Source organism: Hirundo rustica, chromosome 5, assembly GCF_015227805.2.
Source record: "Hirundo rustica isolate bHirRus1 chromosome 5, bHirRus1.pri.v3, whole genome shotgun sequence".
In the NCBI taxonomy this organism is placed as follows: Eukaryota; Metazoa; Chordata; class Aves; order Passeriformes; family Hirundinidae; genus Hirundo; species Hirundo rustica.
This window is the reverse complement of record NC_053454.1, coordinates 71,618,332-72,119,792: the sequence shown is the minus strand read 5'-3', so window position 1 is coordinate 72,119,792 and position 501,461 is coordinate 71,618,332. Positions and strand designations below refer to the sequence as shown.

The 501,461-nt window shown below is 45.0% G+C and overlaps 10 protein-coding genes and 1 long non-coding RNA gene across 24 annotated transcripts; 6 read left to right on the top strand and 5 right to left on the bottom strand.

The window, feature by feature from the left end:
* Window positions 1-14,303: 14,303 nt before the first annotated feature.
* Window positions 14,304-21,771, top strand: MGST2 (microsomal glutathione S-transferase 2). The gene is given in 6 exon segments (XM_040065413.1): window positions 14,304-14,327; window positions 14,329-14,427; window positions 16,921-16,987; window positions 18,339-18,453; window positions 20,400-20,544; window positions 21,739-21,771. Coding segments are annotated over 6 exon segments (483 nt in total).
* A 1,607-nt stretch (window positions 21,772-23,378) lies between these two features.
* MAML3 (mastermind like transcriptional coactivator 3) lies at window positions 23,379-255,774 on the bottom strand. Of its 6 annotated transcripts, none has more exons than XM_058420705.1 (6): window positions 245,256-245,929; window positions 238,292-238,529; window positions 103,371-104,855; window positions 31,897-32,139; window positions 29,694-29,781; window positions 23,379-27,029 (listed from the first exon to the last, which is right to left on the bottom strand). In XM_058420705.1, exons 2-6 carry the CDS (start codon window positions 238,352-238,354, stop codon window positions 26,038-26,040), a joined length of 2,871 nt encoding a protein of 956 aa, XP_058276688.1. In that variant the 5' UTR covers window positions 238,355-238,529; window positions 245,256-245,929; the 3' UTR covers window positions 23,379-26,037. The 6 variants fall into 6 exon arrangements, with proteins under 6 accessions (XP_058276688.1, XP_039920923.1, XP_039920920.1 ...); XM_040064989.1 differs by lacking the exons at window positions 238,292-238,529; window positions 245,256-245,929 and adding exons at window positions 108,034-108,067; window positions 154,857-154,890; XM_040064986.1 differs by lacking the exons at window positions 238,292-238,529; window positions 245,256-245,929 and adding an exon at window positions 254,345-255,774.
* Window positions 255,775-268,655: 12,881 nt separating this feature from the next.
* Window positions 268,656-270,377, bottom strand: LOC120753471 (uncharacterized). Its single transcript, XR_005701104.2, has 3 exons — window positions 270,281-270,377; window positions 269,155-269,250; window positions 268,656-268,762 (listed from the first exon to the last, which is right to left on the bottom strand). It is a non-coding gene; the product is annotated as an uncharacterized LOC120753471 (long non-coding RNA).
* Window positions 270,378-312,538: 42,161 nt separating this feature from the next.
* SETD7 (SET domain containing 7, histone lysine methyltransferase) lies at window positions 312,539-332,659 on the top strand. The gene is made up of 8 exons (XM_040064612.1): window positions 312,539-312,661; window positions 316,117-316,246; window positions 320,404-320,605; window positions 323,181-323,370; window positions 324,981-325,062; window positions 325,676-325,793; window positions 326,080-326,237; window positions 326,709-332,659. The coding sequence occupies exons 1-8, from the start codon at window positions 312,622-312,624 to the stop codon at window positions 326,887-326,889; spliced, it is 1,101 nt and encodes a 366-aa protein (XP_039920546.1). The 5' UTR covers window positions 312,539-312,621; the 3' UTR covers window positions 326,890-332,659.
* Window positions 332,660-333,915: 1,256 nt separating this feature from the next.
* On the top strand, window positions 333,916-338,701 carry LOC120753172 (uncharacterized). Its single transcript, XM_040065171.1, has 7 exons — window positions 333,916-334,032; window positions 334,430-334,679; window positions 335,529-335,588; window positions 336,226-336,357; window positions 337,123-337,269; window positions 338,053-338,113; window positions 338,285-338,701. Exons 2-7 carry the CDS (start codon window positions 334,515-334,517, stop codon window positions 338,386-338,388), a joined length of 669 nt encoding a protein of 222 aa, XP_039921105.1. The 5' UTR covers window positions 333,916-334,032; window positions 334,430-334,514; the 3' UTR covers window positions 338,389-338,701.
* Window positions 338,702-346,333: 7,632 nt separating this feature from the next.
* RAB33B (RAB33B, member RAS oncogene family) lies at window positions 346,334-354,796 on the bottom strand. The gene is made up of 2 exons (XM_040065307.2): window positions 354,543-354,796; window positions 346,334-349,299 (listed from the first exon to the last, which is right to left on the bottom strand). The coding sequence occupies exons 1-2, from the start codon at window positions 354,783-354,785 to the stop codon at window positions 348,856-348,858; spliced, it is 687 nt and encodes a 228-aa protein (XP_039921241.1). The 5' UTR covers window positions 354,786-354,796; the 3' UTR covers window positions 346,334-348,855.
* A 10,524-nt stretch (window positions 354,797-365,320) lies between these two features.
* On the bottom strand, window positions 365,321-400,274 carry NAA15 (N-alpha-acetyltransferase 15, NatA auxiliary subunit). The gene is made up of 20 exons (XM_040064082.2): window positions 400,144-400,274; window positions 387,339-387,423; window positions 386,420-386,524; window positions 385,676-385,833; window positions 383,805-383,939; window positions 383,480-383,633; window positions 381,298-381,417; window positions 380,526-380,621; window positions 380,286-380,392; window positions 379,799-379,871; window positions 378,925-379,094; window positions 378,276-378,428; window positions 376,147-376,275; window positions 373,769-373,982; window positions 372,768-372,961; window positions 370,628-370,736; window positions 370,334-370,432; window positions 369,487-369,630; window positions 369,074-369,171; window positions 365,321-366,794 (listed from the first exon to the last, which is right to left on the bottom strand). Exons 1-20 carry the CDS (start codon window positions 400,195-400,197, stop codon window positions 366,594-366,596), a joined length of 2,598 nt encoding a protein of 865 aa, XP_039920016.1. The 5' UTR covers window positions 400,198-400,274; the 3' UTR covers window positions 365,321-366,593.
* Window positions 400,275-400,750: 476 nt separating this feature from the next.
* On the top strand, window positions 400,751-403,469 carry NDUFC1 (NADH:ubiquinone oxidoreductase subunit C1). Of its 2 annotated transcripts, XM_040064803.1 has the most exons (4): window positions 400,751-400,850; window positions 401,533-401,636; window positions 402,497-402,579; window positions 403,302-403,469. In XM_040064803.1, coding segments are annotated over exons 1-4 (252 nt in total). In that variant the 5' UTR covers window positions 400,751-400,786; the 3' UTR covers window positions 403,303-403,469. The 2 variants fall into 2 exon arrangements, with proteins under 2 accessions (XP_039920737.1, XP_039920738.1); XM_040064804.1 differs by lacking the exon at window positions 403,302-403,469 and having other exon boundaries at window positions 402,497-402,580.
* A 1,004-nt stretch (window positions 403,470-404,473) lies between these two features.
* Window positions 404,474-427,923, top strand: MGARP (mitochondria localized glutamic acid rich protein). Of its 2 annotated transcripts, none has more exons than XM_040065081.1 (6): window positions 404,474-404,600; window positions 405,923-406,026; window positions 407,096-407,198; window positions 411,363-411,641; window positions 424,658-424,706; window positions 426,520-427,923. In XM_040065081.1, exons 1-5 carry the CDS (start codon window positions 404,516-404,518, stop codon window positions 424,702-424,704), a joined length of 618 nt encoding a protein of 205 aa, XP_039921015.1. In that variant the 5' UTR covers window positions 404,474-404,515; the 3' UTR covers window positions 424,705-424,706; window positions 426,520-427,923. The 2 variants fall into 2 exon arrangements, with proteins under 2 accessions (XP_039921015.1, XP_039921016.1); XM_040065082.1 differs by having other exon boundaries at window positions 424,658-424,786.
* An 8,273-nt stretch (window positions 427,924-436,196) lies between these two features.
* ELF2 (E74 like ETS transcription factor 2) lies at window positions 436,197-470,240 on the top strand. 7 transcript variants are annotated; one of them, XR_009207886.1, is made up of 11 exons: window positions 436,781-436,894; window positions 441,967-442,170; window positions 443,114-443,279; window positions 458,185-458,298; window positions 459,235-459,408; window positions 459,849-459,935; window positions 462,600-462,792; window positions 463,177-463,530; window positions 463,767-464,750; window positions 465,572-465,740; window positions 466,211-470,240. XR_009207886.1 is itself a non-coding variant. In XM_040064885.1 (9 exons), exons 2-9 carry the CDS (start codon window positions 442,090-442,092, stop codon window positions 464,392-464,394), a joined length of 1,788 nt encoding a protein of 595 aa, XP_039920819.1. In that variant the 5' UTR covers window positions 436,197-436,286; window positions 441,967-442,089; the 3' UTR covers window positions 464,395-465,488. The 7 variants fall into 7 exon arrangements, 5 of the variants coding, with proteins under 5 accessions (XP_039920819.1, XP_039920817.1, XP_039920818.1 ...); XR_009207885.1 differs by having other exon boundaries at window positions 465,572-470,240; XM_040064885.1 differs by lacking the exons at window positions 436,781-436,894; window positions 465,572-465,740; window positions 466,211-470,240 and adding an exon at window positions 436,197-436,286 and having other exon boundaries at window positions 441,967-442,161; window positions 463,767-465,488.
* A 4-nt stretch (window positions 470,241-470,244) lies between these two features.
* On the bottom strand, window positions 470,245-478,378 carry NOCT (nocturnin). Its single transcript, XM_040064889.1, has 3 exons — window positions 478,105-478,378; window positions 473,195-473,464; window positions 470,245-472,370 (listed from the first exon to the last, which is right to left on the bottom strand). The coding sequence occupies exons 1-3, from the start codon at window positions 478,286-478,288 to the stop codon at window positions 471,535-471,537; spliced, it is 1,290 nt and encodes a 429-aa protein (XP_039920823.1). The 5' UTR covers window positions 478,289-478,378; the 3' UTR covers window positions 470,245-471,534.
* Window positions 478,379-501,461: the final 23,083 nt, after the last annotated feature.

The window sequence follows — 501,461 nt, the reverse complement described above, 5'->3', positions numbered from 1 at the left end:
CGGGCGGTGCCGCCTCGCACCGGCGGCGGGCGGGCAGCGGGGCTCGGGGCCGGAGCGCCGGGACGGGCGCCGGCCCCGGCCGCACCCGCTCCGCGCCGCGGCCGGCGCTGCGCCGGGTCCCCGCGGCCCTGGGCGGGAGGGCGGCGGCGGCGATTTCCTGGTGCTGACCGGACCGGGCGGGGCGCGGGACCCCCCCGTGCCGGGCCCGGGACCCGCCAAACCACCTCCAAACCCCCCGCGCTGGCCGGGGAATTTTTTCCAGTGTAGACTGAAATTCTTGATGAGAAAACCCAAAACTCAAGGCTACGGGATCTGAGGGGAGAGGAAGAGTTCTGGTCTAAATTCAAAACGCATTGGGAAAAATAAATCTATGGGAACAGCTCATTTCCTCTCCTACGTGGGCTTCTGTGTGATCGTCTGTGACTGCAACTGCTCCCGTGGGATTTTTGGACCCGAGGGGCTATAATTACAATGACCTGGCAGGTTCTAAGCACGGCAGAAAACAACGGGAGAACTCTCTCGATGGGGCAGTGGAGCCTCTCAGTAGTGGTCTCAAAGGGCCAGCAGTGCCCAGCATCTCTGGCTGCAATTGCAAGGGTCCCAGCACAAGCCCCTCTGTAGCGTTCCTCTGGAGCTGACGCCTCCTGGCATCCCTGACCAGGGTTTGGGGGTGCCAGCACAGGCACATCCTGCTGCTTCTTCGAGTCTCTTTTAAAACCAGGAGGATTTTTTGAGGGGGGTAGGAGCACACAAAAGCCAGCAGAACTGGCCTTAACCACTTTCAGGGGGATCTCTCCTCTTTCTTTCTTCCTCACCAAATTCCCACTGTCAAAATCCAGCCTGAGGCTCAGCTCCCCATCCCCTCAGTCTCTTCAAGGAACTGGGCTTGGATTTCCCCATTCAGAAGGGCAGGCATGCTGTTGTCCTTACTGTATATCCTAATTCCAGTAATTGCTTAAGAAATAATTGAAAGACATGAAAGGAATGAAGAGACTTAAAAAAGAGCTGCCAGCTCCAAGGGCCATCCAGGAATCCTCAAACCCATCATCAATGATTTCTTTAATTAACCAACTCAGAGTAATTAACACCACATTGATATAGTATGATTCTTTTAATTGAATTACGGATAAATATTGCAGAATGTAAAAACCTTTCTAACCCGAAAACTCTTTTAAGAGCTATACAGGGCATAGCTGCAGAGAAAGTCTTGGCAGTCAGGGATAAAACAAACAAGTCTTCAGTCTTTAGCATCTTCCACTATTTTGGTCATTGACGGCAAACGTGGCTTCAGCCTCAGCAAGACACGGAGAGTCAGGGACTCTGCAGATCCTGGTCTCACCTCAAGCCCTTTCAGCAGCTACAGTCTGCAAGGAGGAGAGAAGAAAAATGGGGCAGAATGGACAGCCTACTTCCAGAAAATCATCAGCATTCATCAAGCATTAAGTAGAGCTGTAAGAACTCCCCCAGAGGTTCGCTTCCCTGCGGACTGAGGGCTCTAAGTTGGAAGCACAGGCTGGACCCTGCCATGGGCAGACCATGGAAACCCCAGGAGTAAAAGCTACTCGGTCAGTTCCATAAAACATTCCAAAATCAGGCTCCTGGCGTGCGACCGTCTCTCTCTCTCACCTTCAAAACATGCAGGAATGAGGTCTATTGCTGTTGAGCAGCATTCAAAAAACTCCTTAGAGCATAAACTGCCTCACCAATGACACTGGAGTCATGGCAGCTCCTCTGGCAGCTCTGTCAGTAACAAAATGTTTTAGTTACCTGGACAGAAAAGGATGCTAAGACCCATCACTACAGGCTAAACTGGAGCAGTGCTTCCAAACAGGGCAGTGAGGATGAAGGGTAGGGGCTTTTCTAGGAGATACAGTGCTTACCAGTGGGGGCAGAATGGGGAACTGCATTCCGAGGTTTTGGAGGAAACTTTCAAAAAAAAACCCCAAAAAACCACCACCCACAAAAAACCAGCCGAACAAAACCCCAAACACTTGCTTTATAGCACAACTGCTTGCTTTATTGAAAAACACTAGGTGGCTCTGAGCTCTCCCTTGAGCCTTCTCCGCTCCAGGTGAGTACCCCCAGCTCTCCCAGCCTGGCTCCAGAGCAGAGGGGCTCCAGCCTGGGAGCATCTCCATGGCCTCCTCTGGGTTGTTCCAACAGCTCCATATATTTCTTGTGCTGGACCCCAGGGCTGGGGGCAGCTCTGCAGGTGGGGTCTCACCTGAGTGGGGGAGAGGAGCAGAATCTCCCCCACTCCACCTCTTTTGAGGGCAGTGTTGATGCAATTTTGGCTGTGCAAGACACCCATCTCTTCCCCCACTGTGTAACACCCGAGGGTTAACTCTCTTGGCACACCACCCTCCACAGCAGAGGTCCCTTGTTCTTACCGGCACATCTGCACAGAAACAAGTCACTGGTCCAAGTGTCTTCCAAAGGCCATGCAACAGCTCTGTTTACATTAGGCCACAGTTTTATCCTTTGACACGGAGAGGTCCTGAATCCGTGACCTGATTGCACCACACACTTCTCTGCAATTCCGGATGATTTGGGGCCAATGTTGATGGGTGAGTTTGGGAGAGGTGGGAAGTCTGATGCCTGTCCAAGGCCTGCAGTGAGGTATCCACGTCCCAGTCCCTTTGTCAGCACTGTGCTATAAAACAAAAGGTCTGGGGCACAGGATCAATAATTCCAAACCCATTTGCCTGCCAAGGCAGCTGATGATCACACTGCTGGGATGCAGAGCATTAACATTTCCTTCAGTGATGTGTATTAACATCCAAAATGAAACAGAAAAATAAGGGCTTGTGGCTGGAGATGGTTCCTGGCCAAGGCTGGAATTTCAGACAGTGGAAAGAGGACAGAGCAAGCTCCTTGCAGGTGTCCCATGCATTTCACTGGAGGCTGTGCATTCCTGATAGCCACGCACAACATAAATCTTCTGGTTGCCACTTTCCTACCGGAGGGTGTAATACTGGTGAGAAGCCCAAGCTGGATGCCCAGAGAGTTGGAAGATCTGCGTGTCTCACCCCTCACCCATGTTTCTTGCTCTTAGAGAGGCTCAATCCAGGTCCCCACCTGCTGGCTTCCAGACAGGTCTCTTGCAGTAAGGAACTCCAGTCAGTATTTGGATGTGGCGCATGACCACCCTCGTAGTGAGCCACAGAGGTGCAGCTGCCTTTATCCCTCAAATCCCTCTTCCCTCAAAAAGTGACATCAGGCGCTGTCACTGTACTTGTCTTTGTCCAAATGCACACAGTCTTCCGCTTCCTGTCCTCCTTTCATCCCTGTCCTCTGAAAGACTTTTTCAGTTGTATCTTATCTTGGCTTTAGTTGTGTGATTTTGCCTGGACCGAGGTCAGTCACGGCAGTGCCTAAGAATGACCTGGTTTGACCAGCTCGGTCTCTTTGGGTACTGAGACGCTGGAACTCTTCCAGCCTCCTCCAACATCTCTGCTGTTCCTGGGGTGCTTGATAATTAACAGAGCTGGCCAGAATCCTTGTCAGACAGTCCCCATGTCTCTGGGATGCAAGTTCTACAGCTGATATTAAAATATGGATAGCTGGTTGGTGGTATTTAGCTACTTGTAGGCTGGAAAGAAAACATCCTGTTCTGTTAAGATTTGGGTTTTTTTTTTTTGTCTTGCTTCTGTCAAACAAAGAGGAAAGATGTTTTGAATACACCTGCGGCATAATCTTGGTCCGGCCGAGCTCATTCGGTTTGCCTGCCCTCAGCTTGGTTCGGCGCAGCTCGATCCGTTCGGCCAAACGCGGCTACGTTCAGTTCGATTCAGTTGGAGTCGGCTAAACTCGGCTCGGTTCGACTTTTCAGCCAAACTCGGCTATTTTCAGCAAACCTCGGCTATTTCGGCTGTTTCGGCTGAACCCAGCTGTCCTCGGCAAACCTCGGCTATTTCGGCTGTTCGGCTGCACTCCGCTGTCCTCGGCAAACCTCGGCTATTTTCGGCTGTTCGGCTGCACTCAGCCGTTCTCGGCAAACCTCGGCTATTACCGGGTGCGGTTGTGTAGATTCGCCTCTTCGGGGAAGCTCGGCTCGGCTCGGCTGCACCCGGTGCGGCTCGCGGCCTTCCCCGCGGCTGGGCTCGGCTCGGCTGCACTCAGTGGCGCTCGCGGCGTTCCGCGCGGCTCGGCTCCTGAGGGCGGCGCGGGCCGGGCCCAGGCGCCGCGCGGGGGAGCGGGGCCGCCTCACGTTAAACACGCAGAGCTCGGTGTTTTCCTGCTGCCGAGTCCCGCAAGCTCTCGCACGGACACGAACGGGAGCGCGGGGTCGGGCAGGAGCTCACAGGCAGTGACTGCAGTCGCGCTAATTAATGCTCGTGAGAGCAGGAGGCTGGGTTCGGCCGAGCTCGGCTCGGTTCGGCCGAGCTTGTAAGGGTAGCCTTGGTTCGGCCGAGCTCGTTCGGTTCGGCCGAACGCAGCTACGCTCGTTCGATTAAGTTAAAGTCGGCTAAACTCGGCTGTTCTCGGCACACCTCGGCTAGTGCCGGATGCACTCGTGTAGATTCGCCTCTTCGGCAAAGCTCGGCTCGGTTCGGCTGCACTCGGTGCCGCTCGCGGCGTCCCCGTGGGAGGAATGACAAGATTTGTCTTTACAAACAAGCCCTGGGTCTGCTGGTAGATAAAACCAGCACTGTGAGATAAGAGGAATAATGGGAAGGATTTTATTGATTGATGAATGGAAAAGAAGATATTTGCCTTTAAATGAAATTGGATATTGAAAGATGAAAGTAACAATGGGGAAAAACCCATAAATCCCATAAGAATTAAAAATTAGGGAGGTTATACATTAAAAGGGGAATCTTAGGCATTTCAGAAAGTCTGTACCTCTCAAGTACCTCAGCCAATGGGAAAGAGAGAGAGAAGTGCAGCCGGGAAATTAGAATAAAAAGGAGTCTGTGTCCTCCGAAAATCTGAGAGACCCCAGGGGAAATGCCCCATGGTCTCTCCTTTTATTCAAATAAAGTAAAAGGACTCCTCTGTCTCCTTTTTGGACATAAACCTCTGGTGTTCGTGGATTGATTTTCCTAACAGATTTAACAAAGAAATATGTTTATTTTAATACCTGGTTCTTTTAGCACTGATGTTAATACTTCCACTAGTGTGCTTTTAGCAGTAATACTACTTCAAGAAAGGCCAATTTTTAATTTCTTTTTAAACTTTTTTTTTTTTTTTTTTTTTTTTTTCATTTTAAAGCCTGTTAGAATATTTTCCTCCATGTAGAGTTACTGGTTTAATTTCAAAATGTACAAATGCTTGTAATATTAACCTGTTTTGCCTGTTAAAGAATCGGGCCCTTTCTGCTCTCCTTCAGGGAAATGTGGGATTTATGGTGACAGGTAAAACCCGAACCAAAATCTTCCAGTAACGCTAAGCTAGCTGTCCTGGTTTTACAAGACAGCTGCCTGCCAAGGAAGGCGGGAACCCTCCTGTAAGGAAAAAGATGACTCGCTCCCTCCAAATTATTATAACCTTCAAATCTCAGGGCTTTCAGGCACAGGTATGAGGAAAGGAGTAAGAGTTCTTTACTAGGCTAGACAGATAGATAGATAGGTAGGTAGGTAGATAGATAGATAGATAGATAGATAGATAGATTGATTGATTGATTGATAGATGATAGATTGGGTTTCCCCCGGTTCTCCCGTGCACGGTGCGGTACCCTGGCGACGGCCACCCTGGCGAGGTTCCCGTCCACCAGCAGCTGGGAGGTGGTCTCTCCAGAAAGAGAGGGAGAGGAGCCGGCCTTTTCCCTTGGAAACACCCGCACAGATGGTGGGGATGTCCCCCGGCGAGGGACTGCCGGCCCGCCGACAGCTCAGCGCAAGGAGTGGCCTCGCCAACAGGCAGCCAGGGGAATCTTCGCAGCAGCGCTGAAGCCCTGGGCAGGAGGAGTCCAGCGCCGCAAGCATCGCCTCTCCCGGCCGGGCCAGGACTGGAGCGCCCCAGCTAAGAAAGTGCCCAAACCACACTGCTTTCCTCGCTCCCTCCCCCGGGACAATTCGAAGGGCATGCCAAGGTATTGTCTGTTAATCGACATCCATTTGCCGTTTCCATGACGACAAATGGGAAAAAAATTCCTCGAAGAAACCTAAGCCCCAGCACGAGCAAATGCCAAAAAAATTAAATTTTAATTAAGAAGTAACATCACAATAATGACCATAAGAAATTAAAAACGGACACATTCCCAAAATGGTCTAAACCGCTTTTGTTTCCTTTCGAACATGCCTGTATCATGAGCAGTGCTGAAACTGTACAACTTGTACATTCTGATATTCTCCGCCCGTGGTCACACCGTGCTTATTTCAGGTTACGGGTGTTTTACAGCGCTGCTTATTCAGCCGTGCCCATGGACTGTAGTGCTCTATCCACCGGGGCAACGAAGCACAATTCATACGTCGATGTGCTTGAAGGTTAAGATAGGAAATGCTGCTTCCCTACCTGCATCTCCAGATTTTGTCAGGCAGGCATTCCCGCACCCATTTATTTATTTATTGCTCTATTGATTTTCTTCCAGTCATTTTTCTTTTCGATTGCCTGAGCAAGGCTTCCTAAAGGAACAGTACCTATCAGAGAAAATCAACCAAAAGGCGAGCCTTGGTCCTTCTCTAGGGGAACAACGGGTTACAAACCTTTATGGGGTGCGTCACGTATTTTGAGAGCAGCAAGTACGTTTGCCATTGACAGACTTTCGATTCCTTCTTGCTCAGTCCTTTCTATAACACGCTTTGACAAATAAAGTTGTCATGTCTGAAGTGTCATGGGCAAGGACTCCAATGTGAAAGCAGAGGAGGGCAAGGACAGGAGCGCTCTACACACGCCGCTGATTGCACAAAGAGGAGCCAGGCCACTGAGATGCAGGACTGTGAAATGTGTAAGACTGGCTAGGCACAGGCAGAAATGGGACATGTTGTATTTCATATTGATACAACACATAACGTGCAGTTTTCCACCAGCATCCTCTTACTCCTCAGGAAAATAACTAATGGATCTTATGAGACTAGGGTTTTTTCTGTCAGAGGAATGAGAGAGTGGAATGGAAGGAAATACGATTGCTATGTACAGCAGGGAGAAGTGCTACACCCTCACCTCAGAGGCCCCGGATGCCAGCGGAAGATACTTGTAACTGTCTCAGAAGGAGATGGAAGTAGTTCTTACGCTGAGAAAGGAACCAAAAGTATCACCTAAAAATAAACATCTCAAGTCAATGTCACCTATTTCTATATTCCCTGTTTCAGAGCTGGCTAGATGAACTATATCAAGAAATATTTGGCTTGTTCAAAGAGTAATAAGGCCTTTCTGCAACTGGAATGGCTTTTACTCTAAAATCTACTAATTTATCAGCAATTTTCTGTACTCGGCAATATCATCTTCCTCTGAGCTGAGAAAGGCAAGTCAGTCAGCACAATATGTTAGCTGATTCGGACAAGGACCAGGGTGAGGACAAGGAAATTGCACTCCCCTGTTACCTGGTTTAACTCTTGTGAGCGTCCACATGAGACTTACCAGGTTATGTGTTGAACTGATACTGCTCCAATTCTGTTTCCACCACAAAACTCAGAGGGGTTTTCAAGATGAATGAGACTGAAAACTACCCCCAGCCGGGCTATGCTCATTCAAAGCACTCTCCAAATCTCTTTTCAGAGTCTCACAAAACTCCTGATTTGCAGGCTGTGGAACCCAACCAGCATCCAGCATATCCAGAGCTGAGTAAGTGGAACTGGGAAACTCCCTCAGATCTCTGTTTGGCCCTGGAGCAGTCTGTGCTTAGAAAGAGTGCAGGATAAAAGGAACAAAACCCCACAAAGAATATACTTTTCTCCGGGTCGGTGTAGATTCAGGAAAGAAATGGCTGACAGTGGGCCATGACTGCAAATCACTTCTGTTCTGGCTTCATTTCAGAGAACTCCCTCCTAAACAGCCAACCTGCCTAGGTTAAGTGTGCCTGATTTGGAGTTCGTTTTCTTTCTCTGAGGAACAGCTGCTCCTCAGTCTCCTCTTCCTTCTTTACTGCTGCAATCTCTCAGAGGTGCAAGGTACCCCCTCCTTGCAGGTGTATCGCGTTCATTTCTGTAAAGGACTTCTTTTCAAGGCCTTTCAAAGGTCCTAATTCCAAAAGGCCGTTTCAAAAGGGCTGTCCTCAATAAGGCTGGTTGTGGGAAGACCAGATTTTTAAATGGATTCGGGATCACCACCTATCCACTTTTAGGCTGAGATTTGCAGTTGTCTCTACTCAGCACGAAGATAAGTGGGTGGATGTCATGCAGGCAGTACGCCACAGAGCTGTGCTCAGAAACCACCTCTGCATCCAATTCCAGCTGTTCATAAATATACAAACAATAGCTACATATACTGTCTGAGTAGTATAGTAACAGAGGGACTCTGTGTGACAGTCACCTGCTGAACAAAAGCACAAATGTCGCTTGCCAGCCAGGCATCCTGTGCTCCCCAAGCAGTAATTCCCTTCTCCTGAGGAAATTCCAAGGGTTCCCGCGGCAGAAGGCGCACACCAGTAGTTCTGGCATATCCCAGCAGAGGGCAATGGCAGACGTACATCCGAGTCTGGCGCTGCAAAGCGCCTCGACAATAGAAAACTAAGTTTTCCCCTGCCTACGGGATCTTGTCATGAGCTCGGGAGTCACTTGGCGCTAACAAATGGAATAAATCCTGTCGAGAGCTGAATCAAGGCCCAGCAGAAGATCTGGCAGCGTGTGATCAGCCAGCAGCATGTGTCAAGCTCTCCAGACCTGTCCCGAGTGACTACAGGTTGTTAAGTGAGGGAAGGTCTCAGCAGCATTTTCCCTGTAAGATCAGGAAACACGTGTGGCCTGGCTTTCTTCCTCGGCTCGTTTGGAGAAAACGGATAAGTGGAGCCGTGTGTCTTCTTTGGCGCATCCACAAATGCAAACCAGAAAGGCTGAGCTGGAAGTGGTTAGCGTGGAGGGGGAAATGGCAAACAGGAAAAACCCTGGCTGCTGTATTCCTGTATTCATGGAAGTGTTTTTGTTTTGAGATCTCGCTGTTACACCTAAGGTCCTCCTGAAGGTGACAGAGAGTGATTCAGAGCAGGCTATTTTAGGTATATATACACCTAAACACAAGAGCCACAACTCGAGGCAGTTAAGCCAGACTCTTACATTGGATTTTTTCACTTCTGAATATAAAACCTTGCATAAGCCCCTTCAATCTGGGGCTAAAAAGCAGAAGCACCCAGAACCAGGAACCCCTTTAAAATAAAATTGTATGTCACAAACACTGAAATGAAGTGACCATCCATTAATTACGCAGGCATGTTACAAATGTATAAAATGAGATCTGTTTTGACCGAGGAAGGAAAGGAAGGAATGTTTACAAATCCTTTCACGACAATAACCATAAATAACAAGTAAACGGCGACAGGAGCAACTGCTTCTGTAATATTGCTGTCATTTGTTGTGCCTGCATCCGCAGGCACTGCGAGGGAAAATCACTGTTGGAGGAGAGAGAAATAGGTTGCCAAGCAACATGAGACCCCGTCCAAGGGCACCCCCTCCCCTGCTCAGGAGCAGACAAAGCTCTCTGGTACAACTGCTCTGAAAGCTGAGCTGGCATCCATCAGGGGAAAGTGGACATGATGTGGAGTGAGGGAGCAGGAAAGGGGAAGAGGGCAGAGCTTCCAGCTGGCAAGGAGAGGCTGCGGAGACCGAGGGAAGAAACCGCAATTGTGCCGAGGGGGGTGAAGAAATGAGCCGAGGATAGGCAGGATAGACAATCCAGATGGAGCGGCCAGCCTGGGAATGTGGCTGCTTCAATAGTGGTGGGATCAAACTCTGCTCCAGTGTGGAAGGGTTGAACGTGAGTGGGGCTTTCCTGGCTGGAGAGAGAGATGGAGGAGCATGGAAGAAGGAATCTGGAGAGGTTTTTTTTTCTTTTTAAAACGTGTCCATGTAAGTATGCCGCTCACAACCAGCTACTTGGGTTATTTTTCTCAAGGGAGCTGACATCTAGGCCCTGCAAGATCTGCAACCTGCCTGATGGGAGGAGGTTGCACTTTGGAATTCAAAGCTCAAGGGCAGCAGCCAGATACCTGGTCTCTACCATTAGCCTCCTCTGTCAGCACAGCCAAGCCACACCAGATTTTCAAATGAATCTCGGGGAACCAGGCAACACACCTGACCAAAATCAGGGAGCAGCTGAATACGTAACTGCAGCAGGCACCTTGAAAGTGTGAGTTTTTCAGTTGTGACCATGACTGGAGCTGCCAAGTTCCCCTGGTAGCTGGGGTTGAGCCAGCATTGCTCTGCCACCAAAGCCCAACCTTTACCAATAGTGCCTGGAAAAGCTGAAGAAGCAAGCCGTAAACCATGGCACACAGCCGTGACTGTCTCTAACAGAAAGCACGCTCAAGAGCTGACCCGTCTGCAGGCCCTGGCTCACCAGATTCCTGAGCAAATGCTGAGATCTGCCTCATTGCCCAAAGGTATTCAGATAAGGCTGGAGGTGAGCATGTGCGTCCTAAGCACAGCTGATTTCCACAGAGATGAAATTAAACTTTTGTTTGGACGAAAAGCCTGCCTTGAGTGGAAGCGGTTCACCAATTAAAAGAGCTGTGTGTCCAAGGTTAGGAAGGCAAAACCCAGCAGGTACTGTGTTGTCACAGATCTGCTAGGTGTAAAGCCAACACGTCTTCAAATCTCTTGCTAAATCTTCATTAATCCCCCGCATTTCAGATATCAGAGCAGTTACGCTGGCCTGGGGATCTGCTTCCACTTGCTCAATACCAACAGGAGAATCTTTAAACCTCCTTTTGATCCAGACATGTGTCGTGCAGGATACACAACCGGCAGACCAGCATTTGTTTCTCCCAGGATTCTCTGCTGCAAATGGGAGACGCTACACGCGGAGCCAGCGGGACTGCGCGAGGCAGGAATCACCCCGACGTCTGGCAGTGCCACTGCTTCCCAGCTGCCATCACTTACCGATGAGTTCTTTCTCATCCCTGAAGTGCTGCCAGGCAGGATGATCGTGTTGGTCCTCAGCAGCTTTAGCCTGCGAGGTGTGGAGTGTAAGCCGAGCCAATCAGCGTGGATGGAGAGTTTGGGAGAGTAGCTTCTAATCTTCAAGCATCATCAGAGGCATTGACTAAAGAAACATGACTTTGCCTAACTCTCTCCTCTGACCTGTGACTGACTGCAGGGCCTGTCACGTACTGCCTCCAGGTTCGTGGGTTTTGCAGCACACATTAAATCCCTCTCAAGGAAAGTCAAAGGGAAGAGCAGCTTTGTTTACTGCATTTCCTCCTCCGCTGCTGCTAAACAGGAGAGGCAGAGTTTGCAGAATTCACTTCTTGTGTTAGGCTGTACCTCCTCCCTGCAGATTTGCTGCTGGTTCCAGAAACATTCAAGTTAGAAGGAGAAGGTTTGAGGCATGGGAGATGAGGAATATTCAACCTCTACCCAGTTTTCTGCCCCAGCCGTTCCCTGGTCACCACATACACGCAGCTTTTGTACATCAGTGCAGGCGTTCTTGTGTGTGCGCCATTTTCCCGAAGGAATTCTCCCAAGCCGTTGCACTTTTGAGTTCCTCAGAGCTAAGAACAGGTGGAGATTTAAAAAAAACCCAAAAACAACAACCTTTTCTTTTAGCAGAATAGCACAGTTTTAGCTAAAGACAACCCCACATTGCAATTACATAAGGTACTTCTTATAATAACCCAAACTGTTTTTGCTGCTACTTTGAAAGCCTGTTGCGATTACAATGGGATATCATACAAGATTCCCACAGTTTACATTTTATACACATCTGTTAAAACACATTATTTTCTATTACAGTCCAGAATTGCATCCCAGATATGTTCTTGCAGTGACCAAAGTAAAAGAATATAATGATCCCCCAAAGGCCATAAGAAAATCCAAGAGGCCTGTGGGCATGTGGGAATTTATGTGCTTAAAGCACATCGATCTTTTGTACATCCAGATGAGAACATCATGAACCAATTCTTTCCTGACTTATATCCAGTACGGATGGAGGTGACACAAGGCTGCAGAAGGCGCAGTTCAGGGAAGAACCCAAAAAAACCTCTGTCTACTGCTCTGGTTAACCCTTCTGAATCTGCTTTGCTGCTGCCATCGTGCATGAGCTCATCCCCGGAGGATGGGAACTGCAAATGAGGGTCAGTTGTGGTTACACCACCACAAAGCAGCGACTCCAAACAGCCAGACCTTAAACTGAACTGGATAAAAAGGACTATTGGTCCTTCCTCTGAAACCCCCCACAAAGTGCATATGAAAATCACCAGACATGGGTTATGACTGGTATTTAAGAGGCAGAAAGAGGGAACAGTTGAAGGAATAAGCATATTTTCTTCTTCTTTCACTTGTCTCATGGTTCTGACAAATTTAAAGCCTGAGTATGATCCAGTGCCACTCAGGCCCGTGTTCTTTGTAATATGTCATTGAAAAGCAGAGCAAATTAATAAACTGCAGAGCCCACTACTGTTACTGCTGTAGCTAAACTGATTTTGATACACGAGCCAACCTCATACATTGTAATAGCACTGACTTACCCTATAAACATTTGCAGTGAAATATATGAGAGTTCAGGTGTGTTTTCCCTTCCACCCCCAGAGGAGCCTCTCTGATCTTCTAGGAGGTGTTCAAGAATAAAAGATGCTGCACTGCTACTTGTGACTGATCTTCAAGAAGTTGTACCCCAGCACAGGCTGAGCGTTGCCTTCTGCAAAGCTCTTCTCAGCTCTTCCAGAGTCAAAAACTGAGCAGCTCTGGCAGTGTAATTCCATTAAAAGTGCTTGTTTGAGCAGTCTGGTTTCATGCTTAAAATACTTTTGGTCTCACTACCCCAACCACTGGCTCTCTCATGACAGCAGTTCTGGTCGACAGCAGCTTCTCCTGAGAGAGGAGCCAGCCTCTTTGGGATGGTCACCAAGAGGCAATAAAATAAATACCGCTCTTTCCAAACAGGAGAGACTTATGTCTGGTAAGACACCACCAGGGTCTCTGAATTACACGATATTTCATTGCTCAGAACCTTTATTCCTGCCTCCTTTTATGTCAATCCTTGCTGGATTTTGCATGTCCATCGTCATTTTGAAATTTGCATCTTCTGAATATAGTCAGAAAAAAAATACAACTTCAGTGTCATCTGGCCTTAAAATGTTTAGCCCTTGTGGTTTTAACTTCTCAAATGACCAGGTCTGTCAGAGTTTTCTTTCACATTTATCTATTAGCAAGGTGACAATACTTTGAACAATTCTGCGCCAGCTCCTAAAAACCAGACACTGTGTGGTCAGAAAGTCAACCCATACTACACCAAGAACTGCAGTTAGAGGGCTAAAATCAGCAGTTAAAGAGTTACTAAGCACAAACATCAAACTACTGTTATTACAGTACATATACCCTTCCAATCTCTAGAAAGAATAATATTGTCACCCAAGAAAATAAAATTTGGCAAGGTAAAATAACCTCTTTAAGTATTCTTTACGTTAGCCCTTAAAATTAGCAAGTTTGATGACAGGCAACGAAATATCCCACTTTTAACATCAGCTGTAGGAAGTCAAAACAAACATTATACTGGTTTTGTTCCAGTGGTCTTAAGGGATCGTAAAGGCTAATGGATTAAGCTTTCTGTTAGTTAGGTGATGACAAAATGTCCCTTGAGAGAATCTCTCCCAGCTTTAAGACTAGACATGAGCTGTAGGAAGTGCGTTCCAGGCAGCACGATGAGGGGAGGTATTCCTTTCTCTCTTTGTCAGCTGCTTTACCCTTTGAAGCGGCCGGAAGGAGCTGACCGCTCGTGTCCGTCGCGCCACCCGTCGGAGCCTACGCCACGCACGCTCAGCGAAGCCTGTAAATCAACAGCAGGGACAGCACAAAGCCCTGCTCCTCCCTCGCGTGTCCCGCACCAGCTGCTCCTCAGGGGCACTGCTGGTGATGGACACAGACCCTTTACAAAAACAGAACAAAAAGGCTTTGCTCCCAAAGAGGCTGCAGCCGAAACGTGAAGATAAAGGAACAGCTGAATCCACAGGGGCAAGAAAGGCTGGTTTTGTTCTTTCCGCGCTTTCACGCAGGCAAGAAGCAGGCAGGGCTGAGCTTTTTCAGGAGCAAAACCTGGCCGTAATTTTGCACTCTTGTTCAAAGAAGCTGGTCTGTTTTATTTCCGGGGCAGGCCTTTGTTGCCTGAGTGCTGAAAAGCACTGCAGGTCTCCCACCTGTTGTTCTACCTTGTTGCTCGCTGGAGCGCTCTCTCCCGCACTCACATCCCGTTGGCATACAGAAAGTGCTGGGAACATGGCCGGTGATTTAATTTTGCTCGTGGCTGGCAGCTGTCTCTCTTCTTTCTGCCTTCCAGCGATGTAAGAAGGAGCTGTGGGCTGCACGGCTGAGGTTTGGGGAGATTTCCACCGGTTCTGAAGTATGGGAATTATTTTATGATATGTTGGTTGCTCTGCAACTTTAATTTCTGAGAAGTCCTGAAATTTTTCTCACCAGTTGAGAAATTGTTTACTCTCTCTGCAGTCTGAGAGGGAGTTGGCTCAGTGGGACACATTAATTTTCCCTGTCGGAGAAACTAATTTGTTTTCAATCCTCTTTTGTTTGTGGACTTCTTGGAACCATACTATTATCAGAGCTTCTAACTAGCTGTAAAGTTACCCCAAAGCCATGTTGTGTCTTGATTTGAATCTTATTTAGGCACCTACACAACTGAAAACCTCAAAAATGAGAGTAAATCTGTGAAATCAAATACAATACACCAGTACTGGATGGAAAGTGCAGTTTAAAAAAAAAAAAAGTTTCTAGTAACAAAGTTATATGCTCAGTATCTGAAATGAAATGAGGAAGCAAATCTTTACATTAGGCAACAAAATTATCAGATATTCCATGTTACGTTCTCATCATTACATTTCTTTAAGAGGTCAATGGATCTATTTTATGCCCTCCTGATAACGCCTCTGAGAATCAAGGAATAGGTTGCCCAGGGAAGTGGTGGGATCACCATCCCTGGAAGCGCTCAAAGGGCGTGTGGATGTGGCTCTTGGGACATGGCTTGGTGGTGACCATGGCAGTGCTGGGTTAAGGGCTGTACTCGAGGATCTTGGGGGTCTTTTCCTACCTTAATGATTCTGTCCTGTGATTAGAAGGGGACAACTCTCTGAAGCTCTTTTTGCTGTGCATCAATCTAAAACCGCAGTATAATTTTTAATGCTTGCCGTTATTTTCTTTGAAACATGTTGATTCATATAGTTATGTTTACACCAGGGAACAAGACACATTTTGAAGGCATTTGTGCTATATTGCATGAGATTTAGAGCAAGTTAAAAATAATTACTCTGCCTTTTTTCCGAATATGTATAGCACTGCCAACTCATCTAGCAACCCATTGACGTGGCTTGATTATTTGTTTATTTGTTCTCAAAGCCTCAGCAACATTTGTACCCAGCAGAAAAAAAAAGTTTGAGAATGTGACCCTTCCAGTTAAAAAAAAAAACAACAAAAAAAAAACCAAAAAACCCCACACAACAGAAGGCAAATAAAAAACACTGAAAATTTACATCCTCTTTTCCTGTCATCAGATCAGCTCCAATACACCCTGTGACCTTGGTGCTTCTATCTGGTGGCAATGCTTATCACCACCTTCTGAGAAAGTTCAGCTTGCCTGCCTTGATTTTTAACCTAAAAGTGTGAAGGATTAAAAACAACCAACCAAAAACCCAGACATTTTTCAGAAAAGCATCTTGAAAACTCAAGGGGCTCTACAGATACTGACGCTGCGAAGGGAGGTGAAAAATACCTGTGTTCTTCCTTCTGATGGATAACCTGTGTTAGTTAATCTCAGTTAAAATCACAGAAAAGATGATATAAGTTGCATTTACACTGGCAACCGGACATCAAGCCCAAAGAGAAACTTGTGCAAGACTCTGAGCAGCTGACCTGATTTAAACTATCACAGCTTTCCAGCATGGGTAACCCAACGCAGATTAGTTCGTGGGAGTTCAGACGAGCGTTGTGAAACCAGAACTGCGAGCAGGTGTCATAACCAGTTCATGTGAAGGGAGCAGCCCAACCTGTGACCTTTTCCTGGGAACTAAATGCAACACGTGGAGCACTCAGTGCTCTGTTTGCTCTTCTGTTTATTCTCCTGAGCATCCAGTCCTGACTTAGAAAGGTGCTAATGGGCAATACCACCTACCCGGAGCAGTGATTGAAGTCAGGCTTCACTTAGCAGCCATCAGAGGTACAAGATTAAGCGTCTCAGAACCAGAAGTTATTCAAAGAACCAGGTCAGTTAAAGATTAAGTTGTGCAAGGAATACATAATATGCAGTAGACAACGTGTTATCTAACACCATTCATTAGGAACAGAAGTTTGCGTAATTCCTTAAAAAGAAATTAATTCAGATCCACCGGGAAAAGATACACGAACAATATATTGGTGGGAAAACTGACGTCCACAAACAAAGGTGTCAGGGTCCTTGCCATAAGAAAATCTATGACGTGCTGTCTGTGCCTTCCTAAAGGCAGCAGAGTAATCCAAATTCCTCTGGCAGTCCCAGTAATGCTGACCCACAAAACTTGCGTACCAGCAAGTGTGGAGATGAGTGATTAACATCACATCAATGAACTGGAATTCCTGCCTGTCTCTGCTGCACAGGCACTTGATTGAGGATTATTTGTCTTATTTATTTCCACTTATTTCCATTTATTTCCAGATCATCTCCTAAATTTAAATGCCAGGAAAATATTTTAAACAGCTTGTATCAGAGATTTCAAAAAAGAGAATTTTTAAAACTATCTAATGCTAGTGCTTGACTGTACTCCCACTGGATGGGAGAGCTTTAACTTCAGTGGCAATAAAACCAAAGCTGACTCTCCTTGAAAATTCCACCCATAGTTCTTTTCCTTTCCAGACTAATGTTCTTTCAAATTTATTCTGTGGACAAAACTGTGTGGAGTTTTACCCAATATTCCTGACTGGCTTTTCAATCAAGGTAAATACTTTCTGATTTTATCTTGGACTGAAAAGTTTTACATAACTTTTTAAAATGTTGGTATTATCAGGCAGTAATTGAGCGCAGACATCTTTTCCCCTTCTTTGCATTAACACAGCCTTCCTAGAAGAGCGCTCAGTGACACTGAAATCTCCGTGGCATTTCACAGAGCCCCACCAGCTTTCCCTTCTCTCTGCAAACCGAGGAGCTCTCACAGAGCTAGAACTTGTGACAGCCTAACCTTTGCATTCTCCTTTATTAACCCTTTCCCAGCTAATGTTTTAGAAGCATGAAATCTGTGAGCTGGGGAAAGGATAACTGGCTCATGTCCATCACTCCTCTCCTTCCTAAACAACTTCTCCAGTTTCTCTCTGCTCCAAACCAGTAATTTTTTTGGGGGGGCTCTCTTAGAGTCCCATCTCCACTGTGAACCCAGTGCAAATCCAAAGAAGCCCCTCTCAAGTGAACAAATTGGATATGAAATAGTACAGGTGCTCATAGACAGACACTTGAATCGGGGAAGATCACAGCTGCCAGCCAGCGACACGGGTGCTGTCACACGTAGGTTTTCATTTCATGTCAGAAATGAAAGATTATGATCACCTTCCCTTGAAGTAATGCTTCAGCTACATCCCACAGGTATGTTTACAGGAGCTAATCCAGCACACACTGAAAGCAGTCCTCTGTAATACACACACAGAGTTTAAAACCACAAAATTAACGAGCCCTGCTTAGTCCTGGATGATACAGCTGACCTCCATACCCTGCTATCTATCAAGTGGAGGTGACTTTATACTCTTCCCTCAGAGAGGTCAGAAAGCTAACTTCACTACGCTTCCTTCCATGTCCTTGGATAAAAGCTGCTATATAAATGCAAAGCAGGTTATTAACAACATAAATAGGATTCTCTTCCCAAAACAAACACTCCCCCTTAGCACAAACTGCCTAATAATACAAAATGACAGAGCCAGGTCAAGCCACAGTGCTCCAACCCACTATCCTGTTTCTGGGACATTCACCAGTCCTGGGGCAGGGGGGGTGTGTGTGTGTGTGTGTGTGTGTGTGTGTAAGTATTCCTGTCACTTCCTGAGCTGTCCTTTTGAAGGAATGCTTTTGGATATTTTTGGGCAGCCCTATATCCACCCCTATCTGTAAACCCACGTGAAGAGCCACCTGCAGCAACTGTGTAAGAACACTTGTATCTCTTCTGAATGACTCTTTCCCAAGATAACTACCCAAGTTACGGGTAGCTGTAAAAATTCCCAAAGCAATATAACTAGAACACATAACTAGAGCAGTCAACTGTCTGCAACCCTAATTTTTTAGTTTTCTGACAGTTTTCCCCACCATATTAATCTTTTATTTCTTAGAATTAGCTTCCTTTCTGGGTATGTTGCACATGTTTGCCCACTACAAGTACTTCCATGGTTATGTCCCATCTGTGAAAGGAAGGTAAGAAGTTACCAACTGGGTGCAGGTTAACAGCTCCAGGCTGGGCTGAGAGCCAAGGACTGGTAGTGAAAGGTGATTATAATTGAGTGCAACATGTGTAAAGTGTCTGGAAACCCTCATGGAAGAGGGCTGGGTGTTTCAGCAGGAGCCTAGGTTAGGATGTGCACGTGCTGCAGGCCAGGAGAGAGGAGAGTTTTGATGCTCACCTTGTGGGCACGTGCTTTGCACTGAGCGTAATTTACAGCGACACTCAAAGAGATCTGGAAAGAGAAGCGCAGTTTTGCATCTCAGGGCTGCTGTAGGATGGGAAGCTGCTCCTGCAAGGCTTGCACCGTGCCTGCCTGTCTGCTGTCTGCATTTCCCCTCTGTTAGTCACGTTAAGACCTTTTCTCTAGCCATGCGTGTTGCACTAAAGGAAGCAGGCAAATCTGGCTTTGTGGGCTGAAGGACCTTCACCAGACAGGTACGAGAACAGGGCTCCAGGTAAGCACACATTAATGAATGCTGAGTGCACAGCATCTCCTGCTATGAGTTCTGCTTCCACAAACATTGGCAGCACACCCTCCACTACAAACACTGAAACACATGGTCTGTTTCATGTCACTGAAGGCACTGCACTGTCCTCTGTGTCCTGATCTAAGGCTCTCTTCCACCATCCGTCGACAGTCATGAGAAGAAAATAGCACAGCATACGCTTGTCATAAAATTAAAAGTCTTGCAGTGTCTTCTAGAGGAAACTACAAAGCAATCAGATTATTCTGTAGTGAATAATCCTGCAGCAGCAGGAATACCATCCTACAGGGCTTTTTTCCATGGCTTGTGTACGGATGTTCCCATTCTCCTTCGCTACAGCTCCACCAATCCCTTGCACTCTTTGGAAGAGCTGCTGCTGGGGAGAAGGGAGAGGCTTTTTTCCAGAGCAAATATGTGGAGATAGTTTTATATCTCCAGTAAGAGGTGCAATAATTCAAACAGTGCAATGGACACCAGCTAGAAGACTTGCAACTGCTGAGGAGGTTTGGGGAGCAGAAGCACATAAACGAACAAGCAGAGCATAATGGACTTTTCTTTAATTGACAAATGAAAAAGTCCTTTGTTCAAGACATCTTTGCCGTGCTTTACTTCAGTACTCTTAAACCAAGAGATTCAGCCTCTCAAGGAAATTATGGAAGAGCAGCTGGCTTCATTATTACACAGAGCATCACACTTGGGTGAAACTGATTTTAAATCAAACAGAGGATGTTGAAAACTAGCCTGGCAGCCCCAGGAAATGGTTTTTCCAAGGCCTGCTAGTTATAAAGACAAAGCTAGTATGCATCCTCAAAGAAGGGCTAAGCTAAAGACTCTTTTTGTGCCCTCTTGAAACAGAGAAAATACTTCACCATTTTCATCTAGACATAGCATACCTAGAAAGGCTACTTATATCAAGTCTTTAGGCACATAAACTTAGGTGAGATTCTCAGGCTCTTCCTTTCTGGTCCAAAAATCCACCTCCAAGTCAGAGGGAACATCAGCAGCAGATCTCCCAGCTCACCAAGAGATGTGGATGTAAGGGATATGCACATCTCTCCCTCTGTTCCTTAAGGCTTCTTTCCCACACTCCTACACCCAGAGCTGCAATTAAGTGCTCAGGATTGTCTGTGGTTTTACCTACAGGTCTTCATGTCACAGGATGAGGCAGCTTCATCCTGGAGCCAGTTCCTAAATTCCACATGAAAATTCAGAAACACTGGGGGAATTTTTCCCTTAGAGAGGGTACTAGGAATCTCTTGTCTCTTGCAAAAGTCATGCATGGGAATGGTTTATTACTAAAACACCCCAAGGCAGTGTTCGAGCCATGGTCCTTTCTGATTCCATAGACTTCAACTGTTTTGGAACAGCAGTTTCAGTATAACGTAACATGGACAGCTCATAGCAGCTCATAACTTTCCGCATTCCACTTTGAGGTTAACAGGGTTTTATTTGAGTGTGCTGATTCTGATTTGCTTGATAACCCTGGCTGCAGCTGCTGCAGCTGGGATTGTCAAAAGCTTTCTGGATGAATACCTGGACTTCAGCATAATGGAGAAAAGTCCATCAATTGCTCTGAAGGTTTTTTTCTTTTAAGAAGTAAGTAACGTGGATATTTTGCCTGAACCCCCAAAAGATGATAAGCTACATGTGAATAAAACATCAGAGCTCTTTCCTAATGGCCCATTGCAATGTAAAATGCATGCTTTTCCTGAGCTGTTTACACTTCCTCCTTTCCCTACACTCTTGGAAAAGTTAGTAAGAAAAGACAGAAGGTCACGTCACATCTAAATTTGCAATTAAATGTTCTCTTTCTCCATATAGTATTGCAACCCCAGAAACTAATCATATAAAACTAAACCCATTAATTCACTGAGTAATATAGTTGCAACTGGCAATGAGCCCATCTTACCCATTGTCCTTCAGTTTTGCCAGTGCTTCTGTATCTTCCTGCACTGCTCCTCCTTTCCCTCAGCCATGCCTTCTGTTTTGTGCAAATGTAAAAACACTTCCATGCAATATGCTGCTGCAAGATCCCCATTTTCCAAGTATATCCAATCCCAGTGCTGCATAAGCGTACATGGAAACACTGCTTACTTCAGAAAAGCGTTTAAAGCTTCACTTGGCCCTGCTTCTACAGAGGACTTTTATATTTTGGAATGTACTTACAGTTCAACACATGCTCAAACAGTCTTCTTGTAGAAGTGGGGCGCTCCCGCTTCTGGGGGTGGGCACATCCCAGTCCTCACAGGAAGGCTCCTGAAGACAAGCTGTGCCCAAAACACGACACCTGAGAAGCAGAGAGCCAGCCCAGACAAAAAGAAAACACAGATGCTCGTGTTACAATTGGATGCACTGCACAGTCTCCCACCAAGGCACAGATGGCTGGGGTGTGAGAAAGACTACACAGACGTTCCCGGATTCCTAAAGAATGACCACAGCTATGGGAATCATAAAGGCACAGTGAAAAGTAAACAGACTTTAAAAACAAATTTCTGCCAGAAGAAGGAAAAGTCATGGCTTACCACTGTGAGCTCAAAATACACCAATGACCAATTTCAATGTAGAAGAACAGAGATACAAGGCCACGCCTCTTTTGGCAGCTCCTGGTAATTCAAATTATTTAAGCAATGCTGACTGTACTCATGAGAGACCCAGCAGGAAGAAACCCACCTTGTCATGCCTCTGGAGACACGATTTGGCCAAAAATGCTGCACATTTATAGTGGTGTTCAGTCAAACCCATATAATGAACATGCTTGTTGTCTCTCCGTAGTGTACCGAGGTTGATGACCAGACCACAGGATAATTGAGAGGTGGATCAGAGTCATAGTAACCTTTCAAATTAAAAAGGTGAACACATGCCAGTGGGGCTGGAACAAGATGATCTTTAAGGTTCCTTCCAGCTGAAGTTATCCTGTGATTTTATTAAGTTAGCTCATGATAAAAAGACATGGCCTAGTGCCTGCAGGTAGCAAAGGCTGAAATGGCATTGAAAACCCTAAGATGAAACAAGTACAAAGATGCAAGGCCTGAGTCCAACAATGTTTGCTGAGGAGAAAAGGACAGATCGTGATGGTGAACAGGCTGGAGTTGACACAGCTGCAGAAAGGGCGGCTCTCCATCACCTGCCTTCGGGGTGAAAGTACGTCAGGGCCAGATTTAACAACCACAGAAATCATCAGAAATTCTTCCACTAATTTTCCTTCCATGGGCTGAAATATGAAAAATCCACTTACCAACCTGCCAGTGGTGCCTTCAGCCAGTCACAGTGTTGGAGGTTAGGATTTTTATTTTTTTTTTCCCCCCCTTTGGGAATTTTCTCTCATTTTTTTGCCTAAGAGGTCATAATGACGATACTTATGAGCTAAAAGATGTGGCTGGTAGGAGGAGGAAGGGGAAGGGTGCAGTTTGCTACCATCTCCCATTTACCCATTTTCTCCAACTTCTATGTCCAGCTATGCGTTTCCCTTCTTCCCCCCTACCTCATCTCCACCTTGTCTCCTCCCCTGAAAGCACCTCCCCACTCCCTATTTTTGTTCCCAGCACAGAATAAACACGAAAGGTTGGCTCTGCCACCTCCAACAGAGCCAATTAAGGACCAGCTTCCCTGTAGCATCTGCCTGAGCTCAGGCCGCTCCTCAGAGCACAGGAAGCTTTGGGAGCCCACCTTGCTGGAGAAAGGGACACCGAGGCAGGAGGCGGTGAAGCGCATCCCACGCCACAGCTCGTCACAGCACTCTGGGCTCTGCCGCACAGGGACAGCCGCTGGGGATGCAGGGATCCGCTGGCTGCTGACCCTGCTGGAGCAAGAGGGGCGTCCTGGGATGGGCCAACCCAGCCTGTTACTGCTGAGGTCTAACACCTGTGACTGCACCAGGTGCCCCGAGGCAGCCATACAGAAAATGCAGGGCTGATTCAGACCTGCCTGCACGAAGCTTCCCTCCCCTCCGCGGAAAATTGCTCACTGAGACGCAAGAGTGGGGCAAGACATGATCCATATACACCAGGTATATGACTCATATAACCATCTTTTATTTGGATTTCTTTTTTTTTTTTTTTTTTTTTTTTTCTCATTTGTTCTTGTTTTGTTTCTTTTTTCTTTAAAAGCAGTGTGTTAACATCAGGTATTTTTCTATGTTTTCAGACTCTGTACAGGTCTTAAAAGGAAATAAGCAATGCTTAATGTACAAAGTAAAACCAGAAAACTAGAAAAATCTGAATAAAATGGAGCAAGTTGCTGTCAGGGATACAGTACAAATTAGTAATTAGATGTCATCTGAAGTGCAATACCACTGCAGTAAGGATGAGTCAAGGAATGAAATAAAAATACTCTATTTTAAACAAACAGTATATATATATATATATAATATATATATATTTATATGTATATATTTTACAGATAGTAGACCCAGTGATATCTGTAGAATTGTAAAAACATATTTACAAATGACTTTTTTTTTAAAACATTACATATACATCAGCACCATAGTAAGAAAGGGAAAAAAAACAAACCAAAAAACCCAGTCAATCCAAATCTAATAAAACCTATTCCCTAGTACTTGATCCCAGTACGGAGTATTTGGAGGAAGCTTTACAAGACAACAGAGACTCGTCTTCCCCACCATTTATCATCGAGGCCTGTATCTCCCCGAAGCTCGCACGGTGGTCGGTGTGCGTTCCTAAGTTCCCTTTCCCACCTCCGCGCTGAGGTGAGCCCTGACCGCTCTCACGCAAGGCACGGGCGCCGTGCTGTCCCCAGCGCCGTCCCCTGCCCAGCAGGGCGGCTGCCCCCTCCCCCTGTCACAGCTCTGTCACACAGGTGTGTGCCCCGTGCTCACGCTGACACACACACGGAGCCACGGCTCCCTTCAGGCTGCTGCTTCTCCCAGCGTTTGCTGATCCCTTCCATTCTCACCAAGAGATGCTGACCCAGAGGATGAACCCAAAGCTTTGGCTGGTGCTCCCTTCCACTGAATTAGGGCCCGACCTGGCTCCTACGGAAGCAGCAGGCATGCTAACCATGCTCGTCATCCTCAGCAGGAGCTGGAATCAGGCCTTGTGCTGTATTTTAGAAAGGGGTCAGCTAAAAGAGACGCCATTAAAGCCAGTTTTAAAAGTGTAGCAGTCAGGGCAGGCTGGATGGATGGCTCACCTTGAGCACATTAAAAATGCAGCTTGTCTGGCTGCACTGCAGCATTTAGAACAGGTAATTCCCCCCCACCAGGCAAGCCCAGCAAGGGAAATTGCTCAAAAGAGAGCCTCAATGGGGCACTGAGATGGTTCCAGACTCCTTTGCTCTCCCTCTTTCATGTGATGCATGCCTGTGCTCCACAGGGAAAGGCAGGACGTGAAACGGCCAAGCGCCAAGGCCCTCAGCCTCCACGGAATTCAGGGGCTCAGCTGGGCCCAGGGAGAGCAGCACAGAAGGAGGTGATCAGGAGCTGGGGAATTGGGACCGGCGCTAGTACACTGCTGCAGAGCACGACTCACGGCTCCCAGAGGCCAGGGCTAGGCCAGAGGGTGCTAAAGCTCTGGACTGTGGGTCATGTTAACATTTTTTATATGCAGAATTATATAACCTGATAAGCAGCTCTCAGCTGAAAACACTAAAGAGGTAATAGGTTCCAGAAAACAGCCTCCAACTGCAGTTTGGGAACCCTGCTGTACCTACTCAGAACGGCTGGTGACTTCAGCGTTGTGTGAGATCCATCACAACTTCACCACAGGGCTGCCCGGCCCTGGTGCAAGCAGTGGGGATATTGATACATCCTTGTTACCTAAAACCTTATTTGGGCAGATCCCATGTTTGTAGTATCAATTATTTTACCCACTCATGAATGTTCTGTACAGTGGCCCTTCACTGACTCCTGTTCTTCAGGTACTGCAGTGGATTTTATTCCAGCAAACCAGAGAGATTAGACCACACATCTGCTTAAAACTGATTGTATCACATCGAGAGTCCAGACACCCTGGGGTAATACTAGCTGCCAAACCTGCACTTTTCAAGAGGGGAGGAGAAAGTCTTCCTGTGGTGCCAAACCCTCACTGTGATGTTTTCTCATGCCTGTTTTCAACTCTCCTGCCTGGCCCTTTGTGGCTTGCCTGAGGAAAAAAGTGCAGCCAGCTCAGCTTGCTTTACACTGAAGGAATGGGAGGGGAAGGGAGTGAACTGAGAACATTCCAGGGATGAAGGAGAGGGAAGGACCAGCTGAGGAGCTCTGCTAATGTCTCTTGGTACCTCTCAGCCCCCTTAAACACCCCAGGCAGCTGGGCCATGCCAAGTGCTCTGACTTGGGAAGAACTATTTCAAGTCTCAAGGGGACTAAGCAATTCATTAAGTTAACCCGCCACTAGGCTGTCTCCAGCAGCAGTCACATTATCAATCTGCCCCCACAACACTGCCAAATTTATGTTCTTCTACGCTTGTAGTGGGGTTTATCGCTCTGCAGTGGAAACGGTGACCTCCCTGTGATTGTTTAGGGTTGTCACACGAGTGTTGCGCATTCCCTCGGGACAGCCCACGGCCAGCCCCATGGCCTGGCTCTCCCAGACCTGCTTGCCCCCGGGGTTAAGCCTGTTTCTGACCAGGGCCTGTGCAATGGCACCTGGATATCTGCAGGCTGTGCTCCCAGCTCTTGCATCTGCTTCCCTGGAAGCTGCAATGTGCACAGCCGTAGAGGGTGGGAGATATCTGGACCACCCCACCCCACCCCACCGTGCAGTGAAGCCTTGTTTCAAGTGGGGAGAGAACGGATATTCCCAGCCAGACGCATCAGCTGGCTTTTCCAGTTTCCCCATTCTTCCCCCCACACACACAGAGTGGGCGCTGCCACGCAACGAAGCTTGCTTGGTGACAGTTTAGGGATGCCGATGTTTTCATTGTCCCCTGAATCTTCCAAAGTTGGCCACAGATCAGCTTGGTTCGCACAATCAAAACCAAAAGAAAACAAAATGACCCCAAACCAACACAAACGAAAACCAACAATCCAGGGGTGGGGAGAACATCTGACTCCCTCTTTGCCTGTTCAAACATAACAGAACGTAACCAAAGCTCCAGACTATACAATCCCATTCACTGGGGGTTTCCAAACAACTCATCAAGTTCTTGAATCCACTCATCCCCTGGTCCGTTCTTAATAATGGAGTCTACAAGGTCCGTGCCCTCTGCTAAACCGGAGAATGACGGCCCCGCTCCTCCATTACTGTAGCTGTAAGACATGTCCTGAGCGGCATTCCTCTCATAGGCCTGACCCTGGCCGCTCTGAGCAAAGGTACCGCCCGGCATCTGCTGCGTTGGGGGCTGGCTGAAGCCCGACATGGCGGGCACCCCTTGGCTTATTGCTGGCATCACCATCGGCCTGGCCTGGCCGCCTGCCTGCTGCCCGGGGAGCGGCTGCAGTAATTGTCTCCCCAGCGCTGGGTTCAGGGCTCGCACTGTCCCACTCGCGTCCACAACCGACTGATTGAGCCCCTGTGGGAAGTGCTGCTTGGAGAGCCGCGGCTGCCCGGACGGCACGGCGTACGTGGTGCCGTTGTTGAAGGGCCCCATTTCACCACTAGTCCTCCCAGGTATGCCTTGCAGGCCTCGCTGCTGCCAGTTCTGCGTTCCTTGAGGGACGGTCCCCATCAGGTTTTGAAGCCGTGGCGCTTGCGGCCTCGGCAAGACCTGGCCCACGGGTCCTTTCATCGGCTGCTGATGCTGGGGGAGAGCGGAGTTTACCAGCATGTTCTGACCAAAACTGCCAACCATTCCCACCGCTTGTCCAGAGGCAGGCTGCCTTGCTCCCTGGCCTGCGCTGTGTGCCATGTTCATGCCGCTTTGGTTTGGGTGCTGCATCATTTGGCTCATCCCTGTGCTCATGCTGTACATTCCTGGCTGGCTGGAAGAGGCGTTGCTGTAAGGAGTCACGCCCATATCCGACTGGCCCGCAGTGGTGGGCAGCGTGCTCGGGGTCTGGGAGGGACCCATGGCCATCATGCTCGCGTTCTGGGCCATCATTCGGGATGTCCTCATGCTCTGGAGCGCTACTTGGTTTCTCACAGCCGCTATATCCTGGGGTGAACCTGCACCAAAAAGGGAGGAAGGTAAGAAAAAGCCCACAACCCTGTAAATCTTAATTAACACACTCTCTTGCATAAGAGGGAATCTGTAGGATCATCCTCGGAGGCACTCATCTTCTTCAGCTACACCTAAATCCAGCTTCTGGCGAGCAAACGGGAAAACTCCTGCCGGTCTTCTTCATTAGCAGCAAAGCAGCTGAACTTCAGTTTACCGTTCGAAGGTCTCTTTTAGATATCTCCATTGTCTTTCAAAAGTAAGCCTTGAAAATGGAAATGTCAGTCTCAGAAGGCCAATCAATTTTTTTAATAGCTCAGGAGGCATAAATGAATGGATTTTCTATAGCACTGCTACTGATTAATTCTACGGAAAGAAGAAAAATCGGGTTTTTGTGGACAATTAAAGCAGGGAGAGTGTATTAGTGAATCGATACTATAAGCACATTTTACTTCACCTTAGGCCAGTGATGGGAAACCAGAAAATCCTAGCCTTGTTAAATTCCGCACTGTGACAGATAACCATGCTTGTGTCTTACATTCAGGGGTAGGGGGGAGCTATTGATTTCTGGGAAGCCGGTACGCTTCTATATGCACTATCTTTATTTAAAGACAATTACCTGGAGCTCAGATTATGCCATGGATTCATCGTGGATTTGAGTCACTACCAAATGCAATGGTCAGATTTGAGTCACTAACTAAACAGTCAAATTCTTCACATTTGAGTCACTGACTAAATACAACACTCGGCAGGTGAAGCTCGGAGTGTATGAGGCGCACAACGGCTCCAGGCTCAAATGTTATTAAAGGCCAGGTGTAAATATAAAATCACTACTTAAGAGTTCAGAGCTGTACAACAGAATCTGAATGTTCTTCCATCAGCCCCTATTTGTTGTCCCTCAGTGGCAGACAACAACCCTGAACATCCATGGGGGGCGGATAACACTGGTCCCTGGTATTGATGCTGGCTTGCTTTCCATGAGAAACGGCTCTGGATAAAGGAAGCAACATTTCTATAGGTGTCATTCTATTACATAACGCAGAGGTTGGCTACAGCTCCACTTTTTGCAGCACCACGAGCTTCTGGTGGGTGCTTTTAGCTGCGGCACACAGCTAAATGAAACATTTTGTAGCATGAAGTGAGACAGTCTGGATCGCACTGGAACAGGCCACATGTAGTGGCAGCTTTTACTTTATTCATGCTATCAAACTGCTTTCTTAGTGATTGGCACTGGGGTTCCCTTGATTTTTCTTAACTTGGATCAGCTCCTTCCATGATTAGAAACAGTCTTTTTACTCCAGCAAGTGCTTAAGATACAGATAATGTTAAAATCTTAATGCATCTTTAGCTATTTGTTTAATTGAAAATGGCAGTTGAAAAGCTCCAAAGAAGTCGCTAACAGCGAGTGGCTCACATACTACTTTTGTTAACTACTGTACTTGGCATAAGTGACAGGAGATCAGACAAGGAGTAGTTAAAAGAGAGATGCAACAGATTTCAAGGTTTTAGGCCACCTTCCGGTCTCCTTTACACACAACCTACTGCACTGGATTACATTTATGAGACTAAAAAGGAAAAAAATGGTGAGCTATTTAAATTAGCTCATTTATGAAAATGGATTCCTTGCTCTGTCATATTAGCCTGAACTCTCTTCCCTGTTTCTTTTAAATAATACATACAAAAGGCAGTGTCTCAAAGAAGCACGAGTGCAGAGAGATTGTATGTGGACGGCTGTGCACACACTTCATGATTTTGGAAATGAATTATTGGGGAAAAAAGTAATTTCATACAGAACGTATGGTGCCAAAGATAAAAATGAGGAGGTGATTAGAGGAAGCCACCCTGATATATGCCAGTAGGAGATGTGGCTGCCTGTTCACATCCTGGGAACCAGAATGGCAATGTGAAATGTCCAGAATTGCCTCCCTTGTTTTCTGTTGCATCTACATGATATTATCATGAATATACAGCACAAGCGTGTGTGTTCATCTCATGCCTATATAGAAATTATGGTTAGTGGAGACATCCAGCTGATGCTTTGCACCTAAAAAGCTCAAAATTAACTTCTTTTCCTGAGCCAAAATGAGCGCACTTGCATTCTTCAGTTACCTGGAAGCACATCAAAATAATACTTGTGCTTCTTTTGAGATCATTAAAAAATTCTCTATTTACATGTCACTGTGTTTCCCACACCTGACATTTATCAGTCCCTTCCCCAGATAAGCATGACTTCTCGGAAATTCTCTGCTCATCGAATTAGATACAGTGGGGAATGAAGGAGGAGCAACAAAACCAAGATACAGTCAGAAATGCTGGCAAGGAAAAAAACCTCTTAAGAGTAGAGGCCAACAAGATGAATCCATGAATGAATCCATGACATCTGGATGTCAAAGAGGAAAAGCAAATGTAAAAAAAAAAAAAAAAAAAAAAAAAGAAGCAAACAGTTTTCACTGAAGGGAGCAGAAAGGAAAAGATAAACTTAACTGAATACTGAATATGCTAACTTGGGCATTCCCCTTTGGTAAAATACGTGGTGTGTGCAACAGCCTGCATTCCTCTTCCTCTTCTGGCACACTGCTTAAACCCTAGGAGTCACAAACTGCACAACCTTTCACACATTTGCTACCTCAAAGGCACTGACTCCGAAACAGGAAAAACAATTTGACTTTTACCTTGGAATTGGTTGACCTGTTGCACTGGATACGGGCCTCGCTGTTGGTGCAGATGCTGCCGAGGCAAATGTGACTGCTGCTGCATCTGCTGAAAATGAAGGACAGAAAGAAAGCAGAAGAGAAAGAGATGGTTAGTTAATTAATTAATTAATTAATGGGCTGGTGGCAAAACTGCAGAACTTGCAGTGGTTCTTATCTGGTGAGGTGTTCTGGAGAGACAGGCAGAGTCTTCTGGAGAGTCCTCCTGAGTACTCAGGAGCGCTCATACTCTTTTTGGCTCAAAAAGGAACGTGCACTGAGGCCAACATCATCGCTCCTTACTTACAGCCATTTCATCCTGACCCCTACAGCTTAGCTGTCTTCAGGCAGAAAAGAGAGGGAGGTACGTGAACTAACTCTGCTCACCTAGGTCTAAGGGAAACTGTAGCCACAAACACACGCTTTCCTTTCCTCAGTTCTGCCAAGGTCCAGAGGTTTGTGTTCCCGGTGCAAGCCTTTGCTCCATGCCTGCACTTTCAACACTCAGCTGCAACGGTTACTGCATCCTGAACCAAGCACTGCAGCCTTGGAACGTTCCTGAGCCAAACCAGAAATGGATTACTAAGGCATGTTTCCTTTTGTGCCTCAGTGAATGATATTTGGGGAGTGGTGACTGCAAAATGCTCCCTTGATCCAGACCACATTGCTCCGCTGTGGTTGTTTTCTATGAATACTTGTGAATATTCTAAAACAGAATCAAGGGCTGATTATAGAAACAGAGCTTTCAGATGCTAAGGTGTACTCAACTAAGCGCTTACTGAAAGGGCATGTCTTGGAGCATCATCTGCAGCTGTACAAATACTGTGTCCAAAAGCAGTGATGTGTAACAAAGGTGTGAGAATGGCAGAGATAGGAAAGAAGGAAGTACTGCATCCCTGCATTCATAGCTGTGTGTTACACACCAGCAAATGGAAAGAGGGGCTCTCCTTAGGCACAAACTACCCCAAAGCTAGGAGCCTGAGGACTGTGACTTTACCACTTCTCATCTCTGAAAAGTGTGTCAGCACACTTGACAGCCTCAGCTTGGTGGCTTTTTAACACTTTTAGGCTCGCCTTCAGCATCCAAGTCACTGACTGGCTCTTGGCTTAATGCATGTGAATTGGCCCAATCCACGGGATGCATTACGGCATCCTTACTCTCAGGCACTTGTTCATGCTTGAATCAGTTCAGGCATCTTTATCCTAAATGTTTCTAGGAGCATCCTTCCTGTTCACTGAGAGTAAATCTTTCTGCTTCTCAGGAGCAACGAGACAAAGGTGGGAGACAATCTGTATTTCTGTGGTTACGTGGCATGCATGTGTTCAAACACAAATTTAAGCATAGGGCCTTAAGCTGTTTTTCCTTAGTAAGAGAGGAGAAGCAAAACTTAAAGCTGCTGCTGACCTACCAGAGCATTATCTAAATAACAATAGGGGGCTGCAACTTTAAACTTGAGTATGATCTTGTAGGAACTCAACAGTGTGACTTTCCACTGGCTTTCTCTTGGGCTGCTTTAAAACTAAAGCTGAATCAAACACACACCACTGCTCAGACTGCGTAGTTTAACATCCATATTGCAAAGTACAGGAGCTCAGGAAGCCAGGTGACAGCTCCAATGCAGCTCTTCCACACCGCCATTGCCAGAGGTGGTTTTACTGTCCTCCCACTTCAGTCTCTGGTTCTCCCCTTGCTGCTCTCTCTCCCTTATATGACCTAATTGCTCCTACTGGCACTCAATAACCAGATTAAGGAATTGGCCTGGGTGAACAGTAACATTTTTCTTTACTAATGTCCATTCTTTCTCCGAGATCCCTGTGCAGCTGTGCGCAGATTTTGCCAATGTAAGACCACAATCGGAGCTAGGGGAGAGGACCTGTGACTGTAACTGCAGCTGAGTCTGCTTCTGCTGGAGTGAATGCACCATTAGATGCCAGGCTAGGAGCTGACTTTTCCAGTGCCTAAAATCCAACGTGACTATCCAGTCCACCACTGGAAACTGGGTGATATTTGCCAAGCTAACGGTAGGACTGATACAGTTGCCTATTCTTTGACAACCATCGCTGAAATACCCTGAGAGGACCCGCAGAGAGAGAATCCCCGAATCTAGAGGGAAGGGCTGGTGCTGCACTGTCCGTAGCGCTCACGCTCATCCCAGCACGCGTCGGAGGCAGACCGATACTGTACCTGCTCCGCTAAGATCTGCTGCTGCTGCTGCTGCCTCTGCTCTCGGAGAAACTGCTGTTTCTGCTGCTCCATCACATGGAGCTGCGCTCTCTGCTCGATCAGCATCTGCTTCATGATGGCTGCCTGGGGCTGGCTCCCGAGGAAGGGCCCCCCGGAGCCGGTGCCCGTGACTATGCTGCCGGAGCCGGCCGGGACAGAAGGCTGCATGGGCCCCGCGGGCCGCGACAATCCCACCTGGTGCTCCTGTGCAAAGAGAGAGGGAATGCCTTGTAACTGGGTGCTCCACAGCGGAGGGAAAGCACTGCTCGCCCAGCTGAGGAGGCACAGGGGCTGTGGGTGAAGCCTGGAGCCTGGAGAAAGCGAGTCCTTGGAAAGATGCTCATGGCTTGTGACCGAGCCATGGACTGCTCCCTGCAGGGAATAGATTCCTCTTTTCTCATGGAATTCAAAGCCCCTCGGGTAAAGCGGGAGCACTTTATAATTAATTAATAGTGAAATAATGAAGTTGAGAGCTAAGTTTTTTTTCATGCTTCAGAGTCATGTTTTTCTAAATTTTTCTCCCTTCTCAAGGAGACAAGTATATTTTCTCTTTCTTTCCATTTCCCTCTCTTTGTAACAGCAATTTAACGTAGCCCCCTGGATCGAGGAGCCAAGGTCTCAGGTGCACACAACGAACAGTGGGAGCTGGCAGCACTAATTCTTCTCCAGAACCTCAGGATTTAACCCCATTATGTGTTTATTCAAGATTTACATCCTGTAGCCCTGGTGTGTGTGTGGCTGGAAGGAATCAGGGCAAGCGCCTTCCCTGCACACACCTCACTCTCTCTTCATGTTCTAAATCCGATTTGGGGGACGGGATCCGGGTCGGGATCAGCGGAGCCCTCCCGGCGCCGCGCTGCCGGCAAGTGGCGCTGCCGACCCGCGGCGGGGCCGGAGCGTTCCCGGAGCATTCCCGGGGAGCGTTCCCAGAGAGCATTCCCGGGGGAAAATTCCCGGGGAGCGTTCCCTGAGAGCATTCCCGGGGAGCATTCCTGGAGCATTCCCGGGGAGCGTTCCCAGAGAGCATTCCCGGGGGAAAGTTCCCGGGGAGTGTTCCCGGAGCATTCCCGGGGAGCATTCCTGGAGCATTCCCGGGGAGCGTTCCCAGAGAGCATTCCTGGGGGAAAGTTCCCGGGGAGTGTTCCCGGAGCATTCCCGGGGAGCATTCCCAGAGAGCGTTCCCAGAGAGCGTTCCCGTGGACTGTTCCCGGGGAGCGTTCCCGGGAGGGGTCCCCATCTTCGAGCCGCCCCCACCCAGGGCAAAAGCGACTCACAGCACCACCAAGGCTTCCCTAGAGACACGGCCCGGCACCACGCCGCCCTTGATGCCGTATTTGAAAACCAGCGAGTGCGTGCCCGGTCCCTATCTCGGCTGTAAAGAGCCCGTAGAACCTCTTTAACTGAGGACTGGAGACGACAGGAACTTATTCAAAACCGCTGACTTGATGGAAAGGACCTGTGTCACTTGAGCATCCTTCGTGCAAAACCTGGCGGGGTGAGGTTCAGATTCACCCGCCCCACCGGGCGTTTGAGTTATGTCAGTCACTGCGTGACCTGGGCGTACAGAAAGGCGATCTTGCAGCACCCACTCCAACCCAGACAGGGAAGGGGTTAACTTCCATGCCGGAGTGTAGCTTGGGGAATGAGGATCAGCCTTTCCGCATGAAGGTCAGGCTTTCAAGGACCCTCCTGAGGAAATAACAAAACACAATTTGTCCACATCTCTGCTTTGCACAGATACTCCCTGAAGGGCTCTCTGCTGAAAGGCAGCTCTCCGATATTTAGGTTCTTTCCCCTTTCAACATCTGTCTTGGTTTGAAAGTTCTCTCCCTGTTCCTCTTCCCACTTCTCCCATCACCCATTGCACTTTAGAACCCGGTCAAGCGCAGTCCCTGCAGCATCCTAAGGGCCAGGGCTGCAGCAGTGACTGGGTCTCCCCCAAGCTGGGGTCAGGGAATTGCTAAAGGATCCCTCAGCTGCTTCTGCACCGAACCCTTCACCCACCCTGTTGCTGAGCTCCTGCTTCCTCTGCTTTGGGGGGACACACACATTTATTGCCTGTCTCCAGCAGAGCTGATGGCAAAGGCTTTTTTCTACCACCCCCTGGCCCTCCCCCAGCTTCTGATGAAGTCATCAAGCTACCAGTTGCATAACTGATGCACAGGACTATCCTGTGTTATACTGGGATATGGGCCAACTGCTTCCATTTATAGACAAAAGCAGGGCCATGCTGCCAAATAACGGAGCCTTTGCTGCAGCCACTACCCGGCAAAGGAAAAGGAGGGGAAAAACCCCAGGAGCCACAGGGCATGCTGTGAAGTGACATCCCGTGGAGCTTCCCCTGCGAGCTGCCTTTGGGGCTGCAGCCCAAGTCCTCGCTGAATTGCTTTCAAAAAATCATAAAAAAATTTCTTCCTACAGAACTCCTGTCCTGGCTCTTAATGCACGCACAGCTATAGCTGAGGGACACGCTCACCCCAAGAGGAAAGCACTCCATTCTCTGGTGGATTATGTTATACATTGATTCTGGAGTTTAGAAGGAAGAACCTTTTGAGAGGAGCCCCACCAGGTGATGTGAGCCTGGTGCACTGTGCAGCAGCTGAAGGAAATAGGGACATTAGCACACAGGTGTCACTTCCAGTGTTGTGTGTTTAGTCATTTCAAGGTTCATCATGAAAACTTCCTGTTTCTGTTAAAGCCAGGCCTTCATCTAGACCACCCTCCTGCTCAGAACATTTCTTCTCCTTTCCTTTTTTTCCTTGGCAAAAGCTCTTCCCAGCTGATGATGAAAGGCCCTTCTGAGATCACTGGGAGCAGCCCTGGGTTGTGTGTCCTGAAAATAAGAGCACAGCCCGGGCAAAAGGTCTCTGCAGGCAGGAAAATGCCCTCTAGCACCTGGGAGCAGAGCTCTTTCCCCAGAGCCTGGCACTGCTGTTATCCTCTGAGGGGCGTGTGTGCAGATGACACCTGGCAATGGGCAGTGTGGCAGGGAGCTGGGGATGGGGGAAGCAACCCCGGGCTCTACAGGGCTGCCTCTTACAAGCCATGGCAGATCCAGTCCCAGATGCTGTCTCACCACAGGAGCAGAACACCAAGTCAAGCAACTCAGGCTAAGTGCAGCACTTCCACACTTGCAGAGCTTAAAAACCAAAACTAATCCAAGCTTCACTGACAACCCTCTTTGCTCCTGCTCTCTCCTCCTCCTACAGCACCCTGGGCCTTCTTGCCCCTAGACTTCCTGCTCCTCCTCCTCATTCAATGCTTGCTATCCCTTTCTCCTTCCTTCCTACACCCTCTGCCCAGCCTCTGCATTGTCCTTTCTCCACCAACTGGCACTGCTGCCTCTTGCTTCACTCTCCAGACACCCCCGTCAGCACCCAGCCTGTCGCTGCACGTCACCCACGCTGGTCTCCCCAGTGGCCCACGCTCCCAGCTTGGCTCACCCTGGAGCTCCCAGGGATGTGCAGCAGCAAGGGCACTGCCCAGCTCTTTCCCCCAGGGCCCTGTGCTCACCTGTGCACCCGTGTAAGGGGGTGCCCTGCAGGTAGTCCCTGAAGAGAGTGACAAGATGCCCTGAAAGGGGAAACACAGATTGTATTCTCAGGTTGTGACATCTGGGAAAATGGTACAATGTGATTTCTCATTTTTTCACTCTGGCTCCTTTTAACACCACCCAAAGCCACTGTGTGCTGCTCTCAGGATGCAAGCTGCTCTCTCCTGCTGACAGTGGCTCGAGCACAGTCACAGTCACTGTTCCAGTCGGGAACAGTGGTGCTGCAGCTCTGCTGCAGGGTCCTCACTGAGGGACAGGTGAAGCCAAGAGCTGGTTACATAAAGGGAGGATGGTGCCAAGACCCCTCAGCTGTGACACAGAACGAGTTCAAGCACAGGCTGGTCCTGCCTCAGCCTCCCGGGAGCCCTCCTGCCCCTGCAGCCTCAGCTGTCCACTTTTAAGGCAGCCCAGGACAGAATTAAGAGCTTGGCCCCTGGGAGCAAAAGCAGATACTGAAGGGGCCAAAGAGGTGCCTGTTCACTGAGCCAAAAAGCAGCCACTGTTTCCAAATGGTCAGCATAAACACACCTGGACAGGTTTGTAGAGCTGCAGGGCACCAGGCAAGATGAACTTTGCAGGGATCTGACTGCTTACCTAATGCCTCCACGGGAGTTGTCCCCTGTGGGAAAATCCAATCCTTAGTTAAGCAACAGGAAGATAAATCCTGTGTCCTCCCAGTGCTTTCCAGGGCTCTACTGGAGTGATGGAATACTGCACAGGAGCTCAGAGTAACGTGTGCTAGGTACAGTTAAAGGGTAACAAAGGGGAGTGGAAATGAGATTTCCCTCTTTGTCTCAAATCTTACGTGCCTCTTCCTTATCATGCAGTAATTTATTCCTTGTGCGTGTCATTCAATCCCCCGACTGCAGCCAAAAGCAGTCACACAATTTCCTTTCGGAGCAAGCAGAATGAGCACCGCCTGAAGCCCCAAGAACCGGGCAGGGCCACCCAAGCCTGCCCATTATCCCTCTGTGCACAGCCTGATTTAACTGGACCAGCCAGCTCTGCTCCTGCTCAAGGGCCAAAGTGGCACCTCGGGGAGAAGGGAGCTGCTCCAGGCAACGACCGGCAGAAATCAACAGGGGATGGGAATTCCACATCTGAGAACAAAAAGCCGAGAGACTGGAAAGCAGGGTGTGAATGTGTAAAACGGACAGACGGACAATTTCCCGTGCTGTTCTGTGTCACGTGAGCCAATGGATACTGAATATAAAAAGCAAACAGAAGCCAGGAGGTGGCTTATCTTGCACACCGCATCAGAAGAATGACACTAGAAAAATGTATACAATCAGACATCTACATTTTAGAGTCAGAACAGAAAAAGTAGACCAAAAAAAAAAAAAAGATTTGTGGCAGAAAATGCCTGCCAGCGAGTGACTTAAAGAGCTCAATCCATTTGGCTTACCACAAAAAGAACGGAGAGATGCTTTGACCATCGTGGATAAAAATACCTTAATGAGGGAAGAAATTCCATAAAGACCTCTTTTATCCAGTGAAGAAGGCAAAACCAGATACAAGGACTGGAAGCTGCAGACAGATTCAAATCAGAAAGAAGAATCACATTTTTACCCTCTGACTCCACTCCCCATCAGAAATGTCAGATCTCCACAATTTGCTGCCTTCAAGGATGAATGCCTTTCTGGATAAACACAACACCGGTGCAATGGAACGGGTGTGATGTACAAGGTAGAGCAGCACTGTCTGCCCTCGCCTGTGCACAGCCCTGAGCTGCTGCTGGGGACACAGGCATTGCCTGCATGTCTCTGTGTGTTAAGAAGGGGGATCTCCAACCTGTTACTGGGATCAAAAACGTTACTCCATTTCCATACGCTAGGTCACAGTAAAACATCATCTCTACCCAGTGTTTTCAGGGCAGCCTGAGAGCGCATTCCTATACTCCCCCAGAAATATTTCCACTGAATTCCGTGTAATGTCGTGACTTATTGTGTCTGGCAGGGATCTTAATCCTCTCTCTAAATCGGACTGCCCACAGCAAAGCCACCTTTCTCAGGATGGTACCATCTGACAGAGTAAGGGAATTACAAATCCATTCATTTCAGACTACTGGGGGGGGGTTGTTTTTTGCCTCAGAAAAAAACAGCGTATAGGACGAAGGGATGGAATACGCTGGTTCACAACTCCAGCTCCAGCAGCAGGCTCAGCAGAGCAGATTGCTTCACCTATTTCCTCTGTCATCCAGCCTCAGGGAGGGGCTGCAAACCTCTCCTCTCCCCCCAGGCCCCTGGTTGCCATGGTCTTTCATACAGTATCTGAGCAAACAAGATCCCTCTGATGTTTGACACCAGACCTCTGCATGCAGCCAATTTGTTTTCCTTTCACCTCTCTCCGCCTGCATCTCTCCTCCCTGTGTTTTCCATACAGATTATTCTGCCCACAGAACAAACAGGATCTCTCAGACTTTGGTGTATTTTTGTTTTCTGCTAGGAATTTCCCAATGTCTTCACTTCTGGAGATGAGGTAGGTAACAAAGGGCTCTAAAAGGGGCAACTGTTTTTCTAATACTGTTTAAGAGCTAAAGGCCAGCGAAGCTCTTCTCAAAGCCTCTGAGGAGAAAGGGCTTTGCTGGCACCTCCCTTCACATCCACTTCTGCTCCAGCCCAGGGGTTTAACTCCACAAACCCTGAGCACGACCAATGGAATTCAGGAACGACGGGGTTCAGGAATGCAGCATTTCAACAGAATGCCACTGAACTTCAACCACCCTAATAAAACCAGGCTCCTTTCCTCTTTTACAACTAATAGGTCTGATGATCTCTCCCTTCCTGCAAGAAAGAAACCTTTGCAGGGGAAATCATTCCTGCTTTCAGTTTTGTTTATCCCCACTTTCACCAGCATACCATAAGACCATGCTATGGAGTGTAAGGACGTAATGGTCGGGTTTGTGCGCTGAGAAGTAGTTATTTATCTCAACAAACTGTTTTCCTCATAATTGCAATTTTAATTGGTCTTATTATTTTTAGGAGGAAAAAAAAATAAGTGGATCAGCCCAAATTCAAACCAAAATCCTCTCTTTACATTCATATCCAAAAAAAGGAGAAATAAGCACTGGCCCCCAGGCAAGGCTGGTGGCAGGGAGAGAGGGAAGCAGAGCGATTATTTGATGAAACACTGAAGTGCCCAACCTTAAATTTTAGGCATAAATAAAGTGAAGGCAGTAATTACTCCCCTCAAAGACTGCTGCACGAAGCTGTGCCATCATGGCATTCCACAGTGTGCCCCACCACTCAGAAAGCAAGAGGGAACCTTCAGGGAGCAAAAGGCAGGAGAAAGGAGTCGAAAACCTGGCCCACGCCAAAGCTTTTCCATGCCACATCCCTGCTGCCTTCTCCCACAGCTGAGGGCTTCCAAGGATACAAATCAGCCCCCCAAGAGGAGCTGTGACTTGCCATTTCAATGCCAGCTCGACTCTGTCTTGGTAGATTTCCTGGGGCTTTGGAAACTTATCCTGGAGAAAAGTGAAGTGAGAGCTGAGCTCATGGAAGCCACTGGACCCTGAAAGCTGGTGCCTGATAGAAATTCTCCTGCTGCAGGTTTTAGCTTTAATCAATGCCCCCTTCAAGCCCATCCTGGAGCAGGAGGGAGGAAAGCTAATGCGAAGCGTAAGGATAATCGCGGCTAGAGAGCTCGTGGAAAGAGGGAGAGAAGAAAAATGGAAGATGAAAGCAGGCAAATGGTTTAAACAAACACTCACACAGGGCCAATGAAAGGGGGGAACAGAGGGAAAATGACACAATAAAAATAAATGCTGTAAGAGAAAGAAAAGCTTCTAAGCACACACAGGGAAAAATATGAGGCTTGGAAAAAGCAAAAGTGGAAGAAAAAGATGCTCTAATGGAGCTCTCTTGAAGTTAACACTCCCCATTATCAGGCAGCCCTTTTCCTTGTAATGGCCCGAGCCTGTACCACATTATCACCTTGGACCCCATGGAGCTCACTGGTCGTGGAGGTATTTTGAAGAGGCTGGCTCTAGCTCACGCCTAGCACAAGCTGCCTGAAGTCTCCTGTGGATGACTGCAGAGATTTTTCTTTTTTTTTTTTACTCTAGCTGTAATTTTGTTAAACTTCCTCTTGGCTGTTTTGTTTGAGCATAAACAAAAGGTATTTTTTTCACACTTAAAGGTGTTTTTCAGATCCTTTTCTCTGCGCTGTGATAAATTAAATCTTTCATTTTTAGAAATTCCAACTTGGCACTTGCGTTGCTCCCCAGCAAGCAGTGTGTAATTTGCCAAGCCTGAAAGAATCCTGGCTGAGAAATAAACACGGTGGGCCATATGCTCTCCTTCCCTTATGCAGGAAGCACCTCACCTCAGAAATCGGGAAGAGGCCGCAATCACCCCCACGGCGTTGCTTCCGCCGAGGCGAAAAAAAATAGCCACAGAAAGCTGTATGGCAAAGTAGCCCTCATCCTGCATGGCTGCAGGGACCTCTCCTGCACCGTCCCTGAGCCTGTGACCGGTCTCTGGCGTGGCAGGAACGCGGGGAGGGGTCGGGCAGCGTGCCTGCCAGGGCCCTGGCAGTAAAGCTGCGCTGTTTTCCTGGGTATTTCCTGGCGCTCTGCAGCTCTCAGCTGCTTCTGTGCCCTCAGGAGAGGGAGATCACACACCAGCAGGACCAGCAGGAAGCAAGAACTTCCCTCTGCTCTGTGCCCTCACAGGACAGTGAGGGAGAGGGGACCTTGGATGCCCAGTAACTCAGACTGCCGGTGGGCTTCAGCAGATTTACGAGCGGGACCGATAAAAGCATTGGTGCTTATGAAGAGTGTTCATCTGCACCTATTCATGCATAAATTCCGTGATCTCCCTCTGCCTGACAGTGACTTCAAAGAGCTGGAATAACTCCCTTGCCAGGTTTTGCACGTGCTTGTCTGTGCAGCCCCTCTGGAGGTGGGACTTCCATCTCAAATCAAGAGCCAGGGCTTTCCCAAGGGAAGTGGTCCATCTGCCTGGCAAAGCAACAGGATCTTTGCCGTGGTTTCACACAGCTAACCTCTGATAAACCCAGCTGGTTGGGATGGCACAACCAGGTGTAGGGTCTCATTAGCCGGTTCTTTTAACATCCTTCAACCCAAGCAACCCACACCACCTAGGTCCAGCACGTGAAACTCTTGCGATCTTTCTTCCCTCTTGGATGTGGCTCCCTCTGTTTACCCGAAGGAAAACCTCACAATTGAACCAATTCCCTTCGCAAGGCCTAACTCAGCTCAGGTTTTAGAAGAACTGACTTTATGCCTAGACTTCTAGGTCTCTAAGGCATAGCCCGCTTTGCTGATCAAGCCCTTATTAATGCTCTCTGAAGCTTTCTGATGGCCTGGATACTTCTTAAGCTTTAAATTTCCTTTTTTTTTTTTTTTTCCTCCCTCCACAACATGAATGCTTTTTTGGCCTCCTATGCTGCCATCTTCCTAAAGCCTACTTATCTTTTCCAGCTTAACTAGCCCTCCCAGCGTTACCCCAGCTGCCTTTTTGCAGCCTTGGATTCACTTCTGAAGCCCTGCCTTCACTGGAGACAGGTCTCAGCGCCTTAGCATTGTGTTGATCTCTCCTGTGAGAGACTTGAAGCAAGACATGATCTCCCTCTACCCCCACTTCCCATCCTGCCCAGCTCTCTGCTCCTGCCCACAGAGGAGGTGGCCTCATCAGTGGTCCCCAGCCCTTATTCTTGTCCTGGCAACCTCACTGTGTCCTCTCTTCTCATAGCTCTTGCCCCCATCTGCCTTCTCCTTTTTTATATCTCGCCCTCGTCTTGCTCTTTCCCATTGCAGCACAAGATTGCTCTATCTTAATGCTTTTAAAAAAAATAAATTCAAACAACCCTTGACTCCTAGCGACTCTCCAGCTCTCACTCCCTATCTCTTCTCACTGTCAGCTCTAAGATTATTGAGTCCACTGCTGCTGATTTATATGATTTAGACTGAATTTAGGCTCCATCTCCAACAGATTCTTTTTCAAACAGGCTTTCACATCTCTCCTGTCACAGAACTAGAATCACAGGGTTTCTAATTTTCTTTGTCTGGCTGCAGCTCTGCACTACACCCGGCTCTCTATCATAGCCTGTCAGCTCCTTCTGGAAATCTGCTCCTCCTTTCCCAGTGCTCCTACTTGACTCCAACACCTTCCTTTGCTTGCTCAGGGTTACTCAAACTAGTTTGCCACTGCTCACCCTCCCACCTGCTGCTGTTCTGTGGCTCTGTGTCCTCCACCCTTGTCTCCTTTCCTTCTCCCTTGTGTGTCAGAGTGAGTTCTTCCTCTGTGCGCATTCAGGAACCTTCTCTGCACCAGTGACTCACCAACCTGCCTCTCTGTCCCTGGCCACTTCCTGTCTGTTCCAACTAAATTCATGCCCTGCCTCTGGGATTATCTTGTGGATATCTGTCAGCTCCCTAGGCCTGCTCTCCTTCCTGTTCCTCAGTCCCTGTGGGCACCACCATGGCCTGGCTGTCACTCAGTCCATGGCGTGGTTGTTATCTGTGCCCCCACGCTCTGTGCAGTCCCACAGCCAGGCTCCCACTGCCTCACACCCTGACACTTGCAATCTTACCCTGCTTGTAGACTGCCCAAGTTCTGCTGTCCTGCTCTTTTTTTCTTTTTTCTTTTGCCTGTCATCCTGCCTGTGCCTTCGCTCTTCTTGCCGCCCTCTCTTGGATTCCCTTTACTCTGGATTTCCACACCCTCCCTTGCTCCCAAATTCAGCTGCAGCATATGCCACCTCACACATCATCTCTTTCACTTGCTGAGACTTTCTGTCACCCCATCACAACCCACTCTTTTCCACATGTTACATTTCAGCTAGAATTCTGTGCCTTCACGCTTTCCTCCCTGCTGGATGTCATTCTTGGGAGGAGAGTCTCCAAATCACACAAACCTGACCCTGAACTGTGGCCCCAGTATAGTTATATTTGTAGAAGTTTCTGTCTCCATGATGTCCAGAAGTCTTCTGTTTCCTTGTTCTCCCTGGTGCGTTTGTGTCCCTGCATTCTCTCTTATCTTACTCTTAGGTTAGAAGTATTTGTGGGGAAGGAAACATATTTACATCCTGCATCTGCAGAGAACCCAGAACAATGAGACTCCTAAACTGGCTCAGAGGTGCAACAAACAGCGTAACAAATCCAACTTCGATTTCATATACAGCTAAAAGCACTATTTTATATTCTGTAGGTGTGAAAGCACCATTATTTCACTGTGCCCTTGCTTCACTACTTCTTCTCTTAAAGAACGCAATCTAAGGATGAGCTATGGTGCGCTGCGAAAGCCAGGAAATGTTAAGTTACAGTTCCCATGGCAATTGTACCTCAGCCCCCTCCAGTGCAGTGCAAAGGTTATCACCACGTACAACAACAGGGAATGCTGAACACATGCAAAGTGACCAAATTACTGGCGTGGCAGATAACCGGGTCTTTGAACTCCTGTGCAGGTAAAATCCTAGGCCTTTGCTGGGCTTTTAGCGTTTAAGTCTGGAAAGGTGAAGTCCAATACCCTCTAAATAAAAGTCAGAATTATGCTGCATGGCAAGTAGCTGGTGCTGGCTTGGAGTCCTCCTTGAAGAGACACAGCTAATGGCAATAAGAAATATTTTCATTGCTTTATGAGCTCTGGTAGCTGTCAACTGAGAGAGGGATCTGCCGATCAGAGAAATCTGGGGAGACATCAGTGTGTCAGAACAAGTGAAAAGACTTGACACAGAAGGCACATTTTTGTTGAGCAATTTGCATTAGCACTTCTGGACAAATTCTACATTTCACATGCAATTCACAAACCAACAGCAGCATTGCTAATTGGTGCAGTTGCCACTCAACTCTGGTGCCTTGTTTGAGCTATCACTAACGGGAATGAAGACTACAGTCTTTCTTCAGAAAAAAATACAGCAATTATTTTCCAGACTTTGAGTTGCATTCCCCCTGCCCCCACTTTCATCCTTGTAATTTCATTATCTCAGTAACTTAAAAAGGACACAGAATAGAAAAATGCAAATCTCAGAAAAGTCCTGCTGGAGTTATTAATTAAAATCACCACTGTTTGCAAAGAATGATGCCCTTCATAAATACACCTTGCCATCACTGTGAGTTTGACCACGTCTCAAGGTCCCAATGCAAAGCCGTATGCATATCTGAAAAAAAACCCCAGTAAGTGGCAGAGCACTGGTGACTCAAATCCCAGTTACCACACCGAGGCTGTGCTCTGCAAAAATCTAAAATGTTGATGGAATGACACAATCTCTCTGCTCCCTCTTAGGTGGTATTACAAGTTATTTAACTGAAAACAGGGCAGATCTCCCATCCATCATTCTCTGTCCTTTGTAAAGTTGAGTCTCCTGAGAAAAGGAAAAAGCATCCATAATGCAGCTCTCTATTACCACTGCTCAGAATGCTCAGGCAGCTGCGGCTCAGCTGAAGGGAGGTTTGGCTGACTCATTTTTGTAAGTTAGATGGCTATTTTTAGGGAACGTTTCCTTTAGGCCCCTACAGTGCAAAATCCAAAGGAGCTAATGGCATTGGCAGGTGCATAGATTGTCGGTGACCTCCTCTAGCCGAGCATTCACGTTTCCTTACTCAATTTTTTTCATAATGTATAGTGAAAAAGGGAACAGCCTACAATTAAAGATCTTCCAAAGCAGCTTCGATACCTTTTCTATTCAAACGCTCAATGAGAAACCAATGTGCAACAGCAAAAAACGCAACAGCACGAGAAGAACTATGCAGATACACCTAGAGCTAAATAAATCTAATTCTGAAGAACTTGGTGCTAATGGCGCATTTTGGTTGCATCTCTACGGATGAATAAGTGTCTGGAATGCACTTGCATTCCGATCTGATCTTTCTGCAGCTGTGAGAATCCCATCGCCTTTCCTGCTTCCCTTTGAGATCTCCTTGGCCCCATCCTAAGGGTGCAGCCTGACTGTTGTAGAAGGCACTAGCAAAAGCCACATCTTATGCACACCTCCCAGCTGTGCTCTCCTCTGAAAGGACAAGAAAAGCTAAAGTTAAGTAAGGAACTCCCAATCTGGATCATGAGAGGTCTGTCCTGGACGTTGATGTTGCTTTATTTTCTGCAGTGAAGCACAAAGCAGGTTTGTTGGGCAAACTCCTGTAGTACAGCTTTCTGGTCTAAGTGCTTCTGCTTGGGCTTCCTTCTGCTGCACCCTGGGTTACTGGCACAGCAGTCGCTTCCCTGTGACTAAATCCTGATTTGGAGGCTCAATTATTTAGAGTCTGACTGCACAGTCTTCTTGGTAATCAGTGCTATGCACACCCCCTGCTCCCCAGGCTGAATCAGTCGGTATTTGGGGAAACAGGGGCTGGCTGGGAGCTCTGGGTGTGCCCTGTCCCAAACATGGGTGCCCCTCTGAGCACCCCACCAGTGTTCACCTGACAAACCACGGCAAAAGGGAGGCTCTGAAATCCCCAGTGTTATGGGTTGCCTCCTTCCTTCCAGCTACTTTATCCTTTGTCTGTATTCAGAAGACTTTGCCCAGAGAGCTGATACCTCAAACCCTTCACAGAGCAGAGCCAAGAGTGGCTGTACTTCTCAATGACAGAGCGATTTACCAACACTGGTGTGGCTGTCAGCTGTGAGCCTACAAAAACTGCAGAAGATAGCTTTGGACCTCCTAACATCTCATTTCTGATATGCAGAGGGACTGGGGAAATTGCAGCTTCCCACCTGCTTAAATGTAATTCACTACAAAATATCAAACAGATGCATTCAGCCCTTTGTAGACATATTACCTTATGCGCTCATGTAACACACATCTGTAGCGTATTGGCAGTGCACCTAGTTGATGTGTGGGAGACTCCTAGGTTCAAAGTCTCCAGTGTTTCTTTTGTTCTCTAATGAATCCTTCTTTTGCTTAGCTCCACCTCCCCTTAGGTTGTAGCTGTAACTGTCATTAGCATCCGAATTTTTTTTCCTCCAAAACTACCTACAACACTGCAATAGACTGGGTACCTAGTAGGAAACACCTAAATGAATCACAATTCTTACTTCAGACAGGTTTAACAGGTCTGGGTCACTTTTCAGCAGCACTGTTGCTTCATTAGCAAACTTGGTAACCAAATATTCCCCCTAACGCCATGTAAGGTGAGATTCCTGTGCCATATTCTAGCTGGTAAGCCAAGTTCATAATGTTTCAAATAAAAGATGCAGTCATCACTACTAGGAGTGTCACAATTTTTGTGAGTCTCTGAAGATTCTAATCTTCTTAGTGTCCAAAAATCAAAGCACTCAGGCATCTTCATGGTAGCCCCTGAAAATGTTGAGCTGCATTCTTTGGGTGCAAACATTTTGTTGAATTTTCACTGGATTTAAACCTAATTACCCCACACCCGATTTTCTAGATCTGATGTATGACTGAGAAATCTCTGGCACAGAGATTGGCAGCTGTGGTGTCCATCAGAATCACCATCCATCCCAGTGCTGGCATCTTTCCGGGCTTCACTAAAAGCTACCAAAACAAGTTCTGGGAAACAGGCAGCAGAAGATGCTGCTAAGGATCTTCTACCACAGACAGGACAAAGACAGAGAGTCTTTGCCCATTTGGCTGTGCATGACATGCAGTGAGGGTTTTAGAACAATGCCAAGTTTATATCCACTGAGTAACTGTGCTGACTCAGTGGGCTCACCCCAGGTCTTTCCAAAGTTGCCAGACCTCTTCTCCAAGACATCCTAGGGACTGCCAGAGATGGCCAATGCTCAGGGTGTGATCTGGGGCATTTTCTCGGTGAGAAACCCAGCAGTCAGGCAGGAAGGCACTGGCACACCGCTGGCACAAGTGTTGGGACGCTCCAGTGCCGCGCCGCTTTTACACGTCACGGACATCTCTGGCGACTGCAGCGCGGTGCTCGCACCTCCTTGCACCGCAGTAAGGCAGTTCAGCTGTATGAAAAGGGTCGGGATTCTTAGCATGGTGACACGTGTCTAACTTTGTCAGACATCTCCAAATTGTAACAGAGTCATCAGACTTCAGCGTTCTGTCACTGCAAAAACATCAGCTCCTTAACAAGCACAACACATTAGCAATGTGCATTGTTGCCCTATACTAATCAACCAGAAGTATTATTTTTATTTAACTGTAAATGGCATGTTTTCTTTGCTGGCTCCCTTCCAAATTAATCTGTTACTCTAAGCTGAGCTAGTAGTGCATGTTTTCACTGCTTACAATGAGACATTTTTCTCTTAAGAGATATAAACACACCATTGCCTGAAAAAGGCATGGTGACAATGCTCAGGAAAAAAACCCAAGCATAAATAGACCTCATTCTTCCTCTCCTTGACATCTCAGAGACAATCCTGCAGCAAACTCCAGCTCCTTTGGCTAGCCACTAAAATCAGCAAAGATGCAAGCCAAGGCAGAGCCACAAGCCTTCAAAAGCTGCTGGGGGAAGCGGTACAGGAAGCTCATGGAGTGGCCCTGTCTCCCTGCTGTTCCTCCCCACAGCAGACTGTGAACCTCTGTCCTGTAACTCCCCATGGTGACTGGAACTGCAGTGACAGCCACAGTTGTCACCTGGAAGCACCCTTCCTTTGGAAAACCAAACAGCTCCACACTCACACAGATCAAAAGCCAGATGCAATGCAGAGGAGGAAAGCTGCTGCATCTTCAGCAGGTGCTGGGCATGGACACAGCTGTTTGCAGGAGAAAACAACTGAAGATTTATAATGGCAAAATCAAGGTGCACAAACTAAAGGACTAACTAGCTTTATTTCATTCCCCCAAAATATTTCCTTATGATCTAAATTGTGTGGCACCAATCTGGCAGTTTTGGGGATTGTGTGTGACACGAGCCAGGGTTGTGTGTCTCATTTCCAGGTTCTTACTGTTATTATCCCTCAAAAAACTTGGACTGCTTCAAAGCTTACTTTCCCACTTTTCTTAAAGGCTGTGGCCTTGCACAAGTGAAAACTTACAACATTTTTCTGCAGCCAAAGTCTGCCTGGAGAGTGAAAACCTTCCTCCGCCATGGTCTAGGGGAGTACAAACCCCTAGGTTAGCACAGAGAGGTCCCAAGGTTGGTTAAATACCAGAACATTAATTGCCTAATTAATTGAACTAGGTCTCACTTCCTCCAGAATGACTCGACCTGTTCAGCACTGGAAAAGGCTGGTGTTGACACTGCCCCTGTTTGTCTGGCTGCATGTCAGCTCAGGAAAGTATATTTAGCTCCAGTGTGCTTGCAGGATTGCATCTCACAGTTCCACAGGAAATCTCTGGAGTCAGAGCTAAAGATATCGCTGCACACTCCGAAATTCACAGCCAGCTGTAAAAGTGGAGCTCCAGTGGTGGTCAGAGTGCTCAACAGCCTCCTTTCAAATGAGTTAGGAGGCTGAATAAAACACTTCACTGTGCTGGGTTCACGGCAGGCAGGGTGCACCCATGGAACCCAAAATAGCAACAGAGGAGGCTCTTCTCTTGCTGGGATAAGGCAGAATTGATACATCCTGTTCCCAACCCCACACTCATGAGTAGATGGGAGGGGGAGAAGTCTGAGGAGAGAGAGCTGAGGACTAGTGCTGAACAAGCACACAGAGACCTCCTCCTCCTCCTCTGAAGCTTTCATAAATTTTAAGAGTTGTCAGATCCATTTCAAGAGAGAGAAATCATAAAAGAGGGCACAAATCTAACATAGGTTTTCTTTTCCATAAAGATTTTCTACGCATGGGTTATGGTACCAGTTCCAGGGCAAGTGAACAGGCAGAGAACCCTGTCAAATTCTTGTCTCTGATGTTTTTAAATGGCATTTTGCCCAATATTCTCATGGCTCCTGAGCAACCTCTCCAGCACTGGGCAAGCACAGGGCACTGTTGCAGCAGCCCTCTTGTTAGAGGGTAGAAATGACCCAAGACACAGACCTCTTGTTTATCACAGCATGAAAAGGGTCCTGGTTTGTTCCCCTTTACAGCTCAGCCATCCTGACTCCAACCATCCACTGACACTGGCTGCAGCAGCTCCTGCTGCAGGTTTCCCTGGCAGCCTCTGACTGCTGGGTATTTCCTGCTAAACTCTGACTGCAGGTATTGGTTTGCAGACTGACTGCAGGGTTTTACCTTTCTAGACTGTGACTGCATTCACTTCACCACAGTTAAGGCATGAATATGACACAGAACCTTTCCCCACTGAGACAATGAAAAGGCAGGATGCAAATCCAGCTCCTGTTTTCTATTAATAAGTGCTTTCTTACTCTATCTTATCACTTTTCTCAAGTGATGGCTAGCTGACTGCATTTCATCTCAGCTTTGAGAATGCTCTGTACCGTCCAGGTAACCCCAGTCAGCCAGAGCACACCTCTCTTAGCTCAGTGACAGGACAGCTCTGTGTTTTTATCAAGAAAGATCAAAAAGGAGTAAATGTAAACAAATTGTTCCTCTTTGAAGAGCTCCTCAGGATCCAGAGCATTCTGTCAATAGCAATGTAAGGAAGTACTGTGGCCTTAGGGTCCTGCATGCTGTTGATACAAGAAAAAAAGGAACTTATTTCAGAATCTTAATTACATCAGCCTGTTTTCTTTCAGGCAAAAAGCCGGGGGTGCCACCTTGCCTACAGCTGATTGGTCTCCCAAGAACAGATACATTTTTTTGCTTCCAGACAGGTCATTAGCTGGTGGAAGGGGGGCAGGTGGGTGCATGCAGCTTTAGGAAGTGCAGAGGATATGCTTTTGTTAATCCTACACAGGAGAAGATGTTGGTAAAACTGGTGTTTGGCATCCTGATATATTCACGATGCAGATTTTGGACAAATCACTACTGTGCCTGATGCCTTAGCATCTCCACCCTTACAGAACAGCGACAGTTCCTCTGATTCCAACAAACTGCCCCAACCCCAGCGAGGCAACAGGATCCAACAGGAGCTACAGTGCCAGCATGCTTTAGATACATTCTCAGATAAAACGTTTTCTCCAAATTAAAGCCCAGAATTGTATTTCTTGTCTGCATGCACCTAAACCAATCAGCTGACAAAACCCCCTTCCTGAAGACCGAAGAAAGAAAATAAATTCCTCTATCCCACTTATGTGATTCCCACTTCCTTTCAGCAATGTCACTAAAAACATAGGTTAAGGAGCGAGCAGGAGAAGGACAGCAGGATTCTTGGCTAAAACTGAGGGATTTGCTGTGGCCCAGGCAGTGCCAGCTTCTGTGGATGCAGAGACAAACCTCCCCTTATTTCTGCCAGGGTGAGATGGAGCAGCGGAGCCCCATGAATCCATCACGGTTGTAGGGAGCTGACAGGTGTGTGCTCCTCCTTCAGCAAACTGCTTCCCCTTTGTCAGATGTCACTTGAGTGCTGCACACTACCAGGCACACACCCGGCCCTTCCTTACGGGCACCTCTGCCACGCCAGAGCAAGGCTGTCACTGCCGGAAGATTTAAGGGAGGATGTGGGGGTGAGGCCCAAGGCTGGCCATGGTTGCTGCTCCAGGCTGCTTTTGGCAGTGCTGATGGCTGTGGGGGTGTCTCTTGGGTTGTGCTACACCACCAGCACTCACTCACTGCTGTGTCCACTGGAAGCAAAGTTTAGCGAACAGGAGGTCCCCTCAAGCAGGGAGCAGCCCCAGAGATTGCCCATGAGTGGAGGAACTGAGGAAGGTGTGGAGCCCTTCTGCTCCAAGGCTGCGGTCCACCTGCCGGAGCAGCCACCAGGGCACCAGGCTGCTCAGCAGCCTGCTCTCCTGGGGTGGCTCTTCAGCACGGTGACAGCTCTGCAGAGCAACGCACCGTGCTCCCAAAAAGTTGCCATGCCGAGTCACCAGCTGAGTGGCAGACAATGGGAGTCAAGCCACAGTCCCCTGAACATGCACCAGATGCTTCGACTGCAGAACCACTGCCTTGGTTAAGCCGTCTACACCTGTCTGCACTTTCTATTATGTGATCTGCTTTGAGCTAGGAAGGCTCTCCTTGGATAATGCCGGCATTTTAGACCGGTATCGCCAGCAGTGCTCTCTAAGGGCACTGTTTAGAGAAGTGTCACGTACAAATGACGGAATCAAAGAAGGCAGTGAGGGAGAAGATCGGCTAGCCCGTCTCTCAGCTCCCACGAGGACTTTTTAGTCCAGCTGGAATTACTGTAACGAGAGAATCTTGCAGCACATCAATGCTCCTTAACAAACAATAAAAAGCCTGGGAAGAGGAGGTGATCAAGAAGTTTGTGATATATGCCCGTTAGCAGACAGGTCCTTCTAGAGACGGCCTGGAGAGTGCTCTTGTTAAAAGCCAATTGGATGAGTGACATTTAAAAAAAAAAAAGGGAATATATGTGTCACTTTTCCACAGCTTCCCCCTGGCTCAGTTCAGACAATTATGGCATAACTACCAGGGTTAAGTTGAAGCCTTCCACTGTGTCAGAGTGTAAGATAGAGAGGAACACTCAACTTCTGTGGGTATCAAAATCTCACTTGCAGGAAGGGAAGGCTTCCTCCGCCAGCTTTCTTTCACATCTGAGAGAAGTCAAAGTCGGTACAAAGGAAAAATGTGGTGGGTGTTTTTTCCCAGTAGCCTTTACCTGTGGTCTTTCATTTGCATGGCTGCTGGGAGAGGAGCCTCCTCAGAGGCTCTCTGGAGTAAAACTGCCTTGCCATTTCACAAAAGGGGAATGTTGTCTTCCCCACAACCCTCCTCCTGATGAGCTCCATCAGAAGCTTTCCAAGCTAATTTCTGTCAGAACCACCAACATGCCACAAGCCTGCAGGAGAGATGACGGGGCAGTGACTGCACCAGCAGTGAAACCACATCCCTGCATGTGCAGCAAGGTGCTACTTGACCACACTCCCTGGATGTGCTCCATGAAGCTGCCACTTGGCACTGAGAGAGGAGATCTGGGAGCTTAACTTGAACCAGAGGGGTGCCTACTCAGACATCAGATGCCTCTGAGTTTCACTCAGCTCCAAAGTGCTGCTGAGGCTTGGCAAACACGTCCCAATGGGAAGGTTAGAGACAGGTAAGAAAGTGATCTGCAAGTTTCCACAGCATGGGTGTGAAATGCCCTACTCACAGTACTGAAGGGGATAAGAAAGTGGTCAGGCTTCTAATGACTTGTGACATACAATCAACATCAAGCTGTAAATACCACTGGAAGATGCAGCTCCCTGGCAATCACTGCTTCTGCAAGAAACTCGCAGAATGACAGGATGTTCCTGGCTTCTGGAGTGCTGCAAATCTCAGTGCTGCAGCTCTCTCATGTTTCAAAATCAGGAGCTCGTCTTACCTTTCTCCACCAGAGAGTTAAGAAGGGAAAGGACATCTGCAGCTGGTTCTGCTCCAGATGTAAAACTTTACATCCATGGAGTACAGCAGAAACTTGCTTAAAAAAATACAAGAGCTGTAATGAGACCTTCAATCATCTGACTCCAAGAATCCAAGTCTTGGGACAAAAACCAACAGATAAAATCCCACAGTGTAACAACATTACCACCTGGCTTATACATGGCAGTATTCTACTGTCATTATTGTCCACTTAATCTTTTGCTTTCCCTGCTCCTTTCTACCAAGAGGAGTGAAGGACTGTAAGAGGTCAGAGGATTTCACATCAGTCCTCCACTTATTTTAGGTACTGACTGCTCCTGGAATATGTAATTAATTCCTAACATAAATCCTAACAACTGGGTAAAAAAAAGGTGTCCCTACTAAACTCTGCTCTGAAATACTAAATCTGTGAATTACTAAATCTATGACTTTCATACAAGGTGCAGGAAGTGTCCTGTGGGATCTCTGTGCCAGGCTGGTTTCTGGATCTTCGTTCCTTAAAACAGCCACAGTAACACGCCACGAGTTCTGTAAGTTGACCTGGTTAGTGTAATGTTTACTATGTAAATGTAATGATTTCTTTTTCATTAAAGGCTACCACGAATGAAACAAGTAGTCCTGACAAGGCATCCATGAGTGACCATGGGTCTGCTGAGAGACAAAATGTGCCCTAATTGCACTGCAGGTCTGACCACCCACCTGTACCCAGCTAACAAATGGTTTGGGAAGGACTCCACACAAATCAAGGGGGAATAAGAACGAAAACTGAGGAAGTTCAGAGAGGTACTCTACGAAAAAGGGAAAGCATTTGCTGAGGAAGGACAACTGAGAAGGACATCTGCTGGAATGTCCTGAAAAAGCTACTGGAGGTGTCATCTGCTGGGCAGGCAGGTGTGCACAGGTACCACTGATTTAAAATCTATTTCATTACAGAGACTGTCCCTACTGTTAATAAAGAAAACTTGGTTTGCCACTGGCCATGTGCTCCTATAAGGAAGCCAAACAGATTTGTCCAAACTCAGCTGACCACAAGTTAGTACTTACAGCCTACAGCCTGGTGTAGGAGTAGGAAGTCGTCAGACGTGAGACTGGGGAAAGGTAACAGCTTGATGCCCAAGCCTTGAAAAGCAGAACTGAGAGTGTCCAGGAAGGAAACAGAGGGGCTCCTAGTTCTGTCACTGTTGCAAGCCTCGCTTGAGATTTGGAAGCTTCAAGAGAGTTAACAGTCATTACATTTCATTACAGTCTTCCACTTATAAATGTACAGAATTAATGTGAAGGATCTCGAGGAAGGGAGACATCAGTTATCATCTGGGGCACATCAGGAGGCCAGAGCCCTACCTTAGCCATTGTGTGGGGCTTTCTTTGCACATTAGTGTCTTAGGTTACAATGTAGGATGTAACAAAACAAAACAAAAACAATGACAGAAACCCCACAAAACCAAAAAACAAAAAGAAGTATTCTAACACCATTTTCATAAGGTGTTAAAACCAGGTGGGGCAGTGTTCTTTATCTCTTCCATGACTCATCCCTGATAACTCCGGGGAATATCTTCTGCTAATGGGCCATCAAGCCTCACTGCATGACTTAAAATTACACCATCCTACCGTGAGATGCTCCCCCCAGGGGGAGGAACCAAGTGTTCCTACCTGGATATAATCTGAGGTTTGGAACACCACAGTCAGCTCTATCCACTGAATTCCCAGAAGACAAGAGCTACATAACCACCACAGGACCTTCAAAGGAACACCAGGCACTTCTACAGGATCACAGTTTCAACAGAACCACATCTATCACTCCAAGAGGACTGCAGCCACCATTTAATCAGACTGCTACCCTGACCAACAGGACGTCGGGCTGTCTCCTGACTCTGTCAGGTTAAGCCAGTGGGTTTTTTTGCATTTATTTTCATTTTCCTATTAAATTGTAGTTCTGACTTGGAGTATTCCACTGGCTTGCTTTCAATTAGGTACAATTAGGAAGGCTGACAGAGCAGCTCTACCAGAGAGTTGTATTTTTTTTACCCTGATAGTAGTTTGGAATCAAGTTACTCTTTGAAGCTGACGAATACAGAGAATGAAAATACATGTTCTGCTGCCCCTTGCTCTCTCACAAGTGCTCTTCTCTGCAGACACACAGACACGTTTAAAAATTAAGCAAGAAAAATTGTCCTATATTAGAATTTTATAATCATCAAGCTAGGGGACTTGTGCAAGGACATTGTGTTTATCAGAACTAAATTCCTGACAGGAAAACACTGTAGCTGATTGGTTTCTTTAAACAAAAAACAAAAAACAAAACAAAACAAAACAAACAAAAAAAAAAGAGTAACATGCCTGTGCAGCAGAAATTATAGAGGCGGTCCTTCAGAGCAGCCAGCAAGACACCTGGCAGTTTTCTCTGGCTGTGTAGCTCAGTGTGACTAACATGACCAAGTGTCAACACATGCTCCCTAAACCCTCAACCAGCCTAATCTAGCAGGGACTGTCCTCGGCGGTGAGGAGTTCCTTAAATCAAGGATCTGAGCATCCTCAAATCAAGGATCCGAGCAAGGATGGGTGTGCTGCTACAAGTGATGTGGAGCATGGCCAGGCTGGGTGAGCTGATAAACAGCCACCCAGGGCTGATGAGATCTGCCTGCTCCTGCCCTGCACAGCCGCAGTGCTGTAACCAGGGTTCATGGCACAGAAATGTGCTGCGGAGCCTGAGCCTGCCCTGGACCCACCCTCCTGCCTGGAGTGAAGGGCTCTAAGGACCACTTCGCCTCCTCATCTGCAGTCAGGCTTTGCTTTCCCCGGCTGAACACCTTACGTCCCTGCCTCCCAGCTCTCCACGACTGGACAGCCAAAACTGGTCAGCTGCTCTGCAAACAGCACAGGGGGGAGCAGCTCTCAGCTGCCACTCGCTGCAACTGCCAGGGAGCGATTGTTGAGGTGGCTGGTGGCAGACCTCTGCATAGCTGGGACTGAATGTGGCTTCTATGCGCCTTTCACGCCTTTGTGTACAACTGAAGTGCGGGACAATGAGAATGGAAACATTTTTCCTGTTCTTGACATCCAACTGCCTCCTGGAGGATACAGTCTCCACCAGACAGATGGCTAATTTCTTTACCCTAACCTCCTCCTCCAGCACTCCAGTGTTAGTATGATGTTCTGCCCTGGAGTGAAGCCCTAATTGCTGTCAAACGTTCAGAGACAAAAGTGGTTGCCTATATATCATTCATGCAAGTGTTGTTACCAGGGTGTGAATTAAACAGCAGAAGCCACTTGTCAATTGACTCCAACCTGAGCCATTTTGCTCAAACCCTGGCTCGCGTTTTAAAGGATCAAGGTTGACGATTTCTATTTCAGTGCAGGCAGGGAGTGTGTGCACAAGAAGACACTGCATCATTCACTGAAGGACCCTCAGCTGCTCTGCCTTCATTAGTCTTACAAAGGACACGGGGTGCTCTTTCCCCAGATCATTCAGAAATCCTCCTGTGGAAGAAAAATGTTCATTTTCCTTTGTCCTCACCAGCTAAACCCAAGGGGCCGTTCAGCACGAAATGCGCCCTGAGCACAAAGCCAAGACACAGAGTTCCTCGTTTGTCTTGCTCACATATAAGACATATTTTGGGACCGACAAAGTTCTTGTTTCCCCAAGATGCGGCTGCCATTGAACAGACAGGTAATACTAATGGCCAGACGGTGACAGTCAGCTATCGGGAGGCTGATTAGATGCACATTTATTGTCTAATTATGTTGTGTGACAGCACAGGCTGCTGAACACCATTTTAACATGCAGAGTAACACCTCAGGAGGCTCTTCATTATGCATTCAGTGGGCTATTTTCAGACTAAACAGCATGTCAGTGGCTGTGTTTATCCTTTTCCACCTGGGCAGAGGAAACAGTTCAGTGTTCCTCCAGGGAATTAATACATATTACAACCCACACGTTGATTCTCCTCAACAGACAGAAATGGCCAGACGTATTACATGTTTCCAGAAAATATTTGAGGTCCTGACAAAGAGGGATTGCTGGGGGGGAAAAAAAAGAGTTTGAGCAGAAATCCTGAATTTAAAGGAAGCCAAATTCCCCAGGATCAGCAGGAAACCCTGCCTGCTTTCCCCCCCGTGCTGAGGTGCAAACGCACAAGTGGAACACGGGCATGCAAAACCTCTTGTGCAACAACTTCTGACAGCACTGAGAGAGGGGGATGCTTTTCCTGGGTCTGAAAGTGGTGGTGGGAGACCTGCGAGCCAAACCACATCAGTATCTGCCCAGAAATGCTGCTGGGCTGAGAAGGCAGCATCTGCAATGGGGCTCATGGGGGCCTTCCCCCTCTCCCTGTCTCTTTCCCAGCGTGATTTACTTCCACTTGCTGAGAATACTTCATCTCGTACCCTTTAACAAATTCTGCCGGTGGCTTCCTGGGAATGGATTCATTCCCATGCCTGTAATTCCACAGCAGTGACTGAAAAATGCACAAATCAGTATCCTTCCTCTTCTTTTTCTTCCCTTAACCCGCACAGCTTCAATAGAAAATGGCACCTGCGAGAAGCTACTCTCCCCAAACCTCGGATAACAAACCTGGTAGTTTTCCTAGACGCGGCGAGGCCAACAAAGAGCAATAAAAACGTTACAGGATGCCCATGTGCTTTTGGCTCACAGAGGGGAGGGGACAGGATGGACAAGGCGAGGGTGGGCGACATCACTGGGATGGCAGGGAGACGGGGCGAGGGGAGGGAGGGGGGCAGTCGAAGCCTTATGGCAAGAGAGTGGTACCGAGGGCAGGGCTTTTTCCTTGAGAGCATGGCCTGGCACAGATGGGGAGGTGCAAAGAGGAACCTGAGCCCTGAACTCAGCCCACCGCGTCAGGCTCACAGCAGGGATTCAAGCCAAGCTGCTGACTCTGCCATTTACTTATTCCCAGATTTTTAAGTGGCTGCTCTACTGTGCTTACTAAGTTTGGCACGGTCTGGGCTCAGAGCAGCGTGAGATCCAAATGGAGCCACTGCTAATTACACACCTCTAATTAAACACAGAGACATGATGGGTGGTTCTTGAAGTCCCTGAGATGAAGACCACTGAAAGCTCAGAGAGTCTCTTGGGGAAAGCTCCATTGCCCTCTCATGCCCTCACATCCCTCCCGAGACATCGGCTTCCACCCGCTGCCCAGGATGGGACTCTAGGTTGGGATGCCAGGCCCATGGGCTCAGGCTGGCCACTGGCAGGTGCTTAACGTCCCCCCCCATCCCCCCTGCACTTTCAGGACACGGGAGGGCAGCAAAGGAGGCGGCAATATGTGCTCTGCGAGGTCAGCGGTCCCTCCTCCCCACCAGTAAAACCTAAACCCAGCTTGAAATGAAAGCGTGTTTATTGAAATTGACATTTCTATGGTGCCTGCCCAGCTGATTAGAAGTAACAGCTGTGAAGCCGGCAGCGAAGAGGCCTGATATCCCAGAAGCTTCAAAAACACTTTATGTCCTGCTTTATTACTGATTTAACAGCCACATGAAAAGATTTAGAGTCGAGTTTCTGCAGACTGAGAGGACCACACAGCTCCCCAAATGCACCTGCAGTGCCTCTCTGGGGCTGGGGCACTCACCAGGAATGGTGATGCCAGCACCCATGGGACCTGGGAGGGTCTGCTGGCACCTGCAGAAGGTGGAGGTGATTCCCAGCTGCTCCAGGCTGGGCAGTGGAGGATGGAGGTGCTGCTGGCAGCTCCTCAGAGGCAGGTATGCTCCTCCTCAAAGTGATGGCAAAGCACATTTGGGAAGGTTTTCTGTGGCAGAGGAATATGGAATTCATTATGCTTCAGGGAAAAACTTAGAGGTTAAAATGAAATGGCAGCAGGTGCATCTAATAAGATTACAAGGTTCCCCTGGGATGCACTGGGAGAGCAGTTTCACTGTGTATTTCGAACAAGGCTATACTGTTGAAATCAACAGGATTTTAGTTGCAAAAGGCCAGCTAATTGGGAATTCAATTCGTGATTATTCAGGTATAAGGCATACCACAGCCAGAGATGTACTCAAATAAAAATCTGCTTGATCCAAGTTAGGAAGAACAAAGTGGATGTACCTCCTGAGTACAAATGTACGAGACCTGAGTACGGAGGTACAGGTGGAAAGTACACCTTGCAGAGATTTCTGTACCGTCATTAAAAAGACATTACAGTGAAAACAGAATGAAATATATCATGCTAAAATAGCATTTAGATTCTGAGGCTCTCTGCTTCAACGCTTTGCACAGCCTCAGAGGATATGCCAGCGTATCACCCTGAACTAACCAAGCAGATCTTACAGATAACCTTACGCAATGAACTGAAATAAAACTTAGACTTAATTTTACTATATCTGTAAAAAAAAAAAATAGAACAAACTGTAGTGCTGCCACATTGCATCTAAGCAGAACCTGTACAGCCACCTTTCAGACGTGCTTATAAGGCAGAACTGACAGCCTGAATGGAGGAGATGCTCTGAAGATCCTATACAACCCTCAAATAAATCTCTGAATTTCTATTTGAGCCAATCAATCTGGCTTTCCAAGTGTCAGCTGGTAACACATCTGTCAGCTTCCAAGTGCAGCAGTCACGGGGTAAGCTGTATTCACAGCTGGAAACTTAGCTTAGTGATTGCTTACACAAGTAAAAGATAACCCTGGATTATGCATTTCACACAGCAGAGGTTAAAAACAGGGCTGGGGTTTGTGTTAATGCCAGTACAGTGTTTCTCTCTGACCCCAAGCACATAGGAGGTTGCCCATGGTAATGTTTACCCTCAGTTCCACCTTCTGTGCTGCCCAGGAAAAATAAGGGAGAGCTCCCACTGCAACAGGGACTCACCTACAGAGCTTGTAGATCCAAAAGGAGATTTTACAGGTTTAACTATAAAAAACCCTATACTATTCTCTGTGGGAAGCTTCCAGCTTTAGCCTGGGAGCATACCCTTTCTTACCTTGGTATCACTACATTGACTCGCACGTTGACAGCTGCTTTTAATATCAACATAAGGTGTCCAAGTACCGCTGGGATCCTACCAGCTCTCGTGAGCCTGCAGGGCTCAGGTTTAGAGAGCATCTCTGAATGCTCCACCTGACCAGAGGGCAGTGAGGTAGATATTTTAGCTGGCTAAGTAGAAACGTGTTCCTCAAACCAGCTCCAGCAGAACCATGTAAACTCTACAGGTAGATACCAAGAAGATAATTTTAAAATCCAGCAAGAAATGAAACAACTTGACCATGACTCAGAAGCACTTTGAGGGGTCACAATCTATCAATTAACTGGAATGACCACACATTTAACTGGAAAAGAGATGCAGACTCTTCTACACTTTCAGTGAAGGTTTCCCAGAGCTTTATTCACAAAGGAGTACTTGTTTAGCTCTCTGGGAGGTACCTGGAACACACCAGCTTCAGCAGCCTGGGTCTCATGGGGGAATCTAGCCCAATTTTCTGGACAGCCATCCTATGAAGCAGCATCCCTGCATTCAGTGTAACAAATGAAACACCTGGCAGCTGGCCCTGGGATAGCTTTTTGGAACTGCTAGGAGAGAGAGAGATAGGCCCTCTTTCCAGGCCACCCTCCTTTTCCCTCTGACTGGGAACTGCCATAGCCCCTCACCCTCTGTGAAACTGGAACCACTCCCTCACCGTCAGTCAGAGCTGGTGAGAGATGCCAGTGACTAAATGTGGCTCTCAGTGAGGCTCTCCTGCAGCAGGGAGCAGGCACAGCTCACCTCCCTCTCCCTCCATGCCAGCCCTCAGCGTCAATGAGCCCGTCTGCACAGCTGGGAGGGTGCATCTCCAGGTGACAGTCCTTGCTAAGTGACACAAGGGCTTTATCACCTCTGTCATAAGGGCTCCAGTGCAGGAAATCAGCCCTTCCCTACCACGCCACGTGGGAACTGCCAGTGCCCACAGTTTTTCCACCCAGTCAGCAGCTTCCTTAGAACTGCGACCCACCGTGAAATAGAATGTGGGTGCAGATATTTCAACACCATTTTATGATTTCTAACAGCTTCCCCTCAAAGGCAAGGTGCTTTTTAATTCTGGTTCATTTTTAAACAGTAGGAAATGTAGTTTAATATGTTTTACAAAGGTGCTAGGAACAGAAAAGGAAAAATGTAAGCAATTGGAAGAATAAATGGAACAGGAAATTGAACGTTGTACCTGCAAGACACAACACACTTTCCACGCAGAACTGATTAGAATGACCAGGGGGTTTAAGAAAGCAAGGAGTGTGTACTAGGGAAATAGTAGGATGCCACTGCTGACCCAGAGGTCTTTATCCCAAACTACTTTACTCTTGGCTTTTTACCTCTTTGTGTCCCAGTTATCCGAAAAGGGAAATCAGCTGCTTCCTTTCTGCTAATTAGGAGGATAACTCCATCACTAACTGGTGCTGTTGGCACATCTACAGTGATGACAGGGGGACTGGGCGAGGCGAGCTCCCCAAGCTCATGCACATTTCAGCCTGTGCGGAAGCAAGTTAAAATCCCTGCACTCTCCTGCAGCATGCAAGCTCACTCACCTTCCCCCTGTCAGTTAGCTCTCCAGCACTGAAAGATGGGGCTGGGGCCGTGTCCATCCCACTGCACTTCCACAGCGGGCTACCTGTGTGGCAGGGAGAGCTTCACTGCTGGAAAAGCCTCTCCTGCACGGCTGCAGTCCATTAAGGCAAACTGCAGTCTGTGGCAGTTCACCTTAATGCGCTGGGCTGTGAGCTGCGGCTGTTCGAGAGCTGTTTCAAAAATGATTAAGTGGCTCTTGCTCCAAGGGCAGCTACTTTGGGATCAGGGATGGATGACAGCCGGGCACAGCAACTTCCTCCACTGCTGCACGTTAACTCACACACGTTTCCAGGCCAGGGCTCTCGGAAGGAGGGAGGGTGATGGAGGGAGTCACCACAGCCTGGTTCAATACAGACCGCATCAGGTACCTTCACCTGTGGCACACACATGTGTAAGGCCATGTGCCATCCCCTTGCACGTGTTCTCCCACACACCTTAACTCATTCCCACCCACAGACAAGCCCATAAATGATTTTTTCTCTCTGTTGCAGGTAGGTCCCTGTGTGTTTTTAAAGAGAGAGGGGAGTGCCTGAAGAGCATGGAAGTGGCAACCCAAAGCGGGGAGGATGCTACTGCCTCCGAGGGCCGTGCCCTAAAGCTCGGCACTTGTGGAACCTGGGAGCGGGCAGCAGGAGAGTGCACAGTGAGCACACATTTGTCCCCTCTTCTCAGCCCAGAGACTGTGCTGGAAACAGAAAAAGCTACTTGTCTGGGAGACTGACTCCAGCTGCCAGTCAGCCATGCTGGCTGCACTCCTTTGTTCCTCAGTCTTTCTCTTAGGGCCCTGCTCAGAGGGAGACTGCAGCATGTGCTCAGCAGCTGGGCTCCATGCCCACAAAAAAGGAAGGGAATGAGATGTCTGACACACTGGCAGAGCAGCTTGTTTGCAGCAAGGAAAAGAGGCCATGTCAGCTCTGGCGCTGCGCTAGGAATGGCAGTGGGCTTCCCCTGCGGAGATCAGCGGCATAAGTGGGTGCCACAGAACCAATTGGTGCGGGTCGCATTTCAGAGCTAAACTGCCGAACAGCAATGCTCACCTGCAAGGCAGCAGGCAGGGCTCACACAGAGAACCAGCAGCACGCTTATGAGATGCTGAGAGCCAGCACGCTGCTGCTCCCACAGCGGTGGCTCTTGTGCCACCATGCAGCTCTGCTGCCCAGCTCACGCATCCCTCCCACAATGCAGAGGCTGCTCCAGGTAGGCTCCGAGGGATGGTGGGCTCAGAGGAGAGGAGTCTGGTCCAGCCTGGCCCAGTGGCAGAACGGGAATACAAGCCAGAACCTCCAGGCTCCCGCTCTGGTGCTCACGCCCATCACCTTTAGCTCCCCTGTTCACATGCACTGGCTCTGTTTTATATATAATTGACATTTTTATTCTTAGTCGCAGCTCTGCCACCAAAACTACTCAGGCCACTAGGCTTTGAGAAACGCTTAAGAAAAGCTCATTTTGAAGCAGCAGTTGCAGATTTATACTAAACATGATAACAGCTACACCCTGCCGCTTCTGCCCTGAAAGCGAAGGACCGAACTGGGCAATGCCCTGTTCGTGGAGTTTGTGCCTGGTGGCAGCTCCTGCAGCGCTGCTTCAGAGCCCTGTTATTTTATTATCCCCATCTTTACGAGTTCCCAGGGAAAGTGCAATCGCAGCTTTGCGGCTTCCTGGAGCAGCCGTCCCCCCTGCACTGCTGCAGTCAAAAAAGCTGACACCAGAGCCCGGCGCTCTGCTTTTTATTGCCATTCTGCTCCTAATTGGAGCAACAAGGAGCATGCAGAGTCATGCACCAAGCCAAGGAGATATTAGCTAATTGAAATTGTGCCCCACTGCACTAAATGCTAGTCCCTTAAATCAATCTCTTCCTTCTTCCTCTCACCTCCATCTCATTCTCTCCACCTTCCCTGCGCCTTCATCCTTCCCTCCCCCTCTCCTTTCCCAGCCCCTCCTTCCCCAAATCTCCCCCACCGTCTGACTTCTAATCCCTCTAGGGCAATTAAAAGCAGGACCAACAACAAAGGGAAGGCAACAGGAAACCCCATTACTCATCCCCCGCAGCACGCTGTCCCCTGGGGTCCGCAGCACCCACCCCTGCCGCAGGTGGCTGTGCCCCACGCCTGGGGCAGGGGTCCCCAGCAGCCGGGGTCCCCGGGGCACCGTGCGGTGGCTGTGGGTGCCTTCCCCCCCTCCCCGCACCTGAGAGGCACTCGTCCTCCTCAGAGCAATTACCACAAATGATTTATGTGGCCAGTCAAGAGGGCCTGCCAGGGTTCTTATTTCATCTCTGAGAAAAGGAACTCTGCTGGAATTTTATCAGGGAGCTCGGATTAAATTGACAGCTGCCTTTTGTTTTGTTTTTAAAGACCTTCCCTTCGGAGCACAGCATTCTGCCTGGATTTTGGCGGGGGGAGGAAATGCAGCACCGTGCAAGGGTATGAGCCCCTCCTGTAAGAGAAAAATCCATTTACTCCACTCCATATATATTTTAAGTGAGGCCATTTTTAAGGAGCTGACATCTGCAAAGTGATCCCCGCTGCCGCCGACTCCGAGCGGCATTTCATTTCACTTCGCTGAAGCCACGAAGGCGACAGCTTTTCCTCCCCGGCGCAAGCGCTGGTTAGGCTGACAGAGGGAAACCATGGAGTCTTCACCTCAACGCCAGCACATCATCTGAAAACGCTGCCAGGCCTGCCACACACGGAGCATCCCGCGTCCCGATCCACGGCCAGGCGTACGAACGCGCCGAGGCGTAGCTGGGGGAGACGCGCACAGGCAGCCAGGGTCATGGCACATATTACACTGGGGAGCACAGGGAGGCAGAGAGGGGCACGTTTCAGAGACCCCATGTTTTCAGAGACCCCACGCAGGCAGACACGCCGGGACACACCGGAGCAGAGCGCGCACCAGCGCAGCGCACGCGTGGGAGACGCTCCAGCGGGCGTGCGGCTATGCACAAATCATCCCAAAACGTGCCCAAAAAGGCACACGCACAGGCAGAAGGCACAGAGAGACACACAGACAGAGCTGATTACAACTTCAGGCACTGCCAACAGCAAGAGGTATTAACAAGTATTTAACCGAGTCAGCCGCCTCTTGCCTTCCCTTGCCATAGTGGCTGCTTCTTTGCACACCCTTTGAACACGTTTGAAAGCATTTGTTCTCTAGATAACACGATTTGGGCTTTGTATATATATATTTGGGAGGCAAAGTCTAACACGAGGACATGAAATTATTGAGGATGCCAGCAGAGATTACAGCATCAATGGTGAGAGGTCTAGATCTATATTTATTGCCTTAAAAACAGTGCTGGGTTTGATACAAAGCAGCGGTCTTTCTCTGTACTGCAGGGTGGTATGGAGGAGGAGGGGGGTGTGTTAATTCCGTATTAAAAGAAGTGAATACGATTACAAAACAGAGATGAGCAGTCCAATAACAATGCTAAGAGGTGCAGAAAGGGGATGCAGGGAGGTATGGTTCACACAAAAGAGAGGCATGTCTCATGGCAAAAGACTCTGTCAACCTGAAATCCAGGCATTTCACAGATATTTTCAATACAGTATTTTCAATAAATTCACCTACCCAGATGCCTGCTCTCACTTCTGATTTTCTTTTTTTCTGTTCATGTTTTCATACTTTCAGATGATTCTCTGCCTGCCATCACTTTGCAGAAGGGCTAAATATGCATTAGGGAGGGATGGAAAAAGCTTGGACACCAACGACACACGTGTGCTGCTCAGTGCACCAAGACATTTGATAGGGGAAAAAATAAAAACACTGGTTTGCCTCATACTTCTTCCTCTTGGCACTTTAGATTTTACCATCCTCAATAGTAATCCTAACTGATTTCAGAAGAAGAAACATTTTAAAGCCAGCTGGCATCCTTTTAAATGCAAAACCTTTAAGCTACATGTGGTTTTGCTACTCTGTCCACAGAAACTGCATTCAAGAGATGCTAATCCATTTATTACAAAACAGCCACATTTTCCTACTCCTGCCTCCCGTCACTACTTTTCCTCCAGGCAGGCATGATTACAGAGACTTGAGAACTTCCAGCTCTCGTACCCCAGGAAAATGATCTCCTTGCTGTACGCTATAGTGGGCAGGAACACTCTGCTCTCCTCCTCAAGGCTGGGGAAAATGCTTCTGTGTTCAAAGACCAAGCTGGCAGCATCTTCACCCCCAATCTCTTATAAAGACTGCACCAAGACCAGTCATTTCTCCCTGCCTCTGGTCACATCACTTGGATAAAGGAGGAGAGCTGAGTACTCCTTTAAACAAAGAGGGTTATGCTAATTTTATGCTAATTAGGCATATCAATGCAGCCCTGCTATAGAATTACTTCCCTCTGCCCAGGCCTTCTTCAGCTGCAGAAAGGATGACAGGGGGAGCTGACAAGGCACAGTAAGGATGAATGCAATGCAGGGAGTCCAGCAGCACTCAGAAAAATAAAAAAAACTCTTACTTTTGGTGGGTTTTCACTCTTTGTGGCTCCATTCCCTTCCAGTGCAACCCTTGGCAAGGCTGCCAAGCTCTCAGCCCCAGAAATAGCATGTCGAGCAGCAGAAAAACCAGAGGGGAGGGGGAGATGCAGATAAAAATAGAGAGAAATGTTGATTGCATTGTTACTGCTTCAATTAAGCTCAGACACTTCAGCCTGATGAGTCAACAGCAATGACAAGAGGGCACAGAAAACAAGAGCAACTGCAGTGCAAACCAGTTTATCAGTGCCACTAACGTGGAAAGCACTGAACTCCCAAACCAGTCACTGTGATAGGGAAAGGAGGAAGTGCTCTACCATTGTCCTTCCTGCTGTCTGACAACAGCAGCAGAAGCCACAAAAAGGCGGTGAGTTAATACTGACCAGGCAGGAGAGCTGATGGCTTGGACCAGAGCAGCCCTTCCCAGCCCAGCACGCAGCACTGGGCACCAGAAGTGGGGCTCTGGAGGCCAACTTGGCTTGTTCAAATGTAGCCATTGTCTCCTCCAGAGGCTTAACACTTGTGATTCTTTGTGTGTCTCAGCAGCGGCGGCAGAGACAGGGAAGTAACAGATGGGTATAATTACAGGGACCAAGGCACAGTCCCTTCTCCATCACCCCGTGTGGATGCGCATTTTCTCTGCGAGAATAAACTGCCTTGCACCACCCCCCCCCATCAGCGGGGGTGAGCCAGCTTCCTGCCCATACCACCTCTGCTGCCGGGAGCTGAGAGAGCAGGGATTTTGGTCAGGGCAGCGGTGCAAATACAACACACGCTGAGTGAGACAGAGAGCAGGAGCACTGCAGAAAGGGAGGTTGGGTGGCAGCAGCCACCAAGCTGCCCGTCGGTCCCTCCCTGAACATCAGAGGATGGGCACGGGGCTGAGGCAGGAGGCAGGGGGGTGGAAGGAGGGCAAAACCTCTCAAATAAGTTTTGGTTGGGGTTGTCTGTGTCATCCACTATGTAAAGTCACCTCTGAAAAGAAAGGAAGAGAGGCAGCTGGTCATAACTTCAAACAGTCTGTCTGTCGGCCTTGCCACACCAATCCCTGGGAAATGTTCACCTCTCCCTGTGAAGTGGTTTACAACACATATAACATCGGCATTTATTGCGCCATCTGCCAGCGCTCCTCCTTCCGCCAGCCCCATCAAAGGAATGCTGAGGAAGTCATGTATGGAACCACTTATGACCAGCAGCAGTGCCATAAAGCTCTGCTCTGCAGCCTGGGCTGCCCGGGTTATCCCACCACGTCCCAATTCAGGCATTCATTCCATTCTTGTCCTGTCAGTGCAACATAATGTTCTCACACTTCGAGGCTTTGTTAGCCCAGTGTCCCACCTCTGACAGCAGCCAGCCACCAATTCTTAGGAAAAGCATAAAAGGAACAAGGACGGGTGCAGAGTGAGCTGGCCCCTGGGATCCCTCCCAGCGTCCAGCAATCAGGATTAGGAGCATCCTGTGCTGGTGACTGTAGAGATACAACGCCCTTGCTCTTAACTGCAAAGCTCTCCTCGGTGAATTTAAACAATTCCTTCTACATACAACCTCTGCAGCAGCGTGCAGCAAGGAATTCGGCAGGTTCAGTTGATGTCGTGCAAAAAACCAAACAAAACAAACCCCAAACATTCTTCTGCAATAAACCTACTACCCACTCCTGTGCTGCTGAAATGTTCCAGACACACTACATTATCATGCTCTTTTTCCTTGGCAGTGGGGAAATCTCACATTTGGGGCAGTTCCCTGGGTATCCACTCCCTCCCAAATTTGCACCCATGTCTCCCTCCCTGAACAGCAATTTTCAAGCAATTCCCACCTGTTTGTCACTGACTAGCCAGCCATCGATTGTGGCAGGGCTATACAGTTTTAAGATGATGCTATGCCTGGGAATTGCTCTTTACCTTCCCAGCTGGGGCGGCATCCAGTTGCTGAAAGGAAAAGAAGTACACCTGGAAACACTCGGTAGCACCTGAGGTGAAAACCCGCACACCCCACTGCACAGGGGAAATGCAGTTATCCGCTCCCAAGACATGGATCTGTCAGAGAGGAAAGGGGCTGGCACAGGATTAGAGAGCAACATTTGAAAGTTCGCAGATCCTGTGTTTGCACACAGGCGGGGCCACATCCAAGGTTCACAGTCTTGCTGGTAGCTATCCATCAAAACATTTGCACTGCCAATTTGGACAACATTTGTTAAAAAATCTACGTACAGTTCACAAGGCTTGCACCAGGCTGTCCAAATAAATGATGGAATAATCTCTTTTCTTAATGTTATCTGCCAGCATTTAGGATTACTTCATGCCAGATACCCCGCTGAAGGAAGGAGGGCTGGCATGGGGGAGGATTGCAGAGGGGACTGCTCAGGGGAAGAGCCCAGCTGATATTCATTCTGTTTCGTTCCCCTGTGAGATCCTTTCCATCACACTACTGAGCACAACACAATTAGTGAAAAGGGCCCGTTTTTCCTCCAGGAGCCAAGGTCCCAAAAAAGGTACGGCTTCAACATCATTAGCAGCTCTTCTTCTTAAACCTCCGGGCAGCCTCTAGGCAACCCCTACTCATGCAAACCCCACACCCCTCCCCCTTTTTGGTGTCTGCTTATCAAACTAATAAAGCACATCTACGCTGAAAGGTCTTGAGGCAGAAGACAGCAGCTTAACCGTGATTCAGTACATGTCCTTTCCCCTCCTCCTCTTTATCAAATAAAGCAAGCAGAATTTCCTACACTTAAATGGAAGGGAGGAGGAAGGAAGGAGGGTAAGGGGAGGGAGACATTTGTCTAGTAATTCCCAGCAGAAGGAGATGTCTGTTTACTTTCTTTGACTGAGCACTTGCATATTAAAAAGGCTCAGTTCCTTAGCGGACAGGATTTATCAGTGCCACATTTTCTACTTGATAGGCCAGAGCTGGCAATGCCCGCTCCAGGTAGCTGGGGATGGAAACAACTTCGTGTGTGACCTTCCCCTTGCCCTCCTCTGAGCCTCCTCCGTACAGGGGAGCCAGCAGAGGATGCAGAGGGAGCTGAGAGCCGAGGGCCACGCGGTGGGGATGGGATGCTTCGTGTGCCTTAGCACTAAAACAAGAAGACCACTGCAGAAACAGTGAAAGCACAACAAGGCTCCATTAGCTTTTTTCCATTCAGTGATATCCGGAAAGGCAATTTCCAGCTTTAGATAAAAACACATAAACATCTTTCATCATGTCACTGACCTAAATATAGATGATTACTTCAAGGCAAGAGGAAAAAAAAAAAAAAAAAAAAAAAAAAGAGGAAAAAAAGCCCTATTCTTATACCTTCAAAAGCTATGAAGCCCTTCAAGCAGACTGCAGCAAAGAGGAGCAATAGATAACCAGTCAGATGTAAAAAGAGAGAGAAAGGCATACAGTTCTCAAATGGTTGTCCTGATGGACCATTATCCTGGGCCCAGCTTTCACCTGCCCTGTGACACAGGTTTTTGCCATGTCCTGCTGGACACTTGGCTGTCTCCTGGGCTGCCTCCTCCTGGCACTCAGAGCCTTTCCCTGCAGCACAGCACAGCAAGCAGGACCTTTGCTTTGCCATGAAGCCTCTGGAGTTCAGCTCCACATTAACCCCAAGTTAACCAGGCCACTACACTGCCCTAAAAGGTCACACTGTGCTTTTCAAAGGGACATGAAGTTGCCCTCGGACCTAGGGACACACTTTGAAACACGTCAGATCTACACAGGAAGCAAAGTGGTGCCAGACTCCAGCAGCACTTGAGCATGAACCTAAGAGCGCTTGATTGCGCTCCCTCCGGGGTCACCTCACATCACAGTAGGGTTACACTGCTCTTGTGAAGGATCAGTGCTTTTGCTCAGTGCTTTTGCTCTCTGCGCTGGTTTGCAGCAGCAATCCCCAAAATCATGGTGCCAGGGACCCACTACTAACAAGCTCGAGGGTCCCTACTAGAGGGTTCCAGTAACACACACACTGGAAGCAGAAGGATTTGAAGGCAAGCTCTTTCTGCTAACACAACCCAATATTAAATATCAGTGACAAGTCATGATTCTCCATATCTAATGCATGCCCTACCATTCAGAACCACAGAATCCCATTTTATGACCCTCACTGGTACGTGCTGGGGACAGAGTCGGGTACTTAATTGTTCCCTGCCTCAGTTTACCGCATCCATGAATGGTACATCGCCAGAGCATGCAGAAAAACTAGCATCTTGAGATGGTGTGTGAACTGTCGTAAGTAATTGCAAAGACAGATGTGCATTTGGTCATCAGCTGCTGGTTTTTTAAAATCAAGAAACATGCAGTTAAATCCTATATGCAGCCTTGCAGTACACTGTAGCACCTTCCAGTACCTAAGGGAGAGCCTACAAGAGAGCTGGAGAGGGACATTTCATAAGGGCACGTAGTGACAGGACAAGGGGGAATGGCTTCACACTGACAGAGGGTAAGTTTAGATTGGATATTAGGAACAAATCCTTTTCTGTGAGGGTGGTGAGGCCCTGGCACAGGTTGCTGAGACAAGCTGTGGCTGCCTCATCCCTGGCAGTGTTCAGAGCCAGGTTGGATGGGGCTGTGCGCAACCTGGTCTAGTGGAAGGTGTCCCTGCCCATGGCAGGAGTATTGGAACAAGATGATCTTTAAGGTTCCTTCCAGTGCAAACCATTCTGTGATTCTGGGATAGCTGTTGTCAGGGTTTCAACTCAGTCTTCCTCCTGCTGGAGCAGGGGGAGCTTTGCCTGAGAAAGGGAGCATGAGCTATTGTTTACACAGTAAAAAAAAAAAAAAAGTCATTCTTGTCAAATGAACTGTGTACTGTTTTTGAAAGAGTTCAGTAGAGATAGTTCATTGTCATAAACACTTGCTGCTGTACAGTGTCTTCCCAAGTGTTGCACAATCGTCACTGGTGAGGGACTGACAAGCCACTCTGAGTTTAAGCTGCCAGAAACTGCCTACGTTTAGACCCAAACAGAGACTCCCTCTTTCTCCCTAACATGAGACCATCCTGCATTTGCAGCGATAGGCTTGGTTCTTCTGAGACAAGGCAAAGGATAATCCACTGTACCTGCTTTGCAATTTTACTGTATTGCGAAGACATAACAAACCTCAAGTTTTGCCTCTTGAAAGGCAGGGACCAGATGAAACCAGCCACAAACACCATGAAAATATCAACTTCATCACAGACCAATCCAAGCAACCCACAGGACCTTTTTTATTAAACAAGTTTGAAAAATCACAACCAGTGATCATTTTTTCCCTCTCCTATTAATGTGGGTTAAGAGCACTTTCCATCAGTGCAGGTGAGATAAGTGTCAAAAGGAAAAAAAAATTACCAAAGCACAATGGAAGGAGCTGGGAGCAGATAGCTCAGGGAAGTCCTCCCTGGGGGACACGAGGTTTGCAGAGCGCCAGCACCAACAGAACTCCATGAAAGTGTTACTGCCAATGTGAATGGCTCTGCCTGAGAGAGACGCCTCAACCCCACTGGCAGATCTTTGGGTCAGTGGGTTCAGTGAGGTCACGAGCCTGGGCTACACCCTCGTGTCTTGCTCTCTTCACTAATTGCTAGGCAGAAATAAGCCCTGGCCAGGGATAGCAGCACAACAAAACTGTGTCAGAACTCCGTATTTCCTGTCTCATAAAATACCTGCTGCTTAAACTGTCAGAGGGAACTAAAAGCTACACTCTCAACTCCATAGCACAATTTGCTTTATTTTTTTTTTTTTTTGTTTTCCTGTGAAATTGCAGACTCTTGCACTAAAGGTGACTTCTCGTGTCTCATAATATGGTCTTTGACTCAAAGGAATCTGCACTGCAGTGTTTGTAAAATTTGCTGCTGGTCTGCTAAGACTCAGAAGACTTCTCTAGCACTGTCAATCCTGTGCACATACCCAGATGACCTGAAGGACTACTAGAAGAGCTCTGGTGCCCTCCATGATGGGTACTTGCAGGGCTGGTAAGTTCTCTGTTTCCTGACTTTCAGGCCAGCATGGGGACTGCTCAGTGCATGTGTCTACACAAGTGAGAAGAGCTTTGTGGTAGAGAAAGCCACTGCGTAATGGATTGCTTTCAAGGGTAGGCACCAAATGGGTTATTACTTCTCTCCTGTGTTTCACTACGGCTATTCTGAGATGTGTCCATGAAGCTGCAGCCCAATCCCAAGTTTTTGTGTCCTTTAAAATCTTTAATCAACCACTCCAGGGGTTGAAGATGGCAGCAGGCCAATGCCTTATCCACAAAACAGCAGAGGATTATTTTGGGTTATGATACTGGCCTCTAGTTTGCGCACATCCAGGGTATTTACACGCATCACCGTGCTACTTTGCCTCTTTATTGTTTCGGCCCAAGGTAAAAACTTAGTCCTACCTACACAAAAGACCTGCTTTCTGCCATCACCGTTGAATGTATCTCGCCGCTATTAACACTCGGAAGATGTGCAATCTGAAGTTAAGCTTGCTGGGTGAAAGCCAGGGGAACTAATGGGAAACTTCTCATGAAAACTGCCCTGGGGAAACACTGTGTCTCTTCAGGAAATCTGTGTGAAAATAAACCATAACTGCATGCAAGCACACACACACACACACAGACAGAAGGGCTGCCTACACGATTTGACTGTGAGTGTCCTGACACACAAACAATGACAATTCCCAGAAGCACCAAGAGCACAATCCTGTGTTTTCTCTAAATCTCCTTCCTGTTTGTGCCACCATTAGGTTTCTGCTGACAGTAACTGGTGCCGGGTCACGGTGTTCAGCCTCTCCATGGCCTGCCTGAGCTGCAAGTGGAGCCAAATTCAGCGCTGGAGGCCAAGAGCCAGCCTGGCCCTGGGGGTCTCTTTGCCCCCTGCCCTGGTGTGGAGCTCTGGCAGGAAGCCCGCAGCAGTAGCAGCTGAAGCAGCACAGCTGGAGGGCTGCCAGCATCAAGATGCACAGGGTTCAGGAGCTAAAGGAATGGAATTCTCTTAACTGAAGAATCACAGAATGGTTTGGGGTTGGAAGAGACCTTAAATATCATCTCGTTCCAACCCTCCGTGTACAGGAACGCCTTCCATCCACTAGATTAAATTAAATTTATCCATTTTCTCTGCTTGACAGAGACAAGCATGCTCTACAAAATGGCCAGGTTCTGGTTTTGCCCCTCGTAAGCTTGAACTAGTGGCTGGATTGCAGTTCCTTTCTGAGTCAGACGGGCACCTTTCTGACAGCGGCTGTGTTTGTTGTCAGCTTGTGTGCATTATCACGTTGTAACCAATCCAACAGGCTATCTCTTACGTAAAATATAAATACTAATTTGAGGGCTCAGGGAGAACAGCTATTTTAGTTTCAGTTAAAGAAAGAAGAAAAAAGAAAGGAGGAGGCTGGGCATCATAACAGTAATTTATGATTTTACTGGTGCATTATCATCGGGTAATAAGAGCAACTTGAAACTGCCAATTATCTCATAAGAGGGGTATCACCTTTTCTGTTTTGAACGACTCCATCGATAAATGCAGGTTCTGCTTGCTAACAATCCGTCACCATAATCAGCGGCCTTACACCAGGAGAGGCCGCACGAGAAAGGGAGACAAACAAACCTGCAAACACTTGATGTGAGCTGAGCCCCTGGCTCGGCAGCAGAGCGAGGGGAGGGGGTGAGCGGGCCGGGAGGAATCGCCTGCAGCAGTCGGCAGGTCACACACACAGAGTGTGCAACAGCAAACTCAGTTTACAAAGAGACATCTGTTCCATTACTTCGATGCATTGTGGCTAATTACATCCTGGCCCATCTGTGAAATGACAGCCACTTATTCTCCAGTGAACCATAAAATCTGTACATGTTCAGTGTGGGCAGTGGGGAGTCAGAGCAGTGCAGGGGAGCAGGGGAGGCGGGAGAACGGGAGAATGGCACCAAGAAAACAACGGATCTCTCATTCCCATCTGGGGTCAGCCAGGAAAGAGGGAACTCTGGAAGAAAGGCCCTAACGAGGCCCTGCCATTTTGATGCAGGGCTGCGAAACTTGCTCTAACCCAAAACTCCTCACTCCCCATTCTTGCACGTGTAGGGCAGTGAGATGTGCCAGCAGCAGAAATGATTCCAAGCGTGCATCCTTGTGCTTTACATGAGGATTTGTACAGCATTTCTGCCATCGCTGCTTATATCATCTCTACCTGCTGGTCACAGAGCTTTGGCAGAGGCTATTCTCCTATACATAAATCTAAGTTTAGGATCAGAGGAATTCAAACCAAGGACTTACCTCCCACCATCTCCAACAGATTTTTAGAAAAATGAAAGAAACTGCAAGAAAATGATTCTCACCTCAACTTTTCTACAGGTAACAAGAAGAACCTCACATTCAGGCGTGACTGCACGCCCCCGAGTTACATAAGACAAGGCACATCTTATTTCCATACCTAGAGTAGATAAGCCAAAGTATGGCATTCAGCACCACATCAGCTAAGAAGGGTTAAATCCCCACCCTGGTAAGTCTGCCAGGACACCTGCAAATTTTTCAGTAAAGTTGTGTCAAATATCAGCTGAAGGCTGCAAAGATTTGACAGCAAGTTTTGTTAGGGGAGTGGCGGCTTGGGTTGATGCTAGCGCAGACCTCTCACAGCAGCAGCTATCAACAATTGGTGACTTCTGATCCCACATCCAGCCACAATCCTGCTGTGCACACTTCTGCAAAATTCCCTGTTTTGGTGGCTCTGGGCTAGTGGAAGTAGCCAAACAGTTATGAGGCAACTGAAAAATGGCTGCGGGGTCAAGAGCGGGGCACAGACTAGAAACAGAGCCAAGTTGCTCGGTGCTAGCCTAGTAACTGGGGGCACTGCTTTTGTTCCAGGATTTCTGGTGTAAAAGCATCACTTTCCCGATAATGCCATCACTCTGTGTGAGCGTGCAATCACCCCGTGTGGATTTGGGCAGAACCTGCTCAGCATGATGAACTGCTCACTCCCAAAATACCAACAAAAAAGGAGGATTGCTCATATTGCCTACAAGCCCAAGCTGTGGAAATCTGATGGAATCTAAAACCAGTATTGCAAAAGCCAAACTAAAGAAAGCTAGGATGCTTTGGGATGGGATTTCTTGCATTTGGCCATGGGCTAAAGGAAGATATTAATCCATCTGAATCCCTGATTGAACCATATCCTGCAGGTGTTACAGCTATTCAAGATAGTCAGGTCTAGAGGGGAAGAAAAATACAATTAATCTAGGTTCACTTACATGATACACAAACAGATGAAAAAAAAAAGGAAGCGTTATAGGAGGCTGGCTTGTGCTTACAGGCTAAAGCAAATCCACCTAAGGCTGAAACATCAGGATAAATGGTGCGAGCTTGGTGGTTTTGCTCCAGCTTTAGAACTGGCCTCAGCAGCTGTTGACAAACCAATGTAATAGGGATGAAAATGGATCAGGACCTAGTGTTGGGAGCAAAAGTAACTGGAAAATTTAATGTTTTTTTCCATTAAAATGTTCACCACTTTCTCCAACTTTTGGTCTGCATTCTGTTGATTCTCCTTTAATCCTTCTTTTCTGATGAAGGCGTCAACACTTCTCAAGGCCAGAATGCACACTGCAAGTCACCTCACTTATGAGACACAGGTCACAGAGTGAAGAAGCTCAAAGCTTGTTGTGGTCAAGCAGGCATCCTACTTCTCCTCCTTTTAGGGAGCCCTGTGGTCCAGCTGGGGGCCTTCTGCTGGGACATGAGGATGCTGGAAGAGTGGTGTCTCTAGGACGACCTACTGTGAAACCAGCAGCAGCACCTGAGCTCTGTGCAGTGTTTCTATAATGGGCAGGGTGGTGGCCAGGGTTTTGCAGGGTTTCTCCACAGACAGATGCAGAAACCTCTACACCCTCGAGCTCTGCTTGTGGTTAGCATATACCACAGCTTGTGAATCTCAAAGATGAAGCACAGCCCTTCTGAAGCACCTGCTTTGACTGGCAGGTTTGAAGCAAGTGGCTCAGTCTTACTGTACTTGACAAAACCTGCAAAGATATTGAAAGGCAACTGAGTGGTGTCAGTCTAATTTAGAACGGATGATACATCCATTTTACCAATTTCACTACACAACGGGCAACCGGAGAAGGCAAACCAAAGGGAAGGAGACGGCTGACTGAGCTGAATCCAATCTTGTGGCAGGTTCTACTGCTGGAACAGCTGGTGCCTAGTCTATGGATAAATAAAGGATTTAATTTTCCATGGATATCAGGCTGCCTTTCCTCACCAGCACTAAACTCAGCCTCACAAAAGAAAAGATTAACAGAAAAAGAGGCTCACAGTGTGAAACTCCACAAAGAGCTTACAGGAAGGATTTGTAGTAAATTAATATCACTAGCAATCATACAGTTCCAGAAGCTCGCAAGCTTTTGGTGTAAGCTGCCGTTTAGTTGGCTCACACGTTAGGTGTAGGATCCAGCAACCTCAGCTGCACAGAGGGACCTTCTTCCACACTGCCTTAACGATGAACTCGGTCTCAGCCACGGTTCTGTTGGGTGTATTGACCTGTCACTTCTGATCATTCATCTGGGGGTGATGGCCAGCACAGCATCTTAGCCTGCTCTTGGGTGCGAAGCCCTAATGCTTTACAGTAGGTTACCACAAGCTCAACTTAATGAGCATCAAGAAAGAGTATCAGGTGTGGGTACAGGATTTATCCTGAGTTCATTCTGATCTGGAAAGATTAAAAGAGATATCCCCTCTCCTCCATTTTCTTTTTCCTTTACCTTTCACATTGGTTATGGACACCCAAGGTGTGTTTCTCCTCTCTTCTCCAGCAAAAGCTATGACAGCTGGAGAAAAGAAAACGGGTGACATCGCAGGAGTCACAAGTAGAAAATGAAGCAATTGCAGAAGGCAAGGTTTTTAATCATTCCATTTAAAATGCTGCTTCCCCCTGAGTTTGTGTGGTATGAATCCTTCCTCATATCTATTTCAATAAGGCATGAAAAATTTGTAACAAAGGACATCTGTTCCGTAAATGCAAAACTTCCAGCTTTTCAATAAAGATGAAAAAAAAATGTCTTTGAGACTTTCAGGAGTTTCTCTGTCAGAAAGCAGAGATATCCTTGAGGCCTATACAGCAAAGTGAAAGCTACCTGCTCTCTTTCAGGATCCATCCCTTCTCCCCCAGCTGTTGCCTGTTGTGAAATTCTTTTCAAGTCATTTTCTCCACCTGTAAAACAAAGGTGACCAGCTGCAGTGTTTCAAAGATATGGATCTGAGTGTCCTCTTTACCCTCCTAAGGGTAAATTCTTTGAAGGCAAGGGAGGTATGACTTTGCAAAAGCTGAAAGCATTCCCAGCCAGCAGCTGGAAAGAATAAAGTGCTAAATTCCTCCCCTGGGAACTCTGCCTGTTCACAGGGAGATGCCACCTTTCTGAGCCTCCCTGATTATAAACACCCCCCTTCCCCCACTTCCTGAGCTGCTGGTGCTGATCTCTAAGGTAGGGCAGATGCATGCACTGATTTTTCCTTCAGGAAGAAGAGAGCAAGCCAACTGCTAGTTATTCCCCCATTACCTGGTTACAGTCCTGCTGCCAAGGTGTTTAGAAAGCCACACATAGAGAAACCACCTGAAATTAACTAAACAATCGCTTTGCCTCAATAGAAGAGACCGGAGGGGGAATATTTGTCTAAATTCGAAGGCTGACACAAGCAACAGTTGAACTGGCTTTAAAATATTAGCCGCTAACCTCTTCTCCTTAGGCTGGCAGAAAGCTGGTTAGCTGGGCCCTTTGAAAGTTCAGCATAAAAGGGATAGAGGACAAAAGAAAACTTCGGGAATATGTATTCACTAACAAGTCAGCAGGGGGAGGGGTCTTGGTAAATGCATGCCACGCTCACCAGGGAAAAGAAAACCTGGAGGAGGCATTTAAGAATATTTGTGCATATGCACAAAATATACAGCTGGGCTGCTCCGTGCATCGCTGCTTGGAACCTTGCAGTCAGATGCTGGGTGTTCTGTTCACAAATGCTACCTGTAAGTAAATCTGGATAGGAACTGCTTCTGAAAACGTAGAGCAAGGCAAATTACATGTACTTTATGGATGCACACAAAAAGCACAAGCTCCAGATGCTTCAGAAAAGCCATCCCAGGGAACAAACGAAGCGCAGGCACAAGCCCTAGTGGAAAACCTACTTCACACGTGAGCTTGCATGAGAGGGGAAGAGGGAAGGAGAGGTATATTTTGATATATTTTGGCAGAGGACAGGCTCAGCTTTCCTTTTCGTAAGTACACATAAAACCAAACTTCAAATAAAACACGCATCACGCAGAGCTGACTTGTGCTTGCACCCACATAACATGAAGTGATGCCACATACCCAGATTTATTTGCCCAGCAGCAAGGGCGCCAAGTGGTCTAACAGGAAGAGCTTACCCATTTGGAAAGCCAATCCTCAGAAAGTGTAATTTCAAGGAATACAGGGCTTTTAATGTTATTCAAATAAACCCACTCTGACTGTGGTAGCTTGGAGGAAAAGGCTGTGTCTAATTCTGATGTGCACACTGAGAAGTGACCACAGCTGGGCTGCCCAGGACGTCTGAAGAGGAGCTCTGCCTCCCAGTCCTTGGCCACTGAGCTTGGAGCTTCAGCTTCCAGAGTGTAACGCTCAGTTCTGGGACTGGACACTGGAATAATAACAATCACAAGTTTAAGTCCCTCTGTGAGTCTGGTTTAGAGCAGCTGCAAGTGCTGGTTCCTGGAGATGCAGCTGGATCTTGAGGGCAGAGGGCTGCTGAGGACATGGATCCCAGGACAGCTCCCGGTCAGTCACAATTAGCAGTGCTTGCTAGTGAGAGACCCAAGTCATTAGCTGGCACGGAAAGTTAATCACCTGTCCACTCTTACAAAAGGGATGGTCCCTACAGGAGAAGGGTTGGTGGCTGGGACTGCTCAGGGGACAATGTCTGTTCCCTAAATGGTGTCCCATGAATAAATCAACGTCCAAATCCCAGGGCTTCCAAACCTCTACAAACACAAACGCTCAGAAAGTATGTACCTTAAAAAATGATCCTGAATAAAAACTCCTCACCCCTGAGCCCCAGCTCTCCAGTGCCATCTCCCTTGGTTAACCCTTCCCTGCCCACACTGTCCTGCCTCTGTTTTGTTGTTCCCATAGTACATAATTTGTTGAAATAAATATGGAGATAAGTCTGAGCAAGACAGCCAAGACAGCCAGATTGAAATAAATTCATCACTCACGGGCTCTCAAGGGAAGAAAACCATGCATTTTTTTCTAAATGATTATTTCTGAAGCGCTGAAGGAATGGCTATATCACTAATGAGGCCAGTGCTCCATGACTGCTGATTATAAATGACCTAAAAAGAGACAAGGGGATGGCGTATGTGTGTACAGGGGGATGGGAAAAGAGATGAATTGTTCTTCCTTAGGGTGTGGAACTGACTCCCTAGGCTTCTCAAAAGTCTGAGAGCATTTGTAGTTCACCACAAAGGCAGGTCTGGCATATTTACAGCCTCACAAGGAAGCCTGGACTGCGGTGCTGGGCTGTTCTAACAAGCAGACACACAATTCCTCACCTCCCATGACAGGTCACCGTCTACTCACTGCAATAATAATTAAAAAGGAAAATTAGCTCTCTCTCAGTACCCCGTGGGTCTAAATTATAGGGCCCGCAGGTTGATGCAGCCAGACTTGAGGCTAAAGCAAGGAACAAGATTCACTTATGTCTTCTCTCACTCACGAATTCCCATGGAAACAAGAAACTCCTGACAAATGGCTCAAATATGCTTGCAAAAATCTTACTCATATGTTTGGTTGGCTACCTTCCCCCACGCTTTCAGGCTGAATGATTACAGGTGCATTGCACACGCAGCAATCCCAGGGCAGCTGATGGTGGAACAGAGCAGGACGGCTGCACGCAAAGGAGAGCCGGATGCCAGCCACAAGCAGGAAAATTAGTAATGTGAATTCAGAGAATAATATCACAGTTTGGCCATAAAAAAGCAGCAGCTTTCGGCTTCCTAGCAGTATTATTTATATCACACGGTATGTAGAAGTGAGAGCGCTTAGAAGTAAAAGATATCTAAGGAACAGCCCCGATGCAAAATGTGACTTGAGGGTACTGAGAAGATGGGGTTTACTTATTGATTTAATGGCTTGGTTTATAGACAGAAATTACTCAGGACACCTTGGAGAGCAGAGATCTGAAAATGAGTTTCTGCAAAAGCTCAGACAAAGGAGCCTTGACAGATATTAAATGGATTCTAGTCACATGCCACTGCCAGAGGTTTCCTAGCACTTTGTGGAAACCGTCCCTTTTATGCAGGCAACAGCATCCTCTTGCCTGACCTGACAGAAACTGGGAGATGCAGCTCTGTATTCACCAAAACTGTTCCATGTGTGTGGATTTAGGGTAGTAAACGGGAACATTCTCAGTGCAGAAGCTCAGATCAGGGCCCCTACATTTACCTATAGTCTCTATTTCAGCTGCCTCAGGCAGCTCATCACCAATTCTGCAGTCTCAGTGGGGAACTCCAGAAGGTTTTCTCCCCCTCTTGGGAGATGCCCTTTCCTTGGAGCTTAGGGTCACTCACAGGTACCCATCTTTACCAAGACAGAAAACCTGTGTAGACTTTGTACAGCTGCTAAATCTAGGGGCGGAGGCAGGGAAGAAAAGTTTGACTAAGTTTTCCTCCTTCACACAGGTCATTTGTCACAACCTTTTATAGCTAATAACCCCTCTGTAAAATTTATAAGCCAATTACAGAACAGGGAAATAATTCACTAATAGCCTATATAAGATGATTTAGAAATCTTGTAGGAAAAAACTCTGATATATTAAAGGCCACAGGTTTCAGAAGAAAATGTTGTAGGTGACACCCTTTTTAAGACTTTTGAGTTCAGAAGGCCTAGATGTATGCAAGATCTGTTTGAGCCTAGCCACTGCCACAGCTCTTCCCTCCGAAACATCACTGCTGGGAGCTGGGGCCACCAGCCAGCTGCACACTCCTGTGCTGGAGCCTGTCTCCTTTTCATCCCTCAAGGGTTCCAGACAGAGTTCCCTTCCCTATCCCTAGTGCAAGTCAACCTAGAGATAAATGAAGTACCTCATATGCTTTTCCAAAAGCCACTGTTTCACCACAGAAAGTAAAATCTGACAAGCAAGTGAAGATCATCCACTGGGCTACACTATCTCCCTCTTGCCTGGAGCAGGGAGCATAAAGAAATCAGCCCAGAAGCTGTATCACTATCATTTCAGAAGGTCTCTAACAAATCTGAGCCCAGGCTGGAGCTTTAAAAGACTGCATTGGTGTGTCAGCATAAACAGCCACAACTGGTGTCACAGTCAAGTGGTAACAAGGCCACTTGTGTTTTTACAAGCATCACTGCACTTAGCAGATGAAAATCAGCACCCTATCCAAGCCACCACAATCACCAGCAAGGAGAAACGATGCCCCTGCACGACTGCTGGTACTCGGGGCCGCTGATAGCAAGTGCAATTTCTTATGAGCTGCCCCTTAGTATGATGAAGGGACTAACAACCACCGCACGTGGGGTTTTATCTTTTCTTTTTCCTCTTGTTGGTCCACTGGACACAGACCTGCTAATAGCTTTCTGGGGCTCCTTTAAATAAACCCAACTAATTACCCTGCACAATGATACCGCACAACTAATTACATCATGGAGGGCTTTCTAAACGTGTGCGTTTCCTTGCAGAGGGCCGCGTCTAACACGAAGAAAATTTATTCAGCCTTTATGCTATCAGCTGCTACAAAAATGACGCTGAATACACAGCAGACCCAGACTGCACAACTTCAGCAGGCAAGCTCTCCCAGGAGGTTGAAAAACAACACATGGAGTACCCGTGTTCCAGAAGATGTGTAGCTGCGTGGCTGCAAGCCTCCTGCGCGCTGACTGCGGTGCCATGGCACAGACTGGGACTGTTGTGTAAATAAAGCTCTGCTTTTCTTCGCTCACGTTTGCTGTATGTTGAACAGACAATCACCGCTCGCTATGCCTTATGCCCTGACTACACGCCTTGCTGGAGGAATAATGGAAATCCCGGGCCAAAAAAAAAAAAAAAAAAAAAAAAGGGCAAAAAAAAAGCGCAGAACTGAACAGATGGACGACTTGAAAGAAAAGATACACTGGGAAACTGTTCTACCAGTAAGAGATGAAGGAAAAAAGAAGTTAAGTGACTCACTGTATGTTATGTGGACAGCTGTGTGAGAGGCTGGAAACAAACTTAGGGTTTCCTGACACCCACTCCTTGCTTAGACAGGGATAGCACCAAACCAAAACAATTTTTTTAATATAGACTTTGCAGACAGATATCTAACTAACAATTCAGGTTCATATCAAATTATTCAAAGTGGATGTGACTGGATGCCTTTTTGTGCTCCTGCAAACCTAAAACTAAAAAGACTTTGGTCTTTAAAGCAAGATACTGGGAGAGAGGATTTTTTAAGGTGTGCAGCCTCCCTCCTTCCCACTCCCTGCATACACAGCAAATGAAAGCATTTGATTTGCAAGGATTTCTGGGCAGTCGTGTCCTACAAAACAGAAACTCCTTCTCCTCAGGGACAATATCCTGAAAGGATGAAGGAAGGACATCTCTCAAACCACACTCATAATGATCCTTAGCATTAATAAGAGTTATATGCTTAAAAAGCAGCATATATCTTACTAAGCAAGAGAGAGTGGCAGATGAACTGATAGAAGAGGGCATAACATCTTATCCACAGCTATTAGCTGACTGGCCAAAATGCCTGAATAGAAATGTATGTTCAATTATACAGGTCGTCCACTCTTGGACATGTATCACAACCACCTACACCTCTACGAAGAACACGGTTCATGCTTTGAGGCATTTGAATCAATGGGCTTCATGAGAAAATGAGAGCCCTTACAAAGGGGCTTCAGAAGTCCCCTGAAGGATGTTCTCTGCAATTCTCTAAGGCTCTCCCTTTCCCTTCACACAAGAGGATGATTTCTACAGGGAGCAAACTGAACGACGAATCGCAAACTCACGGTAGAACTGTAGCAGAAACAGGAGACAGAGAGATTTCTCAGGGACCAGGCTGACCCTGATGAGCAACTCCAGATAAAATCTACAGTGCTTGGTGTCCCACACTATGGTTTTCAGAGGTGGGTCACTTCAGTTATGTCTCTCCCTGTAGTGACAGTCAGCCCTAGCAGAGATGACACACACACACTCTCAGAGAGCTCCCCTTTACAAAAGAAACCTAATGATGACAGGGCAGGCACAGAGAATTATGACATGGAAGTCAAAAAAAAAAAAAAAGAAAAAAAAAAAGGCATGATTGAGACAAAGAACAAGGGTGCACCGTGTCCTGGGTTCCACAGCGTGCCCCTGCAGCACGATGCCATGGAGATGGGATCTCCTGCTGCAGGCCAGTGGAACAGCAGAAGACTTTGGGCAGAAAGTGGCCAAACCAACCTGTTAAGAACCATGCAATGTTAGGCACGAGGAGGTCATGTGAGGTCCTCGTTACAGTTATCGTTACCCACCTCCATTTTGTACTGCCCAACTCTGATAACTCAAGCGACAACAGAAGAACGGAACCTGGACAAGCTGATTAATGGGTAGAAAAACATGCCAATCCTGAAACAGAGCTTCTGCTCAGAACCATCTTTTCTTCCTTTAAGCCTCTGACTTTCAGAACAATTTAAAGGAAACTTTATGTACCTTCACAGCAGCAATACCCATGACCTAGTTAGTGACTCCCAAAGGAAATGCTGAAGTTTCTCATAGCATTTTTGTTACTCTTATGCAAGGGAGATTAAAAGCCCATCACAGAGCAGCCAAACCTGAACTTTTAAAAATCAGAGAGCAAATCCATAAAATAATGGAATATCCTGAGCTGGAAGCTACCCACAAGGATCATAGAGTCCAACTCCTGGCCCTGCACAGGGCATCCTAGGACTCACACCCTGTGCCTGAGAGCACTGTCCAAACACTCCCTGAACTCTGTCAGGCTTGGTGCTGTGGCCACTGCCCTGGAGTCTGTTCCAGGCTCAACCACCCTCGGTGTGAAAAACTTTCTTCTGATACCGAACCTCCCTGACTCAGCTTCAGGCCGTTCCCTCAGGTCCTGCCACTGGTCACCAGAGGGAAGAGATCAGACCTCACTATTTCTTCTTAGCATCATGTTTTGTCTTTTTCTCTTTTGCCTGTTTTGCAGGTGCCAGGTTCAAGCTTTCCTTTCCTAGAACATGCCTTTTCTAAAACACAAAAATGAAGACTGTTGCAGGATCTGAGACCTTCTGAAGACGAATACCAAATAAAAACTCCGTGTTAAAACGTAAGCTGGAGAACATGGGCTGTCTTCTGAAAGCATGGTGCTCACTCATCCACCATTCCGAAACACAGGAATAGGCAAGAGTCACGTGAGAGTTTTGGTCTCTTCAAATGAAATCCCACTGCCTGAGTCCCCAAGGCCAGTGGCTGCACATGGCAAAAAAGGGGGGAATAAACAATTTCACACAGTCTGATACCATACTCCTGCTCTACTCACCCTGTATTAACCTGCCTGTTGAGTTTACTGGGGTAGCAAATCGTGCAGCACATTGATTTTAGCTATTTTAAGTGAAGACAGGATTCATACGTGCATTTTTCCTTCAAAGAATGAAGTTTAGAGGGCACAGCAAGACACATTTCGTTCTGTCAAAGCAGTCTGTAAATGGAATGGAAAACCTTCGCTTTCTGATATTAGAGAGGCATGAAAAGAGAACAGGGTCCTGGTGCCTGCACACATGCACGTGTCCCTGAGTGAGTGCAGAGATCCATGCTCTGATCACAAGACAGCACTGAAGGATGTCAAAACTGCCAAAGAGCCCCATGCCTGCAGGCAAGCAGTGATTTCCCTCTGCCTTTAAGACTCATATCTTCAAATTTATAACCCAAACAGGAGTCCCAGAATGGCCAACACACTACAACTTTCCTCCAGAAAGGGGAAAACATCTGTTCCAATAGCTTGACTGTGTCTGCACCACGGGTCACCTCCTGTGTGCAGCTGCACAGGGAAACCAAATTCCCCAGAGGATGCAGTTCCACATGGGTGATTGGCATACGTGGTGTGCCTATGGACAGCCCGAAAGTTTGGTATTTGTTCCACACTTTAATTCCTCAGGCTTTAGTACTGTAGGGTTCATACCTCAGAAGCCATGATTCCTGGGGACAGCATACAATTTACAGAGGAGCTCTGCACCTTTCCTTTCCTCTTCCCTTTCTCTTCTGGATTTTTATACAGGACTTCAATTCTTTTCCTTCCCTCTCCCCCACCCCCAGCTGCTTTCAGTTGATACAAGAGAAAGTAGAGGTCACAGGAAGAGTGAAGACACATAATCTAATTTTCATTTTGTCCATTAATCATGCACGATTTCAGGCAGCCATTTAACAAGGTGGAACTCTAGAGTGATCATTCTGTAGAGTGATGGAGAAAAATTCACTTGAATTCCCATTGCTGCCTCATGCTCCTGTTCATGCTGCAGAGAGCAGCCTCTCTTCCTTACAGAGGAAAATGGATCTACATGTCCTGAAAAATATATGCTGTCCTGGAAGTCTTCTCAAGAGCTTTCTATTATATTTAAAAGTGTCAAGCTGAAGCTGGTGGTGCTTCATTTGTGGGTGGCTGGATTTTGGGGAGGTGTGGCTCAAAGCAAGCCAAACAGGAAGCTCTGCATTTTAGTATATTTTGATACGAAGTTCTAACTATTGCTACACATTATTCTAGCTCACAAATCAGAAAGCCTGGAAGTAGCTCTGTGTCTGTACTCCTTAGATTGTCTGCTATTTGCCAGACTCTCAGCCAGTCAGGATCAAATCTCCTAAAGTGAGACAATTCTGGAAACTATAGAGATGTGCACTAATCATATGTAAGGTCAAGGAGACTATGAATTGGGCCTTGCACATCCACAGATGAAGCAGAGAAAGGCACCTTCCTTCTCTGCTGGAGTTTGATGAGTACTGCAACTTTTGCTGTCTTGCAAGCTGATGTCTCAGCCCCTCTCTCAGTCTCACCTTTGTTTAATTCTTTGGCAAAGTGACCTGAGCGTGCAGAGGGGAAGAAATCTCCCTCTGGTTTAAGAATAGTCTTTAGCAGCTGGGCTGGGAGTGAGGGCTGAGGAAGCCAAGGAGAACTGCAGCAAGGAACACTTGTCAGTGTTTGTCCATCTACTCAACAGGAGGGGCCTGGCCTCCTCTCTACGTCCATGGATGAGCTCTGGACATCCCAGTTACTCCATAGTCAAGGAAGCTTCTGTATTTCACAAGGTTTCTATGCCAGCTGTGAATGCCCCAGTCTCTCCTTCCCCTCACTGTGCTTTTGTCAGAGAGAGAGAGCAAAGGCTTACCCTGAGCTTGGAGGCAAGAGACCCAAGGACACTCATACCTCCCTTGGAGGGGGAAAAAAAGTGTTTTCCATACCAAAAAGGCGATAAGCCTGAGAAGCGTTACCTCTCTCAGAGGCCACTCAAGGGCATCATTCAACAGAAAGTAAGAATTACTTAGTAGTTCATTCCTTCACCCTTTCAAGGTTTCAAAGGAGCAGCGGGATGTTTAAAGGAAGAGGAGTGCAGATGCACAGAAGTAGGGTAAGATTTGAGTATGTCAAAGACTGAGTTGCTGACAAGCACTGTTTTGGAGGGACCCTGAGCAGTTCAGCTCAGCGATGGAAAAGGCATTTGCCAAGACAGAATTGCCACTCTGGAGTCTTCTGCTCTACTCTGATGACAAAGAGGTGCTCATTGGTTCTAGGGAAAAAGCTAAGTCCTGCAGCTGGCTGTCTGCCTTTCTCCAAAAGATTACAGCCTTGTTTCTAGGAGGTTTCTCTAATAAGATCACTGACTCAGGTAAAGGGGCCATGATTCCTAAGCCCAATATTTAACTCTCCAGAACTATAGGGATTTCCCAAAATGCCGGCGCTATATCATCCCTGACACGGGCTGTGGAGAGGTGTCATGGGGACCAAAAGCCCCTTTAGGACAACTCTGATAGGAACAGGGTGACAAAGAAGGGAAATGAAAGATTTACTACATTTTACTTCCCAGTCCTTAAAAGGGCTAACAGCCAATGCCTGTGAAACCAGGAATATGGGAAGGGTAGCAGTGATTATATTTATCTGTCCATGTTTCTAATCGAATTTACCAACCGTGGAAGATGTTTGGGCTTTCTTGTCTAGTCAAATCAAAATAATAAGGATACAGAGAGAAATTTTTAAAAGAAGAAATGAGAATTAGAAACTCAAGGATCTAACTGCACTCAGTTTCTGTGGATTTGGGAGCATCACTGCGTTTTTGAAAACTTCCCTTTGATGTGAAGAACACATTCGTGTGAACAAAAATACTGCACCTGCTATCAAGAGTATGGAACAAGAACAGGCAGACTGGCTCTGTTCTTATGATTTTACTAAATTAGTTTTTGCTACTCCAAAAACAGAATTGCCGTGAAGTTCAGGAGCAGTTATGTGTAATAATTAAAAGAATTTTCATAACACCATTACTGAGCAAGCCCTCTGTATTACAAGCAATTTTATTAGTTGCTGAGCCAAACGCTATTTCACAAGGCAAAAACCTGATCAGGCCACATTCACCAGATAAGTGTTATGTAATATTTCCTTTTCAGGTGCTTGATCTAAGAGTAGCAGCACAGAGCTGAAAGTTTGGCTGCTTGGTTTCATTTTTGCTATGCGTGCATGTTTTCAGTTTTTACTGAAATTATATATTGCAAGTAAACCCTGGATGCACAGCCCCACCTCTCCTAACAAAGTTTTCTATTCTGACAGGGATGCTCAACAGCATGAAATAATCCCCTTCCATTTACAAAAGAAGTTCTCAGTCTCTGAGTTTTAAACTATTAGTGATCCATCACTGGCAACCAAACCCAACGTAGATACTCTGTTAACAGCCTGGATTTTAAATATTCACTGTTCGAGATGGCTGTTTGCCTGCATGCGCAGGAATGCCTAACTGTGCTCTGGCTTCCAGGGGCACCATCAAAAACAAGAGGGGATTTCGTAAGTGGACTATTTCCTGGTTTAAGTATTTAAATTAGTTTCCTATTTTCCCCCATCATGCATTATTCTAAGCAAGAGGATATCACTCTGCTTGCAGGAGGGAAATGAAGCAGATGATGTGACAGAAAAGCAGAGACAGATACACACAGAGGCAAATTAATTTTTTTTTTTTTTAAATGACACCACCATTTGAATGCAAAATGCAAAGAGAAATGGCAAGAAACACTCAAGTTTGCTTCTAAAGTAATGAATAAGCCCAAAAATCCTTCAAAAAGATTGTATTAAAAAAATCTGACAAGTGCCTTTTAAACAGATAAAGCAGTTCAGCTTTGGAGTGACTGAAGTACAACTTTGTCATAACCTTAATTTTGTACTTGGATCCAGATACTATGACAGAAAACATTTGGTAGCAAATAGAAAAAAAATACAACAGGTCCCCATTCCTGACCAATAATGACACAAAAAATGTGCATGGGATTTGAAGAACAACATCACTAAATTCTTTAAATCCTTGTCTACCTTCTGCAACCGAGCCAGGACCTTTCCTTCCAAAATAAGCCTGAGAACACTTTTTTTCCTTTTAATTGTTGCCTTTCAAATGTTGCCTTTAGACAATTCAGATTTTTTTTTTCCTCCTGTTCCCAAATACTTCCTTTGTGAGAAAGTAAAAGTAAACATAAAAAAGAAATGGAATTAGTATGGTCAATAAGCAGTGATGATCATATTTTTTGTTGATACTGGGATCATTTTGCCACTTTAAAAATCAAGCCTAACTGAATGCTAAGGCTAAGGCATCCAAAACTGCACCAAAAAATTATGGTCCTACCCCGTCAATTTCTGTTTTCCAAGGATTGCTGCTGATATCATGTATTGGAAGATATGACCTACTTCCTGTATTTTCAGAAAATAGAAATAAGGAAGATCTCATTGCTAAATATATTTAAAAACCAGAAGAAAGAGAGGGGAGTCACAAGCAGTAGGGCAGAGAGGTGGGCTTGAGTGAGGGAGAGGTAGTTTGCCAGAGAACACAAAACACTCCTGGTTTTCACTACTGATCATGACTTTTTTTTAAACAAGGGCAGAGCATTTATGTAAATGCCAAGCTGCTGGCAAATAAAATAACTGCATCATGGGTACTATCCTCTCCTCTCTGGAAGAGGAACGTGCCTTTGCACAGTGCTCGACCACCTGAAGCTGCCCCCAAACTCTGCTGGGACTCAAGGGAGCCATGGCTGCACTCCCAGCCTAAGGATTCGCTTCTGTCATTAGTGGATTTCAAACTTCTGTGTGCAGAGTGGCTCTGGTAGAAACCTGAGGCTTACTTGCTGTAGATTACTTCCTGGGGGTCCCCATGTGAAAAAGGCTCCAAAACATCCCTTGGGTACCAACTGCTGCTGCCTCTGCTCCAGTACTCCGCTCTGAACATTGGCACTTACTCCCCAGTTTAAAAGCCCCACAGCTTTGAAGCAGTGTATGACCTGTTTCTGCAGGAATAGACACGAACATCTCAGAACTAATAATTATCAGAAGGAGTATACACCTTCTCCACAAACCCGTCTAAACACTGAAGCTTTACTAAATACACTATGTTCCCTGGTCAAACTGCATAGCTCTGATTTTCCTGCACAGGATGAGGTAGGATCTTGCTGCTACCAAAGCTGAAAGCCCCAAATACAACATGACTGAGAACTGAATTGCCCTGTTTCCAGAGCTAAGGCAGGCTCCACATGCTAATTCTCTGCTAAGCCAAAGCATGGGGCTTTGATTTCCTAACCTCAGAATGTTATCTGGCTCTGGTGTAGGATTACCATTAGCTCTGTACATCTGTCCTTACAGTAGGGTCACTGTCACACCATATGTCACTTGAACAACCTTTATTTTTTCTAGATTTTTTTGTCTTTTTAAAATCACTGTTCATCTGGAAGAGCCTGGATTCCCTTGGCTTTCAAAATCTGCTCTGCATTGCTAATGCACGAGCCTGTAGGCAAAGTTGCATTAGTGAGACAGAGAAAGATGCAGAGAGAGATACTAAAAACCTGCTAAGAAAAAAATGTTTTCAGGTTGCTCTTCTCCTCAATATTAACAAAAACCCCCTCCCAACCGCCCAAACAAAACATCAGAGAAGGTTTATTCAATTTTCATGTACCAAACTAATGATATCTCTTTTTTTTTTTTTTTTTTTTTTCCCTAAAATGCTTCTGCATAAGTTCATTATCCAGTGAATATTCCTGACTTGCAGAAGTGTAACAAGAGAGAGTCTGACCTAGAAAGAGCAGGTCAGGCTCCACATGGAAGGCATTACAGGGTGGAGAGTCACAGCCTCAGTACACACAAGGTATGCCAAACTTTTGATACAGGTTGAAAAAACTCCTGCAAAATTAATGGACAATTAATTCTCCCTCTCCCCTCTCTAGTACTGTAGTAAGAGAAAGGGTCATCGGTCTCCAGATCATCACTCTCTCAGAGGAACAACAAAAGAAAGAAATCAGGGGATCTGGAGGAAGAAATGAAACGTGTCTGCCAAGATCAATGGCCAGCCTTCTGGGACATCCTGAGGATTTTCTACTTCGACAGTACCTCTCACCCCAAAGGAACTCAATCACGTCACTAAACGATACACTGATCTCACGTGAAGGCTGCATCCAGTGAAAGGAGCAGAGAAAACCACGTCCCTGCCGGAGCTCGTTTGACAGCTCCTGTGCTAGAAGGAGCACAGGAACACCTCCAGGAAACGCAGGTCTCTGCCCCAGAGGTTTGATAAGCCTGGATCCCACTACGTAACACAGACTTGAGCAAGGGGATTTAGGGGAAAAGAAGATGACCAAAACACAGGGAAATCAGCAGGGAAGAGAAAAGACAGCCATAGCTTGCTCCAGAGGGAAAGACATCAAGTCCAACCACTTACATAAGAAGCAAATGGAAACACTCCACAGCCACTCAGAAAGAAAAGCAAGACCTGGAGAATTGTATTGAAGCTGCACGGGAGATCCAGGGCACATTCCTGTTGTAGAGGAAGACAACAGGGCTTTTTCTACCAGCTTAAGAATGAGCAAGTCACAGCAGAGTTCAGACTCAAGATAAAGATGCTGAAGAAAAGAGCCTGTCTCTCACTGAAAACCACAAAGGCTCCCTGCCTCACTGCTACGCCCCATCCTCCACCGCTTTTCCAATTAAAAAAATTCACCATTCATTCACGGAATGTAGGCAAAAGAGCAGCATTAACTACATCCCTCCCTGGGTATCCAGTGGATTACAGGTGCTCCTAGAGCTCTAATTCAAACTGTCATTGGGCTCAAAAGCATCATTGGAGAGCTCGTGCAAAGAGTTTTCAAACAAATTCAGCTACACCCAGACGCGAAGATACATCAAGTACAATCTGTTGTTGTTCCATTGGAGAGTAAATCCTCACCTGAGCCTCAGTTTTTAAAAATCAGTCTTAACAGCTCATCCTTCTGTGCCTCTTGTGTTTTCCTATCTCCTTGCAGTCTGGGGCATGACTGTGATCTTCCCCATGATGGGATGGTAAGATACAAATGACAGAGGAAGAGACTACACGCTGACCTCGTTGTCAGATAAAATCCATTATGTGTGATTAAAACTTAACAAAATGCAGTCACTTTAAAAGTTACTATCATGAAGTGCACCATGATTTATTGACTAAATGAATGAGAAATTTATCTGAATAAAATAGTCCTAGCCCTCCTGCATTGGCAATGCATGATAAGTTGCTGATCGTGAGAAGATCGTTGCTTGCCGGTGGATGACTTACACACATTGATTTTTCCTAACAACACTAATTATCATAATAACATCTCCTCATATGAGAAAAAGTTTCCTCTTAAGAAGAAAAAAATTATTTCAGGCCTTCAGGTTCCAAACTGCAAAGAATAAAGATGGAAAGGAAGGATTTTACAAACTACCTCCTTGCCTTTTATTATGCAGACCAAAGGTCCAACCCACTGGGTCTTACTTAATCTTGTAGAGATGGGAACAACATCCAAGAAAGCACAGGCATTGTGCAATGAAGCCGTGATCACAGTGGGTTGTTTTTTGCATAGTGGTGGTCTAATTTTGTGAGGCCAAACAAAGTCTTTGAGAAAGAAGAATGCAATCCCAAAAACAAGGGGAAACCCCTCCTCCCCCCACCATTTCTCCAATTTCATTAAGATGCACAGGGGCAGTCTGTGCAGTCCTTATGTAAGTGCTCCCATTGACTAAGGTTGTGTAGGTGTGAAATCTCTCACTAAGTTGAAAAGGAAAAGCACAGTCTATTAATAGGAAATTAAAAGCAGTGGAATAGATAAGAAAAACGGAGGAGAGAGAAAGAGACACCACGTATTCTCTGAAAATCAATCACAAATAACCCACATTCTTTTCTTTGAGAAATCTAAGGGATTATAAAAGACCACCTTGAAAAAAACCCCAACGTCCTGCCATTCAGTGTCCTCTGCAGTAAATGCATTTCAGACTTATCCTGAGGATTTTCCAAAAGTCCATGCTTTTTACAGAAGAATGTGCTGCTCTGGAGCATGAATAAACCAGCCTATTTTCTGACATTAATGTTTTGGGTTTTTTGACCCAGTACACTGTACTTAAAGCAGAGAGCCTGGGCAGAAGCAGACACATCAGCTGCCTTTGGTCAGAGGGCTCCCAGTCTGTGCTACAGGAAGCACAAAGCTGGGAGCTCTGCTGAAGTTACAGCCCTGACATTTCCCCTCTACTCTGAGCTGTGGTGCCCAGGGGCCAGAGCCCTCTCTGGCACAAAGCTTCCCAAGTAGCTGGGAAGCAGAGCAGGCAAGCAGGATGCTCCAGACAGATGAGTGGATAACACAGCGTGAGGGTTCTGTTGGTCTTTATTCAGCTTTCCCTGGCCAGCTGCAGTGGGAAACATCTTGCTGACAACGATGCAGGATTGATGTGCATGGTGTGAGCACTGCAGCTTTTACCCAAAGGCAGAAGGGCTTAGGGAACCTGTTCTTTCCACAGTCTGCTTTCCTCTGAAGGGCTGCACTGGTACCTGTGGTTTCCCCTCTCCCTGACCATCAGTCGTTGCCAAGCTGGGGCCTTTTCCACTGCTTCATTAGCACAAAAATCCCAGGCTTTCAGTGCACCTTACACACTGTACATCCCCAGCCAAAGCAGGCTCCGTGCAAGCGTGCCTGCAGGTGACACAATGTCCCTTTCAACAGGGCTCCTGGAAAACACCCCACCCCTTAGGTAACCTGAGTCAAGGATTATTATTTTTCGGTGGCAGCTTGGGAAGGACTGGGGATGTAATTGCCGTGCTGTTTGCAAACCAGGTGCAGGAATGAGTAAGTGCAAAGGGAAATTTCTAGAGCAGGACAGCTGGTGATTTCTCTTGTGTCACAGTGAGAAATCTCTGACATGTCCCACTGACACCCAGAGCTTCACCTGTTTTAGACACACAAGCTTTTTGGTACATACCATTTCCCCATTGCGCTGTCTTTTACCTGGGGGATGTGAGCAGGTGCCTGGGGAAACACAGAAATGATTCTCCCCGTTCTTGGACTAGCAACCCCCCATGTAGTCAGATGAATAAGGTGAATACATCTTCAGAGTGACCACATACACTAAATCTTACTATACATCCGTGTGCATTGTGTAGTTTGTGGTGCACATAGTAACTATTCCAGAAATGTCTCAAAAGGCTTTAAATACTTCTGTCCTATGCACGTGTCTGTGGGAACAGGGAAGCTGTCTACAAGTGGTGGGACCAGTTTCGCATGATACGAAGGGTTTAAAAGTTACTCTCTCCCAAAAAATCTCTTAAAACTGCCTTTCCATCTGTAAGGCTGCAAGGGTTTGTAACCCTAATCTACTGCCTTCTCCTGCCATAGACAAATAGATAAATTTGTCTACTTGTCTATAATAGACAAATTCTCTAGGTGTGCATGTCCCTGGCCACTCAACAATAGAAAATCCCTGCATATTTAGTTTTGGTTTAGGCACCTGTGATAAGGGCACATTACAAATAATCTTGATCCAGTGAAGGAGTTCCACAGTTTGGAACCCTGAAACTCTGGTTGAGATGGATTACTGGTCAGACTGCAGGTAGAGAGGCCAAATTTATCTCATGGGTGGTCTTACTACATCTGCCATCTTTCTTTCCATCTGCCAGAGGTATACAGACCACAGAAAGCCATGGTGTCTGCAGTAATTTCCTGTGAACTGTGACAATACCAAAAAAAATGTCCTGGGCTATTACATGGGTAAGGAGGGGAAGCAGAGAGATTAAAACCTGGATGAGGGGAAACAGGAGGTAAACTTGAGCAGGAAACTTAGACAGAGAGAAAGAAAAATGGAGTAATGGGAGAGAGAAAAGAAGCAAATAATATAGGACACATTAAAACAACAACAAAAGGAACAAAAGGAAAAAAAAAAAAAATCTCCCCAGCCTGCTGAATTCAGAGGGAAGGAAATACACACTGGAAAAATAATTCCGTGGAAATTGCATGTTGGGCAGTCTCAGAAATCTTGCTTTCTCTAGGCAATACCATGTACAAAAATGAATTTAAAATTCAGATTATTTTAAGGATGTTTACTCTTCAAGGAATGTCATATCACAAAAGGAGGAGTCATCTCAGGACAGAGCTTACACTCTCTCTAGGTAGACACTTTCAAATTATTTTTCTTTCTGTTTTTAAAAGACATTGACTTTTCTCCAGTTTCTCCAAACAGCATAAGCAAACAAAAGGCATCTTATAGGCTTACCTGTTTTTCAAACTAGGAGATTTTTAACCAGAGGTGAGAGACCTGACAGATTCTACAGAAAGCAGCTAGCATGAGCAGCCAAAGACAAAGCTGCTGGAGTGAGTAATCAGCTTTAATACTGCCCACGTGTGAAACAGAAGTGCAAAGGAGACAGGAAACATGATTTTGTGACAGTACTGCTAAACTTGGGCTTGCTTTCTTACGAGACACTTGATCCTCTCTAGGCAGTTCCCCTCTTTCTCTAGAGGAAGAGCTGCTAACAAGCTCCCAGCGGGTGGAAATGAGGAAGCGCCTGTTTGGAAGATGCGCTGCCCCAGACCCACGGGGGGTTTTGTCCCATCGTGTAAGATATGTTTGCAGGCTAATGCATACAAAGTGTTTCTCTCACACACGAAAAAGGGGCTGAGTGCGAGGTGGGAGGACTCCAGAATGCTACAAGAGAACAAAGACCATGGTTCCTCTCCTTATTAACAAATCTGGCTGTCTCAGACAACACTAAGCTGGTGAGCACCAACATAAAGAGGGCAAGCTTCCCATTGCCCATGAGGAATGAAATCTTTGCTGAGAGAGCAGAAACCACATTCTTCAGCAAATTAGATGCATCAGCTGGGATTTGGCAGAACCTTTTGAGCACAGGACTCCAAATCTGCACTTAACCACTTACTGGGACAGTCTTTTGAGAGGTATTAAGTGTTCCTACTACGGACACAGACTTGTTGCAACATTAGGAAATCTTTCTGGAGGGAACACACATACTGACAACATAATGCTGCTAGGTAGCATTAGGCTTGAATATTCAGAAATGCTTTGAAAAGCACCCAAAATAGGATCCACACAGATAAAATGAAAGACAAAATAGGAAGTCAGAGGTGAGAAGTGCACCTGGCTGCTGAGCTGGAACATCCTAGCCATCCAGGGAGCGTAGACTGGTCATCAGAGCACTCCTTCACACAGACACAGGTTAGGCAGATCAGAGCTTTGAATGGATACTGACACTGGTATCACTGCTCCAGGATCAGAGCCTTCTGCTGAGGCACAACCAGGTTGTAAGTCATATTGCTTTAGAGAAGGGACAAAAAAAGTCCTCGTAATATGTGTCCAAAAAGCCAAAAAGCTATATGAGCCACAAAGGAGTATGTAGACACAAATATAAAAAGGGCTATTGGGTTCCACATGTAACTCCACAAAACACAGTGACGTTCAGAACACTCCTGGAGCTGCAGTCATGAACTGCAGCAAAGAAAGGTGAGCAAAAATGAGCCCCTAAAGACAGGACTATTACTTTTCCTTTGAAAATATGAGCCTTACTTGGTCCTAAGTTCCTAGCTGGAACATTAGTCAGTACTTAAGGATGTTCTCCTCAAGCAAAAGAGCTGGACTGTATTCATGCTCCTGGGACAAACAACCAGCCTCTTTCAGTGCCATCAAAATGTTCTTGGTGGCGTGGGGGGGATGTGGAGGGAGGACTCTTAAGGAACACAGGGATTACAACAGAGCAGGGGATTTTCTCCTTCTGGCAGTGCTTAGTCTCCCAGACTTCCCTCTGTGTCTCTCTTCCTCTTCTGCCATTTCTTGCACCTTACGGAGCTGCACAGATAATTGCGGACACTCAGACTGTGGCATTTCTGATTTTCTGACCTCTTCACGGTGCTACCCAAACCGAGGCTGTCACTGTGTGTAATCCTTAATTAGCTGCAACACCTCTGAGGTGGGCACTGCCTTTTCTGACATGTGACTCTCACACCTTCCACAAAGCCCCGCCAGAGCAGAAATACCTCGATTTTCTCCCTCATGGCTTTTTTTTTTTTTTTTTTTTTTTTTTTTTTTTTTTTTTTTTTTTTTAACAGGTGCACAGGACTGCCTGAAGGAGCAGCTGGGAAAGGATTGCCATGTATTTAAAAAAAAAAAAAAAAAAGATTGAGGAAAAAATAAAGAGAAGAACAAGATGGAGGTTGCTTTTAAGATAATGACACTCTAGTTCAAAGTAGTATTTTTAACAGGAGGATACCCTATAACCTTTATCCTTATCAATTTGTTATTTGATTCATTTTCTTTGCTGCAAGCTCCTTAACGGAGAGAAATCAGAACAGAGGGAGAATGTAGGAAAAGAATAGGAGGTGGGTGATCACTGTGGAGCAGAAACTGCATGAAACCTACTTAACTGAGTTAAGCAGCAAAGACGTTCCATCCTTCACACAGTAAAGAGAGCACAGGGGAGGATACTGCTTGTGCAAGAATAATTCCTGCTGCAAGAACATTTCTATATGTACAATTAAACTCTTATTGAAATACTGCTGAAAAATCTAAGTTTCAAGTTTGCTTGGAATTAAATATCAGCTTATATAAGCCCCTGCTTTGGAGGAAGATGGAAAAAGGGTTGGAAAGAGTTAATTTTTAATCCAGTCTCTTGGTCTCTTCACAAAGGGTGGGAAAGACAATGACACTATGCTTAAATTGAAAAATAAACTCCCAGACTACCCAGAAAAGGCTTTCCTAGCAAAGGGATTTACTAACAGTTTGTTTCCTGATGAACAGAATAGTCAAAAGGCAATTTTAAACCTAATGTTGGCAGAGATACATGAAATGACACTGAGGCTTACAAATGCTGCTGAGGGTAGAAATGCAGCCTGAAAGGAGACAGTTTGTTTCATCTCTTATAATCAGCACAGAGAGCACTAAGGGCCCCAGATCTCAATAATCTAAAGTTCATTGTTCTATGCCTGATGAAGGCTAATCATTCATTGATTTATGCATTTATATTCAGATCTTTAGAAATTATAAGGACACCCCCACCAACCCCCCTTTAAATGGTTATCCTGTGAAAATAAGATAGGTCTGAGTGTGTTCAGATCCAAAACAGTGCCAGAGAAAACGGGTGGACACCTGCAAAACCTTCCTTTGGCCTTTCCAGCACAGGCTACTCTCTTCCAAAATGAGTTGCAAGACTTGCTTTACTCCCACTACCAGCAAGGGAAAGCTGACCACCAATCTCATTGGTTAGCATGAGACCTGGAAGATTGGGCAGAGAAGGGAGAAGAGATCTTCCCTGTCCCTCTGGAAAAGGGATGAAATAGAGAGATCTTCCTGGCCCTGGATCTCTACTGTTAAAGCTGGCCAGGACCTGCTGCTGCTTTTATCACTTCTGCAAACCACAAGGCCTGGTAAATCCACTGCACTCACAGCCTTCTTGCTGGTGGCAGAGGAAGGAATTTTGGTACACGTTGAGCAATTTTTTTCACCTGTGTATTCAGTATGGACTGTAACTTGGAAACAGTGTCATTTCGTTTGGTGACATGTATTTTCCAAAAGGACTATGTGACACCTTAGAAATACAAACACAACCAGAGGGGAGCTGATTAATGTTTTTGAGATGTCGAGAAGCAAATTGGCAAACCTAGGAATTATAGACGGGAAATGAATAAATACAGGGGCAAGAAGAATTCTAAATGTCTACACTCCAGGAAAAGGTAAAGCTAAGGACACATATGGACTTACAAAATTTACACAAGGACAAATCTAAAACTCAAATATTACCTAAGTGCAAGCTATGATTCAATCTGCATCGTGGCTAGGTAAGGCAAGATGCCAGGCTGGAGAAAAAGCAATCAGAGCAAGTCAAACCAAAATGCTCAGACAAGTGCTCCGCGAGTTCTGACAACCAGTAGTGAGGTACTAAAGGCTAAACAGACAAAGTGCTCTCAAGGATAGGAACCTTACTCTTTGTCTTTGGAACGAGTCTCCTCTCAAAATAAAAATGGGAAATAACAAAATCCAACTTGTGACCTGAAGTCACTGTCTACATGTAAACAGGACACCTTATTGGTTTGCAATAAACACGGGGAGTTACAAAGGCCCAGGGACCCAAATGAGAATTTGGGTTACGGCTGGTGTTGCTGGAAGCAGGTGGAACGGGTCAGGAGACTGGAAAGCTAAAACTGATGATGCTAACTTGCACTTTCAGGAGAAAATGGCACAAAAAACCCACCAGGAAAGGGTAGCACTCTGTGTAAAAATATGCTGCTACTGGCTATAGACATTTCAAAAACAACAGGGCTTCACAACTGCAGTTGTAATGAATAAAACTGAAGAAGAGTCGATTGGCACACACTGAATCATTAAACTATTGGACCTTGTAAATAACAGGACAAACTGCTCTTTATGTAGCAATCTAGATCATGTAGGAAGGAAAAGTTTAAAAAAAAAAAGAAGTAAAACAGGGGACATTTAATAAACACTTTGTGCAGTCAGTAATACAAATCTGCTTCTAAAAATAACATAGGACATTTTCCTTACAGATGTGTATAATACACACTGTAAGTCTTCAAGAAACTTGTCAAGAAAAAAATCACACAACAATGTATTTTTATAAAACTTAAACAAATGGAGAAATTTTTATGAATCAAAGAGTTACTACTACAACTGTGTTTTTAAAAGTGGAAAAGACCAGTTATTCTGACACACTAGAAAAACAATGGAACAACTGGTTTCAGCTCTCTGCCAGCAATGACCTGGAGGACTTAACATGCTAATACTGGTTAGCATGGTTTCAGGAGCGTAGGTTTCACCAAAGAAGTTCATAGTATTATTGCATGGTTATTTAGGCTGAAAAAGACCTCTAAGATCACTGAGTTCAGCCTTTAACCCAACACTGCCAAGTCCACCACTAAACCACGGCCACATGTGCATGTCTTTTAAATACCTCCAGGGATGGTGAGTTAACCACTTGCCTGGGCAGTCTGCTCCCATTTCCTTGCAATAGGATGAAGAGTTTAGCTGGAGCATGGGAGCAGCGCTCTTACACTTTGATTTTGCAAGGTTTAGGCTGGGAAAAAAACTTGACATCAAAGAAAAGACATCGCCAAATGAAATGAACAAAGTTTGTATTACATTGATAAGTACACACCCACAGGAAACACCAACAAAATTGGGTTTTAGGATTATGCCATGGAGATCTTAGCCAAATGCTATCCCGGGTTTGCTTCTAGTGATTTGTGCTAGCATGGCCTGCTTAACAACACAACGGGCAGATGAAAGCAGGCATGGTAAGAAGGCTAGGCTATGTTCACAAATTGCCTGGTCAGATGGTCAGAACCCACCCAAGCACGTTTTGGTAACCCAACTGTCCTTAAAAAGTCTACCACAGACTGATTTCCAAGGAGCAGATTTGGACTTTTGTAAAAGGCAGGCACGGCATCTAAACTCCAAGTCAAAGCTTTTGTGGAAAGCAGTGTCTACAAGTCAAACAGAGCATAGACAGGCATTCACTCTAGTTCTATAGGCTGTGCAGCAAGTGATCCTCACTGTCTCCTTCATTATTTCCATTCCAGCCTGTCTCCCCTAAAATCTGGTGAGACAATTGTTTCTCTGTCGCACTTTCGTGCAGTGAATACCAATCTTTCTTCTTTACTTCCAGGTAGGCTTTTTAAAAAGGCCAGATTCCAGAACGTCAACAATCACTTTTTCTCACTATCTCAAAGATAACCTTCGTAAAAGTGTAAAATCTCTTCTACAATTTCAGAGAGAAACACACCCTTTCACTTCTAAAGGACAATGATGATTATGCTTTGGAAATGCTCTCAGGACACAGGTCTCCCTTTATCTTTGGCATGCAAAACCAGACTGAGCAGATGATGCCTCTTGAATGTATAAGATTAAAACAAAGGACAGATAATTAAATATGAAGATATACTTGCAGGATGGTATCATTTCTCTCCTCCATTCCTACCCCATCAATTTTAAACAATATAACTAGTGGTTTCATTAGGAAATAATTGCAGCATTCTCACAGTCCCATGCAGGCAAATAGCTGCAGTCTAATTTTTTTTTCCTTTTTTTTTCTTTTTCTCTACTTTTCTCTTTTCTTAACACCCACAGAGAATTCTGTTTTGTTTTGACCTCTCATTACTTTCCCTCACACATGTGGCTCCAAACATCAAATTTTGCCTCACCCATTCAACTTTTATTTTTTTGGGCTGTTTTTTTCTCTTACCATTATGCATTCGCATTGAACAGGTGGAACCATGAAAAAGCACAATTAATTATTCCTAAATTTCCCAAAGAAAACGTTTTTACTTTTCCTCAGTTTGAAATTTGTTGGTTTGAGGAAAAAGAGAAAAAATTGCCTCCCATAAAAAATCCAAAAACTTGCATACATCTCAAAAACGTAATGGAACATTTTAGTTTTAAAAACAGTGTGATTTTTGAGAAGGAGGTGGGTTCAGACTTTCTTCCTTTTATTTCTAAAATTGTATAAAAAGTCTAACCAAAGCCACGGTTGCATCTTGGTGTGGAACTGATTTCTTTTATTATGACATGAGAACCACAGGAGAAGAGGACCTCTACGCCTCAAACAGCAAACAAGTTACTGGCCCTGTGAAAATCTGCTTGCTGGATTAGCCTATGAGCCCCAGCTAAGCAAGAACGGAAAAACCACCCAAAAAAAGCAAGAGCAAAAAAGGGCAACACCTGCCACACAGTCACAAACTATCAATGGGGTTTAGGGCAGATCAGGGTACATGGAGCAAGGGTGAGAGCAGAGAAATCTAAGTGTGAGTCTGACCAAGTGGAGAACAGACATGAGGCTATATTAGTAGGACAGAGTCTTGATAAGGATGAGCCAGGTTCCACCATGACTTTTGTTGGATATAGATGGGTCAGGATGTGCCTATGGTTTTAACGCTCAGTTCCAGAAAAAAATCCCATCAAAATCACCTTCAGGCCCCCTCTGGAAAAATCCCTTACTCAAAAATCCAAACCAGTATCTGCTTTGAGTAAAAACACCCCAGCCAATGTTCCTGTGAAGAGAAACAAGGTACAAAAGAAGATATAGGATTGATGGTTCGGGGCACATGGGTCGTTCAGCAGCAGTGTGTTGAGGGCAACAGCTGCAGTGCCGGTACCAGCCCTGAATCTCCACAGAAAAGCAAAGGACTAACACATCTGGCAGGAGGAGTCTCAATACCCACAGTGCAGAGATCCTTTGGAGAAATGCTGCTTCTCTTGGATACTAGCTCTGCCAGCTAGGCTGCTAGCAGAATTCAGTGCTGTCCAACCACTCACACACATGCCGAGCAGAAAGGCTTCCTCTCTTTACAAGAGTAGGCAGTGATGCTCAGCATGCCCAGGACACAAGCCTGGAGCACTGACACATTAGTAGGACAGTCATGGACAGCTGACCTCCTCAGAGCGTTTGCAAGGCCTCAGCTGGACTGAAAAAAATTGGTGTGCCTCACTAAAATACACTCAACAACGGAAGCGATGAGTTCATACGAGAACGCTGCCTACTACAACAGAAGTACCTCGGGCACAAATGGGTTTTAATTAACGTCCGTACACACGCACGGAGCCAAGCCATACCTAAATTTTACAGCAGTACACAGAAACTAAGACAAGGCACTTATGTACATGTCAGAGGATCTCTAAATCAGCTTTTGGTTCTCAAACATGCCCTTGTAAGAGTAACTTGACAGAAGTATATGGTCACTGCTAACTGTTAGATGCAATAGGTAGATTCTTTTTCTCCTTAAATATAATTTGCGAAATCATTGTGATTGTTTAACAAAAACATACGCTTTCACAAATCCCTGTCAAACCCCAAAACTACAATGAAAGTAGAAACCATAAACAGACAGAAAGATACATTCAGTTTACATTCAGAAACGTATTTCAAACGGAAGAGTGCAATATTCTTATTTTTCGTCTGTCACTATTAGCATGCAGTAAGTCATAGAATCAGATAATCTGCATCAGTTTGTGTTTAACTTAACAATACCAACATTTTTACCACAAAAAGTTGCAAAAACAGTAAGTTCCATCAAGCACATCTCACAATAATAAGCTTTGTAATTTTCCACAGGAAAATGCTTTTCAGGAAAGCAGGAGGGGAAGAAGGAAGAAGGAATACAGTTAGAAACTTATTATTTCAACCTTTCCAACCAAAATAAATCCCTTCAGTGTAGCTAAGTGGGTTCTACAAGTAGTAAAGGGACCTTTTGATGTCTACACAAAAGCAAGAAGTCCCTCATCCTGAATGGATCGATAAATGTGAATTGCACATAATATATAACAAAGTATGGCTCTGCCTTAAGTTTCTTCTTTGTATGTCACAGAAGTGACTTAATATCTGGACTTGTTTATGGCAGAAAGTCTAGTTCTAGCTAAATATCTTGTTTTTCTTACATTAAGGAAAAAAAAAAAAAAAGAGAAACTGAGTGACATTAGATATATAAAACCTTGGCTACCCATTCATACTGTGGAACTGTAGAGAGATATTTACATTAACTTCTCGATTTATGAAATGGAGGAGATGGCATTAACTCTTTCACATAGGCAGTTAATCCTCAAATCCATCTGTTTGATGGGTCTTTGAGTTCAACAGATTTAACAAAAGCAAAGAAAGAAACAAGAAAACATTACGCAGCGTGACCAAGAATCCTCTGCCTCTCAGTCACAAACTGACAAATTTGTAGCTACAATTACAGTCTGAGTTCCATGTCATTATTGCAACATTTCTCTAGATAAACCTTCCCAAAAAGAAGAGGCTTTAGATCACCTGTGTCTAATAAAATAGGCAAGCAGAATTAATATAAAAATACGAACCTTTTAGCTGTCACCATACATCCTGAACCAAAACCAGGAGGCAGATGAACATTTCTTTTTGTTCTGCAATTAGTTTTTAATAATATGTGATATGCTCTGACCTGGTAAAGCTCCTACTTCTCCTTATTGGTTGATCCCCAAACTCTATAAGCTGAAGGAATGACAAAATTTGCCGTATTTCTACATGCATTACAGTGTGAGTCACAGTTAAACCATGCTCAGAATGAAGCATTCCTTGTAGGTGGTGTGGAAACAGCTAATGTGGTGAAAAGCTGTTATGCTAAAATGATCAACCACCAATTCTATTAGATATTATACGCCATCAGTGTATATCAGACTTTTTGACATGTTTCGGTGGCACATAACTTCTGTGAAGGCACCACCTACCCTGGGAATTGATTATTAACTTTAATCCATTTTTAAACTCTCAAAACAACATTTAGAAAATGTCTTCTTGGACCTTTCCATGATGCCAGTGGCCAGATCTTTACAGGGGCTGCACAACTAAGAACACCCTGCTAACCCAGGAGGTGATAAGGCACTGATGTAACCACTCTTCAAACTGGCTATAACTCATTACGAAGTATTCCCCAAGCCCGGCAACTGCTGCACCAGAGCTTAGCACGGAATAAAAGTGAGACACTGATGCCAAAGCTCTGCAACCAACATGGCTTTAGCCTCTTGCTGAAAGACAAAATATTTGGGGTTGCTAAAGACTGCTTGAAAGCCCCAGAATAAACCATCTCATATCATCATCATGGTCCAAGCACCACTAAAAGCATTCCATCGTTCTTACTTTTTCCAGTCAAAACCAAATGCAGTCGGCACCTAAAATGTTCTTCCTTTGCTCCCAGAGCCAAAATGCCAAAAATGCTGTTTAAAGCTGGCTTAATCTCTACTCCAAGAAGAAGGGACCAATTGCTCCATCTTTTTGTTACAAGCCATGCAGTGGTATGGAATCCACAACCACCAAGTCTCACATTATTAAAAAAAAAAAAAAAAAAATGGAAACAAACCCTCCAAGGAAGAGTGACTTCTGACCCAAAATTTCCCAGAGTGGCCCTAAGCGCTCATCAGAAGAGGCACGCATAAAGAGCAGTGAATTAACAACATGCCTTAAGTATAATGCAACATAATTTCAGTTGTTTCTTAAAATAATCAGGCTCCAATATCACGTGAAAAATCCAAGAAGCATATCTGCAGTGACATTCCATACTTTCCAGGAGAAAGAGGAGGCAAGTGGAGGAGACTGGACAAAGAGGTAGGTACTAAGCCTTTGCATCGGCCTCTTGTTGCCCACGTGTTGTGCGCTCACACTTACCTGACCGAGGGCAGGGAGTGTTGCGTACGCCAGGGGCTGATTTATCATGCCTTTCTGCTTCATGATGAGCATGCGTTTCTGCTCCTCGCTCAGGTGTGCCATCTGAGCCGGCATCTGCGTCTGCTGGGACTGCTGCTGATGGATGTATGGCATCATGGGGTTCTTCCCGGGATTTGCCATGGGTGGGGTCATCCTCTGGCTCAGCTCAGTATTGAAATGGGTCAGAGGTTTGGTGTTGCCATAAGAAAGCATATTGGGCTGTTTGCTCAAGGAGTTTGTGACCAAATTATTTGGCTGCTGATTGATCATGTTCATGTGATTTTGAGGGAGGTAGTTATTAACTGTGGTCTTCTGGGGATTGTTTGCCATAGGAGGCACTATCGGGTTTTGGTTGTTAAAGGCTTGGGAATACATCATTGGACTATTTGGTTTGTCTGCACTGAAGGCTCCTCCGTAGGGACTGGATGGAGGCCCCACCGGTGACCAGCTTGAGGGCTGGTTCGGATGCTGTTGCTGCTTCTGCTGCATGAGCTTGGCTCTTTGCTGCTGCTGGGCTGCCATCTGCTTGAGCTGCTCAGCTGGCGACAGGTCAGCGCTCGGCAGGCTCACCGGCCCAGGCCCCGACCCCGCCACGGCCGATGCCGGGTTCATCAGGAAGCCGTTTCCAGAGCGCGCCTGCGACTGTCCGGGAGTGTGGGCCTGGCTGGGAGTCTGAGGGGACTGGACAACACAGTTTGCCGGTGATCCAGCAGCCACCGGGGCCGGCGGGGCGCTGGATGCAGAAGCAATGCTGGAGCCGGTGGAGGTGTTGGAAAATGGAGGACCGGAAGAAGATGGTCTGACCTGGGGAGACCCTAAGGGGACATGAGCGAATGGAGAATGGGATGGATCGCTTTTTACGCTTGCGCTCTCCTGAGTCTCTGTGGCGGGCCTGGGAAATTCGGGCTCCTTCTTCTCTTCAAAGTCTTCATTGAACAAATCCTGTATATCATCTTCCGGGACGGTGTTCGCTAGCTCGTCTATGAGCTCCTGCCACTCCTGATCATTTAGGTTAATGTCTGAGAAGAGCTTGTTCTGATTCGAAAGAGATGTTTCAGAAGTGTCTATGCAGTTGGAGTCATCCAAAGGCTCTTGCTTTAGTTCCTTGCTCTGCAGGATGTTAAAACTATCATCCAGCTCATTGCAGCCATTGACAGGGAGCTTTATCTCAGAAAGCCCACCATTTTCACCCAAGTCTTCTAGACCACTCCTGTGAGTTCCACTGTTCTGCAGGGGCAGGGGAGCTTTCATGTCAAGCTGGTGAAGAGGAGAAACAGCAGGCAAAGGCAAATTAATGGGCAAGCTGTTGATTGCCTCAATGCCTGGCACATCCTTTCGGGTCCGCTTGCTGGTTGGAGAAAAGTTCCCATCACAAACTCCATTCTGCTGCTCTCCATTGAGAGGTGAACGTGCGCCTTCCAACTTCCTTTTGACTGTCTCTTGAAGCTTAAAGAAAACAAGAGGAAAGAAAAAAATTAACTATTTGCAGATGCAAAAGCACTGTGACAAGATACTCCTCATCAAGCCAATGACAGTAAGTTTTAAAACTGATTAGGAAGTTTCTCTGATTTCATTCTTATGCCTTGATCAACTTGAAAACACAGTCTAAAAACCCCCAAACAAAGAAACACCTCTCCCTGTTCCCAACAAAACCTTCCCTTGACTAGGAAATTAGAACTGTAAAATATGGCTGTGCTTTCCAAGCTGAGTTTGTGCTAACTTCAAAGAAATTTAGGGAGCAAGTTGACAGATTCAACATTTTAGTGCCTAATACAGTGATCAGATTTAAACAGTGTGCCTAACACAGTGAGGAGTCTAAAACTGGAACAAAAAAAAAAAGAAAAGAGGAATCACTAAAATTTACTACTCACTCTGAAATTTTTTGTTGGAAGTTTCTAGAAGCTTCTTAAAAAAATAACTGCAATATAATTGATTGACTACTTATATTGAAACGTGTGAAAAAAAGAAAATTAACATAATTTCATTTGAATAGCCCTGAGTTCTTGGCTAACATATTGAGAATCCCTTTTAAGGGAGAAAAAAAATATATATCCACCCTAGAAAATAGAAGGCACTTCACATAACGTTAACTCAATCAAATAATGAAAAAAAAAAAGGAAATCAGCTGTGTGCTAGGAGCTAACATAAAACATAAATAGCTAACAGAAATAATAGCAAGACAAGTCTACGGAAAAGCAAATAAATTGGAATAAAAGAATTTTATAAAAAAAGTGTATTAACATCAGCTCTAAGTCAGGTTATAGAAGCATAGCAAAGAACTGTAGCAAGCAACAGTACTCCCCACTCACACCCAGGCTGAGTCCTTTACTTATGTACGAGGCTAAAAAAAGCATCTCTCTTCAGCTAAGGCAAAAAACAATAGCGGGGAGGGGAGGAAGCAGAGAGGTCACAGCTCTAGCAAACGCCTTCAGGACACACTCGCATCCTTGATACTAGAACAATAGAAGACAAAATACTGAAAGATTTTATCAGTTTTTAAAGTATTCTTACTGGTAGGAAAGTCCCAGATATGCAGCTCCCACCCCTTCCCTAACCTAGAGGTCCTCAACCTTCTTTCTTCTCACAATCCAGATCCCATTTATTTCTCCCATCCCAGAGGGCTGGTTCCCCTTTCATCCCATGTGTAAGACCGGCAAGCAAATCGGTATCTTGCCCAGGTTTTGGAGGGAGTGGTTCTGGGAAGGCTGTGCCCTTCTCCTGCCCCTCAGGCCAGCCTGGCCTCTTTCAGCACACAATGCAGAGGGATGTGGCCAGCACAGGCATTGCTGCAGCCACAGCTGAGCGTGCATGGCACGCCAGGCTACTGGCGAGGCTGCTCTTTGGCAGAGAACCAAGCAGAAAGGCAAGGCCGTGAGTCTAAGCAGACCATCAATTCCTTGATTGGCACTGGAGCAATGTGGGAAAATAATTAACATGTGAATAAGAGTCCCCCGTGGGTCACTGTTGGCATAAGTGACCCAGACTCTGCTGCCTGTTCCGCCTTGCACAAAGCCAGCGTGTGCCAAGCTTCCCGCAGGCAGAATTCCTCCACCCTCGTGGCTCCTGTGGTGCCACACAGAACAGCTGCTCCGTAACCACAGCCTCTGCCACACGGCTGGTCTCCTCCTCTGCCGTCTGGTCTTAAAACCCTGAGTTGGAGAGTTGTGGATTTTCATTTTGGAGATGAGAAAACTCTGGGCGGACCTTTATAGCACCTTCCAGCACCCAAAGGGCCTATGAGAGAGCTGGAGAAGGACTTTCTATAAGTGATAGGACAAGGAGTAATGGCTTCAAACTGGCAGAGGGTGGGTTTAGATTAGATATTAGGAAGAAATTCTTCCCTTTGAGGATGGTGAGATGCTGGCACAAGTTGCCCAGACAAGCAGTAGATGCTCCATCCCTGGAAGTGTTCAAAGCCAAGCTGGATGAGGCTCTGAGCAACCTGGTTTAAGTGGAAGGTGTCCCTGCCCAGGGCAAATGGTTTGGAATGAGATGATTTTTAAGGTCCCTTCCAACATTCTGTGAATTTACGCCTGTGCAGCTCTGTAGCAGCTGTCCAGGCCCTGAGTCTCTCCCCTCCCCAGTTTCTGGAGATGAAAGAACAGCATGGCCAGTGGTTGGCACCAAGAAGCTCCTCTCCCTGTGTCGCAGCCTGTGATGGGGAACTAGCCTGCAGCAATGTGGGGGCTGAGAAGGCTGTGAGCATGTTTTGGGCCTCCCTATCAAATCCCTGTCGCTGCATTACCACTCCTCTCCCAAATGCAGCAGCTCTCGTCCCCATGAACTCCACAGATGCAGGTGGGAAAGCAAACTGTGCCACTCTCCCTAGATTAAAACCTGGCATAGTCAGGTTTGGCAGCCATGGTCTGCAGGAACTCACCAGGCTGCAGAGCACGGGGACCTGCAGGAGAGCATCACCTTCTCATCTCCCCGGAAGCAGAGCTCTGCTAGCAAGAGGTGCTTGCCCAGAGGTGGCAATTGCCTCAATCTGTGCCAGTCAGCAGCCATGTGGAAAGGAAGTCCAGGACTAGTGTGAAGGACCAAAATCAGATCTCACAAGGGGACTCATGGTACGGGTCTCACCTCTGCTGCCTCCCTCCCCTAAAAACCCGTGTAAAGCTGAACACCGGTGTGCGGCATTACAGCTCCCCGCTGCTTTTTGAGTTGTGGATCTGCCGTGCTGCAGAATCCTACAGCTGAGTTGGCTCCACTCATCTTTATAAAGCCCTGGATCGGGCCCTGGACACAGGAAAGGATGGTACAGATGTGGTAATGGCACCGCTTCACAAGTACAACAGCACAGCTCCAGGGCAAGAAAAGAGCTGGCCTCAAGTGCAGGTGGTCAGTTGATACAATGGGTTAAAATAGCATATTTAAATATTTCCCCTAATGGGCCACTCACACAATTTACAGCTGAAATCACGCATTTCAACTCCTAAGCCATCTCACTACAAAGTCACTATTGCCTCATCAGAAAAACATTCCCCAAACAGCAAGTGACTCACGACCAAGCTCAATGGGCATGCACAGGCAAAACCAGGATTTGACGAAAGGTTCAAAATGTCTGGTGGCCTTTACCCCAAGTCCATATTGACCAAATACTGTGCTAAAGTAAGAACAGGACCTGGTGGCAGGCTTCTCATCATGAAGTAAAGTTCCTATAAGGAAAAGACGGGAAAAAAGTTTGTCTTAATGACAAGGGAAGGAGTAGTGAGAGCGATTATCTCCTGAGGAATACAAGTCAACTGACTTCATATGTTTGAATGAATACTTTACAAAAATATTCGTAAGAGCGATACGCTTTTACATGGTTTCACACTTTCAGGTTTTGAAACATTTACTATTTTATCCTGAATCTATCACCTTATTTGTATAAGAGTGTTTACCAAAAGAATCAAAACTATCTAGTGGCAAATAACCAGCCCTAAAAATATCAGTTCCTAAAGTTTCATCATGTGGTGGAACTTGGATGCCCCCCTGTACAAATATTCAGTGACTTCAGTGAAAGTAAAAGCAGGCCCAGTATATAAATATACATAATCGTGTTTATTATGCATTACAAGAAAAAGCAGCTTGACATGGAAACTATTTTCTATCAAATATGAAACGTACAGAAGTTGAGCCTTGTTGCAAAAAGAAATTAAATTAAATCTATTCTAAGTTTTCAGAGACTTTAGGATTTGGGGGGCTAACAGAAACTAATATTTTTATTTTCTTTTTTTGCTCATTGAAAAACTGTAGGTAGACAGAAATTGAACATGAAAGGTTTGTTTGAAGGCAGCGTGCTGGGTACAACCTTTACAGGTGGGGAAGCCCTTGACCTCAAGCATTTTGGGGGAGCTGGGAGCCATAACAATAGATGCAGCTCCTTTTTTTGAGGTATAACACAGAAATATTCTTATCAAATTATTTCAATGAAAACTTTCTTTTTCATATCTTGATTTCATTCCCAATCACCATATTAACTCTTGAATCGTTTGGATATCCTACGCTGAGCATATACTGCCAAACAATTTACCACCACCAGGATTCCACAGTGTCTTAGACTAAAACCCCAGCACTCCTCCTTCCCTTTATAAACACAAACCCTGAAGTCAAACAGCATCTTTTAAAGTACCCTCCCTCTCCTTCTTAGTACAAGTACCCAGTTTGTGCATGTTTTACAGCATGCACTGTGAAGATATTAGCAGGAGCTGAGAGATTTATGTCTAGGAGCAGAAGATTGTTGACACCAAAAATAAAAATGAAAGGAAAATATCAAAATCAAAGGCAAATATTGAAATAAAGCAACCCCCTTCCAGCTTCATAAGCCCTTAGCTTCATTCACACAAAATATTTGGCTGATGACTCTCCATTTCACTACACTTTTCCACCCTAAAGCACAAGAGGGTGAAACAGTACTCTCGATATGCCTTCGGAAAAACTCCAGCTGCAGAGTGAGAAAAGGTCAAATTTTGGCAGGTTGACTTTTTAAATGACTTTCAGCTGGAGGAGAGGCGGGGGACAGAGGCTGTGCATACAAACACACAGTGACCCGAACGGTCTATCTAATCCGGCCCATCCTGAAATCCCGGGCAGAGCTCTCGGACATGCCGTGACAGACCCAACAGATAAACAGGAGTTTGTGGAGGCTGTCAGCAGGGCTTTCATCTGTGAGGAGAAGCTGCTCCGCTTCATCTCACCAGCAGCAATTCGTTTCTCAAAAGAAATGAGACGGAGGCACTGTTGTTATAGCAACAGCCGAGCCGCCCGGCAGCCCATCCTCCACCACGGAGCTGCCTTTGGGGGGCGAATGCTCCAGTCCTACACGGGGAGTGACCGGGGCTGTGGCAGATGAATATCCCCTTCATGGCTCCTTCAAAAATACAGCACAAAAACCAGAGGGAGGTGGGGAAGGCGGGAGGCTAAATTCTCTCTGACGCCCGTGGAAGCAGGACACGAATCACAGGGTAACGCAGGTCCGCTTCTCCTCTGCGACCCCTCACTTTTGCAGATAATTTTGTGTCACGGGAGGCTGATGTCACTTTTACTGATGTTTTTGTGTACCAGCTACATGTAGCCACTGACTTTCCTCTCCCTAGGGCAGCTCCAGCCACAATTCTGAGAGGTCTGGTCCGCTTGGCTCCCCAGCTCTGCTGGAATGTGCCCTGCTCGGGAGCTATCTTTGCTCCCTGTGGGAAAGCAGAGAAATTAGCCAAAGCCCAAAGTCCATCTTCCTCAGAGGACCTGCATATTTACAAAAAACAAAGGCTGTTATCTTCTCCACATGCTCTTCTGTCACTCTTTCTGTTAAAAATTGATCTTTTCAGTTCTTCATGTTGAATCAGTCTGGCCCATGACCTTCAGTTCCTTTCCATGAAATAAATTCAAGTTTTGGCCTTTCTCCATGGTTTCTACTCTCCCTCTCGCCAGCGTGTTTGCTCCTGAGTTTGTCCCTCCCTTTGTCTCCCTTCTTCTCCTAGAGCTTCTCCAGAAATACCTTGATACTTCTTGCCTCCAACAGGGAGTACTTACCATGAGCTCTGCCATACACCACCCCAATACAGCAGTCTCCAGCCTGCACCCTAAAGACTGAGTCAAGTTTGCTACTTAACTTCTTGTGCTGCACTCAAATCCTATCAACAATTTAGGAAGTGTCCCAGGGGTGGCAATGAAGTGACACTAAGCAAGTGGAATTGACATAACAGCCTCTAAGATCAGTAAGGAATAATCAACATTGCCATTTGCATGCCAGAAATTCAGCTTCCACATTTGAAAGGATTTTTTGCACACACCTTGCTGCATCACCTCTGACGCTGCCATTCAAAAGTCAGTGTTGCCTGAGGTGCAGCCACATCTTGCCACCAGTGTTTTAAGTCCATAGTGGACCCCCAGTGACGCTTGCTGCAGAGGTGGTGGGGAGCAGAGGACAGCCTTTCAAAAACCCCTGTGGGAGCTGAACTCAGACAAGCAGCCAAGCAACGTGAAGGTGAGTTACAGATCACCACTTCCCACAAATGGAAGTATTTCCTACGTCCAACCACACCCCTACTATCTTAATTCCTTCATGCTGCTGAAAGCACAGCACTGATGCCTGCTAACTTGCTGGATGAAGCCTGATGTAGCAGACTGATTTTGGAGCACAATTGCTCATTTAAAGCACATGCTGTGTTTCTCCATGCTAGGCCTGCCTGCCCAGCTCTTGTTGGCCAGGGCAATGTTTCGAATATACAGGAAATTCATGTTGTGAAATCTATCTGAAGTTGGTAAAATCTCATCCTGCCAACCTAGCCAGTAACCAGTTCTAATCTGCAGGCTCACAGAGTAACCTCTGCCTCAGGAAAGGAGTCAACCCTCTGCCCCTGACCCTGCAAAGGGCTGTGGGGTCTCTCGTCATCACCCTTGCTTTTGCCGTCAGTCACCAGACGAACAAAATACCTCCCAGTAATAGTAAAACGATGATCAAGGCACTGGGTAAACCTGCAGGAGTTGGCAGAGAGGAGAACAATCCATGTCCTCTCATTTTAGCCAGTCAGATGGGAAGAGTTGCTCTCTGAAGGGTGAGAGTAAAGAGTCGTGGTGCTTGGAAGCAAAGCTGGCAGCACAGGCTCCTTGCTAGAGCTGCCTGCCATCTGTCAGGGCCCCAGCCACCACAGGAATGGGATCACACTGGGAGATCAAGCAGAGAACAGGGAAGAAGGGTAACAAAAAAAGGCACTGCACGAGAGCAAAATAGCAACAGCACTGGGGAAGTCAAACCGGGTAAATTCTGTGACTCCACCTGCCCTCACTCAGCCGGGTAAGGATGCTGGTGTGTGCTAAAGCAGCTTGAGAAAAGCTGAGTGCAAAGGCATTGCACAGCAAGTTTAAGTGAACTTTAGAGCACAAATTATTTCATGAATGGAATGGTGTTATCGCTGTCAAAGAGCCTTCCTGCCCCAGTCTATGATCTACATGGTTTACTCCTCTTCAGATCTAATTTAACCCCGCTTTGGCCCAATGGGGTAAACACTGGCAAAGCAGTAACCTCATTGCTTTGAGAGTGCCAGCACTGCTCCATCTGTGCAAAAGTCTTAGGAAGGTGCTAAGAGCCTATAAGCTGAACTGTTGAGCTGGCAGTGCCTACTCCTGCCTCTCACACCCAGCAGCTGAACTCTGCTCTCTCTGAAGTCGTCCCTGCAGATGGCATGAGCTGCATTTTCAAGGTGCGTTATGAGGATGTGGTCAGGCAGCCTCCAATTGACTTGTCTGGGAGTTGTTCTGATAAATCTTCATGCTTTCCAATCTGCTTTGTATCTGGACAAGAAGAGAGGGCGATGATAAAATGCAGATACTGGGGATTATTAAAGCTGTGCCTCCCAAAGAACTACAAATCAGGGTAGAAAAGAAACGCAGGAGCCTCTTGTGTTTTAAACTAAGAAGCAGCAAAACAACATACACAGTGTTGTTGCACATGCACCATAACTACTCAGTAGCTCTTTAAACTGTGTATGTGACACTAGGAATGGTTTCCTGGGGAAAATCTTGTCCCAGTTCATTCTCGGATGAGCACAAGTTGTAGAAGGCTAGTGAAGTATGCTGATGGCATCCTGCCTGCCTAGCAAAGGGGAATGTGAGACTTGAAAGCATTCCTGTCCCCTGCAAAGGAGGAGCAGCTCTGTGACACAGCCTCTCCTTTCCTTGTCATTAAGGAACCCAGCAGGATGTGAGCTCTGTTCCTGACTTCAGAACTGACAGACTAAAACCTTGTCTATCTGATGTGAGGGAAAAGCCCTTCCTATGCTCAGGGCAAGCAAATTACCTTCCAGCTGCTTGCAAAATACTGCCATGGCACAATCTACATACATAATATATTACTCCAGAATATTCTCAGAGAAACTCCGAAGAAAGAGCCAGAAGAGATGGCAAAGGCATGACAGTAGTCCCCTGATGATACCGTAGATTTCCATGGACTATGAGCTTCTATTGGATCCCTTTTACTACCAAAGCCTGTCTAGTGCATGATCTCTAGAAGACAGATAGCAAGCTGACAGAAGGCTGGACTCAGAAATGGCACGGTTGTCCTCCATTCATATCTCTGGTGTTAACTCCCAGCACACGTCACCCCATGGCAACATAGCTACTTACTCCATAGCTGCATGAAGCAGCACCTTCCAATTCCTCAAATCAGTGTGGGATAAGTCATTTCTGGGATTCTTCCACATGCCTAAGTTCAAGTTCATGCTTTTTGAAGCAAAGTGTTTCATGCAATTGGAAAAGGAAGGAAATGAGACACACAAAGTCTATACACTGTACCTGCTCGAGCCCACACATTTCAGTCACCCTCTTGGGGTAACACCGTAAATGAAACTTCCACTTGAAAATAATTTACATATCAAATTAACAGATTTCAACAGCTAATACATTAAAAGAAAAATCTCGTGAATCAGTCATACTGCGCTGCAAACAAAATTTAGCCTCCTCTTCCCCATCTGCACCCTGTGCCTGAATGGGCAGTGTGGCTGAGGACACGGGTCAGCTGAAGATTCCTCTGCAAGGACAAATACCTTTAAGGGAATGCAGGTTATCTAAGTACAGCGTGAACAATTAATGATACAGTAAGCATTGCAAAGGAGACCCAAGTATGGAGGAAGGAGAGAGAAATGAATGTTTTGCATGGTAATTAATTCTCATATTTTTTTCTACATTTTAATTGTTTGCATAGTAATGAGACATGTCTTTTGGGGAAAGGGAAAAAAAATCCAACATGGGACAGATGAGTTTGGAAAGAAGTTTGTGCTAAGCTACTGGCCATTTAAAAAAATAAATAATAAAATCCCAAAATAGAAAAGATGTCAGAGACAGCTTTTTCCTTCAGTCAAACAATTCCCTGATCAGCACAATCAGCTTGATCCATCTCTAGGGAAGAAGAGCAATGCAGGAACTGGTTGTTCATCTTGACTTTGCATATCTCTTCAAAAGAACACAGGCAGCAGCAGTTTTGAAAGGCTCCTGGATAAAACCCATGGCTCAATCCTGAGAGGTGCTGGAGCCCTCAGATTACAGAACTATGGGAAGGTCTGGATCTGAAGGGACCTTAAAGAGTATCCCATGGGCGGGAATAACATCCCAGACCAGGTTGTTTAGGGCCCCCATCCAGCCTGGCCTTGAACACACCCAGAGTGAACCTCATTAAGTTCACGAGGAATTAGGGATGCATTGATAAGGTCATTTCTTCTGCATCCAAATTTCTTCAGAGATAGACACTATGTCTGATGGAACAACTCCTCTTTGCATTTGTTTTTTGGGAAAAAAAAAAAAGGCAACAAAAAAAGCAGGATCACTGAAGATCTGTGATGACTCAAGGAATCAAAGGACTGTATGGGATGCCCCAGATACATTCTATATTATTCTAAGCACAGTTTGGGAGCTGTTTGCCATGGGCTAAAGGCCAGAGAGCCCTGAACAGAAGATTTGCCCTAAATATGGCCAAGTAAACCATACAAACTTTAGCTCTTTGCGGCCTCAGTACCTTCACCTCAGGCTGACCTCAGGTCACACAAAGGCACACAGCACAACTAATGGAAAAGCACGTCTGGTCTCCCAGCTCCCAGCAATTACCAGAGTCACAGCCTCACAAGGCTGGACCTGCTGTGTGCCGTGAACTGCAAACGTACTATTTAAGTCTACTGATGAAGTGTAAAGAAATAGATTTTAAGCAAATGAAGGCCCTGATTCAGCACAATTTTTAGCACGTGGTTCACCTTGAGTACATTAAGCAACCAAAAATACAAAGAATGGTTTATGCAACGAATGACAACATCAGACCAAGAGCTTTGCTCAGGTCTTACCTTTATTTCATCCACAGCAGCTGTCTCCATCCCAGGATAAACCTCCTCCTCTCTCCCATCCTACTCTGAGTATACATACACAGTGTTGAACTCATGGCAGCAACGGCAGGAAGATTCCCAAATCCCAGAGGTGTGTAAGGCTTTGAGATCTCTCCACACAAACCAAAAAGATTGCCAGGAGAAAGGTGGGCAGTGTTCTGCCAAAGAGGTCACATTCCCAGTTACTTGTGGCCATGCACCACGTTACAACCAGGCACTTTAACCTATTTGTGTATTTTGAAAACAGCCTTCCAAGGGAAGGAATTGCAACACATAATGCTATAGATGTCTGTACATTTCCAGTGTACACAACACAGGTGGGTTTTTTTACTTTTTTCCTTTTGCTGTCAAAAAAAAAATTCCCTGTTTTTTTTTTTTTCCACACAAGCACATGTAATCACTGCCTATGATACTCACATGGGTTTTAATTTCAACACTCTATGCATGCTAAGCATATATTAGCAGCTAATTAAAATTAAATTTAGACTTCAAGTCCCATTTACCACTGAAAGTTTGTGCCCTTAACAGTGCTAAATAAGTGCAAGGCAATAAAGCACTTGTAGGTAAAGACCAAGTCACAGAGAACACTAGTGTTCTTTCCTAAACCCCTTGAAACACTAGACATCATAATTTGTTCTTAGATAAGCCATAGAAATGCCTTATAAACCAGTGTGAATTCATACAATGGACTTCTACTAATCTTATTTTTCTTTTTAAAGGACTTCTTCCTTCCCTCCCTTTTCTCCTGTTGTAGGAATGATAGGCCACCTAGTACTAAGCACTTTTAATTTGTTAGTCTGGAGACACAGTTCTCTTGGTCTGCTACCAGAATTATGTGGATTTTGGTCTCAGAGAAAAACATAGGTGAGATGAATCTAAAAAGAGAAACAAACCTGAGTGTCAACCCCCCTCCCCATCACTTAAATGTTGTCATTCAGATGCAAACATAGATTATACCTCTAAATTTCACAATTTCACTTCAGAAAACAAAGCAGGGAGCTGCCTAAAGCTGTATATTAAGTCAGTGGCAGAGTTAGAATTGGACCCAAATCTCCCAAATCCTCCCAAATCCTGTCTCCAGCCAATGGGAATACAAAATATACCTTGTCAGATCAATGTGCTTTTATGTCTCCTTTTTTTTTTTCTTATCTAGGAAAAAGAAGAGGTGTGCACAGGGGGCTATGAACAGGACATGGAGTCTGGAAACTCTTGCAGGCGCCCTAAGAAAGGTGCAGGCAAAACCAGGTGAAGTAATTTCTGTCTATGTGGATTGGGGTTTTCCCCCAGTTTTATTTCCAGAGGCTTCAGTTTTGATCCACTAAACTCTAAGAAGATAAGCTTGAAATCTTTATAGTTTGGCCCACAATAATGACACTACATTTAATGTTGGAAAAAGTGTTACTTTCTTGCCTTGCCAAGGGAAAGAAGGTTGTGCAGCTCCAAGTTCCTGCTTAGTAACTAACTTAACGTGTTCCACCACTTCTGGGTTGTTTAAGAGAGGCAAGGAGAAGGGGAGAGCGAGCAGGAGGAGCTTCAGTTTAAATCCCAGGTGAAGAGTAAGTAGTGTTACATCCACAATGGTCTAAGCAAAGTCTATAGAGGGTGGGGGGAAAAAAGCATTTTTAATTCGACACACTGAGAACCACAGACAAGCTTTGGGGTAAGCAAGCACTTCCTTCTTCTTTAATGGCATTTGTAGTAGCCTTAGTAACAACTGTAATAATGAGCAAACTTGCTGAAGAGATTCTATAAAATCACATAGATACTGGGCATATAGGACTGTGTGCAAATCTGCTGCGTGATGCAGTTTCCCATAGTACAAAATTTGTTTTTAAAGGAAATTACATGGGCAGCAGGTTGAGGTTTTTCCTAGGGCTATTTACAAAGCTCCTTTATTTTTCCTCCTTTCTTCTAAGCTTTTCAAAACAGTCAAATGACAATAAAAGCCTGGCAATTAGCATATTTCAGAATTACAGTCAGGGCCCAGCTTTAAAATGCACAGCTGCCTGAGACTGACTTTTTCTCAATGCCAGGTGGATGATGTGAGACCAAGAACACCCTTGAATAGTGTGGGCCCTCATGGCTGTAGGATTTGCAGGGGACCGTGATTTCATTGTGTCTGGGGACAGAAGTCATTACTATCTTTTTTTTTTTTTTTTTCTAAACCCAAAAGCTTTCTGATATTGCCAAACTCCAAATTCAGACCTGCAATAATCATATTAGAAACATTCAACACTGCAGACGCAGAGGATTTTCATTACTCATCAGTAAAGAAGTGACAGCCTTCTCCTCTCCCTGCTAATGAGAAAGGACTGCAATGCCTGGAACTAAAGCAGATATTTTTCCCATTGAGCGCTCCCAATGTCTCTCTACAGACAGCGTAACCTACCCAATGAAGTTTTCTCTGTCCAGGGCATGGAAATGTTACCAGAGAACTATTAAGCGGGCCCTGGGTAAAAGGCTCCCTAAGAAGCTGCGGAGGAACACAACAAGGCACAGCACCCCTCCTGGGAGTGCCATCTCTCTCCAGGTAGCTACTGTGGAGCGGAGGTTCAAACCACAAGGATTCAGACTAAACCACAGAACTGCAGAGATTCTCCTCTTGGTCCCAGCACAGCAGGGCTGCAGACAGCCTGTGTGCTCTGGCATCCCCGGCTCCAACCTCTCCTAGTAAAGGCACACATGTAGGAGTCTTCCCTGGGGATAAAGCTGCTCTCCTGCTGCTGCCTAAGAGCTACAACTGGTGCCTGCCTGCTCAGCTTTCCCAGTGCTGTGCTGGAGCCATGGAGCTCTCCCCAGGGTGGCAGCAGCGATCGGAGGAAGCTGCCACAATCGAGTGGCAAGGTGCCGTCGCGGAAATGCGCAGCGAGGTGAGGCTGCGGGGAGCTGGGTGTGAAATGTGCATCGGGCAGGTGGGAAACGTTTGCTCCCCCCTTGCACGGTCCCATCTTTTTTTCCCTTTCCTGTCCCAGTTCAGATCTCACAGCCTCGTGGCGCGAGCCTTCTGCGGCCTCAAGTTTTGTGGCTGCAGAGGGCAAGGCAGCCTTAGGACATGAGCGTTCCCTGCTTGCCTGGTGCACGCTCATACTCTGCAAACAGCCTCTCCCCACCTTTCTGACTGCTTGCTTTCCAGCTCTGCTGGTGTTTGCGGTCTTGGATAAAACCATGAGAAAAACTGACCTCATTACCAGTTTCCTCAAAAGCTGACTTGGAGTGGGGCATCATCTCCTCCAGCAATTTTCAAACTCACATGAAAAACATGATAGAAGACAAAAGCCTGGGGTTGCTCCAGGAATTCCCTCTACCACGGATGAGAGGAATGTGCATAACGTGTCCCCTGTAAGCAGCGCAAACAAGAAGCTTCTGCTACAGCTCTTCTCTTGGCTTTCCTCCTCTCACTCCACTCTTCAGGAACAAGAAGAAACCTTCGTCACATATGCAGGGGGCTGCAAAAGCAAACTGTGTACAGATGGGCTCAGGAAGAGGTTTTTAGACCTGGGATAGCTGGAAGATGTGCCAGGGAAGGCTGACTGTGGGCCTGCTGTGTTTCTTACACTCTGCTTGCTCACTGAGAGGACGCTGGGCTAAATGCCCCTTTGAGATCACCCAGTACAGCTGTTCCTGTACCCACGGTGTTTGCAGAAGAAATGCTACTTAGAAGATCCTTACTGAAATAAATCAAACAGAGCCCTCCCTCTACCAGATTTTCAAAGTTCTTGTTATGAAGCATTTTGATGATAGCACATGACTTTGCAAAGCAGGAGCTATACAATGCAATGCGGTAGAAACTCACTTCCAGTAGCCCCAAAATAAAGAGGAATTGGTGCAAAATAACAACCTTAAAGCAATCCCTTTCTTTACTACTTTTTGAACATGGACTGAATGCCAGATTGTGGTCATCTGATCAGAAGACAACCAAGAGACCGTGCTTTTCTCTTCTTCCCCTGCTCATCCCCCACCTCTACCCAAAACGTGCAGCTCCAACGCAATCAAAACCTACCTATCTGATTTTGGATTTTGAAAGACTGTTATTAGGATTTGGAAGAAGGAGGAACTGCGATAACTACCACACCAAACATAAGGCGGCATAACTAAGCAATTTTAGCTGTTGGGATCCCAACATCCTTTGTAAAGAGAACTCCTCTCACTAATATCCGGTGCATAAAATGTAATTAAGGGCTATTTTTTATATATCTAATGAGTTTCTATTTCACGTGGAAAGTGAAAGGCATCAGTAAGAGCCACAGACGAGAGAGCCTTGAGGCCAAAATCTTCAGTGTGCTGAGGCCCCTGATACAAATGATGATGTCCTGTCTAAAAATTAGCTTTTGCTGGAGAACAGACGAGTGACATCATAGATAAAAAGTCACAGAACTGATAAAAGTCACTTAAGAAAATGTGAATTGTCATGATACTCAAAGTGCATTTTCCCTGCCTTGTATGTGTAATGGGATCCTCTCTGAAAATGAAATCTAACAGAATTTAATTAAACAATAAACTCATTAATTCTTTTAAAATACAGAAGAATAAATATATGGAGATCCTAGGAAGACAAAGAGACTATTTTTTCTTGCTCCTAGCTTTTCTTACTTTTCACATATGATGCTGTGACTCAAATTATCTCCACATAAATTCTGAATATAAAAAGATCACCAAATTAATTTTTTAATAGGGAAGGGGGAAAAAAATTCAGCCTCGTTGTCAGAACTTGAACTCCATTCCTCAGAATGATTAGTTTGGCCACTGGAGGGCTCCAATATTGTTTCATAAAAGCAAAAGTTTACTAGGAAGAATAAACACATAACAAATAGCCTGGGCAATAAAGTTCAAACATAATAAGCAGTCTGAACCAAGACCTATGGGCTTGCACGCCTTTCGTAAGGGTCAGGATTAATTTAACTGTTGCTTTGCTCTTGTAGCATAAAAGGATTTGAAGAAGAAGGATTTTCTTGCAGTTTGGCTATACACATCTCCTCCAGTTCACCACCTATTCACATGGGTTTTGTACACAATCGTAGATGAGTGGATGTCTGCAGGAAAGCAAAACCCACATGTTTTCTTGGGACATGCTAGGAAAACACTTCTTCATGGAAGCTCAGTGCTGCAGAGTACAAAAGAAGCACATTCTTTGTCCCTCTCATGACTCCAGTCTTCCCAATGAAAGTTTAGCAACCCAGCAACTGGGAGCACAGCGGGGGGGTGTTCCCACTACATAAAGTCCTTGACTGCTCTTCTTTAGATAAGCCATTGCTGGGAGCTGCTTTTTATTTTTTAAGAGGATTTATATGTTCAGGTACAGAAAGTCAAGGAAAAACTGGCTCTAAAACTAATGGGTCTTTTCCCAGTAAAGTGGCAGTGAAGATCTTATCAGAAAAATGTTATGTGGTCCTGCAGAAGCAAGAACAGGCACTGATGTCAGTTGATAAGCTAATGACTGCAGCTTATCAGCTGATAAGCTAATGACTGCAGTGCTCCAGTTAAGGATAAAACAAAAGCTATTTCAGTAAAGGAGCATGAGAAAAAGTATTTTGGACATCATTCTGCCTAAAAACTTATGGGCAGGGAAAAAGAAAAGTCTAAGTACCCTCTGGACTCCCCAGTCCTTCCAGCTGGGGAGGATGGTGGGCTGAGATGGGCTGAATGTTGGAAGTTTCACGCCGAGCCAAACTTTACAACTGACTTAAGCAGCGCTGAAAATAAAGGAGGTTAAGTGGAAACATTGAAAGATGCTGGTGGGTACTATGATAAGCCCAGCTGAGCACTGTTCTTGTTTGATGAAACGCGCTGTATTGGGCTGATGCACAAAACATCATGGTTTGCTGGCGCACAATATTTTTTTCTGCTTCTTCAACGTAAAAGAAAAAAGAAAGAAAAAAAAAAGAGAAAGAAAAAGAAAAAAGAAGAAAAAAAAGCTTGCTTAAAATATCCCTGCTGCTCTCCTGTAGGCCCTTCCTATCCAGCACATCACACATTAATGCCAATCTTCTGGGAGACTGCAATTCGAACATAATGAGATATTAATGAGCTTTGCACATGTCCCCAGTCGCAAGCGTTCCCCCCCTCCGCAGCTCATTTCTCACAAACCTACAGAGATGTTTTGCTTGTTTTCCTGACACTGCAATTGCGGCTCCCCCATCCTGCCCCCCCTCCCGGCAAACCCTGCTGCACCCTTCCCCTTAAGCTGCCAGCTCTAAAGAGCACCAAATGGGCTGGCACTGTCTTGTTTCCTGGACTAATGGATGCTTGTTTAAACACTGGAGCTGTTTGCATTGCTGCGGCTCACTGCATGTTAAACACAGTCCTCTGAAACCCTATGCCAATCCAATAAAGGTATCAGCAGTTCAGCGTGGGGAGGCAATTACTATAAAGTCCCAAGTGTGCCTTCTAAGCTCAAGGAAGGAAAATTTGATTGAACAACTAAAAGCAAAATCTGATTTTGGTTCAGCATCACTAGGAAGACACGAGGTTTCACTGCAGCCAGGCCTGTGGAGGGCAGGGGGAAGCCAGTGGGCGAGCTGGGGAGAGCAATTGCACACTGTTAAGAGGGCTTTAAAGCTGGCCTGGTAGCAATGCTCTCCTGCCTCCACAGAGCTCCTTACCTCTTCATCCACATGCCAAGTTGTGCTTTCTTTCCTCCCCATCCCCACTGTTTCTTTTTTTTTTTTTTTTAATTTTAAATTAGATGCTGCCAATTTTGTTTCATCCTTCATCGATTCTTGAAACAATTCTTCCCCTAGTAAAGGTCCTTCCCTCTGTACAAAGTCATTGCCATATCAAAGGGGAAGTGTTACACAGGAGCAGCTATGATAGAGGGCTGATGGTAACCAAAAATGATCTGTGCTTCATTGAGAGATTAAAAAAGCCCCAAATCTCAGACTAATGATAGTCAATATTGCAATAGACCTGCTCTTTACCTGGCTGAGGGCAGAAAGTCAAGTGAGAAAGAAGACGCATTTCAGTTCATTTAATCCACAGAAACAAAGCTGCTTTAAAGTGTTCTGCTTCCTTTACTTTTAAGTGAAAGATAAGGGGAGGATGTAGCGAGGGAATGTTTTCATTTTATACTTTATATTTTTTTTCTTTAATTTTAAACAGACTCTGTAAGATGGCTTCAGCCTGAGAGCGGCTTTCCAAATGATATGGAAAGTTTTCCAAGCACTTTTTGTGGCCGCAGCTACCCTCAGGAACCTAGGAAAAGGGGATTTGCCACAGCAGATGAGGCCAGCAAGCCTGGCATCCTGCCCCTAGCTGCGTTCCACAGCTCCAAAGCTGTGGGGGGGACTAAAACTTTCCTCTCCCTTCCATGCTGCAGGGAAGAGACAGTATGTACAGCTGGGAATCGGGAGAAAAATCTTTGAGGGTGAACCTGTCCTCCTCAGAGCTGTGTCCCCAATACTGTGGGCCGAGTTTGCCCTGTAGAAGGACACAGCTGGCAGAGCAGAACTGGCACCAGGCCATGCCCAGAGTTCCTGACCACAGCCCCAGCCAGGGCTGGCATCTGGCTAATGGGCTTAAGGATCAAGCTGTCCCTTCAAAGCAAAGTTCTCCCGGGTCAGAAATCCAGTGTGATGCTAAGAAGTGCAGGCTGAGAGGTAGAGGGTTGTGCCAATTAGCTGATTACTGGAGGATGAACATCATCCGACTGCCACCACTCCCACTGGGAGAAACTGCAGCAGGGAGGACAGGGACAAGCAGCACTGCCTAGTTTCTGAAAAGGGCTATCTGCAGGGGAGATTGCTTCTTTATTTATTTTCTTACAATTTAAGAAAACAGCTTGTGGGGAGAGGATGGAGTTAATCCCAAAATCTCACCTTTCCTGCTCTAGAATTACTATTGGAGCTGCAAACCCCCTGTAGACTCCAAACTCAGGGCAAGCAACAGGATGCCACAGGCAATCTGAGTACAGCTAGTTAGAGGGTGACTGCCTGATGGATGTTTTGACAGAAATGAGGAGCTTTAAACCAAGAGGGTAAAAGTGTTGGGAAACATTTGTTTTGTTTATTAAAAAAATAAAAAAAAAATAAAAAAAGAATAATAAAAAAAAAAGAGACCGAGAGAGAGAAAAAAAAAGCACAGTAATTTTCTTATTTTCAGTTTTACAGCGAAACACAAACAAACAAACAGCACTTGTTTTTGCCAGTATTCCTTGCCAGAGCTGGGGCAAGGGGGAGGATGAGCTGGAGACATAATGTCTAGGTAAAAGGGGGAATCCTTCCACACACTGCTCTTCAGTTAGGGCTTGGAATTCAGAGATTTAATTTCCACACCTCAGGACAAAGATTGTTACTAAGAACATGGGGCAAAGAGCACCACTGTCCTGGGTGGAGCAATGCAGCAGCCAGAGCTAACCAATGCCAAAACAAAAACCAGACTGTCTTGAAAGCAAAACACCCAGAGATCCCCAAGAGACTCTTGTCACATTATAGATAACTCCTTCACTCTCTTGAAGCTGAGAACACAGTTTATGTGAGGGCTTGAGAAACCCACTCACCTACTCACCAGTGGTAAGTGGAATGATTTCCTGATGAGGCTGGGGAAGGATGTGGCTCTTAAAATCAACTGCTGCAGAACCTAGCCTTTAATTTGAACAAAACAACACAACAAGAACACGTGATTGCACAGATAACTTCTCAAATATGACCATTGGTGTGCTTGTGTTTCTGAGTCTGCAGACAGGCTTCTGCTGCTCCCAAGAAGCAGCGCCGTGAAATCAATAAGACTCATTAAGGATAATCAGTACCCCATGGGCAGCAGCAAAACTGCCAAGAATCCTGCCAGCTTTGTCCTCCTACTGTTACTGGAGAAGCTCTGATTGACAAGAAAGGTAGATTTCCCACTTGCTTGCTTTCAGCAGTGAGAGGGAGTTGCAGATGCAGTCCCAGGGGAAGGTCTAGCCACAGCATCCCACAAGGAATATCAGTATTTGCTCCAGTCAGAGAAGGGCTTTGCAATCTCACCATCACCTACGCATGTGTGTCATCCCACTGCGACACGGGATGAAGCCCTTTTCTGTCTCCTTTTGCATCCTGGCATACTGCTTATCCTTGAACTCCTCAACAAGCCTTCCTGCCTCCTGACAGCCCACCATGCTGCTGAGTTGATAATCTTCAATTCCTCAGCTTTAAGATGCACAGGGATCTGTACCATGAAAGACAGACCAGGCTGTCAAATAACACAAGGTGTGCTGGAGGTCATTCTCATCCTCTAGACTCTAGCACTGCAGCTAGAGCACCTGCCACCCTTTGTCTTCCCTTATGTTGCTGGTGAACCACTATGGAGATACCTTGGGACTCAAGGAAGGGATCCAGCGGTACCCTCAGGTCATTCAAAGTCTGCCTCTCCCCATCTCCCATCTCATTTCAGTGACTTCCAGTTTTTGCTTGTTCCCTTCAGCCTAGAACCTCCTTGGGCACCGAGCTGGCCCTGGACCAAACAACACATGCTCTCTGACACACACTAGCACAAGTGAGAAAATTGATGCGTAGACAGGGTCACTGAAGATGAATCCCCAAGGAGATTTTAATTCCAGAATGAAACTACTACCAATTTTAAAAGATTCAGTTACTTGAAGGCATATATTACATACTTGTTACTTGTTTAAAACATATTTCACTATTTGATTTGAAATGGTACCTCTGAAGGGTCTGACTGGTTTCCTTCTTTGAGATACGACTCCAGGAAATGCATAAAGAACACAGCAAGGTTTAAAGCAACAAGAATTTCCTCCTTCCCAACCCCTTTAAATAAAACGCACCATGACAGCATGGTTATATATTTACAGTTTAGGTTGATCATTCCTCAGAATTAAATAGCTTTTTCCAGGAACCTAGAACCTAGGTTTACCAAGTGGAGATAGTTTCCTATTAATCAATATTGTGGAAGAAAACTGTAATACATTGCTGTACATCCGATGTCTGTAATCTGTTCAGATAAAAAACCTGAACATTCTTATAATTCACACTTCCAAGGGAAATAAATGGAAGGATTGACAGAGACTACATTTGTCAGGAGAAAAACCTAGGGGAAAGAAAAAAATCCCCTGAGTGCTCCTCAGCCATAGTATCATCTCATCAAAAGATGCACAGGGTGATGCCGAGGTAAAGGAAATGGAGAAGATGCCATTTCCTGCTTCAGTTCCTGCAGGAAGAACCTGGAGGTAGGCTACATCATCACAAATCCAAACCACCACAGGCAGAGTAAATGTTTTTGTTTGCAGTCCCGGGCCTCCAAGGGAAGCACCGGGTTACAAGCGAGAGCGGGTAAGCTCCACTTCTGTGGAGTGGAAAGGCAGCAAGAGAAAGTGGAGGTGCGAAGGGCAAGGAATGGGGATTGTCACTTCCAGTCTTGGTTTCTAGGTCCTGAGAATGGTAACTACAGCGTAGCTTCACTACAGAAGATACACTTACTGGCCTGGGTAGCGGACCTTCAGTTACAGAAACAACAGAGGAAAAAGCCCCTAAAACACCAAAAGCAAACATTTTCATTTCCAGAACAGTTCAAATATTAAGTGTGTCTCAGCTACACATATAAAGGAGACAGGCTTTGAAAAATGCCAAGTATCAGATTTCTGAACACGAGACCTTTGCACATGAGAACTTTCGAACAGGTACCACAAAACTGTAAGACATTTCTGGAAATGCTTTTTGTTCCTGCCAGTCCACATCAATCGTCACTGCCTTGAAATCAGCTACATTAGACTGGCATTCACTGTCACGAACCACACAAAAATCAGCCACATAACAGTGCACAGAAATGGCAAGTTGTACTTCACTGAAGGTACCTAATGAGAATGTTATGATCTGCCCAAGCATTAATAAACTTACCTCAGGAACTGCTGACTACATGTGATATTGGTTGGGCTCTTTAAGAAGCCTGAAGAATGGAGGCAGATTAGATGCTATTGGAAAGCACTTTGAAGAACACCCTGAGACTGGCCCAGGGGGCAGGATTTGGAAAGCACACTAGGGATTGATGAGCTCTGTGCTGCTGACAGACAAGGGAGGCTGGTTTGGTTTCAAAGAGCTGAAAATATCCCCACCTTTGGTCATTAGCTGTGTCTCACACTGGAACCTTTGGTGTTGTACCTCAACCACCACCTCAGATTCCTGCAACTAATAGTACAGAATTTAAAACAAACTGAAAACAGTGCCAGGTTCACCTTAAAATGCCTCACTGACATAATTTCCCAAGTGGATTCTGGTACTTCCCCAAATAAAGTCTGTGACAGAGACAAAGTGTTTCACTTGCAGTGATGTTGAGGACTGGGCATGGCCAGCCCGTGCCACAAGGACTGGATCTGGCCTGCAAGGTGGTTTTTCTTGGCGCCCATGTCAGCAGGGCAAACCAATTACCATTTTCAACATGCTTCTGGTGTCTTGAGCACTGCCAGCAGATTGAAAGGACTGGCACTCATAAAAAGGACTGCAGCTGATCGGGGCACCAGGCTTTTTTCTACCAACTAAATGGAACAACTGCCTTCTTTGGCCTGAGACACCAGATTTATAGATCCTACAATGTAGATTTAAGATCATCCAGTAGTGTATACTTTCTCTTTTTTCTATGGCATATTTAGATAATCAGAGGAATGGTTGTTATTAGTGGTAACAATAAAGCAAATAAATCAATAGATCAGAGTAATGCAATTCCAGTAACTGGTAAGGGTAACTTAGGTAGCAAAACTCAGATGTCAGCCTAAACCTCAGATTTCAAAGTAGTTTTTCAGAGGCCAAGCTATTCATAAACAATTAACACTGCTGCCTACAGGAAACCTCACCCAGCTATGGGACAGGTATCCAGTCCCCTCCAGGTCACTCCAGCTCCACAATAGCCCAGAGAGCTCCAGCTTATGCTTCTTTGGACATGCTGTGAGAGTCTTCCTACGCAGGAAACACCATCACATACTTCCTTTCCTATAACAGCTTCCCTCCTCTCTCTGAGCTCACAGGCATGTGTGCTGATGTGGATGCATGGCGATGTGTGAGAAAGTTCACTACACATCTCAGCTCTCGGTTAATTATCCAGTTTGCATCTGTTTCATTGTACTTCTGCCTTGCATCTGTTTCACCCCAGGAAATCCCATAGAAATCTTCGAGAAAAGAAAAGGAAAAAAAAAAAGAAAAAAAGAAAAAAAAAAAAATCCAGGCAAATATAATGTTTGTCTTGGCACTTCTGTATTAGTGGCCAGCCTGACAGTTCTGCCTATGGAAGTGCCTATGGATTTGCATGGTTTGGCCTTCATTCCTCCTTCAGAAGCAAGCACAGAAACTATGGACAGCAGTGTTGTACAGACTGAAAGAAACAATATAAATCTGTCCAAAGCCTTCCCTGGAACGTCTTCAAATAAAAGTTGAGGGGTTGTTTTCTTGCAATTTGAACAAGTGATCGCTCCAAACCAGAGCATCCAGAATTTAAATAGTCCTGTGATTAATATAATCCTGGATTATGATTCACACTTCACATAAATCCCCTACCTGAGTAGCAGCTACAAACCAAACTCACAACAGACATCATGGGTAGGCCAAGTGAGCAGCCTTTTGGGCTGCCTGATTTTGGCAGCTAATATCTGCAGCAGCTTCTGTCTTCCTGCTCCTTGCTGGGCAGAATGACCTCAGGACAGGAAGCTGGCAGAATATGCAAGTAACACACGGTGTTGAAGACTCGGATCCGCTAGGAACCAAGTCCCTCGTGTCAACTGCAACCCAGCTATTGGCGGCTTACCCCATCATACATTATACATCATACACTCCATGATGTTCACAGGTCGGACAGCTAAATATTTACCTGATCTAATTTACCCAATCGAACTTTGGGTCTGATAAATTTATTTAGTAACAGGTGACTCTTGACCCTTCGGGCCTTTCTGCTTCCCGAGGTCCATGATGAGTGAGTTGTGAAACCAGAGCCTGGCTGTCACTGCATTAGGGGCTGGGGAGAGAAGATGATAGAAGAGAAGCTGCTTTTAAGCCAGACCTGCCATAATTTTAGTCTCAGATGGACAGATGTACACCCCAGACTGAAGTTTCCAGCACCTACTGTTTTTAGGAGGAAAGAGGCAGACAGAACAACATTTTCTCTCCAGTGCTTCCCTGCTTCTCCTTTCCACCCATCTACACTTCTCAGGGGGGCTGGAGAAGAGAAGGTCTCAAGGTATTTACTTTCCTCTTAGCCATTCCTGTTACACCAAGGCCTGAGGTGCCAGCAGTAATGTCACAATGAAGTAGCAATACATTAAAGAGAGAATGAACGGCATTGATACAGCTCTCCTCAAAGGAGCAGACTGATGACTTGGCCAGGAGTAGGGAGATAAAAAAAAATAAATCACAGTGTCCTCACTTAAAACTACCTCAAATGCAGAGTTGTTGCAGGATCTTTAAAGAGAAGAGATGGGACTGAGAGAGACCAACAGGAGGTAAAAATGTTCTGTGCATGAAGCCCTCAGTAAGTCAGTTATTTCTCAGCAAAAAACCAGTCAATTTCATAGAAGCGGCTTCATGGAAATAAAACAGCCTACAGCAAAGAAACTCTGCTTTATCATTTACTTAATAACCTGGGAAAGGTATTAGTCAAAACATTTATTCTGTGAAGCTACATTAAATCAGCCACTTCAACCCCTTCTTCTCCAAAAGCTTTGGTCTCTGTGGAAGAGCTTTGCTCTACACATTCCACAGAAAGACAGGACAACCAGTCTCCTCTTTTCTAGACAAACATTCTGTTAATCCTTACTAGTTTATTATTTTTATCCATAACAATCAGATTGTTATGTAATTCCTAACTGCAACAAGAATTGCAGAAAGACTAATGCCTAAATCGCACTGACAGAAAGAACTTTAACATCTAAGATCATGTTTCAAGAAACACATCACAGTTGTTCTAGGCAAAATATTAATTCCCCTTTCCCAGATGATGCCACTTTCTTCTGGCATACTGTCAATAAAGAAAACCAGAATTAAAAAGCTCTTGGCTTTGTTTTTACATTATCTTAGAATAGATAAGCAAAGAACTGGAATGTCAAAATATGGCCCGTTATTAACAAATTCATCTCAACAAATTCTTTTCTTCACAGAGCCAAGCACTGCTTGAGCCAAGAGTCCCATATCACAGGGAAAGCGGGGACAAGTGAGGTTTATTTGTTCAACTTTCAGTCAGGCGAGTTTCTAGAAACTGAGGGACCTTCAGCATTTCAAAAAGTAGGAAGCTTTTCATCCTTTCTATAGGAAAGAGCACTCTTCTCACAGGAGGGCAGCCATGATATCCTTAAGGTCAAGAAACATGGCACACAGGCAACATACCATCTCCTGACCCTGAATCATTTAACCCATGCCCAGCCTTTGGGGTTGTTTATTATTGTAGCAGTAATTTTCTAGTAAGTTGCTGGAATGTCTTTGAGAATGTCTTTGGCTCTGGTTAAATTAAAAATGTTTTCAATTATTATTATTTCCAACTAGAGTCTCTCTCTCTCTCTCTCTTTTGGGATTTTGCAAATGGCACCTGTATAAATTTTCTGCTCATTGGGTGAGAAGTCTCCATAGAATCCCTACACCATGTGAGAGTCCCATGGGAATGGGAAAACAGTTTACCCTAGACAGATGAATTTATATCGTTACATTATAAAAGTTTTTGCAGAAAGAATACTTTCTAGCAGGTGTCAAGCTTCTGTACTGTGTAATCTATCATCAAATCTCAAAGACATCTGGCCAATTATTTTATTTTCCTTTTAAAAACCAAGGAGGGGAAATAAAAGCAAATTTAACATTTACATTACTATTTGTGGAAGTGAAAAAAATGTTTTTTCCAGCAGGTTATGTTGTCTTTACTTTTTAGTGTAGCATGCTGACAAATTCAATATTTTCTAGAAAACTTCCCTGCTACCATTAAAAAATGGGGTTTTTTTTCCACTTTATGACAGCTTTAATCAATGTTAAAATATTTTTTTTTAAAAAGTGGGCAGATGCTGCTCACTTTTAATTTGTTTCTTTGGGGAATCTTTTTCTAGGTGCAGACTGAATTTGGACTTTCAAATTCCTTTGTTTCATCAGACAGATCATCATGCCTTGGCCTTGCTTTACTTCCCCCAACATCTGATTGGTGCAAAACACCAAAACCTTCTCCTGCAGCGTAACAGCAGCAATGCACATTTCGTGGAATAACTCTAATGGGAACTCAGTCCTGCATCACATTTGAGAACTTTCTGAAAGGTGCCAATGTAATTTAGGCTGGAATCCTCACCCTCAGCACCGTGCAGGATTATGGAAGTTGTGCTGTCCCACTAAGAAACACGTACGCCTTGAAACAGCACAGTCTGGGGTGAGGTCAAGCTTTTTATGCTGCTTAAACTAAAACTCCTTCCCGCCACAGGTTACCTTGTATGCACACAGCTCGAGGCAGGTAACTCCTCTGAATGAGGGAAAGAGTCCTTAAGGAAAAAACAGACACAAACCACCCCACCTCCATTCCCCCTGAGCCTTCCTTGTTTTCTTTTTCTAAACATTTTTCTCTACGGCCTTAAAATCCTTTGCTGTTTATGTCCATCACCCACCCCAAAGGCTCTCGATCACCACCACACCCCACAACACTACTCCCTGCAGCAAAGCATGCTGGCCTCTGCAAAAGGCATCCCAGTTCCATGGGAAGGACAAAAGACTCCTTAGAGCTTGGCAATTCTTGTAAGCAAATAGCAGCTACCTCGTAAGGCAGGGAGGCTAAGTCATGAGCACCTTTTCACTGGTTTTGGATGTGAAACTTGGTAAACTTGCCATTTCTATTTTACTGTTGCAATCCTCTAGCAGCTACCCGCTCATAAGCAGAAAATATAAATCCATATTAAAAATCTGAGCAGATAATTTGCAGAGTAATAAAAAAGCGAATGGCAAGTTGGAGGAAGAGGGGGAAAAGTAAAAAAGAAGGAAAAAAAAAAAAAGGCAACAGCAACTGACGACAACTTCCTCCTGACATTGATTAATTTCAGCTGGTGAGAAGTTCCACACTGGGAACCACACAGATACTATTGCTGGTTTTGTCAGAGAATCCTTCTCGTTTCACCTAACCCATTTAAACTCCTGCTGCTGTTGCAAAAGCATTATAAAAATAGCAGCAAAACTGTGCTTTCTGAAGCAAGCAGTACAGAAAAATATCCTTCACAAAAGCAAAGTTTGCAGCGCACTGTAATTAAGCTCCCATCCTGACAGCGGGAGCATGGAGTTTCATTCTAAATATAGCGGAAAGCTCTCCGACTTACAACCCCATTTCTAATGCAAGATTTACAAAATTAGTCAGGATATGCCAGCCTCACCCCCAGGAATTCTTTAAGAAGTATTTGGGGTTCCAGTGCAGGGAACTTTGCAGCAGGGATTAAATGTAGTCTTTGGTGTCAATAATTCTGGTTGCTTTACTCCTTGCCTACACAGTGCACGGAGCAGGGCATCCCCTACTCACAGGCAGCAAGAGCAGCCTCTGCCTCTGTTGGCTCAAGCAGGCGGCAGCACACACACAGCAAAGACAAATCCCCCAAACCCTTGACTTTTCCCTGAATATTGATCTCTTTATCCAGCTTTCAACAACTGCTTCTCATGGCTTTTTACCCTGAGCTGGGAAGGCAGTAAGGACTCCATGAGCTTTCTTTAATTCAGTCTAAAGCAGAGATTCAAGCCAGCTTGGACTAGCTCATACTAAAATGCAGCATGGCTGGCAGGCCATGAATGAGACCACACCAAATGTAACCTGAGTTTGGAAACTATCTTCTTAATCAGATATTCTTGATGTCAGGAAAATTAATCCACAATGTCAGAAGTTTATGTCCAAAAAGGAGAGCGGAGTCCTGTAACTTTATTCAAATAAAAGGAGAAGCCATGGGCCATCACCCCGGGGTCTCTCAAATTGCTAGAGGATGCAGCCTCCCTATTATCCTAAATTCCCAGCCACATTTCCCTCTCTCTTTCCCCATTGGCAGAGGTACTTGAGAGGTACAGAATTCCCAAATCACCTAATACAGACCCCCTTCTAGTGTGCATTACCCCCTCCCTTCTCTTTCTTTGTGTCTCTGTTCTTTTTCTCCAAGTCCAGGAATTTAGCACGGCCTTGAGTGAGCAACAGTCTGTGTCAATTAGTGGAATTCCTATGGAATTTATGGTTCCTCCTATTGCTTTTTTCACCTATCGGTATCTGGGTTTATCTACCAGCAGGGCCCACAGATTGTTTGTAAAGACGCCTCTCTCTCATTCCTTTCATTAACACAGATCAGCTCCAAATCCTAACTGCGTCGTCTGATGGCAGAATAATTAATAATTTCCACAAAGAAGCTGTCTTTTAACTCTGGAGAAATGGGACTCTAGCCTGTGTTATATCTGTATGTTTCTGGTCCAGCTTGTGGGTCTTCTCATCTGCATCCTGTACCATTTCTGGTGCAAAGGAAGGAGGAAGGAAGCTCTGGGGTCACCCTCCATGGCAGTGCCCAAGTTGCTGGAACTTCCCGTGGGTGGCTAAGTGGTTACTGATGAGAGCCTCTGAGGACGTGGGCACGGCTCTGAGATTTGACAACACCAGGCAGGATGAGTGTTTCCAAGAAGGTGTGCACTACAACTGCTTTGCACAGCTGTAATTGTTCCAAAGCAGCTGCATAAACTATAAAAAAAAAGCAATGCGCTCCCAGCAAAAATCCATTTCTGACTGAGTCCAGCCTGCTCCTCCCTGCACTCTGCAAGCTGAGCCCAGCTGCTGGCAACACGGAGCTCAAAGCTGGGCTCTGGGCACTGTGGCCAATTCCATGGACCTGTGCAGCACCTAAGCAAGCTTGGGAGAAGCAGAATCCAGAGCTCCTCAGCTCCACCCCTGATGGCTAACCATGCTGAAACTACAGGAGAGCTGCAGGAACATGGGGATAACCCTGGACATACTACCAGCTATTGCTCAGGTACTTAACAAGAGAATCGTGTTTCCCCAGTGTGCTCTGCCCTGGATGAGCCCAAGGATGTACTTGTTTCTGCCCTTCCTTTCCCAGCATTTAATCTGTGCAAAATTCAGTCCTGCTGCAGTGCATGGCATTTAATGCTGACCTGCACGCTACATCATGCACCTTCCTGAAGGTGGGCATGACAGTGACAGCACAGAGCATCAGACCTGTGTGTCCCTGGGACATCCCAGGCTGACTTGTGGATGGATGGCCAAATTTCCTGACACCAGACCCAGGATCCCGCGTGCCTATGGCTGCTGTTCTTGGAAGTCTTTACACTTGTGCTGTTCTGTACAGCCCATGCGGGATGAACCTCTTTCCTACCGCATACACCAAAAGTCACGTGCAAAAGCGAGCAGTGTCACAGCCTGTATCCATGTCCTTTAAAAACAAAATTCCAAGCCCTGTATCTAGTAAGAGGCTCCAGGCTGTGTGTGGAAGCTGTGAACATTTAACAGCGAGCAAATCCACTGTTTACCCAAGGCTGTTTTCCTTGCGGTTGTTTCTTTTTTTTCAGTAGCATGCATGCATGCCTTTGGTGTTTACTGTCAGCAATTTTCAATGTGCTGACATGGCTAAAAGTGACCACAAAGCCTATGCAAGCAGGCAAAGAGGAGAAGCAGAAGTAGAAATGTCAGGAGGCACAGACTCCAGCTTTGCAATCCTGCAGCAGTAAGGACCGAGGTAACCTGGCTACCGTGGAGAAGAATGGGACCCCTGTGTCACAATGGTCATAACTTGCATGAGGGAGGAAAGAGCACAGCAGAACAGATCACACCACCTCCCCGTCCTCTGAGGCTGTGTGTGGAGATTCCACAGCTTCCCCAGGCAGGGTCTGACATCCACAGGGTCAATTCAGAGCAATGATTTCATAGTTACTCCGCTGCAAACTCCTTGCAAACCCCCCCAGCAGTGATTTGAGAGCTGCCCTGAGAGCAGAGCCATGAACTCTCCTTACTGGAGGGAAGATCTGAGTCTCCTCAAAGTAACGTTCAGCCTGTATTTTTCTGGGCTGTGGCACAACCAGCACCTTCTGCTTACTGATATAGCTTCAAGTGAAACAATACAAACTAATTCCATCGTGGAATTAAGGGGATTTTAAAAAGTACCTGGGACCTGATAAAATAGCTGCCCCCAGCAAACACTCAGCCCATACAGCACCCTGATACAAGTTCTGGAGGGTTAGAAACAAGCTTCTATTCATTCATTTTTTTAAAAATACTTAACTTTTCCAAAGCCAGTAATTGTAAGGAATTTTTCAGGATTGGATTTTTCCTCCCTCACAGCTGTTTTCAGCCCAAGATATCAAAAAGACAGACATAACAATGATGAGCATTGTCCATTTTCCTTTGTCTCAGTCCCAGGACTTGCAGATTCGGGGCAACTTCTGTGCACGTATGCATCAGAGGAGCAAATAATTACTTTTATTAATGTCCTCCATAATTACAGAGAGTAGAATTATGTAGCGACATACATCCACAAACTCTACTGAAATACACTGTGAATCTTTTACTTTTTGAGGAACATCTGCATCAATGGCAAAGAGAAAGAAAAATGAGAAATACTAGGCTCCTGAAGACCTCCCAACATCACGTCAGGCATTAGTCCAGCAAGGTATAGTGAATACAGCCCACTCTGTAGTGGACAGGTGAGCTCTCCAGAGAGCTACTTGGATCCTCTAACTTAGTGCCTGCTCCAGAAATGCCGCTGGCACCCAGGAAAACAACCAGGATCTACCTGGTTTTGACTGATCAGCACGGCAGTTGTGTTCTTTGCTGCTTTGTTGCTCAGTCTCTTCTTTCTTATCCCTTCCTAAACTGCAGCAAAAACATTCCCCCAAACTGAAGCCAGCAGGGCAACACAATTATGATAAGACTCGCAAAATATAACCATTTGCATATCCGTGACTGACAGAGAAGATCATTAATTAGGCATTCTGAGTGTATGTATATATGTATAAATTAGCATCTATTCATCATTTAGACTGTAATAGGTTTTTTTTTATATCTGAATATTAACTATGTAGGAAAATTACTAAGTTTTCCATGGAAGGGCATCCAACAAGAAATTTCATCAGCAAAAAATAAAATGAGAATTACAAAAATAATCAAAATAGTGGGGTGAACGCTGAAGAATCTGACCTTGGTAGTGCCTATCCCTGCTCCGTTCCACCTCACTTGTTGCACGCTCCCTGCTACCTCTCTCACCACCCAAGCACAAGCATCCCCAACAGCTCTTTATGGTAGGAGCATTTCAGCAGTATTATTTTTAACTGAATTTTAAAGGCAATGTAAAAACCTTCAGGATTTCACACATCTGCTATCCAAAATCCCTACACCTCATTAAGATTAAAGAGGACACAGACTGAGAGCAGAGCTTCTTCTAACTCCACCGCTACCTAGCAGAGCTCCCAAAGACACACATCTCGCACCAGTGCAGACTAATTCTTACTGGGGAGAATAATTAGAAGGAAACGGGACTTTAAAGTTTTTTAAAAAGCTGGATGTAACCTCTTTGCAGGAAGTAGAAGACACTCCAAAGACTGCACTTTCACAAGTGAAAGAAATCTGGTGATTTTGGAAGTGTGAGATGACAGCTTGAAAAATTACCAAAGCTTACAGCTCTTGAAGGGAAATAAACAAGGCAGGAATGTTGGTAGCATTTGCAGGCAGGACAGAAACTAATGAAGATATAACTGCCAATAATAATATTAACAAAGCTTGCTCAGAGCCACAAAATGAATAAAGGGTAGACCAAAAAAAAAAAAAAAAAAAAAAAAAGATAAGGGGGTCTCAGGTGGCAAAAGCAGAAGCAGCTGTTTCACCCTTTCCAAGTATCTGGCATGTACTTTTAAGAACACTGATGCTTACGGTCAACCAGTGAAATGGAAAACCAACAGAAACAGCGTCCTCCAAAGGGTAGATATTTAGCCAGCAGAAAATGAAAATGAACTTCATAACATGGAAACTCTTACTGGGCTACCTGTATGGCACCGTATGAGTCAACACAGAAAATGGAAAGCACACTAGCAAAAGAACAAAGTGAGCAACCTCCGTTTTCTTTTGTTATTTTTTCCGCTTCCAAAACAGGGATCACTGGCTGTTCCTTGTCCATCACAGTGGTGGCTCCTATGTGCAATGGTTAGCTGGCTGCTATCCCAGCACCTTCTGCATTGGTAAAGATGGAAAGTCCGTTACCACAATATGCAATTTAGTTCTGTGTGATATCATTGAGAACAGTGCAACCGTGTGACTGATACTTAAGTTATTTAAGCTGGACAATGAAATTGAGTATCTGGGAAAGAAAAAAAAAAGAAAAAACTTTCAAGACTGATTTTTTTTTTTTTTTTTTTTTTTTTTTTTTTTTTTTTTTTTTAATGCCGGTTTCTTTGTGATTCAAGTTTCCTGAATTCAGCTAAGTTTAGATTCAGGGATAGCAAGCACAAAGTATGTACTCTCACAAGCCCTCCTCATTCCTCCTGCTCTTTGACTTCATCAGTGCGCAAAGCCCACTGACCTTGCTCAGCAACTCTGCCCTACCCTATTATTACTACGATATCACCTTTAAAATATCCATATATAGAACCCATTACAATACTGTAAATTTACTGAAGCACATACACACTCACGTCCAACAGAAGCAAAACTGGTAGCAGCATTTAGTGGTCTAGGCTTCTTGTCTTCAGTGTTAAAAAAAAAAAAAAAAAAAAAAAAAAAAAAAAAAAGGGAAGGAAACTCTGGCTTCATTTTCTGCCTTTCTGCAAATCTGTAAATCTGTCATACCTTGTCTTTGCATTCTGGGGTTGTTTTTAGAGCTCAAGCTCCAGGTCTGATCCAGACAGTTGTGGAGCACCGACAGCTCCCACTAAACACACGCAAGAACGACTCCTGCTTTGCCAGAACTGAGCAGGGGGTGGGTACAACTTTCCAAAGGTCCTTCAGAACAAACAGAAGAACTTGCAATTTTCTGCATGCCAGCTTTTGAGTGCATGCCTGCTGAGCATGAGCCCTAAAATTACATGGCTTAGGAAGGCAGGGAGAAGACAGGTCACAGCTACAAAGCAGCACTGAGTGGTAGGTGGATGAAGGTAAAAGAGTATCACAGATAAGATAACAACATGTAGACAGGCAAAGGTCGTTTCTCCTGGTGCCAAGGCATCAATTTGAACCACCAAAATGAAGATCATTTATGTGAGAGTTTTCCATGTCAAGAAAATCCACCCACCAATCCAGACTAATACCTACCTGGCAGCAAGCCATAGGAACCACACAAATAAACCAGAAAATTCAACTATGTGGCAAAATGAAAACTAATGAGGTAAATAGGCATAACTTGGACCAGGTGGGTCTTTTCAAATGTCATGTTTAAATACAAACAGGACATGGAAGGGTAGTATACAGCATCCAGTGCTCAAAGCCCACTCAGAGAAGTGGAGGGTTCCCGTTTCAGCCTTTTAATGAAAGAGCAAAGGCAAGTCCAGCTCATGGCCTTGCAGATTTTATCATAAGGACCTGTTCTTCTGTGCTTAAGAAGCTGCTAATGATCTGGTTGAGTGGGTGTGAACCCCTGAAGGAAGGATCCTTCAAAGATAGAACAAAAATCTGTAATTGAGGCTTTGGCCAAAACAAAGCCCTTCTGACAGTTTGGGACAAAACCATCTCTGAAAGCTGAATGTAATTCAAGCATTTATTTAAAACCCTTGTATCATCCACTGGCTATAGGAAAGGAATAGATTTCTTGAAAAAGATTGTTCTGGCAAGAGGATGAGTGCCACAAGGAAATAAAAGCTCTATCAACATTTTCATGGAAGAAATGGACCACCTTTGGTGTGTCAGGTCACAGCTTTTCCTTCTATTTTTTTGGAAAATGCTCTCAGGTACATGATTCTTTTGGTTGCCCTGTCCAAGGCTAAGAGTTAGACTTGATCCTTACGGGTCCCTTCCAGTTCAGGATATTGTACAATTCTACGATTTTCTTTAGGGGCTAATTAACTATCATTCTCACTGCTGCAGCAAGCCTCCTTCAAGAGTTTGGGGCAGAGTCTATTCCAGGCCAAAGCAGTTGTCTCAATGGCCCACCACAAGCCAGACCTAATTCACAGCAGAAAGGCTACAGTGCACAAACTCCTCTGGGAGACACCATCCTGAGAAAGAACACAGACTGAAAGAGAATGAGAGGGAACCACCTACAAGGGTCCAGCAGCATCAGAGGAGAAAGTTACTCAAAGTCTGAAGAAAAGAAGAAACAAACAACCCATTTTTCTGTTTGCTTGCTGGCTCTTGCCAAGTACCCTTTCGAGAGGCTCAAAAACCTGAATTTACCAGAATCCTGCTCTAGCTAAAGCAACACTAGTTATACAACTTGATCTTAATTGAAATATTTGGTGCCTGCTGATATGTTCAAACAAATTCACCAGATCTTGATTATGCGCTGGCAATTAAAGCCATTAAGTCAGTAGACAGACAGCAGGTTATTTCACTGCTATTTGACAAAGCCAGCCGACGTTCTTTCCCCCTGTCTATGTGACAGCACTGTAATTAGCAGTAATCAAATACTATTTGTGTGAGGTGTTATGAGTCTGCTTCCTTAGCTAGCAAGATACCTCTGCCAATTGCAGAACACAGAAACCTACCTCTGGTCAGACCACGCACAAGATAGAACAAGGGGAACAGGAGGAACAAAGGATGATTGCTTATTTCGGGCTGAAGGAGTTCTTGAAAGCAAGATTAAAAATCAAAAACATTTTTGTATTTCTGCAAGCTACGTATTAAAAAAAGTTAAGCTAAATTACAAAACCATGATCAAGGAATATTGCAAAATACAATGATAATTAAAATTATATTCAGCATTTATGTATTCCCTGCTTGAGGAATGCATGCAACTTCTATTAGATTAATGGGTGTTCTACTCATGCATCAAGCAGAGACTAAAGCCTAATAGTGCATTACATTTTCAAAGTGCTGTATAAACATTAACTAATTAATCCTCATAACCACCCTGCGTGGTAGGTAAGTGATACATGAAGTGTGTATCTGAGCAAGCCCAAGAGCAAGACAGCACCTCTCTGTGCTCTTCAACACAGATCAGAAATTAATCACATTTATGCTGCACCGAACTCAGACGTATTCTACGAGAGCAAGAGGGGGACCCATGGTGAGCCAGGTTCACTGAAACCAGCAAGAAAAGAAGTAAATTACAGCTCTCTCTTCCCTCCTTCCCTGGGCTCTGGTGGGCCATTCTTGATGAGCGCAAAGTATTGATGCCCACTGCTTCCCATTTAAATTCCTAGTAGGGGGAGAGAGCTCCTGAACCCTGGGAAGAGAGAGGAAAGGATCCATACGAGCCTCATCACTGCAGGCTTCTCCTCTGTCAGTACCACTCCCTTTGATATCTTGATCTTCCCTGCTTTCTGCTACTATTCTTCCTGGCAGGCTTTCTGCCTTTTTAAAACCTTTGGCAAAGTCTGTATATCAAAGTTGCAACGGGACCTCAGGAGGAGAAACTCAGCCCACGATTTGGGAATTCCAATTACAAAACCTGAGTGATTTCTATTCAAATAGTAATCTAGCAGTGAACATGCTTCACCTTTCCCTGGTGAAGAGACACTGCGTTCTGAACACCCATTCTCAACAGGCCATAGGCAGGTATAACTTTACAAGCAGAAAACTACTTTGATGCCATGTAAAAAAGTCCCAGGACACATATGCTCAAAGAGCCTTTTGTAAATAATGACAAGACCACACAGCAGAGCATTGTGAGGAGGGGTGCACGTGGGGACACAGTTTAGCAATGAACACCGCGGTGCTACGTTAACAATTAGAGTCAATGACCTTACAGCACTTTTCAAACCCTAGTGATTCTATGACAAATGTTAAATCACCAGGGATAAAGGAAAAGCAGGCCAGGTAAGTAATGCAAGCATTACACTGCACCATTTTCATCACTATTCTGCTTTCCCAAACTCACTCAGCTCAGTACACACCATAGTGAAATGGTGCAGCAGCAGGTGCTCTGGCAAAATAACACTGAGACATTAACCATGTTTCTAGTTTTCCCCAAAGCCTTGGTAGCTCAGTGCCAGAGTTGAGGCTACAGATGAAATCCATAGGTCTCTGACAAGATGGTCTTCTCCATGGAGAGAGGCCAAGATCAACCTTCTTTTCTGCACATGTGACCCTGATCTCAGCAGCAGTCATGGGCACTTTTCCATGGCTGAACCTGCCTGCAAAATGACGTGTGCCATTTACAAGCCCAGAGCAGATGGGTGCTCAGGGAGAAGCATGAGGAGGAACAAAAACTCACATTCAAGAAAGATGCTCTTAAAACCATGCTTTATCACCTTTTGGTCTCATATCAAACACACAAACAGTCGGTATGAAATAAGAGAAATTTTCTTTAAAGAATTATTTTTAAAGAGTTTTGATTAAAAGTCATTCATATAAATTATAATTCATTTGCCAAATCTTCAACTAGAGGCGCTGCTCAAAACTGGTTCACCCTGGCTGCTTTAGCATGCAGGGTTTGGGGCTTGGATGGCAACGGGAACTGTGGATGGCTCAGCTGGTGTGTTTGGTCTTTAAAGATAAAAACACACTTGAAACAGTCTGTTTGCATTTGCCACAGGCTGCCTAGAAAGTTTACAGACACATATCCCAAATACATATGTACTCGCATCACTCCACCATATCAATGAAGTTTTAACAACACCACATGTAAATCTGTTTAGAAAATGAACTTTCATGTATCCTAGAGCTTCCCGGACAATAAATGTACCATGGCATAGGGAAGAAACTGTAGTGACAACAGTGAAGCTCCTGATGCTTGGGATGGAGAACAAATATGAATTTTGGCTCAAACAACTGAAAATGAAATTTGAACTTTCTGGGTAGTGCTTTTCTGTTTATAAAAATCAGGTTAAGACTTTCCAAATTGTGTGCTCTCAACTGCAGGCAGCTGAACCCAATGTGGGTTACAGTTGACTTTCTCCTCATTTAATGTGATTCAGAATCCTCTGTGGTAGCAAACACAGCCCTTGCCCCAGATGGATACCCCAGCACTGGCCAGTTTTACCTCAAGTGATAGAGCAGCGTCCCTCCTAACAGAAGGCAAGCACAAGTCTGCAGGAGGTAACAATAACTTTGTTCTGCATTGGAACTAAAAAAGTTGTGTATTATTTTTATCTGGTTTTCTTTCGAGGAGGAAAAGATTTTCCCAAAATCTTGTCTTGGTGAGGCATCCACCAACAAGCATAGGGGAGGGAAGGGCAGCCTTTATTACATGCTGGAAAGCCTGCTGTGAGCTCTGCCCTTACAGCTCTCACTTGTAGGGACAAGTGTTTGCCAGCAGCTTCCTCTGCCCTCCCCACTCCATCCAGGCCAAGGGATCCCACCTTCCCTTTCCTGAGTAAATGGGAGCCCTGAAACAATCCCTGCACACAACTCTCGCAACACCAACTTCACACTTCCCTGTCTTCAGAAAATGAAGACAACTTAAGGAAATTTCTTGCATGCCTTTCCTAAACCTGTTGTTTGATATGGAGAGAGAGAGAGAGAGAAAGAACAGCACAGAAAAATGAGGTTATGAGAAACTGGTCTCATTTCAAAGGAGCCCTCCCTCTCTGCTAGCAAATATTCAACAAATGTTGTGACCATTTAATTTCTATCCTCTCTTTTCCCCTCAGTCAATAACTATATAATTTCCATAGATGTTGAGGAAATATTCTCTGATCAGCTGAAATTCAGTATAGATAAATGCAAGGTAATGCACATAAAGAGCTGTGGTTTCCTCCTGCCTGCTGATGGATGTTATCTTAACTCTAACTGCCCTGAAAAATTCTTCAGCATCGCTGTAGGCAGCTGAGTGAAAACACCTGCTCTACACAGAAGGACAAAGAAGTGGCAAACAAACAAAACAACAGGATGGAAGAATGTGTTAACACAAGGAAATTTAAAAAAAAAAATTAAAGGGGTAAGTAAAGTTTTCATGAACATTTCCCATTCAAATACTTGCTGCCTCATTTCAGAAAGGATACATGTTATTGCAGGCATGGAGAAGTTTCCATCTGAGGAAGGATTTTAGGGATTGTAACTATTCAGTTTAGAGAAAATTCAGGTCAGGACTGACATGATGAACATAATGCCCAATAAGACATGCTTTAAGGAAGGTCTAGTTCCCTTTTTCTTATTCTTTTCCTAAACAGAAATAAATGAAGAACCTGACATTTAATGCAAATACACCTAAAGCACGACAGTATGATTAAAAATAATGTTCAGTGTCTTGTTGAGACATAGTCTCAAAGATTTAAAAAAATATTACATGTTTACAGCTAGGGAGATTTATAATTTTGCTACAAGTTTGCATGGGTTATCTACCCTTCTGCATCAGACACAGGATAACTGGGATAACCCAGGAGAGGAAAGAATTCCTCCTTGAAGGTGTGTTGACTTGGCACGGCCTTTCTGGGTAGTGCTTTTCTGTTTGTAAAAATCAGGTTAAGACTTTCCAAACTGTGTGCCCTCAACTGCAGGCAGCTGAACCCAATGTGGGTTACAGCTGACTTTCTCCTCACTTAATGCGATTCAGAACCCTTCCGCACTAGAGCAGCCTATCCTTAGGGAACTGCATCCCATGGAGGAGTGACCCACAGAACAGCACTTTTGGGAAGACTGTTATAGCATGGGAGAGACTCACATCATCGCAGAGAAAAGACTCTTTCCCCTGAATGAACAAAAGAAGATCTCAAGTGATGAACTGACCAAAACCCCCATGCCCTGTCTCCCTGCGCCGTCAGTACAAGGGACAGAAGGCCTGAGGGGAAAAGGGCATTTTAAAGGCTTGGTTTACTTCTCATTGTCCCCTTCTGACTCTGTAAATAATAAATTTGTTTTATACCTTCAAATTTGAACCTGTTTTGACCTTGGAGTGCTTTCCCCCGGTCTTCATGTCAGCTCCTGAACAGAGTTTAATTTTTCCCCCTTTCTCTGCCCAGCTGAGAGGAAGAGAGGGTGAGTGAACAGCTTTTGTGGGTGCCTGGTGTTTGGCCAGTGTCAAACCATGACAGAAGGCCTCACTAGAGCACCTCCTGGGACTTCCAAAGTGCCTATGCAAGCTGAGCACCCAGTTTCTTCTGAAATCCATGGCAATTATGAGCTCAGATCCCACAATACTGCTGACCACCCCTTCATTATCCACAAAACACAAACCCACATCCTCAATCATCTAAAGCTATGCCTATATCGGGCCAGAGACAAGCTGCAAGAGAGCCTGGGGAACCAGACTGCTCTGAAAGTAGAACAGCCCAGCCCAGCATGGGCTCTGTGGATTGTGAATGGAGGACAGGAGGGACAAGTCTCTGCCTCAAGCCACTGTGCAGAATAAAGTTGGCTGGGTCACCTCAGTAAATCTCTGCCCACTACTGGAATGACTGGAAAGCCAGGGGCCCCAGTCCAACTCTGAGGACAACCTTCTTCTTTGGTATGTGACACAGCTTCTGTTTGGGATGAATGTGACACATCCACATCTCCAGGTTCACAAGCAACGTGACAGGCTCCGCGTTCAAAGCCAAGATGGAGTTGCATCAGATATGACTCCGACTTGGTTTTCAAAAAGGCCTAATTCTGCTCTCGCTTGAACTTTTCACTAATGCAAATGAATTAACTCCAGCTATATGCTAATACCACCAAGAATACAATTCAGAAATCACAGAAGGCTATTTTCAGGATTTTCTTTTATTTCATGAAAGACCCTTAACTCTTCTAGCCTTTCAAAGTAAGCCAAAACATTCAGATGTTGCTAGTACAAACTGCGTCATACAAGACACAGACATAAAGAGTAAAACAAGTGCTATAATTTAACATTCAGGCAGTCATTGCACAACCCCTATGCATTGTTGCAAATGAACAAAAGTTCAGAATTGACTACTCTTTCCAGAGAAGTAAAGGACAGCCCTGCACCTCCCCTTCCCCCTCCTCCTCCCCCCCACCCCCCCACCCCAAGGCTTTCTGTCTTGTTTTTGTTTTCCAAATTGCATAAACCAGTCTCATGGCTTGTGCAATTACAACAAGAATGTATAAATGGAGCTGCTTGGCCTAGGGAATTTCTCCTAACACAAAGAAATCCAAAACACTGACACTTGCTTGTTTGCTTTCAATGCTGTTGATGGCTCCCCTTCACAAATCCTTTCTCTCTTTTGCCCAATTACTCGCTGACAGAGCTGCCCAGCTCCCCTCTGAGCTCCACTTCAGCACTTCCAGGCCTGAGGTGATCACAGTAACACACGCACAAGTCTCCTTCTGCAAAGTCAGTGACCCTTCCCCATCAGTCAACTCTGCTCCTGCCAAGCTGAGGACTTACAGGCCTGCCCTTCTAGCTTGGGTTTTACAGTCAACTAAAACATTCCCTCCACTTCATAAAGGATTCCAGAAAGACGGAAGTCTAAGTTGAAATCTCCGAGGAAAGAAGCCATTTTACCCTCCCAGTGGACAGAAAGCAGGTTGGCAGACTTAGGCTCCCTGTTTGCAGTGCCTGAGCATGTACGAGGGAGGGAAACTCATCTCCTGTCCCTTTGTGCGACCTTTGCCTCATCAGGAGTGCCCAAGCTACCCAGAACACAGCCCGCCCCATGCACACGGAGGGCATCTCAGGAGCATGCAGGAGCCACGTACACAGTCCACAGGGGAACCTGAAAGGCTTTGTACAGGTTGTCTGAGGAGAAGGAGAGGTGATGCTGCCAACCTGCACATACCAAATTCTCCTTGAAGCCCAAGACTGTACTGGGGGGGGACAGAGGCTTCTCTTACTCCAGGCACAGGTGGCGGCAAGAAGCACAAGAGCCGCTCTTCTACTGTGACAATATTCTGTCCTATGTGACTGCAGTCACTGTGTTTTTCTTCCCCTTGCACTGGGAGTGAGAGCAGTCCATATTGTTCACTGTTCTCCAGGATTTACGTGCCAGAAAATTACATGCTCTCTCTTTTTCTCTCTCTCCCTCCCTCCCTCCCTCGCATTTACACACACAGAGCAGCCCTTCCCTCCTCCTTTCCATTTATCCTGGGTGCCTGCAGGAAGCTGGGGAGCGCATCTGCGCTGCAAGCCACACCTGCTCATCACACCAGGCTCTGCTCCGACTCACGGCAAAGGAAGTTTCAGTTCAAGGGGCGGGAGGTGAAGAGATGAAAAATATCTGGCAAAGTAATGGGATTACCGTCAGCAGAACCGCGTAAATCATCGTCTTGTGGGTGCCTTTTTCTACTCACACCAGCTAAAAGCAATAAACCAAAGCATAAACAAGACACCTCCCCCCCAGCATGAGTTACATTAAAGTAATGCAATTCCCAAGGCAGCCCCAGCATCGGTCTGTTCCTGTCCTAATGCAGAGTTGCAAAATTCCACTCAAGGCAAGTCATATTTTGATGGACAAGCGAAATAAGTAGATCTTTTGTTACGTGTCCCTCTAAAAGGCTGACAAATAAATCTCCCTGCAGTTATCTTCCATAGTAGTTTTGCTGCTCAGCATCAGGAATATTTAACAGGTATTTAAATGCATTTGTTCATGTTCATATAGAATTGCCTTTTTGCACACCGATGAAAGTCCAAGTTTTTGCCTCAGCCGTACTTCATCTACTGATGTTTCATGTTGAGGAAGAGCAAGCTTATTCCAAAGGCATGTAATGGGGCAGTATCAGCCAAACCACCAACGTTTCTTAGAACACCCTGAATTCATCTGCTCTTCTGCTAGAAATAGAAAAAAAGGGGAACCACTATCAAAGAAAAACAAGAGGCTGCGTTTGCACTTCTCTGTCCCCAGTGTGCATTTGGAATTCACAGAGATCACTGTGCAACACTGTTCACAAGAAATTTTAAAAGGCGAGCCCACAATTTACGTAAATGAATTTGTCGTTTCCAGCAAAATACGTCCTAATGACTGTAATTCTTTCTTGGTCATGCCGTAGAACAAAAATATTTCTGAAAGGTTCTTCAGCTTTCTGTGCCTTCCTATTTATAGACAGATAAAACTCTTTCAGGGCTGAAGCAGAGTAAATTACTGCTTCAGATACTGCGACTTTCCTCTGCTCCCGGTTACGCACACTAATATCAGATGTAACCCAGGTGTAGTCAGATGCCAAAGGCCTACATCCTTTTAGAATCTGAAATGCAGTTTTTTCCACTTAGGAATAAAAATCCATCTATTCAGTTTAGGGATTCTCTAGTCCTGTCATCCAAGTACATATTTTGATACCGAAACAGAATTAGCCAAAATAAAAATCTGCTCCAGTGGTTAACTACCTCCAAAGATTAATTTTTTTATCCAGCTCCTTCAGAGAATAAAGAGTACAAAGAGGATTTAAGCACAAAACAAGCAGTCTCTCTGTTGCTACTGGCAAGGAAAATAAAACATGGACAGCAAAGGTACTGCCTAAATACTGTGTGGAATAGATTCCCTCTAACCAGATCTGTGCACTCACACAAAGGCATCTGCCAGGAGAGCTAGTGCAGACACCAGCCAAGGGTTATTTTAAAAGTGCAGCTTATGGAGCATTTCCTCAAACCAAGCTGAAAACCGTGGAAAAGGATCCTCTGGCTCTAGCAGCAGGGCCCAGTGAGACATCCCAGCCTGAGGTGACGTGCCAGCGGGAATGTGGCCTGCGTCATTCCATGGCCACCCTTTTGGCTGGACACAACCCTCCCGGCATCCCTGCTGGGTGCCCTGCTGCCACCTTCCTCTTCAGTGCTGCCTGGACCCCAGGAAGCCACTCCACACCCCGGCTTTATCCCCAGCCAGTTCCCTTGGCCAGCCTGCATGGCCAAATTTAACCTGCTTTTCACTGCATGCTTGGAAAAGGAGACATTAAAAAAAAAAAAAAAAAAAAGGATTGTGCTGCCCCCATTTCGAGAGCATAGTATCATACACTGAACTTTGGAAAAATTCTCATGGGACTACTCAGACTAGGGAAAGCATGCTGTTTCCAGTGAACTACCTTAATTCGATTGATTATCACACTTTACTGCCAATACAGAAGCATTTAGCCCCTCTCACACAATACCAGCAAGCCAAGTAAATGTCACAGACAGAAACACCGTTGCAAACACGGCTTTACTAGTCTGGCCTTAAATGAGACTGAGATAAAAGAAGCTCTATTTTGTTACTAGACTTGAGCTGAGAGTTGTTTGTAGGGACATAGACTGTCTTTAATGTCACCATTTATTGCTCATTTACATGCATCATATAAACATCCAGCCCCTTACATGGGTGCAAAGATACAAATTTCAGCGCTTAATGCAGGCTTGTGAAAAGCATGTTAAAAATGTTCTTCTCTTTCTTGTTCCATCGACTCTTGGTTTAAAAGAAGGTGGTGACTGCAAGGATTCATTAATTATATTAATTTGAGCTACATGCCAAGATGCTCTGTGCAAAACTCTGCATCACTTTAATTCCCTACGGTGTTAAGTGTAACTGCTTTAGACAAAGTCAATCGATATCTTTTCTGCCTGTATTAAGATGTTTTGTTCTTGGAAGACCCCTGGTTTATATCACAGACTCATGGCTGAGAGCGAGCCTGATGGGGCTACAACCACTAATGACTTCATTTTTTTGGATGTTCTTAGTCCCTAAATCGCAAGGCAATTTTCACACAAATACCTTAAATTGAAAGAGCGTGGGTTTAGATTAGAAGTCAGGAAGAAATTCTTTGCTGTGAAGGTGGTGAGGCACTGGAACAGTTTGCCCAGAGAAGCTGTGGATGCCCTGTCCCTGGAAGTGTTCAAGGCCGGGTCAGATGGGGCATTCAGCAACCTGTGTCTAGTGGGAAGTGTTCCTGCCTGTGACAGGAGTGTTGGAAAGAGATGGTCTTTGAGGTCCCTGCTAATCCAAACCATCCTATGGTTCCACGAATGACAGGGCCCTTGGGCCTTCACCCCTGCCAGTACCAGCTGCCTGCCCTGGCAGAGGAAGAAGCTGGCTGAGCAGAGAAATGACTAAATGACCTGCATCTCCATCTCTCCTCCCTTTCCCTCCTGCATACAGTGTAATGCTGGCTGCACTGCTCCCTTTCAGGCAGTGTTTGCCCATTCAAACCACTGTAAGAAATTAAAACCCTGTGCATTCACAAAGGGGCTTCCTGCATGAGTTTGCTCTGTCCCTCACACCTCTGTTCTTGAGAAGATGACAGCTACAATATAAAACATATGCTTTTTAACTGTTCAGTGGGATTATTCTGCCAGGGCTGGCAGCAAATAAATTAAAGGAGGGGTTCAAAGAATGAAGAAAAGCCTTCTCTTCCTTAGAGCCTGCAGCTGAAGCAAAAGAAGAAAGACTGCTCCTTCTTCCCCCCATTCCTAACATATACATTCCTGTCCCTACAGTTCCTAGGACATGATCTTCATGTTCCAGTAATGAAGATCATACACTGTCAGGGACTGAAACGTTTCATGCCTTAAACATTGTTATGAAGGAGTTTTGTCCATTATAGCAAAAACCGTATAAAGAAGCTACAACCACAGAATCCCACCCCTCCTTGAAGATGCCTGACTGGAACTTTGGACTGTGAGTTAAAGCCACCTAGATAAGATAAAGGTGATGTGCTATTGTTCAATCATCTCAGGTCTAGGGAGAAACAAACAAGGCTGAGGGAAAGGAATGCACCCACAAGAAAGCCAAACACAGCAGAGAATCATCCCTGGCTGGGTTTGGGGTGGAGGAGACCACAGCCCACAGAGGCCAGGTTTACACAGTTCCCCCCCTCCCGCCTCCTTTCAACCAAGGGTGGGGTGAGGAGGTTTCGGGCATAACCTCTGGTCAGAGGCAGCGAACACCCGATCTTCCTTACACAAACCAGCCCAGCTGTGAAACCCCACAGGCCACATCCACGGGACGTTCCCATGAGGGGCAGCCGAGGAGGTGCCATAATCCATCAGAGACCCCCGAAGCGCTCCCCAGAGCCCTTCCTGAGGCCTTGCACCACAGCACTGCACACGATGCAAAGTGATGCGGCAGATCCAGAGTCTGCTGCAAGAGACTCTGTTAAACTGCTCTCCCCCACCCTGGGCATTCCCACCTGGCCTGAGTGTGTATTAATCCATTCTGTGCAAGAAGACCAGCTGGAGAGGGTCATTGGGATGGCAGTGAGATCCGTGGAGTGGTGATATTTTCTTCAATCTGTCTCTGTCACTCTCTTTCTGTTCCCTCACCTCCTTTCTGTTTTCTTCTCTTCCTTCTTCTCTCTCTCATATTTACTATTAAATAAACTCCAAACTATTGACTTTGGCATATGATCTCGTTTGCACCTTAATTCAGGCACAGGCATTTCTAGCAACTTTAAAAAAAAAGACTGTAACACACACGTCTTCATATCAAGGAACTGATGTGGACTTAAGTGATGTACATCCACAAAAGCCTCGTGAACAATGAGGTTTTTTCTCATGAAAAACTTCAGCCAGTGAAGAACCCAGTGATGCTGGAGCTGTCTCCACATCATCAAGCTGCTGCTGCAAAACCTAAAGCTGAGGCTATGGAAGAGTTAGGAACATGCAGTCCCAACACCCAAAGGAAGCCGTACTGCAGTTGGCACCAATGCCAAACAATGGGTTAATGCTAGGGCCTCTGAACCCTAGCAATAATGCAGAACATCGACAGAACTGTGTAAAAGTTACCCAGAAGTCTTACAAGACTGATACAACTTCCATCAAGTGCTGTGAACCCCCCCGCAGGAGTCAATGGCCACATCACGCCACCAACACCGGGCAAAAACAGAGATGTTGTGGTGGCCACTGTCATCCAAAGGGACTCTAACTATTAAATTCAGGGAACCATAAAAAGCTATGGGCTTTTGCAAAACTCCTGGTGACTTGAGAATATTCTACATCTCTATTATATATTGACTGATGATAAATGTATACTTGTGCATGTGAAATGCTTAAGAGACAGAAAGCTGCTTAGAGTTGTTTGATCAGCAAAGGGCTCAACTTTCTGTAGAAAACAGAATTATTCATTAAAATGCTTCTAAAGCAGAAAATGTCATTGCTGATAAAAATTTTTGTAAACTGACTGCCCTGTCTTTTTTGAGCATTGTTGGGGTTTGGGACTTTTCCTTTTGCTTCTTTCTCTCAAGGAATTTTCTCCTATATGCTGCTAAGAGACAACAATGACCAGTATGGAGAGACGAAAGAAGCCGCCAGGCTCAGGGGAAGGGAGCAGCTGGCTACTCTCTCTGCCTGGGGGTTTTCTCTTGCAGGGACAGAGACATGTCGAGATTTGGGCTAGGGGAAGGGGCTAGGCACAGCTTCTCTCTCTTTCTGCGTCCCTCTCTCTTGCTTGTCAGCGTCAGAAGGGAGACAGGCTGTGGTCGCTGTGGGGAGAATTCACCACCGCTCTGGGGTTCCATCTCCTGCTGTCTTCTTCTAGTGGGAGTGGAGCTCTGCTCGTATGACCGGAAGTTGCACTGGCACCTTATTAACACTCAGCCTTACTAAACAGAAGACCCTCACCATCCACTCGGCTGTCTCAGGGGAAACCCCAGGACCCTGAGCCCCGAGCGCCTCTGAGGGAGCTTCTCCCGGCCATGTTCGGGAGCCGGGCTGCCACTGCCCAGCCCCACTGCTCCTCTGCCGCTGCTTCAGGGTTTTTTGCTACGCTGTAGTGCTTGTACCCCCTGCCTACCGGGACACACCGCTGCTCCTGCCACAGCTGCCGAGTTTCTGCTACCTCGTTCTTGCTTCTACGGGTGAGTCTGCCCTGCTGTTCCTGCCGCAGGCCGTTTTCACCATCCAGCCCAGCCGCCATGAGCGCGTGAGGGCGAGCTGGCGCCACAGCGCCCCCTGCAGGCGCGGGGGGAACCATCGCACCCTCCCTGACCGGCCGGGAGCCAACAGCGCCCCTGGCGGCCGTGCCCGGAACTGCACCCAAGGGGAAAGCGCCCCACGGCCAGAGAAGGCTGCGCTGGGGCTGCTGCTGCTGCTGCGCTGCTGCTGCTCGTTTGACTTGTTATACACACACGTATTCTAGGAAAGAGCTGTTATTCCTTTTCCCATACCTGTGCCTGAAAGCCCCTTAATTTCAAAGTTATGATAATTCAGAGGGAAGGGGGTCATGTTTTCCATTCCAAGGGAGGTTCCAGCCTTCCTTGGCAGGCACCTGTCTCTCAAATTGAGATATGCATAAACACCCATGCAGCCATGTATCAACATACTAGGCCTGTTTCTCAGGTTCCCTGAGAAACCCCACTTCCTTGTCCCATGCCAGCAGTAATGTTCATGGAACTGCACAATGGACTGCACCACAGTGCTCCCCGATTTAAACTCACTGTACCCCAAAACAAGAAAGTTTTCAGCTGAACTGCTTCTGAGTCAGATCTTGTGAATGATAACACTGGGAACAGAAAGAGAAGGGCAGGAGACACATAGAAGTGCCTGCTCCACTTCCCCAAAGCCTCATGCTGGACAAGCAACAGGAATAACCTTGACCTTAGTGTACTCTTTGCCCCAGTACTTGAAACATTAAACTCAACCAATTTCTACCATTAGCTTTACTTAGAAACCACACTGCTCACTGCCAAGAGAAGAACCTCATCCTCAGAGTCACACTGAGTTGGGTCCTATGGCATCATTTAAAGACAAATTATACAAACCAGCAGCTCAGCTCTGTCAAATGACGGAACTGAGTTCCTGAAATTGTGTTTGGTCTTTTTTTTGTTTGTTTGTTTTGGGTTTTTTCTTTTTTTTTTTTCTTAAAGGCAGCAGGCATCTGCAGAGCCTCCCTGAGTGCACTGAACTGTGTACAAGTGCCTCACCAGCCAAGGACCATTTCTTCTCTTGCCCTCCTTCCACAAGCAGTCTCACTAGTGTTACATGGAATTATTTATTCAACTGCAGAGAATGCTCTTTGACAACAAATGTGTCCTTCATTGTCAAAAAAATCCCAAAACTAACATGCACCACCTGAAGAGCTGGTAGGAAATTCTCTCCTTACGAGGATATGGTGCACGGCAGAATCAGGAAGATTTGACATGAAGATGTCTGCCTAGGATTTGAAAGGCAGTTTCCAAGACCAACACTATACCAACTCCTGTGTAGATGAGGATCATTCCTGACTGAAGTTCCAGTTCAGGAGCCTCTGATACATTTCAAGTTCTATCGTATTCAGGACAGCAAATTCACAACATGGTTATATAAACGCACACACGGAGGCAGAGGACTGATCAGATTATAGCAAGTGACTTACTACATCAACTCATCTTTAAGAAATTACCTCGACCAAGGTCAAAAATCTTGGGAACACAGAGAAAAAACACACTGTCAATGCCCCTGTGATGCCAATTCTGTGAATAAAGGACTCCTGTGTTCAGTGCTGTCATTTCTGTAACAGTTATGAATGCAGAAAAACTCAACTTATAAATAAAAAGCCCAAAGATACCATAAGAATCCTCAAGTCACTGAACAGTTCAAACAATTAAACACTGCCCTAACTTTAAAGGCTGTAATTGACTACTGGTTATTTAAAATTATCTTCAAACTCTGCTTTTAAAAAATGGCTTTTCCTGTGGAAGATCAAGAATTCCATCTAAACCAAACACATGTCAAGAGACCTTGCTGTCTTCCACTGTAGCACATTAGCAGAGATCCAGGTTGGCTTCCTCCCCCTTTTCTGCTCATTACCATCAGTTTTGAGAACTGATTAGCTGTGGTTGTTATTCATTAGTCACATCTCCAAAATCTGAATTATAAACATCCCTGTGAGGTCTTATCCTAATCAACCTATTTTGAGTCTTGCAATTAATACTAACACCAAAAAATAATTGAACAGTGTACATTTAAAGGCACTGCCCCCCCCCCCTTTCCCACAAAAATCCAGGCTTAGATATGCATAAAAAGGAAGACTAAAATAAGACCTACAAATTGCCAGTGCTGCTGTAAATCCCTCTTCCATGTTCACTGCAGCCAGTCGAGCTGGTTAATACAGGTGACATAATGGGTACACAGTAAATAAGAGGCAGCCACCAGTGATTTTGCTGATGGGGTCAGAGGCTACACAGCTGATAGATCTCAGGAGGACAAGAACATGCAGACATGACATATTAAGTGACTGCCATTGGCTGTGTGCTTGCTCTGAACACTCAGCTAGGGATGATAATCAATTACTTGGGGCTGCTAATGATACTGATCAAATGCACTTAGCACTCGGCAGCTCGAGGGCTACCACCCTGATACCACAGGCTACCCACAGACAAGAGGGGAGAAGAGGCTGGTATCAGAAAAATCCTCAAAGTCAACAAGCAAACCAGCTTGTTCCTTCTTTGCCACCCTGCTTAAAACGCTAAAATAAATATTTGCTCAGGAGTAAGCACGTTCTTTCCCATAAAACAATACAACTTGGAAATGCTATGGCCATCCGTAGGGCCAGCAGTTCACGTGGAGGGACCCCACACTGCTCCAAGAGTGATCTGTCGCAGGAAACTAAGTGTGTTACCACTGTACAGACTGGCTCCCAGAGGTCTGTGTAACAGCTCACCTGTCTCCTGACATTACTTCCCAGGCTTGACCCATGAGCCAAGGTGATTTGGCCTCCTCATCACTATCATCAGCTCAAGATATTGACCTCTGCCCAATTTTAAAATGAGGGAAAGTAAAAATTTTGCCACAGATTTCAGAGAGTGTAAGACTGGGGCAAACATTTCTTAGTTTGTCTCAGGTATCCTAAACCACAACTCCTCCTTTCAAGGATTAGGAGAGGGGTGAAGGTTTGGGGTTTGCATTTTGATTTCTGAATAACTAAACCTTGTTCTGCTGCTTTAACTGTAGAGGTTATTTATTTCCTATTCCTATACAGAAAAAGGATGAATTCCAAAGAGATAAAATGCCATGTTTGGAATAGCTAAAATTATACCCTTAATTTTAGGGGACTATACCCTCCCTTTAAGGGGCTAAACCAAAAGGAATACTCTTGACAGAGGAAATCAGTTCTCTAACTGGCAATAAAAGCAGCAAGTTAGACCAGACCTCATGTCCTGGATGGTCCTTTGCTCTCAGAACTGGAATTCTGGGCATTTGAGACCAAATTTTCACCCCTCAGGAATCAGCCTCCCTTCTGTTGTAGGGCACACAGCTCCACAGCAACACTGACTGATCGTACGGATCTGTTAGCAAGATGGAACATACTCAAAAATGTCTTCAATGTATTTAATCACCACAAGAAAAATAAATTTTTAAGAAATTACCAAACAGAACAGTCTGAGAGGAATTTGTAGCAGCTAATTCTGTATTCCCTAGCAACCCTTTCCCTGACTGCAGAAAGTTAACTGCAGAAAATGTCTTACTTTTCAAACGATAATAAACCAGCAAATTAATATAGTGCGGATCTGTACCACCGAGCTGCTTTTGCAAACCAGGTGCCAAGATTCCTCCTCATCTATTCTAGGGCTACCTCATCAGTGAGCAGCAGCCTGGGACAGAAGGCAGGGTATTCCATACCTGCTTGAACAGCAGGGGGAAGTTTCAACGGGCAGAGTGCAGGAGCTATTGGGATTTTCAGCTAGAATTTGCTCATTGTGCATAGAATGAAAAGAGGGATCCTCACCACAATGCACAGTGAGGATTCATTAAACTCTTAAGAAAGAAGCCTCTGCTAAGAGCCCTGCTTAGGTAGTAATTATTCATTACCGAAAAAGCAAAGTATGCCAGCAATGACGGATAATCCCTTCTTTCCCTCCCTTCTTCCTGCAGAAAGTGGCACAGGAATCCTTCACAACTGCCAGTTTTAAAAGGTCAGTTGTAGGGCTCCAGATACCCCAGAAGGGGTATCCTTTTTCCAGAAGGAAAAAAGCTTCTCCTATCTCCAAATGTTCCTGCCTTCCAGTAATTGCTGCCTGAGGCCAACAAGTTCAAGACATAAAGCCAGGCTGCTGGGGAAAAATCAAACTTGGTCTGCACAAAATGACCTTGTGCAGCAGCAGGTTCAGCACAGGGTGCCTACAACTCAGACAGTCACATCCCTCCCTCCCCACTACCGCCTACAATAATGACAGCAACCCAGGGCTTGCCTTAGAAATCGTAGGCAAAAGGGAGATTTTCTCACTGCCCTCAAGGAATGGGGAGGTGTAGTCAGTCACTCAGTGTAGATAGAAGGGCAAGACACTAATTTCAACACAGGAAATTGCAATTACATACCAGCAAAAAGGTTTCCAGTGCGAGCGGAGCCAAACACCGGTGCAGGCTCCCCAGAGAAACTGCGGAGTCTCCATCCCTGGGGATGCTCAAAGCCCAGCTGAATCCAACCCCCAACAACCTGAAGCAGCTGTCACAGCTTTAAACAGTGGCTGGGTTGGATGACCTTGAGGAGCTGCAACTGCTTGATCCTTGTTCCACAACACAAGTTTTAAGCGAAGAACCTACATAGCTCTGGGGATTTCTTCTCGCTGTTTTAGCTGTGGAATACAGCAGGACAGCACAGCACTGGAAGGTGGGAACAGAGAAACAAGCGCTCTCATTACTTCAATTAATTATTTCAGCTGTGAATAATGAAGGCAACGAGGGTATCTTTTTTTCTGCTGTATCTGGGCTGCACAGCTGTGGACACCTTCAGTTGTTACAGTGGATCCTGATAGGTGGTTAGGGCTTGCAGGCACTCCCTAAACAAGCGTGAGCTTGTTGCCGGCTTGAAGGATGTCAGTCAGGTGCTTTTTACTAACACAGGATGGATGCACTCCAGCATATGCTGTCACACACATTCAAGGAAAACAAAAACCAAACAACAAAACACCAAATAAACAACAACTCTGTGCTCAATTAAAGCGCGTTAACAGGCAAAAATCAGGGAAACAAATCCTATCCTTGTGAGAAGACCTTAAAGCAATGAGGAATGATTTCCCAGTGAGCCTGTCGGTCACAAAATTCTGAGAACACACCAGAGAAGCAGCTACTTCAATGCAACTCGGTAATGCCATGCATTAAGTGATTCTTGTTCCTACTGCCTGCTCCATCTCAGGGCTCCTTTGAGCCAATTACTAGTAACCTGCTATTGCATTCCATTAAACAATTCAACTCTCAAAAAAACCCAGAAAAGCAATAAACTAATCCTTTCCTGTAACAGATTCAGTCTACTCATTCTCCTCACTACTCCACGTACCCAGCTAATGTACAATGTGAGAAACATTATATTTTTGTCCACAGTATTAGGTATATAGTATAGAGATGCATATGTCAGGGGCCTGATATGCCACAAATAATATCTTTGATAAATTGGTATTTTGAGCAAACATTTCAGAAATAATTCCTGTCACTGTAAGTCCTCCAGAATATTCAGTTCATCGGGTCACTGCAATTCTCTCTTCCCTCATTCATCTGGATGCTCAAATGCAGCTCTCAAAAACGTGCCTCTCCTATCTTTCCCTGCAACTAGAAGACTAGTTTTGCATACTGAATCATTATTTGTTTCCATGGATGTCTCTGGGTTCCTCTGACAGCTTTATCTTACTGATGGGGATAAATGTTTATCCAAAAACTACTGCCAGACTGCCCTCACTCCCAGAAAACATAGGATGCAGTTGGCAGAATCTGTCAAATATAACTCACGTGGTCTGAGGGATCTGAAAATCACAATTGATAGTTTGGAAAACACAGCTGATGCACAGCAGCTTTGCGTAGGTCCACTTCACCACCAGCACACAATCCCTTCCTGCCTTTTTCTTTCTCCTGGTCGCCATGGGAATTATTAATTTGAAAAACAAATTAGAAAGCAGCAGTGATATGACTTCAACAGTTCTGAAAATGAGATTGCTTTTCCTCTTCAGATTCTGCCAGTACTCATGTCTAGAAACTTTTTGAAGCCTCAAGGAAGCAAACTAAAGGAAGTTAAATAATTCAAGTTTAACTGGAATCTTGTAATGGTTAGGGGCTTCTGTAGAGACTGCTTGTGCTGGCATCAAAATCTGACTCTGGCATGCTCATTACCAGCCACCAAACCCTGTGTGTAGGCTCACGCACACACGTACAATGCAGCATAGCTAAGCCTTGCTATCAGACTTTGTCTTCATGAGTGAGAAGATCAAGTGGTTGTGGCACTTGAAAATTATCCAGGGTATCCTTTCTAGCAAAGATAAATACAATGCTCATATCAAACCTGCACTGCTGGGAACTGCACACTGACCGACACCAGGACATCAAGCTTGTGCGTTCTCATAAGACACTGCTTAAATAACTCTTTTTAAAAAGAATTAAGCAAAATGATCCACAATACCTTTTCTTAGGCTTGCACAAGCGTTAGAAGCGTTCGTGCACACACTTGTGAGCCGGTGCTTGCAGTGTGCCTGCAGTTTTGGCATTACTGGGTGGCACTTTTGAACTGAAGATGAAAACTCCCTCCATTTGAGATGTACAGCCTTTGCTGAGGTTCACCTCGAATGGAGCACCATGTCACCTGCGCAGAATCAGAATACAAAGCCTCTCATTCCCAACAAACATAAACATCAAAGCAATCAAAACGAGAAGCCAAGAAGCTGCTTCTGTTCTTGCATTAAAGAATAGAATTCTTGCATTGCCAGGAGTGCTTTTTGGAGTATGTTTTAGATCAGGCCAGCATTCCTGAAACACAAAGGACTTGCTCAGGCTGGTCTATAGTTGCTCCAAGACTCAGGAGCCGCGCAGCAGCCACGGCACACACTGGGGCATCCCTGTGCTTCATGGATGTCTGCAGGTGGTCAGAACTGTCAGTTCATCAAGCATCATCTGCATGTGTCATTCTCCAGATGCAACCAGCCAGGATCCAAGGCAGCTCTAGGCTCAGTTCCCCTGGAGCGTTGCCCAAGTCCCAGGTCTGACTGGGTGCTTCATCTCCCTCGCTGCAGTCAGTGCAGCTAGGAGAGAGCAGGGCACACGTGGATCCTGTCTGCATTCCCCAAAGGATCTGCCACCCAGAGATACTAAGCTGTCCTTGCAAACAAGCAATTACTGATAGCTCAAGACCTTTGTCTGCAGAAGGTTACTTGGCATGGCATCAGCTTTAGAGGCATTTCTCAATAGGCTGTTTTGGGACGCAGCCAGATCTGCAGAAGGTCCTGTAATTTCAATAGTGAAATTAAAACCAGAATTTAGCACTTGTGGGACTGAAGGAAAAGAAGCATGGGACAAAGTAATGCCTGCTCTTTTTTTTTTTTTTTTTTTTTTAATGACATCTCTCAATCTGCTATATAAAAATCACACAACTCTTCATGATCAAGAATGCAAATCACAAACCCAGCTTCTTGATAAGGCAGGCAGCATAAAGCTGGAAGTCTTAAAGGGATATATATGGCTAAATAGAAAATATTACTTGTTCTAGAGAAATTACCTGAATGGAATGATTTAATCCATGACACTAGTGTTTGCCATGCTTAGTGGAACGGGAATGGTGTATTTAAACCAGCTGGAATCCACAAAAATATTTTTAACAAGAATAGCAAAAATTAAAAAAGCTATTTAAATATTAGACAGAATTTATTTTGGTGCCAGACAGGACTAGGATTCTTTTGAGAGATCTAGCAATATACACTAGTTAGGACCTCATTTCCACTGAAAAGAAAAAAGAGGAAGAAGGAAGAAGGCCCTTCCTTGCCTTATGTGATTCTGAAAACCCTTCCCTTGAATCACATATAAGTTCAGTGGAGGCCAAGTCTTAAGGTCAAGCTTTTCTTGCATGGGGTTTATATGGGGGGCAAATTCTACATATGCCAAAGGCCTGAGAAACCAAGACTCACAGGAAATCAGAACACATCCGGTCCCAATTCGGCTTTGCCATCAACCATAATTCAAATGTTAATGCCAAGAGTCAAAGTTCTTCACTAAGAAGTCAAACTTCTTAATTTCTAAATTCCAACTAATATGAATTTTAACTACTGATTTATAATCCCATGTGTCCCTTCAATGAACAGGAGCGAGGAATGAAAACCAAATCTACAGCAAAGCCTTGCATAGAAAAAAAAAAAAGCTGGAAATGGCTGCTGTACAGTCACAAATAATATTACTCATGTGGTCTGCCAGCTTTACTTGAGTCCCATAGCTGAGGCTTAATCACATCTTTGACACAGCTAAATTGCTAGGATACAATGGGACCTGTAGCTAATAAAAAAATAAACAAACCCCTGTATTCCTAAAGTGATTATAAGGGACTCCTATATATTTTACATGACCTGCATCTGCAAAACCATCCTGTTCTGAGGATGTTTCGTGTCTTTATGGTGGGAAGGGATCAGACAGTGCTTTGCAACAGGCACTTTCTGCTGCTCTCTTGGTTTACACTGATGTTTAACATAGCAGCAACGGAGAGCAGGAAGATTTTGTTCTTACTCTTAACGAGAGAAAACAAGAGAGTCTAGACAGCACAATCACAGCTAGCAGTGAGGACATGGGGCAGATAAAAAGAAGTAGACTTAAGCACCGTGCCCAGCTTCCAAACTGGCGTCACGAAGTCTCAACCCCGAACTTCACCACTCTGTGCTGGAAAAGCGCATCCCAGCACGGCTGGGCTCAGGGAGGTACCAGCTGCCTGGCATCTCCCCTGGCACCATCGTATCCGCATCCACCCCTCGTGTTTGTGAGCTCCCTCACCTTTTTCTGTTAAAACACAGAGGAAACACAGAGCGCTAAACTAAGTTAACTGAAGCCAGCTGGTTTATAACTGAAGCGAGGGTTCCTGAGCTCAAGGACACACAGCCAGTTCCCTGAGGACCTGGCAGCCCTTGGGAGCCAGCCCAAGGCGAGGGGGGAACGCCAGGAGCATCCAAAGGAGATGTAAGTGTCTCCAGGGAGTGTGGCCAGCAGGAACGGGCAAACAAGGCATGACAGGTCAGAGGGGCAGGGCTCAGAACTGAGAGTCCGTCATCACCTAGCAGTCTGGAAGAGGACTAACCATGGCTTCAGTATGGTCAAAAGCTACGGTCAGAAAGCAATCAGAAAACACCTCACACATCAACATGCAGCTGTTCAGGTCTCCAGCTGCAGTGAACATCTGAGCTCGTCACCGATGCCAGAGGGCAGTGGGGACAACATCTGTTCGAGGTGTGAACAGGGGAACGATCTGCTCAGCCTGGTGGCACAGCTGAAGGAATCAGTGGAGAGGCCAAGGAGTGCCAGGGAGTAGAGGAGAGGTAGCTCACTGAACTGTAGCTGGTGTGCCCTGGTGAAAGACCTCCAGAAACAGCGTGTCAAGCTGCAGGAGACAGTCAAAAACCAGAGATACTGTGGAGGCTGAGAGGGAACTGAACAGCTGGTTCCAAGCCCCTCTGGCGGGGGAACCACAGCCTGCTGAGGACAGGCGAAAAATTCACATCCTGGCACACATGGAGGGGAGGGAGGGTATTGACACCGGAGCTTGGGAAGTCGTGGGGAATAAAAAGCCTACAACAACAAAAGGAAGGGAAAAAGAGCTAACAAAAGGAAGGGACTTCCTTCACAGCCAGACATTCTGGCCCAGCTGGACATGCCCGCTCTGTACGACTTCGTAGCTCGGCAGGCTAATGAGGCAACACCCACACACTGAAAGAACAGCCAGAGCTAAGCAGAACGGCCCAACCTGCTCCACAAATACAGAAATTAACAACTAGTTTAACCAAGAAAAGGCAGCGGGTGATAGCAGCAAGCGATTAAGAGGTCCAGAGGCTCTCGTCCCTCAGCCTGAGCTGTGCTAAACGGAGGTGTGCTGCCTTCCAGGAGCCTGGATCAGGGATGTTACCGGTCCATCTGACAAGGAAAAAGCATCCTGGGTCATGAACTTGCCGAACTAGTGAAGGGACTTTAAACTAGATTTGTCAGGGCATTGATCCGTCCTGATCCGGCCAGTCAGATGCCAAAACCTGTAACGGATGCCTGGAACGCTGCAAAGGGATCCCAGACGCTCCAGTGTCCTGGGTTACAGGAGGGTGTTAAAGCGGGGTGTACCCAAGCTGCGTGTATCCTACTCCCCTCTTCTGCCATTTCTGACAAACTGTTAACCATGGGTCACTCGCAGCAGCTGCCCAGTGCACACCCACAAACTGGGTGTTAAATGGAATAAAGAAGAGGTGGGGTGGAGTTTCTTCATCTGGTCTCTACAAATGACTCAACCATGATAACACCCTCGGGGGAAGCACCAGCACAGTTACACCCATCCCGAGGGTGTTGTGTCTGCCGGTGGGCAGTAATGGCTGCACAGCTCCAGCAAAAGGGCCAGCTGCAAGACTTAGACCATCAAGGACTCCCGAAAAAGATCCTCTGACTCACGGAATTAAACCACTCCGTTGTGAAACTCCCCACCCTAGGGAAGGCACTGAGCATTCCCACATGACCTTACCTAACTGGGGACTTGGGACACCCCCACCATCACCACTCGATGGATCGAGAGGAGGACCAGAACTTCCACAGGACCCCTGTTTTTGACAAGACTGCAACCATCACTTCAACAGGAGCGCAACCACTGCTTAATCGGACTGTGACCATCAGAGTGCCAGGCTGTACTCTGACTTTGTGGGTTTGAGCCAGTTTTCTGTGTATTATTGCATCTATTGTGATATTTTTATTAAATTGTAACTGCAACTAACTTAGATGGGACCAGGGTTTTCCACCAAGTTGGATCAGTTTCTTCCTTTCTTAAATTAAGGCTTGTACTAAAAGACCTATGACGAATTATTATTTTGGTTGCATCCATTAGAGTGACAAGTCCTAATTTCAGATGATACTTCTTTTCAGTTTCTGAATTTTTAATTAAAAACACTTTTTCTTTACTAAAGGGAGTCTATCTGATCCAATCAATGTCAGTATAAGCCCGGAACCTTCTCCCCATTATTAATCGGAGAGACATCAGACTTCACATGTATGCCAAAAAGAGCTCATTTCAATGCATTTCAGACAACACAGGTATTTCACAACGGGCTTATGGTTATGCTCTTTTCTTTATTAACCATAGCACGTAAAGTAAAATGCAAAAAGGCAGCTCTCAAAAAGAAAAAAATCACAGAATGCTTTTGGAGTAAAAAAATATCCAAACATCTGCTGTTCTCTAATGTGTTACTAAAGACACCATCATCCCTCATCCCTCCAGAAGTACCCTTAATTAAATAAGAATCTATTAAAAAAACAGTGTCCCTCAGTGTAAACTCCCACCCACACCCTTCTCTTTCAATTTTAAAAGTGATCTATTTTGCCTTCTCCCTGCCTAGAAGCTCATTAGAAACAGCCCCTTCTGCACACATGCATCACCTAACAGAGATTTGGAGCGAGACCGACAGACGAAAGGGAGAGAAAGAAATTAGAAAGTGAATTAAAATAGTAGACCTGCAAGTCGAGAAAGCCACTGCAGACAAAGAACACCTTGTACTCACAAGGGAACAGAGAAGACTGAGACATGAATGCTGGTACCAATTCATGGGACTGAAACAGAAGCTGCTGCTTAACTCTGCAACAGAGATGCAGTGCTGCTCTAACTAAATGCAGTTATCAACAACAACCAAGGCAAATCAGGTCTATCACTTCTCTTTCTCCGGGTGGCAGGAGGCCACCATTAAACATACCCTAAACTTCAAATGGAGGCACCAAGTGTGGGCAGCGCTGTCACACGTACATCAGTACCCACAAGTGCTAGGTAACACCCATGGGATCATTCCCTGCCCCTCTCCTTCCTCACTCCCCACTTCCAAACATTACCCACCTCCTCTGCCGTCCGAAAACTCCAAGCTGGTCAATCCAAAAAGAACAATAACCTGTTCCCTCTCTGAGAGCTAAAGAGGTAACAAAATCAGCAACCCAATGGCAGCCAATTTTTTCTGTCCATTTTCTATTACAGAGCTTTACCTGAGGAATTAACTCCTAACAGTTCACCTCAAAAATGATTTTCCATCTTACAAGAATTTTCCCCACCTTGTGTCAGATACCCCAAGGAGCACCATGACATTTGCTAATGGCAAGCTACTCCAACACAAAGTTCCCCCTGAGCTTTAGTCTATGGCGGCACAAACGATAAAGTACCAAGTAGAAGAGAGCTGGAGAGGGATTTTTTACAAGGAGCATGCAGTGACAGGGCAAGGGGGAATGGCTTCACACTGACAGAGGGCAGCTTTGCTTCAGCTATTAGGAAGAAATTATATGCTGTGAGGGTGCTGAGGCAGGTTGCCCAGAGCAGCTGTGGATGCCCCATCCACCCCTGGAAGGGTTCAAGTCCAGGCTGGATGGGGCTTTGAATAACCTGCTCCAAGGTGTCTCTTCCTAACCCTTGGCAGGGGGCTTGGAACAAGGGGATCATCACAATCCCTTCTAACCCACACCACTCTGATTCTGTAATATTTCCTCAACATCTCTGACACCAGAAGGGATGAGAAGGGAAGAGACATCACGTGAGCCCTGGAATGGAGACAAATTTAAAAATCCAGTAAAATTTTACCTTCTGGGATGGACACAAGTTCAAAATGCAGTAAATCTGTCTGCCTTAATGAGAGGAGGGGCTGAGAATTCACAGCTAACCTTCATCCATTGCTTAAAGTATCTGCAAAGAAAAATTTGAATTCCAGGCTTAACCAGGACCTTTTAAACAACTCTCCAGATATACCTGCCTAAAAGGCGGCTTTACACTCCAGATAGATTCCACTTGTCCTGCACTGATCTCTGAACACAAACCTGCACCTCCTGATACCTGAGCTGTGAAATTACACGAGCCACAGGCTTTTTTGCTTTTTCTTTTTATAAATATAGTTGTTTCTGCAATGGATTTTTAAGTAACTTCACACAGCTGCCTGGCCCAGCTGCTTGGCAGTCCTTTCAGTACTGTGGTGGGAACATCCCCTTCCCTGTCTCTTGGAAGGCTGTGCGAGAAGGGACTAAGAGAAGGGATCCAAAATGAAGCCCATACCTAAGAGTGACTGCAGTGCTACTTATTTTGGAATGTTTTACTAGATTTACTCCTTCAAACATGAGGGATCTATCCTTCACCTAAATTAAGATGAAATTTGCTCCAACACAAATTTTCATTATCAGACATTCCAGTCCAAGACCAGTGCCTTCAGATGATGCAGTGTTTCATTCAGGGAGACTCCTAGGAATTTCTTTGCCTATGTATGTAGCAGAAAAGGGATGAAGCCTGACAGAATGTTTTACTGACCTGAAAAAAGGAGTATCCAGAAAAGATTTTTTTCTTCTCCCCCCAAAATAAATAAGAATGGTTCACCGTGTCCTGTTTTCTGTAGTTGCAGAGTCACCTCCCTGCTGAGTTTTCCCTTTCTTGTGAGAGTTTTGTTCTTTATGACTGGGAGGCTCACACTTGTGAGAGAGGACAGGCAGCAAAAGCTCAAAACCAGGCGCAGGAGCCCGCAGTCACACCAAGGAGCAACCTTGTTTAGGTTTGCAATAATGCCAACATATGAAGCAGACCTGTGACAGAACAGACTTGATGCAGCCAAGGAGGTGGCTAGAGCCGTAATGAATCCTCTGCCTATCTGGAAAGTGAGAGGCCACTGATTCCAGCATGTAAAACTGAGGCAGGAGCTCGGAAATCAGACGTGTTATGTTACTGGAATACTGCTGGGAAACCACACGGAAAGACATCGCTTAGGGTTTTAAAATTTAACTAGTCAGCTCTTGGTTTCTAATGTCTTTTCCTGGAAAGCATTTAGAAAATGACAGGAAATAAAAAAAATTACAGTCTCAGGTAATTGTAGGAAGCAACTCCAAGCTCTGCCTTTAGATCTGTGGGATCTAAGGCTACAGAATACTTCACGTTCTGCCACACACAGTCCTCTCAAACTGGAAGTTGTACACCAGAAGCTCCCTTCCAGCCTTTCAGCCTCAGACAGGCTGGGCTGAAACCGCAGCACCGCTGGCAGTTTCCGTTCTCAGGGCACCTTGGCACGTTCTGTGCCCAAGAGCCCGGCTCAGCTGGGTGCCTGAGGGAAGGGACTGCCCTGTTCCTGCTGCTCTAGCACTCCAGCTCCCTTCCCTATTGCCTGTCCCTGAGCCCATCTCCTCCCCACGGGGACTCCCTGGCACTCGGCTGTACCATCAAACAGCACCGCACCTTGGCCTCTGGCAATGCCTTCGTCTGGATCTGGGAAACGGAGCAATTTCTGATTTCTCCACTTCTTGATCTTGACCCACCCCGACTGCTTTCTGTTCTGGGCTCAAATGGAGCTATGGGAAGCAAACGAAGTGTTTGTGATTGACTGACGCAGCCCTGTGCCTAACAGCTACAAAGCGAGCCTCCTTGCAAAAGAAATACTGCAGGATCAGAAGCTCTGTCAGGAAAGCAAAATATTTTGCTTCGTCCTTAGTAATGAGGAAGAACAAAGAAAAGGAAAGAAAAAGAGCCAGAAAGCATAAAGTTATTAAAAGCAACTAATATGTACAATTTTATCAATGCCCACAAGATAAATACAATTTTATTTCATCAGCAGCTTAAAATAAAGGAGGCACTGTTTCCAACGAAGATTTTTACCGCTATCTTCGACAGGAAGGAAATAAAAAGAAAAGAAGAAAACAAAACAAAAAAAGCCTTTACAGACAAGTTTTGCCCTTTGATATGCAGGTCTGTTACTGCACTGATGGAATTTCTATTCTAATCTTGGAATACGTGGCGTTGGAAGGGATCTATCAAGGTCATAAAGTCCATCTCCTGGCCCTGCACAGCAACACCCCAAGAATCACACCCTGTGCCTGACAGCACTGTACACTTTCTGAACTCTGTCAGGCTTGGTGCTGTGACCTCTTTCCAGGGGAGCTGGAAAGTTCCAGTTCAACCTGCTCAACCACCTCTCTGGGTGAAGAACCTATTCCTGACATCCAGCCTAAACCTCCCCTGGCACAGCTCCAGGCTGTTTCCTCGAGTCCTCCCCCTGCTCAGGAGAGTGGAGATCGGTGCCTGCCCCTCTGCTTCCCCTCCTGATGAAGTTATAACCACACTGAGGTCTCCCCTCAGTCTCCCCCAGGCTGGACAGCCCAAGTGACCTCAGCCCCTCCTCGCGTGGCTTCCCCTCAGGGCCCTTCACCACTCTCGTGGCCCTCCTCTGGACCCTCTCCAATGGTTTAATGCCTTTTTCAGGCTGTGGCACCCCAAGTGCCCCCGGCACTGGAGGTGAGGCCGCCCCAGAGCGGAGCGGAGCAGAGGGGACAATCCCCTCCCTTGCCCGGCCGTGCTGTGCCCGGTGCCCCCGGGACAGGGCTGTCCCTCCCGGCTGCCAGGGCACCGCTGGCTCACGTTCAGCTGTCCATGGACCGGGACCCCCAGGGCCCTTGGCACAGCGCTGCTCTCCAGCCTCTCACTGCCCACTCCGGCCGCACAGCCAGGGCGGCCCCAGCCCAGCTGCAGGGTCTGGCACTTCACTGGCTGAACTTCCTACAGCTGATGAGTGCCCATCTCTCTAATTTGGGTACAAATGGCATCAGGACTTTCACATCTGGATGAATGTTCAGGTACAGGAGTCTTAGCAGGAGATGCTGTTCATGCTGCCTGTTATGGATATAAGCCTTGTCTTTCCTATGAAGAAAGGCACGTAACAGTTGTTTGAGTTATTACAATCCAATTACTGCCTCAGGACAGACCTGCTCCTTTGCAGGAATACATCTGTAAATATACTCAGACTGGAGGTAACAGAAATCATCTTGTCCAGATAGAGAACGATCCTGCTCCTAACCTACCCGGCTTGTCAATGAACATAAGCAGTGACATCCTCCCAAGATATCCAAGGGAACGCTGCGGATACTGCTTGGAGGTGCAGGTCAAGGAAAACACAGTGACAGCACAGGGGCTACATGTACCCAGCCTGCCACTTGAGGCCAAGGAAGAACACTGAAGCACCGTCTGGGTGTGCACTAAGGTGAATATCAACGTGCAAGACAGTCATTGGAACCTTTGCTATTTAAATTACTTGTTTCTGTGTTTTAGTGAAGGCCAAGTGACAGAAATAAAACATTATTTCTCTTGGTACTGTCTACTTGATCTGCAGCAATAAATATTTTTAAGAGTAGCGTTGTCAAATCTCAAGCACAGGTTCATCCCTCCAGATTGTGCATCATGCTAACTTGTTATCTTCCATTTCATTATGAGCTCTTATAAATAAACTGGGAGCTACCTCTCTCCTGGGCTGGCTATTTCCAGAATTTGTTTCCGTAAGAATTCCTGTTCCTCTAGTCTTCCCACACGAGAAACTGCTTTATTTCTTCTGAAAGCAAACTAACTCCAAGTACCTGCCCTAGGATCTGTTCAGTAGCTGTAAGAATTCAACTTTCTTCCATTTCACAAGTTGAAACAAAATGTAAAGAATGTTTCTCACATACTTCGAGAACACGAATCGCTCGCAACCCACCTTTCAAATAACTTACCTTCCTTTTTCCAAAAGGGAAATAATGATAGATCAAACCCACAAATTTCTAATTTTCTAATCAAAAGAGAATGAAACCAAACTGATTTTTACCCAAGTCTGAGAAAGGACTCAAGCAATAACTGAAAAACATGCTTTCACTGATGTGCAAAGGCTGTGATTACCTAACATGATTTCCATTTCAAAACTCTCCACTGCTCTGAGTCACAAATGTCTTTGATAGTAGTTTGCTGACAATCTCCCATATGCTGCTTGCCTCAAAAACACACACAGCTTGTCCAGCAAAGTGCTAAACCTCAGCATTTTGCAACCCCCCCAGTTTATCTAGCAATTATACTTGCTAAAAAAAAAAAAAAAAAAAAAGGGGAGGGGGGGGGGAAGCTATTTGCTCAGAAATATTTATAATCATTTCAGCTGTTTCTGAGCGTGAATCCAAGAACAGAATGCCCTGGCACAGACAGTAGCTAAAAGCAATGGGCAGCTCTCTTTTGTGGTTGTTACACGCACTGCTGACAAACGAGATGCTGTTTGGTAACTAAATATATAAAAGATTGATATGGGCCTTTACTTCTGTTTCCTGATTTAACGTTTCTTTCAGAACATCACTGCTTTGGCTTGCACACTTTGTCTTCTGCTAAATCACAGCACGCACTTGCAAACACAGGGGGAGTCACCGGCTTTTGTCAGGCACTCAAAGGGTGATTAAAAAATCATCCCCTATCATAAACTGCAGGTCTGAACCTGAGGAGTGACACACAGGCTGCAGAAAGAAGGCAGGGTGAGAAAGGGAACTGTTTCATGGAGCACAGAGAGATTTATTGTCTATTTAATTACTTTTTTGTGGTTTGCGCTGGCAGAAGAGCCTTCAACTGAAACTATTACAGGCTTGGAGCGTGCAGGAGTCCATAAACATGCACTTGTCCAGGCAGTGACAGAAACTCAAATCGCATCTCAGGGACCAACTGGTTTGTGGAGTTTTCCATGGGATGCTGCCTGCTCGTGGCACAAGGGCACGAAGCGGCGCAGATGCGAAGCTGGCAGCGCTGCAGAACAGCTCAGCTCTGGAAACCTCTGCTTCGGCAACAGGAGACAAAAATAGACGCAAGTTTTACAACTCGCAAACCCAGCTCCTCATTCTTCTCCTCCAAACCTCTTCCTACACCTTTAGATCTTTCTGAGATGTTTACTCATCTCCCCCACCCCCAAGACCTTGCCTGCAGCATAGCAGTGTGTGAATTTGCCTGGCAACCTGACACAAATATCCAACCAACCAGCAAACAAAGCCTGGCACGCTCTGAGCCGCAGTGCTTCTGTGCACAGCCTCACAACGAATCAGAGCTGGCCACCAGGCAAGGAATCAACTCACTTTCCTTAGCTCAGCTTACAATCTCAAGTTTGTGGGGAGAGGTGAGCCGTCACCTCCCTTTATTTTACTTCTATGCAATGTTCAGAACTCAGCTCTGGACGCGTCTCTTTTCCCAGAAAACACAAAGCGCTGTGTCTTCCCTACCCCTAAACTAGTTAGATAAATAACTCCACTGGGGTGAGGTGAGAAAAAGCACAAGGAAAGGTGAGGTGTGAGCGAGGGGAGAGCACTGGAAAACGCACAGAAGGGAGCTGTTTGACTGACTCAGCCTGGGATCCTGTGGGTGACCAGCACCCAGCTCTCCTCACTGAAACCCCCAACAAGACCTGAGCTGCTCCTGATGCTGAGGGCATCCCCACAAGGAATGGCACTGGATGGGATCATTTCAGAATCGGCACATCACAAAAGGGATTGGGTGTGGGGCAGGAATCCGTGTAAAACGTCACGGCCTTCTTCAAGATCTTGGCTAATGCCATACTTCATGGAGTCGTGAGGACTACCTGCCCTGAGCGGCTCCTTGTGTCCCGGTTAGGAGCTGGTGGCTTTTCACAGCAGCTCCAGTAGGTAACGGGAGCTACGCCCTGTGCAGAGAGCAGTGCCGCACCCAAGCACTGCATCCTTGTCCCTCCCTTCTCTGGGGACGTGCAACGAGTGTTTCAGAGATCAGTGGGTCCTCTGGGCCCCAAACCAGCACACTTCAAGATAAGTACATAACAAGAAATCCCCATCTCATTTTTTCACCAGCATGGAACAAATACATGAGACTGATACCCTCTATCAGCTACGGCAGAGTTGACGAGAAGGTAAGTCGGTGTGGTATTAATAATTCTATCATAACTGAACTGTTACATTCCATCCTGCCCCACAAAACAGCTAACTCGGGCCTGGAACACAAAAACACAGGACCTAGTCAAGTCAGAGGCAAAGTTTCACTCCGTCCATATCTGCCCCTGCAAACGCAGCAGCCTGCACAAAGGTTTGAGTCACCGCTGAGCACACGGTAGTCCTGCCCACCGCTTCTGCCCTTTACAAGTGTTATAAAGAGCTCAAATTAGAGATTCTATGTAACAGAAGCAGATGAGGAAGGCTGACATCTGTGTCGTGCTTTGACACATCATAGGAGTATTTTTTACCCTTTGTTTAAGAGAAAGTGTTGCGGTGCAGAAATATCAGAACCCGGTTTGTGGGAGGGAGGTAAACAAATGGCAACAGGCCTTGCAAAAAATGCCAGTAGGCTGTTCCACGTGTGCTGCCCTGCAGAGTGGCATGGCTGGAGCCCGGGATGAATGGAAAGCCTTAACTTCCACTGTGCTGCTGTTTCCCCAGTCCCTTTGCTAACTAAATGCTTAGCGAGGGCGCACATCAAGAGAGTAAGGTCAAGAGGGAGCTCAGACAAGTCAAAGGCAAAAATATTCCTTGCAACTGCTACTGCAGACTCGGAAACTCAGGACACAAAGCCAGCTTTGCTCTTCCTTCACTACTCAGCTCCAACTCGCAGGGTCGGGCGCTTCCTTTTGTGGCTGGTACCACCCAACGCTTGTCTGGCTGGCTGCTCCTGGTCATTGCTACGGCACAGGAGCAGTGCAGGGAACTGCAGGAGGTTTGACACACACAGATTTCACTGCTTCTTAAACCACCTGACAGCGCACCTCCTGGGCAAGGCTCTCAGACGCTTAGCTTTGTTTACCTGAAAAAAAACCGAGAGCAAGCTTGCTGGCTACATCAAATGCCTTCAAGTTTTGTCTTTCCCCACAGGAAACAGTGGGAGCAGAGTCAGGCTTCAAAGGAGTTGGCAAAGCTCCAGCAGAGCAGAGGTAGGCAATAGCAGAGGCTCACCCAGCACCCCCATTTCTAGAGATAGATGAATGCAAATAGACAACAACTTTTGTAGTAAACCATCTTCCTCTGCCCTCAAGAGCTTCATTTTACACAGGATGGTGTATTATACAACATGACTTCTACTACTTGGGAAGGCTCACGCTGAATATTTGGAAGAATCAGTCAGTGTACCAACTGACATTTGGATTCTTATTTTCATAACCCAAGGAATATAAACATTCTTTCCCGTTTGTATTTTCCTTTCTAAAACAAAAGCTTGCATTGAGAGAGATCCTGGAACACTTGGGAAAGAGGCTGGTAACACAGAATAGCCCTGAGGTACAGAAAGGGGGTAGATTTACTTATTCTTTTAAGAAAAAGAGAGGAAAAGCTAATCCAAACAAACCGTATGCATTCTGTCTTGTTGGTCAGGTATGGAGAAATCACACCAAGCACCCAAATTGTACACCATGTCTTTGGAAACTGGTTTGTCTGATTACGCTCCTTTTACGGCTTCACTGGATAAACTAAAGAAATTAACGCTTCAGGCAGTTACCCAACAATAATAATTGCCAAGACCCCCTTCATTAAAATCATGTTGTGGAACTGGATAAAAGCAGGGCCTGTTTTGATCAGACCCCACATCAATGTAATGCTCACAATCAGCCTGTCCACAGTCCCCACGTGCCCAAAATCGGGTTTGCCTTTAGACGTGACCGCTCTGTCCTGAGCACGGGCGCCGTGATGTAAACAAGATGTAGCACATCTCAGCTCAGGGTCTAAATGGCAACACACAAACAGACAAAAAGCCACTGAAAACGACACGTTTGACCTCCGTACAGACACTTCCAAATGTGCTTTCATATATTTAAATAAAACTAAAATTCATTGACCCCATGCCAAAGAGAAGCACGTGTATTTCATTCTGCTAATTGCAGCAACCCTCTCACTCTACAGTCCAAGTTTCTTACTGCAGATACCTCAGAGACAGATTGCTGTTCAAGCCATTGAAGAAGTTCATATTATGGCAGGTACTACTCAGTATTACCACAGTTACTACCGCAAGGATATATATCTATCTTTGTAGTGCACACGCTTGATCTTTTCCCCCAGAGAAAAGCAGAAGTGGCACATTTAAAGCATATGCATGGAGCACAACATTTTTGAAGTGGCATCAGTGACAGTAGCAGCAGCGCTGGCAGCACATTAGCATTTGGCTAATTGAGCCATTCAGGTTAATGAGCTTCACAGTTATGAGGATCAACTGGAAAAAAAAAATTTTTTTTAAGACCATAAGCACTGAGAGCTTGCTCATCCAAGTTTCCAGAAGAATCCTATTTGTATCAAGGAGGAATGAAGACACAAATCAGGGAGTGAAAAAAACCCCTCCCACAGCCCCACATACCCCCCCCCCAAGAAAACAAGACTCTCCTAGACACCCCCTATTTGAGATGCCAAACTGGAATGCCAAAACAAGCCCCTTACTGACAGCAAATTGTGCAGACTCTCCAACTCCTTCCTTCCAGCAGAATAATTAACAATGCTGGCAAGTACATTATCATAAACTTCAGTGTTAACACCCCCACTGCAAAGAACAAAGGCGGTTCACATCCCTCCCGAGCTCCTGCTGCAGACTGGGTGCTGATTCTGACAAGTTGCTCCGCGCCAATTTAGATTCCTTTCACATTTGGAAGATTATGTTCTTAACCACAAGCCAGAGAACACTTCTTAAGCGACGCCGGAAAGCACGGAAAACAGCGCTCTGGAAACCCACAAGCCAGCCTGGTCACCTGCTGGTCACTCTGTGGTTTCAGCTGCCTTTGGGCAGAACTCTAATTGTCTGTAACACTCACATACAGAATCCTCTATCTCAAAGGGTCCTAAGGTTCTGCCAGACTGAGAATGGATCTTGCACGCTTATTACCAGTCACCTTTCCCTGGACAGGCCTACAGGGTGGAAGAAGTCAGGTGTCTGTAAAAGTAGGTGCTAAACACTTCCATCAAGAGGCTTTTTCCCATTTCAGACACAGAGTTAAGCAGCTGACAACACGCAGCAACATTTCGGCACTGGCCAAAACTTCGGCCCTGGCCGATGCACAGCGGAGGAAAGCCACTGGGAGAACGAGGTGGTGGCACCTGTGTTAGCTGCCCAGCTGGATCCTGCTCATCTTCTTATCGTCACTTGTTAGTAAAGTCCACAACTTGAAAATCTACTAAGGTGCTAGGTTGTTTTGGAGGCTTATTTCGAGGCAAAAGTGACAGAAGTGCTTTGCTGCTCATGTCTGGTGGCTGCACAGCTCTCATTTGGATACAACTTCCTGGATACCATCCACCCCCAGGGAGTTTTGAGATTAATACAATGCACTCAGCAAGATGTTTCATGTGCTGCTGCAGGTGCTGTGAGGTGTTACAGCTCAAAAAGGATATGCAAATGGATTCCCTGGTATTTCTGATCCGTGGTGCCAAGGGCAGACCTCAGGTTACTACACTGGTTTTAGTTATCAACCCCAGCTGGCCTGAGTGCCACCCTAACCCAAGCACTGTCCTTTTGCACGCATCAGACTTCTATTCCATGAAGATGGAGGTTTACAACAGAGGAATAATTTCTGTAAAACAGCCTTGGGGATGGGACTCTGATAAACATTTTTCTCTTTCTTGTCTGCCGGGTAGCCGGCACAGTGTCTCTGGCAGCAAGAGACAATGGTTTCTTTTAGAGGTAGTTATGCAAGAAAGGGAGAACAGCTACCTTGTATTTTTAACAGATTCTACTGAGCAAGACTGGATTTCCAACAGATAACCAGCAGCACCAGAGAGGTACGTCTTTCAATGTGCTCAAACAAGTAATTAAAAAAAAAAAAACCAACCCAATCCTAGGTGCTTCGCTACAGATACTTTATGTGGCTGCCAATTTATTCAGCAGAATTCTCTTTGAAACAGCTGTCACAAACTCCCCAAGTGTGACAACAAAAGCTAACATTTCTAGGAGGGAAGTGATGTCAAAGAGCAGCAACCTTATCCATGAGGTAACAAAACAAAGAAGATTATCATGCACTGGGAAAATGAATGACCCATAAAGAAACAACTGCAGTGTAAAAATAAGCCAAGCGAGATTCCAACCAAACCAAGCCAGGCCGTTCTCTACCTCTTCTGCCCCTTCCAAACACCTCTGGTTGACAGCACCTAGGATGAACTGTGGCACAGGGGGTTCCCACTTTATCTGATATTTATATACGGCCTCTCTGCAGAGCGACCCTCAAGAACTGAGAAACACAGTGTTTCTGCATCTTTTACAGAAAAAAAAAATCCCTCTCACAGAGAGCAAACCTGTACTTCACCTGACCCTCATCAGCTGAGGATGCTGCACTACTTTTGGATGTAAATAGCAACAATTCATATGAGCTGCCTTGTTTACTCAGTGTTAGGTATTACTAAAGCCCGTGCTATCTCAGCCATGGCCACACTGCACCGGGCAAGATCTCCCAGCATAAGGAGCTTTATACAAACACCAGCCCAACCCCTGTGAAGGACAGTGCATCCCAGGAACAGAAGGAGTTAATGGTATTTCCATGCGGTTCGGAAGAACCACGTGGTAAAATAAAGGTTGGGGGAAAATATAAATCCCCAGTTTGTAGAAAACTCAGCCATTTATCAGCCTCACAGAATGCTCATTTTCATCTTCAAGAAATACAGATTTCACCTCTGGAGGTGACTTCTGGGTTTCTCTCACAAATAAATAACTACTGCTCAGCAGACAAAGAAACAATCGTCCCCAGTCTGTGGGGATTCATCTTTTCAGTTTCTTCAACACAGTGGAAATTTTGTTATCTGCTGCCATGGAGAGGGAAAGGTAGCAGAAGTTTTATTGCAGCACATTCTCAGGATTCTAAACATACCCCATCACATACACACGGTAATGAGTTTTATTTTAACTGCTTTTTGGAGATTGCTTTAGTGGACACTGAAATTGAATAATCAGCTCTGCTCACTGAATGAAAGGAAAACTATAACAGGACACATAAAAGGTCTCTCATCATTCTACAGAGGGCCTCGCACATAACCCAGATAGGAGGGATGTGGTGGCCAACATTCTCCTTCTTGTGTGTTTAAAAACAACGAAAAAAGACCGAAAACTCCAACCCCCCCCCCCCCAAATCCAACATTATCATGGATAACCCCATCACGTGCATCTATATATCCCTCACCAGGGTGCTGCAAAGGTGTCGCGGCTACAAGCTGGCTAGTCACACTCCAGCACTAAGGCAGCTTCCCACCCTGCAGCATTACAGCCTCCCTATGGGCAGGCGCCTGCCTCTCAAGTTCACCTCTCAAGTTTCCTGCTATTTGAAATGCTCTACTCCACCCTGCTTTCCCACCTATAACCTCTCGTTGACAGCTTCGGTCTGGGGAATTGATGCATTGGGAAAAGTGTTCGGCTCACTCCGGGGCAAGGAGTTCTTCACATCTTGAGAAAAGCAAGTCCTGCTTTCCACATTTACCGTGCTAAGGTAAGTGCATCTGGACTTGGATTTCAAATGCTGACCTGTGTCCCAACTTTATTTGTTCTGCCTCACATAAATGAGTCATCTACCCACTAAGAAAACCTATAGTGACCTCTCTTCCCCAGCCTCCTTTTTGCCCCCTGCCTTCTAAAGGCAATTTGGCTTCAACCAGACTTTCAGTGGAAATTTTCATTTCCATTTTCTTCTGTGAGAGCAAAAAGATGCACCAGGTGCCTGATCCTGTTGTGTCCACACAGAGTTACTAAGCAATAAGCCTGCAGGTGAAACCGATCCAAAAAGAGGCATCACAGAAAACAACTCGAATCCTATTGACTCTTAAGTTTTTCCTTGCAATTTTGTCATTAAGAAAATATACTTTAAAACAACTTTTTTTCATAGAACATAGGATCCACTACACGTAAAACACTGCTTTTACTGACTGCTCTGGGCCTGCCTCTTTCTCTGTGTTGCTTCATGTTCGATATTTCACTAAGAGACCTTTAAGCTACTGCTTTATGTTGGCAGCTCCGAGAGGTTACCAGTTTTGCAGTTCAAAGCAAAGAATCTAAGACACCGCCAATATTTGGAAACATTCCCCACCAATGACAAGGAAGAGCAAAAGTCACACTAACAAATTATTTCAACCTCAAATGGAAACGTGGAAATCGTGAAATCAACATGGAAATGCATTGGTGTGATGCTGCATATACTTTGTCCCTACTTCTGAAAAAGATTTTTCATCCTCCTTGCAGACCTAATGCAGGAAGCCATTGCCCCATGAAGATTGCACCTCAAACCATTCCACTACAAAGAAAGAGAAATGCTCTTTTCCAGACATTGTGAGCTCATTTGGCTCCATTCTGTCCTTCAGTTTAACGTCTGGATGCTGTTTACATTTGCTCAGATAAAATAAAGAGCACATAACAACAATTCACAGCTACCCTGCCTATGCACAAGAACACAAATGAAAGATGCAAGGGAGGAGAAGATTTTGTAAGATAAAAGAATACTAAGTAGCAACACTCCTCCATCAGAATTCACTGAGAGCAAAAGAAACTCTTTTTAGGGCAGAAGTCCCCAGAATTTTTTTTAAGGATGTTTTGCAGTATGAGTGCTACAGGTTACGGATACCTGGCTCATAGTCATTGCCTGACAGATATTAGAAGAGCTTCCTTAGCAGATCAAAAGCACGTGAAAAGAGACACCAGCTTCCCTTAAACCACCAGGAAACCACCAACAAAATCTTGAGCTGCTACAGGTCCAGGCAGCCCTTTAGGTAATGCTGGAGACACGTCCCAAAGCAGTCTTTTCCAGCAGCTCCCCAGCCTGTATAATGCCTTCTTCCTTCAGCTGGCCTCACACTCCGTCAGTATTCATTTACCCTTATTTTGCACGTGCAAAGAACTTGGAGCTTCCAAAAGTCTGGGGAGAGCTGAGTGGCAGTGCTTGCACTTGGGAAGTCACCTGTCTGAAGAAGATCCTTTGCAGAGGAGTGCAGCACCGCTGCACCCAGAGTTTCTCACTCCTAGCTCCATCATTAGCACTTAAGCGTACACCACGCCGTTACCTTTTTACTTCTCACCTCTTGCGCCATTTATCGCCGCTGCCTTCTATCTCTCACCCTCGAGACTCGCCACGCTCGCTTTAGTAACCCATGGCACAATGCATTGCCTCCCCCAGCCATTTCTCCCTCCCTCCCCAGTGTCCATTCCCTCCTGCTGGTTTGCCACCAGCGAGGAGCCCCTCCGCCAGCTACGCTTCCACCCACCCGCCTTCCCCAGCCTGGTACACCTGCCCAGGACTCCCAACCAGTGACAGGAACAGGGTTCCCAGGGCACAGGACCATGAAAGTGTGTCAAAGCATGCCCCTGGGAATGCTCTTGGTCAGCAGCAGGGAAGGGAAGAGAGTTATTTAAAAAAAAATATATATTTTTTTTAAAAAAAAGGCTTCAGAAGCAAAAACACGTAGGAAAGGAAAAAACCTAGAGAGAATGAGAGAACTGCTCATTATTACATTAGCAAACCTAAACTATTTATAAGCACTACATCTATCACTTCAATTACATGTTTCTAAATGAGGCTGAAGCAAGATATCCATAATTATTACTGAAATGCCATTTTTACATTAGCCCGACGGTTGTGCACGTTCCTCACAAAATGCAATAAGCAAACCACCAATTTATTTTTTTCCTGTAAATTAGAGATAAATTAATCTAAATACCTCTTTTGCAATAGATTTGATTTTTAACCCAGAATTTTTTTATTTCCTTTGAACAGCATAAGCTGCACAAAAGCATCCTTTCCCCTTCTATCTCCCCTTTTAGGGAGCTTTTCCCAGCCCTATTCTGTATAGTCTATGGATGCTCAGAGGAAGAAGTGACATTAAAAAGGCTTGCTTAACAAGGCTGTGTTATTCCTTCCTCCTCTTCTCTTCCATTTGTCCTTTTGTGAAGCCTTTCCTTACAGCTCCTATCTGCTCCACTCTCCTCTTTTCTGTCGCTTTGCCTCTTGCTTCCTCAGCTGTGAGGAACACCGGATGTCTGCAGCCCAGGGATAAGTGTCCTTCACTTGGAGAGAGCAGGAGCTGCCCAGCCCCTGCCCTTACAGCCCAAAGCTGGTCCTGCTACACATTTGGGGGCTCACCCCAAGTCAGCATATGGTCTGGGGACCACTATACTGTGGGCTTTTCCCTCTCCGTTCTCCTACCTGTGCATCCCTTGTGCTCAGGGATAACATTCTTTCTCTCCTTTGCTAGTACAACCAACCTTATTTCCAGGCTTCCTTTTCTCGCTCATGACTGCTGGAAACACTGTTCCATTCCCATAAAAGCAGGGAGCTTTACAAACCACAAATTTTGTCTTTAGGCAAAGGAAATGGAGGCAGGAGTTGGGTGAAGGAGAGGCTCTGGATGGTTACTCAGAAGGCAGGAAAGCCTTTGACACCGTTTCCCACAGCATTCTCCTGGAGAAATGGGCTGCTCACAGCTAGGGCAGCGCACTCTTCACTGGGTTAAAAACAGGTGGGTGCCAAACCCAAAGAGTGGTGGTGAACGGAGAGAAATCCAGCTGGAGGCCAGTTACTAGTGGGGAAGCTAGGGCTCAGTTTTAAAGATTTAATATCTTTATAAATTTTAGACAAAAATGATCAAGCGCACCCTCAGTCATTTTGCAGACAACACCAAGCTAGGTGAGATTGTTGCTGTGCTGGAGGGCAGGAAGGCTCTGCAGAGGGGTCTGGACAGGCTGGATCGATGGGACGAGGCCAAGAGTGTGAGGTTCAACAACTGGTCAACAGCAGCTGAACGTGAGCCAGCAGTGCCCAGGTGGCCAAGAAGGCCAGAGGCATCCTGGCCTGGATCAGCCATGGTGTGGGCAGCAGGAGCAGGGCAGGGATTGTCCCCCTGCCCTCAGCACCAGTGAAGTTGCACCCCAAGTCCTGTGTTCAGTCCTCAGCCCCTCAGTCCAGGAAGGACATTGAGGTGCAAGAGCATGTCCAGAGAAGGACAATGGAGCTGGGGAAGAGTCTGGAGCACAAGTCCAATAAGGAGTGGCTGAGCGAGCTGCAGATGTTTAGTCTGGAGAAATTGAGGATCTGGGGAGACCTCATCACTCTCTACAGCTCCCTTAAAGGAGGTTGTGGCCACGTGGGGTTCCCATCTGTTCTCCCAATTAATGAGCAAACAGGACAAGAAGAAACAGCCTCAGGTCATTCCAGGGGAGGTTTAGATTGGATATAAGGGAACATTTCTTACTGAAAGAGGGTCAGGCACTAGAACAGGCTGTTTAGGGAACTGCTGGGGTCACCATCCCTGGGTATATGTAAAAGATTTGTAGATGTGGCACCTGGGACAGGGTTTAGCAATGGGCTTGGCAGTGGCTGCATTAATGTTGGACTCAATGATCTCAGAGGTCTTTTCCTACCTTAGCAAGTCTGTGATTCTTGAAGAGGTGAGATACTTTGTCCAAGATTAAGCAGCCCTCACAGAGCAGATCCTTTAGAGGTGCTGATTTACTACAGTATATTTTAGTTTGCAAGAGAGGTAATAGTAGTCTAAATATTCACTCTCACCATATATAGTTTCCCCGCCTATGCAGAGAAAGTTTTAAGCCACGTGCAAAGTAAAATCTTTTCTAGGACAAACTTTTTTTTTTTTTTCAAATAAATTCTTACAGCAACAGAATTTGTATGGAATGGTTGGGCAGAAACCCCCACAGATACTCCCTGCTATCACTTACTTTTTATCACTCTCTACACAAGGAACAGCAATAAATCCTTTTATCAGATGACTAATGACTTTTTTACCAAAAAAACCCACATTAAAATTAATTTTAAAAGTTGATGGTTGCAGCAGAGGCCCTGTCTTTCTTTTTGCCTTCTTCCATTGGTGTTCTGGCTTTGAAGATCTACCTGAGCTTTTTGTCCTATTGCCAAGACATGGCAATATGCTCAAATCTTGACTCTGACCTGGCTTTCAGGACCTTGTCTGGATTTTAAGGTTTGCTCCACTGTAACCACAGACACTTTTAATACCCCACTTTGTATCCACTTTCAGTTGTAAACACCGCTTTGACTGTTGAGGTACCAGGCTGTATTGTTAGAGGGGTGGCCTGCCCTGCATCTCTGTCCTCATTTTCTATTTACTTACTGTCATTTCTGCCTGCTCAATTGTTGGATGTTAGGGGTTGTTTTTTTTTTTTCTTGGGGAATTTTCTCCCTTTTTTTTTTTTGCCTAAGAGATGATAATTATGATACTTAAGAGATAAAATATGTGGCTGGTAGTAGGAGGAAGCGGAAGGGTGCAGTTCGCTACCATCTCCCAGCTGGGGGGCTTTCAGCGCAGAGATACCTCAGGATTTTGGCTGTGGGGTCAGGGGCTGAGCTCGGCCCTGTTCTCGGGGTTGGAGGGGAGAAGGTCGTGGTTTTGGTGCCAGGCTGCTGCTGCTGCAGGGGGAATTCGCCGCCACTGCCGAGTTCTGTCCTTCACCGCCTCTCGTTACCGTGGGTGAGCCTTTGCTCCTAAGAGCGGCCGCTGAACCCCTTCAACCCCGACCTCACTGAAGGACCCTCTCCATCTGCCCGGGTGCCACAGGGGAGAACCGGGACCCCAGCCCCTGACACCCTCCGGGGGAGCAGCTCCTGGCTGCCTGTGGGAGCCTGGCAGCCGCTGCCCAGCCCTGCTGCTTTCTGCGCTGCTTGGGCCTTTTTGTTACACCTCAACCCCACACGCTGCGTCCGCTCGACTCCCCCAGCTCCTGGCACGGCTTCAGAGCTTTCGCTACGCTTTGGATCAGAAAGGATCATCTCATTCCAATCCCCCTGCCAGGGGCAGGGATACCTTCCCCTAGACCAGGTTGCTGAAAGCCCCGTCCAACCTGGCCTTGCCTGCAGCTCAAGACACGGCATTATTAAAATTATGGAGAAAGCGAAATGAGAACGCCCTGTGTTTTACACGGGTTTTATTTACATCTCCCATCACCCACACTTTTGGTAATTCAGATGGCCAGCTTTATGGGGAAGACAACTTGTCACCAGGGATGACAAAGTTTCCCAAAACAGAGCCTAGGACCCAGATATAGCTCTGTTTTCACAGTATTCAGGTGCCAGCATGCAACCACTTTAATGCATCATAACACCATGCAGGTACAAGTAGGGCAGAAGTCTGAATTTATTTTCTGTTAGATGAGCCCTACAAGTCCACTTATTTTGTGACTGTAGGATATTTGCTGCTGGCACGAGAAGGCAGCAGGAACAAGTGTCCAAAAGTGGGATCTCCACTACTGACAGCTGTGCAGATTCATACTAGATGAAAGAAAACTGAAACCAAAAGCCCAAGGAACTTGTCTCGTAGTTAAGAACGCTGTTGTGAATTTGTGCTGGAGAAGAGGACATCAAGTCTGACTGCAGATGTGTAGGGTGGGTAATCAAATTATTGCATGAATATTCTGTAAGAGGCAATTGTTTAAATAATTTTCAGTGCTAGTAAGGTCTAGCTCTCTGCATTCCCACCTCTGTTGGGTCTTTTCCCACTTGATTTGACTAAACAGTCAAGGAGGATATTTTCTCATTCTGATGCTACCGAAGATGCAAGCTCTGCATCCCAAGGATGGGCATATACACATTGCTCCAGAAACACTCACTATATGGCACAGGTGCCAAGAGCACAGAGCCACACTGCATGGCACTGGCAGGTCCTACAGATATTCAAGTTTATGTGACCATATCAAAAAAACCAACATACTTATTTAAACATCAACGTACTTATTTTAAAATGAAAACTACATCCAGCGCAATCTAGACATGGTGAAATTAATGGCAGAGTTCATAGAGCCCAAGTGTCTCAAAGAGGGCATCATTACCTGTTTTACTAATTACAAATATTTAATTAACACTGACAGAAAATACACATGGCTAACAATTACAAGACATACACAAAGTGAAAGATATATTCACATCAGGGCAAGCAGAGACTGTGCAGTGAGAAGTAACCCAGCCTCAGTTGCTTTATCTGAAGGGAGCAACATCATCCTGACATTTGGGCAGTTGTCACTTTGACATCTCCCAGAAGACTCAAAAATCTTGACTAATTTTTCACATGCACCATAATTCTATCTATAATCAAGGGCTGCATATGCTAGAATCCAGGCAGGGTGGACAGAGACTTACAATCAAAATTTTAAAATACAATTCTACTTTTCAGGGAAAAAAAAAAAACAAACCCTTGGGATGTCTCACGCAGAACAATGAGAAGCAGATGTTCATGGCGAATAAAACCCCACTTCAAGCTGATTATGGCCACCATGTGGAAAATCACACATTATTAGCAGGTGAAAGAAGCAAATGTATACTTCTTAGCTGACGGTAATTTTAGCCTTGGCCCAAACTATCCTTTTCCTTGCCCAGGAGTGCACTTATTGCATTTTGGGTTGCATCTCTCAATAAAATATAGCTTTTTTAGGAGACAGCTCATTTCTTTACCTTTACGGAATGCCTGGGAAGTCTTTTCATTAAAGTGCTAATAGAACCATAAAGTTTAACACCAAATTTCCCCCACTTGAGCTTGATAGTAAATGCTTTGGTCTAATTCTGATCAGAATAGCATCTATTTTATCATTAAAGTTTTATTCTAGAGTATTTATTATTGAGGAGCCTATGAGGAGCTGCATTATATTCAAGAATGAACTGAAATGAACTGTGAAGCATAAAACAAAGCCCGTCTATGCAAGGAAGTGAACTGCTTAAGGAATTAAGAGATGAGGCCTGCTGCATTTTTAAGCGGTTTGTCACCACAATATACCAGTACTTTGTTGTTGGAGATACTGACTGCACTTACCCCCTTTGGTCCACTTTATTTGGAGTATTCATTAAACAACAAAGCATTAACACTTAGCATGCACATTCCTGATGTTTCCTAGACTGGCTCTCGATTAATCTACATACTAATGCAAGAGGACACATTCAGTAATACAAACAAGCCCTTGTGTCATGCTGAGTTAGTTACATGTTCTCTGGCTTGTCCCAGTGTGTAGGAGGGCGCAGACTCTCTGCAGAGCTACTGCTACCCAAAAACCAGAGCCAGAACACTTCCAGCTTCCATCATCCCTGCCAGTCAATAAGAAGCAAGGAAGAAATGCTTAGCTTAAAACTTGTCTTTTTCAAATTAGACATAGATCAGCAGCGCTCAGTGCTTCTCCCACCTCACTGCTGCAGCAGGCCAAAGACATGATCTGTGGACCAGCCGTGCAGAGCTAAGGTACATGATGAGATGTAAAGACGATTCAATGCTCCAGTGCATTTTCTCTCAGCTCCACTCATCCCTCTCGGAGTGCTCTTTAAGAGCATAGGCTCATACCCTCTCAATAACAAAACACTTGGAGAACCTGCAATCCATGCACTTGCATGCACACCGTCACGTGATCTTCTCATGGAAGCCCTCTCCTTTTCCTCTGCCCTTCTTCCTTCATCCATTTGGATTACAGCCTCCCAAACTCTCCACCTGTGCAGTCCCCTCTCGTAACGAGTCAGAATATACAGTAAAGAACAAAAAAGGAGCACAGCACACACACAGTTTTCATTTTGTATATGAAAAGGAATCTACATTCTCCTGTGTCACCTGCCCGTATTTGAGAAATTTCTTTTCTTCTGGTTCTCATTATGGTTTTAATGAAGCAAGGAAAGCTTATTTAAAATGATTCTGCTACAAATGATCTGGCTTTTTTTAAAAAAGGAATGCATTACTAAAAGTGAGATTCCTAGCCAGAGAATTCCTTCTCTAAGAGCAGGTTTTTTTCAGAATTTATGGTGAGGACAGTATCAGAGAGGTGGATCTCTGCTTCCAGGAGACACCTGAACACTAAAGAGGGGCTGACAGGGTGAATTAGATTATGTAACCTAGAAATGTGTATTCTATTTCATCTGTTGAAAGCTGTTTTTTGGGAGGTGTGTTATCCTCCTTACTCCAGGGGGGAGGATGCCTCCTTATAATGGCCCAGCCATTAAAACCAGGTGGGGCAGTGTTTCTTATCTCTTTCATCACCCCTCGATCCTCCAGGGGGACATCTTCTGATAAGGGGCCATGTGGGCCCACCAGTGACATGACGCATTCCATCATCCCATTGGGAGATGCTCCACACAGTGGGGGAGGAACCAGCTGTTCCCAGCTGGATAAAAACTGGGACTGAAGAACATAAGGTATCCAGTTTTCCCACTGGATTCCCGGAGGAACACCGGACTCATCTCGTCACCACTGGACTTTCTACAGGACCATCTCTACTCCCCAGAACCACAACTGTTACTCCAGGAGGAGTTATTTGGACTGCTTCCAACACCCTGACCACCAGGGCACCAGGTCGTATCCTGGACTCTGTCAGGGTTTTTTTCCAGGATTTTTATTTGCTCCCTTGCTTGGTTTTTTTGTACTACTACATTTGTATTTTCTTTTTTTTGTTGTTTTTATTATTCCTAGTAAAGAACTGTTACTGCTATTTCCCATATTTTTACCTGAGAGCCCTTAATTACAAAATTATAATAATTTGGAGGGAAGGGGGCTTACATTCTCCACTCCAAGGGAGGCTCTGGCTTTCCCTGGCAGACAACTGTCTTTCAAAATCAAGACACGGGAACCTTGGTTCTGCTGTTCTGGAGGAAGAGGAAGGCCGCTCTGCATGGTGACACCCCAAGGAGTGAAGGGCTGAGGGAAGAGTGCTGGGATGGAGAAGATGGGATAAGGAGAAAGGGTAACTCCACATGGCTTCTACTCCCAGCCCCACACAGGGCCTCTGTGGCCTTCCTGCCATCTTCTGCCCTGGTCATTGATTCTTATCAGTTCTCATGTTCTCCTCAGCCTGCTTCATCGAAATTCAACCGCATGGCATATCTGTCCTCTCCTCCATCAGTCCAGCCACCAACAGAAGGATTCACAAACAAAGAGCAGCAGCACCACAGGCTCTGGGTGCTGAGGTACATGGACTGGCCACAGGGCAGACAGGCTATGCTCCAGAGCCCACGGCAGCTTCCCAGGCTGAGAGAGAAGGAATTTTAGCTTTGCCACCGATGCTGGAAGAACAGAGGTACTTCCCAAAGTACCGAAAGCTAGGCCTGCAAGAGAATTGTACACCTGTTCTCCCTTAGTCCGGAAAATTATCTTTGCATTTCAAACAAAGATCTCAAAAATTAAAGCGTTAACTACAAAGAAAAGAACCAAACAACTTTCCATCTCAATTACTGCACAAACATTCCTTCAAATTTGTTAGAGCTACATGAAAGGAAAATAAGCACAAAAAGAATTTGAATAATGCCCGCGTCTAAGGGTTACTATGTCAATAGCACATGCCCTCTGAATCACAAGGCTCGTTCAGGTATAAAGTCTCCAGAATACTCTCTGTTAACACCTCAGGATGCCGCCTCCATTTGTTTTTAGCCCTCCACGCCCGCTTAAGGTGAAAGCACTAACACCCCAACCCAAAATCAACACAGGGGTTGGCTGGTTTATAGAAGCTTCAAGGTGTTCTGAATCGTGCTTTTACCAAAGAACCCAAAACCTATTGAATAGTTTAACAAAAAAATCTCAGCTGGCACTGACTAGACATCATCTTACAAGGGTCTTTTGTCTCTGCCTGAAATTTTAGGGTATATAGCACTCTCAGCTGTGATAATTGGTTTGGCTGTCCATTCCACCCATCAGGTGATGGAAAATATCCATCAGACTAAATGCAATGTGAGAGAATTCTCTTTAGCCAATTAGCTGGTAATGAGAACATTAGCCACAGTATCTTCTGCAGAGGGCACCTTAGCAATTCCAGCGAAGCCCACAAAGATGACAGTCCTATCAGTATGATTAATAGCGAGAGTATGACACTATATGAATTCTACACAGTTGTATAAAATCAGGGAGGAATGATCCACTTTACGCTGTTCAATATTTTAAGAGCCACAGATGATTTTACATTACATTCTAATACACACACTTACTTTGTGTCTTGAAATTAACTCTCTTGCACCAAAGATAGTTTTTAAAGCATTTGGAGTTCTCCAGACAAGAGGAATTATATCAATTCGAGCAATCAGGAGCAGCAGTTACGGAATGAGAAGATTCTCCCTTGAACAATGTGGTTCTGAACATCGGGAAGGCAAAACTAAGCCTGTTTCTCCACTTTATTCTCAAGCATATTCTGACTCTATAGGAAGTGGCTTAACTTCCAGCCTGGCAGGTCAGAAACCACCACCTGTGCAAGGTGCAAAGCAAGGGAAAGTCAATATTTGTTCTTCCCCATAACAGTTTTGGTACAGAGCGTGTTTTCTGCGTGAACACGTGCACACGTGCAAAGGTACACCCGGATCTCAGTGGGATCACACCCCAAAGTCCTCCATATCACAACATGAAGGAAAGGGGTAACTGTGTACCCCAGCAAGGAGGGGATTTGGGGATCACCACCCCCAGAGCTGTGCCACCAGCCACGAGCACCCGTGAGCTGTTCCTACAACACGGTGAGGGCACTGCCAACCAAACCATCCCACGGGGAGGCTCAAACCCCACACCTCTGCTACTGCACTGTGCAACACAAAGAGAAAAAAAAACTACACTGGCACGTGAATAGGTTCAGTTACAGCAGTGAAAAATCTTTAAATGGGCACACTGTGAGGCTCTAGAGCAGATTAGCCTAACTGGATTTAATGGCCAAAAGAAATAAACAATTTGAGTTTCCCGTTGTGCCAGAAGGGTGCTTGTAAGAGGAGTCTATAATGGTGCAGCTACTGATACATCAATTTATTTACACTGCAAGATTGCCTAGCACTGGCAAAGCCTGAGTGAGCTGTGTGGGGGCAGAAAAAGAGGGGAACGGCAGAGGAGATTAGTGAGTGGTGCAGTTATGGGAAGTGACAGAGCAATCAATAAACTCCAGATTCAGAAGACAGATTGAACTGACAAAAGTCAGCCTTAGTTTGCATACCAAAATTTCATTTTTATAAATCCTCTGTGGAGAAGAAAGGAATAACATAACAACTAGGATAATTTGAACATAGCTTTCTTCTTTAACTGCTCTTCCAAAGTGTTATTTCTTCGTCTTACTGGAGCTTTGTTAAGCTTGAAACACAGGGCAGATTTCAGATGGAACATACTAAAAAGTGCTTAAGACATCATGGCAATAAGCACACCGGCAACACCACTCAGCACAACAGCCGAGATGGACAGACGGATTTGTATGCAGTGAATTTCCTACGAGAGAATTAAAAAAACCCCGCAGAAGGTAACAGGTACCAGGTGCAGCCTGCACCAGCTCACGCAGCACCATCCAGGCAGGGGCAGCAAGAAAAAGGCAGGAGCAGCCAGAGGAGGAACAGGACTGCAAACAGACTAGTGGAGCTCAGCTGCTGAGCTGCAGGAGGGAAAGTGACCCCTTATGGAACAGGATTCCTCCAGCTCTGGCTACGGGCTCAGGTACCTGTTACGCCCTTCACAATCTGCTGAGACTCTGCACGAAGGAAGAAAGGTGATTCTGAGAGCAGAGACACAAATGAGACCTCACCCTGAGTTGTTTAGTTTTCTTGAAACCTATGGATCAGAACAGCTTTTATATCAAGCACAACTCCATGTTTTCATGTATTTTTTTTTTTTTTTTAATGTAAGGACAGTTAATCTGGTAATAATTCAAAGGGAGTTCAAAACTGAAAATTAAATTCAATTGATTGCAGATTGACAATGTGTCATCTGTTAATTAAAAGTGACAACTGTGGCATTATATTTCATTGTACAATGCAAAATTATTGACTGTGGCAAGCTCTTCCAAGTTTTATCACTCTTTTACAGTCGTCAGCTGGGCTAAGGAAGCAAGCTCAGGATTAGCTCTATAAAGCACTAAACAAGATTGCCATATACAGCTGGGTTCTGTTGGCTTGAAAAGTCTGGAATTGTGTCTGTGCTCATTGGCATCTGTGACATGTCGTGAGTGAAGTTCATGGTGCCTGACTGTAAAAGCAGAGCAGCCTTTTGTTTCAAGGAACATCCAGCGAAGCACTGCTGACCTTGTGTTAAACTATTGCATCCCTCAGAGCCATTCCAATTTCAGGCTGCTCTTCCCTAGCAGACAGAACAATCTTTGCCCCCAGATCCTTGCCTGGGCATTGACATCTTCCCCACACACCACCACGCCCTCAGTTCTCCGCTGCAGGAGGAGACGCTGCAGCAGAGCCACTCTAGCACACAGGGAAAGTGCAGCTCTCCCTCAGTCCATCCTATGGGATTTATTACATCCCCTACAGCCTCTGGCTTACACTCTACAACCTGATATACTGTAGAATTCACTGCTCATCTTCCTCTGGTGGCACCTGGAGAACACAGAAGTCTGTGCTGACGCTTTTAGATTATCACAGGAAATCCTTCACTGCTACTGCTCAGAGGCATAAATAAACTGTTAACAACCGTGACGCGGCTTAAGTGGATCGACTGTCATTTATGAGTAAAATTTTTCTAAAATAACTAATTTCTTTAACGGACTATTTGAGTTTCACAAATTCACTCTGCTCATCAGGTCCAACCACCGGTTCTGTGGGGCAATTTCACCCCACCAACCACTGTCTCTCCGTAGATACCTTTTTTCTACCCACCATTTGCCTGGAGGTTTGCAGCTGCTGGTGGCTGTGACACGCAAACAATAGTATTGGACACGCTGCTGTCATTTACACTTAGAAAGAAGGTTACGTCTTTTCCTTCCAGATCCAGAGCTAGTTCCACACTGCTGCTCAGAGGCAAGGTGTGCGCTGTGTTCCTCAGCAGACCCAATCCAGCCACAGGGCAAACACAAGCACTTTTTGTCACTGGCGCCAATGGTTTACAGAAAAAATTCACTAATTTCTTGTGGTGTGCCTAAAAAACCGTGCTCAAGATGCAAACATCTTTAAACAGGAAAAACTTCATATACAAAACAACCTATGCTGTGTTTCCACTGAACATTAAAGCTACCAAACACGTGCTTTATCTTATTACTTGAAACACAAAAATCCTGCGCTGCATTTGTGAGAGGGCAGCCCGAACAATTTATTTATTTTTTTTTAAACAAAATATGACTATAAAATGGCCAATTCCTATAGCTACCGACCGTGTGGCTTTGTGCTTACTGGGACTACAGCCGTCACACTAGTGTCTGCAGTGTGCTGAGCAACTCCCTCTTCCCAAACGCTCCTGGAAGGAGAGCAGGGAGACAATAGCTGTAAGGTGATAAATGTGTCATGACTAGTGACAGCAAGGCTGGAGCAATGCTCACTGTTTCTCTGGTCCAGGGAAGGATGAGCCTTACAATATATTCCAGTGTCAGTGATTAGTAGAAGATTAACAGCTGTGAAGAGCACAGCAAAATAACTTCAATAGTGTTAATTCATTTCCTAATCACAGCTTGGAGCTCACAGCACAAGGAAAAACATGTTCGCCTCTGTGTGTGTATAAATACAAAGGAGCAGAATATTCTGTTTCTTTCCCCAGGTACTACTGCGTGTATCACCAGAACACGAGTGGCCATTATGAATTATCTCCGCCATCCTGCATTCTCCCTCTGCCCTCCCCACTTCCCTGTGAAAGGGGGGCTGAGAAGAGAGCAAAGAAAAGATGGCACCATTAGATTCCCTTTCTTCGGCTTTTAGCAGCCTTCAGAGGTCAGGATGCTATTGGCTCTGCTCCGTGTGTGAGCTGGAGCTGTTCACTTAGCAACAGAAAGCAGAAGCAGCAGACAGCACAACTATCAGGCAACGTGTGTGTGCACCCGTGAGGGAGAGGAGGAGAGAGCCGTAGGAAGGATGGCTTAGAGGATGTTCTCTGCCCCTGCTTGCAGAGGGTCTGCTCTGCACCGGTGCCAGCTCCTCCAGGGATGGCAGCAACAGGTGCTGGTGCCCTGCATCCCCCACTGAAAGCACCTCGAGAGCTCAGCATATTGCATTTTTAATACAGGAGCTTAATTAGAGCCTCCAAACAGCAACAACAGACAATCTCAATAAAGCCTGTATTTAGTGCAAGTTGTAAAACATGGGCTCTGTGCCCGAAACAATACGGACGCAAAACGCGATGTGTTAGACGAAAAAAGATGGGAAAGGAAGAAAGCCAGGGACGAGGTTATGCAGAAAGGACAAATGAGGTTATGCAGAAAGGACAAATGAGTTCACCTTCATCTACTGTTTCTGCCGCTATCTATTAGCAAAAAACCCAAGACTTGACCAACTGCAGTGAGACACTGCCCGTACCATCATTCAACCTCCAGAAGCATGAGCTTGTATCTCAGCTGCCTCTGAACAACAGTTTCTTACAGAGCAGGGAAAGGAACAGCAGAGGAAGGTGCTAAGACAGAAAAAAAATACATATTTTGCAGATCTTAGTTCCTTTACGAAACACAGGGGGCTTGTGCTGAGAGATTACTGATTATTTCAAGCTGCTGTTCAGAGCAACAAAAGAGATTTCATGCAGATCATTCCACAGGGAACATACAGCCTGCAACCCTCCCGTGCAACTGGCATTGGTTATTTTCCTTTCTGCCACTGTTAAATAGGAGCTCTGAGCACCCACCCGGGAAAGCATAGTTTCTCATATACAAGGCATGTCTCCCTCCTCTCCACCCTTCCCCAAATGAAGTAATGGTAGAGCCAATGTCACTGACCCTATTCTTTCTCCCAATTGCTTTACATTTCTGTAGATCTAAAATTTTAATTTTAAAACTAAATTTAAGTCCCTCTACATGTGGAGTGTATCACTGCCGGTCCTTCCAACTTTGAGCACGTAATCTTCCAAATCAGGCCCACTGAAATGCAGCAGCCAAACAGCTCTAAACAGATCAGCTCAAAGAAAACCCCCAACCAGGACCCTCCTTCTAACTCAGAATGAGGAGCTTAAAAGCAGCCAAGGGTGTTGTTTTATCCTTTTCACCTCTTTTGTGCGACAATTCTATTACCTTTTCCTTAAATTCAACAATACAATGGATATACAATAAAGGAAAGGAAATGGTACTTCCCTAGATTCAACATATCCAAACATATATGCAATTGTTAAAGAGGAACCTATATTTTTGAAGGAACAGGTCCACAGCATGGGTTGCAGGCCTAGTTCTCTTATTACTTCCTCCACAGAAGGACTTCACCTTGCCAACAAAAATCTACAGATCACAGGAACTGAGCAGAGGTGGAAAAAGTTGACTATCGAGAGTTGGCCACTGGTACTAGGAGAAAGAGCCTGGTGTCAAGAAAAAGAAAATTAAAAGAGGAAGAAGAAGAGGGAAAAACAAACCTAAGATGTTTACCTGGCTGAGCAGGGTATCATAGTATCAGACTACCAAATTTTTGTAAGTTTAATTAGTTAGTATATCTAGCAAGTACATCCAACAGGAGAATGGTTGCCCTAGTGTCCCACCCTTGGGCCTGACCCTTGAAGTCTCTCCAAGAGGTTCTTTGCCCTGTTTCTTGTTAGGCCTCCCAAGTGCTGGTGCAAAATGAGATGTCCCTATTAGAAATTCTTTTCTTGAAAATAAGACTAAACTGAATTTCGAGAGCGTGACATAATGTGTGAGAAAGGGTTAGCCACCGTCCTAAAGTGTGAGAAAGGGTAGGAGAGTGCTGGAAACTATACAACTATACATTATAAATCTACAAAGCTACAAATATATGAAAAAGCTAAAAATTTTTAGGCACCACTCCAATTCCCTGGCATGAGCAGGGACACCTTCCACTTTTCACCCAAAGTTTACTCCAAGTCCCACAATCTCCGCATTACACACAGACTGTTTAAAAGCTCTCACTTGAGGGCCTGGGTTGCATGCCCACCTGTGAATTGGCATGATCTGAGGAAGAATAACGCCTGCTAACAGCCCAGCTTTTAATTTGTACCTCAAGTTACTGGAAGAAGCAGGGAGAAAGGGAATAATTAGGCGATTTTTTTAAAAACACCGCAAACATCACATTTCCTATATGCTTCAGCAATTTCACTGTAGGAGACTAATCAATACTCTTTTCTGTGGAGTTAAAGATTCTCATTTGGTAAGAGAAAATAGGGAGTTTACCTCAAGGAAAAAAACCAGTACGTAATTCTTTAGAATAAGAGGAAGAAAAAAAAAAAACCCAACAAAACCCCAAAATTTCTTTTTGTCTAGTTTCTTTTTTGTTAATAAAAAACTAACCACACTTAGAGGGAACAGTTTTTCTGTATAGACAAGATTTTCATAAACAAACTTGCTCCTTCTAACACATTGAAGGAAAAGCAGAAAGAAATTCTGAGAACAAGAAGAAGACTAAAGGAGAAAAACATTTTGGAAATGGTCTGGATCTATCTCTCAACACCCAGCTACCAGAGCAGCCATGGAGGATAGTTCAGGACAACAGAATAAAACCATAACCAAAGAACACGTCCTCACTCTTTGCATATGATTCAGTTTTGGCTGTGTTTTGGGAGGGTTTTTTTGGGGGGTGGTGATGGGGGTATCACTCTTCACCCAATCCCTAGTCCCATTCACACCCCTACAAGTTGCAAACACAATTGCTGTGACAAACACAAACAAACTCTAAGCCCTCACCTTACCATGCCACTCATTTTAGCATAGCTGGTTTTGTAGCCCAAATGGAAAAGTTTATATATATATAAAGTTTCCTTAATGTAAATAATCTGGAATTCCTAGTAGACAAAGGAGTTCCCCGCTGCTTCTAAAATGGTGGTTTAGTTAAATTTTATATAGATCCTCTTTAAGCAACAGCTTGTTGCTAAAATGCCCATGCTGGTTGAGACAACAGAAATTAAGGCAATAACAGAATGTTGGCGCTTTGCTGACGGACAAACAGCCGGAAAGAAGAACACCACGGTGTGATCTTGCTCACTGGCACATCCTCAGTAAACGTGACCTGGCACTAAACCACTGCCTCTTTGCTTTAGTAATGGATTCTCTTCTTCACGTGGGAGGCCCTAACTCTGCCTCATTTTACCAGAGCAACTGAAGACGTTTCAGGGGGGTCACCCCTTTCTTTCCCGGAGGAGCCACCGGACCCTACTCAGCCCAAAACATTTTACTGTTCCACCACTTCTCACAGCACATTCACGGCACGTCTAGGGCAGCGAATGTAGAAGGATACATACTCCCTTTCCTCCCACAGCTGAGATCTGAGGCAGCTGACACAACTGCCCAATCACACAACAATATAGAAATAGCAGCACGACGGTGAAACGCTCAAGCAGTCAGCTCCTGGCCTTAAATTGTTTCTGACTGCATCACTAATTGTCCCTTTAAAAAAAATAAAGTCTTACAAAATCACAACAAAAATGTATTTCTAAGCAATCATGACCCATTTGGTAAAGCTGCTGCTTTATGTTGCTTGCCTCACTGGTAACAGAATGCCCGCTCAGAACCTTGCTGTCGGTGTCAGGTAGTCCCACCAAAAAAAAAGGCTTCTTTTACAAAACTTCAGCGGAATGATGGCTCTTATCATGGAAAGGGAATTTCACAAGGCAGAAGAATAATGGTGAAAGGCTCTGTGAGTGGCAGAATGAAATCCAGTCCCACAGGCAGTCAGGAAGGCGGCACCGGTGGGTGGTTATCGAGACAGTTTCATCAGACAGTCGAAGGCCATGCAAAGCTTTATAAATCAGCATGAAGAGTTTGCAACTGACACGCCACTGAACACAGAACGCTAAAGACTTCTCCTGTTCTCAAAAGCTGATTTTTGCCAGCAGCCTTCCTGCAGCTTTTAGATTTTGCTTACAAGAGCTAAAGGGGTGGAAGCAGATAGAATCAAATAACCCAGTCTCAGACTCAAGAAAGCATGAATTGAAAGCTGTCTCCATGACAGAGAAATTATCTGTCACTGATAATATTCCTCAGATAATAAAAGTCAGGATGTGAAACAGCCCAAGTACTTCAGGGGAACCAAAACAATAAATCAGGGTGCTAGACAAGTGTGACATCCTCTGCTACCTGACAGATAATTCTGTCTGCCTGAGGCTGTACTACCCTGGCAGGGTCCTACACCCTGGTGAGAAACCGAGCAGGGAGACCCGGCCACAGATGCAGGTACCCCGGGCAGCCCTGGGGTTCTGACACCCACAGCAGTAGGACAGAAGATGAAAGGAGTGCCCCTCAAATCAACTTCACATGGAGCAAAAGGACACCCCCAAACGACAGCCAAAAGGTTTAAGTCTTACAGGGAGATGAGCTTCCTGCAAGCTCAAAGTGTGATTCTAGTGCCAACTGCAACAATTCGATTGTCAGCCTTTCAAGTTTGGAAAGAATTGACTAGGGCACCCAAACAGCGTTTACAATTACATATTTCAGGAGTCTAAGTCTAAAATTACTGAGTAGTAATTGAAAGTGGAAGAATCTAAAGCAACTGATCGATGGGGGAGCGTGCAGGAACAGCCATACTCTACACGACGAAAAATGACCTGAACGTTCATCACCACAGCACCAAACAACATCACGGTCACTGAAGAGGAAAACTGCCTCTCTGCCTTTTCCTATCAAGTGGAGATGACACAGAGGCACAAACAAGAAATCCACACAGACTAGGGATACAAGAACTAGAGCTGGGCTCAAACACCTTGTGCATATATCACTAGCTGAAAACTGCCCCCGGTATCAATAGGGCTGGACTGCACTTTCCAACAGGAAAAGGAACAACTACACAGGCAACACTCACATAACCATTTTAACGATACAGGAAAACCTTCCATTAATAAATCCCCAAGGAGAAATTCACAAACTATTTTTTGCCCAAAAATCCAAAAACTATTCCTCTCCAAATAATAAAGCAGGTTTTGCACACCCTCTGAAATATTTTCCTAGGGGGGAAAAAGGAAGAGAAAGAGGGAGATTGAAGAGAGAGACCAGAGAGACAGTTCTAATTGTAATAAACTGATTCTTGGAAAGTCTGACCCACCAGAGAAGGTAATTAGCAGCCAGGCTAGTAATTCTCTTTAGCCATGCAAGTACAGCTGTTAACTCTTTCTGGGAAACAGGGATAAAACACTGAGATAAAGGATAACTGCAGTGTGGATTTTCTGAGAGATGTTCCAACAGCTCAACATTTTCTTCTTAAGTTTGACATGTCCTTCTGCAACCAGCTGATGATGTATTGTAAAATTTAAGACGTCATCTACACGCAAAGAAATCCAAATGAAGAATACAACAATTATGGGGCAAAGTCCATAGAAGACATGCAAAATGTTTGAAGGCACAAATATAGGAAGTTCCCCTGCATAGCAAATTCTTGGTACAGTTTGGGAGTGAAACACAACTGACATTCACCTTAATGTGCTTATCACATGACAACAAGGAACAGTGTAGTGGCAAATCTAGGACAAAACCATGAGAAATCCAAAAGAAAACCTGAAATGAGACCGAGAGGGCAGTAAATGGCCAAAATTAAGAGAATTATTGTGAACTGAGCACCAAGTAGAGCAATTTAAAGTACAGGGAGATATAACAGGAGCATCATATCTAAGCAGCAGAGATTTACGAGCAGACGTCAGTGGGAGTATGTTCTAGGTCTTACAAACCACATTTTCACCATTTAAAAAGAATTTAATACAGCTCATTGTCCAACAGGAGGCCATACACTGGAAGAAGAAATTCAGCAGACTCCTCTTTTCACACTCAAACTCATCTCCGCCCACCCCGTCTGGGTGGGTTTACATCACGGTCCAAATTTTGTCCAGTGAAATTAACACAGGTTTTATGGCAAGAAAACTAATTACCAGTAGACTTGAAAGAACCAACTTGTAAAACACACCAACAGCAGTAACACAATGACATTGATGACTGCGTGATGGAACCATTTATTTAGTGGCTACTTTAGACCTTGGCACATGGTTAAACCTCAGGGACAATAATCTAAATACATTCCACACACAGCGATTTTGTGGTTCATTAGCAAACCTTTTCATCTGAAATCCTTTTAGAGCTACGTTTCCTTTCTAGTACTGTTTTGCTAGCTAAGAGCATCTTGTCTGAATTGCTGGACCAAATCTAGAAAAAATGCCAAACAACCCAAAGCCATCACCATCTGGTGACTGCTCAACAGCCTATATGGACACTAGCCTGTGTCCAGCACTGGGTGAACAGGTGTCCACATAACAGCAGCCATCACAGTGGTCACTGGTTTGTAATCCCGTTTCCAGACTTGACACTCAGGCAGAACGCTTAAAGCCTGTCACCCTTCAGCTGATCCTTCCCAGCCTGCTTGGGAGGAACCCTCTGTCACCTTGTTGAGTGGCTGGTGGTGAATTCTGTGCTGGATTTCATTCACTAATACCCCCACTTTCGATCACTTGAAGAGAACAAGCAAACAGCATGAACAAAGAGAAACACCCTTGGAAATCCAGTGTTGTGCAAATAGACAGGGACTAAGACCACTCTCTTTGCCTTTCAGGCTCCAGAAACTCTTCACAAAATGTGACTCCTTCACTTAACCAGTAATGGAACTAGCTGTGATTCGTGCACAGTAGAAAAAGTATTTGCTACCTTTAACACTAGGGAAAACAAATATAATAAGACTCCTCCCCTAGGTTCAGTGAGTATCTAAGAAAAATAATAATTTTCATTGAAAATGGCCGACCTAGCCATAAAGTCTTGCCAAAAATTCCTACAGGAACCTAAAGACCACATACATCTGATCAGCAACAGATGTCAAGTTGGTCAAGCAATAAACAAACAAACAAATAAACAAAAAGATACATAGAATAAGGCAGGCTGTGGATTTTACTAGTGTCTGTGAGTTCACAGACAAGTAGCCAAGTTTACAAGCACAACAAATTAGCAGGACTTGCGTGAGCCACAGTAAGTAACTGCGCACTGCTAGATCATAGTAGGTATGAGGCAAAGGCTCGTTAACTTACAGCTTTCCCATGGAGCTACAAACTAAGACTTGTTACCTATTTCCTACGGGCTCACACACAGTCATTTAACTCTTCAGCTGAGGCCAGGAAGCTTACAAAGCCATGGATTTCCCTCAGGCACAGGACCCCTAAGCTGAGTGCTGATAACTAGCCCCATGCTCAAAAAGGCAAAAGCATCTTCCATGTGGAAAATCTCTGAATTGGTGCAACTGGTTGGCAGCGGTACCTACGGGCAGCAGCTCTTCTCCTGGTCAGAGAAGAGGAGGAAGGGAGGACGCGAGAGGGAGAACAACCCCTTGGTGGCACCAAGGTCGGTGGAATAAAAGGAGGAGGAGGAGAGCCAAGATTCCTCTGTGAGTCATAGTGAGGGCTGTGGTGAAACAAATTGTCCCCCCTGTAATGCATGAAGTCCCTGGAGGATGCACAGATCCACTCAAAGTCCATGGAAAATGCTCATGCCAGAGCAGGTGGATGCCAGTGAAAGCTGTGATCCAGTGGGAGACCTGGATGGAGACAGAGGGTCCCTGCTTCCAGAGACAGAGAGAGGGCCCTTGTTTCCACACTAGAGCAGCCTATCCTTGGAGGGCTGCATGCCATGGATGAATGGGAAGTTCTGTGGAGAATATTTGCCTGTAGGAGGGACCCCACGGCATAGCAAAGACTCTTCTCCCTGGGCAAACAAAATATCTCAAGTGACAAACTGCCCAAAAGCCCACGCTCTGTCTCCCTGCACTGTTGGTGGGAAAGAAGGAGGGACTGGGGAGGAAAAAAGGTGTTTTAAAGGTTTATTTGACTTCATTATCCTCCACTGACTCTGTTAATAATAAATTTACCTTATACTTTTAAATTTGAGTCTGCTTTCTTTTTAGAGTGTTTTTCTTCCAATCCTTATCTCAGCTCATGAACCCTTTTGTTAATTTCTTTTCCCCCTCTACCCTGCCCAGCTATAGCAGAACAGGGTGAGCAAACGACTTTTGTGGGTGCCTGGCACCTGGCCAGTATCAAACCACAACAATGTTCTCCAACAATTTCACAGGGGTGACTGTCCAGTTCCTAGCTGGTTTAGTTTGCCTCCTTAATAGCCTGCAGAGAACAAGAGCAAGGGAGAAACTGCACTCCTAAAAATCCTCTGTGTTGAGATCTTTACAGCCACCAAAATGAACTACCGCTACTACAGTCTTCTACAGGCTTACACCATTAACCTGCTTCTCAATTAGGGATTTAGGAACATCCCTAGCAGGAGGGATTTTGAGCAATCTTGCCAAAGAGCCTCCTCTAAGCAAAGGATGGGCATCCCAGACTCCTGCTCTTTTTGGCACGTGATTCATACTACCTAGGCATTTGCCAGCTACCATGCCAGTTACTTTCCTTATTCCATATAAACTTGACCAGCATTTGTATGTCCTCAAAAGCATAGCCATTCTAAGCAGTGATCAAAACAAGACTTTCTACTTATTAAAAAAAAAAGAAAAAAAAGAAAAAAGGACCATGAAGCTTGCTGGGAGGATAAAATATGATCACTTTCCAAACACCAAGAGGAAACCACCCTCAGAAATCCTTCGGCAAGGTCTAGAAAATGACATTCTTGAAGTGAACCTTAAATGACCAAAATTAGCAATTACACATTTTGCCACATAATATACTTATCTAAATTTTACTCTTTGTGTGCAAACAGACAGGCTTTTGCCTATTTGGCCTGTTGCCTTATAACAGAATTACTCCTTTTGCATCATGAAAGTTAATTAGACCAACTACAGAAATAGAACGGAGAATTGGGACTGGTTCTTTGTCATGTGCATGTCTACCTGTGTTAACATCTGTATGCACACATATCCATGGAAATACATGCTACACTGAGACAAAACATGAACAGAACAATGAGGCTTTTATCAGCTTTAATACAGTTCTGTTATATATAACCTTTGAGCTTAAATATAAGCTTAAACTTGAATCTCTCACATGCATACAGTTATATACTTATTTATAGCTACAGCAATAGGGAGGCTGCTTAGAAAAGTAGAAAATCTTTGGAAAAAGTGGGTGGTGATAATGCAAAACAGAATCTGCTTCTCAACTTTACTGGCATCTCCGGTTTACGAAAACTGAACTTGAATCCCCTTTTTCAGCCCAGTGGATTTCTTTGAATCATGTGTCATAATCCTGTCTGTAGGAATTTTCATCTGCCCTGTCCTCTCAATCGTCCTTCAGGAGTTTGGCTGCATTCTGGCCATCAGAAAATTACAGAAGGAAGGGAAATGGGCTCCTTCCCACTTTGCATTCTCATAAAAGCAAAAGGCCAACAAAAAGCAGACAGTCCTGGGCGTGAAGATAAGTTCTGAGTCGCCTTGCCCCACACTGAGTGAAGATCCCTGAACTCCATGACTGCTGGAAATAGTGGGACATCATCTCAGAGCACAGGGTGCCTTACAAAACACAGAACCACCCAGCCTCCCATGCCCTTCAATATTTGTGGGCTCCGTTTTTCTTTTGTTTCACGACCCAGGGGACGGGAGCAAGTTCACTATTGGGAAAGTCTGTCCCTTGAAAAAGTAGTCACACAAATTCATTAATCGCCAAAAGGAGAGCAAGTCCTGGAGAACTGGGCTGACCCCAGGAATACTGTGTGCTGTGGATAAGCACGGCAGAGTGAGACACAGGACAGGACGTGGTCTGTTTGCATCACAGGTAGACTTGACTGGAACTGTGTAAAGTTTGATGGCAAACACACCGCAGTGTGGGGCTGATTCAGCTACACCTCCACAACTGTATTCCTCTAGCTTTCCACCTGTAAGGGGAATTTGGGAGGGAATTCATGTGTTCTGCATTATAAGCTTTAGCGAAGAGTGATTTTGAGAGATGTTTGTTGTACGCAGTTATATAGTTTCTAATAGCTAGTGACACATCACAAGTTGTCATTTTGATGTGTAAATCATGCCGTGGGTACTTTGCATGTTATATTCCTATATGTAAGTGTACAGACTATTTAAAAGCTCTTCCCATGAAACCTCAGCCCTCTCTTGCTCCTCTCAGCTCACAGTAACTGCAAGACAAATAAAGCTGCATCTGTCTCCTCACAGGGAAGGTGACAGGAAATGGGAAACAATGACAAGCCCAGGCCTGACTCTCAGCTTGCTAACCACTGCAAACTGTAAAATCGCCTTTCCCTGCAGTCAGCACAAGGCCTGCCACTTTCTTCTGCAGCACCAGAACTTCACCTCTGCACAGGATTTCCTTGGCTTTACCGAGCCATTTATATCATAGCAGCCGTGCTAGTTTTTTTTTAACGGCAACTTTAAAATACTGCAGGCTAATTCCAATATTTAACACTACATTAGAAAGGTTCAGCAAACATTATTAACATGGAACAGGCCTCCTGTGCCTGCCTTGTGTAGGCAGAGACTTTAAAAAAGCAGCCTATGCTTGGACAGGTTGTGCAAACTGTTTGGCTGCTAAAAAATTTCGCTGACCTCCTCTTTAAGTTAGCTGCAGACTTACAGGGAGATTTATAAAACACCTCTGCCTCTAATATGTTCGGTTGATAATCAAGTAAGGCATTCACGGTGCATCCAAGTCGGTCAGGCATGAAATGCTTTCTGTAGATAAGGCAGACAAAACCTCTGTGCTCACTCCCACTCCCTGACCTTAGTGGGGCTGTGGGGATTCTGCACGTTAAGACAGGCAGAGAGAGCTCTTGAAGAACAGGGTTAAAACTAAGTCAGCCTTTCTGTTCTCTCTCAGCGATTCTCCATCGACTGCGACGTCTGCTGCTGTCAGCTCAGCGCAGATCAGGTCCCCTGCGAAGCCTGCTCCTCCCTGCCGCTTGCACTGCGGGCCCTACCAAGGACTGTGCAGCGCCAGAGCCTCCTGGCTGCTGGCTTCTGGCAGAAGAGACCCAGCAGCGCTGCTCCACTGACAGAGCAGTGCTGTATCTAACGGGAGCAAAGCCTTGGCTGCGTCACTGAAGTGAGTAACTGTGAGTTGCTGGATGTGCAAGGAAAAGATCTCCTGAGGCAGAGGGACTGACTATGGCTTCACCTTGGGAGCAGAGCGCTGGAAACTTCTGCACGTTGTACTGAGGCTCTGATGTGCGGTGCCTTGCGCACACACGGAAGATGGAAGAGGTCCTCAAACACAAAGATGGCAAAACAAAAGCTGGGTTTCAACACAGCTGTGAAGGTGGTGAGACACTGGAAGAGGTTGCCCAGAGAAGCTGCAGATGCCCCATCCCTGGAAGGGTTCAAGGCCAGGTTGGATGGGGCTTTGAGCAGCCCGGGAGAGGGGAAGGTGCTGGTCCACGGCAGGGGCGTTGGAACTCTGTGATCTTTAAAGGTTCCTGTCAACCCAAGCCATTCCACGATCCTCTGGAGAAAGTGGGAGGCTACACAGAAGCACACTGTGGCACAGCACAACTGCAGCTGTCTCCTCTAGAGTGGCGGAGTGGCAGCATGACATATGTTATCATGACTGGTGATAGAAATACACCTGGAGGATACAGAAGTGATGTCATGCTGTCTGAAACCTCTGCAGGCCCAGTAACTAAGCAACATCTAAACCTCTGCATTCCTCATCAGAGCAGTAGTGCAAACCCATTAACTTCGCTTGGACCAACAAGGTTCGGAATTTATCCCACTATTTCTGACCGGTTTTATTTATTTTTTTTCTCCAGTGCTGATAGAACGTGATTATCCCCCATGGGGACAGCCAATTAAACACCTAGGGGAATCCAATATTAACAACCCAGCTCTTCATTCCTCCCGACCATATGGGAACCAAAATAGTTAGTTGTATGTTAAAAAAAAGAAATTGATTTTCATTCACGCCTCTGCCATTCCCCTGCAGAACAACCCAGGCTGTGTCACCTACATCACCCTTTTGCTTTCTCTCCCTGTCCCGTGCCACTGGGGCTATGTCTGCACGACCCCCTCCAATCCCCTACACAAAAATGGAATCAAAACAAAGCAGAACTGAAATGGAAGCAGCAAAATCCTTTCCAGACATCCCCAGGGGTTTCACTGATATAATACACACCTTGCCTTCGGTTTTCCTATTTCAGCTCCGCTCAGCTAAGCGTTGTTATTAGGACACAATCCAAAGAAGTGCTTAAACGCCGATTTAAACACAGATGGTTTAAATACTTTTCTGAATGAAACCCTTTAACTGTCAGCTCTTCAGAACGGAAAGAATGCTTTAATTTTGGCTAACAGAGAATTGAAAAATCAGAGAGAAGAATGCTCTTCCATGGCTGCACTGGTGGCTTGCTGACAGCACACACAAAACCAGAAATATCTTCTCACTCCCTCTCAACTCTGTTAACTTTTGATCTTAAAGAAGAAGACAACAGAAAACACAAATCTCATCAGACAGACCACTAGGCACGTGCTCAGAGAAAATCCATGGAGCTGCCATTTCTGGGAGAGAATTACAATCATTCAATGTCAGAGTTTTCACTTGTACAACAGGAAAAGTACTGCTCAATTCATCCTAAGAGACATTAATATGATTTGTTGCTCATCCAGTGCTCTGAGATAAAGGGCCCTTTTTACTCCAATATTAAAATAAGCAGGACCTCTTTCTTTCCCCCAGCTCTCCAAGTGTCACTCCTGGTCTCTCACTGTGGGTGGAACACCTCATCCTGACAACAGCTGAATGCAGCTTCCACCGGTGCCTGCGAGCAGCACTGCCACAGAAGGCAAAGGGGCCACCACAAAGCAGCCACATGTGATCCAGAGGGGCTTCCTGGACCCTGCTTCTAAGAGGTGGTATGCCCAGCTCAGCGTTTTCTGAGTTAGGAGCTGCTTTTCCATCCCTTTCCTTTCAATCATTTAATTAAAACTCCCGTGAAACAATAACAACAACACCCCTCCCACGCTCTCATGTTCCATTTCCATGGTGGAAAGCACGGCACCTTTTGCTCAGGCAGCCTCCTCCCTGCCAGCTGTGCGCCAAGTGAACTGAAATCCACGGATGCTGCGAGGCCACAGGGAATATGGGCATTTCAAACAGCCCCGAGCACGCACAGGACTCTGACTGTGGCAGCACGCTTTGTGTCATTTCAGTGATGCAGAGCCCTGCTGGCTCCCCCCTGCCCCAAAATCTTTATGTAGGAGGCTGAGTTATGTAATAAAATTCCTGTTCCTGCAGCATTTGCCCCATACCAACCCAGAAGTGCAGGCTTTATGGTTCTTCCCAGCTGGCAGGCACTGAATTATAAGTGTTTTAGCCCTCTTTGCACTAAACCCTCAGATTGATTCCTGACTCACAACAGCCACCGATCGTTTCTGCTCTCTCCACTTGTGATTCTCGGCCTTGGAGATAATTTTTATCAGCTCATAAACACCTGCTTATTAAGGATCCAATTTATTTTCTGAGGAAACTTTTACTCACCGTGCTTGAGTTGCATCCAGGACTAACGTGCCTCAGCCTGAGGACAGAACTATTTCACCTGGTTTTGCACTGTGTCTGCCTTGAGAAGGATGGAGCTCGTGCTGCAAAAGGGCAAAGCTACAAGCGAGGGGTGCAGTGGGCTGCTCTGCCAGCCACAGGGTCTCTGTGAAGCCAAGACTGCAGGTATGTGATGGATACTGAAAGGGGAAACGAGGGCAGCCACCTCTGACACCCTGACTGTGTGCTGGCAGCACACATCTCCCCTTGCAGCAAGGAGCTGGGTCTCCAGTCACTGTTTCTGAGCACCAGGGCGCCAATTTGCTTTTCAAGACCTTGTTTTCTGTTAGTCAGGCGTGCAGGCACTTTGGAAAAGCTGCTAAGCCAAACGCGGACTAAAATCTCACTGTGAGACAAGTAAGTGGCCAACACAACTTATGGGTGTCTCTTCCACCAAATGAAGGAGGGGTCTGCCTGTTGTGGAAGAGTCACCCACACCCAGACAATGATCAGCCAGAAAGAAAAGACCTCTTCCCTTCCCAGATTTGCACTCTTCCAGCCAAAGCATCAAAGACACTAAGAGGAAGGTTTCTGAAGCACATTACGTGGGAGTGCTCTGAATAGGAAAGCGTTTACAGTTAATTAACCAACAACCCCTCTCGGGGTACCAGAGCTCCCACAGATGACTTGGAACGGGATCAGGTACTTGGGAACACGCACACGGCTGGCACAGTCCCAAGCAAGTTCATGTCTTGACGTGTCCCTCTAGTGCCTGGCCAGTGACCAAAGGAAAGTAAAAGGCCACCTGAGCTGTACCACATCTGACACCCATACTTCCAAATCTGCTCCCTACAGGGTGAAGAGCCCTTCCTCCACCTTTCCTTGTGGCAAGTCTGCCAGGTCAGTGAGCAAGGGGAGCAGGGTTTGGTCCCTCAATGTGCCACCAGCAGCAGAGTGCCCAAGAACAGAACCTGAATTCTGCAGGTCTCAGAACAGCACTGAGCCCTAGCGTCGAGCATCTGTGTATCATTTCCACGATTATAATTCTCAGCAGCTTTCTTACCAGACAACACAGCTGCCACCACTTTAACTGCATTCGTTCATCAGCAGTGAACTGACCTTCATTCACAAATCTCCCTGAGCAAGTATTTCCAGCTACCTGTCTGCTGAAACACCCAGCTGCCTAATTCTGGGATGCAGACCCCTCCTGAGCCGTTTATTCACATGGAGCTGTGGACACCGTACATAATCTTCCCAATAATCCGCACTGAGTGAGGCCTGCTGAGTCACTATCTCTATTTTCCTGCAGGCATAAATTTCCACAGCCCACCGTGAGTGCAGTGTAAGCAGTTGCACAGCAGTGCAGACCAAAAGAATAATCCCAACATGACGGGACGGGGGGCGTTCTTCATCACCATGACCTGGCTGCCTAAAAACAAGGAGGAGCTGAGGATGAAACCATCTTCCCCCAGCCCTGCCCCACCCACACCGACTGATCTGGTCAGCGTTGCTGCCTCCACCAGCTGTCCTCCAGGAGGGCTAACGGGGAGTGTGATCCCTTCTTGGATAGCCATGTCCCAAGGCCATTTGTGCTGCTAGTTAATGGAGCTGTCACCTGCTTATCCTGCATCATGGGCTATAAATACACCTTTTGCTTTTGTCAGCGACCTAAGCTAACAGAGTTTTTTCCACAGCACGGCACTCCAAAGAAATTCTGCCTTCTCAAATAAAGTTATAGGAGGAGCTGTAAAATCTTCTGCTCACCTCTCATTCTGACGATTTGGTTCAGTTGCCTAAAAGTGTTTAATTAGGGAAAGATTTTTTTTAAAATGAGGAAGATCAATTCTGCCCTTTCTCATTCCACAGCTTCCCCTGTAAACACACATTTAAATCAAAGGTGTCGGGGTTTTCCCCTCCCCGAGTCCTGCCGCAGGAGAGAGCGTGAAACCGGGGAAGAGACAGCAGAAGAAACCATGATCTGACCTTTGCCTATAAAACAGCTTGGGAGGCAGGGGGGAGCTCAAGGAGGTTTCTCCTCCTGCGAAGCTCCAGGCAGCCGCAGGAATGTATCTCTAGGAACAGGCTGGCTGCATAAACTGGATGGAGCAAGTTCAGAGCAGCGCTGCAGCTTGCTCTGACAGCACGTCAGGAGCTGAGAGGGAGAGGCAAGGAGGGTTTCGGGCGCTGTGGGGCTGCTGCACTGCGCCCTGCACATCAGCAAGACAGCGGCGGGGCTTGCCAAGGAAGGGGCGCAGCCGCAGGAAGGAGAGCGTCACAATCCCTTTTGGTAGCTGCTGCACCTCAAATCTGTGCGCTGGAGCGCTGCTTTTTTGCTGCCAAGGCTCGGCTGTGGTCGTGAAGGCGCTTGGGTAGGGCTGGGATCAGGCTGAGACATGAAGCTGTGTCCCTCAACAAGCAGGGCTGGGATAGCAACGTTTCCACTTTCTAATGATAAGTCTTATGAACCCGGGTAACAGCGAGATCACTGTGTGGGCGGATTTATGTTGAAATTAAGTTTAATCACATACAGCACATGGCTGGTTTTCTGTCTGCTCCAACAGGGTCTGTTTCCTCCAAGGATGGTAACCTGCCTGGACTTGAACAATAACTCAGATTAAGGTAGGATGTGAAACTAAAGCACAACTGTCGATCCTGAAGAACTGCATCTGTGGGTATCCCCCTGCAGAACAAGAACATCTCGGTGCCGTTTGGTTTAGCTGACCCAAAAGGATGACAGCATAAGTCACACTTCTGAGTGGTCCCTGAAACCATCAATTGGCTAAATTCTTATTAACAGATGTGATTTCAGTCATGTACAGTTAATGAACTCAGATTTTTTTTTTTTTTTATTTGAAGCAGTATTTTAAAAAGATCTTGCTACTCTAACATTTTACTGCAGCAGCTCATATTTACTGTGGGTTTTGTTGTTTTGTTTGTTTTGATGCTGTTGTTGTTGTTTTTACATGTTTAGGGGGGTTTTAGCTGAAGAACTCGTGAGTGCAGTTTAACCTGCTAAGAGGATGCAGTTGCCGCTGAGTTTGGCCAGGGCTGGGACCATCGTGCAAGGACAGCAGCTGACATCCACAACTCTCTGCTGGGATCTCAGAGCTCAGCACTCACTGGCCAGGCCAAAGTGAACGCATTCCCTGCCAATAAGCAGTGTTTTATGGCACAGAGCTCATTCCAGAACACCAGCTTCATACTGTCCTAACTCCCACAGAGGTAACGGGGCTAGAAAACCGAGCAAGTGCAAGGGGCACCAAATCCAGCAGCGCTTAGATGGAGCCCAGTGGAATGGATTCTCCTCTCACTCATGCCAGAGAGACTCTGGAGCATCCCTGTACAACAGGCCCCTGCAGATATGGACTTACACTGGTACCAGTGACTTTCAACTTGATCCAGATGTTTAGAACACCCTCCAGGAAGGCACATTTATATTCCTTCTACAGATCCCATGGACGATACGACCTGATGCACCCAGAATCTAGATGACGTGTCAAAACATATAAAAGCCAGTCAAGAGGAGGTAAGGAATATCGAGTCTCTTTACAGAAGAGAGGAGACATCATCTGAACTTTTTATGGTGTTCTGGCTTTTTTATATGGGATATGCATAGAAGAGACAAACGAGATAGGTTTTTATTATTTTTGTTCTTCCTATGCTGAAAGCAAATCTAGTAATTCAAATATTCTTTTTCTTCCAATTTACAAATGTTTAAGATCTGATAAAATAGTCTATATCTGTAGTTGTAAGCAATATATAGATATTTCTTTAAAAAGGACGACAAAGTTTTCTATTGTAAACGTATCTGTGTGCAAGTACATTTATCCTTCCACAGCTAATCTACAGGAAAGAAGAATGGAAGATATGTAATTAGCACAACTGTAATCAGCATAAAATAATGGGAAGACAAATAAAAGTGCCTTAGAAATGCTGTTGGTAACAGTGTGCTCTTTCAGATTTTTCCATGCTTTTCTTGAAGGTTAGATTATAATTGCTCTCTCAGTATATTCAGAAAGCCTGGACCAAATTCTTCCTCAGTATAACTCCACTTGGATTGATCAGGATTAATTTAGCCTAGTGCTTTTTGTCTTAGTTATTTAACATGTCTGGCTTCAAAATCACAGTTGGTTCCTTTAACATGTCTGGCTTCACTTTTTCTATAATCATAGAATCATTTAGGTCAGAAAAGATCTTTAAGATCACCTTACATAGTTAGTTGGAGTTTCCTAATTTACCAGAACTGCAAAAATTTTAAAAGCCTGTAAGTATTAGAACTATCTTTGCAGTTGTGTGAAGATAACCTACTGACAGGAATGTGTTTAAAAGAACAAAACATTCAAAATAATCAAAAGCAAAACAAAAAAATCCCCAAACCACTCATTAGATATTTTACAGACTTCAAAAGAATTGTTCAATTAAGAACAGAAAGGTGCCCCACGCCCTTCTTTTTTAATTCTGCCTGATGTAAAAACAGATAATGAAAAAACTTTAAATATGAAAGATAGCTATCAGGTTTTTAAGAAGTGATGCTGAAATAAACACCTCTTCTGAAAACTTGTTTTCCCCAAGTAATTTCTTTTCACACCCTCACAAACAGGGCATGTCGTGAGCATCGCAGGCCCTTCTGGAATGGGGCTGGAGGTTGTATAAACCATCACTCCTTCCACTTTCCCACACTAACCTTCCCCTAGTTTACTGCCACGTGCCTTTTCTGGAAAAAAGGGAAGTTTGGCTTTGAAGGGCCGCTCTAAAAAAAAAAAAAAAAAAGAATCTAAGGGGGTAGTAAAGTTACAGCAGAAGCCATGGCAACAAAGGGCTCAACTGAAGTGACTGCTCCCATAGGGAAAAAAAAAATAGCCTGAGAGTAGCTGTCCAATGAGGTTTGCTGCATGAGCATAAGGAACAGGCCGGGAAGCCGCAGAACATAAAGAATTCCTGCTGTGTTTCCCCCAGTGTGTCTCCTTTAAATCCGAGAGTGTGCATGAAAAGAGTTCCTGCATGCATTAGCTTTTCACATCTGGAGACGTGGGTTCAGTCGTGCATCAGCCCACACGTCTCCTTTCCTTCACCAAAGAAAAAAGTCTATCCAGAGGCATGCAGGTATCCAGGGGAACCCCACGACAAAAGGGAAAATAATGCACGGTCACTTCCAAAGTGATAAAATCTGACAACGGGTTTTCAGCATCCCGCATGTTTTCTTGAGAACTACTCACAAGCTGTAAAAATCCTCTCGATTTTGGAACAACTCTTTCGAACACCAGAACGTACAACAGAGTGAAGTATGGATGAGTACTTCGGAGATGTAAAGTCATGCTCAGGGCACAAAACCCCTTTATAACTCACAGCTACCAAAATGAGGAGCGCCCACGTTCTCTCTCCACCTACTGCCTCTCACTGCTCCCAGCCACAAAGATTACTCTGTGTTGTGATCCTCGTCATATCTGCCAACGGAGCCATTTTAATATGTTAAAAAGGGTACAAAGCAGAGGGGGTGGGCAGCAGGAAAGCTACGTGTATTTCCAGTGGCTTAGGGAGTTTAATAAACAAAAATCATCTCCTGAGACAGCCTAGTAATTGACAAAATAGTGAGGAAGTAGACACCAGAAGCTGAAAATTGTGGGTAGTAAAAGTCATACACAGAAAAGGGTTTCTTCTCTTTCCAGGTTTTGCAGCAAGCCTTTCAGAAAAAGTTTGAGACCCACAGAAAAAAAGCTGCTTGCTATGCACCTGCAGAAAACTGGGCAACTGTGGGTGCAGACCAGAACTAGGAATAAGTTCAACCAGGGATTAAAACAAGTTAATAGCCTGTAGATTCCCTTTGCTGTCCTTGGAATTGTTTCCAGACGTGAAGGTCTTTGGCAGAGGATTTTCCTCGGCCACTGATTATCGGAAACTGGAAGGCTTAAAGGCAAGATATCAGGGGATCGCTCTGTGCCCTCTGGGGGTCTGCTAACGCCCACCACCAAAAATCAGAAAGTTAGATACAACTTGGAAGCCCAGAAGACGCTGCTTTTAACTGGTTCTGTCCCAGCCAGCAAGGCCAGGCCTGCATTAGCCAGCTGCTTCTCTTTCCAGAACTTTTTTTGTTCCGTTTCCAGACTTTTTCCCATGCAGGGATCAGAGCTGGGCACGACCCCCGCTGACCTCTTCATGCCAAGTTGACTATTTCACCACTGAGCCTCTCAAAGAAGCTTTCACATGAGTATGCCACAAACACTTGAATGTATTGTCAAATATTTACTGTATGCCTGGGTTTGTGTTACCTTTGGGCACCACCGAAGCCCTTACGCTCCAGGAGAGATTTCCTCACGCTCCGGGCTCAGCTGGACTAAGCACTTTGAAAACTCCTCTTGGAAGGTTTCCCGGTTCCCCCATGTACACCTGACTGACAAACCCAATGTTGTATCTCTTTGAAGGGTTGGTAATCAAGCTGCTTAGCCTCTCTCCCAGACCATTAGCACTGTCATCATTCCGTACAGCGGCATGACCCCTGAGGTGCTCTGCCCTTAACATTTCCCAGCTATGACAAACCAGCCTTTTCCCCTGGCACAAATTTGCAATTTCTTTCCTTCCTACTTAAGTTGTTAAACCTGCAGTGTGACTATAAGACTCAAGCCTTGATTACCAGCTTTCCCTAACAGCCTCCTCTGAAAAACTTCAACAAAAGCCTTTTATAGGAGTGGAAATAAGTTACAGTATATCTAACATTTCTCCCATTGTGCACTACCTTAACTTTTTGAAAGAATTCTAATATATTAGAGGAAGTTTACACTTAGAGAAAGTTATGCTGGTTTGCACCTCAGGTACTTCATAATGACATCTATAATGACTTTCTCAACAATTTTCTTAGGCACTTAAATGAGGGTCATGAGTTTATAATTCCCTGGATCACCCATATCATATCCCCCACCTCAATTAAAAGGGCACTGGCAATCTTCCAGACCCTTATTATAGCTGTAACGATAAATTAAATCACATTTATTTTGGGGTTGTTTTTTCCTAGGAGGTAATTCAGCTAATACTAAAGAAGTTGACTGCTGACTTAATAGATTAATGTAGTTCAAATATATTATTAATACTCTCTATATTTACATACACATGCCGGTTAGTCTCAAAGCTCTTTAAACAACAAAGCCACCATCTTTATCTCCATTTTGAAGACCAGGAAAATGAAGCACAGACAAGGGCATTACGGGGCAAAGCTACAAGCAGAGACCAAGTCCCATACTTGTAAAGCTGTCTGCTAAATCATGAGATTCAATGAGGGCTTATTAAGTATAAAAGTATCTCTACTCCTGCCAACTCTTTACCAAAAGGTAATGTTAAGCTCACCAGGTATTCCAGTGTAAAAAGTATTTTATATTCTAATTTTCTCTTCTTAATTGTCCCTTGAGCCTCCAGAGCTATTCCGGCTCATCAGCTCTCTCGTGGATTTCTAATACAGTTTTGGAAGAAAATTACTCTCTTTTTTTTTTAATAATATATTTGTCCTTTTAACTTCCTTTCATTCATCTTGGTCTCTAGGTTTCCTACAAAGCCATACACTTCATTACTTGCATGACTCATATTGAGCTTATTTTCCCTTCACCGACTATTGCTCTGCATTAATATTTGTCTCTTCATTTAAACATTTTTTCCCCTCTCCTTATACTCCTTTCTCTCCCATTACACTATAAAAATAAGTGTCATCATTCTGTTTGACTCTTTAATTTGTATAAACATCTAATCACATTCAGCAGCACCAGGCTGATGGATTCAGAGAGACCCTGCAGTCATCAGTTCCATGCAGTAAACAATTAGATTCTTAATTTTATTTTTTTTTTCAGGACCAGATCCTCAAAATGGGCTAAAATAGAGCTGTTCAGTGTAGCCAAAGACTAGGAATGAAATCGGTCTCTCTTGTATTAAGTCAAAGGAGTACTCCACCTCTCTTCAGGCTCTTTTTAACTACTTTACTCAATCTTCTTTCCTGACAACAACCTGATGATTGTTTCATTCCTCTTTCCTGAAAGAAACACTTCCTTGATGCTAGGTATCACATCAACATTAGTAACTTCAGCGTACGCAGCGTCTGTTATCCAAAAGAACCCCAAGGAGCTTTGGAAACCCTACACTGTCCCATTGACTGAAGCAACTCATCCTCGAATGGGGGGAGGATTTGCAGCAGCTGTTTATCAACACATGGAAACGCGGAGCACAACAGGACAGATGTTGCAGACTGGCAACGTAGCGACAAGTTAGGCGAGCAAAATACAATCCTTATTGAAACTGGGTTAGATGTTGCTGTTAAAACCCTTTTTCTAGGAAAAGTGTCAAGGGAGGACTACTAATAACTATTTTCAAATTCTTGAGTAAACACTTCATCCAAAATACACGGGGTGAAATCTCAGCTCTCGCTTCAGTATTTGTGTACTGAAAGAGAAACAGGGAAGGGAAGCTCAACTTGAAAGCTCCCATGGTGCTGCAAAAACGAGAGCTAGCTCTACAGCTAACTTCATGGCCTTCCTTGGAAAAGTTTCCAAGCAGCAATAAAGAACCGTGAAATCATGAAGGTTGCAAAAAACCTTTTAGATGATCAAGTTCAACCACGAAACCAGCACCCTGACCACATTCACCATTAAACCATGTCCTCAAGTACCACATCTAAACATTTTTGGAAAACTTCCAAAGAGTGATTCCACCTGTTCCAATGCTTTACAACCATTTTTGAGAAGAAAATTTTCCTATATTCAACCTAAGTCTCTTTGGCACAACTTGAGGCCATTTCCCCTGATCCTTTCGCATGTTACCTGGGAGAAGCGGCCACCCCACACCTGGCTACAGCGTCCTTTTGGGTGGCTGTAGAGCACGATAAGGTCTTCCCTGAGCCTCCTTTTCTCACCCCTGGCTCCCTCAGCCGCTCTTCACAGGACTTGTGACTTTCTCCAGCTCCGTTGCCCTTCCCTGGACACCCTCCAGCCCCCCAGTGTCTTTCTTGCAGTCAGGGGCCAGAACTGGGCACAGCGCTCGAGGTGTGGCCTCAGCAGTGCTGAGGGCAGGGGGACAATCCCTGCCCTGCTCCTGCTGCCCACACCATGGCTGATCCAGGCCAGGATGCCTCTGGCCTTCTTGGCCACCTGGGCACTGCTGGCTCGTGTCAGCCAGAAGCATGACACCAGCACCCCCAGAAATCCATCCCCGTGGGCCCCTGTCAGACAGGACTGCAAGCCTGCCATGGTCCTGTGGCCAACGCACAGGGTGCCCGGGCACACACTCACTCATGAGCACATTTTGGCTTACTTGGGACAGCTGACCAAATTATGTGCCGAATTATGAGAGAGCTGTGTGTCTCGTAGGCAATCCTGGCTTCTAACAACCAGGTCATTTTTAGGTCGGTGGACGCCAGGTTCAGTATCCCTAAGACATCAGGCTGCAAACCATAGATTCAAAAGCTACCATGAGAGCTCTGCCACCCATAGAGTGGAAGTCAGCAGATAGCTCAGGGTGATATCTCAGCCAGTCATCCAATGCAAGTCACCTCTACTTATGTGTCAGACCACTGGGGTGTGTAAATAACGCTGAAGTTTTTTCAAGCTGCAGATCAACCCTCGATCAGGAGCACACAAGAGCAGTTCTGTTTGCTCCATCCTGTACCTTCCTTAAAAGCAGACGTTTCACGTAAGCTATCTTCTCCCTTTATGCTTCATCATGCAGCTAACAATACCTGGGCACGGAATCGAGGAATTTAAGCTGCAGGTACCTCGGTGTCACGCCTTGTAGGAGCCATGCTTTTCAGTAAAATTATCACCTTTCCACCTCCCTCTACAATTAGTCATTAGTCCCACCAAACAGTGACCTGCCCAGTCTAGCAACTTAAAAGATGAGATGAGAGAGCATTTCACAGTACGGTGCAACCACATTCTTTTATGTGCATAACTGCTGGAAGACATATGACTAGCTGCTGGAAGGGGCCAGACATATTTACTCCAAGGGAAAAAAAAACAAACAAAAAACAACCCACCTTCCTCTTGAATATTTCAGAAAACTAAACCCAAGCCCATTTCAAAACGCTGTTTGTCCTTACCCACTCCTACAAGCTATGTCCTCTATCATTTACAACCTGTTTACACTGGTGGGCAGATGGAGCCATTACTGCCCTTCTGGCTGATTTTCCCGGGTCTTTAAACTCCTCTTGAGCTGCTGCACTTGCTACCACAGCTTTGATCCAGAGAGTGACAGCACACTACTTACTGCTGCAGCTTTACGATCCATCCTGGAATTTTTATCCCTGCCATTTCTCTACTTTATAGGCCTTCAAGCTGAAACACTCCTGCAAGGGAGCTCCTGGAATCTTTGATGTAATGCATTACCTTTCCATGGGTGAAAGCAACCTGTGTTTTCTCTGGAGTTTGTTATGTGTCAGGATCACAATATTCATGGCCCACACATGCCGGGCCAGTCTGTTCTGGCATAGCATCAGCATCTGACTGTTTGGACTCTCTTCTTCCCTGCAGCCTCCAAGATTTAAAAGAAGGAAGTTTTGGTTGTCACTTACGAACGTTATTGAATTAACTACTTTCACCTATTAATACTGCAAGCCAGGGTGGAAACAGAATGAGGAAGCCCAGTCAGAGTCTTCCAAAATACAGCTAGTGTTGAATTTCAAGCTGTAAAAAATAATTTTAAAATTAAGGATAAATTATGTATGGACTGAAAAATAGCCATTCAGTATAACAAATGCGTACATTATCTATCCATTAAAGTTATTGCTACCAGTGTTTTCCTTCAGATGTGAAGGAAGTGTGTCATCCCCTAAGCTGGTCAGTGTGAAATGTACATTTTTAATTTATAAGCTTATCAGGAATACTAAATCTCCTTTCCAGCTCACAGCTAATACTACATCTAGCTTGTATTACCTCTCTCCTCACAGCTTCTACCTTGAAGAAAAAGCCAGCTGGTCAATCTTAGGCGAGGGCACGACGAACGACACACATTTCAACAGGATTTAACAATAAACAGCCACCTCAACAAAGAGAAGCCTTTCCCCTGCCTCCCCACTGAAGCAGCACCAGACAAGAAACTGAGACACGTTAACAGAGAAGCATTCCAATTAGCGTGTTACATCTCCCCTAAAGCAGAAACCAAAGGCCACTGCTGCTGGGGATGCTGGGGGATGCGGAGCAGTAATTGTCACTTAAGCACTCCACTCCCCGCAGCCCGGCTCCCCCCCAGCCGCGTTCATCTCTGGCTGATTACCGCTGTCACTCACATTTCAAGGCGTGCCGTCAGGAGCCGGGCGCGTGGTGACCCACAGCGACGTCAGGCCCTTCTTGGGCCCGCCGATGGCATGTCCTTGGGGTCCAGCACCCGCCCTGCCCATCCCGACACCACGCTGCGCCCCGAGGGCGCCCGGGGAACCGCCATGGCCACCGATGGGTGAGACATCCCAAGCCCAGCTGAGAGCCTGCGAGAGGCCACAGAGGAGCTCTTCAGGAGGAGGTCAGGTATGGAACACACACGCTGGAATACCAGTGGTACACGTTTTGTTTCTGCTGCCTCTCCTGATGGTCCATCATCCCGGGCTGCATTTTCTACTCCAAATCCATTTGCACTTCAGAGCCGTGCAGCAGGCAGAGCTGGTGTACTACAGTACGGCTATTCTTCAGCGCTTCACACAGAATGGTAAGGTTGGAGAGGACCACTGGAGGTCTGGTCCAACCTCCCTGCTCGAGCAGGGTCCCCTAGCATTCCTTAACTCGGGATTGTGTCCAAACGAATTTTGAATACCCTTTGGGAAGGAGACTCCGTAACCTCTCCGGCAGCCTGTTCCAGTGCTTGGCCACGTGCACAGTGAAGAACTTCTTCCTCATGTTCAGGTGGAACCTTCTGTTCCAGTTTCAGCCTGTTGCACCTCATCCTATTGCCCAGCACCACCAAGGAGAGCCTGGTGCATTCCCTTGACACACTCCCTTCAGATATTTATAGACATTGATAAGATTCCCTCTCAGTGCTCTCCAGGTTAAAGTGGCCCAGTTCCTGCAGCTTTTCCTCCGGAAGAGGAAGGCTCCAGCCCCATAATCACCTTCACAGAGCTCCATTTCTCTGGTACTAAGGACCCAAAAACCTGGACACATTACTCCATGTGAGGCCCCACCAGGGTGTGAGTGCAGGGCACTGATATCTGTACTCCTGTAGCACCTACACGTGTGTGCTGCACCTTGGGGCCCGGGATGCTGGATGTTTAAACTTGTGCACTTGAGCAGGTTGAAGATACTGGATTGGTCAAGGAGGAATGTGGATAAAACAAGGATTCTCAGCTAGGGAATGGTCACGATACATTTTGGTGGTGTGCCATTACCTGACTGCACAGAGCTGCCAGTGGATTTGAGAGGCCTGGGATGACTGTGGGGAGACTGGAATTCCAAAGGACGACTGCTACTCTGTGGAGGGGTAACATGAAAGCACAGCACCTACGGCTGCTCACATTTACTGCTTTGCTTCCCAAACAGTGCGGCTAAGACAGTAACACGTAAAAGTTCATTGATACTTAATGGATTCCCTTCACTGAAGGTTGAAGCCTGCCTATTTGCCAAGTACCACAACAAAAATTTACCACTGGTTTTAGAGGTGTATCAGCTCTTTAAACAATCCATCTACTTAATAGTATTTGGCGCTCAGGGATCACTCTTCCTCGCTGACAGAAAAGTCTGCGGTGCCTGCATTTGTCAGCCTGCTCTGTGACATTTCATCAACACACGAGGTGCAGCAGAGACCTCCGAGAGGGAAGAATCTCTTCAGCTAGATCTAATTCAACATGGCCTCTGTCACTGAAAATAGTATTTCTTTTGATATCTGCAGCCAAAAAGAATCAGGGGTACAGAATCATCAGTTTTATTTACTGACAAGATGCATTTCCATGGGTTTTTCCATGAAAGAAAGAATTTTTAAAAAATTCTGTGGGCAACTCAGACTGTCCACCCATTGCTCAAATGGAGTGGGATACAAACAGCCATCAAGTGTGGTACAAATGCTACGTCCTACTTAGGAGTGCGCTAGGAAAAGGTTGTTACTGATGAGCTGCAATCAGAGGCTATGAAATATCTTTAACATATCTGAGAAGCATTTTGCTCCATGCTAACCAAGGAAAATCAGAGATCAAGTCAAACCAAACCAAAACAAACTGCTTGCTCTTTCATCTTCTTCTTTTCTTCTTAATTAGCCACCAGAAAAGTGATGGAAGACCAGGATTTGCTGTGACACCTAGATTGCCACTTCAAGTTAAAAAAAAAACACCTGCATGTAAAGCTCACACAGAGCTTATTTTTCCCTGCCATCATGACCTCAACCCGTTGGGAAAAAAAAAAATAAAGTATGTTTAAACAAATAAGCTAAAGCAGCTTCTAAAAAGTAACCAGAGATTGGACTGTGGTGAAGGCCAGCAGAAAAGTGATTCGCCCTTTCTTTTGTTTCTTTTTAATTGTTTTTAAATGGGCTTTTTTGGCTGACTGTGCATTGGAAATCCTCTGTATTAATAAGCCGATCGGTTACTGGCTCTTGATCTGCTAACCTGTGCCAAAAAAGCCTGCTCTTTTCTCTTTTGTCTCCAAGCCAAAAGAAATGTGTATGAGAAATAAGTCTTCTCCCTGCACTGAGTCACAACACAGTGGTAATTAAAAAAACCTTCTATTTATCACCAGGAGCAAAAACGCTAAGCCAGAGAGCAAAGAAGGGCTTGAAACAGGGTCTCCAGAACAAAAACTCCCACCACTACAGTCCACACAACTCCCGACTCAGGCATTCTGCTCTGAACACCACCACGGTACAGACAGGGCTATCCCTTCTGCCTCAGTTCATACTGGCCTGACTGACCTTGTGTTGTCCTGTAATTCTGTATTATTTATGGCTTTTTCCTGCTACAAAATATAACAGCCTTTAGTTACTTGGTTTACCAGTCTGGCTCTGCCAAACTCAAAATCTGTGTTTACAAAGTAGGCATTTTTTTCTGCACTTTTAAAAGTGACCCAGGCGTTGAGTATGCCAGACGGAAAAGAGGTTCCACAGAGGGAATTTCTTCAGACAAGTGGAATGACAGCTGGGGAAGAATGGTCTGCTAGAATCATCCTGGATGAAATCACTGACTGCTGCTGCTTCTTCAAGTGACACAGCAAGGACACAGCAGCTAAAGACCAAGGGTGGTTCCATAGCGCTGGGACAAAGGAGAGATGACTTTCCAAATGCCCCACCTCAAGTTCATTCTGTTAACCCTGCCTTTAGCAACTGGTCCAGCCAGCTCTCCTTCAAAGTATCTCAGCCATGGAGGCCTCAGCCTCCCAAAAGCAGAGCAGATGAATTAGTGAATATTTGTGGAAGCCTTTGTCACTTTTACGGAGCTTTGACTAAAACCTGCCGCCGCTCCTCATTTTGGTGTCCCTGTCATACAAACTGAAGGATGTGCATGCTCCCATCCTACACAGAGATGCTGCTTCCTTAGGAACACACGGTACCTACACCTCACGTACCAGCAGGTATGAGGCACTCCCCACGTGTCATTTTCTAGAAGGATGTCTCAGTTCGAGACAAGTTAGGAGAAAATGTCCTGAAATGAACATCTCCTCTAAAGATGGCACGTTTCAGGACTCCCCCATGAATACAAAAAGAACTTCTCAGAGGAAAGTGAAAAAAACCTGCTTATTTAAGAAGTAGAATTCACAAAGGGTACAGGGAAAAAAAGAAAAATAAAAACCACTTAATATTTGAACTTTCTCACTGCAGAGAAAGCTGGTAGATTTTACAGTCCTGCTCGGGTTTTCCTGAGGTCTGGAGCTGGGATGTGGTATCCCAGGGCCTCCCTGCAGCATGGTGATGTTCTGGTGTTTGGACCAGAGCAAAGCTGAACAGTTCCAGAAGAAACAGCCACAGTCCTGGGAAAAACTTCTTGCCTCAGCTAACAGAAAAGAAGCTAGCAGAAAAGCAAAGAATTTATCTCCCTCTCTCTGCTGAGAAAGAACCAAGAGAGAGAACAGAGGAGTATCTGTGTGTGAACACAGACCACCAAAAGTATTTCCCCAGCTTCCCCCCGCTCCCCTGAGCCTAGCTTAAAGTCACAGGACCCATTTCTGGGTGTAAAGCAGACTATAGGGGTGCACAGTACCATAACATCACCCCAGGACAAAGGATCTTAGATCATCTCTAACTCATTGTTTCAGAGATCATCACCGTCTTCACATGCCCAATACCCTTTCATACTGAATTCTTAGAGGATTATGCTACCTGAACACCAGGGAGAATCAACAAGAGACAAGAACAGGTTGACTGATCAGGTTGAGACTGTACATTGGGTCCTCCCAGTTGTGATAGACTAGGACCTTTGGATGAGTGGCAGTAATTATTTGAGATGTTGATCTACGAAAAGCAAGACAAATTGAACTGAAATCCTGGACTCTGAAACAGGACGCACGCTACACCAGCTTCTTTTCTGCCTGCCCCACATCCCCCAAGCAAATACAATGACTCAAACAGTACAAAAAACCAGCTCTAATAGTACATACAGTCATCCAGAGGTCCTCAATAAGGAATGCACAGGCAGAACTGCAACAAATAGCTGCTTCTTTTTTTTTTTTTTTAAACCCACGGAGGACAAAAACCTTCCTTTTTGGGACAGAGATTTAGTGTTGCATCAGAGGCAGAGCTCTCTTGTGCGTGCATATGCATACATCATCCAAAACAGCTGAGAGTGTATAAATTTCAGGTACTCTCCTAATGGCCAGTCAGTTTAATTAACAGCAATCTTTAATTGCCACCGCAGGCAGAAGTAACCTGGCTATGATTTACGTCTTGACAACAAGCCATCAGCCAGATTCCTAGAGGCAGACAGCACTCACTGATCTTAGAACTTATATGAAGTTTGGATGCTTGGCTTTGGAATCAGGGCTGGTGGTCTCTTTTGCCCTCTTTCTTCCTTCCTTTCTCTCCTTTTCATCTCACCCCTTCATCCAAAACCCACTGCTGTGTGTTTATATCTGCAGTATGTTTACATAGTAGGACAGGGATTAACGCATCGATTTCCGTGCCAAGAGTGTAATTTACTAATAAAACTGGGAGGTTTTGTGGATCCCCTGGCTTTTGTTCTTCCTATCGACCATGAGCATTTATGAATTTTGTGTGCTCGCTTCCCCTTAGGGGTGTGACACCACATTTTTGGAGTCATGGGCAGGATGCTGTGGTTGAAAGAGTCCAAAACCGATGGTTTGGGACACCATCACTCTCCCCCTGAGTTCTGGGCAGGACATGGCCTGGGGAGTGATCTATTGGTTCTTAACAGGCAGGAGGGATCCAAGCAGCTGCAAGCCAAGACTGACCTAGAAATGTCAGTGCTTGATTGCTCCCTGATTTCGGAAAAGTTGAGAGAATATAATGCCTTCCCAATTCCCTTGGGCACAGACTAGGCAAATGAAAATTGGCATAATCCTGAGGTGGTGGTTAAATGCATGAAGGTGGTGTTACGAGAACGAAAGGTACAAAAGAGGAAAGGTAAAACAATTTTATGTGCAGTTTTGGGAGCGGCTTTTACTGCTGCCCAAAAGGAAAGGTGTACCAACAAATGAGCAGAGGGGAAAAATGACTGGATGGCTGCAGGATTTGGTGAAAAGACTGCAGTACCTGTTAAATGAGAAGAGAGAAAGCAGGTTTTGGGAGAAAATGCTGTTTTGTACTAAGGGTGAGCATATTAGAAAGCTTCAGGTGAAGCTTTGGGATGTGGATGAGAGAATATTACAGGAGGAATTGCAGGACTTAGAATTTGGACCATTTGCAGAAACACCATCTCATAACACTGAGTTTTTGTAGCCAACAAAGAAGCTGGAAGACAGCACACAGGTCTATTTTTTTGACAAAGAGAGCTGTAACATTTGCATTGCCATCTGACGATGAGGAAGAAACGTCAGGACACCAAAGTAAAACTGAAGCCACAGACAACGAACTGCTACCCAAGCAGTGCTGTATACAGCAACTGAGACATCAGAGTTTCAGAAAAAAATATACCAGGCCTGCACAGTATAGAAACATATGGGCTGATCCTGACAACACTGAACAGGGGAAAGATGATTCTTTATCTCCCAGCCTCCCTGAGTCTACTAGACCCCAGGGTAGAGTGGAAAAGTCACACACACACACACAAAAAAAAAAAAAAAAAAAAAAAAAAAAAAAAAAAAAAAAAAAAAAAAAAAAAAATCACAGGGCCCTCCCTCTCCCCCATTTTATTTGATTCAGGTAGCTGATTTGCCAAGAGCATTATGGCCACAAGCCAGATGAGACAGAAATCCAGAAGGTGGAATCCTATTGCACGCATAGTGATGGCCCCGTACATTCGGATTCCAGTAGGTTCTTGCCATCAAATTAATACCATTTCTAACAGTAATTCAAATTTAGGGAGCATCCCCTTTGTGGAAGCAATTTGTGAACCAGAGGAGACCCTCCCAAAAAGGTGGGGGAAGCAGCAACAGCAGTATAGCAAGCACTTCAGGAAGCAGAAGTTGAGACCACACCAAGGCCAAACTGGTCCTGACAGACCAAAGAGACCTTTACGATTCAACCACATTTGAATAGTATATTTCAAATATTTGAGCTATATTTCAGCTACAGATACTATTCAACTGTTGAACTACATTCAAATACATTTAAAGAGACAGATATTCTGAGTGGAGAAAAATAATTTTTGTCATCAGCTTGAGCCGTAAAACAACTTGAGCCACTAAGGGGTAACCCGTCCAGACAAACCCCACCAGGACTTGGATTATTTTTATTTTCTCATCCCAGAAATGGCACCAGGAATGATGTCAGCATACCCTGACTGAAGATCAAGTTAACCATGGAAGGACTGCTTGTCCTTCTTGCAGGAGCCATGGCTGCCAGCGTGAGCCAAATTTGGTTAACACATCCACAGGCTGCACCCACAGAGTGGAGATCCTGCTCTTTATTTGTGGTAACAATAGTACATCCTGCAACACACGTTTCTCAGCTGTGGGGGAAATTTACTGTGGCATTTTTAAAGGAAGGAGAGGAGAGTAATTTACCCACTGAAATTTAAAAGATAGCCTGGGATAACACAACCAAATTTGAAAGGGAATTCTACTCTTGGTGGTAAGTAATTAATTTCACTTACGACTCCACCAAGAGTAAAGCCAAAATTTTTGTTTTAGCAATATGCAGTGCTTTGGTACATACTACATGCCCAATCACTGTCAGGATTAAATCCCAACAGAGCTGTACTCTATTCCCTGGAGCAGAGAGTAAGGGCCCAATGGAATGGATGTGTCTGCACATGAACCCCTTGAGATTTCATTCTTGTAGACAACCTTGTTGTAGATACAAGTCATCACTCACATTTGTGTCCGCAACTGTGTTGAAACGGTGGGATCTGATTTTGGTTATCGAGCCTCTGTTGCATCTTATGAATTGTTGTGATTTAACACTGATTTAAGACCTACACCCTACCCCTGCTGGAATAAATCTCAGCTTGATAAAGCTGCTACTGAAGCAAGCACAACAAAATGGACAAAAGACTGATCACTGCTCCTCATGATGTAAAAGAAATCCAGGTGATGGAATGGGTGAAAAAGGATGGGGAACAACATTGGTGGGACATGTTTTTTGGGTGGTTGCCAAAGGCAACAGGAGTTTTTAACAAGGTGTTGCATCCTGTGATTGTTCTTTTAATATTAACCCTTCTGCCTTTCATTTTGATAATTGCATTTTACAATCAAGCTGTGAAAAATTATAGAGAGATCACCCCCAAAGAGTTGAGACAGAGGGAAAAAGGGACAAATGCATCCTGTGTGCTTTCTCAACTTTTCCCTTTTCAAAGAATGGTTCACCAAGTCCATACTGATGTCTGTGCCACAGGGTGGGGTAGAAGACAAGGGGCCAATGTGTATGCCTCAAATACCAACAGCTGGAAGGCTGCAGGGCTCACCCAGGATTCTTGGTATGGATTCTTTCACACCGTGAAAAAGAACAAGATGTGGCTGGACAAGGGGGCCATGCAGAGGTAGGGCAGCACTTCTCCAGGATAACCACCCTTGTTCTAGTTCCTGGAGATAAGCACAACACAGTACAACACTTCCACAAGGGCAGGGATGAGGTTGAGAAAAAGACATTGAGCATATGACAGGGACTGAAACGGTTCATGCCATAAACATCATTATGAAGGAGTTTTGCCCATTACAGCAAAAATTGTATAAAGAAGCTACAACCACAGAAGCCTCCCTGAAGAACTTTGCACTGTGAGTTAAGCCACCTAGATAAGCTAAAGGCCACGCTATTGTTCAATCATCTCAGGTCTAGGGAGAAACAAATGAAGCTGAAGGAGAGGAATGCATCCACAATGGAGCCAAACACAGCAGAGAATCATCCGTATCTAAATTTGGGGTGTGGGAGATCATAGCCCACAAAAGCCAGGCTTACTGCCCCCAAAATGAGTAGAGGAGGAGGTTTGGGGCGTACCTTCTGGTCAGAGGCAGTGAACCCCCAATCTGCCTTACACAAACCAGCCCAGCTGTGAAACCTCACAGGCCACATCCACTGAGAGGCAGCTGAGGGGGTGCCATAACCCATCAAAGACCCCCCAAAGTGCTTCCCTGAGGCCTTGCAGCACAACACTGCAGCGACACAACAAAAAGAGTAAAGGAGTCTGTTCTAAGAGACAATGGAAAACTCTCCCCCAGCCCAGGGAGGTGCCTGGGTTTTCCTGCCTGGCCTGAGAGTGTGTTAACCCACAGGACTCTGTACTTTCCAGGGGGACCTTCACCACCGAGAACACCAGCTGGAGAGCACCAACAGAGCATCACTGGGATCCACAAATGGTGAAATTTCATTTATTCTCTCTCTCTGTCACTCTCCTTCTGTCCCCCCCCCACCTCTTTCTCCTACTTCTTTCTCTTCCTTTTACTCTCCTTTTTCTCTCTCACCCTCTCACACCAACTAGCAAATAAAACCCATACTATTGTCACTGGCATGTGGTGCAAACACTCGTTTGCACCTTAATTTGGGCAGAGAACTTTAATAACTGGGTTGTGACAGTGTATGGAGGGGTTGAGACTACCCAAGACCCCAAAGCCCATTTGCCTCCAACTCATTCCCAGGAAGGACTGGAGGAATGGACTGCACATGGTAACTAACTCGCATAAAAAGGCAGCCCCACCAAGCCTGAGCGGGTTCTGGTCCCTCACTGCCAACGTGTTCTGTTCAAACAGTACTTATTACCTAGAGTAGATGACATGTTTCTTCAATCCCAAGAGTTAATGAATACTAATAAATGAATGGGAGATCCCTTAATAACTCCAAATCCCATAAGCAAAGAAGTACTCCACTGTACACTGTAAACTCTAATGAAAGAAAATTAAGGATGTACAGTCAAACCATGGGAAAGGATGAAAAAGGCAGTTTTTTTGCCAGCTCATGCAATGCTTGGCTACCAAATCTGTGAGGTAGTAATAGCAGCAAGTACACATTTGTAAAGCTTCTGTTTCTCCCAAACGTACAGCTCATCAGAGAATGCTCCTGGTTCTCATCATCTATTTCCCTCTCCAAAAGGGAATCAGGAAAATTATTTTTTCCTAGCAAACTGAAGTCCATAAGAACTTACAAATCAACGATATATGCTATCCCATCTTGCTTTTATTACAGAAGAACAATTCCAGCACTGAGATACTACGATATTTCATTTGGTAATTTTCAAACCTGCATGCTGAAGGTTTTCTTCCAGAAGTCTACTTAAAGGAAGCTATTTGGATGGAAAAAGTATCCTCCACTTTAGAAGTGGGCAGAGGCAACCAAGTCCAGCATTCTTTTCTCCTGCCTCGACAAACAGGCATCATCACTACACCCATCCTTAATGCACTGCAAAGGGGCTGTGTTAGGTTCTGGACTGGTTATTTTACTGCCTCACAGATCACTTTCACTCCTCCAGGAAGCTGCTTCTCTTCACATTCAAGGTCCTTCACAGCCTCTCTTTGTCTCTTCCAAATCACATTTAGACTTCCACCTCTGATCAGCCCACAGCAGACACCGACCCCTCTCTGCTAGTTACACTGTCAAACAAATTTCTTCATGCTGCCCATAAACTCTCATAACTGCCCAAATTCCTCCAATGTCGGGATGGAGAATGCACTGAGAAACCATTGCTACCATGTGAGTTAACCTCCAGTCACAGCCGCTTCGCTTTCTGCCTGCTGTCCATTTGGGATCTGTTCTTATCCCTTGACCAAGACTGGCTTTTAGAACAGCACCTGACAAGAGAGCTGTGGGCTTTGGCTAAGCTCTGGATACTCCGGTATACAAGAAAGTTAAGAGCATCAGCAGCAGGGAAACTGCAGGAAGGTTTAGTAGGTTTGACCACTCACAACCCACGGGAGCACACACCAGTCCCTTTGTAAATCACCATTATCATCGTCACACCCTCTGCTGCTTGGACATTTTTTACCAATCCTTTCTTTAGGGACAGGATGAGAGGACACAGTCTTAAGGGGGAGGTTTAGGTTGGATGCTGGAAAGAATTTATTCACAGAAAGGGTGAGCATGGGAATGCACTGCCCAGGGAGTCGGTGGAATCGCTGTCCCCGGAGGTGTTTAAGGAAGGATTGGACACAGCAGTTAGCGCCATGGTCTGGCTGACAAGGTGCTGTTAGGTCACAGGTTGGACTCGATGATCTCAGAGGTCTTTTCCAATCTAATTGATTCTGTGATTCTTCCATTACTGCTAGAATGAATCAAAAAAACCTCCCCTGCTGCTGGAGTTCTTTACCCTGGCCCCTGAGGGCAGGCATGTTTCCTTCTTCAGCATATTTATTATTGTCTCTACTGTGCAAGGGCATTTCCAGGCAGACAGAAAGGAAGAGCTGCTCTCACTAGCACGTGGTAATTTAAGGGCATGGGGAGTACCCATCAAGCTGGCACGACAGCCCAAGCCCTTTTGGGATGTGACAGTTCAGACTCCGAGACACAGGACGTCTGTCAGTCCTGAGAAAGGACTATGTAACTACTCCACCTTCACTGCAACTTTTACCCATCCTAAAGTCAGGATTAATCACTACAGCCTCTTGATAACACGCAAAAACTTTTGGCTTTTCTCTGTCTGGTCCAGGGCACATGTTGATCAGCCAAATGATGCTCATGTGAAAGCACAAGCTCTGGTCCCCTTTGTTCTGTGCCACAGCTGCACTCAAACCGAGAGCGTGTCAGTGTTGGCATCGCTGACAGAACAAAGGAGACAAAGGCTGACAAAGGAGAGGGGGACTTTGTTAGGCTCCTAAAGAGCAGCTCCATTAGAAAATAAATAAGTAAATAAATAAAGATCAAACTCTAGGAAAGAGCACGCCTGGACCAGGAGCAATTTTTCAAGGAGGAAGCTCTTCCCATCTGCCACATGTGGAGGGCTCACTATTCATAAACCCGGCCTTTCCCTACACTTTTGTGCAAGAGAGCATGGATTTGGTGAACAGGGAGATCCAGAGGGCCATTTCCTATGCCACTACTGCCCTAGCAATGCCTGCACTGCCCTAGCAATGCCTGCACTTCCTTACCTCCTTGTAAACAAGCTAAACCAGGCTGGGCTAAGCGCACAGGGAAGTACAGTAACCGTGAGTGGCTTTAAGGCTCTTGGCACTAGACACAGCACTTGGTTTAAGTGGCACGTGTCTCAGTATCAAGGCTCACACTAAGCGGCTGCAAATGGATACGGCAGGCACGCTCTGCTCCGCGCTGAGCTTAATGCAGGAAGCTGCGTGCGCTCCACCGCTGTGCCGCAGGAAATCTGAGAGGTAAAAATGCACCCTGGGGAATTAAATCTCCGCTCTTCGCCCCCGTCTGCAACTCAGGAGTGCCCAGAGTGGCCTCTGTATAGCCTCACCTCCAAACATACCCTGACCTGCGCTTATTTCCAGCACCACCTGACGTGCAGGGGACATTTCCAGGGAGACAAAAGGCCGCGTCCCCACCCCGAGCAGCTCACAAACCAAGGATATGCAGAGGGGATGGACGTGCCACTTCAGTCTCTCCCTTTGCACAGCTTCAGAGCCCAAACTTCCTTCTGCTCACCCAATTAAAAGAAGTACGCCGCTGCATTTATTTGTTAGTGCAGCGAGAGACGTCCTCGTCAGCGGCGCTGAAGCCGTGCGAGTGACTCCTGCAGATGCCATTGTTCTTAGACATAGGATTTCATTACAGAAAGCCTGCCCACTGAGAGATGTGTTGGGAAGGGGGGGACAGGAAGGAGAGGGAGGGAGGGAGGGAGGGAGGAAAGGGGGGGGAGTCTTCTGCCAGAGAGGGGAAAAGAAAACCTCAGAGATCCAAAATAAATGATTCTTGATTCACAGGGAGGCAGGAAACACAGCTCACACCCTAACAGAGACACTCCTCTACGGCAGACAAGCATCCTGATGGTTGTTGGCTTTGTTGTTACGACAGGAAACTCCCCCGCCTCGCTCTGCAGGGCTGGATTCTCGGGGGCACCTAGCACTGCTCGCCTCCTGCTGCTCCCTTTTCTGCGGGAGCAAGAGGAGACGCTGGAACGCGCTGCACAGCGCCCAAAACCGGGAACATCTCGGGATGCGGCGCCTTTCAACCCACCCAACAAATAATCTGCTCCAATCCAAAGGGCTGGCAGGGAACAAGGTATAACAAAAACATATTTCCCGTGCCGTTTAGCACGGCAAACGGCGCAGTACAAAACTCACGATACGCCACCATATGGCTTCTGCCACATTATTTTTGCTGCTAATGTGAAACAACGTGCACCGTGGTAGCTGCAACAGCCTCAACGCCACTACAGCCTGTTTGTGCCAGGATTAAAGTGGTTTCTTATTAATTATTTAGGCATAGCACTGTATTTAAAAAAAAAAAAAAAAAAAACCCTGAGGATGGAATGCTATTATTCTCGTTTAGTTACTTTTCACCTGGAGTGTGATTAAACTGCTCAAAAGTCAGAAGTCCCAATGTTTCAGCAAAACTGGGATGAGAAAACATAGCTTACCAAAAAACCACTAAGCCCCAAGTCAGCAACCCAACAGAAATCCCTGTGAAAAGGCATAGCCTCATAGCAAGCAATAGTTGAGCAACTATCCTGAGCCGTAAAGGGGAGACAGAAGCAGAGAGCTCTGTCCTGCTGTGATGAGCTGCAAACTTAATCAGGATCCATACTGGCTTGAAATATGTAATCTGTGCTGTCCATTTCCCTCCTCCTCTGTGTGTGTGTGTACAGATGGTCAAAACCTCACAGCTAACCCTGAGCGATGGATAACGAGGTAATAACACTTCCCAGCCTCCAGCCTCCGTGGTTACCTCCACATTAACATCCAAACTGCATTATGCAATTCACAACGCCAGAAACAAGAGTCTGGTTCACCAGTCAGGCCGACTCGTTAGCCAGGAAATGGTTAGAGCAGCTACATTTCTGTACCTATTTTCTGCTCTTTAAAATGGTCTATGGCTACTGTAAACATACACATCAAACCATCTCTGTGTTCCAGCTTCAAGAGAAAAAGAACAACAACAAAAAACCACTGGAAAAAAACCCCCAGCCCCCTCCTACCCCGACTTGTCCTGAATACTAATGCTAGAACTATTACAAAATGCTAATTTGGTACCAGCAACCTATGATTAAAAAAACAATGAAGCACCTCAAGCACATGAATTAAGGCATCATCTTAAACATGGTTTTTTCATCTTAAGCTAGAAAACCCTTATATGTGCACATCTGGGCCTTTTCTTGCTCTTGATGATCTCAAAGCTATATTAAAGATGCAAATCTTTATGTAAGCTAGTCTAATGCATTTGGGGTCTGAATGAAAGCTGAAGGCACCGCAGTACTTTTAAAGGCGACCATAAATGAACCCAAAATTTCAGCTAAGATTATTTTCTGTCAGTAAACACCCCCTGAAGGCACTTCTCATGGATTACTGGGATGCCTGTGGAGTTACCTGAGTACCATCACCTGACATCCAGTATTTGGTACAGAACACAACTACATGCTGTCGTACTTAACATACTGAAACAGTCAGGGGTAAAGACGCAGCTTCACGACACTTCTGAGGCAAGAGTCTCAAAGATTTCGCAACACTAACAATTTCTCTTCAGAGTTTTTGTTTCCTCTCCAGTTGAAGGCATAGGAAAGGCTGATCTCCTTCTCCGTGCTGCAGGGTTCACCAGCAGCAAACCTTGACGTGGAAACCTCAGTGCTCAATTTCTTTTTGTGTGTTCTAACCATCCAACACCGCTATATCGAACTATTGTACTCTCATCTTGCATTTGTGCATAGTACCTAACTTACCTAATGCCTTCCACCAATGGAGTGAAAAAGTAGGCAAATCTCCCAAAACTTCTTGCAAATGTACTGGCCATTGATGAGAAGGAAGAACAGATTGCTTGGCCAGGACCAACCGCTGAACCTTTCCCACTCCATCCTTCACTTTCTGCCTAAAACACTGAAATGTTTAGGACAGGGATAAAGACCTAACCCTGGTAAAAGCCTGGTCAAAAACCAGCCAAAAAAAAAAAAAAAAAAAAAAAAAAAGCAGAGATGAAAAATAGAATGAATCCAGACCAAAACTTCCCTTTTTACAATGTATTTTTACCAGACACGTGTATAAAGGTTTTAATTTTGCTAACTCATTATAAATATTCAATAGCTCCCTACATCAATAGTATCCTTGACAGATCCATAAGCAAGTACTTGACTCTAGTTAAATGCTCCATAGGCAACTTGGATGAAAATAAAAGTTCCTCCTACTAGCGATAAAAACATTTGTGCCATCTACAAACCCAGAAATACATCAAATCAAAACACGTAATGCCAGGTTCTGGAGCACAGAGAAGCTGAATACCAGGTCAGAAAGAACTAAGCCAGGAAGTTAAAAAATAATTTTATTAATCTAATTTTTTTCTATTTAAAACTGTAGCCACAGATTGATTATGTCCTTCAACTGATAAAACATTTGCATTGTTTGCACGCAATTAACAATTACAAAGGTGCAATTAAAACCTGCAAGAGGTAGAGCAAGTCTCCCCTAAGCTCTCCCAGAAGTAGACAAAGAAGCATTTCCACTTCAGATCCAAGTAAACTACAAAACTCAACTAAATTCTCGTAGACTAAGTACTGCAGGAAACAAGTGCTTCACATTTGACAAGAACAGAAGTTAATTTTTTTCACCATCACTTCCACGATTCTCTTTGCAAAGAGTTTGCTTCCTTGAAGAGAGGGAAGGCAGTTCAATAGTGAGTACAAGGCAAGGGGGACTCGCCAAAATGACAGAGATTTATTTCAGTGTCAGGAACTACTGTAAATCTCAGCGGTTTGCGAGGTACCATCAGCTGGCAAGGGGAGGGGATGAGAGTCAGAATCTAACTGAAACATCACGGAGAGTACATGCCTCAAACCCATCAGAGAGAACAGCTCAGGGAAAGAAATTACAGCAAATCTAACAAACAATTTCCATTAGATGTCTTGACTTGGAGGGGCTATTTCACAATTTAAGTTTCTTTAACATTTCCAAATCTGGACAACTTTCTGTTAGCAGCTCTGAGGCACAGTAGTGAATCATCATCTTTTCCTCCATTATTATTGGGTTCTAGAGCCTGTTCCCACTCTTACCTACAAGTATTTGCCATTCTTCCCATTTCTTTCCCACCTCAGCCTAACACCACCACCATCATTTTGACTTTGAGAAAGCAGCAAAGACATAATAACGACGTATATTTGTATATATTTCCCCCCTTTAAAACTGATTTTGCTCACATGAAGGCATAAGCAATCTAAAGAAGCGTCCCTGAGCCATCCACAGCTTTCACAAAAAGCTGCCTTTAAAGCTATCTAGTTCTCTTCCACCTGATCCTATAAAAACTGCTGGCAATTTCCCCCACCCCCCCCATGCCTCTAACATATTTTCACTTAGCACCAGTTTGATGTATAAGATCTGACAGCCAGGCAGTTACAGGCCACCTGCATCACTGTCTCCATGACAACAGTGAAAGACAATCCATGATCCCATGCCCTGGTCACACGTTTCAATACAGCTTATCTGTCCAAAGCCACTGAGTCTAATGGAAGAGAGTAATTACAATCTTCCACTCATTGTCAAAATTCTCACCATATAATGCTCTTCAAAATTATTTTATCCCTCTCTCATGGCTGCTTTGTGGGAATAAATAAATAAATAAATAAAAGGGAAAACAAACCCCAAAAGAAACCTGAAGTGGGTTTGGAAGAGAGAGGAAGAGTGGAAAGCAAGTCTGTGCCTGACAGAAAAATGCAGCAGTGTGAGCAAACTGGCTCCTTGCAATGCCAAAGGACTAATCAGAAGCGGGGGAATGTACCAACCGCTAAGAGGGATACATGAAAATTTCTCTTCTATTCATAGAGCATCACTTAAGATCCCTTTGGTTTTGCACTGGAGGTGAAGAGAGGATATTAGCTGCCCTCTTTTCCCCTCCCCTTCCTGGAAAACTTCCTCCTGTCAGAATGAGCAAGCACCACGCTGCGCTGTGCAGCCGCAGCAGCCTCAGCAAGCGGCATGGCTCTGCAAGACGACCATGTCGCTACAGGGAGAGGGAACCCTGAGTCTGAGACAGCAGAGCAGCAGCTCCTCCTCTGCACCCTCTACAACAGACCATCTCTTAATTTCTCATTTTTAAAGCAGAACTGCAGGGCAAAGCTTCAGAATTTTACCCTTTCTGACTGCTGTCCCTAAAGGATCACTGCATTCCCCCCATCTCTGGCCAAAATGTTATTCCTTTGTCTGTGGCCACAGCCATAAGGAGGATGGAGATCGGGGCAAAATGATACTCAGTTTGCACCTGTAAAACAGGGATAGGAATACCCTGCCTCGTAGGAAACTGAGAGGACAGAGGGAATCCAGCCATGACACAGACCACTTATTCTGAAGTATGGCAAATGTTGAGTACCTGGACTCTCCTCCTGCAGCAGATACAGATACAACACCTCCTGGCACAGAATTTTCTGCTGGAGGATTAGGTCGCATCCATAACAAATGAGAAGCTTTGCTTTCTGCTTGATACTCCGCGTCCCAACCCTTCCTTCTCCTCCAAGCACCCTCATGCAAATCAGTCAGCACGTCGACGCTCCAATTTACCAGGCATGTAATAAATACCTCCTGAATTAGTAAAATGTGATGAATCAGGAACAGACAAAAAAGATCCAGTAATTTATTAAAATGTTTCATCCACCCATGCCCGAACCACAACAGTAAATAAAATGTCAGACGACTGCCCATTTTAGAGACATATTTTTAGTTGAATGCTTTCGGCCACAGCATTGGCACCAGGAAATGAAAGCTTCATTCACAGCACATTACTTTGCATTTGCCATACAGGGTTACCCTGGCTCAGCTGACACAGTAACCCCACTGTAGCTCCGGCCCCAGAGCCCCGACTCTCAACTCCCAAACCACAAGGTAAATAAAAAGTCAGTCTTTTTTTGGCCTGTACTTACAGGAACACAAACAGGGCTGAGGACCCTCAGTCCCCTTGTAGCTCAAGCACGCATTCGAAATAACCTTCAGCATTCACGGCAGAATTGCTTTAAAGAGGAGCAACGCTGCGATTTAATGACCGCCTTTGAACGCGCCAGCCAAATAAAACGTTACGGCCAACAGAGGTAATAGCATCCCGAAGTTTCTGTAGAGCGGCCGCTCCTTCCCGAAGGCCGGTCCAAACCTGCTCCTGCCCCACAGCGTGGCACAGGGACGCGGGGATGCGCTCCGAGGGGCAGCGGGCGCGGCCCGCCATGGGCTCCGCAGATCCCACAGGGCACAGCTGGAAAACCCCTACTGATGACAAGCAGGCAAAGCCCTGCTTTCACCTGGCCTTTGGAAGGGAGAGGACTGGCTTTTCTTTCAGCTGGGGTAAGGCAGGCACCCCAGCAGACGGGCATGGCTTTACGCCAGCCGAGCAGCTGGCCCGGGGCTCCCCCGTGCAGAGTGCCCCCAACTCCTTCCTGCCTTCTGGCACCGGTTCAGCACCATCGCAAAGGGAAGGGTGCCACCTACAGCACTGCGCACAGCGCTTCCTCCGGCACCATGGCTCGCCTTGGACGTCTCCCAGTGAAGAGGTGATCAGCGCCAGCCCCCCGCGATGGAGGCTTGGCGGCTCTTCCATGACGCAGACAGGCAACGTCCTCAAACTGGTTTCTCCTCCCAGGAACGCAGAGGTAGAGCGTCTCAAATGGATTCCTTGCCTTCATTTCCCCTTCTGCTATACTTGCAAGTCAGTACTATCAAAACCACTGCGCTAACTTCTTTCTTATTTAAGTTATCTCCGAGTGTCAAACATTATTTACTTCAGAACTCCCTTAGAGAAGATTTGGTTCCTGCCCCCTCACATTTATGCATTTAATTCCTTTCCCTCTCCTTTCCATGGGAAAGATCAATACAAATAACATATTTTCAGTCTTGTGCAAGCTACGTCTTTTGGAGTTCCTCTGTGCGCAACACCCAGCCTCTGGAAAGGAATCAGAGTTGAGGCGCCTCTTCCTGTTTCTAATCTTACTAAACTACTAGCAATTCATGCAGGGGATGCATAATCAATAGGTAGAGTCTGCAAGCCAATTCCTGCCTTTATGGAGGAGCGCTGGATCTATTTGTCAATGCTAATCTGAGATAAATGTGCCTATGCAGAACACATCACACACACACACACTCTGTCCAGAAGGAAGACAAAGAAGCTGAATAAGTCTGACAGAGCCCGCCTGCCACTGTTGATGGAACAGTCAGAAACTGAATGGGTATCCATAGCCACTGCAAGAACTAAAAGCATAATCCTGTAAACCAGAAAAACAGTTTAGCTAAATATGAGGATTAGGTTCTCCTCTTTTCTTCAGGCTCTGCTTTTTATTATGCAAGAATCTTTCTAATTCTTACAAATTTGCCATGAAAAGCAAGCTCTGGTCAGAGTCTTGAGACTCTTCCAAGTCAGGAAACAGGAAAAATTAGCATTAATAACTCTTTAATAGTTTCATTCACAACCGCCCCAGTGCTTTCCCTGCTTGGGGTGACTTCAGGAATGACTCCAAGGAGCCAAAGGCTACAACAGCATGCTTCACTGAACTTGATGCGGTCAGAAGGCACCTTGTCTAGCAAACTCTGGATAGCAGGAGGTGAAATGTGCCAGCAAGTGCCTCTCCACGTCCAGGGGCCTGTGCCTGGGGACAGGCACAAAGCAGCCACAGGGAATAGCCACACACCACCACCACACGGGATCTCTGCTGGCGCTGCGTACAACCAGTCTGGAGTGAAAAATCTCACGGGAAACAGGCCAGAGAAAAGTCACAGGTCTATCTTTGCACTAATCCGGCCAACTTTGGTGCTCTGTGTCTCTGGTGCAGTTCAGCTGCCAGAGGAACAGCAGCTGGGAAGCTCCTCCACCAGCATATCCCTGCCTTCCACATGGCCGCCATCCAAACACTGGGCTTCTACGGGGTGATGGCAACTTGCTCTCCACAAGCTTCCTTCACATCTACAGCTGCTGCAAGGACATCACTCCTCATCACGTGTGGCACAGGGTCGTGGGCAACGGGACAGAAGGACACGCTGCTTTTGCTGGGATCTCGTGCGTGCACAGGATCACTGAAGGCTTTACACTGCGGCTGCCTGGCAGCAAGCCAGCTGGAAAGGGCCAGCTGGAGAAGAGAGTCTGGTGTCCTGACAGCAGAAACCCAGTGCGGAAATATGTCAAAAACCCAAGTGCTCAATACCAGAACTCTGCTGTTCTGAGGCATTTGGTCTGTTAAAGGTCTTACTCCTGTGGTAAGAGCTGTCAAAGACCTTGAACCTACATGGAAACCACTACGACCCAAAGAATCTTCAGCCTTCAGAAGGGCAAAATCCTACCATTGACATGGGTCAGAAAATCTGAGATACAGCCTCATCTATCTGAATTTATATATATAATTATATTTACAGCCATTTATACATAAATAAAGACTACTGGGAGCCAAAATGTAATGAGTACAATAGGCAGCAGAAAAAGGCAAACCCCGGACAACTACACAGAACCACAAACAGAAATGTGAATCACACCTGAAAGTGAGAGGAAACATCCAACAGCGACCAGAGAGATGTGTACCTATGCAGCACATGCTTCCACATCCATCACGCGTCTCCTCCAAAAGCAGAGGTGCCTTCTGCAGGCCAGTGCTCCAGCTGGCGGCGTGCTGAGGAGGAGAGGTGTAATACCTGATACCTGCTCTGTCAGCTGAGGTGTTTTCAGACACACACAGCACCTACAGATGCCCCCCTGCACATACAGTACTTCCATTCAGCGACAGATTCTACAGTTATGAGCCACCACACTCACAAACAACAAGTCATATGTTCAGCTGGACACGTCGCCTCCAGCTTCATTGTCACTGCACGTGTTAGTATCTAACTGCACGCTTGTTCTGGTATTTATTTATCCTCTCAGGCTTAATCTATTCACATTTAATTTTCACACAGGTGCGGAATCCTGCACTCATAACAGCACCTGTCTGCTAGGCTTTGCAACCACCCGAAGGCATGCCTAACTTGTGTTGTCTAAGACCTAGTGCTTAGGACGTTTTTTCCCCTACGTTTAAACTCTTGTCTTGCAGGATCTTTGAGTTTCAAAATCTCACCTGAAGCCTAAGGATGGTGCAGACTTGCCAGCTGGATGCAATATGAAGAATGGAACCAATCTCACCAACGCCTCCCTAGTTTCCCCCGAAACAAGCAAACGCTTTTCACGGTACTGACCTCTTGCTGGAGCCAAGAAACTCAGCTACTTCAGTGAGAACTGTTGTAATAGAGCTCCACTTGTAGCTGACTGATAGACACAGACTCAGGAGTGAAACCCCCTTTCACTGCTTCTTGCTCAAACGCGTAAGGATGGCTTTGCTGATGGAAAGAAGCGTATTCATCTCACCACCGTTTTGTAGAACTAGTGTTTGTATGCAGTCGGTAAGCATCCAACCCACGTAACTTTGAATCAGTGCTCAGTCTTTCCTCAGGAATAAACACGAGAAATCCCCTACCAGATCTTGCTGAAAGGCAAATTCTGCCACAAACAAGCCACAGCATTCCTCCCTCAGTACCAGTCCCCTATCTCCCTACAGCCGGCACAGGCTGATCCTAAAGAACACGTGCAGCACATTTCCCTTTCTGTGATATACAACAATTCAGAGATTTTCCAGATGAAAACAGAAAATACGCCATGACTGAAGACTCCCATATGTCAACAAGTAAACTAGTATTAGCTGCAAAGAAAGCCACAAATCACATTCAACCACTTCTCCTAAGTGAAGCCTGACTAAAGGGAAACATCTACAACGTGAGCCTGGATGCCTTTGCTAATGAGTAAGGAGAGGTGTTGAATTACAGGCTGCCACAGGCACTTCCCCTGAAAAAACCCAGCTTTTAGGGAAGGTGAGGACTTGCACAACAAGCAACTATGGAGAAACCAAGAGAACCCTTTCGGTAACCCCAAACTCATCTTGAAACGCGCACTGCGCTTTCAGCCAGCCACGATTGGTAAAACTATGAGCACGCTTAACGATCAGTTGGACACTATTGACATCGCTGCCATTTCCACCACCTTCTCATCATGCCCTTTCTAATGAGTTTTCATATTTCACATTAACATTTGTTCTATTAAACCCCACACCCACCTACAGGTGTGCGTTCCTGAATCTAAGCTCTGTCTGGAATGAATTGTACTTATCCGTACGGACTAAGCCCGTTCCAGGCCCTCCCAGTCCTCAGACCAGATCATCTGCTTGCCAGCATCTGCAGAAAAATGTTACATTTAACTGAGGCTTCGAGCTGCAGAAAAAGCGTTTTCTAAAAAACAGAGCAATAATTCCTCACCAGAAGGAAAGGGGGGGGGGGAGGGGGGGGAGAGCAAGGGCAGTGACTTCAGTACTGTTTCTGTTAATTAGCTATACTAATTAAGGAAAAACAATTAGTATGAGAGCATAAATTATTTACTCCAGCATAACTGAGGGCCTGGTCTGAATTTCACACAATGCTTCAAAGATTTTAGCCGTTGTGAACACCGATCAGATTGGGGCCAAGCATTCCAGATATCATTAAACACAGAAATAAACTCTGCAGGTATTTATTGATTAAGAACTGTGACGAGTGATCATTTCCACTCTCGTGCCACTTCATTAGGTATCCATTTTTATTCCTAGAATATAACCAGGTAGCTCATTTTTCAAGACTTCATTATATACAGAACTTTAGTGCCAAGTGTGTCTGCAAAGAAGTGATATAGGTGCATCTGTCTACGTTCTAACGCAAACGTAACCGGGGAAAGAAGATCGAGCCACTTAAATGTTTCTACATTCATTCTTTTTTCCCATGTAATTGCTTTCCCATTTTTCCCACAGTCCCATTTTTGAAAACCTATTTTTAGTCTATCAGAATTTTATCTTTTTCCATGGTGAGAAAGGAAAGGTTGGTCGTAGTCGAGATTTGCTAATGTTTTCCTAATCACAGAATCTGTGGGGGAAGAAAAGTATGCAAATATATTTTATTACCCTGCACTTGATATGTAACTCCAAAGAGCAAAAGAGAAGAGTTATGCATCTCCCTTACATGCATATCTACAAATTAAGAAAAGATCACGATACTTGAGCAATCTCCAGTTTAGCACTTTCCGATATGGTCAGCCAGGTTACAGATGACAAAACACACTTAGGTTATTCCCGAGGTACAAAGGCTGTAATTAAGGGATGTTGCCACACCTCTTAACTAAACGTCCTGGCGTGAAACATGTCGTATTACTCTTCAATTTAAACACAAATGCATCTTTTGTCACAATGCCTGCTCACTAGTTTCCAACAGGGAGAGGGGATGGTGGTGTGCTCTTCAAAACCCTCCACCACAGCAACTCTGCACTTCTGCTGTGCGCCTAGACCAATGGACCCCTAGCTCACACCTAAATTTCTCCAAAACTTCTGCGCTTTACCTGAACACGTTGTCCTTCCTCATTGTTTTAGACACTCAAAATGACAAATGACCCCAAAAATGCCAGCTGATGAGTCGAAAGAACTTTCCCAATATATCAAAAACCATAACTAACTTAAGTAAATAAAAGTAATCAATTTACCCTAGCGAGTAGAAGAGTCCATTTATGAGATCTGATTGCCCTGAAGACACTTTCACCGCCTGAGCACAGGTAAAGCCCATCTGATCTGGAGACTGGGGTGGAAAAAATACCATTTTCTCTTGTGACTTCAAGTTAAAGGAAAAGAGACAGGGAGGGCCCGAGTCTGATGTCCTTATTTAAGAAAGAGGAAAACAAAACAAAAAAACCAAACGTCATCAAGATTTCACTGAATTTTAGCCCAGTAACACACAAACAGAATTGAAAATGGTAAAAACATGAAAGAAATTAATTGTATATAAAATTGTATAAGTTTCATTATGATGCAAAGTATTTACTGCTTATGAACATCTGTAGAAATTACACTGTTGTGCTGCATTATCATCTCAATTACACCATTAAAACTACTCAACCCCTTCCTTATTCTGATTTTAGGTAAGTGTTACACACACAAAGGAACATGTTTAAACCGATGAGCACAGCAAAGGAAGCGCAGATAGGTATCAGTCAAACAGTGTAAGCAACTTTAAATTGGAGGATGGAATAAGTGTAAATGGCAAAGGGCCTCAGTCCCAGCACATTCCCACTTCATCTGAAGGCAGGATGGCTGACATAAATCCAAGTGATTTGAATTGCTGAATTTCAACAGGATTTAAATGATCAAGCAGGAAATCCTGATGTGAATAAATCGGTTTGGGAGCATGGTTGGATTTGTACGAATTTTTCTAAGGAAGGGTCAATTCTTACTGACTGGTAACTATTAAAGTGCATTACTTGTCAACTCCATACATTGCAAAACCGCTGCATTAACAGAGCAAAATACAGTTTCCTAATTAATTTCCAAAAATACCTTCAGTGCACCTGTTATGTAAGAAGAAAAGTTTATCAAATTTTTTTGCTGTATTTACCAATATTTAAAGATTAGTAGATACCTTGGCTTTCACCTTACGGGAAGCAGAAATCTCCTCCAGCCGTCCTCACACTCAGCTTCCAGCCTTAAACAAACTAATTCAATCTAATAAACTGATGAAGACACCACGTCAGTATCAGCACAGAAGGCTTCTACTGCCCTGTGTAGAATTTTAAGACACCCTTGCTCCAGAATACTTCCTAAATGTCAACCTTTGCTGCTTCAAAATTTCAGTATAAATATGGTACTTAGTTGTCTTTTTTTTTTTTTTAATGGTTGGATTATTTTAAAAGGTGACAGCAAGTTTAGGCATGAACTATCCTATTTTCACATCCCATTTGTGTTTTGAAAATTAATTTTAACTTTACTACTAGAGCTCATGAATCTGATTTAAGAACTAGGTAAAATTCAGTCTTTCAGGTGGGGAGAGTGTGTGCATTAAAAAAAAAAGAAAAGAAAAAATCAAATCGCACTCCAAACAAAAGCCTGAGCGAGAAACAGAAATAAACACCTACGACAAACGACTCATGAAAGAATAACTGCAGCTGACGTAATAATAAATTTTTTAAAATAAATAAATAAATAAATCACCCTCATCCATCAGTTTAACCTGGTTAATTTTGAATTATCTTTTGGGAACACAGACTGCAAGTAACTAGAGGACAATAGCATTAAAGCTGGATGGGGCTTTCAGCAACTTGGTCTAGTGGAAAGTTTCCTGTCAGTGGCAAGGGGGGCTGGAAGTAAATGATCTTTAACATCCCTTCCAACTCATTCTGTGACTCCATAGCCACCTCAAAACCTGGGCAAAGAAGAGTTCTTTATGGCCCTGAGCAAAAGGAGCATTAGGATATGCTATTCAAAATACCTGTATCTTGTTCCAATTCTCTTGTCTCACTGTTCCAATGCCACCGAAGTAGGTGAGTCGCATGAAAATCCAGGTGGAGCGCACGCGAGGGGTAGGACACTGCTGTCAGCGTGATTTTCCACCGTGACAGCAACCATGCCATGGGAAATTTGAAAGGAACGCCTCAGACTGCTCTGCAGTGATCAACAGACATGGCTGAGTTTTATCCTCCTTCAGCTTGCAAAGAGCAGCATCACTCCTGTTTGCAGGATAAAAAGGCAGCGGGTTTTTCCTCTCCCCAGACTGATCTCTTTTACTAAATACGGGAGCAGCCCTTGAGAAAGACACCAAGAACTGCTACTTTTACCAGGATAACCCACCTTGGGGTTCTTTCTTCTGTCTAAGTGAATCCTTCCCCTGCTGCCTCTGTCAACTTTCTGGGGCAGAAGCTGAACAACCAGGGCAGTCAGGAATACATCCACATAAAAGTGCTCAAAGCTACACTGAACCTGTGAGCGCTTCTCACACATCAGCCCATGCCAAAAATAGGAAAAAAACTCAGGCAGGAATATTATGTTTGTTTTAGAGCTCTTGTCAAATCTTTTCCCCGCCGCACAGAGCGGGCGAGCGAGACTGAACAAAGTGCATCGGAAGAAACCACTGCAGAAAAACATCAAACGAAGAAAAGAAAGTAAAATAAATCAGAACTGGGGAGACGGAACATGAAAGGGACGCACATTTTTTACGGCATCTCTTTCAAATCATTTGCTCCTCTACCCCCAAACCAGCCAACAGCTGGGGTTTAGCCCAGCAGGACACTGGTGCTTCGGCCACTGCTGACCAGCACATCACATCACATCAGCCAGTGAACAGGAGTGCCCATCTCCTGCCTCCTAAGCCTCCTTGCAGCCCTGCACAGCACGGACAGCTGGCTATTTTTATGCCCAGGATAGCGTGTGAGCTCTAAGCTTATCACCAAGGGTTTCCCCCTGCACACAGGAGTAATGCCAAGGACTTTTTTTTATTTTTAAATTGCGGAATGGGCTCCGCACACTGTCCAGCTTACAATAACCTTACACTTTGTGGGAGATTTAAGTAACTTATATGCTTCCCTTAACTCGTTTTTTAAGAGCAGACTTTATTTCAGCGTGTATAATTGTTTTGCTTAATTCTTTCAAGCACCTAGTGTACTTGCTTATATGAATGGATTAAACTAATAAGGGCTTTTAATGTTAAATATGGAAGAAATGATCTTTTGATGCCCTTGTTTATCATCAAAAACAAAAAAAAAAAAAAAAAAAAAAAAAGCCCCAAAACCCTGAAATCACACAAAGGAAGGGGTCAACCCAGAGCTCAGCACATCCTGATCAGGGACCTGGAGATTCTGAGTCTCCACAATACTTTTCTCTAGCTTGACCAGCAAACTGAGGTATCCAACAGCACACAACAAGTCAGCAGTAGGACCTTATTCCTTTTTACCTTGTGCTGCTGCTGGCATAAGGGGGCAGATTAATGCCCTTTTCCCAGTGCTTCCTCATTTCCTGGACTAACAAAGATGGGTGTAACCACTCCAAAAATACAGAGCTAGCATCACCTTGAGAATAGGCACTGAAATGAAAATGAATTTTATTTTTGCCCATCAGGATCTCCCGGCTGTGTGGAATTAGCCCTTCCAAGCCACTGGCTATTTGCTACTAAAATTAAAGGTGCATGCATTTTTTTTTTTTTGCCTGTGCTGAGGAAAACCTGCAGCCTTTGTTACTATATAGGTCAGAATACATTTCTCCTAACATCACACTAAATGAAAATAGTTTCCCATACCACCGCTGGGAAAGATACTGCCACTTCTCCATTCCCACACATCCAGCTCAATGAGATGACCAGATTCTTAAAACAATCCAGGTTTTTTTTAAAAGCAGCCTCCACCTGACAGAAGCTTCAGCCACAGAGAATGAAGCCAACGCTGAACAAATTTTAAATACGACCTAGTTGTGAAACTTTGTCTCCTTTAGGCGACATCGTGGAGATAAATCCGTATGCAGTAATAAGGGGGTGCCGAATTGAAGCAGCCAGTAAAACCTTGTTGCAGAAACAGAGAGAGTTTTGTTGTGAGCTTTTACCCACACACACTTCCCTGGGAGGAATTAAACCAACTTAGCCGTGCCAGGGCGAAAGGCCTTTGCAGAAAAATGATTTTGGAGGAAATGAAGCCTTCTTCCAATCACATAATTTTCTTGAAGTGTCAGAACCCTCCAATTCTTCAAACTTCCACCTTACAGACGGAAATTAAAAGCATGCTCCCGGTTGTCAAAACACACATTTACCATAAATAAATCCATTACTCACTGCAAGGTTCTCTCTGTATTAATTATACTGTCTTATGAGCAATTTCAGCATGAGGCCACTGAACTGCAAAGGCTTTGGCTGTGTGGCTCTGCCCTGACACTTAAGAAAATAATGCAGGATCCTCTGCTACGAAGAGTGGTAGAGCCACAGAACACATCTATTATTACAGAGAACTCGTGAAAATACCTTTTCTTATAAAAACTGAACCGTCAGTGGGCATCACCTATGCTGAACAAAACCAACCACACAGTCACCGCACTTAAGCATCCACAGATCTATGAAATGTGGTACAGGTTTACTGTGAGGGATTAGAAATACAGTGCTTATGTGCTTTTACATCAGTTTTATCAACTAACACCCAAAAAGAGTAAAAAATCAGAAGATTTGTGTCGCTTCCCCTTGAAGGACTGACACAAGCCACGACCACAGAAAGAAAAAGGAAAGGGAAAAAAATGGGGAAAAAAGAGGGGGGGAGGGGAAATAAGCAAGAAAAAAGAAAGAAGCAAGAAACAAGGGAAAAATGAAAGAAGAAAAAAAAAGAAAAAAAAAAAATCTGGTTTATTATCTTCTTCCTTTCAGTCATGAGCCCAGCCAACACACCTCAACAATCATTTGAAGCCAATATCTCCTAAACTTGCAAAAATATCTTGCACTTGACATGTGGCTTTTAAGGTCTGTATTAGTTTTTAAGAGCTTACAGTTTGTGGATTTTTAGCTTTCAGGGAGGGAGGGGTTTTTTTCTGGCAGAGATGCAGAGGACTACCAGAAACTTCCTATACACAAGTTGTTTTTCTTAACTGTGGGAAATGACAGCTCTGGTTTTCTAAATTCTACAGGTTTAGAAATAAAACTTATGTATAGGAAGTATTGGAAAACAGCGCCAGGAAGTGCTGACGTGTGACAGGAAAAAAAAAAAAAAAATCAATAAAATCATCAATAAAAATGGCTCAAATGTAAGCAATAAATTGGGGATTTCTGGAATATATTGTTTTCCACACTTAGCCAAAACTCAGTTTCTTATGGCAATTGGGACAGTTATTTATGCAAGTATTGAGTTCTGCTTGTCAGCAGTAACTATCCCAGACGTAGCCCCCAAATTTGTTCTAAATATTACGGTAAGATTTCCCTTCTGTCACCACGGACATCTTTGAATTTGTCTCTTTTCTTACACGTTCTGTGCCTCACAGACGAACTAAACTGAAGTTACAGGACACCTTTTATAGCTCATTATACAAACAATCTCTTTACAACACAACAAAGAATCAGAGATTGACTCATATTGATATTTACAGAACAAGAGGAGCAACACAAAAGCACAGCTGTCAGCAATGAGAGAGGAAAATAAGCACACTATTACTTAATATTACCGAAATAGCGTGGGACCTTCCACCCAGTTCTACAGCCCCAGGGGAAAGGAAAGGGTCTCTCTCAGTACAGCCCAAATACTAGGTGTGAAACCGGTGGGATTTTCCCGTGTCCTCCAACAAGAAGTTGTTGTCCACATCATGGTATGTCCATATCGTTCTTTGTCTTTACCTCAAGGCCAAAGTCACGTTATCCGAGCTGAGCTCAGATACTTCTGGGACAGATAAAACATTGTGCTGAAAGGACACAGTCAGCTACACGTGTCCCTCCGCCACCCTCCAGACCAAAGAAGGCAACCCTGTGACACAAAGACCCTCACCAAAATGTCAGTATTATGGATGATTACTAACTGGGGAACGCTGGCATCTCGGTATTCTGACAGAAACATGAAATATGGCGTATAAAACTTAGTTCTGTCAACTCCCCAAACAGTCTAAGTCTGCGAAAGGCAGAGTTTTGGATCATACAGATCGTATCACAAAACACTGTGAAGAGTTCTTCATTCTCGGGGAAATCCCAATTTTTCTGCCAGAGACAGTAATGGCCCATACAGGTCTGATGGAAAACAGCGCTCATTTTCAAGCTTTCCCGTTGAAGGATATGCAAATCACCCCAATTATCCGAAGCACCAACTTCACACGCTAAGGCACAGATAGGATTGTTTGGACAACAAGAGGACATGACTGTAACTGTGGCTTATTATCTTCCAAACATCCTGGCTGGTTGGTGCTGCATTTTGGCCTCAGGGACAGAAGCTAGCTCCTTCCCTTCCCAAAATATGAGACAGTACCACCCAAGGGAAGGGAAATCTCTCGTAGCTGTTGAGTGTGCCTGCAGCACACTGCGGAGCAGTTCTCTCTGTCCATGAGAAAACAAGATCACAGGCAGCCCGTAAAACACTGTGCCTAAACTACCTGGAATAACTTCCACTTGTCCCACTGGTTTGAGAAACACAGGTTGCCATCTCCCTGCCGCAGCAATCGCTTCTAAAAAACTGATTTATATTAGCTGTGGACACGTGCAGAGAGCTGGGGGGGAAGTGCACTGTAAAGCAGCCTGGTTTAGCAAAACAAAGCTAATCCATCAGGAGGAAAAAAAAACACCAAAAACCCCCCCACCACTTACTTAACCAACTTTAGAAATGTGCCAATAGGATTTGGACATAAAGGATTTGAAATACACACGCGTTCATTACTAACTCGTTAGAAGTTACCCAGGCGATGGTTTTCACATGAACCGCTGGTGACTTCCAGGGAATATGCAACAGGTAACTAAGGAAAGAAAAGCAAGGCTGCTGTCCAGAGGCTTACATTTGCTCAATGACTGCCATACATATTCATTAGCCGTGTCACTGGGAAGCGTTTATAATTCCTGAAACCCGAACAAAACAAAGGTCACCACCCAGCGAACAGCAGTGCAGAAAGCCAGCTGGCAGAACACACCGCAACGCTCTGATGGACTCAGGACCTGGAAAAGCAAGAAAACCAAAGCAACTAATTCACCTGGCATTTGCAGCTGACCCTCAGCACGGCCCCGTTTAGTGCCCCAGCACCAAACTCTGGCTGTGGAGGCGGCAGTAACTGGGCTCGTTACAGTTACCTGTGCTCTCGCCGATTTTGGGAAGCCCGAGTATGTGAGCAGAGGCAAAGTTCTGCTCTTCAGCCCGGTTCAACGAGTCCAACACCTTCCTATGCATTTCTGCCCTTCCATTACAGCTGGTGCCTGCTTAGCTCCACTCTGCCTCCCCCAGTCTGGGCTCCATCCATCTTCTGTCCCAGACTTTTTTCCTGTGCTCCCATCTGCTTCCTCAGGTCTCTGCATTCTTGCAGCACCACCTTCTCATTTCTTCTTCAAAACCAGCCAAAAAAAACCCACCCAAGAACAGGAAAAAACCCCCCCTCACCTCACAAAACCCCCAACCAATCAAACCGAGGTCAAAAGGCAAGAAACATATCCTATAAAATTAACTCTTGCAAAAAATGTGTATTATAAAATTGCAAAAATATGGATCTTGTCTAATTTTAAAAAAGGCACTTGATAGAACATTAATAAGAGTTTTATACAACTGTAGGCATTTAGTTCATTCCCTTTCGAATAGGAAAGGCATTTCATCCTCAGCTTAGACACTAAGTCTTCAATCATGTAAGAACCTAGTATTTGTAAACAAAAAAGCATGTCTGAAAATTATGCAATATTTTATGAGTCTGTCTGTGGTACGTTCCTTACAGAGCCCAGTGTATATGACTCAACCATTGTTTTTCACTTACTGGCCTCAGCTATCTTTCTACATTTACAAATGTCTAAGTTTATAGATGAAGAGTTTAGAAAATCTCTTAAAAAAAAAAAAAAAAAGTAGTCATATTGTAAAAGTGGGGGAAAAAAAAAAAAAAACAAAAAAACACATGAGGTGAAATACTTTGGTCAAAATTTGTTAACAAATTCTACTGTTGTTTGAGACAAGCAGCACAATTTGCGCCTGCCAGTAAATTTAGGGACAAGCTAGCCAGTCCAAACCTGCTCCCATAAAGCCTTTATTTGACTTGATGACATATCTTCACCTTGCATTCACTACCCACAAGAGATAAGTCACAGCTTTGGGAAGTAAATAATTTTCAAACCAGAAACAATGTCTTCTCCACTAATAACCATAACCACTAGTGAAACTTAACACAGGGAACACACTGCACTAGAAATACCAGTGTTGCTAATACTCTTATCTACCTGCTGTGCTAACAGGTTGGATCCCAGCAAAAGAGCTAATTCTGAAATAAAACAACTGAGAAAGCAGGACAAGCAAATAAACAAAAAATCCCGAATAATAAAAAAAAACCTCTGAACTTTTTCATCTCTTACTTATACAATTATTATATTGCCCAGACTTGGATTCAGGTAGAAGGAAAATAAAACTACACGTGAGTGTCTGTCTTGGACACAGCCCCTTGCTTCGATGTTACCTCAAGTTCCAAATGCAAGTCAAGACAGCACAACGGTGATAACTTTTTATGTGGGCCTTTCATCATTGCTTAACCTAGTTATTGTTCTACATAGAATTAAAACCAGCACAACACATTGAGCAGCCTAAAAAAAATATAAAAAAAAATAAAAAAAAAAGCAATCATCATGCTGCAATGATCAAGCAAAACTCCGTTTTCCCTTCTTTTATCAAGAGACCGAGTTTATCGATTTTCAGCAGGAAATCAGCAAACAAAGAGAACATGAACACAAGCTCCCCCCTCTTCTTTCTTTCCTCACAGGAAGGACAGTTATCACCTACCTGATACACGTCCATGCCGTGGCCAGCTCATGCCTTCTTTCTTTACACTTCGGATCATCACCTCGCCCGTAAGAGTAACTATAGCGGGATTCCTGAAGACCGCTTCCAGTAACTGTTCTACCTGATGGTCCATAAAGTGCATTTCACTCCTGAATTAACTCCAACAATGCACCACCACTACCAGGCTTTCAAGCGCTTGGAAAAGACCCTTCGGGTCATCCAGTCCAACCATTAACCCAGCCTGGTGGGCCAAGCCCATCACAAAACCAGGTCCTTAAGTGCCACGTTTAGGTTTCTTCAACATCTCAAGGGATGTCGACTCCAAGGCTTCATGATCCGATGCCTGCCCACCCTTTCAGCAAAGAAGCTTTCCCTAATATCCAGAACTGGTTTGTCCACGGAAATGCATAGCTGTATCTCCAAGCATGAATCCTGGGGGTAAAACCGCTGTCCTGGCAGAGCTGTAAAGGACACCAGGTATTCTGAATTGTCGGTCAACTTGATTACAAGAGCTCCTGAAGTTTAAAGCAAATTACATGGGACCTTCTGCCCCCGCTTTTCTCCGGCAGGGCACCGTGTGCCTTCACCTTACACCTACAAAAACCCCACTGTTTTCCTCCTCGCCAGCTCATTCTCCTCCTTCGTGTAACTTCTCCCTCCCATTCGTACCACTGGCAGACTGTGGGCGTAGGCTGCAGCCCTGAGACCACCCCGTTTCATGGCAGCAAAATGTTAATTTGTTTCAGCTGCTTGATCTAATTAACCCCAAGGCAGCGCCGTGTGAAGACACCATTAAGTGGAAAAGAATACAGCCCATGCCTAACTTCCCAGAACCCCAGTGTGGCTCTAAGTAAACAGACACTTGATCCCAGTGATAGGGGAAATTTTCAATGCTACTACTCAAAATTAATTTTGGTTTTTTTCTGTTCTACGTTCACAATTCTTCATTCCCCCCCCCCCGCTGACATTTTCCACAGCAAAAGTGTTACTGAGGAGGGCAGTAAACCTTAGCGTGACCATAAAGTGGTTTCGTTTTGTTGTAAATGAAATGGAGGAGAGCAAATAAGTGGGGTTTTTTGTTGTTGTTGTTTTGCATGATGGAGAATACATATTAAAATGGGTTAGAGAAAATAAGCTCCAGCAAAATCCCATGGGGTGGAGGAAATGTAAAGTCAAATTCTCTCAGGTAAATTTTCAAAATCGCAGCAGTGTACAAACTTTCAGTGTACAAACTACCTGGCACAAATTAGGAAAAAAAAAAGACAGCACTGCAACCTCAGCATTGCATCTCCACTTTTATTGGAAGGCAAAGACTGCATGCTCAGCCCAGAAACATGCAATAATAGAAGGACCTAGAGATTATTTTGAACCACTGCTTCATATCCAGCCGTGGATTACATACCAGAACACTTCAGCCAATTTCAAACAATGTGACCCTGGTTCAGTTACAGAGATTTACAGGTCTCCTGCATGAGTCCACTAAAGCCATCAAAGCTACATTACCTGCTTTGATGACAACTAAAAATACGTATAATGAACAGGAGCACTGCTTGCCAAAAACATCGTTAAAAATTGGTTATTTAATGTCAATAGCAGTTTTCCCTCTGCTGCCTCAGTTATGCACTGGAATGCCATCCAGAGAAATCAGAACAACAGCGACCAGCTCTAAAGACAAATAGGAACAGCAGCACAGACCACGGCTGAAATGGTACAATTGCTTTAGCAGTCCAAAGGCGACTAGCGCGAGGTAAGGCAGTCAGATTTAAGGTCATTTTTGCAGATGCTAGGGAGTCTGAAATACAATATTCCGCATAAACAGAAGGGGTAGGGAGTGCAACGATTTTTTTTTTTTTTTTTGGCAAAGCACAGATCTATCCTCCTTAACGTAAGGAATTATCTTAAATGATTAAAAAACTCCTATACTTTCCAGAACTCTTCTACAATCTCATTTGCCGTAGCCACCTCCCTTCCTCCTTTAGATGAAACGCAATGCGTTGGTGCCAAAACATCACAGACGATTAGATATGAGCTAAAGGAAGGAGAAAGAATATGAAAATAAAGAAAGCGGGTACGTATCGGTGATTCTGAAACTTGTTGGACAATTACATCCCCTTTCACCTTTGAAACTGATCATATGTCTTTTCACTGGGCCTTGGAGTACGCTTTGAAAACCAGTGTGTGAGCGCAGGTACTGGTTTATACAAACATAGAGGCATATCGGCTTCTGGGTTGCGATGCTGCCCGGGGTCAGAGGAAGGTTAAAAACCAGTTTTCTGCTCTTTTCCAAGGTACAAAATATCCAAGGACTTCCTGAATTGGCCCGAGATTTTCACAAGCATCATAAAGATGACGCAGAAAAACTACACCTTCAGAGCAGCACTGAACAATTGTTCCTCTGAATCTGAAGAGCGGAGGAAAATGAAGTTGAACTGTTCTATTAAACTTGAAGGGTTGCTGTATGGCACAAAGTACAAGTAATGTAGGGAGGAGACGGAAAAGTGAAGCCGGGAGGAGGGGTAGAGGCACAGCCCCGCCTTCCATCAGTGAAAGCACAACTCCAGCAGGCTTCAGCTGATGAGAGCTGAGAACTTGCAGGACAGAGCTCTATACGAAAACCCTACAGAAAGTGATTTAAAAAAAGAGAAAATAAAAAAAAAAAAAAAAAATAAAACCCTTGACCTGTTGATCTTTCTGCTTATTCCCTTAGTTATTCTGAAAGTCATAAATTCGAGCCTCTTTCCTACTCTGGCTGCGCTGCGGGTGTGAAGAACTGACAGCAAGCAAACAGCAATAGATCATCCGTGCTACCAACAGCACTGCAGCATCAGCTTTAGCACTCTCACAAACTCCTAGAAAATTCTAAATTCCTATGGGTGGACACACTTCTCTCAGGTCGGCTGAAGATGGAAGCATTCTTATCTCCTCGCCAATTTTAATGGCGTGTGGAGGCAAATAAAATCAGTCTGAAAGAGGGGAGACTTCAAAGAAGGCAGCTCCTCCTGTAAGCACAGAATTTCAGCAGCTGCAATCCTATTAACTGCTGCACGTTTAAAAAGACATTTTCTCTTAAGCCCTACGAAACTGAGTTTCAACAATTCAGAAAGCAAACAGGAGCAGTTTGTATTGACTTTTGAGTTACAGACATCGGGAAATTAAAATAAGTGAGAAGGAAGCCAGAGAGCAAAGTTACATGATTCAGCAGCTCAGACAAACTAGGAAAATATATATTTCCAGTTGTCAAGGCTCCCAAATTCCCACTGATATCCCACAGATAAGCATGCTGCTTATCTGAACAGCCCGTGAGATCCCAGACTGCAGAAGCGCTGGCGGTCGGTAACTCCAGGCGCGGATCGTACCTCACATTTCACCTCACAAAGCAGCACACTTGAAGGATTCCAGCCAGCAGCTACCGCCTGCCAGGCCTGCTCTTAAACCTCTGCTAATCCAAGCACACCTCTCGCGTCAATTATACACGCTGGAGTAACGTGCAGCCCAATGTCTTCTACGCGCGAATGTTTACAGAGGAGCGAGCCCTGCCTCCTTCGCTGCCTCCGTGTTTCAGTGTCTGTGCTCAGGAGCAGACCCGTGCCCTGACACCAGGCGTGACTTAGCTGAGGTTCAACGCGCGCTCCCAGGTGAGCGCGTTTGAACCAAGAGGTCCCAGATGTTTATCCTGGGATAAGGGTCGAGTTTCACAAGAGGATTAAGGTGTCGTAAGACCGTGCTACCCACGGGACGCACAGTCAAACGAATGATGGATCTGATCCAGCTGAAAACTAACCCAGGAGCAAAGGAAGAGGCGCGTGTGCCCTCCCCACCCGCTCAGTGAAGCCGCCGGCCGTGGGGCTCCACAGCGAGAGCCGCCCTCGGCAAAGGCAGCAAACACAGCCGCGACCAGAGGAGGAAAGAGGAGACTTCCTCAGCGCTGGCAGCTCAGGTTACACCAGCTGAAGCCGTTTGTGAAGCTTTGGGTCAAGTTACTGTAAATCGAGGTTAATCTAAACGCAACCCATTGTCCTAACACAATCGCGTGTTAATATATTTTGGCGCTGCGTTAGCGGGACGGCGTTTTGATGTGTTCCAGGCGAAGCCGCTCTTCCTGAACTGAACGATGCTAGAATTTCGCTGCAGGACTTTCAAAGCGTCATGGTCAGCCTGAAGCTGGGATTTCACTAGGACTGGGTAGCCGACGTCAAAATGCAGCTTGCCCTGCTCCAGCTACGGCTGGTAATAACCCAGGCCACTGTCTTTGACAGGGACACACTTTTCCGTCAGAGCATTAAAGGTCATCAGAGGCTAGCAGTGCTTGAAGTGAAGAGTCTCTTCATTCCTTTCAGTTTGCTAAACTGAAACCTATTGTGCTGACTAGCTGCAAAAGGAGGTCAGCACAAAAACTCCTTGTCCTAAAGGACAGTAATCACACGGGCACACCAAGCGCGAGTGGGTATGAAAAGGGGAAAATAAATGGGAGAGGCCCGTGGAGTAAGAAAGACACAGAGTTCCACCCCAACAGGAAAAGGAAGATAAAAAAGGGTTACACAATGACCTCTTCTATGATGCTTACGAAAGAGAAGGAGCGTTGCTGGCCTGGGATTTAATTCTGGTACCATCCCTGCTGTGTATGTACTACTGACTTTACCCCTGTGTGAGCAAGATCAGACATAGCTCATTAACTGGAGAGATGCTTAATCCTACTTAGTCATCAGGCATGAGTAAGGGCCACAGGTATTTGACCTCTTGTGGAAAATATAGCAAAACAGCTAAAAAATCTCTTCTTTTTTCATCTTTTGGCGATGCCTGAGAAATAGACTTTTCCTGTAGTGCGAGTGATGAGCTCCTAAGCACCTGTAAAGCAAGCTGAATAGCAATACCACACAAGAAAGAACACAAGAAAGGATGTGCTCCCGTTTGTGAACATATGCACAAAGGTACATATTAAATACAGCAGGTGTAAGCTCCGACAAACTCCTCACAAGCCTGACATGCTGCAGCACTCAATTCCATGGCTGGCATTATCCATGGACCCCTAAGACAAATGAAGATGTTCCACTTTTCACTCCGGATACCTTTTTCAACAAAAGGAAGAGACTCAGGTGGAGGGAGGAGCTACTTTTCTGTGGTGGGATATCTACCAACCAGGAAGACACATAACCAGATTTCTGTGCCCATTTTCCTTCCCTAGGGTAGGAGTGCAGCGTGATCATGAACTTCTGGAAGGCAGAGCGTTAGCCCAGAGTGGCGAAAGAGCAGGACTGGAAAATACCACGTATTTCCAGCCGTGTCTTCTCTGACTTTAAACTAATTCTGAGTTGACACAGTATGCTTTGGCAGGGGAACAGAAAAGATGATCTAATAGGTCATTTGACTTCTGCTGCTAATTTCCCTGATCTAAATAACATTTTAGGTTTGGGTGTTTAAAACACAAATTCCTAAAAACTGGGCTTAGGGTTAGAAACTGAGAGTAAGACGGTGGCTATCAAACCCACAATAATGCTAAATTTAAAAAGTCTTGAAGAGCCTTAAAATAGGAAAAAGAAGCTCCAGCCTCTTTATAGCTCACAAGAGAGCTCAGATGCAAATAAATGTGCACTGGAAGACCAATGTGATAATTACACATGCCACTGGACAAAAAACGCACAACAGTCACGGGGATAAGAAGAGGTGATAACGTCTGCAGTTGTTATTATGTATTTTGCTATTATATAGTAAACATACATTATTTATTCTATATATAATGCATGTGTATACACACACACCTACAACCTCTGAACCCCACACAATAACTTGGATGCAGAGCCAAGAAGACTCTTGCACTGAAAGAAGGAAACAAGAAAGCAGATCAGCCCACAAAGAACCAAAGAACTGATATAATGTGTTGATATTTCCTGGAACCAACCCAAAGATGAGCAGCAGAGTTCTGGGTGATTTGCAAATTTTCCCTATACTTCATCTGAAAGCCAGGCTGGCACAGCACTTTAATAATCCAACTCAAAATCACAGAAAACAACTTTGGTTTTTGCCAGGTTGAACTGGGGTGAGGGGGAAAGGTCCCCGCAGACATTTATAAACTGTTTTAAGTTCTGCGCACACCCCAGTCTATGCCTGTGTGTGAGCAAACAAGTTCTGTAACCCACTGCCCGCCTCCATAGAAGAGGTCGGAGTAGTTATAAATCTAGGTATTTCGAAGTTCAGCAAGCGAAAACTTTCTCTAGAACAAGACACACACAGATTATATGTTCCTTTAATTTGCTTTGATTAAAAAAAAAAAAAAAATTAGAAAAAGCATTTCTTGCTGTGCTGATTGTGTTGGTTGTCATTTAATCCCAATGGGGCTTCTTTTCCAAATCATGCAGTTTAATAATATGAGGGTAAAAATCCATTAATTATTTTTGTGTGAAGAGTAAAGCAGTAGCAGATCTGTGACTGTTCCACTGTAAAACTCTCCACTGGAATTTGCGACAGAATAAGGAAAAGGAGAAAAACTCCTTAAACGTAGAACTTTTCCCTCGTTAAATAGATAATTAATTAAAAGGTTAAATTAAGTTGACTTGTTTTGCTAAATAAAAATTATGGTGCACATAAACAGTTAACCTCACCACACTGTTGCACTTGCTAGAAATTAAGAAGTTTGGAAGTTCTCATTCGGTTTTACTGCAAAAAGCATAAACGTCTCAGAGAAAATATTCTCCAACTGCTTAAAAAAGAGTAATTCTTTGGGCTTTGAGTATTGCTTTCATGTTCCCGTGGATGTTCCCCAATGTTCTTAGACATTAGTCAAAAATCATAATTAACACTTTACGAGCGAAACGAAGCAGATGATGTGTCTGGATTGGATTTTTTTGGCAACATTTGTGTATTTTCTTAAAAAAATGGAAATGGGTCATTTTTTGTAATAAGGCGGTAGAATTTATGTTTTTAAGATTAAAAGCATAGGGCGCATTGAGTACAATTAAGTAACATGAAAATCGTAGCACAGGAATTGAGTTCCGATCAATTTCATAGCGAACTACCCCTTAATTATTAGGCTGCTCTTAGCTCTCCAAATGTCCCAAGCAGAAAGAATCTCCTAACAGCGAGAGCTGAAACTGCACTTCCTCCTTTTGTTATTTTGTTTCTACAACTTTCGGGTTATAGCTTTGGCTTTCTGTCCCACGTCTCCAAGGGAAGACCGATGACCCGCTTATCTCAAAATCCTGACTCGAACGCCTCGGCGCCGGGCCTTGGGAACAAGGGGAAAGGACAACCCACCCCGAACCGAGGCCCAAAAGCGCCCGAACTGCTCCGGGGCTGGACGGGGACACAGCGCTCCACAACGCTGCCCCGGAGAGAAGTCACTGCGAGAGAGAACGCCTCCCGAGCCTCCAGCCCCCTTCCTGTATCTTGCGGCTACGACGGGAGATGTGCAAAGGGATGTGAGGACAGTCGGGCTGACGAAAAGATGGTCCCCGCTCCCGGGCTTTCGGGAGTGACTCTGCGGCTGTCCCGGGAGTAGGTGTGAGCCGGGGCAAAGGACGGCGGCGCCGCGCCGATTTAAAACCCTCGCTCCGGCGGAAAGGAGCCGGGGGGAAGAGAAGAATCCCGCTTACGCCTGGCTGGTAACATCAGGAAAGCAACAAGATGTCAGTGAGGTCGTTCTACTTCCTGTTTGCGAGGCGCACACGCACGCACCCCGCCGCCCCCGCCGCTCGCTACGGCTGCTGCCCGCGCCCCCCCGGCCGCGCTCCCTCCGCATCCCCGCATCCCGCCCGGCCTCGCCGGGAGCTGCGCCCAGCCGCGCTCCCGGGCCCGGCAGGCGGGGGCAGCGCTCGGCTTTTGTCCGCCGCCGGCGGAGCGATCCCCGCTTCCAGCCGCGCCAGCGTGAGGAAGCGGGGCTGGGGGCCGGCGAAGCGCCCGGCAGGGCGGCGGGAAGGGCGGCCCGCGGGGGGAGGAGCCGCCCGGCACCGAACCGGCACCGCGGCCGGCGCTGGGGGCGAAACACAAAGCCCCCTCCTCTCACGTACGGGTGGGGGGCGAGAGGAAGGGCCGCCACCCCGCCGCTTTGTCACACGGACCTCCCCCGGGGGGGCCGGCGGCAGCTGCCGCCCTGCCGGACCCTCCCGCACGGCCGCGCCTCCCCGCGCAGCGGGGGAAGGCGAGGGGAGGGAGGGACGTGCCGAGCTTGTAAACCGCACGCTGCCATCGCACCTCCCCTCCTCCCCGCCGCTCTCCGCCGCCCATTGTGCGCCCGGCAGACGGCGAGCGCCCCGCTGCCCCGTGCCCGCCCCCGAGCGCCGGGGACACGTCGGGACACACACGCGTGTCCCCCGCGGCACTGCCGCCCGCCTGTCCCCGCCGGCCGGGACGGGCACCGCCAGCCCCCCCGCCGGAGCCGCCGGCTATAAATAAAGCTCCGCCGGAGCGCAGGGCCCGGCTCCCCCCGCACCTCCTCTTATTATTCATCATCGGCGCAGCCTGGGAGTGGGAAACTCCGCTTCCTACTTGCCGCTACGCTCCTACCGGCTCAGCCTCAGCCCCCGCCCCCTTCCCCCCCCCCCCCCCCCCTCCGCTCCTCGCTAAGCTCCTTAAATCCCAAGGAAACTTTGGGAAGCGATTCAGCTCGCGTGGGGAGCCGGGCTGCCGCACGCCGGGGCAGCCCAAGCGAGAAGCCTGCCCAACTTTTCCTCCGGCCGCCAGCGCCGGCTGCGGAGTCACCTTCCACCTTCCTCCGCGGCGGGATTTAAAGGCGGCCAGCCCCCCGCGCGGAGAAGCCGTGGCGAAACACGCACGCACACACACACACACACACACGAAACCCTCCCCCGGCTCCCGGCGCACGCCTGGCACCGCTCCTTCCCCCTTACCCCAGAGCAGTTCTGCCCTTCCGAAGGGTTCGGGGAAGGGGGAATTGCCCGCTCCCTCCACCCCGGCCCGTGAGAAGTTGCGAAGCGTCCCGGCAGCTCCCGCTTGCCCGCCGGAGACCCTGCCACCGCCAAAGTTCAGCCGAGCCTCCTTGACAAGCTCCGGGGCCGACCTCCAGCTCGTCCCGGCGGACGACGCGGAGCGGACAGCCCCCCCCCCCCCCTCCGCCCCCCGGGCCCGCATCCCCTTACCATGATCAGCGTGTGGTTCCTCTGCTCCGCCGTGGGGGGCTCGGCATCTTGCTGCTGTTTGCTCTGGTGCTGTTGCTTGCCGCCGGTGCCCGTCTTCTTGGCCCTCTGCTCCAGGGTCCGCTGGTAGAGGCTCACCGTGTCCCTGCGCTCCAGCTCCAGCTGCTCCGCCTGGGCTTGCTGGTACCTGCTCTCGCAGTTGACATGGTGCCGCCGGCAGCCCTCGATGCGCTGCCTCAGCCGCTCCACCACCGTGCTGTGCTTGGGAATGCCGCCGCTGTTGGCGTTATTGTTACCGGCAGCGGCGGCAGGAGGGCCGTGGGGAGTGCTGCTAACCCCGATACCGGCCCCGCTGAGGCTGCTGTTCAGGTTATTGTTGATGCAAATGCTGCTGCCGTTCGCGGCGGCAGCGGGGGCTGCAAAATCCCCCATCCTCGTCCCCGCGCACACTATTTTGGAAGAACTTTTTATCCTACGCTTCACACGCACAGTCTCTCCCCTCCGGGGTCCTGATGGGATACTTTTCAGAGGACCGGGGAGGGGGGGGAAGGGGGCACCATCATGTATCAGGGAAACAGCGATCCCAAGCAAATGTTTCTCTTTTCCCCCAGCCAATCCCTCTCGAGAAGCTCCAAAACATTAAAAAGAGAGAGGGAAGGGGGGAGGGAAACAGAGAAGGTGCTAAAAGGTTATCGCCGGCAGCACAACCAACAAACGCACGCACACAAAGCACGACAAACTAAGCGGCAGCAATTCGGGCTAGCAAACTCCGGGAGGTATCAGACCAGTTCCTCTCCTCCTCTTTCTTTTTTATAATCCATTATTTCAGAACAGACTCCACGAGATTTCCGGAGATTTCGCCAAAAGCCTTCTCTCCCCATGGATAAGGAGGAACACGCGCCCCTCCACATGCACACGCATACACACCCGTTCACACGCACCTTCGCGCACACACATCCGAGCACGGGCACACGCTGGGCACACGCGGCACACTCACTCGCACTCCACGGCATCAAAAGACAGGCAAAGCCGCTTGCTTATTGTATTTTCCTTCTGGAAAAAAGTTTTGGTGTTTATGCCGCACCGCGTTCGCAAAGTACTTTGGCTGCTCAGTTGCATTTCAACAGGAACCTAAATAGCAAATCCTCGGGCTGGGGGAAGTAAACACATGAACAATCCGGACCGAGCTGGAGAGGAGAGAAAAAAAAAAAAATAAAAAGAAAAGGAAAAAAAAAAGTAGCGCTCTGAAGTCTCTGCCAAACGCCGAGCTGATACAGCCTAGCGCTTTGCTCTGTCGTGCTGGCTGCCGCTCCTCCTGCCACCATCACAATGATCAAATGCTCTCCTCCTCCACCTCCTCCTCCTCCATGCCAGCGGAGTGATATCAGGACAGGAGCGCTCAGTAAACACCGCAGCGGCGGCGGCGGCGGCGGCAGCGGCGGCGGCGGCTCCTCGGGGCCGTGAGGCAGGCCCGGGGACAAGGTGCAAAACCCGGCACGGACGGCGCCCAGCAGCAGGAGCGGACGCGGCGCCTTCCCCGCGGCGGCGGGCGGCGAGCGGGGCCCGACACCTGCCGGCCCCGCGGCCTCCCCGCACCGGGGGCGGGCGGGGCCGCGCCGGAGCTCGGGGCCGCGCCGGAGCTCGGGGCCGAGCGGCGTGTGCCGCCTTTCCCTTCGGTGTCAACTGTTGCGTAATGGATGGGGAGCGCGGCGCGGAGCCCTGCGCCTCCCCGGCACGGGGCTGAACTTTCTATTTTGGACGGCGGGAGAAACATGACACGCCGGGCGGCAAACATTCTTCCCGGAGAACGGGGGACGCCTCCGTGGAGAGCGCGGGTGATTAATGGATCGAGAATAGCATCCCGGGAATCTAGTTTTTAAACCGTTTTGCGGACAAAGCTGTCGCGCCCGCGACTGTCATTGATTGTTATTTTTCCACCTAGCCCTGTGAGAAATGCACTCCCGGTTTTAAAAACGCGTCTGTACAGAATTATCTCAGCCGTGTTCTCTAACGTGCCGCCGATATAAAGGAAATCGGGAACTCGTGCATTAGTAATGTAATCTGATTTAAACCGTCTTCATTTTTGCCATTGCAGCCTGGCATAGGATACTATTTCTAAGATACGGTGGCGAAGAGCAGTCTTTGTCTTCTTTAAGTGCTCGGCAGAAGGAAATTCGGGGTTGTTTTCGTGCCTATTGCCACAATTCATGACTATGTTGAGACGGAGCATAACAGTGAAGCAATAAAAATAGCAATTAGTACCTTCCCTACCTTGAGAATAACAAACGCATCTTCCCCTCAGGAAAAAAAAAAAAAAAAGGAAGAAAAAATAAAAAGAAACACCCCCCCCCCCCAACTTTTCTGTAGTACCAGTTTGAGAACCGCAGTGAAGATACTTAAAGTTCTTCACGATCACCGATTAACTACGTTATCACAGAACAAGCAGGGGGAAATCACAGCTCTTCTCAGAAGCAGCGTAAGAAGGCGGGGAAACTGCAATCCTGAGTCAGTTACAGAGATTCGTGCCTCTCTTCATTTGGAGACATTTGGGGGATGTGTTGTAATCCCTCCAGTAACTATTGAGTTCAACAGTTAAGGTTCAATGTAAGAATAGAAAGAGGAGGGGAAAAGAAGGGGGGGGGGAGGCATTTGAGTTTTGAATTTATATATTTATATTTATATTTAATAACAACAACAACAACTGAAACGGAAAATGTAATCAGGCCAGGGAGGCAGAGGGCTGTGAAGTAGGGTTAACTTAGAGCGAGTACTTTTTGGATTCCTCGGCAGTGCCCCCTGCAGCCCGCAGCTCGTGTGCTGCAGCCTGGCTCCACGGAGTGCTGGGCAGCGCTCGAGTCCAAAAAAAGAAGCGTTTCTCACACCCGCAGGGTCAGAAGCACATGTAAAAGCAGTAGTCCCCTTGCAGACTGCTTTTTCGGTGCATTTTACAGAAGTTGTCTTCTTTTCCTGTGGCCACAATTAATAGCATTTTTCAATCTCTATGAAGACACACAAACACACCTTGACTTCCAGTATGTCACTTCGGCAGCTGTCAACGTGGTAATTTTTAAGAATTTTTAAGTGTAAGCTGTATTGCTATAGGATTTAATTTCAGCCTGTTAAAAATGTAGGAACTTTTTTCTCTCTTGGCTACATATCCTGGTTCTGCCAGGCTGCACGGCCCAAGGGTGATGATTTGAGTAAAACAAGTTTTGAGTAAAAGTAACCAGTGCTCAGTGTTAGAAGTTTTGCAAACAAATAAATCGCCAGTTTTGTGGAAATAAAATCCCAAAGAAAGGAAGAAAGAAACAAAACACAAGGTTCCCCCAACAAAACCCCTCCATGTGAATACATTCAAAAACCATTTGATTCTGATTAAAAGGTTTGTTTTTTTCATTGGCTGAGGTTAAAGCAAAGCTGAGAAGATATGTATCTATTTCCCCATTTTAACAGCACAGTGGTGATTCCTGCATTACTCTACACTACAGTGTTTTATAAGAAAAGGCGCTCCCTCCTGTATCTAAAGACAGTCAACAGAATCAACACTTCATTAAAAAATGGCAGTTGTCCTCTGTTATTTTACAGCTGTCATCCAGCACCTAAGAGCCAACTAAAAATTTTCTTCTGACGGGAGGTTTTTCTTTGAAAGCCAAGTATTGAGTGGCAGTTGTAAAACAGCATAATAGAGATAAGATTTCACAGTTCATTTTGCATCTTTTTTTCTTTTTTTTCTTTTAAGGACACTTACATAAACAATCACCAGCTTCTAAAAAGCTAAAGTAAAACGAGCTATTTAGTGAACTATTTAAATCCCGTTTTTGAGAAGGACACTTCTGCTAAGCCTCTGAGTCAGAAAGAATAAAAACAGGAAATGAATCCTTTGTATTATAGCCTGAGCAATTCAAGAAATAGAGAGATCTCAATTTTTTTCTAACTACTGCTTATTGTCATTAAAGCAGATGTTCTTCACAACCTTGACCAAACAACTCTCTTCTGTAGTCAGACACGAGCACAGACTCACTCATGATCTTGCGTGCTACTCCTTTTATGACCATGGCCTTACAAACACCTCTTCTGTAGAAATTCACTTTGCATGCACAAATGTGTTTATTTGCGCTGGGGGGGGGGGGGGGGGTGGGGGGTTGTGTGTTGTTTTCTGGGTTTTTTTTGTTTGTTTGTTTTTTGTCCTGTCTGCACATCAGCTTCGGAGTACTGTCTTCACAACTGGAATTTGGAAAGAATCAAATCTATCAGAATCCTAAATGATCGAATATGAACTTGCTGATGGCAGCAGATGAACAGTAGTGCCTACCGGTATCAGCTGACAGGACACTAATTACCACTTACAGGAGATGATTGCTTGGTGAGAGATCTGTTCAGCGCATTACGGTTTTGAGAAATTATGAAGCACGGGCCTGATCTGTGAAAAGATACACAGTATGAAAATACAGCATACGTTCTCAAGATGATTATCATGACAGAGATCTGTCTAATTAGGAAGGAACTATTTTAATGCTAAGATATGAAAGAGCCCAGCTGGGAGAGGAATTTAGAGGAAGACACAGAAACATGACTGTTAAGCTGACAGCAAGTGCAGTCTAAGCATGTTCCAATGACAGCTTCTAAAAAAAAAAATTCATCTCAGCATTTAATCAATAGTGGTTTCAGAACAAGCACAGCCTTACAGATATTCCAGCTAGTCATATTAGTGGGAGGGGCTCCATAAAATATACATAAGAGCAACGTACCACTCTCCTTTGGCCAACTGAGCTGGAGGGTTATTCAGTCGATGGGCAACAAGAAAAATACCACTGTGAGGACAGATGGGAATCCCACTCGATTAGAAACCACACCTTAGTTCCTGGCACTGCCAGTCAGGCTGGAAACTCCAATCATTGTGACAGCAAGTTTCAAACCGTCCTGGGCAAGAGATTAACCTTCGGAGTGGCCACCTGGGCAGAAACCTTTCTGCAAGCTCCTACTATAATTAAATGGTTTGTGTCCAAATCAGTGACACGGTGAGACACAGGCGTCTGCTGGAAGGCAAACCTCGAGGCAACCACCAGGGTGTTCACTGAATTACTTTGAACTTCTCAGGTCTGCAAGGAGCAGCTTTCTTACATCTTGAAAAGGGCTTCAGAGGATTTCTGCTGAAGGTTCTCTTGGACGCAGTGCTACCTAGCAGCAAATCAGATGTGCTTCCATTACTGCCACAAGCTGCTGAAGAGCATGTTGCCTAATACATCTGTGGTCAAAATAAAATAATAATAATAATAATAATAATAATAATAATAATGTCATTTGGGGAATAGTTAAAGCAAAGCCATATACTGAGGGTTCACTGAAAACTAAAAACCCCACAATGAATGAATGTATCTGTGAAATCCAACTACAGTGTGGCAAAAATCCTCATGACAGTTGGGGTGGCCACGAGCTTCGGCTGTCAGAACATCCAGAACTGTAGGGATTCTTCAAGGGATGAACTCAGTCTGGAGCGAAAAAAAAAAGTTGTTCTAAATAGCTAAGGAAAACGTCATCGACGCTCCAGAGGAACATAACAAAACTATAAAGGGAGGAAGGGGAAGCAACGAAGAGAATCAGAAGGCAAGTTCAAATAGCAAAAGGTGGAGATTCAAAGCACTGCAGGAAGTGATCACTCAGTGTAAATACAAACAAAACCAAAACACCCTCAAAACACATTTTCCAGCTTGTGCATGTCAAGCTGTAGGACATGGGGAATCCAAATCAGAAGTTTTACAAAATCTTTCCAGCTGTGACCAACACTGATAGCTCCAACTCAGCAGTTATTGTAACAGGACAAGCAAATGGATTGAGATGCACACACACCTAGGTACTCTGCTGAACAAGGGTTGGAAAAATATGGGGAAGGAATGCAAAATGTGGACTTGTTCTCTCGTACAGATATGCCACAATAAGAACACAAAGAAGAAAAGTAAATGCCACGAATGGGCATTGTTGTCCACACACTATCCTGTCAGATTAGTGTTATTACCATACATCTTAGTTTAGGAAGAATCCAGGGAATTAATTCTGATATGCCACAGTATGTCCTTCTGTAAATCTGAAGGTCTAGTTTCGATGCTAACAGCCGTAGGAGATATCCATGGACACAGCTAGCAGAGAGCTTGAAGGGGGAAAGGAGAGTCATCACTCAGGCACATGCCCCATCTCAGCCTTTGATCTGTCACACTGATCCCAAGAGAATGACTGGGAGTGGAGAGGGTACAATGAGAAGAAAAGACACTAGAAAAATCTCAGAGAGATGATTCTCGAGGCTTTCACTAGAAATATACATGAAGTAACTCAAATATCTTTAGCCATTCTATAATTTAGTAGCCCACTGCTTGTCAGTAATCACTGCCCCATTTCAACTGAATGGCCTGAATTCACAGGGCAACAAACTAAAAATCTCCCATCACTGAAATCAAATGCCCAGCTTTGGTAATGAGGAAGCAGGGAGGAGAATTTGGTTATTTTCTCCAAGGGAATTCCTGCATAGATATCAGCCATTTTTAAGAATTCCAGTGTGACCATGATCGCTTTGAATTTTTTGATCCAGAAGATAGACCGAAGCTACTGAAAACTATCATTCCTCCTCCTTCATATATGGGAAACTGAAAATTGTTCTGCAATCCTTGGCATAACCAATCGAGTTTGACATTCAAATAGCAACATTTTTATAAATTCTTAAATTACAGGGAACTAGAAATAAAGGGTAATTTTCCATAGTGGTAATTTTTTGTAAGTTCCGTCTTCAAGAAAAAGAAATACAGTATTTTCCTCCCTGGGCCAATGTGCTGACTGACAACAGCATTGTTTCATTGAAACTGCTAGACTTTACAACCTACAAATAGACCTCTATACCACGTACATTTACAAACCCGTATTGAAAGTACATCGCAGATGTTGTAGCCCTGCAATGAGTTTAAAACCACCAAAATCAAAGCACTCGTGCAATCTTTCGTTGGCTTCTTTGCACAATCCACAGCATGATGAAGCCTTCAAATACATCGTTACACGCTGTTTTTCCACAGGATGTTTGTTTCATTCTGTACACAGAATAGTCAGTGTTCACCAGTGAGGAGCATATTTAACATTTTTTTTTTCCTTTTAGTTCCTCATATCACCTCATGGCTATTTACTAATTTAAAGCCTGTTCATAGACATTCATTTCCCAAGAATGGCTACCGCTCCTGCTCCAGAGTGTTTCACTTGCACCAATAAACTGATTTTCACAATTCATGGCTAGTGAGAAGACAACGCTCTTCCATTGGAGAGTGGAGACTGAGAACAAGGAAATTAAGCTTAAGACATTTTGCTGAAATGCCCCAATTGAGCTGATTTTTAATAAAGGCTTACACAACTCTGAGAACACTATGTTTTACATGAGCAGCCCACATCAGCTTCAGTTGAATCTGTAGGTGCTTAGCATTTCCGCCAGGCAAAACCCTGTTCTCAAGTCAGGTACCTGGAGAATGGGGAATGCAATTAATCATCATCTGCAAGAGGCAGAGTCTGCTTGAACTGAGCAGCAGTATGAGAGAAAGCTCAAACATTTAATCTCAAACACATACAGTTCAGTGAATTACATGCAGAACCAGAATTAGAGCTTACAGGAAAGAAAATACTTACATGCTGTTCTTCAGGAATATTTTAAAAGAAATCTTTTTGTTCCACTTTTTCTGTAGATAAACCTTTCAAATAGGTTTTGCTGCAGCTAGATCAAAACATACTGTGTTTAGAAAGTACTGCTCAGGGAAAGTTTACCTGAAGCCAGAAAACAGTGAAGAGATAAGACATTAGAATAACAAGAAAAACTGTAAAAGGATACAGAAATAATCCCTGACCATGCTTGGTCATATTAACCAAAATGAAAAACAAGTAACTATTATCTACATTAAAAGTGAAGCCTGTGTTCAGGCTATTTCCAGAGTCACAGAAGTTAGTGGACAACATTCTTCAGAAGTCTAGGACGCCTCCAATCTTAGCTCAGGCTTGCAGCTAACTAAGGGTTTGCAGCAAACAACAGCTGGTTAGATTCCAGTTAGACAGGGAAAAAATCCTGCTCATAGTATGAACAGTGAGACTTACACAGATTACTCATGAGGCCATTGAGCCTCCGTCATCGAAAGCTGGAGGAACTGGTCAGACAAATTTGTCACCAACGACACCAGTGTAATTGATTTGCCATGGAACAAAGTGGTGGATTAGGTTCTTAAAGCTCCTTCTGGTCCTAAATTCTCATAACAATACATTTACTTAGGGAGCTTGAAAGCCATAAATATATTTAAGCTGTTAATAACTTCATTTATTTAACTCTGACTTTGGTGTACAATGAGAAGGTTATGTATGAACTTACCAGTGAAGACCACAGGTCCACCTAGCACAGTGCTCCATCTCCCACAGTAGTCATGGGAGCGGACACTCAAGAAAAAACAGAACAGTGGTTTCAGTTGGACATTCTGCCTCCCAGCCTTCAAACATTTTCAAGTCAGGTTATGTGATTTATCTAGTTACTGGACTCTACAGCATCTCTTCCAAAGTTTTTTCCAGCCTCTCCTTGCCTCTTTACAAATTCCTTGATCCAGAAAGTCATTCAAGGAGTCCACACAGACTGTCTGAAGAATGAGTTCCTCATGTTTGTTTTGAATGAAGATCGTACTATCTTCCGATATCTTTCATGCTTGTATTAGAAGAGCCAGGAAAAAGCCAATCCAACTCCACTTTTCTCCAGACCTCTCAGTTCTGCAATCCCCTTCTTACCTTCCCACTATATAATGCATTTTTCCAAATAAGATTCTTGGATATTCAATGGATGGGGTTCCTCGCATGTTGTGATGGTAATCACAGTATTCCTCTGACCATCCTTGGTCATCTCCGAGTAATTTCAGTTCTGGAGTATCCTGTCTCAGATAAATGGACCAGAATCCTGGATTTTTACCATAGCATATGGACTTGAACAGACTTGAACAAAACAAGTCTGTTCTCTATTTGCTTCTTAATCATTCCTAACCTTTTTTTTTTTTTTTTTTTTCCCCTTGAATTACTGCTACTAAGTGATATTTTCATGTAACTGCCTATCATAATGCAAAGGTCTTGTTCCTGAAGACCTTTAGGTCAGCTTAGAAATTATCCAAGGTGTGAAGATAGGATTATTCTTCCCCAAATGTACCAATCTACAATTATCGATACTGAATTGCACTTGGTTTTTTCTACAGTTAATCTTTCTGCAGGCTATGCAGTCTCCCTCATCCTTACTGCCTTGCATAACCTCTGCAGTGGTTTCACGATCACCAAATTCTAGTTGCCAAATTTAGTGTAGTGGTCTTAGCATTTATTCTTTTTCTGTGGGAGAGAGATTAGGAGAAAAGCAAAGCAGGCTCAAGCTTAAAAATGAACAAATAATTTTATTAACACACTAAAAGAATGGAAACAGAAAGCTGGGGGGAAAAAAACTAAAACAAAACAGAATGAAACTCCAAAAACACTCTTCCCTCCCCTTACAAACTGTTAGCTTTCCTACAAAACAACATAAAGAGACAAAACTTGTAATTTTCAGTCAGTTTCACCATTTGGAAATATCCTTTCACCAGTCTTTAGGAGAGGAGACTCTCTTTGAGTCCTGGATCCCACTGACAACCTAGAACCCTAGAAACCCTTGTGGGTTTTTAACTGTCACAAAAACAGCTGCCTGGGGAAATCTGCCTTTGTGACCCTCCCAGGAGCAGTTTCCCAAGCTGCTCATGGGTCATGGGTCTTAGACTTTTGCATACTGGGGTGTCACCTTTTAAAGATGAATAACTCCAAAGCAAAGGATTCTTCATCTCAAGGTACAGAGATATCTTCTCACTTCTTCACTGAAGCAGGAGGCTTCTCATCTCTATCTCTGTTCAAGCATCTTATGGGATTAATATCACTTAGTCCATCACAAACACCTTTGCTCAAATCCACACACAAATCTAAACAATCATCTCCCCAAATGCTTATCTTTCCCATGATTTAAAGGGATAATCTACATATGAAGTTCATTTCCATGGCTCAATAAGGATAGAATGGCAAACTCCTCAACCCCCTGTCCCAAAAGTCTTTTCACTCTCACTCCACTGACTTCATGCTGTTTCTTCTTTATGTTCACTCTGTCCCTTTTCTTTTCTCTCTCAGGGAAGGGTTAAACCTTGGAAGCTTCATGCTGCCAGGAAAGGGTTAAATCTGCCCAGGGTACTTTTTTCTCTCTCTCTGCAGCTCATGGTGTTGGATGTTCAAGGCCACGCTGGTGAGGGGGGCGAAGAACTCACAGAAAGATCAGAGATCAGAGCGCCTGGGCAGTCTGGAATCAAAGAACCCAGGCAGGATCAGAAATGCCTTTTTGCCCAGGCCCAGCCAACCCCTGCCTACAGCACGATGTTACCTCTCTCTCTCTCTAACCAAAGGGAAAAAAAAAGAGAGACCTGCAGGAAATCAAGGGGTTTTATGTGTATCCTCCCAAAGTCACAACTGACATTTTTAGTGATCAAACTAGGTGCCAATATTCCAACTAACCTTCTGATAGGTTCCTGTCCATTCTAAAGCAATTCCCAGGTCCTGACCGGGAAATACATTCTACATTTCTCCATAACTAGAAACAAAACTGTGCCAACCCATGACAACCTCCTATAGCCAGCAAAGCCTTGTCTCCTTGCTAATAAACTCCCTTCTTCAGGACATTTAAGAATACATGGAATAGTATGGAATTCTGCCTGTGTTCTCCCTCCTATGCAAGAACTGACCCTTTTCTTCTATCCAATTATGGTCTATCTTCTGTTCTCATATTTCAAATCATATTCTCATCCATTTCAGTATCTTCCTTCTTATGCCAGTGACAGCTTTGTGTTGCTTGATTTTCCTAAAACACCTCAATTAAAAAGTTCTGTCAGACACATTTTAAAAATCTGAGTTGACCGTATCAGTCAGATGATCCTTATTTATATATCTCTGACCCGTTTAGAAAAACTCTGAGAGTTTTATTAACTCTCACTGATAAGATAATATTTATTCAGGTAGATACTAATTCCATCTCTTACAATATCTAGTCATTCACCTGGAGCAGATGGCAATTTTAAGTGGCCAGATACCCTTGAACCTTTCTTAAAGATGGAAATTGTGTTTGACACCTGATTTTCATGTACTGAGGATTAGAAAAGAGACATGTTACACACTGCTTTTGTAGATATTGCAGCCCTGAGTTCTCTTAGACTTCATGGGTAAATCCTTCAGATCCTGGAGATTCATCTGCATTCATCTGCCTATTGTACCACTACTCCTTCCAGGTATTTCAGTTTCAGAGACAGCCTCTGCCAAGTTCCCTGAATACCCCAAAAGGGATCTGGAAGGATAATTTCCCTGATTTCTTTGTGTTGGATTTGTGTGGCCGGGTTTTGATAGAAGGGGAGGGCTACAGGGGTGGCTTCTGTGACAAGTTGCCACAAGCTTCCCCTACGTCTGATGGAGCCAATGCCAACCAGCTCCAAGCTGGACCCACCACTGGCCAAGGCTGAGCTCATCGGTGAGGGTGGTAATGCCTATGGCTCATGTATTTAAGAAGAGGAAACCACAAACCCTGCACAACTGCAGCCACAGAGAGGAGCAAAAACACGTGAGAGAAACAACTCTGCAGACACCAAGGTCAGTGCAGAAGGACAGGGAGGAGGTTCTGCCCATGACGGTAATGGGTGAGTGATTTCTCCCTATCCTTAACTCACAAGCCTTTTGTTATATTTTCTCTTCCCTGTCCAGATGAGGAGGGCTGTGCTAGAGCAGCCTTGGTGGGCACCTGGCATCCTGTTAGGGTCATCAAACCCATCTTCCACAGTGAACAAAGGACATAAATTGTTCAGCTTCTCTCCAGTGACTCTGCCCTCCCTGAGAGTTCAGTTTATACCCTTGTCATTTTCAGACTCACTGACTATTTTTTCCTTCCTGATGGATTGAAAAAAGAATGTTGACCAATTTTTGATTCTCAGTAGTTAGGTCTCAGACCCATAATAGTTATAAGAGTATATCAGTCAGTGTTAGTGATACTTTGGCTTGGTTTTGGTTTTTTTTGTTTTTCATTTACGTATCTCTCTAGCTTTTGGAAGAGCACCCTCTTTATCTTCCTTTGTTGTTTAGCCATGACTGCTTATTTGTGTTTCAGGCGTGTTCAGTAAGTAGTGTGCGTTGGCACTCTGCTGCCTGTTGGGTGTCCTGTAGTCTTCATCTTGCCTTTATGGATTTAATTGTCTTGTGTGGAATTCTTTGTCTGTTCTTGGTAAACGTTCTCATTTTCACACAGTTCCCCGTGCTGAAATGAACACAACAGTAGCAGGCATGTTGACCTCTATTGCTCCCCAAAGATACGGAATCCAAGGGTGTCAGGTCATTCTTAAAGAGCAACCTTAATGTTCAGCAAGATATATGTGCATATATGCATTTATATGCTTGCGTATGTGTGTGTATATATTCATTATAGATAATTGTGCACATTATATATATAGGGCAGACGTGGCTGGTAAACAAACAACTGCAAAAGGACTTCTGGTTTTCCTGGGTATAACCAGACACAATTGAGGGTTCATTTCTATCTGTTCTGATTCCTGAGTTTGCCTGAAATATACACTGATAATAATTAGCATTTCTTAGCAAGTGGTTCTCAGACCTTTCTGAGTGTCATTATTCCTCTTTGCAGAGCACTTATGAGCCACAGAACAGAGAATTGGCAGAAGACAGTTCCTGTGATTCTTCATTTCACTCTGCTACCTATACTGGCATCTCTTTTATTTGTTAGGACCCCAAACTTCGTAAACTACTGGGGGCATTGCTTTCAATTTGCTATTATAATTATAGTTGACTTTATGTGGTAAACATGCCCAGATGAGGTCCTTACATCCATATTTCCAGTTCCTCTTTCACCTGCTTATAACAAATATTTGTGTTGTATCAATGTAACACAGAGTGATTTTTATGCAACAGATATTTCAAGGTGACTCATTTGCTTTTTAAGCACGTTTAATATGTGATAGCTCACTCTGATTGAATAAGGTGATACAGACACAACATTCACATCATTGGGCCTTTGAGATCATCCATGTTCCCATGACTCATGTGGGACATGTTCTAGAGAAATCCAGTGCTACCTACCAAAACCACTGAAGCACTATCTTTGCAGAAGTACATAGTCCATAAACAATACCCCATAAAACAAGAAATAAATAACAGCATTTTTGACCTTTCTAGGGTATAGCATCAACACCTAATGTATAGATTTGTTTTTTGCTTAATTCTTGTCCTGTGAGATGCACAGTCGTTCATTTTTCACTTCACCTGTCTGACTCCCATTTCTCCTATTAATCTATGTTACTCATCCAGTTTTTTCGCAATAGTTTGATACCAAGGCAAGTTCTGTGTCACATATCATCTCGAGCTGGAATATTCGGTAGCTACTCCCTTAACCCCATTTTACCTGTTTAGTCCCAAGCACAGCTATGCACATTTCCAGGTGAGGAAAAAACAAACAAACCAACAAACCTGTTTCTTTGGTGTTTAATGGCATACTACTTCAGTTTCTACGTCAGTGTCACACCATTGGGTGGATGTACAGATTAGGGAGCTTTATGTACAGAAGGGCACCCCATTGTCCACCAAAACTAACCAAGTTGCATATTGTATTTATGAAAGCACCTAACTTTGTGAAGATAGAAAAAACCAAAAACAACAAACCAACCCAAGAAGCGGCCTCAAGATTATAGAGTATCATTCCATAAAGTGCAAAGAGACTGAATTGGCAGAGTTAATTATTACTCAGCTGTCCATGTCGTTTTGTTAATAACTGGAGAGTCCAGTAGAACGCACACTAGCTCTATAGGCCTGTATTTTGCACATCACAATTTTACAGCAGTGACACTAGCAAGCCAAAAACTGCATACAAGGTTTCTCCATTTTTCTCTCATATGACTCAGAGAGCTGTCACCTCTCCCACATTGCCTGGTACAGTAATTACACTGGAATTTCACCTCCAAGACATAGTAACAGTAGAAGTTTGGTACTCTACCAATATTTAAAATTCTCTCACAGTCCTTCCTAATGTACTGATTCTTTGCTGTGCTGAATCAGCACAGCACTGAAAACCAATCTCTCCTCATAATCACTGACAGAAAGCAATGCCTTTGCAAGGGCAGAGTCAACAAAAACCAGGATTAGAATAGAGTGACAGTAGCTGCATCAACTCCTATAGCATCATTTTAAAATTATCTAAAATCAATAACCTTTCACTTCTGGAGCACGAGGTTCAATTCTGCATTTAGCCATGCATGAAAATGAGTCTGGCAATCTTGGGTGAGCCTCCACAGAATCATTCACATAATTTCCCGTGACTGGCAGATTTTACTGTAGAGAAAGAAGGAAAACGGATTAGAAAACAAAAGCGAGGTTTTGTCAAGTTGAAAAATCAAACATCAATAAATCTGAATGTCAGAATCACAAACCAGCAAATTCATATCTGAAGGCTTGGACCTTCGTGCAGCCCTTGAAAGGAGAGAATGAAAAGTGGAATAGAAGGCAGGATCTAGCGTAAGCCCAATGGAGCAGCCACCATGGCATCAATGGAGTAGTCATGGAAGCGTGGGCTGTGAGTGGGATGTTTGCACACCCACGGACTGCTGCTGAACTCTACTTCTTCTGCACCAGCAGAGCTCTCAGGACTGCCCACCCAGTACAGCAGGCACTTCTGGATCTCAAACATGCCCTGCAGTTTGCCAAGGCCAGCAGCCCTCCCCCACCTGCTGCCATGGATTCCAGGGGGCTGCTTGGAATCCAAAAGTTATCAGTGCAGTGAGGAAGACTGCAAGTCCTTCTTTTTCATGGAGGAGCTCAACCTGAACAACAAAACATACAAATTAAAACCTAAAAATACTCATGAAAGAGAAAAAAATTAGAAAAGGATGCAAGTAAGAGTGAGAGGCAAGTGAAGAATGGCAACCCCTCATCTGCCATAAGCGTGTTCTCAGCTGCTTTGGGTGACTAAAGGGAATATCTCCCATACAAAATGAACCCAGGTGACAGTGAACTACCTCAGTGAGGGCAGTGGACAGTCTTTTGATTCTGTACATACAAATTATTTGCGATTAGCTTTTCTCCTTATGTATAACTCTTCTTTTCTTTGACAAATACTAAACTTTGTGAAGCTAGAATTCTTTGAAATTAACCACACGATGATGCGCTGTCATTTCAAGGCTTAAATGGGAATGACAAAAGGTGCTATCTTTCATAGGGTGACACAAATCAAGGCACGTGCCTGATGCAGATGGTTCTCGTATGCACTTTCAAGAAGGGACTGCATCTTTACATTCACTTAAACAACATCTGTCTTAAAAGGATATGGATTCCAACTTGGAGCCCTGTGCATTACCGTGGTGTAAATACTGTAAAACTCATCTATATTTTTCAGTCAGTGCTTTGCCTAAAAATTTAGAGACAAAGTGAAAAAAAAAAAAAAAAAAAGACATAGAAACACAAGAGATTGATTGGCTTAACATAAATATAAGCTGGAACTATTTCTGTATGATTTAGCTGGTTTACTTTAATAAAAAGGGTAAAAGACACTCAGAAAGCGTCATCCAAAGCACCCATCACCTCTGCAGCTCTTCAGATTGTATTTAACACTCCTCAGTCATCATCCTGTTACGTGGGGAATCCTACAAATAAAACTAGAAAATCTAGAGCAAGAAAACTGCTGCTGTTTTCATCCAAATACTTGGATAGAAATGGAAAAAAAAAAAACCAAACATGAAAACCTGTCAGTTTCACAGCATAATTCTACCTGTTGTTTACCAAATTTACAGTACAACCACCCTCCTCCTTGCACGATCTCGAATAATTTTTCAGTTGTAGAAAATTTTTACTTACTGTTTTCCTTCCTCTTGGGTGTGTCCAAGACTTTAGAGTCAGGCTGGTGTTCGTGCATTTTTCCCCCTCTGGATTCTTGGACATTATGGCCTTCTCTAGGGAAGAAACAGTGTCACTGCCACCAGGAAGGAAATGCCCTGTCACACTCCTGTGTTGTAAAATAGAGACAGTCTTGCAGTTCACCTCTCATTTTCTCAATACCACTTCAGGGAATATAATTTTATGAAAAAAAAAGAAAAAAGAAACAAAGAAGAATGGCAGCAAACCTAATTTAACCACCCTTTGACTAAATACGCAAGGCACGTTAGAAGCTAACCCACCGTAGTCTTATTTAAAAATGGGTGGCTGAAAGGTGCTGTAGGATTTACAGAAAGAAAACAGGTTGTCTTGGAGGCTGGTGCCAAATAACTCCTTGCCTCAGTTATCACTCTTCAGTCAAAAAGGGCACGAAGAAACTTCCTAAGTCATTTAGCCAGCAACCCCCATGGAGTTAGGCTGGCCTCTCCTGTCAGTGATGAAACAGCCAAATTCTCTGAGAGCGGTGAGATACTCCTTTTATCCCTGGTAGAACTGCCTAAAGAGTCATCAAGTGTGGGAAACATGAGGCCCCTCCAAATCAAAGTGATAAAAATACAAAGTGTTTTATTACCTTACTTTAATCTTTATAATTTATGTTTGGAAAAATAAGAACGACCCCACAACGTCACCAATAGTTAGGCAGCAGTGGGATTAATTTTAGCTCAGTATTCAATTCCTGTAAGGAGGCTTTCTTCCAGACCATGATCTTTGTGATTCCATTCCCATCTTCGTCTGCCCCCAGTCTCTCTCATAACTAAAGACATATCTTTCAGCCCTGACAAAGCTGGTATAAAGTACTGGGTGTTTTATTACAAGCTGTAATTCAGTCACTTTGGAGGTGATTTTCTTTCTCTAGTAATGACTTAGTGGAGGAAACTGGTAATTTTTTTGTTGCACTGCAGCGCTGCTAGAGAGGTCACATACTGTGAGAGAATAGGTGTTTAGAAACATTTCTCTGCCTGATCTGATTGCCTTTAAAAGTCCTAAAGAAAGTGAAAATATATTCATTCTCTTGTGTAATTTTAAATATTCGTGTTAAAACCTAGCATGATCTGAAGAAAAGCAAGTTTTGTGGGCCTGATTTCAATTTGAGCAGAGCTTCAGTTAATAATGTAGCACACATAAACCCTCTTTTAAAAGTTCATAATATTACACCGAAGACAGAATTGCTAAAGAACTTTGTTAATTTTCCTCCCTATAAAATCAGTGTTACAGACTTCCAGCAGATGTGTTTAATAGACATTGTTAATAAAAGAAGTATTGCATAAAATAAGTTCACACCATTTCATCAGTATTACCTTCTCTCACCATTAAGAGCAGAATTTCTCCTGTTACTTCAAATTATTTCATTAATGCCTAAGCAAAGAAATAATAACTCATCTCCAAACCCTAGAAACCTCTGTCAGCACCAGTACTGTTCCTGTATTCAAAAAACTGCCACTGCTTCCATTTAGTTCCTATTTGTACATGTTTAAAAGCTGCTCTTAAGAATGTGTTCTAGAAAATTCAGTCCATGAGCATTTTAACTTTAAGCTGGGGAAAAATTCATCTGCTTTTTAAGCTCTTGGGTGCCAAAGGGGTTTGATAGGATCAGATGTTTTTCTGAGCAACGTACCAGCTAATCAGTGTAACTTTGAATGTTTAACTGTCAGGGAAATGTTACTAAATATAATTTTTTTTTTTCAAGGCAAAAGCCCCACCAAAGGTGATATCTCTGGGTCAAACTGTCTATACTACCTCATGCCTGGGATAAGTGCCTAAGTCACAACTATGCTCCTGCCATAAAATAAGCTGTGTTGCTCTGATGTGAAGGTGCAGTTCTCTGTCTCCGACAACAAGGCTATTTATTCACCTAAGTAAACACAGGTTTATGAGCTACAGATCCCTATTTCCCTCCCATCTGTGCAGGTAACCCGATGATATGTAAAGTGCAAGAGTTCTCCTAGGGCTTGACCAAATCTTGTCTTCATGTTGGTATCAGCCTTTTCCCTCTACAGCCTGATTTCCACAGAAACCTAATGCCTAGTGGAACAGGAATAGCAACAAGTTCTTGGTTTGGGTAAGTTGGAGCCAAGATCTGGGAAAACCTTAAGAAACCTCTGGAGACACAACGGGCCGTGGAGTTGGGATTCTCTGGAGTAACTCTTCCGAAAGCTGTGTAGTTATTTTTTTAACATGTGTAAAAAATGCATCTATTTAGACTGAGTAGGATAAAGTAGATTTTGATCCATTAGAGGTACACACTACATACTTGTGGTATGAAGTGAGAGAAAGAAGCAATGGCATAATGCTTAGGCACTAGTTTGGTTAAACCCACCTCCCCATCAGAGAACTCTAAATGTTCAGCTCATGGTTCTCAACAAAAGACCTTTAAGGCTTTCAAGCAGTAAAGTTCACCTGAGAAGCCTGTCCAAAGCACCCCAGTTTTAATATCCTCTACTATACTCTGGTAGAAAAGCAGCTATGACAACCTTGAGTTCTCTCCCAGACTCGAGCCTCGCTGTACTTGCCCGGCAATAGGTAGGACCCCCATTCAGCACAGATACTGCTGATGTGATTACACAACCCACAATTAAGCAACGCTTTGTGATGTAAAATAACTCACCTGGATGGCCTCAAGCAGTTTTTCACATCTGAGAAACGGAGTAAAAGAAAAAAATCCCAAACGTATGCAAGTCACAGTTCTGCTGCACCCCTAAACATAATCCTGGCAACCTTGCCCACCTTTTCTTTATGCACTTCCATCCGTTAAAAACATAAATCACAGTTGCCTGGAGGGGCCAAAATTCAGAAGGATGCCACGACAAACCAGGGAATTGATCACTGAGTCTAACATCTGAGAATAGCTCCGAGCATGCTGCTGCTTTTCTATCATGAGTGGGTTAATATTTTCCTCCTCTAGGTACACACATTTCATAGCAATATATCCTGTCGCTATTTAGGACTCACTGGCCACTTCCATTACAAATGTTCTTCTCCTGACACTTACAACCAGAGCTGTTGTTACACTGTCCACTGCCAGACAAAATCTGCCTCCTGGGTTTCATCACAAAATCAGCACTGTGAGCCACCCTCACTGAAATTTTTGCAATTCTTTTGGCAATCTTGAGGTGATGTAAAAACAACAGATAGCTTAAGGTCGAGTGTCAGCAAAAAAATCTCAAATACAAATTGATCTGGCTGCTTGAAAATCAAAAAATGATGAATCCTCTGTATTCAAAGGAGAATCAGCATTGAGTGGAGGTTTGAATCCAGTGGTAGAAAGCAGAGCAAACGTTTGAGTGAACCCCAGTGAGAACCAAAATAGCATTTTGCACTGCTCTATTTATAACTCAATAATTTTAAATGGTAAGACCAAAAATAGTAATGGCAATATGTTAGCTCAACGTAATTTTTCTTTCCAAAAGAGATAAATTAGCCTTTTTTTTTTTTTTTTTTTTGGTCGTAGAGAGTAGTAAAATTAAAATCAATAACAAATATTTTTCCAGATAGTTTTGGAGGGGTTCTTTTTTTTTTTTCCTAAAGTTTTAATCCTTTGTGGCAAGAGCTCCTGGCATCTGAATGTGGTGTTTCCTTCATCTGATTTCATTTAGGATCTACATTTATCGAGGGACTTTCAGAAGTACGTAATGATTTAGCAAGGCAGCTAGTTTAAGTGGGGGATAATGAGGCCTTCACCCTCCCCTTCACTCTGTGCCACCGTTTTTCACTCTCCCCATCTCCACTGTACCCTCAAGAGCGGCGGATCTGCAGCCAAGCCTTGCGCACTCCCCACGGCCAACTTCCTCCGGAGCTGCAGCGTGTAATTACAAGCAGCTGCTAAGGGCTGCTGAGAGCGGGGCAGGCAGCACCTTCCTGCCCAGAGCTAAGCCCAGGCTTTGGGAGACACCAGGCTTCGGGAACACACAGGCTTCGCTACATGGACAGCCACAAGGAGGTACCCATGCTGCGGTAGTAGAAGTCGGAGAGCAGCATTCCAGCTTAGCCTTCAGAGACACTAAAAGGACTGGGTATTTCAGCCTCCCTCCCCCTTTCCTCGTTTCCCTAAAGCCATCTGTTTAAAGGGAAGAAAGGCTCCTTCCCTAGATCCGCCTGCTGCTCCTGCGCTGCTCCTTCCCTTGCTGACACCCGGCACCACATCCCGTGGCGCTGTGCCGGGGAGCTGTGCATCCCACAGGGACAGAAACTGGAGATTGAGGCCCTTCCTGAATGGGATGTGCTGGCCCCTGGGAACTTCACCGGGACTGCAGGGTTTTTTTATTATTTTCTAAAAAGCAAAAGCCTTGCTGCCAGTCAAAGTTTGCGATAAACCTAAATGGCATCTTTTTGTCCTTAGACAAAAGCAAAGTGGTAAAATAGCAGGGGAGGCTGTGTAGGCACGGCCCAGATACACATCTGGACTGGCTAGTTCTTTGTTGTGCCTTTTCAATTCTGTTTCTGATAAACTCTGAAACTTAATTCCTTATTAGCATTCCTGAAGATGAATGCAAATTTCCATTTGTCCACCTTCGAGGGTGGACCCCAACATTCTAATCTTAACGTGTCAGAAGGAGCAAGCTCATCCGACCCCTGCATTTCAAGCAATTTGTGATTCCCAGGGACTTAGCTATAGGATTTGCTAAGGGAAATTTCTTAGGCTAGATGAACAAAAATGTTTAGGGTCTTGTGCACGCCATGACGTTAGTTACAAAGCACTAACAACAAGAGTTAGTAAACTCAGAGGGCATTGTCAGGGAATTACCACTGTCAGTGCCATCACAGAACAGCTGAGGTTAGGAGATACTCCTAGAGATTGCCTGCTCCATGTCCCCTGCTCAGAAGTGTCCCAAGTTTTGACTACCACCAAGGATGGAGACTCCACAACCTTTCTGGGCAACCTGTGCCACTGCTTGGTAGTTGGAGATGATCTTTTGTTTCTATCTGTACATCTTTGAGAAATAATAACCATAACAACAGCATTTTTACAGTTTTCCTCCAGAAAAAAAAACCCATAATTTCAGGCATGCTAAACATGAAAAAGCCACTCTTATAAAAGTTACTCTCAAGAAAATGAACTCAAAGTGGAAGTGCAATAAATAGTGCAAAAATCCTCGTTAGCCTACAGACCGAAAGTAGAAGCGATGTAGGACTGTAAAGACACAGGCTAGTCATGGACAGTTGTTCTGATCAAAGGACAGAGCATTAAGAAAGAACAAGCATGTTAGAGATGTCAATACTAAAGAGTGACTAGAATTACTTAGAATGCTTTGAGGCAATAAATCTTCAGCAAATGGAATGTACTTAAGGAAGGAGAATTTTAGGTCAAATTGCAGGAAAATACTCCTAATGGTAAAGTACAGAAAGTTTGTGGAGTACTTATTTGCCTGAAGGAAGAGGCATGGCGTATCCCTGAAGACTTTTAAAACTACACTGGAAAAAGCACAGAAGTGTTTGGTACACAATAATCCTGTACCAGGAGGGAGAAAGGCTAGATGATATAACTGGGCTTTTCCATCTCTGCTTTCTGTGATTCAATGGTAATTCCACTGGCCAGTTCCAAAAACCCAACATCAACTGTAAGCACCCTTGTTAGAAGCAAATGTTATAGAAGAATTTATCCCTTCAGCCCAGCACAGAATGCAAGTGCTCTTCAGAAATCAAAACAGATCCCATGTTTTAACTTACTTTTATTTGAATATGCCTATATGAGGATGAAAACATTAAAACTGTGAACACTCACTGTGTTTGTACTTACAGCAGGGTTCAGATGTGTTCAGCCTGGGTACTCACAGTGAAATTTCCCAATTTTGAATGGAAATTATACAGATACTGTTTAACTGAGGTGGATTCCATACGCAGTTATAATGTTGCTCAGCATAAGGAAGAGAGACAGATCTGAGATTCTGTGAACTTTCAAAGGCAGGTTTGCAACTTTCTGCCTTTTAATTTTTTTTTTTTTTTTTTTTTTGAGCTGTTGGAGGAGGAATAAAGGGGGGGGGGGGGGATAGTATATTTTACATAGAGTCCTCTAAAAATTCTTACTCTTTTCACTTAAAATAACCACTATGTGGTCTTAATCTCAGGTTTGGAAAGAGATGCAGCTATCTGCATTCCAAAATCCACAAAGGCCGGTGCTGTTCTTGGGAAGCCTTGTTCTATCCCAGTTGATCCCAGGTGATTAGCAAGGATTGAGCCAGCAGTCCTGCTAAACTTCATTAAATAGGTGAATTATATCCACGATACTAAAAGCAAGCATTGGATGACAAAAAATATGCACGGAGTGTCGTGGCACTACCATTTCATTTTGTATGAGGAGTGTGCTTTTGAAGAGATTTGTCCTGAGAGTTTCATCCTGGCTGGTTCAACCAGCAGCTCGAAGCTGGATTAATTTCAAATGAAGCTAAACTGGGAGATGTGTTCCAGCCATTACTGGACATTCAGCCCAGTGCTCCAGACCAGAGCTGGCACGAAGTGAAGTATCTTGAAAAGCACATAGCATGGTCACACAGTACCAGCAAGATTCACTGTACGGATCCACTCTCACTGCATCCCGCCACTGCCTAACACAGACACAGCCCTGCTGCCTCCGACAGCCCTCTTCCCAAAGGTGACGGTCTAACTAACTAGCAAGTTAGCGGAGAACCTGAACCATGGACGCAAGCCTGGCTCATCAGTGACTCCTTACTTCTGATTCCTTTTCGATTAGGTGAGCACTTGCACCAAGCGAGGTGCAAATCCTGCGGGACGGGTGTACCCCCCCGCACACCATTCAGAGCGGGGAGCGCCGAGGCTGCAGCCTTTCCTTGCACCCTCCCATCGCCAGCAGGCCCTTTCCAGAGCCGCTCCACCACCCCTCGCTCCGCTGCGCGCTGCCGCTGCAAAGGCGCCGCCTGCGCCCGCAGGGAGCGCACGGCGGGACGAGCCCCGCGGTTCCAGCTGCGCCGCTCCCCCTGGAAAAGGCTCCCCCTGGGAAGGGCCGAGCGCCGCGCCCGCCGTGTGCCGGCAGCGGGCACCGCCCGCCCCGCGCCCGGCGCTGCCCAACCCGGGATGCCCTTTAACCAGCGGCACGGCGCCCAGCCCCGGGCTCCAGGGAAACGCGACCTCAGGAACACGCGCCGGGAGCCGCAGCTAAGCTGCGGAGCGGATCCTCCCGGAGCGGGGCGCGCTCCTCCGGCACCGCGGGCCGGGGCTGGCCCCGGGCGGGGAGCGCCGCCGCCTCGCACCGCCCCTCACACCGCCCCTCCTCGCACCGCCCCTCACACCGCCGCCCCTCCTCGCACCGCCCCTCACACCGCCGCCCCTCCTCGCACCGCCGCCCCTCAGGCCGCGCTCCGGGCGCTGCGCCCCGCGGGCCCCGCTGCGGCAGCGCCACCTGGGGGCCGGCGGCGGCACCGCCCCGAGCAGGCCTCAGCTTGCCTTCGGGTTAAAACCCGGCGCGCAATGTTCTGAGGAGAACCAGCGAAAGCTATGGGGATAAACGGAAAAGAAAGCAAAAGGCAACACCTGTTTGTCACCTGGAAGATGCTGCAGATATTTCTCTCTCTCTCTTTTTTGTTTTGTTTTTTTTTTTTTTTTTTTGCAGTGGCTCCGGCCCAGGAAAACGGCAGCCAAGCGTGCAATGCTGCCAAAGGTGATCCCGTCACTGACGGCACCCAGCACGTAGAAGGAGATCAAAATGCTTCGGCTTCTACGGCCTTGAGAAAATAACAAGGGACAGGGATGCTCTTTGCACACCATGGATAATGTTCTACTTTGAGAATAAGCGAATACAGCCCGACTAGATCAGATATTTCACCCCCCTCGGATGGTGACAGACATCCCGGATTGATCAACACCGAAGAAAAAAACTTGAAGAAAAAATTTGAAGAATGTACAGAAATAGATATTTCACAGTGGTGGCAGGAGTAATGATGGCCTGGGTGGGCTCTGTGCTTTAGGTTCCTGTTAGCTCTGTCTATCCAGTCTAGAAAGGATGAAGACAGCCTGATTCTAAAAGTGCAACCCAAATGCCTGGTGACAACTGCAAGGTGGGGCACGCAGAGGCCAGGCTGGGAGCAGAGTGGTGGGAAAGCCTTTCCACAGAAAACCAGATCTCCAGCTCAGGAGAAGCAATGCATATCAGCAAAGTCACTCTTCGGGGTGGGCGGGAAAGGCAAACATACTTGGTGTGCAGCAGGAAATTGCTGTGAGACAGGTGAGGTAACCTTTCTGATGTACTCATCGCTAAAAAGGCACCAGGCGCGAGTGCAGCACCTTGGTTTGGGCACGTGTCAGGGATGTTGTTAACTGGAAAGAGCAGCAGGGAGCAAAGAGAGCGATCAGAGGGTTAGAAAATACAGCCTGGGACGAAAGATGAGAAGAACTGCAACAGTTTCATCTCCAGATGCGAAGACTGAGGAGGAGTAGGGCCGCCGTTTGTCAAGGCAAAGGAGTAATTTCTTCTGCCTGCCCATTGTGAACAAAAAGTAATAGATTTAAATTGCAGCAAACTTCTCTAGCGATAAGCTCAGGGAGACATCAAAACATATTGCCTGGAGAGGTTGTCACGTATTTGCCACTAGAGAACAAATTCAACAAACGTATTTTGAGACTGATATTAAAAAAAAAAAAATCAGAACTCTTACTGGAGATTGCAAAAAAACCCTTGTATTTTAATTATATTATTTTATGAGAGGAAAAATGCCTTTTTGATTTGAAACACAATTAGGATTCAAAAGAGGGGAACAGTATTTCCATGTTCTAAGCTAGCTCACCGAATGAATTGAAAAACCATGAGTATTTCTGTATCTCAGCCCCCTGACAATGAAATGGAGGCAGCAATACACAATTTATGATACTGCGAGTGTCATGCATTATTGCAACCTTGTGGAGGCTGGGAAAGAAGATGATGTACAAATGTAAAATATCTCCATTTTTCAGGCTTGCACTGCTTTAAATGCTGCAATTTGTTTTCCCTTCTTCTCAAGGAGTTCACTGTACACTGGGTCTCTCCTAGTAACTGAAGAACACCTCTTCCCAAAGAGGAACAAACCAGAGCTCATGTGGTTCAGCAGTTGAAAAATACCTCTAGATTAAAAACCCACAAGCCCTAACCATTACATTTCATACTAGTACAAGTTTCTTTCATTGTGTAACTTGCATCAGAAGAAATTTCTAATTCAGGAACAGCGATCCTTCCCCTCACTCAGGCACGTTAAAACGTCTGCTGAACAAAATCTACTTCCCCAAAACAATCCGTGAACATGCACAGCCAACACCAACTGTTTAGAAGACCTGTCAAACCAAAGCAGAGCTGAAGTGCCTCGTTACTACTTCCCTTCCAAAATGCAACAATGGGGCTAGATTCACTAGAACTTCAAAATATTCTTTGTTGTTAATGTAGTTTATATTTGAAGAGAAGCAATTCAGGTGAATATAGCATACTGTATAATCCAAACAAATAACTGCAGGTCCACTAAAAGCAGTGATCCCAAGCTAAAACCATTTTTAGCAGCCTTGTTCGGAAAATGCTTTCCAATCCTCTTATTGCAAACGCTTTCTTTTTGCAGATTTCTGCCATGATATCCCAGATTTCTGCCTCTTCTTGCCACACCAGTGTCCTGCTGTCCTGCAGACTCCCAGAACCCAATTTCCCTGTGGAACCAGCACCGTGGCTATGACAGTGTAGTGGCAGCGCTCACAATGGAAACTCTGCATGAGGAAAGCAACAGTGACAGTGCTGGAGATGGAAATATGGCTGTGGCACACATCAATGCAAGGCCTGTCAAAAAACATTGGGAAGTTTGCCTTGATCCTCAGCAGAAACTTAATCCTCACTCCTGTTGGTTGCTCCATAAAACAGCATTTTCATGTCCAGATCTGACACCCGTTTTTCCCAAGCATCTGAGTGAATGTATCACTTACTCAAGTGACTGGGATTATTTACATACACTGTATTCCTCATGTGTGCACCTATATTTAAATATTTAAGAACACAATCCAGGGAAAGTGATTTGAAAAGTAATTTCCTTTTTGCCTACCAGCTGCTGAGATGATTAAGTCACTACTTATACAGTACTTTCTAAGTTCTCCAGCTCTCCAGAGACTTCTTACATTTGGCATTATTTGTAGAAGTGCAAAATACCTAATTCCCTTCTAGTTCCAGTTAAAAGTTGCAATCAACTCATCTTAAAAATTATTATTCTTACAAGGACAACATATCAAAACTGCTGCTATGTTCCAGTGCCTTCCCCCCCCCTCCCCCCCTTTTTTTTTTTCCCTTTTCACTGCTTTTAAACTGATTACTTGTCATTTATTAAAACTCTAGATGTGGCCCTTAGGGACATGGCTTAGTGGTGAACTTGGGTTAATGGTTGGACTCAATGATCCTAGAGGTCTTTTCCAACCAAAATGATTTTATGGAGACAAGTGGAACAAGGTACATTTAAAAGCATATTTATAGTATTTTAATAACTATAGTTCAACATAGGAGTTGTTTTACTTTGCTTTATATCGATAGATTTAAAGATGCTCGGAAAGTTTTGGCAAAGATGTGACTAGCAATCAAATGCTTACAGGACACAGGATGTCGAGGAAAGTCAGACAAGTTTACTCTCACTCATGCTTATCAAAATCCCTCTCTGCAAGATGCATCACATGGCTTTTGCTATTAAAAAAATCACAATGATAAGAAAAAAATTGAGAGAAACAATCAAATATATTGTCAGTGGGGCTGCTCAATAGTTAGTACTATACATTTTTTTTTAATCTTTGCTTTCTGCAACTCCCTAAGATTTCAAGGGGAAGCAGTGTCACTGCCATCTGTACCTGGGGAAACATTTCAAGACCTTTCAGTGGGAAAATTTGTGAGTCAAGAGTCAGTTCTCAGTTAGGTGATACAGTTTATTGAATCAGCTGCAGAAGGGTCAAGAGTAAGGCATGAACCACTGCAGTTCTGAAAAAAAAAAACTCTTCTGGGGATAGAGTCAATCTAAAAAACTGGAATAGGGAAGGAAGCAGATGAGCTCTCCTGACAAGTAGCGCAGGAATATGAATCGAGGAGGGAAGCTAAAGATGATGAAGGAGGAACTGATCCATTGAGGTACCACAGTAAATGAAGTTGATCTGCACACCGGGGGGCAGTTGAGTTTAGGTGTGATGAGATGCTCGAACACCTAGGAGAGCTTATCTGATGTACGAGGACCAAGAAGTGACAGAAGAAAAGGGAAGAACCAAAATTTTACAAAATGTCTAAATAATCTGAGTAACTGTCACTGTAACTCTCACACCATTGTCCCTGTGACATGCACTTTCCAGGTTACTGACTTCTGTTTTGTTGCACAGACTCATTTCCATTTAACACCATCCTTGCCAGACACTGAGACAGATCAAGAGGGCAAAAAAAAACCCCAAACCAACAGAATACAATGATGTCCAAATTGCACGTCACAAAGCAAAATAATTAAAAAAATTAAATAAGTTAAAATAAGGTGTTAATTATGACAAGCCACAATTTTAAATACTTGACTTTGCAGTCAAAATGATGTTATGACAAATCATTTGTGTGTGGACAGAGCAAAGACAGACACAGAAATTATTCTCATAAATGAGTGTCTATAGAAACACTATGAGCAATATATGATTTTACAAAATATTAAAACAATAAATTAAATAGTCTTCAATTTTTATATGTTATTATGAAAAAATACTTTTATTTAGAACAATGGAATGTTGGATTTATTAATGCTAACTATTTACTAAATATTCACCATTCTGAAAGCTGAAAATCATTCCAAAGCAATGGATTATTTGTCAGCTACACATATTAGAGCAAGAAGAGCCTCATTGAAACAGGTTTTTAATCTGCATTCAATTGAAAAGCTGTCAGTAAATGTCATGCAAAAGACAGGGCTACTGATACCAGAGTATGAAAGAGGTTCAAATCCTATTGTCCCAGACTTGTTCACAAGAGAAGGTATCTGGTCCAAGTAGTGAAAGTTGAAGGTAAACTAGAAGAACAGGAATGTAATGACACAAGCACGCTTAAAAGCATTTTAAATGAGACTGTGGGTTTTCAGCCAGGATACACACTTATCAACCTTGATTCAACCAAACTCCTCTTCCAAAAACGCTCTCTATGCTTATGATGCTACAAACATTCAGATCCAGTGAAGTTAAACAGAACTGATGGAAGCTGCAGGGCACCTGATGAACTGACAGGAGCCATTGTTCCAACACATCATAATTCAAGAGTAACACCATCCACTCGCCTTAGCTTCAATGGTGGTATAAGAGGATACTACTTGTAGCATGAATAGTTTCCTTTCAATTTTGGGTACAGGATTTTTTTTTTTAATGGGATGTGCTTGAACAGCTAAAGAGGCGCTGCTGAACACTCCATCCAGCCTGAATTGTTTGTGGGTCAGGGACTTCCTTGAGCCAAAGGTAGAGATTAAATAGGTCTCAGTCTCCTGTGCTTTGAAAATGCGTCCACTAACCTGGCTGTCAGGCTTTCTGAAGAATACAGCATGATAATGCAAAATAAATTGTGCTTAGTTTCATGCCAAGTTTCAGGATTAGCCGTGATGCAGAACAGATGAATTTTTGAAGCAGGATTAGATAAATTACTTAATTAAGCAAGTTTAGATTCCTTAGGAAAGATAGTGGGGTTTGGACAGAGTGAAGAATTCTGCAATAGCAGAAATAGACAGGCACAGTGTCAAGTCAGTACTAGAATTAGCAGAAAAGGTGAAAAAGCGGGGGTTTTTCTTTCTCAGAAAAATCCACCCAGATTTAGGAAATTATGATTAATTTTAGCAAGTGACAGAAATGTCAATAACCTTGGATAGGAAGCAGATTTTAAAAATTGGAAAATCCACTCTTTCCCTCCTGAGAAGCTAAAGGCACCCGACATAAATGAAACTACTGTAATGCCTGCCACCCACCCCACGGCTTATTAGCTATTTTAGATGAGAAAAGGAAATCTTAGGATGCACAGTTCCATTAAAAACTGTGCAAAACCAGATGAGAAATACAGTTCCTTTTCAATACATCAAGGCATTAAGATTTGGCACTAAGAATGTGGGGGCTACCCTGTATTTCAGAGCACTTTTACTTTGGAGCTGCTCTGTTGGGAGCCTTGCAAATGGGGGTTATCACTGCATTCAGAATCTGCCCAAAACAAATGTAAATGCACTTCTAATTTAAGCTTAGCCAGCAGACTACCTGTGTTTCCTGCACAAGTAGCGTGGACTAAGTTTGGAGGAAGAAATTGGAAATTGAATAGGGAATAGATGAATGAAAGGGAAAACGGCCTGATTTTGGAAGACAGTTAAAGATTAGGTTAGGTAGTTCAGAAGAGAACACTGAAAGGAAGTAAACATGTGATAAATAAGAACTAGAAAGTAATTTTCTTGGAGAACACCAGTTGTTTTGTATAAGAAATGTATTACAAAAACTGCAAGACAAATTCTATTTTAACTCACAGCAACATATAATCATGCATATGTGCAGCTTCCCTGGAAGCCTATCTGCAGGTAATTCTCTCCAGAGAAGTTAGCTCACAATATTTCAGCTGCTTTTAGCTGCTGAGAATTTGGAGCATGGAGTATAATTCTCCCAGTGATGAAATAATTCTATAGGAATCCCATTGTTACTGAACCTATATTTCAGTTTGCATTTTAGGTCAAGTTAAAGACACTACATGATTCTAAGTTGAAGAAGAGCACTGCTCCACACATTTCAAGCCCTGCCACTGCATGGTTTGACTCCCTGAGGCAGATGCCACCGGACCCAAAGAACGGATGCTTTTAAACTGGGAGACACGTGCTAGTTTTGTTATTCAATTAACTGAGCTCCATGAATACACTTGGCTGCCTGTAAATACCAATGCGCTCTCACAGCTCGGGGCTCCAAACTGCTGACGTTCAAAAGAGGGGCTATAACTTATTTCATTCTCATAACCTGGAAGGTAAGTAATTTAGAGAAGGGGCCATACGAGGGAGTTCAGCATCTGCCTGTAGTTCCATGTTTTCCAAACAGGCATCGCTTTTAATGAGCCATTTCTAGTAAATCTCCAAAGTTCTGTTCCTGGGGTGCCCAGAAGGACTCCCTCCTCAGAAAGGAAGTGTGGCCACAGTAGCTCCGGGGGCAACAAGGACGGGGAAGGCGATGCAAACAGTGGAATATTTCAGCCCAAAGAAAAGTACCTTTTTGTGCAAAGAGCCACGTCGAGCAGCTGTAACCCATCGTGTAAGACAAGGAAATTGAAGGGAAAAAACCCACTGATTCCTCCGACAAGATGAAGCTTAGTTAAGCTAAATGAATTTACGGGCACGTAGTGAGGCAGAACAGTAACAAACGCAACAGGCTGTGCTAGGCTGTCAGGGTATTTCTGCAAAAATACTTCCATGATTTAATTTGATAAATAAGAAGTGAGAGGGAAGGGAACAAACTGCACATGAGGGAAATTTAAAATGCCTGAAATATGGGAGCATTGTATTGAGCTTGTAAATAAAATAGGAAAAAAAACCCCCACCTGTCAGTAAAACAATTTTCACTCATTCACAACCTGAATGTTTTCTTCCTTAATCTAAATATTCACAGCCTTGAGGAAACAGAAAAAAGCTCTAAATAAGAGAAAAGTTAAATAATCAAAAATTAGAGTTGTTTTCATATTCACAGCATTGTTTTACTCACTCAAGAGTAATAAAATTGTAAAATAGGAAATTTTTTTTAGCTCAAAAAGCTCTGTAAAGATGATATAAGAAGAATTTATGAATATATTTCTGAAGAAAGGCATCCCATTTGGTTTTGAATTTCTCTGTTGATCAAGGAGTTAAATGGCTGGAAAATGGACAGTGCACAAGACATTCTTCATTATAAAATAAATTGTTTACATGGGTTTCACTCATTTGCAAAGAGTGAAATGTCTGGGGAGACCTCCTTTTTTACCCAAGAATTTTACAGACCGTCTTTAAAATGAACTGATGTGTAGACAAGAAATAATTTAGAAGTAATAGCCAAACTTTATTGACTGAAGGCCTGGGATAAATCCTGACAATACTCACTCTCCAAGCTTACACAAGGTTGCAGGTGTGAAGCGACAGTAAAACAAATTCAAAAATACTACAAATGCAGAAAACAAACCAAAGGAAGTTGGTTAATTAAACACACCGCTGCCCCTTCACCCTGGACCGAACCACAGTATGCTGACCCCCTCAAAGGGCCACTGCAAAAACAACACTGAGTATTTCTCTGGCAGGAAAAGATTCCTCTGCTAAAATATATATATATGGAATTGTGGTTCTCTGAATGTACTAGGGACAAAGAGCTGCTGCTCAGAAATCCCAGCCTGCCGTTTAATCAATCCTGTGCTTTAATGAGCTGTCTCTCTTTCCTCTCGAATAACCCACACTCCACTGGTGTTCTCACTCAGAAATGCCTTACACTCTACATCAGGCAGCAGCAGCAGGGAAATGTCTCATCTCCTCAGCTGGCTTTTCCACAGCTCTCCTCCGTGAAGACCATGCTACCACAGGCAACAGCTTTGAGTGTTCCACTTCTCTTACTGCTAAAGAAAGGACCTAATTCCGTGAAGCCCAAAGAAAACCTGGTTTTGCATGCCAAATAATTTCACCATTAACTGACACACTTCCCATCTGGGTCCCCCAAATGTCAGTTCTGAGGGTTAAAACAGTCCAGCAAGAATCAGGCAACTCAACAACTGACTGAAGGAATAATTGCTTTATCAAAAACCCAAAGTGATTTCCATCTTTATTTCCACTCTAGAGCTTTTTTTTCCCCCCCTTCTCTCCCAAATTTCTCTCAGCAAATCAGGAAAGGGTATTCCTAGTTCATCCCTGATATGGAATGGCAGGAGTAGAATATGAACATTTTGTTCTAATTCATTACTAGAAACAAAAATTGCAAGTCATACATTATTCTAGTATCATGGAAGCTTTTAACTGCAATAGAGGCTAATTCTGGTCTCTGTGCTCCTTCTTGCAGGGGCTGGAGATATTTCTACTTCTGACGAGCAAGGAGGAAAAATGACAACTGTGCTTCCTTTATCAGCAGTCCCATTTTTTGCTGAGCAGTCACTTCCCTCCTCTCCAGCATGGAAGGACAACAAACCACCTGCAACACTGTTTACAGACACACCAGCAGCATATTTTTGTTTATGCCTGGACTTAAAAAACAGCAGCAACATCAAAATACTAATTTTTCTTTTAACAGGAAGAGCATCTGAATGAGCAAGTCCCCATCAGAGGGACGTGCTTCATCTCCCGCCTATAACCTTTTTTTCTTACAGATGCCAGTGGAAGAGTTGTGTACCTTTAATCACTGCTGCAAATTTCAGACAGTGGAAGGCGTTTCTCCACAGAGAGTTTAGATCTCTCCTGCAGCAAGCCAGCAACATCGTTTGTGTTCTGTGGCAGACACTAAGTTCTAATAGTGGTGTTGAGCATCACAGGGGCTCCGAGACATGGCTGAGTTGAAAAGTGCACAAACTCCCTTTTCAGCGCTGAAAAATGTTAAATCACGCCACTGACTCCTGGAATGGCTTCCTTTTTTCACCCAGCCTATGCAGGGATTGTGAAATACAGGTACGCTTACAGATAAACCTTCAGTAATGGGAATGGACCTTTAAAAATCTGCAGGCCAGTGAGTTTGGGGGGGGGGTTGGATAGTCCTGCAGAATTTCCAGCCTACCTCGTCCCTCCAAGCAAATTCTTGTCTCACTGGTTTTGCTGGAAGTGGCTTTTCCTCTTTACACAAGAACTTCCATTTCTTTTGCTTTAATTCAGATTGGTAGCCTTCAGGTAATTCTTAATGTGTGAGGGTACTGGTTCCTTTTCAGAGGTGTGGTAAGCACCGAGACATCTTCGAGGTGTTACAAGCCTCTGAGAAGCTCTGAAGCACATCCCAGCCAAAAAAAAAAAAAACCCAAACCCATTCATATTGTCACTGGACATATCCTGCTGTGAAAGAATTTACTCCCTCATCTTTTAAAATTATTTGATTTTCAAATGGTCCACAGAGAATCTAATGCTATGTGCAAGATCCAAGAAATGGCCAAGAGAGCAGTTAGATTATTCTGATGGATTTCCCCAGGGATCTGGGAAGCTTCTGCCCTCCTGGAAACTGCTTGATGAGCCAGTCCGTACTCCACACGTCCATTTCATGCGGGACCATCTAATGGAACTTGACACTCAAATTCCCGAGCAGGAATTCTCAGATCGCTCTGCTCCACCCAATTTGAACACAAAGCAGAGTGCTGAAATACTCCAAACAGAATCTGGACTAACCCTTGGTGAGCATTTTTATGTCAGCTGGTTCTGGCTCCGCTGGCTCACACTTTACAAAGGTGACATCATGATTATTTTATTCAGCTGCTGAACGTGGTCACACTGTTCTCCAGACCCACACAAACTTCAGCAGGTAAACAATCTCTTCAGGAGTTTGTTGTTTTTTTTTTTTAATAACTCTGTCTCTGGCTAGGAGCTTTGAGCTCAAGTTATACCTGGTTTATCAGGTGGAAGCACCCCATCCTAACAATCAGAACATCTACCACAGACAACCCTGTGTATTTCAGAATTCTCCTTCTCCCCATCTATTCTCCATTCCCCAATAACCAACAGCTTTTTCTGCTTCACTTCATTCCAAGCATTTTCATACAGAAACACATGCTGTACTCCTCAGCCCTTTCAGAGGTTGCTCTCAATTGTGTTTTATTTCTCGTGCTGCTTTTAAATACAGCTTTCCTTAATTTCAGTATAAAGATTTTGAGAATCCTTCTGGTTTTAGAGAGGGCATTAGGTACTTTTTTTTGAAGTTCTAAAATCTACACTGTCCAATAAATTTAGCTCTTCATATTCCAAAATGACAAGGGTAAGTGAGGTTACATCATGTGAAGTATGAAGTGATAATGTCTTTAGTTCTGTCCCAATCAGAAGTGTAACTGTTCAAAGCTTGTAATAATCATGTTCAAACATATTCAGATTATAATTACTTTTCTTCTGATAATGATACCCCGTCTGATTGGATGATTACCTATTTGACTTTGTTAAGTCTCAAGGTCAAAGAAGATAATCACAGACATCTGTTTTCTATGAAAAAGAAACTCTTGAAAAAATAATATTTAAAGTGACATCTGCAGACAAGCATTTTAGAAGCATGCTGTTAATGTGAAAGTCACAGGCAAGCAAATAAAACAACAAAAGCAAACTTTAAAACTACCAAGTGATCACACTTCATTTGTAAATGCAAATTTTCTTTTGTTACTTACATAAGCATAAATAATTTCAGTCTGATCAGAACATTTTTCAGTAAACGTTAAGCATAAAAAGACATGAAACTCAAGTAATGCGTATCCCATGCATTTTAAACCATTCCTGTACGCAGCATCTGTTTGAAAATGAGGATTGTTTGTTTAACCACTAAGTGGGTAGCAGATTATGCACCCTACCTGTCACCATTCCTGAGGAAAGAGAACTGTATTCTGTGAACTTAAGCCAAAGTGTTTCAGTTCCCAGCATACGGTGATCAGAACGGACTCACTTCTCTCCCTTGAGCTCTCCTGCTCTCCAGTGTCCTGATCCACAGCCAGAACTAAGGCTGTGGAATACTGAAGCATTAATTACTGGAGCAAAAGGCACACGTGTTTGTTTCTGGAGGAGGAAGAGGCAGGAGAAGAGCTGCAGGACTTAAATTTTCCACAGAACAAATGTAGTTCACTTGGATGCTTTGCCTTTGCCTTGTACCCTCTACAGCAGAGGGTGCGAGAGAAACCTCTTGCTTCTCTTCAGGCAAATGAGCACAAAAATGCTGTGAAACCAAGATACTCTGCTCAAATTAATGATAGCCTCTCTAGACCCAGTCTTAACCCACCTCTCCTATTTCTTCTGCATCAACAAAATTCTGTCGTTTCAACAGCTCCTCTCCACAGCAGACACTCAAATAGAGACTTTAAAAGAAACCTCTGCACTCCTAGCTCATCTGCAAGAATGTAGATTTAAATTCATTTAAACGTCAACAATTATACTTTAGAACCTTCTGGATGCTCCCCAGTGATGCAGATCTAATTTATGTAGTTCAACAAAAAACAGAAGCCACCATAACCTACTAAAGCAATCTTCCGACAAAAGAAACATTCTCCTCCTGTTCTTTGTAATACCAAGCTATAATAGGATCAGCTTCCATATAATTACTTAAAATATTCTGTTAGATGAGTACACACAACCACCCATTTATGTCGATCTGTAACCTTTCCAGTTTTGTGCAACTTCACCTTGCAGTAAATTCCTGAATTCTTATGCTTAGAACACAACTAGTGAAAATAAGGCACTGTAACTTATCTGAGGAAAGTCGTCAACAACTTCAGATTCAGGAGGCAGTCAGCTAGCCTATGTATCTGGAAAAGCAGCTAGATGAGTTTATATTTGTGCTCTGAAATATGAAATCAAAAGATATGGGGCCTGAAAACTTAGAATCCATTCCCCAAAAGAATAGCGACATAGCTCAACTCAATTTTAAAGTAAAAAAAAAAAAAAATCCTGATCTAAAGTTATGCAAATGGAAAATACAGAGAGGTAGGTGGGCTTTTTTAGATTCCCTGAAAATCTAAAAATCCTCAAAGTCACACAGTAGTGGCTAGATCCTTTTGAGCTAAAGTCTGATTTACAGGATTGTGCTATAGCCCTAATTATTATGGTAGACACCTTTCTTTTGAAACAGAGTCTGCTTTCAATTGCCAAGGAAATGAGATGCTGAAGACATTGGCATTCAAACCTTGCTAATCAAAAATTTAAATCTTCACCAGAAAACTGAAAGTCCTTTCAAACAAGTGCAAGTGAGTATTTGGCAAGTACTGGAACAGGAAGAGCAACTGAACATCAAATGAGAACAGATGACTAAAGGGATAAATTAACCCCAACTAAAATTGGTATTGTTCAAATATAAAATAAGTAACAGTTCTCCAGAGCAGGGCAAACTGTCTAAACAGATGAGATCATAGGAAAAGAGATATTCCCAAATGAGAAAAAGGGAGAAGAGCACCAGACCTTGCCCAAACTTACCCTACATATTTCTATCAGTGATACAGTTTGAAGCTGTCTTCTGATTTCCTAGTGTTTCAAAGAAGCATTCCTCTTTCTCTGCTTCCACAGCAGCACAGACTAAAAGAAAATGCAGGACCCCTAACAAGCTTAGGGTCCATTTCAACAAACAAGCACGCTGATGTTTTTGTTTTTTATATGTACTAGCTCTCAAGGACTTGAACGTGCACTGTGGACGAGATGTAAAACATGTCATCTTTCCAGCCATCACACCCAAAGAAGAGGGGTGGAACAAATGCAGACATCCAGGTTGTGGGTATAATAACAACTGGACTGTAACAATACGCACCAAGTAATGGTAATAAATCAACACATATTTACAAAATATAGTTAGGTAAGTTTTGAACTTTAAGTGAAAAAGTAACAAGTCTCCGGCAATGAAAAACAAATGGCAAATTCTTCTTCCTGATGTAGATGCCTGCTGCAGTAATTTCACAAAAGGGAAGTTGTAACTCAAGTACATTTAATTGTACTTGGAATTCCTATTGATATTTTTATTGAAATAGGAGACCCAGGTATAAAGTGACCCCAAGATAAGATAACAAAAGAGTTAAATGTTACTCAAGTGCCATTGAACCTATGGGTGAAGCTAAGGGTGCCACTCAAGAAGCAAGGATTATATTAGCCAACCAAGCATTATTTCACCTCATGAATGTTCAACTTTTTTCTTCCATAAGCAAACTAAGCAAAGAATAGGTTCCTGGGATCCTCAAAGATAATTCAGAACACATTCATCTGCTGCACAACAACTGGCACAAAAAAAAAAAATTCATTTCTCTAATTTTTGCAGAAGACCTGTCTGCCTCCTTGGATTGTGAAATCTTAACAAGATGGTGTTAGCAGAAAAGAAGTATCATGTCATCTACAACTTTGCATGACGGATTGTATGTTTTTTGAGCTTTCATTGTGTTCCTTCCTCTTCTTACACCACCCACTGCTCTTCAGGAACAGAAGGAGCCACACATTTATTCAGAAATGTACATCTTACTTCCCCTTGTGATAAATGAGTTGTGCTTTGTGGGTTTTTTTTTTTTTCCCCCTTAAGTAGCAAAGTCACTATACCTAATGGGTTCCCAGGTCTGGGCACTGTTCTCTTGTATTTGAAAAATCTCACAACAAGCAACTGCAGCTTTTGTGAATTCAGGACTTATTTTCATCACCTAACCAAGTAAAGGAGTAACTATCAAAACCTTTGCTTGCTTTGCTTGTTTGGAGCAATCCTTCCCTCACACTCTCAATAAGATTTCACAGGGGAACATTCCAAGGAAGTTCTGTGAGCTACAAGCTATCTTCCACATGAACTCATATTTATTAGGTAGAAAAGATTGTTTTTAGATCTTTAGATAAAGGATAAAAGATCTTTTATCAAAAAAGATTTTTTGATACGAGAAAGATCCCTAGTAACAGAATAATGAGTAATGACTCGCTAGGACTCCATGCTTTATATCTGTGAAGTGTAATACTGAGACAGAATTATCCATCTTAAAGCTTTATTCCATGGGTTGAACATCAGAGGAAAAGGCCCAATTACCATCCTCAGATATTCCAGAGAGCAGCAAATCCCACGATCCCTCCTTTGCCAGATTCTGTCTGTAGCCTTAACTAACAAATAAACTGGTTTGCTTGTACATGAACTGGAAGAAAGTGATGTTACTTGTTACTCCAGACAATAGCATTTTCAGTAAGTAACACTTAAAAGAACCCAAACATTGTTATGAAGTAGTGGAGGAGAATCAAGCCAAACTTCATTAGGAAAGTGGTTACTCTCAGCAAAACACAGGGCTGGTGAAAACCCATAAATCAGGGCTTGCTTAACAATTTAAGCCCAGTCAGCTGCTCCGCTGGAGTTTGAGGCAGAGGCGTATCTATTAAGCCAAGTCTGGTATTGCATCCTTTAGCTGATGGTTGAGTTTAGCTCATGAGAATCATCACCTCTGAGGGTGGATGCACAACACTCCTTCAATGTTATAGCACCATGGCTGCTGATTTGAGAAACACTGAAATAATGAAGAAAAAGACCAACTTTCACCCCACGATCAGATACATGCCATCAGCCTCTGGCTGTGGTACGGTAACATGAAAGCAGTGCTAAAAACCTTCTTACGGTTTATTCTTTACCTCTTTCATCTGTCTTTTCACCCTTCCTCCCACTTCCTCTGAAATTAACAGTTTGACAACTGTTCTAACAAACACCTGCCTGAGGCAGGTGACCTGTACTTTCCATTCCAAGTTAATCTGTTCAGCACAAGCAGACGACCTGTGTGTCTTGTCTGTTCTTACTGGATAACAAATCTAAGCCATGACTCTTCTCACCCATCCACACAGCTGAAACTCTGATTCTCATCTTGATTACCACAACATCCTTCTCCTTGGCAGCTGCAGTCTTGTTTCATTCAAAAACACCACTGCAAAAATTATTTCTTTTGGCACTTTTTTTTTTTAAAACCAGGCCATCTCTCTCCCACTGCAGTTTTCAAATAGCAGCTGCTTCTCTACTACAAACTCAACTCATTTTGATTGCCCAGACTTCTCAGTTCTCTTCCTCCCTCACCTTTTTGTGTCTTCCTGAGATGCTCCACCCTGGCCACACTGCCATGCAAGCTTGGATGCTTAATTGTTATAATCCCAAACTGGCGATTCCCTAGAGATAGTTGCAACACATTGACAATACTTCCCAATTACATTTCTCCACAGTGTTCCTTTGATGCTCTGAAGAAAACTTTTGCAACAGTCAGATTGGGAGTGTGCTAAAAATACTGCCTGGCATATAGCCAATATTATCCCACTGTCTCTGCATGCTTCCACCCCGTTTTAGTTTCTCTTAATTGCAGCCTCTTTGGAGCAGAGATCCTCTGGTTCTGCATTTGTACGGCACCAAACACAGCAAACACTCCATCTGCGGCTAAGTATCGGGCACACAACAATAATATAAACAATGATGAAATTAAAGAGGTTCACAGTGTCTTTGAGAAAATACTGCAGGGCAGAGCCCGAGGAGATGCCAGTAAAGCTCAAGTCATATTTGTTACAGAGGACTAGACTCAGGTAAATTTTCCTGGCACACTTTTTGATTTCAATAGGAAATTGTTGTATTTCTGGCAAAAAAATGTTATTTAAAAATATATTTTGCCAGAAATCAAAAACACTTCAGAGCTAAAAAAATTAAGAAAAAGCTTTTTTGCAGGGCTGTTGGCACAGCTGTAAGCAAGAATTTCACAAATTACTGCACTGTACATTAAATCCTGAGATAAATTGTACTGTGAAAGCAACCGATACAGGGAAACTCAGCATTATAAATGTTGCTATGCTTATAGAGCTACCAAAAGAATTTGAACTCCTAATATTTATTTACATACCCAAAGGCCAAACTTTTTAAATCTGCGTGCACAGATGACAAGTGCACCACTTAACTGATCCTCATCACACAAAACTGACTAAACTGAGGGATATGTGCTGTGGATATTATAATGACTCACAGTATAAAAGTGCTAAAATTAGCGGCGAACAACAACAAAAAGCAGAACTAGAAATGCTGAGGTTTGATTTCCTTGGTCTATGTGTGTAAGAATTCGTTGCTGCGTTTTGTTACTCTTGCACTCCAAGAACCAAGCAAGCATTCCCATCAAAAGAGGAGCCTTTATAGATTTGTTTAGTTTCACTTTCCAGTCTGCTCCGAAATACGTTCTGTAAAAAATCCCAAACAAACTAAAAAGAAACTTACAAGAACTGCACATAAATGTTAGAAATATTTAGCAGAATTAAATGCAAATTAACTATCCTTGGACTTCCCAAATTATTCATAGTAGCTGATGATAGATGCATTCCTAGTATGCCAGAAGCGCTATGTTAGTCTAGCTCACCTTGGTGAACTGCTTTGTGAGCATATGAGAATACTCATTGCCTCATCCATAATTTAAAATCAATGACACTGTATCAAGGCAATGATTTAGTGAAATGTATTTCTCCATTAGTTACTGGTAATTGGAAGCTGACCGTGCTCTCTGCTGACCCTAGTAACAACTGTCACAGCAACTTCAATTAAAAAAAATGTAAAATCTCTCAGTCAGACTTTTTCAAACAAACTGAAGGAAACACTTCCTTTCAAGGAAAAAAAAAAAAGGAAGAAAACATTGCCCTCCTTTGGATCAGATATCAACGCTCTTCAGTTCAGACTATAGCAAGAAAATCCCTTCTGGAGGAGTCAAGTCTGGTATTGCATCCTTTAGCTGATTCCCATGGGTTCACCTTAGGAATTTACCCAAATGAATCAAGATTTAAAATCTTGTCCGAAAGATACCACCCTGAAACCCCGCACATCTCATGCCATGCTTGCTATGGACCGGGAGAAGGGAATACTTATTAAATTTAATACTTTATGCAGCAGTCCTTCAAACCAACTTCACTCTAAATGACAAGTGGCCCACTTCCAGACACCTATTTAGGGACATTACAAAATGGCTTGGAAACATCTTCCCTACTTTCATTAGAGAGGATAATTTGCATACAAAGCAATGGGTTTTAGAAAACTCCCAGATAATCAAACAAAATAGCTGTAGAGATCTGAGGTCCACACACATGCAAAGCATACAATACACAAAGCATGAATAATTAGCATTAATGAATGTCAAACTCATCACTGAAGCCTGGCTGTCGATCCACAACACTGCTGGAGTGTGGAACCACTGCTCCACTGGGAACTAATACAAGGAAAGGGACTGAGGGCTATTGGGAAAGTCAAAGATGAAGGGGACCTCCTGTGGAAAAGATTATCAAGATAAAAGATGACTCCTCTTCCCTTTGGCAAATATATCCTCTTACAGTTTGGTCTGACTAATGAGAAAAGTACTGTAAAGAGTCACATCCTGAGAGGATGCTTAGATGGGCTTGTTTGTTTGCTTCCTCAGCATAATTTTCCTCAGTTTGTCAAAGGAAAAAACTGCACACGTATCTTAGGATCTGGCACTTCATACACGAGATGAGTGCGCTGGCTTGAAAGTAAAACCAGGAAGAGACTCCAAGTCAGAAAAAACAACTCAATAGGAGGGGAAAAAAAAAAAAAAAAAAAAAAAAAAAAAAAAGTAAAATAAAATGCATGCAATAGTACAAAAGATCACTGACAGAGTCAGAATACAACCTGACCCCCTGTGGTGGTGGTAGCAGTCCAGATGAAGTGGTCTGGTTGAAGCAGGGTTCCTGCAGAAAGGTCTGGTAGCTCTCATCCTCTGGGAATCCAGTGAGTAAAACTGCCTGTGCTGTCCCAAAACCCAGATTATATCCAGGTGGGAATGCTTGGCTCCTCCCCCTGGGCGGAGCATCTCACAATGGGCTGATAGCATTTTATGAGTCCTTGATTGCCCGTTAAACAGAGACAGCTCCTGGAGGGAATTATCTAGGAGTCATGCAGCAGGGCATTGATGGGCCATTAACAGAAGATAGTCTGGAGGGAGGGGACAAGAGAAACACTGCCCAGCCTAATTTGAACAGCTCATGTGGATGGTGATAGAACGCATCCTTTGGGCACACCTTACATTGTAACCTAGGACAATGAGGAGAACTAATAAGCCCTTTTCCCGTTTTTTTTTTCTTTTACAGAGAACCCATGGAACTTAGGAAACCTCTTCACCCATTAATGTCTTGTACGTGCAGACATCTTCACTTTCTGTCTGAAACTGTTCCAGTAAAACATTCCCAAAGGACAAAACTCATGATAATTAGAGAGGAATCTTAACTTTGCCCTATGAAGGTATCATTTCACATTAAGTTGTTCAGTGTAGTTTTCCTAAAAATAAGGCCAGATTTCCCATCCATCCCACCCTCCCCAGGTTCTAGGACCTTGCCTTATACTTATGATCAAAGCCTACGAAGCTGTGAACCATAGCACACAGTGACTGAAGGGCTTCCAGTTCCTCCCCACGTTTACAGAAATTTCAGCTGAGGCACAGACACAGAAAAACTTCTTCCTGCTCCTTCACCTGCGCCATTTTTTGGCCCATGACAGGTAATTCCATCATTAGACTTGCAACTTCTGAGGGTAATTTTTCTGTTTGTTGGCTTTTGGTGAGTGTTTTTTGTTCTATTCACACAGAATGCATGTGGTTACTGTTGCACAGGCCTTGCAGCTGGTTCTCACTATCTGAGGTATCATTACAACTCTTACAATTTTATCCTGGACTGTGTCCCACTAATGGTGTATTTCCCCCTGTACCTTGAACTGACACACATCTTAGCTTTGATGCCCTATTAAAAAAAAATAAAATTGGCCCCAAAGAGGTGTTAGGAGCATTAATGCCCATGGCTAAAGAGCACAAAGGTTAAAACAATCCAAATATTATTCTCTCGGGTGGAACAGCTTACAGAGCGGGATTTTTCAATCTTGGGGTTTGGCATTTCTGACACAGCTTCATTCTTTCCTTCTTGAATAGCTTACTTGGTTTGGAAATTGAGCTTCATTTTGTTCTTACTGTTTTCCCTTGTCTTAGGTTACAGTGTAAGATGCAACCAAAAACATGCATTCTATCACCATCTTTATAAGGTGTTAAAAACAGGTGGGGCAGTGTTCTTTATCTTTTCCATGACTGACCCCTGATAACTCTGTTAGCTTCTGTTAATTGGCCATCAGAGTCTGACTGCATGACTGATAAAATTGCACCATCCCATTATGAGATGCTCTGCCCAGGGGGAGGAACCAAGGGTTCCTACCTGGATATAATCTGAGGTTTGGAACACCACAGTCAGCTCTATCCACAGAATTCCCAGAGGATGAGAGCTACATAACCACCACAGGACCTTCAAAGGAAGACCAGGCACTTCTACAGGATCACAGCTTCAACAGAACCACATCTATCACTCCAAGAGGACTGCAGCCACCATTTAATCAGACTGCTACCACCACCCTGACCAGGTTATATCCTGACTCTGTCAGGTTAAGCCAGTATTTCTGCACTATTGATTTTACCCTAATTTTCCTATTTAATTATAATTCTGACTTGGGATCTCCCACTGGTTTGCTTTCAAACTAGTACACTCTACTTTCAGCTTTCCCAAATCAAAACTGAAAGCCTTTTCTTCAAGATGATGCAATTCCCACCCAGGAAATTTGGCTAGCAAAGCCACTCAAACACAAATATAAGAGATAACACCTTGGAACCACTTCCATAGTCTCAAAAAAAGAAGAAAAAAACGAGCTTAAAAAAAAAAAAATCCCACCAAAAAAAAAAAAAAATTGCCTTGATAAAATATTTTTAAAGTGAGACATGGGAACAAAGTGAGTACTCCACCATTTAAATGCTGTGGCTCATGGATTTAGATTTAAAGTACCAGAATTTCTCCTTAATACTTTCAGATACTTCACATTTTTGTTCATCTTCTCCCACGGTTCACAGGTATCCTTGTAACTTCCATTCCTCGTAACAAGTCATGCATTTAAAAATAAAACCCATAAAGATTCTCACATAATTTCAGGGTTTTTGTTGTTTTTTGTTTTTTTTTTTTATGGAAACACCAACTATTTTAAGACTCATGGTAAAACTAAGCTCTACACACAATTCTACTAAAGTCACTGGGAAACAGCCCATTTTGTAGGGGAAAAAATATGTCCAAAACCCACTTCCTTCTCCAGAAATTGTTTTTATCATATATGAAAACATCTCTCGCTCTCAGCTGAGATTTCCCTGCTATTGTATTGCCATAAGTACTATTGATCATCAAGTCCATTAAGTGCATTAGTCACATTAAATAATTCATCTCTCCAGACCAGCTTTGGCCACAGATGCCATCAGCAATAACCCTCCAGGAGACTTGTACCAAAGAAAAGCCAGCATAGCTGGAGCTCAAAGAGACAACGTCCAGAAATAATCAAGAAACAAATGACTGAGCAAATGTGTTACAGGATTGCATTCCACTGCAGATTCCTCTAGAAACCAGATGCGTGACAACAGGAAACTTGCGATCTTCAAGTGGGGCACCTGCATGCAAGCGACAATACTATTTACTGAAGTATGGGGCTTTGAAAAAATAGGTGTACATGCATGGACTTCGTTGCTCTTTGGCACACACCTTATTCTGCAGACTGCTCCAAGTGAGGAGCAGCAGCCTGTTTATGTGCTTCGGTCACTGTTTTGGCAGAGAAAATGACAAATGCCAGATTTGTTTCCGCTAATAAGTCATCAAGGGCTTTGAATTCTGCCTGGTACTCTGGATCCCGTCCTCTTCACCAGTTGCACGTTACAGGACTATGAACAAGCCAAAGTCCTCCCTTGGTACACACACAAAGTACCCAAGACCAGCACATGCATTTCCCACTGCTTCAAAGCCTGCAGCAGCAGCAGGCAGCCCGGTAAGACTCTCCAATGAAGTTCATCAAGCCCAGCATGTTTACTACCTTCTCTTTAAGTTAAAAAAAAAAAGAAAACCTCCCTGTTTCATCACTGCTGCTGCTCTGTGGGACAAAGGCCATCTTCCCTCCACTTGGAACAGGTGAGAGACGGAACTAAACCCCACAGGATTTTCTGCTTATCGCTTATACGTGAGTTGTATTGGGAATTCTCTGTGAAATCTGATAAATTGTTCTGGAATGTGGCCGTGAGGGTAGTTGAACACGCCAGCCCAGATCTGCAAAGGTGCAGTGCCAGAATGAGAACCTTTGAAATGTAAACCAGGATTTATTCAATTGGCTCACGGCTGCGTGCTGTGCCCCGTGTCCTTTGTAAAATACTGTACCGGGAAAAAGCAGAACGGCACATTCCTTGTGCTATGTCTTGAATTCTGGGGATGGGGTCAATAAAAATGAGATGCAAATGAGGGAATTGCTTGTACACGTAAATATTCTTGTCCTAAAGGAGCCATCAGCTCCGTACCAAGCCTTGAGTTAAAAATTACATTTCTTTAAAAACCCCCAAGCCCTTTAGAGGCTACAGTTTTCGTGGTGTAGAATTCCTAGGGGCTGACGTCAGGAAATCTGTGAGCCACATCGAGCTGTTTGATGCTAATGGACAGTATCTCTTCCTGCTAACTGAAATATCCATTTTGGCACCAGGTAAGTACTTCCCATTGCTCTTTCCCGGCTCAGGTTTTATTTCCTTGTTAATCTGAAGAACTACTCTTGAGTCAAGTGAGGCAGTCTAGGCAAACCCTCTCCTGCTGTTAACCTCTGAGCCTATATTTAACATAGAAATGAACTGAATGAATCCGACAAGGAACTCGAGGGAACCTGCTGGAGCGTAGGAGAGCCTCACATGCTCCATGTGTGCTGTAGGTGTGTCACTGCTGGCCTGGGCTGGGGAGCCATGGAATGACAGCTGAAATCTGCTCCTTGTTTCCAGGAGGAAGGTCACCTGTTTGCCTCGCTTTGTTTGCTTCTCTTGCACAATGTCTTCCAAATAACCCACCTGGGGCCCAAGAGGCTGATTGCCCAGTGTTGGCATTGCTGCATGGCCACCTCTGAAGCACCGTTTAGTCACTGTTCCTGATTTGTGCTCCAGCTTGTCCTCAGATGGATGCACAGCTGCAGGGGGAAAAGTGAGGAGATGCTCCTCAGCCTGGAGCTCTGCATGGGGCCAATCCAGAGCCCCATTCCCTGTGTGCTGCTGCCAGAGTTGCTCCTTTTGTACCGTCAAGAGGGAGGTCTCAGGTCCACTGGCATCATTAATATTTACTGGTTTAACTGAAGGTACAGGCTGCTTTCTGAAAATCAGCTTGTCCTCCAATGCCCTCTGGTGACAGGAACTAATTGGATGCCAGCGCTTTCACTGAATCCAACTGTGAGACACTTATGTCATTTTATTCCTATTAAATATTTTAGGCAAATGCTGAGATTTATCAGAAATCAAAACCACTAGTTTGAACAATACCCTCCCCCTGCAATAGCTACGGCACTTCCTAGGAGCTGAAAAACAAGCACCCTCCAGACACACCATAACTAGGGAATCTCCAAAGCTTATTAGGTTGAGCCCTTAAATACTTTAGTCCTGATCCTTTCTGCAGAGAAGTACACTTGTGTCTGTGTGCGTATGTGTGGCTGCCTGGCTGCAGAAATGCCTTCTGTCACCTTCCACGCCTAATCTCCCAGGATGGAAAAGCAGTGACCCCGAAAGACTCTAGGAAAACAGGTTGCAGAAACGGTCACAATGACTTGCACGTGCTGGTGGGCAACTTCTGTCCTCTGCCTGTCAGGGCTCGTGTGAGCAAAGGCACAAAGCAGCCGGGAAACAAGAGGGGGCAAGGTGGGTCACCTGAGTTTGGAGTTTGAAAGTCTGTCTGCCTCATAACTGTGTGGACACTTTCAAAATCAGACTAAATAGCTAAATAGGAATGGCAACATGTGACACCTTATCCACTAGCGCTTTTTTTTCTTTTTTTTCCTATTTTTTTCTTTTTTTCTTTTTTTTTTCGTAGCCTGACTTTACTGTTTCACCATTGTGATATTAGGGAAGAAGGTAACAACACTGTAATGCACAGTAACTGGTTGGCATGAAAATACTGAAAACAAGCATGTCAGATTTTCATTTTATGAACCTAGTGACCTTCTGAGTGTACCTTTTTTAATCCTTTCTTCTACTTTTTGCAACCTCTGTTCTTCAAAAACATACCCCATAGAAGTAACACATGCTTTACAAACAAAATGCCCTAAGACTGCTGCCACAGACCGAGAGCGTACAGCTAAGTTACTAACCTATGATAAAGAGGGTTTGTAATTGAAACTACCAGCAGAGGCTTGATTACTGAGGGGGATGTAGGTCCTGGTATAATTTCATAAGGTCCTTCGCCACGCAGATCTGCAGCCCTTAGTCAGTGCCTCCAGCAGCACAGAACGTCTGTGCTGTACCTCTACAGCCTCTCTGTGCCTGCAGCCAGCACCGATTCGCTCCTGCCTTTCCCCAGCAGCAAACCAGCTGTGAATGCCACGTGGGATTGCAGGAGCACGCCCAGGACTGTGCTCCAGCCTCCACCCTGCGGGGCCCTGGCAGTGAGCGTGTGAATGTGAGGCAGCTGCTGGCCTTCTGCACCCTGATAAAGGGATCAGGAGCTCCAGAAATCACAACAGCCTTCCTTGTTTGTGTTAGCAGAAGGCCCTCTCCAAGACAGGTGCATCAAAGAACGTTTTCCTTACCTGTATCAGAGCAAGCTGGCCATTAGGCTGTGCATAGACTTACCCCCCCTGCATAGTCAGGGTTTGCCACCTCCCATATCTGTGCAGTGGCCTTTCTAACAGGATTCTTGCCTCCACCCCCAGAACAGCTCCTTCCACACCAACAGAGCCCCCTCCCTGCTCCAGGGGTTATCAAGCCGGTTGCCTTGCATTTTGTACATTAAATGGGCTTTTCCTCCGGCCATGCATCTGTCTAATACTGGAACTTCAGAAATAAACACAAGAGCTAGGCATTTTGTGAGCTTTTTGGAGGGAGGAGATCCATCTTACAACTGAGCTGGGCATAAGTAAGGAGCATGATATCAACCTGCGCAGATGACCTCATCCCTGAGCAATGGAAGTCAATCTTTTGGAAAAGATGGGCGCTTGTTTATTACGAGCAATCACCATGGGTCATAATCCTTTCGGGATATACATGGAGAATGACTCAGTTCATTTGATGAGTTGTTCTGCCAGTTCTCCCTGAAGCGCTGGCCTGGTGGAATTACTGAGGCTGGCCCTAAGCTTTCGGAGTGGGAGGGTGCCAGGGCAGCATTTGGGTGAGCTCATGGGAGCAGGCAACCGGTGGGCTGGGGCACAGCAAGGTAAAACTGGCAGCACAGGAAAATTCAGGAGAGGTTTGGATGTCCCTCAGCAGGCGTCTGCCCACGCCATCTTTCTGTGCTCTGCAGAAAAAGAAGCTGTGAGCTTCTAATATTCTAGCTATACTTCAAATTGCGTGGCTGAGCATCTCAGCGCTTTGCAGGTGTTAATTTATCTTCAAAGCAGGTATGTGAATGGGATCCCACATCTTCACAGCTACAGCACATGTCAGGTGTGGAGAAAGAGAGAGAATAGTTTTCCAGTCAGTGAGAAGCACGTCAAGCTCAAGACTTTGTTCAGGCTTGCAGGAGGGTTAAGCTCAGGCTTAAGAGAAATGCTAGAAGTGATTTGCTCCTGCACGAGCAGACATCAATGGCAATTCAGTAGACCTAAATCAAGGCAAAATGTTATGGAAAGCATTGCCTGAAATGCCTTGTAGCTGGCTCTCCAGGGGGTCTGTCACACAGCCTAGAATATATCCTTCATCAAAGGAGCCTTTTGTCTGCCCTCAGGTCCAGTGATATCACCAGCCTGGCATTTCAGAGGAAGAAAGGATTTGCCATCTACATTTTCAATTGAGACTTAACCCGAATTTTGAGTTATTTTGAGTACTGTCTCTGTGCAGGTGGATGTGTGGATGTCCTTGCTGACAAGATACTCTAAGCAGAGGGCTTATTTTAATGTCTTTTCTTTGCATGCCTCTCTGTGCAAACCGCTCAGAATGCAGCCCTTCTGTCAGCACTAGATGTGTGCATATAAAACATTTACTGCTAGCTTGGCAGCAGCATCTGGAAGCTCCACTATCAGGAGCAAAGCGGCGAGTGCTCTCAGCAGGTAGTGTGCGCAGCTGCTTCACAGCAGTGGCTTTAATTTTCTGCTGTTGCAGGGCACAGCCAACCTGACATTAACTGTGGGTTTGCACAGTGCCAGGACAGCCCTGACAAAGTCAAAACAAGGTGGGATATGGAAGGAAAAAACTGGCGGGGAAAATTCTACCCAAGAGGGCTCGGTGTGAAGTAGTTGGCTCAGAGACCTTGGCTGCCTCGAAGAGGGAGCAACAGGAGGGCAAAAGCAGCTCCCACTTCTGTATGATGGCAAATAAATCGTGTGTTGTTGAGGCATGCTTTGAACAGCAGCACGAGGAGTTTAAGCTGTGACAGCTCTATGTGACTGGTGTGCCCGTGACTAGGACAAACAAATCTAGCTTTTCACTAGATGGGCTCTGTGAACACAGCTGCAGCCAAGCACGGTGAGGATTCACTGCTGCAATTGGAAAGAAGCCCCATATGGCGGTGCCTGTGTATACATCAGACTTTCTTGTTCATTTTAACACGGGTTTGTAGACCAGAGATTAAAGGGAAACTTACAGGTTCTTCGTTTCTTCTTGCAGCACCGTTTTAAATGCTAGCCATGACTCTACAAATATCTGGAATTCATTATTTTCTTTCTGTTGAGGTCTGAATAGCCTGTTCATCAGTGAATTGAAAAGGTGTGAATATGAGTGAATTTTACTGAACCTTGTTCTTCTTTCTCTTTTATTAGCAAACCAGACTGCCTTCTGTAAAGAGTGGTCCTTTTGAAGATCAGTGAAAAATACGTAGAGATAAATAGCTTACGACTGCACACTTGGATGCTGTGAAACTTAATTTTAAGTAGTGGCACAACTGAGGGTACAACTTTTATCTATCATTAGCTGTCCTTAAAATTATAGGGTTATGAAAATCCAATTTTCTGTAGGAGTAGACGTTTGGGATGTTTCGTGTACACACTTATGGCATATTACTTGTATCAATAGAAGATGAAACTACTAAGCATCCCCATCTGCTGCTCAACTGAGACAGATTATTAAAGATCCCTGTGGTAGAGATAAGAGCTTAAGAGTACTATCCAGATGCTCATACACATGTGCACATAAGCTATGCCAGTTATTCACCCTGTGGGACATCAGGTTGCCATTCTGTTCCTTGCTGCAGTGTCTGTTGACAGATGTGATTCCTTACATCCAGGAGCCCGAGTCCCACTCCGTGGCCACGCACACACACAGCCATTGTTTCCGTACCACGGTCTTGCTGTGCCACGGCAAACTTGTCAGCTGGGTCTCCAGAGGGCAAGCACTGTTTGGTGAAGGTGTTAACACAATCTAGTCAGACAAGATTTTGTCCCCTACATCAGATCTTGACAGAGTTTGCTTTCATACATTACACATACATCCTCAGGAATGAGGAATCTTATTTCTCTCTCCTCTCTCTTTTTCCCCACTGCCCTCTCAAACACCTGTGCGTTGCCTTGTTTATTTTTACGACAGGTCCGTGCAGTAACAGGCCAAGGATGGGAAAACTCCCTGCCCCTATTGTCCCATGCTCTCTGCATCAGGACACATCAACAGCAGGACATCCAGTGCAAGGAGAGAGTTTGTTGGTGCTGTGAGCCAATCACGAATGCTGGGACCTTCGAAGGAGCATCAGTCTCCCCATTCTCATTGGCTGGTCCCAGAAGTACAAATGGCTCCCAGAAATGATAATTGGTACCAGTTACTGAATCAGGTTTTAATGGAAAGCACAATTAATTCTGCACATCCCCCAAAGAGACCAGACTGCAAAACTGCAAGCAGACAGGAACTCCTCTTGTTGATAACAAGTGTCAGAGTTTCTAATTTTAATTCGGTCGTGCTTTTTACAGTAGGTAAGTCCAGAATTATTTGTGTGGATCGGCTTGGCTCCCTCTCAGGCTGACAAAGATGCTTACACAATCGAAATCAAAGCCTCTGAGTAGCACAGGGGGGTCACAGATGAACAAGGTGAAAAAAAAATCACACATCTCTGTGCAGCACACACATACTAATGAAGGTTTTACAAGAAAACTTCTCATTTATCACAGCTCCTGAAATGAGATCCTTCTCGCAGACAGTTCTAGCAGAATTTTAGCTTTAAAAGTCCTCAGTCAGTGCTGAAAATTAATCTTCACTTTCAGATGGGCAAATAAGTATTGGCAAGGGCGTTGTAGAAACAAACAACAAGGTCTGAAAGTCGCTTTGGCCCTTCTCCTTTACCAGGGGATTCTTCTGAATTCTGCAGGGATTCTTCCCTGAAGTGCTGGGATCAAACTCTAGCACACTGCATATGGAGCTGTGCTACAGCCCTTTAAGCAACTCGGGCTCTGGCTGGGCACCAGGCAGGTGCTGTGCAGAAAAAGGGTCACCCACAAAGCTGGAAGCTGGGAATAAAAATGGGTGTATGTCTTATTTGTCTTCTTTTAGCCCTCTGCTTTTAAAATGGTTTGTGGTGAGTTTGATTAGGGGTAGGTGGGTAGGTTTGCCTCTGAAAGATGTTTCACAGCAGTGTCTTTGGCACTGTAGCCACCCCAGAAGTGCAGGTCAGTGGCTCCATCCCATCAGCAGGTATGTTCTCTGACACACACACACTCACACACTCTCTCTTTCTCAAGATCCTCAGTTATGGTTGTGGGACTGAAGGAGCATGAAGGATAAATTCATGTGCCTCTAGTCACTGCTAAGTAGCTGAGAGTTGAGGAAAATAAGACAGCTGCAGTAGAAAGGAGGTTTTAAAACTTTTGTGTGACTTTTTTCCTACCAGGCAGAAGACCCCAGAGAGGGAAATGAAGTAAGAGTTCTGTCAAGTACTTTTCCATAACCATGTGTCAAAAGCTTGTCTGCCATATGAGCTCTAAGCCAAGGCCATGGGATGTGCACGGTTATTTCTTAAGTGCCAGACACTGCCTTGGGTTGGCACCATGTTTCCATACATTTATCTCTCAGCTATTTTTCTTTTAATAAGAAATATCAGGGGAGCTTTAAGGTAATAGAGGGTAAACTCACTCACTATATGCTGCCCAATGCCTTTGCAGACAGCTGATATTAAACTCAGTGATGTGCACAGCCACACAACCATCTTTCTAATCCCTAATCTCTCCAGCCACAAGTGGGACTGGCAGTGACCTGAAGGACTCCAGCCAGCTTTCACTGCACTACTGTCCAGAGGCTTGCAAAGGCAAAGGCTGCAAGACTGCTCAGGCTTGCAAATGGCACGCCACTGGAAAACTACTGCAATTTACTTTGAGAGAGAAAATGCCAAGTATCAAACCCCTACTCAGAGAAATTACATTAGAAACCACTATGTGGAGCCAGCCACTAATAATTTGGCAGATGAGAAAATGGGATTCAAACTAGATGTTGCTTGAATTTCGGGGGCCCATGCTATCCCACTGGCTTTTGCTTTACCTCTCTCAGCAGTCTAGACCTGATACAATTTGCTGTAAATCAGATGCATAAAACCACCAGTGAACTTAGTAAAGTGATGCTGTGAAGCCAAAAAGACACATCCTTTCCCTGGAACGGAGAGAGAAGTCTCCACCAGAGCTGCTATGTTCCCATCTACCTTATTTCTTATTTTACTCCCATCTAGTCTAAAGCCTTGTGGCCTGTGAGAAGAGTACTACAAGCTTCCCAGACTAAACAAGAGAAGAGAGTGTAGCTCAAATGTCATTACTGACAACAACATGCTGTGGTTTGTGGAGTTCATCCGGCAGATGCAGAGTCTCTTTGGCCATTAGATTAGGATGGAATTTGATTTAGAAAACAGAAGAGCTTCTAGGTAATGTCTGTACTCATGAGGCTGGGAAATACAATAAACTTCCTCAATCTCAGGCATGGAAGGCAATTTCAAATGTCATGGAAGAGGACAGTAAGAAATGCACACACCAAGCACACCTTCTGTGTTACACAAGGCTTTCTCCACTGATCAGCCACCAGAATTTATGGACTAAAAGTTCAAACTCTGCTTTGCACTGAAAACTTTTCTCACGGTTTACTCCATTAGTTAATGTGAATGCTTCTTCGTGTTTCCAATGCTCAGTTTAGAGGTTTTGTCACAGGCAGGCAAATGCTATAGCAAGATGCAGACACTTTTTGTTGGGAAAAAAGCCCTCAAGGAAAGAAGAACCTCAAGAGTAGCTCAGGTTTTTTTTAGCAATGTGAGATCCATCTCTTTTATTCCTCCAGTACCTCTGAGGAAAGAGGGAACTGAAATACAGAAGAGAAAAATTCAGACACCCTCAGCAACCATCAAGCAGTATTTATTATTTGATGCAGGCAGCAAGAAGCCGTGGAGAAAAGACGCTTATTGTGGTCCTAGGAAACGAATAGCACCTGCTCAGGAGTGTCACTTTGCATGGAAAACCACACTGTGAAAAGCCAGTGTCCACAAAGGAGACAGAGGAGTCCTGCGACTTCATTCGAATGAAAGGGGGGCGTTCACTGCGGCACACGCCCGCGAGGTTTCAGAGGGCGCAGCCTCCTTTTATGCTAAACTGCATGGTGCCCTCCTCCTTTCCAGAGGTATTCTGTGTTTCCATTATGATCTTGTTGCCGAAGGATCCTTACTGAAATCAGAGTAGAGCAGGGAGATTTAGGGTGTTTTTTTTCCCTCCCAGAGGTTGTCATTAAATACCAGGCAAGGCAAGGGATTGTATAAACAATACCATTGGACCGTTGGATGTGGAGTTAATGTTTAAGGAGAACAAGCCAGCATTGAGCCTCTGCTTAGATGAAAATAAAAAGAGCCAACCAGTCCTAGCAGCTGCAACCAGTCCTCGTAGCTGGAAGAAGCTTGAACAATGCCTAATGATGTGAAGACACACTGTGAGCCCCAACACATCTGCTTGCCTGTTCAGGCAGTTAATAAAGCTGAACACCAGCCCAGAGGTGCCTCTGCAGTCTGCCCAGTCTAAAATGATGAGACCCCTACACGCTGCAACCTGCTAAGAGTTTGCTAGGGATTGCTCCCAAGGTGGGCACATTGGCTGAACCAAACTGTTGGCAGCTGATGGCCACTTGTTTCCTGCTGCACAAGGGGCACTGGGGAATAGCTCAGCCATCTGCTGAGCTCTCCTGCAGCTGCCAGGCTTTGGGTAATGGGTGGATGGGCTTTTCCTAGTTTGATGTTAAGCCTTCCCCCATTTCTTAATATCCAGCATGAAATGCTAGAACGGAGTGTTTACCATCACTTTCATTTAGGGTTGCTGTGCTGTTCTTAGAGCTGCATTTGAAGTTAATGCAAATTACACTTTGAACGTGTGAGAGGCTGTGTAATGCTAAGAACTCTCGACAACAATCCAGCACTTGATATTTGCCAGACACTTTAATAGCTTCAGCCCAAGCTTCTTAGTTCTGCTGCTGCAGACAGGATAACGTGCCCAGTGCCATCGCTGCTGCAAAAACATGTGGTGGCTAAACAGCAGGCCTGTAAAAGCCTCACAGACTGAATTCTGGCTTGATTCAACTGTACTGCCAACCTGTCCTGAGAATGGAATCCTGCAACGGTGGAAAACAGCTTGTTCTCATGAGAGAAGTCCTAGGACTGGGACAGTTAAGTTGCTCCTGTGTAAACTATTCCAAGCCGCCAAAGAGAAAAAATGCAAACAATATCTAAAAACAGATGCTTGCCAGCACGTAGACACCTCTGGTGAGCTGAGCAATTGTTATGAGTAACAGCTTGTTACTGACCAAGTAGAAGTAGGCACGATATGTTTGTAAAACTCTATATAAATGGGATGTGCAACTAAACCAGGATCCTTCCTTTGCTTCATGAACAAGAGCATGTCTCGACTCTCTAACATGAGGTCACAGCGACAAAAATATGTTAATTAACGTGAGAGGAAGCTGGGTGCTGTGGAGAGGGCAGCGCAGAAGCTCTCACCACTGTCACCCTTGCATGCAGTGGAGGGAAGGAAATAAAATAAGCAAGGCCTGAGGCTGTATGTGGAATGATGGCAGAAGGCAGCACTGCAATCATAGAGCAAGGCATGGACCCTCTGAAAGAAGAGTATGTGGTCATGCAGATGAAGACAGGAGAAGAACTTGTGTGCAGAGCTGGGCACGTTGCACCTGGAGGGGGATTTCTGATATTTGGAGTTTGAAAAGTTCAGCATTTTTACAGTGTGATTTTGGCCGAAAGGTGTGCTTTTAGTCTAAATGCTGCTGCCTCATGTCCTGATGGTGTTCACCACACTACCGTGTTTAAAGGTCCTGTTGGTCTGCACTGGGTGTGTGTAAGTGGTGGCATGCCCTCTTCCTTGCTCTCTATCGTATTCCCTGAACTCTTGTTATCTTCCAGTAAAAGGGATACCTACTTCAGCTCCAGCCCCGCAGCCTCATCTCCTTCTGACTACTAGAAATGTTCATAGTTTGAGCACATCACCTTTGATAACTCCAATACTATCCATGTGCTGATTACGAATTAGTCTCTTCAGGGACTCACAATTACTGAAACAAACCAGGTACTTTGCACAGGGGTTCCTACTGCACTCAATATTTACTCTTTCCTTTTCGGAGGGTTGTGATCAGAATTGTTTCAAGTATGTGGGCTTTAAACAACAAATCTCCTCTCCTAAACAGCAAAACTGACTGTTCTTTAGTTAAATTAACCACCTATGATACAGAGGCAAGCCCTTCTGTTCTGCTCAAGCTTTCTGTAAAATTCAAATCCTCCGCAAGGCTCTCGAGATTAATAAGTTCTCATGTCAATTAGGTCAAATACTAAACTCATTAATCTAGTTCCAAGATTTCCAGACTCTCTTTCTGCAGACATATCTAATTATTTTGTTTTGCTAACCTGTAGCTGTCGTGTTTTCCTGCTGGGATGCCGTCCCCGCCTTCAGCAGCGCTGCCTGGAAGCATGTGGCTGGCTCAGCGTGGACTTATCGAGACCTTTGGGTGGGCAGGGACCGCTGGAGGCCCCCACTACAGCAGGGACAGCTCTGAACAGGTCAGGCTGCCTGGGGCTTTAATGGGTCAGACTTTAAATGCCCCCGAGGATGGAGACTGCAGAACCTCTCTGGACAATCTGCTGTGCTGCTTGGCTTTTCTCACAGGGAGCAAATTTCTCCGTAGGTCACGTCTTATGTCATGTTTTCAGTCATGCCCACGGTCTTTTGTCCTCCTTGTGGAGCACTGTGAAGAGCCTGTTTTCATGGTAGCACTGCTGTGAGTGCTGGTGAGCTGCTACTGGGTCCCCGTGAAGCTGTTCCTTCTCTAGGCTGAAGAAGCCTCATTCCATCAGTCTCTCCTCACAGAGCCCTGACCGTCTAGGTCACCTCCAGTAGGATGGAGACACCTCCTGTGCTCCCAAGACAGCTGTCTGGAAGACCTAGAAACACTCTGCTTTCCTTTGAGGTGATGCCTGCATATTGTCAAGCTGTGGTGGAGAGCAAGCTCCCTGCAGTAGACTGAGACACGGTGGTGATTAAGTACCGTCCTTACATCCCCTGGGTAAGAGCTCCAAAATTGCACCCTTTGCTTGCGGCTGTCACCTTTCTGGCAGCAGTGAGATCCAAGAGTGTGACTCTGTGTGTTTTGTGAATTAAATCCTTCAGCACCATGAGGGGTAAGTCCTGCTTGCCCAACACAATTTCCTTCTACAACTGGGAAACCCACCAAGCTGATCGGGGAAAGCCATTAGACCCAACCTTTTCGGACTTCAGCAAAGCTTTTGATACAGTCTGTCACGGTATCCTCCTGGACAAGATGTCCAGCACACAGCTAGATCACCGAGTTATGTGATGGATGAGCAACTGGCTCACGGGTCAGGCACAAAGGATTACAGGGAATGGGTGACATCAGGCTGGTGCTGTCACTAGTGGGGCTCTGCCGGGCTCCATCCTTGGCCCTGTGCTCTTCAACATCTTCATTAATGGCCTGGAGGACTCAGAAGGATGCTAAGTAAGTTTGTGGATGACAGTAAATTGGGAGGAGTTGTCAACTCCCTTGAGAAGACCTGCAGAGACCTCAGCAAATTAGAGAGTTGGTCTCTCTTTCTACAATCATCAGCTGTAGGAAGTTCAGCCAGTGAAGTGCCAGACCCTGCAGCTGGGCTGGGGCCGCCCTGGCTGTACGGCCAGAGTGGGCAGTGAGAGGCTGGAGAGCAGCGCTGTGCCAAGGGCCCTGGGGGTCCCGGTCCATGGACAGCTGAACGTGAGCCAGCGGTGCCCTGGCAGCCGGGAGGGACAGCCCTGTCCCGGGGGCACCGGGCACAGCACGGCCGGGCAAGGGAGGGGATTGTCCCCTCTGCTCCGCTCCGTTGTGGGGCGGCCTCACCTCCAGTGCCGGGGGCACTTGGGGTGCCACAGCCTGAAAAAGGCATTAAACCATTGGAGAGGGTCCAAAGGAGGGCCACGAGAGTGGTGAAGGGCCCTGAGGGGAAGCCACGCAAGGAGGGGCTGAGGTCACTTGGGCTGTCCAGCCTGGGGGAGACTGAGGGGAGACCTCAGTGTGGTTATAACTTCATCAGGAGGGGAAGCAGAGGGGCAGGCACCGATCTCCGCTCTCCTGAGCAGTGAGAGGACTCGAGGAAACAGCCTGGAGCTGTGCCAGGGGAGGTTTAGGTTGGATGTCAGGAATAGGTTCTTCACCCAGAGAGGCGGTTGAGCAGGTTGAACTGGAACTTTCCAGCTCCCCTGGAAAGAGGTCACAGCACCAAGCCTGACAGAGTTCAGAAAGTGTACAGTGCTCTCAGACACAGGGTGTGATTCTTGGGGTGTTGCTGTGCAGGGCCAGGAGTTGAACTCGATGATCCTAATGGCTCCCTTCCAACCCCACATATTCCGTGATTCTGTGTTAAGAGCAGCAGACCAGCTGTCCCTGGTGTGGGAATGGAGAAGGGCTTTTTGAGGTGACCTGCAGCAACGCCACTCGGGGTCAGCAGGCCGGCGTTCTCGTGGCCTCGGTGCCGGGTGTGGGGACACACGGAACCAGCCCCGGCCCAGCGCTGAGCTCCCCTCGCCATCATCCTGGGGGGACAACTGGCTGAGCTCCCTCCACCGTTATCCTGAGGGGACAACTGGCTGAGCTCCCCTCGCCATCATCCTGGGGGGACAACTGGCTGAGCTCCCCCCGCCGTTATCCTGAGGGGACAACTCGCTGAGCTGCCCCTGACGTTATCCGGAGGGGAGAGCTGGCCGAGCTCCCCGCCCCGTTATCCGGAGGGGAGAGCCGGCCGAGCTCCCCGCCCCGCTATCCGGAGGGGAGAGCCGGCCGAGCTCCCCGCCCCGCTATCCGGAGGGGAGAGCCGGCCGAGCTCCCCGCCCCGTTATCCGGAGGGGAGAGCCGGCCGAGCTCCCCGCCCCGTTTTCCTGAGGGGAGAGCTGGCCGAGCTCCCCGCCCCGTTATCCGGAGGGGAGAGCCGGCCGAGCTCCCCGCCCCGTTATCCCGAGGGGAGAGCTGGCCGAGCTCCCCGCCCCGTTTTCCTGAGGGGCGGAGCCGCCACCTCCTGGCGCCCCCTCGGCGGCCGGGAGCGTGTCCGGACACGCCCCCGGACGGGGCGGGGCGAGGTGAGGCCCCTCCCCGGGGGTGTGCCGGAGGCGGGGCGTGGGGCGCGCGCGCCCGCGCCCGGTCCCGCGGCTGCGCCCTGCCCGCGCCCGCCGCCGCCGCCGCCGCCGCCGCCGCCGCCATGGACAGCGACGAGGAGACGCTGGAGGAGATCGTGGAAGGTGCGCGTCCCACGGCTCGGGTAGCGGGGCCCGCCGGCGCCGGACGCCGCCGCGGGAGCTGTAGGGGCGCGGGGCGGTGGCGGCGGCCGGAGCCGGGCGGCCGGGGTCGGGCGCGGCGCATGACATCAGTGGGCTTATGCAACGGACGGGCCGGGGCCGCGCACGTGGCGGAGCTCGGCGGGCGGCGGGGCCGGGGGCGGCCGGGGGCAGCCGGGGCCGGGCGGGCGCTTCGGGTGCCTTCCGCCGCCCCGCTCCGGCCGCAGCGGGAGGCTCCGCAGCCCGGCGCGGGGATGGCGGCCGCTCGGCTCCCGTTGTCGGAAAGAAGCGGTGCCCGTGGTTTTCCGCCGCCGCTGTGCCCCCGTGCGGGCGGTGGCCCGCAGCCCCGGCTCCCCGGGCGGTGCGGCCGGGGCCCGGTCCTTCCCCCGGCGGCGGAGGGGCGTGGGGATGCCCATCCTTGGAGAGAGCCCCGGGAGCCGGGGCTGCGAACGGAGAAAGGAGAAGCGAGCGCGACTCCGAGAAGACGCCGTTGCCGTATCCATGGGCAGCGGGGCTGAAGCCATCCCTAAGGGAGAGGGGTGGGCCGCCTTAGAGCTGCGCCGCCGTGTGTGATGGATCGCTAACCCTTGAGGAGTTCTAAACACAGAGGCACATGTCCTCTGAAGTGAAAAGAAGGGTTGTGCCCTGTGCCCTTGCAGATGTGGTTTTCCGCTGCCTTTCCTCCTCACATCTGTGCGTTGCAGTGGAAAACTATGACACTGGGACAAGGAGTCATAGTTTTCATCCTCATATCGCGGATAAAGTGTTCTGCTGTATCCTGGGTTTCTTTGGCACCTCCATGGGCAAAGGAGACAAATCTTTAAAGCATCTTTTACTCAGCCATGTATATGAATGTATGCGTTTTTCTGGGTGAGATAGACGCAGGATGCTCTTTGGGGGTGAATAGGATGTTGCACTTACCCGGAGGAAGTTAGAAATACAGGAAGCAGCACTTTTATTTATGTAGGGGGGAGTTTGGTTTATTGTTGTTATCCCCCGAACATCCATCTGGCATCTTTGTGGCCAGAATCTTTTATTGATGATGCACCCTATATGTCATCTGTTAAGTAATAGTGATGCCGACGGTAAAGGGCTTTTATCTTTGATTTGTGTACATCAGTGGTTTCGGTAAGTGACTCCATTGTGAGCTAGCCCCTATTAAGGTAATTCCTTTTCTTGAAAAGTTCATTGTCTGAGTTTAAGAGGAAATCTTGGGAGACCCTTAATGAAGCAACCAAAGTGAGGTTTTACCATAACTTAAAAACGTGTTTAGGCGTTTTGGGTTTATTTTTTGCGAATGGAGGAGAGTGGTGAGAAAGGAAAGTGGAACACACTGCTCCCCATGAAATAATGAGGATTTTCTCCGTTGACTTAATCTGAAACAGAATTAGAGCCAAAGGCCTCAGCCTCACAGGAAAAAAAAAAGTTGTATTTATGTTATGAAACTCGAGATTGCATTTTTTCCCATGTTGTTGACTGAGAGAGACTGTGTTTCTTTTTTCGTTGCAGTGATGGGGGCATGGCTTTATTTTTTTTTTTTAGTAAGGGGAAACTTCTAGCACATTAGAATAATTGGATTCTTTGTATTGTGGCTGAGATTAAGACCCTGTATAGAGGCCATTGGATCAAAGCTGACCATTTAAATCTCCGAGGTAGTCTGTATCCTACTGTGCAAAAGTCCTGACGTGTGTTCGGTGTACAAGCGTGGCAGCTTTTGTGTTGGGCTTTGCATTCCAGAAAAATCTTGACAAAGCTGAATGGTCACAGAGAACAAAGTTGCAAGGGGTTTTTGTTGTTGTTTTGGGTATTTTTTTTAAGTAGCATGATGTCCCAATATTATCAGTGTATTTTTTTAAAATCCTAGTGTTTTATGAAAGTCTTGCCCCCGTAGTGACAGGGAAATTGGTGTTGTATTGTTTAGGGTTTGTTAACTTACACCAGTGTACCCTTCTATATTGATAAAATTTAACTTAAAAGGCTTTTAATTAGAACTATAAATGTTGACATAGTTTTTGGTCTGAAAGAGGTGTCGACATCAGAGATGTTACTGACCTTTTAGTTAAATTGGTCATTAATTTATTGTTTATTAATATTTAACCATTAATAATAATTTGTTAAATTTAGCTGAAACTTGTCCTTTCTACACCAAGGAGTGTCCTGACAGAATGGGAGGGGAAAAAAGCCTTGTCTCTGGAAGGAGCAGCTTCTGTTTAAAGAGTTCCTCTTCAAAGTAATTAAAAGCCTTTAGTGGTAGAGCTTTTTTCCTTCCACCTCCTGCTCTCTCTTTTTGCTCCATTATTTCTCTCACTTTGACGTAAGCAGTGCCTGACTGGTTTCACTGGCTTAAACTTGTAACTGTTTTCAGTCTAGTTTGGACTAGGGGCTTGAAGTGAGAGCACAGTCGTGTGCAGGTGCCAGAGAAATTTGGTGGAGCATGCAAGGGAAGGGTGAGGGAGGGAATCCTGGCTCTTGGGTGAGTACAGATTCCTCGCTGCTACTTTCTCCTGTACACCTTTCTAGGTGCATTTCCACACTCAGTGAAGTCTGCACAGCTTCTTCCCTCTCTGGGCACGGGGCTCAAGGTCTGGTAGTACTGAAGTGCCTCTTGTTGCCTGCATCAGCCTGGGCTGTAAATCGGTCCCCCTCACACTGAAGTTTGTTTCTGCCTTTCCATACGTGTGATGAACCTTTAGGGCAGATTTGGTCAGGGAAGAGCTCGACCTGAAGCCTGAAGAAGTGGGTGCATACGCTGTCTCTCACCTCTGATAGGCTGTGTTGTCTCTGCTTTCTCTCTCTGCAACAGCTGTGATAGGGAAAACTCATCTGGCTAGGGGTGGAAATAGGATATAAAGTGAACACATCAGAAAGGCACCGGAGGACAGCATTTAAAATATTAAATACCACGTTGACTGACATATTGCACAGCCTTGTGGGCATGGCATACTTTTATTTCTTTAAATTCTGTGAAAACAGCTGCATGGTGGCACACCCACATTATTATAAGGCGTGTGTTTATCAAAAGAAAAAATCAAACCCTTTCTTATCCCGTTCTTACCAATAAATACATGTTTTAGATAAAGAATTACTATACTTTTGAAGATGTATGTTAATACAAGTTAGAATAATATAAACCTTGTTTCTTTCAGAAACAAGTCTTGCTTATTATTCTCTTCTCCCTCCCGTCTCTCATCCCTTTTCTTTTACCCTTATCTTTTTTTTTTATTTTAAGCTATGTGTTACACAAGTACAACCTTCCGTTGTACAGAATGTCTGATCGCTGTTCCTAACAGCAATGATCTGAATTACTGTCTTGTGCTAGGGAGCTGCTGCATTTCAAGCAGCTACATGATGAGAGCAGGTTTAAAATCTTGTGTAAAAATTAATGTGTTCTGTTGTTCTTTGTTTGGATTTTATTTCAGGGCATCTAGATGACGATGGGCTGCCACATGGATTCTGTACAGTGACCTATTCATCGACGGACAGATTTGAAGGAAATTTTGTGCACGGAGAAAAGAATGGCCGCGGCAAATTCTTCTTTTTTGATGGCAGGTACACTCTGACTCTTTGATTTTTCTTCTGTATTCTTCCTTCCGCTGGTAGCAATGCAAAACTAATCTACATTGATTGTATACCGCTGAGTTTCTGGGTAAGATTTCTCATTAAAGACTGTAGCTGAAAAGTTTGCTGCTTTGTGTGTAATGAGGTGCCTGGAGTTGTTTCCTGCAGGGAGAATGCTGGCGTGTGAGCTCTTTTAGCACTGTGAAGTTATGAGCTGATTACAAATCTTAAGAAATGGGAGGTGGTCAAAACTATTGAAAACCATGCTGACGATGACTTGGACATCAAAGTTCATTACCTCAGGTGGACTTCTTCGCGTTGTAGAGCTACACAGAGAGTGCAACTGCACCAGGAGCTCCCTGTGCCAGCCCTCACACACGGACAGGGGACTTTGACAGAGAGGCTTGCCTTCTGCTTTGTCAAATTGTTTATCACTTGAGGGACTGAGTTAAATACAGGTTCGTTACCAGCTCTAGTTAATCCTCTGAGAGTTGCTTGTAGCCTGATTTACTTCAGAGAAGCCCCTATAATTTCCCTGTTTTTCGGTGGGAATTGTGACGATGAAACGGGGCTAGTGTGTGCCTGTGCACATGTTTCCTTCTCTGATCCTCACTGTGACCACTATGACCACCTTGTGAGTGTTCCCCCCACCAGCACTGCAGCATTCCTGTCTGCAGTTGCTCAGAACTTCCTCGGAGGGAGCAGCAGTATAAAATGACACGATTCTTCATGGTTTTGCAGCTGTCGGTGACACTCTGAATAGCGGCTGTTAAGCTGACAGTCGTGCCAGGCCTGCTCTCTTCCTGCTCAGCAGAATTCGGAGCAGGAGCAGAGGTATTGTGCTGTCTCAGTGAGTCAGCTCCTTGTCTGTGCTTGCCTTTGCACTTGCTTCGTGCTGGGGGTTGTGGGGTGGGGTTTTTTTTCACGAGAAAGATAATATATTTATTCAGTTGTGTGGAAAGTGATTAGGCCTCCAAGCATGGATGGAGAAAAAGCCTCACTGTTGTTGGTGATGGCCTTATTAACTCTTCTCTAAGTAGCTGAAAATCAGTACTGCCCAGCAGCTGAGTTCTCTGAAATAGTTTTGGTTTAGGCTGTTAAACAGCGTCTCTATGGACACAGGTACATAATGTTTCTGTGCTGGGAGAGGATTTCAGCAGAGTAGTTGCTGATTGTACAGTCAGAGGAGCTGACCCACTATTTTGTTCGTAGGGCTGCTCCTCCATGGAATCCAGGGTACAGGCAGCATTTAGTGGGCAGAGTCAGGCTGCTGCTGAGCCTTTTCTGTACTGCTTGAGTGTTGCCAACTAAAACTGGAATAGCTGGCCACCGATGACTTCAGGAACTAGCAGAATGAAAACATGCAAAAATAGTCTGCAATGTGATTTTGGAAAGTGGAATATTTTCATTATATATTTTGATTTAGCTAAAGCAGCCTTGACTGAGCAGTAGCTGATCACTGAAGATGTCATTTGTCTAGCTATGCCCAGCTAGCAAGACTAAGTTGCTTTCTGAAATGGATGGTTCAGGAATCGTGACGCGCTGTAAGAATGACCTGGCATAAAACAGGACGTGCTGTTTCCATTAACCGTGCCATGGGCAAGGCTGAGTGCTCATGAAGATGAGCAATAACTCTCAGAAATGTCTCAAAACAGCTCTCCCTTTGCAGAGTCCTGTGCAGTGAGCTAGCTGGTTTCAGCACCCGTGGGTGTGCTTCCCTGGCAGGCTGCTGAGTAAAGGCTGACAGCTGTACCGCTGTACCTCTGTTGTTGGGGAGCAGCTGAGTCCTGGCAAATGCAGGACTGGCTGCAGTGTAAGCATTCTCATCTTTTCAGTGTTGGCTTGGATGCCTTGTTTGGTCAAGGAAGCTATTCCCTTTACTGAAATAGCTGCCCCCTTCCTGTGGATTATTTAGGGGAATGGAAACCTGGAATTAAATACCCGTTGTTTTTTTTCCTTCCCCTTCAAGAAAACGCAAAAAAATTGCAACATATTCTTTAAGAGAGGGAAGTTTCACCTCTGGCATACTCCCTGTTTTGGATTGTGGACTTGAACTTTCCTTGGTGCCAGTGGTTTCGGAGTGTTCTTTGCAGAACACTTTGCACCATAAAGGCAGGCACGAGAGCCGTGCTTGCCACAGAGCTGCCCTTCCTCCTAACTGGAAACTCCTGTAAGCTGACATCCCCCAGAACACAGTAGAAAACTGTTATTTTTAGGGGAAAAGTTTTCAATGTTTCCATGTAGAGGGAGCGAGAGAGAAACGGATCTGTGTTTGTTGATATTAACTTAATCCCTGGAAGATATTGGAGTATTTCCCCCCACCAGTTCATGTCACTGGTTTAATTTTTAGTTAAGGTGTATCTTCAATCCCTTCTAGGCATAGTGGATAATGGGAAGATGGTACATCTGATAAATCCTGACTTTGGTAGAATATATGTTGTCAGAAGTATGATCGTCTGAGAAGCAAACCAGAGAGATACAGACTAGTTCAGGCTTCGCATTTAAAAGGTTTTGCTTACGGAAGACACAGAAGGTATTTATTTGTCCTTGTGCTGGTGAAGTCTCAGTTGCAATTATTGTGTCTGGCTGCAGACACCATACTTTGAGAGCTTAAAAAAACTGGAGTGGGCAGCAGGGTGGAAATAGCTCAGAAACTGTGAACAGCGTAAAAGTTTCTGAACCTGACTTTTTAGGTGAGCTCGAAGGACACAGGCTTCTTTCTTAAGTTATCATCCTTTTGATTTCCTTAGATGAGACTGATCTTTGGGTCACTGTTTGGAGCTTAGTACAAAGAGAGAAAACATGGAAGTTTGAGGTACAGTAAAAGAAAATATGTTCTTTCCAGGGCTGAAGCACTGTTGTAATTTATCAATGTCTTAACTTCAACTAGTGCAATTTGAGGTAACAAGACAGGATTTTTGGTGTTTTTCATTACATAAACTGGGGGTGGCTGCTTCTTTTAAAGAGTAATCCTACATGTGCACGCTGTGTGTGCTGTCACTACAATGGAATTCAAATCTAGTGATCTGTGATAAATTAGAGGGGAAGGTGGCAAAATTTATAGTTAGTAAGGGCACTGATTTCTGGTGGTTCCCTCATCTTTCCCTATGCTGTAGTGCCATAGCTATCTGTAGCAACCTGGATCAAGAAATCCATTTGACTGAGAAGTAAAACAGTTTTCCCGCCCCTTGTTTTGCATCTGGTGTGCACTGAGGCTTTTGCTGTAATTTGTTTTCCCATGGAAACCTCATCCAGCGTGCCAAAGTTATGTAAAAACAGAGCATGAACCTTTAGAAGCGAGAAAGCGAATTCTGAAAAGACATTCCTTCCTCAACTCTTGCGAATCTGTGTGGTGAAACATGTCGAGTCACGTGCTCACAGACACTGTTTGGGCTTCTGCCTTAGACGTCTGCATCTGAAGAGGAATTACGCAGTGAAAATACGTGTATGCTGACAGCTGGCTAAGTGTGCTGAAGTAGAAAGCTAAACAAGTTGTGCTCCCTTATGCTAATCCTAACATGAGAAGGAAACACCTGAAGAGACCCTCTTTTACGGTGATAGCAAAGGGTTTGCAAGACAAAACCAAAATGAAATATTTCTTTGTTTAAATCCAAGCGCGGCACTCGTTCTGTTTGACGGGCTGTGCTCGATTTTAAGAGAAATACGTGAAAAATGGCCGCTTTCAGTGGGGCCCATACAAGTGGCTGTGAAGTGTTTTGCTGGGGAGCTGACGCTGCCCTGTGGCAGGTTGCAGTTCGTGCCCCGTCACAGTTCGTGTGTACAGCAGCTCAATTTCGTCTCTCCAGAGACGTGTCAGCGAAGGTCCGCACGTAGCAGGTACAAAATCCTAATGTGAGAGCAGCCTGCTTGAGCAGGAGTTCCTTCTTTGGCCAGGAGTGTCCGTTTGCTGACTCTTCCAGCCTCCAGAAAATCCCAAGCGCCTGATTTGAGATGAGTGACGCTGTGTCCACGCAGCACGCACCCGTGAAAGGGTGCTCTAAGTGGTTCTCTGCCTCTGGAGCTCCACAGAAACAAGTTCCTGGTTTTCACCTTGGCATTCCAAGAGTGTTGAGGGGTCGGGTTGGGTTTGGGTTCACGCCTGGGAGGTGAGCAGTTTCCCACCGCTGTTTCCTTTCTCTCTTCTTCAGCACCCTGGAGGGGTACTACGTTGATGACGCGCTGCAAGGCCAGGGAATCTACACCTACGAGGATGGGGTGGCCCTTCACGGCACCTACGTGGACGGGGAGCTGAACGGCCCGGCCCAGGAGTACGACAGTGACGGGCGGCTGATATTCAAAGGGCAGTACAAAGACAACACCCGCCACGGAGTCTGTTGGATTTATTACCCGGTAAACCCGACCGCCCGCTCTCCTTATTGTAGGATTGCAAACCTTGCTCTTCTCCCCAGCTGTGCAAAAATCAGCGCACGCGGAGCCGGGTAAAAGATCTGGGCGTTCTGGTTTAGGATAATCCAGCACCAAGTTTGAAGATCTTGATGTTGATGAGATTCGGCGGGGCTGAAAGATGCCCTCCACCATTTTCATCTTCAGGAAGCCCAGCCCCTTGGAAGTGCATTTATATATAATTTGTGATGTAGTGTAGAAATAGGATGTTTGATAACTTACACATTATCTCTTTGGGAAGGCTGGACTAATGATTTTGCCACTTGGCAATGCTGGCTGCAGGTGAGGAGCATGGAAGCCGTGCCAGTCACTGCAACCTGCTGCTCTTACTGAAGTAGGAGGAGAGATTTTGTCTCCATTTCTGCAGGATATGTTGTGAAGTCTGGCTTTGCCCAAAACATCAGGTTAATTCCACTCTTGAGTGGAGTTGTGGACAAGTAATTTGCTAATTAAGCAAGCCAGTATTTTATCTTTTTGAATCTTTGCAGTTGTTTTACAACCATGCCGGTTAAGGCAGTGACTGTTGTACAGTTTTTAGGGAGGTTTTGGTGCACATTTTTAAAAAATATAATTCCTATTCAGCCTTACACGGCAAAGTTGAACCTTTCAATCTTACCTCATGCCAAGAAGGGGATAACATCTGCACGTAATTAAGCTGCTGATCAAAACCCAGTCTAATTCTGTGCTACCTGTGGCACAAACTTTAGTTGCAGATCCGTTTCTAAATGCTCACCACCACTGGCTGTTCATTTTATTTACTGGTTTTCACTGTTGCTATTAAGCACGTATTAGGATCAGCAAATGCTCGGTGTATGCTGCCAAAAGTTTTTCAGTCCTGGTGTATAAAATACACACAGCTCACCCTTCACTTCATGTATCTCATGCTTCATCTTCCAGCTGACAAAGTGTTGCTGTACCTTTTGGAAATATGGATAATTACAGGTTGTCTATCATTATAGTCTTGCCAGAAAAAAGGATGCAAGGTGTTCCAAAAAACTCCTCTGCTGTGGAACCAGTTGTTTCCTCATGACTCTGTGCAGGATGCCATGTGCATAGTTTTTTCCCCAGACTTAAGGTTCACTGTTCCCTGTTACAACATGCTTGGAACTCCTTCATCCTTGGAGTTGAACAAAATGGTGTCTCTTTGAAATAGACCCTGTGCACGGTGGTCCTGATACAAATCAGTTTCTTTGCACAACACACCTGCTGGTCTTGCTCCAGGGGGTTATTTGGAGATGCTTCCCTGTGGTTTTTGAAATAAATACCTGAAGTGGTGTCTAGGTTTGAAAGAGAGTAACCAGCTACACCCTTCCCCCTCCTCCTCCCAGCCACATCTTTTGTTCTCTTAAGTGTTGGTAGTTATCGTTTTGTAGCAACAGATGGGACAAAATTCCATCAGAGAAAGAAACAAAAAGCAAAAAAAAATGCTAACCCCCAATAAGTGGTTAGACCTGTGCTAATGTATGCATCTCATTTCTGCAGTTCTGGAAATAGATCTAACCTGAGCTGCAGGCAAATCACAGATGGCAAAGCCTGGGGCTAAAATGCAGAAACCTTGGGGAGCAAAAGTGTTGCTGTTGATGCTTTCCACAAACAGTTGTTCTCCCTGATTACCACCTGACAATGGGGGGCATTCTGGGAATCATTTTTCCAGGAATCATTTTTCCTTAGTAGGCTCAAGTCTTTAGAGGTACCATGAATTAGCAAGGTATTGTTAAATCTTCTTTTCCTCCAGCACAGTGTCACAGTAATCAAACTTGGACATCTTTGTGGCTTTGGTCCTCCTTGTTCTGCACAGTGTGCACATAAAGCTTTCACCAAGTGAAACTGAATATTTGTGTCACATGGAAGGAAAGGCCTTTGGTTTTGCCTCTTCCGAACAACATAGAAATAATTTTTATCCTAACTGGAATGACCTCATCCAGCTTCTTTGTGTGTCTGTTTCTCCCTCATTTTCATAATTTCACTTCTGAGCTTACTGTTGCAATTTCTAAAAGCTGGAGAAAACCCTTTCCATTTACTGAGGATGTTGTCTAGAAAACAGATCTTCCCAGCCACATTAGAATGAATATAAAAGCAAACCTTTACTTGCAGGCTTTTAGGTACTCGATGTGGCACAAACTGCACGTGGTACAGTAAATTCACCCTTTTCTAACGTTTGTTGATTACTGCAACTATCATATAATGTCCAATTAAAAGGTTAGTTGATTAGTTGATAATTCCTCGGGTGCTGCCCCACTTTCGTTAGGTCTGGTGCAGATTCTGGTTGGAAAACAGAACATCCTTGTAGTTGGTACTCTTAATCTTGGAGATTAAGATTAAAGAATATTTTAGGAATGTGTTTTAAAGGTTAGCTTACTGTTCCTAAATATAGGGGGAAAGGATAGGAAAAAGTAATAGAAGCTACAGCTACACATTTGAAATCTACATTGAAAAATAGATAAAGCTAAAAATCTTAGGCATCAAGGATAGTAAAGTATAACTAAATGCTTTGCCTTTTCTTTCTTGCCTGTGCTCTCAGGACGGAGGCAGCCTTGTGGGAGAAGTGAATGAAGACGGGGAGATGACTGGAGAGAAAATAGCCTATGTGTATCCTGATGGAAAGACTGCATATTCCGGAAGGTTCATAGATGGAGAAATGATAGAAGCAAAACTGGCAACCCTGACAGCTGTTGAGGATGGGAAACCTCAGTTTGAAGTAGTACCAGGCAGTAAGTTCAGCTAACACGAGCTCATATTCCTGCTCCCAGCCCTTTGCTGGAGACAGCTTGCTTCCTGTGGTGTTCCCCACTGGAGGCTGGCTGTGATGACACAGGCTGCTAGCGAGGACCTTTCTCCAGGCCGCAGAGCTGGCTGGAGAGGAGGCTGGTCTTTGTCCTGGGAACAGCTGGGAAGTGCCCCCTGCGTGGCCCTTCTCTCACTCCTGTGCTCGTGGGCACAGGCCTGCTTGTCACACATCCTGCCAGACGGAAAACGTGCTCCGTTCACCCTGGGAGCGGTGGCACGGCTGCAGCCACAGCTTCGGTGTTTCTTGCAGTGACAAAGCTGCAAGAGGAGAGGGAGGCCCTGGTTTGGTTGTAGCTCTGTCAGCTGGGTTTGTGCAGGCCAGTGTTTGCAGTGTGAATGTTCTGGCACCTGCGTTGCTGGGCTGAGACTGGAATTGGTGAAGCAGATTCAGTGGTTGTGTAATGGTCTGATTCACCAGCGCCCTTCGGTGTGTCTGCTCCTGCTGACAGAGTGGCTGTGAAGTGCTTAGGGGTAGGGGTGATGCCTTCTCCAGTGGCCTGAACCTATAGTTCTGGGGTGGGCTTGTTGTTCTGGGGCGTGTGTGATGTTTTGGAGGAGTGTGGGTTAAGCTGCAGTAACAAGCAGGGACTGTGCTAATGCATTTATTGCTCTGCCAGCAAAAATTGTCTCACTTGATATGAAATAGGCATGTAAAGCTCAGTGAAGAGGTATTGGCAAGCAAATGCATGTGAGTTTATTAGCTGAACCGCTCAGTTATGATAGCCAGTCAAAATTTAACTTAAAACTTGTAGGAGGGTACAGTTGTGCTTTGTGAATAGGATGGAGTTACACTTGGGAGGAAGCTGCCTTCAGCCAGAGCTGATCCTGGACACCAGGGCCAAAGGCCTTACATCAAACTTCATAGTACTCTGTTCTGTGGGGTTTTTTTCCCTTCTTATTTCCACCTTCTTCTTAATCTATCTCCAAGACAGTCCTATGGGAGGACTGTCTTCATTTGGGAGAGGGATGTAAGAATATAATTAGAGCTGTACCACTGAGTTGCTTATCCATGACAAAAAATAAAGGACTGTAGCAAGGGTGCTTTCTCATTACTAAATGTTATCTTCTGCCTGAAGTCTCTGCAGGACTTGGACTAAAAAATATTTCATATTTGAAGTTGTCAAGTTTTTGGAGGAGTTTTTCTTTTGGTATTTTTCAAATGAGCTGTTGAAGACATCCTTTTAAATTTTGCTTTACTTTTAAATTTTATTTAGAGACACTAGGAGGGTCTGTTTTGAAAGAGTATGCAGTTCTCCTCCACAAGTTGGTGATTTGAAGAACATATGTGTCACCTTTCTGTGTTAGCACTGTTACTCTAGAATGTTGAGGAGAGGAAATAATCAAGAAGCAGTATCTCACTTAAGGCTTTTTACAGGTGCAGTTCCGTTTAATACCTTTTTTTGGAAGTGTAACATTTATTTTTTGCGGCCATTAAAATTTATTTTTTGAATGTCTTGATTGAGTTAAGGATTGCATACTCTCAGTACTGTCAGTTAGTTTATTTCCTTCATTGATTTCTGATTTTTTTTTTTAGGCCCAGTATACAGTTTTGACAAATCTACTTCATCCTGCATTTCTACAAATGCCCTTCTTCCTGATCCTTACGAATCAGAGAGGTAAGCTTTTTTTTCTGTAATTTAATATTTCTTTAATGTTACATATGTAGGGCCTAATTTTGCAAACCTTTTCTCATCTAAAACTTAAAAGATGTGTGTAAAGGTTTCTAAAATGGAAGCCCCTGTGCCTACCTCAACTGCAGGTGCTTCCTCATGCTCTGAAATATCTAGATAAGTGATTATTAAAATGCTTGCTTTAATTTGCGTTGGGTGCTTGGAGATGCTTCACCTTGAGAACTCTTGCTCCTCAGTGCAGGTACATACCAGCAACCCCAGCTTGGTGGGGACTTCTGGGGTTCTGATACGTTATTGAGGGCGTTCCTGAATTGGAGCCATCGTTGTGAAGTGACGGTAGATTGGCACTTTAAACAAAATAAAAAATTCCCAAATCAGCCCGAGCTTCCCGCCAAATCTGTTTTGACAAAATAGAGAGAACATATGGAAGAGAGGAAGGGAAGGAGTTCCATATTGAGGTTTTGAAAATAATAATAATAATGGATTTTGTTGTTTTTATTGTTATACTGAAGTATTGGGCTTCATCCCAGTAGTGTTGTACTTCTTGAAAATTAAAACCGCAGCCAGTCATTAATCCCATGCCCTGTTCCTCTTGCAGGGTGTATGTGGATGTCTCTCTCATTTCCAGTGCTGGAGAAGGATTGTTTTCAAAAATAGCAGCAGAAGCCAGTACGGTGATGTCCTTCTATAACGGAGTGCGAATTACACACCAGGAGGTAAAAGAAAGAAGTCAGTCTGAATTTTCATTGTTCCTCCTGAAATTTTCTTTTCATAGTAGGATCTTACACCCACTCCTTTCCCACCCTTGATTTAACATGATGGGGTTTAATTGAAAGGAAGTGCATGCTCACCTGTGTATGGATTTAAAAAGCATGGGTTGTTTTTGTTAATGACGTGCACCCATGAAAAGCTTTATTTGCATACATTTTGAGTGTTGGGTTTCAAACTGCTGACAAAATTGACCCCTCCACACAGACTTTGGATTTTTGCCTCGCAAACTAGGTAGACAGCCGAGACTGGGCCCTCAATGGGAATACAATATCCCTGGATGATGAGACGGTGATAGATGTGCCAGAGCCCTACAACCACGCTGCCAAGTACTGTGCCTCCCTGGGGCATAAGGCCAACCATTCCTTCACTCCTAACTGCACCTATGAGCCGTAAGTAGAGCCCTGTGGTTTCGGGCAGGAGCTGCAGCCTGGCTCCCTGGGCAGCTGGATGGGGAGCAGTGGTGGGCTGGGAGTAAAGAGCTGAGGCACCGGAGGCTGGGTTGGAAATGGGCCAGCATTATGGCTGCTTGATGTCTGTTGGGACTTACACCGTGGAGTGTCTTGAAGTTAGCAACTTGTTGGTTCTGTCATGAACTTCATGAGTTGTTTCTTGGTTGTAGAATGCACGATCTCACAGGTCTTTAAATCCTAGCTTGGCTAGAACTGCGCTGTTTGCGCTGAACTGCCAGTGCCTCGATCCATCGGTATTTTTGCTCGCATTCTTAAACCTTCGTGATGTTGACTCGAGTCTGCTTATTGGATATCAGATTGTGCGGTACAGAGCGAACTCTGGAGCTGTGAAAGGGGCTGGCAGAGTGTGCGAGTGGACAGACGAGCCTAGCAAAGGTGTTTTTGTCCTAGGTTCGTTCATCCTCGTTTCGGGCCCATCAAGTGTATCCGCACCATCAGGGCCGTGGAGAAGGACGAGGAGTTGACGGTGGCTTACGGCTACGATCACAACCCTGTGGGGCAGAACGGGCCCGAAGCACCGGAGTGGTACCAGCTGGAACTGAAAGCTTTCCAGGCTGCCCAGCAAAAGTGACACGGGGAGCAGCTTCTCCGTTCAGCAAACTGAAACAGAAACTTGGATCTATGCACTACCTTTCTACCGAAAACTGGACAACCAGGGATTGTTCATGCTGTTGCATCATAACCTTGCATTCTGTGTTAAGAGATAAGTTCCTTGGATACTAACTAGGTTTGACTGTGTTACTCATAGCAGATTTAAAAATTAGCTAGCATCGCACCGGTCTTATCTGAAGAAATTATTTAATATTCTATACGAGATGTGGTATTCTTTGGTAGCTTCTGCTTTTGCACCATATGCAAAGATGCCAAAAGACTAGGAAGAAACAAAAATGGGTGTATCATTCACTTTTAGTCGGCAGACTTAGTGTTGCTCTCTATCTGCCTAGGCATTATTGTGCAACTGCATTTTGCATATATGCCACTTGTGATGATAACAGTAATATTTTGATATTCTCTAATAGTAGCATAATTTTGCCTTTTTAAACCTTTGATCTGAATCTTGCAATAGAGCAGTTTATTTATTATCATATAGGAGGCTGGGTTTTAACTCCCCTTTCCTCTTGTCTGAGCGTTGTTCTTTCTACAAATCCTCTTTTGCAGGAGAAAATCCTTTCTAACTAGTGGAAAGGCTTGTGTGTGTATGTGAGAGTGCTGTGTGTTGGTCTCTGTGGCTCTCTAAATAGTATAGCGACATGTCTAAACCTAGTATTTATCTAGCCTGTATACGGCTGGCTTATTTTATTTAATTTATTATTATGACATGCAAATGAAGCTGTTCTTTGCATGAAGATTTTGTGAAAAGGAGAAGACAGGTTTGCCGTTGAAAGACTTCCAGATGTGTTCTGGGAGGAAATGCGCATTACTTGCGTCGGTGTTGGTGAGTTGGTTTGTGCATTTCACCTGTTCAAGCGGCCAGTTCTCAAGGCAAAAGGGATGCTTGGATCTCCCATGGATTCCATGAAAGGAGGTGCATGTGTTTGGGGGCAGACCATAGTCCTTGGTGAAGGAGAGCTGTGTCTTTCCTGTGTGTTCACTTGACAGAACGACATAGCCTTATAGCCATCTTTCAGTAGTTTTGGTTTAATATAGTTAAATTATATTGAATTAATATAATGTGAGGTATCCAAATAAGATTTTTTTTAAAAGAAGAAAAGATACTAAAAGATTGTTTTTGAAAGACAAACAATGAATGTAAAAACATCACTCGATGCGCATATTTATAAACAGCAGTCGAACCCACAGCTTTGTTGAAGCCAACAGTGGGGGCTTGTGAATATTCATCTGCAGGGTTGTGTTCTGGGGTTCTTCAGGGGTAGGGAAATCGTGTGGTTTGTTGGATACTGTACTGGTCTTGCCTAATGCTGTGTAAGAGAGGAAAAGTGTATTTTCTTGGTCTGGATACTGGAGCCTTTCTGGGACTCTGATGTTCTCCTTTGGATTTAGCAGCTTAGGAGAAACTCAAATGCATTTGCAACACTTTCTTTAAACGTTTGTAGTTTTAAAAGGTTTGTATATATGTAACATAAATGATCTGGGAATCAGACCTACCTTTCTATTGCAACACATTTTGGTTGCTCGCTTGAACTGTTGGAGGTGTGCGGGGAGCTGGGCAGGGAGAACGTGTGGGGTACCTGCAGGTAGAAGGATGAGGCTGCTGTTCCGTGCAGGCTGGGAATCCTTGCTTTGGTACCTGAGGAAAGTCAGGAATTGCTCACGAGAACCTGGGGCTCCGTTCACTCCCCGTGGCTGCTCACAAACATTTTCCATCCCCTCGTCGCACAGCAGCTGCTCCGTGCGTGTGCTGGGCCGGGGGACAGGCAGGCTCGGGGTGCTGTGACACCCTCCGAGCAGCGATGTGCACGTGAGCTGTGACAGAGACACAGCTGACCTCGCAGGGGAGGGAGGGCTGGCAAAGCTCAGCTGCCCAGCTTCACTGAACGATTCTCAAAAGGAAATGTGCAGGACTTCATCCTTCCCTACCTGGCCGTAGGCTGTTACTTAAGGTCATGAGCCGCTTAAGGGAAAGGAGGGAGCTCCTGTGTTACCTTGGGATTATTGTGCCAGGATCGTGAAGTTTGCGACGTTGAGGCTTTAGACACAGGAAAGAGCAGAGGGAAGATGTGACTGACCCCTGCTAAGGTTGTATGGTAACTCCTTGCACAATCTTGTTAGCCTGCTCTGGACTGCTGGCCTCTCACTGGGGAATTGTGCTTAAAATGTTCTGATCCCTAGAGCTCCTTTCCCTTCATTTCTGATCAGTCTCTGATTCCTCTGCTAATCTCTTTGTGTGGAGTTGCTTATGTTTTAATAGATTTGTCAGTCTTCATATTGCCTGATTTTGAGATAAATAGAATATAGGTGCTCTTTGTGCATCAGGCTAGAAGATTGTATCCTAAAGCAGGGAAATTCTAGGGGGAAAAAAAGGCACTGAGGTGCCCTGTGTCTTCTTAAAAGATTTGGTGAGAGTGAAGCAGACTCTTTTGTACATGTGTGTAGCCTGATGGGTAGCATGCCACGGCTGTGGCTGTTACCTCTGTTACCTCTGCTGTCCTTCTCAGCTCTGTGAAATCTGTTGGTCCTTCTACAGCTTCCTTCTTCAGCGACCGACCTTCTGTAAAAGTTGTGATTACGGAGCTGCTTTGGCTTGAGTCAGGACCAAGCCTTTTAACTCTTCTTTGTTTTCCCTCTCCTCCTGGTCTCTTAGAGTGGAGGTGGCCGGGAGGGCTTTTGCCACTGGGTGGTGAAAGAGCTCTGTGCGTCCTTCGGAGGCGTGAGTTGGCATCCCCTGGCTCAAACACAGCTTAGTTACAGAACTCCAAATAATGCCTTAACAGGTCAGTGTGCTTCTGGGGCTCGCTGGAGAGCAGGAGCAGCTTCACAGAGCTCCTCACTGGTAGTGTGTTGACACATCCATAGACACAAGACCCACACCCGACCACGGTTCTCATTTGGGGCAGAGGAGGCACCACCTGACACAGCAATCTTCTCGGGTGTGTAGGACGCAGCTGACTGCTGGTGAATATGCAATAAGTAAAGAAGCTCCACTTCTTAGTCTGGCCAAAGACCTTTCCTGTCGGCACAGAAGCTGGGAGGAGAGCTGATGCCTGTCAGCTGAGCCCGAGTGAGCCGCTGGCTCTCGGGATACCCGTTGTCACTAAAGAGTAGCGTAGGAGAACCTGGAATTGCTGCGTTTTTTCAGGTACAGATCAGTTCCAAACATCTGCCTGTGGTCTGCAGTGCTGCACGTGGCTTCTCTGTGATGGGAGGGTTGCTTTGAGCTCCTTTGTGAGAAGCCTGTATCACCCTGTACTAGGAGGCTGCTGATCATCCCTTTAAAAGAAATATAAAACCTGAAGGGGATTTCCCTGCGATGGCAGCACAGGGTTTTGTCACCAACAGTATAGAAGCTTTGTTTTCTGGAAGTGGCTACTCTTGGAGACGAGAGCCAGAAAAGTTACAGCTGAGAGCTGCCTGCTGCTGGGGTCACTCCACTGGATAAGAAGAAGGAAAAGGGCTTAGGCCGTGGAGGGGGTGTCTGAAGTTGAGTCTTGTGCTATAATTCTACTTTATGGGGATCCTGATTTTCTTTTAACAAACCTGAAAAGGATTTTCTTCCTTTTTTTTTTTTTTAATATTAATTATATAAAACTGACCCTTACATAAATGCCTGTAAATCTTGACTGCTGAAAAAGTCGAAGGAAATACGTGGAAATGGCTTTTCAGCTTGTGAGAGCTTTCTGTCTTTTCCCACGGTTGCCACGATTGCCTCCTAGTGTCTCCTGGGGTGGGCCATGCTTTTGATCAGGCGAAGCTCCTGGGGGGTTTTGGGAGCTTTGGGAGGCCGTGGCGGGGTGAGGCTGCGTGTTTTGGGAGCCACTAGGCGGGCTGCTCCTTGGCACAGCCTGTCCGGATGCCGAAGCGTGGCGCATGGATGGCGGTGGGGTTTTTCCCCAGGGGTCTTGCAGCATGTTGCTAGAAGCTGGAAGCAACGTGCTAGGAGAAGCAGGAGCTCTCTCGGGGATCTCTTGCCCTCTGTCAGAGCAGAGTGGCCGACACATCCCACCTGCTAGGAGAAACTCCAAAATTGCGGAAATTGCCGCTTTTTGTTTCCTTCCCAGCTGTGTGCCCTTGTCCTGCAGTCCAAGCAGTGCTCACCACTGGGTTGTGCCAGGGGTGCAGCGGTGTCGCTTCTGCCCCAGGGACCTCTGTGATTGGTGTCCTTTCGCTCAGTTTGATGGTGTCTAGGGAAACGCTGCTGTTTCACGTAGAACATTACACAGAGCCGAGAATCTGCTGCTTTGTTCTCCTGTGGCCCAGCAGAATTGCTGGAGCTGTGGGTGCCTGAGGACTTCACCTCCAAGCACTTAAAAAGACCAAATTGCTTTGGAAGCAATCTCCTTACATGCTGAGGTGCTGCCTGTTCCTCACTTGCGCTGCGCTGCTGCGTGCCAAGAGCATCCAAAGCGAGGAGAGCGGGCGTGGGAGCAGCTTCATCTGCGAGTGGAAATGGGCTTCACCCGCAGTGAACTTGTTCCTTTTGCTTCCTGTAATGGAAACATGAGAACTGTATTTTTGGACAAAGAATTTCTAAGCAGTCTTATAAGGGATTTTGGGGTGGGGGGGGAGGTTTAAGGAAAAAAAAGGTGCAAGATTAAGTGCATGTTTACTTGCCCCAGATCAAAGGTTTTGAACACCAAGGTCACTCTCTCTTGAATGGACCTTCCTCTGTCTTTGGGCAGTGGAACTTCCTGCCCTTTTCCTCTTTACCATTTTACTGTAACTGTCTTTTTTTTTTTCCCCAAGAGAAATATCTATACAAAAATTATAAGCAATTAAATATTCAAGCCATAAAATCATGAGTGTGGGAAGACCCGCTTTACGAGTTTTAACATTTGTACTTAAAATGATGTTTGTATGAAATATTTTCATGGTAGAATGAATATTTAAACAAAAAAGCTTCAGTAAGATCTAAACCAGATTTAAAGGGATGTCTTTTTGTAAGATGCAAGCCTAATTGAATACCAGTAAGTAGATTTTTTTTTTTTTTCTTTTTAAGGGGAGCTGCAACAAATGATCCTTACAATTGCAAATGGTTGTTTGTGCTCTTTGGGGAGGTATTTATGCAGTGTTACGTGCAGCCGCCATAAATTATTGCAATAGCAAGGCTAGTCACATCTTTGAGATGTACCTCTCAGCTTGTCCCCTCTGGATACCGTACAAACAGCCCATCCCTCCTTTCTGTAGATCCCCTTCTAGAAAACTTTTCCTACTGCAGCTGTAACAAACTTAACTCTGAGCTAAGAACCCGACTAAAATTGTGTATTACTTAACAGTTTCTGCTGGGCCTTCTGCTGTTTTAATACTCTTTAGCCCATGATTAGTGGGTGTCTCTGTTCTGAAGAACTAAGTGCTAAAGAATAATCTTTGGGGTAAGCTTACACGTGTGTTAACAGTTCACCCCGGAGTATTTCACTTGTGTACAGTACTTGATAGGTGTTTTATGACATTTGTACTCGAACTATGAGCCTTACTGAACATCTGTAAGTTTATTCATGACTTTTAAAAAATGGATAACTCTAAGAAAGATGTTTACATGAATGATGATTGCCCTTCCTTTGATGTTATGAATGAGGTTTTTATAGTGTGTTTGGGCGTATGTGCAAGGAAGCAAGAAAAGTGTTTCTGGGGAAAAACAGACTTGACAAACATTTGTAATAAGTGAATTTTAAAGATTGCTTTAATTGCGCTATGAAGGCAATGCAAAAATAAAATATTCAACAGAATATTTGTCTCTCCTTGTTATTTGTGTGTCACAGTTTTGGGCATCCTCTGACCTCTCCCCCTTCCCCATGTCCTGTGTGACCAGTTTTTGCTGATGCACAGGAGCAGGATTTCACACAGCTAACACATGTCCAGGCCACTTTATGTAAATAGCAAATGAACACTCGACACCACTTTGTTTTTTTCTGACACCTCTGCTGCTTTTCTTACTCCTCTTTTTCAGTGCACGGAACACAGAGTTCAGTTGTACTGTGGTATGGAAGAACATCCCTCCCCAAGTATCATTAGCCGTTGTTTTAAAGTGTGCTGTATTTTCCTCTGAGGCAGTGGGCAGGTGCAGCAGGGTGCCTTCCAGCCCGGTCACCTCTTCCTCTGTCTCCTAATTCCACGGACACATCCTGCTGGGTGAGGGGTGAGGGCAGGTGCCCTGCCTTCCCCTCCTCTGTGATCCCAATTGCTGGGCTAACTGAGCCTCTCTTGCCTGTGCTGGATTTGGAACATAGAATTGTTGAATTATCAAGGTTGGAAGAGACACTCAAAGGTCAACCAGTCCAAGCATCCACTGCCCACTACCCCTGTAACCCCTAAACCACGTCACCCAGGTGTCTCTTGAATGCCTCCAGGGATCAGGACTCCACTGCCTCCCTGGAAAATCTATTCCAACACCTGACTGCCTTAACAGTGAACACCTTTTCTAATATCTAATCTGAATCTCCCCTGTTTCAGTTTAAGGCTGATTCCTCTGGTCCTCTCCCTGCAGATGTATCAATGGCACTCCCAAGCTCTTTTCTGTCGAACAGCACAGGTTCTTTCACTCTTTCCAAAGAGAGTTGGCTCCCTGATGTGCCAGAGCCTGTCAATCTAAATAAACTGATCCCACAAGTCAATAATGACATGTATGGAATTTCTCCCCCACCACGGGCAGGAACACCTTCCACTAGACCCGATTACGCAAAACCCCATCCAGCCTGGCCTTGAGCGCTTTCAGGGAAGTGGCGTCCCACAACACCTCCGAGCGACCTGTGCCGCTTCCCCCAGCTCACAGCATCGCACCTCTGTGTCGTCTGAAGCAGCACCCACGGGAAAAAAGGCCCAACTGCTGTGGAGAAGGGATGGGTGGAGTGCCCGGTTCCGGCTGCCCGAGGCTGCCCGGGGCGGGGCGGCCGCTCCCGGCTGCGGGCGAGGCGGAGCAGCCGCGATCCTGCGCGGGTCCCGGCACGGCTCGGGGTGTCCGGGCACGGCTCAGGGTGTCCCGGCCTCGCTGGTTTCTTTCGGCCCCGGCTCGGAGCCTCTTTCCCTGGCCGCGGAGCAGGAGCAGGAGCAAGGAGCAGGAGCAGGAGCTCTCCCCGGGGAGCGCCGGCCGGTGCCGCTGCAGGTGAGGGCGCAGCGGGCGTGGCGCTTCCAGCGGGATCGGAACGGAACAAGGGGACCCGGGAGGACCCGGGAGGACACGGGAGGACCCGGGAGACGGAGCCAGAGCCGCCCCTGCAGAGGGCGTGCGGTGACCGGCAGCAGCCACGGGCGGTATCGGGGCTGGGTTCTGTTTAACTTCCAAATGGGAGAAATCCTGAGCGCCCCCTGTGCCTCCGGGCAGCGGAAAGCCCCGGGGGAGCGGTCTGAGGCGAGGATCGCGCGTTCCGCTCCAGAAAGGTCGGGAATGGTGTGCCAGTCACCCGCTGAGGAGCGAGCTCTGTACTCCCGGTGCTGGCCCTGCGCTCCCGACCATGCCCGTGCTGATGATCCTGGCCCTTCTCTCTCTCTCCCCTGCCCAGGAAGAGCCGTTCTCCCGACCCTGGAAGGCTCTGGGGCAGCTCGCCAGTCTCCCCGTTCGGGGGTCTGTGTGGGAATCAGAGCAGCATGGATCGGTATCGATATTTCATCTTTAACCAGAGGAACATGGTCGTGCTGGGGATGTTCCAGATAGCCTTCAGCACAGTCTGTGTCACCAGCGGGTTCATAGATGGTATCTTCAGAACAGAGTCTCAGCTGGGCAAAACCAGAGCTCCGATTTGGGCCGGCATGGTAAACTCTATTTTCTGTGCTTTGTTTTGCAGTGGTTTGCTTTCCCCACTGCCACCTACCAGTACTCACATTGGGGGTGGGAGGGAAGCCAGGATTTCTTGCCAGCTCTTCCCTTGTTTTATGCTTTGAACTCAGTTAATAACTCGTGGTACAAGCAGAAGAATGCGAGCAGACTTTCCTTTGAAGGAACTAAATTAAATACATTTCTGCTGGATAATGTAGAAAATGGGGCATAGTGACAATTGACACTATCCTTCTGCTTTTTTGCAGAAGGATAGTGACTGCAGAGAGGTCGCCAAAGATTAGGAGGGGAACACCTCATCCTCTGTTCAGACAGATGAACATCTGGGGGATGATCTCTGTCCCACAGCACAGTGCCCCTAACTTTGGTCCTGCAGTGAGGAGTGGGCAGGAGGTGTCCCTGCTCCCTGGATTTACCCTGCTGAGCCGTGCTGCAGGGAATGAAGAGCTCTCTCCAGTGCAGTGGCTGCACATCTCCTTTCATTAGTGTCTTCCTTTCCTCTGCAAGATGCACGTGGACTGGGGAAAGCAGCATGCATTTTTAGCACCTTAAATCAGACTTAATCAGTTTCATTGTTCTGGCCCACCCCATAAAGCCCTGGTCAGCAGTAGCAAGTGGACAAGATACGGGACACCCGTGTCCTGCCCCCAGGAGATGCTGCTGAGGAAAACAGAAGAAATGCACAATTCTTTTCCAATTTCTGACACAGCAGTTACTCTGATCCAAGCCTTGGAAACAAAACACGGGCTTTTCATTACTCTGCAGCGGTTTATCTTCCAAATCTGATACTAGTCTCCCAAGCTGCCAACCCCTTTTGTGCTCCGCAGGTGATGGGAGTCCCAGGCGTCCTGGCTTTGTTCTCCTCGCAGAGGAAGAACCCAATTCTCGTAAGCTGGAGGGGCAGATGGGTGTTTGTGTGTGGGGGGCAGGGGCTAAACGTTGGGGCAGTCAAGAACAGTTTGAGGAGGGAATGAGCTGCCCGGTCGTCCTGCAGAATTAAGAGTTTATTTCTTTGAGTTATCTTCGCAGAAGCTGCTGTGTTCGTGAGCAGGAGGAGGATGCAGTGTTACCTTGCTTTCTGCTGCAGCAGACAGGCACTGGGCCAAGTAAAAAGCAAAAACCTGTCAAAACACTTAATTTCAATGCTTTTCTTTGGGTGGTCCTTCATGTTGTTTAGTGCTGTGTACACTAAAATATGAAATGAGTTAAGAGGTTTGCATTTCCTAGGCAGGTTTCTCCAGCTGTGTAAACTCCAAGGGAGGAAATTGTACGTAAATAAGAGATCTTTAAGATAAATCTTTAGGTAGCACCTCTGATTAATATTCAGGACTCAGCTGTAGCTCAGAAACTCAGTATTATAAAAACCTCTACTTCTCTGTGTTTGGCTTCTAAGTGACTGCTGCTGCTGGGGACGTTGTAGTGTTATGGTAGGTCAAAGGCTACCTGTAATGCTTGTGTTTGCCAAAGGACAGCTTTAATTCCTGCTCCCCTTCTTTTTCTCACTAAAACTCTCTGTCTGTCTAGGTGAATGTGCTGGTAGTTGCTTCCATAATCTCTTACGTTGCCATCCTCGTTGTCATAGTTTATAGCTCCCTCACACTGAGCTATGGTGAAGAGGAGGAGCCGAGTTCTGTCCCAGTCCATGTTATCCATACTGTGAGTATTGATACCGTGATTATTACTGGGGAACACGACACCCTTCATCTGCAGACAGGGCCGGATGTGGCTTACAAACAGGACCAGACTCCCAGGAGGGGGGACACTAGGTCAGGTTGGCTGCTTTTGCTTCTTAGTGCAGAGGGCTGGTGCGGGCTGAGCCGTGAGGAAATACTGGTGCTGCTCAGGGCAAGGCGCTGAGGGTATCCCAGGCCTGGAGCAAGGCTCGGATCTCTCCAGCCAGCACCTCAGGTGACAAAGATACAGCAGCTACAGGCCAGCTGGATAAACCTGGTCTTATTTCAAGTGCATCCTCTGCAGTAAAGCTGAAGAGGAGGAACGAAGCCTTTTTATCTCCAGTCTTCAAGCAATTGCTTGCTGTGGGGGTGAAGGCATTCCAGATGCTCAAAGCTGATCACCAGTTTATTGCAGGACAGATCAAAATGTCAGGGCAGCAAGACGATGTTTCTCCTATTCAGTGTGAAGAAGAGCAGCCATTCCTTGGGTTTTTACTCGTTGTCAAAGCCATTTCCAAACCCAGTGCCATTGCATAGCATCTCACATTCTGTCAGCAGCCTTATTTCACTGCTTGCTCTGTTTGAGGTTCATACTTGCCTTGTTTTTCAGAACACAGAAAAGCCTTAAAAAACACTGACTCCGAATCGATCTCCTGTCATGCCGTCGCAGCACTCTAGCAGTCATTAGATTATTTTTTTGGTGGAGGGCGTCACTTTTTGAATATGGCTTCACCTTTTGTGTTTGCAGAGGTTCATACTCAGTAAAGTTGTCAAGGCTGCTAACATAGCCATGCTGGCTGCATCCATCTGCAGTGCCTTTTTTGTTCTGGCCATGGCTTACTTGGGATGCCGGAGCCTTCCACGCTGCTCCTGCTACGACAGTGTAACCGGGATGGTGAGTGAGGAGCCTCGGGCACAAGTTTATTTCTACTGAGGGTGTGGAAGAAACTGGGGACAGGGTATTTTTTTTCTCCTATAAACCTAGTCTCAGCTCCTACCTCAGTCATGCAGGGCTAATTCTAAGAAATTAAGTGGGCTGTTCGAAGGGTTTTATATTTCTCAGATTTTTTCCTTTTACTATCTCATGCAAGGTCTGATGTAAGTTATCTCTATTTTCCAAACCATTTGTGCTAAAGCTACTGTGGCCCCTTTCCCCATAAATCCCTGCTGTCCTCAAAAAACCGGTTCCTCTCATCTTTAAGCCAACAGCTGTTGCTTCTGGTGCAGCATTACAAAGACTTACTGGTACTTACACAGTGGAACTTCAAAGCCAGTAACAAAAGCACCTCCTGTGCCGTGTGTGAAGTGCAGGGGTGCTGACGTGTGTCATCTGCCCCTCGTGCACAAGGCCTCTGCCTCAAGTGACGGGGCACAGGGCATCTCTGCTAAGTGAGCTCAGTAGATAAATAAACACCAGCTGCTTCTCTACCAGAGCACTCGTGGTGCTGTGTTATCAAACGTGCACATCCAGCCATTTGCTTTGGTGAGGAATTAAAGGGGGCAGGCCACGAGGCAGCTGTTCCTGACTAAACACACAGAGCAGGTAATGGGAGGCTGCTTTAAACTTTCCAACCAAAATGTGTTAGGAGGAGTGGGCTGCACAGAGTTTTGAGACAAAAGGGTTCAGGTGTATCCTCTTTCCAGGTGAGGTGTTTGATGGTGCTGTTTTTTCCCCCAGGAGTGGTTGCAACCTAATGAGGACCAAAATCAGGCTGTGGAAATGGTTTGTGCTGTACAAAGTGAGTAACTCTTTTGCCTCCACGTGTCTGGATGTTCACCAGGGATGAGGAAGGAGCGTTCTGAACAAGGTTTACATCCTAGGCCAAGATCCTGATAACCAAAAGGAACTCGGGATTTTGTGCAAACGTCTATACCGTGTTTAATGGTTTTCTCTTTCGTTTCTCACACAGGTCCTGGAGGCAGAAATTTTAACTTCCCAGATCGGTTTCCAGCCCAGGATGTAGATGCAGAGGAAGACACATCCAAACCCCCACCATATATCAGACTGACTTGAAAAAGTGGCCGAACATTTTGTTCAAACCTGACAAGAGAGACGCAGGAAGTTCTGAATCTTTAAAGTTGGCTTTGCACTTTTCCTTGGCCATTTGAAAGAACACAAACACACAGAGCAAACTAGTGAATGGCCAGCACTGAGCAGAGATCGCAGAGCAGAGGGAAAGATCTGCTGGTGATTTTGAACTTTCAGACTTTGTATAGTGAAAATACCTCATTGCCTCTGGAAGGGGAGAGCATTTTTTCCTCCAGCTTTTGTACTTAAATCACGTCTTATTTCACTAGAATTCATGGTGTAATTTGTGTAGCAGTGCTAGCCTTAGGCATTTAAATATTAAATACAATTTCTTTTTCTTCAACTGCTGTCTCGATTTCTCCCTCTTACTGCATGGATTATTTGGATAACTATGAAGGATGCACTTCATCCTTGAGCTTCAGAGCGTTTCCCTTTCCTTCTTGGTAGGAATGGGGGCAAGTAAGGTTTTTGATATGAAGCCTTAATAACGCCATTCAGGTACCTCTGTCAAAATGTGGCTTCTGTGGGGTGCACATGTGTCAGCACAATTAGTTTCAGCACTGAAGTGTAACTACTGAGTGTGGCAGGCACTGGAGCTGCAGTAGCTCCTCTTATGAAGCAACTTGAATCTTCTGAATTCAGTTCAGCTTTTCCTATTTCTATTTTGTAGATTGAGAGTTTAAAAGAAATCCTTATTTTAGAGCCCATTCTGCTAAAATTCGTTACAGATCTAGACCAAGGTGTTTTATTGTATTTTCTCTGGGGCACCTCTTCGTCCTCTAGGCCGAGGAGCTACAGCTTCCAGTGAGGTTCTGTCATCTCCTGAAGTACATGGAATTCCCATGTGTGCTTGATGTTTCACTTTTAGGTGAATGTCAAGTGTTTACCTTGCCTGCAGACCTTGAACAGGGAGTGGCAGATGACTTAGCCCATCATACAGGTTAACGCAGCATTTGAACAGGGCCTGGAAAATAAGTTCCCACCTTGAGAAACCTTGAGGATAAGCCATGCCCACCGTGAGGCATGTTACTCCAGGAATGATCTCACATAAAGCTGCTCTAGCTGCAGCAAGTAAGGTGCTTTTCATGGTCCCGAGAGAAGAGTTGTTCTTGATTCATTTTTTTCTCTAAAGACTGAAGTCCTTTTTGTAATGCTGGTGGAGGGACTCCAATACCTAAATGGCTTTAAACTAAATAAGGTGGGTTTGGATTAGATATTGGGAAGAAATTCTTTGCTGTGAGGGTGGTGACACACTGGCACAGACTGTCCAGAGAAGCTGTGGATGACCCATCACTGAAAGCTCAAGGCCAGCTTGGATGGGGCTCTGAGCAGCCTGGTCTGTGGAAGGTGTCCCTGTCTGTGGTAGGGGGTCAGCATGAGGTGATCTTTAAGGTCACTACCAAACAATTCTACGATTTTGTAATGGTTCTATGAAGGTGTTACGCAGCTTTTGTTGTCATCTTGAACAGAGGAATACCCTGAGGAAGTCCCAGTCTGGCACCCTTTTGTGTGTAAGGTGCTCGCCACGTGAATCTGTTACTGACTTTAACCACTAAAATTATCAATGTCTGGGAATATCTCAGATCAAGAGAGTAGCCCTAACCACCAGGCTCCCTCCACAGCCCTCCTCAGGTCACAAATTGCTTCCTTCACTGCCCAGATTCAGCCAGGGAAGCTGTCCCCATCTTTGGGCCAGCAGCTTAACTTGGGAGGCTTAACTGTGTGCCACAGTAGCCAAATTCTCCCTGACTTTGGCTCTGAACACCTTCATTGCCTTGCCTGCAGAGCCACAGCATGGCTGAGGTTGGAAGGGACCTCTGGGGATCACCTGGAACAACCCCTGTGCCAACCAAAACACAGCTGGTGTCTTGTTCATTGGAAGGTATTCATGTTTTAACTGCTTCAATAAATGAATTCAAACGTCGTGGTTCAAATTGGGATGCTGTGCCTTTTCCTCTGAAATAGTGCCTGCCAACAGGCATCAAAGCACAACTGCTTTCCCTGTCCTCAGATGCTTCTGCCATGAAATGCTGGGGAGTTTCTTCTCAATTAACACAAACTGCTGTTCTTGTATATCAGAAGAAGCTCAGACTCCCTCAGAGGGCATTGGGCTCACTGACAGCTGAAAGCAGCGTGGCTCTGGTTAGCCTAAAATGGATTTTGCATTGCTAGAATGCCCTGCTCAGCCTCTGCACCATTTCTGGGTGGGGGTTAGGGTCCCACCCAGAAGTGCTGCTCCAACGCCACTCGCTGCAGCGTGATGCACTGAGCGTAATTCGACAGCACGTGACTGCTGCTTGAGCAGGACCATTTGCTTTGACTGTGAGCGTGCAGAGCCACACATCACCAGTCCTTGTTCAAACGCTGTGCCGTTCGCATCGGCTCGGGCAGATGATTCCTGGGATGAGGGTGGCGGTGCCACCATGGCTGCTGCGGGTCAGGCCCTCCTGGCACAGCCCTGGGACACAATCTGAGCACCAGCCCAGCTTTGAAAGCCTTTGATCGGTGGCATTTGGTGACGGGCGTGGCAGGGACTCTTCTGGCTGTGAAACAGCCTTAGCAGCGCACGTGGAAGTCTTGGGGTGTAAAAGGAAAGTGTGCTCTATGCTACTTCTGAATAAAAATGTGTGCAGTGGATTTATCAGCAGCTATGAGCTGGCTTATTTCTTACACAGTCCTTCCAGTGGTGCAGCTATTGCAGATCACTCATGGACGCACGATTTCAGCAGCTCTTTCCACAAAAGTGGGCTTCTCCAGAAAAACGACTGCCCCGGAATGGAAATTGGTGGAAACTGATTAGCAGTTTAATGTTACGCCTCTCTGGTTAGTGTTGCAGAAAATATATTCCTGACTGCTGTTTCCAGTGCTATATTTAGATCCTGTTCCTGTGTGCAAGGTACAGTGCCTTCCTGCATCTCCAGGGATACTCCATGGCTTGTGTCACCCTCAGCTTTCACTGCTGGAAGTCAGGTGGAGTTACGGACCCCCATCGTGGCCCCCAAGCACTCTGTCCTCACTCTGTGTCAGGAACGCTTGTATTCAGTCAAAGACAAGGCGTTTACATCAAAAAAACCTTCTTTGTGGGGAGATAGACTGCGGGGGAGGCAGAGATGGTGCTGAGGGCAGCCTTGCCCCGATATATCGCAGCTGTGTCCATTATCCAAGAGTGGGATAATGGCCCTCACAGCCATGGGTGTGATAAAGAGCGAGTTAGGGGTCTGTTTGGGGTCAGCTGGCCGTGCTGTGGGGAGGGAGGGACAGGAGATAGTGTGAGGGACAGACAGGGTGAGATGGCCGTGCTGTGGGGAGAGGAGGGTGTGTGAGGGACAGACAGGGTGAGATGGCTGAGCTGTGGGGACAGGAGGGTGTGTGAGGGACAGACAGGGTGAGATGGCTGAGCTGGGGACAGGAGGCTGTGTGAGGGACAGACAGGGTGAGATGGCTGAGCTGTGGGGACAGGAGGCTGTGTGAGGGACAGACAGGGTGAGATGGCCGTGCTGTGGGGACAGGAGGGTGTGTGAGGGACAGACAGGGTGAGATGGCTGCGCTGTGGGGACAGGAGGCTGTGTGAGGGACAGACAGGGTGAGATGGCCGTGCTGTGGGGACAGGAGGGTGTGTGAGGGACAGACAGGGTGAGATGGCCGTGCTGTGGGGACAGGAGGGTGTGTGAGGGACAGACAGGGTGAGATGGCTGAGCTGTGGGGAGAGGAGGGTGTGTGAGGGACAGACAGGGTGAGATGGCTGAGCTGTGGGGAGAGGAGGGTGTGTGAGGGACAGACAGGGTGAGATGGCTGCACTGTGGGGACAGGAGGGAGCCAGCTGGAACTGCAGAGGGCAGGGAAAGAGCCACAGCTGTGTGGAGCTGCCCGTGGGATTGCAGCAGAGAAAAGTTACGGGAGGCTCTGAGATAACGAGGTGCTGATGCCGAAAGCCTTCAGAAGTTTTATCGAAGCGCTCTGAGCGCTCTGAGCGCCCTGGCCGTCTGGACAGCCACGCTGCTTCACCTCACGCAGGCCGAGACGAGCATTACCCGATCCCCTGAGGCACAGAGCAGGGCACACGAAACCCCCCGGCGGATCAAAGCCGGGCCTGCAGGCCCTCTCCATTAGCAGGCGCCTGAGATAATCACCCAGCGCAATCAGAAGGTTAATCGGGGAAGCTGATTCTGGAAGTTAATGTTCAACTAAGGGCAAAGAATTTTTTGAAGTCATTTCCCCCACAGAAGGGGCAGGAGGTGCAGAAGAGGAGGGAAAGAGGAGGGATCTTCATCATGGTGCGGATCAGGAAACCCTTTCAGGCGCTTCTTTGACAACAAGCCCCTTTGGGATTTTATATACATACATACATACATATATATAAATAAAAAGATATTTATATCTGATTATTTTTTTCCCCCACAGCTATCTGTTTTGTGCAGTTCCTGCCCTGTGCTGCTGAGCTGCTGGTGCTCAGGGTCAGGGCAGTCTTTGCTGGGCACCGATGTTTTTCCCTTTTTCTGCCAAAAAGGCAGTGAGAAACCAGGGGATACAGCCACAGTTCTGTACCTCCACAGACCACACTGTTTTAGCTTGTAGTTGGGAACTGAAGTGAAGCTTCACTACAGGTAGATGAACGGGCCTAAAATATTTTGTGTGGGGAATACATAGGTCTTGCTCATTAAAAATGCTGCTGACTGCTAGGGAAAGGCAGGCTACGGAGGAGAGCCTTAAAGAGCTGGGGAAGGACAGGAGCACCACTAATGAATCAAAATGCAGATGTGATCAGAAAATAGGAAGTGGTATTTGCCTTCAGCTGAGAGGAGGAATATTCCCTTTTTTTTTTTCTTTTCCTTATACTCAGCAGAAACCCCACCTAATATAAGAAGCATAACACGCATTTTTTGGAGTCAGACTTTGATTTCTTGTTTCCTAGGATCATAGAACCACAGACTTCTTTAGGCTGGAAAGGACCTTTAAGATCCCACTGATCCTTATAAGTCCCTTTAAAACTGAGATACCATTCCATGGTTCTCCAGCACTAACATTGTGTAAGTACAGGGAGAAGTCCCTGAACTTACCCCTGACTTGAGGAGGGAAGCCCATTAAAGCAAACAGCATTTCCCAGACTTCCCTAGCAGCTCCTCCATAAAAGCAGGAACTGCTTTGTCCTGCACCTCTTCAGGTCAGCCTAACACAAGCACATTATCAAACTGCACACTTTCACTTGCACTTTCTGAGATGTTGTCGTAATTTTTTCCCCTCCCTTCCTCCTTCCCTTTCTCTTTTTGCAGTTACAGCTTCAAAGCTACAGAAATCTGTGTCCTCTTTCATTGACTTGATGTTTATGTCATTTAAAATTACTTTGTTTCATAGTTCATGTTTCATCCTCTGGCTTCTGTCCACTACACGTTTTTAAATACACTCATCACTTTCTTATTTAGTCGATGTTAGTTGCTGTGTATGCTACATTTATGGTGGCACAGGACGTGCAAATATTGCTAAGCCCTTGCCCCTCATCCAAAAACCCTAAGAGTGATTCAGGATGACAGATGGTGTTTTCAGTTTCCAAATTCTTTGCTCTAAATGTGTCTTATAGCAGTTGCTTCTGTGTTTCTTATTTTGTCTGATGCAGGCAGCCTCCCAACCTCGAATGACCCAAGTTTTTGCTTCATTCAACAGCTCTTCCCCCATAAAGCCTGAGAGCTGGAGCCTTAAAGCAGATGCTAGAGCTGGAATCCCACCAGCATCATGTACCACAAATCAAAGAGAGTTAGAATTCCACACAGCACTCCCCTAAGTGTTGCATTATGATGCAAAAATATCTATGCCTATGGTGATGTGAATACACACATTTTCTGGCCATCATCTTCGATACATAGATAGAATATATATCTTTATTCACCCCAGAGGGTAAATCATCACGCATATAAATGAGATATACCTCTTTAATGATAGATGAAAGCATTGAAATCTGCTCTTTCAGGTCAGCTGCATTTTGACAAAAGCACTGTGAGCCTGACAAGGGCTGCCAGCATTTGTGCTTTTTAACTGCAGCATCACAGTGGCTCAGATATTAACCCAGAACTGAAGCTAGCACCTGAGGCAGCCATGAGGAGGCACAGGAACTCGAGAACCCTCTCTTGATTAGCACAAGCTTTACTTAATCTCTGGTGGCAGGGGGCAGCAGCTCTTCACTGTCTCTAATTTATTAATGTGTTAAAAACACCTTGAAGTAAATAGAAAAGCTGTTCCATGTGTTTTAGGGTCAGTTTAGTCTTTTCCTCTTTGTCTGCCCTTCCTTTACTGAAGAAAGGTCCGAGGGACAGAGGACTATGAAGGGCAAGGAGCACCTCAAAGCCCCCTGAGCATTTCAAGTGTTTTCCTGTCCAGGCTTTGGAGAGGATAAATGGTTTGCAAAAGCAGCTTCTGCTTTATGAGGCCTCTAAATCTTCCTGATTTAGAAGCACAGTGTGATGTTTTTTAGAAGAAAATCACCAAGCATATTGCCTCACACCAGCCTTTTTTGCTGCCTGTGACCTTACCAGAAGGGCAGCAGAAACAGTAAAATAATAAAAAAGGAAGTACTGAGCTGAGATCAGGGTCTCATGACTCTCAGTTTCCATCTGCCCAGAGCTTCACCCAGCCAGGCCTTGAACACTTCTGGGGACAGAGCATCCACAGGTGCTCTGGGCAACCTGTGCCAGAGCCTCAACACCCTCAGAGGGAAGAACTTCCTAGTAAGAGCAGCATATTTGTTAAAGGCGGGGCCAGGGAGAGGATTATGCTCTATTTTGTTTTGTTGGGTTTTTTTTAATGATCACTGGTATTGCTGGGAAATTTGTTTTCCATTAATTTCGAATGCTTAGCTAAGTGTTCAGTAATTTGTGATTCACATTAAGCAGCGATGGTTCAGCAAGACAGAGAACAATACTGTCAGTAACATCCCCCCAGGGACTGTGCACCCCAGGGAATGTCCCTGGATGACCAGTAGCTCTGACTTGCCTTCCTTTGAGCCCTGGAAACAGCTCCCAAAACTACAAGGAGCTGCCTTCAGCACGTTCTTCTATTTTGCAGGTGGGAGGCTGCGCAGAGCCCAGTGAATCCCAGAAAATCCCTGGAACCCAGCAGCCATTCTTCCTCTCTCAATGCCTCCTCACAGCCCTCACTGATGATGCCATTCAGCTGGATAAATGAGGCCTCCTTTGAGCACCCAGCATCAACAGAGGAAGGAGAAAAAAATCCCACATCATCAGAACAGTGGGATTGTTTTGCGACTCCTAGAATAATGACAGCTTCTCCTGTTATTTTTGACTTTAGATTTAAGGTTATGTGCTGGTGGGGTGTTGATTTGCACAGAAACACCAGAGTGTTACATTAAAAAGTAACATTACTATTACTTTTAAATAACACATGGCTCTACATTTATCAGGGAATTGCAATGTTAAGCAACATCAGTCAATGACCTCAAAAGCAGGACTCTGGAAAAAAAAAAGAGTATCAGAAGTGTACGTTCTGGTGGAATGGCAATACTCATAGAGGGGACAAGGAATATGGCTTTCAACAAATTTATAAAGTTAAAAGAGGTTTTATTTCTGAACAAGGTAAGACTAGAAGAATAGTAATGGAGAAGACTCCTTTAGGGTCTTGACTTACATCCAAGGGTCAGTAATTGCTATTTTTGTAACTGTTGTATCGCTTGCCATTCTTCTGGAATCTGAAGCAAATACTGAACTCTGAATCATCAGGTGGGTGCTCCAGATGCCTCAAAACCACCCAGAGTCATTGCAAGAAAACACTGACAGTAGTCCAAGTATTGTGACAGTCTTTTTTGTAGAAACTGTCAACCAGAGACAGAAACTAGAAACTCCTTTAACTCCCCCACAGCACTTTTTTGACCATACGGAATTCTATTATAATTCCTATTATAATTATTGAAAACAAGTGATAACAGTTTGTGGCAAAGCCAGTTTATTAGGTTTCTGGGACTGTGCCTTGCCTGCCCCCAGCACGTACAAAAGAAGCCAACTTTACAGTCTGGTCAAGTGGAAATACACACGCAAAGTACTCAGTACTCCGACATCCACTCCGTGGGCAGAACACCACCACCGAAAGCAGGGAGCGACACCGAATCCTGCATTACTGACCACACTGCCTTCGTGGCAGAACCACTACAACATGCTTTGTGCTGAACATGGAATTACACACTTGAACACCATTTCCACACAGCTTCCATGACGTGAGGGCCCTTATTTACAAGTTGTGAGAACTCAAATAAAACTTAACAGATGCACAGCTGTTTCAGGTCAAATTTAACAGTAACACTGCAGCTACATTATTTTCTTACCCCAACCCACAACCTGACTGACTGACTTTAAAATTCTTAACTCTGGGATATTTTTTAATTAAAAAAACCAAAACACTCGATGACATATTTAGTATACAAATAATTAAGAAGGATCCTTCTCAGGAAAAGGATTAAGGACATGAGTGAAAAACAATCTGTCCAACAGGACTGTAAACCATATTCACTTACCATAGTATAAATAACAATTAAAGATCGATCCTTTTCTTAAAGAAATCATTAAGGACACTAGTGTTAAAAAGGTGATTGTTTCTGAAACAACTGTAAATTCTAGTCACGTAAGGTTCAGAGTGAATACAAAAGCTCCCTTTTACAAATGTTTCCTAAGCAAAAACACTGTCACAATTGAAGCAGCTTTATACAGGAAAAAAGTACTACCTTTTCTTTAGATTCTTTTTAAACACCTTAATCGTGTTAGACCAAATTAAATGCTCTTTCAAAACCTAGAAAAAAGTCAACGCATTTTTTTTCTGTATAAGTTGCAGTGAAATTAAGAATTAAGAATTGTTAAGATGAGTTTACATCATAACAGTGATCTTGTTCCAGTCATTTGTTTCTAATGTGAGCGTTAGGGCGGCAGCTTCTGAACTAGCCCTTCCATTTAGTTTCTAGTAAGCAACACAGGCTGCACATTGCCAATAAAAAAATCTGCATCTACGCTTCAACAACAAAAGTCACAAAGCACAGTTTGACGTGGCACGTGCGTGAAGGCACAGACTGCCTTCCGTGGCTCACGTTTCGCTTTATGCAGCTACGTGCAACTTAGCACCATTTTTGTTATGAAACTTGACCTTGCTATGAAACTTCATCTACAGGTAAAACTGAAAAGAAGCAGTTGCCACTATGAGAAGACAGAAAAAGGTGGTTCATGAGGAAGAACTTCCCTCATCTAACCCCTGCTAGCTCACGTTAGTAATGCCAAGGATGCCCCACATACAGTCACATTATACATGCAGCCTTTCGCTCAAAAATGGGATGATGTACTTGGTGGGTTTACTCCATACTTCAGACCCAATTTAGTCAGTGTTTGGAAATATTTTAAGAATGTATCATATTCCTAAGCATTCCCTTTCCTGAAATATGTTATCAAGGTGGCTTTTCAAGACCTCTGAGAAACACCCATGATTTCTTAAAGCCCTGCAAACCCCGACCTTTGAAAACCAGTATGCTTTTGCCAAATTCATCCAATCTTTTACTTAACTGTTTTTACTTACCCTGAGACACTCAAATAAAGCACCTTCAGAAATATATAATTTAATTTTATATAATTATTTTAATAATTATATAAAATTTTTCTGTATTCCATCATTTAATAACTTAATTTAATAATAAGGTTAAAAAAAAAAAAACTTATGGACAACTAGAGTCCCAATTTTGTGCTACAGTACTTTCCACATGGGTTAACATAACATAGTTTGGTATCACATGCTAATTATGAAAAACTAATGAAGTTTTAAGCAACAAGTAACTGTCTAGAGGTAGGGAGAAGTTACTCAATTTTGTTACCACTGCCATGAAGAAACAGACCAAGTTCATAGTGGAATGAAAGGCCAAAACCTAGCAATTTGCACCCACACTGGCAGCCCAAACTTGGACAGACCTGTGGGGTTTTTGCTTTTTAAATAAAAAGGTACCTGCTTTCTAATTTGCTAGAGGTCACCTAATATTCCTTCATATGCCAAAAATCTCCCCACTTGCTGACCCAAAAGCCAAGTTCCCTGGTTGTCACAAAAGGCTCTTCCTCCTACATTATTCCAATGCAAGCAGCAACCAAAAGTATAAACTTTCATAATCTTGTAAGTGATGAGAACAACCCCAGGCAGCAAGAGCTCAACTAGAACTGCTTTGTCAAAACTTGACGAAGTGAGTATGTTCCCACATATTTATAGTGAAACTTTAGTAATTCAGAAAGTACAGTTACAAAGTGCAAGAGCATAAGATGGGCACATCTACACCGGGAAAAAATTATATTAAAAAAACCCCCACATTAAAGTGCCAAAGAGATTTGCTATAATTGCTACCAAAACCTGGAACTTTGCCAAGACCATAATTTCGAAGCACTTGCAAACAAGACAAGGTGACAGTCGGCGACAACGTGATCGGTGACAATCCTAACACCAGCAGGATGCGCTGGGTTTTGGTTCAGGTTTTATGTGTATTTCATCGTGATCTGGGGGTTGACTAAGCATTAAGGGCTTGTGACTTTTAAGCTTGTGAGCCAGCGTCATGAATATGGCCTCCACGTGGTCATTGTCATTGGGGTTCTTGGCAGAGGTTTCAAACAAGGGCATGCTGTGAGTGTCAGCGAACTTCTGGGCCAGGTCCGTGGGCACCTGAATAGCGCTCCTCAGGTCACACTTATTTCCAACCAGAATCCGTGGGATGTCGTTGGCGAGAAGGTGCTGCTTGCACTCCTCTATCCAGGACGGCAGGCTGTGGAAGCTGGCAATGTTTGTCATGTCGTACACGAACACCACGGCGTGCACGTTCCTGTAGTAGTGCTGCACCATGCTCTTCCTGAAGCGCTCCTGGCCGGCAGTATCCCATAGCTGGATCTGAAAACAGAAAGAGGAGGAGAGCAAAAAGTGTTTTATTACTCGCCTCGGAAAGTAACGCAAGTTACCTGTGGCGAGGGGAGTTACGTGATCACAGAAATCTACTCTTCTGAATTAATCCTATCGACAAGCTTGTGCTGAGGAAAAACGTTGCATTCACGCAATTCCAGAAGCTTCGGCTTTCAAAGCTGCTCGCAAGCGAGGCCAGGAGGAATGATGACACAGCTTGAGAGAAAATACAAATTTCTGAAAGCTTACTGGAGCCTGTATTTCTAAAGATTTTTATAAAGTCTTAGCAATAGCACTTTCATTTGAAAATTAAATACATGTTACTTCCCAATACAACTCTCAGCTGACATGATTTTCGTCATTGCCAAAAATAATCTCATCTTCCCCAAAATTTTGTTGTCAGCATGACATTAACTGCCATGTAAAAGCAGGAAGACATCAAACCCTGCTGTGATGAATATATAACTTGAGCTTATTTAGTGCTTAAACTGGGACCATACTATTGTTTGCAGTATCAAGGCACGCACAAGAAGAGAAAATAAAAAGTGTATGTTGTGACAGGTAGAAGAATTATAAAAGAAAGGCCTCATAAAATCAGGCCTGCTCTATTAAATTAATAGCTAGCCTGTCATCTCTTCTAAGTGTAGTTAAGCAATTTGCAAGCTCCCATCCAAAACCAATCTCGGTATGAAAGCTTAGTTAACATAAAAGCTTATTCTTGGGTAGAATAACAAGTGCATCTGTGTAAACAGTAAGATCTGTTCCATGAGAACCCAGAAAAGAAAAATGCAAACAACCTGAATCTTAGCACCTACACACAAATCACCTTCTGACCAAAAAATGAAGGAGTGAGAAAACCACAGTTCAATGGGTGTTGCACACGAGGTGTGTGAAAACTGTATAGAAGAAGTGATGCAAAACAAAACAAAATAAAACAAGCTTTGTAGGGTCAGCAGATGTAAGCAACATCAAAGAGAAATTTTAAACACATTTATCATCCTATGTAATGGAAGCCTGGAGTACTCAGACAGGTAGAGAATGCTACAGAACTGTGCACGGTGATGTTTAAACAAACTTGCTCTTCAGGAGATAAAGAACTGAGATGCACAGCGGTCAGAACCCCTTCACCTACAACACTGCATTACCTGTACACTGTCAGAAATAAATTATCACACATTAGTGATAATGACACATCTGAAAGACATTTTATTCCCTGGGAAAAAGCTCTCTTAGATTCCTGTCTGTCTTGTACAGCTGACCCCTAATGGCTGAGGCAGTTTGATTACTAGTCTGGCTTTTGAGCAGGAAATTTTTCCTCCGTGGGAATGAAAGTTTTCCTTGAGACACAGCAGTCAAGGATCACTAAATATTCTGTAGACAATGATGATAAATTTGAAATTTAATCTGTTCTCATTAAAGCTGCAGACGCTATGTAGTTGCTGAAACTGTTCTCCCATTACCATGGCTCTGCATTTCTTTGATCCAAATGTTTCCGTAAAACTTCTTTAGAAACCGCAAATAGCTTGAAAGTTGTCTTGTTCACCACTTTAACCAGTGACTTTTTATATTAGAAAAAAGCAAGCCCAAGTACAAGAGAAATCTGCTGAGAGCAAGAGGATGCATCACTCGTAGAGGGGAATAGAGCATCACATAAAATTGTTCTGAAAGCTACAACAGTGGAAATGTGGTGAAATTGAATAGAAGCAGGTGCAAAGTCATGATAACAGCAACTGGCGATAAGGGCTTTTTCTTCAAGCACAGGGTTCATCAGCCTGGGAATTATTAAAATGGATAACAATCCAGATCCACGAGTCAATCACAGCGTGTTACGAACCAGCCATGTGACAGACTGAAGAAAACAGAGCAAGAGATGTTTCAGATGGTGTGACTCTTTCTCCAGTATTATGTTCAACCCTGGTCATCCATCCTCAAAAAAACCTCAGACTAGAGCAGGAGGGAATGGCAGCTACCGGTTGCACAAAGGGACCTGAGAATCTTCTTGAGAACATCAGAGCAGCTTGGCTTTTGTAGCCTAGTCCAGTTCTCTGCAGCTTTTGATGCAGACACTCAGAAAAACCCGTGTGCTACCTCTGGAAGGGCCATTAAGATTGTCAGGAAAAGCAAGGCGAGTTGCCCTGGCTCTGATCCCAGGAAATGGTACTGGGCTGCAATCCGTCTCATTTATAGAGCAAAGCCCCACTTTTTGCCAATGGTATTACACTCCACACACAACTGACAGCATCTCCATGAGTCTGCACAACTGGACTGAAACAGGCACGTAAGTCTGGGCAAGAGTCAGTCACACACCAGGTGTGTGCACTTGGAAAACATCATAAAGTCAGGAGACTCATAGAAAATGTTCATGAATTTGAGAAATTAGAGGAAAAGAAGCGCAGGCTAAAGCAATCCTGTGTATAGACAATATTATGTTACGGAATCAGTACAGATAAATCTTGGAAAATGCTGTATCAAATTAATTTAAGGACAGAGTTAATTTTCACAGGCAGAAGTAAGCTTACAGTTCTCTCCCCAGCTTACTCAAGAGAGCAGAAATCGCTCATGCCTCAGTCAAGCAGAGATCTGCAAGTGTACTGCCAGCCTTGGGTAAAGATGGGAAAATTAAATTAAAGGTTTACATAACTTGCAAGCAAAGCTTAAACTACAGTTCTTCCAAAAATTTCATTTACATGCAGCATTCAAGCTTTAAGGGCATCATCAACTGAGTCATTTGTAAATCCTTTCCCAGTGTTGAAAACTGCACCCTTCAGAAGTTTCTTTTTTTTCCTCACTCAAGGCAAACTTGAGGAAATGGTTCCATTCTTGACTCTCAGCCCAAATACTTCCTCTTCTGAAAAACAACACTGAAGATGTTCACACCAATGGGTGTGCACTGATGACATAACGCTAAGATTACTAATTTCATTGTTAGTCCAGAAAAACCCATCTTCAGGGGACCCACGGTTTTTATAACAGCCCTTTAAAATACATAGTTTGACTGGCTGGTTTAACAGCATAATTCAGCTAATAAAGCTGCACAGAGTCACCTGGTCACATTCCCTAGGAAAGACAAATGGCATGAGAAATATTAACTACGCTGACCCAGCTATCACACCCCAGCTTCCAATTCTGTTCTCTGGGTCCACAACAGACCCTAAACAAGGACGCACTTTTGTACGTGTGGTTTATAACACACTGGTGAGAACTTAACTGGCCTTGATGCTACGTCTCCTTTAAAAAGACATGGGGGAAAAAATCTGGAATAGCTCAAAGGTACGGAACGTGATGTTCGGACTCTCCTCTTTGAATTTCATCTGCGTTTTGCTCTTTGAATGTAGGTCAGTGAAGACTGACATCATTGTTTCCTTCAATTTTCAATGCCTGGATCAATCGAGGAAGAGAAAAATTTAGAAGACAGCAAGCAAAACCATTTGCTGGAAGCAAATTTAAATTTACTCATCACATTCAGGCATCAGTGTTTGATATGAACCTGTCAGCCTACCGTACAAGGAACAGACTTGTTCCTACATCTTGGAACTCTACACAACTGCTATGTGAGAGAGAGACCCTCAGCGAGAAGAACCGTGCTTGTGTTCCTGCCAATGACACAGCACTTTTCCAGCTGTGAAGGAAACAGTTACTGCTGTAGCAGCACAAGAAAGAACCATGCAGCTGGCTGGGGGAAGGGAGAAGACACTACTTTATAACCTACTTAGATGCAAGAGGAAAAATTCCCTTCAGGGCACAGCAAGGACTACAATATTTCACCAGGGCTTCTCTCTCCTGGTTCAACTGGTGCTGCTGGAGCTGACTGCTACCTCTGAGAAAGGTGAAGAGGAGTGAGAGAAGTTGCCAAAACCGCCCCAAAACAGCTCAAACTTGACAACATGCCCACTATGAACAAGGGTCCTGGTCATAATGATCAAATTTATTCCTTTAATGCTGAAACAGAGCTCGCACAAAACAATGTGTCTCAGCAGAGCCTCCTTCACTTCCCCAAATTCCTCAACCAGAACTGATTTCTTTTACAGATAATATTCTCAAAAATCTACAAAACCATATATAACAGAATGGCACAATAAGCTGCGTGAAGCACCTAAGACCTGTGGATTATGCTACGTTCTTCTTCACTTCTCTCCAGCTAAGGTCAGGCATCGTTCAGAGGTGATGAAAATGCCAGTGAATAAGATGGTGCTGACGAGACAATATCCCTCGGGAGGTCTCTCCTTTGTCATGGACAGCGACAGACAAAGGAGCACAAAATTTCAGCTGTCAGAGAAGTTCAAAACAGTGGTTTTCAAAAAAAAAAGCCCACAAAAAACAAACAAACAAACCCACAAAACCCCAAACCACAAAAACTCCTATTCACTTTTCTTTTTTAGTTGAAAAGGGATATGACATAAAAATCCTACGAGAGCAGGAAAGCATATTGGCTCTCCTATTCTTACACACCCTCCATCATTTCTTTAAGCAGTAAATAAGCAAGGGAAAACTATAGCTTTCAGCTACGTAACTCCAAGCTGTAATTATAACGCCTGACAATAATAAAGGCCCACGTACAACCAGGAGACTCCTGTTAACTTCCTTTTCTTGCACAACTGAGCTTTACCCATGACAAAAACTCAAACTGTGACACAGAAGCAGACGGGGATTCTGTTTAAAACCGTGTTAGTAAACAAACCGCATTTTCTAAGTGTCCTGCAAATGACGGGCTCAATCATCACACAGCAAACTTAACAGAATCCCAAAAATTACAAGTTGAATCGCACTGCTCAATCCCGAACAATATTCAATTTCCTCATATCTTTAAAGCAAAATTATCATATCAGCGGCACCTCCACAGCTCTGCGGTGTCGAAGGTTAGAACAACGGCGATGTCCGGCGAAGGGAGCAGCGGAATTCCTCGGGAGGCAGAGAAATCCCGCAAAGAGCAGAATTTCACGCTGCTGCTAACAGGCGCGAGTAAGAATTAACTACCGCTAAGAGATCTGCACCGCAAGGATAAATCACCGCCCAACACTCGACAAAAGACGCGAGAAGGTTCGGCCTACGGTAGGAAGCGCTTCACCACCGCGGAAACCCACCCCGAGACAACCTTCCCAAGGGGAGCAAGGCCAAGCAGCGGAACGCTTCCAGGGCGGCTGCTGGCGACGCCACCCCACCGAAGGGACCTTCCCGGGCTTCCAGGAGGCCTGGAGCCCGCCGCCCGCTGTGCCCGGGCCGGGCCCCCCCGGTACCTTGATGCGCTCGCCGTCGATGGTGACGGCCCGCTCGCGAAAGTCCACGCCGATGGTGGCCTCGGTGCGCTGCGGGAAGCGGCCGGCGCAGAAGCGGTAGGTGAGGCACGTCTTGCCCACGTTGGAGTCGCCGATGACGATGATCTTGAAGATGCGGGAGCGGGCGGGGGGCAGCGCGCCGGGCAGCGCGCCGGAGCCCGTCAGGCTCAGCTCCAGCGAGGACTCCACGTCCCCCGCCGCCATGGCGGCCCCGGCCGCGCCGCGGAGACGCCCGCGCCGGAACCGCCGGCCGCGCGCACGCCGCGCCACGCGCGCGCCGGTCTCGCGAGAGCCAATCCCCGCGGGCGGGGCTGGCGGGGCCGCCGCCGGCGCCAGGGGGCGCTGCGCTCCCGGGCCGGCCGCCCTGAGGGGACGGGAGCGGGAACGGGAACGGGACCCGCCGGGAATGCCCGAGATTCCGCCAAGCGCGGGATGTGTAGCGTTTTCTTAAGAGTGGTCGCCAGGTGTTCCAAACACGAGTCATTGTTAAGGTTTATGGCTGGACAGGCTTCAATGTTCTCAGATCTCGGGGAGGTTAAAGCTTGGGAAGAAGGGTGCGCCGCTGCGGACACGGCTGATGTCCCACAGTGCGCACAAAGGATGCAGAATTTAGGGGCCACAAGCACAAGGCAGAAAGAAATGAAGACAACTCGGTCACTGCGCTGGAATCGGCTCCGGCCGGTAACAGGGAATTCCGGCAGGGACAGAGCCCGAGCAGCCCACAGAGCGCCGACCCGAAAATCCCACGGGCCCTCAGGGAGCCAGGGACTGAGCAGGGGTTAACTGGCACGAGAAGGGAGCCATGAACCTGCAGCAGACAGAACACCGACCAGGGAGAGAATTGTGTAACTTGCGGCCAATGGACGCTCATCCCTTTGTTTGCTAAAATGTACCAACGGGGAAAAGTTCTGAGAGTTGATCTGTTGAATAGAATGGAGCACCAGGCTTGTGCAATCTGAAATAGAAAATGTCTCTCTTGAGTAATTATTGGCTCGTTGGACATGAGGTAACAAATCCAGATTTTGCAGACAGCATGGTGGCAGAGACTGAAATAGTTCCCAACTCAAACAGTGACATAAAGCTTTGCTCATCATAACAAAAACTGTATAAAGAAGCCACAACCAGAGAAGCCTCCCTGAAGATACCTTCCTGGGGCTTTGGCCCGAAAGTCAAACTGCTGAGATTAGACCAAGGGAAAACCCATTCTTCAATCACCTGAAACAAACGAGCAAACAAGGAAAAGAACGAGAGCCAAACGCAGCCGCCACGCCAAGAATCATCCCTGCTCCCCGTAGCCCACGGAGCCCTTCGCTGGGAGCAGCTTGGCACAGATCTCCCCCAGCAGGGGCGTGGGGAGGGAGTTTGGTGTGTTGTAGCCTCTGCTCAGGGGCAGTGAGCCCGTCCTCCCTTACACAACCCGGCCGTGGGACCCCCGTTCACTGGGAGGCGGCTGAGGGGGGCATGAACACATCCATGGCCCCCCGGTGCCCCCGGAGTCATTCCTGAGACCGTGCACCCCAGCACTGCAGCCTGGCAACAAGCCATTATTACTCACATGAAAACAAGAGGCTGGACTAAATTGAAAAAGCATTAAAATACCCTGAGTTCAGAGCAACTTCAGTTACGGTGCCCATCTTGGTTTTTGTGGCTCCCTTTCCCCCTCTCTCGGACCAGCCCCTGAGACTGTAGAGCTGCTCCTCCACCCTGTCCTCCTCCTCTGAGACAGGATGGCTCCATTTATGCTCTCAGACAATTCCTTCTGTCAAAGAAGAGGAGTCATTTTGCTGAAGGGAGACTAAAAGGTGGGGGGAGGAGGACGTGCCACCCTCAGGTTCCTGCTGTCCCTGGCACAGAATTGTTCCTTCTTGCACCCAGAGTGCAAAACGTGTTTGGCTGAGGAGAGGAAGCGCAAGCAAGCCCACCTCTATATGCCCAGTGATCAAAGGAGCAGAGAAATGCTGATTCTAGTGGGGGGTGCTCTGATTTGGGCTCTGTCTGGTGTGCTGCAAGGTGAAATTAAACAGCTGTTCACGGGGCCTGCCGACAGCTCGTTTAACTGATGTTGTTCTGGGTTATGCCAGGAGGGCCAAAGTGAACCAGGATTAGGTCTGAGATCTCCAACAGCTCCCAGCTTCTTTTATCTCAACAGCTTGGACTTCAGATGGCAGAATCAACACCCCACCTAGTGGATGCGGGCATTCCTAGTCTTTAGTGCTCGGCTGATTTAAATTAACACCTTTGCCGGCGCAATTGCCTCGCGGTGTTGCCAACAGCCAGCAAAGTCCCTGGTTTGTTAGCCCTGAGACAGACAGAACCTCCTTCACGGGGAACACGGCTGGCCCCCGAAACGATGGACTTGGAGTAAATAATCTAATTTAAACCCAAGAGTTTAATTTTTGGCTCAGATGTGGGCGCTTTTATGTGAGCTATTTCAGTGTGGTACTGGAAATTTCCTCACTTCTGCCATACTAGAAGGAATAAAGACGTTGATTAGATCCTTACATTTCATCCAGCACAGGCTATTTCTGGATATTCCTTTTTCCTTTCTAATATATTTGGAAACCAGCAAATATAATTGAGTTTATTTATCGTAACAGAATAAATTAAAAAATGCATTTGGAAAAGCTCTTGGTTTCATTCTTTTGCAAGGACAAGTACTTTTAATGTGCTCTTCAGATGTGCTCAGTGAATGAACACACAAGAGCCTAAATTCACAGCTATTTTTATTTAGCAGATGCAGAATTTTCTAAGAAGGGATTCTGAAAATAGTTGCAAGTCTCTGGACTTACTTAGCGCTTCAAGAATAGTTATTTCTGTTGTCTCCTGCAGGAATATTTTAACGTGCTAGTCCCATGAAAATGCAGAATGTTCCATATCTAAAAATTGTGTCTACAAGGGTTTTAAATTAAGGAACAAATTGGGGGGGAAAGTGTAAGTCTAAGGCTGTCTCATTTACTTGTTTGTTTTCTGAGGGGATCAAAAAGTTTCTAGGTGATATAATGACAAGTAGTTTAAAAATGCTCTTTAGAGTTTCTTTAAAGCTTTTTAAAAAGTTTTGCAGTGATATTGTACCTCTGACTTCTCGTGGGGCTTCGGTGTGAGGCTTCACATCCTCTGTTTTTGCAGGAAAAAGCCCTGTGCTTTTGCAAGGGAAAGTCCTACCCTTGCAAGACTTGACTCTGCAAGTCTTAAGGAGAGTTTGAACCCACACTAACATGTTCCTTTATGACAAAATACAGACAGCAGAAGTGTTGGAGCAAGCAGCAAAGAACAGCTTTTTAGGAGATGGGGTTCAAGGACCCTGTGTGTAGGACTGAAAAAGCAAGAGTTAACTCACCCCGCTGAAATCACAAAGTCAAATGTCTCATCTCTCTGTGCACTGAAATGAAGTTTTGACACAGCTGCTTCTCTGCCAGTTACCAGAATGTGCCATCCGTGTTCCCTTCCACGCCCTCGTCCTCATCAAAGCCATAAAGTTTTCTGAAAAATTAAAAGCAGTAGCACCTTTCCCATTTCTAGTTTGGGCTTGGATGTTTTCCTCACTGCACGCCTGGAACGAGCCTCGGGTCTGTCGGCATCGCTGATGTGACAACTCAGTAACTTCTGCATCAAGAGCTTGGCACAGAAACCTGGGCTCCTGGCACATCCCAGTGCTGCAGCAGCACCGCCTGCACATCCTGGCCATGCCCTCTGCCCTGCTGGGATGGCTCATCCTAGGGGAATCACTACTAACAGAGAGCAGCCTGGCAGCAGAGCTGCAAATTGTGCGTTAAACCAAAAACTGTTTCGCCCCTTTCTCTGTCCCTGTCGTTGTACGTGCTGTGCTTAAGGGTGTCTGCACATCTCAAAGGGTCATCAAACACCACGGTGCTTCTGTATTTACCTGTGTGTGCCAGTGCCCCAGTAAATCATCCCCAGGCAGCAAACAAACCCCCTTGCACCGGGATTTGCCTGCGGGTTGAGACCTTGACCCCCAACTTCCTCCAGTGTGGCAGCACAAAAAGCAGAAAATGCCTCGGGGCTCTGTGTGATCCCTGCTCAGCAACAACAAAAACATCTCTGTGTTATCAACCCTGTGCTCAGCACAAATCCAAAACAGAGCCCCACACCCGCCCCTGGTACTGCACCCAGAACACCCCCTCTGAAAGAACATCAGCATTCAAGGTGTCAGCCACGAATACCTGCTTTGTGAGAGGCCAGCAGGTGAGGGAACGTTCAAAAGCAAATAACATGGTGCATTCGTGCTATTGAAAATACTGTGATCTCACCAGGAAGAACAGATTATAATGTATGTTGAAAAAAAAGAAAAAAAATCAATCCCCCAAACAGATGGGGCCCGTGCATCTTTCAGTGTACACAGGTATGAGACAAAATCTTATTTTCCTGGTGGTTTACTAAGATATCCTTTCAGGTATCAGATTTATAGACTTTTTTTATGTGTTCAGAGTATAATCCTTATAAATAAGGGTAAAACTGCTTATTTATTACTAATTCCAGTGGCTTCTCTCTTTTTAACTCTTGGCAACAGCCGGTGCCTGCAGCCTGGCACTGAGCTCAATTCGCCTCCTCAGCTTCAGCCTAGCTGCAGCACCAGGCTTTTCCTCCATTTAGGTAAATTTAGGTCACCATGCATTTTTTCCACTTAGCTTGTATGCAGTTTCTGTGCCTGTCAATAACTTAGGAAAGGCAGGATGGTTTTGGTGCCGTCAGGTTCCTGCAATATTAAACAGAACGTAAAGGGCATGGTGAAAAGATGCTCATCACGGGACAAAACAAGAATTCAAAAGCACAAACAAGTTTACTCTGCAATAAAGCAAAGATTGGTTTGGGTTTTTTTCCCCAGCTCAATCAGTTGCATTTCGCTAAGATATTTCACTGATACTGCAAGTGAAGCGAGATGCAGAGTTGTGAAGAACATTTTATGATTCCAGTGAGGAAAAGAAATACTCGAAATGCATGATGAAAACAGTCAGAGGCCAACATTTTCCTAAAATTTTATAGAGAAAAATTTGCAGATTATGACGACAAATGTAAGAAAAAATAGCAAATAACTAATAAAAGCAGCTTAATAGGTTATAAGGAGTGTCTGGGTTACAGCTCCATATTTTTTGCAATAAAGTCATACACAAACCATGCAGGGGAACAAACCGTTCCTCCTTTCAGGGACATCCCTGTGGTCCTCTTAGAAGACTGAGGCCTTGGCTCTTGCTTTTGGGAAGTTCAGGAGCAAATGCCAGACGCTGAAAGAGCCCCCACAAACTCACCACTTGCACTTACCACGGGAATGCCAGTCTCGCTGCACGACCCACTCAACAGCCACACCCCTGCTCCCCATTTAGTGTCCTCTAAGTATTAAAGAGCATTTACGCACCCCGTGGGTTCACTCCATGAAGGCAAATTGGGAATAAAGGGCGCTTTGCACGCGCTCCTGCATTTTGAGGGACAAAAGGGGCCACAGAGAGCTGCTCTTTTTGCTACTGCACGTGGACAGATGGCAAGAGCAGCATGACAAGATTTTTTGTGCCTGATGGAGCAGAGGGGTACTGAAAGACAAACCAGAGATATTTATGCAGATAAAGTAATGCCTAAGCTGCCAGGCTGCCTTGGCTCCTCCTGAATCTTCTGTGCTTCAAATCACAGGGAGCTGTTCCAGGAATGGAAGGGGGCAGCTTCAAATTATGAAAAATTCAAGGCAGGCAGTTTCCCAGCACAAATGCCCTTCTCCCCTCCCACAGAACAATGAAGTTATGAGGACATGGATAAGCAAGGGATGCTATTTTTTTAGGCGTGGTGTCTTTCAGCAGGGCACAGTCTGTACAAAGGAACCCTTCCTGCAACAAGCTCCCCTTTCCCATCCAAAGGGGAGAATATGAGGATATTGCTGCCATCACTTCAGTATCACATCCACCTTCCCTGCAAGGCATCCACAGACCCTGCAGGTGCTGCAGCCCTGGTGCTCCCAGCAGACAGGGCTCATCAGAGCTGTTCCTCATTACACACACTCATTAACAAACCTTTTTTCCTCCTAGGGAATCTGAAATGCCAGGTGCACGACCCACTGTAGGTTCCTGTGTTGCTGTAGCAGCAGTCTGCTTGGCTACTTTTACTGCAATTTGTCAGCGTTACTGTGTTATTTTGTATGCTAGTTGATTAAAATTGCAAGATACTCCGGGCCACTGAATCAGGAAAACTTTGGGATCAGGAGGGTTTATGGGTGGGGAAGAGAGGCCTTTATTTTATTTAATCCCTAAAATTGTATTTGAAGAACACAGCAAATGCTTCTTCATTCAGCTTGCCTCTGAACACCTATTTATCCAGATCCCCATATCGGCTCTTTGTAGCCTGAAACAGCAAAGGATTTTTTTGTTCTTGTTGTTGTACATACAGTTAATTTCTGGGCTAGGACAGACAGCTCCCTGCCAAGGTGGTTCTCTTCCAGCCTGACCCCAAATGGAGTCACAGCCTCTTCCTACTAACCTCTTTCCTTTTCGGAGATCCGCCTCCCCACTAACAGCTCATCAGCCTGGAACACAAGGGGAATTAAGGGATCTGGCCGCGGGATCCTTAATTACAAAGCTGGTGGGCCATCCAAGGAGGACGCTGAACCCTACAAGGAAACACTAGTACTCATTTACAAACAGAACTCAGCATTTTTATTCTTTGAGTGACTTCCTGCTAGTTTTGATACTTGCCACCACCGGAGAAGAGCGTAAAAACACAGTACAACATTGTTAACCAGTTAGGAAGGCCGGAAGAGAAAGCAAATCCCAGTACAATTGCAAGTAACTTGGTGGAGTTTATAATTGAGATTTTTTTTTTAATGGATCAGCAATGAAGCAAATAAATATGCTGCTGCACAGAACCAACAACAGGATTTAATCGCCAGCTTTGCGGTTTATTGCATTACAGTTTAAAACTAAATGTCATCCATCATCATACATTCACCGACCAGGTAAATGACACTTTCTCGTATGTTTTATGCTAAATGGCTAAAATGATGCAGTCGCCAAACTAGACTAGGACTAGTAGAGGTAGATATCGAATGGGCAGTGCCAGGCAGAAATATTTTGTGGAAAGTACTTCCTCTTTCATTACAGTTAGCAGGTTTAACACTTTTAATTAAAACAAACATCTCAGGGAAGCTATTCTAAGATCCTTTGGATTTTGTAGCGACATTTCTCTTGCAATATCACAAACTCTTTGACGCTGTCTCTCATAAAGGGGACAATTTCTGTCCTCCCAGTTTTCCGCCACGATCCGCGTCAAGACTAACGTACAGAGCTGGAGTCTTTGTGAACATACTAGGGGTTTTGCGTGGTGGCTAACAGCTGGCCTGGAGGCCTCACAGTTATAAACAATCCTAATTATAACTTTGTAACTGAAATATAACTGATTATGTAACTACCTTGGTTATACAACTCGACCCGTCTGGGCCATTGGGGACACGGGCAGCCATTGGCCAGTGAGCCGGGTGGCAACTGATTCAGCCAATCAGAGCTGGCCGTGAGCACTTCCAAAACCACCTAAGGACAACAGCACTCCTTGGAAGTTGGCTGTTCCCGTATGAACACGGAGCGCCAGAGCGTCCGTCTCCACTGCGGCAGTTCTGCCAGTACTGCTCCAGAAGTAACACGCATTTACAGCTTCCTTGGCGTGGGAAGACCGCATTTATATAGTATTTACAGCTTCAGTCATCTTCCTAGTAATAAAAAAAGCTATTTTACATTTAATCCAAAAAGGAATTTCTAGTATACCACCTCCTTACAGCTCACTTCAATCTTCTTTTGGCGAGCTGCCCTATCAGTTGCTCCTTGCCATTCCCACTGCTGGCTGTATGCTCCTGGAAAATGTCTCCGGCCAACACCGCCATTAGTGTTTGCAGATTGCAGCTTTAATTTCCAGGAAATATAATCGTGACACGTGGCCGGAGGCTTTGTAAAAGCCATTTGTGCCTCACCTCATCCCAGGACAATTGAGAACTGGAAGGCTCCTGGAACAAAAGCCTTTCCCCAAGCTCAGCAACCACTTTCCTCCAACTGGAATTTGACCTTTCATTGATGAGCTTAGAGAGGGCTCAAATCAATTACCAATACAACCGTCCAGTTACGCTACACTTGCACCATTTTCCTTCACAGGACCCCAACTTCCACACGGTTCAAGCCATTTTACGTTACACTCAGGTAAAAATGGCATTTGTAAAGCAAAATTCCTTGGGGGAAGAGATTTCAAAGCTAGCTAGATACTCTGTACAGAACACTCAGAAAAACAGTTAAAGCAATCACAAAAAGGGAAAAATAAATTTTTTATCCAGGCCTGTTGAGCTGGATTATGGTATCAAGTGGTTTTGTTGGCATTAGTAGTATATGTCCAAAACAGAACTGTGGGAACAGCAGGTGAATGCTGTGGGAATGATGGCACCATTGCTCCAACCCCCCAAAGGCATCGCATTAGACAGAGACCTTAAGTCTTCTTATTTATCCTGCTCACGTGATACTGAAACTGTATTTGCACCTCCGGCTCCTCAGGCCTGATCTCCCCCTGCCCTCAGGGGCGTGTTCTCTCAGGGAAAACATAATTCAATCTCTGAGTTGCTACACCAACTTCCAGAGTCTACTGTTAGGGCTGCAGCACCTCCAGACCTGGCAAATCCAAATGCTAAAGGAAGATTTCACAGGCTGATCATAAACACCTCCTCTAGCCCTAGAGGGAGCTCCTTGGGAAACTTGGAATTTGCTCCCCATGCTAGGGGAAAAACCTGGGTGGCAAACTCTCCTCTGTGTTCTGGCTGACACAGCAGAGGACAAGCCTTCCCTCTACGAACATGCAAATATTAAGACCTCTACTGAAAAAAAACCAACAAACCCCACCCAAAAATGTCAAATACAGCTTTTAAGGCATTTAATATGCAAAGAAATTAGTTACTGGATAGGTAACTTTGAGGCTATTTTACCTGCTTGCTCACACACGTGCCTGCATGCTCTGGTCTCTACCTGGACGAAGCGAGCACCTCAGCCACCATCACAGGGAAAACCACAACTTCCAGTTCCCTACAATTTAAGCCCAGATCTAACTCTGGCATTGCTTTGTGCAATGTGCACCATCTTCTATCTAGGCAAAATTTACTGACTTTTTTTGTCCCCAGGAAAGATACCCGTATCACATGTCATCACCAATGGCGAAATCCTCCTTCTCAAGGGAAGATCACGAAGAATCAAATCAATTTGTGTCACGCCCATGCTCTAGGTCACCGACCACAACTGCATTCCCTGCTCACCTGCTTTGGCAGCCAAGCACCGGTGATTACAATTCTGGATCTCAGCACACAAAAGCAAGCTTCCATTGCAGCACAGCACTCTGTGCTACCTAAGACTCATTGCACTGGATTTCAACTTCATTTCCAGCTCTTAAAAGCTCCTCCTCAGCAGTCAGCCTTGCATCTAACAGGGCAGATGTGAACATGAAGGAATAACAATTTCTTTGCCAATAAAAGAACCTCCATCTTCAGGCAAAACTCTTGGCTTAGTTTCCTGCCCTGTGCTTGCAGTCTTCTGGGAAGGGATGAATAAACCTCTTTACTCCAAAAGGACCATCTCAGAAGCAGTGTGGATGCCTTTCAGCAAGGTTGTGAATTGTCTTTAGGGAAATCAAAACAGACGTGTAGATGGAGACTTCTGGAAGGTCCACTGAAACAATCCTTTTCCCCATTTGCACAATTAAAATAACAAGTAACTTCTGGCTTTTAGTTCATCCATTTCAACACAAAAACAGGCAGTGAGAAAGTAAAGGAAATAATCCCATTTACAGGCAGCACCTCAAACCCCCAGTATTTTTGGAAAAAAAAAAAAAAAAATTGCTCGATGCAATGTGCAATCTATTACAAGTGAGCACTCATTTGCCCCCAGCTTAAGCATCAGCAGCCAAGAAACGGGCATCAGCACTCAAGAGGCAAGGCCAAAAGCTTGCAGGTTGTGTAGGCAAGACTGAACCATCTCCAGGAGTTGCAGAAGACATGCAGTCCAAGTACCTCAGGCTGCAGAAAGAACTGAGATCAAGACATCGATGCCAGAGTCAGTGGAAGGCTCTGTAGGTATTCTAGTCCCTAAAAGCCCAGCAGGTTAAATAAACAAACACAGCGACCTACGCCTCTGACAGGAACTATACTGCAAACGTGCACAAGGATAGGCTGACCATGAAAAGACAGTGGAGCTGAAGACACAGTTAACAAAAGCCTGTTGTTCTGACAGTCAGAAAACTACAAACCCCAGTAAGTCTTCCGGGATCTCTTAACTGTACACGCCAATCACCGAATTCCACTCTGTGGAGGAGGAAGGCTGCGTATCCACACAACAGATAGTCTGTAACTGAACTCCTGCAGCAAAGAAGGCACTCACTTTGTAAGCTGTAGTTTATTTCTAATCTGTTTTATATGACGAGCCTACAAAAGAAAACATTTGAGCATTTATCTGTATTATTAACACAGCAGACTTGTAGACGGAAGCTTGACTTGGAAAACGAGATTCATCCCAACACTGGTGGAAGTTGAAAGCCAAGTAGCAAAGCACTGTGTTATAGGACTTCCCAGACATTCAGTATTTACATAGAATGCATTTGCACTTTGTACTCAATGACCACCCATCAGCATGGCTGGACAGCACGGTAAGCCAACCCTGAGCCGCACACCAGCAAATCCATCCACTGTCCAAGTACAACAACATAGATTGCTTTAAATATTCACACAGTTGTTTTTCAAAACGTTTTATTGCATTATATTTGGTACCTTATGTTTGACAAAGGAAATTACATCTGTAACTGCAGGAATAAGAAGCTGGTCTGTTATTGAAAAAAAAAATCTTGGGCCCCTTAAAAGTTACAAAGTCTTGGGCTTGCCTGAAACAACTGAGCAAGAAATATATTCTTAGAAATGTAGGGCTTCAAGTATTACAAACCTGTGACACTGTGGAAAAGTTCCAGAGGTATCTAAACTGCAGCACTTTTTTTTTTTTTTTTCTGCATAACGTGAACAAGGCCTGCTGAGGTTTTAATCTATTAGTCTCTTGATCAGTCAAAATGGTAGTCAGGAGTTTTCCTCTTTGCAACTTCAAGCCATAGTATGTTCTCATTTTGTTTTCACTCTACGTGAAAAATGCATGCGATCTTTCTAATTGGTGCCACATCACAGTGCATAATTTTATTTGGTTCTTGCATTACAGTTTTAAAAAGTTTGGCCAACCTACGCTGACGGGTTCATCTCATGAACAGCAATGTTGATTCTCCCTTCCCCACCCCCCAAGTTTAATTCCAGGAGAGACCATTTTTAACTGGTTCCTTCAGGTAAAAACTGTGGTGCAAGAACACCAAACTGACCGTGTACAGTGAATTTCAGAGACACAACAAGCTTATTGAACACACTATGTTTCTTAATTCTGGTTGATATCCGTATGTCCAAGCACCCCAACATGACGAGCGTGTTGCGGGTTTCTCTGTATTTTCTGATTCACATCGCATACTTCCTATGGACACAATCATCCCCCGTATCAAAATCAGTCGGATGCTAAAGCCCCATCAACTTTGTGCTCAGTGAAAGAATCCAGTGCTAAAACAGCAGTTCTGCTGTCTGAGATAACAGTAATCTCACAAGACAAATTTAAAGTTAATATTTCTGCCACACACCTGCTCTGAGGGCTACACACCTCCAGGTCTCATATAAATTAGTTTAAAAACATGGGTGGGTAGGTAAGGAAAAGGTTGTTTATTTTTTCCTTTTTTTTTTTTTCTTTCAATTTTAGCAGCTTTTAATTTTTAAGAAACCAAACAACCTATAACCAGTAATATGTTAGATATTTCATATATATAACTTTGTCAGCAGGATAAAAAAAAGTAAAACTATTTGAAGGCAACGGGGGTTTTTTTCCTTCTGTTCTTTGTGTAAGTTATAAACGATTCAGCAGGTGCGTGACAAAAATATTATACACCAGATATGGTCCAACGTCATTTTTTTTCCAATAAAGTTGTTCATATTTCATTGGCCAGTTCTTCAGGTTCTGCAGAACTATCTCCATTAACTGTGATCTTCATATCCTCTTCATATCCAGGGGGCATGAAAGCCAAAGCATAAGGGAAAAGCTTATGACAATTTGCTCTGTAAGTTTCAGATGCTTCTTTACAGTCTCCAAGGCTACCATCACATAAAGCTTCTAATACCTCCATACAAGTCTGATTAAAGAGAAAAATAAAGAAGTGTTATGGTTTCTCAAACACTCAGCTGAACACTCACAAACCAATGCTACAAAAAACACTTCTATTGTTTGCAGGTTTCAAACAGCAGTTCCGCTGTCTGAGATAAGAATAATCTCACAAGACAAATTTAAAATAGTATTTCTGCCACGGACCTGCTTCAAGGGCCACACACCTTTCAACATCAAATGACATTTTAACTAAACACAGCATGAAATATTGGTGTAGTCTGATTTGAAATAATGCAGTTTAAAAAGGGACTGAAAATACAGCTAGAAATCTTGACTGTAAAATGAAATACTAATTTGTCACTTTTTTCTTAATTTCAAAAAAAAAAATTAAAAATGTTCCTCTTGCTAAGTGGCAACCAAGAGCCCCACCATTTTTGGGACACACTGACCATATCAGCAACACATAACACACCTTTCATTCAACTCAAATTACTCTTATGTTACCACATTCTTCAGACCTATGCAGCTTCCTGTCCTTTTCTGTTCACGATTTAGAAGAGGAAAACGAGATTTCCTGTGGAATTTTTTACAGCCTGCATTCCAAACATGGCGAAATCAACCTACTGAGCTCCACTAAAGCCTGGGAGCATTTAACACCTGCCCATGGCTGTGTGCAGGCATTACCATAGGCAGGCACTCTTTTCCTGCTCCTCTGACATTTAGAACAGTGTTTATTTCTTCTGTCTACTGGGATTAACTGCTCTGTCCTCCTGCTGTAGGGTTATGGAGCTCTCCTCAACGACCCCTTTTCCTCACATTTGCTCTTTGTAACACTGGCATCCACCGAAGGTCAAATACATCTGGGTTTATGCCTGCGGCGTGCTCAGAGACAGCTGGTCTTTACCACAATGAAATGTAATGAATTTCATCTCTTTGCACACAAAAATACCTTTCAACAAACACCTAGACTCCTTCAGCTTCTCCATTTTTAGGGCACTTTCAATTTCTCATCTAGAAGTTCGGTAGAAGTCCAACTCTTCCTTAATGTTGGCACCAAACATGTTTAAATTCAACGTTTTCAGTTTTATCACAATGCACTCACTGTACAGGACATTTATGCAATGCTCAGTCAGTAAAAGCTTCATCTAGTCTTACCAGGTTTGCACCTCCAGAACAACCAAGCATTTCTGGTTACACTTCATCTTCCCCAGTCCAATTCCCAAAACCCCACTCACAGGCAAAAACCAGCAAGTAGAAGGCAAATTAATTTTTGTTTTCTAAATCTACTGATAATCCAGATAAAGCTCTTTGAGACCACTCAAACAGTGAAAAAACCCAAACCCAAACCAGGCAACTTCATGAGAAATGCTACACTTGCCTACAGAATATAGAAGACATGAGTTTGTGTCCCATGCCCCAACAGCTAGAACAGAGAAAGGACCTGAATCTTTAACATCCTAAACAAGCCCACAAATCAAGGCAAGTTGTCATTTATTGTCTCTCTCCCCCGCTCCCATCTGGTCCAAAAATTCTGCTATGAACTTAAAAATCCTTCACAATTAAAGTTCTACTGAACCCACTATTATTTCCTAAGAGATGTTTTTTTAGAAAACTCCATTTTTTTGGTCCAAAAAAAAAAGAATCACTTTAAAGTAACATTTACCAAATTTACTTGCAACAGATCTATAAAACTGAGGGCACAGACTCCTGTAAATTCTGAGTCAGAACTGACAAGCCTTCCCAGATAAAGGCAGGGGAATGGGAAAATGGAGGCGGTGTCACAGGGAGATTTGTTCCATAACCACCAGACTGGAGCAAAGACTCAAAATTTGGTGAGTTTTTCACTTAACTACACGCCAAGGCAAAACTGTGCATATGCAGCTTTTATTGAACCTAAGTTAATTCCCATAGCTTGCAGAAAGTTGACTATGGAAAGCCTTCCCACAGTCTGTGCCACTCCTTTTCTTGAGGACAGCTGCCTGTGTAGCAGCCAAAGCTCAGACAAATTACTACCTTTTATTCTGCCTTGTGAATTCTCTCAAGTTTAATAGGTTTTCCCATTCCCTGTGGCAATAATATGGTTTCTGTTGCTGCTATTTTTATATTATCACAAAACTAAGTTAATTTAAATGTGCAAAAAGGATATTAAATATTTCAGTTCAGATGAACTTGACACCCCTTCCTCTCACAACTCAACCTCTTTACCATAAGGCACAGCAATGACCTCAGCTTCCTTTGACCTCCAAAATTTGCTTAACGCTTCAACAGATAAAACAGAAGTTTGTCTACAATTTATAAATATGTTACCTGAAGATTTCTGTTAATAAGGGATTCATCCAGGGTCATTGCCAGTTCCACTGCCCTTTTCTGACTGGAAGGATCTAAATAGTACATCATTTTGGCAGCTACAGGACAAAAAATAAGACTCATCACCCAGTGGATGACCAAAGCCATCTTATATACAAACATAAAATAGAGATAATATGAGGAAGAGGGGGGCATTTCAGCCTTTGCACAAAGAGAAAATTGAAGAAAACCACAGACAACTTGGCAATCATGTTGTATTTAGAGAAATACAACAAACAGAGAAGAAAATAGAGAAGAAAAGCACTCCAGAGTGAAGGAGCAGTTGTTCCATCACTGGGGCTGATACTGATAGCACTGCCAGAGAAGCACAGAAAATGCAGAAGCAGGGCAGAACAAGGAGAAAGGCGAAATACCTGATAACCTATGTGGCAGTGAGTCATAGTTCCTTTTAAGGAAAGCTTCATTGAAGTTCTTTGGATTAGTTGCTCCAAAAAGCCGATTCATTTCTTGGTTTAACACTGTTCTAACAGCATCAGGCAGATCCTTACTTTCAGATACTGTTGGAAAAAAGAAGTTGAGGTGAGCACAGGTGATCACAATAAAATACGATGTATTTATTCTAGTATTTTCCATGCTGACATTACTAATATAATTGGAAAGTTATCTCAAAGGAAGATGCGTGAAATTTGAAAAGGTAAATATTGGGTGTGGTTGGAAGAAGCTTAACTGAGGCATTTTTCTGATGCCTAGAAAAAGCCAAAGATTTTTTGCATTAATCTACTCTCCCCCTTACCAATTAAAACCTATTAGGCTCAAAGGTTAATGTCACACAAATTCTTAAATGTGTCTACTCTGTAACCCCCATCAGAAAGGGTGACCCTTGGGGCAGGGGAAGGGAGAGGATTCTTCCAACTTCTACCAATAAGGACAGAATTCTAAGCCCTCTCCTTGCATTCTGACACAGGCTGTCAGCAGAAGAGCCACATTCCTCACTCTGCAGTTTCCATTTCTTCATTGCCTCTCTCTTTCAGGCTTCACACACTGCTCACAGTCTTAAAAATTCTTAGCAATACTGGAGTGACTCCTAAATCCAGATGCAGTCATAATTTCATGCTTAATTTCAGCATGAATCACTTGCTTAAAAAGCTTTCTAATACATGCTTTAAATATTTTGAATTAATCGTGCTAAAAATGAATGAGTGCAGGTTTGGCATCGCCTGGCAGCACGCACAGATGGAGTCCTACCAAACAGGTACCTACCACTGCTGAAGAGATGTATCATACACTCGTGAAGCCAAGGATGACTAGAATCAATAGCAAAGGCTCTCTTCACAGACTGAAGCATCAGAAGGAACTTCTCTGGAGGAAAAAAAAAAAAAAAGAAGCATTGACAAACTTTGAGAAGAGCTGTGGTAGGAACTCACTGCATTGTGAAAAGTTCTGTGTCGTGACAAGGACGGGCTCCTCACCCCTCATAAATAATTGCTGCTTAAGTTCCAATGTACACCTTTAGGATTCACAAATTGTTTGCTTCCATTAAGTGTTCTCACCTACCTTTTCGAAAATAAATCTCAAAGGCAAAAAGATGAGTCTCTATTTTGTTCTTCACTAAATTCTTCAGGGGTGTTAAAAATTTAATGGCTTCTTCCAAAGGGGCTTCAACCTACAGATTCAAGGAAGCGACACAACTAAGTCAAAGTTCAAACTTAGTAACTACGACAACAAAACCCAGCTATTGCTGAGTCACATCAGAGTTACTCTCCTAAGGCATAAGATGCTTAGAACCTCTTCTGTTACAAATTTTGCAACTGTCACTCAATGTCTAAACACAGACTAAAAAGTCCAAAATATCTGCTTTCTGATGGCTACAAATCACGTTTTTGCTATGAGACACAAATCTCTTCCTTCTATCCTACACCAGTAGTGAGCACAAGTGGGGCTGAACCTGCAGTGAGAAGGGCAGGGTGGCTGCCCACACCAACCTAAACACACGGGCCTGAGATGACAGATAAACTCCCGTGACATTCTGCTCACGGGAGCTTCAGACAGGCTCCTGAAAGCTGCCAGTGACAGTCCCAGCCAGAACACCAACAGCAAACGGGAAGTAATTAGATAATGAAAAAGGTCTCCTGATCTTAGCTGGTGTGCTCCATTACATGGACAGCTTTCACACAAATTAATTCTGTGCAAGGGTTCTTTTACAGACAGGTATCTTGCACATAGAGGTTTGGGATTACTCAAGTAAGAACTGTCTGTTGTCTTTAATTTTTTTTAATTAACAGAAACTACTCTCTAAGAAGCACATACAAATTTTGTTCTGTGCCAATACCAATTCAGCAGTGTTGAAGTAATACATTTCACTGCAAATAACTTGAGGTAAAGATCACAACAGACACCTTCCTGCTAAATATAACTACAGCACCTGACATAAAAACCCTCTTGTCACTTCTATGTGCTGCTGATTTTACATGCACACTGTGCACATAAACTATTTGGAACCCATAAAACCCCGTTTCAAAGCCATGCCTTTAGTGCCAAGGATACATATCCCAACAAGTCTAAGGACAGCTGCTCCAGGAAAACAATCAGCAAGTGACCAGCTAAGTCAAAAATGGTCTGTTGGCACCAACTGCATCTGGAAGTGTCTATATCTTGATTGTGATACTGCATTTGGAATGATATTATATTGACATCTGTACACTCAAGACACATCTAGGTTTGCCAAAGGAATGCATTATTACAGCTGCAACTATTCTTTATAATCTTGGGGTTTGGCTACATTTTTCATTGCTTTCCCATGACATCCCTCTGCCACAGAATTTCCATACATGCTGTTGCACTTCCATCTTGGTTAGCACTGCAAGTAGTCCTGCTTCTTGCAACCAGTGAACTAAACAATGGAAATACCAACAATATTCTTAATAACTAGTTAAGTTTAAGTTGCTTGTTTCCTGGCTACAGAGTGAAGTTCACTGACTCAACTTCCAAATATCCCCTCAAGAGCAAACACGACTCATTTCCGTGTGAATAGTACAAAAACATATCCAGAATACTGGATCTATAAAGACTTGCAATCTATACTACTGTTGCTAAAAAATGAATTTTTCCAGTCGCTATAATTTTCTTCTCTTTTCCTCACATTTTTTGAGTGTTTTCCCACTCCTTACAGGTATAACTTCTGCTGAAAGAAGAGTCTTCTGGGTCACCTCCCTTTTATATCTCTCTATAGCTCTTAATCAAGATTTCTAAATCCATCTTAATCTAGTCTACTATTTACTACTACAGCTTCTTTATTCCTTTCTTCAAATATGCAGACAAAAGAGTATCAGGGGGCAGAGAAGAGTGGATGATCATCACCTTACATACAGGATAGAAAGAATTCCACACAACCAACTAGAAATAGGATATAATCACCAAGTTAGTGCAGTAGGAACATGGAGATACTTCCATACATAGCAAACATTTATGATTTCAATTACTGCCTTTGAGAACTAGGCCTGAAGGCTGTGATTTCCATGCTACTGACACTGTATCAACACACTGACCCTAGAAAGGAATTATTTTTAAAATGCTGCCTGTGAAGAGATGCCATACCAAAAAAAACCAAGTGATTTAAATGGATTTTAAGTTTTATGTGTGCTCACTGCAACTTTTCTAGAAATTTCTAAGACTTTATTATTACACTGGTAAGCACCTTTGCCAGTTTCTCAGGGATAAGTTCCTCTTTCGGTCCTCCAATTTCTTCATCATCATCATCTTTCTTCTTTTTCTGATTCCTCTGTTGCTTCTCCTTCTCGGCATTTTTCTTCTCCTCCTCCAGCTGTGCTTTTTTCTGGGCTCTTCTCTGCTTATTTCGTAGCTTCTTTAGCTCCTTGTCAGACATATTTGCTGTACACACACAACCACACAACACTGACGTCTAGTATTAACAGCATCAAGCAGCTGTCAGACAGTGTCACCTTTCTTAATCCACATCTACTAACGAGCAATGCTGTCATTAGCTTTGTAAAAGCTTGTTTACTACAGATAGATTATTTTATAGTCTATGCTGATGCTTCATATCTCACAAGTTACTTAGTGGAATCAGGGGACAGGAAATACAATATTAACGAGATGAAAAATACTAAAACTTGATGAATTCCTTATAAAGGATTCTCTCTTGAAGGAATCCTCTACTTGCACCATTTGAGGTGCCCCAAGCCATAACCACTTAAGATGCTCTCAAATTAAAAATGAGGGGGAAAAAATAAATAGACGATTTAAACGTTATTTTTAAATCAGAAGCAAGAGATGTTAAGTTGCTACTTAGCGAAATTTCTGCACACTGATAAAAAGCTTAGAAAGAGCTACTACAAAGCACATCTGCTTCCATCTCCTATTCCATGGACCAACCACCATGAGAATTCAGGGGTTTGCAGCCATTCTGTAACACAAACTTTTGTACTTAAGAGTCACAACTCTCGCTACAAACCCATCGTTGTGCTGTAATTGCCACGATAAAAGCATAAATTAGTTTAATTTCCAGCAGAACATCGACTTTACCGTGCGGCCCAAGCCGCAATTCGCCTACTTTGAGTCGTGTAGAACTCTGGTTTTGCCTGCCACACTTGACAACCATAAGGAATGCCCAGACCTTCCTAAAATGCCCACTAATTAGCGAGAGTGCACGATGAGTAAATGCTGAGGGTCCAGTACCTGTATCAGCCTCGTGCTCTTTGTTCTCATCCGTTAAGGGGTTATCGTGAAGTTTCAGATAGATCTCGATGGCGATGCGTGCTGCTTTGAAGTAGAAGGGATGCTGTCGAAGCACATCTTCCAGCTTTAACAAGTCCACGTAAGACCTAAGGGTGATCTTCCTCATGCAGTAGGTGTGGAAGTCGAACTGGTCATCCGTGATTTCTACAAAATGCTGCCACAGTGGAACAGAACGTTATTTAGCCGGGGTTAACAATGGGGCGCTAAGCTGGGCTTTCAAAATAATCATTTTCTGGTTTAACGGACAAAAGTTTTACATCCATTGAATTTAATCATTTGAGAAGTTTTTCTTCTATGAACTGCTCTAGTTCTTTTTAATACAAAATTATAATTTCAGTTTCTGCTAAATACTACGGGCAATGAATTCCACGCTTAAATCCGACATGAGGTGAGAAAGTACTTTCTTTTGCTCAAGCTCTGCTTTCCACACCACCTAATGTCCCTTTGTTTTTGTCTGAGAAGCAGTGAAAAGTCATTCCCCTCTTGAACTTCTCCAAGGAGTTATGGTGTCATGTAACTTTATCCTAAACTCAGCTTTGTTGGTCACGGCTCAGGATAGAAGGGTAAGTACAACAAGCTAATTGCAGTCTCTTCCTTTGGAAGTTACCTCACAGTGGGTGTTTTACGAGCACATTTTTAAGAAGGTGTGACACTCAGATGTAAACAGGGGGACAGATTTACATAAAGGAAGTTAAGTACTACTTCTTGAGTTTTAATCCCTCACTGGTCCTTTTGATTGCTGTTTTCGCAGCATTATCTGTAATGGTTTCAGGATTCCTGAGGAGCAATAATTATTGTAAGACCATTTTACTCCTTGTGCATAGGCAGAGAATTTGTCACTGACTACACTGCTGAACATTTCATTTCATGGGCTGCTTAATAATTTAGCACTGAGACAGAGCAGGTGCTGTCCCTGCAGTATTCAGTCTGTTCCTGTGACCATTTATTGATGAAATAATGAAGACTCTACAGAGACGCCTTCGTAGTCTCCGTGATAAACTCATTTTCCTGCAAAAGCTGATTATTTGCTCCTACTCTGTTTTCCCAACCATCAATCAGCCATGAGATCAACTTCCCTGCTTTTTCTGAGACAGTTCAGACCCTCTATGGTGTAAAGAATGAGATAAAAAGTGCTTCTGAAAACCAGAACACATTTTATCAACTAGACTGCCCTCTCTGCATAACTGGCCCCTCTCAAAGATTTAGAAGGCACTGCTTTTTCTTAAAAAAAGCTTCCTGAATGGTTTCTGAATTCAATATATTTGCTTCTTGTTGAACTTTACTGCACCTTTGATCAATTAATCCAATAAATAAACTAAACATAGTGACTCAAATAGTTAGAAATATTTTTTTAGGTGGCCTAAGTTATCACTTCATTTGCTGACCTCTTCCGGTACCCAAGACATTTTACAAGACTAATAGTTTCTGACACAAAAGAATCTTAAACTAATTTATAAAAAAGGATTTGTGCAAACAAAACATGGTCCTGGCAAATACAAATCGGTGTAGGTAGTCACTTTTTTCAAATCACACATCACTTTTTTCAAATCAGAGAATACTCCAGAGGTGAGTCCTCCTTGCATAAGAGCAGCAGTGCTGAAATCCTCTAAAGCCATTCTATTTGCAAAGAGGGACAGCTTCCTGCTAACTTCTACTCTTTCAGCACTTCTTTTAGACCCTTCAAGGTGCTCATAAAAATCCAAACCCATACCTGCTTCTTTTTAAAGCTGTGCATCCAAATTTTGTTGTTTACCTCACTATGGACATCTACATTTAATGGGCAAGTATTCCTCCTTTTTAATAAAATCTCAACTTTAAGAAGCCTTTACTTTTGCAATAGCTTCTTTTAAACTGTAGCCTTTTTTTTTTTAAAGACAGTTAATATTTTTGGTGATTTTTTAAGTGTTTATTGTGTACCTCTAGAACAGTGCCTTCACAGTTACTGACATCTGTCCTTTACTTTAAGGATGGGCTTTGTCAGCTCATCCACTTAACTTTTGGACTTAAAATACACACACTCTTAAGCTTGTACCCAAATATCCGTTTCTTATATACACTGACAGAACCGAGATAATTTTTGACAGTTTTCTGCTCTCATCTGGATTCTCCAAGTAACTTCATAAAATCTTTCCATAATAATACAAGTTTAAAATGGCACTTTTAGGAGGAAATGTAACTGTACAAACCTGCCAGTATCCAATAGGAAATCTCTCCTGCAGCTACCTGAAATGCACCCTCACTGCCCAGGAAAGTAACACATCAGCCCAGCAAACATAAACCGATGTTTTCCAAGCGAAGCAGCTGAGCTGAATACCTACTCTCTCAATTTCGTGGCATTTCTTAAGTGCTTCTCCAAATTTGTTCATTGCCTTGTAGGCTTGTGCACATTCTGTCTGAAACCACATGCACTGCATTTCGTTAAGGTTCTCTACTGCCGAGGTTCCTTCCTAAAAGCAAAAACAGGCATTATGCAAAATATAAATCTCTTTGGATTCATCAGCTGCCTTTATTTTGTCCTAATTAAAAGCAGAAACAAAGAAAATTAACATTAAATCTCAGAACTGGAGTCTTGAAAGTTGGAAATGCCACAGTTAAAACTGACTGGCTTTGCTGATTAATTAAAACAAATACAAAAATCTTCTATTACACCTATTGGAAGAGTCAGAAAGATACAATGAAGAGCCAGGCAGTGACCATTACACTGTGACAGTTCCTCATCTTTAGGCTCAGAGAGACCTCCATTCAGTGTTTTTAATACTGTGTGCACACAAATAACACATCGTGGCATGGGAAAAAAATGGCAGGAAAGTTCTAGCCCACAGCAAGACACTGACACCTGCAGGAAATCCTGCAGGATTTTTTTTTCCTCCCCTCAACTGCCCTCTGCATCTCCCAGAGAACTGCTGATTGAGCTAAGCATCCTCACAGTTGTAGTAGGGGATTATTTCTAATGCAATCAGTACTAGAGAGGAGTAGCAAGGCAAAAGGAATACTGCTAACTTTGACACCTTCTGGTTCAAAAAGGGGATTATAGTTGTCTTTCCAGTCTTATGATATATATTATACTTGCACGGATCCACAGAACTTAGCAATGAAAGAGAAAGGCAGTGTTCAAAACAGCCTGATTTAGGCAACTAAAAATGAAGAAAAAGTGTCAGTTCTATTTCCATTATGCTTAATCTAGGCCTCCTCTAATTATTGCTTTTTAATTAAGAAGCCTGTATTTAAGCACTAGATGCAAGATCAAATGAAGATAAACAGGATTCTAAAGAACGACATCATCAAATGATATTCTCCAAGTTCAGTTTTGGGTAACTGGTATGCTTCCCTTTTAACATCATCTTAGAGCTGCTTAAGGCATTGAGGGAAGTCAAATTAACTTAAATTCATAGTGGGTTTGCATCAAAACTCCCACACAAAGCTACTGAGCATATATAAACAGAACTTCCCCTCCCCTCATGTCTGTATGCACAAAGCCTTCATTTCACAAGATCCTTCAGATCTCCTTTATAAACACCACTCCCCCTTCTCTCCATTCAGCCCAGCTTACATTCCAGGTTTCTCCTGCTCTTTAAGAGAGGAGAAAATGGGACAACAAAGAGAAAAGGCTTTACTTTCGCAGGTAGATCCCTTGTTGCCTCTCTCCCATAGACAAACAAATGACACTGCCAATATTCCAAAACTATCATTTGACAAATAGCCTGGAGAGACTTCACTGAGCTGTTTTGACTTTCAGTTATGAAAGAATAATATCAAAGTACATTTAAAAAAGTAACTAACCTGTGTGACCATCAAACCTATCAAAATGGGGTTACAGAAATCATGCAATTTCCATAACACAATACTTTTCTTCCAGATAATTTGCCATGTGTAGGAACATGGAAAAATAAAAGAGGTGGAACATGCAGCTTTCCTTCATCACTGATAAACAAGGACTTGGAGAGGAAACATTGTTCACACACATCTCACAAAGGCTATCAGCAGTTAGCCAAACAAAAATTGTGTTCCGAGAGACATCTGAATTCTCTAACTTAACTACCATGAGAAAAAAGAGACAGGGACAACTTTACCAGATCTTTCAAGCATCCTACAGAATCAACATTAAACCCAAAGATTATTGTGCAAAAATTATTTTCTCAGAAGTTCTCTCTAAAACAGGCATGCTGTATTTTTCCTACCTGGCAAAAAATAACCAAATCCAAGCTTTACAGAGTTTTCACTTGTTACTATGGAATCATGCTTATCCAAGATTAACTCAAACCCTGCTATGGACTACCATAACTGAAGCAAGCAGCCATAGCCGCTCTGAAACAGAACTTAAACATGATAGTGAAGCTGAGTGCAAAGTTAAAAACATTAAGAAGTGCAAAGTTAGAAAGTTAAGAAGTTATTCCACAAGGGATTAGGCCCACATTATTCCAAAGACCTCTAGTTAAGTGCAACAAACCCGCGTAAACTTAGAACACATCTCTTCTGCTTCTTTAATGGAGTTTGCTTTCAACATATATTTTGCACATTTGGAGTTGATAAATCTGTCTGCTGTGTCCAAAGCCTGAGCCTCATCCATCCACCTTGCAGCTTCTTTAATATTTCCAGCATGCTATAAAGACAGAAATTTAAGTTAGATTCGGCAATTATAAAACAAGCGTATTTTATCTGCTCACTGCTTGATAGAAGTAGGTTTTTAGATTTTTAAAAAAATAAATAGCTCTCTTCAAAAGCAACAGATCTTGAAAGGAAAAAAAAAAAAGCAGTTAAATACCTTTCCTCTTAATCATGGAATTACTGGTCTTTCAGCCCTGAATGTTTTTCCTGAAAATGCTTAAAGAACCAGTTTGGATAATCCCATCTGGATACAATATCATAGTGCACTTGAGAAATTGTTTTAAGCAGTCTTTCACCTGTTCCTACCCCCTAAAAAAACAGAGGGTAAGAACAGATGAAAGACTCAATCTAATTTATCAGTGTGATTTTTAAACTGAGAATTCACATTTTGCTGTACACCTCTCCTTTACTGAGTTAAAAACCTTCCCGGTGGCTTTTTCATGTGCAGCAGAAAACCCCACCTCGGTCACTAAGAATAAAGCCACACTTACCTTATAGATTTTTGCCTTCACAAGGAAGAGTTCTATCAAAGTGGGAGTACTTTCTATAGCAGCATTTATATATTCTAGAGCCAGGGATGGCAGTCCAATTTTATCATAATGCTGAGCCAAGTAATACTGGACCCAGAGTAAAGTGGTTGGAGGTTCTTCTTTACCATCATCTGGCAGGAGGAGAACAGAGAGAGGCTGTTTGTTCAGTTTATTACTAAAACAACACCCCAGAAGTAGAATGCTATAAACACAGCTACTAAAGTTAATTCTGCCTCTCTGTCAGACCTAGGAGAGCTTCCAAACAGCGGGCTCCAGGAGAGTACATGAGTTTTTAAGTCTATTCAAGACCTAAGTGCATACTGCTCCCTTCTCCTTCAGGAGTTTCAAGGAAAAGGGAGTTGGTGCATTCTGTTCCTAAATCTAAGTATTTGCTTAGGAGATATGCAAAAACTCCAAGAACACAAAACTTAGTCCCCAGCAAAAGCTCCAAAACTGCACCTCTCCCTGAAGATTGTACTATCAGTATATATTGCCTTTTGTTTGACATTTCTGTAGTTGTAAATTAGACACAGCTTTCAAACTTCAGTTTCCTGAACGGTGATAAACTCAGGTCTTGAAAATAGCATACTTGAATTCAAAACTGCAAAGAGATGACTGAATTCACGGATCCAGGAAAAGAATTTAGAAGAAGTGACCATATTTTGAATACAAACTTTGTATTTGGCAGCTATGGTTCAGTTCCGTGTTAGGGGAAAAACAGAAAAAACCCACATCACCTCTGTTTTTTCACCCCCTATTTCCCCACCTGTGAAGGGACACGCAGTGCTTACAACCAGGCACTGCTTCCACGAAGCACAACAGTCCCAGCACTCACCATTTGGGTTAAATAACCTGCAGCTTCTTAGAGAGGTTTCATAACCTATCACGAGCTCTTCTATGATCGCCACCTACACATGCAAGACGAGACACAGAAAAAATAACCTGTGGGCCAGATAGTATTTTACTTCAACTTGAGCTACTTGGTGTTACCCAAACTAGTTATTTTGGTACGAAAACTCTGCAATATCCTGAATTACATTATGTTTGAGAACGTACTCAATCTCACTCTATTATTAACAAACTAAGACCAGGCCTCCCTCAGTGAACACTTACACAGCTTAGAACTGTTACATCTTAAGTTTTCTACATTTCCCAACTTGGCACATGCATGACCAATGTATGTACTCTGTTTTTCTCCCAGCTCTACCAGGTCACCTAAAGCAGTGCTGATGCAGTGAACATGGAAGGAAATGGTTTCCTTTATCTCTTCAATACACCCCAGTTATGGGGTAGAAGGTGTAAAAACCTGTTAGAACACTCACCTTCTCCTTGTCTTTATATAACGACCTCAAAGTATTGAAGACTGGTGGGCAACCTTTGCTGAAATTCATCCTTAAAAACTTGTCCAGACATTCCTTAAACTTTTCACCTTGAGAGGAAAAAGACCTGTTGATTTTGTTTTACCAGACATTACTCATCAATTGCAAATTGTTTATAACGTTAAATCAGAATTCAAGAAACACAAGGGTTGATCACTACCTGCTCAGCAAAAATGCACTTACCAGACAAAAAGTTTAGTGGTAATCTTCTAGGAACTAGCCCCCTTGGGTATTTAGTCCAGGCCTCTTCATAGATCTTTAGTCTCTCCATCATATTAGCTGGAAGAGAATTTGACAGTTTACTTTCCCCTTCCTTTCTGGCAAGAAGGAAAAGAGAGGCAGGGAAAGTGATTTATACCTGACTAGAAAAAGAACCAGAATACAGAGCAACTATAATATAATATAATATAATGGCTATATCCTTCCTAAAGAACACAATTTCCTCCTTCTTCTTATTAAAACTAATGAATTGAATGACTCCAAGGTACTCAGTATCTGTTCATTCCTCTTCCAGCATGAGAATACTAACTGCTTATCTCTCCCATCTTAAAAAGAGCTCCTGCCTTATTGCTGTCTAAAACCTTCAAAGACTACCATCCACTTGTATTAGCTACAACATAAGATTAAGACAAGAGGCAGTAAAGGAAAAATTTCAAATTAAAACTGTCATCTAAGAAGTAATTCTATTCTTTCAACCACACTCCACCTATTGCATTTTTATGACTCTATGATTTTGGATAAGACAAGGTAACAACAACGCAAGAAATATTTCCAGCCTGTCTCACGAAACCCCAACATTACGACCGTATGTACACGCTGTGACTAAATTGCAAAATTTAAAAGAGGACTTTTAAAGTAATAGTTTTAGCATTTAAAGCAATACAGGCTTTTCATAAATATATTAATTTCAAATATGCAGAAAAAGCTTATTTACTACAAGATATCAAATCATTACCTGGCTTAAGTGCCTTTTCTAAGCCTTTGTAGTAAGCCCAGTTTTCAGGATTTCTTTCTTGCAGTCCTTTGTAGACTTCAACTGCTTCTTCAAGTCTGCCAAGCTGAAGCAGGAGTTCTCCTGTGTGAAAAATAACAAGTTTTAAATTAAGGAAGAAGGTACTAAAGCAGTGTAACATTTATCACTCTACAGTAAAAGACTGGATAACCCTTAACTCCGTGCAGATTCTAATTTCTTAGAAAAGATAAGCACTACATATAGCATTACAAACTAGTTGACAAGATATGCTTTTACTTTGACAATAGCTGCAATTACATAGTAAGATTTCACAACTTGGCCCGTAATTCCTGAGACTTACTTGAAAATTTAATGCAAAATGCATGTGATTTGTCTTTTTTCTCACTTACTGAAGTGACTGGTTACTTTAAGCACAGTTTCTACTGCAGAAGGCAATTAAAAGCAGTACATGGTATTTGACGTATACAGCATCTTGAAAATCAAACTGAAATTGCAGAGCTGCAAGCAAGAGAATGGTTCTTCAGTCTGGTATTTCATGAAACTAACTTCAGTGTTTTTAACCAAGCCATTGATCTGATGAATGAACTTCCAGGTCTCTGCAGACAAGTCTCCTTTTAATGATACCGCAATACAAATTAAAACTGACAAAGTAAAGATTAGGTCTAACAATTGTATACGCATCTTTGCTAATGCTGGAACTGCAACAGGAGTCAGTTTGCCATTTCACAATGGAAAACTATTTTACAAAGCTTTGCTACTGGCAAATGTTAGGCATGAACAGACGACCCACCAGAGGTGAACAGCATCACTTTAGACTAAAGCAAGATTTTCTTACCCTGTTGCAAAAGGAAAATGCAAATTTACCTTTCTTCTGCCCTATGTTGCACAATTAACATAATTTTGTCAAGAGATGCTGCTTTCCACAGTTAGAATTAACTCGAGGACTACACACAGAATCTAGGGCCCAGGAAAACATCAACAGTTCACTCACTGAGAATGACAGAATTGGGAAAATAAACCTGAAATTCTTTCTCTGAGGTGAAAGTTAATTTTTTTCTATCTAACAGCAGTAAATGCCAATACAATTTTCAGTGTTTGTCAGTTGTACTTCATCCACAGTGGCTTTTGCATGCATGCTTAAAATTTGTACACACTCATTTATTACCAGGCTCTTCTAGAGAATGCACAGCAGCCAAGCCACACGGAACAACAATGGGAGCTGTGCCCCCCAAAAATTCATCCCTTGTACCCTTGTTGAAAGTACAGAGAGTACAAAGTATTTCCATCCTTTTGTCTGGTAACTTGCTAGGAGGTTTGGTGTTTTGGTCTCGGGTTTATTTTTAATGAAGTCCTATTTGAAAAAAAAACCTATTTCACTCCTAACTCTGGACCTTCAAACGCTAAGTATGTCACATAGCACGTCAACACAGAACATAAAGTATGTCAAAAGATCCTTCAGATAAAAAATAAAGTCCCACTACTGTGTTTCAAAAATGATCTCTGCTACTGTAGTCTCTATATGCATTTCCTTTTATATGAAGTAAGATATTCAGCTACTGTGGAGAGTCACCTGCAATCAATTTCCCTGAGGAAGCACCACACCTCCCATAACACTGTCACTACTCAATTCCTAGGTTCCTTTCACAAGGCAGTGAGATTACTGTTAGCAGAAACAGGGAACTAGCTACAACATCTACAGGAACAAACTAGAGTAAAAGGACTTCTTTTCTTTACTTAAAGCAATTGTTTAAGTAGATTGCAGTGTGGGCCAAGGACAAGCAGTACCTTCAATAGATTGACAGTTTCACTGAAAGACTGTACAAGCATCAAGCAGAAGAGGAACAAAGCACGCTTTAAGGAAGTGCACCTGATAACAGCGCTGCTAGCATGAACCTGTGTCACTCTGCAACCCCTTCTATGGAATATAAACTACTTAGGATCTCCTGTCTGAAACACCTGCTAGCTTCAAAGTTTCAGTATGTCTGTACTTCACTGATGTCTTACCAAACTGGGACAAGAGCATGGCAGGGACTGAATAAACTGCAAAATTAAATAAATCAAGCTAAAACCAAATCCAAGTCCCAAAGGACGGGAAAAGCTGACTGTATGGACATCCCACTGAATGCTATGTGTTTAAATGTACCTTCAGGAAGGGAGTGATTACCTTTAGTTTCTTCAACAGCCAGTTTATCACAGATCTGCTTTTCATAGGTACAAAGATGCTCCAAGGCCTCTTTATAGAGCCCTGCTTCCCGGAGGACTTGATTCTGATAGAGCAGCAGCTCACTGTACTCGTAGTCCACTTTGTCAGGTGATGTCTACAGAGGAAAGCCACACACAGGACACTGCTCAGCCTTCTAATTCGAAAACTTGGCATCAAACTCATTTGACTAAAGAAACCGCAGAAAGTTTTCTCATCGTGAAAGGGATGTTTTATTTTTGGCTCAAGCAGCACTCTCTATTATACCAATTTCATGTTCTCCTCTTACCTGCTGTGTCTTCCTAAATTCCTCTAAAATTTTTGCTGCCATTTCGTAGTCTTCCAGCAGATGGTAAGCAATGGCATAACCAATCCATGACGCTCGCTGTGCAGGTCGGAGCTGAAGCAACTGGTATCTTGTTTCCTGCAAAAAAGTAGCTGCTAATTTTCCTGACTTTACTCTGACGCTCTCTAGAATTCATTAGGCAATATTCTGTCTTCAACATTCTAGTACTGAAGGAAGTTACTACGAAATCGTTTTCTGTATGCATTTTATTGACCAGAGAAAGAACAAACTTTGAACCGTAATGGTGTTCACTGAAATTAAAATAGAAGCCTTCACAAAATAACAAGTCCAACCAAATCCTGATGAGTCAGACTAATTTTGTTAATGCATGACACACATGCTTTTCCTGTCTAACCACTTATGAACAGAACACAATTAAGGATACTTGGTTCGAATTGCAGGAACATTTACCGGTGTTTCAAATTAACCTTGAAAGTACATCTGTATTTAAATAATTGGAAGCGTTCTTAGGCAACACAGGTCACGCAAACACATCCCCATTCTTTGGCAAGAGGATAATTACAGCTGAAAAAGACAACAGATTTGCTTGGTATCGTGCAATTTTAATCGGAGGAAAATGCTGTAACTTGTTTCGTTGTAGACTCCTGAAATGCATTTCCAAGTAACTTAAAGGAAAAAAGTTACTTCCTATGGAAAAAGCCTTAACTGTCAGAAGTGGGGATTAACAAAGAACTAAAACTGGTTACAGCTGTTTTAATAGAATGATAATCACTCAAAATATTTTGAACTAGGAGAGGCTGGAATTTAAAGCAAAGGACAAAAACCAACCAAAACACAACCTTATTGCCAGTTTTGAGAGCAAATTCACGTTCTTCAGAAACCAGCATTTGATTAGCCATGAACTACTGACTTCTAAACATCCTAACATTAAACCCTCAATGCATTCAGTTACTTGCATGTTTAGAGATTACAGGATTTGTATTCACATCCAGTCAGAGGCCAAGAAAACAGAAACTTGCCAACACATTTTGCAAACGTGCATTTGGCACCTACACTAAGTTTTAGCTATCTTCTCTCAGCAAAAGCAGAACCAAATTTCTAAATTACTAATACGAAAAAGATCAGTGATTAAGAATTGTCCTGACTCAGGAATAAGTTCTCTGAAGACCTGTGCTAGCTGACGGTTCCACACAACCGAGCACAGAACTTGCTCCTGGGTATACTAATGTTACCCTAATTTCAAAAGGAAATAATACATGCAGAGACCAACTAATGTGTTTTCAACAACACAACTTCAGAGGTTCAAAGGAAACCTAGAAAGATGAAAATTGACAAAAAATGGAGCTGTCACCCACTAATGCCCAAGTTGGCCAGGAACCAAAATACGATGTTTCATGCAGGACACTGCTTGTTCTGTTATTACCAGCTGCTAAAGAGAAAACAGGGGCCACTGATGTAAAGGTGGAGGGATATATAGTACACAGTCACTAACAAATACAAACTCCTTTGGCCTGAATAAAAGTCACATTCCAAACACATTGCCCCTTACTTACAGGAATCCTTTCAAGAAAAGAGACTGGAGATTGTCTACGGCTGGGTTATACATCATAAAAAAAAAAATAAGGCAGGCAATTCTGCACTGAGCTGAAACCACATCATTTAATTTGCCATGAAATCTTTGTCTTTTATAGAAATTGCTCAGTAGCACATTCGCTTTTACTTCCATGAAGTGAAAGAGTGGCATCTAGTTTTAACCCTCTGGATCGAACTATTTTTTCCAAAGTGTCATTAACCAACCTGCCACCTTTGCTGCAGCTCCCTAGATGGTGATTAAATGCAGTATGCATACTCACCCTGTAACCTTCAAGATCCCTCATTTGAATCTGTAGCAGAGAAAGGTCTCTCAAGATTTGAAGATTGTCTTTGTCCCATTTCAGTGCATTTCTGTAGCATTTGATAGCTTCATCATACTTCTTGTCTGACCTCTGAAGAAGGCCATAGACATGCCAACCTGGAAAACTCTATTAAGGCTTCCACTGAATTTGAGCAGAGACAAATGAGCTCCAACATGACAGCTGGCAACAAGGAGCTGTTTTATAAATGGACAGGAACTTTGCCAGTTATATGTATACAGTAATACCCTGTAAATGTTACTTTTCACATACTGGGGGAGGAAATAAAGTAACAGGATCTCTGAAAACACTATTAGGCTTACTTGAACACAGTTTTAGACAACTGAAGTGCTCATATTTCCTGCACTCTAAGTATATGACCAGGTTTCAACAATGTAATGACAAATACCTCATGCTTCCAAAGCAAATCACATGCTTAAATGCTCACCTCAACAGTTTACAGTTGCAGATTAATGATAAAAAATACACAACGCATGCCAGAATGATATGTGAGCTAACTGTGCCTGCAAGGACTGCAAAGCATCTGCCCTTTGGACAGCTTAGATAAAACATCTATTGGAAATTGAAAATTCTGAACTTCCAGTCTGAAGTTTAAACTGGCTTTTATTGCTAGTCTAGAAATCAAGCAGTTGCAGAAATCAACCTTTTCAATTCATCAGTAAAACCCTGTTTCAAAAAGGATACAGACATGACTCTTCAAGTCATTCCTCAGGCCTCTGCGCACAAGTTCATAAGCTTCCTCTTTCTTCCCTAGACAGTTCAATGTTAGTCCTTTCATTGCCAAGGTTTCTAAAAAAAAGAAAAAAAAAGAAAAAAGAAATATTAAATAAGTATCAGTTAACTTTCATGCTTTCTAAGCTTCACACAGCAACCCTAAACATAGTATAAATGCAAGTTGAGATTCAGTTTTTACATTATCGAGATTATCAAGATTCTTCTCTCACATGGAAAACTCTACTGTCATATTATTCACTTAAGTATATCATACACAGCAATAAACCCTTTATATTACTTCCATCAAAATATGCAGTAATGTTTTATTTTAAACCTGTCTGCTCTACAAGCATTTGGAGACTTCTTTTTATTCACAACTCTGGTATTTCTACACATCCACCAATTCCAAAGTAGTTGCAAAAAACCCACAAAGCATTTCTGAACAGTGCAGAGACTTTCAACTCCGTATTAAGAGCTGACTAAAAATACAGTGAAGGAAAAAACAGCTTTTTCTTTTAAAATAAGACTATTCCTTCAGAAAAAGTAGCAGCCCACGGAGCTGACAGAGTACTGAACAATGTTCAGCTCTTCCCTTTGTTTTCCACTTTTATGTCAGTGACTATCAATTTCCCAGGAAAAAGTGATTTAATTAATGCATATTTGTATTAGGAAACTTGAACCATGAATCTTAGACTTGAATGATAAAGAATGGGAAGCTGTGACTGTCGGTAAGATCAGTCTTTAAAATGACACATCTTACCAACATTTGTCATTTTTGGATGCTCTTCCTACTTCAAAAAGTTAGCAGTGAAGGGGTATAAAAAATTAAAATAATTACTCTATTGTAAAGTACAGTGAAAAAGAGAGCACGTGCCATTTGAAAACTTACCTCCATGTTCTGCAAACTTGGGATTGGAAAGGATCTGTTTACAGAACTTCAGCCCATTTCTATACTGCTTATGCTCATAACACCTCTGTTGAAGAACAAAATAAGTTTATTAAAAAAAAATAGAGTGAAAGTATTTATGCACGCCTGAAACGAAGCATCAGTAGAGCTACAGATTTTAGAAAACGTACTAATATTTTAATGAACCCTGTTTATTGAGCTTCTTGTGTTTAAAAATTCTTTCAATTGTCAGAAAAAAAAATAAGTTAGCAACACCATGAGTTTAAACGTGTAAGTGAAGACATCACACAGCAGATTCACAGGCAAGACACCACAGGAAGTTTAAGTGCCTAAAGAGATCCAACTCCCCCTTAATATGAAACCAAACCTTATGTTTTTACACTGCTAAGCACTGGACCCACTTTGGCCAATTATCCTGGACGGCAACTCCATGAGACAACCTCCAACAAGCACACAAGCTGGAAAGACACATAAATCACTGGAACTTGGCTTAAACCACCTCTGAAAGCAACCTCGTACCCTCAGTTTGATTGCAGCGTATATCTCAATCATCCAAACTTCCAAAGCTAGCAGATAGTAACATTATCTAGCCACACTGGAAATTGAAACATTCCTCTGCTGTTTTCTAACTCCAACTCTTTTGTCTGAGTCTCATTCGTTACGCAAGGCGACTGCAAAGCGCAACAGCACAAAGCATGAACTTTTAAAACCAGTTGCAGTATTTTAGTTATGTAAATATACTTCTTGCACTCATATTTAAATATAAGCCAAAGAAATAGCATTATAAATGCCAATTCATACATTTTCAGTCACTTCAGCAAATGCTTGGAACCTCTTACATTCAGTTTTATTGTAAGAAAATAAACATTTATGAGCCCAGGAGTACAGGAGCACACACTGATTGAGCAGCGACCCGTATTAATCCTGTTATTAATTACAAAGTCATTCATAACAGGACCTCACTGACTGATCAATCTGTTCTGGTGGCAGGCTAGCTGACAGGGGTGTAAAAAATTGGGTACAGCTGAGAGCTTTCAAGTCCTCCTAAGTAAGTTGTTGCTCAGGATTCCATCTTTCCTCACGCTGCTCCAAAGTAATTATCCGAGAGCATTCATAAGCACATATGGACACCACGTGTCCTCAAAGCACTCTCAACAAAAATATTTAGGAAAGGCAGACCCAAGAGGTCTTCCCTTCAAGCAGAAGGTTCTAAAAATAAAACTTTAAAAAGTTACATGAATATTAGGGGAAATGCTTTAAAAAAGAAAACGGCACGTTTACAACTTCTGCGTTTTATGCTGTTTTCTCTTTATGTCTCGTTTTCTCTTGGAAACACCAACAATAAACTTCAAAGGTGTAAAAAAAAACCAGTCAAACACTAAGGGCATGTATTATTTCCTAGGTATTAAAGTCATACAGCTGAAATAACATGACTGAAGACCAAGATGCATTGCAAACCACCCATCTTGCTCCCCCTACTCTGTCACCGCCCTTAGGAGAAAGGGAATTGCTCACACAGCAAAGGAGAGAGAAGAAAATGCCCAGAGAGGGCAAGCAATATGTACTCAAGGAGGAACAGATCCACAAAAGAATTGGCATGGTTTCAACCTGAGCAGACCTTCAAAGACCACCTAGTTCCGCCCACCCCATCCCAAGTGAAACACCTTTCACTATGCCACCTTGTTCAAAAGCCCCATCCAACCCTGACCTGGAACCTTTCCAAAAGACAACTCCCTCTCTTCACCAAGGACAGGAAAAGCACATAAAGGGTTAGGTAAGAAGAAATCTGTACAGACAACTATTTATTTTTTTATTATTATTATTAAACTTGACTGGGTATTACTTACACCTTCCAGTCATTATCAGCTTTCAAGTAGCTGGCTGAGTCACTATAATCAGCCACAAGTCAGAGCTGACAGACTTTTTCTTCTTTCTTTTTTTTTTTTTTTTAATTGAAACCATCAGTCATAAAAGTTACCAGCCAGGCCTCCTCCCTCAAAAGTAGAGCCGCCACTTGCCCCCACCCAGGTGGTTGTGAAAGCAGCAGAACCTGTCACAGAAGCGCTGCAGCCGCAGGAACTGAAGAATGTGTCTGCAGTGCAAGGGAGGCGCTGCCACAAGCACATGGGGCACTCGGGGGTTTTGCAGTCTGCCTTTTGAGTACAGCTTGCTCAGATGGTGCCTGTGAATGTGAAACCTTATTGCTAAATGGCTGCATTTAATGCACTGCAACAACCAGGCTCTCACCTTGAAGTTTAAGCTAAGTCACATATGCCAAGATGAGATATATGCTAGAGACAGGAAATATTTGCACATAAGATTTTCTAGGGTGATACAGCAGTTATAAAGCAAGGTAGTTTGGAACAGAGCAAACTCGCTGAGAATTGTAACAAATTCTTTCTTTAGGCTTCATGGAGGAAAGACTTACAAGTTTACATCCACTTGCATCTACAGAAAGGTTCTCATAACCCAAAAACTACTTGGATGGGGCCAACAAATTATCAGCAAACAAACTGGATATACTTTTATCTCCAGAATATAGCTCTGTATACAGACATAGCTATGCCCTGTATATTCCCCAGTGAAGTATCAAAGGTCTCCTTTGACAGGTTATTTCTAGATCAAGCCAAGTTGGAATGATTTCCTGTATACAATTTCCCCAAGTTTTCTAGTTAATACTTTCAAGCCTATTTCATTCTGTTAATGCAAACATTTCAAATTGTGTTCTTTTATGAGTTTCCTTATTCTGTGTATGTGTTCTGTGTACACGCTGTATGTTGTGACAATGGGAGGAAGGGAACAAATGAAATTGAGGTCACATTCAGTTCTTCAGAAAAGAAGAGACTCTTTCCTCACAGTGGTCCCAACAGCACCAGTGAGATTCCCCTGCCTGAAGCTGTGCACATGCTTATTAACTCATTCTCCAGAGAGATTATGGGCTAACAAGCTTAAATTAAGGTGTGAATGAGACAGAAGGAAGCCAGGATAGAAGCATATGCAACCATGGATGGAACAAACCTCAGTGAACTATAGTTTCAAGGAACAGACAATACGAACAAAAATCTTTTAATAAAAAGGAGACAGAAAATATATACATAACCCGGGAAAGAAGATCCTTAAGCAAGTAAGTAGTTCCTGAGTAAGAGAAGAAAAAAGAACCAGCAATTTAAATTAAAAAAAAAAAAAAAAATCACAGAACCAGGAATGGTAACATGTCAAGTATTCTTGGGACATAAAGACACAGGCTTTCTGGAAACAGGAATTTTATTCATCTGGGTAGCTTGTTTCCCCCAGATGAGTAACTTGTAGCAGCCATTCCCAGAGCTCCAACCCTTGCTTTAGCACAGATGTTCTGCAGAAGTAACGTATTTCTCTGTTCCAGAGATGGCTAGAAAAGCACAGTTGCCTGCACTAAGCTAAATTCCTGCACACATAAACTTCAAAGGCAGCAGTGAGAGCATGCTTGTGATGCTTGACAGACAAGTGCTGCAGCTACAGCTTGTGACATCATGCAATGAGAAAACATAAAAGCTAAACTTTAAAAGAGGGAGGTTAAGAAGGCTAATGCTTCAGAAGAACAGAATCTGACGCTACATCAGTACTGAATCTATTACACATTTCCTGCCCTTCAAAGTTTTTAATTTAAAAAGTTACCAGATCTTTTAAGACATCTAACAAGTTTTTCTATACATGCTGTGGCCAGAGTTACAACCTATTCCAAACACACCAAGATTCTTTCAATACCTCTTAACTAATTTTCTGTCTTTAAAGCAAGGAAATAACATCTGCTTTAATACAATTCTCCAAAGAACTAGCAAGATGAGGCAGTCAAAGTCTGACTCCTTCAAAATCATGCGAGACTACAGGAGGTAAGTGACAATTTACATTTGCATCGCTTCCCCCACCAAGTTTTTATTCAGTGCATCAGAATGTGTGGCAACTACTAGACAGACTGACACTGAAATTTTAAGGAACAGAGATGGCCCATATTGTCTAGAATCCCAAGTATGAGGTGGAAGGGGACTTAGAATTTAGTGTTCTCTAAATTGTATTAAAGCGTTTGTGCCGACTCAGTCTCTGGCCAGCAGATGCCTTACGCACGCACATGGGCTCACTGTGCCAAATGTGAATAAATTCCTCCATGTTTCCTCTTCGCTGGCTGCCATGGAGAAAGGTGAAAAAACTCCCAGTATTTACACTGTACCTACTTCTAGCCACAGCTCATGGCTACATGGAGTTTGTTCCCTCCTTGCCCCAGCCTTCCATTTTTGAATCTTCCCCCATCTGCTCTGTAAACCTTGCTGCCAAACCTACAGTTAGTGAACAGACATGGATTCTTGAACAAGGTAACCACAAGGTTGTTGTTATACTAATTAAAGTAGCACTGAGAGCTGCTTACAACAGCAGAAATTACTTTTATCCAAACTCAGTTCAGCACTGTTTTCTTTATATATGGTACAAACAAATACATTGTCACAAGAGCATTTTAGAGATTTTGTATTTTTGGAATATACCCAAGTAGGCTCTCTAATTGTTTCCTCCCTTATCACAAAGCAGTCTTCACGTCCTGCAAGCATTCAACAACTAAGGTAAATAATTTAATAGCCATCCAGAGTTAAATTTATAAGACATTTTATCATAACCACACTGCAGACTGAAGTGTGTCGTATGTTCAGTAACACCAGTAGTTAACATCAGCTCAAGAGCTCTAGCCCAGCATAACACCAGGAGTTACCATGAGCCTGACTAGAAGCTTCACAATGAATCTACACTGCCACCAAGTACCACTCAAGCTACACAAAGAATCACCTCGACCACAACATAAAGCAGAAAACACAACCTAGCTGATTCAAGACTGTTTAAAAACTAATTTGCAGCAGTAAAAAACAAAAGAAAAAGTCTCACAGGAGTCTGCCCAGCCTGGATTTTGCAGCTGATGAAACAGGTGAGAAGCAGACCCCAAAATGTTTTATGAGCAAGATGAAGACAGTGACAGGAGACCAACATAAAGGAGAAACCACCTTTGTCTTCCTACCTGGAAGCATGCAGACTAGAGGTTTTTCCTTGAGAGTAATTATCAAAGGCAAGAAGGCACCATCTACTCCCCAGGTGGGAACACTGGGGCATTATTGACTGCTTTCTTTTTATTCTTCCGTGAATCAGCACAACTAAGAAAGCAGTGTGAGAATAAAATTGATATAGCAGAACCAGGTGGGCGGGATGGAATCACATTACCAATTGTCATGCCCTTTGAAATTGAACAGGAACCCAAAATAGTGTGCAATTTTCATTAGAGAGACAGAATTTTACAAGAAACAGTCTAAAGAACTTATAACTGTTTTCTCTTCTAAGACTCTGTGTTTTACCAGGTCACACTTCTTACTCCAACCCAACACCCCACATCTGCAAATTAACTGAAGTAAAATGAATGGAAACTACCTAATGCCCCAATACTTAAAAACAACCAACTCAAACCAACCAAACAAAAAGCTCAACCAAAACCCCCACAGGAAATCACTTCTCACCCACAAGTAGTGCTGTAAAAGCAAGCATCCTAATTTAGTCAATGCTGTGATAGACCAGCTGAAGAATATGATTTTCTCCACCAAAAGAGTGCCAAAATTTGGATTAAACCCCAAAAGAGCACAGCTCCAAAGTGAACTTCTCTGTAGTTCTCTGTACTCAGCCCCTCCTCCCTCAGCAAGTGACATAGCCAGTGTCATCGTCAGAAGAAATGTACTGCAAAATATTCCCTGCTACATACAAGAGTTACCAGGACAGCTGATCTACACACGGCCACAGATGAACGTTCTACTGCATCTGCAAGTCCCCAGGAGGAAGTACCACGAAAAAGGGGCTGCTGGAACAAAACAATCCACAGATTTGACAATCTGCTGTCCTCTTCCAGGGGGTTTTGACCCTTGAGCCTATCCATGGTGGACAAGGAGCTGGACTGGATGACATTCAAAGGTCCCTTCCAACCCAAATTATTCTGTGATTCTACAAGAAACCCTTTCAACCGCAGCAGCGTGCTCTTAGGGGACCCTACAGTTTCTCCCAGTGGCAGTCATGGATGCACACTTGGGGCATCCCATGGCAAAACTAGGATGCTGTGAGCCCTCTGGCAGCGGGAAGCATTGGAATCCTCGGCGTTTGCACGACCCAAGGTGTGCACTCGCAGCGCAGGATATGCACATCTGCCGCTATGACTCTGTCTATTTCTTCCAGCACAGTTCAGCTGCAGCACTTACCCGACAGTAACTTCAGGTGCTGGGCAGCTCAAGGCTGTTTTCCAGAACACTTCTCCTCTCTACAGGGAGAGGAGATCAGGTCAAGTCACTGAGGTGCACTAATTCAAGCTAAATGTAGTAAAGAAGATTCGGAAAGCTGGAAGCATTAGGAGCTACTACTCACCATGAATTAGTGGGTCCTTTGAGCATTAACCATATCAAACAGCTCAGCAGCTCCAGGCAAAAGATATTCCACCACACACACCGATTCAACTTCATGACAAACACAAGATGCATAAACCCAAGGACTGAAGAAACCACACAAATCTTGTAGCTATTTTAATGCTGAAAAACTCTGGAGCAAACTTGTGTGGTTTTCTGCTGTCAAACTGAAACCAACTATCCTCCTTCACTGCTCTGAAGTGTTAATTGAACTGTTCAGTGTAACAAACAGCTTCAGCAACTGCCTGGTCCAAGGTATTAAGAAATCGTCCTCTGCACAGCATGCCCTACCTTTTGGAAGTCACTGATATCTTCCTAACTAGCCCTGCTTGGTAGCATACAACCAGAGGAACACAAAAAGCTGAAATTCAAATTACTTAGGAAGAACGTAAGAAATACCTTTCCATTTAATACTAAGGCAGAAAAACCCCCAAACTATGCTATATCTATGCTTTTAAATTGGTCCGATTCCTATATTTACACAAAATTCAGCTGGAAACAGGGGCTGACAAATAGTTAACTACAGCTCTTCTAGAAGACTAGAAATCCTCACTTAGTGAGGACAGACTTGCTGAAAAAATCCCTTATTCGACATCAGTTCTGTTGGCCTGTCCTTGCTTACCTTCATCTCTTCTTAGGGAGAATTTAGGCCACAAATTTGGCCCCGTCACCTAAAATACACTGACTTCTGCTCACGACCCTGGAACCCGTACATTGAGACTTCACCCCTGAACTCATCAAGAAACTGACTGTATCTCACAAGAAATCCAGTATGCATGGGAAATGTTTGGTTTTTAACACTTATCTGAAACAACTAAGTGCATCTATTCAAATTCCAAGATCTGTAAATAAAATGTCTAAAGGAGCCTCACCTGTTCTGGACTCAGACCCGAGTTGAAGTGTCCATGTAGCTCACAAAATAATCCAAGATATACGGTGAAGCTACTGGCATTTTCTACCCATGTATTACACCTGGAGTACTCCTCACCCTGAGCACTGAGGTATGCAAGATGAGGTCTGGTAGCATTGAGAAATAGTTAAATGGCTCTATTAAGATAAGAAAGGTTGTTCTTCAACATTACAAGGTTCACTGCCTTGATTCTGTGGTATCTACATAAGCAAACAGAAATCCCTGCAACAAATCTCACTGACCTCACTTTTAAGGGAAGCAATGAATGATTGTTAATTTTCTCTAAATTCCCTATCAGCAAAATCAGAAAATGCGTAATTCCTTATGCCCACTCCTGTTGCATTGACACAGTGCGGCTGCAGACAAGAAATTCAAACTTGAGACACCCAGAAAAAGTGCGGTCAACAAAATCTCATTCAGAAAACCTCTCAAAAACAGAAATAAACACAGCTTCATCAAATTCTAACCAAAATAAAGGGTAGTAGCATATAAATGGAATCAACTCCCTTGCCCCTGTTAAAACTACTTTGGGTTCAATTAAGAGTATCTGTAGCCATATCAATGTAAGACTGGCTATAATCTTACAACTGAGGATGTTTCTGTTAATGAGTCTTTTATTTTCACCAGCGAAACAGGTAAAATTGTGCTGCTCCTTAGAAATTTACAGCAGTGAATCACGTTTCAACAATTTCCAACAGCCCCAGTGACAAAAAATGGCCTAATTTCATTAACAGGCTTTAGTAACACATGTATTGCTCAAGTGAATCCTCAATGGCATCCTAAAGTCTCAAACAGTAATTAATTTCTTAAGCAGCTCTGAGAAATAGTTCTGAAAAATAAGATCAGTGATTCTGCTTAAAGCAGCAAGTCTATCTCGTGCTTCCATTCCACATCCCACTGTTTCTGCCAAGAGATCATTTCTCTTCCTACTGCTACGGACCAAGCAGGGTACTCCTCTTGGCAAAGAAAAACCAAGTGATTGGCATCTCAACAGACAAGCTATTGGAAAAGCCTCGTTAGCAATTCCGTATTTTGAGACGGTACACGGTAAAATTCCAGCGGTGTGCATACTCGATTACTGCACAGCCACGCAAATGCAACAGTGATTGCAAACTAATCTACTTGGTTACTGACAGAAGTGAAATCCTGCAAATCAAGCCTTCAATCTTGAACTACGATGACTTAGGAGGAGCTTTCCAAGTCTGTCACCTTGGCAATCTCTAAGTCAGCACCCGAATTTCTATGGACGGAACACTGTTTTTAAAGGATGCATGCTGATGGAAGTATTAGTAAAGGAGAAGCACTGGTCTGTCTCGTTTCAAAGTGGAGGGACGGGGAGCAGATTCTGGAATGAAGAAACAGGAAGATGGCCCAGCACGAGGGACTTGGCATTATTTACAGCAGAGGCATTGAACAGAGGTTGTTCAACAGGCTTTTTATCACCAGGAAGTTCCCGTATCACTTTAGTAGGACACTTGTCAAAGCCAGCAAGGAAAGGAAGCCCACGGGCTCAAAGACGGCGGCCTCCAGCGCAGCGATGCTCGGGAAGGTGAAGTGTCCCTGCCCTGCAGCACACAACCCCTCTGGAGCACACGGGTTCTGGCTGTGCCCAGTCAAGGCTGCACAGCCCTAAGGAAACTGATGGAGGTGGAAGGAACAGCCTCCATATGTGAAAATGGCCATGGCTACTCCCCAGGCACCAACAGGGAAACTCTGATCTTCACACAAGGCAATACACGTCAGCTCAGACCAGTAAGGCATCCTCTTCCTCAGTGCACTACTGCTGCGGCACAGAACAGAGGTGTGAGCCAGTGAAACCGTTTAAACAAGGACTGAACACACTTACTCAACTGCGTGGCTTGTTTCCAACGTAAAATACAACCATGTTTCACTTCTTAAACACTTGGACTTTTTTTCTCTTTGCTCATTAAAGGCTAAGGTCACTAGGCATGGTGAAAAATACCTGCAGCACCTTAGTCTGCCAGAACCCCACAGACTTCATCCTGATGTTTAAAGGGACTGAAAAAAACTCTTCTACAAAATATATGGCACCCCTAACAGCTTTGTATTTAATTCTTCTTCAATAAATATATTTAACTTCTACATCCAAAGAAAGCTTAATTAAATATTACCTTTGGGATTGGTGAAATAAAACTGAACATCATCGATGAACTGTACCTGACCAGACAGAGCAGATGACTAATTTGGCAAAATAACAGGAATGGTCAAGGAATGTTCATCAGTTTTATTTAATTAAAAATAAATTAAAATCAGTCAATCTTACTTCCTACAACTAATAGTTCTATAGTTGATAGTAATGGGGGGGGAGGGGAAGAAATGGGGTGAACTTTTTCCATTACTTCACAGTGCATCCAGCCTTCTGTGTACCGAAATGCCAACTTAGCCATTACTGTGCTGTGTTTACTATTCTACCCTTTCCCCTGCCTCCACCTGAATTCTTCTCCAGTCATTTCTGGACTGCCTAGAAATTATGTGTGTTCAAAAGATTCATAAGGACTCAATTATTTTAGATATTCAAATGCTGAGATCTTTTGCTCTAAGTTCCTCACAATCTCTGAGCAGCAGAACATCCACTTGTAGACCTAATAGCAAATATTTAAGACTATAAGAACTATATGAGCTAGACACTTTTTTTTTTAAATGGAAGTTTAAGGAGAACAGTGATTGCTAATCCTGTGGGTGGTTTCTTTTATTCAAGCTAATCATGCAGATCACTTTCCTGCTGTACTACAGGAACTCGGAATTGTAAAATGTCTTTCAAATGGAAAAATGTTTCTATCATAACCTCCACGTGCCTCTGAAGTGACTAGAAGGGGTTAGTCTAGTTAGAGTGTGTTAGAACACGCAAAAACAAAGTGTACACGCTTCTGAACTCAGAATTTGTCAGGAAAGTGGAAATGCTGGCTCGTGAGCAAACATGAGAAAGGTACTGACCACACAGGATGCTTACTACTAAACAAACAAACAAAGCCAAATTCTGAAAGCTAGTTATTGCCCTTTACTATGCAAAGCTGGGCAGGTTGGTAACTTTCATGTTATAGATATACATCTGGGGAGAAAAAAAAAAAAAAGAAAGGAGGCCTCAGGAATTGAAAACACACACAAAACAGATTGAAAAAACCCAATTTTATGCTTCACTTGCAAAAATACAGGGCAGTTATCCCCTTAGCTCCTGTGTTTATTATCTCCACGAAAATCAGAACGGGAATGGGTTTATACTTCTGTTAACAGCCTGGGTACCAGTAATTATGTATCTGTAGGGTACCACATCCTTTCAAGAACTCTCAGGCCAGTTCCCAAAGCATCTGCTGAAAAAAATCTCATGGAGGCACGCTGCCCAGGACACGTGGCCTGGCCGGGCCAGGAGGCAGCAGGGGCTTACCCAGGACCACCTCATTCCTGGCAGGAGCTCAGAGCTGCACAGGCAGGGCTCAGCTCCTCCGGCTCTTCAGCCTCCCCAGGACACAAGAGGTGGCACAGGATGAGTGCCACAGTCTCCAGAATGAGGAGAGGCTGCGGGATGAGAGAGGAGAGAAGGCACAGGAGAAGGGAAGTCATTTTTCTTAGGACTTCCTAAAAGATGTCTCAGAAATTCAAGTGGAACACGTAACCAAAACTTCACAAAGCAGGGTCATTATCCGTAACAAGGCAGATGAGAAGTTCATTAGCAAAATTTTCAGTGTGATGAAAGCCAGCTTCGAGCCTTTTCTGTTCACCACTTGTTATAAAGATACCTCATAACAGGACAGTCTTAAATACCAGACTACACATCTGTCTCACAGGCTCATCCCTGTGAGACACAGGAAAAGGTCACAATGACACAACAGCCCTTAGCCTATCCAGATACCTCAAACTCCTCGATTTTTATTAAAGATTTTCAGTTTAAAAAAAAAAAAAGTGTACAGAAATCTGCTTGCACTGGGGCACACCTTTTCTAATCTGAATCGAGTTAGGAACACAAGGGTGCTGAGGCAGCACTTTCTCCAAAGACACTCTTATTCCTTGTTTGTCCCTGCCCTCCACACAAATACTCAGACACATCCAAGCACAGGGAAAAAAAAGAAAAACAAAAAAAGAAAAAAAAAAAAGGAAAGAAACAAAACCCCAGCCAAACCTGCTGAGATTTAAACACAGACAAGCTCCTTGATTCAGTGTGCCCTGTAATCACACAAACCCTCCTCAATGCAAAGGAGGATGGATCACTGAGCAGCAAGGCTAGATTCTTCCTGGCCTGTAACACATCAAAAACGACACACTCAGCACAAGGGCACACCAACTCGGAAGCAAGACTGAATCTTTCAAAGCAGGAATCAGATTTATAGCTCATCATATTTACTTTTTAACCCTAACTGAAATTGCACGTCTCATGGTCGCATGCCTGTTCAAAGGGCTTTCTAGTTCTGCATGCTCCATTTTCATAAAACATTTTGGAAACAAAAGTGACAGAAGACTACATTGCTCCCACTTGAGTGGCAGAAACTTGCAGGACCTTAAGAGTGCTGTTGCTCCAACAGAACAACAGTACTCATCTTACTTCTGATCTTTGGAATGACTCAAAATAGCAATGTGAGTCTCTTGGAAAGACAACAAGAGATTTTTAGACAAAACTGACTCCTTCTGAGAGAAAACAGCTAGATCCAGACACAGAATCTTCTAAATAAATCCGCTGAAGTTGCTCACTAACAACAAACTTAAGACATTTCCAATTCAAGCCGAGTCCTTAGAAACACAAAGTTCCTGCAACACCACCTGAAAGCTGAAACAAGTTCCTTAAGATGCAGCTGAAACTGGGTACGCTTTGGTGGTATTTGGGCAGTAGACCATCTTAACCTCGTTCTGAAAACCAGGCTTATTGCCTAAGTTCCACTGAACGTTCTCTCATCCATACGCCAGCCGCCACCCAGCAAAATCGATTGACAAATTTCCACAGAAGCCAGCTGCAAATTAAACTTCGGGAAGACTTCAAAACCTTCATCCTTCTCCACTTCCTCCTTCGAAAGCCATCTTCCCACCGACCCACAGACACGGTTACCGTCTACGGCAAAACAACGAGTTATGAAAGAAGGAAAAGAAATAACGATGAAGCGAACCCAGGGCGGGTGGTTCGGCAGGACAGCGGCTACAACGGCGAGTGATGAATGGAGCGGGGTATGTCCCGGAGCCCGGGGTGCCTCACCGCGGCCAGCGCCGGCACCCGGAGCGGGCAGAGCGGCGGCCCCGGCGCTGCCCGGCTCGGGCGGCACGGGGCGCGGGCGGCGCTGGGGCCCGGCCTGCCCCGACCCTGAGGAGCCGCGGCCGGGGCGGTGGCGCCGGGGCTCCGCTCCCCGCCGGCCCGGGGTACGAGCCGGGGCCTCCTCGACCCGCTCCCCGCAGCCGAGCCCGGGCCTCCCGCCCCGCCACTCACCAGGATGCGCTTGAAGAGCGCGTTCTCCTTGGGCGGCAGGCTCACCGACGGCATCCTCCCCGCCGCCGGCTACGGCGCCGCCGAGGGGTTCCGAGGAGGAGAGCGAGTGGGCGGGCGGGCGGGCTGCGTCCCGTCCCCGCCGCTCGGCCGCCGCCGACCGCCGCCGTGAGCCTCCCCGCCGGAGCGCGGCCTCTCCCGCCGCCCGCGCCGCCGCGGGCCCGGCCCTTCCCAGCCGCTCCCGGCCCTTCCCGGCCCCTCCGGCCGCCGCGCGCGCCGGGCACCCCGCGCCAGCCCCGGGCGCGCTCACGTGGTCCCGAGCGGCCGCCGAGCCGCCGCCAAAATGGCTGCGCGGCGCTTCCCCCGCCGGGTCACGGCGGCCCCGCGCATGCGCCGCGGCCCCGCGCCGGCCCCGCCCCGCCGACGGTGCGGGCTCCGCCGCGGGGCCGGGGCCGGCCCGGGCTGGTTCCGGCGCGGCGGCGGCGGCGGCGCCGCTCGGTGCCGGCGGCGGGCGGGGAGAAGCGGGGGGCCATGGGGTCGCGCAGGGTCCGCGCAGGAGGAGCCGGCCCGCACGGGAGCCGGGGCGCGGGCGGGGCGGGGCGGGGCGGTCCCGCCCCCGCGGGCGGAGCCGGGTCCGGTCGACAAGATGGCGGCGGGCCTGAGGGCGGTGAGGCGCTGGGGGCTGGCGGCGGCAGCACCACCCCGCCTTGGTGAGCGGCGGCGGGGCGGCGAGAGCCCGTTCGGAGCGGGCCGGTGGGCTTTGCCCCGGTTCGGCCCGGTGACCTGGGGCCGCGGGAGCTTTGCTGCCTGTGCGGGCGGCGGTGACCCCCTAGGCAGTCTGAGTCCGGGGCTGGAGGAAGCAGCTTCGGTGGCAGCTTCTCTCCTTTTGCTGTTTTGAATCGAAGCCCATTAGTTGTTTTTTAATCTTTAATTTACCTGCTCTGAGTTGGTGTTGCTTCCAGGCTGGAGGCTCAGCCGCGGTGCTGGTGCCGGCCCTTCCCAGCAGGGCTGTGCCCGGAGCGCACCTCAGGGGAGGTGGGGAAGGGCCGGGGCTGGGGGCTTTAGGCAGGGGACAGCGAGCGGCATCCTTACAGAGCAGAAGGTGCTGGGGGGAAAGAGTTACTGTGGCTGGGGAACGGGCAAAAGGCGCCGCTTTTGAGTTGCTGACGCTCCGCCGTCCCCTCTCTCGCGGATCAGCGCCTGCTGCGGGGATCCTGCGGCGGATCGGCCGTAGCAATGCCATAGAGACCACTTCATCATTGCATTCGTTGGGGGTTTGCGTTGCGGTTGGGGTTTTTTTTTATTTTTTCCCTGATTGCGTGAATGTCGGTAAGTAGTTGGTAGTCTAACCCTGAGGAATGTTAATGCGTTTGTAACTTTGTGCCTTTTTAGCTTTTACTCGTTCTGCGTTTGTTGTGAAAAAAGCGAATAATGCCCAACCAAACTGGCTGGGAGTTGGCTTGGCGTTTGGCACCAGTGCTGCCTTGTGGGCTTTTGTAAGTGTTTTCATTTGGTTTTGTTGAACTTAACTATTCCTTAAAAATCATAGTAGTGATATGAATGCAGTGACTGCAATCTACTGAGTTTATTGGAGTAGTGGGTGGTCATAGCACGTGTAAAGATTGAAGAATGATTATGTTCATTATTTATGTTTTCCCAGCTTTATGTTGTGCTCTTATTTTAAGAAATGAGCACCTTTTTGAGCTTCTCTCTGTTGCAAACTTAAAACAGCCACAACAATTAATTCTTCAAGCCTGTTGGATTAATGCTTTGGCATTATTTTCCCCGTGGTCTTTTCAAAAAGAAAGATGACCTGGGGATGTGCTCAGATAATGTTGTGCTTATCACACTACCAATTCTCTTTTTACTTTTCATCTGGTTAAGGTGGTTTTAGCTGATTTCAATGGATAAGACCCTTTTTCCTCATGCAGGTGCAGATGTGAGATATTCTCTGTTTCAGAGAACTCACACTTTATGGTGCTAAAGTAAGCAGAGTGCAGGAGCTTCGGGAAGAATCATGCAGGATAAGCAGCACTCCCACAGTGACAGTGTTTTCAGGGTGGGATGGATTCCCTTTGGGGTTTTCCCCCGTTTTTTGGGAGCGGTGAATTAATTGGCAGTGGGAGGCTCCGCCCCCCCATCTGGTCAGGAGAGAATGTTTGTCCCGTGAGGCATTGTTCCCACGGCCTTTTCAGCTGATAACTTGGATGTGTTGTGCTCTGGATGGTCCCAGTTCCATACTGGCTTGCGTTCTGATTAACAGGTATTTATATATATTTATATATCCTGTAGAACGCTGTTGTCTGGGTCCAGCTGTGATTTGTATAGCTGTTTATAACATGCTGCTGTTTTACAGCTTGTCAAGCAGCACAATGACGATGTGATGGAATATGAGAGAAGAAAACAAGCAAGAGGACATAAGTGTACAGAATGTTCATAGTAAGTGTGCACACACCTGCTTTTGACTTAGCTGAATGCAAAATCTGAAGATCTTGGACACCTTTTAGGAGTCAAGATACTGAACTGACTTATATTCTTCTTTTTGTCCTCGGTACTTTGCCTTTTGGCTTTTGTTATTCTTTTAACTCGTTCCCAGCTTTAAAATGATGAGGTGGCTTATCTGTATTTTCATGTATTCACTTGTGTGCATATTCCTTCTCAGCTTTCTACTTTGAACATGCACTCTTAGAAAATAACGCATCTCTTACAGTGTCTGCAATAGACAGAGATTGTAAATTGAATGTCTCATAAATGGCTCAGTGGCAAGGAAGCAAGAGTGACTAACGATAACTTATCTTTCCATCTTGGTTTTTATTCTAACACGTATACAGTGGGGTATGTTTTTTTCTCAGTTTCACTTCTGTGTTGCACATAAAATGATGTAAAGTCAGTGCCTGTAGATGTGCACTCCAGGTTGTTGTCCCTTTTCAGTATAAAAAAACCATAATTTGTGTTTCTGCCAGCTTTGGGCATTATGGCCTCAGAGCAATTCATATGCCACATGAAAAAAATTCCTTATACTATAGGAAAAGTCATGGTGCTGTGGTTATTTTTCCCCATAAACATTCCTCTCCAGATAAAAATGAAGGACGTTATGTTTCTGACCACTTCCATCTCATCTATATTTCTTATTGCTAATAATTTTTTCTTTTCTTTCTTAGGCTGATGACATGGTCACAAGGAGATGTGCTCTACAGGACAAGGCGAATGTGGTCATTGTCCTACAAAAAATGAGCACGGAAGAAGTAAAAAGTTATCTAATTACTTGTATGTTCATACATTTCATGTGCATAATTAAAAATAAATTATAAAGTCTGCAAGAAACCTGAGGCTACTTTCTTTGCCATTAATATTTTATTCTCCTGGTCTTGAATTTGTTTTATGGGGCATTTCCATTTCACAGTTGATCGTTCTTATTTTCAAAACTGTCTTTGCTATTCTGGAAGGTGTATTACAAAATTAGGCATCAGATGAAGTTCAGTAAATACTCGGAAGCGTATTTTTGCTCTGCCGTAGCTTTCACTGCTGCGTTTATAAAATAAACAAATACAAGAATAGGGTCTGTACAAATGCTAAAATACGCGTTTTCCTGTGAGCATTTTGGGACCTGGCCGTCGCTGAAAGGTGCCCACGGAGGTGAGGCTGCACAGCCCGTGGCAGTCCTGGGTGTGAGCGCTGCCCTCTGAGCAGTTCTGCCCTCTCTTCATGCATCAAGGTCAGCCAAGGACAAAGGCTGGGAAAATGGCATCATGGCAGTCAGTGGAGTATGGCATTAGATGATCGTGGAGGCGACAAAGAAGCTCTGTATAGAGGAAGGAGGAGGATCGGGGCTGCTGCCTGACGGCGTGGGTAGGACAAGGACAGCTGCACAGCTTTGACCCTGTGACAGTCAATATGATCCGAGAGCGGCGATTCACTGCGAGCTTTTCCCTGCCAACACCGAGCTCCTTTGGCACGGCGCTCACCCGAGTGCCCTTCGCCGTGAACTTCGTCGATTTCTCCATTTTTTCCCCTCTTGGAGAAATCCCTTTTTAAGTAAAACAGCGGTTCCTCCCTCTCTCCCGTCTCCTCGGTCAATGCCGTCCCGTTATTCCCGGCTCTGTTGCTGCAGCCAGTACCCAGCGCCGTTCGCTTCCCGCGGGGCCGGTGGGTGTCGGCACTGAGCCGCCGCCTCCCCGCGCTGCGGCCGCGGCTCCGCTCCATCCCCGGCTCCCCCCGGCCGGGAGCGGCGTCCAGGTGCGCGGGGCGGGCCCGCGGCTCGACCCGCCCCGCCCCTCCCCGCGGGCCCCGAGGCGGGAGCGCCGCCGCCGCCGCCGCAGCCCCGCCACGCCGAGCGGCCGGGAGCGGGCTCGGTTCCGCCGCTCCGCCCGCCACCATGTCCCTGTGCCGGGCCGCCTCGCAGGCGCTGGCCTCCCGCCTGAGCAGGGCTCCGGCCGCCGCCGGCCGCCTCAAGCAGCGCGGTACGCGGGGCCGGGCCGGGCCGGGGGGCGGCGGAGGGGACGCGCCAAGGTCGCGGGCGGGGGCGGGCGGGAGCTGGGAGCGGCCGCTCGCTCATCCCGGCACCGGCACCGGCTGCCGCGGACCTCCGCCGCCGCCCGACGGGCAGCCGGACCCCGGGACCCCCTCCCCACGGCAGCGCGGTGGGCGCTGCTGCCTCCCCTTCCGCGTGAAATAGCGGGCTCCGCGTCCCCCGGTAGGGCGGCCGGCCCCGGGAGGGAACGGGAGCCGGCCCGGTGTGCCGCAACCGCGGCTCCTGGCGCGTCGGGGCTTGTGTAACCAGCGGCGAAACCAAAACATCTGCCGGGCCGGGGATGGGCGATGGCAGCTTGCTGAGCGCTGTCCTGCTCTAGCTGGCAGCCCCGGGGGAGAGGGTTAAGGACAGGCTGCTGCCGAACGAGAATATAAACGTACGCAAATCCATTAGGATGCCCGGCTGTTGGAGAGGAGTCAGATGATGCTAAAGATAATCTGGCACGCCCGGTGGCAATGTTTTGACGTTGCGATTATTTTTGCAGCTGTCGGTTGTGATGCTCGGAGCCATTTTATTTTTCATGAGCGCTTTTTCAATGAGACGCTTCTCACCTGGGGTCGAGGCACCAAATTCAGCAGAAAGCTTTGTTGACCAATAGAATTATGTGTTTTTCATGGGTCTCTTTTTGAGATGTACAGATGAATCCAAGGCTGTAGTAAGAATCGGTTTATAACAAACGAATGGGTAGCGCTGCTGATAGAATTTAATATGTACCCAATCAGGTAAAAAACTGTAAAACCCTACCTCTCTGCCCTGTTCATGAGGTGAAGGATTTGTATCAAAGTGTCAGCAGTCTGGGAGTTAAAGAACATGGATTCAAACGAAAAAAAGCTTTTAAATATATTCCCTGTCATTATTATATAACCTGAAGAAAGAATTCATTACTTCTGCTGATCATAAGGAATAAGGACAAATTAATTGTTTTACCTACTTTAGTCAGGAACTATTTTATGTTCCTTTTGTGGGTTTTTTTTAACATTCCTTAGTCTATATAGACTGTGCCCAGTACTTAGAAGCTGATGACAGACAATGTAGTTCACAGATAAACCCCTCCTAGGAAGAGCTCAGCCGTGTACCTTATTCACTTGGGCACCACACCCTGTGTAACTCAGTCACAGGACACATCAATAAGCTGTACCTCTCTGTTTTATAATCTTTTTGCACCATTCTTTCCCATAGAGAGTTCAGATCCCGTCATTCTTTTTGTGGTCATATTTTAGCAGCACTTTACACCAATTTGCCTTCTCGTAGCACCTCCTCGCCAGATGTCATCTGGGAGAGTTCCTGGCTCCTCTGGAGACAGCATGATCATCTATCTCCTCGCTGGCGTGGCTGCTTTTGGTGGTTTGTTTTATGTAAGTGTTTGGGGATGGAGCTGCTGGCGCTTTCTGGGCCGGCACGGTATAAGCTGTGTTCTGGGTTAAAGGGTGTGGTCCAGACGCAAACCATCAACGACTGTAGGATATTGTAGCCTATAGCTAAGTGCAGCCTCACTTAGAAACCAGCTCCAGAGAATTTAGTGAAGCTGAAAGCCGATTGCCTGCCTGTTTTACTGTTGCTTTGATAACTAGTGCTGGGTCATTCTCAGAGGAGAGCATATTTAAAACGATGTGGAATTAATGTGTCCAAAGATGGAGCAAGGCACCTGTCCCTAACCCCTTGCCTTGGCTTGTCCACCAGAAGCATTAGCGATATCTCAGAGTGGGCAAGGCAGATGTGAAATGAGTGATCTGAAGTTTCAAGGGGAAGATAGGAACCTTGTTAGATTGGGCACAATAAAAGAAGATAAGAGCATTAGTTACTTCAAGAAAGCACGTTAAAGTTTTGTAAGCATCTGTTTTTGTTAAGCTTTTCAGTAACCGTTCTCTTCCCTGCTTCTAAACACATCTGATTCTGTGCTTCACATCTCTAAATCCCCTGTTTTCTAGCTTACTTCTACCCCACTCCCCCAAGGTCTGGGATAGTGGCTAGCACACCCCAGAGAGGTACATATGTCCCTGTCCCACAAAGTAATCCTCTTGAATGGTAAGTAGCTATTTGTTCAAAATATCAAACACGTATGAGGATTGCATTTCTGGACGAATAACATATTCTCTTGCTGTCACATTTTTACCACTCTCTATATAAAAATATGTATTCTTAATGTAATTATCTTTTAAAACACTGCAATTCCTGGACCGCTGCAGCACTTCAAAAGCTGCATGGTATATTGTATTTGCTTTAACAATGGAGAAATATGAAATATGGAAATACATTAGCATAGCAGACTGTTAATTTTTTTTTAACCTTGCTTAGGATAAATTTTATTCATGTTTCAAGATGGGGAATAGCACTTGCCTAAAGTCCCTTCTCTCCCCGTCCCCTCTTTGTGTTTGGTGTGTTTGTAGGGATGTGGCTGTAAATTCAGGTATAATTCCCTTTCAGGCCTACAGAGTAGTCAATTCATCCCGCAGCAAGGTTACCGAACATGCAAGCACCCTTCACGAGAGAGCCGAGGGCTGGAAAAGCCATCCTTGGCCCAGGAAGGGTGAGTTAAGCTCTTCTCTCTTGTTCCCTGGGTACATGAGGATTTGGAACACATTTCTGGATTGTCTAATCAGGCTTTAGCACTGCCCAAGTTCTTGTCTGAACTGGGTGAGTGGGAGTGAAGACAAAGGTGGTTGGTGCAGTGTTGTTCTGTCACAGAGCCGCTGCTGCACAGATTTTGGTAGTGGCTTTAATGTTCAGGCAGGGAATCTGGTCTTTGATCCACCTGTGGAGTCTCTTTGGATGGAAAGAGTTGATGTGTGAATACTATTAATGGTATAATGGTTATTTGATTTACTGGAAGCTTAATGAAACTTGACTGAATATGTAATGCTGTCAAAATCGGTTTTGTTCTTTTGTTTTCAGTGGGGGGGAGAAGATAATATCTTTTTCTCAGTCAACAGGTTGGCTTCAGGCCACGTGCCATCAGGAAATACAGTTCAGCAGTGAAAAAACACCTAGATTTAAAAAAAAAAAAAAAAAAAAAATTAACTTGGATCATTTTTTTTTGTCCTGCAGCTTTGATTTTGTCTTTTCTAATTTGGGGTTAAATGAAATGCAGGCGTTACCTAAATGTATAGCGAATCCTCACTTAGCTCTTCATGCTTGAATAATTAGACCACGTTAGTTCAAATACTTGTAATGGAATGTTGTCCCTGTCCACATCAATTAGTGTTACAGCATTAGTGTAAAAGGTAGAGCTTTTTCCAAGCATGGCCTTGCTAGGAAAAGCAATCAGGAAAATTTCTTAAGCAATTATAACATTTCTTTTTATTTTTTTATTTGGTTGTTATTGTAAAAAATAAATAAAGTCTCGAAGCCAGAGCACTTGAAGCTCTTCCTTTTTTTTTTAAAATGTTGACATCTAGGGAACTGATTTAATGTATTTCCATGCACACAAAGAATAGATTTGAATAAAGTATCTTGCGTTTAAATTTTGTTTTCAGTGTGAGGACACGGTTTAAATTGTCTGCCTCTATAATTTTTTCTTCAGAAGTTGTTAGCCTTGAACTTGTACAAATATGCTTTAGTTTCGGAACTTTAAAATCACAGATCTTAAGATTTAAAGTAGTCAAATATCTTCATTTCCAAAACAGAAAGCAGCTGAACACAGTATAGTTTTGAAACTCAATTTTTTAAATAAATGCTGAGAATTCAGCCCCAATTTACAATCCTTCATTGTCCTTAAAATAAAAAATGGAACCAGGACCAAAGCAGGTCTCTCCTAGGGACCCGGTCTCCTGCTGTTTGGGGCAGAAGTGAGGATTACCCTTGTCACATTCTGACTGCCGTGGTTGGGAGACCAGGGAAGCATTAAGCAAAGCTTCCAACATATTCCTGGTGATGTCAGTGAACTCCCCTTTTCTCTGAAGGTGCGAGGTGCTGAGTTTTGGTACCCACATGTTGGAGTGAAATACCTGCAGTGCTGAGTGCTCAGCAGCTGATCTTGAGTGCTCTCCAGACATCCCATCATCTGCTGCTTTGTGCTGCTTAATAGGTCACATGAATGTCACAGCCAGTGGCAGAGGATCACTGCCCCCCTTTTTTATTGATAGTAAGAAGTCCAAAATGTTTCTAAGGGCACTCAGTGAACACAGTTGAAACTTGTTTCCTGTATTATTTTCAATATTTGACTTCTGAATAAACGCTCGACCCAGAGTTTTTGTTGGACTTCTGAGCAGCTAATTCCAGTTCACAGTACAAATCCACCATTGAATCAGCTCCTTTTTGAAATCCTTCTTCATCCCCAGCTGTGTACACCCAAAAGAACAGAGCGTTAAGAACGAGCATCAGTTCTGTTCTAACTTTTCCTACAGAATCCTCTGTGTGCCTTCTCAAAAGAATTGACACCCTTCTTCCTCCCCTTTTTCTCCCGTTCCCTGCACGGTCATATTTGTGTGGTTATCTTCTCACAGAGTGTTAGCAGAGCGTTGCCTTTCCCAGAAGTGCCACTGCAGTTTGTTTCCCTGTGCATTCTTTAGAGTCAGTCCTTATACAGATTTTCACAGTAAACCTTGCAGTTAAAAATTCTGTTCTGGGATTTTTTTTAGGGGCACATTAAATCAAGCTGAAAATAAGCTCTAAAACAGAGCTGGTAACCGTAGGAAGTGGCGGATAGAAAAGCAGCGTGCCCGTGGCATATTTGCTGCCTGTGGTAAAAGAACTTTCTAGGTGGGAGAACTTAATGCCGGAGAGCAGCTGGTCAGAGATGCTTTTGACAGGATTTTTGTGGTTTCTCGTGTGGGGGAAAATTCTCCCCTTACATCTGAACCCAAAATGTTTGTTACAGAGAAATGAACAAGTCTGTCAAAACAAGGGAAACAATCATTCTAGGGTTTTCTGTTCATTTAGAGGGCTGAAATTATATTTAATGACCTTTTAATTAATTATTTTAATTCGAAAGGGATCTGACAGCAAATTTTCTGTGCCTCTTTTTAACTGAAGGCTACTCTCAAATTAGGGAGGGATTTAAAAAGCCCCTGGAAGAAGCCTGACTCAAAGTAGCCATAGAAAATCTGGGACATCATTTGGAATGTAAAATGATGTTTGGCTTGCAGGATGTTCTACTTGCTTATTTAGTGAGCTCTGAGTTTTGTCTTCCGTTTGTTGTTTGTGACCTTTAAGCTCGTTCCTGATTTCCTTCTTTTTTAGCTGTGACTTTTCTTTTTAACTCGTCACAAGCTGATTCAATCTTTCTAATCTATACTCTGCTTTTACACTTTCCAGACTCTCTAATCATTATGCTTTTACGCTTTCCAGACACCAGGGAAATCTCTTTCCAAACCTGAGGAAGTTAAACACAAACAAAGGACAGTCGTTCACCATTGGGTACATTGCAGCCTACCTTGGGATGCCTTTTATACCTTCTCTTGTAAAACTCCATTCGTGTGAGACTTTAAAGGAGCTACCTATGTTTGCAAGGCCAAACCATATTGAGCTTATTACTGAATCTGCTTTGTAGAAGGCAGTTCTGGGGTGGAGAAGCTGGCTGTTCTGAATTAATGCACTCTATATTTGACTATCCAATAAAGTGTACTGAATGCTGAGCTTGGCTGTTAGCCTGTTCTTTGTGTAATGAGTTTAAGTTGGTGTTTTGTTTTTGGTTTTTTTGTTTTTGTTTTTGTTTTTGAACAGTGCTTTCTTAAAGGGACATGATCAGGTTTGCATAATGTAAAGTTTGGATTTTTACTGAGCAATGAATGGACTCGTCTTGAAACCTGAACACAAAATGATCGGCTTTCACGGGCACAAGAAGACCAAGAGATAAAATTGATCCGTTTAGTTTTTAAACAGATACAAAAAGAGTCAAACAAACTCTGACCGTGTCTCTTTAAGCTCTTTTGTGTCAATTCTCACGTGGTTTGTGCTGCATTACAAGCTTTATTTCCAGTTCTATTTTTTTCGCACGGTGAGCTGGTTCTGGCGGTGAACTTGTGATGAACAGTGGGTTTATAACTTTCCCTTTGTGAACCTGTTGTTAGTGCATGTTTGCATGGTGAGCATCTCTGTTGCCTCGTGCTGTTAACTTGTCTCAGCTGAAATTTGAAGCGATGCATGACTGGGAAACACTGTTCTTCAGGCTCTAAGGAGTCGGACCCGCGGTGGCGTGAATGAGTCTTTAAAAGGGAGCTGTGAGTTGTAAAAAGAAAACAGTCAGTCAGAAGTGGTCGTGTCTCGTGTAAGAAAGTGAGCTCTGACCACTTAAAATTGCCAAGTTATTTCCTTACTTACACAATTACCATGTGGTAACTCCAGAGAGTCATGCTCCCTCTGGCACCCGTGTGTGTGTCCCATCACCGTCCCTCTCAGCAGAGTGGTTTGAGGCAAACCCTTGGCCAGGTCCTTTGTGATCCTTCCCTGCACCCCCAGCACTTGCTTTAAGCCACGGTTCCTTTTCTTATCACACCTCCAAGATGTTATGAACCTCAGTAATTAAGAATATGGTTTCCTCATCTTGTACACATAGTTTTTTGATGCCACATTAGACAATATGGAGGATTAATTATTGATCCTTTTGTGTTGTTGTTGTGGTTAATTGTGATCCCAAACCTCAGCTTACCACTTTAAGTTTAAATGAGGATGATGATCAAAAAGTAGTTGGTGAATGTTTTTGTTGCATGCATGCATTTTACTCTCTTTATTGCATTGACTAAATCCTTTGAAGGTGATGAAGAAGAGGCAGATGAAGTCACCGAAGCACAGAAGGCCGGGGCAGAGGCTGACGCAGCAGCTGCTGTTGAACCTGCAGCGCAGGACGAGAGTGCTGGACCCACAGCACAGGATGAGACTTCTGGGGTATCCCCAGGAGCTAGAGGGGAGGATGACTTACAGGCTCCAGAGGCACCCCAGGCTGTGGAGGAAGCACAGCAGGAAGCTGCTGCTGATTCAGAAGCTGCTGCTAATTTGGAACTTGCTGCCGATTCAGAAGCTGCTGCAGTCCAAGGTTAGCTTTTGAACGTGGTTTTTGAGTGTGTGTGTTGTGGGTTCTTAAAGCTCTGCCTCTTACAGAACACTAGGAATGAGCCTCAGTGTTCCTAATGGAGTTTGTCCTGCAGTGAAAGCTAATTCAGGCATTAACCTGACATATCATGAGCAAAATGTAATTAAGTTCATTAAATCAGCGTCTCTGAAAGCATCCTGCCTCTGGCACCAGAGTTACGGTCTAAAAGAGGTAGAGTCAAATGCTTATTTTACTACCCCATCCTATTAAGATATTGAGGATATAATGTGGTCAGTCAAACAGTGATCTAGTTCTCAAGGGTTTGTTAAGGAATCTAAACACTTCAGTTCACTCTCCATTCCAGAGATATTCACACTGAATAATGACATCTCTTCTATCAATGTAACTTAAACAGGATCTCGCATAGCAAAGAAAATGCTGTCATGGCCTCAGTTTCAAGGATATACTAGGCTACATTTTCACAACACAATAAAACATCAAGTTGTTAAGCACTGAAATGGATAAGTGGCAAAACAGTCAGTATTTTGAGCTGCCAGGATGTGTGAAATATTTTGGTTTATTGTGCTTTTTGAAAAATTGCAATAATGCAAATGCAAAACTGTCCATAAAGTGCACAAGATACAGGATTATAGTTAAATTTGGCAGATTTTAAAGTTTGGGGGGTTTTTCTGTTTTTTTTTTTTTTTTTTTTTTTACTATTAATCTTGAGAGGATCTGTCCAAAACACAGCTCAAACTGAGATTAAAGTATTTTGACTGCAAATTTATGGGTGTTTATCGTAGCACTGTCAAAGGTGTTAGCAGATTCGGAATTATTTTCATTTTCTTCCTTGGTGACTCCAGTGAGAAATGGATGCATCTTAATTGCCTTTTTAACAAAGAAACTCGAGAAATAGTGCAGCACTATTAATTGCTGAGTTTTATGAAAGGTCTGGATATGAATGCAATTTTAATTCAAATGTGAATAGTTCCTGTGCTTGTCTCTGAAACAATCTATTACAAATAACATTTTAAAGCAATACTTAGTCTGATCTGCTGTAAAAGGGTTTATAGAAGTAGAAGTAATTACCTTGGTAGTGATTATTACTGCTTACATATTGGAATATTTATAAGGTAGTAGTTAAAATACCTAGAGCCCTAAAAAATTCCATTTCTATGGAATATTTAGACCACTTCATTTAGAAAGGAAGTCGTTTGTTGTATGATAAATTCGGTGAATCGGAGCCATTGAGAGATAGGTTTAAAAAGGTCTTGCAGCATTTCTTGCTCCACAGAGCAACTGCAAAATTTCCCTTTAATTTCATAAGCACTTGCTTGTGTCTGGAAGCGGTTGTGTATCCCTTTAACAGTGCTTAGCTAGGAACAGCTGTCAATTGCTGGATTAAGGTAGGATCTTCTGTATGGTGAATGTTTCTGCCATTTTATTGAAGAGGCTCTTCCCTGAGAAAGGGAAGCTAGGATCTTCCCTGAGAAACATGGAGCATAAATTGATCAAGTATTAGGAAAAAAAAATTCTTTCCTGTGAGGGTGGTGAGCAGTTTCCCAGGGAAGCTGTGGCTGCCCCATTCCTGGGAGTGCTCAAGGCCAGGTCGCTTGGGGCTCTGAACAATCTGGTCTGGTGGAAAGTGTCCCTGCCCGTGGCAGGGGGTTGGAACGAGATGGTCTTTGAGGTCCCTTCCAACCCAAATCATTCTCTGATGATTCTGTGATTAGATCTGAGGATCTCGTTCTGGACATGTCCACGTCATGCACTTAGTGATCACTGTTTGATAAGAAGGAGTATGGCTTGGAACTGTTAGTTCTTCTGGAAGTGGAGGAGCTCTTTAGAAATTCCTGATTTCTAAGATCTAGTATCTCTGGCAACACACTTACTGAAGGAAACAGCACCAGAACCAGGCTTGTTGACAACTGGAAGCTGTCAGGGAGCCTGAGGGCCATCCCAGGTGCCCAAACCTTGCTGCAGCGGTTGTCCTTGGCTGGGTAAAGCTAGCAGGAGCAAACCTTTGGGGTGTAAAATTGCCGAGAAATTGAAGCAAGGGAGCGTTCTCCTTGCCTGGTCTCTTGGGGGTTCCTGGGATGCTAGAACTCGCTCCTGAGGGTGCCTGTCCTGTGCCACTGGTCCCCAGTGCAGATTGCTGGGAACAGCTGCTGGTGACAGGAGGCCAACCCTGGGGACCTCGCCATGGTTCACGTGAGGTTGCACCCAGCGTAACCAAAGTCCTGGCCTGGGAGGCCGGACAAGCTCCTGCTCCAGGTCACCTTAGCGCTCCCTGCTCCCTCAGCCAGCTCTCCTCATCCCGGTCCTGCCTGCAGGAGAGCGGCACGGCTCCCAGAGCAGTTCTCCCCAGCTCCTGGGCACGGGAGGGAGGCCACCAGCAGCACTTGGTCTGACACACAGGCCTAAACCAGCATCCCTCTCCTCTAAGCTGTGCAAGAACTCGTTTCCATTGGTATCCACTCACGAGAAGATGGGGGATTGTTTCAAAAGCTCTCTGCTCTCTCTGTACCACTTTGTTCAGTGCCTACTTGCAGCCAACAGCTATTGGTGGTTTTTTGTTTTTTTGTTTTTTTAAATTCTAATTAAAATCCTTCTGGATACAACTTCCAGTTTTGGATTTAACCATCTTTATCATTCATGTTTTCTCCAGTTAGAGGAAAAAAAAAAAAATAGCATAGCTCCACTTTTGCTGAGGTAGAGAAGGATTTTTCCTTCAGAACTGTGGAAAAAAGGATATATTTTAGTAGCTTCTACTACTTTTATTGGCAACTTGGTGTTACTTCTGCCACTGTGTAACTTCTGCAATTTGCTGTGCCTTCTGATGAAGGTGTAAGTATTTTTATTGTTGCCAGTGAACCTCTGCTTTTTCAAATGCCATTGTTTCTTTTAAGCTGTAAGGCTTTCCCTAATGTTTGGAAGTGCAAGCTATGAAGGGATGCCTGTCTCCAGCTCCTGTTTACAGGTAATGTAAACGTGTGATTATACGAGGATGTGCAAAAAAACCCCCACCCAAACCAAAACAGATATCAAACAAACAAAATAACAACCCAGCCTTGCATGTGGGTGCTTAATACTTAATCAGTTTAATTTTCATTTCAGACAGTTAACAATTGTACCTGCCTGGAATGTTCTCCAGGCTTCAAGTTAAGATTTACAATCCACCGCTGGTATCTGGAATTCTGTGAAATACTGTTTCCAAAAGAAGTACTGAGCTATGTTACTCTGTTTCCAAGGTTTTAGCTTCCTCTACAGTCCGATTTTCTCCACCTTTTTCTTGCTTGAGCCGTCACTCGTGGTTACTGCCTTAAATTCCTGTTGTTCCCCTTCTAGTGTACTCTGTGTCTGGGCCCATAAATTAAGTGTTTCTTCAGACAAACCAAATGCTGTAAAATTCACAGACTGGCAAGCTGCTATTTGGATTAGGCAAGGTTGTTGCATCTGTGACTTCTGGCATTTGGGTTGCCACCATCAGCTCTTCTCCAACCCTGGTATTGAGGCTTGAGGTTTTGGCAATATCAGCTGAAAGAACAGAAGCAATTAGCTTCAAACTGTGCTTTTCCAGGCTTCTTCCTGACTTCTCTAGCATAGGTAGCTTGGTTTTTTTCCTTCTAATTTTGGAAGTGTCCAAGGGCATGGTCTCTTCTCTGTTCGCTATTTCCAAGGCCATTTGAGTGAGTGACTGGGTTTGGGGAGGATTAGTGTGTGAATGTGCCAGTGTTTTCCATGCTAAGCTTCAAACACACTACAGTGCCAGTTGTCTGCAGCCTAGAGAAACAAATGGAGGCTGCTCCGGACGGGAGTTGCTGCTTTTGGGACGGGACTTTTGCTGACCCCATCACGCAGTGATGCCAAGCAGACAAAAGCACCCGATAGAATCAGTGCACGCCGGCTTGGCTTGGTAAGTAACCAGATTCTGGGTGTGCTGACACTGTTAGTGCCCAGAACATTTCCTGAAGAGTCCTGGGAGTGATTTGCAGTTGCTCATCCTTATTCGGAGGCTTTCAGAATGACGTTGCTCAGAAGAACAGACACATCCTCCTAGGCATCTATTTGTGTGAGATGGGAGAGTGAGGACCTTCTCCTCTTCACTGATTATGATAGACTGTTCTAGCTAAATTAGGCCCTAAGAAGTTGTATTATGTAAAAATCATCCTATGGGGGAAGTATCTGTACCTGGAATTCCTGTTGGGTATTTCTGTTTCACATTTATCACGTTCTTTTATCTGTCTCTTGGACTGCTGCACTTATATCTCTCTGATTGCCATACACTGGCCACTAGTCTCTTCTTCTTCCTGTTTTTCCTTCATAAAACTGAGTTTTAGGTCAGTCATCATGGCATAACTGGGAAATCTGTTGGAAGAAAGTGAACAATATTTAGGAAAAAAAAAAAATCTGTAAAAGCTCTGAGCATCTGAAAACCCCAGCTGGTGCATGGAGAGAATGTTTAGTTTTGATCAGCTTAGCCAAAAAGAGAATTTTACAGCATGCACTGGGCTGAGGAGGAGGATTTTGGTAAAATGGATAAAACCCTAGAAGTGCCCAGCTAAGAGTGCAAACAAACAAGTGGGGGAGAACTTCCTATTTGTCTATTCTAGAACAAGGGGACAAGCAGCTTCTCAAAATAATACTAAAGCTGGTAGAAGGACATGCAGTGAATAATAATGCCTAAATGAATGTCACTATTAAGGAGAAAATACTGCTTTCACTAGTATTAATAACTCATTGTCAAGACTTAAAAAGAACATTAAAGTAAATGTATGTATTTAAATTGGAAAGCAGCAAGTCACTTTGGACAACCAAATCTGTTAGCATCTAATTTACTGCACACAGTATTACCTGTGCTTGAAATTTTCCTGTAAATACAACAACCATAGGAATACTGTTAGTCTCCTGCTTCAGAGAAAAGACAGCAACAGGCACCCCTTGCTGTTTTCCTGTGGGGGCAGTTCAAACTAGAATGGGAACAATGGGGATTTTGATGTTAATTTTTGGGCAATGTTTCTTATAGCAGAGAAAGACATCCTTTTCAAGCAGCTGCTTTGCTCCTTTAAAAACCATGGGAGTGGTTAAAACTTGGTGCATTACTTTGTATGAGGAATGTTAAAGAAAATGTCTTAGTTAAAAGTTTTTTTAGAACTCCTGAAGGATTTAGTACATCAAATTATTAGGGTGTTTTCATACACATGGTCTATATTAACTTGTGCTGGTTTTCCTTGTGTTCCATTCCAATCAGCAACTAAAGACTGTTCTGTGTTTAAAACAAACAAACAAACAAACATGGTGAGTTGCTTCTCATTGCTGCAATTCCGTGCCACAGAATATAAAGCAATATTCTTGAAGTTTTATGAGATATTATAAACTATTCAGGATTAATGTGACACACAGTTATACTTTAATTGTGAGCATTATAGGCATCTCTGAATCTTTTTCACATTGTTGATTGTAGAATAATAAACTCTCTTCAAGGGAGTTTTCTGGTCATTAGTATGAACTAATGAGGCTTTTCTTGGGAACTAGTGACCTACATGAGGCACAAACAACCTGTGATGTGCTCGGCTGATTGAACATGTTTCTCTTTCTGTATGGAGTGATGAAAACTCTTACTCTTAATAATGTGCTTCGTTAATGCCATGGTTTAGGCTCTCAGCTGGACCTCATGGATTTTTGTCTGGGCTGCTTGTGGATGGCTTGCAAAAAGGAAAAGATGTCATGTTTGTACAGGGGAAGGTTTATTAGAAATCCCAGCTTGCCTTTTTTCGTCAAAGACCTTGGGCTCTGAGCCTTTGGTGTGTGTTCCTCCTGTGCAATAGCTGGAATGCCAGAGGGACTGAGCTGGTGCCCGTGGGCTCTGGTGAGGGGGGGCTGAGGTTGAGGCTGCCTTCGTGTTGTGTCCGAGGAAACGGGGCCAGGGGGGTTCCACAAACCATTCATCAGTTGCCAGCCATTAGTCCCTATCCTGTGCATTCAAGGATAGGATCGAGCAGAGTGCAGAATGATCAGTGCTTTCCTAAGAAATTGTTATTTCCTTGACTCTGTTTGGAGCTGCAAAGTTCATTTTTTCCTGTGTGGAGCTCCAGTGCTGATTTCACAGTGTTGTAGAGAGGCATTAGTCTGTGGTACCTTTTTTCCTTTTTAAGCCCAGTGTTGAGGTGTTAAGTGTTTCTCCTTTCCAAGCAGCAAGCTGGGTAACTTGCTCTGGCCGGTTGGAATCCTAAATGTTCACTGAATAAAATGCTGGAGGAGGGAGAGAGAGAGAGAGCATTTCAGATGATGCTGAGTGACATTCCTGGTGATGGGATGTTCCTGGTGGGTATCTGCCAGCCCTCCATGCTGGATCTCCTTGGCCAATGGTGCCTGAAGCACTTGGTCACGTTACAGGGACAGCTGCACAGCTTTGCCTCTTTTGTCCCAAACTGCCTCAGTGGTTATTATTCCCCCTGTTCCTATTGACCCATGAACAGAGGGAGGAGCCATGCCTGGGGTGACAGGTGGCTTCTGGTGGAAGCATGGAAGGGGGACCTTAGCTGTCATCACCACCTCAGGATTTGGAACAATTTCCCTTTCCATTTTTCCCTAAGGCTGGTGGAACCAAAAGATCTGAAGTTGCTCTTGAAGGGAATCAGTTTCTTGCTGCTACTGCTGTCTTCTCCCCTGGATTAGACCTGAGTGAGCCAAGCACCCCCACTTCTCGTGCTCTATTTTGCAGGTTTTCTCAAATAAATTCTTGAATTTCTTTCTAAATGTGACGGAATTTGACTTTTAAGAGTCAATTCTATCCACTGCCAGTTTTCCAGGTCTTTAAACTGTGAAAAGGAACTGGGAATATCTTGCTCTGCTCGTCTTAACATTTCAGGGGACATCCTGAGACCTTCAATGGACTTGACTGAGGAAGCTTTCTGTAAACAAAAGCATCACAATCTAATGCAAGATGGTCTCTAAAAGACTGCAAATAAAAGAATGTTTCTAATTTCGCAATTAAATTTGATCTCCCCCCTCCTCTCCCCCTTTGGAATTAGTTTGATATTATAGGCAGCTTGAAATATCAAAGCCTTGTTTTGTACTCCAGCTTTATTTTGTGTGCTCCAGGGGGATTCCATTTGTATGATGCTGGCTAACTTGTATTATTTCAGCTTTATAAAACCAAATTCTTCTGCAAAGAATATTTTTAAAGTAATTGAACCTGGTGTTTGGCATTACAGATACCAGCCTCATCTTGACTGCCTAGGAAAAAAAAAAATCATCATACGAAGGATCTGCTTTAAGTAAAGTGATTCACTCGGAAAAGTGTCTTTTTAAATATCTTTTAATATTGCAGGACACCAGTGCCTGTTTAATTTTTTTGTTGTTGTTGTTTTTAACTGGAAATATCACTTTTAAATGAATCAAAGAATTAGGATTAGAATCAGAATATGTTAGTTTTAAATGTATTGGTAAGGAAATGCAAAACTGAGGGAAGAAATACAGGCTGTACCCCTGAGAAGGCTGGGATTATCCTGTATGGTCGTGTTATAAAACTTCTGTCCTGCTGGAAAGAAATCCCCACCTCTCCCCAAGCAAGGAAAAGACTGAATATGGCTTTCGTTTTAAAGTCTGGAACAGCTGTCTTCTTCATCTCTATTGTAAATAAGGAAAACATGCTTAGAAAACCGCTTAAAAATACCAGGTAGAAGCTTAAAATCCAGTAAGATTAAAATATATACATATAAAATGCACATATTAGTTTATATCAATTCCACCTCCTTGCTTCAAGGTCATCTTACAGCATGTTTTCTACTAGGTGGTAGGACACGACTGCCAGTGTGAGCTGGCCAAACTTTGCACTACAGCTTTACATCCCAGACAAAAATCCAGGCTGGTTCTGCACAAAAACTGCCCCGGGAAAGTTGGAAAGCTTGATTTAAAAGCTTGAAGGCTTTGGGGCTGTGCAGGCAGTAGGATCTGGGCTCTGGAAGTCAGTGCACGTGCGTGGGGTTTCCTTTATTATTAGCAGGAGAGAGTCAATCTGGGTGTGTTATTTTCTGTTATCAGCTGCAGCAAAGATGAGTCAGTCGCACAGGGCAGTGCTTATCTTGTCACTCTGTCCTGCTGGGGGACTGCTGAGCTCAGAAATACTCACACAATTCAAACTGACCATCGTGAGCATGCGGAATTCACCCTGTATTTGGACTGTTTTCTCTTCTCCTGTAAGTGCACAGAAGTGTATGGTTCTGCACTCGCTCTCGGGGCTGCAAGGTCAGCACTTGTATGAATTGTCTTTAAGGACTGCAGGAATTATGGTTACTTTGCAATTACTTTACATAGGAACCAGTTTTTGATGGTGTTTGTCTTTCACTGAAACGATAGGGATAATTTCCTAAAAATTATATTTCTAGGTGAAATGTTGGATATTGTGCTAATAAGCTACTGGAGCCTCTTAAATATGCTGCCTTATTAAAAAAACAAAACCAACACCAAACACAACCAAAACCAACTAAACACAAGCTTTCAAAACAAACCCACGATTTTGTCTGTAAAATCAATTTCCTTTTCTGTATTTATTCAGCTCAAGCCAGATGTGTTTCCACAACAGGAATGGTTTGGTATTGCATTGGGTGCATGTGTAACGTCGCCCGGCCGTGTTCTGTTCCTGCAGGTGCAATTTGGGAGGATGCATTTCTTCTCCAAATGGTTATCTCCTAAAGCAGAGGCGCTAAGGACAGCCTGTAGCTATCTCCTGGGCAGGAGCAGGAAGTATTTTGGTTGGGATTCCCTGTTACATGTCAGTGGATATTGCACAGATGTTATCCACTGTGCAGTGGATGTAGGTTGTGGCTCTGACTAACCTTGGGGATGCTTGCCCTCAAAATCCCTGCTTGTGTCCAAATCCTTCTGAGTGCTTTGGCGACAGCTGTTGATGCAATATGCAAAGCCCCTTGACTACAGTTAGTAAATGTGATTAGTTTGATTCCTCTGAAGCTTGGACTTCTTTTATATTGTCTTTTGTTGAAATCACAGGAAAGTTAAGCTCCGAATTCGGACCTGTAAGTGCTGTGTTGTATAAAAATGCCTGGCAAAACTGAAGAAAGCTGTGGCCAGCAATACAGGGATGCAGCTACTTATCCCAGGAGGAAACCGAAAATTGACAAAGAGCCAGTGAAAAAGCTTGAAAATGACCAACTTTTCAGAAAAAAAATGGTAATAATATACACAGAGGCTGAGATTTTTGCTACCAATATAATACCTTGTATGAAACTGTGAAGCATACCTGCTGTATACTGCAGAGTAATCTGTATATTCTGTAGAGTAACATATCCAACTAGGATGGAGGGAAGCACAACACACCAAATGGAGCAGGAAAATTTTGAAACCATTTAACTCTGGTGCTTTTGATGAAGGATATGTGTGTGCAGGGGGAAGTGTCCCCCAGAGAATTAAGAAAGAGCCCAGTGAACCCTGCTTTTGTGGATATGAAGGGGAGCTAAATAATTTTTGGCAGGCTGGAATTATGACTTGACTGAGATCCATTTGGCAGGAATGCTGCAATTTGGTGTTTTGGTAAAGATGTTAAGGAGCTGGATGGCATTGTTCTGTAAGGATAATAAAGCAGCTGGGCATTCAGTGGAGAGCATCATATTAAATACCATGTGTCCTCACAGCAGAGAAGCAGTTGCACCATTCAGATCATTTTGTTCAGTTACAGCCTGTAGAAATTGTAAGAAAGCTGGCATAAATAGACAAAGTGGATCATAATCATCACTGCATTAAGAGACGCAGGGACATCAGGTTTTCAAACTAATCATCACCCAGGAAACAACAAAGAACCAGTGGAGATAGTGTAACTCCTCTACAACTATTCTGAAAAAATAAAGAAGCTTAATATTTTAGTATTTGAACTAACAAAAGTTAGGGGTGATTTCAGTTACATCCATTATTTGCTGCAGAGTTAATGACAGGCTTATTAACAACTTTGCAATAATAGAACAGAGAGAATTCTTCATCCAAGGATTATGGAAAACGAGTCACCATTGTACCAGGCAGAGATTAAAATATCTTGTATGAAATAGGGTGTTACTGCAGGATTTCACACGGAACAACTGCAAGAGATTAAACCAGATTCAAAAAATATGAAATGCACGCAGACTAAAAAGAAAAAAAAAAAAGAGAGGGTGTGAATAGTACTGGCGTTAAATTTAACATCCAGGGAAACACAAAGGAGAAATGCCTGAACTTTGTAACTCTTTGTGCTACCAGCTGATCAGTAGGGGAGGGTGTGTTGGCCTTGTGAATGGAATACAGAGCGTTTGTTCCGAGACAAACCACCAAAAAATAGGCGGAGATTTGTTCTGGTGTCAAATGAATGCTCAGGGTAGCCATCGGGAGGTTGGAGTCTCCTTCCTAATTTCATGGTGCCCAAAACACTAGAAGACACTTGGACAGTATGGAGTATGACAGAACCAATGCCAAGATGACCTTCCTCAGCCAGACCTTGCTAGAGATAAGGCCTGAAGGATAGTGAAAGCTGCCACGAGCGTGTGCATCGGGACCGCCGGCTGCTGCCACGCTTCTCCTCTCCAAAAAACCTGTGGCACCAGGAAGGGGGCTCCTACCACCTGTGCTCATGGAACACATGGGAAATTCCCTTGAATACAAGTACCAGCTGGAGATTTGTGCCCTAACCGAGGGCAATTTTGTACATAAACATACTGCACCCATTCTACAGGCACAGGTTTTCTAAATGCAACGCCTGCCACAGGAGCCTTTGTATTTTAGGCAGTGACAGGTACTCCACAGAGACATGGATTAACACCTTGGGAGGATGTCTGATAGCCATAAAGGATAATTCAGACCGGAGACAAGTGGTTAATATTTGGTTTCAAGGCAGGTGTTCATGTAGATGACGAATAAACACAGTTCCCATCCAAAAGAAAAGAGGTTTCGTTAAAAAGCAGAAAAGACCATGTTGCTCCCTCTAGTTGCCTACTGATCTACTCTTAGTGCACAAGAAATTAGAACACTCAAGAGAAAAAAAATAAATACTATCAGCCAGAGAAAGAATTTTTGGTAATGTGAGTTGAATTTTGGTTACAAACTGAAACCCAGCAGCTTGTTACCGTAGTGAATATATGGCATTACATCAAGTATTGCTTGCTGTAAAATATCTAATGTTCTGAATTACAAATCTACTGTTTCTATTGCATAGCTCTTCCCTATAAAGGCAAAAGTGCCAATTCTTGACCATTTATTTTTGTGTTGCTTCTTCAAAATCCAGAAAGCATTCTGAAGAATAAATAATTGATGTTCAGAATGTGCTATATTTAACTAGAGGCAAGGTGATATTTGGGGAAAGGTAAGGGATGCTAGCTCTATAAAACTCCTATTTGCTGCATTTATTGAACTCCTAAAGAAGCTGTTTACTTAGCTGTGTTCAATATGCAAGTAGCTTAATACAGGATGAAACAAGAAAGTCAGAGACAAACCTACTGAGCAGTTAAAGAGTGTGATGATGGAGACCTCTGACAGGAAGGCTAGAACAACAGGGTAAGAGAGAATTTACTCAAGTGAAGTTTAACATGCAACTTCTGGGTGATGTGCTCAGTCTTCCTGCAGAGTGTATCTCTACAGAGACTGCCTGTTATTAAATATTACCTACTACAGGCTTTTTATAGAGGCAGATTGCTTTATGCCTCAAGGAGTATTGAAAAATGGCTAGTTGGCAATCACGGAATTGCAGCCTGAATCTTCAGCCTGATGCTAGAATATTTTAACATTGAAACTACCCATGATGTCTTTCCAAGGTAATGTGGAGTGTAGATGTAATGTCCTATGACTTAGAAATCAGAAAACAAAGCAACAGTTTTGACAAGAGATAATAGATACATTAGAGAATTTTTGCCTATGTATGTGCCTATACATGAGAATAGTTCCAGTTTATAGGTTTCTGCCCCAGGGTTGGAAAGAGGCAGACTTCCCCTGGAATTCCATTTGCAAAGTTTTATTCGTACGATAAAATTTAATCATCTGATAGATCTTGTTGTTTTCAGCTACTCCAAGCATGTATGTTGGGCAGGTACTTCATGCTTTGTGAGCCTTGATCGCTCACCCTCATTTATGATGGTGAATGGGAAGCGAAGACAATTGTCTTTCTAATGTGATTAATAGCAACCCTGAGTAAAGTCTTGCAGCTTCTTCTGCCCACGAGCAAAACTTGGACAGTGCCAAGGAAGGAGTAGCCTCAGCAGCTCAAGAGATTTGTGACACAGGCTCAAAGAGCCAGGACGCTGATGCTGAGGCGTTGTGGTGAACTTCAGAGGGCACAAGGGTCCAGCTGGGTCTGAACTGTCTGTGTCTGTGGAGTGCTGGCGGCTCTGTGCACTGAAGCAGCTGCAGGAGCATGCAGAACTCGAGTGATGCAGTGTGGCTGCCCGTGATGGCCTCATTTGGCATCACAGTGTTAGCAGAAAATCTCATTTTGAAGTCACGTGCTGTGCAGTAGAAGTAGGTTGCTGAATTTGATCGAGGCAGTGTGGTGAGCTCAGCGCCCTGCTCAGTAAGTGGCTGGATGTGAAGTTCATTAAGAACAAGAAATTCTCCTTGTGCAGCATATAACACTTTTTTTTCAACATCTGTCTTGATTTGACATATGGAATTTTCTTAAATTGCATTGGTGTAAAGAAAAATATAGCGCATGTGGTATGAATAAAGCTTGCAGTGCTTTGATGCAACTATAAATCTCATATTGCTATTGAAGTTGAATGATGTAATTGAATGCAAGGAAAAATGTGTGTTAAAATCATCACTGTGGAGATTTTAAGCAGAAGTTTAGAAGTTTGGCCTCTAAACTCTTTTGAAATTAGAATTAAAAAGCTAAAAGGAAAAACATCTGCATACCTAATACAGCTTTTTGAATTCTATCCCTTTAGTCCAAAGGATTCTTTGGACTAAGGGAAACAACTTACTTGACTATTTGTCATTGAATAAATACTTTCCAGTGTTTCTCATTGGTTTTTTGTCTCCATTTGCAGTTTCTGAGGAGGAGAAGACAACTGAAGAAGTTGCTGAAGAGCCCTAAAGGTACACAGTACAGTTGCAGCCTGTGGTTTTCTGCTCTTCACCTATCTTTTGTTCTCAGTTAGTGGCAATTGCAGCATGTGGTAAGTGCACATGCACGGTTGTGGTGAATTTGTATTTCTGCTCTCAACAAAAAAGGACTTTATCAAAGTATTTCTCACTTTTCAAGAACTACTCCCAGCATCTTTTAGAGGCTAGATGGCGAATCCTGTATCAATTGTCATGCTGTGTATCTATTTATAGTTTTATCTTAGTCCCATGCAAACTGGATAAAGACCTGAGAGATGTAGCTTTCTTCCAGGCAAAAAATGTTCTTTGGATATTTGGTTTAACTTATATATGGCTACCGGACTTCTGCATTATTGTTCCATACAATAATGGAATAGTCCTCTGTACTGCTTTATTTTAAATATTTTTTTCATTATAAGTCTCTCTGCAATTTCAATTTGTGCTAATGAAAAATTCTGAATCTAGTACTCTTTCTGTTTTTCTAGTGTCTTTCTCATGTGGCTTTGTTTATTATTGTCAGAAAAGTTGCAAGTGTGTGCCTCTCACGGTTTTTATTTTTGCCCAAATTGAAAGCTAAGGGTACCTGAGAGTAACACATCAGAAAACCAAAGTGGCCCAGAAATTCTCTCTGGTCTGGAGAACATAAATGCTGTGGTATAGAGAAGGCAATTGAGATAGGAATCTTTTTTTTTCCATGTAAATATCTGAGAACCCTACAAATTGTTGCTATTCCAGATTTTGATTTAGACAATAAATATCTCAATTAATGAAGGCAGAGATGGCAACTGAAAAGGGTGAGGGTGGCAGGGAAGGCAAGCTGTAGAAAACGTCTTTGATGTAACAAATTGAAAATAGATGAAAAAAGAGATTATTCTCCTACTAGTGTACAGGCCCACTCACTTCTGCTTAAACTGTTTGAACTCTTTTTGACAAAAATTTTACTTTTTATGAGTATAGTGACACAAGTTTACAAAAAGGCCTCTTATTGAGTTTCAATCTGATTTTGTTGTCGGGGGAAAAACTTATGAAATATTTGGTGCTGGAAGATTACTGGCTGTCATTTGACCGGTTTACAAGTCTAGAACCACACTGCATTCCCAGTCAGGAAAGAATTCTTTCAGGTTTTGATTGCAAACACTTTGGAGTATGAAGCTTAACTCCGACTTTGAATTAAAACACATTTTATTTTTTAAGGAATTCAAGGGAAAAAAAAATGAAATTAAAAGAACGTTGATATGAGAATCAAATCACTATCTAGTTAACTTTTTTAAAAAATTACTGACCATTTGGTGAAGGTACAGAGGAAGTAGTAATGGATTAAATCCTCAGATAAAGCCCTAAGTTGATGCTCAGAGCATGCCTGAGTAAAGATGTTCAGCCGTTTTACTGAGAGTGGCTCTTGGGCCCAAACTGATGCTGCTATGGAACTACTTGTATCAGTAATCTCAGCAAAAACAATTGGTCTACCTTGTGCTTTAAAGCTGAGCACGTAACTATTTGTACAATTAAGTCCAGCATGCCAGGGGAATTTGCTTATGCCTGAGCAATGTGGATGAACACGAGGGACTCCTTGAGACTGGGCTTTGGCGATGGCAACAGAGCAAGTTTTCATAAGCCATCAGATAAGCATGATTTACACATCAGTGCTGTGTGTACTCTGTAATTCACTTAACTGGTAACCTGCAGCCAAATTTACAGTGTGCTTTGAATGTCTGCAAAGAAAAAGACCTGCTGAATTGCTTCTGTTGCTGAAACACATCATTTATTGTTGCTTCCTCTAAATCAGATTCTTTTTTCTTTTTCCCAGTAAGCAGCGCGGACGCCTTTGTAAAGTTTAATGCAAACATCTGTGGCAATCAACCAGCTGATTCCTGTGTGAAACCTCATACTCTTCCTTGAAGACATAAAAGAAACCGTGCAGTTTGTCCTACCACACACTGGTTATTACAGCCAGTATTCAGTGCTGCAAGAGATGATTTACGTTGCCTAGAGAAACGCTCCTGTGATTAACATCTCTGCTGTAGAAAGTAGCATCCAGTCAAGCCACTCAGCATGTCCTAAACACATGTGCTAGGAGAAGCACTAGACTTAACCAAACCACGCCAGCTGAACTCCTTCTATGTCTTTGTTGTATTGTTATGTGCATTGGTTTCTTACTTTTGGTCCAAACTGTTGCGCAGTTATACCTTTGTAACATTCCCTGCTAAAGTGTAAGCAAAAATCAAGTCAAAATATTATAAAAGTACCTGTTAGCATCTTTAAATTGTATCACAGGTTAAATAGCAACGTGTTTGCTCCTGAGTTTGGATTTGTGATTGTAAGCATAGGACATCTGGCTGCACATGATCTGATTTTCCCCCTGCATAAATATTTCAGATGCTACCATTCCTTGCACAATAACATCCAGGAATAAACGATTTAAGGCTCCTGCTTTAGGAAGAAAACCTGTTTGCAAGTAGCAGCAGTAGGTACTTTATAGCACGACAATCAAAATAGCACTGGTTGGAGTTGTCACCATGTATCAAAGTGGTGGCTCCTGCCTTGGGTGTGCAGAGCTCCTCCCAAATCTCATCCCGCTTGCTGTGATATTTCTGCATTGCCCTGTCTTGGCAGTGGCAAAATCCTTGTGAAGCGCTATGGAACAGGTGTTCAATTGGACAGGCATTCTTAGGGACTAAGAAAGAACCAAACAGCTAAATAACCTTGTTTTCTCAGTATTAGCTTCATAAAAAATGCATTTATTACGAACAGCATGTTTGTACGGCACTGTGCTCCCAGCCCTCCGCTGTGCCACGTGCACGAGCGTGCATCCAAGACAAAATACTGAGACCCCATTGCAGCCATCACAGAACGGGAATGATCCTAAACCAGAGCCAAATAAGGTATATTGTGTGCTATTTATATAGGAAGTGTGTTTCATGAGGTGTGTCTGACTCTGTTCAAGCAGAAGTTTGGAAAATGTTGAAAGGGAAATTATGACATTCCTACCCGTGGATGCGTGCTCCTTCCCCCATCATAAAGCAACTTATAATAGTGTTCCAACAAAATTATAGCCTGTTGCTCCTGGACCTGCTTAGGAATAACTGGAATAATGCAGAGGCTCCTGAGCTTCAAGAAGACAAACCACAGCCTTCTGCTTAAAGGACAAAGCCTCTGTGATTAAAAGCAATTTTTGTAGACAAAGCTACTGGAATAAAGATCGTAGACTGATATTTTGTTGGATAAGAGTCTCTCTTTATTTATCTTGTAGATTAATTTATTTAATTTATTTGATCTTGTAGATTAAACATGCTGTGATGGATGTATGCACTTCAATGTTCTATTTCTTCATTTTCACTAATTCCTAGTAAAAGAAGTTATTTTTACTGCATCTAACAGTAGGGTTTCTGAAATGGTAGGCTTTTCTGAATGGCTCTTTATCTCTGGAACCACTCTGCTACATGGTAAAATATGTCAGCCCTCTGGAACAGCTGCTGGAATGATTGAGTCACAAACTGTGATTTCCAAAGCTTTTCATCCTTTCAATTAAAAAAAAAAAAAAAAAAAAAAAAAATTTAGAGTCCCAAAACAGCCTGTACATGTGCTTTATGCCACAGTTCCTCTTTTTTTTTTTTTTTTTCTTTTCTTTTTTTTTTTTTTTTTTTTTTTTGCATTTGTTTTGTTTGGGTTTAATTAAAAAAAAGAAACTAGATGACATGCAGCACAGCACGGTCTGCTTCAGCACTTGATTCTCTTAGAGTAACAACAATATTTTGCAATTCACAGAGGTCTGGCCATCGTTGATTCAGTCTTGCTACTATGGAGTCTGAATACCACACAAATTAATATTTTTCTGTCCTTCACTTTCAAAAAAGTGAATTTTTGAGTCGCTACACAAAGGCTGTGATGGACCACGGAAAATGCTGAAAGATATTATTGAAATGGATCATTAAGGAGAACAAGGCCACAGCGGAGAACAGACATAATGCAAGACTAAATGAGATCGGAGGAAAGCTTTGGTCTTGACAATACCCTTCACAGGCCAGAGCAAAGCTTGAGATTCCAGAATTTGTCCAAGCTGCACATTGCTCCCTTGCTGTCAGCAACCATCTGTGAAAACAGCTGGCGAGGATTTTCACCTCCCTCTAGTGCCGGTTAGTGCCTCTAGTTCACCTCTCCAAAGGGTGACAGCCTGTTGCTGCCGGCAGCTATTCACAAAGCTGAAAGTTCTGGAGATAATCAAGTCCATCTAAAAATTCCAGGTTTACTTTTTGCCTGCGTTGATGTAGACATAGAATTTCGATTTTATTTTCATTTGCTTCTTCAAAACATAAGACTATTGCTAAAAAAAAAAAATCATAATTCAAACTGCAAGCTAGCACTCAGGACTTGGAAAATCCGAGAGTGAAGTGCTTTAATCAAGATTTCTTATATCTGTGCAGGAGGCTTTGATGATGTGATACTAATTTTTTAATGTTTTTCTAGAAAAGAAAAAAAAAAAATCACAAAAATCACAAAACAAAGACAAAACCTCAATGAATCGTAACCCAGCCAAGATTGTGCTGTGATTCTTTTCCTCACCCGGTGAGCCCTTTCCCTCAAAATTTTTGAGCCAACTAGCCCCTCCAACTTCTGCTTTACGAGCAAGGTGAGAGGAACACAAAGTTCCTACCAGCTGAGTGATGAATGAGGAAATCCATAGCTAAAATAAGCTACTTGTAGTGTTTGGTAGCAGATAAGCAAATATATGATGCAGCTCTGTGGTACTTTTGTGGCTGCAATCAGCTACTGTCGGTGCTGCTTCCTCCCTGTGGGTGGTTAGGAAAGACTGAGAGGAGGGCTGAGAGGACAGAGGCACATAGAGGGTGAGGAAAGACAAACAGAAGGAATTTTATGGCACAAGACATCGGAGCTCGCTGTGTTTTGCCCATGGGCTGGCACATTTCCATGGAGAGCCATCCCTGTCGTGAAACAGATAATCCTGCCCTTCAGAAACGTGTTACTCGGTTGTGTGCTTCTCTTTCTTGCCCTGCTCAGAAGATGAAAGCCATGCAGGATGATGGAAGTTAATTCCATTCCCAGGCATCGCCATGGGTAATTGGATTCTCCTGCATCCTGGGCATTACTCCTTTATTTCGGGTGCTGCAGGAGATTTTGCCTCCTCCAGCTTTACTGGAGGGGGGAAAAGGCTAAAACTGTAGGTTTCTATGCAGGACTTATTCCTGCTACTTGCTTGAACTACAGGTAATTAAACAGTGTGTTGAAACAGCGGGGTTTTCTTGGGGTTTATTGAGCGCTATAGATGAGTAATGGGATGATTGGCTCTCGCAATTAAGGGTTGAATATTCTATGTTAAGAGAAGCTTTATTGATGAATAGTTATGATATTGTGATTTGTTGTTTCGATGTCCTCTGCTTTCCTTTGTTGTATTTTGTTAAGGTTCTAACAAACCCTTAAAATCTTTAAAAGAGAGCGGCGTTTCCCGCACCGAGAGACACCAACTTAATTTCTATTCACGCCTCAGCACACGTTATAAATGCATTCCCTGACACGGGGCGTGAAATACTCCAAGGTGTGTAGGCATGCGGGGAGCCTTGACGCCGGGCACCTGCGAGCGGCAGCGGGGCCATGTGAGGGGGAGCGGGCCGCCGCCATCACCGGGCAGCCCCCTCAGAAAATGGCGGGAAGGGCCGGCTCTGAGGGGCCTGCCCTGACGGCCGGCCCGGGCCCGCCGGCGGGCCGCGCCCGAGCCAGCGAGCAACAAAACGCAACAAAAGCATTCGACTGCAACACAGTTCCCCCCGCTATTCTTGTTTCTTTGTTTCTCGCAGGGGACCGGGGCGTCGCCCGCAGGTTCAGCTCGCTCGGCCCGTCTCCCTTGCTCCAGCCCCGCCTTTCTCTCCCTGCCGTCCCGCTTCTCCCTCGCCTGCCTTTCCTGCCCTCAGCTCCCGCCGCCGCCACCCCCCGCCTGCCCTGATCCCGCGGCACACACGCTCCACCTGCCGAGCTGTCCTTGTCTCCTCTTTCTCTCTCCGTCCCTCTTTTCCTATCCCTACTCCCTTTTCTACCCCCCTTCGGTAGGAACGCTTATCTTTCTTCATCAATAAACGGTTCTCAGATTATAATATTGCCGCACTCGCGCTTCGTGTCGCCCCAGAAATCTGTCAAAAAGAATCCTCCCCGACTCCCTTTTGTGGCAGGACAGGATATTTTTCTGTCTCCAGATGTTCTCCAATTCCTCTTGATGCTTTACCCAACCGAAATAAATGATGGCTTTAGCAAGCTCTGAAAGGCTAATTTTGATTAATGCCCAACACCTCCTGCATAACAAACGGGGAACTTCTGAGCAATGGAAAACTCTTCTTTGTGTGGTTGGTTATTTATTTGTATAAGATTTCCTGGGCAGATCCAGTCTCTTAATTACCTAAAAGTATTGCTTTTTTAGTGATAAATAGTTTTCCTTATTTAAAAACCTTCAGGACTCGTAGATCTTTAAAAAATATGTATTCGCGAGCTCTGCTTGTGCCCTAGGAAAAGTGTTGTACAATGTTGTAGCTGCTGCGTTTCATCGCTGGAAATTCTGCTGCCTGTGCATTTTCTTCTCAGTTCGGCATTGACTGTGGTATGCAAACCAATTAAAGAGGGAAACATAGAGAAGTGGGAGAGGAGAGACAGTGTTATGTATCAAAATCATATTTCCTTTTTCTATCTCTGTAATGTAATTAAATTACTGAGGTCCTGAGGTACATGGAGGTTCCTTGATCATCCCCCCCAATAATGTGTTTTTGGGGTTTTTTTTTCTGGCTTCCTTCTTCCTGCATAAGGGTATCTTCTTTCTGAGTAGTTAGTTATTCTCCAGTGAGGGCTAATTGAGCATAATTAACCATTGGACAACTCATATCATCAAGCAGAAGAGGGCAGTAAATCAAAAGCAGTAAGATTAGTAAAAACCTGGGACAGAGAAAGCATCTCCCATCCCCAAAACCCGGAGCTGAAGAATACAGGAAGAAATTAACAATGTATGTTTTTCTCCCACTGGAGAAAATTGGCTTGAGTTTTTTGTTCGGTTGGTTTTTGTTGTTTGGTTGGGGGGTGTGTGTGTGTGTGTTTGTTTTTATTTGTTGTTTGTAGAAAATCCAAAGGATAAAAATAGTTTTCATTCACTGTTTTAGTAAGTGACTAATTTCCAGTGCAACAGATTCAGTGCTGGGGCTCTTATGAAGTGCCAAATCTGGAGTAAATATTCAAGGCTTGACAGTTCTTGCCTCTGGGAGCCCAACGAGGCTGGACGTGAATGTCTTTGTTACCATTTCAATTATTAATGAAGTTCTATGAAATCAAAATCTCTGCTGTCTCACCCCTCCTCACTTACTGCAAGTACTGGCGGCTGCAGAAAGTGACACAAAGTACTCGGTTCTAGTTATAAACAAAGAGAAAAGAACTTTCAAGGGTCAGAAGTTGTTACTTCATGAGAAACCTTTAATGGCTCGATTTTTACCCCACTCCCTTTCTGCACATCTCCTTCCAGAGTCGTGTTCTACACCAGTTTTGAGATATCCTCGCTCACCACAGTCAATGGGAGTTGCAGAGCTTGGTTGTCCCTATATGAAAAGTAGTTTTCAGTGCTGAAGTATTATGCTATGAAAAACAAAAATGTCTTTGAGGACAATAATTTTTTACTTTTTCTTTGAGTCAAAACAACTGAAAATAAACTGGGTAGTCTCTGTATGGAATTTCTTGTAAACCACCACAACTTTCAATGTCAGAAGCGAGCATTCTGTTGTGCTATCTCTAAATTAAGAAAACCAAGAGGCCATGTACATCCCATGTATTTTCTAAGCGAAAATCAGGTAGTCCTCTTCACACTGATTCAACCCTTTTCTTTCTGAAATATTGCAACTGCTGTATTTTAAAGTCTAGCATACAGCAACAAACTACTTCATCCTTTATTTCTATGTAATTCTTTCTTTCTAAAAAGCAGAATAAATGTATTCAAGAATAAAATCCTGCCTGAAACAGGTTTGTTGCAGCATTGTATTGTTCCCCTGCTCGAATCACGTAACTCCTACGTAATTAGCGGTGTTACAACCCCTGCTGAGGATCAGAAGGTTCTTGATCTTACCTACTTTACAAGCAAAGTAACGTGGCTTTAAGGAAAGGAAGGTATGTGTTCGGGACTTTTGGTTTGATGTTTTATTTTACTCTGACTTGTAGATTATTAAGGGGAAATTATAAAAGAGATGGAAGAAATTCAGAAAACATTAGGCTTAAATGTGCTATTTAAAGGCCTTTACAGTAAAAAAGAAGCTGCTTAGGAGCTTACAATATGAATAAAATCAGGGAGGTTGATATGAACTTTAAGTAAATGTGAGTTAAGCTGGCATTAGTAATGTGTCATAGCACAGAGACCTAGCAGCAAGTCTGAAACTTTGCCTTAATTCTGTTGGGTGCGGAATTCTTCGCAGACCGAACTTTTATTTATCTGGTATTCATCTTTGCCAACGTAAATACGTGAATCAACAAATTTACAGAGCTCTAATTTGGTGACATATCCCCGCAAAAATAACTCCAAAAGCTGGCTGGAACTAGAGGATTGATCTTTAATGTCCCTTCCAACCCAAACCATTCCATGATCCCCCGACTTGGGGAAACAGCTGTCCCTCTTTCATGTATGAAGTGGAGATCCAGTGGCCCTCTCTGGAGTTTGCAGTGTTGCCTGGGAGTGGTGCTAAAGACCTTTACCAGTTGTCAGCAGTGTGTCAAAATTGCCACCTCCACCAGCAATAACCTTGGAGCACTCAGCTCACAATGTAATACTTCATTTTTTTCCTGTAAGGGCTTGGTAGGATCTTAGACTTTTTTTTTTTTTTTTTTTTTTTTTTTTTTTTTTTTTTTTTTTTAATAAAAGCAAGACCACTCAAATGTTTCAGAGCTGTGCTAGAGAAGTGACCACTTTTGTGACAAATGCATGCAGCAAAATAAATATTCACCCCAAAGGGCCCATCCAAGAGCTCTTTCTTGCTGGCACAGACTGCTTCAGCGACGTCCTGAGGCTCCCACACAGAGAGTGGTGACAATTGAAGAGGGCTGCATAGACCAGGTGGCAGGAAAATGAACATCAGCTTTGCACAAGGGACCACCTAAAGTCTATTTTTAGAGTACCCCTAAGTGATGGTTCTGTCACCTCATGAAGGAGATGCTGAGATGTGCGAAGCAGCTTTGGTTGAGCTGGCAGTGGGTCTGTGTCTTAATGATGCTGTCTGCTCTTTTCCATGAAAACGATTAAGGCAAGAGGTTTGCTAATTTTTCTGAGTTTTTACTTGGATCCATGGGAAGAAGAATAAGAAAAAAAAAACCCCAAACCAAAAACCTGAACATTGAAACCTCAGAAAGTGAGCGCATCGAGTCAGGACTAATTAAGCTCTGAAGATGAAACTTTCAGCACTTAGGTCTGCCAGGCTGCAAAAAACCTGTCACAGAGGGCTAAAATTCCCATCCAGCTGGAAGTGTTTCCAGTCTACAAGGCAATTTTTGCCAGGTCGTATTTAATTTTTCCCTCCCAATACCCCACCTTTCTCTTGACTTGCTCTCTTCTTCCATTTATTTTATAAATGTCATCTGCTACCTTCCATCATCCACTGTTAATGAGACATTTACTTTACATGTTTGTTATATTTTTGATAAAATTTAAATGCTAGACTATTAATATAATCACATTTTCTAATGTGCAAACACCAAATACTCTAATTTCTAGCAGCAATATGTGGATGTCAGCTGTATTGCTAATAAATTATGTTTTTCCCCATATAATTTTTAAGGCAAAAGACCTAAAAGTGATACCTCTTACCTTCAAAAGACCAGACAGACAACTGAAAATTTATTTGTTAATATAAACCAGGAGCAAAACCTGTAACTGACAACGTCCAAGAGGAAGCTTCATTACATGTCTGGCAGGCTTTGTGTGTGGTGAAAGCTCGATTTTGCTATGGTGTGTGCTTTACTACAAAGCCACAGCTCATTTAATTTTACACCTCCGTAGTGGCCCCTTACATAGGAGGCTGCTGGTAGCACCATCTATTATTAGTAATGCCTGACATGATTTTGGAAAGAAAGAATCACCAATGTTTCCATGCTTCAGGGCACACAACTGATATTTTTAGGGTTATCTTTCATCTCGGGGGGATGTTTGTGCCATCCCTGAGTAAAATAACTGCCCATGCTATTTATCCTGGAAAACTCAAACTGTATCTAACAGTCAGTCAGATTCCAGAGCGTAATGACCCCTGAAAGATTTAATTTCCTTAGGAAAGGAAGCTGATGCCCTGAAAATGCAGAGGGGAGAAATATTCGGTTCAAATGTCTAAGGAAGAGGAGCCAGAGCAGTTGGTGGTAACATGCATGAGGCAGGAGCTGAGGACAGGAAAGCAGAGTTGGTGAAGCGGGAGATGCACAGAGCACCGAAGGAGCAGTAGATGCGGATAGTCAGACGGAAACTGAGATGTAGCGGGGATACTTTTGGGTGCAGATGGAGGTGAGGAGCAGATGTGCCTGACTGAACTGCCTGTCACAGGGGCTGGGCTCCTGCCAGGAGGAAGATCCTTAAATCGGACCCTTGCAGCGCACAGGGGCCCCAGATCAGACTGAACAAAACCCACATCCTAGAGCTCCTTACAGCAAGGGGCTTTTCATCGCAGAAAATCTCCTTGGCAATGTAGGGGTTTCTTTTTATCTGTAATGGAAACGTAACACCTCATCTTTTGCTAAAGCGCTTCTGTTTATTTCTGTGGAATGCCGAAGGGCATAATGGTTGAAGCCCAATGTTTGTAAAGGAGGAAACCAATCCTGTTCAAAACTCCGGACCAGGCTAGATCAAGACAGTCTCGACGCTCAGTTGTTTCGTGAGCAGAGTCTGACAGTGCCTCTCGCACTGCCAGGGAACCACAAAAACCGCTTTAGGAATCTGACCGCTTTCAAACCCGCTGGCTCCGTGAGGCGGCCGCGGCGCGGTAGAACTGAGGGCCGGCGTTTCAGCACCGCCCGGAATCGGTTCTGCCCGCCCGAGGCTCCGCCGCTGGCCCGACGCTCGGGGCACTTCATTCTCCTGCGCACGGCAGCAGAGCCGCTGCCGGGACAGCGCCGCGCCCGCGGCACCTGCTCCGACACGGCGGAGGGGCAGAGACAGCCTGCTGCGTCCTTCCCCTCAGCCTCGCTCCCCGCGTCCTGAGCACGGGCTCCTCCCGCCCCGGGAGCAGGGAACGATGAGGGGTCGCTCCGCCGCTGGCGCGCCCCGCGCCCTCCCGCGCCCCTCGCGGCTCCCCGCGCCGGGCCGGCCCCGCGCAGGCGCGGAGCGGCCGCGCATGCCCGCAGCGCCCCCGCGCGCCCGGCGGCGGCGGCGGCGGCGGCGGCGGGGGCGGGCCGGGCCGGGCCGGGCAGGTCGCGCGCTGCGCCCCCCGCCCCTCCCGCGCGGGGCGGCCCCGGCCCGGCCCGGCCCCGGCCCCGGCCCCGGCCCCGGCCCGGCTCTGCCCGGGCGGCGCCGCCGCTTCCTGCTCCCGGCCCGGGCGGGCGACGGACGCGGCCTCCGACAGCGCGGACACGGTAAGGGCGCGGCGCCGGCTGCAGCCGCCGCCGCCGCGGCGGACGGGCGCTGACAGGCGGCGGCCGCCCCCGCGAAGGGGCCGCGGGGCCGGCTCGGCTCGGGGGGAGGCCGCCGGGGGGTGCGGGACGGCCTGGAGGCGGCGGGGCCGGGGGTCGCTCCGGCGGCGGCTCCCCGCCGCCGCCCTCGGCGGCTGCACTTTCGGTTTCGCGCGGGGCGCGGCGGAGGAGCCGGGGCCGTCCCGCTCCCCCCGGCCCCGCTCTCCCCCGGGGTCCGCGCCCGCCGGGGCGGGCGGTGCCCGGCGCTGTCAGCGTAAACAGCCCCCGGCAGCGCGGCCTCCCGCGCCGGGCCCGCAGCCTCCCGGGCCGGGCCGGGCCGGGAGCGGGGAGGCGGCTGGGGCAGCGCCAAGGGGCAGCGCCTTGTTTACACAGGGCGTCGGGAGAACATGGCAGCCCGGGCGTGCTGGACACTCGCTGTCATGCGTGATCGCTTCTCCCGTGCCTCGTCCCTCGCTCGGGTCGCTGTGCGCCCTGCGCTGCTCGCACCGCCGATAAACAGCACGAGTCTGGCGTACTTTTCGTTATACCGTGACCGTAAAACGCCGTGCTGGGTGAGCCCAGTTCGTGTTTATCTGTTGCCTTTTTGGATGTGTCCCCTCTTGTCTCTCCCCGCTTGAATAATTCAGTTTGTCGTTCTGCCTGCTCCCTCCCTTGTGGCTGGGCACTGTTACCTTTCTTGTGACTGTCCTTTAGTCATCTAACTTCTTTAGCAAGGACAGCACAACCTTACTGTAAGTTTTAAAACAGGTTCTGGGTCTGGTTCTTATTGCTTTTCCTTCCCCTCTCACTCCTTCTCTTACCGCGGACAGGATTAGTTGCTTTCGAAAAGGTGCTGTAAAAAGGATGGTTCTTTTGTGTGGTGCCATCAGTGACGTACTCTTCGTCTCTCAGGTTTCGGTGGTATCTGGTTCAGAAGGTGCCTGAAGTTTAGACTGTTACACACATCTTTGTGTTCAATAGTCTCATAAGCAGCTCCAGGGCTTTACCTTCATAAAGCTGTCGAACTTAAATCTTACAAGTTTTGGACCTCTCGAATATGCTATCAAAGCCAATTATGGAACTTTTGCCAGCTGCTTCTTTTCAGAATGTGCGTGTTGGGGTTTGTTTTTTAAACGTACATCCCCACCATTTAATTTAATTGTCTCTGCTGCTTTATTATGTAAAACGATGAACGATTCCTCCCCACTCTGGCTTTCAGGGGGAGTGGAAATGATTGTTGGGGACCAACAATCAATTCTCTGGAAAGAGGGCTACAAATTAAGGGAAAGTAGTATGAGAGACTTCTGTCGGAGGGAAGAGAAGGTTACAAGGTATCTTTAAATAGAGAGCAGTGGGAAGAGAGCCTGCTAATAGGATGAGATGCAGGAAGGTCCAGAAGAAGCCTGCTGAAGCCACAAAGCTTTTTGCAGAACGTTAATAGTTTCTAAGTGATTATAAGCTTACATGTTTTGGGGCTCATCAGCTTTAGGTGTCGAGGTTTCAGAGCAAACTTTGGATGCTCAGCTTATCAAATTTAGGGAAGGAGATCTTCTAGTGTTTTACTGGATTTGATGCATTGTTAATTTCATCCAGCATAATAGGTGCATTCAACAATGAATTTATTGCTTTTTGTCTGAAAACTTACAAAGTATGGTGTAGCTAGGACAACTTTGCCCATCCCTTATTTTGACTGGTATTTTATAAATTTTAGTGCTTGGTCTACATTGTAAGGAGCTGTAAACTGCATGGACTGAATGCACCCCTGACCTCGTGGATGCAAGGATTTACTTTGTATCCTATATTGATATAACCCCTGCAACAAACTTTACCAAGAAGTTTAGGTTGGTTGTTTTTTTTTTTTTTTCTGCTCAGACAGCTTTTTCGGTAAGTTAATTTTTCAGTTCTTAGACTTGTTGAGTTTTGGAAAAAGAAAGCAAATTTCCTGCACGTGCCAGTGTGAATCAGCTGGCTGGAGCTCTAGAGATGATCTGGGAAAATGTCTTTAAAAATGTTTTACAGAGTGTGCTATGGTTTATATGTAGCAGATAGTGGCATTTACTGCTGTATCTGGGATTCTGACTCTGAAAGAACACCTCACTGCCATTAGGAAGCCTCGTTCCTGTTGATGGGATTCTGCAGTGATTTTGGCCGGTGTATTTCTGCATGTATGACTAATTTCATTTTCAAGCAAAATTTCTTAACTTTTTTTTTTTTTTTTTTTTTTTTTTTTTTTTTTTTAATTAACCCCAAAGAAGGCTGTTTTGAAGAAAAAAAAAAAAGCTGTGTGTGATGCTACTGCTAGCTGGAGTCCTGCGCTTGTTTAGGTATTTGCATAAATCTCTCCTCAGGATTTAGGGTGCGACCTGAATAAAAGGGAGATGTTGTTCCAAGTACTCTCGTGGTGGTTCTGAGTGCTGTAGGAGCAGCTGCCTCCGGTCACCACTGCTCAGACTTCCATGTGTTTGTCTTGTTTTCGTGTATGGGCATCATTTTTCAAGCGTTGTCTTTTGAGGGGTGGGTTTTTTTTTGCTAGTTTCTTTTATAGTTAAGATGAAAGTGTGCTAAAGCTATTTGCGGAGTTGTATTTAGGGTTTTGTTTTGAAATCAGTCCTAAATAGCTTCACTTGAAGTCTGGCCTAGAAGAGATGACCTTCTCTACCATCCTTTCCACGCTGTTTTTAATTATTATCTTTTTCTCTGTCAAGCTGCATGTTTGCTTCCCTGTTAACTCGAAACGTGGTTGTACACAGGGGATTCCACTTAGGATACTGGTTTTGGTGGGATGTGTTCACCGCAGCTGTGATTTGCAGTGGTTTTAAGCCTTCTGCCAGCAGCATACAGGGAACAGTTTGGATTTCTTGTGGGCACATGCTTGGATACACAATGTAGGTCAGGTAAATGCGCTGTTCAATGTGTGAATAAACTGGTATTTTGCAGCCTTTTTGACAAGTGCCCTGTAGCCTCTGAAGACTTCCTCTAATTGGTTATCTTGACCAGTGAAAGTTATGAAAAAAATTGAGTCTTTGCGGTGTGCTTTGTAGTTGTAAATAGTTAGAAACTTCTTGCTGGTGAGGCAAAGTATTCAAGATTCAGAATTTTTAGTTTGGTTGGGGTTTTGTTTTTTATTATTTGGTGATGGGAGCGCATAGACTTATTTTTGTTTTCCCATGAGACATGTATAAAAATAACAGCAAGGATGTTTTTGTGGTTCTAAGGGTTTTTCCAAATGTTTCAGAACTAGTTTTTCTCCAAATTTTCCATTACCGGGAAGAACAGGAGTGGACATTAGAACTGTAACAACATGATTTGGTAATTTCTTTTGGAAGCGTTAAATTTATTTTTTTCTCCTCTGGTGTTATTCTGTATTCTGCTTTATTGTAAGCATCTATCCAGAGAGGAATTAAATATGTAGTGTGCATTTTTTGTTTTTATTTTTAATCTTTCTGCAGGTTGTTCTGTAATTCAAAACTCGTTGTGCTTTAAACCAGTTTCTGTGCTGGCTAATTGGATCACTGGGGACAGCCTTGTCTCTTCCAAACTTGAATCATCTCTTACTTTAAGAGACTGAGTCTAATTGTCTTTTGGCCTTTTTGGCTCACTTAGTTTTGGGAAATGTGAATTTCTGAGCAGATTCCTGGAAGTGACCAGGAAGCATTTTCCTTTCACAGGAATCAAATGAGTTGGGACTTGCTAGAGAGAGGATGGGGAATAGATTCAATGTCCTACTGAAATTTGGAGGAGAAGCAAAAAGTCTTCCACAGAGACGTACTTCTTAGGGAAAGGGAAGAAGGGAAATGCTGGTTCATTGAGAAAGGGCTGTGTCTGTGGGAATCTCAAGTGCATGCAGGTGTGTGGGTGTGTTTGAGTGGCTGCTTTAACTTAGAACTTCCAAACCAGACTGAATTGGAACTCTTTTACCTTCTCACTTGCTGAGGAGTGGGCTTCTTGTTTTCTCTACCCTGGCAGAGTTTTGAAAATATTGCTGGCTGCATGTCAGTATGAAGTTCAAATCCTATAATATAAAGACTTTGAGTACTTTGAAGGACCATTCCACGTGCTCAGTCTGAAGATACAATTATCTTAATGAATGCTGAGATTTAGCATCTCACACATTCTTTTTTGTACTTTCTTTGCCCTGTAAGGTCCTTACTAGGATTTCTGCCCCAACTGGGAAATGCGGATTATCATTTTTATGTTCTCTTCTTTTGGGAATTGCTTTAACTTCAGTTCTGTGGGAAACTGGCGATTCACGTAGAGATAGATCAGCGTAAAAGTAATCTAAACCCTTTGTAACCTAGGAGATAGAAATAACATGTTTTTGAGACAACCTGATCTTGTAAACAATATTGGGTGTTTTCAACTGCTGCAGTTACTTGGCTGCTTGTGTGTGATTATAATATGTAAAATATAAATATACAGTAGATGTGGTCTAGTATGTGATTGTGTATTTGCATTAATAGTTATTATTATTGTTTGTTCACATTAATATTCGGCGTGAGAATGAAATTAGCTGTGTGATGTGCTTCAGCAGAGGCACCATATGAAGCACTGTATGTTCATGTAGCTATGAGTCTGAGTTGCAGGAATAATGCTGATGTTAGAAACAGGTTGGAACGTCTGCACTTCCAAATTAAAATGCAGTTTGATTTCTTTGAACTTCTGTTTTGGGTTATGATTCATTGGCAATATTTCTATTGTGTGTATAAATGAAAAACTGTAGAAGAAAAGGTTTTGCAATAAACCAGATTTTTTTTTTTTCTCTCTGATTGATTATTTTAGTGTATTAATAAACAGTTGTTTTCCTACTATCCATATTTTTGAATTTAAAGGCTTTTGGAATAATTGATCGGTAAGGAGTAGGCTCTGTTGTAAAAATCTGCAGGGTGACAGGTGTATATGGCTCCAAGGAATGCCTGTTAAAGGCTTTTCAGCTCAAGTCTTATTTGGGGAGCAGAGGAGGTCATAGTTTTCTCTTCATCAAAAAGTGGTGCTAGCTTTACAAATGAAACAATAGAAAATAAAATAATAACTGGGGGAGGGGTGTTGTTGTTGTGCTGTTACAAATTAAATATAGTTAGGTATGAGTTGTGCTTTGTCATGTAAAGTGGACTGCCCGTGTGAGCAAAAAAAAGCCTTCTTTTTATTTTCTAAGTTGTGTATATTTTTTCTTTCTTTTGAAATGTATCGTGCTTATTCCTTGCTTAATTTGCATCTGGCTGGGGAGATCAGCATTTGTAATTTTTGTTAGTGTAACCTTGCCTGTAGGAAGCCCAGTTACTCTGCATGGATCCAAACAAGCATTTCCCTAAATGTTCAAGATGAGTTTAATTTGAGCTGCTTTCCTGGTATTGAAAAGCAGACTCATAGAGTTTGCCCATTGGATTATTGATGATAATTTTTTTCTTCAATGAGTATTAGATGGTCCTGTTTTCTTGCAGACCTCAGTGATTGTTGTAGCCTTCTAATGGATGGGCTTTGTTAAAAATGTCAGGGTAAATTCTGGTTTTTGTTATAAAACACTGATTTCAGTGTTTGCTGATGCCCTCTTTTGATGCAGAGACACAACATGCAAGAGATTTCATAAATGTCAGAAGAGTTTTGAGTATAAATTATGCAAATAACTTTAAATTATTTTGTGTTTCAGCGACCTCTACCTAGCTGTTTAAGAGCAGTGGATTGTGAATTCAAGCCGTTGATATTCTGACGTTATCAGCATTACTGTCTTCGAGAGAAAGGAAGTTCTCCAAGAATCTTCGGGGGATGCACCATGACATCAGTAGTGATTGACAATGGAGGCCCTGCCCTGGAATTTGACAGCAGTGAGATAAAAAATCAAGAGGTTAGAAAAGTAAATAGCACTTGTTTACTACCAAACTTTGAAACCTTTTATCTCAATTTGAAAGAAAATTTCACTGTGAACTTGCCGTGAAAACAAATGAAATGGATCTAAGATTGTTGTGTCGGGGGTAAGAGTGCAGCCATTTTTCAAATATCTTTTAGTAGAAGATTTTGTTGCCACAGCAGTCGAAGCAGGACGTTTTGAAGTCTGCAGTACAACTGTAGACTGGGTTTACAAAGTTATATCCTACACTAAGCTTTCTTTAAAGATCTCAGATGTGTCTTGAGTTGAGCAGAGCGATACATGGACCGCTTCTCAAGTTAGCCAGCACAGCACATTTTATTGCATTTTGCATTCTTATCAACAAATAACAAATATATTCTACTCTCCTGTAGCTTTTAATAAACAGAATCTGGCAGGGTTACACTTCTGCAACACTGTAACTGATTACATATGCTTTTACAGACATTTTGATCCTTAAATAAGTAGAGACGAGCATACAGGCTTTGAAGTAGTCGTTTCTTCTGTAATCACTTATGCACTTAACCCAGAACACGTGTTCCTAAGACACAGGTCAGATGCAGGTATCTTGCAGTGCATAGTCAAAGCCTTTGTTACCTTTCCTTGAGCAGAGGGAGGAGAAAACTTCCACAGCAGAGTGTCTTCATTAGAAAGTGTGCTCTTTTCTAATATCTTAAAACTGTCTGGTGCTTTAAGTCCTTAAACCCAGGAAAATATCTTTGAGATTTAGAAAGCCCCCTCTAATGGCTGAAAAACTATCTTCTAATCTCTTGCTTTGGAAGAAAATTTCCTTTAAAAATATTTTAAATTATTATCATTATTCCATAAAGAATGTAAGAACATAAGAGGAAAATACTGATGTAGAGTTCAATAGTGCAGTATTTAGAGCATTTTTTTTTTCTTTTCTTTCCTTTTTTTTTCCTTTCTATAGGAAGATGAGCCAGTCTCTGAATTCCCAGCAGTGGTTGTGGAGCCAGTTCCTAGTGCCAGACTAGAACAGGGTTACGCTGCTCAGGTCCTGGTTTATGATGATGAGACTTACCTGATGCAAGATGTAGCAGAGGAACAAGAAATTGAGACTGAAACTGTGGAAACAGGTAGACTTACTTAATTCTTTTCTTCCATGAGGTTTTTGTACTTTTAGAAACCCCCAAGGAATGTGTCTAGCCACGGGATGGAGGTCTTGACATGGGTTCACATCTCTTTCCTCTAAGCTTAGTTTTGCTTAGGCTTCATTGGTGGCAGGATTCCCTCGGCAGGTAAAAACATCACATTGCATTCAGGGTGCTGCATTGTAACACTGTGTCTTCTCCCTCATGAGCAGGCAGAACTTCATTTATGGCTTTGCTACAGTACCCTTATGCAGGGAGTTTGCTAGGCAACTAAACTTAGAGGTTTTAAAAATCAGCTGAGCCAGGAAGCTGTTTAGGATTCAGTTTTACACTCTGTGTGAGCCACATAACTGCAGAGCAGCTGGAAACAGGGGCTGTGTGGCTCCTCTGTGTACCCCATCTTCCAGCTCTTGCCCCCTCCTGTCTGTCCCTCCCTGTCCTGCCTTTTTGGTGCAAGAGTAGTTTTGTTGCTAGTTTGGTTGCAGGAGTGGGTGGCTAGGAGGAATGGAGTTGAGCTGTCCCTTCATGGGCAAAAAGCCTAACAGGTTGAAATTAGCACATCTATCTATAAAATAACAAGTTAGGAATGAAGAAAGGAGTGGAGCTTTGCTGTGAAAGCTGAACTGTTAAGTGAAAAGCACAAATCTTTCTGTACACCCTCTCTCTGAAGAGCACGGTCCGGAGGTTTGCATTTTCTGAGGGGCACCACAGTATGGAACAAAAGCTGTGCTGCTGTAGCAGCCTGATAACATCTGACAGTTGGGCTGTGATTCCTGCTGTCCTTCCCTCTTGCTCTCTTGTGTTGTCTCTCATACTTCTCCACGCTAATTTTGCAAGAAAAAAAAAGTAGCAAGGAGACCCTCAACTGTTCTGTATTTTGGTTGAGTTAAATTTCTGCTGGATTAGCAGAGCATTGGAGTAGGGAGTATGTAGAACTGCAACCAAAGGACAGGTCCTCTTGGGCACTCCATACTTAACTGCTGAGACCCACTTGATGTGGGTAGCATATGCTCATATCCCGGGGCTGCCTAATTTAGAGCTGGAGTTTAAATTCATGATGTCAGGAAAGCAAAACAATCTGTCTCAGCTGCTTAACTTAAGCTGGCATCCCATTAAGTCTATATGCATTCCCATCAGATTAGGTAAGTTTCAGTGCAGTTTTCTCAGTAAACAGAGGATGCAATTGCTCACACATCCTTCTCAGGTCGGATGTTATCCTGTAGCACCTCAGCAAAAACCACAGGCATCAACTTCACAAGGTGAGCATGAACTAATGATGCAGGTTTTGGGACAGTACTTACAATTCCAGTTTACTGAAATGTGTTTTGAAAGAAATATGCTAATTAGGAGGTCAACAAATTAATGTCAAGAGAAGTTATGAAATAATGTACTTCCTAAATTTGATTTTTCACAATGGTAATAAAACTTTTAAGGTTAAGGTAAGTGAGGAGTGAGGTTCTTCCCAAACTGAGTTTACAACTTAAGTTGAAAACCTTTAAGAGCTTATACTTTGAAGGTTTTTGTATTTGGAAGTTGTTTTTTTTGACATGAAATATGCTGTTTCTTATAAGATTTTTGTAGATTAATGGCTAACAGAACAGTTGTTATAGGATAAAGAGCTGCTGCAAATGAACTCTTTATGTTTTTAAGCATATTTTTGCGGCCATAATAAACTGGGGGGAAACTACTATTAAAAACTTGTAGCTCTTCTATGGGAATAGTTTTATATAAGCTGCTGTTCAAAGAAAGATATGTGGGTACTTCCAAGGCTTGATCTTTGAAAGTATAGTTTTAAAATGTATAGGGCAGTTGATCTGATAATTTGGTGTCTGTGGCTGGAGATGGTAAGGTATCTGTCTTGACTGCATGTAGTTTGTTGATGTTTTCTGTGTTGCTTTTGTTTTCACAGTTGGACATTAATGTGTTCTTAAAAATCTAATATGATATATTTAAATCAGTTCAAATCTTTTTTTTTCTTTTAATAGTTTTGACCTAAGAATTAATGGGCAATGAAAAAAGCCAATGAGCAGTGGAAGAGAAGTTAAAATTAATGAAGATTTTAAAAACTATGAATGTTCCTGCAGCCCTCTTTTAAGTATTACTTGTGTAGTGTGTACACTTATTAATCCAGTGTGGCTTTCATGGTGTAATTATACAAGCCAATGAGTAGTGGTCCTTGCACGGAACTAATGTCCAGTGTTGGTGAAAGGAGTGCCTGGTTTAGGCTGTGTGAGGGAGACAGGCTTGTGGGGCATGTTTCGGCACAGCCAGGAGCCTTTCTGGATTGTTTGAGAGGTGAGAAAGAGAGAGAAGGTATGAAAGCCCCGAGAAACATTCATTTTCTGATGCACCATTATTAGCAATGCATTTCAGGACAGTGAATCTGAGCGTGCTATTTTCAAACCTTAATTTTGTAGTGGAGGTACTGGGCTGTGGCTAAATAGCGATTTAATGTAGGAGAGAGGTGTAACAGATGCCATGGTAATTGTTAATGCAAAATCAGGCTAAGGCAGTAAACAAGGTACCATGTTTAAAGAGCATTTTAAGGTGTGAATTTTTTGAGGTATATACCTTTTTGATGCTAATGATTCCAATTTAGAGAGGTGTAATAGCTCCATTTCTGTACATCTTAGAAGAAAAATGTATTATTGCTAAAGCAGTGTCAATAGATTCTACTTCAGAAATGACAGAATTAATTGCTACAAAAATTTTTATGTTATTTGGTAAGTGTATCGTCATTGGCACCAAGAACGAGTAGACTTAACACCTTTTGTGGTTCTGGGTTCTACAGGCAGCATGGGAAATACTAAAGAATCCTTGGCAGTAGTTGAAAAGGATCCCTTTTCACATAATGCACTCCTCTTTGTCAGTATCTTTCCTGTGGGCCATGGACCTGATGTTTTCCCTTTCTTGTGCCAGTTCATTGGCAGTCCAATGACTACTGATGTACGTGGTTTATAATTACAACACACATTCCAATAGCCTCGGGCTACTTTGCAGGTGATCTAAAGCTTCCTAATTTATTCAAATGCAGCATTATTCTAGCCTCCAGATACAGGGATCAGTACCCTGTGTGAAAAATGTTGTAGGGAAAATTCACTTAGGACACTAAAGAGATGATCTGTGCTGTGCACTGAATGGTTCCACTTGTGGTTTGCTATTCTGTGGATGGATTTGAGCCTGTGTGGACTGTAAGGACAGTCAGTGCTGAGCTAAGGGCAGAATCGGGATCTGCAATGTTGTTTTTAATTAAAAAACTTCTCACATTTATGAATGTTAAATGTTGATTGCAGCGAGGCAAAATTATTACTCTCCTGTTGCGTGTGCGATTATGTAGTGCTTGCAGCAGGTGTGCCAAGGGTATATACATCTGGTTTTGGTAACGTTCTTAGTTCAGAAACAAAATGTAACAGCAGCTTAGGTTTTATGTCATCTTCGTTGGTGTTCTCTTTCCTGGGAAATTAAAGAAAAGAGCTGTACAGCTGCTCTGTGGACTGCAGTAATTTAACAGTAACAGCCGGGTTGTGGTGTCCAGTTCTTTCTAGATTTCAGGTTTCTGCCTTGCAGCATTCAGTGCTCTGTTCATATGGAAAGCATGCTGCAAGACTAAACCACTTTGTAATAAAGCCTAATTTAACTACACATTTCAGACATAATTTTTATTTCCTGAGGCTGATGTGAGGCTAATCCAACGGTTTGTTTGTGTGGGGCGTTGTGGGTTGGACTTCAGATGCACAGATGGATTCTCCTCCAAACTCCCAATTCCAATTGCAGCTGGGAGTGAGAATTTGTAGGCTGTTACTGTGAAGACTCAGCCACAGCATTTTATTAATGTAAGCCAAAAAAAAAAGGTTTTTTTTACCTTGAAATTAGAATGCAATGGAGCATCCAAAGCCATTGTGGTAGGAGTATGCAAGAGTTAGTTGTTATTCATCAAAAATACAGCAACAAACTGTTGAAAGTAATAATTTTAAAGGTTATGTGCATATTAAAAGGGAGACTGTAGTTGACAACAAAATGTAGGATGAGAATAAAGTGTGGACTTTGTCAAATGTGTTTCAGCAGGACATGTAGTCCATAAAGATATTCAGTGGACTTATAGAATAGATGTTTTTTGTTATCAGAAAAGCCTTAAGGACTTCAAAATGATACATCTGGGACAGAGAAATTGTTGAAGTGTGGCATAGTTTATATGCCAACCTACTGCTAGTCTCCAATACTGTTAATTTTGTAATACTGTAAAATCATATAGAGTGCTATGCAAATACATGACTTTTTATTGTCTAACAGACTACTCTGGAAAGAGAATTTCCTTATAAAGCAGGGAAGTGTAAATATTGATTGTTTGTGGGTCAAGGATTTTTTTTATTATTATTTTTATTTTTTTTCCCCCGAGACAGCTGAATTTTCTTATTCTGCACAAGTAATAATGCAGGAATGTAGACACTTGCTATTTTGATTAACTCTTTTTCAGTTTGTCAAAGGTAGTGCCAAATCCTGAGGATACATTTGGGTTTTTTCTGTTTGGAATCATTAGCTGCTGTATAAACAGTGACATCAGGATCCTGAATCCACTCAAAGGTGCGGATTGTGACACACACTTGGCTTTGGTATTGTTAGACTTCATATGGTGTAGTCAAGAAATGAGCTTGGCATAGTCATGGACAACTTTTTTCAGTATTTCCCTCTGTCTTCCAGGGACAGTTTGTGGTTATTTTGCTATTTGGGCATTTTCTACTGTCGAATCCACAGTGGTTGGTAATGATTACGTTGATGTGCTGATAAAACAGATGGCTGCATTCTCCTGTGTGTTTTCTGGCATTTAACTGTTGAGAATGCTTCTTTGTAGTATTACCTTTGCAATGCAGTAATAGCTATCAACAGTGATGGCCTGCTGTTGAGGACAGCAACTACTTCTGTAATTATTAGATGGGAATTTCTTTGGGATCCAGGGCAAAACTGACCTTTCTGTAACTTTAAAATTAGTAGATGATTTGGGCACTTGGGACAGGCAAGTTACTTAAAGCTTATGACAAAACAGGAATGTAGTAACTAGAAGCATAATTTTGAATGGTAACTTTCCAGCGTATTGCACATTTTGACTGGTTTTTTTTCCTGGCAGTTGGTAAATGTAGCATGTAGGTCTACCTGGCTATCTTGACAGCTGAACTTGTGCGTTAAAAAATTACAATAAAGTTTAGTCTCTGTATACTAACAGTAAAAACAAACAAAACCCCTCAACAATAAACTAGGGTAAATAAACATGTTTCTGTCTGACAAGGACTGATGCTGGTCAGGAATCTGTTCCTCTACTTTTTCTTTTTTTCTGTTTTTTCTTTTTTTTTTTCCCCTTTTTTCATGCCAGAGAAATAAAATTTCTCCAGTTTCCTGTGACCCTATTTCATTTCTTGCTTCATTGGGCCACCCACTGAGTAGATTTTGTATCCATCTTTGTTGCCTAAAAAGGAGGCTTTAAAAGAGATTAAAAAGTTAAATGCACGTTTACTTTTTTTTTCTGTTGACTGTCTTTTTTTCCTCTGAAATAATAAGATTTTATAAACATGACAAATCAATCAGCATTGATAAAATACTAGAAATCATATAATTTAAACAGATGAAACTGCAGGACTTTTGGAGAAAGCTGCATTCCTCCTTAAAGACAGTGTTATGATTTAATACTAATATAGATAAGGTATGCACAGGTCACTTCATAATTTCTTGTGGCTTTTTGCATATCATTCTTGAAAGTGCACAGGCTTAGATTCTTTTCAGTTTCATCGGATTGGAATCCCTTGGGCATCCAGTGATATTCTCTCTGTGTATGATCAGAGAGAGGGGAGAATCAGAACGCTTCTGTGCAGCTGTTCAAGTCCATTTCATGAGTACTGGCAAAAATTGTGCTAAGTCTGTGCTTGTGGTAGGAAATAAATGCTACTTAGGAAAGTGGTATTAAACCAAGAACTTAGTCTTTAATACTATTTTCTTCTTTTTTTTCTTCTTTTTTTTTTTTTTTCCATTTTGGACCTATGGGGTTTGTCAAAAGTTACACAATGCCAGTTATTTGCAGGCACTTATTCAAGGAGTCCACGCATCTCAGGCAAAACTTTATTGGGTATGAGTTAAATGCTTCAGTTTGCGATTGAGAGCTGCAATCAGTAAACAATCCCCACTGAATTACACAGCACTCAAAAAAGGAAAAAACTGAGTGCACCTTTCCCAAAGTATGATCCTGTGAACTCCTATTGACATGGGTGTGGATCTTCAAAGGCATTTAGCACCTCAGTAGAGCTTTTGATCTGGATCTAAACAGACAAGTTTTAAACTGTATTTTACTGCTTGAAGTGTGGGTAAATTATAATTTTTAACAACAGGAGGTGCACAGGAGAAAGTGACAGGACTACATGGTTATTGCAGCGCTCTCTCACATAAGGTGAAGCTATGGTGTTGCTAAACCACACCACGTAAGGCTTCCACTTCAATCTGAGGATGTCGTAATGAAGGGCTATTAAATTTTATTGCACATCTAAGCGTGTGCCTACCTAAAATGCTTTTTCTTGTCCTTGGGCTTGTCTCCACTAAGAAAATTCCTGCTGGTGAATCCTCCTGCAGAGTCCCCTAGTGGAAATACGCCGATGGAAGGAATTCTTGTTAGTACTGCAGTTCCGCCTCTCTGAATAACAAAAGCTGACAGGAGCACTCTGCTGTTGGCAAAGCTGGGGCTGCATGGGAGCTTTTTGCCCTCACAGCTGGCTAGTTGCCTTTTTTGTCCATGCTTCTGGCTGTGGAAGGATCTTGACTGGCAAAGTTCTAGCACAAGCTTAGATATCATGGCCTGAATGTGAGAATGAATGATGTTGCCTGCAGGTCTTGCTCTTCATCTGATGAGGCACTGAACAAATTTAATTCCTTACACCCAGGAATAGGTGTCTGCTGTCTACAAAATGCCTGATTTTTTTATTCGTGTATTATAAATATTATGTATAAATATAGTCATGAAAATGTGTTCCTGTAATGTCTTGAGAGTTGTAGTGGAGGAGCAGGACTTGTCGAGAGTTTGAAGCACTGAATTTAACAGCCGGAGTTGATTTTTGCTGGATACTATTTTGTGATTTCGGTGCTGGGGAAAATTGCTTCTAAGTTGTCCTTCTGATCTCGGTCCCAGGACTACTGAAACTTGAGAGGGGAAGAGAATTGTGTATTGTCAGATTGAAGCTAGACCCCTTCACCTTCTTTTAATGGAGCTGTGACGATGTTGCGTTCAAGGAAGGCTCTGTAGGCAGCAGGTGTTTGTTACATCCTTGGCTTAACAATGTGTGCCTACTCAGGTGTGTGTAGGGTCGATGAAGGAATTCCCGGGTGTAATTTCCAGCCATAGCTCTGTGTAAGACATACTTGGCTTTTCTCGGTGCAGCTGCTCTTTGCACGCAGCTCTGAAGTTTTAGCCTAGGCGTAATCAGCGCATGGACTGTGTGGGAAGTGTGGAGAGTGGTGGGAGTGTGGAGTTCTCCCGACTGGTGCCTCTGTCCATGCCTGGCAGATGATGCTGCGGCATTGCTGACGCAGGCGTTCTTCAGGGCGGGAGGACGCAACCCCGAAAAGCGGCGGTAGCGGTTTGGGGTTTCTTTAATTAAGAGAGCGGTGAAACTTTTTTTTCACCCCACGAGTCTTTTCAGACATGAAGGATGGATGGCTAACTGGCATAAGCCCTGGTACCCTAACGGAGATGAGGCGGATTCCAGGCACGAAGGACCGAGCTTTTCCGCCGAGTCGTTACTAACATAGGCGCCCCAGGGCCTCGGCAAGGAGAAATCTCGTTAACGCGTCAGCGGTTGCCTCGGTGAGGACTCTCCGGCTTATCCCGCTACGCGCTCTGCCCCGGTCACCAAGCGTCACCGGGGCGCGGAGGGCTGCGGAGAGATGGCGCGGCGGGCGTTCGGGGCGGCGCGGGGCCGGCCTCGCCCCGGGGCGGCGCGGGAGGCGCTGCCCGCTCCGCCGCCGGCTCTCCCCGCCCGCGGGCGGCCCCGCGCTGCGGCGGGAGCCGGCGCGGCACTTCCTGTCTGGGGCGGGCGGCGGAAGGACCGCGCGCGCCGCCCCGCAGGAAGCGCTCCCGCCGCCGCGCGCCGTGGCGGTGAGCGCTCCGCCCGCCCGCGGGAGCGCGCCTCGCCGCCGGCCCCTGCGCGCGCCCGCCCGTCAATGTGAAGCCGCTCGGGCAGCGTAAACATGGCGGCGTCCGTGCATGAGGGGCGCAGGAACCAGCTCGACCTCCTCATTCGGGCCGGTGAGCCGCGCCGAGCCGACGCGGGGCGGGAGCGGGGACGGGCCGGGCGGGGTTGGGGGGGGGGGAAGACGCGGCGCGCGGCGCGCTCCGGCGGCGGGCGGGAGGCAACGGAGGGCGATCAGGAAGTGATCACCTTGGAAGCGGCCGGCCCGGCGAGCGGCCGGCCCGCGGCGCTCGCCTCCCGGCGCGGGCGCCTCCGGTGGCGCCGCCCTCGCCGGGAGTTGCGGAGGGGCGCTCGGAGGAGTTTAGCGGCGTTTCGGAGGCCGGGGCGAGAACCAGGAAGTGCGCGAGGCTGCCGTCCTCCCGCCTTTCCCGGCCCTTTCCTCGCTCCCGGCGCCGCCGCCACGCCGTCCAAGCGGGCGGGCCGAGCGCCGCCGCGCACCGCGCGGCAGGGCCGCGGCCCGGCCTCCCGGGGCGCCGCGTCCCCCGCCGTTCCGCCGCCCGCCCCCCGCGCCCTTTTAAACTCCGCTCCGGCGGCGGGGCGGGAGGAGGCGCCGCCGGCGGGGCCGCGGCCCCACGTGTGCGAGGCGGGGGGGCGGCGGCGCCCCCTCCCCCACGCGCGCCGCGTAGCGGAAGCGGCGCGTTCCCCCGGGGCCCCGCGCGGGGGAGGGGGCGCCGGCCGCCAATGGGCGCGCGGCGGGCGCGGGAGTGGCGGCGCGGCGCCGGCGGCGCGCGCGGCACCGGGGGGAAGCCGAGTGTAAACACGGAAGTGGCCGCTCGGCCGCCGCACGTGGCCGCGCCTGCCTGCGGGCGCCCCCGACGGGCGGGGGAAGGGCGGGCGGTCGAGCCGGGCCGGGCCGAGCCGAGCCTCCGGGCGGCCCCGCGGCCGCGGCGGGGTGAGGGGGCGCGGGGCGTAGGGAATTCCGCTCCTCGCCGCCGGCCCGTGCGGGTGCCGCGCCTTCTCTGGCCGCTCCTCCGCACTGTCGCACCGTGCCACCCTCGGGCCCGGCCGCTGCCGTTTACCCCAGCTGTAGCACTTTTTCGGGGTTGCGTTCGGAGCCCTGCGTGGTTTGGCCTCTTTCCGTTTTGTTGAAGCTGTCTGACAGCAGGATACTCTACTGATCCGAGGACTTGTCTTAAAGTGTGGCAAAGCCTTGGAGAACGAGCAAGGTTACAGCTGACCCAAACCTCAAATGCGGTGTCAAGCCCTCAGTTCTCCGTCGAAGTTGTACCGGATCTGATTTTATTTTTGCCTTTACAACACAGAGGTCACCTTATAAAAGTAGTCCTTGGAACCGTAAACAGCACAGTGTAGGGCATTACAGGTAATGAATTGTGCAGTAGCTGCACACGAATTTTTAGAGAGAGTTCATCTTAATACTGGCTTTGCATTGGCATGGCAGTGGGTTTTTACAGGCCTAAGGGTAAATGCTCTGTCGTTTACCGGTGTATTAAGATACGCTTTCAGAAAGGGCCAAGTCACATAATCATCATCGTTTGTTTTATTCAGTGTGGAAAAATACCCAGGGTGTTTTGGAAGGGGGTGACCCACACCCCAGACATGCAAAAATAGCCCACTACAAAGCAGTGAAGAACTTCTGCTGCATAACTGAAGGGGAATAGGTCTTAAGCATTCTCACACTGGGGTCTGCGATGGAGCAAATAGCTTCACTTTGCCATTAGGACACCTCTGCCTTCTGCAGGTGTCACTGCTGCGGATTTCAGGGAGTCGTTTATTACTTTTGGTAGTCTGCGAATAGAGAACGTTTAAGTAGTTGATCGTTGTGTCAACACCTTCTTAAGTCACTGTAACCAGATTGCTTGAGAGCAAGCCCATAAATAATGAATGGCCTTTGTTGTTGCTTTTTCTGATGTCCTTTGTCATACGGATCTCATTAGCCCAATCAACTTCATTAGTTTTTTTCCCATATTTGCATTGCAGTGAGTGATACTTGTGCATATCTAGTATTCCCATCACCATACTATCAAGATACCATATCTGTTTACTTAGTTTTGCATGTAGATGATATCACGTGGGTTTAAGTGAGGAATTCTTTATCCTAAGGGATTGTAATAATTATATGTTGCCTTTTCCCATGGCTGCCGGTTTGAGTGTTGACAAAACTTCAGCGTTTAGTAACTGCGGGAAGTAAGAAGTAACACTAAGTTGCTGCTTAGTGTTATCTTAATTGCCACTTGTAGAAGCAACTCCTAAATGACTTTACAAAGATATGTTTTGGCTTTGTAATTAATATTTCTGTCAATATTGGGCTGATAACATATGGCTCACAGTGGAACAAGTGTTTTGAGATGGTTGCTCTCATCTTTGTTATTGATTTGCCTTTATGCAGTGGGTTAGGCGTCGTCTTTAAATTGTGTGCAGCTGAGAGTCTTGAACAGAGGCGGGCTTAGGGAAATACTGAAAAATACAAGGAATTGTGGTTTTTTTGGTTTCTGAATAAATGTCTGCCATAAAACAAGCAGTAAACTGAAGAATGCTTTCTTTTCCAGTCAAGTTTTGCATACAGAAAAGATTTCTGGGTATTACCTATGAAGGCAATTCAACTGATTTTAATTAAGATGTCGTTTAAACACTGATACTAACTTCCACTGCCATTTTTAAATGCCATAATGGAACAAGCATGTGAACGCCAGTAAACTTTAATGAGTTTTGTTAGTGTATGTGCAGTCACTGTTTAGTGAATTCCATGCTTGGAATTGTGAGTTCTTCATTAAAACGTTGCTTTGGTTGCCTGGTAGTATTAAAGGGTAAGCTATTGCAGGTGCTGTTGTTAATGTTGGCCTTGTAAGTACAGACATCGAGAGCGCTTCAGGTTAAAGGTGGGGAAGGGGGGGTTGTAGTGCAGTGCAAAAGAATACCATTTTGAAAATTTCTGTCCGTTTTTTTGGGTCTCATAAATTGCTGTCATTAATTTTGGTAGACTTGCGTTGAAGGATGGGGGGTAACCTTACATTGTAACCAAATGGATATGTTGCCGCTGTTTTTGGTTTTTTTAAAGCTGAAGTACAGCCCTGTCGGACTTAATTACCAAGGTTGGTATTTTGTAACAGTTGTGGAGAACCTTGAATAATCTACTGGACACACTATTTGGATAGAAAGTAAAGCTAGAAGACATTAGGCGGACAGCGAAGATAGAAATCAACTAGCCTAGTTTTCTATTTACGCTTTAGATTTGAATTTGTTTTCTGAGGTAAAATAGATTTAAAAATTAATGAAATATTTTAAAATAAAGTGCCAAGGACTCAGATTCTCTCATAAAAGCAGTAAGATGAGACTTGATTTAAAAGAATGGAAGATAAGTGCTGGTGTTAGCTGTGATGTGTTCTAGATCAGTAAATGGCACTTCTCATGTTACTCAGTTACCAAAGTGTGGAAGATTTACTTCCAGCCAAGTAAACGACTTTGCTTTTTTTGGGCAAGTGACAGTTCTTCCTGAAATGATTGTGTACTATAACACACCTACACCTTGTATTGTTTACTGGAACAGTACAGTCTGTTTTAGCTTTGGGGTCTTGCATATAGTTGATAGCATAAGTATAATAGAAATAGAATTGAGCATTTTTAGTGACATAGGTGATGCACTTCGGTCTTTGATTAGAAATGTTTCTGCCCATTGTGATACTTGTGCGTCCAAGTCTTGGGAAGTTATCTTTTTTAAGTTGTGGAATCCTGCTCCTTTGTTTTGCTTTCTCCCCCATCTCTTTTTGTGAGAAGTGTTGTGATACAGGTGTAATTTAGTTGTTGACACTTGATCTAGTCATCTGCAAGAAGAGCTACCTGTTTTTTTTTCTTGTCCCATCCCCTCTCTGAGAGAGCCTGTTCCCCCACTTCATCTTTTATGATATCTCTTTTAGCTGTTTTTCGGTCTCATGTCTTCTATCCGAGCACTCTGACATGCTGTCTTCTATTAGACATTTTCTAGCATGTCAGAAGAATATTTTACATAAATTTGTGTTTAGACACAAATTTCTCCTTTTTTGTTCCCGCTCTGTTGGTGCAGTAAACATTGCCTGTGAGCAAATGCAAACTTCACTGGACAGACGAATGTCTCTAAGGCTAAAACCATGTACTGGGTAAAGGAGAATTAGTTGGGAAGGCTTGAAACTTGGTAATAGAACTGAATTTAGTAAGTGTTTTAATAGCTGTCCTTTTGGCAATGTTAGGTTAGTTTGTTAGCTGTCTTGATAGACAGACAGCATGTGTTGTTCCAGCCAAAGCCAGAAGTGTTACTATTTTTTGCTTGATATTTTTTTAGGTGACAGTTTTAGTGGAGTCCCTAGTAGCTCCCATTGGGAATGCATTTGTGAAGTGTGTCCTTTCAATCAGCAGAGGCTTTTGTGGAGTAGATAGTGCTGTTTTTATTGGAAATGGAAGGGTTGCTTAGGGGAGAGGTCGAGTGGCTCCTTTGCTCTGCTGTTACAGTTTTGCAGTCTTAGTCCCTAATGGTTGTATTTCCTTTCCATCCACTCTGGTCCTTCAGCACGATATCCTAGTATTGGAAAAGTACATTCATGGCTTTCTTGCCTTTTTCCTTCCCTCTGCTAAGTACCTCTTAGTTGTGGTGCAGCATCCAAACTGTCCTCTGTAGGAAAATTTTGTATAATTTTAAGCATTTAGGAAGTAGTGAGTTCAGTACCCTCTTACTATGGAAATTTGTCAAGTAAGTTTAAATTTCTTTACAAAAGTCCTCTATATACTGAACCTAATGGCACAGAAGGAGCTATCTGATTGGAGGAGCTTTGCTGACATGCTTTGAATCTTACTGCATGCATTAGAGTAATAACATATATAAATACTGATTTAGACTTTCCAATTTCAGTAGTGTTGTAGAATTTATACATTTTTAACGACTAAATATTGTTCCTATATTCCAATAATCAGTGAAAAATTTTTTTCAGGTAGATGAAGGAAACTCAGTCATCAAATTCTGTGCAATTGAAACTTTTATTTAGAAATGCTTAGGCAGAGAGTTTCCTGCAGGGACACTCTGTTACAGTGCAGGTGGTCAGCCTCTGACTTTGGATATGGCCTGAGAGCTGCTTGGGAAGGAAACACTTGGCCAAGCCCCAGCATCCAGGCTTTGCAGCTGGGCAAAGCGCTCGTGGTGCAAAATTCGTGCCGATTGCCACTGGCTATCCAAGGAACAAGAAAGGACCCTTTCCTGATTTTCCTGTGCTCTTAGGTAGGCTTTTATTGTTCACAGCCTGGGGTGAAGCAGTGTTGGAATGTCAGCTTTAACAGGCATCTACTGTTCCAAAAGATAAAGCCCTCTAAATAGCGCCCCAGGCCATAGCTAACAGGCTGTGCTGGGAATCCCATCAGCCAGCCAGCAGGCTGCTTCAGCAAGGACTTTCAGCCACCTGTAATCTTGCATTTGTGCATCTTCCACGTTTCATCCACTTTCATCTTCTAGTTGATACATTTAATCTGCTGGCTAGTAGGTTTTTTCAAGTTTTTAATCCCTGCATTTGAACAAACTGCAGTATGCTGGAAGGCTTTTATCCCCGTGTGAGCCTGCAGGGAAGCTGTGTGTATTCCATGTTTCCTTAGCTGGCATTGTGTTTCCCTGCTTTTCACTAAACAAACCTGGAGTTATTTCTTAGATGTTTTCAATTACAGCATAGATGCCGTGAAGTTTTTGTAGAGAATTATTCCCAAATCCTCTTTAGTTCTGTGATACTAGAGATAGGTGACTCTGCTCAGGCTAAAGATAGATCTCCTGGCTGCCTTGCTGGAGTGGTTCAGCTTAGAGCAGATGGCCATAAATGGAAAGAGCAACTGAAGAGAGACAGCTACCTTGGCCAGAGTGTGGATAATGGGCAACAGGTGCTTCTGCAGTCACTGCTTTTCAAAATCTTTACAAGTGTGAGCAATATGGGGTTAGCTGTGAACAGAATTTAGAGGGACATTGGAGTTTTTCTTCTGTTGTTGCTGTGATCTGCAGTGTATCAAACTTAACTGCGCTCTCTTGAAGTTGCATTATTTTTGATTAATTAGTTGTCCTAAACTTTCAGAACTTGAAAAAAGAACTATTTTTACCTTCTTCCCTTAGTTTTTGCATAAAGCACACCCTTTTTACTGTTCGCTGTGCTTTGTGGTTTTTTTTAACAGCCAAGCTGCTAAAATGAACTCACAATTATTTTTAACATCAGAGAACAAAACAGGATCTACGCTTTGGAAACTAGTCTTGTATTTACATATATATATGTATATATTTATCCAATAGACTGAAAATTTGAAGGGAGGTGACCTTTAGATTTTAATGGGGTAATAGTTGGAGATGATGCTACTTCTCTGTTCTGCTGCATTAATTTGTAATCATCCTCATTACAATCTGGTTTTTTTTTCTGGTTAATTTGAAGGCAGAAGCGAAATCTCAGTCTCTTTCTTTAAACTCTTGAACTCTTCATGGAAATGAGGAGCTTGCTTGTGAACCAGAAATCTAATCTAGGAAGTGACAGTGTCAGTTCTGCTCGTCTTATGTCTTCCCTAAATATTTCTGTCGACAGGAAGGTATAAAAGGTGTGAAGACCTCTGATTATCTTGTGGTTTTCACATTAAAGATTGAGAAGTACAGTTGTACAGGGATACATATGGACTTCTGTAAGTAACCCGTTCTCATAATTTTGTTTTTTTGTATCCTCCTGCAGTAGAAGCATCAGTTCATGGCAGTAATGTGCACTGCACAGATAAGACAATTGAAGCTGCAGAGGCCTTGCTTCATATGGAGTCTCCTACCTGCCTGAGAGATGCCAGGAGTCCTGGTATGTCAGCCACAGTCTCTGCTCTGGGAGCCATTTCTCCTTCTACTCATCAGTAAAACAAGCAAAGTGGGAAACCTATTTCTGTGGAGAGCTGTATGCTGTTTAAAACGTTTGCCTGCATATTTAAAAACTACTGATTTCTTTGAGTTTTATGTGATTTCTCCACCCTGCAACAAGCATACTTAGAGATTAAATTATTTATTTGAGAGGGGTTGTTGGGAAGAGATAGCTGAATAATGACATATTTAAAATTAATTTTCTCCCCTAAACATCATGGAATACTTTTTCACTGTGCGGGTGACAGAGCTCTGGCACAGATTGACCAGAGAGGCCATGGAGACTCCATCCTTGGAGATGTTGAAAAAATACAGGATCCAGTTCTAGGTGGCCCAGCTTGAGCAAGGAGTTGGACCAGGTCCCCTCCTATTGCCAGCCATTCTGGGTTCTGTCAATCTGACATTTTAAGTTGCTAAAATAAAGAGTTGTTTTAAGGGAAAAGTATTTCTATTCGTCTTTCTGTTTTGGAAAGAATACCCAAACCCAATGTGTTGCAGAGTGTTACCAGTCTGAAAAACCATTGATGGTTACTTTAACTGATGTCCCTTCTGGAATTACTTAATATGTGTTGGATGAAATAATAGTCGAACTGAAATGCAAAAGCTACAAAATAGGAAATGGAGATCAGAGTAATGATCAACAATGAAGCTGTAATTTGTTTAAATTAAAGTTGAGTTTAGTTCTGAGCAACACTGGTGTGGTACTCGTTTATACCTAAAACTACTGACAAGTGTGCTTGTTTTGGGGAGTTGGATTGAGTTTCAAGGTGACAGGATTTTGGAGCAGAAATTTGCTACACTACTGCATATGCTTGGTTTAGAAACATTAAAATATTCAGGTAGAGACTTCATCAGATACTCTTTCTTTCTTCTCTTGTAGTGGAAGTTTTTGTCCCTCCTTGTGTGTCCACCCCAGAATTTATCCATGCAGCCATGAGACCCGATGTGATCACAGAAACCGTGGTGGAAGTGTCAACAGAGGAATCTGAACAAATGGATGTATCTCCTGTTCCAACTTCCCCTGATATCCATGAACCAATGAAAAAGAAAAAGGGTACATATGGCTTTTCATAGGAGCTATCTCAAAATTTTACTTCTGTTGTGCACTGCTGTGGATGGTGCAGTTGGTGCAGGGGAGGATGGATTGGATGGTCTGGTCTCTTTGCTCATACAAACAGATTGATGGGAGTCTGAAATGTGTAATTTAGAGGGAAACAAATGCAGTGAAGTGATAAAAGGATACAAAAGCAAGATCTGTTTAGATTTAATAAAAATGCACATTGACTTGTCTGCAGTTGAGTTAAATCTGCCTATGAAGTAAGGAACCAAATGATAATTACACAGTAGTAATCTAAGAATCTAAGTTTATCCATACCTGTAGCAAGGAAACGGCAGGGGAAAAATAGACAAATAGCTTTTTTTCAGCAAAGGCAAAATGTAAAATTTTACTCTGCATTTGATTCATACTTCTTTTTCCCCTTGTATTATGTGCAGCTGGCCGTAAACCCAAGACCCAGCAATCAGCTTTATCTGATGGGTCTCCAGATCTAGGTATAAAGAAGAAACCTAGAGAAGGCAAAGGTATGTTTTTCCATTCATTGAGTCTTTAAAAATTGGCAGTGTGTGTGCATGGTATTTATCACAGGAAATGTACATATCTTTAAAAATGTGATGGATGAGATTGTACTGACTTTATTAGAGTTTTATTCAATGTCTTCAGTTTTGTTTGTCGAAGATCTAGCACAAGGATGTACGGTCTAGGAGTCTCCTCTAGTACCCTCCACAGTTAATGGGCTTTCTCAATTTTTATTTGCTTTACTTTGTGGTTATTGACTTGTGACGTCTTTTGTGTTGTGCATCAGCTTAGTGCTACACACACAATTTATTAAGCTACGGCTGTAATACTTGCTTTCAAGTAGAGGCAGCACATGAACATTGAAAAAGGTGATGGTTGGGAATATGATTTCTTAGTTCATTGACAAACTTCAGTGGGAAAATATTCCTTGACTAATCGGCTCCGTTTAGTTTAAGGGGAAAAACAAATGATGATGTGTTTCTGTATTGGTTGAGTGGAGAGTTATGTGCAGGAGAGTTCTAGTTTCCTAATGTTTCTCCTCATAAATAGAGGTTCCTTTCTTGGACTCCAAGCTCCTGCTATTCATTCAGCAAGAAGACAGACTGGGACATTTGCTCACAGGTTACCTTTGAGGTGGTGTGCAGTGTATCAGCTCTTCCCTGGCTACAGGTGAAAAATCTGGATCTCTTCTCTTAGTGCACTGAAAGTTGTTTGGAGATGTTGCAATAGCTGGGAATAACAAAATTTAATGACTTGGAGTAGCAACATGCCAGCTGAAAGAGGCTGCAGTGGTCAGCTCCACTGATACTTTGACATTTGTTTGAAAGCAAGGTCTCTGCTGGTTATGTAATTCCTTATCTGGCTACAGCTCCCGAGTCATGGTGTTTGTTAGCTGGGCAAAGAAGAATGGGACTGATGACTTCATGGAGATGTTTGCTCATGGAAACCAGTGCAAACACTGATTAGACTTCCCTGCAGTGCCCGCAGTTGCTTTAGATTAGGTGTAGCAGTGGACTTCAGTGGAGATGAAAGATTTTGTATCTGCTGTATTTAAAAATACATCTTGTTTAATTATTTCATTTTTTGGTAGTCTTCTTGAATCCTTTCCTTTCTTTCTATTTCAGGTTTTAGTATTATACCATTCTGTTACTTGAGCAGTACTTTCCAACTGTTCCAGGTCCTAAGTAATTTGAAAAAGGAGGCCTGTGTTTCTCTCTGTTCTCGTTTTTGAATTCAGCTCTGTAGCTTCCTGTTTATCAAGTGGGAGATGGTACTGCTTTGTGGTTTTCAGGAGATTTTTTAGCTTTCTTTTAAATTTATTTAATTTCTATGACCCTTCCTAATGACCTACATGTGTCTCTTGTTCTCATGCAGTATCTCAATCCACATTTTATATTACAACTGGAATAAATTAGCTTTTTTCTTGATGTCCTGCAAAATATTTTGTTAAATGGATTTAATTTTTGTTACTTACTAAAAAAAAATCACTTGCAAAGGTAGGCTGTTTCATATGCAACATATGTTTTTGGAAAACCAGAAAATATTCTGCTGTTCAGTACTATCAGAGTTAAGTCATGGAGAAGGAGAGATGATTGTGCACATTTGGAAAGGGGATCCCTTGTTGGCATTCCTTCCTTTGTGCATTCTGGGTGCTTTCTGGTGCAAAGTGAGGTGACTGTAAATCGGATTTAATTGCGTCCTACAGTCTGTTTATTCTCTTAAAGTTCTTGTTTCCTTTCTAATCCTGAAACCCACTTAGATTTTTGCAAAAAACTCTGTTGCAGACCTACAGCATTTGGTGGTCGACTCAGAAATTCTTTCTTTCTAAGGACCTGAGGAATAAAACCCCAGGGATTAATTCCATAAAATTGAGGATGATTTAAAGATTCCTCAATTCTCTTGTTGACTCTTTCCTCCTAGAGGTCTTATTCAAATAAATTATGGTTGGATTTTGGTAGCTCTTGAGTCAGTACTTGCTGTTGTTTGGAGCACACTGTAAAGCACAGATTTTCTCCATTGAAGTGCTTTTCCAAAAGATGGAACCTGTGATGCTTTTTTACCCTTTGAGGTTTTCAAAGACTGCTGACTTCTTAAAATCTGCAGTGGTCTCTAATCTGCCTTAATGTTTTTAAATTATCTTTGCATGGCATAACAAGTGCTAGGCTAGACCATTAAATATCAGGAAACTATGACCCTTTTTCGCACACACGCAAAAACATAATTTGGTCCATGTCCTTGGAGATAAAGAATTGTTATTAATGTTCTGAGGTTATTATTCTTGCAGATCTTAGATTTATATCCTCCTGTTCTGCAGTGTCATAAAATATCCTGACGCTTTCCTGCCCTGTTTAATCAAATATGAGAAGAAAATTCTGGCACTCATGCTGCAGAATAGATAGGTACTGACTTGGAACACCCTCCCATACTTCTTTTCAAGAGCTGAGAATGGGTGCTGGATTGAACAGGCTCCTGTGCTGTATAGCAAATCACTTGGATTAGCTCCTTTCAGAATGTAAATATTTATGGAAACTTGACTAAACTTAACAGAATGAATGAATACGTGCAGGTTACATCCTCTGCGTAACATTGCTTGTAAGACAGGCCGTATGGAGAACTTTCTGTTATCGTTAAAAGTGGTTTTCTAATACATAAATGCTTTCTTATTATAGGGAATACAACATACTTGTGGGAGTTCCTTTTGGACCTTCTTCAGGACAAGAATACCTGTCCTCGATATATTAAATGGACTCAGAGAGAGAAAGGAATCTTTAAACTTGTGGATTCAAAAGCTGTCTCCAAACTCTGGGGAAAACACAAAAACAAACCTGACATGAACTACGAGACTATGGGAAGAGCTCTGAGGTAAAAAAAAAAACAACAACAACTCTTAGATCCTTACCTTATCTACTACAGTTTAAAATCTGATTCTTAATTTTCCCCATAGAAATATAAAGGTTCTGAAATGTTAAAATTTTTGCAGATTTAGCCTTCAGTCTTGCGGTCCCTGTTACTTTCTATGTTACCAGTAAGTTTGCAATTTTAATTCCTGAAGTATGTAGTTGAGAGGTAAGGTTTTTTCCAGGTAGGTTCTTCAGATCCTCTGCCAGTGTGTTCTAACAGCTTCTTTCCATACCTCCTTACATTGTAGATTTTACTGAGATTAATTCAGGTTTTCTTGTTTGCACAGGAGTTTTCTTTAAAATCTGTCACTATGTTGCTTACTACTTAGTTGTACTTTCCTTGCAGGTACTACTATCAAAGAGGAATCCTGGCAAAAGTTGAGGGACAGAGGCTGGTATATCAGTTTAAGGAGATGCCAAAAAATATAGTTGTCATAGATGATGACAAAAGTGAGTCCTGCCATGAAGATTTGTCGATGCCTACAGATGAAAAGTCCCTGGAAAGAGTGTCTTTATCTGCAGAAAACCTTTTAAAAGCAGCAACCTCTGCACGTGAAGGGAAAAATTCCTCTCAGTTAAACTGTACCAGAACAGAAAAAGCAGTCACCAGAGTTGTGAATATTGCCTCACCAGCTCACGACACATCCTCATCTCATCCTTCTACTACCACTGCCACTGTCCCAGCAACAACAGCCCCCAGGTTGGTGTTAACGGGGCTGTTAAATTTCCTAAATCCTGTTGCTAGATGTGCAAAAGGTTTGGGGTTGGGTTCTTTGCTCGCTGATTCGGCTTCTTCATTTTTTTTTTGTTACGGTTCAGTTTGGGTTTTTTTTTAAGAACCTGTTCAAACCCCGTCTCTCTCAGAATTGTCTGTGCTTGTTGTCGTCTGTGCCGGTGCCCCGTGTTTTGGCCTGAACGCACACGTTTGTTTTGCAGGACAGTTCGTGTGGCAATGCAAGTGCCCGTCGTCATGACCTCTCTGGGACAGAAAATCTCAACGGTGGCAGTGCAGTCAGTAAACGCAGGCTCGCCGTTGATAACCAACGCGAGCCCAACCGCGGCGACGACTCCCAAGGTGGTGATCCAGACAATCCCTACTGTGATGCCCACCTCTGCTGAAAATGGAGACAAGATCACGATGCAGCCCACCAAAATCATCACCATCCCTGCCACGCAACTCACGCAGTGTCAGCTGCAAACGAAAACGGGCCTGTCCGGGTCGGGAAGTATCAACATCGTGGGAGCCCCGTTGGCCGTTCGAGCGCTAACCCCGGTGTCCATAGCTCACGGGGCCCCGGTAATGAGACTGTCGGTTCCTGCTCAGCAGGCCTCTGGCCAGACTCCTCCCAGGGTGATCAGTGCAGTTCTCAAAGGCCCAGAAGTTAAATCAGACACAGCCGCTTCGAAACAGGAATGCGAAGTGAAAACGCTGCAGCTGGTAAAAGAGGAGAAGCCGGCGGATGGGAGCAAGACTGTGACCCACGTAGTAGTAGTTAGTACACCCTCGGCTATTGCCCTCCCTGTGACAGTGAAAACAGAAGGAATCATCGCCTGCGAGAAATGAAGAATGGGTTTCTTCCGGCACGGACTTGTAACTGTTACGGTTTTGAATATACTGACATGACTGGGGGAGGGACGTGGATGCCGCCACCAAGTCGTAAAGGAGAGTTTTGGAATGTTAATAAACATGCCTATGCTGAAGACTTACTGGAAAAAAAAAAAAAAATTATTTTCCCGTGTTTCAGTGGGAATTAAACCACACTGATATGCCGATAAAAACTGCCTCTTCCAGTTGGGAAACAGCTGAACCTGTGGAGAAGGAAAGAGAGAGGGACTGAAAAGGGACCAAACAATTTCACTACGCTACCGGTTACCGAGTTACACTAAGACCTGAAACACTAAGAGAGAGCTGTGTGAGAGGTTTGCCTTGGTTTTTAGTTTTCAGGGGGAGAGGGAAGTCTCATTGTTACACAAATGGCAAATTTGATGCATTTTCTGTGCATACCAGCGATTACTACTGTGTGCCCACAGTACTCAACTGGTGCTATGTGAAAAAACTATGCTACTAGGTGTTGTAGGAAGTGAAATAAAGGAGATTAAAGAGCTTCTAAAAGAAGACAGAGGCCTAGAGGGATTTTTGTATCATACAGCTTAAGCAGATTCAAATTGAAAGCCTTAGACTGATTTTCAGTTATCTTTCTTGAAATAAGCTAATGGCTTGTTTGTGTAAAGCTTTTTTATTAAAACGAGTTTTTTAAAAACCTTGTACCTAGCACAGTATTGTTATAGAATAACATGTAACATATTTTGTATGGTAGTTAAAAGTCTGTCTAAATTTCTTAATCGTGGACAAAGTAGCAGCAGGTTTTCTGCCTTCTGCTGTACCATGCCTGTTTCTCTCACTTAGCCTTGACATCTGTTGCATACATTTCAGTTTCAGCTCTACTCTCTCTTCAAAGGTCACGCCCGGCATGAGCTTTCGTCAGGTAGTTCTAAACCTGTAAATTTTTTTAGTTGAACTTAAGAGGGAAGTACCAGTGTTCAGGATGAACGATAATAGTTTGTATATTCAACATTTGAAGTATATTCTATTTTGTTGTACTCTTGTTTCAAAGTGTATTCAAGTAGGTTTTACTGAAATACAGAAAGAAAATTTAATGGCGTTCGGTGTGCTTTTTATTTTTTTCCTTCTTCCTTTCTGCTAACCTGTTAACCTTCTTTTCTTATTTGAAATCTTCCAGGCATCCATCCTAATATAAATGATACAGTGTGAAATTTTGGGACTCCTGCCTGCTTCAAAGGGCTGACCAGCTCTCTCACTCTGTTCAAATACCTGTGACTACAGCTACCTTGCTGTAGCTGGTGAGGTAACTTCTGGCAGGGGTGTAGTTCTTACACGGTTTCAGGATGGTGAGTATACACATGAGCTCTGTGAGCTGCCTGACTGCTCCTCCAGCTACGCCAGATATTAGCTCCGTACTTCCAGTCCATGTGCATGGCTCGAAACGTAGCCTACCCTGGCACATCAGGCTGTGGGTAGTCCCGTGCCCAGTGGATCCCAGTTCCCAGTGATAATGCCCTGAAAAGTCTTCAGGGCAGGAACTTGGGTAATCTTGAAATCCTTGAAGTCTAAACGACCATCGGAGCAGCAATTTTAATGGCTGTCTGAAGGAACTGGAGTCTTCTGTAACGCTAAAAGACACCAGAGTGAAATACTTTACACACTGAGAACCAGGTTACTTGTAGAGTCCTGGCAGCAAGGCCCGTTCTTCCCTTCAGCTGGGAAGAAAAGTAGAAATAGCTCCACACAGCCAGGCCAGCATGTGGGGGGACCTTGAAAGGCTTCTGGAAAAACTATTCTTTTTCATCCTCTCGAGCAGGGAAGTGGAGTTTGAGAGCAAAATGAAGCTGAAGCAGATAAAAAGTTGTGTATAAGGCAGCAATCCCTTCCGTTGGTAGCAATGCGAAGAATCAAAGGTTCTTACACATGAACTGTGTTTCTGGCATGAGGTAGAGGACAAAGACCCCTTCACACAAGGAAATGGAGAGAAAAGAGGACTTTTTCTTCCTAAGAAAGAGGTAGGAAAGGGAAGTAGGGGAAGCTGGGCAATCGCTTGATTAATTTGGAAGTCTGAGAGGCACTAATGTTCTGCACAAAGGGAAATGGAACAGCGTAAAGAGAGGCAGGTGAAACAAATCTGAACCAAAGGCCAAGAAGGGAGAGACAAGTCTTTTTAAACCTGCAATTGTAAGTCCAGTCTGTAAGAAACCTTATTCTAAATGGCTGCTATTTGATTGTGTCTGAAAGAGATGCTGTATCTCAGAGCATGAAATGTCTATGTTGAGTACTTGTAATTAGACCTTTCCAGCGCCTAATTTAGATACACTTGAAGTCAAATGGGGACAAACTATCTTCCTAGAATTAGATAAGGATCTCCAGCTGATGACCTTCTTCTCTTAATGCCAAGACTGCATTATGTAATGGTAGAAACTGGAGGAATGAAGGCACCCAACTCCACTGCTGGTGGGACAGTCAGCTCTGAGCCACTGCCAGTGCTGTCTTGCCCCGGAGCCAGTGATGGTCCTTTGGCTCTCTCCCCTGGCCACCAGTGAGCGGCACATGACGCTGGCTGCCAGAGGATATTTACCTGGAGTTCATGAAGTGCTGTGAGAATCCCAGGCTGTGTGAGGATGCTGTGACTGAAATGGAAAGGGGACTTAGCCTGATTCTGCAAATCAGTGTTTGTACTGGTGGTATTGGAGGACATGACCTCGGGATGAGGGTGCTTTGGTTAGGGTGCTTTGTAACATCTGAAACAGATGAAAGGAACACTAGAATATTGAAATACTTAGTATCTAGCTGAATTCCCAGGCTTTTGCAATCCCATTGAAAAAGCTGTTGATTTGTACATGTGTGAAAGCGGGACTCCCTTTTACCGGATCTGAATCTGGTGGCTCATGTAGAAGAGTCCAAGCTTAACGCATCCTTGGCAAGCAGGAACTCGTAGATGTGTGGGTAGAATGAAACTTGTGTGAAGTGAGTATGCTTTATACAGAAGGCATTCAGCCATACACAGACTTGGTACCACTGATTTTGCAGATAAAAACTATTTTTATTTTTCAAATCCCCTGTTTTAAGTTACAGAATGAAAAGGGTGATGCTGTGTAATCCACAGGAGAGAAAAAAAGTCTTAGCTGTGAGTTGCAACTCAGAATAAATGTCTGAGTATCAAAAATAAGAAAAGTTGGAAGGAGAATCCCATTCCAGAGAGAACTGGTTTTGTTAACCCTCTCTTGCACATCTTTCCCAGTGAAGGGTTCTGGGTCTTGATACAGCTCAGGTTGTCTGGGTAAAGTGTGCTGAAAGGAAGGCTGAACTCTTGGGATCCTCTGCTAATTAATTTCATCAACTTTAGGGCTTTGGAGAGTTACATCTGAGGTGATCGAGGATGAGTGAGCCAGGGACAGTCAGAAGTTGAGGAGACAATGGAGAGGTGCCCGAAGCCTCAAGTTCGTACTCAGCACGACATGCGCGGCAGGGATCTCAGCTGCACGCGAGGATTGTTACTGCCCGAACAAGCTAAGTGCATCCTGCCTTGTACAGACAGCTCAAATAGCAGGTGTTAGGATTATTAATATGTGATCCAAATGACACTGTGTATTTGGGATCTAATAGTTCTCCAGGAGAGATGGTGTTTTAAAAAGCTTGTGACAGCTTCTGCCTCTCAGCAAATTAAACAAGTGGGTCATTTCTTCCTGCAGCTTGCTTGAGAGAGATGGAAAAGTGTCGCTACTGAAGCTAAGGCAGCCTTTATTCAAGATGAAAGCAAGGGATCTGTGCAGACTTTTTTTAGCCTTATAAGCCATACATCCATAAGAAGACCTTGGAAGACATTTTTTACTGTAAGAGTCATACTGCTACACAGGAAAAAAAAAAAATCCTTTCTGCTTCTTCTGAAAGATATTCAGTGTACTGATATTTATAGCTGGCAAAAGTATTTCAGTGCTGCAGGCTAGCCTCTTGCTGCATAAAACAAAGCAAGAGCAATAATCCATTTAAGTTTTCCAAAAGAGTCTGTCTGCAAAATAAATTATGGCAGGTACTGAAGCTGCCTGGGAACTTACTGGTTAATTTCTGCAGCCTGTCTGCCTTTTTATTAAAAACCAGCAGAAAGGGCTCACCACGGGGCATTGGGCTGTAGCAGGGATTTTCTGAGTAAGACAGTGTTAAGAATTGCCTTGAGATGGGAAGAGTCCCCAGCCTTCAAAATTACCCTTTAAGGAGTTGAAGCAGTGAACATCTACTGTAACATGTCCGGGATGAGAGAAGAATCCCAGCCCTTTCCACTTAAGGAGAGGTTCTGCAGTGATGGCAGCGTCGTACAAATCACGCTCCTTCTCGACAGTCTGGTTTCTCGTGTGCGAGAATCAGCGCTGGAAGCAAGGCTTTGAGTTACAATGTCTTAAGAACCCTCCAGATACCATACACTCCACTGTGAGAGTGGCAGTGAGAGTCCTGCAGCTGTGATAGTTCAAAAAAAGCCTCCCATGACTGTGGCTCTGTGCTCTGGCAGTGGGAAAGGTACCACACCAATGGACGCCTTGACTGGCCTGAGGAAAGTGGAGCTGCTTATACAAAAGTGGAATGCAATCCTAGGCTTTTTGGTGGGAGTGCTGGGGGTTTTTTGGTTATGGTTTAGTTTGTTTTTAAATACAGACGTGACCTTTGCTCTCAAGTCAGGGCTTTCTACCACAAGGGCAGTTTCTTCCAGAAACTGCCAAAAGGGGTCTGGATTGAAGCTCCAGGTTCAATCCAGTGAGTTTTTGTGGCAGATGAGCAAGGATTTGACCTGCTAAAGGTACTGTCTTAGAGGTCCACATTGTGGTGTTGATTTTAGAAGTGTTGATGAGCTAATTAATGGGCACTTGTATTACTTTTCCTCCTTGCAAGACCATTTGAGGGAAGGCCCTGAGAGAAAATAATCCTGACGGAGAAACACTGCATCTCACCCCTTCTGCACAACACCAGGAAATTGCATCTCTTGCCTAAAATCCCCCCCAAAATGCCACCCTTCTGGCTTCCGGGGACACAATTTGTTCTTTCTGAAATTCCAACCAAAGGAGGTTGCCAGCATGTTGCACCTGCCTGGTAAGAGTATTCAGCAAGGCCATTGTCTCCTTGGTGGTAAAATCCTTTCTGTCTGGGGAAAGACAAATCCAGAGAAATCCCAGGCTGGTTAAAGGAGCCTCTGCTTGGAAGCAGACCATTGCCCTCATCCTGCAAGGGTCAGGAACATGTGCAGAGCATGTTAGAGCTGCACAAAAGCACTTCATTTGTTTGCCTGGAATGTGAGGAGTGTGCTCGTGTGGGAATTTGGGACTTCCAATCACCAGACTCCCTATTTCCCTTCTCGGCAATGCAAGCATAGTAATTTATGGGCTGTGCAAAGCTCACACCTGCGGCGTTTCTTCTCTTCAGATGAGGTTTTAGCAGAAAGTGGCAGATACAGCTGCATCCTGCAAGGGGCCAGCCTGCCCAGGCACACTTTGCAGCCCTCAGGGAGGAATTCCTGCACTTCGCTTTGCAGGACTAGCTAGGTTTGTAGTTCCACACAGCTGTGGGAAAGGGGAATAGTTACAGTGTAGGTTTCCTCTCTTAACTCTGGAAGGGTGAGCAGCTTAACAGCTAAGCATAACTCCCTTCCCTTCAGACTTGTGAAATTTGGACATCCCAAGTTGGAGGAGTGTGCTGTGAAGGCAAAGCAGCTGTGCCACTCTGAGATTAGGGTCAGGGGTGGGGGAAAAGAGGTCTGGAAGGGGAAGCATCAGCTTGAAGCTCAAACTAGTTGAGATATGTCACCTTCTTGGCAACAGGAACTTGTGACAGTGAAGTGAGAAAGACAGGCAGCAGAGATACTACTTTTTTCCAAAGAATTTTATTAATAAACACCTGGAACATTTAAGAATTACTATGCACCTTACTTCACATGGAAATATTGCTTTATTTGCCCTGCCATTACCTTCCTCAACTATCTAACTGTCAGCCCAGCTCCAGCTGTTGTCCCTCTTCCCTCCTCTCTTCCTATGTCATTTTCCAGCATAATGGCATATGTACACTCTATGTATGCAATTCCTATGTCACCAGTGAGCATCACCGGAGTGACAACACTAACACACCTCTGCTGTAGCCCAGAGTTTCCCTGGCTCACAGGAAGAGGCTCCTGAACAATGTCGCTGTACGATTTCCAGTCAGGTGCAGCATCACCAGCTTCCCTCAATAAATAAATTCTATCTCTTAACAGGTTCCAGTGTAGCTTTAGATTCTGAAAATAAATAAAGGAAAATCTTTCAACATTAAGACTGGCCCTGTACTGAAACACCAAGATTGACAAGACTACGAATTTAAACCACTTAGAAAAGTAGTACTCAAAGCAGAGGAAGAAGTAGTCCCTGGTTACCTGTGTCCCCCAGAGGGAAGCACAGGGGAGACGAAGGTACAGTCACCGTGGAGCCTACAGGCGCTGTGTGTGTGACAGAGACATGCACGTTGTTCTGGAAAAGTGAGGGTGTCACTCTAGGTTGTAGTCAGCCTCTGTTTCCTCACCTGCTCTTACTGAAGGGGGGTCTTCCTCACACTTCTAATGGATTTGTCCTCTCAGATCATGGAAAAATGACATGACCACACTACCGTGAGCTTAGCTTTTAGTCTAAACTGCATTAAACTTCCTTCATATTGCAACAGAAAAAGATTTAATAATCTCGCCGGGTAGTCGAACCTCACTCCCTTTGGTACTTGCAGAAGCTTAACACGAAATAAATAAAATTAGCATGCTGTCAGGGCAAGTTGTTGTACAAACACAAGTGTTTTGATTTAAATACCAGGGCCTCCACATTCATTAGAGGATTAAATCCTTAAAACAGGGGGCTTAGTGGAAGGATAAAGCTCATTTGCCTTCTAGTTTTCAAGCCCTGACGTGGCAAGAAGAGCATGACGAGAACACTGGCTTCCTTCTTCCTCCCTCGAAGGCTGCACCGTTAATGAGGGCCGAACAGCAAGCGTAACTCCAAACAAGTGCCTGAAATAACGGTTAGTCAACAGTACTTCCTCATCTTTCAGCTGCAGCTCAGCTTCAAAGGTTTTCTCTAAAATGCAAGACTCGGTTCAGAGTTCAGACACAGCAATGCCAGGCGGCATCCCAAGACGTTACAGCAGTCTGTCAGGGTCCTGGTTAAAGCTAAAGTCACATACAAGGGACAGGTGATCGGAAGGGTAATTGAACGAGGGCAGCCTGTTGGGCCCAATCTGCTCTTCAGTCAGCAAGCCCAGGGCTGAGTTCACGTTCAAGGCGTGCTGGGAATACCAGATATAATCCAGCGTGTGCCGGCACTCTCCGGAGGGCCGGATCTTCCAGGTGGTGTAGGGGGGCTCCGACTGCCCGTCGGGGCTCAGCAGCTTGTAGGCGCTGTTTAGATTGAGGCTGGAGTTCGAAAACTCCCTGTAGACCTCCTCGGTCGGCTCCGCGTTGAAGTCCCCGCAGACAATCAGCGGGATCTTTGCTCCCTGGGTGATGCTCTTCAGGTTCTGCAGGAGGTCGCAGCCCTGGGCGGAGCGGAACCTCTCCCAGCCCGTGCGGGCTTTCAGGTGGGTGACGGCGATGCAGAAGAGCCTCCCGGTCTCGTGGCACTTGAGCGTCTGAGCGATGGCCACCTGGTTGGTCTTCAGCTTCATGGCGGTCAGCCGGATGTTGGCACTGCTGACGAGCTCAAAGCGCTCCTTGAGGAAGAACATGGCGCAGCCATCCGGCCCGTTGTTGCGCTCCACGTCCAGGCACGGCGACCACGGCTTCGGGAAGAAGGTGCACTGGTAGCCCAGGCGGCTGAGGAGCGGCTCAAAGGTGTCGAAGTAGTGGTCGACTTCCTGAAGGCACAGGATGTCGGGCTTGTAGGCGAGGATTTCCTCCAGGATGAGGCACTTCCTCTCCTCCCATTTCAGAGCTTCCATGGGGCACTGAACAAAGTTGTCTTTGCCTTCCCCGAGAGCTGGAATTAGCAGGGGGGGGGGGACAAAAAACCCAAAAGTTACCGATAGCTGAAACAGATAAAACAGGTTTTATCTGTTTACGTGCAGGTCACGGGTTTTTCAGGAGTAGCTGGTGACTTCGAGGGTACCGGATTTGCCAGTGGGCGTGAGAACCCCTTCTCAAGTCACTGGAACCACTCCAAAAAAAGTTCCTTTTACAGATAAAAGATTTATTAAAGACTTACTCCCTCTCTGCCCGCTTCCACATGTGGCTGCTGCAGCTTAAGCCAAAATAAAATGAAGCGGGTTAAAAGTGACTTAACTGCAGAAGGTTAAGGCAGTCCCTAAGAGAGAAATTTCCCACACCAAAAGATTTTAAGATGAGGCTGCTGCACTCCTCAACTTACAGCCTTGATTCAAAACTACCAGTTAAAATTATTTTTAAGCATTAGGAATTCCCCCCATAGCAGCCCTGAATTTCTGGATAGTTCACCAACAGGGTAATTAGAAACTGAAGAGAAACTTTACAAATAAAACTTAGGAAAAGGATGAGTCATCTCGGGAGTTAACAACCCTCTAAAACTGATGGGTCACAGCTTTTAGAATAATGCTCAGTTAGGACAGAAATTCAGGGCTAGTTTTGGCATCAAAGTTGCAAGGAGACACCTTTTTTTCCTTTCCTATGGGACAGAAGGAAAGCCACTGTTTCAAACGCTAAAAATATTCCCCCTGGCACTCAGTCAGTGGTATCTCTGTAGTTCGCTCCTCTCCCTTTGCTCTGCCAGGGTCCTCATTGCTGCATTTGGTCTCAAGGTCGCACCTCGAGCTCACAAGCATCTCCTACCTTGGGCGAGGATGTTCCACTGCATGACCCGGATGGGGCGGTGGTTACTGGCAGTATTCTTCTTCAGGCTCACAAAGTTCCTCTGAAACCGGGGCGGCCGCTTCTGCAGAACAATCTGACATTCCTCCAGCAAATCCTTGGGGTCTAGAGGATCCAGCTGTGCTGAGTCCAGCTGCTCCAGGCACTCCTGGTGCTGGGATACGGCACCGCTGCTCAGCGTCTTGGCGAGCACACTATAGAGCCGGCTGGTGCTGTTTCCCATGGAACACACTGCAAGGGAAAAACTGGTGTTAGAGACGCTCCACCACAACTCTCCTCATCACCTGGGTACCTCGCTGCAGCGCCAGCCATTGGTGGTTTGCGCAGGAGCCTGTTCCTGAGCCTGAGACAAAATAGGAAGGATGCAGAGATAGGGTTAGTCCTGCCCAGGCTCATGTTCTGCCTGCCATCACAGGGCCTGCAGCCTGCAAACAGCCTGGTTTAGGACATCGTGCTGCTGTCTTCTAAGGCAGCAAAGAAGCCTTTCGACCAGAATAGCAGGGCTAAGATTAACTCTGCATACATTGTAGAAAACACAATAGAGCACACTTTTTCCCTGTTCACAGAGGAGAGAGCCCAGCAGGCAGACAAATGCTGCCCGCTCCTGATTTCATCTGCTTCTGTTGGAGATGGCACTCTGTATGGCCTGCTACCCTGTGTCCACCTGGGATGCCACCAGGCCGCAGACTCCAGGCTGCAGGACGGCCAGCAGGCTGACTCCTTCCCTCAGGTTAGCAGTTAACAGGAATCTCTGATCACAGTTTCATTTAGCCCCCAAGGACAAAAGTTGTCATGAGCATGAAGCAATGAAGCAGCCAGATGCTTCTGCTGGCTTAGACCCCAGGATGTGGAGTGGAGAAGGCGGGGGTCTCCCAGCTCCACATCCCTATGTTCATCCCCTTCACCCTCCTTTCTCCTACGGGATGGGGTTGCACACGTGTCCCTGCTCTGTTCTCGTCTTTGGCTTATGCACAGTTTGTGGTATTTCTACACAGGGTGTGCAAGAGCTCTGTCTCAAGGAGAGAAAGGGCTTTGCTCCTTCCAACACGGGCAGGAAGGACTGTGCTTGCACCACAGCAACTTGCATAAGAGGCAACACTCACTGAGTTGTTGTTGTCTCAACTTACTTATTTACTCCAAATGCCTTGTGCAAGGGGAATCTTAAGCACAAGAACTTCAGTGTTGCACTGCTGTTGGCCCACAGTGGTTTCTAAGTAAGTTTATTTGTGCGCTGGAGTTACTTTAGGAAGGAAGAGGATGAAATCATCGTCCTGTGCTCATGTCTTGTGGCAGATTTGGGGTGCTGCCCAACACACCTGCACATTCAGACTGAATGACAGCACTATCAACTGTAAGAGCTGGTGACAGGTGATGATGACAGGCTAGAGGGGCAGGCAGGAAGATGGACACCCTCACAGTTCAGTAAACATACTCAGGAGGAAAAGAAAGACTGCAGTGTAAGCCCCACGTCCTTGCATTTAGGAAAACGGATACATTTAAAAGACACTAAACCCTACTTGCTTTAATGCGTGCTTTGTATGTGTAAGCCCATGGAACAGTTGCAAGAAGGTTGTGAAAGGGGAATTTAGACTAGATATAGGAAGTTGCTGCTCATCTCTGTCCTTTTGGTTAAAATACTAGGAGTTCCTCAAACTGAGATGTCATCCTTAGCTCACACACGTGAACATCTTTCCAGGGAAGTTCTGTGTACTGCTTCAGTTTCTGCAGTCTTAGTTTACAATTCTTCTCAAGAAACCAAGTACTGCTGAAGTAGAAGAAGTGGCATTTAATAGTGAGGGAAAACACAAAATCCCTAAGCAGGATGCTGACACAGCTGTGAGGGGAGAAGGGGAAGGAATGAAAGCACACTCTCTGCTGGATACAGAAGGGTGCAGTTTACACACAACCAGGGCTGCCAGGCAGCCATGCAGAAACCCAAAGAAATCAATGCAGCCTTTAAGAGATGCTCCACAGGGAGCCACTCACCTGTTTTTAGGACAGGTACAACCCATAGCTAAGTGCTGCAACTGGAGATGAGCACAGAGTGTTTTCTGCTGCATCAGGTTCACCCTCAGCAGCTGAGTACAGCCCCTGCCACGCTATGGATGAACAAGGCTCATGTGGGGCTCTCCAAAGTGAAACGATTACCCTCCAAGGAGCCATTGGCAAGCTCTTAGGCTGCTCGTGGCGTCACCTGAGTCAGAGGGATGATGTTGAAAGGGACAAGGTAGGTGTCAGACAGCTGGAGCCAAAGGTCTGTTGGCAAAGCCCTGAGCAGCTTACAGCTGTTACAGCGGGATCAAGGCTAAGCTCAGCCTCCACCTGCCCTGCAGCGAACAAAGCCAGGGTACTGTCTAAATCTCATCATCCCTGGGATCATGGTGTATCCAGCTCTTTATGGGGCACAAAGCATAGCATAACATGTACCGTGGCCCAGAACTGATCTGACAGCTTTTAAGGCCGGTTGTGTCTCAGGAAGGAAAAAGAGCTTCAGTCTTCCTTTCAGGACCCCGAGAAGATTGTGTGAAAGAGGGTCTGGGCTCTAAGCTGGGCACTTTCAGTCCTGGTATAGGTGGCTTGAAAGTTTTTAGTTGAAGGAGGGGCCTCCTTGGGAAGATTCCAGCTTAAGATGACTGCTTATCTGCCCAAGTTCTTTGTACCCAAAGTGCTGAAATCACGACAACACAGAGACTGAGGCGTTGTGCAGAACAGGGGCCAGACCAACAACCTGAACACGAAAACTCCAAACGCAAACCCCATTTTGTTATTTCTGAACCATGTCCACAGCAGCCCAGCTGTACAACACAAGCACAAGGTCACCTACAGTGCAAGTTAAGTGACCTGTAACTTGCTGGGACAATGTGTGCTGCCAGTGCTGTGACACAGCGGTGCTGTTGTGGGCAGAGGCACAAGCAGACTCCTGAGCTTGCGCTGTAGCAGCGGGTAACAAACGTGAAAGTGATTCTCTCGGTGTGATGCAACAGGGAACATCAAATCAGCAATTACTCTTCAAGGTGCTTAAAAGCAAAAAGTTCCTTCCCCTCAGCAAGGGTGGTACCTCTGCATAGTAAGGGCAAGGGAAGGCTTCAAACTGTGAATTAAATGTAAGAACAGGGTGCAAAGTTGGAAGGTTTCTTGCATCATCCAGGACAGAAGAGATGAACTTCTAGGATCTCAGGCAAAAAGCCATCAGAGACTTGACTTTAAGGACTCTGCTTCGGAGATGAGGGTTGCAGAAGGGTATTGGGCCCTGACCTTTAGGTAAGGTGAGAAACATTCTCATTTGCCCTCCTTTGGGGTCATAGCCCCCAGCACCACTTTCAGCCAGAAGCCCTACCCTGTTTGTGTATGACAAACAGGGTTTGTTTGTGTATGTTTATCACAGGGCTCTCTCTGCCATGTGAATGGCACCACACGCCTGCCCTCTGGAGTTGCATCAGCCTCCACGGCCCCAGAGGCTGGCAGAGCAGCTAGATGCCCTCCCTCGAACCCCAGGAACAGCTTAGGACAGGTGCCACCCGCACGTGACAAAATCTGTGCTACTGAGGTATCATACTACATGTACAACCTTGTTTGGGACAGCAATGAGAGCTCGTCAGAGCAAGGCAGAAGCTGCCTGCTCTCAACAGGCAGCACCAGAAAGAAGAAGGAACCTCAAATCCCGCCTCCAGTAATATAGAGAATCAGTACTTGGCACAAGCTCTGGAAACCCTTATCTTCAGGAGTACTTTATTAATCATGAACTTGATTCTGCCAGGTCTCAGATGCTCCTCTTCCCTGTAGTGCCATGATGCTTCAATCCTGCCGTATGGCATCCTGGCCTAGCTTCGACAGGAGAAGGGGAAGCACCCTGCCCCAGCCTGGCTTTTACACCCCTCCTGTCACAGAAGCAACAGGAAATGAACTCACTTCACCCCAATCCCAGCTGAAGGCCGTAGGGCAAAGTGGATCTCCTGCATGCCAGGTACGTAATGCAGCCTCAAACACGCTGCCCAGAGAAGCCGTGGCCGCTCTGTCACTGGAAGTGTGCAAGCCCAGCTCGGCTAGGGCTTCAAGCAACCTCGTCTAGTGAGAGGCGTCCCTGCCCACTGAGGGAGGCTTGGAACCAGATGACCTTTAAGGTCTCTCCCAGCCCAAACCATTCAATGCCGGGCCGGCGCAGGTTTCAGCAGGAAGGTTCCGGGCATTCTGAGTCACGGCCGGAGCCGAGAGCGGCGGCTTCGGGCTGGGTCCGGCCGCAGGGGTGCGGCGGGATCGGCCCGGCCCTGAGCCGCTCGGGCCGCGCTCAGCGCAGGAGCGGGGCACACGCCAGGCACCAAGGGCATCCCAGACTTTCCAAGCCTCACGTGGGGGATGAGGAACGGGCCGTAATCACTTACGGGTACAGGCGAGGAGGGCCCTGATGGCTGCTGCTGCCCGCCGGAGCTAACCCGGGCTGTTCAGTGCCTTGAGCGAGCCAAGCTCATCCTACACAAAGTGAACGCCGGAGAGGGCAGCTCGGCTATCCGAGAGCATGCTCCCGACAGATCCTCCGGCTCACCAGAGCGGCCACCCCAGCGATAGCTGGGTTTACTCCAAGCACCCAGCCCAGGCGTGGGCGCAGAGGTGCCCTATCCCTCAGCCGGAGGGCACCGAGCCAGAAACGCCCGGAGCCCCGGCGGGCTGCGGGATGCTGCCCGTCCACACCGCGTGGGCGAGCGCCACGGCCGCTGCCTTAAGAGCCCAGGGGCCGGAGCATTCCCGGCGAGGCGGCTGCCGAAGGGCCAAGGAACGCGCTGGTGCGGGCAGGACAGCCCAGATCCCGCTCCCGCGGCGGCAGCCCGGCGCCAGCCGCCCGGCCGCGCCCCGCTCGGTGCCCGGTCGGTACCCACCTGTGCGCGGCGGCGTCCCCGGGGCGGGCGGGCCGCCCGCTGCTGCCCGCGGGGCGGCGGGGCCGGGGGCCGGCGGGTGCGAGCGGGACCGCGGCAGCGGCAGGCGGGAGGCCGAGGCGGCGGCGGGAGCGCAGCAGAGACCGGGAAGGGCCGAGCAGAGGCAGCGCACGGAACTCTGGTACATGCTCCCGGCGGGACGGGGCGGGACGGAGCGGGACCGGGAGGAACCGGGAGGGACCAGCGGCGCAGCGGATCCCGCGCCCGCCCCGCGGCCGCGCTTATAGAGGCGGCGGCGCCCCGCGCGGCGCCTACATCGGGCACTACCACCCTCGCCCGAGGGGGAGAGGCAAGGGACAAACAAACTCTCCCGGCACCGCCGCCCGCACACCGAGCCCGCCCGCGAGCACCGGCGGGGCACGCTTTCTACGGCCGTCCCGCGGCTCCCGCTGCCGCTGGCGGAGGACGCTGCGGTAGGAGGAAGGCGCCCCGCGGCCGCTCCGGCCTCCCCTACCCCGCCTGGAGTGGTGTGGCCCGGGGGAGGTCTCCCGCCGGTGATGTAAGCAAGGGGCGCCCTTTGCTCCTACGATCGTCACGGCACCGCGGCCGCCCCGCCCGGCCCTGCCCGGCCCGCCGGGAGCGGCGGGGATCGGCGCCCCTGGGAGCCCAGGCACGGCCGGATAGGTCGTGACACCGCCCGGGAGAGGCACCGGGCTGCCTCGCTGGGACACGGGCATCGCCCTCCCCCGCACTGCGTGGAGAGAAGGGCGGGCGCTCCCCCAGCGCGGCATCCCCTGTGGGAGCCTGCGAGGCGCCGGGCTGCGGGCAGAGCAGTGGAGCAAGCCCCCATGAGCGGGCTCTGAGCCCCAAAGCAGGTCGTCACTCCGCTTCCCGTGTCCGCTTTGCCACAGCGCCTCGTGTCAGGCCGGAGAGGCCAAGGGCAGCCCGAAACTCCTGTGCTGGAATTAGGGCAGTGCCCGCACCTAGTCGGAGCAGCCTTCCTTCTGAAAATGAGACTCCCCCCCCCCCCCCCCCCCCCCCGAATTGTTGTTGTTCTAAGTTCTAATAAAGTACCGAGGGGGCCTGGGGGAGGCAGATGCCTTCTGTGAGGGATGCTGCTGCAGGAACTCAGACAAGCTGGCATTACCGGGTCTGCCTGAACGCCCCCGGCTCATCCCTCTTTTTTCTCGGGCTTTCCCGTGCCAGGAAGATGGCATTAGGGCACAGCGGCGGATCCCTGTGTTCCCTGTGTTTTGCTGTTCCGGTGCCTGCTGTCCAAGTCTTTTTTCCAGCTTGCTGCCTACTGGCCATCCTTTGGAGACAGGGAATAGTGGAATCATTTAGGTGGGAAAAGACCTCCAGGATCTTCAGGGTGGAAGGTTTTGCTTGGGTGCTGGAGGCATCCTTCTCTTGGTGGGCTCCCAAGCCCCAGCAGCCCGCTGCACCAACCCTAGAGCAGGATGGGGACACCCAGGAAAAGGGGCACTGGGGAGGCTGAGGACGCTTCTAGTGCTGTCACATTAACCAGCTGGAGCCAACAAGCCACCTCGGCAACTGCCAGGCAGTTCATGATCAACGTGAATGGGTGGTGATCCTCAAAAGTGTGGTGCAAGAATTAAAAAAGACCAGTCCAGAGTTGTCTCAGTTCGGCAGCACCACAGGCTGGGCTCCACTGCCCAGCAGAAGTCACGTTTTGGAGAGGATCTTACCTCTGTTCTTTGTGCTGTCAGGATGGATTACCTGCAGGCTGCCTGTGTGGGTGACGTGTGACCTTGTTCTAAGCTGCAAGAGAAGGGGATTTCACAACCTCCCTGAGCTCCCAGAAAACTCTTGTCTGTTTTGGTTTTGGCATGCCTCTGGGTACAGGGGAAAGGGAGTTCTGACCTCTCCAGAGACTACATTGGCCTCCAGGGCTGGAAGCAAATGCAAGATGCCATCAGAAAGATGGGGCTTGTTCTTTCCCCTGGCATGCCATAAGATCTCTGACTTTCTAGCTGCTTACCTTTCCTAAGCATAACAGCTGATCCTGCTTTCCCCAGTGCAGGAAGTGCGTCCTGGCTTGGGCAACACTGGTCGATCCCTGGCCTTGTTCTAGCAGTCTTTTAATTGTGCAGACTCTTTTTCATGGGCCTGGTCTATAAAAAATAAACGTGCTTCTTTCACATCATGTCTTCTAAATCTTTTCTCATGGCTCTCTCCTCAAGCCTCTGCCTGCCCCCGCTCTTCCCCACTGTCTCCTGGATACAGCCCACCACAAATGTGCTCATCTTTCTTTGTGTTGCTCTCCATTCCAGCCACATTTGTCACTGTCAGCTCATTCTTCACCACAATTTTCATAGTGCAAGGGACTTTTCCTTCCCCTTTGAAGGCAGGTGCATTGTCTGTCTTTCTTTCATCATCTGGTACCACTCTTCTTGCCTGGGTTTTGGAAGGCACTTGTTAGGGGTTCAGAGACAACTCGGGAGAATATCTAGAGCCTTCTAGGATGGTGGAGTTAGCTTGTCTTTCTGCCCATCCTCTACTTGCTTTGCTTCCTTGCTCAGACTTTTCTGTCTCATTTCTAGAGCTGGGCTTGATCCCTTGTACCACTTTGATGCTTTGAACCCTCTTGGCTCTGACTGATTTCATCCCAATTTCACCCCTGGAGGCTTGTGCTAATTCTGTTATTCTCATCTGTATTTTTATCTGTTGTCTTTGTTACTCATTTCCTTTTTACTATTTCCAAAGCACAGATGGTGATAGTCTCACAAGTCCTCTGCTGATGATGTTTTCTCTCAATGCTGCTCTTTTCTTCAAAGAGACACCTATAGAGCAGCTGCAGTTTCAAGGGTGTGTCCTAGATCTTAGTGATTAAACTTATACTAGGCTCATCTAGCCCTCCCTAAGCAAAATACTCTAATGTGAATGTTTTCAAACAAACTAAAAACCCTGAGAAAGATGATTAAACAACGGGGAGGTAATTAGTACCTCAGTAACTTTTCCAGGTGGTTTTTTTTTTTTTCCTGTAAAATTAAGTAGCCTGGCCTTGACAGAGAATCGTGGGATCGTGGGGGGGAAGCAGCTGGAGAGCCTGGGAGGGAAAAGGCTGGAGCCTGGATTTTTCTGCTTTTAAGCACGTGGACCGTTCCTTGAAGATCTCTCAGCCCTGATTCATATCCTTTCCACTTTAAATACACATGGAAAAGAGAGAGGCTTGACTGCTGTGCAAGACTGGGGGCCCTGATTCCTTTCGGGGCTCTGCACCTGGCTGAGCTTGTCTGCTCTCAAGCCTGGGCACCCTTGTCGGAAGGGCAAACTTGTGACTAAGAGTTTATTTCTATGCTTGTTGTGCATGAACCTCTGTAACCAGCTTTTCCTCCCCTTTTCAGGAGACCAGACGCTTCTGGAGGGAAGGGGCGGTTGGTGACCCAAGGAATCCGTGAGCTGTCCCAATGGCCCTGCCATTTCTGGCGGGATTTGGCAAAGAAAATCCGTGACAGTGGTGGCCAAGGGGACAGGTAACCTGGGTTTTGCTGCTGACAGACTGGAGGCTTGGTGACAGGGAAGCTGCTGGCTTTGTGTCCTGCTCAGGGGATGAGGCAGCTGGGCCCATCTCTGAGCTCCAAGCCCTCAGCTCCCGTAAGGCATTTGCTGGCATTCAGGTGCCATTCCCGATGGCTCTTTGTTCTGCCCTCCTGCCCCATGGAAAAAAACCTTGGGTTTTCCCCAGAACTGGCTGCTCATCCTCCTCACCTCTCATTCCAGCAGACTTCTTGGAGCTGCTCACCACCCAGCGAGCTCAGCAGCCCCTAAGTAACTAGTGAATGGCAGTGCAATATGTTTGTTATTCTTTTCATTTTTCTGATGACTCAAGTAGTTGGGTTTAGGCCAAACCACCTCTGCATGTAATCTCCAAGGAGGAAGGACAGAAGGTTTCCTGCTTCCTGCTGTACTGCATGTGCTTTTCTCTGCTCTTTTGAGTGTTGGCTTTCCTTAGCTGTGTGTGCCCACGCTTGCATGACAATAAAAAAGGCATTTGTGAAAGCAAAAGGAGTCCCTGATGAAGCTGTTTTCCACACATACGGCTCTGTTCCCAGAAAGAGTTGTGATTTAGCTCCAAACTGTGAATCAGCGTTTGCTTGGCATTCCTTGGGGCGATTCAAAAGCCCTACTAGCCTTGTATGGGAAATAAAATCCTTCTGAAAATGCACAAAAGATATTACTAATTTTAGGTGCACGTCACTTAGTGAAAAGAGCAAAGTTTCTTGAGGAACTGATCTCAGCTATCCCATGTGCATCTGACTGATGTTTCCACAAGCAGGGAACATGACTGAGCAAATGGAGAGAAGGAGTCCAGGTGAAAGGGTACATAGGCTGTGAGAAATGCCTTTTTCTTAGGTGTTTTTTTGACCTGATCTTAACCCTGGAGATGCCGATGTTTCAAACATCCTGCCCCGAGTGTTAATCCTTTTCCAATGCTGTGGAAATCTCAGGACCAGCAGGCTGTTGTTACTTACTAAAAAATACAGCTTTGACTGAAGTTTTCCCAGCATCTAATGAAAGCAGTGATTTCCTGAAACTCCCCTTCCTTAGGATTAGTCATGACCTGAGGATAATGCTCCTTCCACCTCCTTAGTCACTTCCTCCCAGCCGGTCATCCCTGTGTCAGGATTTGTGCTGTGTTTGGGACTGCTGCTCTAACTGCCGGCGTTTTCAGCTTGGAAGAGCATTCTCCAAAGCTCCCATCTCGGGGCAGATGGACAGCAGTCACTGGACAGTCACGGTGGATAGACAGGAGGAAGTCCGTGGCAGTTTGATTCCGCGCAGCGCGGGTGGCTGCGGGCGTGGTGGGTTTGAACTTCCTGGTGCACACACATCCCAACGCCTGATTTCTCCCATGGGCAATGCCATCACCTGGAGTGCTGGATGCTTTCCTGTGGGATGCCTTGTGTCCCCCCCAGGATGCCCTTTTCCCATTAAAGGTCAAGGAAGGTGAGCCCTTCCCTGCCTTGTGTCACCAGGAGCCCTTCACCTCCCCACCATCAATCTGCTGTGGGGCTTCCTCCCTTCCTGGGCAGCAGGCTGGGAGTGCTCTCCTGCTCTCCCCTCCCTGCCTCACCTTGCTTTTGGGCACCTAGGAAGAGGCTGTGAGCCAGGACTAATGGCAAACACGGGGATCATGGTTGGTTTGAAGGAGGCTGCCCTGAGGCGAGTTCACCTGAGGTGAAGTGGTGCAGAGATTTGGGTGTTCAAAACAGGCGGCATCGCTGAGATAGCTGAGATGGCTTTCCAAAGCTCTCAGCTCTCATTTGTCAACCTTTTCAGTCACTGAAGCATTTCACAAAGTGGAGCTCTGCCACTTGAACCCAGTACCTCTCGTGCTGAGAAATGAGTAGCAGCAAGTCTGGGGAGCAGATGGTAAAGTGTTCCAGGCAGTTAAGGAAGAGGGAATGATAGTGACACTTCTGACATTTTGTTAAAGAAACATGCATGTCACTTCATCTCAGATCTGAATATACACGATGGGATGATTAAACAGAGTACTTCGTATTTAGAAATAGGTGTCGGTCTGAGAGGTGTCTGCCTGTGGAATCAACCTTCCCAAGACTTCTCCATGAGGCAGCCAGACGTTGTCTTGGCTTGCCCAGCACCTCTCTGAATCTACTTTCTGTCGCTTTATAATTTTTTGAACGCTTATTTACGCTTTATAATTTTTTGAATGCTATTTATGCTGAATATACACGATGGGATGATTAAACAGAGTACTTCGTATTTAGAAATAGGTGTCGGTCTGAGAGGTGTCTGCCTGTAGAATCAACCTTCCCAAGACTTCTCCATGAGGCAGCCAGACATTGTCTTGGCTTGCCCAGCACCTCTCTGAATCTACTTTCTGTCGCTTTATAATTTTTTGAACGCTTATTTATGCTCCAAGGACCTGTTGGATGCCTTTTTTGGGCAAAGCCTGTTTATCTTCCCTCTGTGTGTGTTAGTGACTTTGGAGGGAACCGGTGAATAGCTGTCCTTGGAGCCAGTGCCACCGCTTGTGCTGCGATGCTCACCTGTATCTGAACAAGGGGAGGATCACTCGTTTCCATTTAGAACATTTAACAAGCATTTCCATTCAGCCATTAGCTGCCTTTTGAGAGACAGAAATGGACACGTTTTCCACCCAGGGTGTGGCTGTGGCTTTTGAGCAGCTCTTAGATGGTGACATGATTTTCAGGGGTCCTTAGAAAGCCCAGGCCTGGCAGGGCTACCTTTTCCTGACCTGCTAGTTTTCGTCTTCGGAAGTAAATGCAGCTTCTGTTTTTCACGCTCCCTTGCCCTGGTTTCATGGTACCTTGGTGCCTCAGTAAAGAAATCCTGCCGGTCATCAGTTTCCAGGCAATAAATTTGTAATTGAAGAGGGACTGTCACGGTGGAGCTGGCAGCCAAGCCCAGGACTGGCCTTTGCCCCGGGGGTGTGCTCGGTGGAGTCACGCTGGTTGGGCTGCCTGGGGCAGGAGTTCAGGCAGCTGCCAACCCCTGGTGCCCGTCCAGCCCTGGCCAGAATCCAGCTGTGCCTGCGTCACTGGCCCTGCCGCTTGTGCAAGTGCCCCTGTTAGTGGCGTGACCCGAAATGGCTTTCGTAACCCCGCTGGCAGGGCTCGGGGTGGCTTTGCCCTCTGCCCCACCTGGACCCTGGCTTTCCCCTGTGGCTTTGCTCAGCCTCAGCGGGAGTCGGGAAGCCCGAAATTCTGGCTGGGAAGCTCTCGGTGCTGCTGGACGCACAAAATTGGAAGCTCCCTTTCGGGTGTCTCGGTGGAGTTTTTGGGCTTCTTGTGCCATCTGCAGCCACCGTGAGCTCAGGGCACCAGGTTGCAAGTGGCTGAGCAGCCCCTGACCCCTCTGCCCTGGTCCAGGCAAAGCTCAAGGTTTTGCTGAGTCCCAGCCATGAAAACAAGCGTTGGGAACTGGCCACTTCCCAGGTGGCCGGCTGGGCTGTGTCCTCTCCCCGGCTGCGTGCCACAGGGGCTGCTTTGCCCAGGTAATGCAAACAAGTCATGGCAAAGGCCACCTGGGATGATCACCCTGCAAAAATGATCTGCTTATCTGATAGCAAATTCCTCTGTGAATTCCCTACCTGAATTGCATCTAACATAGATTTAATTATGCACAGGTTTTTGTCCTTCCAGGGCAGCTTCAGGAGACATGGAAAGGTTCGAGTGAGTCTGCTGTTTTACTCAGAGAACAGCTGTACTTTCTGCCTTTATTGTGCTCCAGTTTCTTTTTTTTTGAAAGAAGTTTTAGTTTCACCTCTATCCAGGGTTATCAGGGGATTGATTAGGACTCTCCCTAACATCCTTTCAGTAGGTCTAAGTCCAGGAGACAGTTTGCAGGGAAAGTCCGAAGGGGAGCTGATCCCTGCGGGGTGAGAGCATGGCTCTGCTTGGCGTGGCATGCTTCCTGTCTCTGGGGAGCTGTCGGGGCTGTCTTCTGGATCCTTTCACTGCCCCGTGCCAGTCTCCCCCACCTTCCCTTCAGCCTGTTTTGGTGCTTTACCGCTCTGGGGTTCACTGTGTCACCACAGCTCCGAGCTGCCTTTGGGAGCCTGTGCCGCCTGCATCTCCTGCTCCTGGGTGTACGGCGTGGAGCAGGCAGCCGTGACTGGTGCCAGGGAAGTGCCCCAGGGCAGCAGTGGGCTGCTGCTTTTATTATCTCTTGGCTCTTTGGTGAGCTGCCCAGGACCCTTCTGGGGTCCTGCTGAAATTGTTTAAATGATATTTCATCCTCGGCCTCCTGACATAAAGTAGGGATGCACTCAGTGACTGACAAGGTGAGGGCAGTGAAAGAGTCATGCAATAGATCCACGAATGTGATGTTAAAAAACCCCCAAAGATACTTCTGGGGTAATTTCAGTATATCTGTCTGTTGGATGGACAAGGGGCAGTTTTGGATAACTCATCCTTTGCAAGGGAGCAGAGACTACCCTATGAAAGACCATTCACCTCAGGAAATTAAGACCTTTTTCATCTGAGCTGAGTCCAGGTTAGCAGAAAATCTCTCCTGAGATGGACAACAAGCCCTGGGCACTAAAATTCATGGTGAGAGGACTGTCCAGGCAACTCAGAGGCAGGCCGGTGACCTAGTCCAGCAAGCAAGGCAGCACAGAGCAAACCTGTGAAACAAAAAACATGCTTGCAAACACAGTGAAGCTGGGGTGGTTGATCATTAGCAGCTCCAGCAAGGCTTGAGTGTGTGTCCTGGAGGGGAAAGGCTGTTTCATAATCTGTGACCTGGCTGAGCATCCCTCCTGCGGTGCCATTCGAGATCCAAAGTCTAGCAAAGCAAAGGTCTGATTTGCACTCCAGCTCGGGGCTTTTAGGGCACTGGCAATGGGCAGCATCCTGGACTGGTGTCAGGATATAGAAATTCTAGAAGCACTTATGCTTTGTACAGCGCAGGGCAGACACGCAAGAGAAACGCTCTCACCACAGCTGGCTGAAAACCTGTCTGGATACTGCTGGTGGCCAAGTTCACATTATCACCAAACCTTCTGTAATTGCTATACTGACTGTTCTTGTAAAGATGGGAAATCACCATTTGGCTGTCCTCATGAAACAGCGTGGTTGCACCACTCTCAGTTGTCAAGGCCTCTCTCAGAGAACCTACCTCCTGTGTTGTCACCTTCATTTAAATGGCTGAGAGTCATTATGAAGACCAATTCCATTTCCAGGTCCTGAGACGTGGTTTGGGAATGGTGTTCCCTAGTTTAATGTTTTCCCACTGACACACCCCAGTCCGTGTGCTGCTTGCTCACTTTCTCTCCGCTGCTTCTTCGGTGACATGGAGAGGAGAACTGAAGGCACAAAAAGCTACAGATCACAGGCTGGGGTAAGAACAATTTACTAGAAACAGCAGTGGAAGGAGAAGATTTACAGTAGCAACAAAACACTAATAACAGTTAAAAGATAGGCGAAATATTTACATGTGATTGCTCACCACACAATTTAGTGTTCCCACTGAAACACCCCAGACCACAAACTGCTCACTCGCTTCCTTCCCGTTCCCTCTGCAGCGGCACGGAGAGGAGAACTGGAGGCACAAGAAGTCAAGATAAGCACAATCTACTAGAAAAAGCAAAGAGACAGGAGAAACAGCAACAGCAATACTAGTGGCAGAGTGTGCAGATGAGTGCACAATTAACGTGTGACTGCTCACCACGTGGAATCCAGGGTGGTGGTGATGTGCCTTTTCCAGCACATCGTCTCCAAATCCAATGGCCCCATATATTTTTGTTTACTAGGATGCAAGGAAAATCCTTTATCTATTGCAAATTTTGTGACAGCACATAGGGGCATGAAGCACTCACGCTGTGTTTTACTACAGTTTGTCCCTGTTCTCACGGCGGCTACTCAGTACAGTTTTCCTGTTCCATTTCCACTGGCATCACAGAACCACTGAGGGAGACTTTTCACAGTAGTGCAATGAGCCATGCAACCTCTGCACTTGCCTCTGCTTTCCTCTTAGATCTTGGGAAGTCTTTTCCCCTGGTGGTGAAGCAAAGGAAAACATAAAAAAGGAGAGCGAAAGAAAAGTGCTGCTTTTGTTTCCACTTTATATTCTGCTACCAGCATTAGCAAACAATACTGTTGCTCTTCAGAGCCGTTTTTCCACATGTGTGAGGCCTCCCTGGGGAAGCACAACAGGGCAGAGGCTCTGGCAGCTGCAAATCTGGATGATTTCCTCGATTTTCCACAATTCTTCAGTTCTATCTAGCTCCAATCTGAAAAAGCCCTGAAAACGCAGAGTTGTTTTTTCAGCCTCCTCGTCTGTGAAATGGGATGATCCTCATTTGTTTTGTAGAGGGTGTAGGAAGGTTGAGGGTGGTTCTCTTTTTGACATATCCCAAAAAGACCTGTCTCAAAGGCTTTTACTCTTTCAGTATGGAGAAGGAAGGATGGAAGGGGTGGGCATCAAGGGGAGTGCAAATTGTTGGATCTGGGTGAGGATCTTTTCTGAGCTGGCTCCCATAGATGTGTCTGCCTCTTCTTTATGGTTCCTCCACAGATGTGACAATCCAGTGAATGAAAAGAAAAAGGAGGGAAAACCCCAACCCCACATCTTGACTATTTATGGCGAGCATATTTTATTTATTGCACCTCCACTGGACCCACGTAGTCAAAATGTGAGGAAAGGTAGAGCTTCCCAGTCTCTCCACAGCAGAATTAATGTTAGAAGCTGTGATTTTTTTTCAGAGGAGCATGCCCCTTGTCCACCAAACTTTTTGGCAGCAGATTGTCTGGAAGGTGAGGAGATGCAAGCACCATAATTTATGCAACATTTCCAGCAGTGCTGATCCTCTGTAAATCATGGAAGTGACGTTTACCCCCCAGCCTATATCTGTGGGTAAGGATGGACCCACGATGGGTGTCACCCCTTCCTTCACGTATGGAAGACTGATTAAAGGTGTTCCTATCTTTTTCCCTTGTCAATGAACTTTCAGGAGCTGTCAGCATCTGTGTTAGGCCGGCAGAGCATTCGACAAATGAACCTGAGTCCTTGCAAACCACTAGAGGCTGGGTAGCACGGAGGAGGAAAAAGGGTTTTTCTTTTGTTGTGAAAGTGCGTAAGCAGGGAGCTGCTGAACCTGGGGGCTGCAGGAGTAGCCCCAAGCAGAGGCACAGGGAGTGGAGCTGGTAATAGCACAGCGTTCCTTCAGCCAGCTCTTGTGCTTGCCACATCCTGATCCAATATTGGAGCGTGATGTCTCGTCTAGGAGGTTGTTGAGGGGAGCAGGGGGCTCCCGGGCTGTGCTGGAGAGGACTGATCAACGAGCAGAGAGTGGGAAGGAGATAAAGACAAGCCAGATTTCTCCCAGTGCCTTCACTTTTCACTCTGCAGCCTTTTAAGCCGCTGTGGTTTGGTTTTTTGAATGCTGCAGCCTGCCTGAGTAGAGCTGGTCGTCATGAACCACTAAATTTCTGAAACTAGAAGGGTTTGCTTTGGTCTCAGCGACATCTGGAGGTCTTGGGAGACCTTTTAGGGCTTTCTCCCTTTCAGGAGCCAGGACAAGCCTTTTGTAACTGCCTTCCCCGGCCTCGATCACCCTCTAACATCAACTGACTGAATCTTTGGCACGTCCTTCATGGAAACAGCTATCAGTTGAGCTTTTAGCAAATCTCCCCCATCTCTTGGTGTTTCTCTGTTTCCTTTTCTCGTTTACAAAACCGCGTTACGTGAGGCAAAAACTCATTTGCCGGCTGGGAAGAGACTCTGTACTCAGTGGGCTATTTACTGTGTACCTGAGGTATAATCTATTCTCTGCAGTAAATACAGGCTCCAAAACGAATGGGTATTTATTTATAATAATATCGCAGGCAGTCCGTACGGAGGTGTCATCTCGTTTGTGATCAATCCTGGCGCCGTGCTCCGGCTGCAGCAAAGGAACGCTCCGCGTTAAAGTGATGAATCAGTTCAGTCCTCTCCTCCTGACTGTCATTTTTCTTCCCTGAAGATGTATTGCCTCCATTATGCAACCCCTGGAGGTGAGCATCAAACATCCACGGGTGCCTGAAAGGGAGTGTGCATGGAGATCGTGCGTGGAGATCATACGTGGTCCCATGGGATGGGAAGGGAAGGGAAGGGAAGGGAAGGGAAGGGAAGGGAAGGGAAGGGAAGGGAAGGGAAGGGAAGGGAAGGGAAGGGAAGGGAAGGGAAGGGAAGGGAAGGGAAGGGAAGGGAAGGGAAGGGAAGGGAAGGGAAGGGAAGGGAAGGGAAGGGAAGGGAAGGGAAGGGAAGGGAAGGGAGCCATGCTGCCGATTACAGGGAGACGTGTTCCAAACAGGTGACTCTTTGCAGCACGAGCCACTCTTGTGGTGAGGTAAGCAATGATTTAATCCTCCAGAACGCATCATTATTGCACTAACATTGTATTTCTGGATTGATTTCAACTCAGATTCTGATGACAGAGTGGATATTTTGCTCCTGGAGAAATAGACCATCCATGACATCCAACAATCTAGATATATTTTAAAAGAGACATCCTTGGTATGCTGGGGAAAACAGCAACAAAACCTCTAGAGGTCTGTATTTGGGTGCCGTGGAGATGCAATTGATATGTCTGTGTTGTCAATTTATGGCTGTTACCACCAAATAGGAAAATCTGCCCACTGCTCATGAGTGAATCGCCAGAAAAACAATAACTTGCCTTATGGAAGATACTGTATAAAATGGAGCCGTGCAGTAATATTTGAAGGTTGTCTGGGCTTGGATTTGGATATTTTACCGTGCAACGCTGCCCAGAGAAGGAGGGCTCTGAATGCCAGCAGGGTGGTGGCACGGGGAGAGAAAGTGGGGCTGGCAGGTGCTTTTGTCCCTGTGCCCTCCCCTCCCGTGCTTGTCCAAAGCCCAGGACACCACCTGTTTCTTGTCAGGGATTTTGCCCAGATCACTCATCCAATGGCCCTCTGCCTCCAGGATGTCCTTTAATGCGTGGTGAGACTTGCATGTGCGTGCCTTGGCTTGTCCTGCACATAGATGATAGCTCTGAGGGCTGGGAGACACTTAGGAGGAGGAGAAAACAGGCCCATCTTTCATGTGTCTCTTGTGAGACATGAGAAAAGCTTGCAAATGGCCTTCTGTCTTTGTAAAATCAGAAACACCACGCATATGAAGGCTGCTGTTTGCTGTGTTTCCCTTGGGGCAGTAGAAATGTTTAATTTCTCAAAGAGGCAGCCGAGGTGTGCAGAGACAGCTCTTGTCCTTGTCTCTGGGATATAGGGAAGGGGTGAGAAAAACACACAAAACACGCAACATACGCTTCATGGTCTCAGTAACAGCCACTCAGTTTTCAGCAGGAGTAGCTCAGATCCTTCCCCTCTGCCACTTTTCCATAAACCCTTCTAAGGGGGACAGGTTATGTAAAAACACGTTGAAAAACCGGGAAGGAACTGGCAGCTTTGAAAGAGGCTCGAGGACATCCTCGGCACCCTTCTACGCAGCACAAAAAAATAATAAAACCAATCAGAAAATGGCTTTTTTTCCTTCTTAGGCTGCCTTTGCAGACCAGTGGAGTCAGAAGAATCACTTAACTCTCACAGGCTGCACTGCTGCCCTGCTGTAATGCCCTGTTTTGTAGTGTCACCTCGGGGATAGGTTATTCATTTGCTCCCAAAACCGGTACACCTGGCTCTGTTACATGCAGTCTTGGCCTAAAGATCTTGTTGTGGCCAAATTCTTCGCTCTTAAATTCAATCTTTTGAAGAGAGGGAGCTTTCACTGGTATGACCATTTTGAGTCTTCCTTGCTCTTTTTGGAAAGGGAAAATTGAGGTTCGGTGTGGATTTTTGAGGTTCGTTATCAGGGCATCTTCTCGGCGTCTGGGAAGTTGTGTGGATCCTGGCTGACATCTCTTGGGTCCAATTTCAGCTTGGTTACTTACCTGGGAAGTAGCATAAGACAGATCACTCTTTGCCTCAGTTTTCCTATCTATTTAATGAATAATAAAGAAATATTTAATAAAAGAAAAATGAATGAAAAATACACGTTGCCTCCATTGACTCACACAGTGACGGTGCCATCATTTTGTGAGAGATGTGGAGGCATCATTGCCAGGGGTTTACAAGGTCCCAGTTCCTTAAGGGAAAACCCCCTGTTGTGGAATGATAACATGGAGGGCTTGAAGATGATCCCTGCCTCTTGCTGACTGGTTGGTGTAGCAGTTCTGCTTTTTCTGAGATGAACTTTGCTTTAATGAGTCTTGATGCCTCTGTACCACATTTATGCCACGAATGAGCTCAGCCTTGGGCTCATCCTTGCAATACCGTTTATTTTGGTCCGTAGGAATTTTGCTTCCATCTCTCTGAGCCCTGAGCCCTGGCTGTGTGATGAGAATACATTCTTCTCTCTATCTCCAGATGAGATAACTGGAGTTGGGTTCCTTCTGTCTCCTCTTTGGACTCTTGTGATCCTGAAAAAGGATTTAGGTCTGTTGCCTGAATTTTCCTTTGTGTCTAGTTCCCTCAGTCAATTAAAACTTCTTAATTTTATCCCAATCTCGTTTCTGTTCTTTGCTGGCCTCTTTGAGTGGTACAGCTGCTTGCAAGCTTAACTTCCCTGTAATATGTTTTCCATCTCTGTCACCCACCTGCCCTGCTTCCTTTACTAGCAATTTCACAGAGTCAGCAAAATCAACCCAATTCATGACTTCTACTCAGTTATTCCTGTCTAAATCTGAGACTGGGCAGGTGCTGACAAGCAATTAAGCCTGTGGAAGCCGTTGCAGTTCAATACCATGAGTGCAGTGACCTTGCAGAGTTTTATTTGCAAACTCCGCGTCTCCAGAAGAGCCGAACATCGGATTGGAAGTAACCTGACCTAAAAGGGGACAAGCAGGGTGAGAGACAAGCATGTGCATAACAGAGGCCAGCACGGGAGTAGCAAGGGGTTAAAAGTGGGAACTGAACACCCAGCAGCAAAGCCAAGTGCAAGAGCAGAGGAAGGCAAGCGAGAGATGGAACAACCAGCCTTCGAGGATGATACACGAACACATCTGTGGTAGGACTCCAGGGTGATTCACAGCTATCTGCACTGGAGAATATGGCTGTCTGCAGGGCTGGCTTTTTCTCCTGGGATTTTCCCTTCTGAATGTTTGTTTTATGGTCTAGAGGCAGCCTTGACTGCAGAATAAGCAGGTCCTTCTCTGGGGCACTTTGTTGGGCTCCTCTGGGGATTGCTCATGGCCCAGCTCTATTTTGAGCAGAGATTTATGATCACCTTCCCAGGCAATTAAAATTCCAGGTATTGCTAAGGCAGAATTCAATTAAGGCTAATTGGAGCTTCTGATAACTGATTTTCCAAACAGAAACAATGGTGGGGTTGCAGATCCTAGGGGGTTTCTATCACTTTTAAATAACTTTCAGTTCTGTTCTTGCTTGACGCTGCTCCAATCTCTCCTCAAGCCCCATGGTCTTTCTTGCATCAAGCAATTCAAATGTTGATTTTTTTTCCTGTCATAATTCATCATTTTGACTTATTTGTTCTTTTTATGTCTTCTTCTAAATGTGAGGGGGGAAAAAATTGAAACCACCAAGCACCGCAGAAGCCTGGAAATGTTTTTGTATCAGTCCCAGTTGTCTGACATGAAAGATATATAGCCGCTTCTAAGAGTTTGACAATTCACTAACAATTATCTAGACAGTTACAATAACAGCTCGCTTTTCTTCTTCTGTAGAGGGGGATGATGAGGTTTTAATGAATTGTCAATAAAGATTAAAAAAAGGAATAAAATACCAAGAGTAGGAGAAAACCCAGGTGCAAACACAGTGCCATTAAAATACAACTCAGGTTTTCTATTCCACCCTAAATTTTATTTTCTTGGCATCGAGAACTATTGTGACAGTTCCTCGCACACTTGATTGAACAGGGAAAACACATGGGACTGTATCTTAGTCACAGAATGCAGAACGTGTAGCTCTCATTGCACAGAGCAGTCTCACAGAGGGATGAATAATCTTTTCAGTAGTTCAATTTGCCAGAACCCGCAGCATGTTGTTTACTGTGTGGGGACTAATAACAAAATGGCAAACAGGAATTTAAAAAGCGAGAGAAGGAGTGATATATATACACAAAGAGAGAGAGAACAGTGTCACCTGGAGTGTCCAACCTCTCCCTCCTGTAGTGTGTGCTTGTCACTTGCTGACTGGAATACTTTTTCCTGGAGTTTTATTTTCCATGGTTTCAGGACTACAATTCCATTTCTCTCCGCACATACCCTGTGTTTTGCTGTATAAAGGAAAGGAAAGCGACCCTCCACATAACTGTGGTTTTAGTGTTTCCCTCTCTTCATGTGAGATAAATGGAAGAAAAGCCATGGGCAATTTTTGTGTGGAAGTTGAAGGGAAGTGTTTCTTTGATAAGAAATGATTGTGGAATTATACAATTGCCAAAGGAGAACAGGAATTATACAATTGCCAAAGGTGGATGGACTCTCTGATGTGTGATTACTAATGAATTCTCTGTATTCCTTGTGGAAAAGAGGCACAACTGTAAAATTAAACACTCAATGCCTCTTTGATGAAAGGGTTTGCAGCCGCTGCTGCCCTTTATGGAAACAGGGTGAGCCTTGAAGGAACAACTGAAACAGCGAGTCTCAGCTTCAAGTGAAGCAAGCTAAGTGGAAAAGCTCTACAAATGGCTTTTTGTCTGGGAGGTTTGTTTATAAGGTGTTCTAGCAGCAGAAACCTTTTGCCTGGGAGGATGGCAGGGCGGGGTTTCACCAGGAGGCGTGTGGCTGCTGAAGCTGTGGTCAGTGCCACGGGGCAGATGGGCAGCAGGTGCAAGAGAGCGTCGCACTGGGGTGTGAGCGCTCGCGTGAAAACGCGCTCAAAAACCAGCTTCTGTTGCAGAACTCTTTGTGAGGGCTGAGGTTTCTGCGAGGCGTGTACGTAAAGGAGAAACCCTCTTGACCCACCAGCACCTTCAGTCACGGCTTCTGGGCAGAAGTCGTGATCAAAATGCTGCAATGTGGATGGAATCCTGGGCTGTCTGCTGCGCTGACAAGGTGCCCGCTGCCCAGGAGCAGCAGAGGCTTTGAGGTCCTTTGGGGATGCCGTGGGCGAGCACCTTGCAGAAACATCTTAATTACACCCTAATGAATGCCAGAGTGGCAGACAAGGGGAGGACAGTGTGTTACACATATCCTAGATACAAGCTGGCAGCTGATTTTTGAGCATCTTCTTTCCTCTAGTGATTTTTATTTTGTTTTTTTTCGGAGTGTTTGATAGTTTGAATGTCGTCATTTCTTGTTTCTGTCAATATGTCTATATGATGGCAATATTTTTTCTATGTTTGTTTAGGTCATTCATTGTCACAGTCCAGGGCATTCCTTTGGTCGCCCTGGAAGGTCAGAGACCTGGGAAGAGGGGTCTGGGACATGGACAGGGGGTATGAGACCCTGGCACAGAGCCCAGGAAGACGCTTGCTTTGATCTCAGTCCACGGGAAAGGCTTCCAACACTGAGAGATGAATTGCAGGCCACAAGAGTGTGAAAGGTAGTCATTTAGCTTCTCACAGGGTGAAAAATCGTAGTTTTGGGTTCTTTAGTACGGAAGTGGATGGGAGCAAGATGGAGGACTTTGGGCGTTGCCTCTTGCTTCTTCTTTCTTCTTCATTCACTCCATTTTCTGCAGCGACGGTGGCACAAAGTAATTTAGGGAGACTGGGTCAGAGCAGAGATGACCTGTTTAGTACAGGTACTAGGTATTGGCAAATAACTACATAAATAAAGAACAGGTAACAATTAGTATAAGAGGCAGCGACCTCCCAGTGCAGGGGCACTCATCAGATGCCCGAGCAGCTGCACAGATCTTAGCTGGGCACAGAAAGGAGCGTAAGATAAGAAAAAATAAACAAAGCGCGCAACCTTGAGAAATCAGAACCTGAAGACTCCATCTCTTTTTTGGAGCTGGCTCGGGGCTTTTCAGCAGGCAAAGGACTCCAAACCCACCTGAATCTCGGGAGAAAAACCCGAGAATTCATTTCAGAGCTTGGACATGGGAAGAAAGCGGTTGTGAGCAAACCTTGTCGTGCGTTCTAGCCGCCTCCGTTTCCTCATTTGAACGTTGGCTTGGTGACTGAGGCTGCCTGGTTTAAGCCGTGCTCCCCACAGTCCGGATGTGTTAAGGAACACAGGAACGAAGGTGGATAATCACCCTGCAGCAGCTGCAGGGTGTTCCCAGCCCTGCTCCTGAAGGTGCTGCGAATGCCTGATGATGCTGTGGCACTTCGCAAAGCCGGAGCTCTGCTGGCTTTCTCCAAATGTGCCATGAGATGGCAGCAAAGGCTTTTGAGAGAATTTTGTACCTCCGTTTGTTGCCCGGGGATTCTTGTAAGAGAGCTTGATCATAAATCCCCAGTTTATAATGCATCCTACAGAGTATATGCTGTATTGTTCCCTAAAATGTAAGGATTCTTCTTCAGGAGAGGAAGCCCTTTTTCCCCCTTTGTAAGGTTTCTTCTTTTCACACCTAGCGTGCTCCCGTTGTTTAACATTATTTGAAAGAAATGGGAAAGCAAAGCCGTTAGTTTTGGTTGGAAGGGGCCTCAAAGATTGTGTCATTCCAACCCTCCCTGCTATGGGCAGGGATACTTTTCTCCAGCAGCCGGGTTGCTCTGAGCCTTTGGTGTTTGCCAGGATCGCTGCCAGGGATGGGGCAGCCGGAGCTTCTCCGAACAACCCGTTCCAGTGTGTCACAGCCATCACAGTGAAGAATTTGTTCCTGATAGCCCATCTAAACCCACTCTCTTTAGGCTGAAAACCATTCCCCCTTATCCTATCACTACACACCCCCCTCCAGCTGTCTTTTAGCCTCTTGAGGCACTGGAAGGCGTTATAAGAGCTCCCTGAAGCCTTCTCTACTTCAGCCTGTTTCTGTAGGAGAGGTGCTCCAGCCCTGTGGCCATCTCTGTGTCCTCCTCCAACAGGCCCACGTTTGACTGGGGACCCCAGAGCTGGGTGCAGCACTGCAGCTGGGGTCTCTCCAGAGCGGAGAAGAGCGGCAGGATTCCCTCCCTCGCCAAAAAGTGAGCATTACCTTTGTCAAAAATGTATTTATGCTCCACAGAGAGGGAGTGACCAGATGCAGGAAGCCATTTTTGCAAAGATATGTTTAATTACGGGAAAATAGTTAAGGAGGAAATTGAAACTTTTTATTTTTTCTTTTTTTCTTTTTCTTCTTTTTCTTTTTTTTCTCTCTCTTTTTTTTTTTTTTTGTCATCAACTATAGCTATCAGGCAGAAATTTGGAATTAAAAACAAACAAACAAAACAAAAAACTTGTGGGAAGAGAAACAGATGTTCTTTTCAGCCACGTGGTGACATTATATGCATCCCTGATGATAATGGGATATGGAAAGAATGGCAGACATTCATGAAGGTGAGGAAAAGCAGAGTTATGTCTGCCACCCCCTCCCTCCTGTTCTTATCACAGGTATTACTTTTGCACTTTCTTCTTAGCAACAATAATGAAAAGTAGGTGAAAAGCCACTAGCAAAAATGCCTCCTTATCACCTTACAGGAAAATGGTGTTAAAGACAATGTTGTACCTGGCTTGCTGAAAAACAGCCTTTCCAAAGGAATTGGTTGTAACTGCAGAGCTACAGCGCAGGAAGCCATTTAGGATTCTTCAAATTGGTTCTGTGACATGCTGGTGATGAAGCTGATGGGGGACTGTGTTGCAAAGGCAGTTGCCATTGCATTTATACTGATGGACAACTGGGATGCTAATCCAAACCTACCTTCTTTCAGTTTAAAGTCAAAACCCTGTCAAAACTACGTGCCCTTGTAAAAAGTCCATTCGAAAAGTCTTCACATGCAATGGCTTTGAATATAAAAAGAATTGCACATGCTTAGTCCCAGGAATTCTGCAAATAATTTCTTTGAAACAAGCGAATAATTGTTAGAAGCTTCTGTTACTTGTTTTTGCTGCTGGTCATCAGTGGGTGTCTGAGTCCTGCAAATTATCACTGAGGCTGCTCAGTCTGCAGTTTGGGGGCAGCAGCAGCACCAGACAAAATCCCTGCTCCTGTTTTCAGCCTTCTGCTGAGCTGCTTTTTGCCGCTGCAGAGAGAAATGGATTCGGGAAGATGTAAAACTGGTTGGTTGGGGTTTTTTTCTCCCCTGGAAGTTTTCACCTGAACCTGCACCCAGCTCCCCTTCATCACGGAGTTGTGGCCAATATCGATGCCACGCTTGGATGTATCGCCTAGAGGGGAAGGGCAGACAGATGAGTGGAAGATTTCTGTTGGAATAAATATTGCAACTTCAGAGTGCCTAAGGCCAGAAGGATGTACACAAATTCCCCGGATCCTAGAGGCTTTATATTCCAGTCTGACCAGTTCTCTGTCCTCTTTTCTTAAAAATTCCTGAGTATTTGCTTGTATCTCTGTAATACCAAGGATACCAGCTCACGGCACTGTGTGGAATCAAGGCTTGCACCTTTGGGCATGGGCTCGAAGAACGTCCTTGGGCAAAGCTAAAGCATACAGCTGTGGTGCAGAGATATGCACAAAACCCAACATTGTTATTTACACTGTAAATTCTCAGTTCCCTTTGTGTTATTTCCAACATTCCCAACATATTTTTCTGGCTCCTCTTGTAAAACAAAAAAATAATATGGCACTTACAGGCAACTCCTTCCATGAGCGGTGTAGAGTTTCCTTGAAGTAGTCTTTTCTTGCCTTCATTTTAAACCCAAAACCAAGCAAACAACATTTCTGTGACACAGTAAGGGAAGTTGGTATGAGAGAATTTGTCTCCAGAGACCACAGTGCATTCTCAGCTTTATCATCCTGAGGCATTTTGTCCTCTGTGAAAACTGTTCTTTCCTTGACTTTTATATTGTTGTAGAGCCCAATCCTGTAGAGAGAGATGAGGGGGGAGAAGTTTATGAGCAGACTCAGATTTGAGTCTGGAGTGGGAATTATAAACCTAATTAGACATGCATCTGCAGCTGTTGGATGGAGTCTCTCCCCAGTATCCCTCCCACCTTCTCTGTGCCTTCACAAATTGACACAGTGAGGAAATCCTTCTGCCTTACACATTCGTTACACAGGCCCACAAAAAAATCTGTGTTCTTTCCTCTGAAGATTTGCATTGACAGGGAAGAAAACCACCTCACAGCTGCAACAATATGTATTTTAAATGTTTTGTATTCATGTGCATCCCAGTTAACATGCCAGCAAAAGCACAGGACAATCTCTCCTAGAAAGAATAATTCCTTTCCTTTTCCACTTCCCGGCTGATTCCCAATGTTTTACCTCAAATACATCTCTCCTCAGTCTCAGGCAGTGTTCGTGTAATTCATGAATACCCTTAGCTTGTGTCTGCAACACAAAGTCTGCAGAGCTTCCCTTGCCTCCAGAAATGTTCAGAAACATTTGGCGGTGTGATACGCAGAAGGTGGTGTGATTCCTACCTGCAGAAGCAAAGGTAGCAGTCATGGGAACCCATAGACAAGGGAATCAAAAGCAGGCTGGGATGGAAAGGTGGGATGGACAGGGAGATTATGAGAAACAAGCTTGCATCTTGAGAGCTGCTCATTTGACACTTAATTCTTCTCTTAATGTTGATGCGATGCCTTATTTTTGCCCCGGCCATGCACGAAAACAGAGGCATAAATAAATGTTATTCCTGGTTCCTCAGCCAGGAACCTTCTCTGTGCCAAGACTGGACATAGGAGCCCCAAGGCCTGTCTTCTGTCCTTTCCCCAAGGTCTGTGGTCCCAGAAGGGAATGGAATGACATCTGAAAAGCGGAGTTTAGGTCATTCAGCTGTGTAGCCCTGCTTTTCCAGGCTGTGTTCCGTACTGCCATAACCAGCCTGGGACAAGCAAGGGCACATCAGGCTTGTAGGCTGTATTCCTGTTGAATTACTAAAGAGTGTACAGGAATTTGCGGGCTTTGCTTATGGCTACATTTTTGTCCTGATAGTTTTCTCTTGGATGTGTGAGCACAGCTCTACCACCCAGAAAAAAACAGGTGCCTGGAGAACTTGTGGATGCCCTGGAAGGAGCATCCAGGTTGGATGGAGCTTTGAGCAACCTGTTCTAGAGGAAGATGTTCCTGCCCTCGGTGGGAGGTTGGAATGATGGCGCTCTTTTGGTCCCTTCCAAGCCAAACTGATCCATGACACTAAAGCCAGAGCTGGCATTTGGGAGCACCTCCACAAGCTCCCCCAAGAGTTTTGCCACGTGCTGGCAGAGCAGAGCAGAGGTTGGCAGTCTCACAGGCAAGGAGGAGAGTCAGCACCTTTCCCTTGCAGTGGGAAAACAGGGAACATCGCCTTGCGTGACCATTTTAGGTGGATGATTAAATCTGGCCTCTTGGGCCCTCCGCTGAAAATTCAGTTTAGGTGACTAGTTTTCTTCTCCTGCACTGCTTAAAAATCTTTTGTTGTGCCACCAGTAATGTTCCTGATGCAGACGGTCTTTTCGCTTTAACCAAGTGCAGAAATGCCCGGCCTGCTCTGCATTTCCTTTGTCTCTGGGCTCTGAAGACATAAAGAGGAGACTCCTGGTTTAAGGATACATGTGCTGCCCTGAGGTGGACCGACTGCCTACCCCATTGTCTCTGTTTGAGCCAAGTCAGGAGGAAAGGTCCTGGAAGGAGCACCCCTCTAAGGAAGGCAGCTTTTCTGTAAGCATGTGTGAGGGGATAGGAAAGATGAAGATGAAAAAGGGGAAGAAGAAGAGGAGTATTCTGTTCTTTGGTAAGTTCACAGGGATTAATTCATGCTACGGAGTCCAAATAGCAACGTGAGAGCAAATGTTTCTGAAATGAGGCAAAACGGAACGCTGATGGAGGCGGCTGAGCGCGTTAGAGATAGTTTTGCATTGTGACACGTGCTTTCCTTACTGCTTGATGGCTCTGCACAGACTATTAATACATGTGGTTGATACCCAGGGGATAATTGCAACTTTAATGGGAAGTGCTATTATGCATATTATTTACCGTGCTATCCTGCTTTCACACGAATCAGCAGACTTAACTAATGTTAAAAAAGTCATTAGTGGAGAGTACATAGATTTGCTGCACCAGATCTTATCTTTTTAAGAGGTCTGTTCTGTCAAAGAAACACAGGGATTCACTTAAGAAGGCGCCACTATTACACACACAACTTATTTCCCTCAGATAATGAATGCAGGCACTTAGAAAGTGCTTTTGGTTGACAGACTCCAAGAAGAGTGCTCACATCATTAAGGGATCCAGAAGAGCAGCAAAAGCTTCTGAAGAAAAGAAAAGGGCACTTTGGAGTGCAAATCCCAAAAAGCAGCGCTACAAAGTGAGCTCCTGATTGCTACAGATACACTGCTGGATGGTTTTAATGAAGTGAGAATACAGCTGAATTCGGGTTTAACAGATGAAGCAGATTTAGGTATGAGATTAGGAAGAGAAAAATAGATGTGGGCACTGCAAAGGATGGGCCTTTGCCCTCAGCAAAGCTTTCTCGTTCTGAATCCAAGTGGATGGCATTTCCAACATCATCTCCAAACAAGGCAAGGGCCGTGCAGTGTCCTCAGGCTGGCCAAGGGTTGGGATGAGGCAGTCCGCCTTGCCTCGCTGAAGTGACATTTGTTGCCTATAAATAGGCACGTTTGAAAACCGTATTTATGCAGTAAACAAAGGTGTGATTACGGTAGAAGTAGGTATAATGTAGATTTAATTCTGCCTGCAATTACCGCTCTAATGACGCGGCAGAACTGGCTTCAATACTCAGTTTGCTGCTGGAGGAAAAGCCCTGCAGCAACACTTCACAGGTGCTCCAGGTGCTGGGTGCTGCATCCTTAGCTAACGTCTGCCAAGACCTGCAGCAAGTCAAGCCACAGAAGGAATGGGAAGCTA

Excerpts from the sequence above, each read along its gene's own strand:
- MAML3 (XM_040064986.1), bottom strand. The coding sequence starts at position 254,773 with ATGGGGGATTTTGCAGCCCCCGCTGCCGCCGCGAACGGCAGCAGCATT. Across the intron at positions 104,856-254,344 it reads GGAACCACACGCTGATCATG|CTTCAAGAGACAGTCAAAAG; the intron begins GTAAGGGGATGC and ends GTTTTCTTTAAG. Across the intron at positions 27,030-29,693 it reads ACAGGTCAACCAATTCCAAG|GTTCACCCCAGGATATAGCG; the intron begins GTAAAAGTCAAA and ends TTTTTGGTGCAG.
- SETD7 (XM_040064612.1), top strand. The coding sequence starts at position 312,622 with ATGGACAGCGACGAGGAGACGCTGGAGGAGATCGTGGAAG. Across the intron at positions 325,794-326,079 it reads TGCGAATTACACACCAGGAG|GTAGACAGCCGAGACTGGGC; the intron begins GTAAAAGAAAGA and ends CTCGCAAACTAG. Across the intron at positions 326,238-326,708 it reads CCTAACTGCACCTATGAGCC|GTTCGTTCATCCTCGTTTCG; the intron begins GTAAGTAGAGCC and ends TTTTTGTCCTAG.
- LOC120753172 (XM_040065171.1), top strand. The coding sequence starts at position 334,515 with ATGGATCGGTATCGATATTTCATCTTTAACCAGAGGAACATGGTCGTG. Across the intron at positions 335,589-336,225 it reads AGAGGAAGAACCCAATTCTC|GTGAATGTGCTGGTAGTTGC; the intron begins GTAAGCTGGAGG and ends CTGTCTGTCTAG. Across the intron at positions 336,358-337,122 it reads CAGTCCATGTTATCCATACT|AGGTTCATACTCAGTAAAGT; the intron begins GTGAGTATTGAT and ends TTGTGTTTGCAG.
- RAB33B (XM_040065307.2), bottom strand. The coding sequence starts at position 354,785 with ATGGCGGCGGGGGACGTGGAGTCCTCGCTGGAGCTGAGCCTGACGGGC. Across the intron at positions 349,300-354,542 it reads TCGACGGCGAGCGCATCAAG|ATCCAGCTATGGGATACTGC; the intron begins GTACCGGGGGGG and ends TTCTGTTTTCAG.
- NAA15 (XM_040064082.2), bottom strand. The coding sequence starts at position 400,197 with ATGCCGTCGGTGAGCCTGCCGCCCAAGGAGAACGCGCTCTTCAAGCGC. Across the intron at positions 385,834-386,419 it reads TGACTTGAAGAGTCATGTCT|GTTGGCATGTCTATGGCCTT; the intron begins GTATCCTTTTTG and ends AGAGTTTTCCAG. Across the intron at positions 372,962-373,768 it reads AGAGCACGAGGCTGATACAG|CAAATATGTCTGACAAGGAG; the intron begins GTACTGGACCCT and ends GTGTGTGTACAG.
- NDUFC1 (XM_040064803.1), top strand. The coding sequence starts at position 400,787 with ATGGCGGCGGGCCTGAGGGCGGTGAGGCGCTGGGGGCTGGCGGCGGCA. Across the intron at positions 400,851-401,532 it reads GGCAGCACCACCCCGCCTTG|CTTTTACTCGTTCTGCGTTT; the intron begins GTGAGCGGCGGC and ends GTGCCTTTTTAG. Across the intron at positions 401,637-402,496 it reads GTGCTGCCTTGTGGGCTTTT|CTTGTCAAGCAGCACAATGA; the intron begins GTAAGTGTTTTC and ends GCTGTTTTACAG.
- MGARP (XM_040065081.1), top strand. The coding sequence starts at position 404,516 with ATGTCCCTGTGCCGGGCCGCCTCGCAGGCGCTGGCCTCCCGCCTGAGC. Across the intron at positions 406,027-407,095 it reads CTTTTGGTGGTTTGTTTTAT|GCCTACAGAGTAGTCAATTC; the intron begins GTAAGTGTTTGG and ends ATTCCCTTTCAG. Across the intron at positions 407,199-411,362 it reads CCATCCTTGGCCCAGGAAGG|GTGATGAAGAAGAGGCAGAT; the intron begins GTGAGTTAAGCT and ends AATCCTTTGAAG.
- ELF2 (XM_040064883.1), top strand. The coding sequence starts at position 442,090 with ATGACATCAGTAGTGATTGACAATGGAGGCCCTGCCCTGGAATTTGAC. Across the intron at positions 458,299-459,234 it reads GAGAGATGCCAGGAGTCCTG|TGGAAGTTTTTGTCCCTCCT; the intron begins GTATGTCAGCCA and ends CTTCTCTTGTAG. Across the intron at positions 463,531-463,766 it reads CCAGCAACAACAGCCCCCAG|GACAGTTCGTGTGGCAATGC; the intron begins GTTGGTGTTAAC and ends TTTGTTTTGCAG.
- NOCT (XM_040064889.1), bottom strand. The coding sequence starts at position 478,288 with ATGTACCAGAGTTCCGTGCGCTGCCTCTGCTCGGCCCTTCCCGGTCTC. Across the intron at positions 473,465-478,104 it reads GGGGACGCCGCCGCGCACAG|TGTGTTCCATGGGAAACAGC; the intron begins GTGGGTACCGAC and ends TTTCCCTTGCAG. Across the intron at positions 472,371-473,194 it reads GTGGAACATCCTCGCCCAAG|CTCTCGGGGAAGGCAAAGAC; the intron begins GTAGGAGATGCT and ends TGCTAATTCCAG.